The sequence below is a fragment of the Ochlerotatus camptorhynchus genome, unplaced genomic scaffold (assembly GCF_037179485.1).
Source record: "Ochlerotatus camptorhynchus isolate MF236.1 unplaced genomic scaffold, CSIRO-AGI_Acam_v1.1 ptg000314l, whole genome shotgun sequence".
NCBI lineage: Eukaryota > Metazoa > Arthropoda > Insecta > Diptera > Culicidae > Ochlerotatus > Ochlerotatus camptorhynchus.
The window spans coordinates 2,076,320-2,653,035 of NW_027040802.1; the positions used below are offsets into that span (position 1 = coordinate 2,076,320).

At 40.2% G+C, this 576,716-nt stretch overlaps 6 protein-coding genes, 3 non-coding genes and 4 pseudogenes across 9 annotated transcripts; 5 read left to right on the plus strand and 8 right to left on the minus strand.

The window, feature by feature from the left end:
* Window positions 1-289: 289 nt before the first annotated feature.
* Window positions 290-36,882, minus strand: LOC135707581 (homeobox protein vnd-like). The gene is made up of 3 exons (XM_065229455.1): window positions 36,451-36,882; window positions 14,108-14,574; window positions 290-1,469 (listed from the first exon to the last, which is right to left on the minus strand). Exons 1-3 carry the CDS (start codon window positions 36,582-36,584, stop codon window positions 754-756), a joined length of 1,317 nt encoding a protein of 438 aa, XP_065085527.1. The 5' UTR covers window positions 36,585-36,882; the 3' UTR covers window positions 290-753.
* On the plus strand, window positions 30,166-33,462 carry LOC135707593 (uncharacterized; annotated as a pseudogene).
* Window positions 36,883-38,986: 2,104 nt separating the features above from the next.
* On the minus strand, window positions 38,987-43,742 carry LOC135707595 (uncharacterized; annotated as a pseudogene).
* A 5,210-nt stretch (window positions 43,743-48,952) lies between these two features.
* Window positions 48,953-50,896, minus strand: LOC135707626 (uncharacterized). The gene is made up of 4 exons (XM_065229488.1): window positions 49,843-50,896; window positions 49,588-49,783; window positions 49,108-49,523; window positions 48,953-49,051 (listed from the first exon to the last, which is right to left on the minus strand). Exons 1-4 carry the CDS (start codon window positions 50,866-50,868, stop codon window positions 48,953-48,955), a joined length of 1,737 nt encoding a protein of 578 aa, XP_065085560.1. The 5' UTR covers window positions 50,869-50,896.
* A 3,305-nt stretch (window positions 50,897-54,201) lies between these two features.
* Window positions 54,202-67,717, plus strand: LOC135707596 (uncharacterized; annotated as a pseudogene).
* Window positions 67,718-86,690: 18,973 nt separating this feature from the next.
* Pus10 (Pseudouridine synthase 10) lies at window positions 86,691-88,599 on the plus strand. The gene is made up of 3 exons (XM_065229489.1): window positions 86,691-86,892; window positions 86,950-87,864; window positions 87,915-88,599. Exons 1-3 carry the CDS (start codon window positions 86,770-86,772, stop codon window positions 88,350-88,352), a joined length of 1,476 nt encoding a protein of 491 aa, XP_065085561.1. The 5' UTR covers window positions 86,691-86,769; the 3' UTR covers window positions 88,353-88,599.
* A 293-nt stretch (window positions 88,600-88,892) lies between these two features.
* Window positions 88,893-91,426, minus strand: Gle1 (nucleoporin GLE1). Its single transcript, XM_065229448.1, has 3 exons — window positions 91,311-91,426; window positions 89,858-91,246; window positions 88,893-89,797 (listed from the first exon to the last, which is right to left on the minus strand). The coding sequence occupies exons 1-3, from the start codon at window positions 91,323-91,325 to the stop codon at window positions 89,174-89,176; spliced, it is 2,028 nt and encodes a 675-aa protein (XP_065085520.1). The 5' UTR covers window positions 91,326-91,426; the 3' UTR covers window positions 88,893-89,173.
* Window positions 91,427-99,023: 7,597 nt separating this feature from the next.
* LOC135707557 (ATP-binding cassette sub-family F member 3) lies at window positions 99,024-101,766 on the minus strand. The gene is made up of 5 exons (XM_065229399.1): window positions 101,520-101,766; window positions 100,128-101,463; window positions 99,895-100,069; window positions 99,439-99,840; window positions 99,024-99,362 (listed from the first exon to the last, which is right to left on the minus strand). Exons 1-5 carry the CDS (start codon window positions 101,590-101,592, stop codon window positions 99,207-99,209), a joined length of 2,142 nt encoding a protein of 713 aa, XP_065085471.1. The 5' UTR covers window positions 101,593-101,766; the 3' UTR covers window positions 99,024-99,206.
* A 12,446-nt stretch (window positions 101,767-114,212) lies between these two features.
* On the plus strand, window positions 114,213-468,925 carry LOC135707571 (protein phosphatase 1 regulatory subunit 16A-like). Its single transcript, XM_065229442.1, has 13 exons — window positions 114,213-114,373; window positions 114,816-115,564; window positions 148,295-149,188; window positions 286,372-287,041; window positions 342,658-342,832; window positions 368,086-368,532; window positions 368,597-368,722; window positions 368,780-368,855; window positions 368,920-369,040; window positions 369,109-369,205; window positions 446,430-446,493; window positions 446,578-447,183; window positions 468,491-468,925. The coding sequence occupies exons 4-13, from the start codon at window positions 286,962-286,964 to the stop codon at window positions 468,904-468,906; spliced, it is 2,208 nt and encodes a 735-aa protein (XP_065085514.1). The 5' UTR covers window positions 114,213-114,373; window positions 114,816-115,564; window positions 148,295-149,188; window positions 286,372-286,961; the 3' UTR covers window positions 468,907-468,925.
* LOC135707597 (chromatin assembly factor 1 subunit B-like) lies at window positions 384,367-423,682 on the minus strand (annotated as a pseudogene).
* A 17,120-nt stretch (window positions 468,926-486,045) lies between the features above and the next one.
* LOC135707636 (U1 spliceosomal RNA) lies at window positions 486,046-486,211 on the minus strand. Its single transcript, XR_010518239.1, has one exon. It is a non-coding gene; the product is annotated as a U1 spliceosomal RNA (small nuclear RNA).
* A 2,921-nt stretch (window positions 486,212-489,132) lies between these two features.
* On the minus strand, window positions 489,133-489,298 carry LOC135707645 (U1 spliceosomal RNA). Its single transcript, XR_010518248.1, has one exon. It is a non-coding gene; the product is annotated as a U1 spliceosomal RNA (small nuclear RNA).
* A 4,806-nt stretch (window positions 489,299-494,104) lies between these two features.
* Window positions 494,105-494,270, plus strand: LOC135707642 (U1 spliceosomal RNA). The gene has a single exon (XR_010518245.1). It is a non-coding gene; the product is annotated as a U1 spliceosomal RNA (small nuclear RNA).
* The last annotated feature ends 82,446 nt before the right edge of the window (window positions 494,271-576,716 follow it).

Here is a 576,716-nt window from a genome sequence, read left to right on the forward strand (position 1 = left end):
TCGTCTCTTTTTATTTTTTTCCATTACGACCGAACCAAATCGATAATTGTTCGGAGGAAGGAAGAGTCCCAGCGGTCGCTTTTGGACACGGCTTTTTTATTGGATTGAAATGACATCCGGTTTTCGATCGACTTTTTGACTTTCGGCCCCGGATCGGAGCGGAAGTTTTAGGGAAGGAATCTTGTCCGATTGTTCGGCTGCGCGGCCTCTTCAGAGGATTAAAAATCTCGTATATTCGTTTTATTTTGTTGATCATCGGAATAAAGGAATGAAAGTCAAGTTTGCTGCATTTTTTTTTGTCCATTCAAATGGGAGAATTTATTTATGATTTTAATTCTTCCGGTACATTGTATCACATACTTATATGCTTGAGAGTATAGAATGATCCAGATTGATTTGCGATAATATTTATTTTTCCAAGGTTTTTAACTTAGCAACTCAGCTTACTACGATGGCGTGCCTTCAGTCAACAGATGTTCAATGGTTACTTGGATCATTACTGTTTATTGCAGTGCTGCCAAGTCTAACAATGCGATCCGCTGAACTCATTCTTATAAATTAACTAAATATAATTAAATAGACTCTTGCTTTCGACCTAGGGAAAACTGCCTCCTGTATAGCTTTTTTTTTTGTTAGACTAAAATCTGTGATTTTGATTTACATCTACAACATTGAAAGTGACCGACGATACGAATTGTACTACGACTTTAAAGATAAACTATTTACATCCGGAGAGCTGACAACACGAGCCGACTAGGGCCACCATCTGGCGGCATGGTGGAGTAAACTGGCATGTTGAAAGCCCGGCGGAAGCTGTAGGTGAGCCGTCTGGACGGCAGCCAACATATCGTGCGGTTTGCCTCCGCCGAGGCAGGGTTTCCCATCCCGAACCAGCACCGGAACCGCTACCCGACGGGGTGACGGAAGACCTCCGGCTTGATGTGCTCCTGGATCCATGGAACCCTTCTCGTGCGCCGCCCGTTTCGTTTTGTATCTATGATTTTGGAACCAGATCTTGACCTGGGTCGGAGTCAACCGGATCAACGATGCCAAATGTTCCCGTTCCGGAGCGGACAGGTACCGCTGTTGCCGGAACCGCCGTTCCAGCTCATAGGTCTGAGCCTTCGAAAACAGAACCCGCCGTTTCCTCTTCTTGTGTCCGATCCCGTTGGTCAATCGTTCGGTCGGGTTGTCTTCGGTATCTTCCAGCATATCGATCTCATCGTCGCAGCCTTCTTCGATGTCTACATCGTCCGAATGTTCAGTGTTGCCATCCGCATTCAACTGTTGCCTTTCGCTGTCCGTCGGGCTCGGTGTCCTCGGACATTGACCGTTGATGCCGGATCCGCTTCCACCGGAGCCTCCTCCCAAGCCGTGGTACGATTGCTCCGAGTGCACCGGCGATCCGGTACTATCCGGACTGACCTGCTGAGCCAATCGCTGCTGGTGCCCGTGCTGTGTGTGGGATGCTGCAAAGAGAGAAAAAAACTCATTAGTATTCTATGTACATACACCTTTGGGACAGGGAAAAAGGTACAGTGCAAAACCACAGGAATCCCACGCAGTGGGACGCCGGTCGTCGTCGTCGTAGTCAATGAGGCATTTGTTCGATAAACACCGGAAGAAGCGGAAATGGACGCTCTTAGGCGAGATAATTTATTGTCACGGACAATTGATTCTGCGGCTGCGTCAGTGCGAGCAACGTTGGACTATTATCTTTGTGCGCTGCCGGAGGCGGAAATTGATAAATGACATCCAGTTATTATTAATGGTAATTGTTTGGTTTGGTGTGCGAAATTCTTTCATTGCTGGAGAACAAAGCAGGCCGGATTTAATGGAGTGGAGAGTTTGATCAGGATCAGGAAGCGGAGGTATATCGCAGTATGCTGAGAGGCTGCTGTTTGGAAGAGAGTGCTTATGTGCGAGAGAGTGAAAAGTTGGACGCCGAGGCTCCGCCTCTTTCAGGTGCCAGTGCCAAAGTAGGTACCTAAGTAGGCATCGAAGAAGTGGATAAAGTGGAAAAGCGGATAATGATGGGAAGAGATTGCTGGTTGTTGAGTTGTGTGAGTGAGTGGTTCGTTGAGTGGCACTCATACTCGTTCTCGAAGCCGGAGCAGCAGCAGAAGGCCGGGAAGGAAACAGGGAGTGAGTGTCGTCGGGTTAAGGCAAAAAGGATTTTATGTGCGAGGCTTTTGTACCGAACGGGTGGTGGTATTATTGAGGTTAATGAAAATTGATTACGCTGAATATAACCGAGAGGTTGCTTAATGGAAAATGGACTTGGGTTATTGCGTGAGTAAGCAAGTTTTTGCTCAGATGCTTTTTAAGGCTGAAGGACTTGCCTTAAAGTGAAGTTCGTTGGATAGGAACAAAGGGAAGCGTTCCGTGCGCCAGGAATCAGTAGTGTAAACGAATATATTTAGCTTGAATAAATGTAAATGATCATAATATCAAGCTATTTATAACCCTTTCTATACAAGCGAGTATTGGCGATCCAAAAGTACTGTTGTAATTAGGCGAAAACGGATTATTTTCTTGTGTACATGATTAGCTGGTTCATTTGAACTTAACTTTTTCATGATTAATCCTGCAGCAGAGAGATGGCAAAAACATTTTCTTTTTAATAGTCGAGATAGCAAAATTGTATCTTTGGCAAAGTTTTAGATAATATTAAAACAAGCATTTTTGTAGAACACATCAACTCTCTATCTCTTTCAGTTTTTGATAAGTTATTGTATGGATTCTTCTAAAAATCAATGTTTTGTTAATAACTTTTCTGGTAGCCGTTTCCCGTCATCGACATGTTCTACAAACTAGTTTATATTATAAAGATACGCCATTTTGTCTTTGTAAGTAAGTTTCTATGTTTTATGTTTTATGAGTTATTTATGGTTTTGACCACAAAAATAGCACTTTTTCCAAGACCAACAACTTGAAGTTGGGCAAAATTGGGCACATCAAACTAATTGTATTTGAAAGAAGAACTAAAGCGTTACCCAATGCGTATAGATTTCCACACCGATATGCTTATTGTAAAACCACAGACATACAGAAATAACACATTGAATATTTCCCACTGTAAAACATCGCCGCTAAAACATTACCGCCATCTGTTGATTACACTGTGGTGTGCACTACGCTGAACAGATGGCGGTAGTGTGTAAACATCAAACGCAAGGGAATTGACTATGCACGCCGATATTATTTTGAACAATTTTACCTGGTGTCTCACTTTCCGGTAGGTGCTTCCAAAAATTTAATATTTTGTAATTGTAAAATTGAACATATTTGTAGTTCTTTGGTGAACGTTTCAGCTCAATTGATCATAAGATAACAAAGTTACATTATGTCAAAGTTAACAATTTTGAATGAAAATCGGCAGGCGCTGCTATTTTATCGAACACAACTGCACAGATAAAAATTCTGAATTTTAATTGTGATGTAAACATTCATTAACGTAGACTTGTATTTCATTTCACGCAAACGAGTAACTTGCAAACAATGTTGTTTACAAAGATGGGCTTTTGTATACAATATTTGCTACATTTCATGAAATGTGTCAGAACATTACATGATATATAATGTAAACGTATATTGTTTGTGACGCTCCATTTATGTACATCAAGTTGAACAGAAATTTACACTACTTTTTTGAACTGTGTGTATATGCAATTTGAGAGCAGTGCATTAGCAAAACAATTTGTGACATCGGAAAATTTTCAAGTTGTTTTCCTGCTGACTTGCAAAATAAAATCGGCTGTGTTCGCAATACCCAGTGTAACCCTCGGTGTAACCTGCGTGTTACAATTTATCCCATTTTGTGTAGTTTTGTCGCCGAGTATAATTTTGTCGTGTTTCCCACAGGTTTCCCCCCAAGGGGCAAGACAGCTCCTAATCATGAGCGATTTCAGAGTTGCTTTTGAGGCGCCTCGAATAACTCACATTTCTCAGTGAGCAAGATCACTGTCATTTGCTTTCTCACTTTTCGCATCACAGCAACATATGGAGATGCGACGCCAAAAAGCTGCTGTCAAGCAAAACAACAACAAAAAATCGGGGGCTTTTAGCCTGCATCTCCAGGCGAGTATGATTGTGATTGAGAACTTTCGGTACATAAATTTCCTTCGTTTTCCAGCTTCCGGAATTGCCCCTCGAATGGCCTCCGGATTTATTATCAAAACGAGCGTGGGCTGAGGACTAAAATCGACTAGATTTTCTTGGCTTAATATGGTTTGATCGTAGAGGCGGAAACGACTAGATCTATTCATCACAACTTTCGGATCACTTTTATCAGTCTTCAGAACAGACCGATCTCCCCCTGAACAGTTAAAAATCACGCGGTGGAGGCGTTCTGATTGCTATCTCAACGAGACTGACCAGCCACCTAAGTAACTCGCCCATCGGTCTACTGAAACAGCTCTAAATTGTCGTGGAATTTCCACAAACCATTCTCAGGATAGGCACTGTCTACCTGCCTCCCGATTGAAAAAAAAAAAAAACGATTGCATGATCATCCGTGACCATGTGGAATCGTTAGGTTCGATTTCATCTTAATTGAATCCCCGCTCTACACTACAACTAAATTGGTTTGCAGGGGCGCTATCGCATATGCCGGTGGCTTGCTGTGCTCTTTTGTACTGATTTAACTTACACCGAATCGGACGATTGCTAGATCTTATCCTGCCAAATTATTCCGCATTACCGGGCACTTCTATCTCTTAGCCGGTCTAGCAACTGATCGGTCTAGATGTTGACCATCCCGATCTCACGTCGGGCCATTCAGGTTACCTACTCCGATTTCAAATAGACCAATCTACCTTGAACGATTCTCTTCATCGACTCTCTCTTTCGTAAATAACTCGGCTATAAAAACTTTTCCTGTCATCTTTGTCGAATTAGAATTAGATGTAGATTAGACCTATTGAAAAGTAACGCGAGAATTCTATTTTGTTTACAAAAAATACTGATGCCTACCCAAAATAAATTACCATAAACGAACGATAACCCACATAATAGAACTATTCCATAAATGGTTTGGATGATACAACGTGTTCGGCGTTGTTAAGCAAAATAACCATAACAATTTTATTAGGGTAATAAGTGAAGACGGTAAGGGGCTGTTCATTAACTACGCCTATGATCCCTTCCAAGGGATTTGCACATCGAATTGCAATGTTTGACAAGCAGTGCAAATTCAACAGCAAATCACTTTACATGAACATGGTGTTTTGACGTAGGACTACGTCTTTGTTTTCTATATGGGGATACATTTTGCAAGTACGAAAAATAAGCATGTAACGAAAAGGGTAAGGTTTTGAACGCATATATCTCCAAAGCATTAGTGAGAAATATGTCATGCAATATGCCATTCGACGGAGGCTTACTCCAGCAATTTTGTTGCATATAATACAAATAGTGCAAATAGTTAAACAACTAAGAAATTTAACTAAAATTTCCCATACATTTGCTTACACCATAAGGTATATTTCCTAACAAAGACATCACATAGTTGGTCCCAAACGAATAAAGCCGGTGCCGCATTTCCTTTCGAACTTCAGACGTGTTCGAAAGGCTCCACAAGCAGCTTGCTGCCAAGGCTGCTTGCAAGAGCATTCTAGACCGAGGGGGATGACTCTATCTACGATGCAAAAAAGATTGTGTTTTGCTGTGGCTAGCTGTGCGCATACTGAGTAGATAGAAAGAATATTGATGACGATTCTGAAGATTTCCTGCAAAAAAGTGATGAGCGATGCAAGTAAATGCGGCAAATGAAAGAAGATGTTTCGAAGATAGATTCGCTAGTGTGAGATTTGTTGAGCATCTTGAGATTTAGATGTGTCGCCCCCCTCGCTCTAGACAGAGTAGCAGAGATGAAGCCCCACTGTAACTGTTTGGGTACAGTTGCTCATCGTGAGAAAGCATTGTGGGCCACCGTCATCAAGCACGTTATCGATATGTCGACGCTCACCCAAGCGCAAACTAGCTCACCGTATCCGTGGAGGTCTCAGAATTCTCCAACCACGACAAAGATCGAACAACCCGGTAATGTGCATCAAACCTGCCGCGTCCAGAAGAATACGAACCTGTGATAGTGGCGTCACGATATAGTGCGTGTTGTTCATCGGCAAACAGCCGGGTAATTTGCTTGCCACTCGACAGACGAAGCTGCGTATCAAACCAAAAGCGTCCTTTTCAGGGTGACACAAATAATTCCTCTTAAAGAGTTAATTTTCATAAATTTTCTAGAAGAAAAACCCGCCTGAACAAAATTCACACAAAACCGTCTTTTTCGGGGCGCCAATATTAATTTTATCACCAGAGTTTAAAGATAGAGAGGAGGATTAGTAATTTCCATTTAATTCCACTGCCTTATTTGCTTATCCTTGATAGATACGCGTATTTCGTCTACAATGTGCAGACTTCTTCAGTGTCTTGTACTAATACTCGACTAATACAAGACAAGTCTGCTCATTGTAGACGAAATACGCGTATCTACCAAGGATTAGCAAATAAGGTAATGGAATTAAATGGAAATTACTAATCCTTCTCTCTCTCTCTCTCTTTCTTTATACAGGTATTCCACTAAGACGCCCACATTCATCAGGATTCACAAAAGAGTTGATTTTGATAATTAACCATTTTGTCAAGCTTCTGCATTCATTTTCCATCATATGTCACTGCTGTTGTTTGAAACTACGCAATTGTTCACTCCGTTAATTGTTCACAGAGGAAAGTGCAGTGCAAAACTTGTCTGGTACCTCTTTATATGCATTTAGATTAACATTCGAAGTCCCTCCCTTTTTACATATTCTGCACAAAAAATACATCCAAAGTCCCTCCCTTTTTACATATTTCTCCACAGCATAATTTGTGCAGGATATGTAAAAAAGGAGGGACTTCGGATGTTGATCGAAATACGTATATAGAGGAACCAGAATTTTTTGCAGAGTCAGTTATTCTGTTTTGTAGTCTGTGAGATATTGATATCGTGAGAGTGATTTTCTCTCTAAAATTTGAATTTTTCGGCTCTCTTGGGACTGGTAGTAAACCGGGTAAAAAACGTATGGGAAACATCTACCTCTATGATTTCTATATGGGGGTACACTTTGTGAACACCGAAAGATTTTGATCGTTAATGACTCAGCTGCCCCTGGACTAATTTCAATAATTTTATCACCGATCGATCAGATATATTTCTACACAACTGTTAAATTTAAGACTTTATCATTTTTCAAAATGTCTCTATTGAAAATTTAACGGATGTGCAACTGTTGCTATACTTAAAATTATCACCGACTGCCAGCGAAAAACGATTTCCCTAACACAGATTTCAAAGTTGAATTCCAACTGGTCTCACCAAACGGTGTTCATTCAATCACCGCGTGGTGAGTGGTGGTGTTCTCAAGTACACAACGGAAGGCTACTTGCAAGCTGCGAGCTGCATCCCACATAACCATCCATAGAAGGAGAAAGAAGCCGCACAGCTATTGATCGGAATCAGTAGCTCTTCGTGAGTCGCTGTGGGCCATCTATGTCAAGTGCGTCATACTAAAGAGTATAAACAGAGAGAACCCCGCTCAATTTCCTATTCCTATACAAAACACAAGCTCCTGCTGCAGTTAACATATAAAATTTATTATATAAGACCACGTAGTCCTACGTCACCATTGCGTACAACCCCATAGGGCTGTCCCTTGTAGTTTTTTTACCGTGTGCGGCACACTGAGGCACGCTGAGAAAAATGTTGGCGCAAAATAAGTGTGTATTTAGAGTGACCACCCCTTGTGCCGAAACCAACTACCCAACCGGCAAGAGGAAAATGCATCACCGGCGAGTGGAAGATTCTATGCATTGTCATCCTGCTACTCGGGAAATGATACAATCTAAAAAACAGGAAGTATGGACTCGACCTAAAGTACCGGCGTTAGTAGAAGCAACAATAGACTGCAGTAGCTTTCCAGTGTCAGTAGTCGTTGTTGGGGACTGAATTCGTCTGAACTGGCTTCACCTTTTTTATGATGGATGTAAAACTACTTCGTCCATGGTCTAGAACTTTTGGACAGGAGACCCAGGAAACCGCTGAGATTAGTCAATTACGAAAAAAAAAATCTGTATAGCTCCTCTTCTTTATCATCATGGCCTTCAACTTTTTACTTTTTATACGTTTATCCACATCTCACATCGAATAATTTCCAATAGCATCCAAATGTCGGTCCAGGATCTTGATACTGGTTTCAGTCGTTTGATGACTACCACCTCCTTGTATCTGCTTGTTGTTCCTTCATATTATATATCCTTTCTGCTGGCGGTTACGATTGCGTTCAATAATACCGTGAATCAGATTGTCTCCGTTACCTCCAGTGTGGCTCTTATTATTGCTGTTTCCGTCAGTGATACGAGCACCCAATGAGCGTAGAAAGACTGCGAATCGGTAATACGGAATCTACTGACTTCGTTCGGCACCGGGCTGTTGTTGATATCGTACATTAGCCCTGCAATCGGAACTGAATTTTACAATTCTCCTTAGCCATACAATTGGCTCTCGGTCTGGATTCTATGGCCATCTGGGGGTAACACGTATTCAAGCCTATTTAACGTGGCGTGGTGACTCTGACTAATTCGTTTGAACTTCCCAAAAAACAAAAAATTCTTTCAAAACTATGAACATCTCTCAAAACCCGTTTGGACTTTCTGTAGAGGATCATTCCGCAAAAGGCATAAGGACATGGAGTGTCTCGTCTATTATACAATATCTTATTATTATTGAGGACCATTTCACTAGAAAATCGACAAAAAATAGCAATGGCACTGTCAACAAAATTTCCCTTTCCCCCTTACTTGGAAGTAAACAAAATAGTAAACCTTAGCAACAGTGTTGCCGTTTTATATTATATTAAGTGTCATCCTTGCCATCGTGTGCCATAACGTTTCGATCAGTGTGCCACGATGTGTTTCGGCACAGTGTGCAGAGTTGATTACCCCTTGACACGTTATCAATCAATCAATCAAAATAGGTCACTATTGAAAATTACACAAATGTCCAACTGTTGCAATGGTGATCAAAATTATCACCGATTGCCTTCAAAAGGCGCTTTTCCTAGCACAGTCGCTGAATATTGAAATAATAAAAAAAAAATGATTGAGATTTTGACAAAGGTTTTTTTGATGAGCAAGTTTATCAGTGACTACGTGATAAACAATTTAGTCAATAGCGAGCGAAAGTCTGTCAATGACAATGACAAATCTCACCACTGCTTACCAAACAATTTACTAATTCAAAAATGGTACAGGCATCGAGTAGTTAACGGTTTGCTGCCTCGATATTTGTGTGATCGAATTGAAAGAGGAAGTGATTTTCATAGATATTATACTAGAAACGCGGCTGAAATAAGAACACCACATTTCTTGACTTGTGCTTCACAAAATTCATTATATTATAAAGGAATAAATGTTTTCAATTCGATGCCTAGACATATCAAACGTTTAGCAACACTTACAGAATTTAAAAGACACTGCATTTCACACGTTAAAACTGTCTTTTGAACACTTATCCAGTGATTTTTTTTAATGAATTGACAAATTGTATATCTTGACAAAGTTATCTCTAACGGATTATTTTATATGGATAGCTGTCATAACGACATTTTTAATAATTATTGTAGCACTGCAAAAACTTTTTCTGTTCGCCTCGATGGTGATGATGGATTTTTAATATTTGATTTAATAGTAGATTAATTAAAAAAAAAAAAGTAGTCTACAAAGGTTTGAGCCTCGCGCGCTTATTACGGAGGACTGAATTTAACATTTGATAAAAAAAAAATACAATTTTGAAGCTTATTTGGAAGATACCTTGAGTTAGTAGTAAGTTTTCTGGCAAATATTGGGGGTTCGTGAGCATTCCTGACATTGCTGAAAATTATTATAGCATCAGATTGCGGGGTTACTAGTGTAATAGGATGCTTTGTTGATTGTTCATTAACTCTTGATTGCATGTAATACTTATGAATATTTTAGGTGGACAAAAAGGCGAGCTAAGAGGTGGACGCCTGAGCTTTTCCACATTTATATCGCTGTGAAGCAACTGTAAACTCTAAAGGGAATTTATATCTGTGACTGAAACCAGTTCGATTTTGTTTGTTAACCTGGTTAAAATGTCATATTTAATTATCTTAAAGACAAATCGTCCAGCTCAAACCATCATCAACATTTTTCTATCGAAAGCTCTTAACTCTCTTCGGTCCCAAGCTAATCGATTCACCCCTTGAAACATAGGAAAATCTATGAACCCCTCATTTTATCTGTCAAACTTTCATAGCGAATCAAAACAAACGTAGTGTAGTACTAGAATTTCGACTAGAATGGGTACGCTTATAGGTGTACTTGGGACCAATAGTCACCCACTTTCTTAATCTCTATCTAACCTGTACTCTGTTGTCCTTCACTTCTTCTTCGGGGCCCCCCTCAGTTCCAACACCACGTTTCCTCGACGACTGCTTCGCTTCATGTTCCACTTTCTTCACTTTTCTCCTTCTGCGGCGTTGGATACCTCCTTTGCGCGCGACTGAACTCATCTCGAAACTTCTGATGCTGGCTGGGCCACCGAGTATGTCAACGGACTCGGCTTGGGTGGTTCGTGTCGTACCTGGTATACTTCAGCGGTTTCATATTAAAAATTTCAGTGGGGTCAGGCTGTTCGTTCCTTCCACTCACTCTCCTTCACTTTTCTGTCACTATCCCTATCGATCTGCTTTCTTTTCTTTTGATGTGTTTTCCATCGATCTTGTTTTCCGTGCTGAGCAAAAATGCTACCACGCCAGAGAGGCAGCTCCCACATCTGGACCCTACCTATCGACCCATCAACGCATGAACCGGGGACCAACGGCTTTACTTCCCTTCCGAAAAAAGGCGTGATCAGAGATGTTATGCCTCAGAACATCCCGGCGGCGCCGACTGGGATTGAACCCAGACCTGCTGTGATGAGAGGTAATCACGCTTACCACTACACCACCGGCGCTGCTATATCGATCTGCTGTCTGCACAGTAATTCTTTCTAATTTCTAGGCTTTGTCTTGTATGATTATTTCACCAGAGACTTGAAACTATCGACCGTTTAAATCGAGGGTTGATTGATAATTGCTCCGAAGGTGTATGTAGTCTAGAAAGACATTCTTTGGGTCACTGTCCTTTGACTATTGGTCAGTGACCCAGGCCATTCGTTTTCCATCGCCAGTCATCGTGCCCATTATGCCGTTCACAATGGCCTTTTTGTCGTCACCTCTCATGGCCGCCTAACCTGCTGCTTTTACTCCATCTGGTGGTGGGTTTTGTAGACTACGGTGGGTGGATGGCTGCGTAATATGGTAGGCTACTCTACTCTGGTCTACCAGGGAGATTTGCTGACGGAGAAAACTGCACACATATGGTAGTTTTCGGATATGTGTGATTTTTCAACATATTAATATAAGTTAAAAATTACTCGACACTGAGGCGCAAACACTCAAAAAGAAGAAGAAGAAGATGTTGAAAATCTGACAATCAAACATAAGTTCGAGAATGAGCAAACGCATTTTAAACTGCGCATTAAATACTAAAGATGAATAACAATATTCGACAATGTATTAGTATAAGTATTAAAGACGAACAGGATGAGATTTAATTTTATATCGATTTGTAAAATCAATTCGCAGGTAGATTGATATCAACAGTATTAAATTAACGTTGTAAAATAACTGTAAAAATCAGAATTGTCTTTGTGTTGTTGATGAACAAATCAGTAAGCATCCTGCTTAATATACCCATAAATAATATTTTATTGAAATTTGCTGCATTCATTCTTAACTATTCATTTATTAGATAACAAGTTTACAACAAGTATATTGACTCTCTACTTCTTCATATTCGCATTTCAAGCTTATTGCATATCGCATATTAGCTTATTGCGTGCTCTCAACTTAGAGTTCTAGATGCACTTTCACAGTTACTAATTGAGATCCTTCGATGCCTGTACCATTTATGCATTACTAAAATTGTGTGGCAAGTGCAATCATACTCTATGCCCAGGGAAGTCGTGAAACTTTCCAACCCGAAAAATTCCTAGACCGGACCGGGAATCGAACCCAGCCACCTTCAGCATGGTCTTGCTTTGAAGCTGCGCCTTTACCGATTGCGCTGAGGGAGGCCCCAAGTTTATTTTGACTTAAAAGAAAATAAATGTTTGGTAAAGTAGCGTTCAGTGATAAATGTACGTGCTCTTTTCATCAAGTACCAATTATTTTTAAGACATATCAAACTAATATCAAACTATTAATTCAACCTAAATTAAAAAATAATAATATCAAAATATGTTATGAACATGATTTCTAAAACATAATTTGATACCATTTCGATAAAATTTTTGATATTAGACTTTGCTAGGGATGGTCAATTGATAAACAATATTTCCCAATTCCATGAAATTCCCGGGAATAGTCATCAGCCGTTTCCCGATTCCTGTTTGGTGACAAATGACAAGGCAATGTCAACACTAACTGAACTAAAATGCTACGAATAAATGAGCGCTGATTTTAACTAAATTGAGTGATTTTTTTTCCTCGTCACACCGTAGCATATAAATCATCAATTCAAATCAACAACACCTCAATTTTCCACGCTCTAAACGAACGAAAACTCTAATCCGTGAAATGTATTCGCAAGATGGCTTCCAAACCAATTTGTCATCGTCATATAAAACTTCAACCGGCGAACCGGTTCCATCCAAAGCCCTCTATCCGTATACTTTTTATATTCTAAACAAACAACGTCTCATTTCGCATATCAAGTACATACACTCGCGCTGAATGTACGCAATCACAACCGACAACCGTCACACCATCGATGATAGAGAGTGAGTGTGTCAAAAGCTACGATTGCGGATTAAACTATCGAAAAAGAAGTACCCTCTCAAAAAAAAAAAGTTTAAAAAATGCATGTTTGTACGGATCCATTTCCCCCTTTTCCCTTGCCTGCCATCGCATACGAAACCGATTAGAGGCAGATGCAGTTTTTACTTTCCATTCATCTCTTTCTCTCTCTGACAAAATCATCCATTTTCCAGCAATTTATTACCATCACACCTCTGCTGCGGCGGAATTGAGCGTAACAAAAATGGTTCCTCTACCTCACACAAAAGCAGTTAAAAGCGAATCGCTGCAGCTGCCTTTGCCTTTCTGATGTGTTGTACACGCCATTGTGCCTGCCCCGGAGGCTCAATTTCCAGGTTATGTAATTGATTGAATCGGAAACGTGAGGAAGTCATAAATCTTGTTCATCTTGCGCTCTTCCGTCGTTTTTGGTTAATTTTCGTGTAATTGCACACACAAACACATTTGGTCATTCGTCTCACCGCCTACTTCGGTGTTGTGAGTGACCACCTTTTCAGAACGGGAAATAATACAGTGGAAAACAAAGCAGGCGGCCAGCTGACAACAGTTACAAAACGTGCGCCTCAATAGCTGCAACGCTCTATGATTTGTAGATAATTTGAATACAATTTAGTTCCCTTCGGCTTCGCGTTCGGTATACAATTGTTTGTCACACTTCGTACTCTAATCCCCTTGTAGATGCGGGAAAATAAACACCGCCAAATTCGGAGACAGACCTCGACACTCCATTGAGAGGCGAACGAGCGTGATGGGATCGTCAATAGGTAGGCGATTGGCAGGATCCGATTTGCAACTGGATTTATGCTCTCGGTAATAGATCTTCCCCCTCCCCCTGCCTGTTTGGATGCAGACGAAATGATTTCCGTTTTCTGTGTGACATCCGCTGAACGAGGGGTGATAATCAGATTTTCCCAGATCGGTTTTTCCTATCACGGAGCTCGTATAAGGATTTTCACACACTCTCCTCAGCCTATTAAAATTAACCCTTATCTCCGTGGTCGAAGTAGGATAGGACGGATTGATAGATGGTTGTTCCGAACCAAATGAATACTAATTAGGTCGTCCACTTCGAATGATTGGCGGTACGTAACTCTTCGATCAGGGGTGCTTGGGTGTCCATTTCTGGTTCGCCGGGTCTATCTTGAGTGAGCAAACGGTTTTTTTTTTATATTGATAATGATACTCACCATTAAGGGTGTTGCACGTTTCGTACAGCCAGGGGCGGGCAGCGGCCGGGAAGAGCGGGTGATGGGGATGGTGGGGATGATAGGCAGGTAGCGTGGTGAATCGGGCATGCAAGTCTTCCGCGAGGGTTGACCGCAAGCTTGCTTTGCTCTCCAGTAGCTCCGGCGATGATAGCGGCTCGCTACCGTTGTTCGCAGATCGTATCTGTCGACGACCGGCTGTCAGTTGACTGTGACTGCTGCTGTCATCGTCGCTGTGGCCGGGCGTCACATTGCCATGGTTACTGTCGGTGTCGTTCGCCAGGTTGCTGTGATTGTGACGATGAATTTCATCGCTGGTACTATCCTCATGATCCGCAGCGGAGAGCTTTGGCTGTTTGTCCTTGTGGCCAAGAATGTCACTGATGTGGAAACCGGACCCGGTGTGGGTAGTTCGCTGGGACTGCGGCAGCTTCATGTTGTCCAAGAATCTGTTGAGACGAAAAAAAAATGCGTAGGTGAGATGAACGGATTGTAGTAAATTCCTACATAATCAAACTTTTTGGTCGCTGCATTTGACAGCGACGGGGATTGCACCTTTCCAATCTAGCATTGGTCCAGCATAGGGGGAAGCTGGATTAGATTAACGTCAATCAATTTAGGTTCGAGATTAAATAATGTGCGGTTCACGGGCCCGGAATGGGGGAGACAAAAGTTTTTCCTCTGCTCCCATTTTCATCGGATTACAACGTGATTTAGGTTGTACAGTTTTTACCTTGTTTCCCCCTGATATTTATTTGTTTCTCTGTTTCAAATCGAGGCTTAATTCTATCCTTGGAATATAGTTTCGTTTTCCTCGCTCTTCTGCCTTGGATGAAAAGTTTTATTATTTATTTCTCGTCGGTCGTCGTTCGTTACCACACCTCCCTGTAATCCGCTTCTTGCACGGAACCGTCAGTCGTCGTCGCTTTGTTCGGCTGTCATCGGGCGGCGATGGCGTGATTCGGAAGGTGGGTGGGATTAGGGATCCATTGAGGATAATGGTGTGAACTCATAAACAGAAGCTGATCGACAACAGAGAGAAAGAGAGAAAGGAGGGATAAAGAGGTAGAAGATTCCTTCAATAAAAGAGTTGACAGGATGCCTAAGCTTGTGACATAATGTTTTAATTACTTTTTGATCAAATTGTCGCTTTTTTTGGAAGTAGGGGAATTTACGTATTCTCGGCAACCTAAGCAGCGACGTTCTTTCTATAGCCTTTTTCTCTAAGGAACGCACACATATGCAGTATTGGTTTGTTTACAATCTTTTGCTGCCAGCTGCTCTAACAATTTCAGTCGAATGAATTGTCAAAAACTGTTTTGAAACGCTTTTACAAAGCTCCAATCTTCTCTAATGAGAGCGAGTATTGTCGGCAACCAGTTTTTCTTCGGCAACCGTTCCATTTGAACTGCATGTAAATCTGCTGTTCTATTATCGGCAACTCGAAATCTGCTACAATTTGTAGTGCGTGTGTTGCATTTCAAGAAAACCTTGCTAGATTGCATTTTCTCAGTGGTAAAAATATAGTCAAATTGAAGCTGGAAGCATAAAGAATCGTTTGCATGCATTCAGCGAAGTGTTTTCGTAAGAAAATTCAGTGAAATAGTGTTTCAATTTGGGTTGCCGAAAATACCCTAGTAGCACACTTGTCACAAATCAATTGTAGAAACTTATATACGACTTATTTCAGTCATAAACAAGTTGCTATAACTTATTGTGATGAAAACGTGCTACTCGGGTAGTCTGTCATGCCGAAGCCGTCATTTCCCCTAAATAAGTTTCAAAACTGTCTTTTTCGTTATAGAAGAAAAGATAAGATTCAACTCAAGGAAGGGCAGCCAACATTTACGAACGAAAATACCCCTTTTTTTCCTTGATTTGTTTTCCGTGCTGAGCACCAATGCTACCGACGCCAGGGAGGCAGCTCCTACACCTGGACCCTACCTATCGACCCATCAAACTCATGAACCGGGGACCAACGGCTTTACTTCCCTACCGAAAGAAGGCGTGAACATCCTGGCGGCGCCAACTGGAATTGAACCCAGGCGGCCACTACACCACCGGCGCCGCTGAAAATAGCCCTAACTGGAAATAAAACTTAAGTAAGTAACTTAAGCGGCCAAATTGAGTTATTAGAGTGGGGGGGGGGGGGGGCAATCAACTCTGCACATTATGCCGAAACATAGCATGACACACTGTTCGGCACTTTAAGGCACACTTTGATAAGTAGGACACAAACACTATAATATAAAACGGCATCACTGTTGAGTGTTGACGTTTTGCCAATCGTTGCTAAGGTTTACTACTCGGTTCAATACCTTTGTTTACTAACAAATGAATCTAGTGAGAGAGTGTCATACATAAAACCTAGGATCATAAAACTGGTGATACAAAGATTCAATCAATAATTAAAAAACAACAAACGTGTACCCACCGGTGCTGAGGATCTTTCGAAAAATTCTGTAATTGTGAACCTCTTCAAACCTAGCAAAAGGAAGTCCGTCTCTTCCGAATCACAGCACAAATCTCAGCGGATCGTGTTTTATCTAGAACAGCTTCTATTTAGTCGAGTTCATCTACACCATGGCCCTAGCCATGGCCGGTTCTTGTCAGTACCGCAGTCAAGACGGCTGAAATGGGTTACCTCTTGAGACGATTCGTTTTCGACGATGGAATAATTGTGAAAAATGCCTGACGGTTGTCTTTGGTGATAACTTTGGAAGGTTACACCAACACCTACGCTATGCTGTTATTCGTACGAAAATAAGAGTACCTTGATGAATGCTCACATTCAGTATTGGAAAAGTTCACCAAAACTTAATACGACGCGCGATTTCCTTGATGAGCTTCGTGAAATATCGCGAACATTTCTCGACCATATGCTTTACCCAAGGGGTTGGTCACTCCGCACAGTGTGCCAAAAACAAGCTTCTGCACACCTGGACACCTTCATTGGCACTGTTTGCCTGCATAGTGTGCATGTGTCAAAATTTGTTGTTGATGTTGATGATTACAATCCAATTTTTTTATACCGTGAATCTCCACAACTCGCCATGAATTCTCCTAAATCTAATTGTCAGTACACATCCTGATACCTGTCCGAAGAAGTATGTATATCATTTCGCGCCGGACTGCGTACAATCATTCCGACCACCCAGCATGAAAAAATCAGGGCAATCGCTTGCATAGCAACACTGCGCAATAAATCCCAGCATTACCGAAAAAAATGCCTATCCAATATAGTTCAACCATAGAGGTAACTCTAAGACTAGAAGGTCCCGAAGAAACGTGCTCAACTTTTTGGTTCAGCTCTGGTACTCTCTTCGGTCCCAAGCTAATCGATTTACCCCTCGAAACATAGGAAAAACCAATAACCCCTCATTTTATCTGTCAAACTTTCATAGCGAATCAAAACAAACATTGTGTAGTACTAGAATTTTTGACTAGAATGGGGTACGTTAATCGATGTGCTTGGGACCAATAGGCTAGTCAAGTAGTGAGCCAATTTAAAATCGTTAGTTTCGTATTGATTGTTGGTTTAACCCTTGACAAAGTTCTCATCACTTCCGGGTTCATGATATCCTCCAACTCTGTTATCAAAATCGTTACACAGACTCCCGTGCCGGCAGGCCCGTCCACACTTCATCCTTTTTGGACTCTATCCGGTCAGTAGATAAAAAGAATACAGAACAGCTGACAGCGGTGTTTGGGTTTTAGTCTGAAAGTCAATAACCAAATGAAAACTATGCCATCCGACCACACCTCTGACTGTAACTGCTCGAAGACATACCATCCACTACTACTACTGCTGCTACAACCATTTCATCGTCCAACATAGAATATTATTGTAGGATCGTCTTGGCAAAATCCACCTGCAAGCGAGCTTGCAAGGTCCGTATCTCATAACGGAAACAATAGCTTGTTACACTGTGAGTACTGAATGTCAACTTTGGATCAAATCATGCACACAAGTGTAAAAAAATCATAACTATCGGCAACACTGACAGCCTATAATGATTATCGCGAGGAAGTGAAGTTAGCCCGCACGAACGCAAGGAAGGTAAACGTCAAGCAACTCACTGGAATCTCGGCCACTCTCAATTCTCTCACCACCAATTCCACGAACTTCCGTTGTGGCAGAACAAAGAAAACCATTCTTCTGCTCGGACGCGTTGCCTAGTGGTCGCAGATAGTGGCGGTGTGTGGCAAAAAACCCCTCGCGGAAGGACCTCAATTTGCCTGCTGAATATCAGCAATCGAACGGATTACATCCATCCTCAGTTGGGAAAGTGTAAAGCTAACCGTCGCGCATCAATCTGGAACATTAGCTGAGACAGCCGTCCATGCAACCTGGCACAGCACACGTAACCGTCTCGAGATCAGTCTCTCGGCAGACCCACCATCCAACATCTTCCCAAGGCTGACACGCACACCGACTGTGGATACAGAGACAATCCAGCTACTAAAAGGTAATTCCCACCACAGACTTGCGGAATCTCTCCTACAATGGCATTTTGATCTTTCCTAGCATCGAAGCACCCATCAATCTGACCAGATCGCTCTGACCGAGGTGAAAGGTCGAGCTCAAAGAAGATCGAGGAGTAGATCTGACAGTCGGACCGCAGCAGAAACGAAAGGCTCTCGCAAGAGGTAAAGATTCATTCATCATAACAAATATTATTGGAATTCTAACAGTAAACGATTCCATAGGGCCTTCCATATTACCCCGGTCGAGCATCGGAGCCTGCCATCTTCTGGGCGGTAGCCACACGAACCGCATGAATCGCGCCTCCAATACATGCGCAGATGTGCTCAACGGCGAAGGTCAATTGATGACTGTTTTACGCTTGCGATAGGTAGTGGACCTAACAGCAGCAAGTGAAGTGTGCTCAGGGTCAGCGCTGGCCAGTACGGCGGAATCACAAGCATAACAGCAGACCCAGTACGGTCGCCAGTGAGCGAGTGCACGGCCAGAGTGGCCACGGAGGAGACAGCTAACCGGTAGCTTCAGCGAGGGAAAGTGTCCAGTGAAATCGCACAGTGCGCGTTGTTCAAGCCAGTACGACGAGTTTTGCATGTGCGTGGCAAGCAGCCCGTAACCAGCTGATGATGTGTGAGCTCGTCAGACCACAAGGATCAAGTTCTCGTATTTTGTGTGTGTGTGTGTGCATGAAATCCAATTGGAATAGCGCTTTCGAATAAATGCGCCCTCGAATCGTGGCGCGCCCAAATCTTGCGCAACGATCTTCTAGTCAACGCTTTTCTCCGGGGCCCCGTCGACATCTACAACACCTCAACTGCAGCAGATCGTGAATGGTAGGAGAAAAGTATCGAGGTAGGATAGATATAAGACCTTCTTTGTCCATGTTTGAAAATAGAAAATGGCAATTGTATTAAAATGTTTGTTTACTGTCAAATCATATGCTTATATAAGCTCTTGAAGCACGAATCTCCCACGTCTGTCATATGTATGGAGCTGAGGGGATTGGGTGGAGACTTCTCGAGTTCTATAAAGACCCACAGGCGCCAGAAAAAGCGTTTTCGCTGAAGGCTGCGGTCGCCGAGAATCCTATTTTCGAAGCATGACAGATCTTCTGAAGGAGATGCTAGATAGTTTTCATCGGTGGTACATTGCGGCAGGTACCACAACTGCATCAGATCGTAGAGTGGTAGGCTTGAACTTGAAGGCTTGGGTTATACCTTTGAGGACAAGCACTTGTGAGTCGATCAGACGATTTAAAACTGGTTCAACGATGTTGCTCATAGCGTGGTGGAATAGAACTATCGCCCGTTCGCCTATCGAAATAGGAATTTCATTCATCAACGATCGGGTTTCTCCTTTATTTCTGTACACCTGCAAGGAATCTTGTGGACGGGTTGAATTTAGTTGAACACTGTATTGGTTTGATGGTTTCCACTAGAGAGGGTCTAGAATAAGAGAGGAGCGGACTGACTGGTTTTGAGCCAAACGAACTGTCAATTTGTCAAAGCTAGAGTCAATCGAGCAGCGACTATCTTGATTGCATTGGCAGTGTTGCTAGAAAAAACCTAGGCATAGATTGCCAAGGCAGTTTGTTTTGAATCCGTTCTTCTCTTATACTAGACCCTCGCTAGTTTCCACGGTCACTATAAAAAAATGATCCGGCTCATAGCAATCTATGATAACCATTCAAAAAGTTTGCACTGCTCATGAACTTGATGTTCTCTCAAAGAACTTTAATGGCGCTCATTGTTGGGTAATGCAGATAACCATTTCGTCTTGGGTTTTTTAGTCAGCCCGGACGATCCGACTTTAATCGCGTGGCTTAAGCGCCACTCCACAAGGGAGACCACACGCCCAATGTAAATTTGCCCGGTTGAGACTCTCCTACGGACGAGTCCATTGAATTTCCTAGAAAGGATTTACGGATCAGGCAAGCCGGCTTTCAACTAACCGTCCAAACGGGAAAACCCTATTATCTCCGTTAAATCACAAACACGATAATCACTCAGAAAGTCGGTGAGAGCGCACCCATACCAACAAGACCTCTACGAAAGAGAATTTATCCTCATCGGCAGTCTCGTCACTTGCCACTAGACGTCGCCCCGATCTGGAAGTGGACTACTCTCCCCAACATTCAAACTCTCAACACAGAGAACAGACGTCCAACTTCGGTCAGAAACGAGGGGGGCGACACATCTAAATCTCATGTTTAGATGATGAACAAATCTCACACTAGCGAATCAATCTTCGAACAATCTTCTTTCATTTGTCGCATCTCCTTGCATCGCTCATCAATTTTTTGCAGGAAATCTTCAGAATCGTCATAAATCTTCTTTCTATCTACTTAGCGTGCGCGCAGCTAGCCACAGCAAAACACAATCTTTTTTGCATCGTAGATAGAGTCGTCCCCCTCGGTCAGAAACTTGTGTAAAGATAAGTGGGAACGTCATCATTACGTGGCGCTAGCATCTCCTAATTTCCACTTTCGACCAATTTGGCGCTAGTATCGATAAATTTTCTGTTGAAAATTGCCACTTGGCGCTACCAGGCACTCCCAAGCGAAATGACAGAAAAAGCGGAACCCGAACGTGGCGGAAAAGCCCGATCTGAGGAAGCCTACTTGTCGGGTTGAAAGCTAGTTAGAATCAAATCCACTTCGGTTAGGCATATTGACGTTATTTGTGACAACTGTCAAACTTGCCGTTTCCGTTCCACTTCCACCCACATTGCGTTTGGGCCCTTAGTGTCTAGTGTAAATTGTGCTACGCCAGCACCATCAGGTTGTCAACGAAGGTTTTTAAGTGGGGAAGTCGCCGTTAGTGGCGCTTCAGTCGAAAAGGAATCTTTACACTAGTTTTTAGAGAAATCTTGTGCGAGCCTCAACGTCTGTTCTCTGTGCTCTCAACAAGAGGACGGGACCCGAAAACTAAACTAAGACGGAGATTGCGAAGTGATGTCGAATGCATTCAATCAATTAAAGCTAGGGAGATGGTTCGTTTAAAGAAAACATTTATTTTTACGAACTATTCAGACGGTATTGACGGAATAACGGGTCTTTCAACATTACTTAACCTACACAGATAAAAATTCTGAATTTTAATTGTGATGTAAACATTCAATCACGTAGACTTGTATTTCATTGCACGCAACCGAGCAACTTGCAAACAATGTTGTTTACAAAGATGGGCTTTTGTATACAATATTTGCTACATTGCATGAAATGTGTCAGAACTTTACATGATATATAATGTAAACGTATATGATATGTAACGCTCCATTTATGTGCATCATATTGAACAGAAATTTACACTACTTTATTAAACAACATTGTTTGCAAGTTGCTCGGTTGCGTGAAATGAAATCCAAGTCTACGTGATTGAATGTTTACATCACAATTAAAATTCAGAATTTTTATCTGTGCACCAACATTTCGCACATCCGCGTCATCCTCAATCCGATTTACCTTTGCGATTTCAAATCAAAACATTCAAGGTGTCAGAAATACCGAGTAGCCGGGATGGGTATTTTACGAACAATCGCAGCTTGCTATGACCGGCACAATCGGCACACATGCCGCACACTGACAAAAAATATGACCCAAGATTGGTGGGCGGAGTGACCTACCACTTGCAGTTACGTTATATTGAGGTATACCTGTATTGTTAGATGAATAAAACATAAAACAATGTTTAAAGAAAGCCTATCTAATATGTCGAAGACTGCACCATAGGGTATCATAATATTTATTGAACGGAACAGAGTGAGCTACCGGTGACTATGAAGATCGCTCATCCGGCCACCATTCCTAGGGAATTGACCCATGTAAACCGTGATTACCGATATTGTCGCTACCGAAAACGACAAGCAACTGTTGCAATCACGTTGGTTGCAAAAGTGCATGACCCTGAGGGTGACCTAGTTATTGTTGTTGCTGGTTATGATCTCGGCGCTGCTATTTATCACCACACTTCAACAACTCTTGCAGGGAATTAGACGAAGTACCGGCTGCAGGAGAGACCCGAGCAAAGTCCTATAGGTTTGACTTCTAATCCGGAATCTGATCGTCTAGACTGATGAATTTTTAGATTCATCCTGACCGTCAACAAAGTGCGAAACCTTAGCAACTATTGGAAAATCGTCAGCAAAACAATGAAGCCGTTTTACATTATATTCTTTGTCATTCTTGTCAATTTGTACTCTAACGTGCCGATTAGTGTGCCGTGAGTGTTTCGGCACAGTGTGTAGAGTTGATTATACCTTGCACTTATTTTGAGTCGGTCTGAATGACCGTGTAGTAGTGAACATCAAACAGTCTGCCAGAAGCACGTGGTTTTACAATCGGAAAAAACTTACCTATCTCTACTAAGCGCGTATTTCCCCAAGGAGCTTACTAAGCCGAAGCTAACTTCGATATACCTGAACGAAAGCAGAACTGCACCAAATCCTGTCCATCGTTTTTGAGCAAAGTGCACTCCGCCGAGCGATGGAAGAAGTAAAATATGCAAATTTATTCTCTCTCCTATTCCAGACAAGAAGCTCAAATGATATTTGCAAATGTCATTAGCATAAAGTGTCCATATCTATAGAGATCTATATAGTTTTCGGGTGTTATAAATCTCATTCGTAGTTATAAGTGACGGGAGTTCTCACCTTGATCGGCCTACTATGTGCAGGTTCGGACAGGGAAAAAAGAGAGAGAGAGAGATGCAGAATCAAGCGAAGGTGAGAACGGGGCATGATCGGCACGAAACTCCCACTGATTGCAGCAGTGGATAAGAATAAAGAGAGAAACTGATCTTTTCAAGAAGCGAAACGGCGTCAAATTTGGTGAAAAAAGTGAGGGAGAAAACATACAAAAGGTAGCCTTAGTTTGGAAAGTTCGGAAACATGGGAATTTCCTGCCGTTGAGTAAATAAGGAGGATGTGGTCGAGGACTGATTGTACCTGATTGATTTTTGTTTTCAAGCTAAAATAGGGTTTGCTGTGTGTTGAAGCTCCTCTGTGCAAGGGTAACATTTGATTACAATCAGTAATGAACTCTGTTTAATTTTTACAACATAACGAGATTTCAACCATTTGAATCTCGTTGGTTCCATATTCATATGTATTTCCCGAAAAATTTAAATGAAGTGTGTGGTTATAGCTTCAACGCCAAGGGGCCATTCTTTAATTATGTCACGCCAAATTGAGAAACAATTTACCCTCCCTCCCTCCCTTTTGTCACAATTTCTCCAATACCCAAAGAGAATTGCCCATACAGAGTTCTATATGATTATTTCCTTTTGCAAATGTGTACTACCCAACAAACAATTTGACTTGATTAACAGCTGAATAAGCAATTTTTTAGCTGAAAAAGCTTATTGTTGCCTGAATAAGCTCTTATTCTACATTCAATGTTTGTTGGGTATTTTCATTAAAAAAAAAACCTTCAAAGGCAACTTTTGCAAAATTTTGCATTCCCAAGCTTCGATCACAGTAGGCAAGGAAAAGATGTGATTTCTTCATAAAATATTGAACTCTGTTCCTTCAGCGCTAGACTTCAATCCGTATGGCTTGTGTTTTGTGCTGCTGGAGCACAGAACTTACGCAAGCTCTAACGACACTTTCAATTGAAATGTTATTGACGATCGACGAAAAGAAGCTTATACTGAACCAATTTACGACATCCACTTCAATCATCGAATTCAGCGACACATCAAAGCAAACAAGCGTCGAATGTGTCGGTAGGCGGTATCCATGGATTACAACCTACTACTACCCTCACATCACCGCTTACTATGATGCACACCTGGTCCCACCGCCGAACGTGCCTCAGCTGTAAAACATCTCAATCTGCGAAGCTTTCAAACTTCAAAATCTACTTCAAACCATTTTACGATCGCCCGCTTTTCGAGTGGCTCTCGATTCCGGGGAATTTCCGCCATGGCAAAGCCTCCGGGTGTGAAAAATTATGCTAATTCTGATCGGCTGTCGGATTTTTACACCTACTCTTTCTACCGAACAACACGTCGTTGAAGTACCCCCGGTCGGTCGATCTTCTGGTACGTGATCGTACAATAGGGCAAGTCCGGAATTCCCGATAGTAAAAACCATCCAGGATCGAGGAATTTCCCCGTACTTGTCATGTTGTGCTAAATGCAATGCCGTGATGATTTTGTGTCTTAAATCTCCAAACCCCGAAACGGCATCATTTGCATTTATTTTATTGTTTTTGGTTGGAATAAATTATCCCTCCAGGTCCAAGCCTCGAAGAAATGTTGAGGCAGGTCCATCACCGTCCGCCGAGGCACACACAGGTGTGTGAGAGTGTACAGATGAAGTTGAATTTTTAATAGGTTTTACTACTTGCTTCCTCCTTCCTACACTGCTCCTACTCTTCTCCCATCCGATCCCGATTCCCCTATTGTTGTGGAGGTGTTAAAAAAGGAACTACGGGAAATTCCGGACTTTTGCGATCTGCTTTTGACATCCACTTTCTCGGGTATGTTCAAGGTAATTCAGGCAGGCCTGAGCCGTCTGCCTGGCTTTTCTAACGCTTCTGATGTTATGTTAACTGATTTTCTCCGTCAGAGGAGTCGGGTTAAAATGATGGAATTAGCCTCCGGAATCTGGATGGAAAAGCTATCAATATCCATCGATTAGCAGATAGAGATTATGCTAATTTAAAGAAAACATTGGAGACTCTCACACCTCGTCAAAAACGACCGGAGGATCAAGACACCAGTTAAGGGTTTTCCGAGCTTGGGAGATATCTTATCGGGTGCGATAATCTTGTCGCAAGTTTGCGGTTAAAGCTATCTATAGGTGAATATTTGTGCTACTCATTAGCATTATCCCGGATCAGTAGGCTGATTTTTTTTTGCTAGCAACCGATCAAAGCAGACTGTGGCTTTCTGAAGTCATTTTCAATCAGGAGTATAGGATGCTGAACCGCGTTCATCAGTTTGACATCCAATGGTGGTTTGTTTACGTTTGCCTGTTGGTCGATTCAAGTGGATTCGAGTTATTAAAAGATATGTTATTACGATCTATTAAAAATCTTTTTCTCTAAAAACATCAATTTTTGGTTGTGTTCCATTTGGTGAATTTTCATTTAATTTGACAGATGGGAAATTTTCAAACATAACTGCCATTGTACCAAACTTATTTCTAACATATCAGAAATCAACTTTGACAAACACCCGCTCAAAAATCGGACGAAAACAGCAGAGAGATTCTCGAACATCATAAAAAAAATTCGAAGTGTCGAATTTAAGTGAACATTCACTAAATGGAATACAGCCTAAGGTTGAATTTGGGGCCAATATAGACTTGGACGAACTTTTAATAAAACATGGACGTGAACCACATAGCTAATTGCTTTGCCGTAGATCTGCCTTCTCTTGAAACGCGAAGCTTCAAAAATTGTCGAAATCTAAGTAAACTTGCTTATGCATTCCCTAATAAAATTGTTATGGCTATTTTGCTTAACAACGTGTTCGGGGTATCATCCATTATGGTATTTGTTTATTAGGGCTGCCATTGCACAAAGTCAATTCGATGAAATTCAGTCCCAACATTTCAAAGCGGCGTAATTGCATTTGTAAACAATGGCCTTAGTCGTCCATATATCGCGAATAAAAGCTCACTCATGAAAATTAAAGACACCAACAGGTAGAAAATTGTTTCGTTTACCAATTAAGGCGCAATGTGGGTGGAAGCGGAACGGAAACGGAAAGTTTGACAGTTGTCACAAATGACATCAAGATGCCTAACCGAAGTCGATTTGGTTCTAATTAGTTTTCAATCCGACGAGTAAGCTTACTCAGATCGGGCTTTTCCGCTTCCGCTGTCATTGCGCTTGGGCCTTTAGCATTGTTAATTTGGAGGGGTGAGCTTTTATTTGCGAAAAATCGACGGCTAAGGCCATTGTTTACAAAAGCAATTACGCCCCTTTGAAATGTAGGCACTGAATTTATCTGTCATTTTCATGTTATCTTTTATTTGCGAGTAATTGCTGGTCGAAGTCATTATTTACAAAAGCAATTTCGCCCTAATGAAATGTTGACACTGATTTGAAATAATCTAGATGAACATTTCAATAGGTCCTATCTGCATTGATCGATTCTCTTCATCGACTTTCTCTTTCGTTAATAACTAAGCTGCAAAAACATTCCCTGTTGTGTTTGACGTTTTGGATGCTCAATAAGAACCTTCTTTACCAAACTAAGTGGCAATAATAGCACGAAATCAGTTTGCATAGCCGTGGTTATCAAAAGAGAAAGTCGACGAGGAGAATCGACCTTTTGAAATGTTTATCTACAATTTCATTTATAAATCAGAGCCTCCAAACATCACTGCAATAAAAACCGTTAAGAGCGTAATGTCAAACCGATGGGTGATTGATTGAAATAGTATCAAGCGTAAAAAGCTGGATTACAAGTTAATAAGTAATGATTTATTTTCGACTATACCGCATGGGACAAAATCGAAACACATGGAAAAATAAAACGTAAAAAATAACATATCACCTGCTACAGCCTATCATCTGCCGGATGGCAGTCCCATACAAAAACTTGTGTTGCTTTAAGGCTGTGTTCCATTTCGTGATTTTTCGCTTAAATTGACAGATTGAAGATTTTCAAATAAACCTGCTATCATAGAGGTAACTCTAAGACTAGTAGGTCCCGAAAAAACGTGCTCAACTTTTTGGCTATCTTCGGTCTTAATCTAATTGATGCACCCCCCGAAACATAGGAAAATCTACGAACCCCTCATTTTATCTGTCAAACTTTTATAGTTAATCAAAACAAACATAGTGTAGTACTAGACTTTCGACTAGAATTTAGGCTGTGTTCCATTTGGCGAATTTTCACTTAAACTTGACAGATGGAAAATTTCCAAATTAACCTGCTATTCCAGCAGACTTATATCTGACAGACAAGGAATCAATTTTGACACACACCTTCTCGAAAATTGGCCGATCAACAACAGAGGGATTTTCGAACATTATAATTTAGTTTCGAAGTGTCAAATTTAAGTGAAAATTCACCAAATGGACCACAGCCTTAGTACGTTAATCGGTTTGCTTGGGACCAATAGGCTAGTTAAGTAGTGAGCCAATTTAAAATCGTTACTTTCCACCGGTTGCTGCTATTGTACCAGACTTATTTCTGACAGACCAGAAATCAATTTTGACAAACACCTTCTCGAACATCGGACGATCAACAACAGACGGATTTTCGAACATTGTAATTCATTTTCGAAACATAAAAATTTAATTGAAAATTCACCAAATCTCGGTTACTTTTTCGAAAGGACGTATCAGCTTTTGTAAACAATGTATTTGATCGTCGATTTGGAGTAACTGGAAGCTCACTCACGCATGCTAACACAACCATCAGATTGGGGAAATTTTCCCCTACCTGCTAGTGGTGTTAATAAGCGTGTGCAAGCTACCAGTTACGCCAAATCGATGATCAAATGCATTGTTTACAAAAGCTGATCCGTATCCTCGAAAAAGTAATCGAGAAATGGAACACAGCCTAAAGACCCAAACGCAATGTGGGCGGAAGCCGAACGGAAACGGCAAGTTTGACAAGTCACAAATGACATCAAGATACCTAAACGAAATCGATTTGATTCTAACTAGTTTTCAATGCGACAAGTAGGCTTAAACGCTGTCCAGACTGGAGAGTTATAACATGTTATAACGGTTGTCAACTAATTGCCACACAGAAACCACCATCAAGATAGCGCTATAACATGTTATAACTCTGTAGTCTGAACGTACTATAACTGATATCGGGCTTCCGCTTCCGCTGTCATTGCGCTTGGACCTTAAGGCTGTGTTCCATTTGGAGAATTTTCACTCCGATTCTCTAAAAGGGTGTTTATCAAAATTGATTCCTTGTCTGTCAGAAATAAGTCTGGTAGAAGAGCAAAGTAATCATAAAAATTTCATCTGTCAGATTTAGGTGAAGATTCACCAACTGGAACACAGGCTTAGTATGCTATGATATTGGGGTGGTGGAGAATTATGACATTTCAGTGCGAGGAAATGTAGTTATGTTTCAATATACTGTAATTTCAGCTTGGAATTCAGAACCTGTGAGTGATTTTAGATTGGTTTAGCAATCAAAAGGAATGACCGGTCCAGCTGTTTGGTTGATCAATTGATTTGCCTATTGAAGTTGAGCTAATTTGAATTCTTTGTTTTTTTCAAGAGCAAGAATGATATGTCCTCTTTTACAAAATTTGTTTGTATTAAGAGGTAGGTCACTCCGCACACCAATCTTGGATCATCTTTTTCGTGAGCGTACTGCAGGTGTGCCGATTGTGCCGGTCATACAGCAAGCTGCGATTGTTTGTAAAATATCCAACCCAGCAACCCGGTATTTCTGACACCTTGAATGTTGTGGCTTGAAATCGCAAGGATAAATCGGATTGAGGATGACGCGAGAAGTGGCGAGTGTGCGAAATTTTGGTGTTTTGTGTTCATAGGATAGTAAAAGTCTTGAGTTTTAGGGTTTTTTATGCCTTCAAAAGGCAGACCAGAAACCTAGCCTTTAGTGATGTCAAAAGCTTACATTTCGGATTTAAATCCGTGTACAGTGAAGTATAGTGAACTGGTATATTCAATTAGAGGATGTCCTTGAATATACAGTCAAGCAGCACGTAATGTTGTGCAATATTGAAAATAATATTTTTGCGCGAAAAGAATTTTTTTTTTGCTTTTGAGGATTGTTTCCAACTTTGACAATTTTCGGTTGAAAACTAAAGCATTGATGTCAAAGGCGTATTCGTCGATGGAGAATAAATTAATTTATTTATTTCACTCGTACGTTACTGCGAATAATGTCAAAACGGTCCATTAGTTGCGTGTGATAATGATAAATGATGAAAACAGACACTGTGCCTAACTTTGCCTCTTGAAATTGGTTAATTAAATAATTAGTAACAAATCGGCAAATAAATTTCTGAAAATCTGTCCAGTTTTTTGCCCGTTTTTTTGAGTCGTTTTAACATTAGAATATAGCTTACAGATTTTTATAGCAGTGTGAAAACATTTCAAATTACAGATAATTTTCTTCGAATCAACAATTTTCAGGAATTAAATTTTAAAATGATTAATTCAACTCTAGTACTCTAAGACTCGAGTAAAAGTTAAAATTCAATTGACTTAGACCAAGGGGTGAGACAGGTTTACTCTGAGTTGCTCAATACCTCAATATTTAATCGACGTTCATCGATTTTTTTTCCTCTGCTTACTCCGTTTACTCCCTTTTAGAATATGCTTCTCATATTAGACATCAGTTTTGTTTGTAAACAAAGTAAGCCCAAGTGTATCCTGAGGCTTTCGAATAGCTTGAATATTATGGAAGAACCTGTGCCGGTCCCTACTTACTACCAGCAAGAACTGGAGTATTAGCTTGACCACGGTTCAGTACAGTCGCTGTTTTTAATTCGCTTGTGTTCAATAAACACGAACGGCCAAAGTGATTAGTCATCAAATCGCGAGTGTCAATAAGCCCGATGTGCAATTTGTTCACCTAACGCAGTGGTTCAAATTTACGAGATGAATAATTCTAGTTTCCCCCGGCTGGGGGAAACCTCTGGTGGAGGTGGTGGAAAGATTTTAGTTATGGAAAGGGGAGAGGAGGGTAAATCCTTCCACGGAGTCTCTCCGATTCTCGTCGATAAAACAATTAAAGCTTACTGCGGGGAAGTAGCAAGCGCAAAAAAAAAACGAAAGACGGGAAAATTCTCGTCCACGTTAAAAGTGAAAGCCAGGCCAGAAACCTGGCTAAAATCGAAAAGCTGGCTCAAGGAATTTCCACCAAAGTGTACGAGCACAAAACTCTTAACTCATGCAAAGTAGTGGTTTTTTGCCAGGACATAAAGTTTGACAGTGACCAAGACTTACTCGAAGACCTATCGAAAACAGGAATAAGTTCGGCAGATTATGAAAGGACGCGATGAGAACAAAACTCCCACTGGAATTTTGGTCCTCACTGTCAAGGGTACGGTTCCACCTAAAGAAGTAAAAATTGGGTACATTCTGTTGGAAACAAGACCGTGGTATCCGAACCCTTTGAGGTGCTTCGTGTGCTATAAGTTCGGGCATATCGGAAAAAAACTGTAACAGTGAAAAAAAAGTGTAACAAATGCGGTGAGGCACTCCATGAAATCTGTGAAAATGCAGAAATATGTGTTAACTGTGGTGATTCTCATCGAGCATTCTTCAAAGGGTGCCCAGCATTCAAGAAAGAAGTAGCTGTCACCAAAGTGAAAGTGGACAGAAATTTTAACTTTTGGGAAGCTAGAAAAATAGTGGAAAGCGAAAATAGAATCACGTATTCAGATTCCATTAAAAGTACATTAACCCAACAATTTGATGAGAAGATCAAACAATTAAATGAAGAAAAGAAATCCTACGCGGAAGCACTAAGGTTAGATCTGCAGAAACAGTTCGAATAAAAAATGAAGGAGATGGAAAATAAGCTCATGGAAATGCAAAACCAGTTTGAACAGGCAGTTAATGCCTACAGAGAAGAAAAACAAAAAAGAAAAACGGCAGAAAAGGAGCTCGAAATTCTCAAAGAGAATTATTCCAAACTGAAGAACACACTGAAACTCTACGGATACAAACCATCAGGAAAACACACCAGGAGCCAAGGCAATCCCATCGAATCTCCCCCAAGGAAAAAAAAGGTAACAATAAGATGAAAAAATGTGAAACGGTTGAGTACGTTAACTCAGAATCGGATGTCAGCTCTCAAGAGGGTGGCGATGATAAGATGCAACCCTAAACCCAATAATCGTCATCAAAACAACTAGAATGGGGGGGCGACCCCGGCGTAGTGGTTATCATCCATACCTCTCACGCCAAAGTCACGAGTTCAAATCTCACCCCCGGACAAGTCACGAATGAACCAAGAGCGTTAAAGTGACTATGATCAAAAAAAAAACTAGAATGGATCCAACAGCAAACCGAAAATCAACCGAAATTATTCAATGGAATTGTAATGGCGTCAGAAAACAAGACGCAGAATTACGGGTCTAAATGTAATATTTAGCGACTCAAAAAGCGTACTGGAAGCTGTCACTAACAACAACTGTAATCACCCATGGATTTTGAAAATCAAATCGATCCTACAAGAAACTCACAGAAACGTTGAACTTTGTTGGGTCTCAGCTCACGTCAACATCACGGGCAACGAGAAAGCAGACGACCTGGCAAAACATGGGGCTATGTTCAAATCCCCAATCGACATTTACACACCATTCGCAGATTTCAAACGAATGGTTGACGAACATATAAACCAAGCTTGGCAAAACAAATGGTTCATGAACAACAGCAAGCTCAGGTAAATCAAGAACACCATTTCGGAATGGAGCACCTTATACAATAAAGATCGATATGCAAGCCGAATCATAACAAGGCTAAGAATTGGACATACCAAATTAACTCATGGCCACCTTGCAAGAAACGAAGACCCGGAAATATGTCTATGTCTATCTACCTACCAATTACCGTTCAGCATATATTAATCGACGCACCTGGGTTCCTCTTTACATGAAATACTAGGAGACGATGCAAATTCCATAGAAAAAAAAATAAAGTTCTTGAAGCATAGTAAAATCCATACGCTAATATAAACAACCACAATCAACATCGAACCTATGCTGATTCAACACAAAAAGAACGCAACAAAATTCACCACCAAAGAGACCTGTCAGCAAAATGCAATACTTATAAAGCCGGCAAATGGCAATCAAGCAACAGTCATATTCAAATCATCCACGGTTCAACTATAGCACAACCATACATCCAGCACTCATACAATGGGAAACGCAGACAGCAAAGATACCACCCAAAACGGTGATCAGGACGTAACCATAATCGAGAATCAAGAAGTCCACACGGGATACCTAGAAGACCACAACTGGAAGCTCTCACTTATCCTCGTCATAGTGTCAATCCAGCTAATCATCGGTATCATCAACATACTAAGGAAACAATGGAAGAAAGCAGCACTCAAAGCTGCCAAATCTGTAGCAGTCCTCAACGTTCAATTAAGGAAGACCCGACCATGACCAGATCCAAAAAGGCAACCGGAAATAGGTTAAGAAGTGATAAATTCAAATACTAATTTTTAAGCTTTAAACTGTAATTTATCAAAAACAACCCGAATGACCAAATGGTTAAACAGTCGCTAATAAAGAACAACAACCAGCAAGAACTTAGTTCCAGCCAGCTTTCAGCAGTTGTTCTTCCTCCTCAGCAGCCAGCCCCAGTGGTCACTTCAAAAGGATCATCGCTGATCAAACAAGCTCTCCAAACAGCTATTCTTCTAAACATCTGGAATTTCACCTATGATGCAACGATCCCATCAGCATCGATTGATCCAGTAGTCGTAACAGTAGTCCCATTGAAAATGGTAATAGTTAACTCCGATCCCCTTCTCGTTAGCACCATGCAAGTTAGCTACAGCGTGAAGATTCGATCACAGCTCGTCAAACATAGCATGTTAAGCAATATTCCAACCGTGGCCCCTCCAATAAAATCCGCCACTACAGTTTCCGATTTAGAAAACATCTCTCCGGTGGGGCAACAACCGATTAACACCCAATTCTAGCTCCGACGGCAACGCTACCAACCATTACCCCCGTGGAATGTTCAGCCAGAGTAGCCGTCGCCCTTTCCGAAGCCGAAGAGGAGGAGTACGTTGAAGTAGCCGCTACCAATGTTTCCGGTGAGTGCGATCCTCGTCCGGACTTCAAACCCATCAACGATCAACCGGACGAAATCGAAGTGAAAACCGGTCAGGAAGACGGAGAACAAATCAAGCTGACAGATCCTCTTCGTTGACTTTCTCTTTGCATTCCCACGGTCATGTTAAGACCAAGTACAGGATCGTCATGAGGCGTGATCAAGATCACAAGATCGCTACCAATCACTCGATATCGTCCGCGCTGTTCATAAAACAGATGGAGACGAACAACAAATTCTATGGACTTAGCCAACGAGAAACCGAAGAACACACGTATGTAGTGGTGTTCTACTGTAAAGGAGACTGTCGTCGACGGCCGCAGCAAAATCACGGTGGTGTATCGCAGAAACGGGATCGTATCACGATCACCCGGAAGGCACAGCAGAAGCACCAAAAGAGGAAGGATGGATGTCCACCGTCAGTAGAACGGCACAGTGGTAATTCAGAGCTCGGTTCGCAGTTTCATCCAGCGGCAGTTTGCCAAGCCATGGGAACGGGATTGCTTCGACGAGTATTGTAGTACGTGCGGGGTACGTAATTTGCCGGATTTTGAGTATTTGGTCAGGCAGATCGAGTTTTTCCACCATATCAAGCCGGACAAGCATTCGCCCTTGGTGTAAGGCAGCTAGGCAGCAATAGGTTCCGTTCACGTTCACAGTTGGTAAGAATTGAACGAAGGTTATTAAGCTGAGATGGTGCAGGATAATCAAATCAATTAATTTAAGTGTCTCCGAGTTTTGCTGAACTATTGAGTTCTGTAAACATTTTTTTTTATTATTGTTTTGATTGACAACAGCTTTTCGGCTTTGAAAGAAGGTGCAGTTTCATATGTTGCTGTGATGCGAAAAGTGAGAAAGCAAATGACAGTGATCTTTCTCACTGAGCAATGTGAGTTACTCGAGGTGTATCAAAAGCAGCTCAGAAATTGCTCTTGATTAGGAGCTGTCTTACCCCTATACGTAGTCTACGTCTTACGGGAAGGTACAGGGGGTAAATCGAAAATTTAAAATTGCTACCGTCACGAAAAGGTGTTAGGTTTTGAACGCTTATAACTTTGCCATTTATATTATCTATTAACCCTCGGTTAGAGTTAATTCATTCAGAGTCAAATGAGCAGTAAGTACTAATTGTTATATTATAAATCTTGAACACATTTTTAAAACAAAGCCAAATTAGATTTCATTAAATGAGCGTTAATGTTGGAACATCATACAAAACCGAAGTTTTTCTTATTGCAATCATTAATCTTCATATGGAAAATATCCCAACGTTTCTATATATATATATATATATATGTCCTTAATATTGGGCTCATACATACATTGAGAAGGAAAGCATTGTTTGACAATGTTTCGCTAGCAATACAAAATATTGATTTGTATTGTCCAGATAACGCATTGTTCTCCAAATTGAAGAACAGGAGATTTGTATCGACTAGCCCAATCAGTTTTGGTGATGTTTAACCTCGGTTTTTATATATTTGATCATAATGTATCTAATGGAAAAGAGCTGAAACAACGGTTGCATAAAAAACCAACCATCACACCGGTCCAGAAGCCGCTAACAAAGAGTTCTAGCAAAGAGTCAAGAATGAGCTCCGAAAACAAACTCCCCCACTGAACCCCCGACGTTGTTTGGTTTGCGACGACGTCACGGAGAACCGACCCACAAGTGCTGATCCTGGAGACACCTTTAATCACAGATACAGACAGGAAATCCTCCCTGATGAAATGGAATCACCATGGATCAAGATGTATTCAAGGAGAGGCAACATGTTAATTAAGTTGAAAAGTATCATCAGTACGAGGTGGAGGAAGCGGTCAAGGACTTGGATATCATCCTGATTCAAGCAGGAAAGGTGAACCAGCAGCACCATGCAATTTCATCCGGTTGACATTGCTCATGGATTCATTTGGTGAGTTCGTTCCTATTTATTAATTCACTTGTGATGATGATCGTCAACAGCGTTGAACAGCCAAAAACAGCCAAGCAAAATTGAAATTACTGTAAATCATATATTTTAAAACATTATATTATGTATTAGGTTGGGGAGGGGCAACCTAAGGGAATCAAAGGATTTGTTGACTGGACGAGGGTTCGTGGATTTGCCAGTCTCTTGTCACGTGATTACAGATGGTTATCTGGTCGTTTTGTCTTCCAAAGGTCTTCAATGAAGCTGATTAACCCTGCTGTAACAAACCATCAGACAGAACTTTACAACCGGTATAGTATCTGCAGACATTGGTAATCCTTGCACAATCCTTGATCACATTTGATCATAATGTATCTGATTTTAGCACAGCATCAAGTTTCAGAAAAATTTTAATTAATAAATCTTTGCTCAGTCGAATGAATTTTAGGTTAATTTTTGTACTATTGGAATTAACTAATTTTAAGAAACTGTGATGATTATGTCTCGTTATAAGTCCCTGAAATGTGCACACTTACAATTCTCAATTTTAAAATAAAAAAATCTCCGAAAATCCATTTGCATTAGGAAAAATATAAACAGTGTTCCCAGGCCAAAAATGCACTAGGAAGGTTAAATCGATATGATCGAAAGATTCCCCTAATGGATAAAAATCATACAGAATGCGCCCACCAACTGCGCCAATAAAATCCACTCGCAATCGACACTTCCGGGATGTTCGGTAGCTTTCAGAGGGTTCACCGCTTTCATTTCACCGATCCTCATCTATTACCGGATTAGCATTTGTCCTCGTTCCTTTTTATTTTTATTTTCCCCACCATCCCAGGAGGGCTTCCACTCGTCATCGCGAGGACAAACAACAATCATAACTAAATTTTATTTTATCTTCCTCCACTGGAAGGAAGTAATAAAAAAGAAATGACGACCCATTTGATTCCGGTCCGGCACCCAATAGGGAAACTGTGTCGCGCGCGTTCAAGTCACTACAATGCCTTATTTCCCTCACTCCCGGAGAGTACCGGCCGCCGTCGTTTTAATCCAGTTATTTATGGTCTTTTGATCAACGACCGGTGCGGATCGAAAGGTGATCAGATTTTTCCGCAGTCCAATAGATTGTAATTATGATTAATTGTGGCCAAGCCGGAAGCTCACTTACCCGGGAAGCGATCGCAGGGCGGCTGGATAAAGTGCCGGAAGCAGCGCCGGATTCCAGGCCGAGGGAAACAGTATCGGTGCCCAGTTCAGGACGCCCGGAGGCGTGTTGGCCGTAGGGACAGCCGTCGGAGTCATAATATCTCCGAGACCACCACCGTTAGTAACGGGAGTCCTCGTCGTCCGAGGTGGAGGCGTGGGCGAGCAACGCCGGGCTGGTGGCGCTGGCGACGATACTGAAGTCCGCCGCGTATTAGACGGCGGAGTTTTCTGTGGGCTGCTGGCACGAGGACCACCAGCTTCCTTCTTTTCCGCGGCCACTTTGAACCGATTTTTCCGGGACGGGTAACACAGGAAAATATTCTTCAGGTTGACGGCGGAATTCACCTTCGGTCACTTCACACAATCACTTGTTTATTTTGCGGTAAATTTTTGAATCTCGTCGAACTTGCACGTTTCCGGTTGTTGCCTGACACAAACACCACACTCACTGATCACTTTCCGATACGGGAAGATATGGTCTTCCGCCTGCAATCGCCCTAATCAAACAATAATGTTATTATTATCCAAGTGCTAAGCGCGCATATTCACACTCTTCAGCCGTTGATAGCTAGTTCTTGACTGTAACTAAATTATGTTTTCACTTGAAGGTAAGTGGGCACTCCACGCCGGGCCTTGCGAGCCACTCGACTCTCGACGAGACGAGAGCTGAGTTCTTGTGTTTGTATCCTTTTTCGGGGTGCTGCCAGTCAAGCTTCCCCTCGCTGCATCTCGCTCTATCGCACGCGAAGCAAATCGCATCCGTCCGTCCCTTTCCATGCCACATTATTATGCGCACTCTTGTCAAGTCAAGCAACCACTACCCGTCCTCCACCTCCTGACTTCCGCTCAGCATAACCGACGAAACCTATTTATGAGAATGTATGACGAGTGAAGAGCACTCTCGACGAGACAATTTACAACGACGACAGCGCGCACGACGAAGTGCCAGACAAAAAGGAAAACACGAAAGGATCTCCTCAAGCGAAGAGCATATTCAGCCCATCAGCCAGCTGCTTGAAGTGGGCCAATCGGAAGCGCCTCATCGACAAGCGAACACCAGCAGTAGCAGCAGCAGCAGCAGCAGTAGGCGTGGCTTCGCAACTCTCATCCATTTTCTTTCTCACACTACCGTCGTAACCATGGTGGCACGACCGCACCACCGACACCATCGCCGTCCGTGAGTGCCGTTCGTCGTGCGGGACAGACGGAAAGTGTGCGCACCTTTTCGAGTGCCATCCGAAGAGGCAAAAGCCGGTGTCGGGCTGGGAGTGAGGGAGACTACGGACGTCGACAGGAGCCACTTTGCTATAGTCGCCGCATAGCTGATGATGTTTATGCTCGCGCTTATGTGTGCACGCACTCAAACTCGATGAGGATGGGCCCACTTCTCGGGTGGCACAGTGAGATCGGTGTGGGCTGTTTTGCTGTACGTACATATAGGATTTAGGCATACAGGTATCCTCCGGTTTTCTTCCGCATTATCGGTTGTTTTCAGCTGATTTTCTGTAGGTGACAAGTTTATGGTCTAATCACTAATCACATACAAACAATCAGCCCAGGTTCCCGATGGACAGCCTCCTTCACGGTGCACAGCTCAAGAAACTTTGCGTCTCTGCTGATTGTGCCTTCCGCCCTTCTTCATACCCAACAAATACCAGCATTTCGGCCTTCATGATAAGCTTACGCCGCTTTTCCTTCGGAACATGGACATACGCTTCTGAACCAAAAATCCTGAGATGCGCAACCGATGGTTTCTTCCCGCACCACAATTCATATGGGGTTCGATCGATCGAAGACGACGGTAAACGATTCTGCAAATAATTTTCTGTGCAAATAGCTTCACCCCAGAAGTGCTTATAAAGTTCCGCTTCCGATAGCATACATCGCATCATCTTTACAAGGTATCTGTTCTTGTGCTCTACCACAGCGTTATGTTGTGGCGAATACGGTGGGCCCATGCATTAATTATGTCACGCTAAATCGAGCAAAAAATTACCCCCTCCCCCCTATACCTAATGCATTGATTGTCACAAAATCTTAGACCCCCCCCCCTCCCTTCTTAGAGCGTGACATAATATATGCATCAACCCTAAAGCGCAATACTCACAGATTTTCTCATCAGCTTCGGACTTCCTCTGGAGCGGGTATACGACGGAGTAACGGCTGCAGTCTGTAACCCTCGTCAAGGGTGACAATTATTTACCACCCTTTTAACGTGTTTGGCATAAGCGTGTGTCTTGTCTGTCATGATTTGTTTTTTGAAAATCCGCCGATATAAGTTACGGGCAAATCACCCACGGCGCAGCTATTTATTGTTCAACTTACCCGTGCAGCAGCTGAATCCAAAAATGACCTTTCACCAACTGACAGGAAATGTGTAAGAAATGTCATGACCTACCTATTTATTATCCATCTCATATCTTCCCTCTCCTTTGGTATAAAAGTTATAAAAAGTATTTTTAAACAATAATTAATGATAATGCATTACTGAATCTTGATCCATCGCTTCCTGTTACCTCAATCCCAGGTCCCGCAGCATAGCCTTCACCCGGTGCTTGATGATCGGTATGCCATCCGCCGAGTGCAACTCGCGTCCTGTAATGATGAACAGTTCTTTGAACTGCTGCGTCCGGTGGGTCAGCTTTCTGGTGTGCTCTGTTAGGAAAATCTCTAAACACTGCAGCGCTTCCTCCGAGTGTAGATAGTGCAAATCCAACGCGTCCACATTGTTCAGCGTCAGCTTTTGCACCTCCATGATGGCATTCGAGGCCTTACTGCTGTACATAACGATTTTGGTTCGATGAAGCCAGGCAACCTGGACATAGTACTCGGCCACCCCGGCCATGCCTCGCTGAATGGCATTCCGTGCCTTCTCGTGGCATTCGTTTTTCAGTTCCTGGTGGTCCTGGGACATATTGCGGTATTCTTCGGCCGTTTTCAGGTGATGTCGTCTTCGCTGGATGACGGTACCTGCTCGACCGTTGGAGGCGGCGATGTTGAGGACGAAGGAAGTGGTTTCTATTTTTCGGCTTCTGCTCGCTTCATAAGGGCTTCCCGTTCGCGGGCGATTTGGTTTCTCAGCTCTTCCGGAATGGACTTGTTTAGGACGGTTATAGCAACAATCAATACGAAACTAACGATTTTAAATTGGCTCACTTCTTGACTAGCCTATTGGTCCCAAGCAAACGATTAACGTACCCCATTCTAGTTGAAATTCTAGTACTACGCAATGTTTGTTTTGATTCGCTATGAAAGTTTGACAGATAAAATGAGGGGTTATTGTTTTTTTTCTATGTTTCGAGGGGTGAATCGATAGCTTGGGACCGAACAGAGTACCAGAGCTGAGCCAAAAAGTTGAGCACGTTATTTCGGGACCTTCTAGTCTTAGAGTTACCTCTATGGTTATAGTGTCGCTGAATTTGTGGGCATGTCGGATTTCTACCAGAACTTTCTCGTCAATGATAGGATACATTTCGGCTAGCTTTTGACGAGTCATATGCGAGGACAGATCTTGCGGAGCTTGCTTAGCCCAGCCGTTGATTTCGCTTCGGTACGCCGGTAGGGCGTACTCCATTTCCATAATGTCGTTCAGGTTGGGGGAATCCTCGATGGTTTTTCTGAACAAAACGGGATACTTTTCCTTCGCTTCCATTTGCTGTGCCAATCGAGCATCTTTTTTCATAAAATCTTGTTTTCCCCCTGAAGCTATACATGGAATCCAAGAACGGAAAATACAACTGTTCTGCCATTTCGGTAGCCATGAAAACCTTTGTTCATTCATTGGTTAGTTCGTCTAAGGAGAATCCTTGAAAGTGGCGTGTAGCTGGCGTATGAGATTAATTCCTAACGTCACTTCCAGCACTTCGGGATCGTTTTGCAAATCTTCCGCTTTGTCTTTTCTTTTCGTTGTGTTCTGGGGTGATTTCGAGCTGACGGTAGACCGATCGATTTCGTAACCCCCTCCACCACCACCACTACCGGAGGGATCACCAAAAGGCACTTGCGATACCATTGTTTCATTGCAATCACATTCAAACCCGAGTAGGCCGCCAAGCGCACTGGCTTCCAAATTATCCGCTGTCTCGAATTCGTATGTATTTTGCTCTTCTAGCAAAAGATTTGCTGTCCAATCACCGTGCCCGTTGTAGTTCTCGAACAAATCCCACAGATACTGGACCGGAATCTGGGGATAGAGGATGCAAATTTCCGAGAATCTAGTGTTTTCATTTTTGCATCCTCGTCTGTGCCTGACCAGAGCAATCCGTTTCTTTTCCGATTTCTTCTTTTTGCTGGGCTTGACCGGCGTCACACCTGTGAAAATTCGTCCTCACTCGTTTTCTCAGAACGGCCGTCCCGGTCGCGTTATTATCTTGTGGTTTTGCCACGGCGAGGAGACGATTTTTGCAAATCCGTGCTCACTCGCATTCAGAACGGCCGTCCCGGTCGCGTTCTTATCCTGTTGCCTGTTTTTGCAAATCCGTCCTCACTCGTTTTCTCAGAACGGCCGTCCCGGTCGCGTTCCGATTTCCAATTTCCCTTGCAAGTGGGTGATTTGCCCTTTATTACCTATGGTCTCCAAGATTCCAGGTTCGTCTCCTGGCAGGATCGCCATAAATGTGAAAATCCGCCGATATTAGTTCACGGGCAAATCACCCACGCCGCAGCTAATCATTGTTCAACTAACCCGTGCAGCAGCTGAATCCAAAAATGACCTTTCACCAACTGACAGGAAATGTGTAAGAAAAGTCACCTACCTAGTTATTCCATCTCATATGTTTTTATTTTGGTCGCACGCTCATCACCAGTGTTGTTTTAACAAGTGTTTTAATGTATATTTTTAATCGTAGTTTTTGTCTTTAATTTTATTCAAATAATTATCTTAGGTGTTCTGGAATGTAGGGAAAAAATTATCGTTTAAATTGTTTCGCGTTTGTAATGAAGTTAGGTCCCGTTTCTCCTCCCGCTGCAAAATAAGGTGAAAGCATAAATTAGCATAACAGTCGAGCGCGGTTGCAGGAGAACGATGGTGATTTTGTTATTGTCGGTGATTGCGGTTTTCGTGGCGTGCGTCAGCTGGACGTATCATCCCCAGCATCGTTGGCTGTGTGATAGTGAAGTTCCCCCGAAAAGTGCCGACCCGTGGATTGTGAACTGGGCATAGTTAAGGGTGTTGGATTGCCGCCATTGGGAAGCTAAGGGTGAAGGAGTCTTTCGCTTTCCCGGCTAACCATAAGGGTTCGGTAAACACCCGCCGTCCTGAGTGCCAATACAGCCAGTCTCGCCATCGCAGGTAATCGTCAAGCAGGACGAAGGAAGCAGGCATTCCCAGAGGTGAGTCCGCCTGGGCAGAAACACTGCGGTGTCTGAAGGGATTGCCTACGGCGAGTAGGTAATCCGGTTATTCGTCACCAACGTCGCCGGGGGGTCCCGAAAAAGGAGCCTCGCTCATCCCCTCCGCTAAAAGTAAAGGACCGCTGCTGTCAGCCAAAAGTGAAGAAGAAGATACGCTCGGCACAGACCGTGTCTGGAGCCGATGTGAACAGAATCCACTGCCGCTACCATCAAAAGGCCCCACCGAGATACCGAGGATAGCGAGGAGGAAAAGGGAAGGTCAGGTTAGACAATAAAAGTACACTGATAAAATTGTGCATATTTCGTTTATGTGCCACACACATAGATTTTTGTAATGTGATTGCACAAATAAAATTTATGTGTGAGACATATAAATTGCTTTCAATCGACATTCATTGAATTTTATGTGTGGTCACACATAAACATTATGGCTAGTCAAAGATGGATTTAAATTGTCTATTCATACTTTTTACTGTCGATTATTTTGAAATATTTGGATTTTATTTTTGAACAGGAAATTTAAAACATTAACATTTATTTTCTCTTGATCGTTACAGCTAATCAATCAATACACCACAATGCTCACCGCAATGAAAACATTATCGCTCATGGAAAGTATCCGAGCTCCTTTACAGCGGATGCTTTTGTGTTCGGGCATTGCCGAGTTGGTTTTGCAGCATTTCCAAACTCTCCGGATGATACTAGCTTAGCGTTTTCAGTGATGTCCTATTTCAGCACCTGCACTTTTCAGATAGAAGTATACCGATCGCACGCCGCTGATGATGTGGGGACAAATAAAACATACGGCTTGTTGATTCCCATTCCATTTGTACTGTTCGCCATCGATCCGTTTCTGGTGCGTTTTGCTGCAGTGCTTCGGTTCCATGTTTTGACCGGGCAGCACCTACATTTCCCGCCGTCTAGATTTCAGCTGCTCCTTGAAATATTATAATTATACATACGTTTCAAGAATGTTTCCTCGTATTTACCTTCAAAAATATGCAATTGATCCTCTGGAAAATCCGAACATGCATCCTCAACATTTTAAAAACAGTGTTTTGTCTTCATTTTGAAATACACCATATTGGTTTTATGTGTGCACACACATTTTTTGTTATATGCCATTACACATGACGTTAATTTGGGATACACATAGTTGGCATATATAAAACACATGAAGTTCATGTGTTATTTTTAAAATTTATGTGTGGATCGTTTTATGAATGTTATGTGTGAAATCATATAAGTAAAATCTTTGCAGTTCTATCAGTGTAGGCGTCGAAAATTGCATTTTCTTATTGTTGTTTTGTTTCACCCAAATCTGAACGTCTTTGGAGGAAGTACCCTTGCTCGAGGCCGACCCGCCGGGGTAAATAGTACCAGCTATAGGCTGGCAGGTAAGCCGCAACTTACAAGTTATCCACCAATGCAATGTAGAAACGATTGCCTCTGGGTGTTGCTACTTACATCGGACCTCGCATCGGAGCTCCCAGGTTGACATGAATCTGGTCTCCAACAGCAGTCGATCTTGTAGTAGACGCCTTCGGAAAAGAACCCCTCCTCGACATCTTCCCCTCACAGCAGCAACCTCAAATCGATTGCACTTCACAAGAGTCTACCTTCAACCCGTGTCCCAGGGAAGATCAGCACCGCTTGTGCATCTCTGTGTCCGAACTTACGATGCCACAAGTGCTGGCACAGTTCACCGTGCTCTGGGTCTGCCAAGAACTCCCGTTCTGGCAATTGCTTCAGATGGTACAGACCTCCTTTCCGTTGACCCACCAAGACAGCTTCTTCTCCATTCAGCACTTTGCACTCCGACTTGTCAAACAACACTCGAAACCCCAAGTTGGTTATTATGCTCACCGGCACGTGGAACACATTCTCCAACATCACGTTCATTTGACCGCCTTTTCCATTCACAGAAACAAGCCGCCCAGAACCAACATCAAGCGACATGATGGATTAACCATCAGCCAGACTAATGGTCGTCGCTTTCGAATCATCCAGCTCTTCCAGAATTGTGGAGTTGTTCGTCATGTGGGAAGTTGCCCCTGAGTCAAGGTACTACACATCAGCTTCTCCAGGTACTCCAGCAGCAAGACACAACTCCGATTTAACAGCGATATTTGCTTGCTGAGAATTCTCCTTCTCCGCACGATCCTGTGCCATCTTTCAACAATCACGCCGGAAGTTCCCCTCCTTCTTTTTCAGTGCCAAACTGAACAACGCCTGCGTCTTACCATCTTTAATGACCCAGGCCGCATCAGCGTTTTCTGACTTCGGTTTTGTCACAGCATCCAACACACTTTCATGTCTTTCCAACACGATTTCACACGATTACCGCACGGAAAAATAAATCCACTTAATTCACTCTCGCGACGACAAAACTCATGCACTTTCCACGACAACTGGGCCCATAACCTCTTGGGATCAGGTTCCAGTGAAATAAATGGTCAAGTGTTTTATATAAAACAGGAAATTCGGGTTATTCTCGATAATGATGCGCACACATCGAGTTCACTTTGTTGATTGAATAAAATGGCACATCTTGCTCAGTGGCTGGTAGACAGCTGTAGACTGGTACGCATATTAAACTGGTAACAAAAATTACTGCCCAGGAGTTTGATCGAAAACTGCCAGGAGCGGATAGGCCGGGATTTTCGTTTCGAGCGTGCAGGATCGAATCACGACGTGCTTGCTACGGTGAAGCCATCGTGTAAACAAAGGAACTTATCCTGACAAGCAATGCTTACACGCTTATTCTGGTCAACTTAAAATTGAGTCGAATGTACTCATCTCAGCGGCAAGTAGGGCTACTCAAAATTGAGTTGTTGACTCACTTATGAGTAAATGACGTTCTCACCTAGACTGAGTCAAATCCACTCGGTGGTATTTTCAGTTGTGGAGAGGGTTTTTGTTTTGATTTTTATTCAAGGAAATGGAAATTACCTGCTCCGGATTCATTCTACTGGAGCAGAAAATGGAGCAGAAATGAAACGTTTCCCTAAGCAATTCGTACTTACCTGAAGGCATTTCAGCCGGTTTGGAGTAACATTTCGTATGAGGTTTTCTCCGACATGACTGGCATTTTTTCCAAGTCCAGGATGTTGCTGACTGAGTGGCTCAATTTTTGACAACTCGATACATCAGACGAAAGCGAGTACGATCGACTCACCTGGTGAGTAAGCAGAAGTTAGCGTGTACTGTGATTCTGCACACCCTTAGCTTGATTCAGTGAAATTATGAAAAATTTTAGTCAAAAAATGCCTTAATGGCAGCGTTTTTAATGTGTCCGGATTTTTCCGTGTTCAACCTTTACGTGTTCCATTTACGTGGATTGGATTCACAATGTCCTATTTTACAACGCTATTTAGGGTATTACTTTAAACAAAAATTACGTTATTTTGTTCAAAACAAGTTTCTTGAGAAATACAAGTTGATTTGACATCGATAGGTGATTTTGCAATAAAATGGTAACGGAAAAACCACAAGTGTTGTACAAGGTACAACAATGCGAGTGCTCAAAGGTTCAAATCGTGTCCTCAAACGAAAAAGTGGATCTGTTACCTCCCAGGCTGCTCCGAAGGGAATTCTCTTAGAAAGATATTCCCAGAGCACGAGGTCGCTTATTCTTGAACACTTTTATGCAACTTCAACCCAAGTCACTTACCTACCTTGGCAGGAGCCACACAATTGTCGGTGAACAGCTCCTGAACGAATAGCAACCAATCAATTTTTAGAAACTAGGTGGAGATGATCCAAAGTAGCGGTTCTACATGCGGACCAAAAAGAGCGAGGCTTGTACACCCCTTTTTGGGCACGAGAATCGAGAACAAAGAAAGAAGGAACGTGGGGAGTGCTTCCTGAAGTAATAGTAGCCGACAAATAGGTTTACATGCTTGATTTATTCGGCCCACAATGGGCTCTAGAGAGAGTTTTTAGAGAGAGACATTCAGGTGTACTTGCGCTTGTTTTTGATGACGATGAACTACGGGCCTACGGGCCTTCGCCGATCCGGGGTCGGTTCAATCAGTGAAGGTGAACGGCTGGTGCATACCGTGGGACTGGCGGCAACAGTTTGAACCCAGCTGGCAGGGGGCGTCTCGTCTGACCACCGGGGAACCTAGCCTGGTTCCACAACACCGTTTTCGTTGCTACCACTGGTTGAATCTGGGCACGTGGTACGATGGCTTGTTGAAAATGGCCGTGCGGTGCTCGACAATCGACCCTTTGTGGAGATCCAATGCTGCATGTAAATGCTGCAATGCTGGCCTTTCTGTGGAGAAAATCCTGCAGGATTCGATCCCGAAGGGGGGAAAAAGAAAAGGCGCGACTACGGACCTAATCCGGGACATTTTAATACCTTCTTAAAACGTCTTTCTCTCTCTCACACACAAACACCCTTTCACTCTCTCTCTCTCTCTTTTGTAATACTATCAATTTATCTAAATTACCTTTTCTTACAAGTTCGCACTTTTCGTACCGTGTATGGACGGCTTAAACCGAGGGGGGCGACATATCTAAATCTCAATTCTAGATGCTCAAAAAATCTCACACTAGCGAATCAATCCTCGAAAAATCATCTTTCAATTCTCGCATCTACTTGCATCGTGCTTCATCTTTTTGCAGGAAATCTTTAAAATCGACATAAATCTTCCTTCTATCTATTTACTCAGCGTGCGTGCGGCTAGCTACAGCAAAACACAATCTTTTCTGCATCGTAGATAGAGTCGTCCCCCTCGGCTTAAACGTTCGGAAGATAATCCTATTGTGAAACTAACACACAACTAGTTAGCTTTTAATTTAACATTCTGGAACGTACTTTCTAACCGTTTTTTAACGCTGTTCACCAAACACAGCCTACTTATAACGTGTTCGAGACTTACTACACACTCACAAGAAGCACTTCACTATCTTATCTTACAAAGCTTTAATTAATTAATTTTATACCCAACGCTCACTTCCACTCTCTTCAGTGGTCAGCGCAAAAAAAAAAAGAGCTACGGTTACTATGGATCATCTATTATATTTTTTTTTTTACTTCTATAATTGGAAGACCCGAAGTTTGTGGACCGGAATTCGTAACAGTTGGCAACCATTTCGACCAGGACGTCGATTAGTACTAAACCGGTTGGAGTCCGGGCTTAAACCGCTGTCAATAAACGACAAAGGTGAAATGCGTAACGGGTGCTTTTTGAATAGGCAGTTTGGCTCTGCGCATCACAATGACAGCTAGGAATTTCGGCCACCAGTAAGGCTGTCCAGTATTTTAATGGGATTTGGGAATCCTGTCTTACTCTGACAGGAGGGCCATTTGGGATGAGGAAACTTGTGGAGGAGCCTACAAGTAACTATTTGGAACCACTGGTTACAGATCATGTTGGTAATATAATGTTTGTGGTGTGAGGACGGGCCCGGTGTAGTGGTTAGCATCCATGCTTCTCACGCTTAAGGTCACGACGTCACCCGAAGGAGTCACGAATGACCTAAAATGTGTTTAAATGGGTATAATATGTACACAACAAATTTTTTTGACGTATTACAGAAACATACACGGATAGAAATCTCCTTATACCTTTTGGTAAATTTCTATATTGCTGATTATTCATTAAATGTATAAGTCAACTAATAAGCAGACACCTTGCAAAAAGTTAATGAACATCATGTGTCAAATGAAATGTATAAGCGGTCACACATACCTTTTATGCATTCTTGGTTTGTCTTATGGAATGTATAAGGCTGATGTTTTGGCAAAAATGAATAAGTTAAACCCATGAATAAAATAATTGATTTTCGTTCCGTGTATATCAGTCTAATTACAATTTAACAGTTTTATAAACAATTGAGCTTCAATAGTTTGACCATCAAATTCGATTTACTTTCCCACTGTTTCCAGCCAAAGGATCATCATGAGATGGGACGTGCGGCGCTTGGATCTCGTTGAGTGCTCTCTTCTTCTTCTCACACAACGCTCGGCACTCAAGTGTATACATATATGCATGTGTATATAGAGACAGAGAGCTGCTGCAACAGACTGGGGCTAGCACGATGAGAGGCACTTACAACCCACTCTTCTTTTGCCCCCGTCGTAATTTACGCGCATAGAGTACCTACTCTCTTCAGCTGCTCTCCGCTGGTATTGGTGCTTCGAATTGCGGGTATGAGAGCATGAAAGAGAATAGGAGGAAATGATTTTCCACCCGTCGTTGCGAGCTCTTTCCGCTTGATGAAGGGTGAATGTTTGTGTTTTTTTTTTCGTTCCTTCACAACAATGTTCTGAGCGATTTTCTCCTGGCAGCATAAGTAGAAGCTTGTTGTTACGGTTTTTTTTTCTGTACTCACATTTCGATTCCATTTATGATAATCACCTTTCCTCAACATGGACGTACAGAAAACCGGTTCGAAGGACTCCGAGGACCAACCGAACGATGTTATGGAACTCCATTAACGTTTTTATTACAAAGCGGCTAACATCCTGTGATCCTATAGCGGGGAAAGGAGCAAGAGCAAAAGGAAATTTAATAACATTTTCGATTACACTGCGTCACTCTCTGTGGTTGCATTAGTAGTAGACGACCCTGAGAAGCTATAAGAGCATTGAGCAATACCTAGGCCCTGCACCGCCAACTGAGATTGAATCATCGAGATAAGGAAGCTTTCTACATAAATACAGAAGGCCATGAGTTTCACTTCAATGCACACATGACATGCGATAAGGATGTTTCATTGTTTTTTTTTTGATCTTTGATTGTATCCCTCGGTTGGTCATAAAAGAGCTCGCAATCAAGGACTTCGCTCATTAGACCAAGGACGAGTACATTCAATTTGATTACACGAGTGGTGGACGGGAAATCGCGTTCCATCAAAGTGCTGTGGTTACTTTGTTCGTAATTGAGTGACTCTCTGATGACTACAATGGAATTTTTTGTGTTTACGGCCAACGGTGATAGCAATCAAACGGAGTCAAAGGATGTCATGCAAATGACTACCAGTAGGCTATGGAAATTCGTATAGATTTATTTCGTTTAAATACTAACACAACACGTGAAAAATAAATTGGCGCAGTGATTCCCTGTATTCCAGTTAAGAAAAAATCTTCATCTTCGTCCTCAATTGCTTTTGATAATATGTAGAACCTTGCACAAATTTTCCGACGGCTTAGCGGAACGGATACAACGTTCGAGCGATTCAAAGTCCACCTGTTCCAGCTAGCAAAAAAAAAAATACATTCAAAAACAAGTCATTCAAAATCACCTCTCCATACCTCATTGCAAGGATCCACCTCTCGATCCTGAGTTATGATATACCGCTCGGCAAACGCCACTATCCCACACCACGATCGGAAATCAATCGGAATCTCCTGATAGTACTCGTAGTTCAACTCCAGCAGATCCCGAATCTCGTAGATCTTATCCGACGTGCCATGGAAGCCCAAAGCCTCGTGCATCGCCTTGTCAAAGTTGGCCATCGGAATCAACCGCGTCACGTCGGCCAGAAGATTCCGGTAGCTTTCCACCTGTACGGGCACCTCCGTTTCCGGAATGGAGTCGGAATCGTTCGATTCCTGTACGGATCTCCCGTCGTCCTTCGGAAGATTGCGCACAAAGATCCGATGATAGAGCTTCTTCCGATCGTCACCGAGGACTACGTGGCGCTTTAGGTATTCGATGGGAGTCATTACTGGAAAAAAGGTAGGACATTTGAGTTTGAACCGTTACCATGGAAACTACCGCTGCCAGCCTACCTGATAGAGTTCTCGTATCCATTGGAAGTTCGAATCGAGCGGAAGATCTCGAATACTTCCGGGGAAGATCGATCCATTTTTCATGATCGATATCGTGAATGTCCAGGGTTTCCTCCAGCTGCCGAACGGCTCTGGTCTGGAAGTTCAGCTTATCCAGTGTGGCGGTGCGGAAGGCTTCTTGCATGGTGCGGGATCGCTGACGGAATTAGAGTTTGAGAAAATGTTGCCCATTCAAAATTGAATCACGGTACTTACGTATCGCTCGAAGACCGCTTCCACAATGTCGATGTTCAAGCCACGCCGCAGCAGACATAGTGCTTCCTCGTCCAGGAAGCTCTCCAGATACTCCACCGGTTCCTCAACGCTAACCCTCGGAGGCGTCTCGGTCGAACTCAGGAGGCTCCTCCCGTTTGGCACCAGCGAAGGTCGAGCCGAGTAATTCGGTGAATCCGGGTCGATCGTGGCAACCTGGGTCTCCGGATCTTGATTAGGCGTGAAGCTAATCGTCTGCGTCAACTGCTTGGACTTCTTCCTTCGCTTGCCGCGCCTCCGCGGGGGATCCTCCTCGCCATCCTCCATCGCATTGATACAGGTCATCGGAGTGGGTTTACCGCCCTCTTTGTCCGATTCCGCGCCTTCCCCAAGAACACGCTCCTCGTCAACCGTCTGAGGTATCTGGCTGTGATGCTGCATCCAGGAAGGATCCTGCAGCTGACTCGGGGACAATTCCGACGAAGCATTCCAGTACAGAGTCTCCTGGCTATGGCTACGCCGTAGATCCAGAATCAGTTGCTTCCGTTCCTGCTGGTTTTGGGTTTGTGGTTCCGGTGTGACACAGCGCCGTGTCAGGTGGGATCCGCCCACGCTCGCCCGGGTTCGTCCGCTAGCTACTGTCGGAGTCGGAGTCAACGGCCGGGAATCGGTATCGGTGTACCGGCGGAAAAATTCCTCCGGCACGTGCTCCGGTAGATCGGAATCCTTCGACAAGAGACGCTTGGCTTCGCCTTTACGGCCCAGCTTTTCGTTCGTACGGGCCTCGGTAATCCAAGCGTCCTTAGCTAGCCGCACTACATTCTTGACCTCCTGGGCGGCCGGGTGATTGCACAGAACGGAGCAACCTTTGGAATACGGATTGTACAGTCCACCGAAGGGGCGCAGCGCTAGGGGCACTTGACGGGTGATCGCACACGGTGCCAGGATGGCCGGGTCGAATTCTTTCTTCGGGCGGACGATGTGCTTCCGAGGGCTCGCGATTAGACCGGTTTTGGTGGCGATGTTCATGATGTTCCGCTGGTTCCTTCCGATTACGGCGGTGAAAATTTTCCGAATAATGTTTGGCTCGTCGTAACAAAGCTGGCGTAGGAAACCGTTACCATGGCGTGGCACACGGTCGCCATGATGATCGAGTGAGCTATTTATTGTTATCAAACAAAACTGTTTGCAACTGTTGAGTTTGCTTATTTCCTTCAAACATCTGTTGCATTGTTTATTTTGAAACTATTTTACCTGAATGCAGCCGTTCTAAATAATTCGATCAACAGGCATCAAAATGCAAACGTCACGGGTAGCATTTCAATAACTAACCATAATTAATCTTCATTAGAACAGATTTTGACAGTAATTTCACCCCTTTTTCATCAAACTCAAACCACCCGCGGAGACGGGTGGGGGGGAGGGAAAGGATTACACCACGGCCAACTAAATTCCCCTTTCTTAAGCATGAGCACGTGGCTCGGGTTGGAGATTTTCTGGTTTACCAATGGTGAAATATTCCGCCTACTTGAAAGCGCTCACACACACACAACGTGATGACACAGACTAAATCTCAATATCGGATTCGCCCGTCGAAATCCCCTCAATTGATTCAATCACAAAAATTTCGAGGTTAATTTTCAATTTCATTGGATTACGCGTAACAGCAAGCAGGCTCTGCTAAATGGGGGTGTTTGAGGAATCTGAAAGTAAATATTTGCACCGTTGCCATAGGGAAGCCGTTTGCTTGGTTGCTTTGCTCCTTCCAGAGCAAGCGGACGCAAAAAGAAACGAGGGTTGTTATCACAATATCAGTGTGATAAGTTACTTTTAAATGAGGTTTTTCACACCATGAGGGAGTTTGTAATGATGATCTAGCTCCTATACAGACAGGGAGATTCGGCAATAAAGGACGACGATGCGGAATGGTTGTTTATGATGTTTATGGGATTACGATTTTATGATATTTGAAACAAATAATGACACGGACAAGATTTCGCACAATCTTGATTGATGTAGTTCGGGACAAACATTAGGTATTAGATTTGTTAACAATATAGGGAAAAGTGAGGAAAAGGTCAACTTCCTGTTTCCAGATTTGCCATCTTTCTATCACGGAAAAAAAAGTGTCAGTTCCGAAACAGTTCAAAGTTTGAAGAGCCTGCACACCGCAGGGAGTCCCGAAGGCTACCGAAAAGGTGGGAACCGTGTAATTTGTACCTGCTGCATCAGGTGATGGCCAGATTCCTCATGTTTTAGCATTGTTGCGAAATTTTCTGTTGCATCTACTGTAATATTGCACCATTAGGTCCTTCGTCAAAGGTAGCCGCATGGGAAGTGTGAATCGTAATAGGTGAAACCCGTAAAACCTAGCTCTTTATTTCTGATGATATCATCTTCTTCTTCTTCTGACGCGAGTATTTTGCCTGCCTTTCCAACACGAAAGATTTTCTTCGCAACGGGTATCAAACCCGTCATTTCAAGTTTGGTGATATGTACTAGGTAATACCAACCGGTGGAAACTAACTATTTTAATTTGGCTTCCACTTGACTAGCCTATCAGTCCCAAGTATATCGATTAACGCACCCCATTCTAGTCAAAATTCTAGTACTACACTATGTTTGTTTTGATTCGCTATGAAAGTTTGACAGATAAAATGAGGGGTTAGTGGAATTTCCTATGTTTCGAGGGGTGAATCGATTAGCTTGGGACCGAAGATAGTACCAGAGCTGAGCCAAAAAGTTGAGCACGTTTCTTCGGGACCTACTAGTCTTAGAGTTACCTCTATGGTAACACTTCCTTCAACAAAAAGCAAATAGATCCACACGGCAAGAGAGCACGGTTTGAATGATGTGTTGATTGTTCGTTCTGTTCGTTCTGTTCTTATTGGCGATCTAACAATAGTGCTCGTGGCAAATAGGAGAAATAGAAAAATGATGATGGTACAAAATTTTGCACGGTGAGGTAAAGGAGAGAAATTTTTAAAATTGCCAATATTTGTTGATGGTTTTGCTTCTATACTTGGTTTGATAGATCTGGTGATTGTTTGAATTTATGCCGGTTCCAGGGCCGCTGTCCTTAGCTTCTGAGGTAGCAGTGGCTGACTCTCATCGAGATCAGTTGGATTGCAATGGCTCAACAGTGCATGTTTGCGTATGTTTTCGGCTAGCGAAGATGACTCCAATTGCTCAGCGGTGATACTATAGAGGCAACTCTAAGACTAGAAGGTCCCGAAAAAACGAGCTAAACTTTTTGGCTCAGCTCAGGTACTATCTTCGGTCCCAAGCTAATCGATGCACCCCTCGAAACATATGAAAATCCACGAACCCCTCATTTTATCTCTCAAACTTTCAAAGCGAATCAAAACAAACATAGTGTAGTACTAGAATTTCGTCTAGAATAGGGTACGTTTTTTTTTTTTTTTTTTTTTCTCTGTTCGGGACATAAAACTACTGCGACCAGTAATTTGATCTATTGTAGTATATCCCGTGTCCTTAGTTTAGTGCATGTCGTATTACTTCATCACTATTGAAAAATGATGAAGTATTCGGTTTTGATACAGTTGTCATTCTTGCCTTCATCGCAAGGAATCGATTCTAATTGAAAGGTCCCGCTATTTATACCCTTCGGAGTGTTGAAACACCCTCCAAAGGCGCGCCCCTTTGTCAGTCAAAATTGGATTCCTTAGCAACAAAATTAAAGAACGACACCGATAGTGACCATGCATCAGAACCCTAGTCTTAACCACTTCAAACTAGGGAACAACGAATAGAAGATTAGGAATCACATAGATGAAGACTAACTAACTCATTTTTTCCTTGTTTCAAGATCATCCTCGGTCCAGGCAACCCGAGGACTTATCACTATCAACAAGGCATAAAAAGTAACAAGGACTAAGATGTGTTCCTTTGATTACTGAAAAATCCTGTTCCCCTAGTTTGAAGTAGTCAAGACTAGGAATCGGTGGTAGATCTTACATCCCGTAACGTACCACGAAAAGGTGATCTACCCACGTTACGGGGCAATAGGGTACGTTAATCTAATTGCTTGGGACCAATAGGATAGTCAAGTAGTGAGGCAATTTCAAATCGATAGTTTCCACCGGTTGGAAAAAATCGCATCGCGTAACGTTCAATTTGAAATCATTTACAAACATGTTCTTGGAAATATTTCAATCTCAGTTACTCATCAGTTATTCATCTGAATCGTTCATAAGTTGGCTTTGTTTTTCTCGGCTTTGTTCACTGCTATTTGGATTAATTTTGCGATTTCAAGGTGCTATTTGATACCAGTGTGATGTCACAGGTAAGTACTATTTGGGATGAAACTGAGCTAAACTAATACTTTTTTGCATTTTTAGAATGAAACGACGATGCATACAGAAATACACCATGCTGCAGGTCATTCAGCAGGAGGATGGAAAGTTTTGCTGCAAGGCTGAGGAATCATGCGGATACAAGCAGGACACACTGATGCCCGGTAATTTCAAACGACACTTATTCAAACAACATGCTACAGTATATGCTGCGCTGAATTTGCCGATGCCGTCAGCCGAAAGTGGATCAGAGCCGGTCAAGAAAAAAAAGTAAGAGGTTGTATCCAAGACTCGACCGTAGATTTGACGTAGGATTACGTGCTCGGTATCAATATTTGGCGACTATGTTAGGGAAACCACTTTTTGCAGGCAATCGGTGATAATTTTGAAAACCATTTCCACAGTTGGACATTTGTGTAATTTTCAATAGTAACCTAAATGAAAATTGATGAAGTATTGAATTTAGCAGCTTTGAAGAAAAATTACCAATCAATTGGCTTGTTTAGATTTAAAATCCATCCGCTATTGACAGAGTTATAAGTGGTCAACACCTGACCACTTTTGGTAACACGGTCGATTTTGTTTTTTTATTTTTAATTGCATCCCCAATATGTTGCCAAGAGACGTAATCCTATGTCAAAATGTAAACTTTGCGGGAGAAGATGTCATAACACTCGAAAGCAATTTTGTGAAATATGAAGTGAAACAAATCCTCGTTCTGCATGATGATTTTGTTTGATTGTATTTATTTGTAAAGTCGCCGGGTAATACCAGCTGGCAAATTGTTTCTTTATGATAACTCCTTACTTGAAAACAGGCAAAAACTCACAAACAGGCTGCTTTTTCATGGTATATAGAGTGCTAATTCAATAATCAATTAATTACCTCAATATTATGCCTCTACATAAATTCAGCAATCAACTAAATTTTCAAAAGCAACCAAAAATATTCATTAGTACCGTCCCAATGACGCGTTCATCTGGATAAAAATGATAAATAGCAGATTTTTAGCGATCTTAGATCCATAGGCCAACATTAGAGCCAATTCCCCTACAAAAAATTCTATAATCCATATTAAATTTCCTATGTAAGCGCCGATCGAAACAAACATTTTGACGTCACTACAAGGTTGATTGAGTAAAAAACGAATCGTGCAAAGCGGAATGAAAGCTGAGGGAAAAACGGATTAATCATTTTGTCAAGCTTCTGCTTTCATGTTCCATCAGATGTCACTGCTGTTGTTGGCGGTGGCATCGATCGGAAACTACACATAATTTGTTTTCCAATAACTGTTTACAGAGGACAGTGCAGTGCAAAACATATCTGGTACCTCTATATATGCATTTAGATTAACAACTGAAGTCCCTCCTTCTTTACACATTCTGCACTCAAAATAGCTCACCCCTCTCAGGATTTCCTTCCGAATTGTATGAATGGGGCGGGGCAGAAAGTAGCGTTTGAGCAGAATATGTAAAAAAGGAGGGACTTAGAATGTTAATCTAAATGTGGTACCAGACATGTTTTGTACTGTCAGATAGGGTTCACTACCTTATTTCCGGCTTATTAAGCACAACCCGCACTTAGTCTTTCTTAATCTAGCGCAGTTTAGCACCAAACGGAATTTTATTATTACTGATGGCTTCCAAATTTATTTACGTTTATGTACGTACCGTAAAATTTGATATAGAGAAACAAATTGTTTAGATATTGTTATAAGTCTAACACTGCTTCTTGACGCCAAACTCGGCCTACAGATTCTAAACTCGGCCTTACGCATTGAAACGCCAATGAATTCACTTCGGCCTATCTGATAAAGAAAAAAAAATGATTCGGTCGGAGAACTTCTTTTGTTTGTGGGAATTATGGGTGCAAACCTTCATATCACGCGTTTGCATTGACTTTATTCGGTAGCTTATTAACTAAAACGCCTAATTGACTTGTTAACTCTGAAATCATGGATTTATTTGAAGTTTTCTGCTCGATAGGCCCAAAATCGGCTATTAGACCCAAGTAGTTCTCTACCCTACTCTATTTTGTAATCTATGAAAGGAAATCACAAATTGGGTTTCATAAAAATATGGCAATTGAGAGATTGAGCTCGTGAGAGCTAATTTACTCACAAATTTGATTATTTTTTGGCTTTCTGAGGATTGGTAGTAAAGCAGGTAAAACTGTATGAAGAAAAATCATTTATATTAAACAGTATTTTCCGGGAAAACAAATGATTGTCCCTGACTAATAAATTTAACTTGTCGTTCACTTTTTACCTGAATATGCACCTAAAGCGAATTATTTCCACTTCTTTCAAATTCTATATGTGGATTTTTATAACTTCCTACCAGCGGAACAGCTCCGTCTCTGGAAAATGGCCAGACGATATGATTAATCTCCCCAATACAATCAGGCCTACAATTCCACACCTTATATAGGCAGGTTGAGCCTTGATAGCTAGCTGGTTGCGGGAACTGATGACCTCGACAAATGTCCAAATAATACTCTTTAACAATTTTGTGCTGGTCCTGAAAAGGACCGTTTAGTCGTGATGGTTGAGTAATGCTGAGCTATTAAGGTGTTCAACACGGATGAGGCTGGCGATCTGTTAATTGTTTGGAGCAAGGTTGACGGCGCTAGGCATTGATGACCCACAGCTTCTCACGAGGAAACTGATTTCGATCGCGGTGCGGCTTCGTCTTCCTTCTATGGATGCTCGCTGCTTTCAGGATGCCTTTCGTGGTGTTCAACGCCACACGCCGAAAGCACTGCTGCTACTGATGCTGCTGCTGCGGAAACCGTCGACCGGACACCACCACACACGGTGATTAAATGAGCACCGTTTAGTGAGGCAGGATCGAATTCGATTTTTAAATCTGTGTAAGGGAATGCGCTGTTTGCAGGTAATCGGTGATAATTTTTTTCACCATTGCAACAGGTGGACATTGTGTATTTTTGAATAGTGACTTATTGAAAATTAATAAAGTGTTCATTGTAGCAATTTGCCAGCTAAATTTCCAATCGTTTGGCTTGTTGAATTAAAATCCATCTGCTATTGACAGAGTTATATGTATGTAATCAACACCTGACCTCTTTTCGTAATGCGGTCGAATTTGATTTTCTGAAATTGGACCCCCAATATGTTGCCGAAAGACGTAATCCTACGTAAAAAAATGCTCTTTACCAAATTTATGACGGTCCTGAAAAGGACCGTTTTCTCGTGATGGTTGAGTAATGCTGATCTATTAGGGTGTTCAACACGGATAAGGCTGGCGAACTGTATGTTATATGGAACTCACAAACAGGCTGCTTTTTCATGGTATACACAGTGTGATATTCAATAATCAATTAATTATCTCAACATTTAGTGGCAGACCATTCAAAAATTTTGGTAACATACACAAATTCTATAATTCATATTAATTTCCTATGCCGATCGAAACAAACATTATGACGCCACTACAAGGGTGACTGAGTAAACGAATCGTGCGAATCGAAATGACGAATTGCACCAATACATTCAGGCCTACAATTCCACACCTTCTATAGACCAGATTGAGTTTTGATAGTTAGCTGCTTGCGGGAACTGACATCCGATTGATAACCTTTACAATATCCAAAACATACTCTTTAACAAATTTGTGGTGGTCCTGAAAAGGACCGTTTAGTCGTGATGGTTGAGTAATGCTGAGCTATTGGGGTGTGGTTGGCGAGCTGTTAATTGTTTGGAGCAAGGTTGACACGCTTGGCATAAATGACCCACAGCTACTCACGAGGAAACTGATTTCGATCCTGATCCAGCGGCTTCTTCCTCCTTCTATGGGTGCTCATGTGGGCTCTGCAGCTCACTGCTTGCAGGCTGCCTTTCGTGGGGTACGCCACACACTAATCACTGCTGCTGCTGCTGACGTTGACGACCGGACACCACCACACACGGTGATTGAATGAGCACCGTTCAGTGAGACAGGATCGAATTCGATTTTTAAATCTGTGTTAGGGAATGCGCTGTTTGCAGGTAATCGGTTATAATTTTGATCACCATTGCAACAGTTGGACATTTGTGTATTTTTCAATAGTGACCTATTGAAAATTAATAAAGTGTTCAATTTAGCAGATTGGTAGATAAATTCCCAATTCTTTGGCTTATTTAGAATTAAAATTCATTTGCTATTGACAGTGGTATATGTGGTCAAAACCTGACCTATTTTCGTCCCGCGGTTGATTTTGGTTTTTTTGAAATTGCACCCCCAATATGTTGCCGAAAGACGTAATCCTACGTCAAAAAACAAAGAAGCTTCAAGTGGACTCCTCAAAGGATGTTCTTCTCGGCACATTACAACTTGCCACCGTAACCACCGTAAACCACCTGCCATACTCGTTCCCGGAAATGAGTGGTTTCAAAACGCTTCTGGATCCGTTGTATAAAGCTGCAGGTATAACGATGAATCGTAGAATTGTGGCAGGAATGGTGGATGATTCCGCTATTAAAGCTCGGCAGCTCATTGCAAAGGAATTGCAGCAACAACCACTACTAACGATTGAAGTCGATGGAGCTTCCAGAGGGAGTCGTCACTTTCTTGGCATCAATGCTCGAATCATTGTTGATGGTGAAGTTATCGTCCGCAATCTGGGTAAAGTATTAGCTCACATATCGGATGGGATATTACATAAATAATACATAAATCCTCGATGAACGCCGTAGTTCCATATAATCACCGCTATTTCTCGAATGATTTTCAACCGATTAAGCTGATTTTTTGCATGAGAGTAAGGTTAACCGTCAACTTGTAACCTCCAGAAAATCAGCTTAGTGAGAAAAAGTGGTGAGTTGATGGAACCTCCTGATTATCAGAAGGAACGGGGTGTAAGTCAAACAGAAATTTCAACTAGTGTAGTATAATATGAGCTGTGAATACTTATCAGCATACCCGTCCCCCTCTAGAAATGTCTGCGCAATATATGGGCAGTCCTTAACGTAAATGGAGTATGTATATAAAATTATAATCAAAGTATCGATAACTGCATTTTACTCATGTCATGTGGACTGATACTTACACCGCTTTCCTTCTAACCCCCTCATATAGCCTCAATTGTATGTAGGCAACTTGGTTAATGGCTCATAACTTGTTTACCATGTAACCATTGCACATTCCGACTTGATTAAGGGAGGTCCTGAAAAAATACAGTTTTTTTTTGCTCTTAATTTTAATTTTTATCATTTCTATGAACTTTTTAAGTTTAAAACGATCGTTATTTTTGCCGTTTTTAAATTAGGGAATTCTTAACATTATCAATGTAGAAAATCCAGCTATTTTGTTTTAGAAAATAAAGACGCATGCTCTCCGAAAAAGTTGTACCTCGGACTTGGAGACATACTCAAGTCCCCGCGTACATCGTACGAGTTAGGCAAAAATGTGCGTCTATCTTTCAAAACTGTCGCATTAATGGCCCTTCGCTCATTTTCAACTTCTATTCAATTTTCATACTGCCGTACTCTAACGGAACTATCCACCTACCCTCTTCTAAAGATCATTCTCTAGCTAATAAATCATCACACTAAAGCTTCATGTTAGCATTTCCAACCAACTCTACAAAAAAGGAGCTTTTCATGCTTAAAAAGTTCACAGAAGACACTAAACCTTTCAACATTAACATAAAGACACTAGGTCTTTTGTCTTGCTAAATTGCCATCCCAAACCGCTGTGCATTGGTGTTATTTTTGTTATATTTTTATAATTTTTTTTAGCATTCATATTTTATTTTGACAATATAGTATTTAATACTCGATTTTTTATTTTAGCAATTAAAGAAACACAAGAACGGCAAACAAAAGAACATCTCAAAAAGTTGATTGAGGACGTTCTGAGCGACCTCGGCGTTAAACTCCAACAAGTCTACTCGGTCACTCATGACAATGGAGCTAACATGGTAGCCTCAGTCGGGGAAATCAAAAAGATGTTGCTGATGATGTCTGCTCACATCAAAGTCTATAATACGTATCTCGATAACGCCTTGCAAATAGACGATGACACTTCTGACTCGAAGGACCAGCGCATGGATGAAAGCATAGATGAAGATGATAACTCCGACGATGAGAACGACGATTTCGTAAATGGGAAAGATGGTGACAACGTTATTTCTGAGGCAATTCCCGTGGCAGATGACTCTTTCGACGTTAATATGTCTGATATCTTAGGCAGCGTACGTTGCGCTGCTCATACTGCTCAACTAGCTGTTTGGGATGTGGTAAAACCATACGAAAAACGCATTTCGAAGATTCAAAAACTCGTTGTAAAGATGCGGCAACGAGAATATTATAAATTTACGAAACTTCACGATGCTCATTTACCACCGTTAAGCAACAAGACACGTTGGAACAGCACCTTTGTCATGTTGAATTCTCTGTTGACACAGAAGTCATTTTTCACCATGGTTAAGAAATCGTATCCAGAAGTTGGTAAGTACCTAGATACGCTACTTGTTTTAAATGAGTATATAGAGAAACCATGAAGAATTACTCAATTACAACCTACAACAGGCAGCCATTACCCTATACAGGGTGATTCGGAATAACTGTCCCTTTTTAAAATGGTCATAACGATTGAGCGCTTGCATGAATTTTTGTTATCATTATATTCCAGATATTCTACATATATAATCTTCAACTAAGCATAGTTTATTTCAAATCTCTCTCCCTTTACCTTAATTATCAGCCACATTTGTCATGAAAATTAACCACAGCTGGCACGCACGCTTTAGTTCCAGCACTTTTTGAGTCCTTCAGGTTTCAGATAACCTCGTCAGTAAAAGCACAATATTAGCAAGCCGGAGGCAGCGGGTTCGGTCGAAGGAATCTTTCGAGTTGTTGATTTGCATAGAAAGCTGTCAATTAATAACAGTATGTTGAGAGTTCGCAACTGCGCTCCCTACAAATGCGTAAAAAATCTAGAAGACGGAAACGAAGTGCATCTAGAAAACTTTGTTACGGACCGAAAAACAAAACTTGCTAAATAAGCGCAAACAGCTACAAGCCTAGAAGAATAGCATTTGCGACTTTACTTCTATTCCATTCTACACACAAATTCATGAATGCAATCTTGCATTCATATGGATTCAGAAATTTGATTCACGAATGATATTTTTAGAAAGCAATCCTATGACTCAAATGGTTCCTAATGAATGTGGATAAAGCGTATGTTGTTTTATTAGAGTCATTCAGGCGCTTCATTTGCTGATTCATGAATTCATCGGTATAAGCAATCTACAGAGTTCATTGGGAGAGTTTTTATGCTGGGATCAGTTCCAACACTGTGTTGACTCCACCGTCGATTACGGTGTCCTTCCGGAGACGCCCGAAAACGTTGACCGGTGTCTGTGTTCCATCGAGGAGGCGATATCCCGGGCCAGGGAACAACACATGCCAGTATCCAGACAGGTGAACAATACTTTGCTAACAGGTTCCGCTCTCTCCCAGATTGTGCAAAACCCTTTTGGAAACTAACCAAAATCCTTAAAAATAAGCCAAGACCCATACTACCACTGACCCCACTGGATAGTCCCGGCGACCTAGTGGTTCATCTGATAACTCCTGAAGAGAAGGCTGCCGCGATAGGTCAAAACTTCGTCAGCTCCCATAATCTCGGACAAAACATCGAAGCTGAGGTTGCTGAAAACGCAACCAACCTCCATTAGATAACGGCGTCGGTGGTGTAGTGGTAAGCGTGATTACTTCTCACCCCAGTAGGCCTGGATTCAATCCCAGTCGGCGCCGCCGGGATGTTCTGAGGCATAACATCACTGATCACGCCTTCCTTCGGATGGGAAGTAAAGCCGTTGGTCCCCGGTTCATGAGTTGATGGGTCGATAGGTAGGGTCCAGGTGTGGGAGCTGCCTTCCTGGCACGTCGGTAGCATTGGTGCTCAGCACGGAAAACAAGATCGACGGAAAAAACAAACCAAAGGAAAAAAAAAAAAACCTCCATTAGATTCCTAATATTTTTCCCGAGGAATCCGAGATTACGGCTGACGAACTGTTGACCTATATCAAATCATTTAAAAACATAAAGGCCCCAGGTTTCGACAACAACCTGAATCTGGAACTCAAACACTTGAGTTCCAGATTCTACAACCATCTGGCACTGATTTTTAATTTGTGCCTCAGACTTGGCTACTTCCCTTCGTGTTGGAAGCCCGCTAAAGTTATACCCGTCCGAAAACCTGGGAAGGATCCGTCCTCTCCTTCAAGTTATCGACCAATCAGCCTGCTCTCAGGGTTATCAAAACTGTTCGAAAGAGAAGTCTATCAACGGCTCCTAACATGTGCCGAAGAAAACAACTTGTTTCTCGAGGAACAGTTTGGTTTTCGGAAAGGTCGTTCTACCGTCCACCAGCTGACTCGAGTAACAAACATTCACAGACGGAACAAGTCTGTTTCGAAAACAACTTCCATGGCGTTGTTGGACGTTGAAAAAGCGTTCGACAATGTCTGGCATGATGGCCTGGTGTTCAAATTGCAGCAGTACGGTCTTCTAATCTTCCTAGTGAATATAATAACTAACTATGGTTACCGTTTGGGTACTTTGCCTTATGGAAAAAGCTTGAGCACAGCGATAGCATTACTATAAAGAGTGAGCACTCAAGCCTGAGAACCATGAAAGTTTTTAATAAGTAATGATTGAACTAATATTTGTTTAGAATTAATGATATTATTACTCATATTGTTGCCTATTGAATGGTGAATTAATAGTAAAGCACTAATGGCGCATTCATATACATAAAACAGATTGGAATTAGGGAACTGAATAACATACACTTCAGTATGAACGGTCGAATTAAATACAGAAACACACCAACTGTTATACACCTACACTTAGCATACAGAAAACAACACCCACCACCTGGATCATGGAGGAGAAGGGAAATTTGGGTAGCCACATTGTACTAACACCCAGAGAAACACACGTCGACACACTTCAAACACCCTTCCGCCCCATGATAAGCAATTTTTTTAATCAATTCTGGCACCACTGCAACTAATGTTTACATTCGATTGTTATTGTTGTTGTTGTTATTTTTGTTTACAGTTACAACGATTCGACCCCAGATTGGTACGATTGAGTACGAGGATTGTCGGCAAATCTCGATACCCTCGGAAGTGATATAGTAATCGATTGTCGGGTCACCACAGGATACGAATGGACTCATGGAATAACGCCGAGAAATATGGATACGGTAAGGTTGAATGATATTCTAACAATTAGGAAACGTGAACAAAGAGTATCGTTCACCTGATCGTTCACGTTCAGAAAGTTGAATGACGACCCTTGCCGTTGCCAGTTTAGTTCTCTGTGTGATACGTATAAACAAGAAGCGAATGATAGAGCTGATCGTTTCAAAGAGAACGCTGCCCAATTGGAGCTGGAGAATGAACATAAGGCTTACAACGAAATCGTAAAGCATTTTAGCGAAACGAGGCACTCACCGTGGCCACGAATTGCAGGGTTCTTGGAATCGCTTAGTCCCGGGTCCGTCCTGCTGGACATTGGATGCAGTAATGGTAAATACCTGCGGTTGAATCCTCAGATCATCGGCTTGGGTTGCGATCGGAGCGATGGATTATTGAAAGTTTGCACCGACCGTGGCTTCAATGTGGTACAATGCGACTGCCTAGCGTTTCCCGACATGTGTGGATGCTTGCATCTGCATAGTATAAATACTATAGATTCCATCTATAGGAGGAGGAATCTATAGTGTCTATACTGCATTGCCGTTATCCATCACCTGGCATCGCATCGCAGCGATTGGAGAAATGTGTCGAGTACTTCGCCCAAGCACAACAATAAACCACCGTGGGATGGAGACCCGGAGAAGGTGGTTCCAAATGAACATGGCGACGGGGAATCGGTGCTGCCGATTCACACCAACAGGACGCAGTTTCAGCATCAGGATTGGCTGGATTCCTTGGAAGTTGCGTGACGTATAACGGCAGCTGCAGGAAGCGAAGGTAACTTTTCTCAGGTATTACCATAGAGGTAACTCTAAGACCACTGGGTCCCGAAGAAAATCATTATTATTTTTGGCTCACTCAGTACCAGAACAACGGTCCCAAGCAGTCCCAAGCTATTTCACTCACCCCTGCATGTTCTGCATGAATCCACACACCCCTGATGTTATCTGTCAAACTTTCATAGCGAATCAAAACAAACATAGTGTAGTAGTAGAATTTCGACAAGAATGGGGTACGTTAATCGTTTGCTTGGGACCAATAGGCTAGTCAAGTAGTGAGCCAATTTAAAATCGTTAGTTTCGTATTGATTGTTGGTACTATCTTCGGTCCCAAGCTTGTCGAATCACCCCTCGAAAGATAGGAAAAACCAATAACCCCTCATGTTATCTGTCAAACTTTCATAGCTAATCAAAACAAACATTGTGTAGTAGTAGAATTTCGACAAGAATGGGGTACGTTAATCGTTTGCTTGGGACCAATAGGCTAGTCAAGTAGTGAGCCAATTTAAAATCGTTAATTTCGTATTGATTGTTGGTATTACCATGTGTTCGAGGAGAAGAAATTGTCCGAATTGTGTTTGGCAGTGGGAGGGATTAGCGTGGAGGATAGTTACACCAGGGGAATTGGTGTGTTATTTTTAGAAAAGAATGAATATTTAGACCATTAAGGGGATCGATCAACTTGACTTCATCCGAATTGTAGATTTATTTAAAATAGCAGTTCAGCAGGCAGTTCATTTACTCATCATCAACCGTTTTCACGACTCTGTAGAAATTGACCAACACGTCAAAGTTATAAATGTCATAGGTCTAGATGCCATCTCGTCTGGGGGGTTCTGAACGATCATATGCGATTCTCGAACTCCACCTTTTTCACTCCACCGAGAATCTTGTGTCCGACCGTTCCCTGGACGCAATAATATCTATACATATTAGGCGCCAGGTTAGTCGCCCATTTCGTCTTCCAGTGAGAGGGCCAATGCTTGTTTCAAGGATTAATCTGCACACAAACAACAGCAAAGGAGTCGCAGGAGGATCTGTCATCATCAGCGTTATGTTGTTATGGTTAAAGATATGGTTGCCAGTAATTTTTTTTTTTTTTTTTTTGGTTGAAGTTTTGACAGCTCGCTCAACACTACGAAACACCCAGAAACACCTTCCGACTAGAAATACTCAGAGGGAGAGATGGGCGGAGAAAACAAAATACAATTCGGCAGCAGGGATTTTAACCTAATCTTGCAACCCTTGCTAGAAGCTAGCATTTCACATGACTGTTACTTTTGATTCGACTTACGTGCAAATTAATAATTGATTACATCGCAATATTTTGCACATTTCTTTGTGCCATTAATTAACCAACTAAAATCAATTAAGCAATAGAGTTAGAATATTGTTTTTTATTCAAAAAACTAGTTGAATTTGAGAAACACACGAAACATAGAGGTGATTGAATTTCTGTTCGATTGTAATACTCTCAAATTTAATCTAGTAAGAATAAGAAAAATTCTAATGGGAATGTTCGATTGGCTCAGATTTTGACAGTTCATTTGGCTCAAAACATTCCTTCCGCTTATCTCTCCCTCTGAGTATTTCTACTTCCGACACCCAGAAACACACATGAAACCCAATAAGCCCAGACACAAGGTGGCAGAGTGACTTACCCCCTGTCCGGAGCCGACCTTGAGAGCTCCGTCGCCGCAAAAGAGGCTGGTGGATAGCCCACCCCGTTTGGTACCCGTGGCTTTAGACCAGGGACCTGGGGCATTGTAGTAATAGAGTGAGAGAGAGCACACAGAGAATAACTCTATGTATCGAACAGGATGTTCCGAGACTCTCTGAATGGCATCACATCGGATGCTTTCAACATCGGTGCCGGGGTTCCACAAGGCAGCATCCTTGGCCCCATTTTAATCAACCTGTGTTCACCTCCGATATGCCGGCTCTCCCTGATGGTAGATCGTTGTCTCTGTTCGCAGATGACACATCCATCGTCTACAAGGGTATGGTCATCGGTGCTCGGACCGCCAAACTTCAGAGAGGCCTGGACGTCCTGTCTGAATATTGCAACAGCTGGAAGATCCGTATCAACGCGGCAAAGATCCAGGTAATCATCTTTCCACACTCTAAATCTCCCAGAATTGTTCCGTCGGAGAATAATAAGATCTGCCTGAACGGCACAGTGGTCGAAAGAGGTAGTCTACCTTGGCTTAACAGCAAGCTGATTTTCAGGGAGCACGTTGATAAAACGAAAACCAAGTGTAACATCCTGATCCTGTATCCACTCATCAACAGGAGGTTACGAGGGGGACGACTCTATCTACGATGCAGGAAATATTGTATTTTGCTGTGGCTAGCTGCGCGTACGCTGAGTAGATAGAAAGAAGATTGATGACGATTCTGAAGATTTCCTGCAAAAAATTGATGCGCGATGCAAGTAGATGCGACAAATGAAAGAAGATTGATTCGCTAGTGTGAGATTTGTTGACCATCTAAACTTGAGATTTAGATGTGTCGCCCCCCTCGGGAGGTTACCCTGTCCCTAAAAAATAAGTTTGCTGTCTACAACCAAATCAGAAGGTCTTATGGGTTATATGCATGCTTAGCATACACAGTTTTGGTCACGAACTGCTCATTTGCTAATAACTATGCACACAGTTGACAAAACATAGTTCTTTTTGAATCAGTAGATAGAATAGAGTTTAAGCTTGCTATAGATAGTAATTAACTGTATTTGTAAGAATGCTCGCTGCACATCTCGGAATTTAAGTGTAAAAATTCATTGGTGTTGATTCAAATGTTAAGATTTTCCTACTGTTTGCTTATCTGTTGTAACCGTTCTGTTACAAAGGTTCAATACAATATTTTAAATATGCACCATGTGATCGAGCATTCAAATAAATTTGTGTAACACTTGCGGTGCAACCCCCGGGGCAGACGATACGGCCATGCTTAACGGCCGACTGCTGAATAAGGCGCGCATGGCCGCGGCAAAATGGTGACACGGAGTCACGGGTGATGAGCTGAAGGGTTCTGCGATGCTTAGAGAACGGCCATCGTGGACTTTATCTCAGGCGAGCGTGTAGACCAGAAGTGTCTGTGGAATAGTGAATCAAGGTGAAGTGGAAATCACCAATTCAGCTGATTCAGGACCTTTCTTTTCAACCAATCAAATGGTTTTCTGGTTGGCGAGTCAAAACCGCCATTGCACGCCACGGTCTAGGTGACATTTAGTTACCTTGACCTAACAGTAAAGGACATCGTCCTCGGGCTGAAGGCCCTAAACACCAAGGAGAATTTCCCTTCCCGGTTCGACAGAGGGCGGTCTTGCCGTCGTCGACCGGCTTCGTCAGAAGGAAGCGCCTGTGCATCGGAGCCATCTACACAAACCGCTATACCAGCCCCGGTAAAACCAACCCGCAATCGCACTACAACCGACGTTCGTCCGCCGTTGTCGGAATTGTACCAGAATTTCACCGAGCGGTGGTACTGCCATCTTGCCGACAAGATCGGCCTTTAAGGATCTTTCCGGAACCACAGCGAGCGCTCGCTGGTCTGCAGTCGTCGTAGTCGCCATCGTCATCAAGGGTATGTGCCAAGAAAATCGAACACAACACCACACAATCCACACTATCGGTAATTGGAGAAATACAGTGCTTAAATTGATCCGCGTTGTGTTTCAGTTTAATTGAAAGCTTGAGTGCCTTTTCATCCGCGTAGCCCCTCCAGTTTGCCCAGTAGTGCGCCGACTCTGAGACACAGTTCAAGGAGTCTCGTGCTGCTGAGTTGTTGTCGGGCAGAACATTAGTTTCACTGTAGTAAACTATGATCCTAATCTGTCAATTACTTTAAAGAAAAAGAAATTTCAACAACTGAGTGATAAGTTATTAACAAATGAGCAGTTGGTGTGTACAACTGTGCATGCCAAGCATGGTTATTTGTTTCCAGAAAAAGTTGACATTTCGTCTGCGTACATTGAAACATGCAAGAAATTTAAAATGTTACAAACAGACTAAATAGTAAATAGACCAAGATGGCAACCTGGTGCCACAACAGAAGTGACATTAACTATTGCTGACAAAGTTTCCCTCAAATCTCACTCTTTGCGTTCTACCGATATAGACTAGTTAGGAACAGGACGCAACTGCATCTCAAAACATTTTCCTCAGAACGCATTCATCATCCTTACAAAACAAAATCTCTGCCTGCTTGAAGCTCAATTCAAAATTTACTTAACTTTTCCGACAAAATACTTTCAAAACTGTAACTGTGTATATTTTATATTGAATTTAAGAAATAGTTTAAGGGTCAAAAACACTAGTCTAATCGTTTATCCCGTCTCATAGTTGATAATCCTCCCCTTCACTTAAGGGGGTATTCCCGATCTTTTTTTTCAAAAAATCAAATTTTTTTTTTCACGTTTTTTTGTACTTTAGACTATATACTTTCATCCCCCCAAGCCGTTTTCCGATCAGCGAATTCGGTGTCCAGGCATAGCTGACTAATGGTAAGAACCCCCAAATGGTTTTAACTAAAGTCAAAACTTTAAACGCGTTTTTCTCGAAACCACATTTTTTTTATCGGGCGAAGATTTTTCTCAGAAACTATAAGAGATATTGACTTGAATCTTTGCGCATTTTGTTCCTTATTAAATTCTTTGGAGCTTCTCCCACTTTCAGCCAAAAATATTAACATTTAACATTGTTTGAAGCACCTTAAAGCTGCAAAAAAGCGGGCTAAAAATCGCCTGTTTTTTCATATGGCCGCCATTTTGTTAATTTGCAAGATTTTTTGCTGCCAACGGGAGAAGCTCCAGAGAATCTTATGCAGATTATAATTTCATCACGAAATCTGTTTCAGATGAAGCCGTTCCAGAGAAAAGTCTTCGCCCGTCCAGGCGTTTGCGGCGAACAGGGGTCTGTTTGCCGCCATTTTGTGACGTCAATAATGTCTTTTTTTATGTCGAAAAAAATTTATTTGTAAACTTTAATGTTCAATAAACAAGAATCCCAAAGAGTTAGGCGCATTACTATTCATTTTCCTTGAAAAAAAAATTAATTGAAAAACAGGCCGAAAAAAGGCAAAAGATTGGGAATACCCCCTTAATTGAGTGAGTAACCTAATATTTTAAGTGAGGTATATAAACTTTTCACATTAAAGCCTCAAATCTATTTCTCTGAATTACTTCCTAAATTGATTACTGGCACATTTATTCACTACATCAGAACGACAAACACGAACCCAAAAAAAAACCCTAAAGAGTCGAATTGCTGGTCGCATCATCGTTTTTTTTTTTTTGTTCTCCTATCCCTCATCACACAGAATCGGAATCGGAAACATCACTAACTTCCCCCTATAGCCGCCAATGAAAGGGAGGAAAAACTTTGTCCGACAAGCGTATTTGAACAAACTCCGAAGCCTAAATCGGTGTCACTCACCATCGACGGGGAAACAACAGACAATCGCACCCCACAACCGAACAGAGGGCGCATCATCATCCATCGCTTGAATTTAGGAAGCGTTGCTATTTTTCCTATGTATCCGGTCACATCAATTACATCATTCAAAAACAGCCCATCGGAGGAAGTTTTCGTTCGGACCGCGTGCCTTTTTATTTTCGATCCGGACGTCTCGTCGCCTGGTGGAGTGGAAAAAGGGGAGGAACACTTCTGGGTTCTTCCGTTTCGCGCATTGTTGTAATAATTGCTGAGTAAAGTCAGCTGGGATGGAATACCTCTATAGGTGTCTATTTTTTAACTTTTATTTGAATGGTTTTGAAAGATGATTTCAAAGCTGTTCGCTATTTACTTTGTGCGAAGAAGACGGATCAAAAGGCGGGTGATAAAAGTCGTTCCGTACGGAACATAATATATTGTTCGACAGACTTTTTCGGGAGGGACGGAACAGATTTCTTTTTGTGTGAGATAATCATTTGTTGTTCGAAATTTTATTGGATGCTATTTTGTTGGCAATTGAATTGGAGTTTGCAGCTGAGTACACTTTAAAGTTGACCATTTGGTAAGAGATCCTGAGAAGAATAGATTTTTTTCAGTTGAAAACATATGAACAGTTACTGTAATAGAAAATCTAATGTAGAACTAATAATAATCCCAGTATTAAATACTAGAAACACTTTAATCTCCGATTATTAATTAGTTATTATTTTAATCAAATCCAAGCAAAAGCTAAATATGATATACGATATATTTTCACAAGCACCCAGCTACAATTTGAAATAACAAACATTTTCCGTTTTTATTACTGCCCCCTTTTTGCCTGAGAGAGCTACTCATCGGTTTATTACAACTTTGTTTACATCCTTTGCCAAAATCAAGCCATCCGTGAAAAGTGCTTCGTAGTTTTGCTCTCTATAGAGTCAAATGGTAGACACATAGCAAGCGTGGAGCGAGTGCTTCTTAAGCCGTTGGCATGATAATGGTAATAAAGAATGATAAATTATGACAGCCGTATTGAAAGTTCCGAAATATCCCTACTTCGAAAAGTAGGAACCTATGATTTTTATTACTCTCGAGTAAAGGGTTGAATATGGTTGGATGGCTTTTGTGTATAAGAGAAATAAAAGATTATGTTCTGATGATTGATTTCGAAAAAGAAATTCACTGCATTAACATGAAACTAATGTTCTACACACTACGAAAAAGTCATGTAAATTTCCGTGCCCTAAGACTGACACATCCAAGCGGCCCAAATGACATAAGAATCAGTTGAAAGAAACGAGAAAATCAATTCAATCAATTGAAGCGTACTTTTCGTCGAGTTGCGCATGCTTCGGCTTAGGAACACTTAATTTTTCAAGACATGTTGTTTACGTTCCATAATTTACGTCAAAGATGGATTACGTCTCGTGTAAAAATAATTATTTATTAGTTTGTACCAGCGTTGCCAGATATACCAATTTATCGGTATTTATACCGATTTTCAATCTCGATACCGGTATACAGATAAGGTTTCTCAGAACACCGATTTTTCAGTTTGAATACCGATTTATATCGATTTTTCATGAACAAACAAAATGATTACTGCCTGCCCGCACTGAATTGTCTGAGGAAACTATTGTGAGAGACATTGATCTTTTTGAAAATTAAAATTTTTGAGCCTGCTCTAAAAAAGTGTCATCTTCAAAAATGTTTTATAATTTCTGGAAATCGGGAAATATGTACTACTATTCAGTGGAAAAATAGGTTCCTGAAATTTCTTTAATCTTCCCTTTGAAGTACTTCCAACTTTCCCTAGCAATTTCCGTCCGCCTTACCCTGTAAGCACTAGCGTGCACAGGAATCTTATTAACGAGGGGCAATTTTTTTCTATGGTGCATTTAATCTGGGGATGGGTACGTGGTAGATGGTGCTGTCCTCCTCTCACTTTTTCCCTACTGTTCAATTTAGCTAATTTTATTTATTTTTTGCTCCGGTGGTGGTACATCTTCTTAACATTACATTGTTCAACGACGTAATCATGTCATTTTGAATACGGTTACTTGTATACTGGCAATTTTTCGCACCTTCCGCCAAGTGCTTTTCCAGCACAGGATCGTAGTTAGCCACCAACTGGGTGGCACACTTTCCGCTCCTTCGGAATGTCCACGAAGTGGTCGGCTACCTTTGCAAAGTATGCGCACAAAATCGATTAAATGTTCCATTATATAGCGATTTTGTAGCCGCTTTGCCTTACACGCTAACTTGAAAGTACTCATTAATGAGTAAAAAAGACCCATTTTGAAGAAAAGTGGCTTAACTCATTAATGATTAAACAATTTTACCCATTAATGAGTATCTGTTACCCATTAATGATTAACAATTACTCATTAATGGGTAACAGATACTCATTAATGGGTAAAAAATTTACTCATTTAATGAGTTAAGCCACTTTTCTTCAAAATGGGTCTTTTTCAACCATTAATGGGTACTTTCAAGTTAGCGTGTACTAGCAGCAATCATAGCTGTTTTTTGGTGCTGTTTTTCTTCCACGCTTTCATACTACCAACATGGGTCTCACTGCGATTGTGTTTGCCCAGGAACTTTACTCACTTTACTGTTACCGTTGCGAGTACGTTGAACTTGGTCATTTCTAGACAGAGCTGGAATTAGGGCGAAGCAGCTTTTGTAAACATTGACTTCTCTCGATGATTTCTCGAAAGTCATTGCTCGCCCTGGCAAATCGACATCCCCAGCGATTAGGGGAAGACTTCCCCTACTCGATGAATATGTTGCTTTATGTAGGCGTGCCTTGAATTCGTAGAAATCATCGAGAGAAGTCATTGTTTACAAAGGCTGTTGCGCCCTAATTCCAGCTCTATCTAGATTTTCAGCGAAAATTTTAGTTTTAATTTTTTTCAAATTTTGATCTAAATGCCAAGGCTAAGGTTTAAACAATACATAGCGATTGGACCAAAGGCGCACAAAACTATTTTGATAAACGAGTACAGGATTGTTAACGGAATGACGACTTGTGTGAAGGTTTGAGCATGTCAACCACGGTAACAAATTACTTGAAATTTTCAGAGAAGATTCTTAGACAAATTCTTAGTATGACAACAATCGGCCAAGGTTCAATGGCAAACTTATACCTAATTTTTAATTAGGGAATCCAAACTTTGTACAGTTGCTAAAAAGTCCATCCTCAGAATTCCTTAGATTCTTTAGAAATTTTTAGAACTCTATGAGCTCTTTTGAAATTCTTCTCAGAAGTCCTCTGGAATTATTTTGAGAATACTTCTTGACTTTTACTCAGAACACCTTGGAACTTAAATTCCCTTAAAGTTTCAGAAGAATTTCCTCAGTATTATCTAGAAATTATTCCCGGAATGAGCTAGAAATTATTGGTACTCCCTTGAAACTTTCCTCAAAATCCCTTTGGAATTTCACTCAAAATTTAATTTTCTCGGTATTCTTTTCGGAATTATCTTGGAACTATCTGCAGGATTCACTAGAAATCATTCGCAGACATTTCTTGGAATACTCCCCAGAAATATTTTGGAACAGTCCTCAGAATGCAATATCCTTGAGGATCTTCTCGGATTTTTTAGAATTCTCCGAAGAGCGTTTTTGAAATTCTGCTTAGAAGTCCACTGGAATTATATTTACAACTCTTCATGATTTTTTTCTCAGAACACCTTGGAACTGAAATTCTTTTAGAGTTTCAGAAATTATTCCCGGAATGAGCTAGAAATTATCCTCGGAAATCGCTTGAAATTTTGCTTAAAATCCCTTTGGAAGTTCACTCAAAATTTGATTTTCTCGGTATTATTTTCGAAATTATCTTGGAACTATCTGCAGGATTCACTAGAAATTATCCGCAGAATTTTATTTGAAATCTCTCCAGAAATATTTTGGAACTGTCCTAAGAATTCAATATCCTTGAGGTTCTTCTCGGAATATTCTAGAACTTTTTTTCTCACAACACCTTAGAAATGAAATTCCCCTAATGTTTCAGAAGAATTTCCTCTGTATTCTCCAGAAATTCTTCTTTAAATGAACTTGAAATTATCTCCGGAATTTCGTTGAAATTTTCCTCAATACCCCTTTGGAATTTCATTCAAAATTTGATTCTCTCGATAATATTTTCGAAATTATCTTGCAACTATCTGCAGGATTCACTAGAAATTATACGCAGAATTTTCATGGAATCATCTCCAGAAATCTTTTCTTTTGGAACTTCTCTTCAGAATTCAATACCCTTGAGGTTCTTCTCGGAAGTCAAGTTTAAGTTGTCCGTCCATTCACCAAAACATTATAGTTTTTCTACCAGAAATGTTCTATAAAGCTTGCCCCTCCATTCACCAGAACTGTGCAATTTTTACATCAGGAATTTTCAATTCAGCTAGCCCCTTCATGTAGCAGATTGAATCTTACACCAGAAATTTTCAATACAAACTTGCTCCCAGAAAATTGTACACCAGGAAATTTCAATTGACCAGAACGATGCAAATAATTCGCCGTTAATGTTCAATAAAAATTGCTTCTCCAATCTTCTGATAAGTGCAGATTTTCTTTTTCCATTTTCCACCAGAAATTTTCAATATAGCTTGCTTCTCCTATTATCAGAATGTTGCAGGTTTTTCACCAAATAAAACTTGCCTCTATTTTCAGATTTTTCAGCATAAATTTTCAGTAAAGCAGCTTCCCTCCAATCATAAAAATGGAGCAAATTTTACACCAGAAATTATAATTAAAGTTTGTTCCTCTATTGAGTAAAAGGATGCAAATTTGAGACCAAACATTTCCCGAAAAGCTTGCACATCCATTCTTGCAGATTTTCCTCCAGAAGTTTTCAATATAGCTTAATTTAAATAAAGCTTGTGCCTTCATTTACCAGACCAGTGCAAGTTTTCCACCAGAAATGTTCTGTTAATTTCATTTATCAAGCGATACAAATTTTTCACCAGAAATTTTCAATAAAGCATTCTCCTCCATTCACCAGAATGGTGTACCAACAATTGTCAGTGAAGTTTGTTTTACCATGCACTTTTGTGGTGCAACTCTCAGGCACCAGAATGGTGCAAATTTTCCACCATAAATTTTCAATGAAGCTTGCATTCATCAGAACGATGCAAATTATGCACCAGAAAAATAAATAAACCTTGCTTCTACATTCAGCACAGTATTGCGAACGTTTCACAAGAAATATTCAGTTAAATGTGCACCTTCAAATTTTTAGCGTGATTCAAATTTTCCACCAGGGTTATTCATTTTGATTAGTCCCTCCATGATTGATGATATGTTTACACCAGATATTCAATAAAAAGCTTTCTCTTCGATTTACCACCACGAAGGTGAATTTTTACAACCTTAAATTAATCCTCTTCTTTTATCCCTCCATGAACCACCTTGAAAAAAAATTACAACAGAATTTTTTTGTATGCACCACTGTGGTGCAATTTTTTGACCAAAAAATTTCATTGAAGTTTGTCTCTTCATGCACCTTTGTGGTGCAATTTTCAGACACCATCTCAAAGGAATTGACGCAATAAAAGGTGTACAGTATGAAATGAAGTTATTTTACCTTCAAATCAAGTTATCACGAAAACAAGTTATTTTATATCGTAATTTGGAAATGTGGTAATTAACATCTTATTTATAAAAGAAGGGTCAATTGCCCCCACCTTGCCCCACCCTGTGCACGCCAGTGCGCTGTAAGTTATTTTCCTATTCCTTCCGGAAAGCTATTTCGACTTCCCTTGGAAGCTTCTGCTAGCTTCGCTCGAAAGGTTCTTCCGTCTTCTCCCGTCAGTTTTTTTCAACTTCCACAGAACTTCAGGAATCAGGATTACTTTAGGAACTTTTCAAAAGTTCTGAAACTTCAGAATAGTTCGGAATTTTGGATAGGTTCCGATAAATTAAAGACAGTTTCATTAACTTCTGTTCAAATTCGAGAACCCGGAAATCTCAGGAAAGCCCAGAGAACTCCAATGAACTTAAGGAAACTGAAGTATTTTAGAAACTTCACAAATCCAAAGAACTTCAAAGAAATTTAATGGTTTTCAGGATAGTAGCAGTTTCGAGAACTTAAAAAAAAAAAAAATAAATCGAGGAGATCAGAGAACTTTAATGCTGCTGTTCATTAATTTAAAAAAATGAAAGCGTAAAGAAGATCCAGTTGCATTAAGAGAAGATAAGAGATTTTCCGGTAATTTCATAATAATCAGGAAAGTTTCGAGTACTTCGAGGATGACCAGAGAACTTAAAAAAAAAACCCCATTAACTTTAGGAAAGTTACAAGAACTTTCAAGGAGTTCCGAGGAATTATGGGATATTGCGAAGTGCAATTCAGGAATGTTCCGAAAACTTCAGGGACATTATCATCCCTTTCAGGGATGTTTTATGAATGTGAAAAATGCTGGATCAATAGAGCATGTGAGACACTTCAGGGAATATTGTGTTAACATCCCACAGAAATCTATTTCTTCCAGATATTTTCCATCTTCTCCTTGAAGTATCTTTCGACTGTTCCGTAAGCCCTCTCGACTTTTTCCAGAAGTTTCTTCCAATCTATCTTAGGAAGTTTCTCCCGTCTTCTCCAGGAAGTTCAATTAAAGTTTTACCGGATGTATCCATAGAGTTCTCCCTGAAGTTTCTTTCGTCTTCCTCTGGAAGTTTCTCCTGACTTCCCCTGGAAATGGCTACTCCGGGCAGGCTTGCAATTGCTCATTACAGCTAAAATGCTATTTTTCGTAATTATGAAACAATAAGATACTATAATGACAATTTTTATTTGTAAGATGCAAGAAGAGGTGGTAAAGTTTGTGTATGTCATATCAAATTTGTCAATTTTGCTTTCAGAAGCTCACAACTAGCGATTAGCTGTAACGATGAGCAACGCGATGAGCGAGCAATCAGCGATCATAAAATCGCTGTTGTGACCTTCTGAAAGCAAAATTGACAAATTTTATATGTCATACACAAACTTTAACACCACTTCTTGCATCTTACAAATAAAAATTATCATTATAGTATCTCATTGTTTCATAATTACGAAAAATAGCATTTTAGCTGTAATGAGCAATTGCAAGCCTGACTCCGGGATTGGTTTCTGATTTCCAAAATTTTCTGTCTTCTGGATTTTTCCGAAAATTTCTTTAAAAAACATCCAGAAGTTTCTCAATATTTGTTTTGGAAGATCCCCATCGGAGGTTTTTGCGACATTTCTTAGAACTTCCTTCAGACTTCCTCCTCAAGATCTTCTTTATTCTTCCTCTGGAAGTTTTGTTAGTACCATTAAGAGACAAATTCAAATATGTCCAGAGTTTTTTTTCGACTCTCTTGGAAAGTACATCATTCGATTTTAGTCCAATAGTTTGAAAAAATATAAAATTTATTAAAATAGTCAAGGGGTAAATCACTGAGCACATTGTGCCGGAATTATATTCTACACAGCTTGGGCACATCCATCGGCACATTTTCGGCATACCTCGTAGGCATTAGCTTGTTGTAAACACAATCTCGTAGGCATTAGCTTGTTGTAAATAAAATGGGAGCACTGCTGGACAACTGTCATTGAAGTTGTCCAGAACATGACGTGCTGTTTGACAGCATGTTCAGGAACATCTTCTAATTGAATATACCAGAGGAACTCAGACCAGCAGTTCACTTATAGATCTAAATACGAAATGTAGGTTCTAGAGTGGACTCCAGAGGAAGAGGCAGTTAATCAGACTTCATTAGTACTCTTAATTCAAATAATGCTGCAAATCACACAAAACAAACTAAAGAAGTCTATTCATCACCCTATATAGTCTGTCTCTAACAATGCTCCCCACCGGTTCCAACTCTTTCCGGCCGAAAGGCTACATTTCTGGTCTGTCTTTGAAGGCATTATTAAACACTAATACACAGGACTTTTATTGCCCTATGGATCACAAAACACCGAAAGTTCACACACCCGCCACTTCCCGCGTCATCCTCAATCCGATTTATCCTTGCGATTTCAAACCAAAACATTCAAGGGAACCGGTGAACACTCGTGTTTATTTCAGTTACCGTAGGGACGTAATTTGTGATTAGCCCCGGTATCTTTCAAATTGTATCATTATTTATGTACGGTCCTTATATTTGAAATGACGTTTCACGTGGTTTCACATTCATCTAGGGATGGCCGATTTTCATTCGAATAATTGATTAATCGATTAAAGAACCGAAAAGTAAAATATATGTAATCGGTTATATCATGTTATATCGTGCCGATATAAGCATTAACATCTCCATAGGATCATCACCACCGATCGTTTCAAACATGTGCACTCTCATTGGTTGAAAAATGGCAGCAGAGCGAACAAAAAATAATCGATTAGTTGTTAATCGAGTAATTAAAAAATGGGACATCTCTGATTTCGGTGTGTTTGTTTTAATAAAAATGAGCGCAAAATTTCATATCTACCAAGGGGGCAGCAAAACCACAAAATTACCTTGAATACGGGGGGTATTCATTGGATGAAAGGGACCGTGAAAGAGGACACTAAAATAGAAAGTTTTTCTTCCGACAGTTTCAACTTAGTATTCATCTTTGTTCAAGGTGTCAGAAATACCGGGTTGCCGGGATGGGCATTTTACAAACAATCGCAGCTTGCTCTATGACCGGCACAATCGACATACTTGTGGCACACTGACAAAAAAGATGACCCAAGATTGGTGTGCGGAGTAACCTACCCCTTGAAAATAGTGAATATCGATAAATGCCGATTTTTTAATCATTTAATACCGATTATTACCATGAAAACAATCTGGCAACGCTGGTGTGTACGACAACAACTGTGAGACATTGTGCTTTTTGACACTAACTGAAGGGCGTATGTTCCCGAATAGAAATTTACATTAGCCCAACGTTTGATTTTGATGTCTACATCAGCATCGAAATCAAATGTATGCCTGATGTCAAACATTAGAAAACATTATGATTTAGTTGTATTTAAGCAACGTAACATGGTGTATACATCAGAAATTTTGGAACAAAATTTTACCATTCTAATGTCGGTCTGACGTCAAAAATTTCAATCTATTGACATTAGAACCAAACGTTTTAAGGATGTTTTCAGATGTACAAAACGTTAGAACTAAACGTTGTTCGGATGTTTTTAAATGTAAACGTTTTTTGATGTTTTCTAATGTAGAGGTTTCCTGATGTTAGAAACAAACGTTTTTGGATGTTTTCAGATGTAAAAAACGTTAGAACTAAACGTTTTTCGGATGTTTTCAATTGTACTTCGTTTTTGATGTTCTCTGATGTTTTCAGATGTACAAAACGTTTAAAGTAAACGTTGTTTGAATGTTTTCAAATGTAGATGTTTACTAATGTTTTTAGATATACAAAACACTAGAATCTTACTTTTCAAATGCTTTCAATTATATTTACAACACATTAGAACTAGAAACATGATCGTGTAAACACTACACACGATTGTTGTTAGATTACATCATAAAAATGCGTGCATAACAGTCAATGCTGAAGCTCCCGTTTCCCACCAGTCAGTTAACTGACCTTAGCTAACCTAATATCATTGCGGCAACTCTCTATGCGGCAGGGGAACTATGCCATTAGCGCGCTAAGAGTTGTTAGACCACTGACATAGGCGCCAATTTGTAGGTGACGAGGCACATGGTGACATTACAGCGAGCTTGACGATTTTTGCAGCATTTTTTTTAGCAAACTACCAGTTAAGGTGTGTAGTGTTTACAAGATCTTGTTTCTAGCTCTAATGCTTTGTACAATTGAAAGTATTGAAAAAGTTAATTCTCATGTTTTGCACAACCGAAACCATCAGAAAACATAAAATTGTACAAAAAAAGTCATCCATTCTGGTAGACTATCTCTTAAATGCATAAAGAATAGCCATTGCTTAAGCTCCCGTTTCCCACCAGTCAGTTAACTGACCTTAGCTAACCTAATATCATTGTGGCAACTCTCTATGCGGCAGGGGAACTATGCCATTAGCGCGCTAAGAGTTGTTAGACCACTGACATAGGCGCCTATTCGTGGGTGACGAGGCACTTGTTGACATTACAGCGAGCTTGGCGATTGTTATAGCATTTTTGAGTGAACTACCAGACAATCATGACAATGTGATCGCTGCGCCTCCAGATCTCCCTTCAAATCGACCCACTGTGCCAATTTGTCAATAATGCATGACACTTTGGACGGGGTTGCTGGCTTGTTTGGTCCACTGTTCGGATATACAAGTGGCAAGCCTTCCCCTTCACGGATCGCTCCAAAAATTGCTGCAAACGAACTGCAAATATATAATAAACAAAATTATTGTGCATGAAAAATATGACAATGGACAATGCTCGAGGAGCACTGGGAGTTTTCGAACGACGCGTGCTTAGGACCATCTTTGGCAGAGGGTATATGAAAATGGTGAATGGAGTAGAAGAATCAAGATAGAGCTGGAATTAGGGCGTAACAGCCTTTGTAAACAATGACTTCTCTTGTTGATTTCTCGGAATTCAAGACACGCCTACACAAACCAACATATCCATCGGGTAGTAGAAGTCTTTCTCTAATCGATGGTGATGTTTGATTCTAATGTAACGTTAGGTTCTGTTGTCATTGGATGTATTCTGATGTTTTATGCGTGCAACAAATTACATCTTGATGATGTTTGATTCTAATGTAACGTTAGGTTCTGTTGTCATTGGATGTATTCTGATGTCAAATTTTACATCGTCAAGACGTTTGATTCTGATGTAACGTTTGAGGCTAATGTATTTTTATGTACTTGGACGTCACACTGAAGTCTGAATACATTAAGGTTACAGCACTACACGTTAAAATTTAATGTATTGAAGATGTCTGCTGATGTTTCCTACATTACAATTTCTATTCGGGTTGTTTCATTTCCTTCTGTTCCTGGGAGAGGAAAAGGGAGGGATCAAAATCCGAACCTTCAGATAGCACAGTGAAGGATAAATTTATTCATACAAACAGGCCGCCATTACCGAGCATGGAAAGCTGGATAGAATTCTAAGCAGCCTCATTTTTAAGTCTTTATAAGAATTTGAAAGTTCCGGTATCATCATTGAAGAGCAGCATCTGGTGGAACTTGAACTGCACTTTTAGAAACTAAGTAAACAAAAAGGTGTTTGTCCTCTACACCAAACCAATTTCATATTTAGTTCGCACTTTTATGCAAGTTAATTCTAAAGACATGAAAGTTATTTCTAAAAGCAGGTATGAAGTGTATTGGTTTATAAGTATTAGTATTAGTATTGGAGCTGTTTGCAGAATTAAACCCTGTCCTTCTGCGTGAGAGCCCCAACACGAACCGCTACGTCATCTGATATATATTAAAGTGAGCTTATGTCCCGCCTACTGTTGGACATTTCAGTGCCAGCTGACTAACTTGAATACGAAACACAACACCTTGATGAATTTTAAATTGGTGTTTGCCCGCATGGTATTCCAACTTGTGGCGCATGCCGAATACACGAGTTCGAATCCAGGAATTTGCTCATTACATTTTTTTATGTTTGGGTAGAATATTGATGCACTGCATAAATATAAGAATTGTGATTTATTTGAGCCTCTGATCATTTCTTATTTACGTACATTAAATTGTGTTACTAACAAAGACTTGTACGGATTGCTTCATGTGGACTATGACGTACCTATTTAGAAACTTTAAAGTTGCTAAGAAGTTTGGGAACATGTTCGGAACTTTGTTGTGGCCATGTTTTCGGCCTTGCCTGAAGTTCCTAAGAAGTGCTTAGGGATGCTTTTTGGAACTTTTTTTTTAACTTAAAGTTGCTAGGAGTACAAATCGAAACTTTTTGGAGCCTGAAGCTCCTCATGTGGTTTTTTTTGAAAAAAAGGGTGTAGGGGAAGTGCACCAGTATTGGACATAGTTTTCTATTTTGTCCACACCTCAGAAAACCGATTAAATTACAATATTCGTGCAATTTGTGGTCGAATGTTTATGTACACCGATGAATATGATTTTTATCAACAAACTGAACGCCACTGAACATCTCAAAATTGTAAACAACGTGAAATATTGTCAAAAGGTCGTCAAAATAGAAACATGGCCAATACTGGTGCGTTTCTTCTACGTAAACATTCATACTTTGTGCTCTTAAAGACTTTGTGCTGTAGTTCATGAACTAAAGCATCGTACCAAAGATATAATTAACTCCAGGAATAACTCGTTAATGCCGAAATCATAGATCTACAAAATACCTGATAAACTAGTAGTCTTCCCTTGATTTGTTTTCCGTCGATCTTGTTTTCTGTACTGAGTACCAATGCTAGCGATACCAGAAAGGCACCTAGACCCTCGCCTAGAACCAGGAACTAACGGCTATAACTTATGTTCAACCTGCTTTCTGAAAATATCTGAGATTTAAATTACTGGATACTTGAAAACCTCCAGAATAAAACCTGATCGACCTAAAGTCTTGACAAAATATATTAACAACATGATGCAGGTCTTTGATCATCTGATGGTCTCTGGAATAATTCCTGATCAACCTGCTATGATACGAGAATATCAAATGGACATGATTTACTGAACAAACCAAATTATCCAGAGAAATGTATGCAGGTCCTTGATCATATGAAGGTCTTTGGAATAATTCCAGTGTTACCTACTTTCTTGGAATAATATCTTAGAGACATGATTTGTTTTATTAAACAATTCGAGATCTTCAGAATAATTGGCAAAATGTTCAGAATATTTTCTGAGTCACCTGAAATCACGAGAGAATTATCCATAGTTGAAATGTTGGACAGTTGACGATCCTCAGAATAATACCCGATCATCATGAAAACTTCCAGCGGGCTTCATCAATGTCTTTGATCACAATGTATCATAACAGAAAATCTTAGAGACGTGAATTGCATTGTTGGACAGATGAAGATCTTCAGAATTATACCTGATTATCCTGAAGTCTTGAAAATATCCAGCGATCCTCATCAATATCGTCGATCACTTGAAAGTCTTTGAAATAATTTCTGAGTTAGCTGGTATCATATGAGAAAATATCCGACATGTGATTTGGATTGATGGATAGCAATATATGTCCAGAATACCTCTGTAATAGAATGGTATGATATGAGAATATCTGGAGTGTGATTTTAATTGATGAACTTCAAAATAATATCTGAATAGCAAGGGCTTTGGAATAATTTCTGAGCCGGCTGCTATGATATGAGGCAATATCTGAGGGAAGAGATTTGAATTGTTGGATAGTTGAATACCATGATCATGAAGTAATGAAATTGGGTTGTTAGCGGAATGCTTAAATAAAACAGCAAAAAAAGGCTATATTCCATTTAATTCCACCTAATTATTTAACCATGATCATGATCAGTTGAATACCATCCATACACATCATTGGGACTATTTCTACCCAAGTAACCAAAAGTTCTGATAAAAGGCCATTTGTGGCTTAAGCAGCTTAGTTGGTGATGGTTTTTAGAATTCTAAGCAGCCTCATTTTTAAGTCGTTATAAGAACTTGAAAGTTCCGGTATCATAATTGAAGATCATTCTAAGCAGCTTCTGGAGGAACTTGAACGGAACTTTTAGAAAATAAATTAAAAAAGGTTTTTGTCCTCTACACCAAATTCTATGTTTAGTTCGCACTTTTATGAAAGTTATTTCTAAAGGCAGGTATAATTAATGTGTGTTGATTTATCAGCATTAGTAGTAGAAATTGGAGCTGTTTGAAGAATTAAACCTAGTCCTTCTGCGTGAGAGCCCCAGCACGAACCGCTGCGTCATCTGAAATATATTAAAGTGAGCCGTTGTCTCGCCTACTGTTGGAGTTTTCAGTGCCAGCTGATTGACTTGCATACGAAATACAACACCTTGATGAATTTTAAATTGGTAGGTATTTGCCCGCATGGTATTCCAACACATTTGTGGGCAGTGGTTTGCGTTAGTAGATCGCATGCCGAATACATTTCTCTCAAAGCGCACTGTACAGTGTCTCGCCCGCTCGCTCGTCCGTATGATCTATATGATCATACGATAAGATTATGATCCATAATCTACTGGAAATAGTTTAAACAGTTCCTAGTGTTCCAAAATTTATGAAATTTTGGGTTTGGGTTCCATTTTTAATGCAGATTACAAATATGGATTTACCTCAATACCCCTAAAGAACCCAATTCCATTAACTACTGCCTTAATTACATTAATTACACATTGTAGAACATCAACTACTTTATAACTCCATTAATTACAGTTGAAATTTTGTAATTAATGTACATTAATTACATTTTCACCAACGTTCACCAACATTAATTAAGGATAGATAATTTTAATTACCGTCAGTACTACCATAGAGCTAACTCTAAGACAAGTAGGTCCCGAAAAAACGTGCTCAACTTTTTGGATCACCTCTGGTACTATCTTCGGTCCCAAGCTTGTCAAATCACCCCTCGAAACATAGGAAAAACCAATAACCCCTCATTTTATCTGTCAAACTTTCATAGCGAATCAAAACAAACATTGCGTAGTACTAGAATTTCGACTAGAATAGGGTACGTTAATCGTTTGCTTGGGACCAATAGGCTACTAAAGTGGTGAGCCAATTTAAAATCGTTAGTTTCGTATTGATTGTTGATTACCACCCGTATGTGACCGCAGTGCCATCTGTTGAGTGCACATTGAAACTGTTGGGAGTTCCCCGCCAACTTCACCACGTGGGCTCAATAACTGACAGGTGTCAGCATGATAGATGTCAATGCGGACGTTAATGATCAGCCGAGGAAAGAGGACGATATCTAGAGTAACATTTGAAATGGGCCTATGTCCAAAACGTAAACAAATCGGGTTTTGATACCATTCTTTAGCACCGCTTGATAGCTACTAATCGTGTAAGAAAGTTCCGCATAATCGAGAAAAATCATTAAAAATAACTCGATTTTCGAAACGGCCGATCAACGAAATTTTTCGATTCATTTATAGGCCCGCACGCTAAAACGGCCAACCATTCATTTATCTCATTTCATTGTTAAGCCTAGTGACGTAGAAGGGCCGATGATTGAAAATTTTCAAACCAAAGCTAGGCCCTACTGCTTGAGGCAGGGCCGATGATTTGTTTTGAATTTATTTGACGTTGCGAAAAGGCTTAGCAAAGGGCCTACCATTTCTGATGACAAGCACAACGGCTTAACAAAAAGGGCCAATCCGTTGAAAGATTCACAAAAAAGGCTTATTAATTTATGAAATTATATTGTTATCGATTTTCATATATTTTTGAAAGGTTTTCGCATATTTTGGATGTTGTATACTGAGATACAGTTACTATTGTTATTGTGAACAATATAAATGCCTAAAATACTTCAATTTTCTTAAATATGAATTGAATACAGGCGGCCAAAATTTAAAATTCATTTTCTGGTTTGTTTACGTTTTGGACATAGGCCCATTTCAAATGTTACTCTAGATATCATGCTCGAAGTCATCATTATATTGCGATAGCAAGATTCTTGTTTGTGATTGTTCCGATTTTCAATCATTACCACTTTATATGCAACAGAAACACTTGAGAAAACAATCACACATTCAAGCGCGCATCATGATGTGCTTGTAATATGTTTTGCTTTCGAGCGAAAGAGTTTCCAATAGGGAAGAGCGCTACTTCGTCGTAATCGCCCATTTCCGTTCTATCGAGCAGAAATCATCAATAATATCAATGATTTCACAATGCACAAAACAATAATATAATACGTTTGCTCCGATGCGTTAGTTCATTAGCTACAACATAAATCCTATTAGAGCGCATTGCATACATATTTACGCTCATTGTTCTCAAAACAAAAGAAGCGCTCCTAGCGCATCCCCTTTTTCTCCGTTTATCCGTAGGACGAAGAAAATCTAATGGCGTTTCAATGCGTTTGGACGGAATTGAAACGCGTAGGACGAATTTAGAAGCAAGAAGCAGTATTAGATTTTAAATAATATCTCAACATTGTTTGACTCTTTATCAAATCCAAAGGTACGTATGGAAAGGTGGATAAATTTAGAAGTTATCTTTGATGAAAATATTCCATGTTTTGTTCAAACCCTTTCCAAAAAGCGTGGTAAAGTGCGGAATGTCCTTAGTAGGACGGAAATTAGATCAAAAACCCTATACCACCGGTATCAGTAAGATGCAAATCACTAATAGTAATCCAGTGCCAACATTTCAATGGGGCGTAATTGCATTTGTAAACAAAGACTATCGTCGTCGATTTCTCGCGAATGAAAGCTCACTCATGGAAATGAATGACACCAGCAGGTAGAGGAATGTTTCCTGTCCCAACTAGCATTGGTAATTTGGAGGGGTGAGCTTTTAATTGCGAGAAATCGACGTCTAAAGTCATTGTTTACAAAAGCAATTACGCCCCTTTGAAATGTTGGCACTGAATTGATGATTTGCGGAGCTGGTGCTCAAAAGAATCTTAATAAGCATAGAAGTAAACAAGGGAAAACCATTCACTCTCTCTAAAGAATTATTACAACACCCCAGTCACTGGAAATGCAACGTATCGAAATCATTGCTAAACGTAAAAAATATGCCGTCTTCTTTGGCCAACGCAGCACGCATTCTATTCAAAAATTACATTGGAATAATCATTACTTTCCTATTTTATAACGTAGGAAGTATTTGTCAACGCTTTGAAAGCAAACGCAAACGGAAGTAGCCGAAGCTGAATGAAGACGATGAGTGATGACACCGCTTCGTGTTTTGATTTGCGCTGTACCGTCCGCTCAGTTGTGTGGGTTCGTACATGTATAGATGTTGGTGTGCGTGTTTTCTTCCAACGCTGCAGTTCAACGTTGTCTCGTCACAAACCGTTTGGCGCTATTATCTGTCTCTAAAAAATCCAAAGAGTGAAGGGGGTCTGCTTCAACGCACCGGTTCTTTGTATTGCGTGCCCCTCGATTTTTCCCATAGTTTTTTTTTCCGTGCATTCTTGCAAAAAAAAACGCACAGCTCTATCACTGGAACGATGGAAAGCGCACGTGCCACCCCTTGACAGTTAAATTTGTAAACAAACAAGCGTGACATGAGTCGTGGATATCAGATCTATCAGATGCAGAGTCGCGAGTTGTTGGACTCTGTACTCAGTTGTTTGTTAATTTTAGTTTCGAGTCTTTAATTATTATCAATCGATTGGAAAATGAGTAACGACTCCGAAATCTACAGCTATCTTCGATCAGTTAGCTGCTGCCGGATCTGCTGTCTTCGGTACTTGAACGGACGAGCCGACGATTTCCTGAACGTTGATGAAGGCCTCAAGAAGGTTCAATTCTCAAAATGGTAATTTTTCCCCGTAAACTAAATTTTCGTTTATTTCCAGAGGGACATCAGCTTGAACAGTACGGATCCGGAAAACCCACCAAAGCGGATTCGTGAAAATGTTTGCGTTGCCTGTCTGGGAGTGTTCGAATCTGCCTTGATTGATTCTCTGCTGGATCAGATTCGCTTGAGTAGCGATTTCAAGGAGTACGAGTGCCAAGGTTTCACCAGCTCTATCTTCCTACCGATTGTGTTCCATCTGCGACAGTTGTCGCTGTGGATTGGTCTTCTGGAAAAATTCCCCGAAAAGTTCAAGAAGGATTCTTCCGCACCGGACGTGACTGTGAAGGATGCCTTAAAGATGGTACTGAATCGAAAGCTGGAAGAGGCTCTGGGGAAGCAATTTTCTGTTAACGGAGTGGCGATCAACATTTACTTCAAGTACGAAAAGGAAACGCAGGAGCTTCAGCTGTTGGAAAAGGTTAAACCGGGTGTATTTGTCGACCGGAAGTCGCGCAAGCACTGCCGAAAGGAATTCATCACTAGAAACGCATTCGAGAAGCATTTTACGCCGGAAAGCTTGGACTTGGAGCAATATAAGAAGCACATTTCCGTTCCACCGACGATTCAGGACGATTCGATCGTTTTGGAAAAGATCAACTTCACCGGTCCAACGATGTTCCTTGCTGGGAGGTACAATAAGGTTTCGCGAGAGCTCAGCCAAACGCCGTGGGTGCTTGATGGTAAGCGGAAAATGGAGAATAGCGTGCAGGAGATAATGGCCTCCGTGGTGGGTCCGTATTTTCGAGTACCGGAGAACAGTTTAATCTTTTCCTCCAGTGGTCGGGAGGATGTTGACGTCCGATGCCTCGGCGAGGGTCGGCCATTCGTGTTGGAGATTCCAAATGCGTTCAAGGATTACCTGGAGGGATCCACTGCGGGCGAATTGGAAAAAGCGATCGATAAATCGAAACTGGTAAGTGATCCTTCGGTGTCAGTATTCAGAAAGCTTATGACATTCCACAGATTTCAGTGAAAGATTTGCAGCTGGTGGACAGAGAGGAACTAACCCACATCAAGCATGGCGAGGAAAACAAACGGAAGTTTTACCGAGCGCTATGTGTGCTAGAGAAACCGGTCACACTGGAAGTCTTGAAGGCTCTGAACATGGATGAACCATTTGTCATTGATCAGTGGACACCGCTGAGGGTGCTGCACCGACGGCCGTTGCTGTCCCGCCCAAGGACGGTTCACAGTGTGAAGGCATGCGCGTGCAAAACGAACGAGCGGACGATCGTCATTGATGTTGTGACCCAGGCGGGAACCTACATCAAGGAACTGGTTCACGGCGACTTTGGTCGGACGAAGCCCAGTTTCAAGAGTATCATCGGTCAGGCGATCGATATTCACGCGTTGGATGTGATGGCCATCGATTTGGATTGGCCCAAGAGGTTGAGAAGGTGAATAGTGTGGGGAAATGACTGCTTGGTTAGTTTCTTCAGTTATTATTGTCAGGGGGAGGGGGGGATGAAGTCCATTGCATTTCATGGTGATTTACCACCTGACGATAAAGGTACGCAAAGAAATTGATGAAATCGTAAAACGTCCTATTATAATACTACTCATAGACGCATAACAGTCCCATTCGAATAGGAAATCAAGAGCAAAGATGTGACTGTTATGCTTTCATTGGCTGTATATGACTTGATGAATAAAAGGCACAATAACCAATTGATGTCGTCCAGTGATTTTTCTCGTGAATAAACGATAGCCCATACGAACGTGATGGAAATAGGTAATGGTGGAGAAGCGTGGTTCGTTACCCTAAACTGTATGCAGTAAATATTAGAAACGATCTCCAATATATTTCAGAAGCGACATTCTTCTAACATGATCTGTTAGCTCAGAGACAGGCCGAAGGCGAAGAAGTTAGCGCAACTTCTCGGAATTTCTTGGAACTTCTCAGAATATTTTTGATTTTCTCGATACTTCTAGGAATTTATTGGAAAATCTCCAAAATTCATGTAAATTCCCTAAGCTTCTTGGAATATGTTGGAACTTTCTAGAAGATCTACGGATTTCTTATAACTTATCTGAGGTTAATGAAACTTCTCGCAAGAATTGTGAATACTATCCTCCGAAAAGGATTCCTGTCCTAATTTCATAATCTTGTATTGATCTCATCCAATAAGCTAGGAATACGGCTTGTAATAAGTAAAAAAACATAGTTGCAAATCCACGTAATCAGGCAATATTCAGCACAAATTAACAAACTACCAGTTCGACTACCAAAAATCCGGACTGAGCATCCCTTCCGGCCGGTCGATCTTCCCTTCGGCGGTGATTTTCGCGATCAATCCCTCCAGTCGTGCCTTTGGTCCACCTTCGTCTACCTTGTTGAGTGCTGGCAAATACTGTTCGTGAATCACTGTGAGCACCTTGACAAACTGCTTTCCGTAGCAAGCCCACAGCGAGGGACCCGCCGTCTGCAGGAATTCCGTTATCAACGTGGCGCAAATGTCCGGCAGAGGGCTCAGATTCAGTATGTTGCACAACCAGCGCCATCCACACTCCATACTGTGCGGATGTGGAGCGGTTTCGCCTCGCCTCGGGTTGGACACTACCACCGCGGCATACAACCGAGCCAGACCGGTCATCCGCTTCAGGTACTGATCTTGCTTTTCCAGAGCACCATCCGAGAACCGGTAGCCGATACTTTTGAGGTAGTCTTCCTGGGATTGTCCTTCCAGCTGAGGCAGGAAGTATGGGACCAGGTAGGGACATTCCTTGTGCAGGTACGCGAGAAAGAATTTACCAAACTCCGGGTACTTTTGCCAAAGACCGACGATGATGGCTGCAATCGGGAAGGCCGCCGAGGCGTTGCTGCTAATCATGGTGTCCGCTTGACCCTGAATAGAAAAGTCCTCAATCCAAGTCCAAATCCAAATTTAAGAGCACTAGCTACTTACCACAAACTTCTTCGCCAGCAGCATCGTACAGTAGATCTTCCCTAGTGGATGCCCGTTGATCGAAACGGCCGTATCTCCAGTCTTGACCGGTTGTCCAGATAGCAAAGCGTCAAGTTTGTTGAACTTATCCACGAAATGCTCCCGACTCACGGCGGAAATGGCATTCACCGGAGTGTTAATTGCTTTTTGGCAATTGAATCGGTAGGTTTTCATGGACGCGTCATCCACCAGGGCTTTCACTGCATGCTGGTGTTGCTCGTAGAAGGTTTTGATTTCCCGATGGAAAGCTCGACTTTCCTGGGATGCAAAAGCGGCTAACGGATCCGGCTGGTTCGGTGCGGGCTGACTGACCCTTACAGTGGTGGTGTCAGGCGTGTCCTGAGGAAGCGGTGCAGTGTCTTGAACTGGAGCAGCATCCGCTGCCTTCTGCTGCTCTTGCTTCTGTTCCTCTTCCTTCTTCACGCGATCGGCTATCTCCGTTTGGATTCGATTCATTATCTCCACTACTTCCGCATTAGCCTGGTCCATCGATTTGCATAGCTCGGCGGCTTTGTCTACCTCCTGCTGGGTAACCTCCCTAGTGGCATTAACATTATGCAGCAACTGCTCGAACGATTTGACCAAACCCTGAACCGTCTTTTTCTGCGCATTAAATCGAACCGAAAATTCCTTATCGATATTCATCAGCGTCTTTGTGAAGGCATCCGTCATTTTCCGGAAGCTATACTGACTGTTCCGGATAGCGTCAAACATGGCATGCTTCCTCTTAATCTCCTCCTCCTTCTTCTTCAACTGTTGCGAGACTTCCGCCAATCGTCGGTTCTCCTCGTCAATTTCCGCCTTGCGCTTTTCTTCAAAGTCTTTCGCAATCAGTTCCTGCTCTCGGATCGCTTCCAACAGTTTCTGCTCGCTGTCGTGAGCCTTTCTTGCCGCATCGCTTCCAGCCTGCTTGATTCGCTCCTCGAACTGCAAATCTCTCAACCGATCCGCTTCCCTCACCTTTGCCTGTCTTTGTTCCATCGCATGCTTCATATCTTTTATCCGCTTCCGCTCCAACTCCTGCTCATACATTTTGAACGAAACCGCCCGGCAATCGCTGATGTCAACCGTCCGTGCATTCGGCGAGATCCCACTCGGATCCGATCGGTTGACGAACGTTACCTTCAGATCCGGAAGAAATGTATGTTTGCCAATCAGCTCCGATAGGGAACCGATATTTTCTGCATTCTGATTGTTCTCACCAGGGAAGCTGTTCTCGTGGCGTTCTTGCTCGAAACCATCATCAGGACCGATGGTTCGCCCGTAGCCCTGCGAGGAGGCTCGGGCTGCATTGCTCAGGGCGGAAAGCTTGAGCGATTGAAAATCCGAGAGGATATCGTCCATATCCAGCTGAGGGAAGAGGAAAGCATGAGTGATCGTCAGGATTTTTTTTTATGATTTCAAAGTTACTCACAATCAGTCTTGACATTTTGTTTTTTTCAGTCCGCGCGCAACACTTCCGGGAATTAGAAAATTTTTCAACAAACAAAAATTGAAACGCAAATCCGGCGTTCCGTTCCGCGAACGAATTCGAATGTTGTTTATGTTTATCGTCACCATCCGTCGCTAATCGAGGTGAACATTTCAAAAGGTCCTATCAGTCCTATCGGCATTGATCGATTCTCTTCATCGACTTTCTGTTTCGTAGACACGCTATTTCAAAACTACCCAAATTTTCACACAGATCGAGTAAACCTGCACGGAACCGAAAAAATACCCAAAATTAAGTTATTTTCATTGGACGTAAGAATTGATTCACAAGAAATCAGTATGAATTTCACTGATTTGCCTTATGAAAAATATTGTTGACAAAAAAATTATAAAATGCAACAGACTAGAACCAACAATCAATTCGAAACTAACGATTTTAAATTGGCTCACTACTTGACTAGCCTATTGGTCCCAAGCAAATCGACTAACGTACTCCATTCTAGTATAAATTCCAGTACTACACTATGTTTGTTTTGATTCGCTATGAAAGTTTGACAGATAAAATGAGAGGTTCGTGGATTTTTCTATGTTTCGAGGGGTGCATCGATTAGCTTGGGACCGAAGATAGTACCAGAGCTGAGCCAAAAAGTTGAGCTCGTTTCTTCGGGACCCTCTGGTCTTAGAGTTACCTCTATGCTAGAACCACAAACGAAATGACAGACGACTAACTGGCGAAGAAATCCATTAAAATAATGTGGTTCACTGTAAAAGAATTTTCTTGGAAGCTTGTGCCATCATCCACCAGATGAGTTATTATTTTGTTTTGATTTGAACAAAGTTGATTTTGTATACAATGATTATTTGACAGTGTGCAAAGAGTGTATCATTTTGTCATTTTTTTTATGCATTTCAGTTTTGAGTAGAGTGAAAGAGATAGAACATAAAAAAAAAACATTCTAATACAATTGGTGAAAATGCTAGTACAATCTAGAGTCGGTGTATAATGAGTCACGCCAAGAGAAAAACAGTTGAACTCACATCACGGTTTTCGAAAGATTCCCTTTCTTTTAACTTGGCAACAGAGGACTTCTGCATCAACTTCAAATGACTTCTAGCGAGGAAAAAAATAACGGCTGTAGTATATCATTATATCAGTGATTTTGTGGAATTATCTTAAGGAAAAATAGTAGAAATTGTCATTACTGATCATTACAAAACGTATCGCATGACAAATGTAATGCTCACTGCGTGTATAAGATCATTTCTTCGGTTATATTTAATATTTAATTGCAATACCTTTCGTGGACCTTTCATAGCATCGTAATGCTTGTTTACTTTGCACGATAGGTAGCCGGTTTGACAGTTCAATAGGTAGACTTGGCTTCACTCTTGGCGTGACTCATTATACACCGACTCTAGTACAATCCAGTAGTAGTGGTGTTGTGGTACACTGAAAAATTGAAATAGCAGGTTAGTCACCAAAGTTTTCGAGCCGCTCCGTCTGTCACTTCGTTTGTGCTAGAACCGAACAATGGACGTTGAGATTACGAGGCCTGTGTGTTGACCACTCGACATTCTGTTTGTGCATCGTCGATTATATGTGCCACTACCCTACCCACTGAACGATTCTAGAAAACAATATACAATACAATAAAACAGTATCTCGTATGCCTCCGCCATGGCAGGACGGCGAAGCAATCGGTGCGTTTTAGTTCTATTCGTCTTCGTAATTATCACAAAACTCAACACAACGTACACTCAAAAAATATTGGAAGCTAAATAGTATAAAAGTTACGCTAAATCGCAGCTCTCCATGCCGACGCAAAGGTCGGTATAAAGGGAGAGAAAACAGACTTAGTATAAAAATGATTTATGCCTGCCATAGTATAAAATCGAAAAATGCTTGCAATGCATACATACGGTTTATTCGAGGGAATGTATTTTCTACTTATTTTTCGTTTAATGCTTAATATGATTGTTTTCAAATAAAAATTAAAGTTTTAATTAAAGCAAAAGCAGAACCTTAAAATTATCATTATCGAAACCCAGGTGTAAACTTGGGTCCACCCGGAATGGTCATATTCAACGCTTTGGCCGTTAAGCCGAACAGATGGAAGAAATTACTGTGCATCAGTAGTTTATTGGCTAATCAATACATGGTTACCATTGATGGTAGGCTCTGATTCCACTTCCGGCAGGCTTATATGCTTCTTTCGATCAATGAGCGGACGATGTTTGCAGAACCAATTGAGAACGTTACCACCTTCAACGTGAACTGAAAAACGACTACGAGTGCCATCGTGTTTGACATTGTCATTTTTTATCGTTTTAGTATACACTGATCGAATACCACTCCGATAATCGGACTTAGTATAGTTTTGAAGAAAATATTAATCGGACCAATGTATAAATTTTGATTAATAATAAAATGCATAAAATTTAATCAATATTGGTTTGTAATATTTTTGAGTGTAGGGATCCCGCCCGTTCGCGATCACATTCCTATAGTCCTCTCCAGGCGGGTTCGTATTGGTGCGATTTGCGTGTGTTAGTGAGATGAAATTTTTTGTTAGCTGTGAGAAATTTTTTGTTTGCTGTTAGAACTGTCATTCTAAAGTAAAAATAAACAACAAAACGAAAACAAACCCTACGCTTTCACGGTAACAGTCAAGTACCCTTTTGTGAGTAAAGGTTAACCCATTTTTGATAAAGGTGGCTTTACTCATTAATGAGTAAATTATTTTAACAACAATGAGTTTCTGCTAACAGTAGCTAAAGTACGTTCAGACTACAGAGTTATAACATGTTATAGCGCTATCTTGATGGTGGTTTCTGTGTTGCAATTAGTTGACAACCGATATAACATGTTATAACTCTCCAGTCTGAACAAGGCATAACAGTTACTACTTAATTGGCATAATGAATTACTCATTAATTAGTGGTGCCGCTTTTATTAACAATGGGTTCACTTTGACTCATAAATGGATGTTTGATTCTTACCGTGCACATGACAGTATACGCTAGTGTGTGTAAAATTATGTTATTAGTGTAGTGTTCGTGAGATCCTGCTTGGAGAACTCAATGGTTTTGACAGATGGGATCGCTGCACATTTGAATCGGCCGTTAGGATTCTCTATCAACAGTTAAGTTTAAGTTTCATGTCGGTTTGTCGGTGCTAATAAGTGATGCATTACCTCGTTTAAAAACTTGTTTCCAGCAAAAGAAAAAGCGCACTAAGCAAACAAAACAAATCCCTAAAAAAAGGCTTTAGCTTCTGAGAATGTTTCCTACACACAAAAAATAATCGTTAATAAAATTAAAAAAAACCATTAGAAGAATTAAAAGTTTGCATTGGTTCTTTTTGGTAGAAAGCGGCTAGCTTTCAAAACGAAAGTAATCAAACTGTTAATTCAAAAGTTGCCCACTCCCTACTTTTAAAAGTTGTAACTTTCAAATCGAGTTGTAGAACTGTCAAATTGAAAGCATGGCAGTATTTAAATTAACAGCATGTTTCAAACAAACTTTTGACATGAAAGTTTATTATAGTGTAAATAAAATGTGCCACTTTGAATAGGAAAAATAAATGTTGTCAATTTAAAAACAATCATTTTCAATATAATATTTTTTTTAATTATTTATATTATTTTTAATTTCTTGATAATATTTAATAGTATATACTATATTCTATAAATATGTTATTCGTGTTATGTCTACCCGGTTTCCGAAGACGTCGCTTCTGTGGGCTCGAAGTTCTCCGATGATTTTTCCACTGCAGCTGATGGAATGCTTCATCCTGCAACTGGTACCTGTTCCGGGTATTTAGACTGCAAATGAGAAAGATACAAATCAATATTGGAAACCTTTAGTTATCTCTTGGAAATACTTACATAAATCTATAAGCTGCATACAGGTATAGCTCCAATCACCCATAATTGCTAATTGTACCATTCTCAAGACGAACAGGGTAGATGGTTGTTCAAAACCGTCGTCGTATGACTAATGCAGTTGAAATTCAAGTACGGGTCTAGGTACGGGTTCAACATATATGTATATATATGTCAAGTACGGAACCCTTCCACTTCCATGTGGATGAATTGTGTGCAGGAGAAAGATGAAACATCCGCTGACCATTATTTCAGTGGTTTAGATATTTGGAATTGAAACAATGATTCTCCGTTCTACTTCCACCATGTCAGTTGATCCCGTAGGAATCGTCAGGTTATTCCCACGGAAGATGAGAAAATTCAAGATCAGAATGGAGCTCTTCACTAAGCGCCTTGAATACCGAGTTAAATACGTTGATCTGTGGAGATGAAATTATTGGTTACGTTTCATAAATAGATTCATCATCATCAATTATGGTTTCGTAGTTTATTAAACTTACCGTTGAATCAATTACCACACTCAAAAAACTCCTATGGAAGCCAGCCAAAACCATTCCTCCATCAATCGACGTCAACTCAAATTTAGCGCCAAATGGAGGTCAAGTGTTGCCAAAAACATCGCTATGAAAAGGTATTTTTGAAAGTTGATCAACTTTTATTTTAAAAGAATGCGCTTTTAAAATAACGAGTCGAGAGTAAAAGAAACACTTTCAAAACAAAACAATAACTTTTCATTTGAATATTTTCGTAGTTGAAACTACGAAATTTGCGAAACTTTTAATTTGAAAATGCATTATTTTTATTGCAACAATTTTTGTTCTTTGTGTGTACGGATCCGTATTTCTGCAGAATTCAATCAATTCTATAGATCTCTGCAAAATTTCATAGAACCGACATCACTGACTTCCATCTGTTTTGTTTTTATTCAACACAGCTGACGCGTTGACAGAACGAGGGAAAAGCAACTAGTGAAAAAATTGCATGCACGAGGGATGCTCCGGTTGCTTGGGAATGTGGATGATAGATGGTGCTAGCAACAATCAATACGAAACTAACGATTTTAAATTGGCTCACCACTTTAGTAGCCTATTGGTCCCAAGCAAACGATTAACGTACCCTATTCTAGTTGAAATTCTATTACTACACTATGTTTGTTTTGATTCGCTATGAAAGTTTGACAGATAACATCAGGGGTGTGTGGATTCATGCAGAACATGCAGGGGTGAGTGAAATAGCTTGGGACTGCTTGGGACCGTTGTTCTGGTACTGAGTGAGCCAAAAATAATAATGATTTTCTTCGGGACCCAGTGGTCTTAGAGTTACCTCGAGGGGGACGACTCTATCTACGATGCAGAAACGATTGTGTTTTGCTGCGCGCACGCTGAGTAGATAGAAAGAAGATTGATGACGATTCTGAAGATTTCCTGCAAAAAGATGATGAGCGATGCAAGTAGATGCGACAAATGAAAGAAGATTTTTCGAAGATTGATTCGCTAGTTTGAGATTTGTTAAGCATCTAAACTTGAGATTTAGATGTGTCGCCGTTTTCGGGTTTTTTGACAGATAATGCATGGGCTAACTGTCAAAAAACCCGAAAACGTATCTATTGTGCGCCGGCCTTAACTCTGTAGTCTGAACGTACTATATGTAACTATTTTACGTGACGTCTTGATGACAGTTCCTGGCGGGCCGCTCGAACGCGCTCGAGGCATTGTTATTGTTTACGTCTGATGTTTTTGTTTTGATTTTGGTCGTATTTTGATTTTGTATCGTGTGAAAGTGAAAATTAAAAATGCCTCCGAAAAAAATTCGTAAACATATTGCAGCAAAACCACCGACAAACCAACATGAAACTTTAACTTAACTCTTGATCGAGAATCCATAACGGCGGATTCAAATGTGCAGAGATCCCATCTGTCAAAACCATAGAAATTTGTTATCTAGATAAAATAATTTGCCCGGAATAGATTAGACATGAACCAACTCATACATTTTGTATGCGTGTTCGTGGCTAGGATACACATTTTTCGCGAATACGGCGGCAGATGTCGGTTTGTCGGTGGCAAAACTGTTGGTGGAAGCAAAGCAGCGTTTTGAATGCGGAATGGTAAAACTGGGAAGGAGTCAGATTTGGAGAAATGCATGTTGTCCGTGGAAAGGTAAAAGCATCGAGTTGCAGTTCTGCTTGTGCCCGTAAGAAAGGCGAACTTAAGCGATCTGGATCGGGACAACGAAAGAATTTATCCGTTCCATGCTTTCCCTTTACGCACCCGAGCATCCCGGTACACAACATCTAAATCGTGTTTTTCCCATTGTAAAACGCTACAGCTACTGCAACTGCAGTTACAAAAAACTGAGACCTCCGAAGAACTTTCACTGTACAAATTATAAACATGAACTGATGTCAACAAATCGGCCCGATGGTAAACGTCAAAATAGGTAAACAGAAAAAAAAGCTGACTCGAAACGTCTCGTAAAATGCCTTATACGATTATGCATTTCTTCAAAAAGCCCTATGAACATCTTCGAGTAGTCCTATGAATTTCCATGAGAAGTCTAATATACTTATGAACTTCCTCTAGATGTTCTATGGACTACCGCGATGGTGATACTCTAAGGAAGCCTTAGCGTGAAACTTCAAAGGCACAAATGTTAGCTTCCATAAAACATACAAATTTGAAATTGCTACTCCTTGTTTGCTGTTCTACTACAAACAGAGAGTAGCAATTTCAAATTTGTATGTTTTGTGGAAGCTAACATTTGTGCCTTTGAAGTTTCACGCTAAGGCTTCCTTAGAGATCACCTGAATTCTCGCTACGTCTACGTCTTTCCTCTGTTCGGGACATATAACACCACTGCGACCAGTAATTTGATCTATTGTAGTATATCCCGTGTCCTTAGTTTAGTACACTTCATCAGTATTGAGAAATGATGAAGTATTCGGTTTTGATACAGTTGTCATTCTAGCCTTCATCGCTAGGAATCGATTCTAATTGAAAGGTTCCGCTATTTATACCCTTCGCCCCTTTGTCAGTCAAAATTGGATTCCTTAATAGCAACAAAAATAAGCAATGGCACCGATATTGACCATGCATCAGAACCCTAGTCTTAACCACTTCAAACTATCGAACAATAAATGGAAGATTAGGAATCACATAGATAAAGACTAACTAACCCATTTTTTCCTTGTTTCAAGATTCCTCGGTGGACAAGGACTAAGATGTGTTCCTTGGAGTACTGAAAAATCCTGTTCCCCTAGTTTGAAGTAGTCAGTACTAGGAATCGGTGGTAGATCTTACATCCCGTAACGTACCACGAAAAGGTGATCTATCCATGGTACGGGACTTCCTATACACTTACTCATCTTGGATAAGTCCCTTAGGCATCCTCAAGAAGCCTGTTAAGTCCTATACATTTCTTCGATTAGCCATAAGTACATCCCCGAGAAGGGCATCAGGCGATCCTCAAGAAGTACTATAAACGTCCTCGATAATTTCTATGCAATTTCCCTAGAAATCCTTTTCACTTTCACTAGATATCCTATGATCTTATCCGAGAAGATCTATCCTCCACTATGCATTTCTCCAAAGTCCTGTAGAGCACATCGAGTAGTCCAAACGCTATTCTAAAGAACGTCCTCAAGAAGTACTATACTCTTCCCCAATATGCTTTATGAACTTCGCCGAGAATTCTTACCCACTTGTACCAGAAATGAGAGACGGGATGTGGTCCCCCAGGACCACACGCAACCCGTAGTTCGTAAACGGCGTTTCAGGAGGGGGGATGGTTCACATGAATAGTAGGTAACAACAGAATTTTGCTGAGTCGCTTTGCTGGGTATTCATTATTTCGTTTTCCAACTTTTGTTCTACGTTGTCTCGTGTATACAAGTTATAAAGCGTAAGAATAATATGTTCTTATGTTGTATTATTAGGTAATCATAATCATAATAGTAATAATAATGATAATTTTTGTTTGCCTTAGAAGCACTCCCCCTACGAAGCAGCGGCTTCCAGCTCGCGTTCAACAATTTTCCTATACTCGTCGAATCCACCCTCGACGCTCTTGACCGTTCCCTCGCCGCACACCCACAGCTCTTTGCAGATCATCCGAATCAGACGCTCGTCGTGGGAAACCAGAATAACGCCACCCTTTCAAAAAAAAAAAAATGAAATAATGGCAACATGCAGTTAATTCTTCTGGAAGGAAATCTCAACCGAATCTTACCGTGTACTTGTTGATCGCCTTGCCGAGGGCTTCTATCGTTTCAATGTCCAAGTGATTGGTCGGTTCGTCCAGCACGAGGAAGTTCGGTCGACCCATGCACATCTTGGCGAGCGCCACGCGGGACTTTTGCCCTCCAGAAAGGGAGGCCACCACCTGCGTGGCGAGATCTCCGGACACACCGAAACTGCCCAAAATTCGACGGTACTCTTCGATCGGTTTCCCGGGGTAGGCATTCTGGAGCAGTTCCACGCAGTTGACGTTCATGTCCAGCTGATCGACGTGATGCTGAGAGAAGTAACCGAGGCGAAGGCCACGGTGCGGATGGACAAGACCACCCGTGGGTTGCAGCATGCCCATGACAATCTTCAACAGAGTGGTCTTACCGGCACCGTTCTCGCCGACCTGGTAGGAAAGCGGAAAATTAGAACTATTTCGGTCTTAAAGGCAACAACTTACAATACAGATCCTCGAGTCGAGATTCGCGCTCAGGTTGACCAAATTGAATATCACCTTGTCGTCCGAGTACTTGAACTGGACTTCGTTCACCTGCAGCACTGGGGGATTCAGTGGTTCCACCTCCGGGAACTTGATCGTCACTTCGATTTCCTTCTCCACCGGCTTCAGCTCCGGTCTGAAAACAAGCGGAAAGCGGTGAATTTTGTTCTAAAATCAAAGCAATAACAACTTACAGCTTCTCCAACATCTTGATCTTGGACTGCACGCTGGCAGCACGGTTGGCGTTGTACCGGAACCGATCGATAAACTCCTGCACGTGATTGCGGTGAGCCAGTTGGGCCTCGTACTCCCGCCGCTGGGCTTTGTGTTTCTCCGTTCGGGTCTTGTCGAACTGTTCGTAGTTGCCCTTGTAGTTGTCGATCCGTTGCGAGTGCAGATACAGAATGTCCGTGGGAACCGTATCGAGGAAGTTCCGGTCGTGGGACACGACCAGCAACGTCGTGGGCCACGTTTGGAGGTAGTTCTCGAGCCAGATGATGGCCTTGATGTCCAACATGTTCGTCGGTTCATCAAGCAGTAGCAAATCCGGCTTGGAGAACAGAGCCCTGGCCAGGGCCAGACGCATCCGCCAACCACCGGAGAACGTCCGGGTGGCGCGAGCTTGCATTTCCTTGGTGAAACCGAGACCATTCAGGATGATTGAGGCACGTGCTGGGGCTTTATCCGCTTCTATGTGCTGAAGTTGCATGTAGACTTCCGACAACTCGTGGCTCAGTTCAGGGTCGGTGGATCCGGCATTAACCTGAGCGTTCAGTTCCTTTTCCTTACTCAACAATTCCGTCCGGACCGTGTCCACCTCAAGGACACTGTCAAGCGCCAAGGTGTCATCGCCAACAACTTCCTGCTCGACGTGCAGAATCGTAATGTGGCTTGGAATCTGAAGCTGCTTGCCGGAAATCATCTTCAACAGCGTTGTCTTTCCCAGCCCATTCCGGCCTACAAACCCATAACGACGGCCAACCGCCAACAGCAAATCGGCATTCTGCAGCAACACCTTGTCCCCAAACGACACGTCGAAGTTTTCAATCCGGATGTCCATCGAACGGTTCGTCCCCTTCGCTTCCATCTTGTTATCTTTCTTGCTAATAACCTGCGAAGCCGTGGCCATCTGCAGAACCGGAGGCGCAGCGCTGGTGGTTATCTTCGTGTGCTCCCGCTTCTCCAGCTTCTGCTGCCGCTTGGCTTCCGCTTTCTCCAACTTCTTCGAGTCTACCTTCAAACTGTCGTCCCTCGAAACGACCCAAATACTTTGAATGTCCTCCTGGACCGCATCCTGCGAGGCGGCTACCGCTTTCAAATGAATCGGAGCGCCCAAAATTTTGGCCCGCCCTCCACCACCTCCGCCACCGGAATCCGCAGTCCGCGGTTTCAGCAGATCCAGGAAGATTTCACAGATCTGCCGGATGTCGTCTGCGCTCTTATCCTGGGACACCTCGTGCAGAATCGCCCCGATCGCTTCGTACACTTCCTCGCCATCTTCGAACTCGTCCGCTCCGCTCTGGAGAACGTCTGCAAAGCAAAAAACCGTCAAAAGGTCCCCCAATCAATCTGCCAACCCGACTCACCTTTCACGTAGGTCAACAGTTCCCCGTCGATCGAAGGGAATTCCCGCTTCAGCACTTCCGTACAGGCAGCCATCGCAAAACTCCGATTTCACAACAACTAAAAACGATTCCGAACCAGCGCTCACTTCTGGATCACTTTTCGAACGGGAACCGACACGGATTGTACGGTGAATTTGACGGGGAAATGGTTACGACCTCCGCGGAATTATTGCGTGCGACGATTTCTGGCCGATGACAGGGCAGTGGAAAAGAATGAACGAAACCAGCAACGAAGGAAGAAGAGCGAGAGAGAACTGTCAGAAGCGCGTGATTTTTTTGAAGTGGAACGAGAGGGAGAGAGTGGTGTGCGTGTGATGTTTTTATCGAACCACGGTGAGCCTCAAGTGACGGGTCCCGCTATTTTCTTATTGGAAAACATACGGCGAGGGGTGATTCGGCCGCGCTGAATGGGGCAAGGATTAGAGGGACAGGTGATACCTTTTTTTTGGTGAGAAATGAACTAAACAAATAAGGCCGTTTGCAATCCTTTTTATATGGACTGTTTCAATATGAAACTAGAACAGAAACGCTGAGTTGCAGTTTTATTATTCGAGCACTATTTTGCACAAAATTTGCCATTGCTCGACTATTCTGTTTTATTTCTGAGCGTGGTTGAAACATGAATGGAACTCTGTTTCAAATTTCTATGGATGTATTTATAAATGTTCAGAAAACTTCATAGTAATTGAGAGGATTTAATAGAAATTTGGGAATTTTACAAAAGTTTTGGGAACTTCTAAGAAGTTTGGGGATATTGCATAGAAGCTCGGAGGACTTCATAAAAATACGAAGAGCTTCACACAAAATTCGGAGAACTTTATAGGAGTCAATTTCATATAATTTCACAGCAGTGAGAGGATGAAATACCTCTAAAGAGTTTTGGAAATTTCATAGTATATTATAGAACTTCATAGAAATGCATGGATCTTCACAGAATTTTATGAAAGCCCTAGCGTCTTTTACATAAAAACAGATATTCTCTCATATGATACCAGGTTGCTCAGAAATTATTCCAACGATTTTCCGGTGTTCTGATATCTCCATGAAATCCTCTTGATATTTGTTCAAGAGTCCAGGTTGATCAGGTATTATTCTAAAGATCTACAACTACCAACAAATTCTAATCATGTTTATTAGGTGTTCTCTCATGATACCAGGTTGCTCAGAAATTATTCCGAATATCATCATGTGATCAGAGATCCCCATGATAACCTCAAGTTACTTTTACAAGACTACAGGTTGATCAGGTATCATTCTAAAAATATCCAACTATTTACCAATCCAAATCACATCTGTCAGATATTCTCTCATATGATACCAGGCCAACCACAGGCCTTCAAAAAATACTTCAGAACTTTAGACTAGTTCTTAGAACTTCAGAAAATAATACAGAAGTTGAGAGAAGCTCACAGAACTTCCGAGAAGTTTACAATTTTTTTTTAGAGAAGTTCACAAAACATAGGAGAAATTCACAGAACTTCACTGCCACTAAACGCATATTTGATTCACGGTCTATCAAGATTGCAGTTCAAGAAAAACGAAGTACTCAGTAGAAGACAGTTCTTAGAAAAAACGCAAAAAATTATTACAGAGTTTCCGAAAAGTTCGCTGAAAATTATAAAACAAAACAGAACTTCAGAAGATTTCGCAGATCTTCAGAAGAGTTCACTGAACTTCAGAGGAGTTCGCAATGCTTAAGAGTAGTTCACATAAATTTAAAGAAGTATGCAGCACTTTAGAGAAGAACGTAGAACTTCAAAGAAAAGTTCACAGACCTTCAAAGTAGAGAAGTCGTGGAGCATCAGAGTAATTCGTAGAACTTCAGAGAAGGACAGGAGAACTTCTAAAAAGATCGCTGAATTTCTGAAAAGCTCACAGAACTTTAAAGTACTTTGTAGAATTTCAAAAACGTTTGCAAAACTTCCGTGAAGAACGTAGAACCACAGACAAACAGACGTAACTCTTCATTGTGTATCTTCGTTCACGCATTTAACGGTTGATTTGAATATTATCAGTTCCGCGAACTACTCGCCGCAGCGCTGGCATCGGATCACTTTGACGTTTCAATACATTCTATAGAACTTTTATGCAATATTGTTTGCGAGTTAGCGAGCAAGCTTGTTTTCCGCGAGAAGCCTGAAAGATGTCACTACTGAGGTCCTATGTTTTGAGATACTATGTTTTCAAGAAAAACTTTCTCAAAGAGTTACGTCTGTTTGTCTGTGGTAGAACTTCAAGTGAAAAAGGTAGAACTTCAGAAAAATATTCAGACCTGCAGAATTTCAGAGAAGTGCGCAGATCTTCTGAGTAATCCGCAGAACTCCTGAGAAGTACACAATACTTGAGGATAGAATACTGAATTTTAAGAAACTTCAGAGAAGTATGCATAGAACTTTAGATAAATTTTCAGACTTCATGTAAGTTGGCAGAACTTCAGAGGAGTTCGAAAAATTTCAAAGCAGTCCATAGAACCATAGAGGTAATTCTAAGACCAGAAGGTCTCGAAACATAGGCAAATCCATGAACCCCTTATTTTGTCTGTCAAACTTTCATAGCGAATCAAAACAAACATAGTGTACTACTAGAATTTCGACTAGAATGGGGTACGTTAATCGATGTACTTGGGACCAATACACTAGTCAAGTAGTAAGCCAATTTAACATCGTTAGTTTCCACCGGTTGATAGAACTATACAGAAGTTCATAAAACTTAAAGGAAAATCCTAGAGAAAACCGAGAGTAAAACGCAGAGCTTCAAAAAACTTAAGGAAAGATGGATCTTCCCTGAAGATCTCGGATTATTCCCCCGATTATTCCCTTAATGATCTTCAAGCATCCCTGAATATCCGAAATTTTCGAAAATTTCTAGGATGATTCCACAATAATCCTGATCTTCATGAAGCTGCTCTGATATTCGCACAATTTTCTGAAACTCTTGCAACTTTCTGAAGTTCTTGGAACTCCCTAAAGATTCTATAGCTTCTCTGTTCAGAATTTTCCAAAATCTGAGGTTCTCAAAACTTCCTTAAAGTTTCTACAGTTTTTTCAAAAATTTACGGTACTTCTCTGAAGTTCACAGAACTGCTCTGAAGTTCGTGGAACACTTTCGAAATCCATGGAGTTTGTCTCAAGAGCCTTAAACCAACCGGTGGCAACTAAATATTTTAATTTGGCTCACTACTTGACTAGCCTTTTGGTCCTAAGCAAATCGATTAACGTACCTCATTCCTCGTCTTATTCTAGTCAAAATTCTAGAACTACACTATGTTTGTTTTGATTCGCTTTGAAAGTTTGACAGATAAAATGAGGGGTTAGTGGATTTTCCTATGTTTCGAGAGGTGCATCGATTAGATTGGGACCGAAGAGAGTACCAGAGCTGAGCCAAAAGTTGAGCACGTGTCTTCGGGACCTTCTGGTCTTAGAGTTACCTCTATGCTTAAACTCTGGACTTTGCTGAAGTTTTCTTTGCTTTCCTGGAGCTTTCAGGATTTATTTAATTTATTTTATTTTTATTTTTAGGAAGTTAGTCGAATTGCCTTGATGATCACGGAAATTCCCTGAAATCCTCTGAACATTTCTACTCTTCTCATATGTTCTTGGAACTGCTTTGAAGGTTTTGGAATTTCCATGAAGTTTCTTGGAATTGACCTGAAGCAGTCAGAACCTCTGCGCCATTAATGAAACTGCCTTGACAGAGAACTTCAAGACTTTTCAGTAATGATATCGAACTTCCATGATGTTCTATAGTCTTTCCACCGACAATTTGACATGAATGATCATACAAATTATAAAGAAATTTCTGATCAAAGCACAAAACTGACATCTGCCGCCGTGTTCGCGGAAAATATTTAGCCTAGCCGCGAACACCCGTAAAAAATTTAAGAGTTGGTTCATGTCTAATCTATTTCGGACAAATTATTTTTATCTAGATAAAACATTTCTTGTTTTGACAGATGGGATCGCTGCACATTTGAATCGGCCGTTATGGATTCTTGATCAAGAGTTAAGTTTAGGTTTCATGTCGATTTGTCGGTGGTCTTTCAACGAGTTCACACAACTTTCCTGGAATTCTCAATGCTTCTCAGAAAAGCTCTGAACTTTCTGCAATATTTCTAAAATTCTCAGGGCTTCTCTGAAGTTTCCTGAATTCTACAACTTAGCTGAAGGATCTGAACTTCTGCGTACTTTTTCGATGTTCTCGAAAAAGACCTGAAGCTCAACCTGAAGACCTGTTTCAAAGTTCTCTAAACTACCCTGGAGTTATGTAGACTTCCCCAAAGTTTTCTAATCTTCGTTGAAGTTCTCTGGGACTTCACTTAAGTTTTCGGAACTTTCGTCATGTTTATTATATTTGCCTGAAGTTTATGGGGCCAAAGTTCTCTGGAGGCATGTCTGGAAGTCACTGATGCTCTCAAAACTTTTTAAAAATTTCAATGAACTTTTTTGAAGTTATTTGGATTTTAACTAACCTTCCCTGAAGTTTTCGGGCTGCCTTGAAGTATACACAACATGAACATTCCTGAAGTTAATACAATGTGTTCAAAGTTTCGGAACTGTTTTGCTACATTTTATAGAAGTTCTATGAACTTTCCCAACAAATCCTATGCCTTTCTTGAAATATTCCTATATGAACACCTTCGAGAAGCGCTATGAAGTTCCCCAAGCCGTGTTATGGGCTTACTCCATAAGTCCATAAGTGACAAGTACCAAAAATTCCAAAAAATCACACTGATACAACGAAGACTTCAAACGGTCCAGAAAGAGTTCCAGACAATTTAAAGGAATTTGCTGGCGTTGCCAACGGAGCAGGTTCGAAACGATTTCGGTGGAGATTTCCGATACTGCCTACGAAAGTTCGAGTGGATATCCACGGAATTTTCTAACGATGTCCATTCAACATCGGTGGAGATCAGGACCTCAATGTTAAAGTGACATCGAAACTCGTTGCGATCGCTGGAGGCTTTCGATAACGAAATAAGGTCCCTGGAGGCAAACGCTGTGCTGAAGATGACGTCATGTCCACGAGGTGTGAAACCTCTCAAATCCATATGGATACTCCGTGTGAAGGAAGTCGAAGATGGCCAGGCAGTTAGATATAAAGCCCGCTTACGGTGTTGTCTTCGAGGAGCCTATCTCTGGTTGGGAAGTTATGAACCATCCGGACTGTGCTAGCTATAGGCGTCCACAACAAGTTCCATTTCCACCAGGTGGACGTCAAAACTGTTTTTTACATGGAGACTTGAAGGAGGATATCTACATGAAGGCATCCGGGTTGCAGCGAATACGACGTGCACATACAATGCGATGAAGGAGACGACCTGTACGTTGTCTATGTGAACGATTTGTTAATCGCAGGGAGGAAATTGGAATCCATCGTACGTTTAAAGGAGTAACTTTCGACCGTGTTCTGTATGGCCGATTGTGGAGAAGCACGCCACTTTCTGGGAATGAAGATAGCGTACGATAACAGGAATTTTTCAACAACTGTCGCAAGAGACGCCGTGGCAAGAGTCGTGGAGCGTTTCAGCATTGAAGAGTTCGAACGAAACGAAAACAACCACAATACTTCGAATGATTATTTCATTGTTCGTGCCCTTTAACAATATGCTTTCGAATTTCGAATTGCCTTATGGTTGAATTCATCATCAGCTGATGAGCATCCATATGACTGACATCCAAATAAAGGATGATATTTATTTGGAAATTGTCTGTAAAACATACAACCATCAGAGGACAACAATTTAAGAATAGGATGACTTGCAAATGCTTTAAATTTGATTTATAATTCGATTGTTTACATTTCCATACCATGGCTATTCAAGCCAATGGATTCAAAAATCGTTTGTTGGTAGAGAAAACTTCCTCCACCTCGAACTAGACAATTTTCGGTTTCCACGATTTATCAATGTTCGTAGCACTGCTGATAGCGATGATTATGTTTCCACCTCGTTTGTCAGCTCAGATCAGCGAATGACGTACGAAAGAATTATTTACATCATCGTTTTGGATAATTTGCGTTGTGGAGCCGAACCAATACCACATGCATTTCAATTTGGGATGACAATCATTCTACAGAGAGCATTACGTATTTCAACTGAGGTCTGTTCGCTTTTCGTATCAATGTCCATCCTGGTGTTCGAAAGGAGAATCACCTGATAACAAAACAACCGTCATCCAGATGCAGCTATTATTCGTAAAAACAATTTCGATGTTTCGATTTGAATGGTCTGAGGTTTCATTCGAACAGAGGATGATGTTTTGGTACAGTGTAGTTGGATTTGCTGATGAAGCTGACTGAGGCTGTGAACCATTTGCCGAGTTAAATTTAACTCGTGGTTAAAAGTGACATTTCGAAAGTTATTTCTTATGTTCGAAAATCCCCGTGCTGTCGATCGACCGGTTTTCGAGCCACGGTCGTCAAAATTTAACTTCTTGTCTGTCAGAAGTAACCACGCTCGGATAGCAGGGTTAATCGATAACTTTTCATCTGTCAAATTTTAACCAAAAGTTAAAATAATCCACCAAATGGTTCAGAGCCTGAGCGGCCGACAGTGAAGATTGAAAATCAGTTACGCACGCTATTTCAAAACTACCCAAATTTGGGTAGGATCCACCCAGATCCGTCAAAACTGAAACTACCAAAAAATGAACAACGTCGATCGGATTGATGTCAATGTTGTTCATTTGTCAACTTGTCACTCCCAACACAGTTTACCCATTTTTGGGTAGGTTCAGTTTTGACTGATCTGGGTGGATTCTACCCAAATTTGGGTAGTTTTGAAATAGCGTGAGGTGTACGGGTATTGATCAGTTCACGAAGATTTGCCGCACTCTTCTCTCACCCGTAAGTTTTGACAGTTTTGGGTGGTTTGTTTTGGCTCCCATTCGTTGCTATCTCTTTTACTCAGAAGCAAAATGATAGGGAGCAAAAAGTGAGGTTAGGGACCGTGCACTGATCTATAGAGCTTTTTGACGTTTAATCTTCGCACACTACTGCACCATTTAAATCAAACAAGTGCGAGCAAGAGGGAAACAGATTAGTGGGAAAACAAACCGTCCATTGATCCATGTGCGCTAGATACACCGAAAATAGTTTTCATGTAGCTTCCATTGGAAACGCAAATGATTTTCATCCATAAACAAAATTAATGGAATTCATCTGAATTTCACATAACATTAATGCGATCACGTTAATTTTATATGATTTTTCATATGAATTTCATCGGCCTCATAATATTCATGTGATTTTGTGGTGGGATTTTTAGCTATGTGATCATATGAAAGCTATGTGAAATTCACATGGTATTCATCCATTAGATATGTGATAAATTTTTTGAGTGTAGAGAAAGACGATTAAACGTCAAAAAGGTCGCTATATTCATTTGGCGGATAGAATCTCGGGACACAATTGAGCTGTCAAATAGCGGAACCAATCGGGCAAATCATGACCAACAACAGAAAAGAGCTCATCAGCTATTGCGAACAAAACTCCTGAAACCCTTTTTCCGTGCCTCAAGGCTCGCCTACGCAAACTAACACCATCTTTGGGTTGAGGAAAGTTTCCCTATTCGATGATGCCGGTAATTTGTGTTCGATTAGCGAGGAAAGAATAATCAACGTTTTGTTTATAAACGTTGATAGTGCCATTTCAATTGTTGGTCTACAATATATTGAATTCTAGACCAACAATTGAAATAGGTGGAACAACCAAACGTAAACAATGGCTTTTAATGCAAATTCCTCGAGAATCAAAGCACATCCAAGCAATCTAACACCGTCATCTGATAGAGCAAACTTCCTTTATCGAATGGCATTGATAGGGGAAATGGCTCTAATGTTGGCCTATGGATCCAAGATTGGGCCCATTGCTAAAAATCTGCTGACCCAGTTCGATCAAAACTGAACCAACCCAAAAATGGGTAAACATGCATTTACCCAAATCTGGGTAAACGTACTTGCGACAGAAACTGGGTAACGGTTACTCCGATGTTGGCATTTGATAACTTGTTAAACTTTACCCATTTAATAAAAAATTGTTGAAATGACCGCTTCAGCAGCTTTATTAAACATAAACTCACCCGACAGCTCATCTCTCAGCTGTCGAACCTGTTAATGATTGTCGAAACAATGTACAACTATGGAACACGGCATTACAATTCCCCAATAAGGATATCATTTCAAAATTCTAATCATTTACTGAGATTTGATTTTAAATAAGTTTAATAAATTGGGAACAATAACATACATTTGTCATCGAGAAAAGCGGCACAGAATATCTGGATAACCTAGAATTATAAGAAAGTTTAAAGTTCAAAAACTAACAATATACTTACTAATTATATAGCTGCTGGTAGCATTCGAAATCCAAACAGCTCCGTAGCTGTAACATTTTTAGCGTCAGAATTGTATATTTTAAGTAGTAAACATTTCACTGGCAGCGCAACAATCTCCCTTTCAAACCTGCGCCATGTGTTTAAGTTTGGGAAAATTTCAATTAGAACCATTTAGAATCTGGGTAGATTCTACTCATCAGCATAAAACTAGTTTACCCAGATTTTGACAACTCCTTAGTGGCTACAAGACTGGGTACCATCAACATAGCGTGTGTTGCAGAAGAAACAATTGAATTTGTAAATAATGGCTTTAGCCGTCGATTTCTCGCGAATAAAAGCTCACTCATGAAAAATAATGACACCAACAGGTAGAGGAATTTTTCCTCTACCAGCTAGCATTGTTATTTTGGAGATTTTATTCGCGAGAAATTAACGGCTAAAGCCATTGTTTACAAACGCAATTACGCCCCTATGAAATGTTGGCACTGACATTACGGTTGCTATTTCGTCAAGTGAATCCGAGTATGTAGCTCTGAGCAGTGCTGCAAAATCTCGACAATACACGGCGATATTCAAAATTCTGCCTTGGTCACTCAATTGAGCCAACAGTCAACCATGTCAATTGTCAGTGGTAATTCAGTAACGAACATGTGCAGATTTGATTATTAGCGAAGAATCATATCAAGAAGACTGGCAACTGTGCCAGAATCTAAGCGAAAGATACAATAGCGCTGCGCTTGAGTAAAGGTGGAAGCAACGCTTAGAAAAATGAGCAAATACACACAAACAACGAAAATTGTATTAATAAAAATAATGCATTTTCAAATTAAAAGTTTCCCAAAATTAGTAGTTTTAACAGCAAAAATATTAAAAATAAAAGTAACCTTTTTAAATTGAAAGTTTTTCTTTTACTTTTGACTCGTGGTTTTAAAAGTACAAATTTTTAAAACAAAAGTTGTACAATTGTCAAAAATATCCCTTCAGCGATGTTTTACTGGCTGCACTGACGTCTCATATGCCGCCTTTTCTGCTAATCTGGCCGCTTTGAACATGACATCCAAATCAGAAGTTACAAAGAGAGTCATGATTATTTTGTGGGATACCAGAAACTGAACTTTTCTTCGTTGGATATTCCGAAATTGGCATTCCAAATCGAGTTCCAAATGGTAAGTACATTATTTACATTGTTATTTTATTGTATTTTTAGATTCTTTTTTATATCAACCAGGACGATGTCAACCATAATAACGAGAATCCGTCACCAGTTGGTACATTCTGATGTTGCGGCATAGGATTTTATACGTCTGTAGCGCTCAGTGCTGGATTTATCGGATTACGAAATGTAAAACAATACCAAGCTTGCCTTGCCAGATTATGTGTTCCTCGTATCGACCTTCACTTGCCGGAATATCAATCTGTGTCGCTCCGTGAATCTCGTTGCAAAACGCTTAATTAGTTTTAAAGAAAATACGTAATAAACAAATATATTTTTTGAAGTTTTTACTAATTTTCAAAACCTAAAATTAAATATTATTTAGAATTTAAAATGAATACAAGATGTTATTATGGTGAAAATGCGTACTTTTAATTTTTAAAATTTTGTTTTTCCTATCCAAAATGTTACTTATTGTTTAAACTATATCATATTTTCAAATGAAAACTTTGTTTTGAATTGAAAAAAACCCAATTTTAATGCCATCACTGCCGTGCTTTTAATTTGACAGTAATACAATTTATTTTGAAAGTTTTAGCTTTTAAATGTAGTGAGCGGCCAACTTTTGATTTAACAGTTGGCTGACTTTTGTTTTGAAAGCTATCCGCTTTCTACCAAAAAGAACCAATGCAAACTTTTAATTCTACCAACGGATTTTTTAATTCTAGCAACGATTTTTCTTTCTGTGTACAGAAACCTTTCTTCTGAGGATGTAATCTTTGCTATCAAATTCGTTCGAAGTATTTACCTTTGAGTGGCAGATGACGCAATTGTACCTGTCTCATAGCGTTCGTATGAGAAAATGGAAGAGTTGCCAGTTTTCTTGATTTGATGTCTTCGTTATTAGCTAAATTTGAAACGAAATGGGTTGAGCAAAACAGTTAACTGCTTGGATAACAATAATGTGACTCAGAATGCACGAAATTACACTTTTTGTTACCAGCTGAATCTTTGTCATTGACGAAAAATGAATGAGATTTTGACAAAGGTTTTTTTGAGGATCAAGTCTATCATTGACTATGTGAAAAACAATTTTGTCAATATCGCGCAAAAGTCGCTGACAATGACAAATCTCAGCACTGGCTCTGAGTGCGGCTACCACCAACAAACCGTCATGAATGATAATACAAATTACAAAGAAATTTCTGATCAAAGCATAAAACTGACATCGCGGAAAATATTTATCCTAGCCACGAACACACGTAAAAAATGTATGAGTTGATTCGTGTCTAATCTATTTCGGACAAATTATTTTTATCTAGATAAAACAAGCCGTAGATTTGACAGATGGGATCGCTGCACATTTGAATCGGCCGTTATGGATTCTCGATCAAGAGTTAAGTTTAAGTTTTATGTCGGTTTGTCGGTGCCGCTACTGCAGAATCCCTGTGGTTAGCTAGAGTGCCTGAAGACATGAAGGCCAACCAAGGATCCTGAAACACCTGTAAACATATTCGAGGACAACAGAGGCTGTATTGGAATGGCAAAAAACTTGGAGACGAAACGTAGCAAACACAATGATGTTAAATACCATTATTCATCGGGGATCACAATGCCGAAGGATGAATTCAAGTGGAAGCTGCCTGCCTGACAATGCAAGAACAATTAGCTGACATCTTCACCAAGCCGTTGGACTCGAGGTTGGACTCTGGTCGATTTCAAGAACTACGGAGAAGTCTAGGTGTTACAAAACATTTCCGTAGTTCGGTTTTCCGCAACTCTACTGTAATTATATTTAGCTTTAGTTTTACATTCTGGTATAACAATTATGAAATTAGACTTACAAATTAGTTTTCTAACAGTAACAATTCGGTTAGAGAGAATTTCAAGCCAATTATTTAGTTTTGAGGTTAGGTTATCTAATGATGAGATAGGTCAAATTATTTATGTAGTATTTTAAAAGCTGCAGTTGAATACTCACGTTCGCGTACGATTTTCACTAAGTTTAAACTAATTCTATTGGTGCTTCCAACAGAATATTTTATCTGTAATTAACCACTTTGTCAAGCAGTTTTGGCGTGACTTTCTACCAGCGATTTCACAAAACTGGACCAACAAATTTCTATTTTTTTATGAAACGCACAAATTTTGGCTACTTTTCTTGAGGTTCTAGAAGAAAAAATCTCAAAATAATGTTTTATTTCAAAGTTCGAGTGGTAGTAAACGTCATTTTAAGTGCTCGAATAAAGTGGTTAATTACACGCGTTCTTCTGTTTACATCGGTTCGCTATCGAAAATATTCGACGTTCGTTCGAGCTGAGTCGATGCTGAAGCAATCAAAAGGGCCTATCGTCCAAATTTCGCAACACTAGGGCTACACGATTGAAGGAACCTGGACGCCAGAAGCTCGACCAGAAGCAATCGTCAAATTTCATCTCAGTAGTCCTGCTTCTCGTCCTGCTTATTTGACTTTTCAGTTGCTCAAACTGCTCTTCAAATAAATCACACATTAATTAACCCCTTCATTCAAGCAGTTAAAATGCCGTTTACTACCACTCGAACTTTGAAATGAAACATTATTTTGAGATTTTTTCTTCTAGAGCCACGAGAAAAGTAGCCAACATTTGTGTGTTTCATAAAAAAATAGAAATTAGTTGGTAAAGTTTTGTGAAAAATCGCTGGTAGAAAGTCACGCCAAAACTGCTTGACAAAGTGGTCAATTAATACTTTTTAATGCTCTATTCTTCGCTGCACACAGCGTAAATATTTACAATTTTTCGATAAAACTCAGGTAATCATGACAGATCCTGACGCAGTTGGTCTCATTTTTTCATTCGAGCTGTTTTCAAAGATCAATATGTCACGATTACCTGGGATTTGTCAGTCATGTAAATATTTACACGTTGTGCATTGAATAATATTTACTCTTAACACACAGGCACACCTACTTGAGTCACATCGACTACCTTGGCTCCTAGAACTGCACTCACACAGCCACGCTAGAACACCTTTCCCGTCGCTCGATGACATTTTTTTTTATTTACCGTTGCAAAGTGGTGTTTGTTTCAGTCTTTCAGCACAGGTTCTTCTCCGTTCTCCCCCGTTGGAGGGAAGGCGACGGATGGATCGAAAACTCGAAAGTGCATAGTGTGTTCAGTCGCAGTCGTGATCTCAGCTCGAGTGTGTTGTTGTTTCGGTATTTCGTGCGATTGTATCGAAATTTTCTGTGTTCATTTGCAAAAAATAACTCACCTGAACTTTGTGTTATGTCGAAGATCATAGTGAGCTGTGAAAATTTAATGCGGTGATACGTTAACGAACAGAACAAGAGTAGGTACTCGCATCAATGCACTGATAAGTGGGTTTAAATCCGGTGGGTGATACATTATTCATTGTACAGAGGCTTCTCTTTCTGGGCTGCCTTTTTTTTTTTATTCGACATCGAACCACGCAAGCGTAAGCTAATCAGCCTCCCGTACCCGTATACCTTTTTGTTTCCCGTCACATACACAATTGCAATTATTTTTTACCTGGCGGCCTCTTCTGGTACTGTGCTTGGGATGGTGGATAAGTGAGCTGCAAAGACCGTCTGACTCTGCTGCTGGTGTGTACACAAAGTAGGCGCTGGGTGTACTTGTTGCTCGCGCAGATTTGGAGAAAAAAGGGTTGGTTACCCTGCAACGCAGAGCACAGCAAGCCGCGGTGGGCCTATATATCGTCATCATTACCATGGTTGCATAAACAGGTTTTAACCGTTCCCGTGCCTGCCTAGGTATTCTAGTTGTGCGCCAGTGTGAGTGCATGTGGGTCTTTCTTGAAAGTGACGGGAGAAGTTCAATTCAAAGCCTACTTTCTTGCCCGATCCCGACCGATGGACCGACCGACCTTACGGTTGCTAGTGTAGTTAGTATTTATCTAAATGGATCACTGAAGCCACGGCATGGCATACTTGACCGGAATGTGGTTTGAGGAATTTGCTCTAAGTCCCCGCATCCCTGGATGAGGTGCTTTTGTAGTTGAACGATAATCAAGCAGCGAGAAAAAAAAAGAAGGTGCGAGTGTGCTCCGGGAAGTGAAAGGTCAAGTCGTGTTGGAGAAATCCAGAAAACGGGTTAAGGAGATCAACTACCAAAAGTGTCCAAAAGAAGCAAACGGAGCAGAAAGACGAATTTGTTTATCTTGTTTATAGTGTGTGTTGTTCTGTGTTGGATTCCTGACCTGATGTGATTCGGAGAAGAGTGGAAGGTGCGGACGAATCGAAGTAAACGTAACAGGTGCGATATCTGACTGAACTACTACTGAGAGCAGTGCACGATTGAGAAGACAAGGAAGCGACGAAGAATAGCAAAAAAAAGAAGCATACCTACACTTTTAATCCGGAAAATGAATTCTAAAGTGCTGGATGATGGAGCACTATTCGTCGTAGTTGGTGAAGTAAAGTAGCGGTTAATTGTCGGAAAATAGTTCGCCGTGCGAGGAGATTAGCTTTGTACGTCGTTCAGCTGGAATGGAATGTTAATGGTAAGGGCCAATTTACTTTCTACGGTTAAGGTATTGACTGGGTGGTTCGGTTGCAGTAGTGGGGGATTTGTGGGGTCATTTCGGTCACGAGGGGAATGACTCGTTCAGATAGTCTTAAATTTGAACATTCAGTAAGTAATTTCACGTCTTAAAACTTACTTATATGTTGTTCATCAGAGATGCGCAAAATATATCAAAACGGCCAGCATTTAAGGGGCAAGATGATTCAGAAAAATTTAAACACGATGCTTCAAAATCCAATTAATCAAACACATTCCTTGATTCGTGTGCCATTCTGGATGCTAAATGAGAACCTCCTTTATCAAACTATGTGAGACAAATAGCGCAAAATCTGTTTATAAAGCTGTGGCTATCAACAGAGAAAGTCGATGAAGAGAATCGATCAAAATCACTTACACACCTTTTCTTCTAACTCCCTCATGTTAGCTTGCGCCTGAAACAACACACTCAATGGGAAATTCATTTGCAGTCGGGTTATTCGCTGTTCCATCCAAGTAATCCCGATGTTCCATTCAAGTAATCGCAGCAACCTACAGCTGCGACCGAGATGGAAAAATTAGTGATTCGTATGTATAGTTAGAAGCACTCAAACTTTCTTTATTCTTTGAGAAGAACACTTCAGTTGGCGACGAGGATTTTTCTGGAAGCTCACAAGTTCAAGAAATTCCAGAATCGAACCGAGGAAGGATGGCGGCGACAAACGAAGAATTCCAAGCAGCGATTTTGCAGCTTCTCCAGCGGTTGGCCGTTCCACAAGCAACGAACCCAGAGCAAGTTTTGGAATCCCTGTCGACGAACATCAGCGAGTTCCGCTTCGATCCGGAGAACGGCACCACATTCGAAAAATGGTTTGCCCGTTACTCGGATTTGTTTGAAAGCGACGCACAAAGTCTGGACGACGCAGCAAAAACGTCTGCAATGCTTCACGCTTCCGATGCATACCTGCAAGTGGAAGTAGATGAAGAATCGAAGAAGCTCCTCACCATAAACACGCATCGAGGCCTCTTCCAATTCAACCGGCTCGCTCCAGGGGTGAAGTCAGCGCCTGGAACATTCCAAAGACTGGTTGACAGCATGATAGCCGACATTCCTGGTGTTCGGTCGTTTCTCGACGACGCTATCATCTTCGGAAGAACCTGGGAGGAACACAAGGCGTCACTAGACAAGCTACTACAACGTCTAAGGGAAAATGGGTGTTCCATGTCAAGCTGGAAAAGTGCCATTTCTTCCAGACCGAAATCAGATATTTGGGGCATATCGTCGATCGAAACGGCATCCGTCCGGATCCAGAGAAGCTTCAAGCCATCGCCTCTATTCCGGCACCCACCAATGTTTCCGAAATGCGATCGTTCCTGGGAGCCGTTAATTTCTACGGTAGATTCGTGCGCAACATCCATGAACTTCGTCATCCTCTCGACCAATTACTCAAGAAGGATTCGAAGTGGCAGTGGAATTCCGATTGCCAACGATCTTTTGAGCAATTCAAGCAAGTCCTGCAGTCCGATATGTTGCTGACGTATTACGACCCGAAGTTACCAATCATCGTAGCAGCGGACGCCTCCAGCACGGGCATCGGTGCAGTCATCTTCCATGAATTTTCGAATGGACATCTGAAGGCAATCCAGCGCGAGATCCCTCACTCCAGCGGAGAAAGGTTACGGGCAGCCGGAAAAAGAAGCACTTGCACTAATATATGCGGTAACGAAGTTTCACAAGTACCTCCTTGGGCGCAGATTCACTCTGCTCACGGATCACAAACCGCTGTTATCAATCTTTGGATCGAAGAAGGGCATTCCTTTGCACACCACAAATCGACTTCCACGATGGGCATTGATGCTTCTCAACTACGACTTCGACATTCGGAACGTGTCTACCAACGACTTTGGATGCGCCGATATGCTGTCAAGACTCATCGACCGTTCTAAGCAGCAAGAAGAGGAGTACGTTGTAGCAGCGATATCCCTAGAAAAAGACATTGTGAGCATTATTCAAAACACTATCGAGCAGGTACCAGTTTCGTTCGCAGACATCAAAAGTGCAACACAGGCAGATGAACCACTACAAGCGGTGCTGCAGTTCATTCGTGAGGGTTGGCCAAACGATGCACGATCAGTCGAAGATCCAGAGATTCGAGTCTACTTCAACAGGCGGGAGTCGCTCACCAACGTCGATGGCTGTATACTGTTCCACGACAGGGTAGTCGTTCCGAGCAAGTTCAGAAGGCAAATCCTGAAGCAGTTTCATCGCGGACATCCCGGCATGGTACGAATGAAGTCTATTGCACGCAGTTTCGTTTACTGGCCCGGAGTCGACAACGACATCGAGAATTTCGTCCGGCAATGCACTCCCTGCTGCACTGCTGGAAAAGCACCAGTCAAAACAACGCTTGAATCGTGGCCCATCCCTGATAAGCCGTGGACGGCGTATTTTTCCTGGTAGTTGTCGACCCGTACACCAAATGGCCCGAAGTATACGCAACTAAAATCACAACGACAAGAACAACAATCAAGCTACTTACTCAAACGTTCGCCACATTTGGCGTGCCAGAAACCATCGTCTCAGATAATGGTACCCAGTTCACCAGCTACGAGTTCAAGAATTTCTGTGTGAATTAAAGCATTCACCACGTTCGCACAGTACCATTCCATCCTTAATCAAATGGGTTAGCAGAACGGTTCGTGGACACCTTGAAGCGCACTCTTCGGAAGATTCAATCGGGAGGAGACACACTGGAGGAAGCATTGCAGACGTTTTTGCAAGTTTACAGGTCAACACCAACAACGGCTGACCTAGGTGAAAAGTCTCCTGCAGAAATAATGTTCGGACGACCGGTCCGCACAGTTTCTTCAATGCTACTACCGCAACACAACGGTACATCAGCAGCACAACCGAAAGCAGATGAGCAAAACAAGCGTTTCAACAAGAAGCATGGAGCGATTTCGAGGCAGTTCGTTCCGAGTGATGCTGTATATGCTCAAGTCCATCAAGCAAATTCCTGGAAATGGCAGGCTGCCACAGTAATCGAGCGTGTCGGAAAAGTCAACTACAACGTTTTCCTGGAGGATAATCAGCGGCTCATCCGTTCTCATGCCAATCAACTGAAGCAACGTGCGGTCGAATCTGGTCCAGATCCTAGTCCAAGCCAAGGTCCTAGTCTGTTATCGGTATTCTTCGACGGTTTTGGCCTAGACGTACCATCTGTTCCAGCAACGATACCGGCTGCAGTGCCCGACGAACTTGGTCCAGTTGATGAAGAGCTTGGAAGTGATGAGGCGGAGTATTTTTCGGATGCTAGTGAGGTAGACAATCCACCACAGCAAGATCCAGTACCAGTTCCGCCAGCAACAAGGGAACATACCAGCTAGATTCGAGGAGTACTGGATGAATTAAGAGGGGAGATGTTCCATCCAAGTAATCACGATGTTCCATTCAAGTAATCGCAGCAACCTACAGCTGCGACCGAGATGGAAAAATTAGTGATTCGAAGTGTAGATGTCAACCTGAATAAACGTATAGTTATAAGCACTCAAACTTTCTTTATTCTTTGAGAAGAACACTTCATCCGTCAAAGAGAATTTCGATGAAGAGAATCGATCAACAATGATAGGCCCTTTTCTTGTGTTGCGCAAGAACTCTCGCGTCACTTTTAAAATAGACCAATCTACATTGATCGACTCGCTGAACACGTTTTTCGAGCCGAGTTATTAATGAAAGAGAGAATCGATGGAGAGAACCGATCAATGTAGATTGGTCTATATGAAAAGTAACGCGATCAATTAACAACTGTGGAAATGCTCAAAGAGCAATAAGTTGAAAGCCGGCGCAAAGTCCCAGTGGGGACGTAATAGCCTTAAAAAGAAGAAGAAGATCGTCTTCTTCTATAAGAAAAACTACAAGGGACAACCCTATGGGGTTGTACGCAATTGTGACGTAGGACTACGTGGTCTTATATAATAAATATTATTTGTTAACTGCAGCAGGAGCTTGGGTTTTGTGTAGGAATAGGAACTTGAGCAGGGTTCTCTCTGTTTATACTCTTTAGTATGACGCGTTTGACATAGATGGCCCACAGCGACTCACGAAAAGCTACTGATTCCGATCAATAGCGGAGCGGCTTCTTCTTTCTTCTATGGATGCTCATGTGGGCTGCAGCTCGCTGCTTGCAGGCGGCCTTTCGTTGTGATCTGGAGAACACCACCACTCATCACACGCGGTTATTGAATAAACACCGTTCGGTGAGACCGGATGGAATTAAACTTAGAAATCTGTGTTAGCGAAATCGCTTTTCGCAGGCAATCCGTGATAATTTTAATTATCATTTGCAACAGTTGCACATTCGTGCAAATTGATAAAGTCTTAAATTTACCAGATGCGTTGAAATATTTCTAATCGATTGTTGATAAAATGATTGAAATTGGTACAGGGGCAGCTGAGTTACTAACGTTCAAAATCTTTCATAATTTTGTTACATGTTCCATTTTCGGTTTTCACAAAGTGTACCCCCATATAGAAAATCACAGACGTAGTCCTACGTCAAAAAAACGTACCTCTTCTGTGATTCCACCGTCTACTAAACACACACAACTTCCACATGCTGCAACATCACAAGTTCTATTTCCACCCGGTTGATCTTGAAACACCTTGCCGTTGTTGTTGTTGTTGTTTGTTGTTGTCGTTCTGCTCAGCTGACCCATCTCCATATTTGTGCTGCGATGACTGCTACTATAGCGACAACAGCAAATGGAAGGAATGGAATCTAGAGACCAGCAAAAACTCACCCTCATCTCGTCGGTCGGTGGTGTGGAATTCCATCGAAATACAAGACCTACTTGCATTGACTTGAAACCGAACCACAACAACAACAACAACAACACACCTCGCTGTTGATCACGAGTAGGACGTCAGCACTGTCAGCGCACCTTCTTTGGCAAACGGAGAGCATATTTTTGCATGATTTTCTGCCACAAATGTGCCGTCTGAGATACTCCTGGTGAGACCCGTCATGAATGGTGTAAGTTGGTGCGGCGCAGTAGCCCTCCCCTATGATCATCTTCTTCGTTCACCGCAGTAAGCCGGTTGGCTGCACTCGGACGGACCGCCCGGTATTCAGGTAAGCGAATCGCTCGAGGGATCGATCAGTATTGTAATCGTTTTGATCTCTAGCTGCCGCCATGCCGCCAAGGTTAGGAGGAATCGCAGTGATGCTAACCATCCTCGCGGAATTGGACCGGGAAAACCAGTCTTCGACGACGGCATGTTTTTGCACTCTCTAAAATGCAAACCAGTTTCTTCCCCCTTCGTCAGACGGTGGCAACGACGACGACGACGACGACGTTCGAACACGTGAAGTGCAGTGTGGATGGAGACTTGGCGGACCACGTCGTGTGCTCCTGCTAATTGGAACTGGCAAGCGCTATTAGATATTCGATATTCGGGCGGAAAAATTGATTCATTGGGTGCGGAGTGAGCGGTGCAAAATTGGCAAAGTTCAAACGAATTAGTCATCGGTGCGGTGCGGAGGTGGGCAGTATTGCAATCGTGGGAAATGTTGAGTTTGTTGAAATTGATGCTGGCTGCTGAATGATTCAGAGGCAAGCTGTGGCAGGAAATGTAATCGGCGATTTATTCATAGGATCATTGACGATTAATTGATTCGTTGATTTCATCGTGGAAATTATAATAATGGAGGTATTCGAGCAGGACTACAAATCGATTAGACGTCGCATATCAGTCCCATATGGTTTTTCGTCAATTTTAAGATAACAACGTTATCCACTATCAATTCGACAGTGAGCATGCATAAGGGCGTAAACGTGATGATCGATTCTCTTCGTCGATTTTCTCTTTTGTTAATAACTCGCTAGATTTAACGTTTCTCGGTGCGTTTGCTGTTGCTTTCGAAAGCCAATACAACCTTTCACAACTCTGCATTGAATACATTCTAGAAAATTGTTTCGCTTAGCTGTAGCAATGCAAAGAGAAAATCGATCATCGCGTATACGCCCTTATGCATGCTCACTGTCCAATTGGCATCTACTTTTATATTACGTGTTAAAAGCACGGAAATTGATCATGGAAGTTGTTTAAACAACATCAAGTCTAGATAAACATTTCAAAAGGTCCTATCTGCATTGATCGATTCTCTTCATCGACTTTCTCTTTCGTCGATATTTCAGCTGCAAAACCTTTCCCTGTTGTATTTGACGTTTTAGAGGCTAGATAAGAACCTCCTTTATCAAACTATGTGGTAGAATTTGTTTGCATAGCAATGGTTATGGAAAGAGAAAGTCGATGAAGAGAATCGATCAAAGCAGATAGGACCATTTGAAATGTTCATCGAGAAGTCAGTTTGTCCCATTAAGCAAAGTAATCGCATTTCAGTCCCATCCTGAAATTCGATCGTCAAGTCAGAGGTCAAGTTTCAGTTCTTCTATTTGGATCGTCATATTTTTCACTGATATAACAAAACATGCAAGCTTCATTGTTAACTGATTTCAGCTTGAAAACATTATCAATTAATTTACTGTGATTTTTCGAATCTCGATTGCTTTTTTCGGAAGGAACGTATCAACTTTTGTGAACAATTCATTTGATCGTCAATTGTGCGTAACTGGTAACTCGCCTCCCTTAGCTTAGTCGGTAAAGGCGCAGCTGCAAAGCAAGACCATGCTGGAGGTGGCTGGGTTCAATTCCCGGTCCCGGAATTTTTCGGGTTGGATAATTTCTCGACTTCCCTGCGCATAGAAGTATGATTGGACTTGCCACACAATTATACCAATGCAAAAATGGTCCAGGCATCGAAAGCTCTCAATTAGCTGTGGAAGTGCATCTAGAATACTAAGTTTGAGAGCACTCAATAAGCTAATATTCGATAAGCAATAAGCTTGAAATGCGAAGAAGAATTGATTGATTGATTTATCTTTATTAGGGAGGCTTTCAGCCTGGGGCTGGTTCGCCTCCATTCGAAGAAGAAGAAGAAGAAGCTAACTCGCAACGCATACTAACACCACTATCAGGTAGGGGAAAATTTACCCTATATGATGGTAGTATCAGCTTGCGTGGGCGAGCTACCAGTTACGCCAAATCGACGATCAAATGCATTGTTTACAAATGCTAATACGTCCCTTCGAAAAAGTAATCGAGAAATGTTTATATGGAAATTGCACTTCGTAACTTCAACTGTCATTTTCTCAATGCCTACCTTTTCCATATGGGACTGATATGGGATTATAGACAGTATTGCTCCGCGCATACCAACAAGCGTATACATACTTTACCATACCTATCAGGCTAAGGCCTTGTTGTCCTCTGCTGTCCGAAGAAGTCGTCTCCACTCCACTCGATCCATGGCCACAGTTCGCCAGCCTCGTAGCCTGCGAAGGTCCGCAGGTCACCTTCTACTTGGTCGATGCGCCTTGCTCGCTGCGCGTCTCTTCTTCTTGTTCCTGTTTGGTCGCTTTCTATAACTCACTGGGTCGTCGCGTGGCATTCTTACGACGTGCCCAGCCCACCGTAGTCGCCCAATTTTTGCAATGTGGACGATGGATGGTTTTCCCAGCAGCTGGTGCAATTCGTGGTTCATTCGCCTCCTCCACGTTCCGTCATCCATCTGCACTCCACCGTAGATGGTACGCAACACCTTCCGTTCGAGAACACCGCGTTGGTCCTCCACGAGCATAGTCACGGTCTCGTGGCCGTAGAGGACCACCGGTCTAATTAGCGTCTTGTAGACAGTCAACTTCGTGCGGCGGCGAATTTTATTCGACCGAAGCGTCCTCCGGAGTCCAAAGTAGGCACGATTCCCTGCCATAATGCGTCTTTGAATTTCTCTGCTGGTATCATTTTCGGCGGTCACCAGTGAGCCCAAATACACGAACTCATCGACCAGCTCGATTTCGTCACCGTCAATCTGTCCGTCTAGTTTCAGCCTTCAGTGTGATGTACGTTTCCGCCATCGTCTCAAAGTTCCGTGCCATAATGTCAATGTCATCGGCGAAGCCAAGAAGCTGGATGGACTTCCTGAAGATCGTGCCACTCGTGTCTATCCCAGCTCTTCTGATCACACCTTCTAACGTGATGTTGAACAGCAGACACGAAAGTCCATCACCTTGCTGTAACCCTCTTCGAGATTCAAAGGGACTCGAGAGTGTCCCCGATACTTGAACAACGCACATCACTCGATCCATCGTCGCCTTGACCAATCGCGTCAGTTTATCCGAAAATCCGTACTCGTGCATAATCTGCCACAGCTGAGCTCGATCGATTGTGTCGTATGCGGATTTGAACTCGATGAACAAATGATGTGTGGGCACGTTGCATTCGCGGCATTTCTGCAGAACCTGCCGAATCGCGAAAATTTGGTCCGTGGTAGCGCGGTATTGCCCCACGAACTCTCTTGCAAATGGTGACAGACGGCGGCATAGAATTTGGGAGAGTACCTTGTAGGCGGCGCTCAGCAGTGTGATCGCACGGTAGTTGCAGCAATCCAACTTGTCGCCCTTTTTGTAGATTGGGCATCCACTCCTCCGGTACTATCTTCTCCTCCCAAATCTTGGCAAGTGTAGCGCTCTAGCCAGTGCTTCACCACCGTATTTTAATAGCTCACTTGGTAGTTGATCTACACCAGTTGCTTTGTTATTCTTCAGCCGACCGATCTCCTCCTCAACTTCTTGAAGATCAGGGGCCGGTAGCCTGTCTTCTTCTGCGCGTGCTCCAAGGTCTGTTGCCGTGCCACCTTCGTTTTCTGCTGCATCACCGTTGAGGTGCTCGTCATAGTACTGCTTCCCCCTCTCAATCACCTCACACTCGTTCGTGAGAAGGTTACCGTTCAAGTCCTTGTACATATCGACTAGCGGCACGTAGCCTTTGCGCGAACTATTTAGCTTCTCGTAGAACTTCCGTGCGTCGTTTACGCGGTACAGATTTTCCATCGCCTCGCGATCTCGGTCTTTCTGCTGACGCTTCTTCCTTCGGAAAACCGAGTTTTGTCTGTTCCGCGCTTGTCTGTATCGCTCCACATTCAATCTCGTGCGGTGTTGCATTCTGCTCCTCTACTAACAGTTTGCATTCGCCGTCAAACCAGTCATTTCTTCGGTCCGGGATTGCAGCACCAAGTGCCGCTGCAGCAGTACTACCTATGGCTGAATGGATGTCCCTCCAGCCATCTTCAAGAGTAGCTGCGCCAAGCTGCTCTTCCGCCGGTACTACAACTTCCATCTGCTGCGCGTAGTCCTGGGCAACTCCGGCGTCCCGTAGTTGCTCAATGTTGGGTCGCGGTGTTCGACTTCGACGGGTGTTATGCACCGTCGAGGGTTTTGATCGCATGCATACTGCAACTAGGTAGTGGTCCGAATCTATGTTCGCACTGCGGTGCGTGCGGACGTTGATAATGTCGGAGAAGAATTTCCCGTCGATTAGAACGTGATCGATTTGGTTTTCTGTGTGTTAGTCAGGTGATCTCCACGTGGCTTTGTGGATATCCTTGCGGGGGAAAAAGGTACTTCGAACTACCATACCCCGAGAGGCTGCAAAGTTCACGCATCGTTGGCCGTTGTCGTTCGCCGATTGCCGGTCTATACATTGCCTCCCGTCCTACCTCCTGAGCGTTCATGTCGCCGGTGACGATTTTGACGTCCCGTTGCGAACAGCCGTCGTACACCTGCTCCAGCTGTTCAGAGTCCCACGCTGGCACTAGGACGGTGATCAGCCGCTCCTAACATGGAGAACAGACGCCGTTTTGAGCCGCACCTCCATGGTGAACAGACGCTCGGGTTTGGTGAAGCATTTCCTCTATCACCGTACTTTGGTTAACGCGCCAGTGTTCGCGTCGCACCTCTTCACTTTGCTATTACCGGACTGGCAACATTGCCCAGGCTACGCCACCCAGCTGTGTCCATGTTTGGTGAAATTTGAGCAATATTTGGATTTTTTTGTTAAGCAAATGAATAGGATCGTTCCGTTTCCCATACATTTTGCCATACAAAAATTGAAATTCTAATTGTTGCTGCGTCCCACCAAAACTATGTGAGATCCTTGTATGGCCTGTCCTAAGACGAGAAACCACCTTCTGGTCCCGTAGTTTCGACATATCCGTCCATTTGCTCGTCGTTACTTTGATTCTTCGGATGAAGAGAGATTGGGATTGGCTCCACTCTGCTACCCAGGCTTCCCGCATTTGGCTGACTATCCATCCTGTAGTGGCACTTCGTCGGTGTAACGGGGGCCAGCTGGTCCAGATCGTGCCAGGCTGTCGGCTTCGCTGTTTCCTGGGATACCGCAGTGCCCAGGGATCCAGGAAAACACCGTGCTCGGAGGTGTGGCGAATCGGATAGGACCAGTATGGGCCGGTCCGAGGGTGTTGTAACGGCAACAAAGATGGCCGCAGCTTCGGCGGAGAAAACCGAGCATTGTGGCGCTAGGCTGCTACTCATCGGTGCTGAAATTCCGGCTACTCCAATTCCGACCCCGGCTTGCGAAAGCGATCCGTCCGTGTATATGTGGGCATAGGTTGGGTAGTCCGAGCCTAGCAGTTCGGCTACTGTTCTCTTCAGCGCTGCAGAGTTATGTCCAGCCTTGAACCTGCTCTTTATCCGACTCTCGATTTTTGGTGGAGGTTTGCGCCAACTTTTGTCTCCGTACCAGTGGAGCTTGGCCACTGGGGGAGCTCCGAATTGTCAGTCATGCGGAGGAGTCTGTTCCCCTCATCGAGGAGAAAGATACTGTCATTTCCGGAGGTCATTGCGGTAAAGGCAGCGGCTTTCGTTGCAATTGTTGCGGTTATACGATGGCGGAAGGGCAGAATACCCGCTTCGATGCATGCGGCCTCGGCGGGCGTTGACGGAAGAAGACCGGAGACAATCCGAACGTAGGTGTTAAAAGTTGGTGCTAGTATCTGCACGAGCTTTTCGGTGGCGATGCACGTCATCTCAAGACCGTACAGTAGGCGACTATCGATGACGGCTCTTGCAACCCGGAAACGAGTGTCGCGATTGTTAGACCGGTGTGGGCGAGAGATAGTGCGGATCAAGTTGATCCTACTGCGGCAGTTGTTCTTGATCGCCTTAAAGTGCTGCTCGAAGTTGAGGGATCAGTCAGCAAGTACCCCCAGAATACGGACCGTCTTCAGTGGTATGGGCTGGCTTTGAACTTTAATAGGTGGCCCGCTGACACGGTGCAGGGATGGACACACGTGGCACCTGACGCTTTTGGTGACCGAAAGCTGGAACCCTACCTGATCCTGTTACGTGCTGCTGTTGAGCCGGTAGTTACGATAAGTACACCGAAAACTCCGTTCATGGCCACAAGGAAGAGGGTAATGGCGATAACTGAACTTTGTGGGACGCCCTTCTCTTCTCTGAAAAGCTCGGACCTCGTGTTGCCAACTGCGACTCTGAAAGAGCGATCGGTCAGGAAATTTTTGATGAAGTGGACCATGGTTCCACACAGCCCCCAGTTGACAAGCTGCTCTAATACGAGGGGCGTCCACGTCCTGTTGAAGGCCTTCGATATATCCAGTTCAAGGAAATGCTTTAGCCTCCTGTTGACCATGCGCTCCAGGACCTTGGCCATACAGCATGTCAAAGCTATTGGCAGGAACTTGCTAACTTCACGGGTTGTTTCATTGGCTTTTGGACTGGGAATGACTAAGCTCTCTTTCCACGACGCTGGATACGAGTTGGTGAGCCAGAGCTTGTTGAAAAGCTCCAGCACCCGTAGCTGGCCTGGCTTTGGTTACCTCTTGAGTAGAGGGTACCCGATTTCGTCGGGACCCGCCGACTTTCCGTTGTTGCAGCGGAGGGCATGCTGCAATTCCTGCCAGGAGAATGCCTGGTTGATGTCCGAGTTTCCAGCGTCAGAAGAAACAGAGAAACTCGATGGCTGCGAGATCGGTGAAGTACGAGCCGTTAATCTGTACGTGGAGCGGTGTCATGCGCCGTTTCCCACTGGGGGCGTTGACTTGCCTCCATCGGCCGAAGACTGTGACGAATTCATTCCTTCCAGAAAGTCCATCCAGCTGGTTCGTTTGGCGACACGGATTTCTTGCCGGCATTGATTGTGCGGCTCATGGTAGTGACGGAGAGTGTCCTCGCGGTCGGGATGTCCGATAGGAAGGCGCGTTACACGGCGAAGTGCTTTATGCCGGGCTTTACCGGCTTTCCTCGTATCTTCATTCCACCAGCGTAGCGCTTTTCACCACGGAACGCTGCTGGTCTTTGGGATGGTTACTGTTGCTGCTTCATATACCACTTCTGAAAAGTCTTCAATGCTGTTCGGATTACGTTGTAGTAACAAGGACTGAAAGGCTTCACCATAGCTATCCCAGTCCGCTTGTTCATAGCGCCATCGGGGCCTCCGTGTGGCCATCGGGAAGATGGCGCTGCACTGGCAAAGCAGCGGGTGACAGCAGAGATGGCAGAAGTGTGCCACCCGTTAAAGTATGTAAGTTAAAGTATTTAGATGAACGCGTCATTGGGACGGTACTAATGGATGTTTTTGGTCGCTATTGAAAATTTAGTCGATTGTTGAATTTATGTATGGGCCCAAATTAGGGGCATTTAGGCCGACATTACATCCATTTCCCCTATAATGGTTAAACATTCCAAATAGTATTTAAAACATAAATAACCAAATGAAGCTCTTGTATTTATTTTAATGATTTTTCACTAAACAACTTTTGAATCAGAGTTGGTTGAAAATGCTTTCTAACATGAAGCTTTAGTGTGATAATTTATTAGCTAGAGAATGGTCTTAGTGAAGAGAGTAGGTAGATAGTTCCGTTAGAGTACGGCAGTATGAAAATTGAATAGAAGTCGCTAGACTTCTAATGAATGAGAGAATTGAATGGCCTTCGCTCATTTTAAACTTCTATTCAATTTTCATACTGCCGTACTCTAACGGAACTATCTACCTACCCTCTTCTAAGACCATTCTCTAGCCAGGCATGGAAAATCATTTGCATTCATTTTATACATTCATTTACATTCATTTGCCTCTAACTTTTTTCATCAACAGCATTCCGCAAGATTATGTATAGAGCTTTTGTAGGTTTTGTTATTAGCTACAAGTTTTGGTCATAACTCAAATCTGTATCTCTTATGCATCATGATCTAGAGCGGGCAGAACTTGTTACTGTTTTTCAGTGAATGTAAAATACATTCCCTGAAAACAGCAGTGGCTTCTGTTCGCTCTGGTTCGTCATGCATAAGAGATACGGTTTTGACTTGTTAACAAAAGTTGTAGCTAATAACAAAACCTACAAAAGCTATATACATCATTTTGTGGAATGCTGTTAGAAAAAAGTTAGAGGCAAATGAATGTAAATGAATGCAAATGATTTTCCATGCCTGTCTCTAGCTAAAGGGTGTCCACGATGAAATTGCCACACTATGAAATTGCTCTAACTTTTTAACCGTTGGGTAGAATTTAATGAAAATTTGGGTGGATTTAGTTCATAGTGCATTATTTACATCCTGCAAGTTTTAAAGTCCTGTGATCAAAACTCGCGGAAATGGAGTCGAAAGAACAGCTCGTGCGTGATAAAATCTTGCGCATTCATCACGATAACAAGGATCTCTCGCATCGTTCCATCGCTAAAACGTTGGTAATCGCGAATTCCACGGTGTCGCGAGTGATTAAGCGGTTCGAGGAACGGTTGACAACCGATCGGAAGCCCAGAAGTGAAGGAAAAAGTATTCCGTACAACACCAAAAATCACAACCGCGTAGTTGGGGCCTTCAACCGAAATCCGAACGCCTCCGTTAGGGATGTGGCTAAGAAGCTGCACCTAAGCCGAAGTTTTGTCCAGAAGGCCAAAACTAAGGCTGGGCTTCGAACGTTCAAGGTACAAAAGGCCCCTAATCGCGACGAGAAGCTGAACAAGTCCGCCAAAACCCGTGCCAGGAAGTTGTACCTCAACATGCTGACGAAAGTTGAATGCTGCATCATGGACGACGAAACATATGTGAAGGCCGACTTCAAACAGATCCCCGGCAACCTGTTTTTCACGGCCAAGGATAAGTTCAGCGTTCCGGAGCATGTCCGCACTCAGAAGATGTCCAAATTTGCGAAGAAATTCCTGGTTTGGCAAGCCATCTGCACGTGCGGGAAGCGGAGTGCACCTTTCGTGACCCAGGACACGATGAACGGACAGGTGTACATAAAAGAGTGCCTCCAGAAGCGGCTGCTTCCTCTCCTGAAGGCCCACAACGTCCCAACAATCTTGTGGCCGGATTTGGCCTCATGCCACTACTCCAAGGACGTGCTGAAGTGGTATGCGGACAATAAGGTCAATTTCGTGCCGAAAATGTTCAACCCTCCCAACACTCCGGAGCTCCGCCCCATCGAGAAGTACTAGGCGATTATGAAGCAGCACCTTCTTAAACGACCTAAGGTAGTGAAGACAGTCGAGGAACTGAAGAAAGTATGGGTTTACATGCAAAAAACGGTTGATTCACAGGTTGTGCAGAATTTTATGGCCGGGGTTAAGGCCAAGGTGCGGGCATTTGCGTATGGACTGTAAATAAAATACGAGTAAAATGGTAAAATGAAGTTTAATAGTTATTTCTCAATCCCTGAAAATTTGATGGCAATCGGATGAAAACTCGAATGTTGCGAATCAATTTTGTGTGTGGCAATTTCATCGTGGACACCCTTTAATAAATTATCACACTAAAGCTTCATGTTAGATAGAATTTCCAACCAGCTCTGAAAATCGCAAACTTCGTGTATGAAGTAACATAAAAACACTTTGAAAGGAACTTTTGAATCATGGAAGGAAGCTTCAAAGAATTGCTAGAAAATAGCTGTAAAATTTGAAACACTTATCAAAATATTACTTGCAATGGATAGATATCGAGTAAACTAGAAAATTAGGTGTATTTTTCAACCGATTCGAGTATGAATATGGCATTAAATCTGGTTTTGAAAGTTGGTGCACAGGTAAAAAGTGAGGTTACGGCACGCCACTGGTTAAAAATCTAACACTGCTTCTTGACCCCAAGCTCGGACTATGGATTCTAAATTTGGCCTAGCGCATTGAAACGCCATTGAATTCACTTCGGCCTATCGGATGAAGATCAAAATTGATTCGGTCGGAGCGCTTCTTTTGTTTTTGAGAAAAATCAGTGTAAACATTCATATCACGCGATCTCATTTACTTCGTCTGGTAGCTATTGAGCTAAAGTATCGTACCAAACGCATAATTTACTTATCAACTCTGAAACAATGGATTTAATTCGAGCAGAAACGATAGGCCCAAAATGGGCGGTTAGGCCGAAGTACTGCTCTGTCCAAAGGTTAATCAACTCTGCACACCGCAATATGTGCCGAATGTTTAGGCTGTGCCGAAGCCTGCCAATCAAGTATCCCATGAGTTTGGCAACACTGAATGACTTTTGTGATTGTTTTTTTGTGATTGTGCGAGAAAAAAAAAGCGTGCTGCAGTACGGAAATTCTATCCGAATAAGAAAACTGGGCAAAGTAAACCAACTCTGTTTCAAAATTCGGACCGTTTATCACCAGCAAAAGACTGATTGTAGCGGAAGCTGGTTCCGAAGCCTAACTCCGGCGGATCCTCATAAATCCGGAAACGCTCATCAACCACGAGTACATCATGACCATAGTTCGAGATTCTGGTTGATTGCGGCAAGCTGGACGTGGTTCTTCGTGCGTGGCGTTGATTATGAAGCAGTATGACAACGATGGCAACTGTGAAGCGGCGGTGGAACTGTTCAATCAGCTGCAAGCGGAGGGCGACTACTTGAAGATTAGCGGGGATTTTGCAATGTGGTTCTGTTGTATGCCAAGGGAAAAGTTTGAAAGGCTTAAGGATCGGGTTCAGGTTGTCAAAATTCACTTAATTTGTTTTACAGAAATTAATAAATTGTCTAAGAATGTACCATTGGGTATCATAATATTTATTGAAATAATCCTGATTATTTAAACAAGGTGAGTGACTAGCGGTGCCGTAGATCGCTCATCCGGAAGGAAGGTACCTGATTTGTATGACGCTATGTATCTGGCCAGCCTGTGGAATTGACCCATGTGAACCGTGATTACCGATATTGGAAGCTATTCCGGAAACGCCAAGAAAGTGTTCGTTGCTAAAGTGGATGACCCTGAGAGTGACCTAGTTATTACTGTTGCAGGCGCTGGTATTTATTTATCACTCAAACTCTTGCAGGAAATTGAACGAAGTACTGGCTGCAGGAGAGATCCGAGCAAAGTATATGTTTGCCTTCTAATCCGGAATCCGTCTAGTTCGATGGATGTGTCAATTTCATCCTGAAGTAAAGATCGACGAATGTCAGCAAAGTGCGAAACCTTAGCAACTATTGGAACAACGATATCAAACAACAGTGATGCCGTTGCATATTATGTTTTGTGTGCCCTAACCGTGTGCCGTGATTCGGCACAGTGTGTAGAGTTGATTACCCCTTGGCTCTGCCCTACGTTTTTTTATTCTCACAGAAAATGTGGGCTTCGTGGTCGTGCGGTGAGCGGCGTCACCCGTCGTTCAGGCGTATTTTGAGTTCCACTGAGTGAGGGTTCGAATCTCGGTCCAGCCGGTCGAACTTTTCACAACCCGAAAATTTTCCTAGTGGTCTACTGGATGTTGTGTGTTGTCCGTTGTCTAGTGTTAAGCGTTCAGTCTGTGCAACCTCTGGTTGAAGACGGTGTCAATTGTCTTATTAAAAAAAGATTTAAAATGTCTCAAACATTGTTTTCTGAGTAAAAATTTAATTTGAAAAATTGTTTTAACATAAAATTCTGAAATTTAATCAAAAGTTTTAGTTCTACGATTTTTGTCAATTTTCAAGAGTCCATAATTTTAAACATTTCAAAAGTTTGCATTTTTCATGAGCTTATTTTTTAAATAAAATTTAAAAAAAAATCGGTTAAGGACATTTTGAGATATTTGAGTTTAATTTTTTATTTCAATTTTTTATTTGGAATTAACCAAAACATTTTTTTTTTCAGATAACATTATTTTCCTCTAAATTTTGTCTCAAACGCCATTTCGATCAGAAGTGCCGTTTCCGTTCTACAAATTTTTGAAAAATATCAAAGACGTCATTTTGAAAATTATACAAGATCCAAATTGCTCATAACAAACAATTTGCAAAGTTTCATGCAATTCGGAGGTCGAGTTTTTCTGATTCGTCATTTGGCGTGGAGTTGCTCTATATCGCCATTTCGTCCATCTTTGTTTCCTCAAGATTTTTCTAAATACACCTGGCATCCCTAATAAAACCATAAATGCGAACTTTCTAAATCAACTCCTAGAAATGCAATCATGAAATTACTTTTTTCAAGAACCATTCAGAAAGCATCCCTTCGTTCAATGCAACTTTCTCCTCCCGGCTCTGTGATAGCACTTTAAATACCTTCTGCTTACTCTCACCGACGGACGACGACGACGACGACGACGCTGCGATGCTTCCAATGAAATCGTAGTTTTTCCTCAGAATCCACCTCATTCAACCAGCCGCACACTCAGCAGAGTAGGAATGCCTACTTCATCGCTAAACAAAACGACCAGAGCAGACATACCGGAATTCAACCTTTCTCTCCATATTTTCCACCTCTCGAGACTCAATCTCAGCATGCCAGAAGAAAATCGCTGCACCACAGCACTCGGCACAGAGCGAGAGAGAGAGAGAGAGAGAGAACCAAAACAAGCGCCGCCGAGTGAAACGCGACACCAACCGGGGTGGAAAAAAGGGTAATTCGAGATCCCTGAGCACCACCGAGAGACCGCGAGAGCCACTCGGATAGGATTCCATTCTTGGTAGAAACGTCGGCTTCATTCGCAATTCCAACTAGCGCCCTTTTCGAATGCCACTCGAGAGATTTCCCAAACAGCTGAACGAGCCGAAGAAAAGCGACTATCGAGTGGTGTAAGTGGTGAACCGAAGCCACTGCCGTTTCAGTTTCTCTATCCTGCAAAGCCAGTCGCAAAAGAGAACTCGTACCGTTCGGATGTGCTCAAAAGAAGATAAAGCAAACGGGCCAACCTCTGGTTAGAGACACTCATATCACGTTTCTTCCTAGCAACGGAAAGACAGCGACCCGCGTCAAGTATCTGCCGATCCGTATCCGGTCTTCGTCGTCGTCGTCGAATGAACCGGTTGGATCAGAAGTGGCCGTAGCGTGTATCCGGTGGGTCTCTCGAGATTTACCCTTGACACATTGAGGGGTTTTAAACGCGGTGACGCGCGTACAAACATTTCGGCGGTCCGCATTCATTCACTGTTTATTGCCGTGCGTGTGTGAATGTGCATCGCATGCTATGATTGATGGTTGTTTTGATTGTGATGGGGATTTTTTCAAATAGACTGCTAGGGTGCTCCGATTCGGATTGATGACGACAGTTTGGCAATAGTAAGGTGTGCTGTCATCATGAATGGAGAGCCTTTTGCGGTGTTCTTCAACAGGTCGTTCGGTTTGCGTGTTTTGGAAAATGGCCCTAAAATAAACTGAACTGATTACAGAGACGAACGAAGTGCTTAGATAATACCGTAATTTTTTGGCGTGATTTTGAATTGAAAGTGCAACAAGTGTGGTGAAGCGAAACGAAGCGGAGAATAAGGAAAAACAATTGCTTCGAAATTACTTAAGTATAGGCGATCGATCGTTGGAGGAATTTTCTGATTGCCGGTGGTTCGATGACTTAGTGAAAAAAAAGGTACGATGCGATTGGATTGCCATTATCCGTGAGTGAGTTGAATGCGGATGCTAGCCGGATTGGAGGGCGTTCAAATGGTTACCTTTAAGGATTATTAGCACATACACACAAGCACAGTTAGCTCAGAGTTGTTAATTGATCCGTATTGAAAGTTGCTTTGGAAGCAGAAATTCCAGCACTCGTTCGCCACAACGATGTTATTGAATTGCCTTGTATCGAATGGAACGGATCATGGCTGTTCGGTAAACAATTTGTGTTTGCAAAGTGTTCATTTTAGCACCATTAATAGTTTGATCGGTAACAAATGTTCATTTTCGTGTGATAAGGTCATTAGCGACTGTAGGATGTATTTTTGGGTGCTCTCGGATCAGCCAGAAATCTGAAAATGTTGTTGAAATTTCTAGTCCCAATGTTTTCTAATACCAGAATATTGGAAAATTTCTAATTTCGGCATTAACTTATCTAGGGTAAGTATGCCAGTTGTTGTCCCTAGTGGTCCTCTAATTGGCCTTATCTGTCCTAGTCCTAGAGCCAAAAACTGGAGCCAAGTGCCATAACCCTATGTATTCGGAATTTTTCTCTGAATGTCTTTGAAACTTTCTCTACGCTTTGCTCTCGTTAGGATCATTCCAAAATGTCTTCAGAGTAACTTTCAGGATTCCCTTCAAAAATCTTATGATTCACTCCGGTATTCTCTAGAAATTATCTCCAAAACAATCGAAATTCTGAGCAGAACTCTTTAGGAATTGCCTCCAGCAAACTCTTGAAATTCACTCAACAATTATCTTCGTCTTCATTTGCTTCAATTTCTCTCCGTAATTATCTCTGAAATTCATTTTGAATATTCTTTAGAATTCTCTTGGTTTGCCCATTTGAATTTTTAAAGTATTCTCCCAGAATTTCCTTGAAATTTACTTCAGAATTGCAAGGGAACTTTCCTGATAATTCGTTTGAAATCCTTCTCCAAATTCCCTTAAGGGGTGACACCTGTTGAGATCTCTAAAAAAAGGGTATATTTTGTTATTTTTTTAGAACATAAGAATACATTTAATCCCTACGCGTTTTCAGTATGTTATTCAGCAACATTTCAGATTTATGTTCGAAATTTTTTTGCCCAAAATATTAATGTTTCCGCTGTTGGCAGCCCTTTTCTCGAAAACACATTTTTTTTACCTTGAGGGACAGGGATCTCGTAGACTATTCGATCAATTTTGTGGATTCTTCCGCGATGTAAAAATTAATTATCTGAAATCTAACAAAGGATTTTTCGGATATTCCAACTTTTTCGATTTTTACGCCCATTTGAGTAGTGATTTTTGACGTAGGATTACGTCTTTCGGCAACATATTGGCAATTAAAAAAAACCAAAATCGACTGCGTGACGAAAAGTGGTTAGGTTTTGACCACTTATAACTCTGTCAATAGTGGATGGATTTTAATTCTAAACAAGCCAATCGATTGAAAATTTGTCTACTAATCTGCTTTAATGAACACTTCATCAATTTTCAATAGGTGACTATTGCATATTACACAAATGTCCAACTGTTGCAATGGTGATCAACATTATCACCAATTGCCTGCAAAAAGCGCTTTCCCTAACACGGATTTCAAAATCGAATTCCATCCGGTCTCACCGAACGGTGCTTATTCAATCACCGTGGCTGGTTGTGTCCGGTCGATCGTCATCATCAGCAACAACGGAAAATATTTTGGGCTGGAAATTTTCAAAAACTAAGCTGATTGCTCGATTGATTGTGCGGTAATTCATAATCATAGTAGGAAGACTGAGGGATGAAGAGTAGACTAGAGTAGAGCAGATATCGCCGTTTCAAACGCAATGAATGCAGCAGCAACCGCTGTTCATCCAAGGGGTATGTCACTCCGCACACCAATCTTGGGTCAACATTTTTCTCAGTGTGCCGCAAGTGTACTGCTGGTTTGCCGATTGTGTCGGGCATAGAGCAAGCTGCGATTTTTAAAAAAATACGAATATATTTGGCAACCCAGCATTTCTGACAGCTTGAATAATTAGGTTTGCAATCGCAACGGCCCCGAAAATGTCGAACATCCGATAATGATTCCTTCTACCGAAGAATAAAATGCCTCTACGCCAGCTGGAAGGAACCATAGTTTTCCCATGATGATTCACTGCAGAAGGTGGATTGCATTCTGACGGCGGTCGGCGTAGACGAGGAAACCATCTACAGCAAATTAACCTCGCTGAAGACCTGGCTGCTGGGATACGAGCTGATAGATACGATTAGGGTGCTGTGCGAAAAGTCAATCTTTTTCCTGACCGTCAGTGAAGCTGTTCGTTCGGGAAAAGAACGACAAAGACAAGGCCAATTTTGAAAAGCTGCTTTAGGCGATTAAGGGATTCAATTGGGCGATACCAACGAGGACAACTTACTGGGTGAATTCTTGAATCGTGGCGAGCTTTCATCAAGGACAAGAGCTTCGACACGGTGGACATCAGCGTCCCATCAGCATGTCCTCCAAGGAGGACTCCGAGGTTATCACTATCAGACGGTAGACGAATTCAACAATTACCTCAAGGATCACATCATGGAGATTATGGATGCTGATAAGAAGAGCAACACAATAGTTGGGTAAAGAAGAATTGCATTATAACACACCATCGACTGGAAATGCTCTCGCAACGTGGGGCTTTAGGTAGTGATGAAAACGTCGCTAGAACTATTCCACAGCCGCAGCCAGTTTATGAGCAAAAAGAGGGACGCACATTTTTGCCTGTAGACTTGGAGACATACTTCAAGTCTCCGCGTACATCGTACGGGTTAGGCAAAGATGTGCGTCTATCTTTAAAAAAAACTGTCGCATTAATGGCCCTTCGCTCATTTTCAACTTCTATTCAATTTTCATACTGCCGTACTCTAACGGAACTATCCACCTACCCTCTTCTAAAAAAGATCATTCTCTAGCTAATAAATTATCACACTAAAGCTTCATGTTAGCATTTTCCAACCAACTCTGAAGTAAAACTTGCCAAACTGTCGGAGGGTGTCGAGCAGTCACTGACGGACAAAAGGTACGTCTCCGGTGTGGATACCAACTAGTTGGACATGTGCTACCCGGCGACTATCCAGTCGGGTGGCAATAACAGCTTGAAGTTTAGTGCATTCAGCGACAAGAACTATCTGCACTTTGGATCTATCATCTGTGCTCTGGGTGCGCGTTACAAGTCCTACTACTCCAATGTCCTCCAAACGTTACTGGTCGATCCGACGGAAACGATTCAGAAGCACTGCACCTTACTGCTCAATCTGGAAGAGGAACTGCGATGATTCCGGGCAAGAAGCTCTTCGAGGTTTATGCCAAGAAGAAGGATCGCAAACTAAGACGTTTGGTTTTACCATCGGATTGGAGTTCCGGGAGAATTCGATCGTAGTACCTGAATAAGTGAAATTCCGTTTAAAAATTGTAAGTTAATTAGGTTGAGTTTTCGATATCCAACCGCCACCACTGCATGATCCAATCCATCCAAATTGTTCTTGCATTCCGGTTCGTAGTACACTCCATTTGTGTAGTAGCTGAAAGACTTTCGTCCGGCATCGATAGCAGTCGCAAACCTTGGAAGCCTACATTTCAAATTTAAATGTGAACCGAGAAGTGAATTGCTGGTCTGAGTTCCTCTAGTAAATTCAATGAAGGTATGTTTCTGAAATACACAGTCAAACAGCACGTAATGTTGTGAACACGTTCAATAACAGCTGTCCAGCAGTGCTCCCAATTTATTTAATGAACAAACCAATGCCTACGAGATTGTACCGAAGGTGTGCCGATGGAATTGTCCAAGCTGTGCCGAATCTACTTTCGGCACACTGTGCTGAGTGACTGACCCCTTGTGTTCATCCAGTTTCCCGACCGGTGTTGAATCGCATCGCTCATGGAGGTGCAGATCCAGTTCATGAGTTGGGACAAGGACATTCTGGAGCCGCACGATATTTTTAATCGTCGGATGCACCGAATCAAGACAGAATTTAAAAATCCTAGTTTATAATAAAAATAACACAGGCAAAAAGTGGTTGAAAGGAAAGGACTACAAGGAAGGTGATTTCGTAGTCTTGAAAACTGGTGAAACACACAAATTAGCACCTAAGTTCAAAGGACCTTATAAAATTGCAAAAGTTTTGCCAAACAATAGGTATGTTGTAACTGATAATGATGGATTTCAAATTTCAAATATTCCTTTCAACTCGGTTTGTTCTCCTCAAAATATGAGGAAATCGATACATGATTATACGAAGGTAGTGATATCTATGAGGACATAGATTTCTCCTCCGAATTTCCTTAGAATGCTAAAATTCCTTCTTATTTGCTCCAGAATTCCCTGAATTCATAATTACCTTGGAATTCCTGAATTTTCCTTAAGTTCTCACTCAAAATTTTCTTGAAATACTTCTCAAAATGACCTGGAAGTTCTATATAGTTGGAGTTGCTTAACGTCAATATCAGACTTAAAGTTGACATTTTATACGATAGATGAGGAGGTGACAATTTTGAGGAAGGTATAAATCGGGTCGAGCATCTCCTTTACCAAGCTCATCGAGGGATTGTGAGCGGTATTTCCCCTCGCCTCTACTGGCAAAATCATGTACCTCCGATATGCGGAAACAGTTAAATCGATTGTTTCACACTCAAGTCGCCATCTGACGTAAGCATCTAGCTGTATGTGCTCCAGTCATCGTCAATTTAACGATCTCAAGGAGAGACGGGTAGGGGGGGGGGGGGGGGGGGGGTGTGCCTCTATTATACCTTTCGACGAATGCTCTCTAGATAGGATCGTCTAGTCAAATGCCTTTGGAATTCTACTCAGAACCCTTTTAGAATTATTTCTCTACAATCATTCTACATTTGAAATTCTCATCAAAATTCTCTAGATAATTCTTCAAAGTGTTGTAAAATGTTGTCTAAATCCAAGAGTGAATAATTCTCGTTGAAACCAGGCCGCCATTGACACATGGTCTTTGAATATTTAAATACATCCAATTGATTGGTCGAAACTGATGAAAAAATGCGATTGCCACTTTCCTTAGCTAGGGGCCTCACAGTTTTCAAAAATGTTGAATTTATAGCAATTCTTGACATATTTATCATGTTGAATCTTTGAAATTTTATATCGAACCGTCCTGCAAACAACACGTTATTATGAAGAAGAATAGAGCTTTCATTCGGAATGGAATTTTTTTGGTGGCCAAAAAGAAAAACGTATTTTTCACTATGTTATGTTATTCTAAATATTCGCGACGAAAACATAAATATTTTTATAGATGCAGCCACCCAGCTTGATGAGTCACAACAGTTTTCTTCGGCACATATTCCCAACGTCGGATATTTTGAAAAAATGGTAGCCATTCGGCAAGAAGGATTGGCCCCAAGCCAAGATCTAAACGTGCATCGTAATCAATACTCTGCTTTTCCCTTAGGGACTGTTCATTAACTACGTGGACATTTTTTGGGATTCTTGCCCCTACGCAGGGGGAGGCAGACAATTGTCCATATCTAATTTTCAAAATTTGTATGGGCCGTGGATAATTGCCAATTGCTATCCAATTTTTCTAGTTTCGTATCAAATGTTGGATACGTTCTTTTGAAAATTTATGCTTGATTTGCGTTATAGTCGGAGCCGTTTATCACTTTGCATTTGATTACTTCAGGGTGGCTAGCGAACCGGGAATGCCGGGAAATATCCGGGTATTTGAAAAGTAACCGGGAAAAACCCGGGAGTTCGACGAGAGAACCGAGAAAAATAAATTAACCATACCAAAGGAACAAATTTTTACAACAGAATTTCAGAATAAACCATTAAAACAGAGTGATCCTTTACCAAATAAATTTCTTGCTGTATTTGATCACTCAGCAATAGTGCAAATTGATTTTTGTCGTTTCAATTTAAGATGTTAAGTGCATGGTCCTTAAACGAAAATATTGAAGATGCTGGACTTAGGGAACAAACATTTGTAAAAATCGAAACTGAATTATTCTTTTCCGGGGTTAAATTTTTCGTTGTTCAAAATTCTCACGATATGAATTCCAGAATTAACTTGGAATCCTGCTTTGAATTATCATGGAATTCTTCTGAAATCAACCAGAAAACACTCCGCGTAATAATTACCGTTGAATTCTTTTTGGAATTTCCTTGAAACCCCTTCTAAGAATTTAATTGAAATCCTTCTTAGAATTCCCTTGAATCTATTCGGAGACTTTGATTCCTTTGAAAATCTTTTCAAAACTTTCTTTTAACTCTTTTCAAAACAGCAGAAAGCTTTCGCAATTTTATTTAGAAACCCCTTGGAGTCCTACTCCAAGGGGCTTCTAAATAAAATTTTGAAAGATTTGTGCTATTGTGAATAGATTTAAAAAGATTTTCAAAGGAATCAATGTCTCCGAATAGGTTTAAGGGGATTCTAAGAAGGATGCAATACCTTACCGAAGCCGACATTTCCCCTATTTCAAAGGATTTCTTTCTAATTATCAGCAATTTATTTTTCAAGTTAATTTTGTTGGAGCTCTGTGATGAATCTTTCGCACTAGGGTTGAAATTATCGGCAGAACACTCTTAGGAGTCAGTTTCTTTTTGAATTATCATCATACTTCTCTTGGAATTCATCTTAAAATTCATCTGTCATTTTTCTCACGATCCCCATACAAATCTCCTCAGAATCACATAGGAATTTTCCAGGGGGTACGTCACTCTGCCACCTTGTGTCTGTGCTTATTGTGTTTCATGTGTGTTTTTGGGTGCCGGAAGGTGTTTCTGGGTGTTTCGTCGTGTTGAGCGAGCTGTCAAAACTTCAACAAAAAAAAAAATTACTGGCAACCATATCTTCAACCATAACAACATAACGCTGATAATGACAGATCCTGCTGCGACTCCTTTGCTGTTGTTTGTGTGCATATTAATCTTTGAAACGAGCATTGGCCCTCTCACTGGAGGAGGAAGCCGAAATGGGCGACCTGGCGCCTAATATATATAGATATTATTGCGTCCAGGGAACGGTCGGACACAAGATTCTCGGTGGAGTGAAAAAGGTGGAGTTCGAGAATCGCATATGATCGTTCAGAACCTCCCAGACGAGATGGCTTCTAGACCTATGAATGTGCTCACTCTCAAGGGGGCTTCAGTCAGGCTGAAATGCACAACTGGTTGATGAACAGTATCCCAGAAATACCAGAAAAGATTTATGGGAACGAAATGGAACGGTACTGATTTGAGAATACGGCGAACTTCAGAAGCGACAAAATTTCTACCATTTCGATTCTGAAGGACTTTATTACAAAGGAAGCCACCTAGAAACGCATCAACCTGGAGATTTCAACCAGTGAATAACAGCTTTCAACAAATTCAATTTGATTGATAACTGCGTAGCACCGTAGCACCCAGTAGTGAATATCGGTCACTACAGCAAGCTGACGAAGGACTACCAGATACTGCAGGCACTGATCGATTTGGACATTCAAAACGATGAAGAGTTCGAAACCCTGTTGGAAAAATATCGGAATCTGTTGAAAAGTCATCGACAGATCGAACCCAAATTTAAGAAGCAGCCCACGATACTGAACCGCATCTACGGGATTGTGACCGATCTGTGCATTGATATGTTCAAGTTCAAAGGGGTCATTGTGAAGGCGAAACTGCCGCCGTTGATAGACCTGCTGGAGAATTATAACTAGGACGAGTTGGTCAATTTCTACTGAGTCGTGAAAACGGTTGATGATGAGTAAATGAACTGCCTGCTGAACTGCTATTTTAAATAAATCTACATTTCGGGGACACATTTCGGATGACGTCAGGTCGATCGATCACCTAAATGGTCTAAATATTCATTCTTTTCTAAAAATAACACACCAATTCCGCTGGTGTTACTATCCTTCATGCTAATCCCTCCCACAGCCAAACACAATTCGGACAATTCCTTCTCCTCGAACACATGGTAATACCTGAGAAAAGTTACCTTCGCTTCCTGCTGCTGCCGTTAAACGTCACGCAACTTCCAAGGAATCCAGCCAATCCTGATGCTGGAACTGCGTCCTGTTGGTGTGAATCGGCAACACCGATTCCCCGTCGCCATGTTCATTGTTGTGCTTGGGCGAAGTACTCGACACATTTCTCCAATCGCTTGCCTACGACGTTCCAGCGATGCCAGGTGATGGATAACGGTTATGCAGTATAGATACTATAGATTCCTCCTCCTATATATGGAATCTATAGTATGTATTTATACTATGCAGATTAGACTGGTGCAAAATTTGACTTTTTCGCTCCATAGTGCTTAAATGGTTTCAAATAGGGTCCTTATTAGCCTCTCAAAGTTACAACTCCTTTGGTTAGAAACAGACTTCGCACAAGCCATTTGAAGTTTACATGTAAATTACTATGGGAAATCTCAACTTTTTGTTCATTGCCTTCGAGTCTTTTTCCATATTGAGCTGCGAAACAGTTCGATAGTCATTCTTATAGAAAATTTTCTCAGCTACAACTTTGCTAAAGATCGTTTCTATGTAAAACGAGACAGGAAAAAGTTATTAATTATTTAAGAGATTGGTAAACTTATGACAAGATCAAGCAGCTGCGCTGTAGGCAACACTGTATTTTGCAGTGTTACATAGTAGCCATGATTTTTGTGTCCTATTCAACGCCCCAGAAACACCAATGTTGCCTGCTGAGCAGTTGATTGAGCATGATCATAAGACATCAGTGCATTGAACCATTGATAACTTTCGATTCTTGCATTTAATCAAAAAGTGGTCTTCAGCAAAGTTGTAGCTGAAAAAATTTGAAAACTTTTAAAGCAGATCGATATGGTGAATCATTAGATAGACATGAACAAAAATCTTGGCTTTACCATAGTAACTCCCATACAAACTTCAAATGGTTTGTGCCATCTCAGTTTCTCACCAAATGGGTTCAAATTTTGAGAGGTTAGTCAGGATCCGATTTGGAATCGTTTAAGTATTGTGGAGTAAAAATTTCAAATTTTGCATCACTCTAATGCAGATGCAAGCATCCACACATGTCACTTTAAAAGGAAACGCTAGGCAGTCGCATTGTAGCACATTGAAGCCACGGTCGGTGCAAACTTTCAATAATCCATTGCAACCCAAGTCGATGATCTGAGGATTCAACCCCAGGTATTTACCATTACTGCATCCAATGTCCAGCAGGACGGACCCGGCACTAAGCGATTCCAAGAACCCTGCAATTCGTGGCCACGGTGAGTGCCTCGTTTCGCTAAAATGCTCTATCATTCGCTTCTTGTTTATACGTATGGCAAAGAACTAAACTGGCAACGGCAAGGGCCGTCATTCAACTTTCTGAACGTGAACGATACTCTTTGTTCACGTTTCCTAATTGTTAGACTATCATTCAACCTTACCGTATCCATGTTTCTCGGCGTTATTCCATGAGTCCATTCGTATCCTGTGTTGTCCCGAAAATCTATTACTATATCACTTCCGAGATTATCGAGGTATCGAGATTTGGCGATAATCCTCGTACTCAATCGTACCAATCTGGGATCGAATCGTTGTAACTGTAAACAAAAATAACAACAACAACAATAACAATTGAATGTAAACATTATTTGCAGTGGTGCCAGAATTGATAAAAAAAAATTGCTTATTTGAAATGTCAGAATAATTCTGGAATTTTGCTCAGAACTTCTCCTTCGAAAACTGTGTGGGAATCCTCCTCAATATTTGTTTGAATTCTTATAAATTTTACTAAAAATTCCAGGGTTGTCCGCAAGATTCTATAGATTGTTCTGTAATTTGTTATAATCATTTAAATGCTAACAAATCTCATAGCATGACAATTATGTCTCCACTTTTTTTTTCAAATCTGTGGTCTTGAAAATTTTGCAAAATCTCACATTTTAATTATTTTTTTCTCCAAATCTTGCATCACGAAGATTGTTATTATCTCTACATAAATTTCAAAGCCCCAGAATCTTGGGAATCTCCTTCAATTACATTTGTTTTTCCTTTCAGTAAATAACCTTTCAGTAATATTCTTCAAGTATTGGTCTATTGGACGTGGGTATTAAATTTCATGAACCATGTTTAGTTTCACGTTGAGCGAGTTCCAACGTCAGTACTGCCTATAATCGCATATCAGTCCCATATGGAAAAAAAGCAGGCATTGAAAAAAATGGCCGTCGAAGTTACGAAGTGCAATTCCTATGTAAATATTTGAAAAATCATACTAAATTTATTGATATTTTTTTCAAGTTGCAATGATGCTTGCATGTTTTGTTATATCAGCGAAAAATATGACAATTCGAAAAACAGATTTTTAACTTGAACTATGGGCGATTGAATTTCAGGATGGGACGGATATGCGATTATTTTGCTTGATGGGACAAACTGACTTGAAAGTGTTTTCACATTTTTCATGATCAAAGTTCGTGGTTTTATCACATCATATCTAGACTAACATTTGAAAGGGGCGGAAGAGCCAAAATGTAAACAAACTATATTTTGCCACATACAGAGAGAACATGAGCATGATTGACCGCCCACGGTTGCTACTCTGTTATTGCCATACCAGCTGTAATTACACAGAGAACCAATAGACGATGCTTGGGACTAGCAATCATCCTCAATGTGTAAAAACTGGTGATCTCAAACTAGGCAATACCAGCGCCGGCCGCGCCCGAACACAGGTCAAGAAAGGAAGGGGTAGGAATGTGTTGACGTGACACTCGCTTTAATGGAAGCCGATAACACCTCTGCACTTCCACGAGGAATCACTGGGATATTGGGTAATAGGGTTGGGTCTGCAGCAGGGTTCGTTTTGGTAAACGATAAGCTGAATTGATGTCTTAACAATCATATAACGCGAAGGAGATTGGGATTGAACCCACGGTCTTCTGTTCAGTAAGCAAAAACGTTTGCCACTAGGCAGAGGAGCTCCTTTTTAATCATCGAGTTGCTGTTATTACCATGTAGTCATGTTAACAAATAAAACGATTGACGAATCTTGAATGTGGATGGGCTTGAGATTAGACTCATGATGTTCTGCTCAGTAAGCAAAACCGGTTGTTCTAAGGCCACCGAGCCCCTCATATCACATTATAGCGTTACTCAACACGGCACCGACGACAACGAAAAGTTTTACAAACCGCGTTTTTCTGCTCAGTAAGCAAGCCACTGCAACCGACGATCTTTGAAATTCTTGAACTAAAAGCTACGAAAGAGGCCTTCATTAAGATCCATTTTCAAGCGACGTTAAATGTTTCGATTTTCTCTTTACGTATGGTTCAGGCAATCATAACAAGCTATGACCGACGTGACGATGGTTTAAGACCTGGTTAAACAAGCTATTCAAATGAAATTACGTTCTCGAATTTCACTTTTGCATGTTTTCAGCGGTTGGTGGTTAATTTTAAATATACTAACGGTGCTGCCTACGATTACGACGGCGATTACGACGGCGCCTACGACAACGACAACAGCGAATTTGTAACTTACCATTTGTCTATTTGTCCATTTGCCCGGCACCTCCACTGGTTCTTCATGTCCGCTATCTGTCACTGTTTGCAAAATATCTAATAGCAATTACCTTTGTTGTAATACTTCCTGTATTGCCATGGTCATCTGGGAGGAGGGTCGCATCTAGTGCTTTCCCCAGGAACCGTTCACGGCCACCAGCTACTGCCCATCCAGTCTTGGGCGTATCCAGCGAGGCATCCTTCAGATTACTTACAATCTCCGACACTCAATGCAAATCTTTTGCCACATACAGAGAGAACAGTTCACAAACTTCTCGATAAACACGAAAAAGTAGAAGAGAATATCATTTCAAATCATCAAAAACGTTTCCTTTTACATGGCGTATTTCCAATTTCCAACTCTATGATGCATCTGCTTGTTACGCCTTGCACCAGAACTACGAATTTTATTGTTTTAATATGCCAAACGTACTGTTTCTGTAGTATCTAGTCACGCCCGATTCATTCGAAATGCATCCGATTGATATTTCACGTGTAAACAACGAACAAAAAGAAGACACTCTCACGAAATTTGCGAACGAAGAACCAAGGCGGAACAACAAACAACAAATCCCGAGGGTGTATTTCCACGGCGTATCACCAGTGTTGGCAGTTCAAAGGATGGAAGATCCGGGGGGTAACAACATGTAAGACATTATCAGGGCGTATGATGTTTTCTTCTCAAGTTCACGAACAAAAAAACTTTTTTGAAGTTTTTAGTAATTCACGATCATAGATTACACTATTTACTATATGTCACGCTGATAAAATCATCCAGAAAATGGAAATTCGTGAAATAGGATTAAAATTTAGGTCATCAAAATTCGGAAGCGATCTTCTCGATATGGTGATTTTGGAACTCCGCCCTTTTCATATGTTAGTCTAGATATGAAAGTAGATGTCAATTGATAGTGGATAGCGTTGTTTCTCAAATTTGACGAAAATCCACTTGGGACTGATATGCGATTATAGGCAGAGTAGGTTTTACAAATCTTTTTCGTGTTTAACATTGTACATCAGCGTGAGTACTGAATGGTTAATATTTATGTTAGTATAGACAACGGAGTGAAGACACATTTTCTTTATCCGATATCCATAACAATTTCCTCTAATTCTCATTTGTTTCAAGTTAATTTTTCCTGAAACATTTTTTTTTTCAATTAAATCTCCTATGGTTTACAATCCTTTCTCATAACCTATTCATCCAGATAGCATTTGGTCTAGTGACCGTAATCTTTGTTACTCAATAAATTCTAGGGCGTTGTAATCATAAGATGTATCGAGCAGAAAAAGTGATAGAAATTGATTTTTCAAAGTATGTCGAAAGATCAATGATTTGTTTTGAATACATTAAGTAACTCATTGAGTTGAATTTATACTTTTAACTTTAAAAAATAGTTCTGTAATTTTGCTTTTATTTTTCCCACAAATAACCTCCGAAAATTTGCAGTTGGCCACGTTTTTAAAAACCGGGCAATTTTTAAGGTTTTAACCGGGAAAACCGGGAATTTAAAAATGAAAATTCACTGGCCACTAGACTGATGCAGAATTTGAAATTTTTGCTCCACAGTGCTCAAACGGTTCCAAATTGGGTCCTGATTAGCCTCCCAAAATTCGAACTCATTTAGTAAGAACCTGACTTGGCCCAAACCATTTGAAGTTTATATGGAAATTACTATGGGGAAACCATAATTCCGGTTCACATCAATCTCAAAATTCACCAGTTCAATCTACTTTAGAAAATGATAGCTGAGCTTGTTGTAAATTTTCTCAGCTACAACTTTGTTGTAGACCACTTTTCGATCAAATGTAAGGAACAAAAATTATTAATGATTCAAGTTACTGATGTCTTATGTTTATGCTCAATCAACTGTTCAGCAGGCAACATTGGTGATTATGGCGCGTAGAATAGAGGACAAAAATCATGGCTACTATGTCACACTGCAGAATACAGTGTTGCCCACAATACAGTTGCTTAATCTTGCCAATCTTATCAATCTCTTAAACAATTAATAACTATTTCATAAGACGTTTGGCTGAAAAACGATTTTCTGCAAAGTTGTAACCGATAAAAATTCCCATACGAGTAGCAATAGAACTTGTTAACAGTACAATATGGAAAAAGGCTAGAAGACAATGAACAAACAGTTTTGTTTTCCTTTATTAATTACCAGATAAACTTCAAATGGTTTCTGCCAAGTCAGTTTCTTATCAAATCAGTTTAAACTTTCGGAGGCTAATCAGGACCCGATTTGGAACCGTTTGAACACTGTGGAGCGAACATTTCAAATTTTGCATCAGTCTACTGGCCACCCTGTTACCTATTACAGATGTAGGCATTCAATTCTTCTGGCATCGCTCCGAAATCAAACTGCTCACTGCAGTCAATCAAAATTTTCGCCATTTCTTGCCGCACTTTTCGCCACAACAGAGTGCAAATTTAATTTATTAAGCAAAAATAATCTAATAATAATTATCTCTTTCGTGTTGTTTCTGTTTTTCACGCTGCAGACAATCGCTCCGACACACGGCCATCGTGGATGCCAACAGCGAAACAAAGTGTCAACACCGCCAACAACTCCAATTCCGTTTAAAAAAAATCGCCAATTGCAACAACAACAACAACAACAGCAAAAACAAAGTCATCAATAGCAACAGTGTGTTTATGTGAGTGTGAATGTACGTGCATCGTCATTGGCATCAAACCAACCGAAAAGCGTTACCAATTTCGTTATTTTTTCGCCACCATTCTCAACAATCCATCTACCATCAGCAGAAGTGTGACGGGTAGGGGGGGTCGAACAAAGGTGGAGCTTTGACCGACCGGAAAGAAGAATAATACTGCACCGTCGTTTCGTGATCGTGTTTTGGTTCGGAGCTAGGCTGCGAGTGTTGTTGTACGTTGTACAACCAGGTGCAGTGAAAAAGAGTGATTGTTTGCAAAAGCAAAATATGTACAACAGCAGCCAACCAGGTGTGAGGTAATATTAGAGCAGTGCAGCTGAAGAGTTTTCGAGCAATACAAGAAGAACTCGAAACAAGTGGTGTCAGAGAGCTGAAAGTAAAAAAAAAAAAAGAAGTTTGGTGTTTGCATGTGGCTTACAACGAGGTGTAATTTGTTCCTTTTAAAAAACGAAAGTCGCTTGCGAAGAAAAGTGCACTCATTTTCGAAAAGAAAAAAATAATCATCCAACCAGCCTGCGCGGAGACTGACCTCATCGTAGTAGTCGCTGAACGAGTTCGAACCGCGCGTAGTAACCGTCGGGGAGTGGTGTTTTGTAGATTGCAAACAAGTTTCCTTTGCCTACTACGAGCAGCAGCAACGACGGCATGTCAAAGAACTGGTTTGCTGTGCACCGCTTGCTGAGAGCTTGAATGACAACAACAACAACAACTAATTGAAAGGTAAGACGCGCATCCTTTTTTTTTTGCGAAACCATAATCTTAAGGTGAATGGGTTGTACATAGATTTATGTGCCCTGAAGGGAGTCGGTTAGAAACGTGATATTTAAATGAAACAACCGTGTCTCCGTCCCCGTTTGTGTTTGTGAATTTGTCTCATTTGAGAGGAAGTTGAGTCGTCTATTCAGGGTCGGTCGTTCTGCTTTGATGAACTCAATCGCCACCAACAAAACCGAGTGACGACAACTGCTGGTGGGACATTGATTGTAGTTTTAGGCGATTTGTGGCAGTTGAGTAGTTAGTTATCTTGCTGGCAAGGTCTCGACCAAACTGAAAACACAATCCGCCAGATGGTCTCCTCGGTATATTGGAGCGTGGCACTGAACGAGGTCAAAAACAGCCATTATCAGACGACTGGTCGGAAATCGATGCTGATGATGATGATGATGATTGCATTGTATGTAGGTATGTCTGACATGCCAGGCATCTATTTTTTGCGGTTCGTCTATCTTCTTTATACCCTATCATTATCTCTACCTGCTGCTGCTGTTGTGGAATGAACGAGTTGATAGCGCAGTTGTTAGGCCTGTTATCAGGAACGGTTTCTCCCGAGCCTACTATTCATATATCTATAGGTGCAACAGACAGTCATCCAGGTGAAAATAGTAGGCCTTTGTGCGATCTACTAATGGCAACTTTTTAAGCACAGTTTTGTCTTGCACTGTTTTGCTATGCTCTAGTATTTTTTTTAGCTTGGGCACACGCTAACTGCCATGCAGTGATCATAGCAGCGTAAAGCGGAGAAGAGGAAACGGAAAATAGTTGCACAAATGGTGGAAAATTTGGTTTTATTCTTCTTCCTCACGGCATGATTTTCACCGTCCAAAGTCAGAGATAATATTTCTTTTGGCAGTGTCTTAAAAGTCCTATGTCTCAAAAGAAATTTGGCTGAAATTCCATAAATATTTGAGATTGTTGGGAAGCTGGTTTTGACCATTTTTGGACTTACATTTTCCGGAACTCCATCATAAAGGGTGGAGCATCCCTTAGCTCAGTCGGTAAAGGCGCAGCTACAAAGCAAGGCTTCTTCCCTGAGCATAGAGTATGATTGTATTTGCCACACAATTATACTAATGCAAAAATGGTAAGTCATCGAATGCTCTCAATTAATAACTGAAGAAGTGCGTCTAGAACACCAAGTTGAGAGCACGCAATAAGCTAATATGCGATAAGCAATTAGCTTGAAATGAGAAGAAGAAGAAGAAGATCATAAATTCATCCACACTTAATGTCGTATTCCGGATCGGCAATATTTTGCCGAGATTGTCACAACCAAGCTTTCATAAACAAATCGCTCTGATATCTCAGCAACAAGGTATGTTTGTTTGTCGAGTCTAGGAAAATTTTCCACTGCAGTTTTTGCTGATATATTAGTTAAATATGTGGCCGAGGTTGTGCAACTTTCGGTAAAAACCGTGTGTAACACTTCAGCTCTACATTTCTCAAAAGCCATTTATTTATTTATTTATTTAAATTAAGCATAAACCCGAATGTGATTGAGCCGAAGAGATCACCAGGCTAAATGGGTCATTGCTAAGATAGTAGCATTTTTCCTGGACCTTGAATTTGGCTATGCGTTTGAAGTCTTCAAAATTTGTCTATGTTTTAACTACCTTGGAAATTCACTCCTTTGGATTGTTCTCAAGCATTTCCTCTAGAATCATTTACTTTCACATATTTCTTTTCAGAATTCTTCCAGCATAATTTTGAGATTCTCTCTAAGAATCTCTTAAAACTATAGTTCAAAAATTCCCTGTAGAACTCTCCAAAAAATTATTTAGATTTTCTTCGAATTTTGATTTTTTTTTAAGAATTCACTTAAGCGTCTTTTAAATTATTTTTAAATTCGCTAGATTTCTCCTTATAATTCCCATGCAGTTCACCTCAGAATTGTCTTGAATTTTGATCTGAATAATCTAGGAGTTCTCTTCTAAGGGGGGCTCCCTTAGCTCAGTCGGTAAAGGCGCAGCTACAAAGCAAGACCATGCTGGAGGTGGCTGGGTTCAATTCCCGGTCCGGTCTAGGAATTTTTCGGGTTGGAAAATTTTTCGACTTCCCTGGGCATAGAAGTATGATTGGACTTGCCACACAATTATACCAATGCAAAAATGGTACAGGCATCGAAAGCTCTCAATTAATAACTGTGGAAGTGCATCTAGAACACTAAGTTGAGAGCACGCAATAAGCTAATATGCGATATGCAATAAGCTTGAAATGCGAAGAAGAAGAAGAAGAAGGAGTTCTCTTCTTTTATACACTGGAAATTTTCCTTAAAATTCTCGCAAAACTCTTTTCGAGATGCCCTTTCAATTATCCTCGTAATACCCTTACAACTCAACTCTTCGCTGAATTCCTTTGACCAGCCTTCTCTGATTTTTATGAAACTTTGCGTAATTGTTTGTTATAGGCAATGATTCACATTTTGTTGTTAAAATTCGGCCATATTGGATTAGACATGTGCGCCGGTCCATCGGCGGCGGCGTGGAAACAACTCTTGCCTCGGCGGAGGCTGTGTTTCAGCGCGACACCTTTGACTTTGCACCAGCTCACTTCAACTGCATATGTGTGTCTCCGTGCACATTTAGCACTACAGTTGTATTCGTGCAACTTGGTCGTGATGAAATCTAGCCCTCACGTATGTGTTGGTAGAGGAAAAAATTAAACATTTATGAAGACGCTTAAAAAAACACGAAATTGGCACTCTTATGGATGTTCCTAGTCTCCCAGAAGACGGTCCTATAGCCATCAGGGTCCATGTTTATGTCGTGACCCCAAATTCATTCTTATATCACAGTTCCTAATACGGACGGACCTCTAGGATTTACCACTTTTAAGGATGTTCAGGATCTTCCAGAGGACGATCCCATAGCCATCCAGGTTTACGTTTACGTCACGACCTAATTTTTTTTATATGACAGTTAAAAGTGTTTAAAAAAACCGCTGAGCTCTAGGATCAGTTTCATGGATTGACCATTTTATGAATGTTCCCGATCTTCCGGATGACGGTCCCTTGGCCATGCCTTAAATTCTCTCTTATATCACAGTTCCAAGTGTTTTCGAAAAAAACGGCGGAGCTCTAAGATCATTTTCATGGATGAATCCCTTTCACGAATCCTCCGAATCTTTTGGAAGACGGTTCCATAACCATCCGGGTCCTTGTTTATGTCACGACCCCAACTTATTTCTTATATCTCGTTCCATGTGTTTTTGAAAAAATAACTGCGGAGCTCTAGTATCAGTTTCATGGATGCACCACTTTTACGGATTTTCCATATCTTCCGGAGGATGGTCCCATGGACATCCAGGTTCATGTTTATGTCATAACCTAAAATTATTTATTATATCACAGTTCCTAATGTTTACAAAAAACGCGGAGCTCTAGGATCAGTTTCGTGGATTGACCACTTTTACGGATGTTCCTGATCTTTTAGAAGACTATCCGTTGTCTCTAAGATCCATATATAGGAACCATGACTGTATTCTGGCTATGTCCATTAATCTAAATTATAGATCCTAAGCCACTTACATGAGCATGAGCATGATTGACCGCCCACGGTTGCACCTCTATTATTGCCAGATCAGCTGTAATTTCACAGAGAACCAATAGACGATGCTTGGGACTAGCAATCATCCTCAATGTGTAAAAACTGGTGATCTCAAACTGGGCAATACCAGCGCCGGCCGCGCCCGAACACAGGTCAAGAAAGGAAGGGGTAGGAATGTGTTGACGTGACACTCGCTTTGATGGAAGCCGAGAACACCTCTGCACTTCCACGAGGAATCACTGGGATATTGGGTAATAGGGTTGGCCTTGCAGCAGGGTTCGTTTTGGTAAACGATAAGCTGAATTGATGTCCTAACAATCATATAACGCGAAGGAGCTTGGGATTGAACCCACGGTCTTCTGCTCAGTAAGCAAAAACGTTTGCCACTAGGCAGACGAGCTCCTTTTTAATCATTGACGAATCTTGAATGTGGATGGGCTGGAGATTAGACTCATGATGTTTTGCTCAGTAAGCAAAAACGGTTGCTCTAAGGCCACCGAGCCTCTCATATCACATTATAGCGTTACTCAAGTTTTTATAACTATTCAAACCCGGCACCGACGACAACGAAAAGTTTTACAAAATACACGATAAACAAGCGTTCTTACCATGCATTTTTAATATGAAAGGATCAGTAAGCAAGCCACTGCAACCGACGATCTTTGAAATCCTAAATTGCAAAAGCCATAAACACACCTTCAAACAAAATGGGTAACGACACTTTTCGCTTAAAAAAAAGTAGGCGACCCTTTTTTCAATCTTTTTACAATCGAAATAATCTACAGACCCTAGGAATTCTAGAGGTACCACGATTTGTGAAATTCATCAAGAAATGGCTAAGCTATGCCATTGCAAACTTGCCGTTACACGTTTTTCGGAGGCATCGTATTCGGAACGTTAACAGTTCTTCGAAGGGACTTTATCCTGAAAATCTAGTCCAAGGTCTTATTTTTCGAAGAGAAGACGAAGTCGAGCAAAACTCGGACTTAGATTGAGAATACTATACCAAACAACTTTGTCGAAGCTACAACCGACCCTAATGTACATACTTGGAAAAATGGTCATGAAAACAGCAAAACGTAGCAAAACTTGAGGAGCTTTATTAGAAAATTGATTAAGCATCCCCTTGGATCCCCCTAGGAATTGTATATGTAACAGTTGGGTATTAGTGGATGGACGACGTTACGTTGAGTTTAGCTGCTAATACCTGCTAACCTGCAAGATGCACCCCCTTAAATATAGCGTAAAAAAAATATAAAAACGGACGTAAATCCTTAAAACGAAGAGATGGCGAATGCCTTCTTGAGCAAATATATGCATTTTTAGAGCATTTACAACTTTTAGAATATCGAAAAAAAAAATTGGAAAATTCAATCAAAAAAGTTATGGTAAAAACGGGTTTTAAGCGTTTGTACTCCATTTTCGCTCTGTAGCTTCGCCCACTTGAGAGATAGAAAATTGTCGTTTTCGACAAAGTTTCTTAAAATGACTTCATCTACATTGATTCCGTAGATGTCCATCGATTTTAACAATAATTAAAAAGTTATATTTTTTTATCTTAGTGTATACCCCCCTTGAGCGAAACATTTCAAAGTACTCAAAAATTGAAGAAACTTTCTAGAAGACATCAAAATGCTGCATTAAATAGTTTCGTCGCAACTGGCCATGTCCCATTTTTTTTTGATTTCGTCCCACTGTGTGTTGGGATGCACTTCACAGAAGATATGACTAGAACTCCAAAACAGTGTTGGGAAGAATTCCAATATGATTTCAGAGAAGAGCACCAGGTGCTTTTTAACGAATGTTCTGTGAAGAATTGTCGGTCCAATTCACTTTTGGGATTACTTTTAAGGGAACTCTTATAAGAATTTTTCATGGAAATACCGTCAACTCCGAAGGTAATGAACTATGGGGATTCTGGGGAGATTGCTGAGGATAAATCCAGTAGAATTCTGAAGAGTTCGATCTCAATTATTTTTTTGAGAATTCTGAGGAGGAGTCTCCATACACAACTATAGGAACCTAACGCTTCTAACGTACCGCAACTATAGGAACGTTTACCCTACTAAATTATTTTTGAATAGAATTCAGGGGAGAAGTCCAAGATTATTCAGCATATTTATCTGAGATTGATTGCATGATGATTCTAAAGAGAATTCAAGTGAACAAAAAATTAAAATATATGGATGGAACCTTCATCAAATTCTTGAAAGAATCATTAAAAAATGGAAGATAATCAAAAGCGTTTGTTCACAAAGCAAATTCACAATATTTTGCTCTTAAAAATAAATACGTCAATGTGATTTGTTGGTCGTATTTTATTCGATCGTGTATTCAATCAGTACAGTTCTCAATTACTCTTTCAAAGAGATGTCTCCAAAAAATTAATGGAACTGCTCTGAAGTTCTCTGATCAACCTTCGAGAAACCGAAGCATCCCTGAAAATTATGAAATTGCCTAAACATCTCAAAACTTCTCTGAAATTCTGTGGAGCTTCCTGAGGATCTCAGAACTACAGTTTTCCCTAAGTTGAACCAAACTGAGATTCATTGACCATTTCTGATGTTCTCGAAGCTACCTGGAAGTTTGCGCAATTCTCATGAATATTTCTGAACTTCAGTAAAGTTCCCAAAATATGTACGAAGTTTTCTAAATTTTTCACGAGTAGTCTGGACTTTCCTGAAATTCCCAGAACTCTCTCTCGCTCGAAATTTTCTTGGAATTCATGGAGCTGTCCAGAATTAATCGAAATTGGCTCTTACATATGTTTAAACTTCCCCTAAATACTGTCCTGCAATTATTGGGACTATCCCTTAGGATCTTTTAGTTTGCCTTAAGGTCTCTGGACCTAGGTTGTCTGAGGTTCTTGGAATTTCTATAAAGTATTCATTTGTATTTTTTTTCTCAAGTTCTGTTTGAATTTAACTGAAGTTTTCAGACTTCCCTGAATTTATTAGAACTTATCAAAAGTTCCAGCAGTTTCCTTGAAACTGATTGAATCACTTTTAAGTTATCGAAGCTTCCCTGAAGTGGCCGAAGTTACATAGAAGTTCTCGGATCTTACCTTACTATCTGTTCATCTGTTCGGATCTTACCTTACCATCTGTTCATGAATCTTATCCGAAATCCTCTCTTTTAAACATCCTAATATTTTTCGCCTTTAGAAACTCTTGAAATATAGCTGCAGTTCTCAGAAGTTTCCTGAAAATCCCGCAATTTTCCTGATAATCATGAAACTACTTTGAGGATATAAGAACTGCCTCAAACTTCACGTTACTTCCCTTACAATCTTTTAACTAATTTGAGGTTTTGGAAACCTCCTTAAAGTTCCTGAAATTTCCCTGAATTTATTGGATTGCTTCTTGAAATAAGATCTTAAAACTTCCCCGTAGTTCTGGACGTCCTTAAAGTTATGATGGCCTACTCTGAAGTTTTCGGAACTTTCTTGAAATTCTTGGAATTTACATCAAATTCACAGAACTTCTTGAAGGCCCCGCTATTAAAAAAAAAGAATCATGTTAATGGAACAAACATATAGCTTTCAAAATTTTATTGAAATTCATTAAAGATCCCGAAATTTTTCTGATTGCACTACCAGCTTCCTTAAAGTGTTCTGGACATTTTTTCTTAGAACGTCTGTAAAATTCGTGCCATTTTTGACGTAGGATTACGTCTTTCGGTAACATATTGGGGGTGTTATTAAAAAAATACCAAAATCATCCGCGTTACGAAAAGTGGTCAGGTTTTGACCACTTATAACTCTGTCCATAGCAGATGGATTTTAATTCTGAACAAGCCAATCGATTGAAAATGTTTCTACGAATCTGCTAAAATGCACAATTTATTAATTTTCCATAGGTCACCATTGAATATGTTACCGTTTGGGTACTTTGCCTTATGGAAAAAAGCTCGAGCAGAGCGATAGCAGTGCTATAAAGAGCGAACACTCAACCGAACGAGACAGCAATCCACTAGTATACTGCTGTTCCGTGCGCTCAAGCCTGAGAACCATGAAAATTTTTAATCAGTTATGATTGAACTAATGTTTGTTTAGAATTAATGATATACTCATATTGCTGCCTATAGAATGGTGAATTAATAGTAAAGTACTAATGGCGCATTCATATAACAGATAGGAATTAGGTAACTGAATATCATAAACTCCAGTATGAACGGTAGTATTAAATACAGAAACAACTGTTATACACCTACACTTAGCATACAGAAAACAACCTGGATCATGGAGGAGAAGGGAAATTTGGAATGGGACTAATGGATCAAGAAGGACATTTTGGGAAAAGGGAAATATATGGTCTGCTACCGGTCCGAATAATAGCACTAGTTCTTTTCCACGCCAACCTTTGAGCTAACAAGTTCACCAAGTTGAAGAACAAAGTTTATAAATTCACAGAGTTTGATAAATAGTGAACAGTCGAATACGGGTGGAAAAACAAAGCTGCCTAATCCTTTGAAACCGTGGAAACAGGTAGGAAAATATAAAACGGACTCCGGTAGCATAGACTTCAATAGACCCTTTTTCTATTTCCCACGTGCCCATAGAGTTTTACCTCAAATCCGCGTGTATATCAGCCTGAGATCGCACCGGGACTGGTAGTGCTCGATCGACCGGCTACACGTGCCAACGAGTCGAAGTTCAGCCTTGGTAGGGAACCAAGTACCGCGAGGAGCTCGCAGCGACAGGGCCCCGTGCCATCCTGCACTGATACCACTGTCAGTGGCAACCGTGCCATTCATCGCACTCATAGCCGCCCCGTCCGATTTCCCCAGCAGAGATCCCCGTGCCGGCCGGCCCTTATACACAAACTTAATTAGTGAAAGAGTAGGTGACCGCGTTTGAACTTGCTGATCAGTGTCCCATATTTGTCCGGAGCCGACCTTGAGAGCTCCGTCTATCAAGCTCGAGCTAGTCGCCGCAAAAGAGGCTGGTGGATAGCCCATCCCGTCTGGTCCCCGTGGCTTTAGACCAGGGAGCTGGGGCATTGTAGTAACAAAGTGAGAGAGAGAGCACTCAGAGAATAACAAATATTACACAAATGTCCAACTGTTGCAATGGAGATCAAAATTATCACCGATTGCCTGCAAAAAGCGCATTCCCTAACACAGATTTCAAAATCGAATTCCATCCGGGCTCGCCGAACGGTGCTTGTTCAATCACTCGTGTGTAGTGGTGTCCGGTCGATCGTCACCAGCATTGTTCTCCAGGCTGCCCGCAAACAGCGAGCTGCAGCCCACATGAGCGTCCATTCACCAAAGAAGGAGGAAGAAGCCGCACTGCTCATCCGTGTTGAACACCCTAATAGCTCAGTATTACTCAACCATCACGACAAAACGTTTCTTTTCAGGATGGGAAAAAGTAGTTAGTTTCCCTAACACAGTCGCCTAATATTGATACCGAGTACGTAATCCTACGTCAAATCTACAGTCGTGTCTTGGATACAATCTCTTACTTTTTTTTTCAAATCCTGATGTTTTAGGAATTTCCCTTTAGTTTACACAAGTTTTCGGATGTTCATTGAACTTCACTTAAGTTATCAGAACTTTATCGATGTCCTCTGACCTTTTTTGAAAAGCTTCAAACTTACCAGAATTTTTCCTGAAGTTCTGTTAACGTTCTTGAAGTGTTCTTAAGCCATTGGAACTGTCATAAAGTTCTGCAATCTTCACCCAGTTCACGAAATTTTCTTGGAGTTTATGGAACTGCCCTGACGAGCTCAGAATTTACCCTTAAAGATCGTCAAACTTCCCAAAAGTTCTAGACTTCCTGTAGTCTTAGGAGCGTCCATGAAGTTTTAGAATCTTCTCTATATATTCTCTAAAGCCCTTGGTACATCCTAGGTCGATATTTCTACAGCCAGCAAAAAAACAAAATCGGTTTTTGAAGCTGGTTACTCAAGCTACTATTATAAAATTGTTGACGCCGCACCAAACAATTCGTTCCCCTATCCGCACATCCCGCATCGCACGGTAAATGACAAAACAAAGAAAGAGCAAACAAAAACTTTCGGACAATTATAAGGAGAGACTCATTATCTCGGACAGTTAAAAAGTTCACTGCGACCTGGAGTGAATGAGCTTAGATGACAGTGATTTCTACTTCCACGAATCATCAAAAGTAGCCATTTTGTTGAGCTGCATTTTTGTCGAACTGATTCTTTACATTGGTATAGGACTTCTCAACCGGGACGCAGCGGGGGCCAGCGTTCATCAATGTCGTCCCGGCCCTGAGCTTAGTTGTGGATCGGGGGTCTTCCAGCTTGCTATGTCAGGCAAGTATAAACACGTTTTTGAACTTTCGCTACCTGATGTCGGTTCAAATTTCAGCACTCTGGATGTCGCAGATCGTGGAAACGTTTCGTTAACACCTGTTACTTGGAACCCGGAATGCGCCGTAGAAAGCATTGTGGACGCCCCCAATCCCTCCGATCCAGTTCTGCCGTCTGCCGTCGGCCGATCTACGATCTTCATATTCATTCCGGGCCTGTGGTTGGATGTGGAGAAGGGGTCTTCCAACCCACTCACTACGGCGAGTATCCGCATGGTAATGTTAATGTTCTTTCGCTGCCTGATGTCTCCGTGATTTCCAGGAATAACGTGCAACCTCGTGCTACCATACGTCATAAACAAGACGTCATCATTTATTACCAGAACATCGGTGGAATGAATGCTGGTATTAGCGACTACCGCTTAGCTGTATCGGACCGTTGCTATGATGTCAACGTTCTAACCGAGACTTGGCTCGATTCTCGAACGCTCTCCAGCCAGACGTTTGGACGCGAGTATGAAGTCTTATCTTTCGCTGCGACCGAAATCCTAAAAACAGTCGGAAATCTAATGGAGGTGGAGTTCTTGTGGCAGTCCGTTCCGGTTTGAAGACGAGTCGACGACGACGAGACATTGTCGATCCGTTTTCGCCGTAATGGAAACTGCAACTCCAGTTGATGAGATAATTGTTCTGGGTGACTTCAATCTAGCTGGTGTTTCGTGGAAACCATCTCACAGTGGCTTTCTCTATCCAGACCTTGTACGCTCTGTATTTCATACAGGATCAGTTAGCCTTCTCGATAGCTATAGTGCAGCAACGCTATCTCAAATCAATGACGTAGTTAACGAGAACAACCGAAGCGTAGACCTCTGTTTCGTTAGCGCTCAGGACACTGCTCCAGTTATCTCCATGGCATCTTCTCCACTAGTAAAGCAAGTTCCTCATCATCCTCCTTTGGTTGTCACTGTCCAAGATAGTCACGTTCGGGATTTTGAAGACATTTCCACAAACGTGTCATACGATTTTCGGAAAGCTGATCGTAGTAGTATCATCGACGTGCTGTCTAGCATAGACTGGGGAAACTGCTGCGCAAACTTTTTCACATGTCTTGGCGTATGTCATTGACAGACACGTTCCAAAGAGAGTTCACCGAAAAGGGTCACACTTTCCTTGGTAGACGAGCCAATTGCGAAAGTTGAAATCGACCAAGCGAGCGGCACTAAGAAAATTCACCAAGTATCGTACGCTGTCGCTGAAACATCACTACGTTAGGCTCAATCATGACTTCAAGCGAGTTAGCCATCGATGCTATTCGCGATATAAACGTGGGATTCAGAGCAAACTCAAGTCACACCCGAAGTCCTTCTGGAATTACGTTAACGAGCAGCGCAAAGAGTCTGGCCTACCATCGTCACCTCTCAGGAGATCTGTCGCTTGTTTTCAGACATAACCGATATTAACCGACGACCACGTTACCCTAGCAGCTAGTAATGTACCACTCTCCGGTCAAGCGTTGGGTGCAATTGACATCGACGTCGAGATGATTTCCACTGCCGCACAACAACTTAAGTCGTCCTTCAACCCAGGACCCGATGGTGTCCCATCAGTATTTCTGAAGAAGCATATCGCCAGCTTGCTGACACCGTTGCAGCATCTATTCCGCATGTCCACCACTCGGGGTAAATGACAACCTCCTGCGATGGTTTCGCTCTTATCTCAGTGATCGCCAGCTGATGGTAAGCGTTGGCGAATGTCAGTCTGCTACCTACCCAGCCACGTCAGGGATACCTCAAGGAAGTACCCTAGGCCCGTTGATTTTCCTGTTGTACTTTAACGACGTGAATTTCGTCCTCGAAGGCCCTCGTCTATCGTATGCAGATGATCTTAAAATCTATATCCGGATCCGTTCTATCGATGACTGTCACTTCCTCCAATGCCAGCTCGAAGCGTTTGCTAACTGGTGCAACTTGAACCGAATGGAGGTCAACCCCGCGAAGTGTTCAGTTATCACCTTCTCTCGCAAGAAGGAACCGATCATGTTCAATTATGCACTTCAGGAAACAACTATCAGCACGTAAAAGACCTGGGAGTTATTCTGGATTCCCAGTTAACGTATAAGCAACACATCTCGTTCATTGTCGACAAGGCGTCAAGATCTTTGGGATTCATTTTCAGGATTGCAAAGAGTTGTCTCAAATCGCTATACTGTTCCCTGGTGCGATCCACCCTGGAATATTGCTCTGCAGTATGGAACCCAAGCTATAACAATGGTGCTGAAAGAGTTGAGTCCGTTCAGCGTCGATTTCTTCGATTTGCTCTGAGGAAGCTGCCTTGGAGAAACCGTTTTCGTCTACCCAGTTATGGAAGTCGATGTCAACTGATTGATCTGGAGCTTCTACGTACTCATCGCGGATAGTTTACAGGGTAGAATTGATTGTTCTACAATCCTGGAGAACGTCAATGTGAACGTTCAACCTCGAGCGCTGCGAAATAACGCTATGTTAAGATTGCCTCAGCATCGCACTAACTATAGCATGAACGGTGCTATAGACGGCCTTCAACGTGTATTCAATCGAGTTTCTACAGTGTTCGATTTCAACCTGTCACGAGAGATGCTACGCCGGTGCTTTTCCCGTATTTTCTCTGACGCAGTAAACCGTTGAATGACCATGTATTTTATTGTATTGTGTATTTTAGTAAGCTGGACTATGTATTTTAATGTTATCACTTAAACAACATTGGGGCTACACTCAGCCTGTTGATGTAAACTAATAAATAAATAAATAAATGACTGCTGGTCCTCCTCATTATTCTTCATCAGCAGTTCTTTCGGTCGATGCGTCGTCGACGTTGGAAAACCACCGTGTACTGATGAGTGTGTGAGTGATGACCACGTTTTGCCCCCCGTTGACGACACTGCCATACAATGAAAACACTGAATGTGGATCCCGTTCTGATGGAGGAGGCTTATTGGATAGCGGAAGATAAAGCGTTTATTATGTTCTACCTTTTGACTATAGTTGTACGATGTTTTGTATAGTGGATAAGAATACTCGGCTCTGTATGGTTAATTCGATTGAGCCTTATCAAATAAATCAATGCCAGAAATGCTCCATGCATCTCACCCGCCACGCTTGTCAAGGATAAATAAAACCAACAGTCTAAATCCAAATTACATTCGACTGGTCGTTGCTCGTCCATTTTCCCCTCTTGACTCTGGTTGAAGCGTAAAACCCGAAGCTCTCTATCCCTGACGTCACAAGTCCAGGGAATGACAGTTTGTCCGGCGAAAAGATGCATCCACTCATCCAAGAAAATAAAACTTAATGGGATCACTAGGACGAAGCAGACGACGGTCGGAGAGTAAATCCGACTCTGTTGATGGCACGGAATGTATTTGTGTGTCACTTGTCACTTGTGTCGGATGGCAGAGTGTGGACCAAGAAAGACGCAGAACGACCGGGGGAGCAATAAATTGGCCGTAATTGAAAGTGTAAATAAATCGATCTTGGCAGCGACATCTGGTTTATAGCCCTCTGTCTCTGACTCACGGGATTGCAACGAAGACGAGACTACATGATGCACCTAAAAGGGACAAAAAGGGGGGGGGGGCGGTGGTTGAGTTATTTAATAGAACGCTTTGTTTGGCTATTTGTGAGAAGAACCGGATCAGGAAAAAGTAAATCTTCAAATGCAGTCCAGTTTCCGGAGGACGCATGGTTCGTAACTGATTTGAACCAGTATCAGGCGGCTCCATCGCAGTCAAATCTGGAAAATTTCTCGCTTGTAATCAAACTTTGGCGCCGACGGAAGCGATTTGCTGTTTATCGATACTCTCGGGCTATCGAATTTCACGACGTGTTTAATCGCGACCATCGACAGTCATGATTGTCGACAAAGGAGCCCGATGACGGCGACGCGACGATGATGATGTAAGGGTACCCGAGTAAAGTTTTATACCAAATTTATAGCAAGTTCTGATACAGTAAACATAACACAAAATTCTTGCTGGATTTCACAATCATAACAAATTTTGTTATAATTGAAAATATTTTCATAACAAGTCCTGTTATTCATGAAAATTTGTTCAACCAATTTCAAATTATGTTGCCGATTTGATACTAAAGCCTTACGCTAATCACTGAAATATGATAAGCGGAAATTCGTTTTACCATGCGGATAATATTTCGTAAATAAGCTCACGCACGAGATTTGAGTTTTTACTGGAAGAACAAGACTTGTTATCTAGATGATATCAGGTTGTTATTTTACTTTGCTCGGGCTGGGTACTGCTGCTGCTAAAGCTGCTTCTGGTCGGTTGGTTCTCGAATTTCTCGGATTGGATTGTTTGCTTGTATCTCTTCCCGAACGGCGGGCAGCAGCACCACGCTGCTGGTAAACAAACAGCTTGTTCTAGACTTGTGTGTTGGCGATTTCGAAAACTACGGCTATATCGAGTATCGGCAAAGGCGGCGAGACGTGCTTAGTAGTAGTGACTGCAAGGCAGCTATTACTCTAAGCTTTACTACCGACTACGAACCGGATGGTAGCCTGTTTAAGCTGCTTATTTCAGTCTTCTATTGATCCGATAGGATTAGGCAGAAGAGGGTGGCTGACGTGGATTTTGTTAAGTTGCAGCTCTGTACAGAAAGGTTCATGCTCAATTAAATCAAAATCGATGATTTTGATCTGCTGGAAACTGAAGCCAACGCACAGTCGTTCAGGAATGCAATCTAGCGGAACAAAATGAAAACTTCCAAAGCGAGTCATTTTAGTGATTTTGAGCAGTGCCAGGCCAAATAGCGAAACGAATTGAATTTTTGAATCGACCTTCTCCGATTTGTATGAAACTTTGCGTAATTGAGTCCGAAATTTTTTCCCAAAGAAAAATATGTCCTAACCCATTATTTTCAGGCTGGCGGGTGTGAAAATCTTTAAATCGATTTATCTCAGTAAATACGGCTCTAATCGAAATTTGGAGGGTATTTTGGTGTCAGAAATTTTTTCTCCAAAAAAAATGTTCCAACCCATTAATTTCAGGCTGGCGGGTATGAAAATCTTTAAATCGATTTATCTCCGTAAATACGGCTCTAATCAAGATTTGGAGGGTATTTTGGTGTCAGAAAATTTTTCTCCAAAAAAATGTTCCAACCCATTATTTTCAGGCTGGCGGGTATGAAAATCTTTAAATCGATTTATCTCCGTAAATACGACTCTAATCGAGATTTGGAGGGTATTTTGGTTTCAGAAAATTTTGTTTTTAAAAAAAATGTTCCAACACATTATTTTCAGTATGGCGGGTATGAAAATCTTTAAATTGATTTATCTCCGTAAATACGGCTATAATCGAAATTTGGAGGGTATTTTGGTGTCAGAAATTTTTTCCCCAAAAATAAAATGTCCCTATCCATTATTTTCAGTCTGGCGGGTATGAAAGTCTTTAAATTGATTTATCTCCGTAAATCTCCGCTCTAATCGAGATTTGGAGGGTATTTTGGTATCAGAATTTTTTTTCCAAAAAAAAAATGTCCCAATCCATTATTTTCAGGCTGGCGGGTATGAAAAACTTTAAATTGATTTATCTCCGTAAATACAGCTCTAATCGAGATTTGGAGGGTATTTTGGTGTCAGAAAATTTTTCTCCAAAAGAAATGTCCCAATCCATTATTTTCAGGCTGGCGGGTATGAAAATCTTTAAATTGATTTATCTCCGTAAATACGACTCTAATCGAGATTTGGAGGGTATTTTGGTGTCAGATTTTTTTTTCCAAAAAAAAATGTCCCAACCCTGGCTGGTATGAAAATCTTTAAATTGATTAATCTCCGTAAAAAAATGTTCCAACCCATTATTTTCAGGCTGGCGGGTATGAAAAACTTTAAATTGATTTATCTCCGTAAATACAGCTCTAATCGAGATTTGGAGGGTATTTTGGTGTCAGAAAATTTTTCTCCAAAAGAAATGTTCCAACCCATTATTTTCAGGCTGGCGGGTATGGAAAACTTTAAATCGATTTATCTCCGTAAATATGGCTCTAATCGAGATTTGGAGGGTATTTTGGTGTCAGAAATTTTTCCATAAAAAAAATGTCCCAACCCATTATTTTCAGGCTGGCGGGTATGAAAATCTTTAAATCGATTTATCTCCGTAAATACGGCTCTAATCAAGATTTGGAGGGTATTTTGGTGTCAGAAAATTTTTCTCCAAAATAATGTTCCAACCCATTATTTTCAGGCTGGCGGGTATGGAAAACTTTAAATCGATTTATCTCCATAAATACGGCTCTAATCGAGATTTGGAGGGTATTTTGGTGTCAGAAAATTTTTCCCCAAAAAAATGTCCCAACCCATTATTTTCAGGCTGGCGGGTATGAAAATCTTTAAATCGATTTATCTCCGTAAATACGACTCTAATCGAGATTTGGAGGGTATTTTGGTGTCAGAAAAATTTTCTCCAAAAAAAAATGTTCCAACGCATTATTTTCAGGCTGGCGGGTATGAAAATCTTTAAATCGATTTATCTCCTTAAATACGGCTCTAATCGAGATTTGGAGGGTATTTTGGTGTCAGAAAATTTTTCTCCAAAATAATGTTCTAACCTATTATTTTCAGGCTGGCGGGTATGGAAAACTTTAAATCGATTTATCTCCGTAAATATGGCTCTAATCGAGATTTGGAGGGTATTTTGGTGTCAGAAATTTTTCCATAAAAAAAATGTCCCAACCCATTATTTTCAGGCTGGCGGGTATGAAAATCTTTAAATCGATTTATCTCCGTAAATACGGCTCTAATCAAGATTTGGAGGGTATTTTGGTGTCAGAAAATTTTTCTCCAAAATAATGTTCCAACCCATTATTTTCAGGCTGGCGGGTATGGAAAACTTTAAATCGATTTATCTCCATAAATACGGCTCTAATCGAGATTTGGAGGGTATTTTGGTGTCAGAAAATTTTTCCCCAAAAAAATGTCCCAACCCATTATTTTCAGGCTGGCGGGTATGGAAAACTTTAAATCGATTTATCTCCGTAAATACGGCTCTAATCGAGATTTGGAGGGTATTTTGGTGTTTTTTTCCCCAAAAAAAAATGTCCCAACCCATTATTTTCAGTCTAGCGGGTATGAAAATCTTTAAATCGATTTATCTCCGTAAATACGGCTCTAATCGAGATTTGGAGGGTATTTTGGTGTCAGAAAATGTTTCCTCCAAAAAAAATGTCCCAACCCATTATTTTCAGTCTGGCAGGTATGAAAATCTTTAAATCGATTTATCTCCATAAATACGGTTCTAATCGAGATTTGGAGGGTATTTTGGTGTCAGAAAATTTTTCCCCAAAAAAAATTTCCCAACCCATTATTTTCAGGCTGGCGGGTTGGAAAACTTTAAATCGATTTATCTCCATAAATACGGCTCTAATCGAGATTTGGAGGGTATTTTGGTGTCAGAAAATTTTTCCCCAAAAAAATGTCCCAACCCATTATTTTCAGGCTGGCGGGTATGGAAAACTTTAAATCGATTTATCTCCGTAAATACGGCTCTAATCGAGATTTGGAGGGTATTTTGGTGTTTTTTTCCCCAAAAAAAAATGTCCCAACCCATTATTTTCAGCGGGTATGAAAATCTTTAAATCGATTTATCTCCGTAAATACGGCTCTAATCGAGATTTGGAGGGTATTTTGGTGTTAGAAAATGTTTCCTCCAAAAAAAATGTCCCAACCCATTATTTTCAGTCTGGCAGGTATGAAAATCTTTAAATCGATTTATCTCCGTAAATACGGCTCTAATCGAGATTTGGAGGGTATTTTGGTGTTTTTTTCCCCAAAAAAAATGTCCCAACCCATTATTTTCAGTCTGGCGGGTATGAAAATCTTTAAATCGATTTACCTCCGTAAATACGGCTCTAATCGAGATTTGGAGGGTATTTTGGTGTCTGAAATTTTTTCCCCAAGGATATTTTGGCGTCAGAATTTTTTTTTGAGGGCTCCCGGCGGTAAATGTAGAAAATGAAATTCGTTCTTCATAAGCTGCTGCATCGCTCTTGAAATTAGAGGCGCACTCAGATCGATACCTTTCATACCTTTCATCATCAACACCTTGACCCATTTGTAAACGTTGATCGCGCCCTAATTGCACGACCAACGCAAACCTCTCACGTCCGCCGTTAAGTACACACACTATCGAGTAATTATCAGTTCGGTCCTGGAAAGTAGGGGAGTAGGTGGGGGTGTTTTACTCCCATCGTCGTCATCATCTCTAGCCCTGTTTGGCCCTAATGGAAAAGTTGCAACATGACGGAAGAGGAGCCAAATGCACCGCTCGCACAAGCATAGATGGAAAATGGTTCAATGTCGTCGCGTTCGTCCCGTATCAGCTAATTTTCCGTTCGTGCTTCGTCACTTTGAAGAATGGCAGTGGATTCAAACAGCGGGCGTTGTTAATTTACACCAAGTACATTTTGTACCACGAGTGCATGATTCTCCCTTTGGTCCAACACCCTTCCTAAGGTAAACAATAGAACCGGTCGCTGGAAGTGGTACATTCAGTGATGAGAACCAAGATATACTCCATCATAATAATACGCTCCGTAACATTGTTGTATCACGTTTAATATACACCCCCCCCCCCCTTCGGTGCCCATGCTTCCCTTCCTAATGGTGGCAGTGAAGTGTCAGTGAAAGATAAGCACTCCCCCTTCGCTTTCGACATACACAGTGACGGTCAAATGTCTATTGACGGTTGATTAGATTTCCCGCCCCATTTTGATTGGTGACCCTCGCACATTTTGTGATGATCAATAATCATAGCGATTTTCGGACCATCACTTCAATTCAATGCGACGCCTCTGGTACACAGGTGTGCCTGGCGAGGTGTCCGGTGGGCGGTGACTCAAATTAAATATCGTCCGACCGACGAATGAAATGCTGGCGCCAACCATCAACTCAGCGGTGGTGTCAGTCATCGTCAAGCATCTCCGGCCGCCGCCACCGACGCAGAAAGGAAATTACGACAAATTCAATTACCTCGGCGATAATCACTGCGTCATTGTCACTTTTACTCCGACCGTCACGCGACGATGACTGAAAATGGGGAAAAAGGGAGGGAGTTATCCGCTTCTAACAAAAAACTAATTTGGAAGAAACGACCAATGAATGGAAAATGCGTTGTGTGTTATGCAATTGGCTCGGGTGCTGTTTACCTTAATTTCCTGCACGAAAATAATCGTGCACTCTTTACAGGTGCTATAAAGGAGAACCGAGGCATATTCTTCATGATAATTCACAACAACGTTGTTCGTGCATTGTTTAGTAGACTAAGAGGTGTTGATTTTAAGGAACAGTTAACTTTGGTCCATTTTAGGAAAATTCAAACTCAGTTTTTTCGACGCATCATTACAGATTACAAAAAAGTTTTCCGTTAAATTCTACTACTGCTGTATCACTTTCCATTTCACTAATTCACCATTCACTTTCATTATTTACTTCCACTATCGCTTTAAAAAGTAAGAGGTTGTATCCAAGACCCGACCGTAGATTTGACGTAGGATTACGTGCTCGGTATCAATATTCGGCGACTGTATTAGGGAAACCCCTTTTTCACATCACGGAAACGCCTCGTTTTCTGATGACAAAATTACGCATTTTCGTGCACAAAACGGACGGAATTTTTGGTTCAATTGTCAATTGATCAAGTCAGTTGAATTCAACTGACTTGAACGCGAATTGAACGTGTAAGCCATTCAATTGACTTGATCAACCACTTGAATTGAAAAAAAAGTTGAACCAGGCTCAACTTTTCAAGTCAAATGAATTCAACTGAGTTGATCATTTGACTTGCCTAGTCTAAACCCAGCTTTAGGGTGTTCAACACCGTTGAGGCTAACGAACTGGATGTTGTTTGGAACGATGCTAACATGCTTGGAATAGCTGACCCACAGCGGCTCACGACGAGCAACTGAATTCGATCAGTAGCGGTGCGGCTTCTTCCTCCTTTTTCGTTGAATGGACGCTGACGTGGGCTGCAGCTCGCTAATTCCGGGCAGCCTTTCGTTCTGTACTGGAGAACAATGTTCAACGCCACGCGTCGAAAGCACTGCTGTTGCTGCTGCTGCTGATGACGAATAACCGAACACCACCACACACGGTGATTGAATAAGCACCGTTCGGCGATACCGGATGGAATTCGATTTTGAAATCTGTGTTAGGGAAAGTGCTTTTAATTTTGATCACCATTGCAACAGTTGTACATTTGTGTAATTTTCAATAGTGACCTATTGAAAATTGATAAAGTGCTAGTTTTAGCAGATTCGCAGAAAAATTTCCAATGGATCGGATTGTTTGGAACTAAAATCAATCCGCTGTTGACAGAGTTATAAGTGGTCAAAACCTGACCACTTTTCGTAACGTGGTCGAGTTTGGTTTTTTTTTAAATTACACCCCCAATATGTTGCCGAAAGACGTAATCCTACGTCAAAATTTACACTAGTTTATAGCATATTTGAATTTTGTACGCTGATGGTCATTTCCCATGAAAGAACCATGCACTGAATCCAAAAATTATGTCAGAATAATCTCAGTATGATAGTTTTCAAGGTACAGCTAAAAATGAAATTTCAGCTAGAAAAAAAAGTTTTTGTTTACTAAATTTCAAATATAATGCCCTCGGCATTATCAAGGACCCTCATTGGTGAATTCATATCTTTCGATGGATAATTCGTCGAGTGTGGATCAAGATATGATCACTTTATTACAATGGAACTGTCGTAGTTTAATACCTAAATTAGACTCGTTCAAGGCCAAACAACCGTGGGTCCGCTCTAGCCGACCTTTTCAAAAACGAGGACCTTGTCATCCTCAACAATGGCTCACCCACTTTCTTCAATGGACGTCATGCCACAGCCATCGATGTTTCCGCTGTCAGCCGAGGCGTCGCCGGCAAAATGCTCTGGACCACCAATTCGGACTTCTACGGAAGCGACCACTACCTCATCCAGATCCAGCTGCATGCCGCAGCCGCTCCAGAAACCACCCGTAGACCACGCTGGAGGTACGAGAGTTTAACCGAAACGAAATCCTAACCGGTATTGAAAAGCTGGATCCCGGCAATATACCTGACCTCTCTAAGGTAATCCGTGAAGCAGCTGAAGCCCGACGGAAAGTCCTCCGCAAGTTAAGAAAAACGAGCCTAGATCACCCCAGCAGAGACAGCATCCTCACACGATACCGCGATCTACACCTTCTATGCCGGAAAACCATCCGGAACGCGAAGCAGGACAGCTGGGTGAGCTTCCTCGATGGCATCGACGCTTCTCAATCCTCGGCGGACCTGTGGAATCGGGTAAATTCCCTGAGCGGGAAAAGCCGTTCGCCCCCGCTACAGGTTCAATCCGGAAACAGCACCTTTTCCGAGCCAGTAGCTTTTTGCTATCTCCGGATACAATGAAAAATTCCGCCGCCACAATAACGCTACGTCAACATCTATCATCAATTTCTCCGCTCCGGCCGACAACAACAACCTAACGGTCAATAGGATTTTCTCGTGGGAAGAGCTGCAATATGCCCAAAGCAGGAGCAAGGGGAAATCGGCGGGACCTGACGAACTAGGGTAGCCTCTGCTAACCCACCTACCGATCGAAGGCCAAGTCCGTATGCTTGACCTTTTTTAACAAGCTATGGACCACGGACTCCTACCCAGCTTCTTGGAGGGAAAGCCTGGTCATCGCGATCCCGAAAGCTAGCGAAGCCACGAAGAATGTTTCTAAGTTCCGACCAATCGCCCTGACCTCCTGCATGAGCAAGGTTTTTGAGTGGATGGTCAACCGAAGGCTGAAATCCTTTTTGGAGGCCAACAGCCTGCTCGACCATCGGCAGCACGCGTTCCGACAGGGATGTGGTACTTCAACGTACTTCGCCACATTGGGAGACGTGTTGAAAAGCGCCTTCGATCAGGGGAACGACGCTGAGATTGTCTCGCTGGATATCTCCAAGGCCTTCAATAGGACCTGGGCTCCAGCTGTACTTGGCAAGTTCATCAGTTGGGGCCACTCTGGACACATCATCGACTTCGTTCGGAACTTTCTCACCGACCGCACCTTTCGAGTTGCAATCGGCAACAACCTATCCAGCCGCTTTCAGGTAGAAACGGGGTCCTCCAGGGATCAGTGATCGCTGTCACGCTCTTCCTGATTGCCATGAACGGAGTTTTCAGCCAGCTGCCCAAGAACATCCACATCTTCGTTTACGCTGACGATGTCCTCATCGTGGTAACAGGGCCCACCACAGTTCGGACCAAAAAACTAGCGCAAGCCGCAGTTACAGCTGTAAGATGCCATGTCTGTCCATCGCGGCACAGGGTCAGCGGAATCGCGATTAAAATCTCCGATCAAGCCATCCCTATTAAAAGTTCTGTCCGGGTCTTGGGTGTGCTCATTGACCGCACGACATCCTTCGTGCCTCACTTCTATGAGGTCAAATGGAACTGCCGAAGCCGAATCAACCTATTAAAACGATTTTCAAGCCCCACCGATCCAACAATCGGGCTGTCCGCTTCCGTGTTGCGCAAGCCATCGTTGACAGCCGGCTGCTTTATGGAACCGAGCTAACGTGCCTTGCTTCCGGAAAACAAGATGAAATTCTCGGCCCAACTTACAACAGCAGCATTCGGATCATCTCCGGCCTCCTGCCTTCCATCCCCGCCGATTCGGCCTGCGTAGAAGCAGAGATCCTTCCATTCCGGTACCGTCTTATGAACGCAACCATCTTTAAAGCCGCATCATTTGTCGCCAAAACAGCAGGAAATGGCAGGATCTTCCTCCTCGACGAGGGGAACAGATTCCTGCGTACGATCGCCAACGTCGACCTCCCCCCGGTGACTAGGACCCACTGGCACGGAGAGAAGAGTTGGCTCTCTTCCGATACCAACATAGACCGCAGAATCAAGAGCCGGTTCAAGGCAGGTTACAATTCCCTGGCCTTGTGTCGGTCAGTAGCCGAACTCGTCGGTTCTCGTTATGCCGAATACACACACCGGTACACTGATGGTTCCCGATCCAACTCAGGCGTTGGCATCGGAGCATCCCGAAGTGGTTTACTTGTCAGCAACAGTCTACCGCCGCAATGCTCTGTTTTCTCTGCCGAAGCCGCTGCAAGCCACAGCACCTGCCAGCGAACCAATTCTCATCCTGACGGATTCACACAGCTGCATACAGGAACTCCGTTCGGCAGCTCCGTCACACCCGTGGATCCAGGCTACCGTGAAGTTTGGCCCGAGCAGCACTGTATACACGTGGATACCTGGACACTGTGGAATACCAAGCAACGAGGCAGCGCAGCACCTTGCTGGATCTGGACCATCCGGTCCCAGGTTCACCGACAAAGTGCCGCTGCAGGACATCAGGCGATGGGTCAAATCCACCATTCGGAAGGCATGGAACGAACAGTGGTTCAGCACCAGGAGACCTTTTATCCAGAAGATAAAAGGAAGCACGAAGGTGAGGACGGACCTCCGGAATCAACCGGATCAAAGAGTGCTATCCAGGCTCGACTAAGCCATAATTTTGGCGGAGGACCTTTAAAAAAAAAACTGCGTGACTTGCGGAGTTCCAGCGACCGTCGAGCACGTCCTCTGCGTCTGCCCTGAGTTCCATAATGTCAGGGAGACCTACGGGATTACCTTGAGCATCTGGAGATAACCCGCGCGCTGCTGACGCCCTTTTGGTTTTCCTTATGTGGCCCTTTTTGCATCCTCTCGGCACGAAAAAGCCACCATTGAAAACTTCGAAGCAATGCTGGAATTGAGCACCCAGTCTACCGTATGCGTGATAATGTTTGCACCATCGTACAAATAAGGTTCCCGTTTCACCTGTGCATACAATGCCTTGGTTTTCTTTGCATGCACGTAACCTATAGCTCATACCGTAGTAGGCTGTGTATAAAAGAAAATAATTTACTTAGTTTGACAGTTGCACCATGACGAAGTGGTAGCGCATTCGTGATTTGTCCCACGCGTAAACGTCGCAAAAAGAGATTTCAATCGCCGTCGAAGTTGCCCGGTGGACCGTCAAAAGGGTTTTAGACCGAGAAAAGAAGACAACTATCCGCGTAGGTCAGCTCGGGTTCCGAGGGTTATCGCTGCTATCAAAAGGAAGATTCGGGTGAATCCAGTGCGTTCAATAAGGAAAATGGCAAAGGAACACGGGATCAGTGACTTTACGGCACGTAAGATCGCAAAGGAAGATTGCGGGGCGAAGTCGAGGGCACGGAAAAAAAACTCACATGATTACCAACCGAATCCGGGAGCTACGAGTCGAACGATGCAAGAAAATCTTGAACTTCCTTAAGCGAAAAAATTCGGTAATCCTGTTCACCGACGAGAGCATGTTTACCGTCGATCCCGTATCAAATTCCAGAACCGACCGGTATATTAGTTCTCGTCCGGTAAAAGACGTGGCTGACGAGCACAAGAACGTGTATCTGACCAAGCATCCTGCTAGCGTTATGATGTTTGGATTGGTGGCTTCCGATGGCAAAAAAATGGTCCCGGTGTTCATTCCAGAAGGCGACAAGGTCAACACGGAGGTCTACATCGGGATTTTAAGTAAGTATGTTCTTCCGTGGATCAAAGAACAGTACGGTCCGAAGCCAAATGTTGTATTTCAACAAGATGGGGCTCCGTGCCACACCTCGAACCGCACTCAGAAGTGGTTGCAGGAACATCTTCCGTTCTGGGCGAAGGATATGTGGCCGCCATCCAGCCCCGATCTTAATCCGCTGGATTACTCAATATGGCGCGTCATGAAGGCCAAGGCCTGTTCTAAACGTCCCCCGAGTACAGCAAGCCTCAGACAAACATTGACCCGTACCTGGAGAGAAATGGATAGAGACTACATTATTAGAACCTGCCGTGCATTCCGGAAGCGTGTGGAGGCCGTAATTGCAGCAAGTGGAAACTCGATCGATGATTAACATAGTTTAAAACTCTGAGAAACATCCCCCCTTTGAATAAATAAACTCGAGATTTTTTTTAAATTTTGACATTGCTCAATGGTGCAAACATTATCACGCATACGGTAGATTCGTGCGAACCTTAACTATATGTCATCGGATATTAGTATTCCGTGCTATAACTCCCCTCGTGTATGCTTAACTAACTACAGTTCCTCCATTGACTTTAATCTCTCCATGAAACAGGCTATTCAAGGAGTTCCAGATCAACTTCGACCTATCTCAATTCCACGTAATTTTACTGAAAAGTACCAACAAGTCAATTGGAATAGAATCGCCTTACGGAAACTTCAGGAACCTTGTTCCGTTTATGTTGCTGAGCTAGCAGCAATCAACTTCGCATTGGGGATGATTTCTGACGTGCCCACAGACCATTACTTCCTCTTCTCGGATAGGCTCAGTTCGATTGAGGCTATTCGGTCGATGAAACAAGGTAGGCACTCATCTTATTTCCTTTCAAATGTAAGGGAGCAGATGAATTTGCTGGTCGAAAGATCATATAGGATTACCTTTGTATGGGTCCCCTCACATTGCTCAATCCCAGACAATGAGAAGGCAGACTCTCTCGCAAAGGTGGGCGCACAACAAGGCGAGATTTATGATAGAAGAATTTCACATGATGAATTTTCCCATTACTACATCAGAGTTCTCTTTTAAGTTGGCAAAACGTTTGGACAAGTAATTCTCTTGGGCGGTGGTTACATTCCATTACTCCAAGTGTTTCTTCGATAGCGTAGTTCAAAGGTCTGGATGTAAGTCGGGGATTCATTCGCTTGATGTCAAGACTTATGTCCAACCACTACCCGCTAGACGCACATCTCTACAGAATACACCACGTTGACGTCGGATTCGGAGATAGATTTTCATGTCGTCTGCGAACGACAGTCGTGTACCGTCGAGGACGAAATTGACGTAGTTGAAATACACAAGAAATATCAACGGGCCGAGGTGGCTACCTTGCGGAATACCCGAAGTGGCAGGGAACGAAGGAGATCGGCAGTCGTCGATTGCAACTTCCGATGCGAACCATCGTAGGAGAAAGCCGTTTATACCGAGCCTAACCAGTTTTGCGATCGCTATAGGATGGTTCAACTTGTCGAAGGCGGCTGATAGGTCAGTGCAGATGACATCTGTTTGCATATGATCTGTCATACTCTCCGTAATGTACGAGGTGAGACACAAAAGGTTGGAAGTAGTCTACCGCCCTGCGTTGAAACCATTCTGGTCTTCACTCAAGTGCTGCTTGAAGTGAGAGACTAATTGTTCCATAACGACCAACTCGAACAGTTTAGATATGACACACAACGATGTAATGCCGCGATAGTTGTCGATGTTTCTTTTGCATCCCTTCTTATGCACTGGAAACATCTCAGCTGATTTCCAGCAGGAAGGAAACACCCCACTGGAGAGGGACATTTCGAACAGAAGGCAGAGAGGAGCCACCAGACTATCGATGTGTTGCTTGAGAAAGACGGAAGCAACTCCGTCAGGTCCAGGCTTAAATGAAGACTTCAGTTGCGAAGCTGCCCTAGTTATCATAGCGAAGTCGATGTTGATAGCTGCCAAAGATTGACCAGGCATTGGAACATAACTGGCTGCTAGAGAAACGTGCTCGTCAGGTAGGTTCTCATCCGAGAATACCCTCGCAAACTTGGTTGAGAACAGACGGCAAATGTCCTGAGGGGATGAAGCTTCTTCGCCGTTCAGTACCATAGTCGATGGAAGGCCAGACTCCTTTCGTTGCTCATTCACATGATTCCAAAAAGTTTTCGGGTGAGATCGAAGCTTCCGTTGAACATCTCGTTGATAACGCCGATAACATTGGCGACTTGTTCGTTGATACGCATGATTGATCCTCGCATAATGGTCGTTGAGTTGTAGGGTGTGGTACTTGGTGTATTTTCTTAGCGCGGCTATTTTGGAAGACTTTATTATTTAAAAGTCACTATTTGGTCACTATTTCCGTAATTTTAGTCACTAAAGTCACTGCATCAGCCAGCACTACCAACAGTCCTCCACGCATGAGCATGAGCCTGAGCATGATTGACCGCCCACGGTTGCTACTCTGTTATTGCCAGGCCAGCTGTAACTACACAGAGAACCAATAGATGATGTTTGGGACTAGCAATCATCCTCAATGTGTAAAAACTGGTGATCTCAAACTAGGCAATACCAGCACCGGCCGCGCCCGAACACAGGTCAAGAAAGGAATGGGAAGGATTGTGTTGACATGACACTCGTTTTGATGGAAGCCGAGAACACCTCTGCACTTCGACGAGGATTCACTGGGATATTGGGTAATAGGGTTGGGTTTGCAGCAGGGTTCGTTTTGGTAAACGATAAGCTGAATTGATGTCCTAACAATCATATAACGTGAAGGAGCTTGGGATTGAACCCACGGTCTTCTGCTCAGTAAGCAAAAACGTTTGCCACTAGGCAGACGAGCTCCTTTTTAATCATCGAGTTGCTGTTATTACCATGTAGTCATGTTGACAAATAAAACGATTGACGAATCTTGAATGTGGATGGGCTTGAGATTAGACTCATGATGTTCTGCTCAGTAAGCAAAACCGGTTGTTCTAAGGTCACCCAGCCCCTCATATCACATTATAGCGTTACTCAAGTTTTTTTATAACTATTCAAACCCGGCACCAACGACAACGAAAAGTTTTACAAAATACACGATAAACAAACGATCTTACCATACATTTTTAATATGAAAGGACCTAGGACCGCGTTTTTCTGCTCAGTCACTGCAACCGACGATCATTGAAATCCTTAAACTAAAAGCTACGAAAGAGGCATTCATTAAGATCCACTTTCACGCGACGTTAAATGTTTAGATTTTCTCTTTACGCATGGTTCAGGCAATCATAACAAGCTATGACCGACGTGACGATTGTTTAAGACCTGGTTAAACAAGCTATTCAAATGAAATTACGTTCTCGAATGTCACTTGGCATGTTTTCAGCGGTTGGTGGTTAATTTTAAATATACTAAAGGTACTGCCTACGACTACGACGGCGATTACGACAGTTCTTCATGTCCGCTATCTGTCACTGTTTGCAAAATATCTAATAGCAATTACCTTTGTTGTAATACTTCCTGTATTGCCATGGTCATCTGGGAGGAGGGTCGCATCTAGTGCTTTCCCCAGGATCCGTTCACGGCCACCAGCTACTGCCCATCCAGTCTTGGGCGTATCCAGCGAGGCATCCTTCAGATTACTTACAATCTCCGACACTCCCAGCACTACCAACAGTCCTCCACGAATGAGGAACTCCGAGATCCATCACCTGGCTGGTCTTTAGACGCTGGAGATACGGAGAACAGCTACCATCCAGAAGTTCAGAGATTGCTGTAGGCAATCTGATCAGCTAATCATTAGGAATCTGGCACGTTAGGCTTTATATTAAGTAGATTGGTTATCAAATTTTTAAATTCAAACAGAAACAAGCCCCAAGGTATCCTGTTAATTAGCGCTAAACGCAATCATCACATTAGAATAACCAATCAACTAGAACAAAGATGAAGAGCCTAAGTCTAACCCAATGGCGTTACGCACCAGTGTAGGGTGCCAGTTGAACGGCTCTTGAAAGGGAGAAACAAATTAATTTCTCCACTCATATTCCTTCAGCCTGACCGACTCGAAGGTTACAACCCTGAACCAAACCAGCATAGCTTTCAACAACAACATTCTGCTATAATTGCGTTTGTTGTAAGAGGATTTACGCTCTACTTCTTCGCAGGTGGGGTTCTAGCCTCTAGGATCCGCTCTAACATGTGTTAAGAAAACGAATCCAAATTGCTTCTGCTGCGATTCATCATCTCCTGGAATCGACTGTTCAACAGATCTGGCACTATTTCTAGAAGAAACTGACAATCGAATATAATAACTCTAGAACCTTGATAACAATTGGTACACGATTTTCAAAACCTTGACTCGCTTACGACGAAGTCAGACATTGCAGATCCATGCAAAATTAAAAATGTATTTCCGAAATCACTTTCTGGCTTAGCACATTCATTAATTGAATGTTCATAACGAGATTTAAGTTTAGCTATTACCGAGTATGAAAGTTCAACACTTGGAACACTTCCCAGGGCCAAATCCTGAAGTCAAAGTCATAAAGCTGTATCGGATCCTAGCACCAACATAAACAAACATTTCTTCCCACCGCCATTATCTCACACCTAACATCCACCACGAACGGTAATTCCGTAATAACCGGTCTTGTTGAAGATGATAAAGCCCCTGAAGACAGCAGTGCAATCCCACAATTACTGCACCACCCATTGTTAGGTTACAGTTCGCTTCGTGGCAGATGGCAGCACCGTCGTCAGTGTGGCAGAAAAACAACCAAACAAAAGCCCAAATTTGTCGCCCATTTTCCCACAGGAGCCAATTTATTACTGTATTAAAACGCCGGCGAGGAAAGACCCGGTCGAAGGGACAATTTTCCCAAGGGTTGTACTTTGCAGTGCCCGTCGGCTCCAGACCGGTCCGGCAAAAAATAAAAATAAAACAATGAGAGAGAGAGAAAAAAAAGTATCTCCCAAGTCGATTTCTGGTCCGCGGGCCATGGGAAAAAATAATAATAAATAAACGGAAAGACCGCTAGGCAGCCGAACACAACACCACAAGCGTTAGATTATCCTCGCGTGCAGATAACATCTGCTTCCCGACTTGCTGCTGAGTTCAGATAAAGATAAAAGACCCGCAAAGTCGAACTGGAGGCAAAGAGCGTTCAAAAATTAAAAGTAGTATAATTAAGCCGGTAGATAAATAAACAGACCAGAATAGGTATAAGGTAACAAGCAAAACAAAAAAATTGAAACGAAACAACATGAATCTATAGCTGCACTTGACTTGCGGTGTTTGAGTAGAGCGCGTCGTAATAACGGAGCTTTTTTTTTTCGCTCGTCCCAAGTTACTGTAAGTCCGAAAAACCACCGAAAATGGTAATTAGGGAAGCTTCAATCGCAGTGTGCGGTGCGCGCCCAAACACGGCTATAATTTCTAGGCCAACTGTCGCATTCACATCGGAGCAGAGTAGGCTGGAATGGGATGATTTTTGCTTAATTTAATGATTTTAATTATACACTTTGCAGCATCATCTTCATCCCATTCGGAAATTGGGTCGGGCGCTCACGGAATTGGAGCTAATTAACTCGCTGAAAGAAAACTTTGCTGGTGATGCAATCTCGTTGCGAAAATTGAACCACATACATGGAGAGTTAGTGCCATGTTACAGATCTGTAACAGTTAGTTCCCGGAGATGAAGAATCGCAACAGACGCAATTTGGGTTCGTTTTCTTAACACATGTTAGAGCGGATCCTAGAGGCTAGAACACCACCTACGAAGAAGTAGAGCGTAAATCCTCTTCCAACCAACGCAATTATAGCACAATGTTGTTGGTTGAAAGAGCTTTGTTGCCTTGGTTCAGGGTTGCAACCTTCGAGTCGGTCAGGGTGAATGAATTTGAGTGGGGAAATTAATTTACTTCTCCCTTTCAACAGCCGGAATCTGACGATAACAGGTTCAGCATTGTGCGAGTACACCTTCTAGCACTTCTAGCTTAGTCCCATCTGTAGTGGCAAATCAAAGATGCAAAGCAATTTACCACATGCTATCTTCGGGTGGATTCGCTTTGTCTCTACCAAAGGGGGTGCAAATCGAATATGGGTTTTCCTTTTGTCAACGCCGGAACGAAATTAGAACCACGTGTGGTCTCTGCCCTTGCTCGGTTGAGTGGTCACGAACGAACATAACCTTATGAAGTAGCGACCGAAAATATGCTTGTTCCACTAGAAAAGGCCCTTGACGTTGCCTTGTGTTCGCATTTAGAGCTATGATTTAGTGCTTATAGGCATTGTCAATCGTGCACAACGACAAAATTTTGCTGTATAAATCAACAAACTTTTGCTGGTTTTTACCGAGCGGAACAAACAGCAAAGATTTCAGCAGCAATTGATCAATTTAGATGGTCACTGAAGTTATTTATAATTTTCTTAAGTGATTCCAAAGTTTTCTTAAGGGATTCATTTCTATTCGAAGTGAATCAGTACTTGCGGAAGTGATTCCAAAAATTTATAAAGAAATTCCGAAATGATTGAAAGCATTTCTAAAGTGAACCAGAACTTTCCTGAAGTGATTCAGTACTTTCCAAAGTGGCGTTGAACTTTATTGTATTGGGTTATGCTAGTGTGTGTTGCAATACTTTTATAAGCGATTCCATACTTATGACTGGTAGTGTCTTCAAGTGAATCCTAACTTTTCAAGTCTGGTTCACTTCATATTCAAGTGATTCAAAACTTGTTAAGCTTCTCAGATCCGATAGATTTCAAATTTTTGCATACAAACTAACGCCACGTAGTGACATAATTACGAAACGAACTTTGCACTATCCGCTCAGCCATGGTCTTCTGAACAACTTTGTAAAGACTCGAACTTTCTAGGTGGTCTGGATCACGAGATGAAATAACTACAAAAAATCATCCGGATGCCCTTCGTCTTCTAAACAACTTAGATGAAGACCTGAACTTTCTATCACGTCGGAATCACGAGATAAGATAATTTAAAAAATGCTCGAGTGTTCATGCACACCAGCGCACAGTCAGTGGTTCCTCTTAGAACAAAAGTTGGCCAAAACCTCAAAATTGTTGCAAATAGGCATAACACAGTTGAAATGGATGTTTTTTAGCTGTACGAAGAAAACTTGACATACAAGACGTCACAAAAAGGAGTATAGTAGAGCCAGAACCAATGCACAATGGTCCCAAAGCCGTATTTAGGAAGACAAAAATGTTTGCGCCCAAACCGTCAGTTTTAGGTATATGGTTTCTTAGGTAAACTTGCTTCATATGTTTTGTTCAATCTTTTAATGTTCGTAAAACTAGGGTGGTCCATAAAATTGGTGAATTAAAAATACAAACTGTTTTATTATTTGAGATAGACCAAAGCAGTGTTCTAAACAGTTGTAGAACATTCAATTCAAAGCAACTTTGTTGAAAACACAACGTTTTTATCTTTTATGGTTCATGAGTTATGGTTTTTTTTTAAACAAGCAGGTTAGGGTGGCCACTAAAATCGGTTTTCTTTGAATATATTTTCATGCGTTAATTTCTCGTAAAAACATTGTTCTGATTACATTTAAAACTTTTGATAACGCATATTTTTTCTCAAGCAACTAGGTTACTATCTTTTTTGATTAGAAAGTTAAAGGCTATTTTCTTCGGAAAAATTGCTCTTTTCAATTGTCAATATTTCAAACATTTAATTTCATTGGAAAGTTTTTTCTTATTTTTTTGTAAAAAACTGCAATAGCTTTTACTGTTTAAAGCATTTAATCGAAGACAACAAATCAAGAAGACTGGCAACTCTTCCATTTTCTCATACGAACGCTATGAGACAGGTGCAATCGCGTCATCTGCCGCTCAAAGGTAAATGCTTCGAACGAATTTGATAGCAAAGATTACATCCTCAGAAGAAAGGTTTGTGAATTTGCTCATTTTTCTATGCGTTGCGAGAAGGTGCGTGAAGGTGGAACACTCAAGCGCAGCACTATTGTATCTGTCGCTTGGATTCTGGCAAAGTGGTCAGTCTTCTTGATATGATGTCTTTGATTTAATTTAATTTAAAAAAAGTAATATTTTTCAGCAAAAGCTAGCCATAACTTTTCAAATAAAAGAGATAACAACTTAGCAAAAATATGTGCCATAAAAAGTTCTTAAAGTGTCTAGTATAAAAATATCACGAGAAATGAACGTATAAAAAGATATTTAAAGAATGCCGATTTTCTAGGGGCCACCCTAACCTGCTTGTTTAAAAAAATCATAACGCATGAACCATAAGAGATTGATATATGGTACGTGTGTGTGTATGTGTGTGCGTGTTGGTGTGCTTTGAAAAGGCATTGTGAAGCTTGCTACAGTATACACCGCAGATTATTTAACTTAGAAACGGATATTTTCCAAAGAACACTTTACTTGTTATTCCTAATTTCAGCATCTTTCGCAAAAAATCGCAAAACACATTAAAGCCTATCTGAAAGCTAGCTTTTCTAGCTATCTTTTGGTTACTAAAGGATAGTGGGCGGATGTGTCCGTCATATGTTTTGCTTGGTCTAAATATGAAAAAAGTATATTTTTGCAAATTTTTTATTTGAAACTGTCACTTAAAATAGTGCATACACTCTTTTTTGCCATCCATTTGACGTGAAATAAGCCAAGAAACATTTCTTCTCAAGCAACCAAGTTTATAAACACATTATTTTTTGCTATATTTGAGCAAAACAGTAACAAGAAACATAACGATTTTTTTTCAAAAATTTGTGATATCGCTACACTATAAAAACCATAAACAAATATGTAATCAACAGAACTGCACAAATCATTCAATTTAAGATACTATTAACATCTAAAAATGATAAAAAAATATTGAAATAAAAAAATATCAACTTTAATTATTGAGGTTTTGACCTGCCAGGAACCACTGTGCAGCGCCACGTAGTGATAGAATTCTGAACCAAACTGTCCACTTTCTGAACGCCCTGGCATTTTGAATAACTTTACTGAAGATTTGAACTTTCTAAGTCGTCGCGATCACGAGATAAAATAAATCCAGAGATGCTCAATTTTACATGCCCGTGTCTAGCGTCACGTAGTGTCAGATTTGCGAACCAAACTATCCACCTTCCGAACGCCCGTGGTCTTCTGAACAACTTTGCTGAAGACAGCACCTTTGTAGATTATCAGGATTTCGAGATATAGCTGATGCTAAACTTTTTGGGAGGTGATGCAATATTAAAATGAGTGTTACAATACTTTTCTAAGTGATTCCATACTTATGACTGGTAGTGTACCTATTGCTATTTCATGTGGGCTAGAATTTTACAATTGCTATCGAATAACAGGGGGCCTCGCAATAAAAGGGTGGTTAAGACGGCCCTGCTGATGGCTGCCATCTGGGATTCCAAAATGGCGTCCTACATCGATTTTTGAACTCTACACGAAAACACTCACAGCAACATCCTATATGGGCAGGCTTTCCAGACGTAGCATATTCAGGAAGTTCGCATGCACACTAGTGCCGCGTAGTGAGAGAGCTCTGAACTAGTTTGACCAACGGCTGAAAGAAATTGGTCACCCGAACAACTTTGCTCAAGATGGCAACTTTCCATATGGCCATGATCACGAGATATATAGCACCCCTCATAAGTAATACAAAATTGAAGCGCCTCTAGCGGCGTAGTTTCCAATTAAACTTGCTACCTTAGCATGTTTTTATTTCATACTTGCTGCGTCATATATTGAACCAAGTATTAAATATTTCCTCGCCATTTTCAGAGCGTCTGTTAAGCTTTCGGCTATCAGTTTTTCAAGATGCCATAAAGCTGTTTTTGGAGTTTGTGAACGTGGTCATATTCGTTTGCATTCCCTAGTAAATTTAAGATTTTGTAGAGCTTGTCATTGCCTTGAAATCTGTTTGTTTTTTTAAGGTTCTAAAATTTGTGAATTTTACAAAAGCATTAAACTTTGGAGTTTAAGGGCTTTGAACTTTGTTTTTCTCACACAAGGAACATGTTTTTCTATCTTGATTAATGTGGCCATATCTATCTGTATCAGCCATTCGTTTGCAAAAATTGGTAGTTTTGTTCCTTATCTCAAAATATCAGACCGGTATTTTTTGTCATTAGGGTGACCATCTACATGTTAAGGTGGTGCAAAACATAATTTTTTCCGATTTTTTTTAAACCGACTTTTTTTTTTAATTCATAACTTTTGAACCACTGGGCCGATTTCAACGATTAACATTGTTTATTGTTTATTGTTTATTGTTGTTTTACATCAACAGGCTGGATGAAGCCCCAATGATTTAAATCTTATCAACTATGGTAAAAAAAAATACATTCAAGCATGGTCATAACATAAAAAAAACATTAAAAAACGTATATCTTATAGTCAATATCTTAACTCCTGCCGGCGAAAAACAGAAGAAAACTTTCGACGAAGCGCATCACGGAAGAGATGAAAGTCGAAAACAGATGCAACTCTGTTGAATGTTCTCTGCAGTCCGCAAATCGCACCGTACGCTCCGTAATTTGTGCGACGTAGAGGCAGTCTTAGCATAAGGTTATTACGAAGCGGTCGGGGTTGAACATTCAGGTCAATTTGCCTCAGGATAGCCTCACAATCCGTCCTTCCTTGCAGGATATCGGCCACGGTTAGGGCTCTGTTTGTGTCTCTTCTAGTCCGGAGAAGTTCTAGGTCGATAAGTTGACAACGGCTTTCGTAACTTGGTAATCGAAACGGATCGTTCCAAGGCAATCTACGCAACGCAAAACGAAGAAAGCGACGTTGAACAGATTCAATTCTCTCGGTACCGTTGTTGTAGTTTGGGTTCCAAACCGCTGAACAATACTCAAGCGTCGATCGAACAAGCGAACAATAGAGAGATTTTAGACTGTAGATATCAGTGAAGTTTTTAGCAATCCTAAAAATGAACCCTAAAGTTCTTGACGCCTTATCAACAACATATGCAATGTGTTGCTTGAATGAAAGCTGCGAATCCAAGATCACACCCAAGTCTTTCCCCTGATTCACGCGTTCGATTGTCGAGCCAAGCAGGTCATAGCTAAATATTATCGGTTGTTGTTTTCGTGAGAACGTAATAGCGGAGCATTTGGCTGGGTTCACTACCATTCTGTTTAACCTGCACCAACTAGCGAATACATTCAGTTGACGTTGAAGAAAGTGACAGTCAGCAATGGAGCAGATTCGTAGGAAGATTTTGAGGTCATCCGCATATGATAACCGAGGAGCTTCGATGACCAGATGCACGTCGTTGACGTACAGTATAAAAATTAACGGTCCCATGTGGCTTCCCTGAGGTATACCTGATGTGGCGAAGAAGCTAGCTGATCTGCAATCTCCTATGGCAACTTTTAGTTGCCGACCGGTAAGATATGATCGAAACCAACTCAGAAGATTACATCATACACCGAGCCTGCCGAGTTTCGCAATCGCAATAGCATGGTTCAACTTGTCGAATGCTGCGGATAGGTCTGAATAAATAACGTCCGTTTGAACCCGATCCGACATGCTTTCGGTTATATACGATGTGAGACACAGCAGATTGGTGGTTGTAGAGCGGCCGACAGTAAACCCATGTTGATCAGCACTCAAATACTGCTTGCAATGGGACAGCAACGGTTCCATAATCACTAGCTCGAATAGCTTCGAAACGGCACTTAACGATGTAATTCCTCGATAGTTATCCACAGCTCGTTTCCTTCCTTTTTTGTGGACGGGAAACATGTGCGCAAATTTCCAGCAAGATGGAAATATGCCACCTGAGAGAGACATTCGGAACAGGCGAAGAAGCGGAATTAACAAGCTAGCAATATGTCTCTTCAAAAATACAGATGGAACTCCATCAGGTCCAGGATTGAAGGATGACTTGAGCAGAGTCGCGGCCTTAGAAATCATTTCTGCATTAACATCAATTGCACCCAGCGTTTGATCGTTTACTGGAACGTTCCTGGCAGCCAGGTTAATATGGTCGTCAGTTAGTGTCTCATTAGTGAATACACTGGCAAACTTTTCGGAAAAAAGGTGGCATATATCCTGAACAGTGGCAGCAACTTCTCCGTTGAATTCCATAGACGATGGGAGGCCGGATTCCCTGCGTTGCTCGTTCACGTAGTTCCAAAAGGATTTTGGGTGTAACTTAAGTTTGCGCTGGATGCCTCGTTGGAAACTTGAAAAGCATTCACGACTGACTCGCTCGTACATGTGATTCAGGCTCACATAATGTAGTTTCAGAGGAAGCGTGCGATTTTTCGTAAATCTTCTCAATGCTGCTCTCTTGATTGACTTCAACCTACGTAGCTCTCTCGTCTGCCAGGGAGGGTGAGACACTTTGTGGTGAGTTCTTTTCGGGACGTGTCTGTCAATGACATATGCCAAGACATGTGAAAAGGTTTGCGCTGCAGCCTCAACGTCATCTGGATCAAGGATGTTCTCCCATACCATGCTAGACAATACATCTATGATGCTACGGTGGTCAGCTTCACGGAAGTCATAAGAAACCGTAGCAGTATAGTCGCCGAAATCACGTACGAGTTTGTCCTCAACAGTGACAATTAGAGGAGGGTGATGTGGAACTAGCTTAGTTAGTGCACAAGGAGCCGAGGAAATTGATGGAGCCCTGCCCTGTGTGCTCACGAAGCAGAGGTCCAAACTATGACCATTTTCGTTAACTACATGGTTAATTTGAGAAAGCGTCGCTGCGCTGTAGTTGTCGAGAAGGCTAATAGCTCCTGCGTGAAATGTAGAGCTATCAGGATCTGGATACAGCAATCCGCTATGAGATGGACTCCACGAAACGCCTGGCAGATTGAAGTCACCAAGAATGAATATCTCATCAACTGGAGTGGAACTTTCGACAACTGTGAAAACTGACCGACAGTGAGTATCGATGAGTTCTTCGTCGCGGACTCGATCAGGTGGAATGTACAGAGCGCATAGAAATAGTGTGCGATCACCCAGATTGATGGCTGTTCAAACCTGCTCCACATTGTTCCATGAATCGTTCTCGATGGCCTTTGCCTCCAACCCGCTACGGACAACTACAAGGACACCTCCACCAGTAGATTTACGGCTGTTGTTAGGATTCCGATCGCAACGAAAAACCTAGGTGTCAGGACCGAAGACTTGACTGGAAAGCGTTCGATAATCGAGCCACGTTTCGCACAGGACAATAATATCGTAGCAACGATCCGATACAGCTAAGCGGTACTCTTCAACATCAGAATTCATTCCACCGGCGTTTTGGTAGAAGATCACGACGTCCTGCTTGCGGCAAGGAATCGAACGACTGCTCTCCCTGGAAATCACAGATACATCAGGCAATAACTGACCATCATCAAGTCTCATTGGATACTCGCCATAGTGAGTGGGTTGGAAGACCCCCTCTCCGCATCCGACAGCAGGTCCGGAACGACTATGATGAACGAAGGCTGCTGATGACAGGACTGAGACGGGGGGATTGGGGGTTTCCATGGGGCTTTCCACGGCGCGTTCCGGGTTTCCAGGATTAGGAGTTACAGAGGCATCATCACAATGACTAACATAGTTAGAATTGCTGAAAATTTGATCGGCATCAGGCAGTGAATAGTTAATATATTGATTGTACTTGCTTGTAGAGGCAAAGTGGAAGACTCCTGATTCATATCCTACATATGGCTACAGGTCCAGGACGACTATGCTGAACGCTGGCGGGAATCGGCACGACTGGGCTGGAGTAACCAGGAGCTTCCAAAGAGCGGTCTATTGTGCGTCCCGGAGATGAATTAGGATTGTTCGAACAGTAAAGCGGATGTTGTGAATGAGCAGTATCAGAAGTGTTTCTCAACTGGAAACAGCCGGCAGGTGCTTGAAGCGTTGCACTGGAACACGGAAACTGATCAGGCAAATGACTGTAACTAATGTATGCATACTTGCCTGAAGACGATGCTTGGGTACCACCGAACTCGACCGCAGGGTCAGAACGACTCTGATGGCAGGAAATAGAACGACTTTGATGGCGGGAAACAGCTAGCGCGACTGGATCGAGTGGTTCGAGGTCTCCCATAATGCGACAGGCATTGCGTTTTGGTCTACAGCGCTCCGATTCACAACGCAAAATCCAGTTCTGAATAAGCAGACTGGGTCTAGTCCGGAAATGGGAGTTGAGAACTCGGAAGGTCCCGTGATGGTAGGCGTGTTCAAACGAGGCAACCACATGTTTTTTGAACCGTCTCCAAATTCACGGAACAAAATTCCTTTCGGCCATGTATCCGATCTAAGAGCAGCTTCGCGTAGTTTGGGATCCATTCCGACTTTGTACGAGATGAAGCTCATACGGCTGATGTCGGATCCTTTTTTGACTAGCGGCACAACCTTAATCGGATCTTCGCACTGTACACAACATTTCACCAGCTTCTCGATTGATTCCGATTTCACGCTAGGATGAATACGAGAAAGGTACTGCCAAAACAGCTCGGTGGGTTCAGGGACAGTAAGGACCTCGGTAAAGGCATTGTCGCCTGTTACTGCTTTAGAATCACCAACAAGTGGTTTGCGTGTGAGCGAGCCTTCATCGCGGCGCCGTTTTAATGGCGGTTGACGCATGAAATCAGAGTTTGTCGGAGTTGTCAATGCGATTCGTTTTGATAGCTGAGCGATCTGCTGTTCTTGCTTAGTCATTTCCTTCCTAAGCTCAGCGTGTGCGATTTCCTGTCTCTGGGTGATAGAATTAATCACACTGCCAAACGACGAGACGGCAGTTTTGAATCGAGCACATTTCATCAGCTTCGCGCACTCGTTACACATCCAAAACAGGCTCGGGCTAGTGTGGACAATGTTCAGAAAAGCCTTATTCAGCTTTGTGCCGCCACACTTTAGGTGAATCATCCTGTCGCAAAAAGCTATGCAGGAGACGGATTCTTCATCGCCTTTAACTGGCTTAGTGCATTGGTCACAGGCGGAAGTCATGCTGACTCAGTTTCCAAAAGTGATTTAGAAACAGCGGTGGAGATGCTCTAATACGCAAAGAGGAATTGGATTCTCGAGATCGCCCAATGCTAGTCGTGTACAATATGTCCGATTGGATAATTTTTTCACTGTTTTCACAACACAATATATGCTCTAATTAGCCGATTATCGTAACGAACTACACTTTCCACTAACAACCAGTACAATATTACAAGTATACCGAACGGAAAAAAAACGAATAATGATAGCCCGTGTGATAAAAAAATGACAAATTTAGCAGCGCAAAATCACGACGATGTGAATTACAACAATTCTATACACATTGTACATATATAATGAAAGGTAATTGTGACCATGTTACAGTCGCTATACATCAATGGAGATGCATGGTAGTCTAGTCGCATAGGAGTATTGAGTGAAAACCAAAAGTTATCAATTCAATCAAATAGGTATAACTCAAAAACGAAAAAAAAACACATCTCGAATTTGTTGATATGCTGTTGGGCGTTTTCAATGAAAGACGTCTGGGATAAAGTTGTAAGAAACTGGATTGACTTTGTTTGATCAAGTTTTGGGTTTTCGCTCAATACTCCTATGCGACTAGACTACCATGCATCTCCATTGATTTATAGCGACTGTAAAATGGTCGCGATGTATTTGAAAAAAAAAATCGATTTTTTGGACCACCCTAAAATGGAAATGGTCACCCTAATGACAAAATAAAAAATACGGGTCTAATATTTTGCGATAAGGAACAAAACTACAATTTTTTACAAAATTCTGAAGCCACCATATGGTGTTGCTATGGAATGGCTGACAACAAATATGTTCAATTTCACTATTACAAAATACCGAATTTTCAAGGCTGTCAATTTTGTATGAAAATCGGCATGCACTGCTATTACATCGAAAAGTACTGTTATTTTGGTATTGAACGAAAAAACTGCTTTTGAATTTTTGAAAGTTAATGACGTCCCCTTTCACCATAATGTTATCGCTAGAATTCCTTCTAAATGTTCTCAATTCTTCAGTGACACAATCCTAAAAATTCAGTCCAGTCCAAGGGCCTCTTGAAACATTTCAGGGACTAGAATTTTATTTTAGCTTTTCAGGAGAGAAGACGAAGTAGATTTTTTTGCTATTCGAACTTCACAGGCTTCCAACGTATTTCATTTTGAATTTTCGTTCTAATTACTAGGATCTAATGAGTGTCAGTTCGCTTTCAACTGCTCTGTTGTTGATTTTGTGAGTTGTGCATTTTATTTTTCTAATTACCTAACTTTTCATGTCTCTTCCTATTGTTTTGCAGTATTTTGAGCATAAGTTGTTTTCGATTCTTTTATTCGATTTTCAATCGGTTTTCTAGCTCGACTTATATTAAACGTCGGTAATCCCGATATTTATTATTTATAAAGCTCCAATCTTCCATCAAACAATCCATTCCCAATGGTTTGTTCTTGCTTATTCATAGCATTTTACCCCTCTGCAGAATGGACCTTGTCCTTGCTCTCGAAAAAAAAAATAATAGAAACTCGCATTCCTTCTACGACGGAAAAAGAAATCCGGATTCGTCTGCCCCTAACCAGCCGCACAAATAAAGCCGACATTAATTACACCTCTCACGTCCACAAACGTGATCGCAAATGTGACTCGAATGGTGATTATCCTCTTCTCATCGTCTGCCGGTAACTGACCTTCCATTACATATTCAAGTTCACCCATCAGCACTGACTGTCATCGCCACATTTGGGTGAAACCACGTTCCAGCTCGAATTATTCAAGGACTGACTAATTAGGAGCCACTAGCACAAAAATATCCAAGTATGATAGCAAGGTGTTTACTACCTACTGGCAGTTGGTTTGTTCTTTTTACACTTCGACGATGCAACGACTAATTTGCGTGTTTTGATCCCATATTCAACCGGTCGGTCACTGTCAAGGCGTCAGACGAATTTACTGACTGCCCTTTTTTTTTTTTTGAGAGTTCATGATTGGTCAGTAACACGAGCGATGGTTCAAGGAGATTAGGACGACGACGTTGTGCAACGACTGAAAGTAGGTTACATAACTCTCCCTGGATTCGTGGCAAGGGATCAGCTGTTTCTTCCTTTCTTGAATGGGTGATTACGTGGTGGAGATTTACGGGCCCGGGTTTCGGAATTTTGGCGATTCGTTGAAGAATGTACGCGCGCAGTAGGGGACACGCTCTTTTCCGGGCCATAAACACTTTTAATGGGCAGAATGGTTGTTGATGGCAGAACAATATGAAGAGACAACGACACGAACGAGAAGGCTTACACGCACTGCGTCGTCGTTAAATTGGATAAAAAGATAATGCCATTCTGTTTTGACGGTGGTTGACTGTGAAGTGGCTCAGTTTGAAATCTGATCCGGGGAAAATATGACGAGTGAAGACTAATTGGTAAGATAGCAAGATGGAACTAATTTGTAAAAAGTGTCATTCGGCACCGTAAAGCCTAAACAAATAACTGTTAAATTGATATTGAAAATCAACACAAAAGTAACATATAACAAGCAACTTGTAAAAAGAAAAAGAAAACACTAAAAACAGTAAACTAGACAAAAGATCCAAGAGAAAGTCGAAAACAAAAAAATACAAATCAGTAGGAATGAAGTAAAAATCAACTGTACAAATATCAAATTTCATTCGACCAATCATACAAATGTCGAGCCCAAAGCAAATCACAACTCCACTCGCCGATAGCTAGCCCACAAATCGGCTTCATTAGTTTCCCACCGTGAAATTTCCGCCCAAGTCACAACTTCTGATGCCGGAGTTGAATTGGCCGGTGACTGTGGCCTGTGGATGGCGCTCGTAAGCCCTCATCAAATCTCGATCCGGAACCGTGCCAAACCACAGTCGTCGTGGATGATGATCATTCACACGTAAGTCTCTCCGCAAGCATCCGTCCGTCCGTCCGTCTAGGAACTATGCCGTGCAGTCACCGTCATGACCACCGCCAGTTAGATTGTTATTACCATACATATGCATGCCGACAGACACACAGACGGACGGTATTCGAAACTCACTGAATCATGCAGAATTTTCCCTTTTTCGCTTGGTTTCGCTTTACCCTGCCTCGTCGGTGGTATCTTCATTCGCTCATTCATACGATGTGTGAGTGGAAGACAACCACCGGAGTCGGGCAGCCTTCTTTCGCATGACTAAACACCTTCATATCGAGGTTTTATGCTCTGATATCCACCGCCGACGATGTCGACGTGCGAATCGGTCTAGGGCCCAGAGCCCAAGAAGGTTGCTTCATGAGGTATGCATCGAATGATTGAAGCGAGTTTGCTTTTCCCTTCTGTCTGCATAGTTGCAATGAATGTGGGAGATGATGATTTATTATTGTGCAGCGATTCAAAGCACTGTATTTGGCAATTGGTGTTCGGAAAAAACAGCACAACGTTAGATATAACCACAGCAGAATAAAAACCAAATTTCAATCATATACCAACGAAAACGAGAAAATTGCGAATAAAGAATAATAAACAAGAAACAAGAACTAAGAAATAAGTAAGCAATAAGAAATAATTGCTTATAATAGAATTATAATAGATAATAAAGAAGATAAATAATAACATGGTAAACAAAATATACAAAAAGTAAACTATACCAGCCACCAATGCAACCCGGTGAAACAATACAAAATTGAAAAGGAATTATTACACAACATTTAAAATGCTCATACAAAACTAATACGAGTGCAGGACATAACTGTTTTTTTTAAAACAAAATTCCGAGATTTCGAATCAAATAGAAGATCTGAAAAAAATAAACCAAGAAAAGAAAAAAAAAGCAAATCTAGGAACATGACAATGAAGAAATTTGATAAAATTTAGAATATTAGAAAGACAAAAAAAACAAGAAGAGAAGGATTAGTATTGTCCATTCAGTTCCACTACCTAATTTGCTTATCCTTGACAGATACGCGTATTTTTCTACAATGTGCAGACTTTCTTCAGTGTCTTGTACTAATACTTGTCTATTAGAGTGATGCAAAATTTGAAATTTTCGCTCCACAATACTTAAACGATTCCAAATCGGATCCTGACTAACCTCTCAAAATTTGAACCCATTTGGTGAGAAACTGAGATGGCACAAACCAATTGAAGTTTGTATGGGAATTACTATGGTAAAACCAAGGTTTTTGTTCATGTCTATCTAATAACGCACCATATCGGTCTTCTTAAAAAACTTTCTACTGTACTTGTAGGAAATTTTCCCAGCTACAGCTTTGCTGAAGACCACTTTTTGATTAAATGCTCGAAATTGAAAGTTATCAATGGTTCAATGCGCTGATGTCTTATGATCATGCTCAATCAACTGCTCAGCAGGCAACATTGGTGTTTCTGGGACGTTGAATAGGACACAAAAATCATGGCTACTATGTCACACTGCAAAATACAGTGTTGCCTACAGAGCAGCTGCTTGATCATGTCATAAGTTTACCGATCTCTTAAATAATTAATAACTTTTCCTGTCTCGTTTTACATAGAAATGTTCTTCAGCAAAGTTGTAGCTGAGAAAATTTTCTATAAGAATGGTTATCGAACTGTTTTGCAGCTCAATATGGAAAAATACTAGAAGGCAATGAACAAAAAGTTGAGATTTCCCATAGTAATTTATATGTAAACTTCCAATGGCTTGTGCGAAGTCTGTTTCTAACCAAATGAGTTGTAACTTTGGGAGGCTAATCAGGACCGGATTTGAAACAATTTAAGCAATGTGGAGCGAAAAAGTCAAATTTTGCATCAGTCTATTGTCTATATATCGGGTCATTCTAGCTCAAGTGGGTACAGAATTTAAAAAAAAGTTGTGGTCGATGTCACAGTTTTGAGTCATATAACATAGTAATATTATTGTGGCCTCGGCGTGAAGGAATTTATGAAAAAAAAAAAATATTAAATAGCATTGATTTTCCACCAGAAAAGCTCAAAACTACCACTCACTCATTTAGTCATATCTCAAAAAAATATTTGTCCAAATCATTTGCCCTTGGAAACACATCTAGTAGAAGAGTTTTCCAAAGTGTGAAAATTTGAGCCCAAAATATTAAGACATAAAAATTCCCGCCCAGGGTGAAAATAGGCCATTTTTTGACAATTCCAATACCTACCGGTAATCAGCCTGTTAACTGTAGTTACTATAATAAAAACAAAATGTGGGTACACCTATAAGAATTTACATTAAAAAACCTTCAAATGGACGTTCTAAGATCACGAATAGCTTATTTGGTTGTAGAGTAATCTCTTCTGAAAGATATTTTTTTTAATCTCGAAAATCCAGGGTTGTAGCCGAGAGGGATCTAGGCACTTCAGATCAAAATAAAAAAGGCGTTTGTTCAGAATGGCAAAATGAGCGTTTTGGTCGAGTTTGACTCAAATAGGTGACATCGATCACAGGTGGTGTGCCCACTTGAGCTGGAATGACCCATACTCAAGTATCAGTACAAGACACTGAAGATTTAGCACATTGTAGACGAAAATATTTATGTCACGCAACATATTGTGTATATGGATTTTTTTTGGTCCTCCGACTTTTGGTGTAACATTTTGTTTGGTCCTCCGACTTTTGTCATACTTAACATTTTTCAAATTGTACAACATTGTTCATGTCGTGCAACAACGCAAACAAAAAACAACTTAAATTCATGTCACGCAACATTTTTTATATAGATTTTTTTTTCATATCGTACATAATTTTTCATGCCGTTTAACTGTCGTAATTTCTGATTGTGCCACATTTTTCATGACTAACAACATTTTTAATGTCGCATGTAAGTGACGAACCAGCCTTTTTCCCATTATTTATTTTTTATTTATTTATTTCTTTATTTATTTATATTTATGTAGTTATATTTATGTATTTATTTATTTATTTATTTGTTTATTAATTATTTAATTAATTAATTTATTTATTTATATTTTTATTTATTTATTTTTTTACATTTTTATTTATTGAATTATTTCATTATTCAATTACTCATTTATTTATTTATTTGTTAGTTTATTTATTTATTTATTTACTTATTTATATTTATATTTATTTACTTATGATTTATATTATTTTTTTTTTATTTTTTTTATTTATTTATTCATTTATTTATTGTTTTATTTATTTATAGAATTATTTATGTATTTATTTATTTATTATTTTATTTTTTTTTATTATTATTTTCACTTATGTATTTATTTATTTTTTATTTATTTATTTATTTGTTTATATATGTTTATTAATTTATGTATTATGTATTCAATTATTTATTTATTTATTTATTTATATGTATTTATTTATCATTTTATTTATATATTTATTTATTTTTTTATTTAGTTACTAACTTGCTTACTTAATTATTTATTTACTTACTTACATACTTACTTTCTTTCTTACATACTAACTTACTTACTTACTTACTTACTTACTTACTTACTTACTTACTTACTTATGTTATTCCTTACTTACTTACTTACTTACTTACTTACTTACTTACTTACTTACTTAATTACTTGCTTACTTACTTACTTACTTACTTATTTATTTATTTACTTACTTACTTTCTTACTTTTATTTTTTTATATCTTTATTAAGGAGACTTTCTTTATTTATTTATTTTGATTAATTTATTCATTTATTAATGTATTTATTTATTTATTTATTTATATTTACTTACTAACTAACTTACTTACACACTTATTTACTTACTTACTGACTTAATTACTGACTCTCTTACTTACTTACTTACTTACTTATTTACTTACTTACTTTCTTACTTACTTAGTTTTTTCTAGCGAGCTCGGCTGTGCAAATATCGGCAAAAAAAGGTTTACTGAGATCTCAGCAAAAGTGACATTTGATTGCTGAGTCTCGGATAATGCTTAGCTGAATCTCAGCAAACAAATGAAATTAAAAAATTAAATGTGTACTTCCGTACTGAGTTACTTACTTACTTACTTACTTACTTACTTACTTACTTACTGACTCTCTTACTAACTTACTTACTTACTTACTTACTTATTTACTTACTTACTGTCTTACTCACTCACTTACTTACTTACTTACTTACTTACTAACTTACTAACATTTCATTTGTTTGCTGAGATTCAGCTAAGCATTATCCGAGACTCAGCAATCAAATGTCACTTTTGCTGAGATCTCAGTAAACCTTTTTTTGCCGAGATTTGCACAGCCGAGCTCGGTAGAAAAAATTAAGTGTGTACTTCCGTACTTAGTTACTTACTTACTTACTTACTTACTTACTTACTTACTTACTTACTTACTTACTTACTTACTTACTTACTTACTTACTTACTTACTTACTTACTGACTCTCTTATTAACTTACTTACTTACTTACTTATATACTTACTTACTGTCTTACTCGCTCACTTACTTACTTACTTACTTACTTACTAACTTACCTATTTACTTACTTACTTTCTTACTTTTATTTTTTTTATATCTTTACTAAGGAGACTTTCTTTATTTATTTATTTTGATTAATTTATTCATTTATTTATGTATTTATTTATTTATTTATTTATTTATTTATTTATTTATTTATTTATTTATATTTACTTACTAACTAACTTACTTACACACTTATTTACTTACTTACTGACTTACTTACTGACTCACTTACTAACTTACTTACTTACTTATTTACTTACTTACTTTCTTACTTACTTACTTATTTACTTACTTACTTACTTACTTACTTACTTACTTTCTTACTTATTTACTTACTTACTTTCTTACTTTTATTTTTTTATATCTTTATTAAGGAGACTTTCAGCCCTGGGCTACTTTCTTACTTACTTACTTACTGACTTACTTACACACTTAGATTATTTTACCGAAATCTGTGAAATTTTAACAATATCTCAACAGCTGAACGTTCGGTAAATAGTTCGGTGATTTTTCACAGATTTCCTGTAATTTTTCACAGATATTCGGTGAAAAGTTAAAGGAAATCTGTGAAAACTCACCGAACTGTTTACCGAACGTTCAGCTGTTGAGATTTCGGTGAAATTTCACAGATTTCGGTGAAATAATCTTAGTGTGTACTAACTTACTTACTTACTTACTGACTGATTGACTGACTGACTTAATTACTTACTTACTTACTTACTTACTTACTTACTTACTTACTTACTTACTTACTTACTTACTTACTTACTTACTTACTTACTTACTTACTTACTTACTTACTTACTTACTTACTTACTTACTTACTTACTTACTTACTTACTTACTTACTTACTTACTTACTTACTTACTTACTTACTTACTTACTTACTTACTTACTTACTTCCTTAAAGGGTGTCCACGATGAAATTGCCACACTATGAAATTGCTCTAACTTTTTAACCGTTGGGTAGAATTTAATGAAAATTTGGGTGGATTTAGTTCATAGTGCATTATTTACATCCTGCAAGTTTTAAAGTCCTGTGATCAAAACTCGCGGAAATGGAGTCGAAAGAACAGCTCGTGCGTGATAAAATCTTGCGCATTCATCACGAGAACAAGGATCTCTCGCATCGTTCCATCGCTAAAACGTTGGGAATCGCGAATTCCACGGTGTCGCGAGTGATTAAGCGGTTCGAGGAACGGTTGACCACCGATCGGAAGCCCAGAAGTGAAGGAAAAAGTATTCCGTACAACACCAAAAATCACAACCGCGTAGTTGGGGCCTTCAACCGAAATCCGAACGCCTCCGTTAGGGATGTGGCTAAGAAGCTGCACCTAAGCCGAAGTTTTGTCCAGAAGGCCAAAACTAAGGCTGGGCTTCGAACGTTCAGGGTACAAAAGGCCCCTAATCGCGATGAGAAGCAGAACAAGTCCGCCAAAACCCGTGCCAGGAAGTTGTACCTCAACATGCTGACGAAAGTTGAATGCTGCATCATGGACGACGAAACATATGTGAAGACCGACTTCAAACAGATCCCCGGCAACCTGTTTTTCACGGCCAAGGATAAGTTCAGCGTTCCGGAGCATGTCCGCACTCAGAAGATGTCAAAATTTGCGAAGAAATTCCTGGTTTGGCAAGCCATCTGCACGTGCGGGAAGCGGAGTGCACCTTTCGTGACCCAGGACACGATGAACGGACAGGTGTACATAAAAGAGTGCCTCCAGAAGCGGCTGCTTCCTCTCCTGAAGGCCCACAACGTCCCAACAATCTTCTGGCCGGATTTGGCCTCATGCCACTACTCCAAGGACGTGCTGAAGTGGTATGCGGACAATAAGGTCAATTTCGTGCCGAAAATGTTCAACCCTCCCAACACTCCGGAGCTCCGCCCCATCGAGAAGTACTGGGCGATTATGAAGCAGCACCTTCTTAAACGACCTAATGTAGTGAAGACAGTCGAGGAACTGAAGAAAGTATGGGTTTACATGCAAAAAACGGTTGATTCACAGGTTGTGCAGAATCTTATGACCGGGGTTAAGGCCAAGGTGCGGGCATTTGCGTATGGACTGTAAATAAAATACGAGTAAAATGGTAAAATGAAGTTTAATAGTTATTTCTCAATCCCTGAAAATTTGATGGCAATCGGATGAAAACTCGAATTTTGCGAATCAATTGTGTGTGTGGCAATTTCATCGTGGACACCCTTTACTTACTTTCTTACTTTTTTTTATATCTTTATTAAGGAGACTTTCAGTCCTGGGCTACTTTCTTACTTACTTATTTACTTACTTACTTACTTACTTACTTACTTACTTACTTACTTACTTACTTTCTTATTTACTTACTTACTTACTTGCTTACACACTAAGATTATTTTACCGAAATCTCAACAGCTGATCGTTCGGTAAACAGTTCGGTGATTTTTCACAGATTTTCTGTAATTTTTCAACGAATATCTGTGAAAAATCACAGAAAATCAGTGAAAAATCACCGAACTGTTTACCGATCTTACTTGCTTACTTACTTACTTACTTACTTACTTACTTACTTACTTACTTACTTACTTACTAACTTACTTACTCACTTACTTACTTGCCTACATACTTACTTACTTACTTACTTATTTACTTACTTACTTACTTACTTATTTATTAATGTTTTTATTGATTTTTTCATTTTTTTTATTTTTTATTTGTTTTTATTTATTTATTTATTTATAAATATTTGTTTATTGATTTATTTATTTTTATTTTTTATTTATGTTTTCATGATTTATTTTATTAAATAAGGTGACCAAACTATGGTGCAATATTGTGTACGGATCAGGAAAATTTTATCTCAATCGTTTAACAAAGCCAAACATGTTGTATGCTCTAATGATGATTGTATTATAATGATCACTGAATGTTAGTTTGGAATATATGATAACTCCTAAGTCCCTAACTCTTTCACACTTTTCTACCGGCTAATTTCCTAAACAGGTTGTAATTTCTGGTGTGCTTCGTTGTCTACTAATAGCTATTGAATTATTATTTTTTACGGTCTGTTATAAAAGGCTTTTGTTGCACCAAATATAGAACTTGTGTACGAAATTTCTGGAATGTCATGATGTCTTCCTTGTTCATTATTTATGGAGAATCCTGGAATTTTCATCATTACTCAGGGAATTTTCAATTTCAATCTGGAGGATTTTTTTAAAAGATTATAATATATTTATTTAAGTAAACATTTAATTTCCTCTATTTTAATAATTCTATATAAAACCTGAATACCAAGGTAGTTTTGAGTTGAATTCCAAGAAAACCCTGAATGAAATTCGAAAGACATTTTAATTAAAATTCGTGCGAATTGCTGGGGCCTCCCTTAGTTCAATCGGTAAAGGCGCAGCTACAGAGCAAGACCATGATGGAGGTGGCCAGGTTCGATTCCCGGTTCGTTCTAGGAATTTTTCATGTTGGAACATTTCTCGACTTGACTGGGCCAAGAGTACGATTGTACTTGCCACACAATTATACTAATGCGAAAATGTCACATTAATTAATAACTGTGGAAGTGAATCTAGAACACTAAGTTAAGAGCACGCAATAAGCTAATATGCGATAAGCAACAAGCTTAAAATGCGAAGAAGAAGAAATTGAAGACAAATTTCTTAAGTTAATTCCTAAGGACTAACTCAAAGAAGAATTCCAAAGGAATTCAGAGGATGACTTCAAGTAGTTTCAGGAAGAAAAAACCTAGGAACTCGGGTCAAGCTTCAGTTGGCTGCGGTGGCTATTCTTTTTGAAAAGATAATGCGAATAAGGGCGTCTATGTGATGTTTTGCTGTACCTGTTGTGGACATTAGTACATCCTTTTCCATAAACTTGTTGAGGACAGCTTTTTTTTTTTTTTTTTCCTTTGATTTGTTTTCCGTCGATCTTGTTTTCCGTGCTGAGCACCAATGCTACCGACGCCAAGGAGACAGCTCCCACACCTGGACCCTACCTATCGACTCATCAACTCATCAACGGGGACCAACGGCTTTACTTCCCTTCCGAAGGAAGGCGTGATCAGAGATGTTTTGTCTCAGAACATCCCGGCGGCGCCGACTGGGATTGAACCCAGGCCTGCTGGGGTGAGAGGTAATCACGCTTACCACTACACCACCGGCGCCGCTGAGGACAGCTTGTCTTACCTCAAAAGTTATTCTTTTTAAAGTAATGATCTCACAACATAAAGGACACCATTTCGGAGCATTAGATTAGATCAAATGTTTCGCAGTCCTATTTGTCCAACGCTCCCAGCTGGGTGAGGGGTAGATTATGTCACACAATTAAAAAAGGCGTTTTATTGGAATATCGAATTGAGCATTTTGGCAACGTTTATATGAATTCAATCTTACCCGATATGCATTGAGAAAGTTATAAAGTGCATAATTGTTAGACAAACTCTTTTTCATCAAAGCTGTTTCTGGCATCCATTTTCTAAAAAAGTCGATTCGAAAGGAAAAGTTTGTAAGGAAACTCTCATTATAATCAAACAAACTTCAAGCCAAGTCAAGTTTATTCAAACCCGTAACTCGTCGCATAACATTTGCCGCAACTCACCATAAATGCAAATTCATTTTTGGACATCACCTGACCTGAAACATTTTCCAACCATTTCGTCCAAATTGCGACCGACTAATGTGCCCACGCGCCACCAGAGCCTGAGAACTTTCTCCTACGCTCCTCTCTATTACCCACTAGCATTATCTGTTGTTTTGTTTTTGTTACCATCCACTGGCCCCGCAAAGCCTTCTGCTGTGAAACTACGAGAGTATGGCATAGCTGCTATTTACAAGCATCATCATTACTGTTATTATTGCGAAGACGACGACGACGACGACGACGACGGTACAGTTGATTGGATCTTCTCTCCTTTGCATGTTGGCGCGTTTTCGGGGGCCGGAGCGGGGCGGTACCGGCCGTAATAGAGCGTGTGAGTTTTCTTCCACACAGTCGAGTTAAAGTGAGTCAGTCGCCGAGGAAAGTGGAAGTGGACGTTACATAACCCTGCCGGAGCAGCCAACCACCGAAAACACCGAGCCGTATGCTTTCACCCAATTTTCCACCTGCTCTGCTCGACTGGTCTATACGGAGATCAGCGCAGCTGCTGTAACAGTTGGCTGGTGTTTGTTTTTGTAAAGAAAAAAAAACAGTGCATTACCCTCGTGTACTTGTTTTACATGTAAAGACCTTACACATCTTGCATTCAAGCCAATTAAAAGGCGTACGTGCCATTTAAGCCTTTTCGAGAAGTGTCCAATTTCAGGTCGATTAACGCATCCGATCCGCTGCGTAACCCTTTTAATGGAATCGGTTTCATGTTGCACATATCATTTTATTACCTGCCGGGTTTTTATTTTCGGAAGCAGTGCTGCCAGCACTATTAGGGCTGCTGTTCGAAAAGTCCATAAATTATTGAAATTTAATTACATTCCACCGGAGGAGGCCTCCCGATCACGATAGCGATGACATTTTCAATCAATTTTGGATCAAGATAATTTCATTTGCGAACACATACACGTCCGGATCCATTTTGCATTAATGAAACTAATATCCTTGCTGCTTGCTTTCGGTAAAACGATAAATCTACCCCCCTCCCCCCCCCCCCACCAGTTCGTTTTTCCATTCAAGCGGAAAAGCTACCCGTTTGTGTTGGTTTGTGGATGGGGGGGTTTGAGGATTGGTGGTTGCTCATTAACATTGAACGAATGCCACATAACATATGCAAGCTCTCAAGCCCACGCAGGGCCATAAGTATCGTTCATTTGATGGTAATACAGAGCCAATAAGGAGTGGATTCCTTTCCGGCCGAGATCGGTTGCTTTCGGAATATGTGTTTGTGCATGTGAGGAAGGAGAAATGATAGAGCTGGCTTCCGTTCAGTGTTTCATACTCGGGCTAGAAACCGTTGAATAATTCAAAATAAAAAAGTGGTGCCAAAATAGCATGAAAACGTAAAACAATGTTGAAAACTACCAGAATGGCCTGAAATGGTCAAACAGTCCAACAATGCCAGAAACAATTTCTTCCTTGTTTTTTCAGTGTTCGTATTGTATTTGTAGTTTCTTGTTTCTACATAGCGGTTTTTTTGTTTACTGTTTTTTGTTTTTATTTATTAACTTAGGCCTTATTAACTTTTCTTTTGTTATGATTGTTCTTTGGATAAAACACATTTGCTAAAAGATCCACAACAGTATTATAATATATTTTTCTATCTTCTATCATTCCAGGTACTGATCTTACTTACTGTACACAATTGGTAAGCTTAATTCCCTTCCATGGGAAACCACGATGCCGGTTATCTTTGCTTTTGTGCCATCGCATAGTGTGGCAATTATTACATAATTCCCTTCATCATCAACTTCATATGTTCGCTCCCGGAACCCGCACCGCTCACGCCATTCCGGGTGGCTTTCGCTCATTCTTTTTTATCAGATTAAGGAAGCTCGCCGGGAGCTTTAAAATCGTTAGCATCATATCTCGCAACATTCGGTCGGTATCTTCTATCACCCACCGTATGCCCTACGTAACGTAAGAAGTTTGTTTCCCGTAGACGGAAACGAGAGGCGAACAGTAGTGTGCCTTCACTGCGCACTTGCTGTGTTAGTTATACTCTGTAGATACTCGTTCACTGTATTTGGTGATTCTCTCAAGCAGTTGCGTTCGTATGCTCTGCATGGAAGATTTTGGATAATAGAAAATGTTTCAAGTTGTGAAGCGTTGGAGCAGCTCCACGCCCAACGACGAATCGATCAGACACGGCGTCCTCCGATGTGTATTTCACTTTGCATAATTGATTGTCAATCATTCAAATATGAGCTAAAATTCGGCCATTTTGAATCTTGCAAAAAAAATCAAAATGGCGTATTCTACATTTTTCGACAAATTATAACTTCAACACGTCAATTCCAATCGAAATGAAGTCTGAGACAAAGTTGTAGGAAAAAATAATTCCTTTCCAGGAATAATATCGGTGTTAAAATTTTCTTGAATTTTGTTAAAAAAAAACCAAAAAAAAAAAATTATAAATCTTAAGTAACAAAAAATGGCCCTCTTAAATAAAAAAAACAAAATCTTAAAATATTAAACTATTTTTCATTGAAAAGCTCATGTTAAATGATACCTTCAAGTGAAATTTATGAATCATAAATCATATTCCAAATCTCCCTCTCCCGATTCATACAATTGTCATCCACTAACCTCGAGAAGACCGCGAGTAATCGGTCAAATCCTTCAATTTTAGATTTAAGACATTTATAATGTATAACGAAAATGATTTTTTTTATTATAGTCACTTTAACACTCTTGGGTTATTCGTGACTTGTCCGGGGGTGAGATTTAAACTCGTGACTTTAGCGTGAGAGTTATGGATGTTAACCACTACGCCGGGGTCGCTCCCAACGAAAATGATAACTTGGCTCTGTAAAGTTTATTCGATTGAGCCTGTAGAAATAAAGTAATTAACAAAACAAAAAGATACCTTCTGTGAAATTTTCAAGCTGGACACAGATATCTTATAGCAATAACTTTAGGTCAAATTTGTATGTTCATACATATTTTTAAAAAATCTCAAAGAAAACGGTTTTTTAAAGTCTAAATAATAATTTACTATGCAAAGGTTTACACAAACTTTATTTTAAAGAAGGCCATTTTTTGCTTCCTAAATTGTAAATACTTTTTAGGATTTTTTAACCGTGCATATTTTTCCTGGAAAGGAATATTTTTTTTCCTACAACTTTGTTGCAGACGTCATTTCGATTGGAATTGATGTTTTAGAAATATAGTTTGTTGAAAAATATCGGATACGCCATTATGAATTCTGTTTTTGTTTTTTGTAAGATCCAAAATTAACAAAAAAGTCAGAAATTCATTTACTTTGATATTAGACCTGGAAATGCTTGTCGGTAGAACTGCTGGCTGTTTGGAGGGGGAATGGAAATATGATTAAAATTTCCTTTAATAATGTTTAGATAGCTGAAGAAAATGTACTTCTTGCCTGGAATACTTCGCTAGAATACCAGGACTGAACAGAAGCTTGAAAAAAGTCCCAGGTTCTTAAAGTTAAAGATATTTTCAAGTCTCCAAGAACCAGAATTAACTATCATAATACCGATTTACAGCATCTACACTAGAGTGTTGCAAAATAGGTCAATCCTGAAATTTCAAACGCTACCCCCTGAAATGGGCAGTTTGAAGGGTCAGAAACAACTTTTTTTAAATTTGAAGTCATTTGGTTTACGGGAACCCCTCGCTCAAAGGGCTTGAAGTTTGTATGGGGAAAATCGACAAAATGTATGGGGGAGCGAGATACTTTCACATTCGTGGCTCTAGGTGGCGCTGTAGTTGGTTGATTTTCTTCGTTTACAAAATGTAGAACCATTGGAGTATTGGGAATTTCTTGGTTGAAGACCGGATGTGTATCCGAGTTAACCCCGAAAAGTTATTGACGTTTCAAATAAATACCACCTGCCTTACTTCATCTTTTTGACGTAGGCCTACGTCTATGATTTCTATATGGGGGTACACTTTGTGAAAACCGAAAATGCAACATGTAACAAAATTATGAAAGATTTTGAACGTTAATAACTCAGCTGTCCCTGGACCAATTTTAATAATGTTAACACCAATCGATCTGAAATATTTCTACGCATGCGTTAAAAATAAAACTTTATCATTGAAAATTGCACGAATGTGCAACTGTTGCTATGATAATTAAAATTATCACCGATTGCCTACGAAAAGCGATTTCCCTAACACAGATTTCAAAGTTGAATTCCATCCGGTCTCACCAAACGGTGTTTATTCAATCACCGCGTGGTGAATGGTGGTGTTCTTCAGTACACGCCAACCCCGCTCAAATTCCTATTCCTACACAAAACACAAGCTCCTGCTGTAGTTAACAAATAAGGTTTATTACATAAGACCACGCGAGGTCCTACGTCATAATTGCGTACAACCCCATGGGCTGTCCCTTGTAGTTTTTTTGTAAACTTAAGCTACAATATGCATCTCATCTCAGCGCAAAACCGCGTGGTAACTATAGTGTTTAAAATTTAAAAGCCGTTACGCCCTAATTCCAGCTCTATCTAGAAATGACGGCACAATGAGGCAGATCATACAAATTTACGGACACATTCTCATAACTACTAAAATTCATGGCATAGAGGTTTGGTGTCAGTTGTTCAGGTCAATAAGATCTATCTTTTGACATCATTCGTTTTGATCTAGATCACTATATTTTGATCTAGATCAGCTTTAGCTTTTGGAGGAACATGCTATTAAAACAAAATCTTCATCGAAGATTTCCAGATAGATAAAGGCTGACCTGGATTACTAAATTTTGATCTAGATCATTTATTTCTTTTAGTAGAAGCATCTTATCGGACAAAACCTCGTAACTCCTTAAATTCTAGCCATAAAGATTTGGTCGGTTCGGCAAAGTTGTTCAGGTGAATAAGATATATCTTTTGACATTATTCGTTTTGATCTAGATCACTATGTTTCGGGGAATCACGCCATTTTAACAAAATATTTATCAAAATTTTCCAGATCGATACCATTAGAACTGACCTAGATTACTGAATTGTAATCTAGATCAGTTCTATATTTCCCTAGAAGCATCTTATCGGACAAATCATCATATATCCTAAAGTTCAAGCCTCGAAGTCTTGCGGAAAGTTATTCAGGTAAATAAGAACTAACTTTCGACGTCATTCGTATTGATGTAGATCACTATATTTTGATCTAGAACAGCTCTATATTTTTAGGAAGCACGCTATTTAATTAAAATCTTTCTATATTGGAGGCGAACCAGCCCAAGGCTGAAAGCCTCCTTAATAAAGCTAAATAATAATAATAATCTTTCTATACCATTAGAACTGAACTTGATTACGTCATTTTGATCTAGAGCAGTTCTATCTTTCTGTAGAAACGTTTTATCGGACAAGTCCTCATGACTCCTCAAATTCAAGCCATGGAGGTTTATGGTCTTTGGCAAAGTTGTTCAAGTAAATCTATAATAAGATCTATCTTTTGGCATCATCCGTTTTACTCTAGATCTCTATATGTTAATCTAGATCAGCACTATCGTTTGAGGAAGCACGCTTTTAAAACTAAATCTAGAATTAAGTTTTCCAGATTGGAATTTACTGACCTTAATTACTACATCTATATTTTGCCTAAAGCATCCACATGTATCGTAAAATTCAAGTCATAGAGGTTTGGTGTCTTGGGAAAAGTTGTTCAGGTGAATAAGGGCTATCTTTTGACATCATCCGTTTTGATCTAGATTACTATATTTTGATCTAGATCAGCTCTATCTTCTGAGGAATCATGCTGTTAAAACTAAATCTCAATCAAATCAAAGTTTTCTAGATCGATAAAAACTGATGTTATTTCCAACACTTTGATCTAGATCAGTTTTGTCTTTTGGTGGAAGCATCTTATCGGACAGAACTTCATACCTTCTAAAATTCAAGTCGTAGAGATTTGGTGTCATGGGTAAAGTTGTTCAGCTGAATAAGATCCATCTTTCGACTTCATTAGTATTGATCTAGATCACTATGTTTTGATCTAGATCAATTATATCTTTTGAGAAAGCACGCTACGATACCATCAGAACTGACCTTGTTTACTTAATGTTTATCTAGATCTGTTTATCTAGATGTATACAGTCAAGCTTTTTTTTACACAGGAGATACGTACCGTAAAAAAAAACTACCTAGATTTTGATTTTTCACAAACTAAAATATTTTGAAAAATTGAATTTTGATACCTTTCGTAATTATAGCATGCCATGATCCATATCCATACAGACGTATTTTAAATTATTCTGTATTTACACCAAAAATTGTGATTTTTTAAAAATTATGCCATCCGACTACCTATGGCTTGAAACGAATAATGTGACTCGAATCAAGTCGATAGGTTGTATCGTTATCGTGGAAGCGTTAAAAACGTACCGTTTTAAATTGCGACTCAGCGACGCCAACCGTGTAAAAAAACCGCGTAAAAAATCGTGCTAAAAAAACTTGACTGTATTTTGATAAAAGCATCTTACCAAAACCTCATAGCTTCTAAGATTCAAGTCGTAGAGATTTGGTGTCATGGGCAAAATTGTCCATGTCAATACGATCTATCTTTTGATATACGTTCGTTTTGATCTAGATCAGTGTATTTTGAACTAGATCAACCCTATCGTTTGAGGAAGCACGCTATTAAAATAAAATATTCAACAAAGTTTTCTAGATACATAAGAGATATCTTTTTACACCATCAGAACCTACCTTGATTACTGAATGTTTATCTAGATCAACTCTATCTTTTGGTAGAAGCATCTTATTAGAAAAAAAAACTTCATAAGTCTTTCAATTTAAGTCACACAGGTTTGGTGTCGTGGGCTTAGTTATTAAGGTGAATAAGATCTATCTTTTGACATCATATGTTTTGATCTAGATCACTATATTTTGAATTAGATCCACTCTATCTTTTGAGGAAGCACGCTATTAAAACAAAATATCTTCAACAAAGTTTTCTAGATAGATAAGAGCTATCTTTTGATACCATTAGAAATGACCTTGATTATTTAATTTTTATCTAGATCAGTTCTGTATTTTGTTAGATGCATCTTATCAGCCAAAACCTCATAACTTCTCAAATTCAAGGCACAAAGATTTGCGTCATAGGCAAAGTTGTTCAGGTGGATAAGATCTATATTTTGATATCATTCGTTTTGATCTAAATCACTATCTTTTGATCTAGATAAGATCTATCTTTTTTTAGGAAGCACACAATTAAAACAACTTCTTCAATAATGTTTTCTAGACAGATAAGAGCTATATGGTGATACCATTTGAACTGACCTTGATTATTTAATTTTTATCTAGATCAGTGCTGTATTTTTTTAGATGCATCTTATCAGCCAAAACCTCATAACTCCTCAAATTCAAAGCACAGAGATTTGCGTCACAGGCAAAGTTGTTCAGGTGACTAAGATATATTTTTTGACATCATTCGTTTTGATCTAGATCACTATATTTTGATCTAGATCAGATCTATCTTTTGAGGAAGCACGCTAGTAAAACAAACTCTTCACCAAAGCTTTCCAGATAGATAAGAGCTATCTGTTGATAACATTAGAACTAACCTTGATTACTATATGTTGATTTAGATCAGTTCTATATTTTGGTAGACTCATCTTATCGGACGAAATCTCATAGCTCCTTAAATTAAAGTCATAGACGTTTGGTGTCTTGGGCAAAATTGTTCAGGTGAATAAGTTCCATCTTGTGATGACATCATTCGTTTTGATCTAGATCACAATATTTTGAACTAGATCCGCTCTATCTTTTGAGGAAGCATGCTATTAAAACAAAATCTTCATCAAAGTTTTCTAGATCGATTAGACCTATCTTGTTATACCATCAGAACTGACCTTGATTACTTAATTTTGATCTAGTTCAGTTCTATCTTTTGGTAGAAGCATCTTATCGGACAAAACCACATAGCTCCTCAAGTTCTAGCCTTAGAGGTCAGGTGCCTTTGGCAAAGTTGTTCAGGTGGATAAGATCTATCTTTTGATGTCCTTTGTTTTGATCTAGATAACTATATTTTGAACTAAATCAGCTCTATCTTTTGAAGAAGTGCGCGTTTAAAACAAATTCTTTAATAAAGTTTTCTAGATAGATAAGAGCTATCTTCTGATACCTTTATAACTGACCTTGATTGCTTAATTTTATCTAGATCTGTTCTATATTTGGTTAGAAGTATCTTATAACTCATCAAATTCAAGACATAGAGATTTGGTGTCATGGGCAAAATTGTTCAGGTGAATAAGATCTATTTTTTGCATCATTCGTTTGGATCTAGATCACATTATTTTAATCTAGAGCAGCTCTATCTTTTGAAGAAGCACGTTTTCAGAACAAACTCTTCTCCAAAGTTCCAGATAGATAAGAGCTATCTCTTGATACCATTAGAACTTTGTTTAGATCTACTATATTTTGAACTAGATCAGCTCTATCTTTTGAGGAAGCATGCTACTACAACATAATCTTATCAATGTTTTCTATAAAGATAAGAGCTATCTCTTTATACCATCCGAACTTACCTTGATTACTAAATTTTTATCTAGTTCAGTTCTATCGCACGAAACTTCATAGCTCCTCAAATTCTAGCCTTAGAGGTCAGGTGTCTTTGGCAAAGTTATGCATGTGAATAAGATATATCTTTTGATTTCCTTTGTTTTTATCTAGATAAGTGTATTTTGAACTAGATCAGCTATATCTTTTGAGGAAGCACGCTAGTAAAACAAACTCTTCATCAAAATTTTCCAGATAGATAGGAGCTATCTTTTGATACCATTATAACTGACCTTGATTACTATATTTTTATCTAGATCAGTTCCAACTTTTGGTAGAAACATCTTATTACACAAGAACTCAACTCTTTGAATTACAGTCATGGGGGTTTGGTGTCATCGGCAAAGTTGTTCAAGTGAATAAGATCTATTTTTAGCATCATTCGTTTCGATCTAGATGACTTGATTTTAATCTAGAGCAGCTCTATCTTTTGAGTAAGCACGTTATCAAAACAAACTCTTCACCAATGATTTCCAGATAGATAAGAGCTATGTTTGGATACCATTAGAACTGACCTTGATTACTATATTTTTTTATCTAGATCAGTTTTATCTTTTGATAGAAGCATGTTATCGAACAAAAACTCATAACTCTTTGAATTTAAGTCCTGGGAGTTTGGTGTCATGTGCAAAGCTATTCAGGTTGATAAGATTTTTTTTGACATCATTCGTTTCGATCTTGATCTCTATATTTTGAACTAGATCAGCTCTATCTTTCGAGGAAGTATGCTACTACAACATAATCTTATCAATGTTTTCTATATAGACAAGAGCTATCTCTTCATACCATCCGAACTTTGATTACTAAATTTTGATCTAGTTCAGTTTTATCTTTTGGTAGAAGCATCTTATCGGACAAAACCCCATAGCTCCTCCAATTCTAGCCTTAGAGGTCAGATGTCTTTGGCAAAGTTGTTCAGGTGAATAAGATCTATCATGTCCTTCGTTTTGATCTAGATAAGTATATTTTGAACTAGATCAGCTCTATCTTTTGAAGAAGTACGCTATTAAAATAAATTCTTTAATAAAGTTTGCTATATAGATAAAAGTTATCTTTTGATACTTTAAGAACTGTCCTTTATTACTTTATTTTTATCTAGATCTGTTCTATATTTTGTTGGCTGTATATCAGACAAAACCTTATAACTCTTTAAATTAAAGTCATAGAGGTTTGGAGTCTTGGTCAAAATTGTTCTGATGAATAAGATCCATCTATTGACATCATTCGTTAAGATCTAGATCACTATATTTTTTTAACTAGATCCGATTTTTCTTTTGAGAAAGCATGCTATTAAAACAAAATATTCATCAAAGTTTTCTAGATAGATAAGAGCTATCTTGTACCATCAGAACTTACCTTGATTACTTAATTTTATCTAGATCAGTTCAATCTTTTGGTAGTATCATCTTACCGGACAAAAACTCACAACTTCTAAAAATCAAACCATAGAGGTTTGGTGTCTTCGACAAAGTTGTTTAGGTGAATAAGATCTATCATATGACCTAATTCGTGTTGATCTAGATCACTATATTTTTTATCTAGATCAGCTCTATATTTTGAGGAAGCATGCTATTAAATCCAAATCTTCACCAAAGTTTTCCAGCTTGATAAAAACTGATATTGATCACTAGTTTTTGATCTAGATCAGTTCTAAATTCTGGTAGAAGCATCCTATCGATTAAAAATTTGGAGCAAAATTGTTCATGTGGATAAAAGCTACCGTTTGCCATCACTAATTTTTATCTAGATCAGATCTATTGAAACAAACTCTTAGACAACGTTATTTAAATAGATATATATTTTGACAGAATAAACACTGATGTAGATCACAAAATTTTGATCTAGATCAGTTATATTTTTTGGTAGAAGCATGCCATGATGTTATGAAAAGGCACATTTGATAAATTATCTAAGTTCAATTTATGTTTGAATGAGTAGCACTTAATCGAACTTTGATCATAATAGTAGCTGTTAATTAGTTTGAAGGAACGGTTTCAAGCCCATTCTGATAAGGATATGTTATTCACAACCAGGGGTTGAAACAGTTGACGTTTTTTACTACACTCGCTTCGTTGTCAAGCGCGACAGTCTGTTTGTATTCGAACACTCATGCTCTACCGTCGTCTCTCTCACACAACACGAGCGGTAGAATAACATTCGAGCTAAAAGAAAATTATCAAAATAGCTATCATATGACATGTGCGATTTCGTTGTAATTCCTCAATTTGGTGTAAATCAAACCATTTCTGATCAGAAATAGTATGACTAGGACATCATGGCTTGCTATTTTCAGAATTCACACAAGCACACCATCAGCAGCTCTTATTATTAGAAAAACTAAAATACATACATTTGTGACGGTCTTCGGCGACAGTGTCGTATGACAGAGCCTGTCATACGACATTTTAGTTTGGTAGTGTACTATGATAGCTTGTTTTGCAAGTGTCGGAGGCAAGGGCAGTCAATTATCACAGAAAATGTGTCGACTACCGTGACCGCTTACAAGACTGTTCACAACACAACATACACATTGAGTCGCCTTCCAATCGTCGATGATTGGCACTAGCTTGCGGAACAGAGACCACAAAGGCTTCGTAAATATCAAATTCTGAAATCCTTTATGTTCAATGAAAATCACAATTTTCCTCCAATTATACGTGGCCACCACTGCACCTACCTCACACTCTGCTTTTACGCACGGTTGCTCCATTTCTCTTCCACCAGGAAAGGACGCAAACAGGCAACGGCATTGTCGCAATTACCGACTTTCGCAAACACACAACAACAAAAAAAAAATCTCTATAGAACGACACATAACAGAACAAGGGCATGAAGAACTCGGCAGGAGCATGGTTCATTACGCCGTCGAAAGAAACGGAGACAGCACGAGCACTAAATTAATTACCATTTTAACTTTGTTATGCATTGAAGGAAAAGTCGCGGAAATTTCAAGGACCTGTGCCCGTGCTCAGTTCCACTTGCTCGCTTTCTGGCGTTTTCATCATTTGAAACAATGACGCCCGTCATTGTCTTTTCGGTTGGATGTTGTTTGCCCCGTGGGTGGGGGTAGGGAGGAATGAGGAGGAGGAGAAATTGTTCATAATATTTATGACACAACTTTCAACGATGCGATCTGGGCCTTGGTTGTTGAAATATGGCATTTTGTGAGGTTGGATGGAATTTCGTTCACTTCGGTGACAGTTAAAGACCGGGTTTGAAAAATTTACTCAGTCGCGAATTGAACCCTGGACAGGGTGGGTGCCGAGCTGTTTGACCGACGCCGCCGACCACGCGACCAGTGCGCAGTGGTCCAGGAATAAAAATAAGGAGGAGATAAATATTTTGACCCTCAAATTGCTACTTTAGGGTGGTCCTTAAAGTTACAACAACATAAATTAAGGACCACCCTATTTGCCTTTAATAACTTTTTCTATTTAATTGTACATTTTTTTTAAAGGAAGTGCATCGTATGAACCTTTAATAAAAAAGTGACGGCCAATTTTCTCCATAAATAAAGTAACTTTCAATTGTTGAATCTTCATATGGGGAAAAACGGAGATATTTTTCTTGCAGCAATTGAAATGTGATGTTTGCTGGTGTTGTTCTGAAGAAAGGGTAGAAGGCAACATTCGAGTACAATTTGAAATAAATGTGTTATTCTATAAAAACATTTTTTTTAGGGTCACCTTATCTTAAATAAATCATAAAATAATCATGAGTTTTACGACTGTAGAGTCTTGAGCAAAGTTTCTTTAAATTATGTAATCTACAGCTTTGTATAAAGTTCCATCATGAAGAAGTTTAAAAATATATTTTTGTCATTTTAAGGACCACCCTATTTGCCACTTTCATCAAAATAATAACAACTTCAAAGAAGACACTCAATTACTTTTCGGTGTTTGAGTAATAATGTGAATTTCCATCTATATTAAAAAGGCTGTTTTGGCACTCATTACATCCATTAACAGTCGACGCGACGGCGACGTGATGGTCGAGCACCCTTCTGAAAATTACTTCATTACTAGAGTCGCTCTCCAATGGCCTCGTTTCACCGACGAGCCTCGGCCTCAACACAGTGGTTTCTTGCAGTGAGGCCAACCGTGTGGAACAGCCACTGATATGCTAATGGGCGATTCGACGGAAATCGGTACGTGAATTTAATCCATCTTCGTAGTAACCCGCTCGAGCGCACTGTTTACAACCGCAATTAACACGAACTCCCATCTTGTCTCACGTGTTTCGCGCGCCCATTTGGCTCCAAGGCAGGGGAAATGATTGATCGTGCTTTCGGGGGAGGCCGATTATCTGGCTCGCCGGCGATTGTTATCAGTGAATGTACGGCGAAAGCTCGCTCTCATCCTCCGGCCAGATCCAAACATGGTAGTGGTAAGCAAAGGATTAACGGAAGCGGAAGGAAGTCGCAATTTAGGGGCTCCCACGGCTGACGGTGATGGAAGCATAACTTGAGGCGTTGCAAGACGAGCAAAAAAGCATCGGAAAATCGCGGGCATTTATATGTAGCAAATAGCGAAGAGCATGAAAACTATACCAACAAGCAAACAGCGGCAGCAACAGAAGAAGGCACATCATCAATCATGCAACTGATGATGATTATCGAAAATTTGCCATGCTTTCACGCGCCGTTTAGCTGGCTGCGAGAAAAAATGAGTACGATGAGCCGTACTCGTTCGTTCGTGTGTGTATGTATGTCTAAGGCCGGTATGCAGTAGAGTGCGTGCTCGAACGCTCTCTTGTTTTGACCATTTGATTATTCAATTTCCATTGCGGTCTGCTGCACTCCGATTTCGGTTTTACATTATTCGCAATTGTGTTTGGTTGTGGGGTGGCGTCGATGATGTGTGGAAATCTTGAAATTAAAAAAATTAAAAATGTCATGACATTTTCAAGTAAAATGAGTCAATTTGTGCTTTGACATTTTCCTCAAAAGTACGCTTGGGATTATCGGGTGGTAATGTGAGTCGGAGGGAGTTCAATACGGATCTGGAGGTGAGAAATGATACGCCATCGATCACCGAATCGGTTTGGTTGATTCGATTTGCGTGGATGCTGAATGCATATGTGCAGTCATGCAACAGCTTTCAATGCTTAGCGTCGCTCTTTGGGGAATCCCATCCCTCCCCCCCGGGGCGCTGCCATTCGATGCTCGGTCATATTTCTATCGGATCGATGATTCTGACAGTTGTTACCGTTCGATTCCTTTCGCTTCCGTGCCGGTGTTGTCGGATTGTGGTGGTATGCCGAGCCGGAGAGGTCCTAGGGTGTAGAGGTGTTGCGTTGTGTGGGAAAATTGATTAAATTTATGTGTGATTTGCATATACCGATATGGCGCTGCTTGGTGGAACGTTTGTCGAAAGAGGTTATGTCCGAGAGGTGGCTGTGTGACACCGGAATAATTTGCGTTGTGTTTTGAATTTTAATTTGTTGTGATTACAATCGTATCAGTGCGGTATGATGTCGAATTGGTTTGCTTTTTTGAATATTTACTTGTTGATTTATGTCGCAACTGACAATGTGAGATAATTGAACTGATCAGAAGCGCCAACTTCATGAAATTATTGGAAATAGTTCATTTGACAAAATTATAGGAGCTATTTAACCTGCGTTTCTCACGATGGTTAGGTTACTAGCCAAGTCACAATTTTGGTTTTATAATATTCTTGTAGACCATGATTCAAAATCTTGACCTTCCAATGTTACTTGGGTTCCTTCTGTCATTCTTGCAACTGAAAAAATCAGTTGGTGAAGCGTCTTGTAAAATGGTTTGAAGAAGATTGACGTAGAGTACGTAGAGTTGCAGTACTCATGATGACCAGCAAATTCCGTTCAACAATTTCCTTGTTTTAATCGGAATTTTGAAAAAAATTGGGCTGTGCGATTTACACTTAAATTAAGCATAAAATCAAATGCGATTCAACGATGATCTCTTTCATAAGGTTAAATGAGTCATTACAAGGACAGTAGATTTTTTGCTGGATCTTGAAATTGTTTCTGCGTTCGGTCTTCAAAATTTGTCTTTGTTTAAACCACAGACAAACAGACATAACTCTTGCATGTTGTTCATCGAATTAAAAAATTTCTTAGTTGCTAGTATCGCCTCATATAGTCAATTTCCTTGCACGAACGACTCTAAATTGAGTTAGCCGACTCAATTTCGTCAAAAGTGGATTTAATCAAAAGGGAGTTGAATTTTCCGGGATTTTCCAGGGAAAACTTCTTGAATATGAGGAGTATCCATGATAATTTATCTCTGAGACTGAGTGAAAATTCTATCAATTTTCGTCATATTCGAGAAGTTTACCTGGAAGAAGTCGAAAAATTCATCTCAAATTTGAGTAAATCCACTATTGAAGAAATTGAGTCGGTCTGATCGTCCGTGTGCGTTTTACTTTTACACACTACCGCCATCTGTTGAGCGACAGATGGCGGCAGTGTTTTAGCGACGATGACTCTGAAAATAATATCTGTCCCGCGTTATGTCTGTTTGTCTGTGTTTTAACTTGAAAACACAGTCAGAAGTCTTAGCAGGATTTTAGTGGAATGTTTTTTTTTTCTTAATTTTATTCAGAATACATTGAAAATTAATTTTAGATTATCTATGGGAGTCCCTTAATTTCTTTGGACAGCCATTCCACAGCAAATCGATATAGTGGTTCTCAGAATTTCGTAAAAATTGGTGGTTTTGTTTCTTAACGCAGAATATTAGACCTGTATTATTTTAGTTTGTCATTAGGGTGATCATTTCGATGTTAAGACGGTCCAAAAAATCTATTTTTTTTAAATTACATATATTTTTATTTTATTTTTTACTTATGATCTACTGAGCCGATTTCAATAATCAAAATATCAAATTAAAGTTAATTAAATACTTTAAGAAAAAAAAAAACGAAAACCTTCCTAACATAAAAATAGTCACCCTAATGACAAAATAAAAAGTGGGGTCTAATGTTTTGCGATGAGGAACAAAACGACAATTTTTTACGAAATTCTGAGATCCATTATATCGTTGTGCAATGGAATGGCTGTATAACAAAAATTTCGGTAATTCAACGTACGATTTTATTCGAATATTTAATGATTATTCCAAGAGTTCACTGAAGCTTACACACTTAAATTTTTAGACCGAACAGCCGAGTAGTTCTGCAATTTATTTTGCTGAAATTCAGTAAAACAATTGCCGAGACTCAGGTAACAAATATCATTTTGCTGAGATGTCAGCAAACAAGCAGATATTTGGCAGATATCAGCAAAAGTAAATGCCTTTGGAGATTTTACTGAGCTAGATTAAGTGTGTAGTTCAAAAATTCTATTTAAAATTCATTTAAAAGAATCCTACTGCATTAATGCATTTGAATTCCCGGTTTCCCGGGTGTTCGTGGTAGTTTTTCCGGATCGATAAAAATATCTAGAATCGATATTTTTTTTTAATTTAATTTAAAATTGAACTGAATTTTTGAAATCTTGCTCCTACACAAATATTCATAAACATCTCTGAAGGTTCTGGGTTCTGATCAGACATCAATATTATCTCTATCTATCAATGGATACTATCTCAATCCCTATCCGAATAATTTTAAATTGATAATATCCGAGTTAAAATTAACCGGATAGAATCCGTTTTAATATTATCCGGATTGAAAAAAAAAAACAAGTGGATAGAGATAATATCCAGTATTTTTATATTTCTGTTAGTATCCGCACAATATCAGTTGCCGATAGGCGTGTCATCCGGATTATATTCAATAATAAATTGTTATTTTATATTAAACGAAACTTAAATCACCGCGGCTATTTTGGAATCCAAGATGGCTACTATTGGGTCTCAGAAAAAGTGTCAAATACCATACAATGTGGGTATTTTTGAATCGCAAACGACGCGTCGATGCCGAACATCGAGATTCGATGCCTTTTGTAGGGTATTTGACGCTTCTTCTGAAACTGGAAGCCCCCATCTTGGATTTCAAGATGGCGTCAGGCATCGATTTCCAGCCTCTGGATGTCACCCCAATTCCAAAAATTCCCACATTGATGGGTATTTGAAAGTATTTCACACTTTTTATGAACCAACGTCGCCATTTTAGATTTTAAAATGGCGCCAGACATCGATTTCCAGCCTCTGGATGTCACCCCGATTCCTAAAATTCCCACATTGATGGGTATTGGAAGATATTTCACATTTTTTATGAACCAACGCCGCCATCTTAAATCTTAAAATGGCGTCGGACATCGGTTTCTGGCCTCTAGACGTCACTGGAATCTCGAAAATACCCATATTTATAGGTATTTGACAGTATTTTCCACTTTTTCTGAAACCGGAACTCGCCAGCTTGGAATTCAAGATAACGTTGGACATCGCTTTTCGGCCTCTACGTGTAGTCCTCGTTCCGAAAATACCCATATTGTAGGGTATTTGACACTTCTTCTAAAAACGGAAGCCGCCGTATGGATTTCAAAATGGCGTCGGATATCGATTTCTGGCTTCTAAAAATGATCCCGATTCCAGAAATACCCTACTGATGGGTATTTGATAGTATTTATCACTTTTTCTTAAATAGAAAGCCGCCATCTTGGATTTCAAAATGGCGTCGAATATCGATTTCTGGACTCTAGACGTCCTCCCGATTCCAAAAATACCCATGTTGATGGGTATTTGACACTTCTTTTTTAACTGGAAGCCGCCATCTTGGATTTCAAAATGGCGTCGAATATCTATTACTGGTCTCTAGACGCCATTCAGATTCCAAAAATACCCATATTGATGGGTATTTGATAGTATTTCTCAGTTTTTTTTAACCAGAAGCCGCCATCTTGGATTTAAAAATGACGTCGAATATCGATTACTGGCCTCTAGACGCCATTCAGATTTCAAAAATACCCATATTGATGGGTATTTGATAGTATTTCTCAGTTTTTTTTAACCATAAGCCGCCCGATTCCAAAAATACCCATGTTGATGAGTATTTGACACTTCTTTTTTAACTGGAAGCCGCCATCTTGAATTTCAAAATGGCGTCGAATATCGATTACTGGCCTCTAGACGCCATTCCGATTCCAAAAATAACCATATTGATGGGTATTTGACAGCATTTCTCATTTTTTTTAAAACAGAAACCACCATCTTGGATTTCCAAATGTCGTCGAATATCGATTACTGGCTTCTAGACACCATTCCGATTTCAAAAATACTCATATTGATGGGTATTTGGCAGTATTTCTTACTTTTTCTGAAATCGGAAGCCGCCATCTTGGAATTTAAAATGAATCCAACGTCGATTTCCGGCCTCTAGAGTCTAGACGCCATTTCGATTCCAAAAATACCCATATTGATGGATATTTATCATTACTTCCCACTTTTTTTTAACTGGAAGCCGCCATCTTGGATTTCAAAATGGCGTCGAATATCGATGACTGGCCTGTAGACGCCATTCCGATTCCAAAAATACCCATGCTGATGGGTGTTTGACAGTATTTCTCAGTTTTTTTTAAACCAGAAGCCGCCATCTTGGCTATCAAAATGGCGTCGAATATCGATTACTGACCTCTAGACGCCATTCGGATTCCAAAAATACCCATATTGATGGGTATTTGACAGTATTTTTCACTTTTATTTTCAACCAGAAGCCGCCATCTTGGAATTTATAATGAATCCAACGTCGATTTCCGGTCTCTAGACGTCATTCCGATTCCAAAAATACCCATATTGATGAGTATTTGCAGTATTTCTCACTTTTTTAAAAATAGAAGCCGCCATCTTGGATTTCAAAATGGCGTCGGGTATCGATTTCTGGCTTCAAAAGGTTATCCCGTTTCCAGAAATACCCATATTGATGGGTATTTGATAGTATTTATCACTTTTTCTTAAATAGCAAGTCGCCATCTTGGATTTCAAAATGGCGTCGAATATCGATTGCTGGCCTCTAATCGCCATCCCGATTCCAAAAATGTCCATGTTAATGGATATTTGACAGTGTTTCCCACTTCTTCTTTTTGAAACTGGAAGCCGCCATCTTGGATTTCAAAATGGCATCAAATATCGATTACAGGCTTCTAGACACCCCGATTCTAAAAATACTCATATTTGACAGTATTTCACACTTTTTATGAAATAAGAAGCCGTTATCTTGGATTTCAAAATGGCGTCGGATATCGATTTCTGGCTTCTAGTGGTCATTCCGATTCCAGAAATACCCATATTTATAGGTATTCCACACTTTTTCTGAAATCGGAAGTCGTCATCTTGGAATTTAAAATGAATCCAACGTCGATTTCCTCCGGCCTCTAGACGCAATTCCGATTTCAAAAATACCCATATTTATGGGTATTTTTCAGTATTTCTTACTTTTTTTTTAACCAGAAGCCGCCATCTTGGATTGCAACATGGCATCGGATATCGATTTTCGACCTCTAGACGACACCCCGATTCCAAAAATACCCATATTGATGGGTATTTGCTAGTATTTCTCACTTTTTTTAAACCAGAAGCCGCCATCTTGGATTTCAAAATAGCGTCGGATATGGATTTCTGGCTTCAAAAGGTCATTCCGTTTCCAGAAATACCCATATTGATGGGTATTTGATAGTATTTATCACTTTTTTTGAAACCAGAAGCCGCCATCTTGGATTTCAAAATGGCGTCGGATATCGATTTCTGGCTTTTAGACGTCATTCCGATTCCAAAAATACCCATATTGATGAGTATTTGATAGTATTTCTCACTTTTTTAAAAACAGAAGCCGCAATCTTGGATTTAAAAATGGCGTCGGATATGGATTTCTGGCTTCAAAAGGTCATCCCGTTTCCAGAAATACCCATATTGATGGGTATTTGATAGTATATCACTTTTTCTTAAATAGCAAGTCGCCATCTTGGATTTAAAAATGGCGTCGAATATCGATTGCTGGTCTCTAGACGTCATTCCGATTCCAAATATTCCCATATTGATGGGTATTTCTAAGTATTCCCCACTTTTTTCTGAAATCAGAAGCCGCCATCTTGGATTCCACAATGGCGTCGGACATAGATTTCCGGCTTCTAGACGTCAAACCGAATCCAAAAATTCCCAAAATATTGGGTACATATATAATATCAAACATTCCTATTCTAAACATAAACCATTCGGAGTCCATCCGGATGCTATCCGGATAGAACAACAATCGATAATATCCAAGTTAAAATTATCCGGATAATTGTAAGTTGGATATTATCCGGATAGAATAAAAAATATGGATGACGATAGAGTCCGTTTATTTCCATACACTGGGCTTCGAAATATCTTCAAGATTCGATTACTTGGAAAAACAAATGTTCATCATTATGTACTTGAACCATTCTCAAAATTTTAAGACTAAGGATTTCTTTTGGAAGGTCTTGGATTTTATGGATTAATACAAATTTTAATGTTTTCCCAATTTAGACTTGAATTGCAGATTTCAGGATTAAGAAACAATTAAAGGATCCCAGAAAAAATTAAAGTCAAGATTTCAATTAATTATTGAAGACCCCAGAATTAAAAATAAAATCATAGAAATGTTTGAATAATCCCAAACTTTAAAAACCCGAATTTATCCACCTATGGTGTGATCAGACCCTTATTACTTATTCAAGTTTATTTATTTTATTGTCATTATCAGTGACCAAGCCCCCCACCCCCGTGTCATCCAGTAACGCTACGCCACTGCCTGGGGGTACCCGGAATATATCCGGGTGTAGTCTATTTGGTGAGGCTACCAATCATCTTATCATCGTATTTTAATGTGATTTAATGGGGAACCCCAAATTCAATTCATATTCATGCAACTTCCCCGGGGTACCCGGAACATGTCCAAGTGTGTCCAATGTGGTCTGGAACACTTAACACGACTTCCATTGATCTTATTTTTGAATTCTGTAGTAATTTGATGTGTCGCATGATGGTTTTGATACGTTTTCCGTTAAATCCAGCGTGAAGGCCCATATTCCGGATCTTATTCCGGCCATATCTCCGGAACCGGTTCACCGATTCCAAAACCGTTCAATAGCGTTTAATGGGACCCCAAGACCTATCATTTGGCGCCGAATTTGTCCAAATCGGTTGAGCGGTTGCTGAGAAACGTGAGCGCATTCATTTCGTTACATACACACACACATACACACATACACACGTACACACGCACAGACATGTTCCGATCTCGTTGAGCTGAGTCGAATGGTATATGACACTCGGCCTTCCGGGCCTCGGATCGATAGTCGGTTTTTCAAGTGATATCTATACCCTTCTTTGTAAGAAGGGTAAAAAGCTGCCGATTTGATGGGTGGGAAATACCTCAAATCCCCTCATCCATCAATGTATGAGTTAGGTAAAGGAGAGTTTATTCGCCTCCCTTAGCTTAGTCGGTAAAGACGTAGCTACAGGGCAAGACCATGCTGCAGCTGGCTGGGTTCGATTCCCGGTCCGGTCTAGCAATTTTTCGGGTTGGAAAATTTCTCGACTTCCCTGGGCATAGAGTTCTGATTGTACTTGCCACACAATTAAACCAATGCAAAAATGGTACAGGCGCTCTCAATTATCAACTGTGGAAGTGCTCAAAGAACACTACGTTGAGAGCCGGCGTAAAGTCCCAGTAGGAACGCGTAACAAAGTCAATCAAGAAGATTGTTTGTTCGCAAGCAAAACAGTTCCCAAGTTTTACCGAGCCATCAAGAAACCAAAATTCGTCAAGTCCAATCATCTCACTGGAGCTCAAGTGCTACGAAACTTTCCTTCTCGGAAAAAAAAATCACACAGCAGGATCAAAATCCTGCCGTCGAAATTGAACCCGACGGATTCATTTCGTGGAAAGTACCATATTTCACACTTCCACCATATCCGTTATTCTCAATAGAATAAATCCTTCTTGCCAGCCCGGCACGATGAAAAAGGTCCATGAATGAATAATTTACTCCGATGGTTAAACTTTCTGGCTGCTCTCTTGGCCCCACCGACTTGGCAGTCCTTTTTCCCGGATGATGCCGCACAAATTAAATTTCCCATACTCACACAAACCCACTCGGCGGAATGCTGAAAGGTTCCTGATTTACCGAAAGTTTTAGCGTGCCATTTCAAACTATAATTTCCACAATCCATTTGAGCAGTTCCAGTCAAACTAGCTAATCTAATGAACATCACCCTCTTATTGATGGAACAGTCTTGTATTGTCCAGTGACACCTCTCCTGCGTACTCTTCAACGAGACCCAGCGATATGCCGACCAGTCCAAAATACTCGCCCTCAAGTCCACGAAAAACACTAACGAGTCCGATATCACGATATTGGCGATTCGTCGGATTATGCGGACGATGAAAAGCGTGATCCTTGATAATCGATCCGCAGTACAGCATCTCTGAAATAATCTTCTTACACGAGATCGGAAAGAGCAAATTTCCATTACCAAATGGCATTGTTAGTTTGCGTTCCGCCAATTTCAATTATTGGTCTAGTACTCTTCTTCCGTCTGTATGACACTCACACATTGACATTTTCTGCTATGCGAGAGATAATAGCTGCGTGCTTTCTAAGTTGTATCCTCTCTTGGTGCTTACCGAATGGTGTATTCAAAGTTAATCTAGATTTAAGAAAATCTGGATTAAATCGGGTATGATCCTCGATGGAGCTTACCGCCCTAAGTATTCAAAGTCTTAAAAACCTTAATGACCTGGAGAAGGCCGAGTTTATCCGATTCATCATTTGACGTGGATCTGCTCATTTCCGTCAGTGTGTACCCGATCAATCAGCTAGAGGCGATAAGCCATTATCTGCACTCTGGTCGGAGTCTTACAGATAGCATGGTGCGAATAAACATTCCATTCGTTTCCCGATTGTCGCGCAAAAATATAGATAATATCTAACCAAACACTGCACAAGGGCTGGCCTGGTGGTTCGGCTGCTGGTGGTGGTGACTGGTTGTTGGCTTTTGACTTCCACCGACCGCAGCGACCGTGCCAGGTAGCATCCGATAAACATTTGCCTGGTCAGTAATTTGATAATGGAAATACATTCGTCACTTTCCATCCCCCTCCAACCAATGCTTTCCTGCCGCAGGTCAAGTGTTTGGATATGTTTTGAATATTAATTGATGAGCCGCGGTTCGATAAACGTTCTGCCTGGCGGCACAGAAGAGGGATGCGCTCTACTGAATTTGTGTCTATGAGGTTGATTTGTTTATCTATCGTGGAGCTCTTTGCTATTGTTGTTGATGGCTTCGGGAAATTCGTTGTAATGCAAACACATCGGGGCCTCCCTTAGCTCAGTCGGTAAAGGCGCAGCTACAAAGGAAGACCATGATGGAGGTGGCTGGGTTCGATTCCCGGTTCGAAAATGATTGTACTTGTCACACAATTATACTAATGCAAAAATGGCACAGGAATCGAAAGCTTTCACACTAAGTTGAGAGCACGCAATAAGCTAATATGCGATAAGTGATACGCTTGAATTGCGAGAAGAAGAAGAATAAGCAAACAGATTGATTGGATATTGGTATTCGGTTCTCGTTGTCGCTGTTGTAAGGAAGGGATCACCGACAACGATGGCGGAGTGAGGGAATGTGCGCATCTTGATTGTTAATTGGTTCGGCTTGCAGTAGCTGGTGCACAGTTATAATAATTACAGACACCAAGTCAAGGAAATTTTCCGTTTCGGAGCTATTAATTCTGTCCCGCTAGATTGCATTCCTGGACAGTAGTGCAGTGGTTGGAAGCACCATCTCATATTCCAATGAAATTTGGTGGATGTAAAGATTTCGTTTAGTTGAGCAACTTTCAAGGGCCACCCACACTAGATCGGGATCTGACGCACTGTGGCACAACCCAAGCGCCGAGCGGGAGATGTGTAACGATTTATGGTAGGTTATTCCACCCTCGTTGACTCTCTTCCTACATTTGCTTGCCAACACAAACGGGCATAATTTAATGGTTTCCCAAGCTTCACAATACTGGCCTGGAGAGGGGGATGGAGGGGGGAAGGAGACAAACTTAATCAAGGAGCCATCAGATGTCACTGCTGTTGTTTGCGGTGACATCAATCGGAAATTACGCATAATCTGTTTTCCGTTAGTTATTCACAGAGCTTCCCTTTCACAGACTTCAAAATAGAACACCTGACCCTGCAAAATATGTCTGGTGGTACCCAGGGTTGCCCCAAAAGTTTATCAAAAATTCGAAATGCAGACTTTTAAAACTCTTTAAGACAAAAGTTTTATAGCTGACTTTGTTGCCTGTATCTCTTCTAATAAAAAAGATATACCCAAATATAGTAAAAATGATGAATAAATTCAAATTGATTTTATACGAGTTTAAAAAATAACATACCTCCAGTTTTTTCATATTATTGAGAATAACATACGCCCTTTTAAATGCCGTTAAAAAAACTTTTTTTTGTTTGCCCCAACCAGAGATATTAATATTTGAAAAGTGCATATTTTTAGTATAAAAACGTCAATAACTCTTGATCGGCGAAAGATATTGACAAGCTTTGTGCAGCAAAAATTTGCGCCTTCTTAAGATCTAAAAGTTATCTTAAGACACCTTTGCTGAGAAATTCGAAATAAGAAAACTAGAGCGAAAAAGTTTTTTTAAGAGCCACCCTAACTCAATTCAAGAAAATAGCTCTAAATCGGCCAATTTAAGAGATACAAAAAAGTTATTTTCAACAAAGTTGCTTGAAATTAGCTCAACTATAACTTTGCCGAAGAATGTATACCTTAATTTATTCAAACAAAAAAGTTAGATTTTTAATTTTAATGATAATATGAACCACCCTAGAATTAATTCTTGATAAAAATGAGGGCCTAACTGTAAGGAACAACTTTGTAGAAGAGACTTTTAGTCTAAAGTTCTAATTTCAGGCTCAAAACGTATCATTCCACCTAAATCTGCATTCTGGACCACTGTGCATTGTTATATGATTCTTGGCCCTCCGGGATACCCTTGAACACGCGTCCAAAATACTGACAGACAGCCACCAATATTGCATAGAAACTAATCAAAATGTAAAAATCACAGCATTCATCAATGTGGTCATCTATCACTCTATTCAAATAAATCCTTGGTTAATCTACTAAAAGCACATCGATCAACCCCGCCCTCTACAGTCCGCCTTCCCCACATCCAAAAGATTTGACATAATCTAAAATCCTCCAGCAGCATAAAATCGAAATTAATCTGGGAAATGACATCATCTCCGGACTCTTTAATTGCTCTTCTGCATTTAAAGCAGCGAACGCCGAGCGAGGAGAAAACTCCATTTTCCCCCCAACACAGGGCAGGGCGAGAGGCTCTGAACTCTGAGCTGGAGCAAGACAGCAAAAATACACACAAAAACTAATCCAACCCGAAGCATAAAAGAAAAAAAGATCCAAGCAAATCAACGAAAATGAATTTCTCCAATTTCCCACCCCCACCCCCCACCCTCCGCGTGTCGCACTTAGCATAGTAGTTATTTCTGCTGCTCACAGTTTTATCGACAGGGATCCTCTTTATCTTGCGAATGGAAAAATCCAGCCAATTTTCAACTTCATCATGCAAAAGTAGGCGGCGGGGATGGCGACATGGCATCATGAGTAGCCCGAGGTCAGTTGCTTTGTCGCCTTTTTTCGCCGTATCCTTCTGGGATGAATTTTGTTTTCATTTGATCCAATACGAGATCCAATTAAAATTTGCACCGATACGCGATGGGAGATCTCGGCAGTTAGATTCGCCAGGTGCCAGTCAGAGGGAGTCCGTTTTTTGAAAAGCGATCGATCGGCTGCAAACCCCCCCCCCCCCAAGTGCGAACAAGAGTAGCTGCGAAAGTAGTAGGCAGTGCTGCGCACATTAGTAGGTTGCGGATGTGCAATTTGTGCGTGCGAACTAAGAAAGCGGGCATGGTTTGCGTTGATTGATTTGTAATTTTTAAGTGTAGGCGGGTGCATTGATCGAACGGGGCAGTTCCACTGCCCACCGCGAGGGAGGGGGGGGGGGTGCATTGCTTTGAAAGTCGGTTGATAGGTATCAAAGCAAAGCGCCCAGGCAGATCGTAGATTTTCCAGCAGCAGCACCAGCACGAAGTAAATAAACAATGTAGAGTATAACCCACTTCCAGCAGAAATTTATGGTAACTGCAGAGTGTGTTGTAGGACGTTAGCAGGAAAATGCGTTTTTGTGTGATGTTCTTTCGTAGGCTGGCAAAAGTTACACAGCATCGAAGAAAATCGAGCGCGCGGTGAAAGGAGAATGGATTTACTCGCCTCGTCGTCGTCGTCGTCGTCGTCGATGCGCTTCCTCCATGAAACGGCTGAGTAGGTTTTGGCTAAAGGCACGATAAGATCAATATTTATTGCATCCCACAGAGCCTACTACTACTGCCAAAGCGGTGGGTGCACGAGTGGGCCAGACCCAGAGTTTGGATTTTCTTGGTCTGCTTGGTTGTTGGTGGTGTTTTTGTTTGCTGGCACAATGTTGACTTTTCTACATTCTGGGGCCATTATTTCACCTGCAGGGATCAATTGACACGTGTCACGCCGGCAGGATGCGGTGAAGAAACTCAAGGAGAATGGGGAAATTGAGTAACGCCCAAAGTAACAATAATTGAAGGCAGTTTATACAATGTGGATAGCCTAGTCAGTAAAGGCACGGTATTACCAAGCCAGCGAAAACACTCGCTACAGAAGCGTAAACATCATAAAAGAAGAATAAAAAGAGGAAGCTATAGAGTGTATTGAAGTAATGAATTTGGTTTGTTAGTAGAATGCTTAAATAAAACACCTAAAAAGGCTATCTTCCATTTAATTCCATCATGGACGCATCAGGAAATTTTCCAGAACATTATACCAAAAAAAAAACTTCTCGAAACTACCGGAAATTTCTCGTTAAATTCTACTGAAGTTATCTCCAGAGTTCCTTTAGAATTATCCCTACATTTCCTCTACAACTATCCTCAAAGCTCATTTGGTATTCACGTCATATTTATTTAGCCAATATCAGGCTGACGGTCGGACTTAAGGTCATTAGAACGAATTTCGAAAAATTGTTTCTTAACACTTGCGAAGAACTTTTGCTTGTCTGAAAAAAGATAATCAGTAAATAATAGAAGGATACATCAGTCTATTCCACATATCGTCCAAATCGGAAGCCAAAAATTATTTATTTTTTTGTTATTTGGTCTGGAACTGCTCCCTTCTTATACTCAATATGATTGTCAATGATCTTATGTTTGAGTCCTTATTTGGTGTGATAGCTTTTAGTTCAAATCAGATTCTGGCCACTTCTCCAGAGGAATCCGGAACAGTACGGCTGCCAATGATCTTATTTGCGAATGCTCGTGTGATTTGATGTGTCGCATGACGGGTTTTAGTTCGAATCAGAATATGGCCACATCCCCGGGGGAACCCGGAACATGTCCGAGTGTGACCAGTGTTGTCCTGGACATTCAATATTTCCTCCAATGATCTTATTTTCGAGTGCTCATGTGATTTGGTGTGCCTCATGATGGGTTTTAATTCAAGTCAGATATTGACCACATCCCCGAGGGAACCCGAAACATGTCTTAGTGTGACCAGTGTTGTCCTGGACATTCAATATTTCCTTCAGTGATCTTATTTTTGAATTCTCATGTGATTTGATGTGTCGCATGACGGGTTTTAGTTCAAGTCAGATTCTAGCCACTTCTCCAGGGGAATTCGGAACGTGCCCTGTTGTGGCCAATGTGGTCCTGGACACTCAGTATGGCTGCCATTGATCTTATTTTCGAACGCTCATGTGATTTGATGTGTCGCATGGTGGGTTTTAGTTTGAGTCAGAATCTGGCCACAACCCCGGGGGAAGTGAGACCAGTAGTGTCCTGGACATTCAATATTGCCTCCAATGATCTTATTTTCGAATGCTCATGTGATTTGATGTGTCGCATGATGGGTTTTAATTCAAGTCAGATTCTGGCCACATCCCCGGGGGAACCCGAAACATGTTCAGTTGTGGCCAACGTGGCTCAGGACACTCAGGATGGCTTTCAACGATTTTTTTTTTAAATTATATGATTTGATTTGTCCCATGATGGGTTTTAGTTTTATTTAGATTCTGGCCACACCCCCGGAGGCACCCGGAACATGTCCGAGTGTGATCAATGTTGTCCTGGACATTAAATATTTCCTCCAGTGATCTTATTTTTGAATGCTCATGTGATTTGATGTGTCGCATGACGGGTTTTAGTTCAAGTCAGATTCTAGCCACTTCTCCAGGGGAATCCGGAACATGCCCGGTTGTCGCCAATGTGGTCCTGGGCACTCAGTATGGCTGCCATTGATCTTATTTTCGAACGCTCATGTGATTTGATGTGTCGCATGACGGGTTTTAGTTTGAGTCAGAATCTGGCCACAACCCCGGGGAAGTGAGACCAGTAGTGTCCTGGACATTCAATATTTCCTCCAATGATTTTATTTTTGAATACTCATGTGATTTGATGTGTCGCATGATGGGTTTTAGTTCAAGTCAGATTCTGGCCACTTAACTTGAGGAACCCGGAACATGTTCAGTTGTGGTCAATGTGGTTCACGACACTCAGGATGGCTTCCAATGATTTTACTTTTAATTATCATATGATTTGATGTGTCGCATGATGGGTTTTAGTTTTATTTAGATTCTGACCACTTCTCCGGGGGAACCCGGAACATGCCCGGTTGTGGCCAATGTGGTCCTGGACACACAGTACGGCTGCCAATCGTCTTATTTTCGAATGCTCGTGTGATTTGATGTGTCGCATGATGGGTTTTAGTGTGAGTCAGAATCTGACCACATCCCCGGGGGGAACCCGGAACATGTCCGAGTGTAACCAGTATTGCCCTGGACATTCAATATTTCCTCCAATGATCTTATTTTCGAATGCTCATGTGATTTGCTGCGTCGCATGATGGGTTTTAGTTGAAGTCAGATTTTGGCCACTTATCCGGAGGAACCCGGAACAAGCCCGGTTGTGGCCAATGTGGTCCTGGACCCTCTATATGTCCTTCAGTGATCTTATTGTTGAATTCTCATGTGATTTTATGTGTCGCATGCTGGGTTTTACTCGGTTAAGGTCGGTTTTAGTCTCATGGCCCATACACGGCGGAACATGTTTCGGTCATATCTCCGGAACCAGTTGATAAATTCAAACAAAAAAAAACAATAGCGTTCGATGTCTACCTTGTCGAGTGTTGTCTGTTTGTCTGCACAAAAAGCTATTACGAAGTCGTGATTTCTCGAATAGATTTTTAATAATGTATTTCTGTTTTCCTCTTTCCAGGTACGAAAAACGACTTGATAGTACTTAGATTACTACCGTAAGTAAACTGAAATAGCATTTAGTGGACTGACAGGGTGAGCAGTGAACCGGAAAACCCATGAAAATTCGGGAAAAGCCCGTGCATTTCGATGACAAATCTGAAAAAAAATATTTAATTTCGAGATCAACGGGTTGACAAGATTTTCAGGATACAGTCACTTTGATGAACTAAATATCAAGAGAATTTTGAAGAGATTTTAGATTGAATTCTGGAATTCTGAATGTCTTCTTCTTCCTCGCATTTCAAGCATATTGCTTATCGCATAATAGCTTATTGCGTTCTTCCAACTTAGTGTTCTAGATGCACTTCCTCAGTTACTAATTGAGAGCTTTCGATGCCTGTACCATTTTTGCATTAGTATAATTGTGTGACAAGTACAATCATTTTCTTATGGCCAGGGAAATCGAGAAATTTTCTAAACCGAAAAATTCCTAGACCGGAATCGAACCCAGCCATCTATTAACATTGATATTGATTCCCTTTTTGGCTACTTGGTGGGATAACCTTGATCGCGCGTGATCTATTGTTCGGTTAGTGCGGTTGGATGATGAGTTGAAGTTTTACTTCTGAATGTATTTCGAAGAAAAATACCAAGAGATTGTTTTGAAGAACTTTGACTAGAACTTCGAGGCATTTGGGTGATCCATGACAATTCAAGCTGAACATTGCATTAGGTCCTAAGTAACATTGATCGATTCTCTTCGTCGACTTTCTCTTTCGTTAATAACTCGAGCCCGTTAACCGTTACTTGTTATGTTTGTCGTATTAGATGCTAGATAGCAAATTCTTTTATCGATTTGTGTGCTGAAAATACATAGGAATATCTTTACATGGCCGTGGGGATACAAAGAGAAAGTCGACGAAGAGAATCTGTCAATGTTACTTAGGACCTAATGTAATGTTCAGCTTGAATTGTGAAGAGGATTCCTTTTCTAACGATTATTCAAAATAAGTTCTGAGAAAAATTTTGAAAGAGTTGCAATCACAATTCCAAGGAATTTCTGAGGGTATGGACTTCTTAGAAAAGGGGACCAAGGGGATTGAATTTTGCGGGAACAATTCCAAAAGAGTTCTGAGAAGAGTTTTATGAGAATTCCGACTGTAATTCCAAGGGCATCTCTAGATAATTCTACGGAGAAATCCTAGTGAATATTCAGAAGAATGTAGAGGAGAGCACCAAGATAATTATGGGCAGAATTGTAAGATAATTTTGTGTACATTGCATGGATGTTCTAAGGTTAATTCAGGCTAGATTTAAATAGAATTATGGAAGGAAGCTTCAGTGCATTCTTTCAAAGCGAATCCTAGGCTAAATTCTTTAATTTTTTGGAATGCTCTGAAATGTTGTAAAGAAATATTATTCAAATTAATTTTAACTCTGAAAAGAACTCTTGATAAATCTTGATGACTTCAAACGCAGAAACAAAGGATTTTTCCCAAAATTTTGTAAATATTTCGGTTGTGCGATACATATTTAATTAATTTGACATGACCGAATTACATTGAGCCGAAATGGGCTACAATTAAGACAGCACAATTTTTCGGGAAAAATTGGGAAATTGCGAATCGGTATTTCTAGTCACCATGTGAACTGAAAAATAACTGATATTACTCTTTGCATAAATTTGTCCCGGAAGAATTCTCGCAAATTCTTCAAACAAAGCGAAAATTCTTCCTGCCCATCCCCACATGCCGAACGCGCGCAGTAACTGTCCAGACGAGACAATACAAATTAATATGACAGGAGTTCTTTTCTCGGCCATGTCATGTCATTTTTCTGCTTCAGGGAAAAAAAAACCATCAACAACATCACAGCAACCACGTCTCGACCACTCATTCATCCGGTTGCCACGACGATGACAGCTGAGCACGTCAACAGCGGCGAATTCCGAACCGTTTCATGAATTGTTAAATTCGTACGCAACTGAGCTCCTACAAGACGCGAAAATGAATAGCCTCTTTAAAGAACACGTGAAAGAGAATATTGAGCAATGGAGGAAGCAAGCATGTTGGTAACACATTAATGTTTAATGTTCTTGGGAATGGTGCCATTCCGTGCCGGGGGAAAAAACAAAGAAATGGATGGCCTTTTATGGCCATAACGCCCTTTTTTTTTCGCGAGAATCGCCATGGCGATTATCTATAGGCACTTTCGCTTTCCGTTTCGATTTCGACGGGCAATCAAAGCCTTTTGTAGTGCGTAAAATCGTTAAACGGCACACTTTTAAATCGCTCTGCTCGCTGCTCACACCGCAGGCACACTCACACACACACACACACACACGTGCTGGCAATGAAAAGGAAAATTTTCCGAGAATTTCCGATCATTTGGCGAAGGTGGAAAGTTGCAGCTAATAGTTCATCCCAATTGGAGATGGAACCGCTTCCAGTTGGGCCGACCAATCAACTCGTTGCCCAGTTAAACGGTAAGCTCCGGATCGACCAATCAACGAACCACAGCTGCCATCAAGTGAGACTAGATGAAGTGAGAGTGTGAAAGATGGAAATATTCAATCATCACTCCGCTTCGCTCCGGTCGATGGTCAAGTCCAAGTAGGCTTGGGTTAAACTCAAGAGCACCACTCGTCGTATTGCAAATCGCAGTTGGCCAGATTCGATTCGAATGGGCAGACTCGGACTCATCCCAGTAATCAGGGAGTGAAGGTAATAAAGAAAAGGTGTGAAAAGAAAAGCCGTTTGCCCTTTTTTTGCTTGCGGCGCGAGGGAAATCTTGGAACCATTTATGACCGTCGAGACCAAATATTCCAAGCTAATGAGTGACGCTTCTGTCGGTAAGTGGCAGGCGAGCGCGAGGTGGATTTTTTTTTCTGCAGTCGAGTGAGAAAAATGGGCCCAAGGTGACGGTAAATCTCGAACGTGTGTCATAATTAGAGCGATTTACAGTGAAAATATTGGATCGGTCGGTCGGTGAAAGAGTAGCGCACATCGTTCTCTTTGTTGACTTTTCTCCATTACGCTCTAATTGGTACCGATAACATCTAGTTCTTTACTTGGCAACTTGGCATTTTTTTTTTCATGAGACGTGACAAGCGCCTTTCTATTTATAGCGGAGCGAGGAATTCGATTCATTAGAGGTTCATTAATTATGGCAAGCTATTTACGGGGACCAGAGCTACGGAAAGTTCTAATAAATCATAATTCAGATGGGGAAAAGTTATCATATGGGGTACAAGCCCCAAACCTGGGTCTAATAAGCATCCATCAAATATAATTTTAATTATATCTCGAAAAATAATTGACCTACAACGACATTCCACTGTCAACATCAATTGACGCAGTGTTGGGAAAATATCCAAAAAATTCAATCTCACCAAAGACCAACAACAACGTAAACAAAAATCAACAAGTAAACAACTGTGGTTGAAATTGCAAGCTGTGATATCGCAGCTAACAAAACTCATCAGCTGCAAATCTCTCCACACTGTGGTCAGATTGAGTATCATGATTTTGCTTTACACCCGACCGCAACCGAAACGTCAGTAACGGCTGGCAGCAGTTGCTTTGTGTATGCCATCGGTGAAGAGAAAAACGAGATAGCATCATTATACCTTCTCTTTCTAAGAAAACGAGGTGAAGCGGAATCATTGTTACGTCGATTCAACCCTCAGCTTTAACTTTACACGTTTTGAATAGTCTCGCAATATCAAAGGAGCTTGTAAAATCAATATCTAGTGATATTGAGAGTGTATAAGAGCGGAAAAACATAAATTTGCCAACGATTGTTCCATCACTGAATTGACGCAATGCAAATGAAAAAACAATTACAATCACTGAAAAGGGTGTGTTTTTTAACTATTCGTTTATATGGAAGGCTCAATCGCATCAAATAGCTTTACGGAGACGATCTATCATTGTTTAATGTTTAACAAGAATAACTTTTAAGCATTTTACCATCTAACAATGAGCACCAGATTTGAGGGCATAACTTCAGCTATCTTCACATTTTTGGGGTGATACACGATTTTACACCACACTATTACCTACAACTTCTTCTCAAACATACTGTTGATCCAATATATCGTTTTCATGTTATGATTTTTTAAATAAATGAAACTCATTTTTTTCATAATCCCTTAGGAAAAATTAGTCCGGAAAATTCAAAAAAATAATAATGGAAAATGTCATCTTATGTAGCAGCCAACAACCGGTCGATAAGTTAAAGACGCAACGCAAAAATGCTTTATAAAGTTTGAGCACCGATAGATAGACCTTGGAAATGTTCTACAAAGTTGTGAGCCGACTTTATGAAACTCCTCAAATTCGCTGGAGGTTTTAAAATATTCTCACCCTGCGAGTTTAGGCAGTCCTCACCTCTAGTGAATGGCAACAGGAATATAAAAGAAGTAATCAAAAACTTCCCGAGAGAGAGAGAGGGAGACCGAAATCAAGTGAGAGGATGATTTGACGTGAGGTGCGGTTTTCGAGACTCCGGAAGACTATTTGTTCGAGGCAGAGTCCCAGGGTGAGAGAAAGAGCGTGTGAAAGAAAACATGACAATGAATGGCAGCTAACCTCACTCTCGTTTTATCCCCCTTCGCTCACAAGCCGTGAGGCTCGGTGAGTAGTACTTTTACTCCTCAGAAAAATGCTACGCTCGGCTCATTTTAGACTCGTGGCTGAGGCTCCAACAACCCTGGTTGTGAGGTCATCAATTGTCTATCTTATGGTCACACTCCGCTGGCTGTCGCTTCCGGTTTTTTAACTTCCAAGATGGCGATCGGTTTGTGGAAAACTGTCAAACACCCAAAAATATAGGTATTTTCGGAACGGCGACGATGTGTACAGGCCGAAAATCGATGTTTGATACTATTTTGGAATCCAAGATGGTAGAGATGAACTAGCTTATGGCTAAAATTCTCTTAAATAAAGATTAAAAAAAAAATCGAAGATGGTGACTGCCGGTTTTCTAAAATCGAAGATAATAACTTCTGGTTTGTGGCGACTGTCAAATACACAACAATACAGCCATTCCGTGGCAAAACGATATAGTGGTTCTCAGAATTTCGTAAAAATTGATAGTTTTGTTCCTAAACGCAAAATATTAGGCTCTTATTATTTTATTTTTTTCATTAGGGTGACCATGTCCAAAACATCGATTTTTTTCAAAAATGACTTATTGCAAAAACTCATAACTTTTGAACCACTTGACCGATTTGAAAAATCCAAATATCAAATGAAAGGTAAGACATACGATTATTGAGGCAAAACTAAAAACTTATTAACTTCCAAAAAATATAACCAACAAACGAAAAAACGCATCGCTGATTTTTTGATATATTGTTTAAAAAAGCCTAAATCTTATAAAAAAAATATATAAAAAAATATTGCGCCCTCTGTCTACAAACCATGAAAACCATAAAAAAACAAACAATCATTGTTTTTCAATACAAAATTCCAATTTTCTACTCTACATATATTTTTCCTAAAAATTGTTTTTAATTACCTTTCATTTGATATGTTGATCTTTGAAATCGGTCCAGTAGTTCAAAAGTTATAACTTTTGATAAAAATTGATTTTTTGGTCCACCCTAACATGGAAATGGTCACCCTAATGACACAAAAAAACAATACGGTTCTAATATGTTGCATTAAGGAACAGTACTACCAATTTTTATGAAGTTCTTAGAACCACTATATCGTTTTGCTATGGAATGGCTGAATATGGATATTTTCAGAAAGGGGACGACAGCTAAAAGGCCGGAAATCGATAATTGATGCCATTCTGCAATCCAAGACGGCGACTTCCGGTTTAGGTAAATCTGTCAATTATTCTCCAATATGGGTGGTTTTGGAACCGGGACGACGAGTAGAGGGCGGAAATCGATGTTTGACGTCATTCTGGAATCCAAGATGGCGACTTCCGGTTATAAAAAAAACTGTTAAACACCCATTAACATGTATTTTTATAACAGGGACGACGTGCAGAGGCCGATAATCTATGTTAGATGCTTTTTTATTAATTCAAAATGGCGACTTCTGGGTTTCTGAAGTTCAAGATGGCGTCTTCGAGTTTTTTTTTTAAGCTGACAATATGGATATTTTTTAAACCCAACAATACGAGGACGGCGTGTAGCAGTCGGAAAATGATGTTTGACTCCATTTCGGAATCCAAAATGGTAACTTCCGGCTCTAGAAGACTGTTAAGTGTCCTACAATATGGGTATTTTTGCAACTGGAATGACGAAAATTGATGTTGAAATCCAATATGGCGACTTCTGACTTCGAAATGTCCAGAAAATTTGATGGAAATTCAGAGAAGCTCGGATAATCTCACACAGCAAAAAAATAATTTTGATATCACGTCAAAGTGGATGCACTACAATCATGTCGAAAATATGGTGTAATATTACTTGCTAAAAAGGACAAAATTATGATTAATACAATGCATGAACTGACATTACGCTGCTTTTACTGCATTTGTTTATTTATGTGGTCATAAAAATTACATGAAATTTTCGACATGATTGTAGTGCATCCACTTTGATGTGATATCAAAATTATTTTTTTGCTGTGCAGGAAAGCGAGAAGTTCTGCGAACTTTAGGGAAGTTGCAAGACATTTAAGAACTGCAGAAAACTTCATATGAATGTATGTTCCTACAAGGTCTCAGCATTTCAGGGAGCTTAAGACAAGGCTTTTGGGACTTTCGATAACTTCAGTTGAATTTCGTAACTGCAATTTCCTTCTAAGAAATGACTTAAAGTTCTCGGAACTTCCCTAAGGTCCCGTAACTTTGCAGAAGAATTCGAAGCTTTCTAGGAAACTCCTTTTGAGTTCTTTGAAAATCTTGGTCGTAATTTAACGTTCAAGAAACTCTTAAGGTCCCAGGAAATTGTGGGAAATTTCCACGGAAGTCTCCGTAAGTTACATCAAGTTTCCATAACATTCCTCAAATATACGGAACATCCCTGAAACTCACGGAACTTTTCTATATTTTTTTTCGACACTTCTCTAAAGTTCTAGACATGAAAAGGAATTCTTGAAACTTTGCTGAAAATCTAAGAATAACCAAGGAGTGAACTACCCTGATAATCTAGGAATAACTGAAGAATTCTTGGATCACCTTAAATGTATTCGAATTTTGCAGAACATTCTAAAAAATACTAAACTTCCCGGAAATTCTGAGATCTTTAAAAAAAATACTAGAACTTTCCACAAATTCCGCGAACTTCCGATAAACTCCAAAAAAATTCCCGAAAATTCCTAGAATTTCCCAGAATTTCCGAAAGCTTCCCAGAATTACCGACAGCTCCCACAATTTCAGAGATTCTCTGCAAAAATCCTAGGACTTCCCAGAAAATCTGAAAACTTCTCAAACATTCCAAAACTATTAGAGAACTTTCCAGAAGTTCCGGTAACTACTCAAAAGCTCTGGAAACTGCACAGATGTTCCGGGGTTTCCCACAACTTCCCAGAAGTTCTGTTTTCTTTAGACAAATTCTGTGTACTACTAGATCGAGATCTTGGTAATAAAACCCCCCAAAAACTCCGAGAATTTCCAAGAAGACCTCAGTAATTCTCTCCCTAGAAGATCCGAGTACTTCCCAGAAATTCTGAGACCTTTCCTGAAGATTAATAAACTTTCCGGAAGATTAAAGAACTTTGTACAAATTCCTAGACCTTCCCAGAATTTCCGTGAACTTCCCAGAATTTTCGTGAACTTCCCCAGAAGATGCGAGAACTTCCCAAATATGTCCGAGAATATGCGAGAACTTCCCATTAGTTCCCAGAGCTTTCCAGAATTTTTGAAAGTTTTCCAGAAATTCCGGGAACATCACAGAAGATCCAACAACTTCCCAAAAGTTCTGTTTAGTTTTCACAACTTTCGAGTACTACTAGATCGAGATCTCGGAACGTTCCAGAAATTCCGAGAGTTTCCCAGAAGACTCTCGAACTTCCTAGCAGATTCGAGAACATTCCAGAAATTCCTAGAACTACCCAAAAAATCCGACAATTTCCAAAAAGACCTCAGAGCTTCTCTTCCTAGAAGATCAGAGTACTTCCCAGAAATTCTGAGAGCTTTTCTGAAGATTAATAAACTTTCCAGAAGATTAAAGAACTTTGTAGAAATTTCAAGAACTTCCCAGAATTTCCGTGAACTTCCCCTGAAGATGCGAGAACTTCCCAAAAATGTCGAAAACTTCCCATTAGTTCCGAGAGCTTTCCAGAATTTTCGAAAGCTTCCCATAAGTTACGAACATTTCTTAGAAGATATGAGATCTTCCCTAAAAAATCCGTGCTTTTACAACAAATTCCGAAAACTACCCGAAAATTCCGAGAGCTTTCCAGAAGATTCAAGAACTTTGCAAACATTCCTAGAACTTCCCAGAATCTCCGTGAACTTCCCCAGAAGATGCGAGAACGTCCCAAAAAATTCGAAAACTTCCCATTAGTTCCCAGAGCTTTCCAGAATTTTTGAAAGTTTGCCAGAAATTCCGGGAACATCACAGAAGATCGAACAACTTCCCAAAAGTTCTGATTACTTTTCACGAATTCTGAGTACTACTAGATCGAGCTCTCGGAACGTTCCAGATATTCCGAGAGTTTCCCAGAAGACTCTCGAACTTCCTAGAAGATCCGGGAACATCCCTGAAATTGTTAGAGCTTCCCAAAAAATCCGAGAATTTCCAAAAAGACCTCAGAGCTTCTCTTCCTAGAAGATCAGAGTACTTCCCAGAAATTCTGAGAGCTTTCCTGAAGATTAATAAACTTTTCAGAAAATAAAAGAACTTTGTAGAAATTCCTAGAACTTCCCATAATATCTGTGAACTCCCCCAGAAGATGCGAGAACTTCTCCAGAAGATGCGAGAACTTCCCAAAAATGTCGAAAACTTCCCATTAGTTCCCAGAGCTTTCCAGAATATTTGTAAGTTTGCCAGAAATTCCGGGAACATAACAGAAGATCCAATAACTTCCCAGAAGTTCTATTTACTTTTTCACAAATTCTGAGTACTACTAGATCGAGATCTTGGAACGTCCCAGAAATCCAGAGAGTCTCTCTCCCAAACAGATCCGTGCATTTACAACAAATTCCGAAAACTTCCCGAAAATTCCGCGAGCTCTCCAGCAGATCCATAAACTTTGCAGTAATTCCTAGAATTTCCCAGAATCTCCGTGAACTTCCCCAGAAGATGCGAGAACTTCCCAAAAATTTCGAAAACTTCCCATTAGTTTCGAGAGCTTTTCAGAATTTTCGAAAGCTTGCCATACCTTTCGAGAACATCACAGAAGATCCAACATCTTCCTATCCCAAGTAACAATCTAAATGCTTGGAAGATTTATTCTTATTTTATCATTGTTTTATCATAGCATCCCTTCCAGCCTGTGGTTGTATTACGGTTTTGTGTGCTTGTCATAAAATCAGGCCGTCAAGTCGTCTATAAAACTGTTTTATGACTACTAAATTAAAACTCAGACTTCATAGTTTTAACGGTAGCTGTAAGGTGGTTCTGCATCACTACTTATAACTGAAGAATAAAACCAAAACAAAACATACAATTATGTTTTATGGTACACTTTTTATGACCGATATAAAACTTGAAGCAGTCTTAGACCTTCATTAAAGCTTCATTACAACTATCATCTTTATCAGAGGCCTAAGATTCACAGATAAGAAATATACTGCTACAACAAAAAATACTCTGAAATTTTTTGTCTTTATAAAAAAACAAATCTATTCAGATATATGAAATGAAAACCCCTTCAGTGCTTCTGAACACGATGAAGATGAGACGATCGACAATATGAAACTCCTGGAGGAACTACAGTTATACGATTCCTACATAAGGCACAGTGCGGTGAAGGAGCTCTTAAAAATATTGAACAAGCGGCTCTCCGATACACTTCCGAAAGATCCACGAACCCTTCTTAAAGCAACGCCGACAGTTTCACTAAATCCGTTTGGAGATGCCCAGTATTGACATCACGGCTCTAAACCTTGTATTGCAAAAGCTTTTAGTGGATCCAATAAGCATTTCTAACATCTTGATTACAAGCGAAAATAGGAGGATCGCTTGGAATGTTGACTTTTTGACAGGTGGTCATGGTTTTTGTTTTGTTTTGATTCGCTGTACCGAATAAAACCAACAAGCTAGTTATATAGCTTAAATATAACTTAACGCTCTCAATTTGGACTACGAAATGCTAAGATACAACCATTAGGTTTATGTTATGCTATAGAATTCCAATCTAGGAGAATATGTTATATTGAGGTATTTTTAAGGAGTAGCAAGTTATATTGAAAAAAAATGTCGCCGTATGAACACATTTCACACAGTATGAATAATTACGCTTTAATTGATAGGCAATAAAACACTTTCATACATCTATGTATAATTAAATAATATGTGACTGGTTATTGCTCAACAGTAGTAACAGTTTTGTACTAAATAGATAATCTTTGAATGACTCTTTAATGCATGGTGCTAATGCAGACAAATTAAAAATATCCCTATATTTTAGTATTCATATGGCGCACTAAATTTATGCTCCTATTTGGTATAATAATCACCATAAATATTGCACGACATGCGGTGAAGCATATACAGATTGGTTTAAAATTATAATAAAGTCGCCTTATTTTCAATGTACAATAATATCAGCCATTATTACCAACTGACAAGGATCATGATTTCACATCAAACATCGAAAGAATAAAACCACAATAAAATATTTCTCAATATTAACTATCAACCAAAAACCCCAACTTAAAACCTTCAAAGTTGTCAAAATGTTTTGCGTATCATGTTTTATCAACTTCTTCAGGAGCGATTTATGCGGTTGTAATATAGTTTTATGGTAGTCATTAGAAGGCTGTTAAAACTTTCTGACCTGGAGGAGGTTTTATGTTTTCATTTTTAACAATCACGTCTAGAGTGTGATAAAACTGACATAAATCCTATGCTCCTAAAGTAGTTCGCATATCAAGTTTTAATGACTGCATTAAAACTGGGCCAATTGGCCATGACATAGCTGTATTGCGGTTCTCAGGAGATTGTTAAAGCAATGTGGTCGTCAGTGAAGGTTTTATAATTTGGTTATATCAACTGCTATAAAACTTAAATAAAACAAAAATTGTTGCTTGGGATAAGTTCTGTTCACTTTCACAAAAACTCCGAGTACTGCTAGATCAAGCTCTCGGAACGTTCCAGAAATTCCTAGAACTTTTCAAAAAATCCGAGAATTTCCAAGAAGACCTCAAAATTTCTCAGAAATTTTGAAAACCCCAGAAATTCTGACAGCTTTCCATAAGTTAAGAGTATTTCTCAGAAGATCTGAGAACTTCCCAAACAAATCCGTGCATTTACACCAAATTCCGAAAAATTCCGAAAGTTTTTCAGAAGATTCATAAACATTGCAGAAGATTCCGCGAGAACTTCCCAATAAATTCGAAAACTTCCCAATAGTTCCGAGAGCTTTCCAGAATTTTTGAAAGCGAAGATTTGCGAATTCCCCAGAAGATCCGAGAACTTACAAGAAATTCTGAGAACTTCCCAAAAGCTTAAAAAACTACCCAGAATTTGCGGCAATTTCCCAGACAGATTCTTACAAGATACGTGCACTTCCGAGAACTACGCACAATTTCTGTGAGCTTCCTAGAAGTTCCTTCCAAGAACTGTTTAGAAGATCCTTGAATTTCTCAGAAATTCCGAGAACGTTCCAAAAATTCCGAGAACGTCCCAGAATATCGGCGAACTTTTTTTTCTTTCTCTAGTTCATTAATTTGGAAGGCTCAATCGTCTTAGCTTTACGGAGCCGATAATTCATTGTGCTTTGTTTGTAACAAAATTCACTTAATTCTGTGTCTAGTAGGAGTTGGGCCGAATGCTCGCGGCTTACCCGAGGTTAGAGGGGTACATTGTCGAAGGATGGGATAAAAGGAGTAGCTTGGGAGGAGGGTTTCGTTGTCTCATCAGAGCGATGTCGCCAGTATGAACGGTAGTGTAGTTCTAGTTTCGTCTGGAGTCTGGAGTATCGGCTATGGTTACTAGTGGACGATGAGACTCATCGAGACGGGTGATCGGCGAACTTCACAGACATTCCAAAAGCTTCTCTGAAAATCAGAAATCTTTCCAGAAATTCTTAGAACATCGCAGAAGATCTGCAATTTTTATAGAAATCCCAAAAACGTCCCAGAAGTTATGAAATCTCCCCAGAAGATGCTAGAGCTTTCCAGAAGTTTCGGGAATTACCCAGAATGGAAAACTAGGAAATTTCTAGAAGTTCCCAAATATTCCGAGAACTTTCCACATTTTCCTAGATCTTCCCAGAGTTTCCAAGAACTTCCCACAAGATACGAGAACTTCTCCGAAGCTAGAAGGTTTTCGCAGAATTTTCATTACCTTTCTAAAAATCCTGAAAACATCCTAGAAGATCCAAGAACTTCCCAGATGGAATGCAAAAGAAATAGAATGGAAGCATCCCAGAAATTCCTAGAACTTCCCAAAAAATCCGAGAATTTCCAAGAAGACCTCAGAATTTCTCATAAATTCTGAAAACTTCCTAGAAGATCCGAGTACTTCCCAGAAATTCTTAGAGCTTTCCAGAATTTTAGAGAGCCTCCCTTATAACTTATATGAGAATTTATCAGAATATCGAGAGCTTTGCAAAAAAATCTGTGAATTTTCAAATTCCGAGAGCTTTGCTGAAGCTCCATAAACTTTACAGAAGATTCAAGAACCGTGCAGAAATTCCTAGAACTTCTCAGAATTTCCGTGAACTTCCCCAAAAAGATACGAGAACTTTCAAAAAAAAAAAAATTACTCTTCCCATTAGTTCCAAGAGCTTTACAGAATTTTTGAAGGCTTGCCAGAAATTCCGGGAACCTCTTAGAAGATTTGCGAATTCCCCAGAAGATCGGAGAACTTAAAAGAAATTCTGAGAACTTCCCAAAAGTTCCAAGAACTGCCCAGAATTTGCGACAACTTCCCAGACAATTCCTAAACAGATTCTTGAAAGCTGCGTGCACTTCGAAGAACATCCGAGAACTACTCACAATTTCCACTGAACATCATAGCCGGTCGAACTCCAGACGAATCAGGAATCGTACTACCGTTCATACTGGCGACAACGCTTTGATGAGACAACGAAACCCCACCCCTTTGACAATGTCCCTCTCTAATCTGGGGCAAGTAGCGAGTATCAGGAACAACTCCTACTAGACTGAATTATCGGCTCCGTAAAGCTAACGCGATTGAGCCTTCCAAATAAACGAACTGAATAAAAAAACTACTTACAATTTCTGTGAGCTTCCTAGAACTTCCCTCCTAGAACTGTTCAGAAGTTCCTTGAATTTCCCAGAAATTCCGAGAACTTTCCAAACATTCCGAGAACTTCCCAGAAGATCGGAGAACTTTACAGCTTTCCAAAAGTTTCGGGAATTACCCAGAATAGAAAACTAGAAGTTTCCAAATATTCCGAGAACTTTCCAGGATTTTTGAATGGAAATGGAATGGAAATGAAATGGAAATGGAATGGAAATGGAATGGAAATGGAATGGAAATGGAATGGAAATGGAATGGAAATGGAATGGAAATGGAATGGAAATGGAATGGAAATGGAATGGAAATGGAATGGAAATGGAATGGAAATGGAATGGAAATGGAATGGAAATGGAATGGAAATGGAATGGAAATGGAATGGAAATGGAATGGAAATGGAATGGAAATGGAATGGAAATGGAATGGAAATGGAATGGAAATGGAATGGAAATGGAATGGAAATGGAATGGAAATGGAATGGAAATGGAATGGAAATGGAATGGAAATGGAATGGAAATGGAATGGAAATGGAATGGAAATGGAATGGAAATGGAATGGAAATGGAATGGAAATGGAATGGAAATGGAAATGGAATGGAAATGGAATGGAAATGGAATGGAAATGGAATGGAAATGGAATGGAAATGGAATGGAAATGGAATGGAAATGGAATGGAAATGGAATGGAAATGGAATGGGAATGGAAATGGAATGGAAATGGAATGGAAATGGAATGGAAATGGAATGGAAATGGAATGGAAATGGAATGGAAATGGAATGGAAATGGAAATGGAATGGAAATGGAATGGAAATGGAATGGAAATGGAATGGAAATGGAATGGAAATGGAATGGAAATGGAATGGAAATGGAATGGAAATGGAATGGAAATGGAATGGAAATGGAATGGAAATGGAATGGAAATGGAATGGAAATGGAATGGAAATGGAATGGAAATGGAATGGAAATGGAATGGAAATGGAATGGAAATGGAATGGAAATGGAATGGAAATGGAATGGAAATGGAATGGAAATGGAATGGAAATGGAATGGAAATGGAATGGAAATGGAATGGAAATGGAATGGAAATGGAATGGAAATGGAATGGAAATGGAATGGAAATGGAATTGAAATGGAATTGAAATGGAATTGAAATGGAATTGAAATGGAATTGAAATGGAATTAAAATGGAATTAAAATGGAATTGAAATCGAATTGAAATGCAATAGAAATGGAATGCGAATGGAATGCGATTGGAATGCGATTGGAATGCGAATGAAATGCGAATGGAATGCGAATGGAATGCGAATGGAATGCGAATGGAATGCGAATGGAATGCAAATGGAATGCGAATGGAATGCAAATGGAATGCGAATGGAATGCGAATGGAATTGGAATGGAATGCGAATGGAATGCGAATAAAATGCGAATAAAATGCGAATGGAATGCGAATGAAATGCGAATGGAATGCGAATGGAACGAAAAACGAATGTGTGTATGTGGTTCGAAAATTTGTTTTTCAAGTGATAGCAACGCTTTTCGGTACACTGTATACCTAAGTGAGTGTACGAGCAAAGCAAAAATCACCAAACTTTGAAGAACAGCGAATCCTTTTCACGTTTCTAGATTGATTTACAGATTCCTTTCTAGAAAGGAAACAACTTTCTTTCTAAATAATCTACCCACGTTCTTCGATTCTAAGTTGTTTGAATTCCGTCCACTCCGACTGCTGATTGCAGACATTCGGACAAGCAGACGACTGCCGCCATGACACTGTCTGCCCTCCCCCCGCCCCCTCTAAACCGATTCGACTGAATGGAACGCCACAGTCAACCTGTCCATTGGCTCTATAAAGTGCCATCCGGCGCCGAGCGCTATGGTTGGAATGATTAATATTCCACTCGTGTAGTGGCTTCGGCTATTAACGTAAACATGTGTACCTGACTGGGGTAAATATCTTTGTTGAGGCACCCACCGTAATCGTGGCGATCACCACCGTCAAAAGGCGGAAGAAAAGTAAAAGTTTAACCCTGTGCGGGTTGAAGCGAAGATATCGATAGATACAGCTACAAGAGAGCTACAATCGTGATGAATGACAACGATTTTCAACGCTCGTCTCCTCTTGCTCCGGTCGTTTTGTTGACGATGAGGCACGCGGAGTAACGTTCTGGAATACCCAATGTCATGCCGCTATATTGGCAGCCAGAGCGGTCCATTTTGGAGGTTAGGTAATGGATGATCGGTTACCGCGTAATCTCTTCTCGTCACTCGCAGCTTAATCTCCGACGACTACGACGGTGTCATGGTAGCATACCTGATTGATTGGTATGCTTTGTTTCTCAGTGGGTGGAATGCTCTTTTCGAGGAGGTGTGTGGACTGGAATTTGGCCTGCTTAGAGTAGAAGGTGATGCAATCACTGAAAGACCGGAGCGGAATTCAAATTGGACAAGTACTTAAACATTCCCAACTATGGCACATTTACTTAACGTAATTATTTGCACCAACGGAACTGCAGTGTGATCGAACTTTTAATTCAATTGCCCATTCCGTGACACTTCTGCCGGTCGAGTGGAAATCCTTCATCCATCCGTGAGAGTGGACATAAAACCGATTTTCCATTCCGGGGTTCTGCTCCTGGGGCACGTCTGTTAATATTTTTTTTATTTCGGCGCTATTTTCCCCGATTGGTGGCCAAAAAAAGAAAAGTAAACAGACATAAATTTTCCGAAAATGAGCGATTCTCCTCACGCACGGCCCGAGGCCAGACACCCAAACGAGCGGTGCGGTTTTTTTCTCTTTCCATTATTTGATTGAAACTCAACAGTTCGTTTGGGTGCACTGAGCAGATTTGGTCCGATCCGTGAGATTAAGTGGTGGTGCGGGGGAGTTGGATATGCGGGTGGGATTTTAAGGTCATTCGACCACGCGCACGGCCGCCGATCGAGGGTTAGAATTGTAATAATATTTTTTTGTTTATTTTACTCTTCATCCGCACGAAGCGACTCATCATTCGTCGTCGGTTGGCGATGAAGGTTGGTCAGAATTTTTATTAGAGCATCCACACTCTCATTCGGGGGGGGGGAGTGTGTTTGTTTTAAATTTATAAGAAAGCGTCGGGTGAAGGGGGTGGAGGTGAAACGGTAATTAACACAGTTTACATAGCATCAATCGAAGAAGATAAGTGAGCGCTTCGAATGCACGAGATGTGCTATCGTCACACATGCGACAGTGGTTTGGACACATGACCAAAAGATAAAAAAATCGTTGACAAGTGTCCGAAACAGCTAATGAGAAAAATACGTCAAGTCATCCCTGCGTCCCTGCGGCTGCTGGCGTGATTAATTTTAAATTAATCTAACCCCGAACCCGAACGTTTAAATTGACACCTTCAAACTCATCCAATTAATTATAGTGCCGTCGCAATTAGTGATTTTTCGTGAGATTCTCGGCTTGGGTGGGAGCGTGATTGATTTGATTTAATTTATTTCGGAGATGATTTTCACCTTGGACGACCGAAACCGAAATTTGCCCAACTCATTATGAGGTCCGTACCACCACCACCACCAGGATCATCTTTTAATGAGTGCAATTCTGTCATCACTTGTCGGTGAGTTGAGTTGTGGGTTTGTTTTTGCTGTTAGAAAATGAATGGGACGTGGGATTGGAAATCCATTCTTAGCGCCGGTAACGTCCTTGTGGTCAACGGTAGAAGGATGTTCGATTGTAAGTTTGACATTTGTTGCTACTGGAAACCGAGTATTCTTCTGCATCTCCACTGCAGATTTGAATTCATTTTGGGACGCGATGCGATCTAAGAAGCAAATAATTTACAGGAGCCTGGTATGAAATCACTGAGTTCTAATCAATATACAAAAACGATCGCTACTAGGCCACTGAACCCCGTACTTCACAGCAAACTACTGTGACCGACGATATTTCAAGTCCGGCGACAATAGCTATTCAAATGAAATGACGTTCCCGGAAGGAGTCACTATGATTTCGAACCCAAATCTTCGGAAAAGTTGCTCAGTTTACAAATGGCCAGTTTTTGATTGGTTCATTGTTTCACCGCATAGCTCTAATGACCTATTGATTTAAATCACTGTATCTTTGAACATTCTCAGTGAAATCCTAGCATCTGCATATCACTGAAAAGCAGAAAGTTAGGGCTTTTATTTGGCATAACCAAAATGTTTAGCAGCCATATTGGATTTACAATCGGACGAGAGCATCGGCTTTGCGGATCATCGATTACGAAAGGTTTTCGTCATGGGATCGACTACACCGCACTATAGCCTGCGTTTTACGCTTTCTGTGCAACTTGGCCAAGAAACAGCCGATTAGAAAAGGATAACTGGAGCAGGACGAACTCATTTCAGTGGAAGTGACCACTGAAGCATGTTCAATGGGAATCGTATTCTAATGAAAAGAACATACTCCAGTGGAATGAAGGCCTGCCGGTCAACGAAAAGAAGCCGATTAGATAAGAGCAGTAGAATCCAAGAATTTGTTCCAATGATCGACGAGAACGGATTGTTACGACAGTACGGTAGGATTGGAGCAGCTAAAGGCGTCAGTTATGATATGCTCTATCCACTGATTCTGTCCAGAGGTACCATCGGAAATACCGCCATGCCATCCTCCGCACACGGTCCATCAGAGCCGCGTCTTTACAGCGATTGGTTGACGATTTTTCAGGCCGAGACTGAGAATCAACATTGAAGATGCTGTTTGGTTAGCCCGAAGCAGTCATACAATCGCTGATTCGTAAGGTGTGGGCTCTTTATCGCCAATCCGGGAAGACAAGCTGGAAACGCTAGTGGACTTTGCGGTGAACGTTCAAAACTTCTGTGCCACTGTAGACGCGTGTGGACTGCAGGATTACATGTTTAATGTCACTATACTACACCAGGAACGTATCCGGAATGCATCATAAGCTCTTTCTTTCAGGCTTTTCTGCAGTCGAACTATGTTTTCGTCCTCCGTAAATCCGCACATCGTAGTCGTTCGATTGTACATGTATGTGAAAACTGGCCACTCCTCGGGATCGCCCGAAAACGTAGGTTAATCTTTGGAGACTGCTTGTCGTGCGGCAGCTTGAGAGCGGGAAAGCTGGAACTGGTCATCATCATCCACAATAGCAGGGCTGGTAGCGAGTGACTTTTTAGTGACTTGGTCACTTTTTTCAAGTCAGTCAAAAAGTCTCTTTTTCTTGTAATCAGTCACCATTTTAATCTTTTTATTTAACATGAATTTATTTGAAGAGTGATAATTCTTCTTGCAGTGTGTAGGACATTTTGTTATAATTTTTGAACATTTTGAAGTTTACGATCTTGTATAGAATTTTTTGACGTTTAATCGTTTTTCTCTATGTACAGAGTGTCCACTCATTTGGCTAAATAAAATTCCCTGAGTTTTCCAGGTTTTTCCATAACTTTGGCGGATAATTTCTAGGTTTATAATAAGAAGCTAATTTCATAGTAGCAAAATTGAGGAAACTTTTAAGAAGTTCTATTTATCTCAGAAAAGTTAGATCTAGGGATCTTTCGAGAATCTTAAGGGGAAGTCCCCGAAACTTTAGCTCAGACTATTGGATTGGTTTTAAAATCTATAAGCGTTAGTTTAGACACATTCAGGATAGTTCCATGATGTGCTGAAATTAAATCGAGAACCCTTAAGATGTTCCGAGAGATTCAGTACAGAGACCTTCAAAAATATTTCAGGAACTTCACAGAAATCCAGAGAATTCCAGGGAAGTTTAAAGGTGGTCACGAGAATTCCATTTATTTTAAAGCAGAACCGAGATCTTCATTAGAATTGAGAGCTTTAGGGAAGCTCCGAGAACAAAAAAAAATTCAACGAAATTGCAGAAACCTTAAAGATGTTTCGAGAAACTCGTGGAATTTTCGGAAACATCAGCAAAGCTCCGAGAGAATTTCTGGAACGTAATCAGAATAATATGAACATCCGGAAAATGTGAGAGTATTTCAAATATGTTATATCATGGAAATTTCAAGATGTAAAAAATTTCGAAAATTGAGCTAAGTTGATTAGAGAACATCAACAAAGTTAATTACCATTAATTAAAAAAATGCAAGAACCGATATTTTCAAAAAATTCCAGAGAACTTTCAAAAAATTTACATATTTTTTAGATTGTTTCATTATATTCAGTGAAGTTCCGAGTATTTCGAGGACGATGAGATAACATCAGAAAAAAAACATTAACTTAAGGAAATTTACAATGAGTTTCTTGGAATTATGAGATGTTCCGTGAATTCTATGATTGATCTAAAAACTTAAGAAGATTCAGGAAATTATAAATATATATCAGGAAATTTACCAGAACATTTGATCAATTTAGAGAAATTAAGGTAAGCATAGAAAACTTCAGGGCTGAACTTGGGGGTTAATTAGTGATTTAAGGCAAAGTTCCGTGAGCGTTTGTAAAGTTTAAGTTAACTTGAAAGCAATTCAATCAATTCCAGTAAAATGATGGATTCTTTAAAAAAAATACTAAGATATTCAGGGCAGTATAGATAACTTTGAGGAAATTGAGAAACATTTTGGGCAGTTTTAAAAGCATCAGGAAACTCTAAACTGTAGAAGAAGTTATGAATTAGTTTTGATAATTTGAGCTTAAGATAAATCTTTAGAACTTCAGTGAAAATCGTAGAACTATATTAATTATTTTGTTACGGGAGCTTAAATAAGTACCTGAAATTTAAGAATAGCTTCGAAAACTTCACATAAGTACAGAGATCGTCATACATATTTCGAGAACTTCATAAAAGTCTATGGAAATTAAGGGAAGATCCGAGAACTTCAGGAATTTATATGGACATTTCGGGAGAATTTCAAATAGTAAAACTCCATAAACATAGCGAATTTCAGAGGAGTTCAGTTCCATTAGTTTTACTAAATTAGTGGGAAATTTCTAGAAGTTCCCAGATTTTCAGAACTTTAGAGACGTTAAGAAAATTATTGAGGGTTTCACATAAGTCCAGAGTTTACGGAAACTTGAATATTTTTAGAACAGTTCAATTAAATTCAGGGTAGTACAACAAGCTTCATGAGAACTGCAAACTCTACAAAAAAAAAAAAACTTCAAGAAAGAACAGATATCTTCAGAGCAGAGATATTCCAGAGCAGAAATTTTAAGAAAAGTTTCGAGAAATTCAGTGAATTGTTAAAACTTTAGAGAAAATTCATTATCGTTAGGAATATTGTGGAAACTTTAGGAAGTCCGAAAAAGTTTAGAGAAGTTAAAACAATGATGAGAAGTATTGCGAGCATCAGGCTAGTTTCTCAGACTACAAAAGAAATTCAAGGCAGTTTTATTAACTTAAGGAATATTTTGGGAACTTTCAAGCTGTTCTGAAGACCTCAGAATAGTCCTTTAATAGTCTCCTAATCTAACGCTCGTATTCTTTCGAAACTCTCATGGAATTATTTCAGAAATGCACTTGGAACTTGGAACAGTTGTCTGAATTCTCTAAAAAATATATCACAAGAATATAGTTAAAATACTTCTTGCAATTCCATTGAAACATTCCTCAAAATGTCGTTGAAACTATCCTCCGAATTCAATTTTCGTTTAATTTTCCTAGGAATTGCCTTGAAATTCTCCTCAGTAAGAAATCCTATGGAAAGATTATCAGATTTTTCATTGAATTCATTTCAGATTTCCATTTTAATCTCATTCCTTCCCTTGGAATTCCACTCACATTGCAAGTCTCCTAAGAATTAATTTTCATGTATCCTCACAAATTCCTTAGCTTTCTCCCCTGAATTGGTTTGTCAATCTCTCATGGAATTACTTTCCGAATTTTTTGAAGATCGATCTCTGGAGTTATTCTCAGATTAAATTGTTATCCTCCGTTTAGCATCCTCTTTACCACCTAAGTATTCACCAAAAAATTACGAGTACTTATGGTCCGATTTCGTTGTCTTTCACAAACTTCATGTAACTATCCTCAGAATGCCCTTGGAATTTCCCTCTGAAGTTCAGAGGAGGAGAAATTCCTATGAATTTTCATTAAAATTTACATTGAATTCAATTCCGGGTTTTCTTGAAATTCTATTGAAAACTATCTCAGGCTTTACATGAAATATAAAATTCTTCAAAACTAGCAGATTGCACTTTTTCTCATAGATTTTCCCCCCCCCCGAAGATCCCCTGAGACTTCCAGGTATTTTCAGTAGAAATAAAATTCCCTGAGAATTTCCGGTTTTTCAGGTTTAGTCATAAACTTTCTATTGAATCTTTCGCTTTAAAGGTGCCTATCGTTTATATTGAAGTGTTTATGAGAATCCAATTAATAAGTCTAAAACATCAAAGATTTATTTTGTATGCCATCAGAACGAAAAAAAATTCTGCCCTTAGGTCACTTTTTACAACTATTTGGTCACTTATTTCTTCAACATGGTCACTAAAATCACTATTTTTGACAGTATTGATCGCTACCAGCCCTGCAATAGAAGAGTTGATTGAATGCCTCCTACTCTGTCTATCGTTAGGATTTACAGCTGACCTATGCGGGTAATCCAATTCTATCGGATAAAACTGCGTCGACTGTGGTAGGCCATCTGGTAGGAATTGACCAGGATGCCCACGTATTGACTCTCTGCAAGGCACTTCTTCCAGATTATCCGGTGGGGAGTTGAGTTGTGGATCCGGCATCTGGTTGGACAGAATTAGATTCGGCAAGTGTTTGCTGTTTCGAAGTTCCGTGCATACTACGCAAGCACGACTAGCTGTTCCAACGCTCGGCCGTTCAGTCACGTGGGATTGGACTACTTCGGGTCACTGCTAGTGAAAGTCGGGAGATCCAACGTCAAGAGACGGATTGCGCTATTGACGTGCCTCACAGTGCGTGCGGTACACCTGGAGTTAGCATTCAGCTTGTCGACGTCTTCGTGTGCATCCTGTCTGCGGCGCTTTGTTGGACGGCGTGGTTAACCGGTAGAATTAATCAGCTATCAGTCTGTTAAGAGAGCCATCATGGATGCGTATACGGAGGGGAAGTTGGATGATGATGGATTACAAACACTGGTCGTGGAAGCGGAAAGTATCGTAAATTCAAGGCCTCTGGACTCTGCGGAGTCATAAGCATTGACCCCGAACCATTTTTAATGGGTAGCTCAAGCGGCGCCAATCAACGGAATGTAGCACCAGGCCAGCCTCAGCATCGATTGAAGGCCATGTGGGATCAAATCCAGCTAAAGCTGGGCCGTTTCTGGTATCGCTGGACTGTGGAGTTCCTACCAGTGATGTGGAGACAACCGAAGTGGTTCACAGAGGTTCTACCACGACAAGAAGGTGACTTGGTGCTGATAGTCAGCGATAGCGAGCGCAACAACGGATTGCGTAGACGGGTAGTTCAGACGATCGTAGGCAACGACGGCAGAGTTCGACAAGCTGAGGAGCAAACATTCTACGTCGACCTGTGGCAAAGCTCGCGTTGCTGGATGTAGGCTCTAGAAGTGCAGTCTTGGTGGATCCCATGATGCACCCGGGGGAGGATGGCGCCGCAGCAGCTGTGGAGATGGCTGAACTGCCCAACGACCGTAACGGGAATGCCCATTGCTACGGGCGCATTGTTTGGGGGGTTTACTGCAATCAAAGTTCAGCTTGTTTAGTTCAATACAAGTTTTTAGAGGAATACACGTTGGTTTCAGATCGATTGGTTATGGAAATGGCTATGGAAAACTCATATCTGTTGTACAAAGTACAACAGCTCGAGTAACGGAGGGTTAATGAAATTGCTTATTCTTTAGTGAAATAATAATTTAGTTGGAATCCACGCATATTTTTTGATAAATTTGTACAACTAATCTTTTGACCTAGGACTGTGTCTGTGATTTCTATATGAGGGTACACTTTGTGAAAACCGAAAATGGAACATGTAACGAAATTATGAAAGATTTTAAATGTTAATAACTCCGCTGCCCCTGGACCAATTTCAATAATTTTATCACCAATCGATCAGAAATATTGCTACGCATCGATATCAATGCCTCTAACTGTTGATTTTCATCAAGAAAATAATGAAAAGTGGTGTGTCCAAAAGCGTCGAAATGACTAACAAATCCACCAATTACGTACATGCATATACTGCTTCCCTAAAACAGTCATCAAAGAATCGATTCTAGATGAAACAAGTCGAAGTGGCATTCGCCTTCGATCTTCGGGTGTGTGCGAAAAGGGAGGATGCAATTGCGTAACATTTTGCACACTCATCGCCATATTCAGAGCCACACGCCCCCAACGACCACGAAAAATGCTCTCGAGAGTTGTAATCTTGTAACCAAACTTGGAAGCAGGGATGCGAGTGATTTTGATCGATTCTCTTCATCGACTTTCTGTTTCGTTAGTAACTCGACGGTAAACACTTTCATTCCCAAGTAACAATTTTGGTTTTATGAGAGTTCTGGAGACCATGATTTAGACTTGTAGAATGCTATAAAACCGCGATAAAACCTGCAATGTTACTTGGGTTGATACCTTTGTTGTTCTGGATGATAGAAGAGCATAGAAGAAATAGCGCGGAATAGGTTAGTGAAGCCATGGTCATCAAAAGAGGTAATCGATGAAGAGAATTGAATTTCACCCCTCTGCTTGTAAGCCCCTTAAATCAGTCGTCGTGATAGCAATGAAAACTAGCATCGCACTGCTTTTGGTTCTTAGGTTACACTTGCTGGTTGCAATTCTGCTGATCGATGATTTATCGAATTTTCCATTATTTGAGCGCGTAACCGACATCCCTTCTTATTTCTACTCATACAAATTAACCTGAACAGACATAGAGATGAAGCATGACGTGAAACAGGATCATAAATTCGCCAAAGAAAAGGTGTTAAGCGTCTTTCTGCTAAAGGCTAAGATTTACCAACTTGTTGAGAGAAGGAGTTTAACGAGAAAAACTAAAAAGGGGAGGAGCTTTAGCTGAATGGACACTGCGGCTTTCCAACCTCTCGCAGACACCAGTTCAACCCTTGCCCAGAAGCAGACGGGCCGAGACTCTTGCGAGTGCCCAATTATTGAACCGAAGAATATGGGATTTGCTGAACCAGCTGCCTACACGTCGTCATCATCTTTCAAAGACTTTAAGCGTGTACTACCATCGGCCCTTTCAGGGCCACCAAGATTTTCCAAAAGAGTTAAATTCCTGAACATGTCCCAACTAAAATTCATATCAAAAGGTTCTTCTCAGGGCAATCATAATCATACTGAAGAGTGTAAACAGAGCGAACCCCGCTCAAATTCCCCGCAAAACACAAGCTCCGGCTGCAATTTACAAATAACGTTTATTATATAAGACCACGTAGTCCTACGTCACCATTGCGTACAACCCCATAGGGCTGTCCCTTGTAATTTTTTTTCCGAAGTTCAGTCGTTCTCAAGCTAATGCGAATTTACAAATAATAATTATGACTTTTAAACATTTTATGCCCTTTTCAAATGTTAGTCGTGATGTCCAACAATGAAATGGGTGTTCCGTGGTTGTATATTTAATAACAAACAATTTATTCACAGATGGTGGCTGTCAGGCTTACCCGTCTCTATCTAGGGCATTACTTCAGGGAGGGGGGGGGGGGGGTTCATTGGTTGTTTTAACGAAATCAAGGTTTTATGTTTTTTACTGTGAATTTACTGAGATTTTTTCTTTCAGTGTGTTATTTTTCTCCAAGAATATTTAATTACCTACAACTTCTTCTCAGATGTAATTTTGATCAGATCAATCAGTTTTGTTTTTTTTTTTTTGAAAAATATAATCCATTTTTTGATTACTCCATTTTCAAAAGTAACTCTTGAGAAAAAATATTTCGATGACAAATGCAACCATTGGTAGCAGCGGTTTGCGTTTTGGGCTGGAAATGCTCTATACTAATACAGCCATTCCATAGCAAAACGATATTGTTGTTCTCAGAATTTCGTGGTTGGGTTCCTTATTGCAAAATATAAGACCTGTATTTTTTATGTTGTCATTAGGGTGACCATTCCATGTTAGGGTGGTCCAAGATTATTTTTTTTTTCAAAAATGACATTTTTCAAAAAATCATAACTTTTGAACCACTGCACACTGGGGACAAAATCGAAACAATGTGTTAAAATTCAATAACTTCGGTGCTCGCTGGAACAAGAGACTAAAAAATAGTCATTCTTGTAGAAAAAAGTCTCAGGAATCGATTGGAGTGAGTTTCATCTTGGGCACGATAGGGTAAGTTGGGGTTTTTCACAGTTTAGCCCTAAAATCTCCTATTTTGCATGATTTGAATGCTGCATCTCAAGATACCGATTATATAGACGGATGATTGATCAGGGGGTCAAGGACTGTTAGATGATGGACAGAACAATTCAGAATTCCTCCGCTAGGTGGCGCTAGTGAGCATTCGAAGTGAATATGTTTGCGCTGCTGTATCTCAAGACCCTGACTATTTAGACGGATGATTGTTTCGGCAAAGTTGATCAGGAGGTCAAGGATTGTTGGATGATGGACAGAACAATTCGGAATTCCTCCACTAGGTGGCGCTAGTGAGTATTGAAAGTGAATATATTTGTGCTGCTGTATCTCAAGACCCTGACTATTTAGACGGATGATTTCTTCGGCAAAGTTGATCAGGAGGTCAAGCACCGAAGTTATTGAATTTTAACACATTGTTTCGATTTTGTCTCCAGTGTGCACTGGTTCGATTTCAAAGATCAAAATACAAAATCAATCTTGCAATTAAACTTCTTAATTTAAAAAAAAAGCTAGAAAACGAAAATGCACATCGCTGATTTTTTAATATATTGTGTAAAAAAGTCTAAATTCCCAAGGAAAAATATAAACACATATTGCGCCCTCTGTCTACAAACCATGAAAACCATAAAAAACAGATATTATCAATGTTTATACAAAATACAAAATTGCAATTTTAGAATAAAATTATATTTTTCATATAAAGTATTTTTAAGTACCTTTCATTTGATACCTATTTTGATCTCTGAAATCAAAAGTTATAAATTTTTGAAAAAAAGTAATTTTTGAAGAAAAAACATTTTTTTATAGAAATGGTAACCCTAATAAGAAAAAAAAAAAAATATGGGTCTAATATTTTGCGATATGGAACACAACTACCAATTTTCCGAAATTCTTAGAACGACTAAATCGTTTTGCTATGGAATGGCTGAATATAAACATGAAGATAGGGCTCAATAGGGCTCGTATGAAATTTATCAAACCAGGGGAAATGGCTCTAATGTTGGCCTATGGATCTTAGATTGGGCCCATCGCTAAAAATCAGCTATTTATCAATTTTATCTAGATGAGCGCGTCATTGGGACGGTACTAATGGATACTTTTGGTCGCTATTGAAAATTTAGTCGATTGCTGAATTTATTTATGGGCCCAAATTAGGGCATTTAGGCCGACATTACATTCATTTCCCCTAATTTTTACTTTCTTCCTTATTTATGCAAAAATCGAATTGCTCTATCGAAATTTGAACTGTATCTTATAGGAAAAAGTTTCAGCTTTACAATGGTGTCGAAAATCGGTGTGTGGCAAGCTAATAAAATATATGTTTAAGAAAAATCCAATATGGCGGCTAAATTCAATATGGTAGCTAACATTTTTGAACATACCCAATGATAGCCCTAACTTTCTTCTTATCAACGGTATGTAAACATTAGGAATTTTCTTGAGAATATTTAAAGATATAATGATTTGAATGAATCAAGATTTCGCAAAACTGGAGCATTATTGAAAAAATGCTTCAACTCCTAGCTACCGAGGGGTCCATCAATTAGACCTTAACCGACCGGTTTTTCTAGTTTTTTTTTAACTAGAACAACTGAGCTTACTTACTCCAGGGGTGCAAACCCAAGTAACAATTTTGGTTTTATGAGGGTTCTGTAGATCATGAATGCTATAAAACCTCTATAAAGTTTGCAATGTTACTTGGGAAGGGCCTTTGTGAAAGATTTCCATCCTGACTGATCTGATTCGCTCTCCATACATTTCGCAAACTGGTAAAAGCAGCCCTCGCCTTCTTAATCCGTGCACCTATATCGCTCTTGGTGCCGCCGTCCAGCGCTATCTGGCCTTCCAGATATTGGAAGCTTTCGACCTTCTCCACTGCCTGCCTAGCTACCGTGAAATTGGAACGGTTTTCCGTGTTGACATCCAACGATTTGGTCTTGTTGACGTTGAAGGTTAGACCTGCTTCAGAGGAGCGTTCCACAAGGTCGTCGAGCTTACTCTGCATGTCAGAGCAACCCACGGTTCGGTACACGGTCAACGGCTCCAACCATGATCTCGTCGATTACGATGAGGAACAGTAGCGGTGATAATATACATCCTTGCCTCACACCCGCGATTACCCGAACTGGGTCAGACAAAGCTCCGTTGTGCAACACTCTGCATGAGAATGCCTCGTACTGCGCTTCGATGAGGTTGACGATCTTATCCGGGACTCTCTTGCGTCTCAGAGCGCCCCACAAGTTTTCGTGGTTTAGTCGATCGAAAGCTTTTTCGTAGTCAATGAATACCAAGTACAGGGACTCTTGGAACTCATTGACCTGTTCCGAGATGATGCGGAGCGTGACAATATGGTCCACACAGGATCCTCCAGCACGGAGTCCTGCCTGCTGTCGTCGGAGAGTCGCGATCTCCCTTCTTTGGGACTTTTACCAAGACGCCCTGTATCCAGTCGGCCGGAAAAGTCGCGGTGTCCCAGATATTGACGAATAGTTGATGCAACATTTGTGAGGATAGCATGGGGTCAGCTTTGGGCATCTCTGCTGATATGCGATCGACCCCCGGGGCTTTGTTGGACTTCATACTTCGGATGGCTGCTTCTATCATCTGCAATGATGGAGCTTCAGTGTTGACCCTTGGCAGATCATGCCGAGATGTTGATGGTTGGTTGACCGTTGAAATTTCCAGAAGTTGTTCAAAGTGCTCAAACCAACGTTTCAACTGGTCAGTGGGGTCGGTGAGCAACTGTCCAGTCGCGTCTTTCACAGGCATGTTTAGGTTCATCCTTGCCCCGCTCAGGCGTCGTGAAACATCATAGAGGAGGTGGAGTAGCCAGGAAGTCCACCCACGCTCGCTCGTCCCGCATACAGGAGCGCTTAACTTCCCTTTCTAGAGCCGAATACTGCTGACGGGTCTCGTTCTTGGCTCCTCGGGTCCTTGCTCGCTCCATCGCGGCTTTTGCTTCTCTCCGCTCCTCGATCTTCCTCCAGATTTCAGCGGTGATCCACTCCTTCCTCTGAGTGCGCAGCTCACCCAGGTTGTTCTCGCTTGTTTCAATAAAGGCATCCTTGATGTTCGTTCACACGACTGGGTCTTCCAGTCAGCGTGTGTTGAATCGCCGCCCGAGTCTCTCCTCCCGCCGTTGAACCCGCGCAATGCGTACGCGGATTCCACCGACCAGGAGATGATGGTCAGACGCGATGCCAGCGCTGCGTTTATTCCGAACATCAAGAAGCCTCCGTCTCCTTTTTCGGCTGATGCATATGTGGTCGATTTGGTTCTCTATATATCCATCACGGGAGACCCATGTGACTTTTTGCACTGGGCGAAAGGGGAAGAGCGAACCCCCGATCTCCATGTCGTTGTTGCCACAAAACTCTGCAAGCAGCTCGCCGTTCTCGCTCATATCTTCGAGACCATGGCGTTCCATAATGCGCTCATAGTCCGAGTTGTCGGAGCCGATCTTCGCATTGAAGTCGCCTGTGTAGATCTTGATATCACCTCTTGGAGTCTTATCCACGACAGCATTCAGTTGACTGTAAAAGTTCTCTTTGTCCTGCAATTCGGCAGCATCGGGTGGCGCATAACAATGGGTAAGGTTTCGAACCCATGTTCTGAATCTGGCAACGATTATTCTCTCATTGATAGGTTTCCACTTGATGGGCGCTAAGCAGAAAGCCAACTCGACGATGTCGCGGAGCGTTTTCACCTCGCATACCAGAATATAAAAGTACCTGTCCCGAAGGCAGCTTGTGTTCTCCAAAGTCCGGCCAGCGGACTTCACTAAGTCCCAGGATTTCTAGCTTCAAACGGCGGGCCTCGCTACTAAATGAGTACAAGAAAATTAATGTTTGATAACCTCGTCCAAAAAGTGAACTGATTTCAGCGAGAATTGGTCATCTTCATCTTACTTGTTCTTCGCATTTCAAGCTAATAGCTTATTGCATGCTCTTAACTTAGTGTTCTGGATGCACTTTCACACTTATTAATTAAGAGCTTTCGATGCCTGTACTATTTTTGCATTCGTATTTGTGAGGCAAGAACAACCATACTCTATGTATTGCCCAGGGAAGTCGGGAAATTTTCCAACCCGAAAAATTCCTAGACCGAACCTCTAGCATGATCTTGCTTTGTAGCTGCGCCTTTACCGACTGAGCTAAGGGAGGCCCCGAATTGGTCATCTATTAACATTGGTATTGATTCCCTTCTGCTACTTGGTGGGATAACCTCGATCGCGCGTGATCTATTGTTCGGTTAGTGCGGTTAGGTGATGAGTTGAACTTTTACTTATGTTGAAACGGAATTCATTGTTAGGGCGAAAAATTAGGTGCTGCAATCGGGATGTGTTTGACCAAATTTAGTGGTAATCGACTTCAAACGTGGGACGCATTCAACGGAAGCTTGAGAACCTCTGCTATAACCAATAAAGTATTTTCGCTTTAGTTTCTTAATCGCATTTGTCACCATTCCAGAGGAGAAACGAAAAGAAAACCAAAAACTTTCCGGGCCATCCCAGCTGCAGACGTAAATTAAATTTTTCATCTGCCGTTAATCCTTTTTGAGGGGGGGACGCCTCATGGGGCCCTTCATTTTCGACTCTCTGCGCGCTGGATGAACGAGAAAAAAAAACTTTTCATCTCGAAGACAAAGCCCATTTATACAGCAGAAACGAAACAAGAGCAGCAGAGTTCTGTTTTCTGTTCTCTCCGAAACAGTTTTCAACAACTTTTTGAACATGGACGAAAGAAAAAAACGAATGTCGGAATGTTGTTGCACTGCGGAGCCTGTGGTGATATAACTGCTGGTGTGACATTTTTGCTCTTCCCGTTTCGGTAGAAAACTTGGCCACGAGCACGCTAACAAGATACATATTTTCCGAATTTTGTCCCATTTCCAATTCGGAAAACATCTTCAGATGTATTTTTTTTTTTCTTTCGACCATTTCTCGCGTGACATTTGAAAAGGGACATCAACTTCTGTTAGCAAGCAAGAGCATTATCGGGAAGGGTTGAGGGTGCTTTTGCGTGGCGTGGATGTACTTCGGTTCGCGTGAAAATGCCCTAACAAGTTTTAGTTGATAGGCCCTTTTCAAATGTAACGCGAGATTTACTTCTTTGGCAGTCAGTGGGTACAGCGAATCGCTCCAATCATGGTATTGTTCTGTGTAATGGAGTTTCCGGAACTGTGCAAACAACAATTTTTTGCTACGATGTCAAACTAATCAAACCGAAACTGAACATTAACGCTGCAATTGGAATGGTGGATATCGCAATGGAATGTCTAATAGTTTCCCGGAAAAATCAATCGAACAGAACATGCCGGCAGTTAATAAGACTTCAAACGTACTTCCCAGAATCCATCTAGGCGGGCAAATCAAAGCAATCCGAAAATTCAAAACAAATCCCCCGATCATGGCGTGCTAGGTTGATACCGAGCCAACAACAGCCAGTAGCAACGAAGGCGACATCCATGACATCCACCCACCACCCCCCGAAAAAAGACGACATGGAACTGAACATCGCTCGTTTTGCTTTCCTTTCGCTTCATTGGGTTGTTTTGATTTTTCGATCATTGTTATCACCACCATCATCATCACCATCATCGAAAAGACGTTGATTTATACTTTGTAAGTCTGTTTCCGTTCGGGTGGATCATGGGAGGGTGGTGGTCGGATATTTTAATTTTCTTCACTTAGACTTGAAAACAAAACAAAATCCGTAGAACAAACGTTGTTCAGCATGAAAAGCTTTATGTTTTCCATGCGTATTAATTTTTGATGATATTTAGAATCATTTGATGACGTTTTAAAAATATATCTACGTTGTCCTGCCCCTTGCTTCGGATGCGATAGAACGATGATCGAGTCGCTTATTTGAAGAGTCGAATGTTCCGCTCGGAATAGCAAACAACTTCGAGCTGTTTTGATATCAATCGGGAAGAAAAGTCGCAACGAATCCGACACGCTGATTGGGGCTTTTATAATTGCGGTAATTTGCCAGAGTTTAACTTGCAAAGAACCACAACTTCGGTGACTTTTTTAAACGAGATTAATCCGATGGAAATCGCACTCGAGCGGGTAACTTCCCAGAAGAACAGCTGCAGCGGGTTCGGGGGTTGAATGAAATTCCATCGAAAATAATGGATAGCAATAGCAATTGGGGGAATGCTGCTTGGTGACCTTTCCGATTAACACAATTCAATCTGTCAAATGTTGAGTGCCCCGGTCTTTCCGAGTAGGATTTTTCCTTCTTGGAAATGCGACAAAAACGGAACGGGCAGGATGATGCGATGATATGGAACGTCCTTAAGTTAAACGCATAAGCACTGGCCCGGAACGAGTGGTGGTGTGCAATGTCTTGAATTTCTTTCTTAGAACACTGCTTGAAATCAGAAATTCTCAATTTGCTCTAATTTCGAGATAACGAAATTTTCGCTAAGCCAGAGAACTCGCAAAAAGTATATTTTGCTCAAATGCATGAAATTGTCTAAGGAAAATCTTGAATATTTTCCGAAACACAGAATCTTTATGAAATTCTCAAGGGCCAGACACTCATCCATCGGTGGGTCGCCTCTGGATTTTGATTGTAAGTGCATAACATTTTTTCACGGCCATTTTATTGTTTCGACGACATGAATAAATATGCAACTATCTGTCAATGTAAACAATACACTATGAATAAGAGTTACTAAAATTTTGAGGTTTTTTACTCATACGGTTTAAAGGTTGCAGAAGATTTTCGGTGTGCCACTTTTATCGAATACACCCTTTACTTCCGGGGGGGGGGGGGGGGGGGTGCTGTGCTACATCCTCTCTCGATTTACGCGGCAGCTCCAACATAATCTGCGTGACTGCTTTGTTGACGGCATTCCAAGTGCCCTCCTCTCGACACATCACATCGATGACATTCTCCACGTTAAGGACGGGCATCTGGAACTGCGTCAGGTGGAGGTTGACTTCTCCGTGTTTTCTGTTCACCTAGGCGAACGTATCGGTATTAACCGATGTGTCCATCTACCGTTCTCCACCGTATTCCACTACTGTTGGCCAAGTGGCCAATGACTTCGCTTTCATCACTTTCCGTACTCTTCCGGCTTCTCTCCGCCTTTAGCACTCGCTGTCCTTGGCCAGGGTGAGGCTGATAGAGATCATTCCGTTTCCAGCGCTGCAACCCAGGCTGGACCTCCATACCTCAGTATCGAGGACGACGCACTGGCCAGAAGACGTCTCTTGCTACTGCTGGGACCAGCGTTGTTCGGCATGAGTCTAGCTATCTTGTTGATCTCACAGGCATATTAGACGTGGCTGTTGTAGTTTACCCGGTCATCGATCATCACTCCCAGGTATTTCAACACGCTCTTCGAGGCTATGGCGTGCTCCTCGACGGGGTTTCTGCACGCTACACCGCTTTACAGTTACTGATCAATACCACTTCCGCTGTTGTTGTGGGCTATCTGCAGCTTCGCTCCTAGCAGTTACTAATCATGTCGATCGCCTCGGTTGCCAACACTTCCACCTCTTCCAGCGTCTCGCCTTTTACCGTCTAGACGATGTCGTTCGCAAAACCAACGATCTCAACTCCTTTGGGCATTGTAAGCGTTAGCACGCCGTTGTTGTACATCCCGTTCCAGAGCGTTGGGCCAAGGATGGAGCCTTGTGGAACTCCCGCTGTGATCCTAATCGAACTCCGTCCCATGTCTGTTCTGTAGACCAGAATCCGTTTCTGAAAGTAACTCCTCAGGATCCTGCACAGGTATTCAAGAACCCTCATTCTACGCAACACTTTGGGGATGGCCTCCCAGCTGGCGCTGTTGAATGCATTCTTAACGTCGATCGTTATCACGATGCAATATCGATCTCTTCACTGTTTCTGTTTGGACGCCTTTTCGGCTCTCTCGACCACTGTCCGAATTGCATCCCCCGTTGATCTCCCTTTCCGGAATCCAAACTGCCTCTCCGACAATCCAAAACAAAAGCTGATAGGACTGACTAGGCTGAAGCATTGTCCCTTTCAATTGACGATGTTACACTGGAGTCGCTTTTTACGCGGGTGATACGTCCCGCGTAAAAAAAAACCGCGTAAAAAAAACCGCGTAAATTCCGGAATCCGCGTAAAAAAAAACCGCGTAAATTCCGAAATCCGCGTAAAAAAAAACCGAGTAAAAAAAGACCGTGTAAGAAAAAACCGCGTAAAAAGCGATATACCGCGTAAATTTTGAAATCCGCGTAAAAAAAAACCAAAATCCGCGTAAAAAAAAACCGCGTAAATTCCGGAATCCGCGTAAAAAAAAACCGCGTAAATTCCGAAATCCGCGTAAAAAAAAACCGCGTAAAAAAAAACCGTGTAAAAAAAAACCGCGTAAAAAGCGACTCCAGTGTATTTATCTCCGTGGAATGCGATAATTTGCGATGACAATATCTCTAGAAAATTGAAAGTCCATCAAAACTTTTATGCAACAATGCATATATGTAATGTAACATATGTAATGTGAGAGTAAATGTTGCGTACAATGAAGTAATGTTTTTATTACAATTGCAAAAATAAATGGTAAAAATGATTTTTCCAGCAAACATCAATTCAAAACTAATTCTTAGTAGAAGAACAAAGTTTAAAATTAATAATTGACCTTTTAAAAGAGGAATCATTCCTAAAATTTGATAAATCTTTGTTCAAGTCCTCGAAAACAAATTTGGACGATTGAGAAATTTTGATGATCACATTTTCGATTTTTTGTGAATAATTGGTGCCGTTGAGATTAAAAATACTATCAAGTTCAGCTTCGCCGCTGGAAGTGTAAAACCCACCGTAGAGTTTTTTGACGTTGAATCGACGAGCGAGAGTTAAACAGATTAGAGAGGAAAACAATTGCCAATTTCGTGGAAGCACAGGATGCAGATCCCGTTCAAATGGAAGCAACTTACCGGACTGTTGAAAGGACAACACTTGTCAAACAATCGATGCTGCATGCTAAACGTCAACTCGGAAGATTGAATTTTCCATTATTCGAACGTAAAGACAGTGGAGGTACGCGTGCGTTCAATATATACGTGTAGGGCGCGATTTACCGTTGGTGCAGTGGAAACTATGGGAAAGTTAAGCGTGTCATTCAGAAGAGCAGAGCTGTGGTTCAACATGTACACAGGTGTTCGTGCTGGATGCATTTCCTCAATCGGAAGTGGAATACATTCTTTGGGTGGTCACTTATCCAGGAAAGTCGGGAGAACCGAAAACAACCGGAAAAGACTTGGAAATATAAGTGAATTTGATCGGATCCTTAAAATATACTTCTTTATATTGTGTGTGGCAGGATAATTTCTCAAAACGGGATTATAGCATCTGTTTTCTGTTAATGGCCGTACGACTGCGCCCATTGATTTAACACACTGCGACTCTTTATCCATGATTCGCTCCTCCTTTACTACAAATCACTATCGCACAAATTATGCCAAATTTGGTCCACTAAATCAAATTATGACTGCTTACAATAAACATAGTGAAGCTATTGATTTTATAATGACAAAAACCAGATTAAAGCAGTACTTTAATTCTATTCGTAATTTTAACACATGACTTGTAATTTGTTAAAAATGGTCTACATCTGATTGACGGCAAAATAAACAAACCGCTGCCATAAAATACTATCAAAGTTACACACCTGTGTCTAATCCTTATGTGCGGGGTTGCAGCGCGCTTATGAGCCTCGACCGACACAAAACTGAGAATTTAACATAAGCGCGACAATACCTATGTTAGTTAAATTTCTTAATCTCGATTATTTCACTTAGAATATTGAAATCTTCAAGCTCAGAGTTCTGAACATTTCCTCAGCACGGGGTATCAAAAATCAAGTCTGAGAGTTATCTAAAATAGATAACCATGTCTCAGTGTTACAAACATTTGTCAAATCCAAGAGGAGAATTCCAACTAATTTGTAAGCCTTAGACACTTGATTTTCTATTGTTTGTTGGGCATGAAAGTTACTTTCAAGATTCCCATCAATAATGTTATGCTTCTCTCTGGTATTCTCTCCAGAATACTCTAGAAATTAACTCTACACCCAACCGGTGGATGTAAGATTCGCTTACAATTATGTGGGATTCATCATCAGAGGATGTAAGTGGAGACCGCATGAACCGAGGATGCGATATACCTAGCTGCGGTCCAATGCAAGAAAATTGGAGACCGAAAAATGTAGAATGTATTAGTGAGGTAAATTTATTGTGTCGAAAAAAATAGGAAATTGGTGGCCGACTGGACTCGAACCACGAACGTTGCGATTATCAGACCTGTGCTTTCTCCACTGCTCTCTCCATGCTCCTGAATATGGATAGCCTAAAAGCAAAGATGAAGCGCTCATTTTCTCGCATACTCGGCTTCGTATGCTTTTTCTGCTGGAGAGATTCGAGGCGAGTGTGTGCGTCGTTCTACAATGTTCTACAATGTGCGTCGTTCTACAAGCTTACTGGTATAGTCAAAAGCGTAGATAGAACACGAAATGAAAAAGACAAAAAACCATTACGGAACTAACATTCATTGTAATAGAGGCATTCGAGGCAAGTGTGTGCGTCGTTCTACAATGTTCTACAACGTGCGTCGTTCTACAATCTTACTGGTATAGTCGAAATATCCACGCTAACACGAAATAAAAAAAGACAAAAAACCATTACATCGCTTTCATGGTCAATTCCTAACATTCGTTGCGATGTTCATGAACAGAGGATGATAGGAAACGGAACTAACATTTATTGTAATAGATTTTTGGTTTGCGTGTACATTTATCTTCGTATTCGTAATTATTCTCGCTAAAAATAATGCAATTTTTCTGCAAAAAATCCTTTTCAATGCTCCTTAGAAATCTCTGGGTAAACCATATTGAATTTAGATAGGTTTTTCCTCAGAATTCGTATGAAATTCTTCTCAAAATGCCGTTGAAAGAATTGTCCTGGAATTTTTTGGAGTTCTCTTTTAAATTCCCATTAAGCTCACCTTAAAATTGGGAAATTATGTAGAATTTTCAGGAACGCTACTCCTATTTTTGTGGAAATAATGCTCAAAATTCCATGTGAAATTTTCTGAAATTCCCTTAAAATTGTTTTGAATTCTCTTAGAAATTACGTTAGAACTATCTTCAAACTGGTTTGTAATTCTACGAATAATTGTTTTACTTTATTCAGAGATAGATTCTCTTATAGTTGTTTTCGATATTCAATGCATGCTCTCCTCAGAATTCTCTGCTTTTAAGAAGTTTTCAGTCGTTGGTGATATCCGTATCATCATTAAGTTTGTCGTAGGGTTATTTCATTTTAAATCATCCTTCGAATTCTTTGAGAATCCTCCCTGAAATTCCTTCAGGGTTGCTTTAGAATTCCCTGGAATTCTACTCATAATTCCGACAATAATCTATTCAGATGTACCCTGAAATTCACCCTTTACACTTTCTTGAAATGCTTCCCAAAATCACCTGGAAATTCCTTTAGATTTGTCCCTAAAATTCTTCAGAATTGTCCTCAAAGAGAATGAATTGTAAAAGGCTTCAACTATCCTCAAATCTCATTATACATCCTCGTCAAAACTCTCCAGACAATCATAAAATTTTATTCAAGTCCAAATGTTTTTTTTTAAATCATCTATTGTTGAAATCAACCATGCTGGAATTCCTTTATATTTAACGCATTCTGCTATTTATATGAAACCGGGAAGAGAGAAATAGAGAATTGTGTGAGAGACATAATAGCTTACTCTTTTGGTAGGAATGTAGCAAGTAAAGTGTATCGTAATAAACTGTTTTTATCGATTTGACAAACAAATTAACAACTAGGCATATTTTAAATAAAAAGTTCTAACGAAAGTAGAAAGTTACTATGTCTATGAACAAGAGCACGTTATTTTTTGATAACTTACTGAATCTTACTGAAATAATTGATTTTCTTTCTTCTCCCATACTGAATTTCAACGATGATTATCAAGGAAACAGTGCCATCCCTGGGACAATCCTATATCGGAAATGCTGTGGAATATTCACCTTCATGCTAAAAATCTGCACTCAAGGACTTCATTTACACTCTCACGATAATCGGTGAAGAAGTGCCGTCATTTAGTGTAGCACATTTGTCGAAAATAGGTTTTAGAAAAGTGTATGACTTATTTTAGTCAAGTAACATGCCAATGACATAACTGAAAAGATCTACTCATGTATACAAGAATTATTTATCTATCAAAAATGTTCAGTTTTAGATCAATAACAATCAAGTTAAACTTTTTCCAATCGTCAAAATTCTGTACAATTCAAGAATTGAGGATAGTCAAGGATCATGAAAATGCCATCGTAAAATTCCACTAAGCTTGGGATCTAGAACCACAAAATGGGTCGATTCCTCTGTGTCGTAATTCAAATCAGAATTCTAGTATTGTTCGAAAATCGATTATTTCTTCTCAAGCATTCGGTCAAATGGTGTTCGTTATCAGTTTCTATCAGTTTCTATAGTTCAGTTTCCAAAATATCAAAATTGCAGAACAAATTGAAATTATAAAAAAATCTTTCTCAAAGATTTTGGTTTTATGGCTTTCGACTTAATGGTCCGTTCGACCAGCATTTTTTTATTGTTATGGTTTGCTATGATGACGAATCCAATAATTATCATGTCTTACAATCACTAGATTCGTCCTCGACATCATATTTTTCCAATGAAACAAACATTCCCATTCTTGCTGCTGATGTCTTCATCAATTCATCGTGAAGAAAAGCCATTCCTCCACGCTTCTACTCAACATGAGCGGATTTTGTTTTCCGAGCACTTATTCCTACCGGAAGGGGCGGGTGCACTGAGACCAGTGTTTACCTGTGAGTGTGTTGCTGAACTGCATTTCCAACAACGGCAGCGGTTGGCGGAGATGGAAACGAATGAGAATAATTTTCCACGCGAAGAGATTACCTGAAAGCATGCACGGCCAATGAGAGTGGCTCCGTAGCTGCGTCGAATTCAACTCAAAATTGCAAAAAGTGGGGTTACTCTGTGAGTGAGTGAAATTTTCCTCACATTTCAAATTCAAATTTTACTCAGTCTAGGAGTGTATACGCTAAGACTCAAAAGAAGTGGAGTAAAACATCTCTCGATTTTCCTCATAATCAGGAAGTTTTTCCTGGAAAATCGAGGAACATTTTACTTATTCATTAAGAAACCCTACTTTTCGAAATTTTGAGTCAAATTCGACTCAATTTTGAGCTACTCTCTTTGGCCGTGTGAATCAAAAGCTTTCTGCGACCTGGTGCAGAGTAGTTTTATCACCGACAAACCGACATGAAACTTAAACCTAACTCTTGATCGAGAGTCCATAACGGCCGATTTAAATGTGCAGCGATCCCATCTGTCAAAACCATAGAAATTTTTTATCTAGATAAAAATAATTTGTCCGAAATAGATTGGATACGAACCAACTCATAAATATTGCACACGTTTCTTTGTAATTTGTATGATCATTCATGTCGCTTTGTCGGTGGTTTTATCCTGGAACCTATCATAATGGTCACGAGGTATATGTAAGTTAGGGTGCCAATGGAAAATGTTTGAAACCGATAATATGTTCATTACCTCGAAAAAAGAGGTTCAAAATTACCCAAAATTCAATATCTCAAAAGGACGCTAAATTACTATATGTTACACTGTAACAAAAGATCTCCCATATATCGAATGATCCGCCAAAAAGTCGACAGCAACGTATCTGACAGACATGTTGAAAAGCACGTAACTTTAATTTTTCAAATTGAATTTTGAGTTTCTGTAGGCTGTTATCTTCAACGATGGGTAAGTTTTAGATTAGTTTATACTTCGGTTTATGTTAAGTTAAGGGGTTACGCCTACCTGCAAACTTTCAAAAAATCGATTTTTTTTATTGTCCTAATCGAAAGTATATAAAGTCAATAATATTTCCTCAAAAGATCAAGTTGATCCGATGAAAATTGTGAAAGTTATGCAATGTACAAAAATATTCACTTATAGTGGACTAAACCCAACTTGAAACTTTAAACGCGATTATCTCGGAATCATATTTTCAAAACCGGTGCCAAAAATTTCACGAAATGTATACATTCGATTCGTCCGATTCGTTTTGATTTCTGTTCAGTACTATTTTGTGCAGTCCACGATCGTTCGGATTTCGTCTATCATTTAATTTTGATTTTTTACAGCCGATCAAAGACAAATTTTAAAGATCAAAAATCGGCACTTCAACTTTGCAAGGCCGCCATTTTGTCAAAAAAAAAAAAAAAAAACCAAACGATCAAGGTCTAGTTTAACACATGCTTAACGATTTGGCATGTTTTTTTTTTATTTTAGATGATTACATCACAAACCGCAGTTGGCACCGCAAAAAGCGTTTTTTAGAACATCGTCCACGGGGAGCAGCCGTGCGGGGCACCAAGACCTCCTTTTTACAGCATCGACTGATAAATGTACTATTTAATGTGTGTTCAATAAACGACAGAAAACCGATTTTCAATATGTTGCGTCGTTTTCGAGAAAAAAAAATCCAAACTTTCGCTTTTTTCGGTCTTGCAGGTAGGCGTAACCCCTTAATTAATATGGTTTCAATCAAACACTTCGTCGAAGTCCGTTCCATACTTCTGGAAAAAAAATCTTGCGCAACCAGATTCGCCTTGTACCGCACAATGTTGCCGTCCTCATCGAGTTTGCGCTTGAATATCCATTTACTGCCGACTACTTTGCGGTCTGAGGGCAGTTTCGCTAGCCTCCAGGTACCATGTTCCTTCAACGATTTGATCTCTTCATCCATCGCCGTACGCCACTGTTCCGCCTCTGGCCCGTTCATTGCCTCAGCGAATATCCTTGGCTTCGCCACAAGCCTGCGTGCCATTCCAGTGGTTTCTGGATAACGAACCGGCATCTGTCCCCTGGTCGAACGCTGGAGTGGTGTTTCCACAGCTGCAGTATCGCTTTCGTATTCGTTGCCCTCATCGATGCCGTCGCATGTTGAGTCAAAGGACGAGGTATCTGACTTACACTCCTCCTTAACCGACTCGTCATCATCGGATTCTTCTTCCTCTTCTGGAGTTTCCTGCGATACTTCAGACTCGTATTCCACAATACTCGGTGACGTTGAACCCTCGTTTTCGATATCATCCTCCATTTCAACGAATCAAACATCACGGCTGATTACGACCTTCTTCGTTGCTTTATCGATGAACCGGAACGCCTTGTGACTACTAACTTTTCCGCCTTCGGTGCCAGTATGCTTCGCTTCTCAGCAGGAACGTGAACGAACGCAGTGCAACCAAAAATATGCAATCGTCCGTAATCCGGTCCCAAAACCAATGCTCGAAAGATGTTTTCTCGATGGACCGTGCTGGAAGTATATTCTGCAGGTGCACGGCCGTGTTGACCGCTTCCGCCCAGAACTGGTAGGCCATCTTTGCGTCGATCAGCATGCACCTAGCCACTCCGTTTTGCTCCGGTGCATATCCCGCCGTATACTGGGGCGCTATTCCGTTCTCCCTGTAGAATCGTCTCAAATGCTTCGATTTATATTCGCCTCCCTGGTCCGAGCGAATAACCGTTGGATTTCTTCCGAATCGATTGTGCACCGTACTCACTTAATCCTCTATTATTTCCGCAGCTTCCGATTTTCTCTTGAGAAAATACACCATGGTAGGGGAATTTACGTATTCTCGGCAACCTAAGCAGCGACCTTCTTTCTATAGCCTTTTTCTCTGAGGAACGCACACATATGCAGTATTGGTTTGTTTACAATCTTTTGCTGCCAGCTGCTCTAACAATTTCAGTCGAAAGAATTATCAAAAACTGTTTTGAAACGCTTTTACAAAGCTCCAATCTTCTCTAGTGAGAGCGAGTATTGTCGGCAACCAGTTTTTCTTCGGCAACCGTTCCATTTGAACTGCATGTAAATCTGCTGTTCTATTATCGGCAACTCGAAATCAGCTACAATTTGTAGTGCGTGTGTTTCATTTCAAGAAAACCTTGCTAGATTGCTTTTTCTCAGTGGTAAAAATATAGTCAAATTGAAGCTGAAAGCAAAAAGAATCGTTTGCATGCATTCAGCGAAGTGTTTTCGTAAGAAAATCCAGTGTAAATAGTGTTTCAATTTGGGTTGCCGAAAATAGTCTGGCATGCCGAAGCCGTCATTTCCCCTATATCGACTGAAATCGTCGATCATCGTAAGGAAATATCGTGCACCGCCAGGCAATAGCGTATTCATTGGACCGCAGATACGTGTGCACTATATCCAGGATCCAGGCATGAGGCAACCAGAGAAAACAACCTCTACTCCCTTGGCAAGCAGTTTTCCAACAGAAATCAGGTTCGATTCCAAATTTGGAACGTAGTACACGTCGGACAGGATAACTTCTTGCTGTTCTCCTTCCTCGTTTTGGCAAAACAAGCGGCCATATCCGATGCCTTTCACCAACGTCATCGAAAAACGAACGGTTGCAGCACATGTGGGACGTTGCTCCAGAATCGACGATCCACACCTTCGATTTATTTTCGGTCGTAGTAGCCATAAACGCAAACGGGTTCGCCTTGCCAATCTTCGCTTTTGAACCTTGACTTTTCTTCGGCTTCGAATTGCTGCTTGCTCTTCCGTCACCAGCTTCTGCCGCTGAGCATTCTCGCTTCATGTGTCCGGGTTTATGACAGTTGTGGCACACAACCTTTTTGTCGCCACCAGCACGCAGAATGGACTTCCCACGATGACATTTTTCAGCACGCTTCTGTGCTTCATCCAGCAATTTACGCTTCACCAGTTCCATGGTGAGGGTATCGAAAGTGTCAGGCATACTCTTCAATATCATTGCCACTTTCAGGCTGGATTCGAGATCCTGGCCCGCGTTCGGCGAGGCTTGCGAACAGTTGTTCCATCCGGAAAAGATGGCCTTCCATGTCCCCGTGGTCGTTGTACTCAGCTTTGCACAGCTTTTTCAGGTACGAGACACGAGTGGACATCGTCGTCTTCTGGTGATGCTTCTTCAACTCGTTCCAGTTCTCCATGGCGGTCTTGCAGTTCCGGATCAGCGGGTGCTGACTGTCGTCTACGAGCAAAACGATGGTGGCCCGTGCTTTGGCATCTCCTTCTTTCCACGCGTTCGTTAGAGGTTCAGGGGCGGCCTCCGTAACGTGCTGCCAGAGACTGTCTCTTACCAACAGTTGTCATTACCAACAGTCATTACCTTGAATTGCCAACATTCGTATCCGCCACTCTGCAGCTTTTCCAGACCGAACTTGCTTCCGTCCATACCGGGAACGTGGGCCCAAAGGCCCATAACCTGTGGGAATATACCGTAGGTCGGACCGAAGAATGAAATGAACTTGTTTCATCGACGGTCAAGAACAGAATGAAAATTTTATTTACGCTCTTAGCAACTAATTCATGGCTTGCTGGAGTCTTCAGTCGCTTCATCTTCAACAAATTACACCACAGTGCAGTGCAGACAGCGAATACAAACACATAAAGCAACCAACGATACAGACAAAACGGTTGCTACGACTACCATGACAAACTCGCGCTGTAACAAAGCTCGATCCGATTGGTAGAAGGATAATGATATATTGCTTGCCTGCTTTGTTGCAATATACACGGATGAGGACATAGCTTGATCTGAATCGAGAAAAGACAAAACAAAAACATTCCCATTAACACACGTGTATCATCTTCGGCTTTACTTCGTGAAGCAGCTTGCCAACAATTTGCTCGTTTCCTTCTACCGCCCCGAGTGAGTTGTGTCGCACGGGCTGCTTGTCATGAAAAAGAACGAAGAAGATTATATCATTATTGCTTTCCACTTCTGACATGGCGTTATTATTCGGTTCGTTGATCGCTTGTTATTTTGTCATTTGGAGATATTTTTGACATTGTTCGCTACATAATTGTGACGCCGAACACTGGAGGCCGAGTAAGGTTCCCAGCAGGAGATGCAGGAACGGTAGCAACGAAAGTTACTCTACAACGATGCCGTTCGGACGCGGGAAGGTGTCATGGACAGTTTCCTAGAGGCACTGCAGACGGGATCGGTGTTCGAAAATCAGGATCAACGATAACGACGGGGACCATGACTTGCGGGAGCGGAGCGGAGGGCGCAACTGGATCGAAGCCGATTGCGAACAGGAATCACATCCAATGCTTACTCCAGTTGGGGGATGCTCTCAAAGCGACCTTTGTAGGAACTACTTAGCTCGAGGTACATAGGTGTACGGACTATAAGATCGACTCTATTTATAATTATATAAAATAAAGAATTGTAATACTAAAAATTTGACCTCTTTTCTACAGACAATCTTTCTACAACTATCACTCAATATAAATAAGAATAGTATTTAATTAACTTATTATTTTCGTTTGATTTACGTGTACCTATGCTCTCAAAAATTGAACTAAAATCATCCTACATTAGCATGTTAAGCATCCAAATTGTTGTGGTTTTAACAGATGATGAACTGTATGACAATCATCTCAAAATCATCTGATAATAGTTATAGGGCTTGGGTGAAGCAATAATCATTCGATCAAAGGATGATGTTTTGGTTCAGTGTATGTTTTGGAGAGATTATTTTATCACTGCTTTATTTTTCGTAAAACATTAGTGTAGACATATTGTTCGTATAATATGCCTTTATACAACAGTTCATAAAGTATATAGGGAATTGCAGGGTACAAAAAAATACGGTATTAGGGGTTAAAGTGGACCCATGATTTTTTTTTAAATTACTAAACATGACGAACGGTGAGATTTTTTGGGCGAACTAATAAATTGCTCGCAGAAATGACAAATCAATTTTAGGAATTCTGAGGTGTTTTGGGCTAAAATCAGCTACAATTTGAATTTTATTGAATCTTATTTTAACGAGTAGTTCCAAGGGGTATTCAACTCTGCACACCTTAATTCATACCGAGTGATTTAGTTGTGCCGAAAGCTGTGCCAAGCGTTGTGACGGACGTGCCTATCAAGGACAATCAAAGTATGCCTATCGAGGTGTCAATATTCCATGAGTTTGGCAACCCCGAAAGTTTTGACTTTTATGATTGTGTTTACAATCTCAATTTCTCTGATGGATCATGGCAAGCATTCACCTTCATTCTCATTTAGAACGTTAGCGGATCGGGAGGTGGAAGAGGAACTGGAAATCATCAAACCAATACGGTGATCATGCAAATTCAACCCGTCCACAATATTCTGATATTGACGCCTTGCAGGTGTACAGAAACAAAGGATAAATCCGATCGATGATGAATGAAATCCCTCCCCGACTTAAGTAAACACATAACTCGAACGGCGCTAGGAGCAACACCATCGAACCAGCTTTAAATCATCTGATCGACTCAGAAGTGCGTGTCCTCAAAGATTTAATCCAAGCCTATCGTATCACCTACCAAACTACGATCTGATTAAGTTGTGGTACCTTCCCACCACCGATGAAAACTATCAAACATCTCCTTCTGAAGTTGTCCACCGCAGACTTCAGCCGAAGCGCTTTATCCGGCGCCTGTAGATCTGTATAGAACTAGAGAAGTTTCCGCCCAATCCACTCAGCTCCTCACAGATGACAAACGTGGGCGATTCACAATTCAAGCGCTTATAGCATTCTATGGTCATCCCTGCGGTTATCCCATCGAAGTCCATACCAAATTACTGGGAAGAACTACCGAGGAAACAGGCAGTAGAAAATGTGCAAATTTCCGTCCCGAAGATACTCGGCAAGACCGGGATTCAAATCTGATAAGCTTGTTTTCTTCTTTATTGATCATTCTGCATAACAAAATTGTTAAAGTACCTCAACTCTCGCAGAAGGTCCTGCCGTGATTCTTCGTTGTACGCTTCGAGATAGAATACCCACGAAGCGTGTATTCTGAAATAAGGCATCCAGTGCAGCGTTGAAAAAGTTCGCGATATTGCACGGAGTTCATCATTGTTAAAAATCGTGATTCGTAGTGACTTTTGGTGAACTTTCTAATACTTTTTTTGTTTATTAATTTATTTGATAAGGCTCAATCGAATTAACTTTACAGAGCCGAGGATTCTTGTTCACTATACAATACATCTTAAAAACTATAGTCAAAAGGTATTCTTCCGCTATCCAAAAAGCCTCCTCCATCAGAACTGGAGCCGCCTCCAGTGGTTTCATTGTATGGCAGTTTCGCCAACGGGGGTCAGAGCGCTTCCATTGCAGCAATGGACGCAAAACGTGGTCAGCACTCACACATTCATCACGAAACGGTTGCTTTCCAAAGTCGACGACACATCGACTGAAAGAACTGCTGTCGAAGAACAATGAGGAGGACCACACAATGGTTGCTGCCGAGTAAACAGACGATCGCGGGACACACATTGAGAGTGGTCTGCTTCTGTCGACAGTCGAGTGAACACTGTCTTTCTTTCTAATACTGAATGTGAGTATTCATCAAGCCATAGGGTACGGCCAGGGTAGACGCAAAGTCTTCCCCTACTCGATGGTGATGTCAATTTGCCAGGGCGAGCCATGACTTTCGAGAAATCATCGAGAGAATTAATTAATTTATCTTTATTAGGGAGGCTTTCAGCCTGGGGCTGGTTCGCCTCCAAGGATCATCGAGAGAAGTCAATGTTTACAAAAGTTGTTATGCCCTAATTCCAGTTCTATCTAGATTATTATTCCTTGCGTGAGTCGCATCGCGTCGCGTCGCGTGTCGCGTCTACCCTGGCCGCGGCCATAGATGCTCGATGCTCATCATTCCAAAATGAAATCCGATCTTCGTAGGATGCATGGTACTCTTCTTTTCGTACGAATAACATAACGAATCATATTGTAGGTGTTCCGCCATCTCTGTCGTATAGTTGGGATCCATTTGCTTGATGTTGATGAAAGTGGTGGTGTGGCCTTCCGAATTTATCATCAAAGGCAACCGTCAGAAATGTTTCACAATGATTTCATCATCAATCGAAAACGAATCGTCTCTAGAGGAAACCCGTTTCAGTCGTCTTGACTGCCGTATCGACACGACGCTCTGGACTAGAGATGGGCGATCCGCTCCCGAGCTGTTCTATAGACCCGATTCTCTAAAGTGAGCTGATGACCCGCGGTTCATTTTTTTAGGAACCGCAGCTCATCAGCTCACTGATATCACAGGTCTAAACAATTCAATCCATCACTCATGGTGGAATTTTTCAAAAAAAAGGCACGCGTAAACCAAGACGCGTGCGCAATACAACATGTGCCTACTGATAGACAGCACCAACGGTAAAAGAAAACTTCCAAGCGACTGTTTGGAAGAGAGAGACATATGTACATGTGCTACACGATGTTAATTTTCTACTGGTATTATCCAATTTAGTTATGTACCCGGCTCTTGCTGATGTTATTCCTTCAGCATATATGCTCTCATCTTTCCTCCCATCATTCTCTGGGGGAGCGGAAGATCCGCACAAAAGCAAATAACCGAAAATCGAAATGCAGCTCTCCAGCTTAACAGCTCAGCTCCGGATCCGAATCATCGACTCCAATGATTCACTGGGAGTTGTTTAGGATGACGGCTCCGGATCCGGTTCTGAGCTGATGATCTGGAGCTGAAGCCGATAATAATGAGAGACATTTTGCTTGAGAATCAATATCAGAAATAAAATCTGTATGTATGTTTACGCAATGCTTGATCATTTGTTGCGTTAGTGACGTTTTTCATTGAAATGTAGAGTAGACTGCCAGCGAAAATGGTAATTTTTAATTTCGCTAAAAAATGTTTATTGCCTCGAAAAATGACCCTATGCAAAATTTGGGCTCAATCGATTATTGATATTTTTACAATTGATTTTAGGTATTTCTGATGAAAAGTTGTGGTTTTTCATATATTTTTGAATTTTTGGACCACCCTAATGAAGAATAATTGGTCACCCAAGTGAATTATTTCGTATTAGAATGGTGGTTTAATTCGATATATAAGCAGGTTGGAGACAATTGTGAACAGTTTTAGAAGCCGACTCATCAATCTTCTATATTCCATATAGAACTCATGAAAAAAAAAAGTCCCAGAAAGTCGATTTTTGAAAAAAAAAAATCGAGATAACACCAAATCTCGATGTTTCATGCATTTTTAAGACATTTGGCATCAAAAGAAAAATTTCGATTTCCGAAATTTCATGGGGGCTTGGGAGATTTTCAAGAGTGAAAAAAGTCAAACTTTGACGCGTTTGCGCCACCCCTAAATCATGTCCGATTGAGCTCAAATTTTGCATAGGGTCATTTTTCGAGGCAATAAACATTTTGTATATGGTTTGTTTGCGAAATTTGATGGTCAAATTTTTCCCATACATTCATTGGCAGTCTATGTAGAGCCATGTTGTAAAGTACGTATTTATTGGTTTAGACTACTTTTACGATTTTATGCAGTGCTTAAACTTAAACAGTGCTTAAGTAATTTTCCGGTTTTGAATTTGTGTCATAATTTCTAAAATTTCAATGTGAGCTGAAGAGCTGTTCAAAAGAATCGACTCCCTTTAGTGAGTCGGATAGGTTTGATCCACTCAGCCAGATGAGCTGTTTTGCCCACCTCTACTCAGGACCGGTCATGATGTAGATGAACTCGACTGAAGTGAGGCCCGAATAGAAGCTGTTCTAGATGAAAACACGATCCGATGGGATTTTTGCTGTGATTCGGAAGAGACGGACTTAGTTTTGCTTGGTTTGAAGAGATTCATGATTCAGACAATACTTACAGAATTTTTTGAAAGATCCTCAACACCGGTGGGTACCCGTTTGTTGTTTTTAAATTCTTGATTGAATCCTTGTATCACTCCAGTTTTATGTATGACACTCTCTCACTAGCTTCATTTGGGAGTAAACAAAGGATTGAACCTTAGCAACGATCGGCAAAACATCAACACTCAACAGTGATGCCGTTTTATATTATATTGCCTGTGTCCTATTTGTCAAAGCGTGCCTTAATGTGCCGAACAGTTTATCATGTTGTGTTTCGGCACAGTGTGCAGAGTTGATTGCCCCTTGAGTAGTTCACATATTCCCTGAATTTTGTGTCTTTAATTTAGTGACCTTCAATTCCCAATACTCCCAATACATTACTTTCTATATTAGAGAACTTGGAGGTAGAACACATAGGGCAACTCACGTTTTACGAAAAATAAAGCTGAGAAAAAAACATGTCCTTCCAAAAATTGGTGAAAATTTAATGAAATGAACCAAAACACATATTGCTAAGGCTCTGCGAGTTTGGCACCACACGCAATCGATTCCTTGGACTTCTTCCCATCGGAAAAGTCAATGCTCATGGCCGAAATTTCTGCGTCCTTTTGATATATGATTTTTTTGATAATTTTGACCCATTTTTGCCCATTGTGCAAAGCATCGAAAACAGACCCGATGGAGATTGAGCCCACATTTTACATAGGGTCTTTTTCGAGGCAATAAACATTTTGTGTATGCTGGGTTTGAAAAATTCGATGGGGTCCCTGTTTTCCCCACACATTTCATTGGCACCCTAATGCAGGTAGTTAATTTTCAAGCATCCTTTCTGCATAGCAATGCCGGGCCATCAAAGAGAGGGCGGATGGAAAAGCAATTTTATAACAAAAATTGCATCCGTTGCGAATCACTGGGATTATTACTTTTGCTCTTGTCGGACCCTCGTTTGCAATGCGAAAATAAAATCCAATATTTTTTCTTCATCTGCGCAAGGCTTGCATCACGCCGAGCGAGGAAGAGTGAAGTAGGTACCTACACGTTGGAGTGTCGTAATTATCTCTTTCATGGAATTTCCTCTGCAGTTCAGTGTCGGTCAGTGATACTGATAACAGACATGCAATGAAAGGTACCACGTGTGTAGAGAGTAGCTCTCGCGTCATAGAAAACCATCAAAGCAGGCGATGCAAGCGATGATAGGAACTCGGTGCGATGTGTCAAGTGCCACTGCATCGTCCGCCGCCCGGTTGCTGCGATTGCACGGTGGGTTTTTTTTTGTTATTTTGCATGCAACTTGATTTACATGAAAGTCAACGTCTGCCCAAATGGAAACACTTGATTTCCTCGCAAGGATCGCACATGGATCGTGTGGAACAGTTCCCATATTTCATTCAAGGACCTGGATGAAAGGAAATCCTTTAATTTCGTCCCACTTTCGTCTACCGGGCCTCGGGATGCCATACGGCGGATACTCACGGAGTTTATTTAGGTTGAAAGGTGAAGAAACTCGGCAAGAACCACCGCGTTTATAAATAGCCAACTTGGAGCACAAAGTAGGTTAATGCGGTTGCATGTGAATAGTCTCTCGACGGACTGGAAAGGGAAAGCTAATCCAAGCCGCCGTCGTCGTCGTCGAGAGGTGGGCGGGCGGCATTCCATTCAGTTCGATGGACTTGTTCTTACGCTCGAAAGCTTCGAAACACAGGAATGGGGGGCCGGGCGATTAGTGGAGTCCCGGAAGTTGGAGTTTCCGATTTCTTGCAAAGTCCTATTCTAAGAATAGAAACTGCCGTAAAGCACGCAACTTTCCTGCTTCTATCTATGGAACTCGTTCGGGGCATCAGTAACGAACGGGTTTGGTAAGTTTTCAATTTAGAATCCGGGGCAGCAGCAGAACTTTTCACCACCTACCTACCAGGAACCTAAGTTCTGCGGAAGTAGATCGATGAATATTTCATCGCCTGGATTCTCCCGCGTCGCGTCTCAAAGCGGGATGGGTGTCTGCTTTTTTGGATGATGGGAAAATGTCAACCGAGCGTAGCCCGGTTATGTAACTACTTGTGTAAATTCCAATCCCTCTGTCATTCGGAAAAAAGTTAGTCTTTTTCCGCCACTGCCTCCGGCTCCGGGCAAGTTGATGAATTCCATGAGCTCGTATGGAAATTCGCTGGAAAAAGTAACTTATGGAAATTTACGACAGTCGGCCTTGTTGTAGATTGAATTTGTTCAGAACGTGTCGTGGGAAACATTCAGCTGTAATAGAGCGCAGCTGTGTTCTTCGAGGTAGTAAATTGGTGGAAAAATATACTGGATTCGAGATTGATGAGCTAAGAGTTTGAGCACGTGTGGTTTTTACTTTGATACGGTAGAGTGCACGTTTGCCACTGCCACTCACTTTGCTTTGTCCGAAGATTTCAGGTTAAATGTCACGGATACTTAGTGATCACACTTCAAATGTTTGTACAATTTGGCTTTTTGTTTGCATTTCACATTGGGTTGTAACAGCTAGCGTGGATTTTGCGGAAAACTTAAAACAAATTTGATTGCATTTTCCAACTATCAGTTGGAACTTATTATTAAATTGCTTAAACCAACTGTTGGAAATTTGATGCTAAGCATGTTTCTGATCGACATTGCGGAATAGGAATATTCCCTGCGCTAAAAAATTAAAATTATTAAAATTCACTCCGCATAGTGCGGATCTATTTGCTTTTTGCTGAAGTAAGTGTTACTGCTAGCTAAAGCTACAACAATTTTCAACAGCACTTTTCAGTGCTCGATATAACCTGCAAATGTTCTACCTTGTTCGACTCTTATTCCTCTTCGATCCTTGTTTGGACCCTACACGAGGTAATCCTGCTTGAACATCGACTCAGAAAATGCCTCTTCGATCCTTCGGATTCTTATAGTAATTTGCTTGTAAGTCTATTTGGAGAAATTTTGTTCTGGCGCGCCGCCATGGCACCTAAACGCAAAAGAAAAGGGCAATCTCTTGATCCCCCTTCTGATGAAATTTATCCGAGCAATCAATTTGATATGCTCACGGATGATGGGAATGATCCATCGTCCAGGAAAAAATCTATTAAACATTCCCGGCTTAATGCCAAGAAGGAAAAGGTCCCCCCTATTGTGATAACCACTTCCGAGCTTTTGAGCTTCGATAAATTCAAATGTTCACTTCAAATTGGCCGTCGGGGTGAATGCCGTGTATTGGCTGAAAACTTAGACGGATTCAAACGTCTTCTCAAGTATTTTACTGAGAAGCAACACAACATTTTCACTTACAGGTTGTCTTGAAAGGTCTGACCAATGGGTAATCCCTGGATTAGATCAAAGATGTATTGACAAAGTTACTTGCAATTGAATAAGTTCAAGTAATCAAACTGAAAATGAAATCCCGCCCTGCCGATTCGCGCAACGGGATTTCCAGTGATTTTGGTATAAAGGGTGTCCCACATCAAATTGCATCACGAAAAAAAAACCGCTGTAGAAAATTACCCTATGGATATTTTCTCTTGAAAATTTGGGTAGAATTAGCTTAGAGTGTATTGTTTACACTGTATTTTTATCGCTGTCAGTTTTTCGAAAGTTGGCAAACATGGCGTCACCCGAAAAGCAACGTCGCGAATTGATTTTGCGCAAGCACCTGGAAAATCCTGAACAGTTCACACTGAATGATGAGACTTACGTCAAGGCGGACTTCCGGCAGCTTCCGGGGCTACTGTTCTTCATCGTCCAGCACAAGTTTGATGTTCCGGAGGAAGTAAGGAAGCAGAAACTTTCAAAGTTTGCCAAGAAATACATGATTTGGTAAACGGAGTGCGCCATTCGTGACTACCGGGACTGTAAATGAAGAGATCTATCTCAAGGGGTGTCTACAGAAGCGTCTGCTTCCTCTGTTGAAGCAACACGAAGGCCCTACGATCTTCTGGCCGGATATAGCTTCGTGCCACTATTCAAATGTTGTCCTGGAGTGGTACGAAGCCAACGGGGTCACTTTCGTACCCAAGGACATGAAACCCCCAACGCACCGGAACTAAGGCCAAATCTGGTCAAATTTGAGGAAGACATGAAGAAAAAGTGGGTTTCCGTACATAATAAGCGGCAGCCAGATGTTGTACCGAACCTAATGAGTGGAGTTAAGCGTAAGGTGCGAGCGTACGATTATGGTATTGAAGTTGAATGAAATAACTATGCCAAAAGCTTACTAATAACGTATATATATTGTCTGAAAGTTTAAAAAGGATCGGTCAACTAGGTAATTTTCTACAGCGTTTTTTTCCGTGATGCAATTTGATGTGAGACAACCTTTAGTTCACTTGAAATCTAGTGAACTAAACAACCTTAAGGTCTTAGAAAAAGCTACCCTTAAATATGTTCCATGTCCGACTCAAGTGGAACCACTTCAGGAAGACAGGAGGAAATTTCCAAAACCTCCTCACCCAGTGCCGTAAGTGGGGGATGGGGTCACGCAGCCAAACATTGCTACATGCCAGCTAAATGCATGAATTGTGGTGATTCCTCTCACGCAAAGGACGTCTGTCCTGTGAAGAAAGATCCTAAGAAAATTTAAAAGGACAGGTACTGGACTCCCGGTTAATTTGGGGTATGGAATTTATCTAGTTCATACAATTTCTTATCTCCCTTGATGTTATAATCTCCAACGGAGCTGCATGGGTTCGTATCATACTTCTGGACATCATACAACCTTTAGTTGAGCCTATAGATCATCAAGACCCAATCCTCAGGATAACTTGGAGTCCCAAAAATATTTTGCCATTACAGCTACATATTCCGCAGGATGTAATGGGGCTCCAGAAAGCTTTTTGGATTCACAAATTAAGTCGAGTCATCGTACAATACCTCGTTGAATCAAAAGAACATCGAGATTTGAACTCCCGGTTAATTTGGGGTCTGAAACATATTTAGATAATGCAATTTCTTATCTCCCTTTATGTGATAAACTCCCACGGAGCTGCATGGGTTCGTATCATACATCCGAACATCATACAACCTTTTGTTGAGCCTATAGCTCATCAAGACCCAATCCTCAGGATAACTTGGAGACCCCAAAATATTGTGTCATTACAGCTACATATTCCACAAGATGTAATGGGGCTCCATAAAGCTTTTTGATTCACAAATTTAGTCGAGCCATGGTCCAATACCTCGTTGAATCAGAGGAACATCAAGATCTGAACTTCAGGGCAGTTTGGATAATGAAACATATTTTGATAATACAAATTCTTACTTCCCTTGATGTGATGAAGTTCCACGGAGCTGCATGGGTTCGTATCATTTCTCTGGACATCATACAACCTTTTGTTGAGCCTATAGATCATCAAGACCCAATCCTCAGGATAACTTCGAGACCCCCAAATATTTTGCCATTACAACTACATATTCCGCAGGATGTAATGGGGCTCCAGAATGCTTTTTGGATTCACAAATTTAGTCGAGCCATCGTACAATACCTCGTTGAATCAGAGGAACTTCGAGATTTGAACTCCCGGTAAATTTGGGGTATGGAACATTTTTAGTTAATACAATTTCTTATCTCCCTTTATGCGATAAACTCCCGTGGAGCTTCATTGGTTCGTATCATACATCTGGACATCATACAACATTTTGTTGAGCCTATAGATCATCAAGATCCAATCCTCAGGATATCTTGGAGACCCCAAAATATGTTGTCATTACAACTTCATATTCCGCAGGATGTTATGGGGCTCTAGAATGCTTTTTGGATTCACAAATTTAGTCGAGACATCGTTAAATACCTCGTTGAATCAGAGGAACATCAAGATCTGAACTTCAGGGCAGTTTGGATAATGGAACATATTTAGTTAAAACAACTGCTTATCTCCCTTAATGTGATGAAGATCCACGGAGCTTCATGGATTTGTATCATACATCTGGACATCGTACAACCTTTAGTTGAGCCTTTAGATCATCAAGACCCAATCCTCAGGATAACTTGGAGACCGCAAAATATTATGTCATTACAATTACATATTCCGCATGATGTAATGGGGCGCCAGAATGCTTTTTGGATTCACAAATTTAGTCGAGCCATCGTACAATACATCGTTGAATCAGAGGAACATCAAGATCTGAACTTCACGACAGTTTGGATAATGAAACATATTTAGTTAAAACAACTGCTTATCGCCCTTAATATGATGAAGTCCCATGGAGCTGCATGGATTCGCATAATGCATCTGGACATTATACAACATTTCGTTGAGCCTATAGATCATCAAGATCCAATCCTCATGATATTTTGGAGACCCCAAAATATGTTGTCATTATAGCTACATATTCCGCAAGATGTAATGGGGCTCCAGAATGCTTTTTGATTCACAAATTTAGTCGAGCCATCGTACAATACCTCGTTGAATCCGTAAAACGTTAAGATATGAACTCCAGGACAACTTGGAGAATCGAACATATTTTGGTAACACCGTTATATGACCCACATGATGTAATGGAGCTCTATGATGTGGGTTGGGTTCAAAAAAATCGATTGATACATCGTAAAAGTCACGTTTGAGCCTGTAGAACTTGATGATCTAAACTTCAGGATGATTTGTAGAACCAGAGATATTCTGACAACATAGCTATGTATTCTACAGAATGCTTTTGAGTTCAATGAAACTCTAGGGGATCAAAATTCCGATCGGGATATTGTGTTCTACTTAGGGCCATCGTATAATAGTTTGTTGAACCTGTAGAACTTTAAGACCGAATTTTCAAGATGTCCTGGATAACTTTCATTACCACGATTGTCTTGTTTATGTTTCCAGTATGGAGATATGTCTTTCTGATCATACTGACGCAACATATAGGCTCGTTATTAGAAGAAAACTTTGTACCTTTTTTGCAGGTTTATGATTGCCTAAGGTTTTGGAGATCCAGACCGTCAAAGTGTGCGTTTGTTTGAACAATATTCCTGATGAAACTATATGATTATCTTTAAACAGTGCTTTTTGACAGTCGTTTTTATGTAGGGGTCATTTCGGATCGAATCTGATTTAAAGAGCTCTCGATGTTTCGTGGCTTTTGCCAGTTTTTGGAGTTTTCCCAGCTTCGAGAATTCAAAAGTTTTCGGTCTATCGGATTTTCCCAGCATTCTCAAAAGAATTTGTTGTAATTTCGATTTTGTATTAAGCACTTGGTGTTCCAAAATATTATCAATTTCATGTGCATTTCGATTCCTGATCCTACAATTCCACTAACTTTAGATTTAAGACATGAATTATGTAAAACGCAAATGATAACTTGGCTCTGTAAAGTTTATTCGATTGAGCCTGTACAAATAAATTAATACAAAACACAATAAAGAGTTGTGTCCTAGACACGACCGCAGTATGACGTAGAACCACGCAAAATTGATGTTTGTCATGCATTTTTGACTATTATACTTATTATTATGAATGGGCGGGGCAGAACGTATCTTTTGTGCAGAATATGGAAAAAAGGATGGACTTTGGATGTTAATCTAATTGCATATATATAGAGGTACCAGATATGTTTTACAGTCAGTTGTTGGTAATTCATAAATGTCTCCTCTTAAGCAATTTGTTTTGAAAATTTTGGCTCTACGTACAAAAAAATGTTTTTCCTTATAAGGGGCTGTTCATAAACTACGTAGACAGACTTTAATGGGAGGGATGGCAATTATTTACAGCCCATACAAATTAAAAAAAATGTACGGACAATTGTCTATGCAGGGGGGGGGGGTCCCAAAAAATTGTCTAAGTAGTTAATGAACAACCCCTAATTGTGGTTTGCTTAAAATTTATTTCCCGGAAAAAAGTGATCGTCAAAGTCCATGTCTTTTTCAGGTTGTTGTTAAGGGGAAGGGGGTTTTGCTTGCTGCAGGACCTAGTGCCACGCCGTCCGAAGCGGAAATGAGCAGAGGCAGAAAAGCAGGGCTGTTTTATATCTTTTCAGGTTCAAGCAGAATGATGTGCAACCAAGGTTTATGATGACTGGGTTTGGGGAAAACGTTTAGTTCATGAAAACAGTGATAAAATTATCATTCGCGTATTTTTCAAAAGTTTTTTGATTAAAGATAGCAAAAGTATTTATTTCAGCAGATTGGTTAAGTAATATCCTATCGATTGGCGTATTTGGATTTTAATTTCATCTATAAATGACAAAGTTACAAGCGTTCAAAACCTAACACTATTTTACCATACATATTTTTTGATTTGTACCCCAGTATAGTCGACAAAGACGTAGTTCTACGTCAAAAAATCCTGATCCAACCCACTTAGTTACGCTTCTGATGGGCGCCAACCAGAAAATAGCACATCAATGCTAATTTCCCGATCGCCACTGCGCGTTTGTCCCAAATTGTCTGGAACTGAAATCGTTATCAATGTAGAAACAATGCCATCCATCTCCTTCAAACCCCATCAACGCAGATTTCATCAACCCCATTGATCGATTTCACGCCGATTAATAGCACAGTTTGTTTTGCTCGATTCTCAATTTGTTGCCTTGTTGTTTATATCCCCCCCCCCCCTGAAATGTCCAATGACGGAAACGACGACGAAGACGACGACGACGACACGATTGAATCAACCTCAATGATAATTTATTTCCCATTTCTTTCCTCTCTCTCAACAGATCCCCAAATTGGTTTGAACCACCGCCGCGCCGTGCACCACGCAGCTCAGCTATCAGCGATTCACAGTTTGGCGAGAAACTGAAAAACACTCACTCAGGAGATTGAGAGAACAAAGTGCGAGAGAGAGAGTGAGCCTACTACGATGCGTTCCACATTGGTGGCGAGGCATCGGCTAGGTCCTCCACCGTCATCATCATCATCATCGTCATCGCATCACCATTGCAAAAGTACCAAGTGCTAATGCAATTAGTAAATCTCCAAGTCAACTTGGACCAAACGAGCGTGACTTCCGAATAACCTGCGCTCGACTGCGGGCCTAAGTGGTTTCGGATATTGAACGACCTGCTCCTCTTCTGCAAACTAGAGCGAACCCACCGTCGTCATCATCATCAATCATCGGGCGTCCAAAGAGCGATCAAAGAGTGCGGCGAAAACGACGGAGGAGCAGTCTCGGCAAATCGCAGCAATCCCCAACACGTCAATTAACGCTGCTGAAGACGAAGATCATCATCATCATCATCATCAGCATCGGAAGAAACAACAACAGCGGAGGAGCATCGGCCGAAAGTTGAGCTTCGATATCGGCAAAATGGAGCACTCCGATTTAGTTAGCGAGATGGCTCAGGTCGAGCATCTTTCCACGCAGGACCGGCTGCATCTCGCGCGGATGTAAGTGAAAACTGTGGGTCTGGGCTCTGGGGGTGGGAAGGGGGTGTTGCTGCTGGTTTCTGATTTAGCAACTGAACTGGCATTCATTCCGTGGCATGACCGTTGCCCGGGCACGCTCGTCGTTGGTAATCGAACGGAACGGAACACCGTAATATCGGATGAGCTCGCCTCCAGTGTGCGGTGGTCGTCGGAGTCAGTTGGAAAGCGTTTCCAACGTCCGGAGAATGTGTGATAAATAGTGTCTTTATTTTTATTTTTATTTTTTTTTAGTGGAAAATTGACCGCTGGCGAATTGTGGTGTGCTCTTTTGCTCTTGCTGCCGTGCTCCCTTGACACGGTCAAGAGCGTTGCGTTGTAATTTTTGGTTCAGTGCAGTGGAGGAATCAAACAAAAAAAAAAAACCCAGAGTGGAAAGTTCGTGCAGTGCAGTAACCGAGATCGGCACGAGTCGAGGTGGCTCGCGATGAAAATTTCGTTTTATGTCAAGTGTTGCTCTGGTGGAAAATGCTAAAAGTGTCCTCCGGGTAAATTGGCTACGTGTTGGGTCTCCGGTGAAGAGGACCAGATAACGTTGGAATATGCAAAGTTTGTAGTTTTTTTTTTATCACGACGGTGGTGATCAGAAGAGGATGGAAGTAGCACCGGTTTGGTGTGTGAAGCAACGGCGAAGTGAACCGAAAATATAACCTTGTGATAAGTGGCTGCGGAGAGCTTTGGATTCACGTTGAAATCAATTGGAAAATAGTACAGTGTGGTCACGCATTTTAGCATGTTGGTGTGGAAGCTAATAATAGGTTTGAGTGCTGGAAACTTTCCGCTTTACCTGGAGGATACAACTGTTATCCATTACGAATGCATGTTTAACTACATTTCAACATAAGATGATAACTGAAACTGGCAAATATTGTATTCTTAACTGCGTGGAAATGTTTCCACATGCCACATGTTGTCCCGAGTCAACACTCCCTAACCTGATTTCAAAGCATCGCAAATTTATCGAAGTAACCTGGAATCATGGAATTTGTAGTGTTTAGCTCGATCGGTGGTTCCATGACTTTGCCACTTTTATGGATGTTTCGGATTTACCAGAGGACCGTTTTAAAAACTACAAGGGACAGCCCTATGGGGTTGTACACAATGGTGACGTAGGACTACGTGGTCTTATATGATAAATGTTACTTGTTAACTGCAGCAGAAGCTTGTGTTTTTTGTAGGAATAGGAATTTGAGCGGGGCTCTCTCTCTGTTTATTCTCTTTAGTATGACTATGACTGCCCTGAAAAGAATCTTTTGATATGAATTTAGGTTGGGACATGTTCAGAAATTTAACTCTTTTGGACAATCTTGGTGGCCCTGAAAAGGGTATCCCATATTCTTCGGTTCAATGATTGGGCACTCGCAGTAGTCTCGGCCCGGGTGCTGCTGAACAGGGGTTGAACTGGTGTCTGCGACAGGATGAAAGGCCGTAGAATATCAGTGTTCACCCAGCGAAAGCTCCTCCCCTTTTTAGTTTTTCTCGTTAAACTCCTTCTCTCAACAAGTTGGTCGATCTTAGCCTTCAGCAGAAAGACGCTTAACCCTTTTTTCGACGAATTTATGATTCTGTTCCACATCATGGCTCTTCTCTATGCCTGTTCAGATAAATTAGTTCTTTTATTTATTTTCTCTACTGCGCTAAATCAAACGAGTAGAAATGATAAGGGATGACGGTTACGCGCTCGAATAATTGAAAATTCATTAAATCTCGATGAACATTTCAAATGGTCCTATCTGCTTTGATCGATTCTCTTCATCGATTTTCTCTTTTCATAACCACTGCTATGCAAACAGATTTCGCGCTAATTCTACCACATAGTTTGATAAAGGAGGTTCTTATCTAGCGTCCAAAACGTCAAATACAACAGGGAAAGGTTTTGCAGCTGAGTTATTAACGAAAGAGAAAGTCGATGAAGAGAATCGATCAAAGCAGATAGGACCATTTGAAATGTTCATCGAGAAATATTTAATCGAGTAGCTGGAAAAATCTTTACGATTCATCGTTAATCGAATAATTTGATTTTAAGACATCCCTAGAAAAAAGTGTAGTTCATGTTTTTTGGTGTTAGAAGCAGATGGGTGAAAGTCAATTCCCTTCATCGATTTCCTCTTTTGATGACCATGGCTTCACTAACCTATTTCGCACTATTTTTGCTATGCTCTTTTATCATCCAGAGCAACAAACGTATCAATAAATGTGTTTGCCGTCGAGTTATTAACGAAACAGAAAGTCGATGAAGAGAATCGATCAAAATCACTTGCACCCTTGCTTTCAAGTTTAGTTACAAGATTACAACTCTGGAGAGCATTTTGTGTGGTCATTGGTTCTGAATAAGGCGATGAGGAAAATGTTAAACAATTGCATCCTCCTTATTCACACACGCCCGAAGATCAGATGCGAATACCACTTCGACTTGTTTCGTCTACTAACGACTCTCTGATGACAGTGTTGGGGAAGCAGCTTTACCACTTTTTCAATAGTTTATTGTTAAAACTCAACGATCAAAAGCATTGTTATCGATGCGTAGGACAATGTCTGATCGATTGGTGATAAAATTATTGAAATTGGTCCAGGGACAGCTGAGTTATTAACGTTCAAAATCTTTCATAATTTCGTTACATGTTCCATTTTTGGTTTTCACAAAGTGTACCCCCATCCCATATAGAAATCACAGACGTCCTACGTCAAAAAAATCACAGGGCGATAGGATCAGTTTCACGTTTTCCGATGTCCAGATCTTCAGGAGAACCTTTCCTGGGTCCATGCTTCGGTCGCAACTCTGAATTCATTATCAACAAAAAAAAAATCTGTGGAGCTTTACAATCACTTTCATAAATTGTTCCTTTTTTTACGGATGTTCCGTACATTAGGAATCTTGCCTTTTGTATATAGTGGCCGAATATACAAGTGTCCGCCAAACTAGTGTTAGAAACGGTGGAAAACGTAGTTGACCTATTTTTAACCAAACAACAGAAGGAAATCCGGCCTGATGGCCAGAAACAACTTCTGTTTACTGAATTCCGCAGAATCCCCAAAAGGAATTCCGGGGAATCCCCAAGAGAAATTCCGGAGAATTTCCTAGAGGGATTTTGGAGCATTCAAAAGAGGGATATCGGAGGATTCCCTAGAGGGATTCCGGAGAATTATCAAGAGCGATTTCTAAGAATTCTCAAGAGGAATTCCGGAGAATTCCCAAGAAGGATTCCAGAGAATTCCCAATACGGATTCTGAAGAATTCCAAAGAAGGTTCTGAAGAATTCCAAAGAGAAATTCTGGAGAGTTCCAAAGAGGATTTCCGGAGAAATCCAAATAGGAATTCCGTAGAATTCCAAAGAGGAATTCCGGAGAATTACAATTCCAGAGACTGCAGATTTCCGAAGAGTGATTCCGTAGAATTCCAAAGAGGAATTTCGGAGAATTCCAAACAGGATTTCCGGAGAAATCTAAATAGGCATTCTGTAGAATTACAAAGAGGAATTCCGGAGAATTACCCTACAAGAGAGATTCCCAAGAGTCCAAGGCGCAAAAAATCCCGGCAGGAATTGCGACGAGTCCCAAGAGAATCCCTGGAGAATCCCAACAGGGATTCTGGAGAATCCTGACAGGGATTCTGGAGAATCCTGACAGGGATTCTGGAGAATCCTGACAGGGATTCTGGACAATCCCAACAGGGATTGTGGAGAATCCCAACAGGGATTCTGGAGAATTCCCAATAGGGATTCTGAAGAATTCCAAGGAGGGATTCTGAAGAATTCCAAAGAGGGATTCTGGAGGTTTCCAAAAAGTGATTCTGGAGAATTACAAAGAGGAATTCCAGAGAAATCCAAAGAGGAATTCCGGTGAATATTACACGAAGGATTCTAGAGTATTCCAAAAAGTATGCCGGAGATGCCCAAAGAGTCGTCCATAAACACCATAGGATGTACAATAGAGATTCCGAAGAATCTTTGATAATCTCTTGACAAATTTTGGAGAATCTAAAAAAACCTGAAATTTTGGTCCCTTTTTAAATCACACTGCTACCGTGATTTATGCAAAGTCCCTAACCAGGCTTTCAACCAAAAACTGGTTTGTCTAGAAATGGTATTGAATCTTCGATCGGAGAATCCAGGGATCCAGAGTATCCTACAAGAGAGATTCCCAAGAGTCCAAGACACAAAAAATCCCGAGAGGAATTGCAACGAGTCCCAAAAGAGATTCTGGAGAATCCCAACAAGGATTCTGGAGAATCCCAACAGGGATTCTGGAGAATCCTAACAGGGATTTTGGAGAATCCCAACAGGGATTCTGGAGAATCCCAACAGGGATTCTGGAGAATCCCAACAGGGATTCTGGAGAATCCCAACAGGGATTCTGGAGAATCCCAACAGGGATTCTGGAGAATCCCAACAGGGATTCTGGAGAATCCCAACAGGGATTCTGGAGAATCCCAACAGGGATTCTGGAGAATCCCAACAGGGATTCTGGAGAATCCCAACAGGGATTCTGGAGAATCCCAACAGGGATTCTGGAGAATCCCAACAGGGATTCTGGAGAATCCCAACAGGGATTCTGGAGAAGCCCAACAGGGATTCTGGAGAATCCCAACAGGGATTCTGGAGAATCCCAACAGGGATTCTGGAGAATCCCAACAGGGATTCTGGAGAATCCCAACAGGGATTCTGGAGAATCCCAACAGGGATTCTGGAGAATCCCAACAGGGATTCTGGAGAATCCCAACAAGGATTCTGGAGAATCCCAACAGGGATTCTGGAGAATCCCAACAGGGATTCTGGAGAATCCCAACAGGGATTCTGGAGAATCCCAACAGGGATGATTCTGGAGAATCCCAACAGGGATGATTCTGGAGAATCCCAACAGGGATGATTCTGGAGAATCCCAACAGGGATGATTCTGGAGAATCCCAACAGGGATGATTCTGGAGAATCCCAACAGGGATGATTCTGGAGAATCCCAACAGGGATGATTCTGGAGAATCCCAACAGGGATGATTCTGGAGAATCCCAACAGGGATGATTCTGGAGAATCCCAACAGGGATGATTCTGGAGAATCCCAACAGGGATGATTCTGGAGAATCCCAACAGGGATGATTCTGGAGAATCCCAACAGGGATGATTCTGGAGAATCCCAACAGGGATGATTCTGGAGAATCCCAACAGGGATGATTCTGGAGAATCCCAACAGGGATGATTCTGGAGAATCCCAACAGGGATGATTCTGGAGAATCCCAACAGGGATGATTCTGGAGAATCCCAACAGGGATGATTCTGGAGAATCCCAACAGGGATGATTCTGGAGAATCCCAACAGGGATGATTCTGGAGAATCCCAACAGGGATGATTCTGGAGAATCCCAACAGGGATGATTCTGGAGAATCCCAACAGGGATGATTCTGGAGAATCCCAACAGGGATGATTCTGGAGAATCCCAACAGGGATTCTGGAGAATCCCAACAGGGATTCTGGAGAATCCCAACAGGGATGATTCTGGAGAATCCCAACAGGAATGATTCTGGAGAATCCCAACAGGGATGATTCTGGAGAATCCCAACAGGGATGATTCTGGAGAATCCCAACAGGGATGATTCTGGAGAATCCCAACAGGGATGATTCTGGAGAATCCCAACAGGGATGATTCTGGAGAATCCCAACAGGGATGATTCTGGAGAATCCCAACAGGGATGATTCTGGAGAATCCCAACAGGGATGATTCTGGAGAATCCCAACAGGGATGATTCTGGAGAATCCCAACAGGGATGATTCTGGAGAATCCCAACAGGGATGATTCTGGAGAATCCCAACAGGGATGATTCTGGAGAATCCCAACAGGGATGATTCTGGAGAATCCCAACAGGGATGATTCTGGAGAATCCCAACAGGGATGATTCTGGAGAATCCCAACAGGGATGATTCTGGAGAATCCCAACAGGGATGATTCTGGAGAATCCCAACAGGGATGATTCTGGAGAATCCCAACAGGGATGATTATGGAGAATCCCAACAGGGATGATTCTGGAGAATCCCAACAGGGATGATTCTGGAGAATCCCAACAGGGATGATTCTGGAGAATCCCAACAGGGATGATTCTGCAGAATCCCAACAGGGATGATTCTGGAGAATCCCAACAGGGATGATTCTGGAGAATCCCAACAGGGATGATTCTGGAGAATCCCAACAGGGATGATTCTGGAGAATCCCAACAGGGATGAGTCTGGAGAATCCCAACAGGGATGATTCTAGGTAATCCTAACAGGGATGATTCTAGATAATCCTTACAGGGATTCTGGAGAATCCAAACAGGGATGTTTCTGGAGAATCCTAACAGGGATGATTCTGGAGAATCCTAACAGGGATGATTCTGGAGAATCCCAACAGGGAATGATTCTGGAGAATCCCAACAGGGATGATTCTGGAGAATCCTAACAGGGATGATTCTGGAGAATCCTGACAGGGATAGCACAAAATTCCAAGACGGATACCAGAGAATAATCAAGACGGATACCAGAGAATAATCAAGACGTATTTCGAGGAATACGAAGATGGATTCCGATGAGTTCTAAGTTCATTAGAAAATACCGAAAGGTATTCCAGATAATTACAAGAAAGCCTAAAATTACTAGAAAACTCTTTTAACGTGCTCTAACTCTGTAGTCTGAACAAGGCATAATCCCTTTAATAAAACGAAACATATGAAAGGGAGCAAGCAGTTCCAGGCTAAATAGCGAAAAAATTAAAAACAATTAGGTTGGTCGCATAATTGACCACTTTGTCAAGCAGTTTTGGTGTGACTACCAGCGATTTCACAAAACTGGACCAACTAATTTCTATTTTTTAATGAAACGCACAAATGTTGGCTACTTTTCTAGAGGTTCTAGATGAAAAAATCTCAAAATAATGTTTCATTTCAAAGTTCAAGTGGTAGTAAACGTCATTTTATCTGCTCAAATGAAGTGGTTAATTACTGAACAAAGTGTGTACTGGAATTCCGCCATTTTGGCTCATAAACATGTTTTTCAAAATATTATATTCGATATTTTTTAATAAATCATAGCACGAAAACAGCTCATCTAATCGAAATGACGTCTGAGATAGATTTTTTCAGAAAAAATACACACTGAAAAAATTTTCAATTTTTACCAAGTATAGCACAGCCGAGTGCTCGGCAATCTGTTTTACTGAGGTCTCAGCAAAATTGACGTTCTGTTGCTGAGTTTCGAAAAATGTAATAGCAGAAATTTATGCGTTTCTTTTTGTTTATTCATACCTATAGGCTTCCTTTAGGCGAATTATAACATCGGAAATTTAAGCAACGACAACTAAGCGTTTCACCCTGTTAGTTCATTCCCGAAGGCGAACACGCTGTGTCAGTTTTCTGAGGTTGACGTTTTCTTATCTCTCGCAAAATGTAACGGTTTAGTGAAACAATAAAAAATGTACAAACACATGATTAGATTTTTCATGAACAGGGTGAACATGCAATCGAGACGCCTCTGAAAACGCGTTTCCTTCTGAGACCATCGAAACGACAACTTTAATAATAATCTTGAAGTGTTAAAATTGTTCTAAAAATGCCAAAATATAAGTTTAATCCCATGAATGGCTTTGAAGTTCCTAAAGGATTTTGAAACGCCAGAATATTTCAGAAAGCATGATTCCGTTAAGAGATTAAATTAGTAAATGAAAATTTCAATTCATACATCCATTTGGTTGAAAATTTCTTTTAATTTTCTTTTCCCATAAATTGAGAAACGGTGCTTTAGGGGATGGATGTTTTCTTATCAATCAAAATTATCAAGCTCAATTGAACAGCGGCAAAGATGTCTCTCAAGTTTCGTGAAATTCCTTCAGCAAAAACTCCCTCAAGGGACATCATCATCATCATCATTTTTTCCACCCTTATTTGATTAGGATGACATTGTCCTCATTGAACCAACCAAACGGTGCGTTCTTGTACGGTTCGACGGTCGAAGAAAAAAAGCGAATCACAACAAAATCATAACCTCAATCAAAAGGAAAGCTTTTCAAGCGAACTCCCCTTTGGCTGCGCCCGTTTTCTTCTACCCCTTTTTTGTTAATCAATTTTGTTCGGTCAAAAAAAACCGGCGATAATAAAGTTATAAAACTTTTATCACACAAAGCGGACAATCGGATAAAAAATGATCTGATTTTGAAAACTAAATAGTACGTACCGGGCTCCAACCCAAAGCCAATCATTATTTTCTTTGGGCGCTTTGCCGGAAAGAAGGCAGAAGAGAGAAATAGAGAATATAGAAATTATTTAGGTCGAAATCATAGCAATCCGCGTGCCGCCCCGCGATCCATAAATCAACATCACCAACCACACAAAGGCAGGCAGTCACAGACACGAGCGAAGCACAGACACGATTTTCGTTGTTATTATCATTTTTAATCGTCATCATCCAAGTGTGCCATTTTTTTTTGACGTCGCCGTCCCCCCCCCCCCGCTGTTGTGCGATTTTTAGCGTCGATGTTTATGGAGATTAGTTCAAGCGAAAATTCAATCATTTCAGCGTTTAGCGATGCTCAGTTTAATGGAAGACTTGCATTAATTAATTAGGAAATGCAGATGCCGCGTTGTTGGCTGCATTGGAGAAGATGCATGAAAATAGATTCCTATAAAATTTAATTTTAGTACGATCATATATTTCGTGTTTGCTCGGTTTGATGCATTCCCAAAAACCGACTCTCTCTCTCTCGCTTCGCCTATAACCTCTGTAGTAAAAATGGAATTTAGTTGCTTTTAGTGACAGGTTAAAAATAACCTCGAAATGCCGATGCAAAGAAATTATTTCGCCGCACAGAGCCCAACCGAGATTGGAGCTTCCTTATCATATCTCAAATATTTGCTACTCGGCGAGGATGTGGCTCAGCAGAAAGGGTAATCAAGAAATTAATCACGTTAGATATGGCATCCCGAGTAACGAAAAGTAGCGAAACATCTTAACAGAATGCTTTCCACTTCTATTTTTATTCGGGTTGCCGGTAAACCAAAGGCGGACAAATATTTGGACACTCTCTAGCAAAGCAACAACATCGCTACATGAAATAACAACAATAACAACAACAGTTAGTAGTTCTCTTCTTTCGTCCAAGTATGTAGTCCAAGTAGGCGAGACATCCGCTCACATCTTTGTTGACTGTATTTGCTGTTGTTGATGTTTTGGTTTGTTTACAAAGCTGTAACGTGATATATTGCTCCTCTTTAATCTGTTCTCTAGAGAATGGACCAGGCAGATGCTCTTTGAGAGATGGCAACTAATGCTAACGGCTCTCGGTTAATTGGTTGGACATAGTAATTACAGGTGAGGGGTGACTTTTGAATAGGTTTTTTTCCGTTGTGTTAAAAAATACAGCTAATACATACATTCTCGAATTTTCCGAATACAATAAAAATACTTGAAGAGAAAAAAATGTATCTGTTTCTACCAAGGAGTAGGTCACTCCGCACACCAATCTTGGGTCAACATTTTTCTCAGTGTGCCGATTGTGCCGGCAGTGCCGGTCATAGGGCAGGCTGTGATTTTTTTGTAAAATTCGAATATTATAATATACCGGTATTTCTTACAGCTTGAATGTTTTGGTTTGGTGAAAATGACGAATATCGTGCTGGATAAGGATTCCTTCCACCGACGAATAAAACACCTCTACGCCAACTGGAAGGAACCACCGTAGTACACTCCATTTGCGTAGTAGCTGAAAGACTTGCGTCCGGCATCGATAGCAATCGGCAGCCCTCGGAAGCCTACATTTCAAATTTAAATGTGAACCGAGAAGTGAATTGCTGGTCTGAGTTCCTATAGTATATTCAATTAGAGTATGTTTCTGAAATACACAGTGAAGGTTGTGGTTGTGAACAAGTTCAGTGACAGCTGTTTAGCAGTGCTCCCATTTTATTTAATGATCAATCCAATGCCTACGAGATTGTGCCGATGGATGTGCCCAAGCTGTACCGGATCTACTTTTTTCACACTGTACTGAGTGACTTACCCCTTGGTTTCTACCTGATAATCCAATGAGAAATAAAAATAAGATTTCACCAAATGCACTTTGAATTCTTCAAGAAGTGTACCTTAAATTATCAATGCAATTCTGGTTGAGTTTCTCAGGGTTTTTCAAAAACCTTTCCAGAATAATTCCTCATACTTATTTTTATTACAAAATCGTGAGATGTAACGACTTTTAAATCATACCATGCGTTCTTATAGAGTTAGTATTGTAACTTTTGAACTAAGTGTCGTAAAAATAAAACCGTTTTGTTGATTTCTTAAGAGTGAAATAATGGTAGTTAACTGATTGATAGGACAAAAATAGGCACCTAGACCGAAGTGGTTATTTACCCTTTATTATAATCATTTGAAACCAACTGTACAAGACAGAAATAAATAACCACAATTAGGTTCTTTAATTTTGATAAATTTGTGATTTTTTTTTAAATAAATTTCCTACAACTGTATCTTAGACGTCATTTCGATTTTAATGAACCATTTTCGTGCTATGATTTATTGAAAAATATCAATAATGTCATTTTGAAAAATTAGGCCGAATTCCATCACAAACTTGGTTTATTGCCCTTAGCGAACAATTATGCGAAGTTCGGCCGCGCTTTTGTCCTGGAACTGCTCAGTAATAAGTAATAAGCTGGGTAGATTTCAGGAAAAAACACTTTAGAACAAATGAGAACTTCAAGGTGGTACACAATAGTGTAGGAACAATACTAAAATGTTCCGAGGAATGGAAGGAAATACTGAGGATTTCGTAGAAGCTTCGGGAACAGACTGCGACTGTCAAATTTCGGGCCACGAATCTCAAATGGCTCCACCAGCTTTAGGGAAACTGCAGAAACTTTTAAGATATATCCGATGAACTTCAGCAAGCTCAAGAAAACTTCAGAGAATTCCAGAGGGATGGACTTGTTTAAAGATGTTTCAAAAACTTCAGGGAAGCTAGATCGAGAAATCTTCCGAGATGCTCAGAGATCTTAATGGAAGTCACAGTAACTTAAGAAATTTTTAGACTTTGGGTCAAGTTTTGCGATCTCTGAATGTTAGTTTCGGTAAATTGTATGGTCGTCAGCAAATAAAAAAAAAAAACAACTGAAAAGTTTCAAGAATTTCTGGAAAGTCTGAAGAATTTCTGGAAAATTTCGATCACTATAGACATATTTTTGGAATTTTACAGAAGTCCAGAGAATTTCAGGGAAGTTTAAAGATTTTAGAATAATTGCGTTCTTTAAGGGTATTGAGGTAAATGCATACTCGTAATGAACTATTTCAAATAAGTGCGATTAGTAAAAATTACCATCTTAGCGCCCCTCGATGGGACTTAGTATGGGAACGAGCTGCCAATTTGTTAGTTTAGTTTCGAACAGTGAAGTTGTTACATTGCTTTAAATCTTGAATCTTAAAAATCGAAATGAAAGTCTATGGGATCGAAAAACAAAATATCATTGTGCTCAGAAAACGAAACTCTTTCAGATCATGTATCATAAACGATATATTTTTCGAAATTAAAGAACACAATTCCATGAATTTCAGGGCTGTACCAAGAGCCCAAAGAGAACTTCATGGTAGTTTTGAGAAATTTAAGAACCAGCGCAGTTCAACTAAAAGCGCAGCTCAATTAACTAATTTTAACCCTTTGCCTGTGCCTTAGGGTCAATTTGACCCCAGGCGATTTTGAAAGGTTGTAACTTTTGACGTAGGATTACGTCTTTCAGCAACATATTGGAGGTGCAATTTCGAAAAACCAAAATCGACCGCATTACGAAAAGTGGTCAGGTTTTGACCACTTATAACTCTGTCAATAGCGGATGGATTTCAATTCTAAACAAGCCAATCGATTGGAAATTTTTCCACGAATCTGCAAAAAGTGCTTTCCCTAACACAGATTTCAAAATTGAATTCCATCCGGTCTCACTAAACGGTGCTTATTAAATCACCGTGTGTGGTGTTGTCCGGTCGGTCGTCATCATCAGCAGCAGCAGCAGTGCTATCGACATTGTTCTCCAGTACACGAAAGGCTGCCCGAAAGCAGCGAGCTGCAGCCCACATGAAGGAAGAAGCCGCACCGCTACTGATCGGATTCAGTAGCTCTTCGTTAGTCGCTGTGAGCCATCTATGCCAAACGCAACACCCTCGTTCCAAACAACATACAGCTGGCCAGCCTCATCTGTGTTGAACACCCTAATAGCTCAGCTTTACTCAACCATCACGGCGTAATCAATCAAATGTCAGTTCCCATAAGTTCAAATCTAACATACCATGTATTTTTTAGGCAACATTGGGGGTGCAATTTCAAAAACCAAAGTCGGTCGCGACATGAAAGTGGTCTGATTCGGATCCAGAGATGATGGATTTTAATTCTTATCACGCCAACCGATAGGTATTTTTTATGAATCTGTTAAAATTAAGACTTTGTCAACTTTCAAAAAGTCACTATTGAAAATTGTGCATATGCGAATATCTCACGATTGTAAAATTTTAACAAGAAATTCCTCCAATAAATTTTCGCTTTTTTATTATCTATTGAATTACCCAAAAATTCCGTGCGTTTTGTGTACGAAAATTCGTAATTTTGGCATAAAAAATGAGGCGTTTCCGTGATGGGAATAAGTGGTTTCCCTAACACAGTCGCCGAATGTTGGGCGGCTAAAGTTCTGCGAAGAAGTTCCATGAAGTTCTAAGAAAACTATTCTGGAGTTCTAGGAAGAACATGCCTATAGGTCAGGGTGGAATTTTCCTAAAGTTCTGAGAAGAACTTCCCTGAAGATATGGGAAGAATTTTTCTAGCAAAGAAACTTCCCTGAAGCTTGAAAGAACTTTTCTATAGTTTTAGACAGAACATCCCTAAAGTTCATGGAAAATCTTCCCTAAAGTTTTTGGATGAGCTTTACTAAAGTTCTGGGAAGAGCTTCCCTGAAGTTTTGATAACTTCCCCCAATGTTGGGAAGAACACCTTTGAAATTCTGGATAAAACTTCCAGAAGGACTTTTCTGAAGTTTTGGAAAAAACCTGCTTGATATTCTCGGAAGAACATCCCTAAAGTTCTGAGAAAAATTTCCCTGGATTTCTGGGAAAAACTTTTCCAAAATTCTAGGAAGAACAGAAGAAGATGAGTTCTGGGAAAAACTTGCCTCAAGGAAAGAACTTTTCTAGAGTTCTGGAGTTTAGAGAATAATTTTCCCGAAGTTTATTTCAGATCTTTTTTTTAAAGTCTTCAGGTTGATAAGGTTTTATTCTGAAGATCTTCAACTGTCCAGGAGTTCAAATAGCGCCTGTCAGATATTCACCCATGATACCAGTATGATCAGAAATTATTTCAAAAACCTACAGGTGATCAGGGAGACCTCAGGTTGAGCTGGTTTTATTATAAAGATCTTTTTGAGTTCGCAAGCTTCCCTCAGTTCTCAGAAATTTCATTAAGTTCGCCACCTTTACAGAAGATGGCAGAATATTTTTGAAATTAGCAGAATTTACCTGAAACTCGCAGATTTTCGTCAATTAAGTTAAATTTTCCTGAAGTTCGTAGACTTACTTGAAGTTCACAGTCTCCCTGAAGTTCCCAGAATTTTCCTGAAATTTGCAGAAATTTTGTGACATTTGCTGAACTTTCCTAAAATTTGCTGAATTTTTCCTGAATTTTCCTGAAGTTCTTGAAATTTTTCTGAACTTGTCAAAACTTTCCAAAAAATCGTTGAAATTTTCTGAAGCTCGCAAAATTTTCTGAAGCTCATCGACTTCACTTAAGTAGGCAGAATACTTTTGAAGCTCACAGATTTTCCCAGAAATTCGCGGACTTCGCAAAAGGTTCGCAAATTTCCATGAAGTCCGCAGAATTTATTTAATTTAGAACAATTTTCTTAAGAAATGTTTAAGAACTTCAGCAAATTAAATTCGCAGAATTAATCCGATATTCGAGAACTTTTTTAAATTAAGTTAAATTTTCCTTGAGTTCGTCCACTTACATGAAGTTCACAGACTCCTTGAAGTTCCCAGAATTTTCCTGAAATATGCAAAATTTTCGTGAAGTTCCGAACTTTCCTAAAACCTGCTGAACTTTCCTAAAATTCGCAGAATTTTCCCGGAGATCTTGAAATTTTTCTGAACTTTTTAGAACTTTCCAGAAGTTTGTTGAATTTTCTGATAAGCTCGCCGACTTCACTTACATTAGCAGAATACTTTTGAAGTTCGCAGAATTTCCCAGAAATTTACGGACTTCCAAAAATTTACGGAAAGTTCGCAGACTTTCTTAAATTTAGTATAATTTTCTGCAGACATTTCTAAAATTTTTTTGGAACTTCAGAGATATCCAGAGAACTTCAGCAAATGAAATTCTCATGATTTTCCGAAATTCGCAGATCTTCATGAATTAAATTAAATTTTCTTGAAGTTCGTAGATCTAGTTGAAGTTCACAGACTCCCTGAAGTTCTCAGAATTTTCCTGAAATTTGTAGAATTTTCGTGAAGTTTGTCGAATTACACTAAAATGTGTTGAAATTTCCTGAAATTCACAGAATTTTACTGGAGTTCTTAAAAATTTTCTGAACATTTCAAAACTTTCTAGAAGTTTGTTGAAATTTTTCTGTAGTTCGCAGAATTTTTCTGAAGCTCGCAGAGTTTTCTCGATTTTTGCAGATTTTCTTGAATTTAGATTAATTTTCCTGAAGTTCGAAGAATGTTTCTAAAATTTGCAGCATTTTCGTGAAGTTTGTCGAACTTTCCTAATTTTTCTGAACTTTTCAAAACTTTCCTCGTTGACATTTTCTGAATTTCGCACAATTTTTCTGAAGCTTACCGACTTCACTTTAATTGGCAGAATACTTTTGAAGTTCGCAGAATTTCCCAGAAATTCTTGGAACTTCAAAGGTATCCAGAGGACTTCAGCAAATGAAATCCGCATACTTTCTTGAATTTGGTTAAATTTTTCTAAAGTTCGTAGACTTACTTTAAGTTCACAGACTCCCTGAAGTTCCCAGTATTGTTCTGAAACTTGCAGAATTTCTTAAAGCTTGCCGATCTTTCCTGAAACACGCAGAATTTTCCTTTTGTTCTTGAAATTTTCTGAAGTTCGCAGAATTTTTCTGAAGCTCATCGACTTCACTTAAATTGGCAGAATGCTATTGAAGTTCACAGATTTTCCCAGAAATTTGCGGACTTCCCAAAAGGTTCGCAAATTTCCATGAAGTTCGCAGACTTTCTTTAATTTAGTACAATTTTCTGTAGAAATTTTAAAGCATTTCTTCGAACTTCAGAGATATCCAGAGAACTTCAGCAAATGAAAATCGCAGATTTTCTTCAATTAAGTTAAATTTTCCAGAAGTTCGTAGACTTGAAGTTCACAGATTCCCTGCAGTTCCCAGAATTTTCCTGAAATTTGCCGAATTTTAGTGAAGTTTTACGAGCTTTCCTGAAATTTGCTGAACTTTCCTGAAATTCGCAGAATTTTCCTGGAGCTCTTGAAATTTGTCTGAACTTTTCAAAACTTTTCAGAAGCTCGTTTAAATTTTCTGAATTTCGCAGATTTTTTCTGAAGTTCACCGACTTCACTTAAGTTCGCAGACCTTCTTTAATTTAATACAATTTTCTGCAGAAATTTTTAAGAATTTCTTGGAACTTCAAAGATATCCAGAAAACTTCAGTAAATGAAGTTCGCAGATTTTCTTGAATTAACTTAAATTTTCCTGAAGTTCGTAGACGTACTTGAAGTTCACAGACTCCCTGAAGTTCCCAGAATTTTCCTGAAATTTTTGCCGAACTTTCTTAAAATTTGCTGAACTTTCCTGAAATTCGCAGAATTTTCCTGGAGTTCTTGAAATTTTCTGAAGTTCTGATTTTTTTTTGAAGCTCATCGACTTCACTTAAATTGGCAGATTGCTTTTGAAGTTCGTAGAATTTCCCAGAAATTTGCGGACTTCGCAATAGTTTTGCAAATATCCATGAAATTCGCAGGCTTTCCTTAATTTAGTACAATTTTTATACATAATTTCTTGGAACTTCAGAAATATGCAGAGAACTTCAGCAAATGAAATTCGCAGATTTTATTCAATTAAGTAAAAATTTCCTGAAGTTCGTAGACTTACTTGAAGTTTGCAGACTCCCTGAAATTCTCAGAATTTCCTTAAAATTTGCAGCATTTTCGTGAAGTTTGTCAAACTTTTCTAACAATTGCTGGACTTTCCTGAAATTCGCAGAATTTTCCTGGAGCTCTTGAAATTTTTCTCAACTTTTCAAAACTTTCCAGAAACTCGTTTAAATTTACAGAATTTCGCATAATTTTTCTGAAGCTCACCGACTTCACTTAAGTTCGCAGACTTTCTTTAATTTAGGACAATTTTCTGCAGAAATTTTTAAGAATTTCTTTAACTTCAGAGATATCCAGAGAACTTCAGCAAATGAAATTCGCAGATTTTCTTGAATTAACTAAAATTTTCCTGAAGTTCGTAGACTTACTTGAAAATCACAGACTCCCTGAAGTTCCCAGAATTTTCCTGAAATTTTCAGAACTTCGTGAAGTTTGCTGAACTTTCCTGTAATTCGCAGAATTTTCGTGGAGTTCTTGAAATTTGTTTGACCTTTTCGGAACTTTCCTGAAGTTCGTTGAAATTTTCTGAAGTTCCCAGAATTTTTCTGAACCTCACCGGCTTCACTTAAGCTGGCAGAATGCTTTTGAAGATCGCAGAATTTCTTGGAAATTTGCGTACTTCCCATAGGTTCGCAAATTTCCATGAAGTTCGCAAACTTTCTTAGTACAATTTTCTGACGTTTCACAAAGATTACAAATATCCGGGAACATCACAGACTTCTCTGAAGTTCGCAGCCTTCCCTGATGTTGCCAGTATTTTTCGGAAGCTCGCAGAATTTTCTTCAATTAAGTAAAATTTTCCTGAAGTTCGTAGACTTACTTGAAGTTCACAGACTCCCTGCAGCTCCCAGAATTTTCCTGAAATTTGCAGAATTTTTCTGAAATTTGCAGAATTTTCCTGAAATTTGCTGTACTTTGCTGAAATTCCTGGAGTTCTTGAAATTTTTCTGAACTTTTCAAACTTTCCACAAGTCCGTTGAATTTTTCTGAAACTCACCGACTTCACTTAAATTGGCAGAATACGTTTGAAGTTCGCAGAATTTCGGAGAAATTTGCGGACTTCCCAATAGGTTCAAAAATATCCATGAAGTTCGCAGACTTTCTTTAATTTAGAACCTTTTTTAGTACATAATTTCTTGGAACTTATGAGATATCCAAAGAACTTCACAGATTTTCTCCAATTAAGTTAAATTTTCCTGAAGTTCGTAGACTAACTTGAAGTTCACAGACTCCCTGCAGTTCCCAGAATTTTTCTGAAATTTTCAGAATTTTCGTGAAGTTTGACAAGTTTTCCTGAAATTTGCTGAACACTCCTGAAATTCGCAGAATTTTCCTGCAGTTCTTGAAATTTGTCTGAACTTTTCAAAATTTTCCGGAAGTTCGTTAAAATTTTCTGTAGTTCGCAGAATTTTTCTGAAGCTCGCAGAATTTTCTCGAAATTCGCAGATTTTCTTGAATTAAGTAATTATGTTCGTTGACTCCCTGTAGTTCCCTGAATTTTCCTAAAATTTGCAGCAATTTCGTGAAGTTTGTCAAACTTTCTTAAAATTTGCTGGACTTTCCTGTAATTCGCAGAAATTTTTCTGAACTTTTCAAAACATTCCAGAAACTCGTTTAAATTTTCTGAATTTTGACTTCACTTAAATTGGCAGAATACGTTTGAAGTTTGCAGAATTTCCCAGAAATTTGCGGACTTCCCAATAGGTTTGCAAATATCCATGAAGTTCGCAGACTTTCTTTAATTATGTACAATTTTCTGTAGAAATTTTTAAGAATTTCTTCGAACTTCAGCAAATCAAACTCGCAGACTTTCTTGAATTAAGTAAAAAAAATCCTGAAGTTCGTAGGCTTACTTGAAGTTCACAGACTCCCTGAATTTCCCAGAATTTTCCTGAAATTTGTAGAATTTCGTGAAGTTTGCCGAACTTTTCTAAAATGTGCTGAACTTTCGTGAAATTCTCAGAATTTTCCTGGACTTCTTGAAATTTTTCTGTATGTTTCTAAATTTTCCAGAAGTTCGTTAAAATTTTCTGAAGCTCGCAGAATTTATCTGAAGCTTCACTGACTTCACTTAAGTTGGCAGAATACTTTTGAAGTTCGTAGAATTTCTTAGAAATTTGCGGACTTCCTTATACGTTTGCAAATATCCATGAAGTTCGCAGACTTTCTTTAATTTAGAACTTTTTCTAGTTTATAATTTCTTGGAACTTCAGAGATATCAAGAGAACTTCAGCAAATGAAATTTGCAGAATTTTCCTGAAATTCGCAGATTTTCTTCAATTAAGTTAAATTTTCCTGAAGTTCGTGGACTTACTTTAAGTTCACAATCTCGCTGAAGTTCCCAGCATTTTCCTAAAATTTGCAGAATTTTCGTGAAGTTTCACGAGCTTTCCTGAAATTCGCAGAATTTTCTTGGAGTTCTTGAAATTTGTTTAAACTTTTAACTTTCCAGAAATTCGTTGCAATTTTCTGAAGTTCACAGAATTTTTCTGGAGCTCGCAGAATTTTCTCGAAATTCGTAGATTTTCTTGAATTAAGTAAAATTTTCCTGAAGTTCGTAGATTTACTTGAAATTCTCAGAATTTTCCTAAAATTTTGAGCATTTTCGTGAAATTTATCGAACTTTCTTAAAATTTGGTGGACTTTCCTCAAATTCGCAGAAAGTTTTCTGAACTTTTCAAAACTTTCCAGAAGGCCGTTGAAATGTTCTGAATTTCGCACAATTTTTCTGATTTACTTAAATTGGCAGAATACGTTTGAAGTTCGCAGAATTTACAAGAAATTTGCGGACTTATCAATAGGTTCGCAAATATACATGAAGTTTGCAGACTTTCTTTAATTTAGAGCAATTTTTTAGTACATAATTTCTTGGAACTTCAGAGCTATCCAGAGAACCTCACCAAATGAAATTCGCAGACTTTCTGGAATTAGGTAAAACTTTCTTAAAGTTCATAGATTTACTTAAAGTTCACAGACTCCCTGAAGTTCCCAGAATGTTCCTGAAATTTGCCGAACTTTCCTTAAATTCATAGAATTTCCTGGAGTTCTTGAAATTTTTCTGAACTTTTCAAGACTTTTCAGAAGGTCGTTCAAATTTTCTGAAGTTCGCAGAATTTAAGTTCTTGGAACTTCAGATATGTTCAGAGAACTTCAGCGAATGAAATTCGCAGAATTTTCCCAAAATTCACAGACTTTCTTGAATTAAGTAAAAAATGTCTGAAGTTCGTAGACCTACTCGAAGTTCCTAGAATTTTCCTGAAATTTGCAGAATTTCGTGAAGTTTTCCGATTTTTTCTAAAATTTGATGAACTTTCCTGAAATTCGTAGAATTTTCCTAGACTTCTTGAAATTTTTCTGTACTTTTCTATGTTTCCCAGGAATTCGTTGAAATTTTCTGAAACTCGCAGAATTTTTCTGAAACTCGCTGAATTTTTCTGAAGCTCGCAGAATTTTCTCGAAATTCGCAGATTTTCTTGAATTAAATTTTTCCTGAAGTTCCTAAACTTACTTGAAGTTTGCAAAAACCCTGTAGTTCCCAGAATTTTCCTAAAATTTGCAGCAATTTCGTAAAGTTTGTCAAACTTCCTTAAAATATGCTGGACTTTTCTGCAATCCGCAGAAATTTTTTTGAACTTTTCAAAACTTTCCAGAAGCTCGTTTAAATTTTCTGAATTTCGCAGAATTTTTCTGAAGCTCACCGACTTCACTAAATTGGCAGAATACTTTTGAAGTTCGCAGATTTTCCCAGAAATTCGCAGACTTCGCATAGCTCGCAAATTTTCCTGAATCTCGCAGACTTTCTTTACTTTACAATTTTCTGCAGTAATTTTTAAGAATTTCTTGGAACTTCAGAGACATCCAAAAAGCTTCAGCAAATGAAATTCGCATATTTTCTTAAATTAAGTAAAATTTTCCTGAAGTTCGTAGACTTATTTGAAGTTCACAGATTCTCTGTAGTTCCCAGAATTTTCCTGAAATTTTCAGAACTTTCTTAAAATTTTCCGAACTTTCCTGAAATTTGCAGAATTTTCCTGGAGTTCGTTGAAATTTGTTTGATCTTTTCGAAACTTTCCGGAAGTTTGTTGAAATTTTCTGAAGCTCGCAGAATTTTTCTGAAATTCACCGACTTCAATTAAATTGGCAGAATACGTTTGAAGTTCGTAGAATTTCCCAGAAATTCGCGGACTTCTCATAGGTTTGCAAATTTATATGAAGTTCGCAAACTTTCTTTAATTTAGTACAATTTTCTGACGCTTCATAAAGATTACACATATCCTGAAACCTCACAGACTTCTCTGAAGTTCGCAGTCTTCCCTTAAGTTTCCAGATTTTTTTTTCTGAAAAGTGCAGAACTTTCCAAAAATATTCTTAATTTTCCTGAAGCTCGCTGAATTTTATTTGACTTAATAAAAGTTTTTTTTTTTAATTTCAAAAAATATTTTAAAATTTTCAGAAATTTCCTGAAGTTTCTAAAATTCTGAATTTTTATGTAGATCTTTGAATTTTATATTTTTAATAATATCTCAAAATTTTGCTGGAGGGCTTAGAATTTTCTTAAAAATCGCTGTTCGCAGAATATTCGTGAAGTTTGGAAAATGTTATTACATCTTTAAAAAAAATCTTGCAGTTGTCACACTGTTAGACACTGTAGGAAATTAACAGATTTTTTTAAAGGAATTGTTGGACGAATAATTTTGAAGTTTAGAGTCTTCCTTGAGTTTTGAAGAATTTTTCAGAAATCTACAGCCGTCCCTGAATCTTGTAGAACTTTTCTGAAGTTCATAGACTTCCCTAAAGATAAAATTTTCTTAAATTCATTAAAATTTTCACAAAGATTCCCTGAAGTTTACTAAACCTTCATGTTGTTCACAGAACATTCCTGAAGTTCGTAAATTTTTTTTTGAAGTTCGCAGAATTTTCCGCATGTTTGTAAAATGTGGAAGTTCACGGTTTTCTATGAAAATTTCAGTTTTGTAGGTTCTCTGATATTTTCAAAGATTTCGTGAAAGTCGTATAATTTTCCTGGAATAATCATAATTTACTGAATTTACCAGTATTTTTCCTGAAATACACTGCAGTTGACAGAATATTTTTGATAATCCCAGACTTCTCTGAAATCAAAATCTTGCTAAACTTTCCTCCGGTTTGTTTACAAATATTCTTTAGGCCCTTTTCTATTGTTGCTCCAGGACTTTGGAAAAACAATTGCTGCTGATGATGAACGGGGCTGCAACTTTGACGGTTGAATGTGTATGTATTGGTGAAACTGCTTTCACTCATACACACGCGAAGTTTAGAATGTGTGCGTGTAAGATTAACCTCGCCGCATACGTACACTAGCCCTTTTTATATGGCATGTTGTTCCCGAGGTTGTTGTTTTCGCTTCGCAAAAAAATTTGTCATGGCAGCAACAATCAATTATGTGTGTTTTTCAAAAGTAAGAGGTTGTATCGAAGACACGACAGTAGATTAGGCATAGATGGCCCACAGCGACTCACAAAGAGCTACTGAATCCGATCAGTAGCGGTGTGGTTTCTTCCTCCTTCTTCGGTGAATCGAGGGCAGCCTTGATAGTCAGCTGCTTGCGGGGAGCCTTTCGTTGTGTACTGGAGAAAAATATACAATGCCACGCGCTGAAAGCATTGCTGCTGCTGCTGCTGATGATAAGGACCGGACACCAGCACTCACCGTTTGGGGGATAGAATTCGATTTTGAAATCTGTGTTAGGGAAGTGCTTTGTGCTGGCAATCGGTGATAATTTTGATCACCATTGCAACATTTGGACATTTGTGTTATTTTCAATAGTGGCCTATTGAGAATTTATCAAGTGTTCTTTTCAGCAGATTCGTAGAAAATTTCCAATCGATTGGCTTGTTTAGAATTTAAGTCCATCCGCTATTGACAGAGTTAAAAGTGGTCAAAACCACTTTTCGTAGCGCGGTCGATTTTGGTTTTTTTTTTGAAATTGTAACCCCAATATGTTGCCGAAAGACGTAATCCTAGGTCAAAATTGTCAACCAGTATTTTGGGTGTAGATTTCAAAGTCATTGGTCACAGTCACTTGCACTTTTCCAGTTCAACTCGTCTTTGAACGTTAATTTAACCACCGCTATTTATCGGTACATCCATGGGGCTATTTTCGAGCCAATTTTTCACCAATTCTAGTCACTTTTTCAAGCAATTTGGGCATTAAAGTCACTATTTTGCTAGACATTTATCTACTGAAATAAATAGACTTGTTCAGCGGAAATGTTCTGTCAGTTTGTTTTGATATTAAATCACAAATAGAGCCTTAAAAAGCATTCGACCCATCCAGACCAAAGTCACGAAGCCTTCCTCTGCGAAGCAATTATTTTCGGTAAAGCTACTTTGTTCTCATTTCTTCAAACAAAATATCACAGTGCTTTGTAAGACTTGATTCTGAACAAAAAAAAAAGGAAGATGGTAGGGATCCAATATACGACTTCCTTCGCTGCAAAAGCAAATTTCTCGGCACAGCTATCCTGATTTCGTGCAAGCACGAAAAAAACCGCACTTTGTTGCTCCCAAGTAGATACCACCTTTGCCCGAGAAACCATCTAGAACCAGACTTAGTAGAACAACAAAGTTTCAGCTACCCATTTCAGTTTAAGCACCCAGGAGAGAACTCGAGAATGGCTCAGACGTTAGTGCACTCCAAACATAACAGTAATTAAATGTAAACAACTTCACTCAAGCCAAGAACGGTGGCACACAAACTAACCTACTTATATGGTGGTGTGACGATGATGCTGCCGGACGATGGACGAAAGGAAAACGTCATCATCGTAAAAGTTTTTCCTCTGAAAAGATGAACCGCATCACCGAAATTCCCAGAAGGCCAGGTCAGGGAAGGGAGGAGGTGACATTTGATTGAAAAAAAAAGATGCTCCAATGTAGGGCAATCCTAGGAGGCCATCATCATCGTAATCATCGTCGTACGGCGGCACGCTGGTTGGTCTCCATAGTTTCGCGTGACTAGCCAAAAGTGATTTATATTTTATTTATAAATACCACTTCGCGATGTTCGCTTACTTTGATGGCTTTATATTTATATATTAATATTCATCAGTCTAGATGGGAGGAGAAGATGAGCACAGGAGAGGGGGTGTCGTGAAGGAAACTGCTTTTAACAGCTAAGAGCAAGATTATGCATTCCGTTCGGTATGAACTTCGTGTTCTTCGGTGTCGATCGACATCGTCGCAAGTTGTAAGAAGTAAGGTTGCACAAAGGAAAGGGGGAGTACGAGTAATCCCTTTTGTTTCGGATTTGTTGCGGGTGGTCCGGTCAGGATTTTCATCCGTTTTGGACTTCTTTTTTTCCGTTCAAAGGAATCGCTTTGAGTGTCCTAAAGCAACAGCTGTCCTGAGATGCTTTTAAGAGGGGACTCCACTTTCTTGGATAAATTGCGATAGGTTAGGATTGCGTACGCAAAAGTTTGCAATTCACTTCAATATTCAAAACATTACCTGATTACAATGAAAAAAATGCCAGCACAAAATAAAGGCTCGTCTTACTCCGCTCAAATATCCATTTACTTCCCACGCTTTTCTCATCAACAAGAATGAAAAGAAGCCTCATCCAGCTGAATGGCAGAACTCAGTGTTCTTACAATCGCAACAAGGCATGCAAAAGTGAGTAGATTGGCCGGAGGCTTCGTGCGGATACGGTGGATGATGGTGCAACGATGTGTCGGTAGTAGTTGTTATCACAGGAGGGGAGCGAACAAAACTGACAGACGACAGCCCCGAACCGCAAACAACTTCACTTCACTGGAAAGTGTGAAATGGAATTCCCTTAACCGATATGGTTGGTGAGTCTTTATACATACATAACCTCAACAGCGTCGTATGTAAAGCAAGCAGCAGTGCAGTGCAAATTTCCATCAAATCAAAATGCAACGAAGAAGGAGCGAGACGGGAAATGGGTGAGGGATTCTTGGGAGAGTGGAGGAGGTCTGCGGGTAAATTAAAAATTCATATCGTAAGTCGGCATCGGGGCTGCTTTCGGTTGGGATAGGTTAGGTTCTAGGTTTCGAACCGGGAGAGAAAGAGCAAGTGATTTGTGAACACGCTTGGCTCTTCCTATATTGTGGAATGATTTCGTGTGGGAAATTTTGCATATGGCCGGTATTGTTCTTTTTCCGGCGCGGGTGGAAACACACTCATATGAAAATCTATAAACTGCAATCCCCAGAGCTCCGTTATTGGTTTCTGGTATAAATGTGAGGGGTGGATTGAAATTAAAAAAAAAATTGATCTGTGCCAGGCCCTCCTTAGTGGAATGATAAATGGTCGTGAAGTGAATTAAAGTGGATGTATTTCCTCTATTGACCATTTCCAGGACAAATAGCAAAAATTTTGGACTCTACTTTCTCCGATTTGTATGAAACTTTGCATAATTGTTTGTTATGGTCAATCATTCACGTTTTAGCTAAAATTCAACCATTTCGAATATCAAAAAATAAAACTTAAAAATGGTGAATTCGAGGTTTTCAACAAATCATAGCTCGAAAACGTCACTTCCAATCGAAATCACATCTGAGACAATGTCTTAGGAAGAAAATTAAATTTAATAATTAATAATTAATCGGACAATACCCGTGTGGCACTGTAGGGTGGGGCTTATTTTTTAAAATGTTTTCCCATGTCAAAAATGATTATTGCGAGTATTCAAGTAACAAATCAAAAAGTGAGCTTTTTTCGTTGACATTTAGAGGTGGCGCAAGGGATCTAAGTCCAAACTGTCGAACGATGAGCTTTTTCAAATAAAACACATGCTTCTATAAGTAATCACGTGATTTTGTGGCCCTTAAGGGCAAAATTTTTGTCCACTTTACGATATCTGCTCTCGTTCATAAGATTATGGCAAAGCGATGTTCCCGCATATGGACTTACGCTTACATATTTATGTATCGAAATCAGTATCCTTGTGGTGATAGATGCAGCGTATACAATACAATATGGTAAATATATATAATCGTAAACAAGCAGTTCGTGAGCAGCTAGTCAGATCACATTTCAAATACAGTTAAATCTCATTCTCTCGCACTACCGTTCATACTGGCGACAACGACAACGAAACCCCACCCTCAAGCTCCTTCCATGATCCTATCCTTCGAAAATGTACCCCTCCAACCTCGGGTAGGCCGCGAGTATTCGGCCCCTACTAGACATAGAAATAAGTGATAAACAAAGAATTGCCGGCTCCGTGATGCTAACGTGATTGAGCCTTCCAAACAGATTAACTAGATAAAAGAAAAATCTCATTCTCTTTAATGCGATATTCTCCCCTCGGTGAAAAACCAGGCCACTTCAACCACATTTCGCATGCAAAATTCCAAAATTTACCACCGTAACTTGAAATTCTTTCCCAACTCGTTGATCGCAAATATGTATTTAGGTTGTGTTGCATTTGGTAAATATTCACTTAAATTTGACACTTCGAAAATAGATTAAGATATTCGAAAATCCCTCTGTTGTTGATCGGTCGATTTTCGAGAAGCTGTATGTCATAATTGTCTGTCATAATTGTCCGTCATTTGTCTGTCAGAAATAAGTCCACTGGAATAGCAGGTTTGAAATTTTTTCATCTGTCAAATTTAAGTGAAAATTCACCAAATGGAACACAGTCTTAGAACGAGTTTACCTTTTCAACTTCCTTTTCTTGTTTTCTCTCTCCCTTTCTCTACCATTCTCTTTTTTCTCTCATTGTCATATTTACTCTAGCTGCATATAGCACTGCAAGGCTACTGATTGCGAAGCATCAATATGCAAGCGTAAGTCCATGTCCGGGATTGTTGCTTTGCCATATCTCGGGAACGAATGAAGGTATCGTAAAATGGACAATCACGTGTTTACTTTCGGTAGCACATTTTTGATTTGAAAAACCTCATCGACATTTTGGACATGGATTTTTCGCATGATTTTTCAAAATTCGCAGATCTTCATGAATTAAGTTAAATTTTCTTGACATTCGTAGATCTACTTGAAGTTCACAGACTCCCTAAAGTTCCCAGAATTTTCCTGAAATTTGCAGAACTTTCGTGAAGTTTGTCGAATTTCATTAAAATGTGCTCAATTTTCCTGAAATTCGCAGAATTTTCCTGGAGTTCTTAAAATTTTTCTAAACATTTCAAAACTTTCTAGAAGTTTGTTGAAATGTTTCTGTAGTTTGCAGAATTTTTCTGAAGCTCGCAGAATTTTCTAGATTTTTGCAGATTTTCTTGAATTTAGATAAATTTTCCTGAAGTTCGAAGACTTACTTGAAGTTCTTAGAATGTTTCTAAAATCTGCAGCATTTTCGTGAAGCTTGTCGAACTTTCCTAATTTTTCTGAACTTTTCAAATCTTTCCTCGTTGAAATTTTCTGAATTTCGCACAATTTTTCTGAAGCTCACCACCTCCCCCTTTAATTGGCAGAATACTTTTGAAGTTCGCAGAATTTCCCTTAAGTTTGCGGATTTACCAATAGGTTTGCAAATATCCATGAAGTTCATATGCTTTCCTTAATTTAGTACAATTTGTTTATACATAATTTCTTGGAACCTCAGAGATATCCAGAGAACTTCAGCAAATTAAATTCGCAGAATTTTCCCGTAATTTAAGTAAAATTTTCCTAAAGTTCGTAGACTTACTTGAAGTTCACAGACTCCTTGCAATTCCCAGAATTTTCCATAAATTTGCAGAATTTTCGTGATGTTTCACGAACTTTCCTGAAATTTGCTGAACTTTTCAAAACTATTCAGAAGTTTGTTGAATTTTCTGAAATTCGCAGAATTTATCTGAAGCTCGTAGAATTTTCTCGAAATTCGCAGATTTTCTTGAATTAAGTAAAATTGTCCTGTAGTTCGTAGACTTATTTGAAGTTCGCAGACTCCCTGAAGTTCTCAGAATTTCCTTAAAATTCCTAAATCCTTTCCTAACAATTGCTGGACTTTCCTGAAATTCGTAGAAATTTTTCTGAACTTTTCAAAACTTTCCAGAAGCTCGTTGAAATTTTCTGAATTTCGCACAATTTTTCTGAAGTTCACCGACTTCACTTAAGTTTGCAGACTTTTGTTAATTTATTACGATTTTCTGCAGACTTTTTTAAGAATTTCTTGGATCTTCAGAGATAACCAGAGAACTTCAGTAAATGAAATTCGCAGAATTTTCCCGAAATTCGCTGAATTCGTTAAATTTTTCTGAAGTTCGAAGACTTACTTGAAGTTCACAGACTCCCTGAAGTTCCATTAACTATCCTGAAATTTTGAAAACTTCGAGAAATGTGCCGAACTTTCTTAAAATTTGTTAAACTATCCTTAAATTCGCAGAATTTTTCTGGTGTTCTTGAAATTTTTCTGAACTTTTCAAAACGTTCCAGAAGTTCGTTGAAATTTTCTGAAGTTCGAAGAATTTTTCTGAAGCTCACCGACTTCACTTAGGATGGCAGAATATTTTTGAAGTTCGCAGATTTTCCCAGAAATTCACGGACTTCGCATTCGCAGACTTTCTTTACTTTAGTACAATTTTCTGCAGAAATTTTTAAGAAGTTCTTGGAACTTCAGAGACATCCCGAGAACTTCAGCAAATGAAATTCGCATATTTTCTTTAATTAAGTAAAATTTTCCTGAAGTTCGTAGACTTACTTAAAGTTCACAGACTCCCTGTAGTTCCCAGAATTTTCCTGAAATTTTCAGAACTTTCTGAAATTTCTGGACTTCCCTGAAATTCGCAGAAATTTTCTGAACTTTTCAAAACTTTCCAGAAGCTTGTTTAAATTTTCTGAATTTCGCAGAATTTTCTGAAGATCAACGACTTCACTTAAGTTCGCAGACTTTCTTTAATGTAGTACAATTTTCTGCAGAAATTTTTAAGAAATTCTTGGAGCTTCAGAGATATCCAGAGAACTTCAGCAAATAAAATTCACAGAATTTTCTCGAAATTCGCAGATTTTCTTGAATTAACTAAAATTTTCCTGAAGTTCGTAGACTTACTTGAAGTTCACAGACTCCCTGCAGTTCCCAGAATTTTCCATAAATTTGCAAAATTTTCGTGATGTTTGACGAACTTTCCTGAAATTTGCTGAACTATTCAAAACTTTTAAGAAGTTCATTGAAATTTTCTGAAATTCGCACAATTTTTCTGAAACTCGCAGAATTTTCCCGAAATTCGCAGATTTTCTTAAATTAAGTAAAATTTTCCTGTAGTTCGTAGACTTACTTGAAGTTTGCAGACTCCCTGAAATTCTCAGAATTTCCTTAAAATTTGCAGAATTTTCGTGAAGTTTGTCAAACTTTTCTAACAATTGCTGGCCTTTCCTGAAATTCGCAGAAATTTTCCTCACCGATTTCACTTAAATTCGCAGACTTTCTTTAATTTATAACAATTTTCTGCAGAAATTTTTAAGAATTTCTTTGAACTTCAGAGATATCCAGAGAACTTCAACAAATGAAATTCGCAGAATTTTCTCAAAATTCGCAGATTTTCTTGAATTAACTAAAATTTTCGTGAAGTTCGTAGACTTACTTGAAGCTCACAGACTCCCTGCAGTTCCCAGAATTTTCCTGAAATTTTCAGAACTTCGTGAAGTTTGCCGAACTTTCTTTAAATTTGCTGAACTTTCCTGAAATTCGCAGAATTTTCCTGGAGTTCGTTGAAATTTGTTTGACCTTTTCGAAACTTTCCAGAAGTTCGTTAAAATTTTCTGAAGTTCGCAGAATTTTTCTGAACCTTACCGGCTCACTTAAGCTGGCAGAATACTTTTTTTTTTTTTTTTTTGTTAATTACTTTATTTGTACAGGCTCAATCGAATAAACTTTACAGAGCCAAGTTATCATTTTCTTTATACATTATAAATGTCTTAAATCTAAAATTAAAGGATTGGAACCGATTACTCGCGGTCTTCTCGAGGTTAGTGGATGACAATTGTTTGGATCGGGAGAGGGAAAAGGAAATTAGGAATAAGATTTATGATTCAAAAATGTTACTATTTCTAAAACATATACTTAATCCTATCGACGTTATATCAACTCTGTAATTATACAATTATTACAGAAACAAATCTACAAAAAAAAATACACACACACATACAAAACACAAACTAAACACAAGGTTAATCAAACTTACAATCTATGGTTAATATTCTTCAAGAAAACATATATGAGTTGCATAAACTCCAGATCGCGTCTAGCCAAAATATCCCGAACTGGAACATTAGGTTGTCTACCTCGATCCCGAAGGGAATCGTACAACTCGGATCTGACTCCACGGTGCTCAGCACATGACCAAATAATGTGATCTGCGTCCTGGTAACCTTGTCCACATTCACAGAGATTACTGTCCCCCAGCTCAACACGGAACAAGTGAGCGTTTAACGAGTAGTGATTGGACATGAGGCGAGACATCATACGAATGAAGTCTCGACCCACATCCAACCCCTTGAACCAAGGAAACTTCGACACCTTAGGGATGATTGAATATAACCATCGTCCCAAACTCCCTTCACTCCATTTATTTTGCCAGCTGGCGAGTGGCAGAATACTTTTGAAGATAGTAGAATTTCCCAGAAAGTTGTGGGCTTCTCATAGGTTCGCAAATTTCCATGAAGTTCGCAAACTTTCTTTAATTCAGTACAATTTTCTGACGTTTCATAAAGATTACAGGTATCCTAGAACCTTACAGACTTCTCTGAAGTTCGCAGCATTCCCGGAAATTTTCAGATTTTTCCTGGAAGGTTTGCAGAACTTTCCAAAAATATGCAGAGTTTTCCTGAAGCTCGCTGAATTTTATTCGAGTTAGTAAAAGTTTTTTGAAAATTAAACAAAATATTTTAAAATTTTCAGAAGTTTTTAAAATTTTCCTGAAGATAGATCACTGAAGTTCTCAGATTTTTTCTAAAATTTGCAGCATTTTCGTGAAGTTTGTTGAACTTTCCTAAAATTTGCTTGACTTTCCTGAATTTCGCAGAAATTTGTCTGAACTTTTTAAAACCTTCCCGAAATTCGTTGAAATTTTCTGAAGCTCGCAGAATTTTCTCGAAATTCGCAGATTTTTTTGAATTAGGTTTGCAGAAGTTTCCAAAAATATGCAGAGTTTTCCTGATGCTCGCTGAATTTTATTCGAGTTAATAAAAGTTTTTTGAATATTAAACAAAATATTTTAAAATTTTCAGATGTTTTTAAAATTTTCCTGAAGATAGATCACTGAAGTTCTCACAATTTTCCTAAAATTTGCAGCATTTTCGTGAAGTTTGTCGAACTTTCCTAAAATTTGCTGGACTTTCCTGCAATTCGCAGAATTTTCCTGAAGTTCTTGAAATTTTTTTGAACTTTTCAAAACTCTCCAGAAGCTCGTTGAAATTTTCTGAATTTCGCAGAATTTTTCTGAAGCTCTCCGACTTCACTTAAATTGGCAGAATACGTTTGAAGTTCGCAGAATTTCCCAGAAATTTGCGGATTTCACATAGGTACGGGATTTTCTGACGTTTCATAAAGATTACACATATCATGGACCCTTACATACTTCACATACTGAAGTTCCCAGATGGAAGGTGCAGTATTTACCTGATGTTTGCAGAACTTTCCAAAAATATGCTGAATTTTCCTGAAACTCGCTGAATTTTATTCGAGATAATAAAAGTTTTTTGAATATTTCAAAAAAATTTTTTTAAATTTTCGGAATTTTCCTGAAGATAGATCCTTGAAGTTTGCTGAACTTTCCAGAAGTTACCAGATTTTTTCTAAAATTCGTAGATTTTTCTTGAAGCACATTGAACTTTCATGTAGATCTTTGATTTTTTATTAATTTCGCAAAAATTTCCTGAAGGGCTTATAATTTCTTAGAATTCGCAGTCTTTTAAAACTTTCTTTTAATTATTGCACTATACTGTAGGAAACTAACAGATTTTTTTAAAGGAATTGTTGGCCAAATAATTTTGAAGTTTGTAGTCTTCCTTGAGTTTTGAAAAAAAAAATCAGAAATCGACAGACTTCCCTGAATCTCGTAGATTTTTTTCTGAAGTTCATAAACTGCCCTAGCCGGCGCCGGTGGTTTAGTGGTAAGCGTGACTGCTTTCTAACACCCCGATGGGTCTGGGTTCAATCCCAGACTAATCCCAGACAATCAATATGCAAGCGTAAGTCCATGTCCGGGATTGTTGCTTTGCCATATCTCGGGAACGAATGAAGGTATCGTAAAATGGACAATCACGTGTTTATTTTCGGTAGCATATTTTTGATTCGAAAAACCTCATCGACATTTTGGACATGGACCACTTGCGCCACCTCTAAATGTCAACGAAAAAAGCTCAAGTATGTTAGATAATTAGTCCCAATAATCATTTTCCACATGGGAAAACATGTCCCCGAGCGATTTTTAAAAATAAGCCCCACGCAATGGCAGTGGCTAGTTTGGTTCAGAATTAATTCACTAGGTGGCGCTAGAGTGCAAATAAACTTCTTCAAATTATATCTCAGGTTTGAGACCAGACAGAACTTTCCTGTTTTCAGCAAAGTTGTTCAATTGGACGAGACCAGTTTAGCAGTGCCTAGTATAGTTGGGAACTGCCCCACTAGGCGGCGCCAAAGTACAAATAAACTTCTTCTATAGATATCCCAGGATGGAGACCAGATAGAAGCTTCGTGTCTTGAGCAAAGTTGTTCAATTGGACGTAGCTCATTCAGTAGTGATTGGTTTAGTTGGGAATTCATTCACAAGGCGGCGTCAGAGTGCAAATAAGCTTCTTCTATTGATATCTCAAGATCAAGACCAAAAAGAAGTTGTTCAATTGGACAAGATGCGTTCAGTGGTGTTAAGTTTAGTTGCAAATTAACTCACTAGATGGCGCCAGAGTGCAAATAAACTTCTTTCAGTTATAACTCAAGATCGAGACCAGATAGAACATTCATATTTTCATCAAAGTTTTTCAATTCTACGAGACCCGTATAGTAGTAAATAAGGCCTGTACTCGAAAAAAAAATGCACCAGACAAAAGTGTTCGCCAAAAATTTATTTTAAGTCGGATTTTCTTAAAATTTTCAGGGAATGAACTAATACATATGGATTATGTTTTTTTTTTTTTTTTTCCTCGATTTTGTTTTTCCGTCGATCTTGTTTTCCGTGCTGAGCACCAATGCTACCGACGCCAGGGAGGCAGCTCCCACACCTGGACCCTACCTATCGACCCATCAACTCATGAACCGGGGACCAACGGCTTTACTTCCCATCCGAAGGAAGGCGTGATCAGAGATGTTATGCCTCAGAACATCCCGGCGGCGCCGACTGGGATTGAACCCAGGCCTGCTGGGGTGAGAGGTAATCACGCTTATCACTACACCACCGGCACCGCTATATGGATTATGTTTCGGCATAATTACTTTATTCAATTTCCTTTCCATCGCTGAAAGCCCGCACCTTTCCCTTAAGACCCCTCATTACATTTTGTGCAATGGTGGAGCCGACCTTTTTGGTTACTTTCATCCATTCTTTCTTCAACTCCAGCTTGTTCTTAAACACCTTGGACGATTTTCGAACTTTGGCCTTCATTATGGCCCAAAATTTTTCCACCTGACGAATCTCTGGTGAATTTGGGAGGTTGGCGGTTTTTGGTACAAAAACAACGTTATTGTCTCTGTTCCAATCCAATGTCGATCGCGCGTAATGGCATGATGCCAGGTCCGGCCAAAATAATGTCTCGCCTCCGTGGGACCGCAGTTTATGGCTGTTTATGGTACCCATTGTGATGTACGGTTTACTCAGTTTACCGCATTGGCATATGGCCTGCCAGAGCAAGTATTTTTGGTGAATTTGTCCACTTTCTTCTTCCTTATGTCTTCCGGAACATCAAACCGTGATTTGGAAACGTAGAACTTCAGTCCCGGTATCTGCTTTGCGTCTGCCTTGATGTAGGTTTCGTCATCCATCGGTTTCGTTAACCACTATCGATACAGCTTCCTTGCGCGGGATTTGGCCGCCGTGTTTTGTTGATCACGCCGGTTCGGTGCCTTCCGGACCTTGAATACACGAAACCCAGCTCGTTTCATGGTTTGCTGAACGAACCAGGCGGAACACTTTGCCTTCAGAGCCGCGTCGCGAATCGAACGGTTCGGATTACGCTTGAAATAATCCAACACCTTCCGGGCCTTCACAGGGTTAGCTGTCTTCGATTTTCTTCCACTTCCAGCCCGCCACTCGGTCGTCTGGGACTCCTTAAACGATTTTACCACCCGATACACTGTTGTATGGGTGATTCCCAGTTGTCTTCCGATCCATCTCATGGTCGCAGTCGGATTTTCCATGACGGCGCACAAAATTCTCCGGCGATTTTCTTCTTGTTTCGATGACATCGCAATAACCACTGAACCGATTGTTATGAAATTTTGCACATGTAAACAATTCACTTCAAACTAGTTATACCCAGATTTTCATCAATTTTTACCCACGGCTAAAAAAGTTACACACGGATAAAAAAGGCGCATTTTTTTCCAAGTACAAGCCTTAGTATAAAGGGTGTCTCACACCAAATTCGGACCCGTAACTTTCCCACCGTATTTTTCCGTTCGTCACGGTTTGGAGCCTTTTGCACTTTGTACGTATGCAGTCCCTCCCGGTCCTTGATTCTCTGAACGAAAGACTTGGACAGATTCAACTTTTTGGCCACATCCCTGGGATTCCGCTTAAACGCTTTCACGACACGCTTGTGATCCTGATCACTAACAGAACATCCATTCTGACCGCATTTTTCCTACCGTTCGATGATCAGAGTTTCGTAGTAACGTTTAATCACACGACTCACCGTTGACTGCACGATTCCGAGTCGTTTCCCGATGGTCCGATGAGAGAGTTGAGGATTTTCCAGGTGCTTGCTTTTCGGGTGACGCAATTTTTTCCAAATTTCGAAAAACTGACAGCGATAAAAATACAGTGTAAACAATGCACTCTAAACTACTTCTACCCAAATTTTCAAGAGAAAATACCCAAATGGGTAATTTTCAACAGCGTTTTTTTTTTTCGTGATGCAATTTGATGTGGGACACCCTTTATGCCGAAAAAACGGCAAAATATGGCCTTAAAGTGCGATGCCAAATCTTACTACACCTACAACATTGACCCTGATGGTCCATACGAGGTTTCTGATTCTCCCAATGAAATCTTCCAATGTATGCCATGCAGGATTTTCTTATAACATCTTGCTTTGGAATGAACGAAGGAACACCTCCGATCCTGCATTATCACTAGAACTTTATTTGTACTCTGGCGCCACGTAGTGAGTTAATTCTCCACTAAACTTCACTAATAAACAGGTCTCATCCGTTTGAACAACTTTGCTGAAGATAGGAACTTAATATATGGTATTGATCCTGAGTTATCACTAGATGAACTTTATTTATACTCTTGCGTCACCTAGTGAGTCAATTTTCAACTAAACTTCTGACTACTAAACGCGTCTCATCATTTTGAACACCTGTGCTGAAGGAATAAAATTTTCATCTGGTCTCAGTCCTGAGTTATCCCTAGATGAACTTCATTTGTCCTCTGGCGCTGCTAGTGAGTCAATTTCCAACTAAACTGTTCACTGCAGAACGGGTTGCGTCTGATTCAACAACATTGCTGAAGGTAGAATCTTTCTATCTTATCTCGATCCTGAGTTATCAATAGAAACACTGTTTTATCCTCTAGCGAAACCTAGTGAATCAATTATGAACTAAACTACTCCCTACCAGTCAGATAATGTTCGACTGCACAACTTTGTTGAAGACAGAATTTTCCTATCTGGTATATTTCAAGAACTATAATTGGAATTGTTCGCCGTGACGGGACTGCTTACGTTAATGTTTTTGACGCGACTGCTAAAAGAACTGATCGAGTCTTGGTCGTTTGAAGAAGTTTATTTGCACCCTGGCGCCACTTAGTATCTTAAACTAGCCGCTACTGAATGGGTCTCGTCCAATCGAACAACTGTGCTGAAGAAATGATACTTCTCTCTGGTCTCGATCATATCGAAAGGAGAACTTTATCTGTACTCTGGAGTCGCCTAATAAACTCACTTATTTACACTCGGACGCCACCTAGTGAGTCAATTTCCCACTACAATAGATACTACTAAACGAGTCTCGTCCAATTGATCAAGTTAGCTGAAAACAAGGAACTTCTATCTGGTCTCAATCCTGAGATATCAACAGAAAAATTTTATTTGTACTCCAGCACCCCATCAGATCGCATCAGATCGATTCGTCATTTGGCGTGGAGCCGCTCTATTTGGGTACAATCGAAGATAACAAATCAAAAAGACTGGCAACTCTTCCATTTTCTCATACAAACGCTATGAGACAGGTACAATCGCGTCATCTGCCGCTCAAAGGTAAATGCTTCGAACGAATTTGATAGCAAAGATTACATCCTCAGAAGAAGGGTTTGTGTATTTGCTCATTTTACTATGCGTTGCTTCCACCTTCACTCAAGTGCAGCGCTACTGTATTTGTCGCTTGGATTCTGGCAAAGTTGCCAGTCTTCTTGATTTGTTGTCTTCGGTACAATGCAATGGGTGTAAAATTGACATTTGTAACGTCCGTTATTATGTCGCAAATTCATTGGAAACACTGTAAAATCATGCAGGCATCCAGAATGAGTGAAAGATTTATTCCACTTCACGCGCTACAAAATGTTAAAATCGATCCGACGATAATCGGTAAACGTACGATGGATGGTGAAGTGCCGGGGGGGCTGCTGCTGCTAATGGATGCCATTTGTCACCGCTTGCTATGTTTGCTGATGATGGTGCTTGGAATCAGCTTTTTTTTAATCCTGTTTTAATCGATTTTGACGTTCGATTACAATGTTTACAACAGTCATCAGTCCTCTAACAATCTAGCCAATTGTAGAATGCTTTAAAGGGTGGATATAAAAATTAATATCCTGTGACATAGAAGAATTTTCAGGATTGCTAACGTAACCAAAATCCAGCTTTTTACAGTTGCCATAATCAATCACCCTCCGGTTTGACATTTGACTATTACCAGTTTTATAACACTGTGTGTAGGAGTCTTTGCTTGATATTTGAAGAATCAGATAACTATTTTAGATTGAAAATATTATATTTTCATCAATTATTTTAGATAATTTGTATCCATGTTATACTGGTACGCCTCAGTCGGTGAATTTCCTTTTTGCAAACAACCGCGTGAAACCGTCCAGTGACAGAAGTTTTACAAATTCCACAGTGCACAGTGGGCCAGTAATGAAATCTAGCAGGGAAAAATAATATCCCTCTGCGATTGCATCCAATTGAGTTGACGACTTCGGCGAAGTTTCTTGGTTTAGTTAGGACTACAATTTGGTGGATAAAAATAGTTCTAATTTTGACCGCATAGATGGCGCAGCGATACAAACTGTTTCATTTCGCTAGCTAAAAGTTTCCTGACTTCGGCAAAGTTTTAGAAAGTAAAATTTTGTGAAAATCTTTCCAAAGCGATACTATTATTTTTAGAGCACTGGAAAACAAATACCACATGACATTTAAAAAAAAATAACATGATTTTCTGAATGAATTTTCTCAAAAATTCACAATTGAGTGCAAAATGTCACCAATGATTCAAATCGTACATCAAATACATCATTTGATATTTTGATCTTTGAAATTGTGTGATTCAAAAGCCAGTTTTGAAAAAAAAACAACGATTTTTTGGTATAGAGTATAGAGTTGATAGTTCCGTTAGAGTACGGCAGTATGAAAATTGTATATAGAGAGTAGAAAGCGAGCAAGGACAACTTTTAGGAAGGTACAAATCGGGTTGATCATCTCTCTTTACCAAACTCCCCCGTTGTATGTACAATTTTCACACTGCCGTACTCTAACGGAACGATCAACTCTATACTTTCATCTCCTTATCCATCGTATAAAATTACCACCTTAGCCTGTTATTTAAAGAAACTGCTTTGAAGATCTCTGATCAACCTTCAAATACTCTGAACATTCCTACAAATAATGAAAGTGCCTAAAAATCTAAAAAACTTCTCTGAAGTTCTCAGGACTTCTCTGAAGTTTTTGGAAATTCCCTGAGTTACTAGTTATGATAATTGAACTGCTCTGAGATTCTCTGATCTTCTGTCCTGTTCTTGCTACCCGGAAGGGTGTTTGCAAAAATAGTGATAAATTTCTTATAGGTCACCTTCCGGTTCGATTCATAACCCAAAAATATGAGCCCAATCTAAAAATGGTAACGATTTACGAAGGTTTAGAGGTTGCGCCAATGGATTGAAGTTTGTATGGAGATTTCGGTGAATTACTATGGGAGGATTATAAATAAAAATTAAGAAATATCTTCTGCCTTCTGCTTCGCATTTCAAGCTTATTGCAAATCGCATACTAGCTTATTGCGTCCTTTCAGCATAGTGTTCTAGATGCACTTCCACAGTTATTAATTGAGAGCTTTCGATGCCTGTACTATTTTTGCATTGGTATAATTGTGTGGCAAGTCCAATCATACTTCTTTGCCCAGGGAAGTCGAGAAATTTTCCAACCCGAAAAATTCCTAGACCGGACCGGGAATTGAACCCAGCCACCTCCAGCATGGTCTTGCTTTGTAGCTGTGCCTTAACCGACTGAGCTAAGGGAGGCCCCATACTGGGGGTGTAATTAAAAAAAAAAACCACAATCGACCGCGTTACGAAAAGTGGTCAGATTTTGACCAATTATAACTCTGTCAATAGCGAATGGATTTTAATTCTAAACAAGCCAATCGATTGGAAATTTTTCTACGAATCTTCCAAAATGAACACTGTCAATTTTCAATAAGTCACTATTGAAAAATACACAAATGTCCAACTGTTGCAATTGTGAGCAAAAATTATCACCGATTGCCTGCAAAAAGCGCTTTCCCTAACACAGATTTCAAAATCGAATTCCATCCGGTCTCGCCGACCGGTGCTTATTCAATCACCGTGTGTGGTCAGTCGTCATCAGCAGCAGCAGCAACAGCAGTGCTTCCGGCGCGTGGCGTTGAACATTGTTCTCCAGTACACAATGAAAGGCTGCCCGTAAACAGCGAGCTGCAGCCCACATGAGCGTCCATTCACAGATGATCGGATTCAGTTGATCGACGTGAGTCGCTGTGGGCCATCTATGCTCTTTGATAATGTACCCAGCAACCAAACGTTGGTGGTCAAATGCGTAACAGTATTGAAGTGGTATCAGCAAAAAAGTAGAAAATCTCGAATTTATATGATTGATCGCGAATATCTCGCGATTGGAAAATCTTCGTCAAGAATTTCTCCAATCGATTTTCGATTTTTTTATTCTCTATTGAATAAACCAAAAATTCCCTGCGTTTTGTGCACGAAAATGCGCAAACTTGTCATCACAAAACGAGGCGTTTCCGTGATGGGAAAAATAGGTTTCCCTAACACAGTCGCCGAATATTGATACCGATCACGTAATCCTACGTCAAATCTACGGTCGTGTCTTGGATACAACCTCTCTCTTTTTTTTCAAATTTCTACCTTTTTTGCTATGCTAAAGAACTGATCGTAACAAAAGCAGGCTTTTTGGTCATTGCCATGGCAACTATATATTAAATTTGTTCAACATTTGAACCAGTAGAACCAGAGTTAGGGCGCTATAAGTGATTTTTACAATTCTTCCATAGTAATTCCCATACAATCATATCCGCGACCTCTAAACCTTCATAAATCTTTGCCATTTTTTGCAAGGGCTCATATTTTGGAGCTACGAATCGAACTGGAAATTGGCCTATGAGAAATTTAACACTTTGTTTTCAAGATGAAGAACCCTCTTCAGCAGCTGAAGATTTTCCCTGAAAATGTCTGGACTTGTGTTATGTTTCCAAAATGTATATGGAGTTTTCTACATTTCTAACAAGTTGTCTGGACTTAAGTTTCTCTAAATTTTTCCTAGAATTAGAAATTATCCTTTACAGATCTTCAAACTTCCCCAAAACTCTGGACGACCCTGAAGCTATTGGGACTGCCCTTAAGATTTCTGAGCTTGTCTGAAAATCTCAAGGACTAGCTTGTTTGATTTTTTTGAACTTTCGAAAAATTGATTCAAATTGGAATACTCACGAGTTCTTTAGTTTGAAGTTCTCAGAACAGACACAAAGTTCACCTAACTTCCCTTAAAATCTTTAAACTTAATTGAAGTCATTTAAAATCTTTAAACTTCTGATAAGTTCCTGCAATTTTCCTGAAATTTTTGGAACTGCCCCGAAACCTGAAAACTTTCTCGTAGTTCTGGACGTTTTTGAAGTTCTCAGAGCTGTCTTGAAGTTTTCCTTGAAATTCTCGTATTTATCATGAAATTCTCTAAACTATGATTCCCGCAACTTTTTGAATGTTAAGCAAAAGGTAAGACCCGAAATAAAAACTGGATTTTGATTTTTCTAAAAATATTTGAAAAATATTTAGAAAACTTAACAACTATCTTTTGCACTTAGTTTGGTTGACGTAGGATTACGTCTTTCGGCAACATATTGGGGGGTGCAATTTAAAAAAAAAACTAAAATCGACCGCGTTACGAAAAGTGGTCAGGTTTTGACCACTTATCACTCTGTCAATAGCGAATGGATTTTAATTCTAAACAAGCCAACCGATTGGATTTTTTTCTACAAATCTTCTAAAATGAACACTTTATCAATTTTCAACAAGTCACTATTGAAAATTACACAAATGTCCAACTGTTGCAATGGTGAGCAAAATTATCACCGATTGCCTGCAAAAAGCGCTTTCCCTAACACAGATTTCAAAATCGAATTCCATCCGGTCTCGCCGAACGGTGCCTATTCAATCACCATGTATGGTGGCGTCCGGTGGTGGTATCCGGTCGGTCGGTCGAATAACTCGCAAATGGAAAATTTTAGCAAGACATTCCTCTGCAATCAATTTCCGCTTTCTTTATTATCTATTGAATGAACCAAAAATTCCGTGCGTTTTGGGCACGAAAATGCGTAATTTTGTCATCAGAAAATAAGGCGTTTCTGTGATGGGAAAACTGGTTTCCCTAACACAGTCGCCGAATGTTGATACCGAGCACGTAATCCTACGTTAAATCTACGGTCATGTCTTGGATACAACCTCCTACTTTTTTTTTTTAGAAAATTAGAATGATGCAATTTTTTTAGATTTTTGAAATGCTTTTCACATATCTTTAAATAAACCAAAACGTATTTTTCGAGCGGCAAACTTCTCCCTTAACGGCATAGAGTTTTCAGAATTTTCCTGAAATTTTCTGAACTCCATTGAAGATCTCGTAATTTTCCTGATGTTCATGATACTTCCAAATTCTCTGAAAATTTCTGAACATTGGTCTTGGAGCATCTGCCAAGTTCATGCCATTTTTTTTATTAATTAAACGGTGAGTTTTTAAAATTTCATGAATGTTTTCAACATTTTTCGGATATTCATTGAACTGCCTTGTATTTCTTAAAACCTGCCCGAAGTTCTAACGTTTTTTTTTATAGATCTTTAAACTTATCAGAATATTTCTCGAAGCTCTTGTACTGTTCTTTGAACTTGATGCAACTGTCATTTGGTTCTCTGATCAAGCTCCCGATTTTTTTTTTAATTAAGCTCATGGAATTGTTCTTCTTTAATCTTCCCAAAGAACAGGCCTTTCATTTCGCTATTGACAGAGTTATAAGTGCTCAAAACCTGACCACTTTTCGTAGCGCGGTCGATTTTGGTTTTTTTGAATTTGCACCCCCAATATGTTGCCGAAAGACGTAATCCTACGTCAAAAAATTAAATCGATTTACGGAGCTGGTTACTCATGAAAAGTAACCACCAGCACAGACCTGTTCTCAACGTTCTCCCATCGTACGGTCGGGCTCGCTCAACATCGCTTTTTTTCATGTGTTTTCGCATACACAGAAAATTTTTTTGAATTTTAACTATAAGCGTAAAATCTCCCTTTGTTTAATTTTGAGCTATACTTGGCATAAACAGCGAAATCATTTACAAGCTTGCATACAATATTGCTCATTTATGGGCTATTGCGCTTAAATTTACACGAAATATCGCGTAATTTGATGCCAAATCTAGCGTTAATTTTATGTGCGCTATATCTCGCAGAAATTTACATGAATTTTTCGAACGGTGTAGTGGGGGTAGGTCTTAAAGGGTTCAATTAACCTCAGGTACAATGCCTTAAGTTCCTGTCTGTGAGGCAAGTCTTGCGTTTGAATTTAGCAAACCTAGAGATCACTTGAAGCAAGTTCAGACATCTGGCAAGAAGCAAAAAGCACTAAGGATCAGCACTAACCGAACTTAATTTTTTGACGTAGGACTACGTCTGTGATTTCTTTATAAGGGTACACTTTGTGAAAACCAAAAATGGAACATGTAACAAAATTATGAAAGATTTTGATCGTTAATAACTCAGCTGCCTCTGGACCAATTTCAATAATTGTATCACCAATCGATTAGAAATATTCCTACGCATCTGCCAAATTTAAGACTTTATCATTTTTTAAAATGCCACTATTGAAAATTGTGCGAATGTGCAACTGCTGCTATCTTAATTAAAATTATCACCGATTGCCTGTGAAAAGCGCTTTCCCTAACACAGATTTCAAAGTTGAATTTCATCCGGTCTCACCAAACGGTGTTTTTTTAGTCAGCTGCAGCCCACATGAGCATCCATAGAAGGAGGAAGAAGCCGCACCGCTATTGATCGGAATCAGTAGCTCTTCGTGAGTCGCTGTGGGTCATCTATGTCAAGCACGTCATACTAAAGAGTATAAACAAAGAGAACCTCGCTCAAATTCCTATTCCTACACAAAACACAACCTCCTGCTACAGTTAACAAATAGGATTTATTATATAAGACCACGTAGTCCTACGTAACCATTGCGTACAACCCCATAGGGCTGTCCCTTGTAGTTTTTTTTCGGACGCTTGAATCCGATATTTTCAACGATTGTTTTTCGCCATTCCGAAGGATTTAAAAAAATTTAGGTTCGGCATCGCAGAAAAAAAAATTTCTTATCTGACAAGCAAAATCTCCGAACCTATTTTTGACCGTTTTTGTGTAAAAATCACGACCTAATTACCAACATTTCACTTTGCGTGTTGTTGTTTTTGCGCCGCACGCGGGTGCAATGCTGCGTACTTTCGAAAATCAATCCGATTGTTTATGGTACTTGGATAGATCGGGCTCATGGCATCCGCCAGTGGCTGTGGAAAGACCTACACACACGCGAAACGTACACTGGTTTAACCGAGGTAATTTAAGCGACTAGGGTACAATTTAGCTGTTACGCTAAATTGCACCCATGCAGGAAGACACTGAGGGAAAAAATCGAAGGAATTTTACAAATCAAACCTATCGAAATGACCACGTCATTTCTCTCAGTGCACCCACCTGCAGATGGGAAATCGAAATCGAAAGTCAATAAATAAACCAAGCTACCGGTACATTAAACATGGAATTGAATCGAAATCCGCCTTTACTCATCGCCACCTCTGACTGTGTAAACAAGAAAGTGAGCAGCGATCCATTCGATTAGAATCTCCACCCTAGGTAATTCAATTCAGTGTATTTTAGTACAACAACCAGAGCATCACGGAATGCTCCAATTATGTCCGTCAGCTGGATAGAATTGTCACCCGTCCAACTAACTAGATCAAACTAGGCACACGTGACGGTCTGTCACAAACAAATGTACGGGACGTGTCGAATTCTTCCGGTAGAAGCAACTCCTTGTTTATTGTCCTTGCCAATTCGCTCGCACACGTTTCGTCTATTCGTTCCAACTCCTACCCCAAACCGGCCGAACTTCAGAATGAAACATGGAAACGTCCTTATTGCGTGAGCGTGATTCCATTCACCTCGTCGTCGTCGTCGTCGTCGTCGAGAGACAGCAATTCAATTTCTCTTCATCCATTCATTCATGCATTCGCTTCTTTGCCGTTGTTGTTGTTTGGGTTTGGGTTTGAAGAGGAACAACAACCATCACAGTAGGCAGGCACGGAACGAGAGGGTTGAATTTTCAAACGAGTGGATGGAGGCAGGGTGGCGCCTACTATTTCATAATGTTGTTGGCGATGAATTGTCATCCGGTGTTATTTTGTAGACGGAATCGATTCTGGTGGGATAGCGACAACACACACTCATGGATTGCTATGTCGTCTAAAGTGAGCAGTTCCACGCAAGCGAAAAAAAAATAAACGAATTGAAACAAATGAAACTTTGCATAGTTATTCGCTAGGGGAAATTAACTAAGTTTGTGCTGGAATCCGGCGTGAGTTAAAAAAGCCTAAATTTCAAAAATGGCGTGTTCGTTATTTTTCAATAAATCATAGCACGAAAACGGCTCATTTAATCGAAATGACGTCTGAGACAAAGTTTTAGGAAACTGGATTGTCTTTTGTATGTATGTATGCAAATGATACCACTCATTGTTGCAGGGAACAGCCATTAGACAGTGGACTTGATCTAGTATGATACCTGATTGTATGTGGGGAGAAGAGCCCACCTTCAATTCACGAAATGTTAACAACAGGGAGTTGGAAATTCCACTCTCGTCATCCGCTACAATCACTCGATGGTCCCATCCATACACAACGAATTTATTTGTTTATATGAAAATATGTAGAATATAAGAATATAATACTATGATTTTGGTTACCATTTCCTGACCTACTTACCTCTGGTCGGGCAAGATAGAGTCGGTGTATAATGAGTCACGCCAAGAGAAAAACAGTTGAACTCGCATCACGGTTTTCGAAAGATTCCAATTCTTTTCACTTGGCAACAGAGGACTTCTACAACAACTTCAAATGACTTCTAGCGAGAGAAAAAATACTGCGGCTGTAGTAAATTATTATATCAGTGATTTTGTCAAATTATCTTAACAAAAAATAGTAGAAATTCTCATTACTAATCATTACCGAGCGTATCCCATGACAATTTAACGCTCACTGCGTGTTTATGCTCATTTCTTCGATTATATTTTATATTTTATTGCAATACCTTTCGTGAACCTTTCATAGCATCGTAATGTTTATTTACTTTGCACGATAGGTAGCCGTTTTGACAGTTCAATAGGTAGACTTGGCTTCACTCTTGGCGTGACTCATTATACACCGACTCTAGGGCAAGACAGCAATGGTTTTTTTTTTAATAAAATAATTATTCAACTCGACACGGTATCAACGGTAAGCGACATTGACATTATTCACATGTGTATGCATGTTATTTTTCTACTTCTTTTTATTCTCAAAAATAATTTTAAAAAATATACACTGAAAAAATACACTCAGAAAAAAAATCACCGATTTTCAAAGAAAAAAAACTGTTAAAACATAATTAATAAATTAATTTTTATGGTTTTTAAACTTACGTTCGAAAATGGCTAACTATTCTGAAACGGTCGCCATAGTCACTTCAAAATTGACCAATCGTGGAAGATGAATATTTTGTAAAATTTTGAACTTTTTTTTGCACGGAATTTTCTACGTGATTTGTGCACAGGAAACAATTTTCTGTACTAAAAAAAAATGCATGTGTCCATAAATTTTTTCAATGGACCACCAATGTAGAGTGCGCCAAGCGAGTTTGAGAGGAAACGTCAACCAAACCGTTTGTTTACATCAGATTAAGATTTTTTACAACGCAAATTAAAGCATTTTTCATTGAAAATCTTGCCAATTTCCTTCGGTATTTGCCTTATTGTACGATTTTCCACAGATCTGAACTGATTTGCACTTCAACTATGCACACACGAGAAATCCGGAAGATCAAACCACTAATAATCCTATTTTCTCAACAAAAATTCTCTTGAACACCAGCAGGATCCTTGCAAAAACTATTGAAGATTCAAAGTGACTATCGACTCACAGATGGCGAGTGGTTGAAAATGGTTACATTTTTTTTAGTACATCATTATTTTTGTAATTGCGGATCTAAAAACTAGTTGTCGCATGACCAGTTTTGGCTTTGCTTTGATTTGCCAACTGACGAATCAGAGCAAAGCCAAAACTGGTCATGCGACACCTAGTTTCAAGATCCACAATTACAAAAATGATGATGTACTAAAAAAATGTCATGCAATTAATTTGACAGATATCGAAACGTCATTACCATTTTCACCCACTCGCCATCTGTGAGTCAATCGTCACTTTGATTCTTCAATATAGAATTCAGCATCTCAGATGAATCAATTTGTCAGGATAAGGCAAAAATTGTTCTCACGGCAAATATGTCTGCTCGCGTGTCCGATTGGGTTCTTTAAGGGTGTTGGAGTAAATGTATATTCGTAATCTACATTTAAAATTGATACGAAATCGAAAATTTAATCAATTTTTGTACATTGAAACTGTTTTAAATAAATGCGACTACATTAGCAAAAATCACCATCTTAGCGCCCCTCGATGGGACTTTGTGTGGGAGCGATCTATAGGTTCAAAAAAAAATATCATTGAGCTCAGAAAATGAAGCTCTTTCAGATGATGTATAAAAACCTATTCATTTTTCAAAATTAAAGAATTCAGAAAAGCTAGCATTTTTGATGAGCTTTCTAATAAACATAAGTTTATAAATGTTAAAAAAAAAAGTACTTACTTTGTTATTGAATGTTTAAACAGCTTTTCAGGAAACTAGGTTGCCTTTTAAGAAAAAAATATACACTGAAAAAAAATCACAAATTTTCTTAAATCTTTTAAATAAAGAATTAAAAAAAAAACTTTTCAAATTTTTGACGAAAATTTGTGATTTCATTTTTCAGTGTATATTTTTTCTTAAAAGGCAACCTAGTTTCCTACAACTTTCTCTCAGACGTCATTTCGATTAGATGAGCCGTTTTCGTGCGATGATTTATTGAAAAAATATCAAATACGCCTTTGTAAAAAAATAGGCGTGAGTCAAAATGGTTGAAGCTTGGTTCATTGCCCCTGGTGAACAATTGTGCGAAGATTCGTGGAATTCGGAGAGGGAAAAATTAAATCGATTCGTCAGTTGTCATAGAACTGCTCAAGTGCGTTCCATTTGACAGAATTGAGACTACTTTAAACATTTGATTATGGTGTTTGTTGTGATCGGAAAACCTGGAAATATCAGGGAATTCTCAAGCTATTAGTTCTATATAAAGTCCTAAAATAAACAAAAAATAATAATTACTGGGATCTCACGGTTTGAGTTCCAGAATCAGGGATGCCAGGTATATTTTTTAAAAATCCATCCAGATGGACGAAATATCTTCACATGTCTTCACCGATACCGGTGAGGGATCTATGTTCAGAATTGTAAAATTGAGCCTTTACAGAAGTTTGGAGAAGTTCAGGGACCGTTTTAACTTAAGAGAACGTTGTAAAACTTCAAGAAACTTCGTAGATCTTCAGGGAACTACGTAGAAGCTTAAGACGCTTCCTACAAGTGTAGCATATTTTGAAGATGTTCAGCTAACTTTGTAGAGGCTCAGCGAACTTCGAAGAACTTCAGTGCACCTTCGTAGAAGTGCAGAGAGTTCTATAGAAGTTCTGCGAAAACTTCATTGAACTTTGCTTAAATATAGCGATTTTTAGAGAAATTTGGTGAAATACCTAGATGTTCAGGAATTGTTCGTTAACCTTAGAGAACCTCTGAAGACTTGACGTCTGATTTCAGTGAACATCGTAGCAATTCAGGAAACTTCGTAAAAATTCTGGGAACCTCGTACACGTGGGAACTTCCTACAAGTTTGGGAAACTTCATGGAAGTTATGGAAACATTATTTTATTTTATGGATCCTCATAAATATTCGGGAAGCTTCTTTTAACTTCAAGGTATTTCGTTGATGTTTAATGGTCTTTGAATAGTTCAGGGAAATACAAACAAATTCAGGACACTTGTAGGAGCTTAACGAATTTCGTGACAATTGGAACCAATTTAGAGGAGCAGCATAAAACTTCATATAGAAGTGCTGGGAAAATGTTCAGGAAATTTCTCCCTAATTCTAATTTCTTAGGTCTTAGGGCTTAGGGATCTTCGTAGCAGTTTGTCAGATATGTTACTTCAAAAAAGCCCAATGAACTTCCTAGCAATTTTCTCTAGGGAACGTCCCAGATGTTCAGAAATATTCGTAGTAAAGGAAATGTGGAAGTTCGGTGAAGTTCATAGAAGTTCTGAGATCTTAAAAAAACTAGGTGAGCTTGGAACAAAAATACGAAACTTCGATGAAGTTCAGGAACTTCGTAGAAGTTGAGGAAATTTTCTGGAACTTGATGAAATTTTGTATATGTTCAGGAAATGTTGTAGAAGTTCTCCCTAGACGGCAGGTTGTTTAGGAAGTACTCGAAATATCTCCAGATAGACAACTATTTCAGTCAAGTCCTCTGGACATCGATTAAGACACGGAAGAGCTTAAAATTTGATGTCAAAATCGTCACTTGTGGGCTTGAAAAAAATACCTTTAAAATGAAGACATATGTTCAAATCTGGCATCCCTGCCTAGAATTATGAACCATATTTTCGACCTAACCCAAACACACAACTTTGTCCCAGGCGTCATTTCGAACCGAAGTGCCGTTTCCGTGCTAAAATTTTTAGAAAAAATTCAAAGACGCCATTTTGTAAATTTTACAAGATCCAAAATGGACGAATTTAATCAAAAATGTGAATTATTGCCCATCACAAATAAATATGCAATTTTTCATTTTGCCGTTTCATCATTTTGCGTGGAACTGCTCAATTCTGAATGTGTTCAAATTGGAAAATTCATTACACCAATAAAAGTTAGTAAACAATTAGGTTATACAATTCATCTTTACACAGGGGAGTTTCAAAGCTATTCGGTGAAGTTGAAATATGGTTCAAGGGCTCTCCAGTGAGATCCTGAATGCTGCCATTAGATGGCAACACTGCTCGAGTTTAATCGAAATGCGCTGATTATCTCGGTAGTATTTCACGGTAATGACTTCGAGTTGGAGTATGAGTCAACGGCCCAACCCTTGTCGTGAATGATTCCGGATTCTGCCGGTAGATGGCAACACTGCTCGAGTAGACTCAAATAATGCTCAGTATATCAGTTTCGTTTCAAGAAAGCGATTTCGAATGTTGAGTAAAGTTTGAGAATGAATCAATAGTCAGCCAGGGTTCCCTCGAATGACTCTGAGTTCTACCGAAAGCTGGCAACACTGCTCGAGTAGGATTAAATAGAGATCAATATCTCTGTTTCGGTTCAAGATAGCGACATCGAATGTTCAGCAAAGTTGAAGTAGGCCACGAGAGCCAGCCATAGTTGCCTTGAATGACTCACATTTCTGCGTTAGATGGCAACACTGCTTGGGTAGAATCGAATAAATCTCAATGTATCGGTTCCGTTCCAAGGTAATGATTTCAAGTAATCAGCAAAGTTGGCGTGTGAATCAAAAGCCAGCCAAAGTTACCATGAATGACAAACAGTTCTGCAGGTAGATGGCAACACTGCTCGATAGAGCTCCATATGTCGATGTCGTTTCATTATAGCGACATCGAATGATCAGCAAAATTGGTATATTATTCAAGAATCCAGGATTGTCATAACTGATTCAAAATTCTACCGTGAGATGCCAACACTGCTCGATTAGAATCAAATAAAGCTCAATATATATATAAGTTTCGTTTCAAGAAAGCGAATTCGTTCGGATGTTCAGTGAAGTTGGAGAATGAGTCAAGAGTTAGCCAGGGTTGCCATGAATGACTCTAAATTCTACCGGAAGATGGCAACACTGCTCGAGTAGAATAAAATAGAGCTCAATATGTCGGTTTCCGTTCAAGATAGCGACATCGAATGTTCAGCAAAGGTGGAATAGGCAACGGGAGCCAGCCAGCCTTGAATGATTCATATTTATACATTAGATGGCGACACTGCTCGATAGAGCTCCATATGTCGATGTCGTTTCATTATAGCGACATCGAATGATCAGCAAAATTGGTATATTATTCAAGAATCCAGGATTGTCATAACTGATTCAAAATTCTACCGTGAGATGGCAACACTGCTCGATTAGAATCAAATAAAGCTCAATATCTCGGTTTCCGTTTGAGATAGCGACATCGAATGTTAAGCAAAGTTGGAATGGGCAACGAAAGCCAGCCAGGGTTGCCTCGAATGTCTCATATTTATGCATTAGATGGCAGCCCTGCTCGATAGAGCTCTATATGTCGGTATCGTTTCATTATAGCGACTTATAATGATCAGCCAAATTTAAATATGATTCAAGAATCCAGTATTGTCATAACTGACTCAAAATTCTACCGTGAGATGGCAACACTACTTTAATAGAATTAAATAGAGCTTAATATATCGGTATCACGTCAAGATAGCGACTTCAAATTTTCAGCAAGATTGAAATATGATTAGAGGTTCATTCAGGATTCCCGTCTTTAATTCTAAATTCTCCCGTGCGGTAGCAACGGCTGTGAAGTATGAGTCCGGAGTTGGCTTGCATGATTCTTAATTGTACCACAGGCAGCACTGCTCTCGTAAAATCAAACATAGCGCAATATGTCGGAATTGTTTCATGGCTATATGCGAATTTTCAGCAAAATTGAAGTCAAGGGTCATCCAGGTTTTACATATATGACTTGGGATTCTGCTGTGATATGGCAACACTGCTCAAGTAGAATTAAATAATGCTCAATATTTCGGTATCGTTTCAAGATAGCGACGTCAAATGTTCAAACAAAATTGAAGTATAAGTCTGGAGTCGCTAGTGTTTCCATTTTCTGGTCATTTTTGGTTTCCCGGGAAACGGGAAACAGCTGATGGCTTTTCCAGGGAATTCCAGCGAATCTGCAGTAGAATTCGTGACAGTTATTCATCAGAATTTATATTTTTTAACTTCCGTTGAACGATTTCAAAGCATGGAATAGTTTAGTCACTTAATTCTAATATTTTCGCTTTCATTGGAAAACAAAAATCCGAGCAGCCTGCGATTTTTCCTCTGAATTCTTCCGTAAATTTAGGCTACGACTATCCTCGGGAGTTTCTTTCGACCCAGAAGATGTATTCGAATTTTACGAGAAGTCTTTTCCAACTTTCCTCTGATTTCATTGGTAGCTTCCTCCAGAAATACTTCTGACTTAGTTATGAGAAGTTATCGCTGGCCGGTTCATCTAACTTCTTCAACAAGCTTAATAAAACTTTCATTGGAAGTTGCTATTAAATCGTTTTAAACGTCCTCAGAATTTAACAACCCCGGAAGTTTCTTCTGAAATCGTTGATTAGTCTTTTTGGCTTTGCATAAACATGTTTTCTGATTTACCGCAAGCCTTCCTGGTTATCCTCGAAAAATTCTGTTGTGGAACATTCTTCCGATTTACTTCAGAAGATCTTCAGATTCCTCTGGAAGCTAATCCAAATATTCTCCTTAGAAGTTTCCTTTGGTTTCTCTGGGAAGTTCTTTCAAAAATCCTGCTGAATTTTTTTCTTGGAATATAAGAAAAAATCCCAGGAATCAGGAGCCGCCCTGTGAGAACTTTAAGAACACTGAACTCTACAGGCAGATGGCAACACTGCTTGGGTAGAATCAAGTGTAGCTTCAATTCTGAGGGTTGTTTCAAGATTGGCATGGTTAATTTTGTTTTTTGGAATTATGCCAGAGATAACAGTCCAGGTTTGGAACTAAACTAAAATGCACAATATCTCAGCATCGCCTCATGATAGGACATCTAATGTTCAGCAAAGTGCAAGTACGACTGTGGATTCATTTAGATTCAGCTCTGTAAATACAGTTATATAGTTTTATTGAAAAAATAAAGATAACAAGGCTGAGATTAAATCAAACCAATCTGATAACGCAAGTTGAAAAGAAATTAATAATGTTCGAAAAGATATTAATTATCATTAATAATCATGGATTTATGTTGATAATGAATTATTCTGATCCTAGTAGCACGCTTGTCGCAAATCGTTTGGATGGCCTTCGATTGATACTCCAACATTGCCAGACTTTCAATGCCCTATCTGCCCCCAATGATATCAAGATTTTGAGCTCTATTTGATTTTAGTTGAGCAGTGCTGCCATCTTACTTACATAGTTACTCACTGCCACCGGGTGAATTTTGAGTGATTCGCGGGAACCCTAGATGGATCTTGACGTCATACGCCAACTAACATTTGAAGTTTCTATCTTGAAACGAAACCGAGATATTGAGCTCTAGTTGCTTCTAGTGGAGTAGTGTTGCAACTCTGGATGACAAGCACTCATATTTTTTTCCTTTCAAAGGTAAAGGAGCAGATGAGGATGCTGGTCGAAAGATCACATATGATTACCTTTGCATGGGTCCCCTCACATTGCTCAATCCTAGGCAATGACAGGCAAATTTGACACGATGAATTATACCATTTAGTGCGTCAGAGTACCCTTTCGAGTTGGCAAATCGATTGGGACACGGGAAATGTTGGACGGTGACGTTATTTAAAGGCTTGGGCTTAAGTCGTGACTTCATTCGCGTGATGAGTAGGCTTATGTCCAACCACTTCTCGCTAGATTCGCATCTCAATAGAACACACCTCGTGGACAGAAACATCTGTCGGTGTGGAAACGGTTACGATGACATCGATCACGCAGTTTGGCAATGTACGGATAATGATACCGCCAGAGAGCGACTTTTGAATACCCTCAGAGACGTGTTGGGAACTAGCGATATCTGCTATTTGCAGTCGGTTTATGTGTTTCTTCAAATGTCTAGTATCAGAATTTAATTCATTTGTCTTTTGTCTCTCTTAATTAGTTTTTGTTTGTCTTGTCCCCCCGTCTCGATGAGTCTCATCGTCACCCACTGGTCACCATATCCGGTCGAACTCCAGACGAATCTAGAACCGCACTACCATTCATACTGGCGACAACGCTCTGATGAGACAACGAAAACCCACCCCTAAGCTCCAACCTGATCCTATCGTTCGACAATGTACCCTTCCAACCTCGAGTAAGCAGCGAGTATTCGGCCCAACTTCTACTAGACATAGAACTAAGTGAATTTTGTTACAAACATTGAGCAATGAATTATCGGCTCCGTAAAGCTAACGCGATTGAGCCTTCAAAATGAACGAAATCGATAAAAAAAACTCAAATCTTGCTGAACACGAAACCGAAACGAAACCGAGATTTGATCGCTATTTGATTCTACTTGGACAGTGTTGCCAAATCATAGCAAAATTTCGAGCCATTAGTGGAAAGCCTGCATGGCTCTTGACTCATATCCTAACTTTGGTAAACATTTGAAGTCGCTACCTTGAAATGTTTATATTGAGTTTTATTTGATTCTGATCGAGCAGTGTTGCCATCTACTAACTGAATTTCAATTCATTCACGACAACCCTGGATGGCCCTTGACTCATACGCCAACTTTGCTGAACATTCGAAGACGCTATCTTGAAACGAAACCGATATAGTGCATGCTTTATTTGGATTTACTTGATCAGTGTTGCCATATCAAAATTTAGAACCATCGCTGGCAACCCTGGATGGCCCTTGACACATACGCCAACTTTGCTGAATTTGCGAAGTCAATAGCTTGTCAATCATTTTGTCAAGCTTCTGCATTCATGTTTCTTCAGATGTCACTACTGTTGTTTGCGGTGACATCTATCGGAAAATACACACAATCTGGTTTCCGTTGATTGTTCCCAGAGGACAGTGCAGTGCAAAACATGTCCATACCTCTATGTATGCATTTTTTTCGAATTCGAAGTCCCTCAATTTTTACACAAAATAGCTCACCCCTCGTAGGACTTCCCGCCGATTTCTATGAATGGGGCGGGGCATAAAGTATCTTTTGTGCAGAATATATAAAAAAGGAGAGACTTCGAATGTTAATCTAAATGCATATATAGAGGTACCAGACATGTTTTGTAGTGACAGGTACTCTATTTTGTAATCAGTGAAGGGGAAATCACAAATCGAGTATCATCAAAATACATGGCATGTTGAGAGATTGGGCTCGTGAGAGAGACTTTTCTCTCTCAAATTTGAATTTTGTTGGCTCTCTGGGGACTGGTAGTAAAGCAGGTAAAATTGTATGGGGAAAAATCATTTTTATTTAGTTGTAGCTTGTTTAAAATTAATTTCCGGTAAAAAACTGAACGACAGAGTCCCTGACTAATTTATTTAGATTGCCGTTTAATTGTTTTTGATCTGAATATGTACCGAATACGAATTATTCCCACTTCTCTCAATTTATATATGGGATTTTTATTATTTTTATCACTTCCTACCAGCGGAACAGCGCCATCTCTGTGGAAATTGGTCGGACGATATGATTAATTGTTATTTTTGATTCACGGGGCTTTTTTATATTGTATTCGTCTTCGTCCCATCTCCAAGCACACGACAACTCAACCCTTTCAAACCAAACAAAAACAGTTATTTCTCTCACTCTTAAAGTTTTATAATCTTTTAATAAGTTGAACAAAGAATATACCAAATTTGTTAAAAATTAGCTAAATGTACTTTTTTGCAACTGGACAAAATCTTAAAGGCAGCGTTCGGTTTTCCTGATTGCAAAACGGGTATAGGTTTTTCGTCAAATCATAAAACGAAATCGTCATTTCAATTTACTCAATTATCCAAAACAAATTTACCGTGCATATTTTTCCAGAAAAGAAATATTTTTTCCTACAACTTTATCGCAGACGTCACTTTGATTGGAAGTGACGTTTTCGAGTTATGATTTGTTGAAAAATAGTTGCTTTACGGAATTCAAAATGGTCGAATTTAAGCTCATATTTGAATGATTGACCATAACAATCAATTTTTGCAAACCGGAGAAGGTCGCGTCAGATCGATTCCTCATTTGGCGTGGAACTGCTCATCCGTCAAATGACAGGTGAGCCAATTCACGCCAACTGACGAGTTGATTGTGTTTTACCCTCTACGAATTCCATGAAACTTTGCATAATTGTCTTCTAGGGGTAGCAAACCAAGTTTACGCTGGAATTTGACCATTTTGAGACTCGCCTTATTTTTCAAAATGGCGTGTTCGATATTGTTGAATAAATCATAGCTCAAAAATGGCTCGTCTAATCGAAATGATGTCTGAGACAAAGTTGTAGGGAACTGTATTGCTTTTACAGAAAAAAATAAACACTGAAAAAATCATAAAATTTTTGTCCAAAAATTAAAAAAAAAAACTTGGAAAACTTCAACCTTAAAAAAATATAACATTTTTAAACTTATATTTATTTAAAAGCTTGCTAAGAATGCTAACTTTTCTGATATTTGACACAATAGATACTTTAAAATTGACCTAAATCGTAGAAAATCAACTTTTTAGTATTTTTTATTTATATCTTTTTTTAAAAATGGAATTCTGAACTAAGTTTTGAAATTCCTTTATTTTTCCACTATTTGGCGTGGATTTGCGCAGGCAAAACGCATTTCAAGTTGCATTTCCACCAACATCTCTCGTTGGTGACTTCAATTCTGACGTTCATGGCGAAACCTAATCACTGTTATCAAAATAGCAACTTAAATACCAACGCACCAGTGCAGTTGCTCTTATATTGCCGAAACAACCGTAATTAGATAAACATTTTCGTGAATTTTTTTATGCCTGGGATGCTTGGCTGTTTTGTTACAAATTGTATTGAATCGAGCTGAGAATAACACCGCGGAATGAGGAGTTACCGTAAATGAAGTAGAATCAGCAGAAAGATGATTTCGTTTGTAAAGTTCTTTTTTATGCCAATCATACACTGCGCGGCTGGACGTACAAAAAATCTAGAGCATCGCATAACCTCAAATTTAGATCTCTCCGTTAAAGCACCTCATTTAGCATTTATGTTTCCTTTGGTAGCCTCTGTAATTTTGTTACAGTGTAATAGATGTTTATTACAACTCAGTGGGCACTGTTGCAGTTTGCCCATATAACTCAGTTTGGCATCCATTAATTACGTATGTGCCGTCATCACTGCTATCACATCGAACAATCGAACGCATCGGCCAAATTGCATAATGGATGGCGCACGGTTCGGGTTTTGTTTTGCTCGGTTCCTTTGTTCCAACCTCCGACGTTTCGCAAGTTTTTTGTAATTGCTAAAATTGTTGCATCGAAATGGGAAGGGGGGTGGGGTCTTGTCAGGAAACTTTTCCGAATGCCCTCCTGCTTTGCATAATTTCGCCCTCTGCAGGATATCACGCCTAGCTGTGTGTCCTTTTTGGCTTCCTTCCAAATGGTGTTTACGCTCTAAAGTGTCCTGCTCTCTCGAGGGGTCAGAAGAGACAACCGCACGACAACGACCACCACCATCACCACCACCACCACCGGCATCGCAATGGAAATTACGCGCCGCCAACTGTGCAAGAAGAAGATGCAGTGTAGTGCAAAATGAGAGCAGCAAGAGCAAAAGAGCAACCGCCCAGCACCGCTGTGACACTGAAATGAAATGACACCACCGCACTACGCGGTCGCCTCGTCGTGACACGAATGCGATACCTGTCACGCTTTCCCCGCGCCCGAAACTATGCAATGTCTGATTATTTTCGTTTTTCTTTTTAATTCCTAGGCGCCGCGCGCAGCAACTAAAGTTGGCCAAACAGCGGGACAAGGAATGGCTCAAAGCCCAACGGAGCAAAGAACGGATGGCGAACCAGCAGCACATGTCCACCTACAAGCGGCACATCACCTTCGAGGACAGCGTGGTCCTGTTGGAGGCCGCCGCCCGCAACGATATCACAGAGGTGAGTCCACGGGCCGAAGGGCAATTATTTGGGTTAAGTAACATGTTCCTAGTTGCGGTTGACACTCCCCGTAGTAGGCCAAGTCCAAGGGTGGTATAGGTAGCGGACCGAGTCGAAAAGTCAATCTATAGGCCTTCTGCGATCTGTGGTTTGTTCCACGTCAAGCCCTCCGGGTGCGATGGTGTAAAAGGCAAATGTTTACCCTAACCTTCCACCCGCGCGCCGTCCGCAAACCCGTTGTGTTTGTTTAGAGTGAATTCAATGGATGTAAACATCGTGCTGAGCTGGCTAAGAGTGGATGCGTAGGTATGTAAACACTATTTGGCAGGCAGGAGGTCCTTTCTTTCTGCCTGCTGCTGCTGCTGCTGCTGCACTGCACTTGACCATCGTCGTACGGAATGGTTCTCGGTGGGAGCAGATGATGAAGAAATGGAAAACATTCTCAGAAATTTCTCCAATTACGAAGTGGAAACAACTACAATAATGTGTAATTCATTCACAATCCTATCATCATTCTTCCATCTGGCTCCACTGACTGATGACTGGGTTGTATATAGGATAATACTGGCCCCATTGTCACTCTAGCTCAGTCGTCCGATAGTGTGCCGATGGTCGTTGTTGTTTGCTTGATAAATTAGATTTGTTCACTTCCGTGTAGAAGGGAAGGAAAGCAAATAAGGTGCGAAAGCTTCGTCGGAGAGCCTCGTTAAGGAGGAGAAGACCGAACGGAAGAGCATAATCCAAGCAGTAGGCGAATATTCCAAGATCCACCTACTAGGGACCGGCAATGATTGACTACTATGATGGGAAGAATGGCAAGTTCTGACAAAGGACTGTCGTGCATGAATATTTCTTTCTCGGAAAGATTGAGCGCTGTCTGAGCTTGTGTATTTACATGTGAGCGATTTTTCTTTATTTCTTTAGTACGTAGACGCCCCCGCATACGGTGGGATTGTTATTATGCACAGACAGTTCCGGTGCTTTGGGGAATATCGATTTCGGCATTAACTCGTACTTGTTGCCCTTTTCGCGCTTCACAGGGTCTATTAAAGTCTGTTCTATTTAGAATGTGGTCGCACACAATGGGCCATTTATCCAAGAGGTATCTATCATTTACCCTAGTTCCTGGATTTTCAGAGGAGTTCTAAGAGCTTCATATGATTCCTAGATCTTCTCCGGAGTTCCCATCTCAGAACTTCTCTTGAGTTTCCAGAACATTCCGGTAACTAATTTGAAAACTTCTTCGGAGTTTCGATTATATTTGCAGAACTTCTGTAGAAAAGATGAGGTTCTGAGAGCCTCGGAGATATTCTTGGAACTTAGGATTTTTGTGATCTGGAGCTCTAGAGAAGTAGTGGGGATTCCGTTCATGTTCCGTGAGTTCTGGTATCTCCGTTGAAGTTCTGGTAACTCTGTTGAACTACTGATAACTCCGTTGAAATTCTGGTAACTGCGCTGAAGTTCTGGAAACTCCGTTTAAGTTCTGGTAACTCCGTTGAAATTCTGGGAACACATTTAAAGTGCTGGGAGCTCCAGAGCAGAGCTGGAATTTCCGTGGAGTTTTTACGTGAATTTCGTTTTATCCAGTTCGTTTATTTGGAAGGCTCAATCGCGTTAGCTTTACGGAGCCGATAATTCATTGTTCTTTGTTTGCAACAAAATTCACTTAGTTCTATGTCTAGTAGCAAATTGGGCCGGCTTACTCGAGGTTAGAAGGGTACATCAGGAGAAAGGATAGAATCAGGAGAGGAGCTTAGGGGTGGGTTTTTGTTGTCTCATCAGAGCGTTGTCGCCAGTATGAATGGTAGTTCGGTTCTAGATTCGTCTGGAGTTCGACCGGTTATGGTGGATGATAATAAGACTCATCGAGATTTCCGACACTTCTAACACGATTTCTGTGGAATGTCCTCAAGAATTTACTTACGAGCATTACCTTTTTCATAAGATTGAAATTCACTTGAAAATTTCTAGGTATGTACCTAACAGTCCAGAAATTATCTGCATAACCTTCTATAAAAATGTCCAACAAAGATGCAGTGTTGCCTCGAAAGTAATGGATTAATCATATTAGAATCTTATCAGCATCGAAATCAATTAATAACTAACTACCAATCAAAAAGTGATCTTCAGCAAAAATGTAAGTACATTAGTAAGTACAATGTTATGGAAAAAGTTGTATGGTAATTCCCATATAATCTTCAAAGGGCCAGTCTATGGACCGGACAGCTCCTAATCATGAGCAATTTCTGAGCTGCTTTTGATGCACCTCAAGTAACTCACATTGCTCAGTGAGTAAGATCCAAGGGATAAGTTACTTAGCACAATGTGCCGAAAATAGATTCGGAACAGTTAGGGCACATTTATCGGCACATTACCGGCACATTTTCGCATGTATCAGAACATAATTAAAATAAACTGGAAGCACTGCCTGGATTACCATTGAAAACGGTTATTGAAGTTGCGTGTATGTAAACAAACGTGGATCGAATTCCGATCGTTAAAAATTTTTGTTTGCAAGGATTTAAAAAGAATCATTCTGATAAAGATGTGGTAAGTAACTGACAAAAAAATAGTTTCCTTCAAATAATATCACATGTTTCTGTGTCTCCATCGGTTTAAGATTTTTTTATCTGGAGAAAGCTGGAGGAAGAGTACGGTGCGATAAACTTCCTTTTCTTTGTCTACTATTATGCATACTTCTTCAATCTCCGTCAGAGAAAAAAACTCCATTACCGATTGGCTCGGAAGCACTTCCCAAATTCCGTCACATAAACTCAAAATCCTCGCTAACCACTCGTTCTTCCACATTCGTATATACCAAGAATACCCATTTGCTCTAGTGGCTGTCCACATTCCACGTGGATAATTATTGAGATGTTTAAGACACTGACTCCCGGCACGTTTTATCCCCTCCAACTCACTGGTATTTTTCGGATTGTGATCGATCGAAGGTACATCAAGCTTCCCGTTCATGCACGCGATCGGCCGCGAATCCCTAGCATTCACACAATACAACTTATCGCTCATTACCATAAGGGCAACCGCCCCCGTTCTCTGGCTATCCCATAATTCAGCATAGCCTCGTCAATGTCCAATGCAATTGCTTTCCAGGCAAACTGGACATCACCGTGACCATGCCCAGATCATCCTGTAGCGAGAAATCCACGAGATCCTACCTTGTAGTAGTCGTGCTGGCAGAATATATGGAAAGGTAATTCTCTAGCAGCGACTTTCAACCACATCGAAGCCCAATTGCTGTTGTTGTCTGGGATCTTGTCAATAAATCTTTGAGAAGGAAAAAGACCTTCGTCGAAAGCGGGAATTGGAACTGGCGAACCTGCTGAAGCGGCTGGAAATTCAGAAGCAAGAAGAACTGGAAATCCACCATGCGAGGGAAGCCAACTTGAAATTACATTTGCAACAACAGGAGCGCGATCAAGCACTCCTCGAGGAACGGAGGCAGCAAGAAGTAGCGGACGGGCAGAATGAATTGCAGCGGCTACGGGAATTCAAACAGCAATTTCTGAAGCAGGAATCGTTCCGTCACCAGGAGAAAAACACTAGTGGGCAGATTGGGTATCGTCATCAACCAACACCTGGATTTGCGGCAGCAGCAGCAGTTACCAACGACCAGTCATTGTTAACCAACAAGCGGTCAGTAGTAGGACCAGGTAACGTTCCCCTTCGTACCATCGTGCCACCGGTAAGTGTTCAAAACCCGCAGTCAGCACCATGTAACGGAAAGTCTGCTTTCGTTGTCTCTCCATGTTGCGTCTAATCTACGAGGTTGTCGGTCCGTTAAAAATCCGATAGTGGTGAACATCTCTATACCAAGCAACAGCTTCCAGCAAGTGGAATCTTGTCCTACGCCCCAGCAGCTGGTTGCCAGACAAGAAGTGTCCGCTCTTCTACAGCAGGTATGAACATTCAACTCAGGTGTGTGGATATTCAGATTCGGAGAATTTGCTACGTTTGCACGTAGTCTCAAGGGTGGTGCGAAAGAATCAGTAAGCAGCTTTCTACTTCATCCAGCAACGGTACCACATGTGATGTCTACGCTTCAAACGTTGTTTGGGAGGGCCGAACATATTGTACATCAAATGGTTGCCAAGGTCCGGCCAATTCCGGCTGGAAACTCTTGTGGGATTTGGTCTTGCTGTGCAAAACTTGTGTGGACACGATCGGGTTGGATCAACATTTATCAAACCCGATGCTTTTGCAGGAATTGGTTGCCCCAAGCTCCCAGCTAACGTTAAACTTGACTGGGCGTTACACCAACAACAAGCTACTGCTGTCGATCTAGAAGAATTCAGAATGCCTACATCAATGCACATACCATGTCAAATGAAGTAGAATAAGAAGATCAAGAAGAGTTCTGCGATGGTGCGTCCAATGAACGAAAGGTGTCAAGCAAACACGGTAAACCGGTGGATCAGCAGATTATGAAGAGTAAGTCGTGTCCAGCATGTGGATCTACAGATCATCAAGCAATAGGTTGTTCGACTTTCCGGAGATTTTCCCTCGATGATCGGTGGAAGGTGGCGAAGGAAAGCAAACTTTGCCGTCGCTGCCTTACGCCGCATGCACGATGGCCATGCAAAGGAGAAGTTTGTGGGATCAACGGTTGTCAAAAGAAACATCATCGACTGCTGCATTCCAACAACTCACCAGTACAAACAACACAACGGAAACACCAGTAAATGCGACCGTCACCGTCCATCGGCAGTTTAGTTCGTCTACGTTGTTCCGGATGGTTCTTCAGTGGTCATGGCCCAGTAGATTCTATGTGTATTCAGTGGACAGGTGGCGTTAAAAAACAAATAACAGACACGTGTAGAGTGCAGCTTGACGTATCGGTAGTGGGAAACAGCAAACGATACCAGCTCGGCGAAGCGTACACCGTGGAGAATCTTGGCCTACCCGAACAGTCATTAAATTTCGACGAGCTGTCTGCGCGCTTCAAACATTTGGAGGGTTTACCTGTGCAAAGTTTCGACGCCGCAGTTCCAGGTGTTTTAATTGGGCTGAACAACAAGCACTTTCTGGCAACGCTCAAGCTTCGTGAGGAAAACCCGTACTGGATGGGCTATCTATGGCCGTTCTGCAGCATCGCGAAATGCACATCTGTGCAAAACCTGCTGATCAGAATTTACACGACTATGTACAAAGTGTCTTCTCCCTTGAAAGCCTTGGAGTTGCCTTGGTACCGCACAACCAGCGGACGATTCATGGCAGGACTTTTGTGGTAGCATGACGAAGTGGCGTTTCCCGACAGCCGGCCTCTAGCAGTTAGGGTAATCTGAGACGATGCAGCGAAGGTAGAGGGCATTTCGCTGAAGGCAATGCTGTTAAAGGGCCCAAATCTTCTGACATCCTTACTTGGTGTGCTGTTCCGATACCGCGAACGTGAGGCGGCCATTTCAGGAGGCATGAAAGAAATGTTTTACCAGCTCCTAATCCGGGAGGAAGATCGTTGTGCTTTGATGTTCCTGTGGAGAAACTTCCCAGATATGCCGATCGAAGTCATGGTAATGAATGTTGCGATCTTTGGTGCGTCGTGTTCCCCAGCTCAATCTCTGTTCGTAATGAACTTAAACGCTACGGACAACGAAGTCGAACATCCATCGGCGGCAGCCGCGATTAAACACCGTCACTACGTGGACGACTACCTTGACTGTCTGGATACGGAAGAGGAAGCAATCGAATTGGCGTTGGAGGTAGCGGAAGTCCACTCAAAGGTTGGTAATCCAATAGGCTGTGCTCGACAAAATCGGCGAAGTGAATCCCAGTTCCGTGAAGAGTTTCGCAGCAGACAAAGAGACAGGGAAGAAAAGGGTCCTGGGAATGGTTTGGTTTCCAGATGAGGATGTATTTTCGTTTTCTCTGTGCTTCCGGGACGAACTACAGAAACTAGTAGCAGGAGAAGTCGTTCCCACTAAACGGGACATGCTTAGAAATACGATGAGCGTCTATGACCCTCTAGACATCGTGGCAGCCTTTGTTATTCATGATGTGTGCTGCTGCTGTATGAAGAAATTTGTATAAAAATACACGGATAAACTTTTCAGAGTCAATAATCAGAATTAAAAAACTTGGTGGACACGCATGTTGGTACGTACTATTATAGAAAAAAAAACGTTTCACTTCCTTGACGAGATTCAAGGCCGACGTTTTCCACCACAGGAGCCAATCTCGAAGCGAATTTGTACTTGTACTACAAACCAGGGCACAAATATAATCGTTCGGCACAGTACCGGCACTATGCGGCACACTACGGCACACTGTAAACAGCCTTAATGCAAAAGAAGCTGTGCCGAGTGACTGACCCCTTGGAAAGATCACTGTCATTTGCTTTCTCACTTTTCGCATCACAGCAACATATGAAGGTGCACCTTCATGCAAAGCCGAAAAGCTTCTGTCAATCAAAACAACAATAAAAAAAAATGGGTGGGTTTGTGTACAATGGTTGACGTAGACTACGTTGAGATGTCTAGTAAACTTGATATTCAGTTAAAATACAGTAGAAGTAACATGTCATGTTCCCTTATTAGTTATTTTTCTGACTGTGTCTGGACTTTCCGTTAGGGATATTTCCGCATATGAAACACTTGTTTTTAATCCTCCGTTATAAAATATAGTCCCCGTTCACACTTCAATGTCCATTCTATCTCCGTTGAACATTTGTTATGGATAACACGTTTAACCAAACGCTTGATCGCAGTGGGATACTTCCGGTGGGAAATCGTTCACAAGCACGTATTGCACATCCCAGCCCAAGTCACATTGTTCAACAAGTTTTATTGAGGGTTTAAAGCACTCTACAAGTCTAAATCATGGTCTATAGTACCCTCATAAAAGCCATATGGCCACCACCGGGTAGTGGTCCCAGCGATGATCGCATGGACCCCAAACCGACTCAACCGGGTGGGAGTGTTTGGGGCCAAGATGGTATAGTGGCCCTCTTGTAGGTCTTCATTCAGGATGGTGCCGTTTCGATTGCTCCGACCGTTGCCCCGAGCTTGGTGTTTTGCATTCAGGTCGCCAGCGATGATGAAGTTCCCGCACCTCCAGGTGAGTTTTAGGATGTCTTTCCGGAGGGCCACTGACGACCCGTCCCTGATGTTGGTTTGGGCCAAGTTATGTGCTCACCTGCACTCCGATGGCTTCGATTGTTTTCAGCTGGTTGCTTGGTAGCACCCGACAACTGATGTTCCGTCTTGCAGCGATGGCCACTCCCCCACCCCCGGAGCAGGTGCGGTCACGTCTGACGAGCCGGAAGTCGGGAAGGAATACGTTCAGCTCGGGCTTCAAGTGCGTCTCGGTGATGATAGCAATTGGTGTTGAGGTAATCGAGTAGCTCTCTATGCTTGTTCGTCAGCAAGCAAGCGTTCCAAATTGCTATTTTATAGCTTCACGGTCCATACTTGGTGGCGAGAGATAAGGCAGCATGAAGCTGTTCAAATCGAGTCTTGCAGGTGCGCAGGATGATGAACACCTCTGCGACCAGCGTTACTAGTTCCTCCGATGTAAACGGAGATTCGTAAACTGAATCGCCTGAGACAACACGGGCATAGCATGTACTCCGTTCGCTTGTGGTAGTCCCGAGTAGTGGCACGGTGAGTTCCGCCGCAATTCACGCACTTCGGCTCGGGGTCATCAGCTTGAGCAAAGGGAGCCGTCGAGTGGGCCATCCCAAGTAACAATTTTGGTTTTATGAGGGTTCTGTAGGCCATGATTTAGACTTGTAGAATGCTATAAAACCGCGAAAAAACCAGCAATGTTACTTGGGATAGCACACATGTCGCAGAGTGGTTTCATATGACAGTTCTTCGTGCCATGGCCGAAGGAGAGGCAACTTGTGCATTGGGTCCCATCACGGTGTTGTGGTTTGTAGGATTCCCAGTAGATAATGACCTGAAACAGGTCACGTATGTTGCTCTTCAGCGCAGCAAGGGTGGTCACGATAGTTAGTATTGGGCATAGGCCGTCGATTCATTGGGTGGACTGCCTCTGGTTTCAATCCAAGCCTCACCAGTTCATCTTTTACGGCAGCTGCTTCGTACGACGGCAGTCCCCGTAAAACAACCTTCAATGCTTTCACCGAAGGCAAATCGTGGGTGTAAAACTGCTTCAGTAGGTCACCGACCGACTTGTACTGCTGTAGGCTGGAGCACAGATCTTGAATCGCGGAAACAATTTGAGTTTTGCCAGCTCATCCCTAAGCTTGGTGACGTCCTTCAACGGGGTTTGGTTGCTCTGTAGCAGCCGATTCGCTGCGTCATCCGAAGCAGCGCTGGCGTCCATTTGGGCCTTTTTACTAGGGCCCTCCAATGCAGGAGTAGTAGAACGCTTACGCACCATGCTTTGTTTAGTGGCAAGTGCAATTAGACTTGCCAATGTGCCTGTCGATGACGGCACTTCCACGACGTGAACGTAACAATAAAATGAATTAGAAGAAACTCGATAGCGGACGAACGAGCGAACGAACTATACTGCTAGACGGTCTAGCAACCAATGACCATGAGCGGAGGAACGACAGTAGAGCTCTTATATAGTTTTACAGGTTCAAGCAAAACGATGCACAACCAAATGGCACTCGATTATGACGACTTGGTTTGGGGAGAACGTTTATTTCATGAAAACAGTGATAAAATTATCACTTTTTGTTTGTACATTTTTCAACGATTTTTTTTTGTTGGGGAAATTGGAAAGCATTTATTGTAGTAAATTGTGAGAGTTATTTGCTAAGGATTGGTGTATTTGGATTTTATTTTCATCTATAAATGACAAAGTTATAAGCGTTCAAAATCTTACACCTTTTCGTGACGGTCGGAAATTTTAGATTTTCGATTTACCCCCAGTACCCAACTGTGAACGTGAACGAAACCTATTGCTGCCTAGCTGCCTTACACTTACCAAGGGCGAATGCTTGTCCGGCTTGATATGGTGGAAAAATTCGATCTACCTGACAAAATACTCAAAATCCGGCAAATTACGTAACACTCAATACTTGTCGAAGCAATCCCGTTCCCATGGCTTGGCAAACTGCCGCTGGATGAAACTGCGAACCGAGCTTTGAATTACCACTGTGCCGTTCTACTGACGGTGGACACCCATCCTTCCTCTTTTGGTGCTTCTGCTGTGCCTTCCGGATGATCGTGATACGGTCCCGTTTCTGCGATACAGTCTCCTTTAAGCTGTGTTTAGACTAGGCAAGTCAAATGATCAACTCAGTTGAAATCAATTGGCTTGAAAAGTTGAGCCTGGTTCAACTTTTTTTCAATTCAAGTGAGTTGATCAAGTCAGTTGAATGGTATGGTTTACACATTCAATTCGCGTTCAAGTCAGTTGAATTCAACTGACTTGATCAATTGACTTGCCCTATCTAAACCCAGCTTTACAGTAGAACACCACTACATACGTGTGTTCTTCGGTTTCTCGTTGGATAAGTCCATAGCGGCCCAGGTGTAGAATCTGTTGTTCGTCTCCATCTATTTTATGAACAGCGCTGACGATATCGAGTGATTGGTAGCGATCTTGTGAACTTGATCACGTCTCATGACGATCCTGTACTTGGTTTTAACATGGCCGTGGGAATGCAAAGAGAAAGTCGACGAAGATGATCTGTCAGCTTGATTTGTTCTTCGCCTTCATGACCGGTTTTCACTTCGATTTCGTCCGGTTGATCGTTGATGGGTTTGAAGTCCGGACGAGGATCGCACTCACCGGAAACATTGGTATCGGTTACTTCAACGTCCTCCTCCTCTTCGGCTTCGGAAATGCTGGCGGTTGGTTGGTAGCGTTGCTGTCGGAGCTGTTGCCCCACCGGGTAGACGTTTTCTAAATCGGAAACTGTAGTGGTGGATTTTATTTTATTATAGGTGAAATTGCAGTTGCTGATCCAGAAGAATAGCTGTTTGAAGAGCTTGTTTGACCAGCGATGATCCTTTTGAAGTGACCACTGGGACTGGCCACCGAGGAGCAAGAACAACTGCTGAAAGCTGGCTGGAACTGCAAGTTCTTGCTGGTAGTAAGCAGGCACTGGCACTGGTTCTTCCATAATATTCAAGCTTTTCGAAAGTCTTAGGATACACTTGGGCTTACTTTGTGTACAAACAAAACTGACGTCTAATATGAGAAGCATATTCTTAAAGGGAGTAAGCAGAGAAAAAAGAATCGATGAACGTCGATTGAATATTGAGGTACATTGAGTTACTCGCGAGTTACTCGCTGCAAAAAAGCAACTCTAGCATAACATTTGAAAAGGGTCTATCCTCGTTGATCGATTCTCTTAATCGACTTTCTCTTTGGTTTACCACGGCAACATAAACGAATTTCTCGCTAAGCTCGCAGCACAGTTCGACAGAAGATGATGTTAGCTTGCGCCTGAAACAACACACTGAATGGGAAATTCATTTGTAGTCGGGTTATTCGCGAAAGAGAAAATCGATGAAGAGAATCGATCAACAATGATAGGCCCTTTTCTCGTGTTGCGCGAGGCCTCAGAGTAAACCTGTCTCACCCCTTGGAGCCAGTTCAGTATGGTTTCGCATCCAAATAAACTCATATTTTGGGAGAATGATCACGACTTGATTTAGAATCATTTGAGCCTGGTGTAGCAAATTCGATATTTTGAACCACCCTTATAGGCCTAGTACGATTAGGAGTCCGTTTTTCCCCACACAGTGCATGAATTTTCGCTACAACTTCATCTAAATGAATGTCGATTTCATAGTCAAAATCAGATTTGTTTTACAAGTGCAAATCAATACACATCATCTTCACCTCGTTCAACACCGTCTCACAAGTTGCAAATGTTATTGATTTTTCACTCAAATAGCCACTTGATCTCCTACGTGCCTGCCATCCAGTAGCTCGATTTCACGATGATGCTCTCTAACTCGAACTACATTCAATTGCGACGACGACGACGACGACGACGACGAGATGAACGTCAGTTCTGAATATCCATTGAATTGGGTTGTTGTTATGTATACCACTTTTCTCAATCTAGAGCGTATTATTGAACGGAATTGATGATGCCCTTGACTCTGAATTATGCTTCCACTCACACTCGTCGTCGTCGTCATCAAAAGTTTTATGATTGAACATCTGAAGTTTCAATAAACGTGTCACAGCGTTTAGAACCGACCCATAAAGCACACGGAAAGCAGTAACATAACCTAACATTCTGCTCAGAAAGCGGTGTTCCATGGTCAAGTGACCCATTTTCCCCGGGTGTAGGATGTCCGGACTCCGAAACAAAACATCGACTCGGTGCTCTGTTTTACGATACCGCAAGGGTCGTAAAACAGCCGGTGGCAAAATACGCCGTCTGTGGGTTTGAACAGACGTCCTCCGGCGGCGAGAAACAGCGAGAGAGAGAGACGGTTGCGGTCCGGCCACCCATTGTTTTGGTGGTTGCTAGCTGGGTACCTTCCAACGTCAATAAAATCCGTGCACCACCGTTTCAAATTCCGTCCGCTTCTTGCTTCGCGGTGATGGTTGTTTTAGTTTTTCACCGCGCACTTGAGAAGCTCAATTTTAAACAACTCAATTTTCGGTTTGCTGCGGCGTGATCGCAGTAGGCGCGAGTCGTAAACTTCATTTACAATCCAAACCACAAAAACAAGCAACCCGGACGGAATGAGAATTGGCCAAAAGACTGACATCAATACCTTTCTTTCGTTACAAGATTAACGAAAAAAAAAACGGTATAATCATCCGCTTCCATTATCGGACTTTCAACGAAATCGGTAGAAAAATGCTCTCCAACCCGTTTCAGACCGACATCGGAGTCCATCCGTTGCACTGGGCAAAAACGGCATGAATAAATTGAAGGAAATTACGACCAGACACCATCAGTTTTCGGGTTGCTTAGTTTTTCCCTTTCGCTGCTAGATAGAAGAGAAAATAAAATAGCAAAACGAACGACAACGACTATCAGCTTCCTACGGCAGCTTACGACCGTACTCAACTGGGCGGACTTGACCTTGCTGCATGGTCCAAATAATCCGTTTGTGCTGTGGGAGATGGCGTATCGATCTTTTCCTATTCCGGCTCTTGCTTTCGCATCCGGGGTCAGTTGTCCGGCGATAAAAGTAAAGGATTCTTTATGTTCGATCCTTAACGAAGGGCAAAGGATGGGCCCATTTTCCGTGACGCTGTTACCGATTCCATCGAAGCTACAGTTATGCGGATTTTTTTTTTCTGAAAAGAATGATGTAACGGGAAAGGAAAACGTTTGATAACGTGATTAATTTTTAGTGATTTGTATGGATTACAGATCACCCAGACAATCAAGATTAATTTAAATTCTCTAACTTTTGTGAATTGTCTCCCACTTTCCAGGGTAGACAAGTCCAGAGGACTCCTGAACAGATCTAGAGATTGTCCTGGAAATGTCAGCAATTCTAGAGTAACTTTGGAGGATCACTTAGATCAAGTCCAGAAGACTCCAGGATCAAATCTTAAGAACCTGCAGGCATAACTTCTAGTGTACATTGAGGGAAATTTTGGAGGTATGATGTGTCAAATGGAGAGAACTTCCGTGGCAGCTTAAGGAACTCTGAAGCTGATTTAGAGGCTTTTCAGCGCAATTTCCTAGGGCTAGTCCTGACGATTTTCGAACACGTCCAGAGAATTTCCGGTGAAAGTTACAAAGTAGAACAAATTCAGAGGTCTACTCAGGGCAAGTCAAGAGTACCTCTTAGATCAGTCTATACAGGCTTCAGAGTGAATCAGAACACCTGCCAGGGTATGTCCAGAGAACGTCAGGGAATGTGTAAAATACTCTGAAAAAAAAAGTCTACAGGACTTCCCAGTTTAGCCTAGATAGCGTTATTAACAAATGCCACGTTCAAATTTTGAAGAACCCAGGACCGTCACCTTCGATGTCATTTCCGAAATACTCTAAAATTATGTTCATCCAGTTCAAAATTCAAGTTCAGCGATCTCATAGCCTAGTTCATAATCAATTCAAAGTTGTATGATTTTCAATATTGAATTTTTAATTGTTCAATACAATTGCCCAATTTCAAGTTGTTCAAGTTGTTCAGCTTCGTTTCAAAATTTTGAACTGATTGATTGTTAATCGTTAATAGTTCATTGTCGATTGTGGGTTGTCGATTGTTGATTGTTGATAGATTGATAATTGATGATTTTGTTGTTGTTGTTTATTAATTTATTTGATAAGGCTCAAACGAATTAACTTTACAGAGCCGAGGATTCTTGGTCACTTTACAATACATCTTAAAACTATAGTCAAAAGGTACAACACAATAAACACATTATCTTCTGCTATCCAAAAAGCCTCCTCCATCAGAACTCTGGAGCCGCCTCCAGTGGTTTCATTGTATGGCAGTTACGCCAACAGGGGTCAGAGCGCTTCCATTGCAACAATGGACGCAAAACGTGGTCAGGACTCACACACTCATCACTAAACGGTTGCTTTCCAAAGTCGACGACGCATCGACCGAAAGAACTGCTGATGAAGAACAATGAGGAGGACCCAAGGGGTAAGTCACTCAGCACATTGTGCTGAAATTAGATTCGGCACAACTTAGGCAGATCCATCGGCACACCTTCGGCACAATGTTTTATGCATTGGATTGTAGTAAAGAAAATGGGAGCACTGTTGGACAACTGTCATTGAAGTTTTTCACACCATTACGTGCAGTTTGACTGTATATTCGGGAACATCCTCTAATTGAATATACCAGTGAACTCAGACCAGCAGTTCACTTATAGATCTAAATACGAAATGTAGGTTCTAGAGTGGGCTCAAGAGAAAGAGGCAGTTAATCAGATCCCATTAATACCCTTAATTTAAATAATGCTGCAATTCACACAAAACAAACTAAAGAAGTCTATTCTTCATCCTCTATAGTCGGACTCCATTTTTTTCCGGCTGCTGATAGACTGTTGCTTTTCACATCACGAAAGGCTAGCTTTCTGGTCTGCCTTTGAGGGCAATATAAAACCCTAAAACACAGGACTTCTATTACCCTATGAACACAAAACACCAAAATTTCAAACACCCGCCACTTCCCGCGTCATCTTCAATCCGATTTATCCTTGCGATTTCAAACCAAAACATTCAAGGTGTCAGAAATACCGGGTTGCCGGGATGGATATTTTACAAACAATCGCAGCTTGCTCTATGATCGGCACAATCGGCATACTTGCGGCACACTGACAAAAAAGATGACTCAAGATTGGTGTGCGAAGTGACCTACCCCTTGGGAGGACCACACAATGGTTGCTGCCGTGAAAACAGACGATCGCGTGGCACACATCGATAGTGACCTGCTTTTGTCGACAGCCGAGTGAACACTGATAATTGATGATGGTCGATGGTAAATTGTCAATTGTTGATTGTCGGTTATCGGTTGTCGATTATCGATTATTGGTTGTTGATTTTGATTTTAAGTTGTTCATTTTCAATTGTCGATTGTTGATTGCCAAATGTCGAATGTTGATTTCCGATTTTCAATTGTTCTCGATTGTCGATTGTTTATTTTGATTGTCGATTGTTGATTATTGGTTGTTGAATTCCAATTTTTGATTGCCGATTACCGATGATTATCAATTATGGATTGTTGATTACCAAATGTCGAGTATCAATTGTCAAATGTCAATTGTCAAATCCGGAGAACTTCGAGATTAGGGCGTTATTGCTTTTGTAAACAAACACTTCAATTGACGATTTCTCGTGAATTGAAGCTCAATCTAAAAAACTAACAACACAAACAGGTAGATGAATGGTTCCTCTATCATTTGGTATAGTTTGTTCACGAGATTTTTCTTTTATTCACGAGAAATCAGCGATTGACATGTTTGTTTACAAAAGCAATTACGCCCAAATCTCAAAGTTCTCCGGAAATTTCAATTGTCAAATGTCAAATGTCAATTTCAAATGTCAATTGTCAAATGTCAATTGTCAATTGTCAAATGTCAATTGTCAAATGTCAATTGTTTGTCAAATGTTAATTGTCGAATGTTAATTGTCAAATGTCAATTGTCAAATGTCAATTGTCAAATTGTCAAATGTCAATTGTCAAATGTGAATTGTCAAATTGTCAAATGTCAATTGTCAAATGTCAATTGAGAAGGTTAGAAGGAAAGGGGTGTGAGTGACTTTGATCGATTCTCTTCATCGACTTTCTCGTTTGATAGCCACAGCTTTATACACAGATTTTGCGCTATTTCTGCCACATAGTGTGATAATGGCACATGAATCAAGGAATGTGTTTGCAGCTGAATTATTATCGAAAGAGAAAATCGATAAAAGTCACTTACACCCCTTTCCTTGTAACCCGCTCAATTGACATTTGACAATTGAAATTTGACAATTGATATTTTTGAATTGACATTTGACAATTCAAGACCAACAATTGAAAATGCCTAAACTCCATTTTGTAAACAAACCTTGTAATGCCATTTTGCAGCGAACCGAAGTCGATCAACGCAAACCAACAAAATAAACAGGTAGGGGGAATTCTCCTCTACCTGATTGTGTTTTAGGTTTACGAATGTAGGTTTCGGTTCGCGAGAAAATGGCCTTACAAAGTTTGTTTACAAAAAAGAGTTGAGGCCTGATTAATTGATACTCGACATTTGGTAATCAACAATCGATAATTGATAATCATCGGCAATCGACTATCAAAAATTGAAATTCAATAACCAATATCAACAATCGACAATCAAAATAAACAATACTCAATAATCAACAATCGACAACAATTGAAACCAGAAAAATCAACAGTAATGGATCGACACTGAAAACTCATCAATCAACAATCAACAATCGACAATTAACAATCGACTAAAGACAATCTACAATTTTCAATTTACAATCTATCGATAATCAAAAATTGACCACGTTTATCAACAAGCAACGATCTACAATCGACAACCGACCGTCGACAGTTGCTAATTTAAAATTTAAAATTGATAATCGACAATCTGCAATCGATAACAATTGAAGATCGGAAATCAACATTCGACATTTGGCAATCAACAATCGACAATTGAAAATGGACAACTCAAAATCAACAATCAATAATCGATAATTGACAACCGATAACCTACAATCGATAATTGACAATCTACAATCGACCATCATCAATCATCAATCAACAATAGACAACCCACAATCAACAATGAACTATTAACAATAAATCGTCAATCGACAACCGAAAATTGGCAATCCACATACGATAATCTTCCAATGATAATCTACAATCGACAATCAAAACGATCAATTAATAATCAACATTCAAAAATTGACAATCGACAATTGATAATCGATAATCGGCAATCGATGAAAGGCAATCGATAATCGGCAATCGACAATACACAATTGACAATTAACAATGGACAATGAAAAATCGACAATCAACAACCAAAAAACAACAACCATCAAGAATCTACAATCGACAATTAACAATAAATGTACAATAAAAACCAAACCATTAATAATCTACAATAGTCAATCGACAATCAATCACGAACAGTCGACAAGAAAAATCAACCATCAATAATCAACAATCACCAATCGATAATCAACAATCAACCATCAACAATCGACAATAGACAACCGTTTGTAAATTACAATCGACAATCAATCAGCAACGAAAAATCAACAATCAATAATCGAAAATCGACAATTGGCAACCGGTCGGAAATCGTCAAAATCGAAAACCAATCATCAATCATCAATTAACAATCAGCAATCGACAACCGACAATCAACAACCACCAATGGACAATCAAAATCAACAATTCACAACTTATAATCTACAATCAACAATCGACCAGAAACATCAACAATCAACAGTCAACGATTGGAAATCAATCGATAATCAATATAAACAATCAATAATCGACAATCAATCGACAATAAAAAATCAACAATTATTAATCGATAATCGACAACCGACTATCGACCATTGATAATTTAAAATTTAAAATTGAAAATAAACAATCGGCAATTAAGAGTCAACAATCGACAATCAACAACAATCGAAAACCGACAATCGACAACCGATCATCGACAATCGCAAATCGATAGTTGATCATTTGAAATTTGAAATGTATAATCGACAATTGACAATCAAGAGTCAACAATCGATAATCAACACCCAACAATGGGCAATTAAAATCAACAATTAATAATCGACAATCGACAATCAACAATCATCAATTGACCAGAAAAATAAACAGTAATTGATCGACAATGAAAAATCATCAATCAACAATCAACAATCGACAAAAAACAATCTACAATCAATCGACAATCAAAAATCGACCACGTTAATCAACAATCAACGATCAACAACCGACAAGCGATCGTCGACAATTGATAATTAAAAATTAAAAATTGATAATTAACAATCGAAAATCAAGAGTCAACAATCGATAATCAAAAATCCACAATCAATAATCGACAGTCAACGATCGGAAATCAATCGATAATCAAAATCAACAATTGATAATCCACAATCGAAAATAAGTCGACAATGAAAAATTAACAATCAACAATTTATAATCGACAATCGACAACCGACTATCGACAATCCGAAATCGACAATTGATAATTTAAAATTTTAAATTGAAAATAAACAACCGACAATTAAGAGTTAACAATCGACAATCAACTACAATCGACAACCGACAATCAACAACTATCAATGGACAATCAAAATCAACAATGCACAACTAATAATCTACAATCGTCAATCGACAGTCAACAATTAACAATTGACTAGAAAAATCGGCAATCATTAATAAACAGTCAACGATCGACAATCAAAAATCAACAATCAATAATCGACATTCGACAACCGACCATCGACAATCGGAAATTCAAAATTTATAATCGATAATTGACAATTAAGAGTCAACAATCGACAACCGACCGTCGACAATTGATAATTTAGTATTTAAAATTGATAATCGACAATCGAAAATCAAGAGTCAACAATCGATAATCAAAAATCAACCATCAGTAATCGACAGTCAACGATCTGAAATCAATCGATAATCAAAATCAACAATAAATAATCGACAACCGACCATCGACAATCGGAAATCGACAATTCATAATTTAAAATTTCAAATGAAAATAAACTATCGGCAATTAAGAGTCAACAATCGACAATCAACAACTATCAATGGACAATCAAAATCAACAATGCACAACTGATAATCTACAATCGTCAATCGATAATCAACAATTATGAAATGACTAGAAACATCCACAATCATTAACAAATAGTCAAAGATCGACAAACAAAAATCATTAATCAACAATTGACAACCGACAATCAACAACCGAATATAGGCAATTTACAATTGACGATCGAAAATCAAAAATCAACAATCATCAATTAACAATCAACAATCAACAATCAGCAATGGGCAATTAAAATCAACAATTAATAATCTACAATCGCCGGTTGTCTGAAGTCTTAAAAAAGTATTCAGAAGACTTCATTGAGACCTTTAATATCCCGAAGGTCTGGAGAATAATATCTGAGCAAACTGGTATCATGCAAACAATATATGAGAGACGTGATATCAATTTTTGGACAGTTCAAGATCTTCATAATAATTCCTGGTAATCCTGAAGTCTTGAGAAAATATTCAGAGCACTTCTTCGAGATATTTGATATGCTGATTGCTTTGGAATGATTGCTGAGCAGCCTGGTATCATTAAAAAAATATCTGAGAGACGTGACTTGAATTGTTGGACAGTTCAAATTCTTCAGAATAACACCTGGTCATCCTGAAGTTTTTGGAAAGTATTCAGAAGACTTCTTTGATGTCCTGAAGTTCTGTAGACTAATTTCTTAGCAACCAGGTATCATGAAAAAAATATCTGAGCGATGTAACATGTTGGACAGTTCAAGATCTTTAGATTAATTTCTGGTGATCCTGAAGTCTTGACAGACTACTCAGAAGTCTTTATTGAGATATTTGATATTCTGAAGGTCTTAGGAATAGTGTCTAAGCTACCTGTTAACATGAAGAAAAAATATCTGCTAAAAGTAACTTGAAATGTTGCACAGTTCAAGACCTTCAGAATAATTGCTGGTCATCCTGAAGTCTTGAGTAAATATTCAGTATACTTCCTTGAGATATTTGATATCCTGAACTTCTATAGAATAATTTCTGAGCAGCCTAGTATCATGCAAGAATATCTGAGCAACGTTATTTGAATTGATGAATAGCATAAATCTTCAGAATAATACCTGTTTATTCTGTAGTCTTGAGAAAATATTCAGAGAACTTCCTCGAGATCTTTGAAGTTCTGTAGACTAATTTCTTAGCAACCAGGTATCATGAAAAAAATAACTGAGAGACGTGACTTCAATAGTTGGACAGTTCAAGATCTTCAGAATAACATCTTGTCATCCTGAAGTGTTTAGAAAGTATTCAGAAGACTTCCTTGAGATATTTGATATCGGTGCATGGTCGTTGCACTTCAGCGTCCGTCTATCACCCAATGCTCAATGTTGCGCTTCCATGTTTCCTTGTTCATGGCGAAGAAGCATGCTTTGGCCCATAGTGCTATCGTTCAAATCGTATCAACAAGGTCGGGGAGTGGTTGTGGGGGCGGTACTCTCTTCACAGGGGCTTGAGAATGCATTAGAAAAATTCCTTCGGGAAGATCAAGGGGATTGGAAACAGTTATACGGCCACCTCTTCGTGGGATGCCAAGTTCCTCCTGTTCGTTTTCCAGGAGCTGCAAACAAAACGGAATGCAAAGGGTTTGCCGTTGTACCTGAACTACTGGAATCTCCGTCGGGAATGTCTGGAGCATTCAAGGCAGTATCTAAACATTTAATCTCCATTCGTAACGTTTCAAATCCTGAGCAGTTCAAAGCCTCCCAATTAACATGACGATCGTAAAACAAACTTAAAAATCAGTGCCAACATTTCATAAGGGCGAAAGTGCTTTTGTAAACAATGAATCAAATTGCCGATTTCTCGCAAATCAAAACTCGCTCTTGCAAATTAGCTAGATTTTGTTTTGGCTGCGTACTTTTTGAAGCTCTCTGATGATATAGAGATCTCCAAGCGCAATCTCACGAACACTGAAATCCAACATCCATATATAAAAATGAAGAAGAAGAAGAACCAAAAAGGAATCACGATATCACAACTACTTAAAAAGGTAGCGCGCGGTCTCACGCACACTTTTGTGCATCTGGAGAACTCTATAGCAAATTCGTTTATTATTCAGTTCCAACCTAGATCGGGTATCAAGATTGGGTCTGCTTGTTTTTAAAACCGTTTGTTTTTAAAACCTAGCTCAGGTTGAGGTTCACACTAACAAAAAGTTCGGTTTCGCACACTTCGATAATAAACGAATTCGCTATTAGTTTAATACGCTGAATGATAATCCGAGATTAAAATTGAGGATAATAAGGCATGGTGCTTATCAAAATCGAGGATCATTCGGGATCAGCGTATTATTCTCAATAGCGCTTACCGTTATTAGGGTCTGCCGCAGTCCTTTAATGTCAGTATAATGAATATTTGGAGTATACAGATCTAATTACTGCAATTAATCAATATCAATCAATACCACCGATTTTACCGAAATGAAACAATCAATTCCAGATTTTTCAAGCATATTACAGATAAGACCCTATTTTCTCGAGGTTGTAGAAGAAAAAATATTAAAATATTGTTGCACGTTAAAGTTCGAGTGGTAGGAAACGTCATTTTAAACTGCTCGAATGATGTGATCTATTTCAGACAAATTTCTACACAAGACCGGTATTCAGCGTCAGTTTAAGCTGCTCGAATTAAAATGATCAATTAATCTTATCAATCGAGCAGTTCAAAATGACGTATCCTACGATTCTAACTTTATCACTGAGAAATATTATGAGAACATTTCTAGATGAACATTTCTAGATGAACATTTCAAAAGGTCCTATCTGCATTGATCGATTCCCTTAATCGACTTTCACTTTCGTTAATAACTCAGCTGCTAAACCTTTCCCGGATGTATTTGACGTTTTGGACGCTAGATATGAACCTCCTGTGCATAGCAGTGGTTATCAAAAGAAAAAGTCGATAAAGAAAATCGATCAAAGCAGATAGAACCTTTTGAAATGTCCATCGAGATTTTTTCTAGAACTACGAGAAAAGAGGGTTGAAATTTAGTGCCGCTTTTTCTTAAAATCTCCAGTATTTTCGATTTCCAAGAAAAAGTTTCTTAGAATCACTGATAGAAAACTGCCTTAAAACTGGCAGGCTCGACTTATGAACGTCACATATGAATTTTATAGGCGTGACTTATGAATGTTTATCATCAAACATGAGGTAGCTCTTATTTGCCTTTAACCATTTGATTTTTCCAAGCGTTGAAAGACGTGTATTTAACACACGGTCCCTTAATCTCAACATCCATGATTCGATTCCAGTCTGCTACGCTTAATTTATTTGTTTGTCAACATTATTTTTCATAAGGCATAGCAATGAAATTCATACTGATTTCTTGTGGCTAAAATTCATAAATGGGCGTCAGCGTCAGCGTCCAATTAGAATCTGATCAAAATTGACGGACTGACGCAGCGTCGATGTGAAGTCGCCAAGTAGAGCTGTTGATGGAAAACAGCGTTGCCGGTACCAACAGTTTAAAAAATCGATATTTATCGGTATTTACTATCTTAATAAAATTTATTTTCTTGCCGTTTTTGATGCCAACAGATCAAACTTTTGGACTTAGAACGGAAAATTTGCTTTCCAGGAGAAGCCGGAAGAAATTCCCGGGCAATGTTTGAACTAGCTTCTGAAGGAAGCCGATCAAATTTCCAGAGAAAGAATAAAGTAGCTCTACTGGAGGAAGTTTGAAGAAAGTTCTAAGAAAAATCAATAAACTTCCGGGAAACTTCCAAGACAACTATCGAGAAACTTCTGATGACAAGTTAAAGCAGCTTTTGGAAAAAAAAATCGGATGACACATCCAGAGGAAGACAGAAGAAGCTCAGAAAAACCTTCCAATTGAAGCCCAAAATGAAATCTACGGAGAATGACTTAAGAAGAAATTTCCAGAGGAAGACGAATGGGATTTCTGGGAGATATATTTGGTGGAAGTTTAATTAAACTTCCTGTAGAAGAAGGAATACACTTTATGGAGACGGAAGTAGATGGAATAAACTTCCTAAGGTAGAGTGGAAGAAACTTCTGGAGAAAGTCGGAAGTCAGAGGGCTTACGGATCAGTCGCAAGAAACTTCAAGGAGAAGTTGGGGAAAAATTCCGGAAGAAAGAGATTTCTTGGAGATTATAGCACAACATTACCTGGCGTTCCTTACATGCTCTAATGATCCTGAGTAATTTTCCTAATTTTTATAAAACATCCCTGAAGACCCAACAATGCCCCTAAAGTTTCCTGAAATGCACTTCGAAATATCACATAATTCCTCGGAGCTCCTTGAAAGTTCTTGAACTTTTCCTAAAGTTTATGGGACTGTTTTGAAGTTCTCTGATCATCCTCGAAGTACTGGGAACTTCCTTGATTATGAAACTACCAGAAAATCTCTTATCTTCTTTGAAGGTGTCCGAACTTTCATGAAGGTTTCAGAGCTTCTTAAGTGCTCTCACAATATTTGAAGCTCTCTGATCTTATCGATTTTTTTTTAATTTTTAAAAGTTCTCAAAACTTCTCTCTCACAATTTTATAATATTCATGTTACTTCTCTTAAGTTCCCAAAATTTCCATGAACCTCTCGGTACTTTGCTCAAGTTATCGGAAATTCCCCGAGTTTCTCGGAACTCTTTTAAAGTTTCAGCAATTTCATTTAAATTAATTGATTTTTTTCTGATGTTCTCAGAGCTTCCCTAAGTTCCCTGAATTGCCCCTGAAAATGGAATAGTCCTGAAAACCATTAGATTTCCTTGAAATGCTTTGCATTTGTGAAGTGTCCAAAATATTTTTGATGTTTCCTTAGATTTATTGGAGTTCTCTGGACTTTCCTGAAATTCCCGGGTTCTCTAATTTTAACAGAATTGAAAGAAACTTTATTTAATTCATCGGAACTTACCCTGACAGATCTTTAAACTTACCCAAAAGTTTGAACTATTCTCGAATATTCAGTCCTTCTTAAAAGTTCCTGCAGTTTTCCTGAAGCAAAAATGGAACCGCAATAAAACACTTTAAGCACAGACAAACAGACATAACACTCACAAGTTGTTCATCGAACAAGCATTTAACGGTCAATTTGAAAGTATCTCAGTTGGTAGCACCGCCACGTGTGGCGCGCATAGTCAATTCCCTTGCGTTTGACGTTTACACACTACCGCCATCTATTCAGCGTACTACCCACCACAGTGTACTCAACAGATGGCGGTAATGTTTTAACGACGATGTTTTACAATGAGAAATATTCAATGTGTTATGTCTGTTTGTCTGTGCTTTAAGCATCCCTGGTGTTCCGGGGAAGTTGAAAAAGCAAACTGGCGGGAGAAGACGGAAGCCAGAAGAAACATCCAAGAGAAGTCGAAATTACATTCCCATAGGAATCTATTTAATTAAATAACTAACGGGGTAAGGTGGAACAAAATTCCAAGGGAAGATTGAATAAACTTTAGGAAGTTAAAAATTCCTATTTATTCATTGAATAAAAGTATTTCCCAATTGGGTTGTTGAATTTTGAAAAACATGCCGGTTTTTATATATCATCTGAAAGAGCGTCGTTTTCTGAGCACTAATATATTTTTATCAATCCCGTAGACATTAATCTTGATTTGTAAACCAAGTTTTAAATTGTCAATAAATTGCATTCGATGGCATTAATATCCATTAATTGACAGTTCGCTCAATGGCGAGGGGCGCTAAGATGGTTATTTTTGCTAATGTAATCGTACTTATTTAAAATAGTTCCATTGTACCAAAATTGATGAAATTTTGGATTTCGGTTCCATTTTTAATACAGATATCGAATATGTATTTACCTCAATTCAACAACCCAATTTCCTGGAATCACCGGGATGATTCATCAGTTGTTTCTCAATTCCTGGGTAGCCAAAATCGGCGAGGAAATGGAAAAATTAATCGAAACAGTATCAAGCATAAGACGGAACTAAAAATAAGAGATATTCAAAAAATAAAAGTCTCTCACAATGGCTTCCTCCAACAGTTTAGCGTGAACAGGCAATCATTTTGATTATTATAAAAAATCGGTATAAAATCTAAAAAATCGGTATTCTGATAAGCCACAGCTGTGCATCGGTATTAATACCGATGAATCGGTATATCTGGCAACGCTGGTGGAAAAGCAGCTTAACATGCGTTACACCTGTCATTTGACGGACGAACCCCTTCTTCAACGCTGACGGTGACGCCAGAGGTGTATAAACCAGTTTTGTAAGGAGATTTTCGAAAAATCGATGATTTATCTTCAAACCTTGCTTCTAGCGCTGAGAAAACATTTGCTACATTTGATTCTTTTTAGTCATAATATATCGGACAAAATGCACCATTATTGATATTTTTTTAATTAAAAGTGGATTTCGCCATACATTCTCGAAGTCGATTTTCCACCGGAGCCGATACGATTGAGGCTGCTCGCCCTCTGGCGGTGAGTGCTGTCAGAAGCAGCATGAAACACCTAATTACGTCATATCAAATGCCATGCTTTAGTCCATTAATTACCACCATTTCAATAGTAGCTAAGCTCCCCTTCCCCAGTGGGCTTTAAATTGAGCTTTATATAATTTCCGCCCCCTAGGCAATGATGCCGCACTGTTTGAGTTCGAGCAAACTTCCGTCTCCAGAGCCAATGTTGAACGTTTCAATTTCCTTCCACGATGCTCTTGCTCTCCTGTTGGGAACTGCCACTGCACTTCGGTATTTCCCTTTCTTATTTCCTTTTTCCCACTTCGCATTCCAGTAGTAGGTGGGTAGTTTACGCGGGAGTAAAATGTATCAGCACGTGCTTTTACGGGACTTTGATTGAGTTAAATGGTGAAAATCTCCCTGGATTCGAAGAGAGAAAAAATTCGAAAACCCAGACGAACTGAAATCAATTTATCTTTTTCAAAGCTTGCTTTATTGAAAAAGTTTTCGCTGAGTGCTGCAATTTTTCTCCGCCTCAGTTGACCATGAAGCGTTGGAATTGGAAAACCGCAGAACGTGACCCGGCTACCAACGGCCTGCTGTGATTTTTCTATTTGTTTGCAATGAGTGTAATAATTTCTTGTGATTTGTTTTTTCTCTTTTCCTTAACCGCCAGGTGGCTAAGTTACTGCAGAAGGGCGTCACGCCGGACGCGACCAACATGGACGGTCTGACGGCGCTGCACCAATGCTGTATCGACGACAATGCGGAGATGTTGAACCTGCTGCTCGACTACGGGGCGAACGTGAATGCCCAGGACAGCGAGCGATGGACCCCGCTGCATGCGGCCGCCACCTGTGGCCATCTGAATCTGGTCAAGATTCTGATCGGGCGCGGTGCGAACCTGCTCTCGGTGAATGCCGACGGGAACATGCCGTACGACATCTGCGACGACGAGGAAGCGCTGGACTACATCGAGGCGGAAATGTCCAAGCGGGGCGTGACGCAGGAGCTGATCGACGAGACGCGAGCGGCGACCGAGACGCAGATGCTCAAGGATCTGCAGGACATTGCCGTCCAGGGAGGGGATCTGGAAGTACCTGACAGCCAAGGGGCGACGCCGGTAAAGTTACAAAACTACCTTGAAATTGAGCTCAATTTTTACTAATTGATTCACATACTTTCAGCTTCACATAGCGTCCGCCAATGGCTACACGAGAGTGGTTGAGTTCCTATTAGAGCAGCATGTATCGACAGACGCCGTAGACCACGATCTATGGACACCGGTACATGCTGCCGCCTGTTGGGGTCACGTAAGCTCTAAACCTAACCTCAAACGATTTCGCAATTCAAACTAATCCTGTTTTTAGCTCGAAGTCCTGGAGATGCTAGCGCAAAGTGGCGCCGATTTGAATGCCAAAAACAAAAACGACGAAACACCTTCCGGTAATTGCCATCTGTCAAGATTGACCTACCCCGCCCTCTTAACGCCCTTTTCCCCCATCCCCAGACATTTGCGAAGATCCGGAAATTCGCGAACGGATAGAACAGCTCAAATCGGAACAGGAGAGCAAACGACTGGCCGAAGCCCAGCGGAAGCGGGTGCGGCGATCCCAAAGCAATAACACCAGGTACAAACGTCCGAAGACGGAAAATACATAACCTCTCTTATTCAACATTTGTTTTCCCGCGAATCCAGGGCCCAATCGGTGCGGCGAACCTCGCTGCGAGACAAAGGTCTCACCACCAAGAAGGACGCCGTCGAGGAAGCCCGGTTCCGATTGCAAGCGCAAGAGGTAAGTGTCTCCCATTTCCAGTGAAATTAAATTTTCATATGCCATGCCCGTGGTGGGAGTTGCGGCGCGGCGTAGAGCTTGTTCTCAATTGCTATCAGCAGCATTCCCGGGCAAGGATTACCCTCTTGAATTATTTAAACGTAGGTATATAATGGGCGAAAGTTTATCGTCTCCGCCCGCTCCGAATGAACCCGGGCTCAGGACGAGAAAGTTTTGACTAGGCGGCAATGATGATAAGCTTGTCTGTTCCGTGAAATGGCTGCGACGATGGAGCTGGGTTTTTCCAATAATACTTACAATTGGAGGAAAAGTTTAGGTACGGGTGAACTAGCTGGTGTTGATTCGAGGGGTTGGTTAGTTAATTGAGTTCAGTGTCGCTGTTGAAGGCGCACAAGTTGACTCGTGAATGATAACGTGGGATGATTTCTGGTATTGACACGGGATGCAAAAGTTACCCGAGGTGATGATACGAGTATCGTTTCAATTACACCTCGTTGGGAAAGGACGGGGAGCTTCTGAGCGTGAGAAAATGCTTCACTGTTGACTTCCGTTGTGTGAGTGTGCAACTTATTACTGTGGATCAGCATTCCATCCGGGCGGGGCCTCTACAACTGACACAAGAAGCAGTTTTGAGGCCCTCCTAAAGTCATCTACCATGTTAAAACCCAATCGATAAAATAAGAAACTTCGATATTATCTAAGTTTGTAATCTGACTGTCATTAGTACACCGGCAGTGTTGGCAGGAAAAGTGATTTTTGACATTTAATTCGAAACATCGATCTTTGAACAGCTATAACTTTGTTTAGAGACATTCCAACACTGTACATCCTTCGGCAAAGTTGTTGGACTATACTTTAACATGATTACTTGCATGGTTTAAGGAAAATTCAAAAATCAAAAAAGTAGGGTTTTCCATACAAATCCCTGCTGATTTTTTATTCATCAGCTGGTAATAGACTCTGAGTGGTCACTGGATGGTCCTCTGAAAAATCCGTAAATTTAAGCACTTGATTGCCTTGATTTGTCTCTATAACTAAAAGGTAGACAAATTCTGTACATTTTATGTTATATCAGCTGAACATATACACTGAGTGGTCATCGGATGGTCCTCTGGAAGATCCGGAGTATGCGTAAAATTAAATAGTTTTTATTTATAGGTAAATTTGATTTGGTTTGATAGGTAAAAATGCTGATTTTTGAACTGGTTATGGAGTGGGCACGGGATGGTTTCCTGAAAGATCCGGAACATCCGTAGAATTAAATACTTGATGCATTTAAAACAGCAAAATAGCAAAAAAATCTTCCATTTAATTCCACCTAATTATATTGGTATCCATGACAGATACGTATTTCGACTACAATGTGCAGTCTTCATCAATGTCATTCCCACTAAAGAACTTATCAAAATTTAACCCCCTTAAGTACTCATCCCCTAGGTAAAAAAGTCAAGATCATAGGTATAAAAATGAAACTACAATGTGTTGAATCGGAACCTACCTAACTAATAAAAACCAAAGATTTAAGTAAGCTAAAGGAGAAAAATCTATAATAAGGAAAATCCCCAAAGGCTTGGTAGCCATCATAATGAAGTAATTAAATTGGGTTGTTAGCGGAATGCTAAATAAAACAGCAAAAAAGGTTATCTTCCATTTAATTCCTCTTAATTAATTTTGGTATCCATGACAGATACGTATTTCGACTACAATGTGCAGTCTTCGTCAGTGTCATTCCCACTAAAGAACGTATCAAAATGTAGTTTCATTTTTATACCTATGATTTTGACTTTTTTACCTAGGGGATGAGTACTTAAGGGGGTTAGATTTTTAATAAAGATAAATTCCAAAAATATTCAGAGAACATTATGCTGATCTTCTGAGTGTCTTTGGAATAATTTGTGATCAACCAACACTTGAGAGAATTTCTAAGAGTCATGATTTGTATAATCAAATAATTAGAGATCTTCAAAATAATTATCTATCAATCAACCAGAAGAATTTCTAAAATATCAAAAGACCATAGTGCAAGTATATGATCTTCGGAAGATTTTTGTAAAAATTCCTGACCAACCTACACTTGCGAGAATTTCTAAGAGACATGATTTTATTTATTGAACTATTAAATAGAGGTCTTAAGAATTTACGGTTTAGTGACTTTGTCTTAAGAATAATAATCAACTAACGAGAAATATTCAGATACCATAGTGCAGATCTATGATCTTCTGAAGTTTTTAGAAAATTTTTGATCAAACCTCTTTCTTGCGCGAATATTTAAGAGTTATGATTTTATTTACTGAGCAATAAGAGATCTTTGGAATATTAACCAATCAATCAGAAGAATTGCCAAAATATTCAGAGACCATAGTGCTGGTCTATGATCTTCTGAAGGTCTTTGGATCAATTTATGATCAACTTCTCTAGGGGATAATTTCTAAGAGACATGATTTGGTTTATTAAAGTATTAGAGGTCTTCAGCTTGAGCTTGAGCTTGATTGACCGCCCACGGTTGCTACTCTGTTACTGCCAGATCAGCTGTAATTACACAGAGAACCAATAGACGATGCTTGGGACTAGCAATCATCCTCAAAGTGTAAAAACTGGTGATCTTAAGTTAGGCAATACCAGCGCCGGCCGCGCCCGAACACAGGTCAAGAAAGAAATGGGAAGGATTGTGTTGACATGACACTCGCTTTGATGGAAGCCAAGAACACCTCTGCACTTCCACGAGGAATCACTGGGATGTTGGATAAGAGGGTTGGGTTTGCAGCAGGGTTCGTTTTGGTAAACGATAAGCTGAATTGATGTCCTAACGATCATATAACGCGAAGGAGCTTGGGACTAAACCCACGGTCTTCTGCTCAGTAAGCAAAAACGTTTGCCACTAGGCAGACGAGCACCTTTTTAATCACCGAGTTGCTGTTATTACCATGACAAATAAAACGATGGACGAATCTTGAATGTGGATGGGCCTGAGATTAGACTCATGATGTTCTGCTCAGTAAGCAAAAACGGTTGCTCTAAGGCCACCGAGCCCCTCATATCACATAATACCGTTGCTCAAATTTTTGTATCTATTCAAACCCGGAACCAACGACAACAACGAGTTTCGCAAAATACACGATAAACAAGCGATTTTATCATAAATCTCTTTGATATGTAAGGACCTGGGACCGCGTTTTTCTGCTCAGTAAGCAGGCCACTGTAACCGACGATCTTTCAAATCCGAAAACTAAAAACTACGGAAAAGTACTTAGGCCTTCATTAAGTTCCACTTTCACGCGACGTTCAATGACAGGGTCCTATCCAGGATTACATCACAAATCCAAATCTGGCCAACTCCCACCTAAACCTGTTCTAATCCACCTGAAATGACTAACGAATGGAAGACTTTGACTACCCAGCCATGCAATAGTCTCATTGCGTGCCTTATGGCAACTTGATGATTCTATTGCGCTCATCTTCTGGCACCACCCAGGGGAGACTTGGTCCTGTACCCAATGCTTAACTTATCTCCATTCCACTCAGCTACTCGCAATTTCTTGTGATATAGTGGGTGGAATATTATTATATGAGACAAGTCAATGCAGACGTCTTTCCAAATTTGGCAGATCGACAGGTAATCGGTGAGTTACCACGATAGTTGCTATTCCACAACTCGACAACGTCCCATCGTCAACGCCTGCTATGAGAATTTCCCATTGCAGACGCCAACGAAATGACGTCATCGAGCTATCGGTCAACTACCCTGGTTATCGCCTGGTACCTTATAGCACGATGCTAGGAGGCGAACCGGAAGAATCGATGAGCTACCCCTCCCCCTATTAAAGTATTAGAGGTCTTCAGAATAATAAGTAACTAACCAGAGACCGTAGTGTAGGTCTATGATCTTCTGAAGTTCTTTATAAAATTGTCGATCAACCTCTTGCGAGAATATCTAGAAGTCATTATTTCATTTGGGCTTGCAGCCATTCGTTTGCTATAAAAAAACTACAAGGGACAGCCCTATGGGGTTGTACGGAATGGTGACGTAGGACTACGTGGTCGTAATATATAATTAATCTTATTTGTTTTAAAATAGCAAAAAAAGGGTTATCTTGCATTTAATTCCACTTAATTAATTTTGGTATCCATGACAGATACGTATTTAGACTACAATATGCAGTCAGTGTCATTCCCACTAAAGACTTATCAAAAAACCTAACCCCCTTAAGTACTCATCCTCTAGGTAGAAATGTCAATATAACAGGTTTAAAAATGAAACTACAACGTGTAGAATCGGAACCTACCTAACTAATAAAAACCCAAGATTTAAGTAAAGAAGAAAAATCTATTCAAATCTCTAATAAGGAATGTTAACTGCAGCAGGAGCTTGTGTTTTGTGTAGGAATAGGAATTTGAGCGGGGTTCTCTCACCGACAAACGGACATGAATGATCTTACAAATTACCATCACATTTCTGATCAAAGCACAAAACTGACATCTGCCGCCGTGGTCGCGAAAAATGTGTATCCTAGCCACGAGCACGCGTAAAAATGTATAACTCATCGTGATTCGTGTCTAATCTATTTTTCGGATTTATGAAGCTATGAAATATTTTAATCATATTCTTATTTACAAGATGCCAGAAGAGAAGGTAAAGTGTTTGTATGATACATAAAACCTGTCAATTTAGCTTTCAGAGGGTCACAATAGCGTTTAGCTGTAACGATGAGCAACGCGATGAGCGAGCAATCAGCGATCGTAAAATCGATAGTTGTGACCTTCTGAAAGCAAAATTGACAAATTGTCTATGCCATACACAAACTTTACCACCCATTCTTGCTTCTTACAAATAAAAATTATCATAATAGTATCTCATAGTTTTGTAATTCCGAAAAATAGCATTTTAGCTGTAATGAGCAATTGCAAGCCTGGTTTTGACAGATGGGATCGCTGCATATTTGAATCGGCCGTTACGGATTCTCAATCAAGAATTAAGTTTATGTTTCATGACGGTGGTTCTCTCTGTTTATACTTTATAGTATGACATAGAAGGCCCACAGCGACTCACGAAGAGCTACTGATTCCGATCAACAGCGGTGCGGCTTCTTCCTCCTTGTATGGATGCTCATTAGACTGATGCAAAATTTGACTTTTTCGCTCCACAGTGCTTAAATGGTTTCAAATTGGGTCCTGATTAGCCTCCCAAAGTTACAACTCATTTGGTTAGAAACAGACTTCGCACAAACCATTTAAAGTTTGCATGTAAATTACTATGGGAAATCTCAACTTTTTGTTCAGTGCCTTCTAGTCTTTTTCCATATTGAGCTGCGAAACAGTTCGATAGCCATTCTTATAGAAAATTGTCTCAGCTACAACTTTGCTGAAGATTGTTTCTATGTAAAACAAGACAGGAAAAAGTTATTAATTATTTAAGGGATTGGTAAACTTATGACATGATCAAGCAGCTGCTCTGTAGGCAACACTGTATTTTGCAGTGTGACATAGTAGCCATGATTTTTGTGTCCTATTCAACGCCCCAGAAACACCAATGTTGCCTGCTGAGCAGTTGATTGAGCATGATCATAAGACATCAGCGCATTGAACCATTGATTACTTTCGATCCTTGCATTTTATCAAAAAGTGATCTTGAGCAAACTTGTAGCTGGGAAAATTTCCTACAAGAATATATGAAAGCTTTTGAAGCAGACCAATATGGTGAATTATTAGATAGACATGAACAAAAATCTTGGTTTAACCATAGTAATTCCCATACAAACTTCAAATGGTTTGTGCGATCTCAGTTTCTCACCAAATGGGTTCAAATTTTGAGAGGTTAGTCAGGATCCGATTTGGAATCGTTTAAGTATTGTGGAGCGAAAATTTCAAAATTTGCATCACTCTAATGCTCATGTGCCTGCTTGCAGGCAGCCTTTCGCTGTGCACTGGAGAACACCACCACCCACCGCGCGGTGATTGAATAAACACCGTTTGGTGAGACCGGATGGAATTCAACTTTGAAATCTGTGTTAGGGAAATCGCTTTTCGCAAGCAATCGGTCATAGTTTTAATTATCATAGCAACAGTTACACATTCGTGCAATTTTCAGTAGTGACATTTTGAAAAATTATAAAGTCCTAAAATTAACAGATGCGTAGAAATATTTCTGATCGGTTGGTGATAAAATTATTGATATTGGTTCAGGGGCAGCAGAGTTATTAACGTGCAAAATCTTTCGTAATGTTGTTACATGTTCCATTTTCGGCTTTCACAAAGTGTATCCCCATATAGAAATCACAGACATGTTTTTGTTATTTATGAAATCATAGGATGATATTTTGCACATGCAAGATACAGAAAGCGTTAGTAAAGTAAGTGTTTTGGCCTTGAAACCTGTCAATTTTGATTTTAGAGAGTCGTAATTTGATGATCAATTAATATTATTTCTTCATGAAGAGTGATTATTCACCTATTATAAAATGGCTGATTGTGACTCTCTAAATGCAAAATTTACTTATGTTCCAAAGACATAAAATACAACCTCTTCCTTATTACAAGCCCAAAACATCATCATAACATCAATTGATTTCATAATTCTTAAAAACAAGTATTTATAGAAAATTAATAGCCGCAACACTGATGTTTCCCTCTTCATGAAGAATGAATGTTCATCGATCATAAAATTGTGACTCTTCGAAAGCAAAATAGACAGGTTTCATGTGTCAACCACATACTTTTCAATCTCTTCTTTTAACTTACAAGCGCAAAACATCTTCTGAACATTTAATGATTTCATAAATCCGATTTTTTTTTATTGAAAATCAATGGCAACAACCTTGGCCAATATGGCACTGTACAGTTGCCTAGTTATTGTTTACATAGTTTTTTTTTTTAAATATGCAGATCGCTCACTTCCTCCATGTGGTTTACCACCCATCTTCAATTTATCATGCCTTTCGCGTCGGTAACAGGAAATGTGATATTAATCAATATGATGTTATAACATCCAGTTTCGTTTAAAAAAGATAGTTCATAAGAATAAGCGCAGAACGCTGATTCACTACGTTCCGGTAGACATGAATAATGAAATGAACACATTTTTATGAACGTAATTTTGATTTGGAACGAAAAATCTGCTTTTAAATTTTTGAAAATTAACGACGTGCCCTTTCACCTTAAACATGTAAAAATTACCCTAAAAACGTTATAAAAAACCCCCAACCTTTTCTTGATGTTTTATTCATTAACGAGTGAACCTTATCAGTCTGTATCATTGATATCCCATTGAATTGTTGGAATTACACAAAAAGCCTTTGTTCTTGAGGACATCATATAAAAAAAAAACTTTATTTTTTTCTCGTTGAAGAATATGGAGCAGCGGTTCTGCAATATACTTGAGTGCCCCACTCTCTGAGTTAGTCTCGTTGTCCGTGTACACGTAAATACAGGGTTTTTTTTTTGTTCTAGACCCCATCGATAAGACATTTTGAAATTAGCCTAAAATCGAAGACAACAAATCAAGAAGACTGACAACTCTTCCATTTTCTCATACGAACGCTATGAGACAGGTACAATCGCGTCATCTGCTGCTCAAAGGTAAATGCTTCGAACGAATTTGATAGCAAAGATTACATCCTTAGAAGAAAGGTTTGTGTATTTGCTCATTTTTCTATGCGTTGCTTCCACCTTCACTCAAGCGCAGCGCTACTGTATCTGTCGCTTGGATTCTGGCAAAGTTGCCAGTCTTCTTGATTTGATGTCTTCGCTTAAGGGGAAGGGGACGTCATTAATTTTAGGAAATTCAGAAGCAGCTTTTTCGTTTAAAACCGAAATTCTGTCAATTAAAATGTGTTCACTGTGTTCCGGTAGGCAAGTAGAACGGAACACAGTTCCATGAAAAATTTTGAATCGACCTTTTCCGATTTGTATGAATCTTCGCGTAATTGTTTATTATGGGCAATGATTTACATTAATTTCTTCGAAGACTATCATCTTCAAAAAAAGAAGTACGATCTGAGGCTAATCTACGGAAGTGATCAATTTCTGCTGTATTTGCTTTTATATATTTAGATGCAAAACCCGCCACACCCCTAGTAGTGGCGCTACCATCACTCAAGGGTTTCAAAACTCGAAACAACGTGAAGCAACAGTGTGAACTGATGAGTAAATTCGGAGCTAAACTGTTTACTATAGAATAGGTCTACACACTACGAAAATTCATGTGAATTTTGGTGCCCAGAGACCGCGACATTCAAGCGACACTTTTGACATAACAATTACTTGAAAGAAACGAGAATTTCAATTCTATCAACTTTTCGTTGATTTGTTGACGTTAAGGTTTCGGATCACTTAAGTTTACATGATCTGTGTACATTGTTTACGTTCCATGATGTACGTCAAAGATGTGTAGTCTGGGTGATGCGAAGACGGACCCCAAAATCGAACCAATCTCGAGCTGTCAAATCGATCCAATTTTTCAGTGCGACGATGCAAATATAAGTATTGCAGTACATCAATATTAAAAATGTTCAAGCTTCTCTTATGGATCTAAGATAGGGCCCATCGCTAAATATCTATTTATCAATCTAGATGAACGCGTCATTGGGACGGTACTAATGGATATTTTTGGTAATATTTTTTTTTTAATTTAGTCGATTGCTGAATTTATGTATGGGTCCAAATTAGGGGCATTTAGGCCGACATTATATCCATTTCCTCTATAACTTTTAAACTTTGTTTTGTCAAAAACTTGTTCATTTTACTTGTCTCTTGTTTGCGAATTTACGAACGTAAACAAACAAGCGAAGAGTTACGATTGAACTTAACAAACTTATGACTGTTTGGCCGCACTTGCTGCCAGCTGATGCCGAAGAATAACACTGCCAACATTGAAAAGAAGCCACACCGCATCACCCAGGGTCTAGTTTATCTGAACAACTTTACCCAAGACTGGAACCACAGAACAGAAGGGGAAGTGCAAACAAATCGGTGAATCAAAAAGTGTTTCGTTTTTCTGCTCAACAACCGATGTGTTGTGGTAGCGTTCCACACGGGCTTTCTATGTGCACTCACACTATCATAGCATGCTGCCTATCTTAACTGCAGGCAGAAGATGCCTTCTACCGCTAGGTGCGCTAGTGTTCGCAAATGGCAAGTGGAGCCACTTTCTGATCCGAAGTTCCACTCCTGTGCTGGAACCTTCTATCTAGTCAAGATGTCGAGTTAGGGCAAACACACAAAATAGGTCTTGTCCATCTGAACAACTGATGATGATAGATGATAGTGGTTTACCACCCATTGTAGCACGGAAACTAAGTCCAACAGCAGTGGGCTCTCTTCTCTGTTTGTCTTGATCAAGCTTAATAACCACTGATTGTCCTCAACATGTCGCTGTATGAAGGGCCAAAAACGGTTTGGGTAGATCGATAGCAAAGATATCTAATTAACAAGGTGTCAGCATGACAGATGTCAACGCGGACGTTGATGATCAGTCGAGGGAAGAGGACGATATCATCCTCGAAGGCATCATTATTATATTGCGATAGCAAGATTCTTACTTGTTTGTGATTGCTACGATGTTCAATAATTACCACTTTATACGCAACAGAAACACTAGAGAAGACAATCACACATCCAAACGCGCATCATGATGTGCTTGTAATATGTTTTGCTTTCGAGCGAAAGAGTTTCCAATAGACCACCGGTATCAGTAAAGGGTGATACGGTCAAAATTTGGTCAAGGGAAAACGCGTGTAAATCGGTGAAATCGTTTATTTAAAAAATCAAATTAAAGTTCAATTAGTATAAAATTCAGGAAAAATATTCAGTTAGGCTTCCGCTTTTCCAAATCCGAATTGCCGGGCCTTACGCTTGACCCCTGCCATCAGATTTTTTACAGCCACCTTGTCCACCTTCTTCGCCACAGAAAGCCAGTTTGCCTTGAACTGCTGCTCGCCCTTAGCAGTTTTTTTGGTCTTCTTTAGGTTCCGCTTGACAATAGCCCAGTGTTTCTCAATTGGACGGAGCTCTGGCGTGTTGGGAGGGTTCTTGTCCTTGGGAACCACCTGCACGTTGGTGGCGGCGTACCACTCCATGGCCTTTTTACCGTAATGGCAAGATGCCAAATCCGGCCAAAACAGTACGGAACAACCGTGTTTCTTCAGGAAAGGCAGCAGACGTTTATTCAAACACTCTTTCACGTAAATTTCTTGGTTGACAGTCCCGGAAGCTATGAAAATGCTGCTTTTCAAGCCACAGGTACAGATGGCTTGCCAAACCAGATATTTCTTTGCGAACTTTGACAGTTTCATGTGCTTGAAAACATCTGCTACCTTTCCCCTTCCTTTTGTTGTATAAAACTCCTGTCCCGGAAGCTGCTTGTAGTCGGCTTTGACGTAGGTTTCGTCGTCCATTACCACGCAGTCAAACTTCGTCAGCATCGTCGTGTACAGCCTCCGGGATCGCGCTTTGGCCGTCGTATTTTGTTTATCATCGCGATTTGGAGTCACTACCTTCTTGTAAGTCGATAGTCCGGCTCGTTTTTTGGCTCGATGCACGGTTGTAGACGATACACCCAGCTTATTTGCGGCATCTCGGAGAGAGAGGTTAGGGTTTCGCTTGAAACTACCGGCAACTCTCTTTCTCGTCTCAGCGGCTTCCGTTTTTCGATTTCCCCCCGATCCAGACTTCCTGGCTGTCGACAAACGTTCCCCAAACACTTTAATTACATTTGTAACGGTTGATTTGGCAACTTTTAGCGATTTTGCCAACTTTGCGTGCGAGTAGCTCGGATTTTCGCGATGCGCGAGCAAAATTTTGATACGCTGCTCTTCTTGCTTGGACGGCATTTTCACAACTGAAGAGTGAATTCCAAAATCAAAATAGGAGCAACATTCTACACACACACACCTTCAAAATGAGAGGTGTTCAGGTTTTTTAAATGCAAAATTGAAAGAAATACGTCAAGTTGATATTGACCAAATTTTGACCGTATCACCCTTTACGTCCAGATTACAATTGCCGCCACTTCCAGGATTCCTGGCGATCAACAGATGCTCCCCGAACACTTTTAAAACGTTTGTCACGGTCGATTTGGTCACATCCAGCAATTTTGCCAACTTGGCGTGTGAGAACGTTGGATTCTCTGGAGTTTTGACACGTTGCACCTCTTGCTTGGACGTCATTTTGAAAACTGGAGAGCAAACGGTGAAAGCGTTGAGAGCCTCCAACAAATTGCTGTTCAAGTCAATTTACAACATCAATCGATCTTCCTGTGCGGCATCTATATTCGACCAAACAGTCAGCCCGACATTTACACCAAACACGCTGATTCCGTACAACAGCTCCTTGGTGTGGCGAACCCTCACGATACAACCATAGTTGTGGGCGATTACAATCTGCCAAATCTAGCTTGGGACTTCGATGTCCTCAGAGGATTTCTGCCTCTCAATGCTTCATCAGAACAGGAACTCGCTGTAGTGGAGTCCATACTGTCTGCTGGATTGAAGCAAATCAAGTCAAGTCAGTGACTCCGATTGCATCGAGCTGTTTGAACCACCCTCTGCAATTATGAAAGTTGATTGTCACCCCAAGCCGTTGGTTCTAAAAGTTGACTCCCGTTCGAGAGATCATCCGCTCCCGTACCCAGCAGCCCGCAGTGAGTATAATTTTGCACAATGTGATTTCGATGTTGTTAACACGAGGATTGCCGCCTTGGATTGGGTACAAATACTTGACCAACCCACCATTGATGCCGCCGTCTCCGTATTCTACGACAACATCTATAAAGTAATCCAAGATACTGTTCCGGTGAAGACACGAAAATCTTGTTTGCAATTCCGCAATTGCGTAATCTGCGTAACCGTCTGTGTAAAGCTCGAAAACGTTACTTTCGTTCCCGGACCGCAGCAAACAAGTATACGCACCGTGCTAGTAGAAGCAGAGTATAATAGTTTGCAGGAAGCTCGCTTTCGTGAGAACGTCGACAACCTCCAGAGGGGTTTCAAGGAAAATCCATCGTCGTTCTGGTCCTTTATCAACTCTCGGAAAAGATCAGCTGGTATTCCCGTGGACGTCACCTACGGTAGTAGAAGCTCCACCACCGACACCGCTTCTGCTGACCTTTTCGCTGACTTTTTCCGAAGTGTTTTTGAACCCGATCAAACTCCTCCACCGCAGCAATACATTGATCAGCTACCAAGATACGACATTCGCCTGCAGCAGCTCATTTTCAGTCAAGACGCTATTCTCAAAGCCCTTTGCTCAGTCGATCCATCGAAAGGTCCAGGCCCGGACCGTATTCCACCGTCTTTCGTCAAGAACTGTGCAGCATCGTTAGCCACTCCCGTTATGTCTATTTTCAATCGATCGCGTGTGGTTGGCGTTTTTTCGGATGCCTGGAAGCTCGCCTCAATTACACACGAAAATTACCAACCTATCTCGATCCTGGACTGCTTGGCCAAAGTTATCGAAAGTCTTCTGCATGAGAAGTTGTATCCAGCTGTTCAACCCATAATCTCAGAGTTTCAGCATGGATTCATGAAAAAGCGCTCGACAGTCTCTAACTTGATGACTTACACGAACACTCTTATAGGTAGCATCGAGAAGCGTCAGCAAGTAGACTCCGTTTACATCGACTTCTCTAAGGCTTTTGACAAAGTCCCTCACGACCTAGCCATTATGAAGCTAAACCGCCTTGGTCTTCCACCGTGGATCGTTTGTTGGTTGAAATCATACTTATCATCCAGGAAGGCTTTCGTAAAGGTACGTGATTCCAGATCCGAGGTATTCCATATACCATCGGGGGCTCTACAAGGGAGTCACCTCTCATTTTCGTTTTGTTTATTAACGACGTGTGTGATATGCTAAGTTCCTTTAAGTTGCTATATGCGGATGATCTTAAGCTGTACCGTGTGATCAAATCGATCGTGGATTGTTGCGCACTACAAGCGATTGTCATCCTGGTGTCAGATGAATGGAATGCAAGCCAATGCTACCAAAAGCAAAGTGATTACCCTTACCCGCTCTCACTCTCCGATCATTTTTGATTACTCTATGAATCAACCGCCGCTGGAAAGGGTTAATGCCATTAAGGATCTTGGGCTCTTCTTGGACAGCAAACTACGGTTTAACTTTAAACAGTCTGTATGGCTAAAATGTCAAAGATGGGGGTTAAAGGGCGAACACGAAATTATTGCGACACATTCAACAGGGCATAACTTTTTTACCATTGGGTAAAAATCAACCAAATTTTGCACACTTTCTCATTGATGTGTATTGTGTACATGCTGTCAAACTCGAAGTCGTGTTTTTCGATTCAACGAAAATGGAGGTGAACCAACGCGAGTTGAGAGAACAAATTCTTTCCAAACACCTGGAATTTCCTGACCTGTCGCACCGGCAGTTGGGAAAAATGTTGAACATTCACCATTCAACCGTCTCCAGAGTGTTGAAGCGGTTGGGAGCTGGAAGAAAACCGGGACCGGAGAACAAAAAGACGGAGGGAAAGGTGAAGCGGATGATTAAAGCAAATCCCAACGTCTCAAGCCGTGATTTGGCTAAAAAGATCGGCATGTCGCAGAGCTACGTCCAGAATGCAAAGAAGAGAGCTGGACTACATACATACAAGGTACAGAACTTCCCATACCGCGATGAGCGGCAACAATCGACGGCTAAAACTCGGGCACGGAAGCTCTACGAGAAGATGCTGACAAAATATGGCTGCTGTGTGATGGACGACGAAACGTATATAAAAGCCGATTCTAAGCAAATTCCGGGGTTGGAGTTTTTCACCGGCAAGAGCAAGTTCGATGTGGACGACAAATTTAAGAAGAAGAAAATGTCGAAGTTCGCCTCCAAATATCTCATTTGGCAGGCCATCTGCTCTTGTGGACTGAGGAGTGAGCCTTTCGCGACAAAGGGCACAGTAAATGGCGAGATCTACAAACCTGAGTGCCTTGAGAAGCGCCTTTTGCCGTTCTTGCAGCAGCACGACGAAGCTCCGCTATTTTGGCCAGATTTGGCATCATGCCACTATTCTAAAAGTGTCCTGGAGTGGTATGAGGCCAATTCTGTCCATTTTGTTCCAAAGGACATGAATCCGCCAAACTGTCCGGAGCTGCACCCGGTGGAGCAGTACTGGGCAATAATGAAGCGGGAACTTCGGAAGAGCAAGAAGACAGTCAAAGACGAGAAGAACATGTTAAGAAAATGGAAAAAAAAAACTGAGAAACTGGTACCGGATGACACTGTAAAGACTTTGATGGAGGGCATCAAGCGAAAATGCGTTCAATTTTACACTCAAGGCTCCATAGATTAACTTTTCTTTTGATTTTTGAAGTAAATATATGTATAAAACCACCCAAAAATTTTGGTTTGATTCTAAACATTATAAGAAAATTGGCATGACATTTTCGGTGTCGCAATAATTTCGTGTTCGCCCTTTAAATAAATAAATAAAAATAAATAAAGCTCATCATAGCAACCATTGTATATACACGCAACTTCCAAATGCAGCATTTCAGGTTTTTATGCATTTTTAACAGAAATACACCAAGAAGTTGACCAATTTTTGCGCATTCCAGACTTTATCCTAACGTAAACTTAATATTATCACCCATATGCCCGTCCACGCCCGAAACCCATCCACCACACAAAATCAAATAAAAATGTTTCTGCAATGCAAAACATGTCCAGACATAAACGAAAATATGGGTGTATATCTTCACTGTAACAACTACGGGTAATCATCGAAAGTACTTGCATTTTACTCAGGCAATTTTGAGCAAACTGCAATCACTCTCTCATACTCGAAATGTGCCACGACCAAATTGGCACAACGACGCCCTATACGCTATCTGACCAAAGCGCAGGGTCCAGTTGGGAAAGAGCATAAAATTACGCTGAATCACATATCAACACAACCACCAGGACCTTCGTTCGGATGTACTAGCCGTCCACATTTTCTCCACCAAACGAATATATTTTCAACCCTACGCAACTAACCTTAAACAATAGCACAGAAAAAAACGAAGCAGCCAGATCGCTTCACAGCAGCTTCTTCTTCGACTTGGGTGTCGACAACGTCCGGAACTCCACCGGCCACCGGCGTCGACTGACCTTTATCCTTACCATTATGTTTAACTAATTCACTATCAGCACCACCGTCGTTGTCACTATCCTTGACTTCAGTCGTCATCGTCCGAAATGACCAGTTTAAAATCCTCGGTTTGGCTGCACTCTCCCAGGGAAGAATTGTTGACGACCGGTTTCGGTTGATCAGTTGACCACGTATCGACGGCATCCCCCTCTATCGCGTTGGCTTCCACCGACTATTGGAAGATTCGGTCGATTTGCTATCGCTGGTCAAACTGCGAGGCTGTCGACAAACCGCAATCGGTGGCTGCATTCTTGGAGCCTGTTATCGGAGTAGAATCCCTGGTTGATGTCGGAGTCACGTCCGGGGTGCGTGGATGGCCCCGAAGGACTGTCGAATTTTTCATCGCTGCAGATGATCTTTTCCGTCTCGATGATGATTTCCTTCACTGGCTGGACGATCTTCTCGTCCGAGCATGCGTTTTTGGGGATTTCTTTGATGATAACTCCTGATTTGGGATCGCTGCCTTTCAGGGCAATACGGTGGACTGCTATTGGTTTGGCTTCTTTCGAGGGAACGTCTTGTTTGAAGCTGTCTGAGCGAGGACGTTTGCGTGATTGGTCTCTTCAATTTTTGTGTCTTCTGGTCAGAGATGCTAGATCTACGGAAATCTCCGTAGATCTACGGATTTTACAATTTTTTGCGGAAATACTGATCTGTAGGCAAAATCTAAGGAATTCGGTACAGTTTTTACGGATTTTTTCTTCAGTGTACGTCTCCTTTCAGAATCGAATTTTACAATCTAGAGTATAATCTAATTCTGAAGGGAAAGAAGCATAAAGTAAAATACACCCCCGCAACTTGTTAACCGTTTTCTTGCTCACTTATCCACTTTTTGATAGAATTGGCGTTGACGTTGGCGTAAGCAAACGTCAGACTGTGCGTGAAACATGGCGGCCTTCGTACTATCTCTTCACTCCGCCGAAAGTTCCCATAATATACTGTCAATCTTTGCTTGAAGATAAAATTTTTCGACGGTGCCGTTTGAAGGCGAATAAAAGTCGCGTCGAGACCAGTATTGTAAGCGGTCACCGTAGTCGACACATTTTCTATGATAATCAACTGCTTTTGCTTCCGACACTTGCAAAACAAGCTTCCAAATTACAGTACCAAACTAAAATGTCAAACGACACTGTTGCTGAAGGCCGTCACGAATGTATGTATTTTAGTTTTTCTCATAATGAGAGCTGCTGATTTTGTGCTTGTGTGAATTCTGAAAATAGCAAGCAACGATGTCTTAGTAATAACATTTCTGATCAGAAATGGTTTAATTTACTCCAAATTGAGGAATTAGAACGAAATCACATATATGTCATATGATAGTTATTTGATAATTTTCTTTTTGCTCGAATGTTGTTCTACCGTTTGCGTTGTGTAAGAGAGACGACGCTCTCTTCCCCGTCAGCTCGTTGATGATCAGGCTTTCAACGTGTTCACCAAAAAGCACGTAATCCATAAGTCGTCGTACTCAGGCATGGAAAATCAGTTACAATCGTTTCATGCATTCATTTACATTCATTTGCCTCTAACTTTTTTCATCAACACCATTCCGCAAAATGATGTATAGAGCTTTAGTAGGTTTTGTTAGAGCGGGCAGAACTTGTTACTGTTTTTCAGTGAATGTAAAATACATTCACTGAAAAACAGTAGTGGCTTCTGTTCGCTCTGGTTCGTCATGCATAAGAGATACGGATTTAAAATGTTAACAAAACTAATAACAAAACCTACAAAAGCTGCATACATCATTTTGCGGAATTCTATTAATGAAAAAAGTTTAGGGGCAAATGAATGTACATGAATGCAAATGATTTTCCATGCCTGGTCGTACTTGTCCGGCTTTATAAAGGAAACAAAGGTTGAAGAGTGGCTTTCTTATTAGATTACGACACCACGGGATTAGAATTGATCAGATCGCCATAGATGGTCTTGAAACCCCTGCAGTGGATCCTCAAATTGAGCTGGAGACCATTGTCTTGAATAATGAGACAGAATTGCTGCTTGGGCAACAGGAAACGCTCCTTTGGAATGATGACAAATGCCTGGAGATCGCTCCCGCGCAAAACAGGGTTTCTCTGTCATTAATATATAACGAGCACGGCGAAGAGATAGCTTTTCCTGCCATATGTTTCGGCCATCTACGGAAATTCAAGCCAGGGGTGGCATATTTTAAAGAGCCTGAATTATAAAGAGACATGTCAAAATTGGAACAATCGATTATCTGTCAAAGTCATAGGAAAAGTCATTACAATCGAGCAGCAAGACCTGTCAAATGGATAAGATGTCGTCTCTTTATAAATTCAGCCTCTTTAACATATTTCATGATGGCATCCAGGGAAACTCGTCGTCAAGACAGGCGTGTGGCCAAACCACAACATTTGTTGTATATGACAATGAAAATTCTTCGCCTTAGAGTTTCCGAAGGCTTGTAATGCACTTTTAAGTGCACCGGGACCGCAAACATTACACGTGTCAACCTTAAGGACCGCCTTATTCATAGAGCAGTGCATTGAGCGAAATCTATCCTTCCTCAAATCAATACCGAATTCAGTACAGTATTGGCAACAAAAGAAGAGAAATTTGTTCACCATGATGCGTCAATTGGGAAAGCCGACGATGTTCCTCACACTCAGTTCAAATGAGATGAAGTGGCCCCATTTGTTGAATCTCCTACATCGATTGTCAGAAGGACACAATGGAAATGACTTAACAGATCCAATTAGCGTCTTGCAGTGAAACTTTTCCAAGCTTTCGCCACCTACATTTCGAAGTGAGAACTACTAGAAGGAGGATAGTTTCCAAATTTTCCAAGTAAAACAGACGATTTTTGGGGCAAATCGGTCTATAAAGAAAAACTAATAATTTCCCGTGGAAAATTTTGCTTGAACCGTGTAAGAAAACGTGTTTGAAAACTAACTGTTATTATTTCGGTATTGATCGGAGATGTTTTCATGGAAAATTATGCAAAACAAGTTTGCACCCACATGGAGAAGTTACCTCCTGCGCAGCTGCATTTTTCGGAGAATGGTGAATATGTGCGATTTCCACTAAGATGAAAGTGAAAATTAAGTGAATTTACTCAGGAAAGGTTGTATCATGCTGGTGATAATGAAGAATTGGTTGTATAGGACGCCAATATTCAATAAATGTTAATTTTGGCCTTTTTAAGGCAAACATATTGATACTCACAATTTTCGACGGAAAACGTAACGGAACTTGATGTACTCAACACGCACCATACTATTAAATGGTGCTAGATGCTTTTCAAAGTAATAACAAGATGACATCTTTGAGCAAATTTACTTCTGTTTACATCATATTTACGATGCAGCATTGATGGAGCCGTGAAATGAAACGAATATATCATATGAAAGTTCATCTGGAAAAGTCAAAGATGCACATCAGTCTGTTCGTAAAAACGTTTTCTTCTGCAAATCGAATGTTATATTGGAAGGATTTTACGCAGGCTTGATGACAATTATGATTTAATGCTAATTTTCACGAAATTTCTATGCAGTCTGTCAACATTATCGTCATCATGCAGTGGCGACATCTGCGTTGAGCTTTTACGGCAATCTCCTACACTACAAAGAGCAACTATGGTCAATCATGATCCAGTCACGTGCTGTGTGTACTTCAACAAGCTGATTGACACGATTGAATTTCAGCACCGTGGAAGCCCTCACGCGCACATCTTGCTATGGCTGAACAAGGATCCCCGGGAATCAATCAGTGAAAGTATGCCAAAAACTACAGGTGCAACAGTATCATGGTATTCATGCCTTTTCAGGGCCACCAAGATTTTTGAAAAAAGAGTTAAATTTCTGAACATGTCCCAACTAAAATTCATATCAAAAGCTTCTTTTCATGGCAATAGTGGTCATGCTAAAGAGTATAAACAGAGAGAACCCCGCTCAAATTCCTATTCCTACACAAAACACAAGTCCTGCTACAGTTAACAAATAACATTTATTATATAAGAGCACGTAGTTTGACGTCACCAGAAGGCTATCCCTAGTAGTTTTTCAAAAGTTCTTTTATTGATTTATCATTTTACGTAAAATATCACCTTAGAACTAAAAAAAAAATATCACCTTCAACTAAAAAAAATCCGTAGAAATCCGTAGATTTGAATAAGTCTACGGAATTGCATAGAAAAAAATCTGGCATCTCTGCTTCTGGTGCTTTCGATTTTCGTTTGATCGCAATTGGCTGAGCGGGTTTCTCTGCTTCCCGGGGTTTGTGTCGAATTTCTATCGGAGTTGGTTTGCTCTCTTCCTTCTGAACAGACTATGCTTCCTTTTTCGGTTTCCTCCTATAGGCGATTGGTTGTGCAGGTTATTCCTCTTTCTTCGGTTCTTCCATCACAGTTTCCAACTTCTTCGCGTCCTTCTCCTTGTCTTTTTCCTCATATTCGTAGGGGTCTTCTCCTTCTCGGCTCCAACCGTGTCCTCAGCTTCCACATCGTGAATCTCACCTAATTCACCATCGTTAAAGGATAGCATCGAACAAAATCCATCCGTAGAGGAGACAATCAGAATCTTCCCGTCGCTGGAGCAGAAAAGGTATGTCAATCGGGTGTAGTGAATGTTGGAAATCAACGCAAACGGAGACTTCTGTTGGGTGTCGTACAGATAGACGGAACTTTTTGTAGCCATCGCGAAAGTCATCCAATAAGGCAGTGGGATAACCGGTGGCTTGTTTTCCGGATGAGGGCGCAACTTGAAGTACTGTGGACAGAACCGAACCGCCACGGTATACTGATCCGGTGATGGCAAAGTTATTGCCGGGTGCTTCAAAGAATTCGGTTCGCGACAAAATGGCCTTACAAGGTTTGTTTACAAGGGGCCTCATAGCCTAGTCAGAAAAGCCACGGTATTACCAAGCCGGAGGCGGCGGGTTCGACTCCCGGTCCGGTCGAGGGAATCTTTCGGGTTGGAAATTTTCTCGACTTCCCTGGGCATAGAATATCATTGTGCTTGCCTTGCCACACAATATTTAAATTCATGCATTGGTATTGGCATCGAAAGCTCTCAATTAATAACTGTGGAAGTGCATTTAGAACACTAAGTTGAGAGCACGCAATAAGCTAATATGCGCTAAGCAATAAGCTTAAAAATGCGAATAAGAAGAAGAAGAAGGTTTGTTTACAAAATGGAGTTGAGGCCTTTTCAATTGTTGGTCTTGAAATGTCAATGATTAACCATAAGCAAACAATTATGAAAATCGGAGAAGGTCGCATTAGATCAATTCGGTGTGGAACGGCTCAAAAGTTCTAAAAGTGTTTTGAAAAAGCAATTGCGAGAAATCAATGTATAAAAGGTTGATCTAAAAAATTGATTCATAGGGTCAACATAAGCTACCTTTTTGCAAACAGTACAAAACAAGAAATATGAAAGATAGAAAATTTGTATCTTCAGCCAAGTTGCTCTACAGCGTTTTACAACATTTCGTTGGTCTTGATGTTGATATTTTGAATTCAGTCCACATAGGGACCACCCTTATTTGACTTGCATGAAAAAAAAAACTTTCCCATAGAAACCATTAACCTGAAATTAATGATTTAAGCGCAAACATTTTTGTCTTCCTAAATACGGCTTTTTGGGACCATTGGCGATGCTCTAAAGCTCATTAAAGCTAAAACAATCTGCGCTAAACTTTTCACGATAGCGGGAGCATCAAATAGAAAATGAACAGTAATGGAGCCACATTTTTTGACGTAGGACTACGTCTGTGATTTCTATATGGGGTTTGTGAAAACCAAAAATGGAACATGTAACAAAATTATGAAAGATTTTGAACGTTAATAACTCAGCTGCCCTTGGACCAATTTCAATAATTTTATCACCAATCGATCGGAAATATTTCTACGTTAAATTTAAGACTTTATCATTTTTCAAAATGTTACTATTGAAAATTGAACGAATGTGCAACTGTTGCTATGATAATTAAAACTATCATCGATTGCCTGCGAAAAGCGATTTCCCTAACACAGATTTCAAAGTTGAATTCTATCCGGTCTCACCAAACGTTGTTTATTCAATCATCGCGTGGTGAGTGGTGGTGTTCTCCAGTACACAACGAAAGGCTGATCGGATTCAGTTCTAATCACCGTGTGTGGTGGTGTCCGGTCGTCGGCATCAGCAGCAGTGCTTTCGGCGCGTGGAGTTGAACTTTGTTCTCCAGTAAACACCGAAAGCTGCAGCCCACATGAGCATTAGACTGATGCAAAATTTGAATTTTTAGCTCCAAGGTGTTCAAACGGTTTCAAATCGGGTCCTGATTAGCCTCCGAAAGTTTAAACTCATTTGATAAGAAACTGACTTGGCACAAACCATTTGAAGTTTATATGGAAATTACTATGGGAAAACAAAACCTTTTGTTCATTGCCTTTTAGTCGTTTTTACATATCGTACTGTTAACAAATGCTATTGTTATTCTTATGGGAATTTTTTTATCAGCTACTGCTTTGCAGAAAATCGTTTTTCAGTCAAACGTCAAATTAAATAGTTATAATTGTTTAAGAGATTGATAATCTTATGGCAAGATTAAGCAACTGTATTATGGGCAACACTGTATTCTTCAATGTGACATAGTAGCCATGATTTTTGTCCTCTATTCTACGCGCCATAAACACCAATGTTGCCTGCTGAACAGTTGATTGAGCATAATCATAAGACATCAGTGACTTGAATCACTAATAACTTTTGTTCCTTACATTTGATCGAAAAATGGTCTTCAACAAATTTGTAGCTGAGAAAATTTTCAACATGCTCAGCTATCATTTTCTAAAGTAGAGTGAACTGGTGAATTTCGAGATCGATACGAACCGAAATTATGGTTTCCTCATAGTAATTCCCATATAAACTTCAAATGGTTTGTGTCAAGTCAGTTTCTCACTAAATGAGTTAAAATTTTGGGAGGCTAATCAGGGCCCAATTTGGAACCGTTTGAGCAGTGTGGAGCGAAAATATCAAATTTTGCATCAGTCTTATGAGCATCCATAGAAGGAGGAAGAAGCCGCACCGCTATTTATCGGAATCAGTAGCTCTTCGTGAGTCGCTGTGGGCCATCTATGCCAAGTGCGTCATACTAAAGAGTATAAACAGAGAGAACTGCGCTCAAATTCCTATTCCTACACAAAACACAAGCTCCTGCTGCAGTTAACAAATAACATTTATTATATAAGACCACGTAGTCCTACGTCACAATTGCGTACAACCCCATAGGGCTGTCCCTTGAAGTTTTTTGCATCGGGAAAAGATCCAATGGGAAACGCAGGTACGCTACCAAAAATTCAATTTTAACCCTGTCAATCAAACGACACAGGAAGGGCCCGGTTTCTTGATAGGGATCTGGGGAAAAAACTGGAACGGTGGCATTGTTTTTGTTGGTAGTAGTAGAGTGAATTGGATGATGCTATGCCGGGTAAAAATGAGTTAAAGGTTGTGTCCAAGAGTTGGATATTAAATAATCACATTAAAAAAAAAATCGATACAGTACGAATTTTAGATTTCTAAAAAATATACATAGATTTATGCAGATTTTGGGAAAAATCTACAGATTTATACAATTTTTTTAAACTGAGAAATTACAGGGCTGGTAGCGAGTCACTTTTTAGTGACTTGGTCACTTTTTTCAAGTCAGTCTCTAAAAAGTCTCTTTTTTTAATGCCAGGTCACTAAAGTCACTATTTTGGCTAGATAATGTTCCCTGAATTTTTCCAGGTTTTTCCATAACTTTGGCGGATAATTTCCAGGTTTATAATAAGAATGCTATTTATGAAATGTGTTAAAAATATGTTTTTAACGCAAACGTTCTTAAGACATGACAATCAGTTTTAAATAAACAGCTTTACTATTAAATCCTTGCCTTGACATTTCGTACTAACAAAAATGTGTAAACTTTAATGAAGTTCTATTGATATCAGAAAAGCTAGATCTAGAGATCTTTGGGGAATTCCAGAGAACTTAAGGGGAAGTCCCCGAAACTTCAAAAATCTTTAAGGGTGAGTTTAGACAAATTCACGATAGTTCCATGATGTGCTGAAATAAAATCGAGAACCCTCAAGATGTTCCGAAAGATTCATTACAGCGACCTTCAGAAAATGTATGAAAACTTCAAAAATATTTCAGGAGCTTCACAGAAATCCAGAGAATTCCAGGGATGTTTAAAGGTGTTTACGAGAATTCCATTTATTTTAAAGCAGAACCGAAATCTTCATTAGAGTTGAGAGTTTTATGGAAGCTCCGAGAACATCAAGACTGATCACAGAACTAAAGGTCAGTTCTAAAAATTTCAAGGAAATTGCACAAACCGTAATTTCCGGAAACTTCGGATTGCTCAGAGAAAATTTTTGGAACGTAATAAAAATTGTAGGAACATCCGGAAAATGTGAGAGTATTTCAAGGGTGTTATTTAATCGAAATTTCAAGAACTACAAAAATTCGAAAATTTAGCTAAGTTGATTACAGGACATCAACGAGGTTCCATTAATAAAAAAAAGTCGAAAACTTTTAGCAAGCACCGATATTCTCAAGAAATTCCAGAGAATTTCTAAGAAATTTATTTATTTTTAGATTGATTAATTATATTCAGTGAAGTTCCGAGTACTTCGAGGACGATCAGATAACATCAGAAAAATCACATTAATTTAAGGAAGTTTGCAGCGACTAACAAGGTGTTCCTTTGAATTATGGGATATTCCGATAATTCTATGGTTGATCCGAAAACTTTAGAAGCTTCAGGGAATTATAAATATATATCCGAAAATTTACCGGAACATTTGATCATTTCAGAGAAGTTAAGGTAAGCATAGAAAACTTCTGGAATGTCCAGGCTTTCCAGGGAAAATAAGGGAGTTAAGGTAAAGTTCCGTGAGCGTTTATAAACTTTATAAAATTTGAGGAAAATTGTTGGTTATTAAATCAATTTCAGTAAAATGGTGGGTTCATTAAAAAAATACTAAGATATTCAGGGCAGTCTACAGAATTTTAAGGAAATTGAGAAATAGTAGTTTTAGAAACATCAGGAAACTCTATACTATTGAAGAAGTTATGAATTAGTTTCAATAATTTGAACTTCAGACAAATCTTGAGAACTTCAGTGAAAATCATAGAACTATTTTGATTATTTCGCTGCGGAAGCTTAGAGAAGTTCCTGAAATTTCAGAATATCTTCGAAAACTTCATAGAAGTACAAAAATCTACAGAAACTTTTCGAGAACTTCATAAAAGTCTATGGAACGTAAAGGAAGATCCGAGAACTTCAGGAACTTTTATGGACATTTCGGGAGCATCTCAAAAAAGTTTAGGAAAGCTCAAAAACAAAGGGAACTTTGTTTTACTAAATTAGCGGGAAATTTCAAGAAGTTCCCAGATTGTCAGAGAACTTTAGAGATGTTAAGAAAATTATTGAGGTTTCCACATAAGTCTAGAAGTTCACGCAGGCTTAAACATTTTTAGAACAGTTCAATTAAATTCATGGTTGTACAACAAGCTTCATAAAAACTCCAAACACTTAAGATAAGAGAAATACATACATACAAAAAAAAAACGTCAAGAAAGAACATATATCCTCAGAGCATAGATATTTAAGAGCAGGGAAATTACATAAATCTTAAAAAAGGTTTGAGAAATTCAGTGAATTTTTACAAATTAGAGTTGACTCATGATCGTTAGGAAAATTGTGGAAACTTTAGGAAGTTTGAAAAAGTTTAGAGAAGTTAAAAAAAATGATGAGTATTGCGAGCATCAGGCTAGTTTTTTAAACTACAAACGAACTTCAAAGTAATTTAATTAACATCAGGAATATTTTGGGAACTTTTCAGTAGTTCTGAAGACCTCAGAATAGTCCATTCCATATTCAATGGAGATTTTTCATGAAAATTCGCTTGGAGTTTACTATCTTAGGCCGAAGACAACAAATCAAGAAGACTGGCAACTCTTCCATTTTCTCATACAAACGCTATGAGGCAGGTACAATCGCGTCATCTGCCGCTCAAAGGTAAATGCTTCGAACGAATTTGATAGCAAGGATTACAACCTCAGAAGAAGGGTTTGTGTATTTGCTCATTTTTCTATGCGTTGCTTCCACCTTCACTCAAATGCAGCGCTACTGTATCTGTCGGTTGGATTCTGGCAAAGTTGCCAGTCTTCTTGATTTGTTGTCTTCGCTTAGGTTTAGGCTTCACATGCCTCTGAATTTTAAAATTGTATTTGTTACTGAAGATTAATCCATTCTGGATCGATAAAGTTCAATGTGTGAATGAAAATAACTAGGAATATTAAATGTATTCTTAGTAAGACAATTATTTAAAAAAAAATCCCTGAGAATTCCCGGTTTTTGACAAATTTTCTCCCTTAGGTCACTTTAAAGTTTTTTTTTTTTACAAACTATAAGTCACTATTAGGTCACTTATTTCTTCAACATGGTCACTAAAATCACTATTTTTGACAGCATTAATCGCTACCAGCCTTGAAATTAAAAAAAGTTGGGCGGAGCTCAAAATTCAGATGGAAAGTATGTGATTCAATATTAGCTTGAGTGTATGCGCTGATTAAAAAAATACTATATTGTACGTTGCCCCCCTCTCTAAGGGGCTACCCCCTATTACCATCTCCTTATACCTCCACATGCCAAATTTGGTTCCATTTGCTTGATTAGTTCTCGAGTTATGCAGAAATTTCTGTTTCATTTGTATGGGAGCCCCCCCCCCCCTTACAGAAGGGGGAGGGGTCTCAAACCATCATAAGAAACTTTCCCGGCCCCAAAAACCCTTGGATACAAATCTTCACGCACATCGGTTCAGTAGTTTCCGAGTCTATAATGGTCAGACAGACAGACAGATAGACACAAATTAATCTGTATATCAATTAATCAGTGATGCCACATTTTCATCTGTTTTTTAAGATCCGCTAAAATATTTTCGATTTTTACCTTATTAAATCTATATAAATCTGAAGATATCTTCGCAAAATCTGTATTAATCTGTACATTTTTTACAAGAATCTGTTCAATATCGAAAATTGCCTAAAAATCGGCCCTTCTGATCATCTTTGTCAAAAACAGTGTCCTTCCATCTAGTAAATCTATCATGTTTACTTAATCAACTATTCACCGCATCGACTCGCCGCTCAATTTATACGCAGAGAATAATGCATGAGAGCTGTTCCAGGAAAAAATAAGCGAAACAAAGTAAATTTTTGGAATCGACCTTCTCCAATTTGTATGAAACTTTAAGAAATTGAGCAATGATTCATTTTTTTCTCTCTCTAAGATTCGGTCATTTTGGATTCTGTAAAATTTTCAAAATGGCATTTTTAATTTTTTTCAAAAGATTGTAGTTCAGAAATGACATTTCTGATCGAAATATCGTCTGAAAATAATTCCATTCTGTGGAAAAAAAATAAAAAATGTTGAAAGCCAAACAAAATCTTGACCCTTTAGCAAACAATTATGCAAAGTTTCATGCAAATCGGAGAAGGTTGAGTTTTCCGATTCGTCATTTGGCGTTGAACTGCACATTTTATATACGTTCAATGGTTGAAATTACGTATGTGTTCGTGTTTTGGTGTCATGAACTGAAGTCTGTGTTAGGGATTCGCTATCGGCTAAGTATGTCAATTTCATAGTAATAGCAAGTAATGTCACATTTATCGCGTCACTTTTCAAATAGGCCAATCTAGCATATCCGCCATTTTGAGAAAGAGAAATTGAAGTTCGACTGATTATTATTTTAACTGTTTAGTAAATTTTGCAACACCATTTTTACCGTAGTCAGTGAGTAATACAAATGAAAAATCAGTAGAAACGGTAACATCACAATTTACCTTTGAATTTCATGCTAATATATAGAAAAAAGTAGAAGGATCTGTGCCTAGGGGCACGAACGGAAGCTTGACGTAGGACCGCTAGTGGACGGAACAAATGTGAACATTTAGTTCTTTTAATTGATCAATCATCAATTATCTTATCTCTTTCCTGATGAGTGTGGGCATCTTAGTGGAATACCTGTATAATGAGAGAGAGAAGGATTAGTATTTTCCATTTAATTCCACTACTTTATTTGCTTATCCTTGACAGATTATTAGTACAAGACACTGAAGAAGTCTGCACATTTTAGACAAAATACGCGTATCTGTCAAGGATAAGCAAATAAACTAGTGGAATTAAATGGAAAATACTAATCCTTCTCTCTCTCATTATCTCTTTCCGTTTTTTTATTTGTAAGCGTATCAAATTTGTAGCATTTCAAAAAGAAAGTTGATGAAGAGAAGCCAAGGGACTGTCAACTTGAGTATTTTCGATTCATCTACCCGTCTTTAAAAGGAGTAATTTGAATTTTTTGTTATTTATGAATTTTTAAGTTTTGTGCATTTTGGTATTAAAGTGTATTCAATTCACCCCTCACAGGATTTCCTTCCGAATTATATGAATGGGCGGGGCGGAAAGTATCGTTTGTGCAGAATATGTAAAAAAGGAGGGACTTCGAGAGATTGAACTCGTGAGAGCTCATTTTCTCACAAATTTGATTTTATTGACTTTCTGGCGACTGAATACCCAAGTAGCATTTCTTGTTTTATTGCACTCTATTAGTGGTTATTGAGATCAATTTCATAAAACCGCCAATAAAATAAATAGCACCAGCACAACCTTTTGATAACCGCTATAAGATCGTCATACAGCTTAGTGGACCACTCTTGATAAGGTTTATAAAGCATGTTTGAGAATCACAATAAAGCTGTCTTAAAACCTTTTGTCAGGAAGCCTCATACTCTACAAAAGGTTCTCATAGCCTCTATAAGAGTAATATTGTATCCAAGCAGTTTTATTACGCTTTGGTGAAAATCAGTTATAAAGCCAATTTAATTTTTATTGGCTTCAAAGCAACCGCCATAAATTAGCTTGTTGTTGTTCTGTTCTGCTGAAACTTTTTTTTTTCCAAATGGAAATCTTTAGCGGTAAAAATAGGTTTGAGTGTTGGTGTCAAAATCAGCATGCAATCAATTTTGTTTCATGGCGACATTAGTGAAAATCTTAAAGAAAACATATTACTTTTTAGAAGTTCCAAAACATATGCGCTTGAAATGTTATCGTGTATATTGAGATAATATTAATATATAATATTAAATAAATGCGCCTCCAAAATAATTCAAGTTAACAAAAAATATTGTTTCAGAAATCAAATGAATTTGATGGAATCACCTTAATTTTACAGAAAAAAGATCTCAATACATAAATTCATACCAATGCACACTGGACATCATTTCGGATCTCTAATTTAGCCATTATTTTATTGAAATTTCTTGGATTTTATTCCAAGGCTAATGGCATTTTCATAATGACAATATGGCGACAGAGGACAGCAGGCAAGAAAAACACCATGCACAATTTCTTAAAATGTCTAATGCTTACATTGCACACTGGGTCAGGAATGCAACCTAGCGGAGCAAAATTGATAACTCCGAAACGAAGCATTTCCGCGACTTGGTGTCTTGGGCAAAATTTCTCATCATAATAAGGACCATCTATCTGTCAATATTACTTAGGACCTAATGCAATGTTCAGCTTGAATTCATTTTTTTTTATTTGAGGGCAAATGTATATTCCTATTCTACGGGTGCAACCGATGAATTTTACAAACATTTAGAAAAGTTTTGAATGATACATTAACCTTTATGAAAAGTTATGCGTGATTTCAACCTTTTTGCTCTAGGACTGTCACCATTCCATGTATTTCGACCAAGATTCGACCGAACGGAAGAATCATGGAGATTGCTGACGTTTTTCTTACGCACACTACGTCGCGTATACGTATACACATGTTTTCATGCTCATGCTAACAATTTTGTTGATTTTCTTTGCGCTCCGCTTGGAAGAACCGGAAAGTTTTGATTCTTTTCTATGTTGTAAAAATAAACCACCTATTTACATTTCTGACAAGTTGCAACTGAATGCTTATAATTGTTTTTAAAATAACTGTTTCATGGCCAACTAGTTTTATTGCGCTTACTTATAAAGCAACGAAAGGATTTATTTTTTGGTTTTATAAGGGCAATTCATATTACTTTTTTGTACACTTCAAAGCAATCATAAAACCTTTCATAAGTGAAAATAGCATAAGCATCAGTTGGTTTTTTAATTAGCTTTATAGGGGTTTTGTAGATAGCTATAAGAATGTTTCATGTATATGACCGTGATAAACCTGTAGGTAATGGTTGCAGCTGCAATAAAACCTTTATAAATTTTGAATACAGCCAAGCAGCTCTAGATTTGTTACTTGGGTATACACCCAAAACGAATTATTCCCACTTCTCTCAAATTCTATATGGATTTTTAACACTTCCTACCAGCGTGTTCTGGAAAATGGTCGGACGATGATTAATCTCACCAATACATTCGGGCTTACAATCCCACACCTTCTATAGAGACCAGGTTGAGCCTTGATAGCTAACTGCTTGCGGGAACTGATGACCTTGACCAATGTCCAAATAATACTCTTTAACAAATTTTTGGTGGCCCTGAAAAGGACCGTTTTGGACAATGCTGGACATTTACCAGTTTTTCAATAGTTTCTTGTTGAAAATCAACATTCGAAAGCATTGTTATCGATGCGTAGCCATATTTCTGATCGATTGGTGGTAAAATTATTGAAATTGGACCAGGGGCAGCTGAGTTATTTACGTTCAAAATCTTTCATAATTTGTTACATGTTCCATTTTCGGTTTTCACAAAGTGTACCCCATATAGAAATCAAAGACGTAGTCCTACGTAAAAAAAAAAACACATAGAACAGTTTTAACTAGTCAAGTTGGACGATTTTGTTCTACATGATGCTAGATTCCCTTTCACTGCTTTCAGAATACCTAACCTAAGCCTTTAGAAAATGAGCACCAATCATGTTAGGCAGTCCAAATGTCCGAAGTAACATTAATTTTTGACCAATGATTATTTTAAATAAATGAGTGTAAATTTGGAAGGGTGTTTTTGAATCACATACAATGATAGAAGAGCTATAGTTTGTATCAATTACCTAGATTTGTTTACAGTTGATACTGGATCTTACGTTCTGGATCCGGAGGGAATGTGAATTTTATTATCCACCTGTCGGCTTAATCGGCTTCTGTTCTGACTGTCACTTTGGCTTTGGATTGATATTGCTGCCTAGTTGGATTTGAGTGTCGCTTCATAAAATGTGGCGCAGCAGGAAGTGCTAAATTCGCTTTTAATGAATCGGTATTAAATTCAATTGCTTTCGACGGCGTTGCTAATGGGATTTTCGCTAACAATCCAAATCACCCGCAGAGCTGCGGAAGGTCGTCAAGGTAGAGAGATATGGCGAATTATGGCCTCGCTCTCACACATTCTTCGGACTAGTTGTTTACCCAAATGTACCCAGGACAAAGCATGCCATGAATTATGATCCCTTTTGGGGGACGATTTGTCTGCCCAGTGACGAACCATTTCCGCTCGAATTCCCTGACTGCTATGCAAATATATGTATGTACCGCGAGAGCGTGAGCCTCCGACCATCATCAGGCGGCCGTGGAAAAAGTACACAACAAATATAAACTGGTATCCGAAAATCCAGCTGAGTTCCGCTTTCGGCACGTTTGCGTTTTCTCCAGTGCTATCAGAACAAGTAGATACACATGTTACGATTTTTTTGGTTGTTTCGTGTGTTATTAAAAATTTAAAAAGTTGTTTGACATGATAACATGATCGACGTCGGCTGTTTTTTTTTTCGTGTGAGGAATGACGGCAGCCGAAACACGATTCCGAAGTCTACTTAATTGTGACCGTTTAAATTGGACCAATTTCTGTGTATTAGTAAAAATCAAATTGAATCGGATGACAATTGATTGTCCGCCGTTCGATTTGACGCAAAAGTGGGTGGTTGAGGTTATGGTTCAGGTATCGGTGGCCTGCTTGAAGGTCACTACCAATCCAATCTAACACCGCACCGCCCGGCCGAAGATACCGAAGCATGCCAAACCAAGCGGAGCCGTTAGGAGGGAGGGGGGTCTGATGAAAACTGAATTTGCCGGTTCTAGGTGCTCGTAGTTTCATTACATTTTTTTCCATACGCGCCCGCTCAACCGTTAATTGAACTGGCGGCGAGAGTTCGATCACAGAGAACAGACGTTGAGAGTGTGAATATTCTTATTGCACTCAAGCGCCGCCAATGCCGAGTGCCCCATATAGAAACCCTTTTTGACAACATGATGGCGATGGCGTTGCTCAAATTACGCACCCAGTGGCTTGATCAGACACTAGTGGCAAATTTATAGAGAAAATCAGGAGATGCCAGCGCCACGCAACGGCCACTTTATAAAAGTTTGCACAACGTTCTGCCTGAAGTTGGACGTCTGGTTCTCTGTGGTTCGATCTGGATTCTAGCGCGAGCGAGTGATTTTCCAACATATGTCCGCACACAGAACTTCAGTAGCGCGTTTAATTGCGTTTCGATATCGTTCTCACCAATCAACAACTGGTCGTACCCCGGTCGTGTGCGGGCGAAACTTGGTTCTGATTTATTCAATCAATAATAGTAGTGTAGTTTGTAAAGTGATATTGACTCTGGTAGTGAGAGGGTTATCCTGTCCCCCTTCGGATGGAAAGTAGCAGTCCGTGACGGTGACTTCGGATTCCCTGGTTAGACGCGGAGGGCTTAGCAGATATAGATAACATCGATAATATCGATATTATCGGGTCATATTTATCGATATCAGACACTTTGTAACTCGATATCGATAAATTATCAACGTTATAACGGTATTTTGAGAAAATGTTGATAACGACTTTTAACTTGAAAACACAGGGTGTTTACCACCTTTAAAAAACCTGGAAAAACCTGGAAAACCTCGAGTCTTCAGGGAATTTAATTTTACCTGGAAAAACCTGGAATTCTCAGGGAAGCTGCGTACCAGTCTTTACTGGATAGGTACTCAGATTTTTTGTCCTGCCCGTGCTTTTTTTTACGTAGGATTACGTCTTTTGGCAACATATTGGGGGTGCAATTTCAAAAAACCAAAATCGACCGCGTTACGAAAAATGGTCAGGTTTTGACCACTTATAACTCTGTCAATAGCGGTGGATATTAATTCTAAACAAGGAAATCGGTTGCAATGTCATCTACGAATCTGCTAAAATGAACACTTTGTCAATTTTCACTATTGAAAAATTGCATGAATGTGCAACTGTTGCTATAATAATGGAAATTATCATCGATTGAATGCGAAAAGCGCTTTCCCTAACACAGATTTCATAATCGAATTCACTCCGGTCTTACCGAACGGTGTTTATTCAATCACATCATCAGCACCAGCGGCACGTGGCGTTTCTCCACTACACGACGAAAGGCTGCCCTTAAGCGCGAGCTACAGCCCACTGAGGTGTCCATTCGCCGAAGAAGGACCTTTGTGGTCAAATGCGTCAAGTATTGAAGTGGTTTATACGAATTCTCGCTATGACCGTGTCAATTAGCCAGAAACACTTAAAATTAAGGTAAAGCTTTCTCTAGGACGCTAGAAAAGTAAAAAAACTCGAATTTATATGGTTGATCGCGAATATCTAGCGATTGGAAAAAAATAGTAATTCCTATTGTCTATTCAATAAGACAAAAAAATCCGTGTCTTTTGTGCACGAAAATGCGTTATTTTGTCATCAGAAAACGAGGCGTTTCCGTGATGGGAAAAGTGGTTTCCCTAACACAGTCGCCGAATATTGATTCCGAGCACGGAGCATGCCAGACGGTACCTATCTTAATTCCTCTTGATGCAAATTTTAAGCCCCTCCTACTAAGAGAATTATGCCAAAAAAAAATCTTGCCGAATTCTCTTAAAAAAAAGGGTCTTAAAATCTGCATCAAAAAGCATAAATGTAGGCTCCGTCCGGTATGCTCAGTTTCTGTCGCACCGGTCTGATCTTCAAGAACATCTAGGAAAAGCATTGTTCTAAACTGGCTTCCAAGCTTCCGACCCATCGATCCTTTCAGGACCACAAATGACTGATAAAAGAGTCGAACTTATCGACGAGAGATCAAAACTAACTTTCGTAATCCTACGTCAAATCTACGGTCGTGTCTTGGATACAACATCTTACTTTTTCTTTTGCTTCTTTGAGAAGCTTCTTCTGGAAGCTTCTTCTTGAAGCTTATTTTGGAAGCTTCTTCTTGAAGCTTCTTCTGGACGCTTCTTCTGGAAGCTTCTACTGGAAGCTTCTTCTGAAAGCTTCCTCTAGAATTCTTCTGGAAGCTTTTTCTGGAAGCTTCTTCTGGAAGCTTCTTCTGGAAGCTTCTTCTAGAATCTTCTTCTGGACGCTTCTTCTGGAAGCCTCTTCTAGAATCTTCTTCTGAACGCTTCTTGTGGAAGCTTCTTCTGGAAGCTTCTTTTCGAAGCTTCTTCTGGAAGCTACTTCTAGAAGCTTCTTCTGGAAGCATCTTCTGGAAGCTTCTTGTGGAAGTTTCCTCTGGAAATTTCCTCTGGAAGCTTCTTGTGGATGCTTCTTCTGGAAGCTTGTTATGGAAGTTTCTTGTGGAAGCCAGTTTTAAAAGTTTCTTTTAGTTTATTCTAGACAGTTGCCCGTCGCTCCGCTCCTCTGACTAAAAAACACGGGTGGGACAGTAAAATTCTTGTGGAAGCTTCTTCTGGAAGCTTCTACTGGAATCTTCTTCTGAAAGCTACTTTTAAAAGTTTCTTTTAGAAGCTTCTTCTAAACACTTGCCCGTCGCTCCGCTCCTCTGACTAAAAAACACGGGCGGGACAGTAAAATTCTTGTGGAAGCTTCTTCTAGAATTCTTTTGGATGCTTCTTCTGGAAGCTTCTTCTGGACGCTTCTTCTGGAAGCTGCTTCTGGAAGCTTCTTCCGAAAGCTTCATCTAGAATTCTTCTGGAAGTTTTTTTCGGGGAGCTTTTTCTGGAAGCTTCTTCTAGAATCTTCTTCTTGACGCTTCTTCTGGAAGCCTCTTCTAGAATTTTCTTCTGGACTCTTCTTGTGAAAGCTTCTTCTGGAATCTTCTTCTGGAAGCTTCTTCTGGAAGCTTCTTCTGGAATCTTCTTCTGGAAGCTTCTTCTGGAAGCTTCTTTTGAACGCTTCTTCTAGAAGCTTCTTCTGGACGCTTCTTCTGGAAGCTTCATCTGGAAGCTTCATCTGGAAGCTTCATCTGGGAGCTTCTTCTGGAAGCTTTTTCTGGAAGCTTCTTCCGGAAGCTTCTTCTGGAAGCTTCTTCTAGAATTCTTCTGGAAGCTTTTTCTGGAAGCTTCTAATGGAAGCTTCTTCTGGAAGCTTCTTCTGAAAGCTTCTTCTGGAAGCTTCTTCTGGACGCTTCTTCTGGATGCTTCTTCTGGAAGCTTCTTCTGGAAGCTTCTTCTGGAAGCTTCTTTTGGAAGCTTCTTCTGGAAGCTTCTTCTGGAAGCTTCTTCTGAAAGCTTCTTCTGAAAGCTTCTTCTAGAATCTTCTTCTGGATGCTTCTTCTGGACGCTTCTTCTGGACGCTTCTTCTGGAAGCCTCTTCTAGAATCTTCTTCTGGACGCTTCTTGTGGAAGCTTCTCCTGGAATCTTCTTCTGGAAGCTTCTTCTGGAAGCTTCTTTTGAACGCTTCTTCTGAACGCTTCTTCTGGAAGCTTCTTCTGGACGCTTCTTCTGGAAGCTTCATCTGGAAGCTTCATCTGGAAGCTTCATCTGGAAGCTTCATCTGGGAGCTTCTTCTGGAAGCTTTTTCTGGAAGCTTCTTCCGGAAGCTTCATCCGGAAGCTTCTTCTGGAAGCTTCTTCTAGAATTCTTCTGGAAGCTTTTTCTGGAAGCTTCTAATGGAAGCTTCTTCTGGAAGCTTCTTCTGAAAGCTTCTTCTGGAAGCTTCTTCTGGACGCTTCTTCTGGACGCTTCTTGGGGAAGCTTCTTTTGGAAGCTTTTTCTGGAAGTTACTTCTAGAAGCTTCTTCTGGAAGCTTCTTCTGGAAGCTTCTTGTGAATGCATCTTCTGGAAGCTTCTTATGGAAGTTTCTGCTGGAAGCTAGTTTTAAAAGTTTCTTTTAGGTTATTCTAGACAGTTGCCCGTCGCTCCGCTCCTCTGACTAAAAAACACGGGCGGGACAGTAAAATTCTTGTGGAAGCTTCTTCTGGAAGCTACTTCTAGAAGTTTCTTCTGGAAGCTTCTTGTGGAAGCTTCTTCTGGAAGCTTCTTCTAGAATTCTTCTGGAAGCTTCTTCTGGAAGCTTCTTCTGGTATCTTCTTCTGGACGCTTCTTCTGAAAGCTACTTTTAAAAGTTTCTTTTAGAAGCTTCTTCTAGACACTTGCCCGTCGCTCCGCTCCTCTAACTAAAAAAACACGGGTGGTATAGTAAATCCGAGTAACAATGCAGTAAAGGAGCATTGTCCCATTTCATCGTTTTAGTATTAGAAAAGCTATTGTTTCGTTCTGGAGCATGGATAATTTCTACTGATTTTAAACTTACATGGTCGTTCAGACCGACTCAAAATTGAGTCGAGTTGACTCTATTTCGGCAAAAGTGGATTTACTCAGTGTAGGACTAATTGGACAGTCGATTTTCCTCATATTCGAGAAGTTTTTTCCAGGAATACCCCGGAAAATTTAACTCAATTTTGAGTAAATCTTCTTCTACGCAAACCAACATTACCGTCGGGTAGGGGAAGTCTTACCCTACCTGATGGTGATGTTGATTTGCGTGGGTGAGCCTTGACTTTCAATACATCATCGAAAGAAGTCATTGTTTACAAAAACTGTTATGCCCTAATTCCAGCTCCATCTTGATATGGGAACTGACATCCGATTGATGACCTTGACCAATTTCCAATAATACTCTTTTGCAAATTTATGGTGGTCCTGAAAAGGACCGTTTTGTCGTGATGGTTGAGTAATGCTGAGCTATTAGGTTGTTAAACACAAATTAGGCTGGAGAGCTGTATGTTGTTTGAAATGAGGGTGACGAGCATGGATAGCCCACAGCGACTCACGAAGAGCTACTGGAACTGAATCCAATCAGCGGTTGAGCCCAGTCTGCTGGGAGCCTTTCGTTGTGTACTGGAGAGCACCACCACTCACCACGCGGTGATTGAATAAACAACGTTTTGTGAGACCGGATGGAATTCAATTTTGAAATCTGTGCTAGGGAAATCGCTTTTCGCAGGCAATCGGTGATAATTTTAATTTTCATAACAACAGTTGCACATTTTGAAAAAAAAAAATGATAAAGTTTTAAACTAAACAGATGCGTAGAAATATTTCTGATCGATTGGGGATAAAATTATTGAAATTGGTCCAGGGGCAGCTGAGTTATTAACGTTCAAAATCTTTCATAATTTTGTTACATGTTCCATTTTCGGTTTTCACAAAGTGTACCTCCATATAGAAATTGCAGACGTAGTCTTACGTCAAAAAAATCGTTTAAGTGAAGATTATGCAATTACTGCTGTTAGGATAATTTCAAAGAAGTTTTGAGGAAAGTTTCAAGAAAATTTAGAAAACTCAAAAGAATAGTTTCTAGGGAATTGGGAGGACCTTTTCTTGGAAACCACTGAGCGGAATTCCGAAGATTATTCCTTGGGAATTTCAGAAGAATACTTCGAGAATACTGAGGAGAGATATTTTTAGGAGAATTGCAAAGGAAATTTCTAGGTAATATAGCGATAATTGTAAATAATTTAATGAGAATTGCAGGAGGAACCAAAGAACGTTTAATAACGCATTTCTAAAGTATTATGGTTCACATTGTATGGGAATATATCAGTTGAACTCTGAGGAAATTTTTAGTTGTTTCTAAGGAAATTCTTGAGACAATTTATTGTGGTCACTTTAACGTTCTTGGATTATTCGTGACTTATCCGTGGGTGAGATTTGAACTCGTGACTTTGGCGTGAAAGGTATGAATGCCAACCATTACGCCGAGGTCGCCCCCTTGAGACAATTATGAAAAAAAAAATCATGTGTTATGTTCCGAGTTGATTCAAACATATACCTGAAAAGGATTTTATAAATTTATTTCTCATGCTTAGAAAAGCTCTCTCAGCTGCCTGTTTTTCTCAATTCTACGTTCATCGAAGAAAATGGAAGCAATGAGAATACGAACGAAATCAAGCTACTACTCGTTTCAGATGTTGTATGCGTGTGAGTGGATAGTAAATGCAAAATGCAACGATTTTTCCCTAGTTTGGTAAGGACCATCTATTGACATTAACAGATAGTTTGATGCTCAACCGCATAGATGGCGGCATAATATAACTTTTTACTCTGACATTCTGGAGACTTGACGTCTTGGACAAAGTTGTTCATCTTAGCAAACAAAACAACTCTTCTATAGACTATTGCTAAGCATTCCTGTTTTTCAAATAACTCAAAAACAGTAGGCTGTTGAATTTTGACGTTTGCAGAAGAGTTGTTTATTTTCATAAGATGAACGTCTTTTCCCAAGACGTCAAGTCTCCAGAATTTCGGGGTAAAAAGTTGTATTATGGCGTCATCTATGCGGTTGAGCATCAAACTATTTGTTAATTTCAGTAGATGGTCCTTACCAAGCATGGGTAATATCGTTGCATTTTGCATTTACAACTCACTCACACGCATACAACCGAGCAGTAGCATTTTCTTCGATGAACGCAGAATTAAGAAAACAGACAGCTGAGCGTACCATGAATGATTTTGAGCGTAGTAGTGTGGATGAGTACGGATTTCCGGATAAACTGACGCGGTTGGTCAAGGCGACGATGGATCGAGTGATGTGCGTTGTTCGAGTATCGGGGACACTCTCGAGTCCCTTTGAATCTCGAAGGGGGTTACGGCAAGGTGATGGACTTTCGTGTCTGCTGTTCAACATCCCGTTAGAAGGTGAAGCTAGGCGGATTGGACTTGCCATCAACGCATCAAAGACAAAATACATGAAAGGAAGAGGTTCTAGGGAAGACAATGTTAGCCTTCCATCCCGAGTTCAGATTGACGGTGACGAAATCGAGGTGGTCGATGAGTTCGTGTATTTGGGCTCACTGGTGACCGCCGAAAATGATACCAGCAGAGAAATTCAAAGACGCATTATGGCAGGGAATCGTGCCTACTTTGGACTCCGGAGGACCCTCCGGTCGAATAAAATTCGCCGCCGCATGAAGTTGACTGTCTACATGACGCTGATTAGACCGGTGGTCCTCTACGGCCACGAGACCTGGACTATGCTCGTGGAGGACCGTGGTGTTTTCGAACGGAAGGTGTTGCGTACCATCTACGGTGGATTGCAGATGGATGATGGAACGTGGAGGAGGCGAATGAACCACGAATTGCACCAGCTGCTGGAAGAACCATCCATCGTCCACATTGCGAAAATTGGGCGACTACGGTGGCCTGCGCAAGTCGTAAGAATGCCGCACGACGACCCAGTGAAAATGGTTCTAGAAAGCAACTCAACAGGAACAAGAAGAAGAGGCGCGCAGCGGGAAAGGTGGATCGACCAAGTAGAAGCCGACCTGCGGACCCTTCGCAGACTACGAGGCTGGCGAGACGACTTCTTCGGACAGCAGAGGACAACAAGGCCTTAGTCTGATTGGATGGATGCATGCTGATTGCATTCTAAAATGTATTATATTGTAACACATAAACATAAGCTTCACGCAAATATTGTAACATTGTTGTGGCCAATTCAACTGTTTTAAATCACTGAGTCAAAATCGTTAGCGTTCGGTGTTTACGCATTCAAACCTCGCAAAATGGTTCCAAAAATAAGCAACGATGGTTTGTTGATGTTTGGAACCAAATTCACATATGGAAAATCAATGAGCGTAAACAGGTGAGGCCCAGTGAACTTGTCGTCTCTTTTGTTCTCCCGCTGATTAAATGGATGACGGAGTTTGACGTCACCCTCCTTCAACCGGTTAAACGGCGGGATAACGAAAGAGACGACAAATTCACTGAGCCTTAAGGGCCACCCACATTAGATCCGTTTGCGTTGCGTTGACGTAAATTTGACAGTTAGACAATAGATTTAGCTGTCACTTTGCCGCAACGCGTCCGATTCGGATCTAATGTGCATGGGCCTTTACCGCCCCTGATTTGCGCCCCTCGTTGGTAGTTGGATGATTATAGCTGACATTTTTCAACGCTAGATGGTTCGAGAAGCAATATTTTTCGGGTTGCCATTGTACGGGAAAGGCATGAATTAATCACTTTGTTAATATGATATATTAGGAAAAATGCCATAAAGTCTTTTATACTTTTACTTTTGCGTGTATTCACACACACACAAAAAGTTAATATATCCGACCATTGATGTGGAATAGTAATCGACCATGGTCTCTGGTTTTCGTTTACGTTCTAAAAACCACCGAATCGGTTGTAATATGGATCTAAGTCGTTCACCCGTTGCCATAGTGACAGTTTTATTTGTATTTACTTGATACAAAAAGCCGTGCGTACAATAAACCAAAACATCACTTCACTTCCCAGTTTCCTCGTCCAAATCCAAAAACGAATGGTATTGAAATTGAACTAGGAATGGCACGCAATTGATCGTAAATTCTATTACCCCCATCGAAGGGTAAATACGTTCAATTTACGTTCTTTCATTCGGGTCTAATTGATGATGTGAAGCAGAGTTCTGAGCCGGAAGTGGTCTAATTGGCGCATTCGAACTTGCGTTCATAGTCGGTGGCATCGTGGGGGCAGTTCAGCAACCGTGCGTTCGCCATTTCGAAACGTAACCATTTGATTGCCAAATGCCGAACGATAAATTGCGTCTTTTCACGCAAAACCATACCTTTTGCTTTGTCACAGCACACTGCCAACGGCAAGTCGAAACAACCGGCGGCGATGTTTATCGGCGTGGTTAAAATAAGCTCATTTGGTTTGGTGGGTGGTAACCACAAGACTCGCGTAACATCCTCGCATTTACGAGAAAATCTGCTTCCGCCTTTGGCGTTTGTTGTTGCCCATTGCATGCGAACGGTTTCGGACTCTAACTCTAGCTCGGGGAAAATCAGAAGGCCATATTGTACAGCCAACTGGGATTCCGTTTCCCGATTGATTGAATTTCAGCGCCGCTTTTGAAGCTGCGCGACATCCCGAAATTAATGGAAACGAAGTTAAAATTTGTCCATTCATGGGGACGGCATCTATGCTCGATTTTTTTGTATTTCATAGCACAAAGGGCAGAGCCCTTATTGAAAATTGAAAATCGAGAAAACGCGTTCGCGTGTATGTATGTACTATCAAAAGCTGAGGCAGCACGAGTTATTATGTGAAAATGCCAACTAAAAGTCCAAACTAACTGGGTAAACTGTCTAACTTAGTTAGACCGCCGCGGAGGAGTTTAGCCATGCGCATCTGCTTCGGCCAGCTGTACACGCTAAACGAACGTCAAATACATAAAATACCTTTAAAAATCAATTTAGTTTAAAGTATCAGAAAACATTAGCTTAATATACCTAATTCCCTGAAAAGCACTCCGACGGCTGCATTACAGAATCTGTATACGCGGTGATTTTTTTAGGATTCTTGACTCATACGAAACCGTTGGAGAATCTTGCATTCTCCGGTTGAGTGCAAAAAGGTACGCATGGGCTTTTCAATCGAGTCAGGTGTTATGATCACGAAGAATAGTAGGCAAGGGACAGACAGACAGAGTGAGAAACAGAGCAGGGGCGAGCGTTAGCTGGATTGCTTTGATGATGATGTATTGTTATATGTCCAGTGCGATGACTGAGCTGAACTTGGTTGGCCATGTAATGCAATTAAAATGACCGGTAAAAATAAGGGTCTAAAATTTAGACACCCAGGGATGGATTCAAGCTCAAGGGAAGGTCTAAGGTATTGCAGAAAAATAATTCCAGATTTCTGGAGAACGTACATAACTCACATGCTTTTAGTGATTTACAAAAACTACATGTTTTGTTTAGTGTTCGATTGGCTGTATAAAATCACCGTCTTCAGCGAAGCTGTTATTTTGGATGGTGACTCTACAGGAAGAATATGAAACAAGACTTAGATCTTCAAAATCCAATATCCGATGAAGATTGTCTGATAAATCTAGAATTTTGTTTATATTATAGTCAATTTAACACATTTAAGATTATTCGTGACTTGTTCGGGGATGAGATTTGAACCCGTGACCATTAGCGTGAGTGATATGGATGCTAACCACTTCGCTGGGTCCGTTCCCACTTTGAATTGTTTCTCTAATAAACGTGCAAATTAATCAAACATTAACTATTTTGGTTATAATTGAACAGATCTGTATAACTGATAGTTTTCTGGAGTTCATATCTGAAGATCTACATGATTAGCGATGCTCTCATTAGGAGGAAATACATATTTTGACTCAGAAACTTCAACTTTACCAGCATACTTAAGTAGCCAAAAGTTCTAATAAAAATGCTATTTGTGGCTTAAGCAGCTTGGTTGAAGGTGGTCTATAGAATTCTAAGCAGCCTCATTTTTAAGTCGTTATAAGAACTGGAAAGTTCCGGGACCATAATTGAAGGGCATTCTAAGCAGTTTCTGGCGGAACTTGAACGGAACTTTTAGAAAATAAGTTAAATATAAGGTTTTTGTCCTCTACACCAATTTTATATTTAGTTCGTCAGGTCTCTTTGAAATTTATGTCTGAAGGAAGGTATGAACGTGTATTGATTTATCAGCATTTGCAGTCGCATTGGAGCTGTTTGAAGAACTAATCCCAGTCTTTCTGCATAAGAGCCCCTGCACGAACCGCTACGTCATCTGAAATATATTAAAAAGTAAGCTGTTATCCCGCCTACTGTTGGAGTTTTCAGTGCCAGCTGACTGACTTGAATACGAAACACAACACCTTGATGAATTTAAATTGGTGTTTGTCCGCATGGTATTCCATCACACTTGTGGCGCAGTGGTTAGCGTTCGTTGATCGCATGTCGAATACACGGCTTCGAATCCAGGAAATTGCTCTTTGATTTTTTTATGTTTAAATAGAATATTGATGCACGGCATTAATATAAGAATTTTGATTTATTTGAGCCACTGATCATTTCATATTTACGTACATTAAATTTTGTTACTAATAAAGACTTTGCTGCATGTGCGCTATCACGGACCTTTTTAGCAACTTTCAAGTTGCTAAGAAGTTCCGCAGGGAACTTTTAAGATGCTTTGAAGTTGCTAAGAAGTTGCGCTGGGAACATTTTAGGAACTTTGTTGTGGCCATGTTTTCAGCCTTGCCTGAAGTTCCCAGAAGTGCTTAGAGACGGTTTTTTGAACATCAAGTTGCTAGGAGTACGCATCGGAACTTTTTGGAGCCTGCAGTTCCTCGTGTGCTTTCTACAGCTTCTAAAGCAGCCAGAATGTTGTGTCGGAACTTGAAAGTGGGTTTTATCGTTGAATGCGGAACTTTTGGTTGCTTGGGAAGAAAGTTCTGTCGGAACTTTATTTCAACTTTATTGGAACTTGAAAGTTCTGTCAGAACTTTAATTGAAATGTATGGAACTTGAAAGTTCTGTCGGAACTTTATTTGAACTTTATCCCAACAAACAATTTGAGTTGAAAAGGCCAGTTTTTAGCAGAAGAAGCTTATTTTTGCCTGAATAAGCTCTTATTCAACATTAAATGTTTGTTGGGTATGGAACTTGGAAGTGAGTTTTATCTTTGAATGCGGAACTTTCGGTTGCTTGGGTAGTGTCGTCTGTGAAGCTGTTGCTTATAATAAGGCCTTTATTTTGAAGAAAATTGCAAATAGGCTGGTCCAATGACAAAACATAAAATTTAACTTTTTCATTTCTGATTATAATTAAAAAAAAAACTTTGCTTTAAAAACCTTTGGTGGTAGCTTATCATGATTTTACTATAGCAGTTTTTGTGATTTAAAACAAGGGTGTCCCTTAAAAATAGTTTTAATAGGCCAAAGATCCATTTACTTTCAATGGATCAAACAATAAGAAGAACAAAAGGTCGGACATACAAGATGCTTAGTAAATTAGGCTTAGGATTTGAGTAACCTAACTAAAATACAAGAAACTTTTTTCTCTCTGACTCTCTTGGAGTTGATTCTTTTTTTAAATCATGAGCAATTAGTAGAAACAAATTGCAACAATGTCCATGTTTATAAGAATCCTGTTTTCTAATTGCATTATAAAATATGTTATTTTTGATAAAACAACTTTATTTTTAATCAGTTTTAAGAGAACAATCAACACCATTAAAAAGTAGAAGTTTAACATTCACTAAAGTTTACTAAATCTAAGGTGCCATAAAAATCAAAGTCTTAAAGTTTCGAACTTCAAGATTTCGAAAATTTTCAATATGCCATAATCCCAGAATTAAAAGAATTAAATCTCAGACATTTAATTAATTTCAAGTTCGAAATCTTAAACACATTTCAAAGTTCGGCATTTCAAATATGTTTACTAGTTTTGGAACTTGAACACTTCTTATGTTCCATAATCTTGGAAATTTCTCCATGTTCGGAATATTTAATTTTAAATCAAACTTCCTGAATCTTGAAGATTTTTCTTAATTCAGAATCATAGTTTTCTAAGCATGAAATCTAAAAAAAATTAAACCACAGAATTTTAATTTTTTGCCTAAACTTTGAATCAAAAATATCTGAATATTCTGGTGATGTTAGGATCCATGCGTGTAAACTAAAAATTATTTTCACGCGAACTAAAAACTTGCTATAAATATTGCGTACAAAAATAGCAATTTTCATACAATGTTTGATAAATACCATGAAATTACTCATAACGTTAAACGATCTTGAACGATATGATTTATGACGGTCCATTTATATGCAACGTATTGAACAGAAATTTACACTACTTTTTCGAACTGTGCAGGACATAGAATTTTTTTATCGAAAAATTGAATTCTCGTATAATTTGCCCCAAACTACTCTTGAAAGTCTTCTAGAGAACACTCACTGAATTTATTTTGCAATGCTTTTCATATTTTTAATAATTCTTGCCGTGTGTTACCTAGCCATTCCCCGAAAAATCATTTGGAGTTCTCCTCAGCATTCACTTAAATTCATGGAATTACCATAGGAATTCGTTTTTACTTTTTCTAAAGATTCCCATTAATTCTTTAAAATGCTCCTCATAATTTCCACGGAACTATCTTTTGTTTTTTTTAATATCACTGGAATATCCTTGGAATACTCCTCGGAATTCCTTTGAAACTTCCCTCAATATTTTACTGGAACTATCCTTGGAATTCGGAACTCAATTCCCTTGGAAATACCTTAAAATTTTCTTTAGGATTCCATTGGAATTATTTTCAGAATCTTCGTTGAACTCACTTCCCTTTGACTTTCTCCTAAGAATTCACTTACGTAGTTATCCTCGCACATTTTCAGATTTCTCCTCAAAATTTGTTTGACATTCAAGTTGAATCTCTCTTGAAATTCTCTTGAAGTTATCCAGGAATTATTCTCAGAGCCCCTATAATTTCAGGCAAGTCCAAAGAACTCCAAAGAAGTTAAGAAAACTTCAGAAATGATAAGAAAACTTTACAGAATTGCCATTAAACGGCGGTGAAGATAAATATTTCAATCGATCGCATCCTTGTGTACCTTTTCCTTAACCCCTTTCCTACCTGTTAATAGATTGTAGCCCGTAGCCTCGTGTAAGCTGCGAGTATTCGGATCAAGCTTTGGACCCCCTAGTACTAACTCTTGTGTTAAGAAGCATTGTAAAAAGTAAAATTAATTTCGGCTCCGTAAAGCTTCCGCATTTGAGCCTTGATAAATAAATGAATTTATGTAAAAATAGCTTAACAGAAGTCCAGAGAACTTCAAAGATGTTCCGAGAATTCCAGTCAAATTACTGGAACGAACGTCAGGAATATTTGGAAAATTGCAACATCTTCAAAGAAGTCCCGAGAAAATACCTAGGAAATTTTGGAAACTTCAGGCAAATCCAAAGAAGTTCAAAACAAAATTGGGGAATTTTAGAGTAATTCCGTTAGCATACTATCTAGGGAATATCAGAGAACTTATAGACGGTTCAATTAACCTCAGGAACTTTTAAGAAGCTCTGTTGAACTCATAGAATTTCTGAAAGTACAGAGATTTTCGGAGAAGTTGAAAGAATTTCCGGGAAATCCAGCGAACATCGAAAAGTGCATAGAGATTCAAAAAAGCTTAAAAATCATTACAATAAGTAACGTGAAGTTGGGGAAAGTTACGAGAATTTCTGGAAAAATTAAGGGTTCTTTAAGTCTGATCAATCATCAACAGCTGGAAGATGTTAGGAACTCTAGAGAAATTCCGATAATTTTAGGAAAATTCTCATAAATTGGCTTGTGATCATTGAATGTGTCGCATAAGGGTTTGGGTTTATTTAAGAATTTTACCACGTAAAACTACCATGTCGGGATAGAACAGTGGTTAGGAGTTTGGCATATTAAGGTATGGATCTGGATTCGCATCGAGTTTACGAAAGTTTTTATGTATCAAAACTCTAGCTAATAGCTAGAGTCACAAATCCAGACACAAAAAATCATAGTTGAAGACTTAACAAATGGCAAAACCTCAGAATATTTACTATAAAAAATTAAAGCTAATTTTTTTAACCTGTAAAAGCCCGGGACAAACTTTTTATTTTTTTAAATTTGTTTCCCAGGGATTCAATGAGCGATTAAATTGATTTTTTTTTACATTCCGAGTGGTTCTTATATCTGTAGGGTGGTACTCGCCCCAAGCCCCCTCCCTCTTTGTTATATATTCAAAAATGTGTGGGCACGAGGGTGTTTTTTTTTTCAATATTTATCATATATCCTACCCATCATTGCGACAACGTATTGATTTTTTTCTTAGAACTCCCGCAAATGATACAGAACAATCATAAGACCGCCTTGAAATCGGTTCCGAATGTTCCGGATTATGGTTCCATATGGTCAAATTTATTATCTCTCATAACCATATCAAGCGACATATCAAATCACATCTACTTGACGAAATATGGCCAATGACACTCAACATAACAACCATGGAACCATATGGTCACCGTGGAACCGGTTCCGGAAATTCCGGATCATGCTTCCACATGGTCAAATTTGATATATTCCGGATTATGGTTCCATATGGTCATATTTTATATCTCTCATAACCATATCAAGCGACATATCAAATCACATCTACTCGACGAAACATGACCAATGGAACTCAAACAACAACCATAGAGCCATATGGCCACAGTAGAACAGGTTCCAGATATTCAGGATCATGGTTCTAAATGATTAAATTGTTATTTATCTTAATCCATACCAAGCGACATGTCAAATCACATCTACTCGATAAAATATGACCAATAACTCTAACAATTAAGAACAGAGCCTTATGGCCACCGTAGAACCGGTTCCTGATATCCCGAATTATGGCTCCACATGGACAAATTCGTAACCTATCATAGCCATATCAAATCACATCTACTCACCGAAATATGGCCAATGGCACTCAAAACAACAATCATAGAACCATTTGGCCACCTAAAAGCCGATTTAAGGTGTTCCGAATATGTATGGCATAATATAGCTAAACTGACTCCGACAGAACCGAAGTCGATATCAACAGAATTTCAGAAACATAAGTGAAGGTGAATTGAAGATAGAGAATATGATAAGCGAAGAAAGCAAATACTGGATTAGAACTAGGAAAGATATTGCAGCAGAGGCAGCAGTTATTTTAGTGGAATTGGGAGAAGAAACTTAATACGAACATCAAGCTAGTCGATAGGAATTGGACCAAGGTCCAGGTCAAAGTAAAAGAAAGAAGCCACCCATCATGAAAATCATTCATGTTTCTAGGGGGAAGGGAGGTTGGGCATATAACTCTATGGTTGTCGTTTTGAGTGACATTGGTCATATTTCGTCGAGTAGATGTGATTTGATATGTCGCTTGATATGGTTATGATAGATAATAAATTTGACCATATGGAACCATAATCCGGAACATCCGGAACCGAGTTCAATGGCATTGACTTCAAATCTCATCCCCGGATAAGTCACAAAAGACCCAAGAGGAACGAGCCTAACTTTTTCGAAGATTGCAAATCGATTTGAGCTTTGTACAAAACGGTCACTATTCTTTCACTTTTAGACCAAGTGCTCCACACGTACCTACAAAGCTCATATATACGCTTGTAGGTATGCGCGGAGCAATAGGTCCGTATCAATATAATAATAATTTTTTATCAGACGTCTAATCGATTTGCAGTCTTCGACAAAGTAGTTCTGCATAGTATTCCCAATCGATTTCTGTGATTTGGTGAAATTTTACCAATATTTGATTTTTTGGCAAGCAAATGAATAGGTTCGTTTCATTTCCCATACATTTATCCATACAAAATTTAAAATTCTCTTGCAAATCCAGATCATAAGCAAATTCGTTCCAATTTGACACCGGGGACCTCAATACACATCGGAAGAGCAGTGGGGAACAGGGGTTTGTGATCCACCTGTTCATCCTTGAGGTTCTGACTGTTAAACGTGTTATCCACCTATTGTATAATGAATTTACAAAGACATGTAGCTTATAGTTCCCATTTAAAATGCAATGAATTAAAAGTTACAAGTCCTTGTACATTTCATTATGATAGACCCAAAATTAATTTTCTACGGAGTTGAGCAATAACGTGTACACAGGGAATACATTTAGTAATGGGACTAAAGACAATAAAAAAGGAACAGCATCGGAAAGTGCGGAATTAGTCAGAAAATCACCTACAAAGGGTGAGGAAATTGCCATGCGAAGGAGAAACGTCATAGTGACACAGACAAACAGACGTAAATCTTTCTCCTCAATCGTCGTACACGCATTGAACGTTCAATTTGAATATTATTAGTTTCGCGAATCCCCCACCATCCGCGCTGGCATCGGATCACTTTGACGTTTCCATACATTCTATCGCAACATTGTTTGAGACTTGGAAAGCAAGCTTTTTTTTCAGAGATGTCGTTAGTGAGTTCCGTAACGATATATTTAAGGAAAATGTATTAAAAGCGCTGTGGATGTTTGTCTGTGGTTCTATGATCTTTATTACTTTATCGCATTTAATTTGCAAGTCTGCAAAAATATTTTATATTATGAAAATAAATTCTTGTTGATAAAAAGATAGCCGACATCGTTATCAATCATATGTTACTATATGGTTAATGCTTAAACTGATTGCTCGGCCCTGACCATGTTTTAAACCTTTGAAAAAAAACGTAGATGATTGTCTACTTCTGGACTTCTCTGGAAAATCAAGGTACATCAGGGAATTTGGTTTTCTTCATTGAGTGACCATCTGTTTGAATAACTCTGGTTTACTGGCTACTCTGGTTTACTGTCCTGTTGGTGTATTTTTAGTCAAAGAAGCGCAGCGACGGGCAAGCGTCTAGAAGCTTTCCGTCAAAAGAAAAGAAAAAACAATAGATTTGACGTAGGATTACGTGTGCGGTACCAATATTCGGCGACTGTGTTAGGGAAACCACTTTTTCACGGAAAGCCTTGTTTTCTGATGACAACATTACACATTTTTTGTTTATTCAATAGATAGTAAAAAAGCGAAAAATGATTCGAGGAATTTCTTGCGAAAATTTCCCAAGCATGAGATATACGTAATCAATCATATATTCGAGATTTTTTGCTGTTTTTCTAGCGTCCTTGAGAAAACCTTACCTTAATTTGAAGTGTTTCTGGTTAATTGACAAAGTCATGGTATTCGGTCATTGCGAGAATGTTTATGTACCACTTCAATACAATTCATTTGACCACAAGCTTGATGGGCACATTATCAACAAGCTTTGGGGGTGATGTGGCTTCAACTCGGATGAGGCTGGTGAGCTGTATGTTGTTTAGAACGAGGGTGTCGCGCTTGGCATAGATGGCGCACAGCGGCTCACGACGTGCAACTGAATCCGATCAGTAGCGGTGTGGCTTCTTCCTCCTTCTTCGGTGAATGAACGCTCACGTGGGCTGCAGCTCGCTGTTTGCTGGCAGCCTCTCGTTGTGTACTGGACGAGTGACCGGACACCACCACACACGGTGATTGAATAAGCACCGTTCGGCGAGACCGGATGGAGTTCGATTTTGAAATCTGTGTTAGGGGAAGCGCTTTTTGCAGGCAATCGGTGATAATTTTGATCACCATTGCAACAGTTGGATATTTGTGTAATTTTTTTAATTGATAAGGTGTTCATTTTAGCAGATTCGTAGAAAAATTTCCCATCGATTTGTTTGTTTAGAATTAAAATCCATCCGCTATTGACAGAGTTGTAAATGGTCAAAACCTGACCACTTTTCGTAACGCGTTTTTTTAATTGCACCCCCAATATGCTGCCGAAAGGCATAATCTTACGCCATGTTTCTGTAATGATAATAATTCATGATTCTGCGAACAATTGAACAGTACCGTGCCTTGAGAGCATATATATATCGGTGAAGCCACTTGTATTGCGACGAATAAATGCAAGGGCCGCAAAGGTCACGTATTGCTTGAACACGTTCTATAGCCTCTGAGCTGATGTAGTATTCAAACTCTGTTCGGGATTGTCGGCGAGAAAACGAAATGAATGTTTGATATTAAGTTCCATTACATTCTCACAGCACCATAGCAGAAGCTCGTCAACATCGGCCTGAAGAGCACAGCAGTCGAGATGCGATGATATCACACTGTATATTTTTAGATCGTCAGCGTAAAGCAGTAGGCTCGATTTCAGCCGAAAGCACAAATCATTCATGAACAATATAAAAATCAGTGGTCCCAGAATGTTTCCTGACGTGATGGAAAAAATGGAATTTGACGAATGCCCTCCGACCGGATAGGTAAGAGCGCAGCCATTCGGTGATCCAATTAGGAAAGCCCAGATGCTTGAATTTGTCAATTGCGGGGTCATGAGGAACCTTGTCAAACGCCTTCGAGAAATCGAAGTAAATGGCATCGAACGATTTCTGAAGACAGGAAGCTTACGTAGGACTTCAAATTCCTCGTTGCAGATCGCTTCTTAACAAATCCATGTTGAAAGTCCGATATCAGCGGTCGGAAGGCGACATACAGAGCTTTGTGAACCCTTTGTTCGAACACTTTAGCTAGACAGCATAATATCAAACACCTCTGTAATTTTCAACAGCATGATTGTTACCAGCTTTGAAGATCGAGGCTAACTTCCACGCTTCGGGAAATGTACTTTCACTGAGTGACCTGTTAAAAATAATCGTCAGTGGCGTCAGCAGTGAACCAGCACATTCTCTTAAAAACAACGGCGGTATATTGTCAGTGGCAGGCCCTTTCGAAACGTCTAACTTTTGCAAGGCTAAACATATTTCGTTCTGGCTCACAACTAGAGGTGAACAGTTCAGATTGTATGCAAGGCAGGTCCTTACACTGTCAGAAGAGAATATCGGCGATGTTGTACTGTGCACATTCTCGAAGAATGTCGGCAAAAAGATTAGCTAGCTTATGCGGTGAATCAGCAGAGGAATTCTTGAAAGTCATCTCGGCAGGAATACGATTGGATTGCTTACGGCTACGTATAAACGACCAAAAGGATGACGGGTCTTGCTTCGCGGTCAGCTCCATTCGTCCGATGTAGCTACGGAATGCAGCAGTCCGGCAATCGCTGTAAACTGTTTCGAGCGAATGTAGATTTATCCGGTTCTCAGCAGTCCGAGCTCTAAAATAGCGTTTTCTAGCTTTTCGCACGACGTTACGTAGATGCTGTCACTCAGATGTGCACCACGGATGCTTGAACGAATAAGGTCTACTTCGTCTACGTGAAATGTGTACGATCATTCGAATTAAGCAGGCTGTTGAGCTGATGCAGACCGGAGGCAACCATAGATTCAACCAAAGCGATTTCCTGTTCAGTAGAAGCGTTGGACGGAAGCATGCTATTGACACGACCATACGACCAGCTGCGGTAGATAGTAATCTCCAACGATAACAATCCTATCATAATTCGTGGCACGTTCACAGATCTGATGGACTGCTGCAGAGTGCGTTGAGCACAATTCCGGTGGCGAGATCGAACGGAGATAGATTCCACACACATAGATCGTCGCCTTATGGAGTTTAACACAAACAGCGACTTGCTCGATATTACCACAATTTATGAGCTCTGCTGAACTGCAGTTGAGGTTGACTTTAACCGCAATTAAAACTCCACCACCACGCTAAAGGTTGCTAGAAGCTGCACTGCGATCACAGCGAAATACCGAGTAGTTGGCAGCGAACTCAGAGCTAGCGACATCAGGACGAAGCCAATTCTCTGTGAGTACTATTACCAACCGGTGGAAACTAACGATTTTAAATTGGCTCACTACTTGACTAGCCTATTGGTCCAAAGCAAATAGATTAACGTACCCCATTCTAGTACTACATAATGTTTGTTTTGATTCGCTATGAAAGTTTGACAGATACAATGAGGGGTTCGTGAATTTTCCTATGTTTCGAGGGGTTCATCGATTAGCTTGGGACCGAAGATAGTACCAGAGCTGAGCCAAAAAATTGAGCAAGTTTCTTCGGGTCCTTCTAGTCTTAGAGTTACCTCTATGCTATTACGTCGTATTCACAGGCAGCAAGTTCCAGAAAGAGCTCGTTAGATCTAGTGCGAATACCTCTTACATTTTGGTAATACACCGTTAAGTATTGCAGATCGGTTCCATTCGAGCATACGGGACGGTTCGAGATATTCGCGTGCTTGATCAAGTTATGGTCCACGCACATTGCATCCGGCAAAGTGACAGAAAAATCTATTGTCTAACTGTCAGATTTGCCACAACGCACAGTGGGACATGGTTATTTGCGACGAAACTATTGAGTGTAGCATTTTGATTTCTTCTACAACGTTTCTTCATTTTTGAGTACCTCTCAAACACATTTTTGCTTAAGGGGGATATACACTCAGATAAAAAAGATAACTTTTTAAGGTTTTGTTAAAATTGATAAACGTCTATGGAGACATTGTAGATGAAGTTATTTTAAGAAACATTTCCAAAAACGACAATTTTCTATCCCTCATCTGGACGAAGTTATAGGGTGAAAATGGAGTACAAACGGTAGTACTCCCTTAAAACCCCTTTTTTACCATAACTTTTTTGTTTGAATTTAACATTTTTTTCAATGTTCTACAAAGTTGTAAGTGCTCTAAAATTGCACATTTTTGCCAAAGAAAGCAAATCGCTATCTCTTCGTTTAAAGGATTCACATCCGCATTTCTAATTTTTAAAAACTAAATTTTTTAAGGGGTGTATTTTGCTGGTTAGCAAGTATTAGCAGCTAAACTCCACGAAATTTCGATAAGCAACTTACATCATACTGTTACATATACAATTCGTAGGGGGATCCTAGGAGTATAATACCTTAATGGTTGGTACGTTTTGCTGTTTTCATGACAATTTTTCCAAGTATGTACATTAGGATGGGTTGAAGCTTCGACAAATTTGTTGGGTATAGTATTCTCATTCTAAGTCCGAGTTTTGGTGCCATTTGAGCAATATTTGGATTTTTGGTAAGCAAATGAATAGGATCGTTCCGTTTGCCATACATTTCCCATACCAAATTTAAAATTCTCCCGCAAATTGAGATTGTAACCTAATTCGTTCAAATTTTGCTCAGTAGTTGGGGATCTGAATAAGCATTGGAAAAGCAATGGGGAACCCACCCTAATGTAAATACTTGGAAAAATGGTCATGTAATAAGCAAAACGTAACAAAACATTGAGGTACTACATTAGAAAATTCATGAGACATCCTCTTGGATCCCCCTACGAATTGTAGATGTAACAGTAGGGTATAAGATCCTGAACAAAATAACGGTGAGATTAGCTGCTAATACCTGCTAGCCTGCAAGATACACCCCCTTAAAGATAGCGTTAAAAAATTACAAAAACGGACGTAAATCCTTAAAGCGAAAAGATAGCGATTTATTTTTTTTAACAATAATGTGCTTTTTTAGAGCACTTACACAGTACTTACAGTTGAGAGATAGAAAATTGTCTTCTTTGGCAAAGTTTCTTAAAATGATGTCATCTACAATGTCTCCATAGGTGTTCATCAATTTTAACAAGACATAAAAAAGTTATTTTTTTTATCTTGGTGTATACCCTCCTTAAGCAAAAATGTTTACCACTCAATCAAAGTACTTACAAATTTAAGACGTCAAAATGCTACACTCAATAGTTTTGACGCAAATGGCCATGTCCCATTTGTGTTTTGTGTAGGAATAGGAATTTGAGCGGGGTTCTCTCTGTTTATACTCTTTAGTATGAAGCGCTTGGCATAGATGGCCAACAGCGACTCACGAAGGACTACTGATTCCGATCAATAGTGGTGCGGTTTCTTCCTCTTTCTATGGATGCCCATGCAGCTCGTTGCTTGCAGGCAGCCTTTCGTTGTGTACTGGAGAACATCAGCACTCACCACGCGGTGATAGAACACCGTTTGGTGAGACCGGATGGAATTCAACTTTGAAATCTGTGTTAGGGAAATCGCTTTTCGCAGGCAATCGGTGATTATTTTAATTATCATAGCAAAAGTTGCACATTCGTGCAATTTTCAATAGTGAAATTTCGAAAAATGATGCGTAGAAATATTTCTGATCGAATGGTGATAAAATTATTGAAATGGGTTAAGGGGCAGCTGAGTTATTAACGTTCAAAATCTTTCATATTTTTTTTACATGTTCCATTTTGGGTTTTCACAAAGTGTACCCCCGACGACACTATATACGTACAACTAATGATTTAGGTACAAACAATTTATTCCACCTAAATACGGTTTCTGGACCTCTGTGAAATTTCCAAATAAAAAAAATTATATGTCCTGAAATACCTTCCCAGCTTCAACCCTGTCTAATCGAAGTTCGTTTTCAAATTTCCACCTGTCTTTTTTTCCCGTAACTCTGCGTTGTTTACGTTTTCGATCGGCTCCACGCTCGACTCGACCATATATTATTGACGATGAGAGAGTGAAACCCTTCCGCCCAGTGTCCACTGCCCGTCCATGCAACACACACACAAAGGTGTAACCATTGGAAGTCGAACGGAAATTCGCGCATATTTTGGACCTTCAGCCATGCGTTCGTTCGTTCGTCGGTTGGTTTTCCTTTCGACGTCGTTATGCTCCGGCCGCGCTCGTGTTGGGTGTTTGCAGGCAGCTGCTGCGTCGCACATATGTGGATGATACCTTACAATTAATAACGACAGTACCAGCAACAACAACAACCAATACCTAACCCTAACGCCGCGGACCCATTTGAGCGAGGAAAAAAAAATACGCTCACTCGCGTCGCTCAATAATGCACAATGGCTTAACAACCGATTCTACTGGGGCTGGTTTAGTCGATTATTGGCACTGCTGGTGGCAGTTGACGGACGCTTAGCGTGTGTGACGTGACTTACCCCATCTCGGAGAATCCTTGCGTGAATGCGATCGAAATTCGCGTGTCGGAAGAATCGGAAAACGAGGATTTGGGAGCGCGCTGCTCGTGAGTGTGAAGTGCCTAATCAGCCCGATTAAGTGGATCATTCGAACGCGGAGGCGGTGCTATTTTTCTGCGGTGGGAGTGAGTGATGAAAAGGAAAATTCGGATCGGAAGCCATGAAAGTGGAAGTGATTAATTCAAAGCTGTGGAAAGTGACACTCTCGAGGAAGGGGGGAGGGGGGGGGGGGGTTAAATGGTGCCCCGGATTCAGCGTCGTTGTTGTCCTCGCAGCAGGAGGTCGCCAGCCAAGCTCTTAATCAACGCCGAGAAAGTCAAATTTACTGCCTTTCTCTGCCGGGATGAGCGGAAGGAGGCGGTCCTAAGAGATTTTTCTTTTCCCAGACCGGCATGAATGGAAATGGAACGCATTAGAGTTGGAGAGGGATTTTGCAGCAGGGAGAACTGGAATGATTTAAGCCCAATTGTGAATGGGGGGAGTTGGAGGGATGAGTTGAGTTATGGCCCGGTCGTAATTCAACATGGCGACATGGTTCATTTATTTCAGGGTGGAAAATTACACACTGATTCAAGTGGTTTGAATTTTATTAAGCAGTTTTTTTTTATGAACTGCGATTTGTGATAATGGGTGACAGCGTGACTAACTGAGGATGGGTGGTAAATTGATTAAATTGTAAATTATTCAAACGGGCAATTTGAGTATAACGCAAAGCCCAGGCGGCGTCGGTTGATGATCAAAGTGGGAAGTATGGCGCGTTAAGGATGATTCTATTTACCATTCTGGCGATAACAGCGGAAATTGGTTAACCTATTTACTGAACCAATTATTTAGATGTTAAATAATGTTTACAGCCTTGAAGTTGAAAATACGTACAAGCAAACTAAATATTGCTCATTTGTATATACATCTGGTTCATTTGCTTTGCACCTTCTAAGCAGAACATTTTGGGTAATAAGAATCAAGAAGTGGATTCACTCTTTGAGAAAGTTTAGGCAAATTTTGTAGTGAAGGACATTGTTGACGTCATGGTTGATCTCGTAGATGTACAGAGGGCGTAGCTAGGTTACGAAATTGGGCGTGGGGAGGGTGGCAATTTTTGTTTATGATGATTAGGCCAGAGTGTCATTGTAATATCGCATCGATATACATGCATTTCACCCATGGCCAGAATGCACGTAATTGTACATCTACTCAAGCGTAACCATTCAAATCGACATATCTGCTTTTGTAAACAATCACTTCAATCGAAGATTTGTCTTAACTGCTAACTCACCCAGGCAAACAAACACCATCATCAGGTAGGGGAATATTTCCCCTACTAGCTGATGTTGTTAGTTTCCATGTGTGATTTTTGATTTGAATAGTTACACTTGTGCTGTAAAATTGCAGCGGGTGACGCTACTATTTTCGATGGGTAATTTTTAAAAGAAAATTGAAAATCATGATCCAAAAATCTTGATTTATTACTTGAGCTCCGATTAGGGAAGTTTTTTTTTCACGACCGACACGCTTGAAATCTTCGATTTGGATATCTGAAATCGGCGACCGTGTTAGGGAAGTGCAAACATATGGCTCATATTCTCCCAGTCTAGATTGCTACAACCCAGCTCGTGTACGCTTTACTAACTAGAGTTCCCCCATCTCCCCATGAAACAGGCTATTCAAGGAGTTCCAGATCAACTTCAACCTATCTCAATTGCCCGTATTTTTGCTGAAAAGTACCAACAAGTCAATTGCAATAGAAGATTTTTCACTGATGGGTCACGCATTGATGGATCCACTGGCTTCGGTGTCTTCAATGAATACTCAACCGCCTTCCGGAAACTTCAGGAACCTTGTTCCGCTTATGTTGCTGAACTAGCAGCTAGCAATCAACTTGGCTTTGAGGATGATTTCCGACATGCCCACAGACCCATTACCTTATCTTCTCGGATAGTCTCAGTTCGATTGAGGCTATTCGGTCGATGAAGCAAGGTAGGCACTCATCTTATTTCTTTTCAAAGGTAAGGGAGCAGATGAGTTTGCTGGTCGAAAGATCATATATGATTACCTTTGTATGGGTCTCCTCACATTGCTCAATCCCAGGCAATGAGAAGGCAGACTCTCTCGCAAAGGTGGGCGCACAACAAGGCGAGATTTATGATAGAAGAAATTCACATCATTAGTACGTCAGAGTTCTCTTCTAAGTTGACAAAACGATTGGACAAGAAATTCTCTTGGGCGGTGGTTAAATTCCATTACTCCAAATGTTTCTTCGAGAGCGTCGTCCAAAGGTCTGGATGTAATTCGGGGATTCATTCGTGTGATTTCAAGACTTATGTCCAACAACTACTGACATCGACATGACATCGATCACGCAGTTTGGTATTGCCCGGGTAATGACGCCTCTAAAGCACTTCTAGTGGATACCCTAGTGGCCCGAGGTAGACAACACTTCCGTGAAGTAAGAGATGTATTGAGAACCTGTAATCTTCCCTACATGCAGGCGATCTACGATTTCCTTTGTTTGTCTGATGTTAGAGTTTGATGTGACCATCCCTTCCTTTTCACACATTTTCCAGCCATTGTGTCCCAGTCTTATTATCCACCTGTTTCTGTGCTACTTGACCCTGCCCACCCAGCATTTGGTCAACCGTTCGAGAGTATGGAGGCTTCAGAAACCTATTTCCTACCTAACTCCTTCCAAACGAAATTGTTACTCATTAACCTCGAGCCCGCCACGCGTAAAAATGCGGATTTTTGTTCCGCAAAGTGTCTTACACGACTGAGCCTAGTAAATAAACGAACAATTTGGATCTCACTTCGATCATTTTTGAAGCAGAACATTCGTTTCCGCATTTCGCACACTGTTCGGAGCAGGGCTCTTCATTTTCGAAGCTCTAACATGAACTCGGAGTTGTGTCCCTTTCTTCAACGCATCATTTCTATAACACCTAGCTAGACTATCAGCACGAAACGAAAATGAAAAAGAAGCACGATTAGAACGAAAGGCTGGCTGACGATTTTCTCGTCGTTGCTTTGCTCATCGCTTTCAATGAGAGTAACGTCGATTATCGAGATGAAACGAAACCTCCTTTCAATACCTTTCGTTATGCGTTATGCGTGATGTCCCATTATGCATTGGGACGATACTAATGGATATTTTTGGTCGCCATTGAAAATTTAGTCGATTGCTGAATTTATGCATGGGTCCAAATTAGGGGCATTTAGGCCGACATTACATCCATTTCCCCTACGTCATGAAACCTCTGTTGACGTGTTTCATGAAAGACGAAACTAGCAAAGTCAAGCGCTCCGTCACTGGTCCGCATCATCGAAGCTTGAAAGCAAGACCAATGAAGCGACGGGAGAAAGAGAAACAAGCGATTGAAAATTTGTTTGTAGACGCCGAGTGAGGTTCTAGAATGCTGTGAAGCTGTTCGAGTTCAACAGAAAAAGAACGCTAGCAGTCTCTTCGTCGCATCGATTTTGTCGATTGAAGCTGGTATTGTGACGCCCTGGTTCGCAGTCAGTCAGACCTTATTTTCCAGATGGTGGAGTTGTTTACCAGTAATATTAACTCTTTACAAATGCAATTTCCCTTTGTGTCTTTGACATGACCATACATGAGGTTGTATCCAAGACTCGACCGCAGATTTGACGTAGGATTACGTGGTCGGTATCAATATTCGGCGACTGTGTTAAGGAAACCACTTTTTCCTATCACGGAAACGCATCGTTTTTGATCACCATGGCAACAGTTGGACATGTGTGTAATTTTCAATAGTGACGTATTGAAAATTGATAAAGTGTTCATTTTAGCAGATTCGTAGAAAAATTTCCAATCGATTGGCTTGTTTGGAATTAAAATCCATCCGCTATTGACAGAGTTGTAAGTGGTCAAAACCTAACCACTTTTCGTAACGCGGTCGATTTTAGTTTTTTTTTTAATTGCACCCCCCCAATATGTTGTCGAAAGACGTAATCCTACGTCAATAGTGAACGACGGCCTGAAGGAATCATTCATGGAGTTTGTCGTTCACTTATTTCGTGGAAATTATAGTTAAACAAGCTACAATTAAATAAAAATGATTTTTTCCATACAGTTTTACCTGCTCTACTACCAGTCCCCGGAGTGCCAAAAAATTCAAAATTTGAGCTCAATGTCTCAACATGCCATGCATTTTGATGATACTCTATGTGTGATTTCCCTCTCACAGACTATAAAATAGAGTACCTGACACTGCAAAACGGGAGCGGGACATTTCGCCGAATGGGTCATTTCGCCAAAGAGTAAGCCATTTCCTACGGTTTTGCACTTTTCTCGCAGCTCAGTAAATTTTTAAATCAGTCTCGAAAAAAGATTAAGAACTTTCAATTTTTTCAACCTGCTATTCAAATGCAATGCTTTCTTCTTTTGAACATGAGCAGTTCTTTCGAGTTGTACTGATTTCATAATGTTTCAAATATATGTTTTTGATTTATAGGAATGCTTGCTTCTTTTGAACATGAGTAGTTCTTTCAAGTTGTACTGATTTCGTTATTTTCTAAATAACCCATTCGGCGAAACGGCCTTCGGCGAAATGACACAGCCCCCTGCAAAAAAAAAAATGCCTGGTGCCTCTATATATGCATTTATGTAGATTAACACCAAAAGTCCCTCCTTTTTTACATATTCGGCACAATATATTTAAAAAAAAAATGGGGTAGATCCTGTTAGGGGCGGGGCTTAGAAAGTATTTTGTGTGCAGAATATGTAAAAAAGGAGGGACTTTTGGATGCTCATTTGAATGCATATATTGAGGTACCATACATGTTTTGACCGCACTGCCCTCTGTTAACAATTAGCGGAACTAAGCGTATGCGTATTTTCTGATAGATGTCACCATTGAGAACAGCAGTGACATCTGAAGGAAAATTAACGCAGGAACTCATTCGTTCTAATCAATACACTCTAAGAATTTTTTTTTTCCATGATTCCCTTAGAAATTTTTCTCAGAAATACTTTGGTGATAATTTTATAATTTTTCAAAATCACTTCAAAATTTGTGTGGGGTTTTTTTGGATTTTTAAAAAATCCTTCAAAGTAAGCGGATTCTGAAAATTGAGACAAGTCTAAGGGTCTTGTATTTTTTTTCTAGGTCCAGATTTTTTTTTCCGTAGAGAGCTTGAATCAGTCATCGAAATTCATGGGCTTTTTCCAGAACCCTGATTGAGTCTTTATCAGGGTTCTGGGAACAGTGTCAAACACCCTACAATACGGGTATTTTCGGAACGGAGACGGAACGTAGATTCTGAAAATCGATATCTTACCACGCCATTTTAGAATCTAATATGGCGGCCATCGGGATTGAGCTTGAGCTTGCTTGAGCTTGATTGACCGCCCACGGTTGCTACTCTGTTACTGCCAGACCAGCTGTAATTACACAGAGAACCAATAGATGATGCTTGGGACTAGCAATCATCCTCAATGTGTAAAAACTGGTGATCTTAAATTAGGCAATACCAGCGCCGGCCGCGCCCGAACACAGGTCAAGAAAGGAATGGGAAGGATTGTGTTGACATGACACTCGCTTTGATGGAAGCCGATAAAACGATTGACGAATCTTGAATGTGGATAGGCCTGAGATTAGACTCATGATGTTCTGCTCAGTAAGCAAAAACGGTTGCTCTAAGGCCACCGAGCTCCTCATATCACATAATACCGTTGCTCAAATTTGTGTATCCATTCAAACCCGGAACCAACGACAACAACGAGTTTACACGATACACAAGCGATTTTACCATAAATATCTTTGATATGTAAGGACATGGGACCGCGATTTTCTGCTCAGTAAGGAGGCCACTGTAACCGACGATCTTTCAAATCCGAAAACTAAAAACTTCGAAAAAGTACTTAGGCCTTCATTAAGTTCCACTTTCACGCGACGTTTAATGACAGGGTCCTATCCAGGATTACATCTGAAAAATCCAAATCTGGCCAACGCCCACCCTAAACCTAAACCTGTTCTAATCCACCTGAAATGACTAACGAATGGAAGACTTTGAGTACCCAGCTACTCGCAATTTATTGTGATATAGTGGGCGGAATATTATCATATGAGACAATTCAATCTAAATATGGCGGTCATCGGGATTCAGGAAAAAGTTTTAAATGCCCTAAGATATGGCCTCCCTTAACTCAGTCGGTAAAGGGCGCAACTACAAAGCAAGACCATGCAGGAGGTGGCTGGGTTCGATTCCCGGTTCGGTCTAGGAATTTCCGGGTTGGAAAATTTCTCGACTTCCCTGGGCATAAGAGTATGACTGCACTTGACACACAATTATACTAATGCAAAAATGGTAGCAGGCATCGAAAGCTCTCAATTAATAACTGTGGAAGTACATCTAGAACACTAAGTTGAGAGCACGCAATAAGCTAATATGCGATAAGCAATAAGCTTGAAAAGCGAAGAAGAAGAAATATGGGCATTTTCCGAACGGTTAGATGCCGAAAATCGATATCCGACGCTATTTTGGAATCCAAAATGGCGGCCATCGGGTTTTAGAAATAGTGTCAAATACCCTGCAATGTGAATATTTTCGGAACGGAGACGACGCATAGATGCTGAAAATCTATGTTCACTGCCATTTGTAGGATATTTGACACTTCTTCTGAAATCGGAAGCCACCATCTTGAATTTCAAGATTTAGTCGGTCATCGATTCTTTTTCCGATTCCAAAAATACCCACATTGATTGGTATTTGATAATTTCTAACACTTTTTCTGAACCAAAGCCGAGATCTTAGATTTTAATATGGCGTCGGCCAGAAGTCCCCATCTTGGATTTCAATATGGCGTCTGACATCGATTTTCGGCGGTTGCGAAAATACCCATATTTTAGGGTATTTGACACTTTTTTTTCTGAAATCGGATGCCACCGTCTTGGATTTTAAAGTGGCGTCGGATATCGATTTCCAGCTTCTAGACGCCATCCCGATTCCAAAAATACCCATATTGATGGGTAACAGACAGATATCGATTTCCGATCTCTCGATGTCACCCCTATTCCCAAAATACCTAAATTGTGGGTATTTGACAGTATTTCCCACTTTTTATGAAATCGCAGGCCACAATTTTGGATTTCAAAATGGCTTCGGAAATCAATTTTCAGCCTCTAGACAGCATCCCGATTCCAAAAATACCTATATTGATGGGTATTTGACAGTTTTTCCACTTTTTCTTAAAACTGGAAGCCGCCATCTTAGATTTGAAAATGGCGTCGCAGATCAATTGTCGATCTCTAGACGTCACCGCGATTTTAAAAATACCTGAAATCGGAATCTACCATCTTGGATTTCAAAATGGCGCCGGATATCGATTTCCGGCCCCTAGACGTCACCCGGATTAAAAAATACCCATATTGATGAATCAGCGTCAGTATTTTCCACTTTTTCTGAAATCGGAGGCCACAATCTTGGAATTCAAAATGGCGTCGGATATGAATTTTCAGCTTCTAGACATCATCCCGATGTCAAAAATCCCTATATTGATGGATATTTAACAGTATTTCGCACTTTTTCTTAAAACCGGAAGCCGCAATCTGGGATTTTAAATGGTGTTACCCCGATTCCAAAATACCCATATTCATTGATCGGCGCAAGTGTTTTCCACTGTTTCTTAGATCGGAAGCTGCCATATTGGATTTAAAAATGGCGTCGGACATCGATTTCTGGCCTCTAATTTCAAAAATACTCATATTTTTCCACTTTTTCTTAAAACTGGAAGCCGCCAACTTGAATTTTAAAATGGCGTCGCAGATCAATTTTCGATCTCTAGACGTCACCGCGATTTTAAAAATACCTGAAATCGGAATCCACCATCTTGGATTTCAAAATGGCGCCGGATGCCAAAAATACCCATATTGATGAGTTAGCGTCAGTATTTCCCACTTTTTATGAAATCGGAGGCCACAATCTTGGAATTCTAAATGGCGTCGGATATCAATTTTCAGCCTCTAGACATCATCCCGATGCTATGCCAAAATTCCCTATATTGATTTATATTATACAGTATATCGCACTTTTTCTTTAAACCGGAAGCCGCCATCTTGGATTTCAAATGGTGTTGCATATCGTTACCTCGTTTCAAAATACCCATATTCATTGATCGGCGGAAGTGTTTTCCACTGTTTCTTAAATCGGAAGATGCCATCTTGGATTTAAAAATGGCCTCGGACATCGATTTCTGGCCTCTAGACGTCATCCCGATTCCAAAAATACCCACATTTTTCAACTTTTTCTTAAACTGAAAGCCGCCATCTTGAATTTAAAAATGGCGTCGCAGATCAATTTTCGATCTCTAGACGTTACCGCGATTTAAAAAATACCCATATTGATGGATCGGCATCAATATTTCCAACTTTTTTCTGAAATCGGAAGCTGCCATCTTGGATTGCAAAATGGTGCCGGATATCGATTTGGCGTCACCGCGATTTCAAAAACTCCCATATTGATGAGTCAGCGTCAGTATTTCCCACTTTTTTCTGAAATCGAAATGTAACACGCGTGATGTTGTTTTCATGGTCCCGAACCTCGCATTTTGTTCTCCTTCTGTTTCTTTCATTTCACACCGGAGTAATGCTGGGTTTAGACTAGACAAGTCAAATGATCAACTCAGTTGAATTCAACTGACTTGAACGCGAATTGAACGGACTTGATCAACTCACTTGAATTGAAAAAAGTTGAACCAGGCTCAACTTTTCAAGTCAATTGAATTCAACTGACTTGATCAATTGACCTGCCCTGTCTAAACCCAGCTTAAAAGTGGCGGTAATAGATGGAAACGAATGGAAGCTAAAACAAACCACCTGACAGTGATAAATTTGACATCCACGTACACAGATCTATGCCCATGCCCTTGCCTAAATGAACCGAATGAACAATCAACAAAAGTCAGAACAGCTTCGCTTCATTGCGGAAGTAAGTTCATTTGACAATGAAAGACGAACACGAGTCAAGCCAAAGCAAACAGCATGAAAACTGATCGCAAGTGGTTCTGTTGATGTTGAAAGGGATCTGCTCGAAGCGAAGACAGAATGACTCTCAATTGAAAGCGATGATTGGCAGCTTCGTTGACGCTAGACAATTTCAACTTTATGATACAAAAAAAATGTGTAGAATATGTCGGTGACGGGAAATCACTACCAGATTGACAAAACATTGATTTAAAGGATGCCATTATGAAAATTTTATAAGGGCCAAAATGGCCGAATTTTAGCAATAATGTGAATCATTTCCCATAACAAACAATTATGCAAAGTTTCATGCAAATCGATCATTGTGGATCTTTTTGATTTTAACGTAGTACTACGTCTGTGATTTCTATATAGGGGTACACTTTGTGAAAACAGAAAATGGAACATGTAACAAAACTATGAAAGATTTTGAACGTTAATAACTCAGCGGCCCCTGGACCAATTTCAATAATTTTATCACCAATCGATCAGAAATATTTCTACGCATCATATCACTATTGAAAATTGCACAAAATTGCAACTGCTGCTGTGATAATTAAAATTATTACCAATTGCCTGCGAAAAGCGATTTCCCTAACACAGATTTCAAAGTTGAATTCCATCCGGTCTCACCAAACGGTGTTTATTCAATCACCGCGTGATGAGTGCTGGTGTTCTCCAGTACCCAAAGAAAGGCTCCCCGCCAAGCAGCTAGCTATCAAGGCTGCCCTCAACCGCTGATCGGATTCAGTTCCAATCACCGTGTGTGGTGGTGTCCGGTCATCGGCATCATCATCAGCAGCAGCAGCAGCAATGCTTTCGGCGCGTGGTGTTGAACAGTTGTTCTCCAGTACACAACGAAAAGCTGCCTTCACATGAGCATCCATAGAAGGAGGAAGAAGCCGCACCGCTATTGATCGGAATCAGTAGCTCTTCGTGAGTCGCTGTGGGCCATCTATTTATGTCAAGCGCGTCATACTAAACAGTATAAACAGAGAAAACTCCGCTCAAATTCCTATTCCTACGCAAAACACAAGCTCCTGCTGCAGTTAACAAATAAGATTTATTATTTAAGACCACGTAGTCCTGCGTCACAATTGCGTACAACCCCTTAGGGCTGTCTCTTGTAGTTGTTTTTTTTTCTAAATGGCGTCTTTGACATTTTTCTATAAATTGTATCACGAAAACGTCAATTCTGATCAAAATGACGTCTGAGACAAAGTCGTAAATAAATTTTAAGTCTTTCTAGGAAAACTTTAAACGATTAAAACTAAAATATCTTAAAATGTCGGCACTACCTCGTCATACTTCACTTTGCTTCGTCACACCTCCCTTAAATCCATAAATTGACAATCTCGTAGAATTTATTTTACATCAGCCTTAATTTCCCAAGCAACAATTTTGGTTTTATGAGGGTTCTGTAGACCACGATTTACACTTGTAGCATGCTTTAAAGCCTCGATAAAACTGGGTTAACTCGTGACCAAAGCATTTGATACACAAATGTCGAATATAGCTAATTGGTTTCATTGTTTTTGAGGCATATGACGGAAATGTGTCCCGTATAACGAAGTAGTGGAGCATTTCTTTCACCAAATTCTAGCAATGTTCCAGCCGAATGACAGATTTCGGGCTAATGATCCATCCAAGCTTTTAAAAATAACTTCAAAGTTTGTCCCTTTCTTAATGCAAGTAACATTGTGCCTACAGACGAAGAGAACTCTATCAGAATCGACAAAGGGACAAATGGAGTTGAGCAAAGGTAGACCCACTGCATTAGAAAAAAAACATGGGCAAATTCGCTTCGCTATCGAAATTCGTTCGGAGCTTTTCCCTTTGGGCGGTAGATGGCGAGCTGGTGTTTCTCTCTTGGAGTTTATTTTTAAAAGCATGAAAACGGCCAGTCTTCTTGATGTGCTGTCTTCGCTACAAAGCAACCTTTCAAATTCGATTTTCTCGGTCTGTCGCTTTGGAGCATCTCAGACTTCCGATGAGGAGCGACAGTTGCAATGAGATGTAAACAGGTGAGGCCATTTGAGTTCGTCGTCGCTTTTGTTCCCCCGCTCTTTAAATGGATGACGGAGTTTAAACAGCGGAGGAACAAAACAGAGGCATCCCATTGCGTTTCCTCCAAATTACATAGCCTCGCGATGCACCTCGTTTTCCCCATTGCATATGGTCGACTATATTCCGTCCAAGTTTCCATCGCGCCTGCCTTCCTTCGCTAATAGCCAACGTTTGGTTTTCCCGTCGTCAGTCAGCCATGTGCCCTGATGTGCCTTCGAATGGAATGGAATGGAAACCCTTGGTGCCTTGCAATTTCCAATCAACCTACTATTAATTAATCTAAATTTTCGATTACATAATTCATACCTTACTGTGCCCGTAAAATTTACCACAGCGATTTACCGTTTACGAACGTGCACTTTTCGAACCTCGGGTTTTGCGGCGTTCCTTACTTCCACCTTTGAACAAACAAAAAAAAACTGGCAATTTACGTGTGCAATGCGTGCACTGCACAGCTCACATAATGATAACCATCCTGTACCCCATAAATCCGCGGGTAGAAGTTCGGAATTTCCGTTCGCTTTTTATTGCACACGTGACGTGACGTTTTGGGCTCATTCATAACCACCCAATAGGATGTTCTTCGATTGCATCTAGATCCTAGAGCAGTCGTCATTCTGGTACTGCACGACTGACCTTAGGGAGGCCAAATTTAATGGCTTTTTAGTTATCATCGCCGTCGTAATAAGCAAAAGAAAAACATAAAAACAATAACAAGGTGGAGGTGGATGGATGTGCAGCGGGGTGTGACCGACGATGAACAAGGAAGACGCGCGGTCACCGTCACACACGGCAGCCAGCGGCGGCAGTGGCGGTGCCGGTGATGGTAATGAAGTTCACACATGCGATATCCGTTTCGTTCCGTTCTGTTCTGTTCTGCTCTTGGGGGAAGGGATTTCAGTGATTCTTTGGTGGTGACCCCTGCTGGAGGAGCATTATCTGTCTGTGGTTCGTTGGAACTTCCTAATCAACAACCATCCGAGGCGCGCTATTTCCCATTGGATGAGCTAGGGCAAAGGCTAATGTGATGAATTTAGGCAAATCGGTGAAAACAACAAAACAAAAAAAACCTAATCGTGCAGACGATAAGTAGGCCGGGAGCGGTTTTCAGTGACAGTGATAAATAGTGAAGTTAGTGAGTGTCGCAACGGACGGCCCGAAAATTCAGCCGAAGAAAATGAAGCGAGTGTTCTACCTGGAAAAGGTGCGGGACAAGAAGTGGGACAAGCTGGACAAGGATACCATCGTTGGACTGCGCTATCGGGTGGGTGTGCCAGAGCAGAAACTGCTGAGTCGTAAATGAGGGTCAAAACAAATTGAAAGGTTGTTTCTGATGGTATGCCGTTTGTGACGGGGAATTATTCTTTTTGCGTCGTTTCTGGAATGTTTTACTGCCATTGTGACTGTTTTAGAAAGGTTTTTTTTGTTGTTGGTTTAAACGTGTTTTTTTAGAAGGTGTGAATTTGAAATTGTTCATTCTAGATAGAGCTGGACTGAGGAAGTAACAGCTTTTGTAAGCAATGACTTCTCTATATGATTTCTAGAGAGTCAAAGCTTGCCCACACGAACCAACATCACCATCGCGTAGAGGAAGACTTCCCTTCATCTACCCAATGATTATGTTGGTTTGCGTGGGCGTGCCTTGAACTCTTAGAAATCAACGATCGATAGAAGTAATCGTTTACAAAAGCTGTTACGCCCTAATTTCAGCTCTATCTAGCATTATTTGCCGATGAAGCATAGACAATATTAATTATATGGAAATCATTTCCACTTCGTACGGTACTTGATGTTGGTTGTTTGTTTGTTGTTAAATGATCTTTATTTCTTGCATTTAGTTTGTTCATACTCTACATGTTTGAGTTCAAGTGACGTAGAATTTTCTTTTCAACTTTAGTCTAAAGCAAATTTAAAATTAGTTCCAATAGTGCTTTGTCATAATAGACATATTTGGAGAATGACCACCTTGGTGGTGGGATTGGTTTGTTTTTAAATTAAATTAAAGAAGGAAAAACTACTTATAACTACTATGTATAACCTACAACTAAACTTATCTACTATGTACATATACAAATTGCTTATCAAAGCATGGTCAGATTGGGTACATTTTTGTATAAATTTGTTCCTAATTTCGTCAATTTTTGAATATATTCTGGGAATGTCCGCCTCTTGGTGGAGGTCCGTTATTCTAGTGTCGAAAGGACGATCGAGGATCATCCTTAATACTCTATTCTGAGCTACCTGTATCTTGTTCCTGCGAGTCTGAGCACATGATTCCCACACCGGAGCTGCGTAGAAGATCGCAGGTGCTATAATTTGTGTGTAGACAGCCAGTTTGTTCACCCTTTAAGCTGGGTTTAGACAGTGCAAGTCAATTGATCAAGTCAGTTGAATTCAACTGACTTGAACGCGAATGGAACGTGTAAACCATGCCATTCAACTGACTCGATCAACTCACTTGAATTGAAAAAAGTTGAACCAGGCTCAACTTTTCAAGTCAAGTGAATTCAACAGAGTTGATCATTTGACTTGCCTAGTCTAAACCCAGCTTTAGAGGCGGGATCTGCGGCAAATCAGCGGATACAGACACCTAACCAAGGCAAAACACTTGACTACAGTCTTCTCTACATGCGAACGGAAGAGGAGCTTTTTATCGAACAACATCCCGAGCAGAGTTGCGACCTATCACAATCACGATCGATAGGTGTCGAAGTTTGCATGGTTCAAAGGGTTGGACTTGAGTCGAGACTTCATACGCGTGATGTCTCGTCTCATGTCCAATCACTATTTTCTAAACGCTCACTTGTTCCGTGTGGGGTTGGGAGACAGCAATCTCTGTGAATGTGGACAAGGTTACCAGGACGCTGATCACATCCTTTGGTCTTGTGCGGAGTATCGTGGAGTCAGATCACATTTTTATGATTCCCTTCGGGCTCGAGGTAGACAACCTAATGTTCCAGTTCGGGATATTTTGGCTAGACGCGATCTGGAGTTTATGAAACTCATATATGTTTACTTTAAGGATATTAACCTTAGATTGTAAGTTTGATTAACCTTGTGTTTACTTTTGTATTCTGTACGTGTGGGTTTTTTTTTTCAATGTTTGTTTTCAAGATGAATAGAAATAATTTCATGCTTTAGGATTAATTAAATAGTTGTATCGTAAACCACATTTCAAACCTCCTTCTTCCCTTTTCCCATCCAAAAAATTGAAAATCTCCACTAACCTCGAGACAACCGCGAGTACTCGGTCCAGTTCCTTTAACTTTAAATTTAAGACAGTAATAATGTATAACGCAAAGGATAACTCGGCTCTGTAAAGTTTATTCGATTGAGCCTGTACAAATAAAGTAATTATAAAAAAAAAAAAACAATCACGATCGTCAAACAGCTGATGGTAGTAACGCTTTGTACATTCCTATCAATGTACTGATCGAAGCTCTCTCCATGACCATCCATCAAGTTGACGAAAGAAGTAAAAAGCAACTGGTGAATGTCGTCTTCGGTTGTGATCCATCACCGATCTGGTCATTCCTGACAATCAAGACACTCATCTGTGCTCGTTTTGAAGCAGTTGCTGCTTTGCTTGCTTATGTGAGTGTGTTGATGAGTGAGCCCAACAGCTTCCGTTTAATGTTGCCTGCCTTGTTTGTAACTCACACACTCGCGCCTGCCGAGACGAACTTGGAATGCGAAGGCATTGTTTTCATTTTCTTCTGTCGTTTCGCTTTTTCTCATGATCGTACTGCAGAAGACTTCACTGTTTTCGTTGTGCTTTTCATCATCAGCAGCGAGTGTAGCGATTTGCTTGTGAACAGCGACCATTACTGGTGATTGTTGTTTGCCATGGCTCTACCTCTCACTGCGTGACAAAACGTTCTGTCAGCGATAGTCGGTTGATGCGAAGACGAGTGTCACGTGAGTTTCATGATATTTTGCATCACTGATCCCGAGATAGGTTACTTCGGCAGACCACTCAACCTTTGTGCCATCCATGATTACAGTTCAAGATGGGGGATTACCTGGTGAGGAACAAGATTGGTTGAGTTTTTGAGGCATTGATTTTGATTTTCCACGTGGTGGCATAATCAGCAAAGGCGTCAGGGCATCGTTGGAGCTTGTTTGTTATTTCGCGAGACATCCTTCCTTTGACGGGTTTGGGTTTGGGGTGCGTCTTTAGGACTTTGGCAACCTTCCAGAATGTTCCAGATTCTGGACGAGACGCCCGAAACATTCGTTCAAGAGACCATTCAGGAAGCAATCTTCTTGTTCAGATCGGCCATTTCATGTTTCCTAGCTAGATCTCCGGTTCTTTCAACCAGGTAATCCTGGCTTGATCCGGAAGACGGCGATGGGGGCCAGCTTGTACCGGTCTTTAATTTCAGCTTCGATCACATTCGTTTCGAAATTCGGTAGGCCTCGGATGATTACCTTAAACGGCTTGTCGCTCGGTATGCCGTGTGTGAAAAATTCCACTTTGGAATTCTTCAGACAAGCCACCGCTTTTGGGTGGAGGATGCTATTATTTGAATTTGTCCTTTATCAGTGTCCAAACAAAAATCTATCAAATAGCGAACGCTGTAATTCAATAAATTTAACGTCAAATAAATTGTTTCATATTAATAACCAGTAACGCTGGTAGATCACCTTTTCGTGGGCCGTTACTGGTATAAGATCTACCTCCGAACTCTAGTGATGAAATCTTCAAGCTATGGGAAATGGATTTTTCAGTAATCAAAGGAATACATTTCAGTCCTTGTTATTGTTTATGCCTTGTTAATAGTAAGAAGACTCGGAGAAGTTGTCAATGTCTGTTGAATTATGAAGCTAATATTAATCAAATGGTCCGTGTACAGCGTCTAATTATGTGACAACCGTCACATCCCCAGATGATCTGAAGCAAAACAAACAGGTAATCTATTTTATAACCTTGCAACAGGTCGTCTCTCTCTGTTCTCTCGATAGTCATAGCAAGCAAGCTCGTGATTGGTTGATTGCGGCCTAAAATTTTGATCAACTTTCAATAGTTTACTAATGATAAATTACTATAATCTTTATATCAAACCAATCTTACGTCTATTCTGAATCAAATGGTGTGAACAGAATTTAAATCCACCAATAAATGGCCAAGTTATAAGCGTTTAAAATCTAACACTATGTCGTTACACAATCAAAATAAATTCGTCATAGGGAATACGCCTTCTCTAACGTAAAGTCTTTCAGAAAAGTGTAGCCATATCAAGCTGAACAATGCATTAGGTCCTAAGTAGCATTGACATATTCTCTCCATCGAATTTCTCTTTCCATTCTCCTCCACATTCCCAGCTAGCACACAGATCGATGAAACAAGCTATTATCTAGCATTGTATACGCCATACGCCAAGAAACGGTTCTGTTTCCAAGTTATTAACGAAAGAGATAGTCGATGAAGAGAATCGATCAATGTTACTTAGGACCTAATGCTTCAGCTTGATATGTAAACATTCGTTCCAATCGTACTGTCAAAATGGAGTGTTTATAAAGCATGGAAAACCTGGAATTTTATTTAACCTGGAAAAATCTGAATTTCTCAGCGAATTTTCAAATTTCTATATCAAGCAAATTTTTGAGAATATTATATTTTATTATACAATACAAACAACTTTATCTTCCTCGTTAGATATTTTTTACTCTTTGAATGTAACAATTCCGGAGTGGATTTTTCTCCAGTGACAACATAAATTCTTAAGCTTGCTTTGTGTTTTTTTAACGTTCTGGAATACGGATACTTTCTACAAACTTTGAAACAACTATTTTTGGAAATTTTGGACTCAATTTAATCAAACTTGGAAACTTTTTTTCAAAAATCTAGAACGAAAATAAATAGTCAAGACTACGGTCATAGAATGAATTCAGAGAAGAACCGTGATTTCAAATAAATTAAAGGCCTTGGAAAATAATTGTAAAAGCTAAACTCCATAAGCTAATGAATAAATTTGATTTGAATTTCAACGTCTCTAGGAATAATTTCAATGGAATTCAGAGAAAAATATCCGAGGAAGAATTCCTTACAAATTTGTTCTAAGGAACTCCACACTCCAGGTGAAACGTAAGGAGAATTCCAAGGTAATTCTAAGTAGAATTTAAAGGGAATACTGAGTAGGAATCAAAGTAAATTTAAAAGAGAATTCTGTGGAGCATTCCAAGGTAATTCCAAACAGAATTCAAAAAGAGTTCTGAGTAAAATTGTGAGGAGACTTTTCTAAGGGATATGTAAGGAGAACTCAAAGGTACTTTTAAGGAAAATTCCAAGAGAAAACGAGAATCCAAAGGGAATTCTGAAAATAATTCAATGAAAAAGTACTCGTTGTATTTCACAGAAGTTTCAAGGAAATTTCCAACGAAGTTTTAAGGTAAATTTTAAAATAAATATTAAGGAGAGTTTCAAACATTGTTCTTGCAATCATCATTATTTATCTGCCTAAGAATTGTTGGGTGAATCAAAGAGCGTGCTATAGATAATTCATAGCGTATTGTAAGGGAATACCAAGGGGTGGTCACTAGGGTGTTTCATTTTGAAAAAAGTGATGAATTTTTGATAGGCCACCCTCCAGTTCGATTCATAGCCCCAAAATATGAACCTGTGCAAAAAATGGTAAAGATTGATGAAGGTTTAGAGGTCGCGCCAATGATTTGGATTTTGTATGGAGATTTTGGTGAATTAGTATGGGAAATTATTGATTTTCGTTTACATTGCTCTAACTTTGGTTGTAGTTGTCCAAACGTTGAAAAAAAAAATATGTGGTTGTCATGACAATGATCAACAAGCCTGTTGTTGTTGCGATGAAATTGGCGTTGTTGCCTTGTACATATTCATCTGTCAATTTACCCTATTTTGCCATTTTTTCACATTTTTATAATTCTTGATACGCTGCAAAACTGAGCGTAGCAACTGTAGGCTTTTTGTTTATTGCCATAGCAATAACATACTAAATTTTTTCGACATTTGGACAAGTAGAAGCAAAGTTATAGCGATATAAGCGATTTTTTAAATTCTTCCATAGTAATTCCCATACAAATTTCAAATCATTGGCGCGACCTCTAAACCTTCATCAATCTTTACCAATTTTTGCACAGGTTCATATTTTGGGGCTATGAATCGAACTGGAGGGTGGCCCATCAGAAATTCATCACTTTTTTCAGAATGAAGCACCCTAGTGGTCACTCTACACACGTATTTTGCGCCAACATTTTTCTCATGGTGTGCCTCATGTGTGCCGCAGCTGTGACGACAGTGCCGAGAGTGTCAGTCATCAGACTGAATTTGTTTGTTCGTATAATGGTATGTTTGGCAACCCGCTTAATTTGACAGTTCAAAAATGTTTTGTTTTGTAGAAACAAAACGAGCAGTGGAATCGAGAGTGGAATCCTATCCCAGATCCTAACCATCCTTAACAAGACGTTGTTTCAGAGGCACTCCAGCTGGACAAGCTGATACTGGAGAAACTGGCCCGACAGGAGTATCTCCTCAAGAACGTGCCCGCTTACTGAAGAAACCCTTGCAAAAGTTATTCCATGTCCTTGTGATGGAAGAACACCGCTCACTTGCCAAAGTCTCTACGCTCGCTCATACACGTGATTCAATAGAATCGATATTTTCAGACAAAGTCTCTAACGCGAGCATACACGCATCCGATACTGGAAATTAGGCTGTTCAATGAAGGCATCACCAGCATTTTTCGCAGAGATGGCCGGGAATCCATTATCGACGTCACTTGATGCAGTCCATCGCTGTTGACACACATGAATTGGAGAGTGTACGAAGGATATACCCATAGTGACCATCAGGCTTGCACCAGCCAACGGAATCCTGCAGCAGTACGGAGGACGAGAACTTGCGACCTGAAGTGGAAGACGAGTTGACAGAATGGTTAGTGAGAGCATGTGACACGACCAAGCCAAATAACTGACGGCGTCCAGCTTACCGGTGGAACGAAGCAATTACGAAGACGTGATCAGATAGCAAGAACAGAAGCATACAGAGAGGAATGTTAAAGCAGAGCAAGTCAAACTGTTTCCAGGAGCTGTGTCGAGACGCTGCTGCCAACCTCTGGGACGACGCACACCGTGTCGTGACGGTGAAGATCAGAGGTCAAACGATACCCGCTGAAATTGTGCCCAGAGAAGCTGAAAGTCATCGTGGAAGGACTGTTTCCGAAGTACGGTCAATGAACTGGCCACCTACACCGTACGGAGACGGAGACGGAGATAACCGCGAAGTCACCAACGGAGGAACTCGTAGCAGTGCCTGCTGGATACACTCGGAAAACTCTTGGAGAGGATCATCCTAAAAAGGCTAACGAAATTCACGGTGAGTGAGCACGGATTTTCGGAGAGTCAGTTCGGATTCCGACAAGGAAGATCAACGGTGGACGCAATTCAGACTGTGGTCGAGAGAGCCGAGAAGGCGTCGAAACAGAAGCGGAGAGGAGATAGATATTACGCCATGATAACGATCGACGTCTAGAATGCGTTCAAAAGCGCCAGCTGAGGGGCCATTGTCGAAGCGCTGCATAAAATGAGGGTCCCGGACTACCTGTACAGGATTCTAAGGAGCTACTTCCAGAACCGAGTTCTGGTCTACGAGGCAGAGATCGATTAGGATTACGGTGGGAATTCCACCAAGCTCCATCCTTGGTCCAACGCTTTGGAACGGGATGTACAACGGCGTGCTAATGCTGAAGCTACCCAAAAGAGTTGAGACGTTGGCTTTGCGAACGAAATCGTCTTAAAGTTACATGCAAGACGCTGGAATAGATGGAAATGTGAGGCGATCGACATGATTGTAAACTGGATGCATGGAGCGACATGTCATTGGTCAGCCATAGCCTCGAAGCGCGTGTTGAAATACCTGGGAGTGATGATCTGTCTTCAATAGCCACGTCGAATACGCCTGCGAGAAGGCGGCGAAGGCCATCAAAGCGGTAACCAGAATCATGCCGAACATCTCGGGACCAAGCAGTAGCAAGAGACGGCTCCTGGCTAGTGTAGTTACGTTGATACTGAGATATGCAGGTCCAGCCTGGGTTGCAGCGCTAAACCAACTAAACCAACAAACCGTACGTAAACAGTTTCGCATTTTTGAGACGTTTGGTGTACCCTTTGCCGTGAGAATAGTTAACTTTTATCATAGTGGTTAATGTTGGTTTTGAAATAATTTTGAGGGTTGAATTTTGAAAAACAAAATCTTCTTGGGCGTGCTCTCTAAGCTGTCGAAACGAGCAGACATTCCTCTTGATTTGTATCACGCGATCGTGTGGTGCTCATTGTTCTTCATGTGCAGTTCTTTCGGCCGATGGATCGTCGACCTTGAAAAGCAACCGTTTCGTGATGAGTGTGTGAGTGCAATGGAAGCGCTTTGCTCCCCGTTGGTGATACTGCCATACAATGAAACCACTGTACACTGGGCCAGGAATGCAATCTAGCGGAGCAAAATTAATAACTCCGAAACGAAGCATTTCCGCGACTTGGTGTCTTGTGAAAAGTGTCTCATCATAATAAGGACCAGCTATTGACATACACAAATAGTTCAAAACTCTTCCGCAAAGATGGCGCCACAATCTAACTTCTTTCTCTGACGTTTTGGGGACTTGATGTCTTGGGCAAAGTTGTTTATCTTGACAAAATAAACAACTCTTTTTTAAGACGTAAAATTTCCACAGCTTACTGGTTTCGAGTTATATAGAGTTAAAGAAAACATGTTGAAAATATGTTTTTGTTTTGATTTTCTGTTTCGGTTTTTTTTTTTGCTCACAACCATATAATGTTATATTTTTCTCTTATGCAAATACATGGAAAATGTTAGAAATTTTATTTCTTCAAAAGAGTTATTTATTTTGTCAAGATAAACAACTCTGCCGAAGACATCACGTCTCCAAATTTCAGAGAAAGAAGCTAGATTGTAGCGCCATCTTTGCAGAAGTGTTTTGAACTATTTATGTCAATAGATGGTCCTTATTATGATGAGAAGCTTTGCCCAAGACACTAAGTCGCGAAAATGCTTTGTTTCGGAGTTATTAATTTTGCTCCGCTAGATTGCATTACTGGCCCAGTGTGGACTGGAAGCGGATCCCGTTCTGATGGAGAAGGCTTGTTATAGCTTATTATTTTTTTCCTTGATTTGTTTTCCGTCGATCTTGTTTTCCGTGCTGAGCACCAATGCTACCGACGCCAGCTCCCACACCTGGACCCTACCTATCGACCCATCAACTCATGAACCGGGGACCAACGGCTTTACTTCCCGTGATCAGAGATGTTATGCCTCAGAACATCCCGGCGGCGCCGACTGGGATTGAACACAGGCCTGCTGGGGTGAGAGGTAATCACGCTTACCACTACACCACCGGCACCGCTATAAAGCGTTTGTTGTGCTGTACCTTTTGACTATTGTTTTACGATGTTTTGTATAATAAACAAGAATCGTCGGCTCTGTAAAGTTTATTCGATTGTGCCTAAGAAAATAAAGGACTCGGTAAAAAAAAAATGTGTTTATGGTTTTCAATATTCAACAAGTTTTAATTTCTCATTAGTTTTTTTTTTATAAACAACTTTAAAAATTGAACTCGGAGATTTTGAGATGTTTGAGTATTTAACACTACATTTTAAATTTTGCTCAAAATTACTAAAAAAAAAAATACCGCGTACACACATTATCGACGATTTTGGTAATTTTTACCGAAATATGAACAGCTGAACCGTTCGGTAAAATTTATGCAATTCAATTCATTTGCTTTTCACCTATTTGAAACTAAATCTCCACTAAAATGACAAAATTTTATCATTTAAACAAGGTTCAAACCATTTTCAAATTCAATAGCCTTTAAAATGAAGGTCAAAGTTTTACCGAACGTTCAGCTGTTCTGATTTCGGTAAAATTTACCGAACACGGAAGCAAAATCTTAGTGTGCAGTGTGTGTTTTCCCATAAACACTTTGTTGTTCTCTATACGGCGGATGAGAACGACACAAATTTGAGTTTAGTTCACTCATAATCGCCAAAAGTGCAGGAACTCAACGGTGAGTAAATACTCTAATGATTTCCTGTGGAAAACTTTAAAAGTCTTCCAGAAAAATGGGAAAACGCACGAATTTTTTTCTCAGTGTAGAAGTAGTACCAAAAAGACTGTGTGAAACCAATTTTTACTTTTCTCATATTCGGGATTTTTTCCTGGAAAAACCTGGAAAAACCTGGAAAAACATTAGACAAATTTTCTCATCGCTAAGTTCCTGCGCTCTATGTGATTTATGAGTTAACTAAACTCAAATTCGGGTCGTTTTCATTCACCGTGTACAGCTTTGTCTAAGATGTCATTTTGAATAAAAAAATACAAGATCCAAAAGCAGAGATGAAAGTATATACAAACCAAAACCACAAGAAGTAAAATGGCCGAATTTTAGAAAAAGAAATGTTAATGATTGTCCATAAAAAAAAAAGTATGTAAAGTTTCATGTAAATAGGAGAAGGTCAAGTTTTATCGATTCATCATTTAGCGTGGAACTACTCAATAGTTCTAATCTTACGAAAACTTTTTCAAATTTCTGCCAATCTATATATGTATTTACTTCCTATGTATATCTGAGTCAAATCAAGTCCCTAACCCTTTCCATTTCATCTTTATCGTCTCTTCCAGGGCTACACGACACCGGATGGACCGACGTCGAACACCAGCACCAACAACAGCTCAACGACAAACGGTGATATCAATAACCAAATCATCCGATGTTCACGTTTTTCTAATCAATCCAATCCCCTCAATTCCTCTTCCCTCCATTTCACAGCCGTCGTCAATAACAACAACAACACCAACACCAAGAACACCAACAATGGTCATCTAAACTCTGTAAATAACAATAGCATCAACAGTGGTGACTGCACGACGAATGTGGCGTTGAATAACGGACTGAATAACAATACTCGTTACAACAATAACCTGAACAACAACAATAACAACAACAACAACATTAGCAGTAAAGACCACAACTACGGTCCCGCTACGAACCCATCATCCACCACCTCGTCGGCGTATTCTTCGCAACCGCCGTCGCTCAACCAGTACGACCGCCGATCGCCCGAGGGCAAGGACAATGATTCCTACGTGAGCGAAACCAGTGGCGGAAAGATGCTGAACAACAACAACAACAGCCTCAACATCAACAACAACAACAACAACAAGATACTAGCCTTATCATCCTCCTCTCCATCCTCAGTCAATGGTAATCTAGTCAGTAGTAGTAATAGTAGTAACAATCAACAATCGAACATTCCAAATGCCGCGGCGACGACGACGGCAGCGGCACCGGCGGCGACGGCCACGGCGACGGAAGTGTACTCCACCTCCAACAACGAGAACGGCAAGATCAACGTCCAGGTGACAGTCCTAGTGGGTGAGTACCGGAAGACCTTACCCGGCGAGAAGTCCGATGCGAGTTAGTAGAATGTTATGCTTTATCGCTTCTATCGCCATCATTCGATCCTGTAGTCTATCTATGCTATCTAGCCTATCGGTCTGTCGTTGTGTGGGCGAAATTTTCTGCTGGAATCTCGTCCCGCCGCAGAATCATCATCCTTTCCCTATCCTGCGCAATTTTTCCTATATGGGTACTAGGGACATACTAGGTATATTATTATTAGAGTTTGTTCTGTTGCTTTTTGCATGACATGTGCCCTTCCCTCTATCCAACCCTCTCTGTGATGTAGACGTTTCTTTGTTCTTGCCCGCTTTCATTTGATACCTTCTTTTTCGCTATAAATTTATGAACATTTTATCTATATTCCTTTCTGGTTTGTTTTCATTGCTGTCAGCTATTTCCCTGCTGCTGCTGCTGCTGCTGCTCGTAAATTTCAATCAAAATAACTTGTGTGTTAACGTTATTATATGTATTAGATACGTTCAATCCCATGGGAAAGAATGGGTTGCAAAATCAGTCTGTCCTATTGTGTGTTGCTCTATTGAATATTATAAAATTCCAACCGAACTCCGCCCGGAAGCCTGAGGACCGTTGGAACAGACTGTCTTCTAGGTTATGTTGTAGTTGGTGCCCACGTGGGAAGCGTCCAGTCAGTCGGTCGGTGTCCATTAAAATATTTTCAACATGGATTTTCGACGTCCCGACCGTCACCATCAGGAGGGGGGCTCTTGTGCATATGTAAAGGAGCTTGGTCTTGTCCTCTGTTGTTCTTCTCTGATAGGTACCCGAGCAAAGTCGGGTAACAAAATGAAATCTCATTTTGTCTTGCTGAAAATGTAATGTATGTTCATCTATCGTTGAACTAACCACCCTTATTCTGCGCCGCGAGTGAGGAGACTTTCTATTTGGTTAGCACGGAGAGTCACCTCACCAGTGACAGCGAGTTACTTCACCTCACTCGCGGCGCAGAATAAGGGGGAACGATTACTGTTTAACGCCAGACCCGTATTCAGTTTAATAATACAAAATCAGTAATCAATTTGATTTCATTTGAAAGCAGGATTAGTCTTGATTCAACAGTGTAAAATTTTGCTCTCATTTTTGCTGTGTTAACCAACATGAGATCAACTTGGGTATTCAAAATAAGTTACATCATAACAGCATATTTTGATTTCAATTTGATATCCACCTTTGCTCGGGTACTGGCGGTGGTCAACGTGTGGAAAATTTACATAGCTTTTCAGCTCCGCTCAACATTGCTACATGCACCCATTGGACATCATTTGTTTGGACACGTCCCGGGTGGCTTGTTTATGTTTAATGAGGGTATGGTGGGGTTACCTCTTTCTTCCCCATGTGTCCCCCATGTCCGCCACACCCGGGATGTGTCACTTGACTATCAATTAGGGGAGGGATGGGCTCTCACTTGCTGTGTCCGTTGCCAGCTGGTGGTTGCGATAATTATGTAACCACATGAGTGAGTTTTTGGACTTATAAGAGGATAATTCTTGACTTTGTGATTGTTAATTTAGATGGTGTTTCCATTGCGTTTTAGTCCAGCATTAATTTGAGGTTTTTAGATCTGTATCTCTATCCAAATCAGGCTATTGCTTTGGATGCTTTGAGGAATTATGCTTGAAGTCTCGATCGCTGCGGGCATTGGCGTAGGAAGCGTGGGTTTGCCCCCTCTGGACATATGCCTTTCTTTTTTTTTTAGCTGATCATTTGCATTCATAAGCGTAACCAGCGACGGGCAGACGAAGGTGAATAGAGCAGTTCCAGGTAAAATGGCGAATGAAAATTTAATTTGGGATCGACCTTCTCCGATTTGTATGAAACTGCGTTGTGTGCTATGGACAATGATTCATTTTTTTTTTTGCTAAAATTCGACCACTTCGGATCATGTAAAATTTTCAGAATGGAGCCCTAGAAATTTTTTACAAAAATGTTGTAAACAATTATTACTTTCTGGGAAAAATAAACAATTTTGTTTTTATTTGTTTTAAGTAACAATTTAAAAAAATGTTATAGGGTAAACGCTCCTATAGTTGCGGTACTAGACTGATGCAAAATTTGAATTTTTCGCTCCACAGTGCTTAAATGGTTTCAAATTGGGTCCTGATTAGCCTCCCAAAGTTACAACTCATTTGGTTAGAAACAGACTTCGCACAAGTCATTTGAAGTTTGCATGTAAATTACTATGGGAAATCTCAATTTTTTGTTCATTGCCTTCCAGTCTTTTTCCATATTGAGCTGTTGAGAAACAGTTCGATAGCTATTCTTATAGAAAATTTTCTCAGCTCCAACTTTGCTGAAGATCGTTTCTATGTAAAACGAGATAGGAAAAAGTTATTAATTATTTAAGAGATTGGTAAACTTATGACATGATCAAGCAGCTGCGCTGTAGGCAACACTGTATTTTGCAGTGTGACATAGTAGACATGATTTTTGTGTCCTATTCAACGCCCCAGAAACACCAATGTTGCCTGCTAGGCAGTTGGTTGAGCATGATCATAATCATTGATAACTTTCGAATCATGATCATTGATAACTTTCGATCCTTGCATTTAATCAAAAAGAGGACTTCAGCAAAGTTGTAGCTGTTTCCTACAAGTACAGTTGAAAGCTTTTGAAGCAGACCGATATGGTGAATTATTAGATAGACATGAACAAAAATCTTGGTTTTACCATAGTAATTCCCATACAAACTTCAAATGGTTTGAGCCATCTCAGTTTCTCACTAAATGGGTTCAAATTTTGAGAGGTTAGTCAGGATCCGATTTGGAATCGCTTAAGTATTGTGGAGCGAAAATTTCAAATTTTGCATCACTCTATTGCGGTACATTAGAAGCGTTAGGTTCCGTTTGTTGTGTATGGAGTCTCCATACACAATTATAGGAACCTAACCCTTCTACACAGCAAAAAAAAAATGTAATATCGATCAATGTAATTCAAGCTGATGTATGAAATAATGATGTAATAGCCAAAATCAGATACAATATTACATCAATGGATGTAATTTTGTTCGCAAAATCGATGTACATCGTACAACGTTATATTACACAACCGATGGATTGACCTGGTTGCAGCAGTTTGGATGTAATATTCAACAACTTTTTTTTTCTGTGTAACGTATCGCAACTATAGGAGCGCTTACCCTAAACCCAAATTAAAATGTTCTTGCCCGATTTATTAATTTATTTTTTTCTAAAATAAGATTATGAAAAATGCAAACTTTTGGATTGTACCCATCCCAAGTAACATCTTAAGTTTTATGAAATACTATAAAGCAACTATAAAACAACATTCATAAACCCTGGTCACGGCTATTTTGTCATTACAGCATCCACCAAAACCTCATTAAGACTAGAATATGTCTAATTGGCCCACCCTGGAGAAGCTTCTGAAGGGTGTATTCTCGAAGCTCTTCAAGATTGATTTACTGCAAAAGGTTATATGACGAACGCATTAAGAACCATTTGAAAGCTACAACAAAAGCTATTTAGCAACAATAAAAACCCTTTCCGAGCCATTTCCCCTAGCCGCTTGATTAATCCACTATCAATTTAGCCGCTTGCTAAAGCATCAATCAAGATAGAAAAGGATTTATGAATCCGATCTTATCAAAATATTTAAAATAGAAACTGATGGTATAAAAATCTTGTTGAATATCCAAATTTATTTCAATACTTCTCATTAAGAGGCCTGGTTTTAAGTGCCTTATTAAATGTTACGTGAAATGTACGTGAAAACATAAAAAAAAATAAGTCCGCCGTCGTAAAACGTCGATTTGTCTGATTATTTTACATTGAATCTTCGGATCGAGCTTGGTCGAGATTTTTTTCAATGATGTTCGCATTTAAAAGTTTGCTCCAGTGGCGTAGCGTACCCTGGTGACACCCGGGGCGGATTTTGTGGGTGTCACCCCATGTTTTATATGCACATGAGTACTTACCATAAATTACTGTTTCCTTAATAAAACATAAATAAAACATCTAGTTTACCAAGCCAAAAACATCGTTTATTTGAATACAAAACAAGAAATCAGCAAATCTTGACACGTCTTGACTTAACTGCAGCAAATTGTCTTATGACTTCGTCAAAGTCAGTGGAGTTAGCGTATTCGCATTCAATAGACAACAAAGCCAACCCAGTTAAGCGCGATTGTGCCATAGTTGTTCGTAAATAACTTTTTATCAACTTTAACTTGGAAAAGCTTCGCTCACAGGACGCCACGGAAATACACACGGTTAGAAACAACTTCAAACCAACCGTGAGATTTGGAAGTGTTTCCTGGAAGTCCCATTTGACGATGAACTGTAGCACATCCAGTGCACTCCATCGTTTGGCATCATCCATAATTATTTCTGCTGCTTTCAGATGTCTCCGAAACCTTGGGATCTCCAACAACAGTTCGCTTTCGGACACTTCGTCGTAGAAAGTCGTTAGTTTATTAGCAGACGTTTTCTGTTCTAAATCAGACGCTGATAGCAAGTTTTCAGTTTGAATTGCTTCAAAAATGTCCGCCACCTCCTTCACCGGTTTTGATCGCTTCAGCAGTTCATCATAAAAACGATCGATGCAGTCCAACATACCAGTTCTGTTTTCCTCTTCCAACGTAGGCCCGGGTTTCGACGGTTGGCCACCTGGCTTTCTTGTCTTGAAACGAACTCTCCTCTCCACAGCAATACCATACTCTTTTGACTTGGAAAGAGCCTTCTCAATGGCGTTTTCAACAAGATTGTTGCGTTCAGCCGTCAAAAAGATTTCGAGTGCTTTTAGCTTAGTCAAAACCTTGTCAAGTGACAATCCCTTCGTTTGCAAGTACTTTTGTGCAATATCAACTTCTTGCAAGACGTCACACCAAAAGTATAAATAACAGAGAAAAGTAAAGTCACAAACCGCAGGCAGAAGGGTTCGTGCACTTGCTCTGGTATTCAAATTTTCAGCTGGATCAGACAATGCTTCGATTGCAGCGATCAGCCCATCGTAGTTTGCGTAAATTGGTTTTACCGCTTCATAATGCGCACTCCAGCGGGTTTGCGATAATCTTTTTACCGCCACACCTGTGTGATGCAGCAGCACGTCCCATCGATGAGTTGAAACAGCAAAAAACGAGTAAACGGCTTCGACAGTTCCAAAAAATGTAACACACTGTGGGTTCACAGCAAAAGCGTGTTGGCCGCATAAGTTTAACGAGTGATCTACACATCCGTTGAACACCGCTTTTTTGTTTTGTTTCTTCAGCAATGGCTGAACTCCTCCATGTGTACCTGACATCGTTATAGCGTTGTCATAACTTTGTGAACGACACTTCATAAAGTCCAATCCATTACCTTCAAGTTGATGAAGGATATCGTTGCTCAAATCAACGGCTTTTTTCCCTTTCAGAATAAAAAAACCGAGAAATGATTCTTTTACTTCGACTTTCCCATCTTCAATCTTGACATATCTGATAATTTCAGACATTTGGTCATCGTGCGATGCATCTGGGGTGCTATCGAACATAATCCCATAATATTTCGATGATCTTATATCTGAGAGAATTCTCCCTTTAACATGCCAACATCTCGATGAACTCGTTTTGTGTTTGCGGCGAGAGATAAGAAACATGGGGCTGGACTTCCAAATCGACACAATGCTTCAACCGCAACAAATGCTCCTTCAGAACCGGGTCATATCTAGAAATCAGTTCTACTAGCTCTAGAAAATTTCCCCTATTTGAGGAAAGCTCATCTTCCCTGTGGCCCCGAAAAGCAATGTTTTGCTTAGCCAGGAACAAAGTAATGTCAAGTAAGCGATGTAGCACATCATACCATTTTTTAGATTCCTTCTCTCTCTGATCGATAAGATGTTGATCGATATTTGAACCAGACTTGAGATTTGTAGCCATCGTTTTCCACTTCTCCAGACATCGAATGTGCTCTTCGGATCTTTCATGGAATTGAACTTTTGGGTTAAGCTTCCACCAGCTATCGAAACCTGTGACAAATTTTGAGGTTGTTTCCGTTGCTTGAACAGTAAACAGCCTACAGCAAAAACAAAACAGTTTGTGGCTTATACGTGAATACACCATCCAAGTGCGTAGGACTCTGTCACCATCAGGCGTCACAAGATAGAACCATTCTTTCGTTAATTGGCGCTGCTTACCTTTCACGCCTTCCCCAGATCTGGATGAAACAGTAAATGGCCCATCCTTATTCTGGAAGGTTGCACTCCCCATCTTGATGATGTTCACTCTTAGGTAAGCTGGCATAGGTAATTTCCAATAGGAAACATCAGAAAAGCAATTGGAATCATCAGCCACAGAGTGTTCTGCTTGATTCTCATTGCCATCATTTTCTACATCACTTTCAGAATCAGAACCGTCTGGTTTCTCATTTTTTTTCTCTGTCCCTTCACAAACCTCGTTTTCTGCTGCTAATGTCCCTGAAACCGACGCTGGTGATGCTCCTGCTGCTGCTGCAGAATCAGCTTCCTGAGCACCATCGCTCGAATGGGTAGCTGAAGGTGCTGATTCCGGTTTGCTCATGAATCTCAATATCGATTCAGATAATGCTTTCTCTGTTTCGAGTTTAGCACGTTTTGCTTTGCGTTGTTGAAAACCACTCGATCGCTTGTTTTTATGCTCTCCACGCGGCATTGTGTCCTTGAGGAAAAAAGATCAGGCACATGAAAAACCAAATAAATTTACATCCCACTTTATTCTGTTCAGCTTACCGGATTATTGCTGTTATTACTTGTTCACGTTTGATCTTTTATGAAAATGGCTCCCACTTTTTCTCTGCTTCATCGGAACTGTCGTCAATATTTCCGCACGGAATCAAACTTGCTTATCCTCTGCCTGCGCAAAGATTTTTTCTCCCACTCTCACAACGAACTCAAAGGCAAAACACGATCTCATAAGAGAAGTCGGCCGTCGTCGGTGTTTGCATAGAGCTTTCAGACCTTCAATCGGCGCAAACTACTGCACCATCTGAATCGAAGAAGTGCGAGCAAGAAGGAAACGGACTAGTGGGGGAAGGGAAAATAAACCATGCGTGGGTCCATGTGTGCTAGATAGAGAGAGACTATTAAACGTCAAAAAGGTCTGTTCGACTTCGGTTCCTGCACGGGTGATGCGAGTGATGCGTATAGACGGTCATAGTTATACAATAGGGGTATTCACAAAGCGGCTCGTAAACGTATACACCCTCGTAAATGCGTAAACTTCCATTACACTCCAATGGACACTGGTATTTTTACGCTAGTGTATATGTTTACGATGCGCCTAGTGAATACCCCTAATCCAGAACAACATGTGAAAAGGGCATACAAGCTTTTTGTAAACAAACCTTCTTATGCCCTTTTATCGCCACCCATATGACACCAACGCAAACCTTTAATATCACCGGGTAGGGGATACTTTCCCCTTCCCGATGATATTGCTGGTTTGCGTGGGCGACCCTCGGTTGGTGAGAAAAGGGCCTACAAATGTTTGTTTACAAAAAGCTTGTATGCCCTTTTCACATGTTGTTCTGGTAATGTCCTTTATACAAGGTCTGGGCCAAAGGGCTTATTGATGTTAGTGAAATGTGCAAATGTTTAGTGGTGTTCGTATTTCATTGCAATGTTTATCTTTTTACACGAAACAGCTGTTGGCAGTGACAAAATACTATCTGTTCGCAGTATGGAATGTTGAATAGAGTGACGTCGTCACTTGAGTGCTCAGCAATGTTTACAATATTTTTGCTTCTAACACCACCAAGCTACCTGTTGGCCCAGACCTTATATAAATGTCATTGATATTTATAGACCTGTCAATATGCTGCCATGTTGTATCCAAAACGAATATTTTCCATACGATTTGACGGTTTGTTTGGATACGTCAACTCACGTTGGCCGGTCTATAACTTGACTGTCTATAGTGATGCGGTGTCGGTTGTACATAACATGGGTGGGGTTATGTTTCGTTCGGGTACTGCCAGGGGGCTGGCAACCCTATATCAATCCTATACGTTTGACAGTAGGCAACATCACGGGCAAAATACGGCCCGTCTGACGTATACATGGTGAAAAGGGACGGAAAATCGTGTTGTAAGCAGTAAGACACGAGCAAATGATAGCATCAAAACCATGGATGCCAGCCAGGCCCCTGGGTTGCTTGTGTCTTTGCTTCGTCCACCGTTTAGTAGGGGTGTAGCAAACTGTAGTTGATTACACTCTTCACCAAATGTACTCAAAATTGTTATATGAGTTGACCCGCAACCTTTTGAAACTGCTGTTTTACGGATATGTATATGATCAGGTATATGGTATTAATTATTCTCTTGGGTGTCACCCCTCTAAGGGTGGCACCCGGGGCGGACCGCCCCCCCCCCCCCCCCCGCCCCTGGCAAGCAACGCCACTGGTTTGCTCATTGCTAAATTTACTAAAATATAGTTTCATTGAAGGACTATAGATTGAAAATCGAAGATTGTAAAAAAACAAGCAGTTTAATTGTAACGGTGGCAAAAAAGTCGATTTTCATGGGTCGTTTGTGAAAAAGTTGTTTTGCTTTCAAGAAATCCTTAACAAATGCATATGGTTTTAAAATGGCTTTTATGCAGACAACTTGCAGACTGAATTGTATTTATCTAAAGCCATTTTGCTTGATCCTAACCCGTTCAGTTTTATGGCAGCATTTATTGTGTTGCGTTGCGTTTGTAACGGAGTAATTCATAGATTGCATACTGCAGTTTTATGGCAGCATTTATGGAGCTAAAGTTGCCTGGAAAAAGTTAAACGTCAAAGTTTGTTTATCTTTCGATAGTTGCGCTGTGGGATCCAGGGTTCTTCCAGGTGGTTTTCTCCCGATGGATTGGGAGATTGGTTACTCAGACAGTTTGCGATACTGTTTTACAGCATTTCGCATTTCGAACAACTGGAAGTGCAATCGTTCCCGAAAAAGATCCCCTTATTCCGGAGGGTTACAGAAGTGCACCACTTTCACCGAATAAAATTGCTGCTATTGATCGGAATCCAGCTAATCTCGGCTAACTAACAGTTTCAGTGGTTTGCTGTCGGTTGTTATTTCGATTGTCATCTATTCGCAAGATCTAAAGAAGGCTGGTGTGTTTTTGAACTTTCGACAATGTTTTATGAATTCGAGGGCTCCGCTCACTTTACTCTTCTCCGCCAAATGGTCAGTCGTTGATGGTGTTCTTCTAAAGAAGTAAATTTTGCTGAAATCGACTTGAATTTTTCATCCTACTTCGTCTATCCTTCGAGATTTCCTTGTCATAAATTTGGCTTTTATTAACTATGAGGAACCATCTTTTAAGTTCAATTTGTAAACAGAGTAATTGGGGAGTTTATGATGCACTTTAAAAAGCCTAAAAAGCAAAAATAAATGCTTTTTGCTCTAATGAAAAACCTAATGGTTTTATGGTTGCTTTTATAATAATAGAGCACGTTTATAAAGTATTTTATCAAGACACTAATGAAAAATTGCTAATGACGTTTATGCTTGAATTACAAAACAGTTTTAAGGAGTAATTAAGAACTGCTTTAAATTTATTTCTAAAACCAATCCCGATGAATGTGGGCGTCTTAGTGGAATACCTGTATAATGAGAGAGAGAAGGATTAGTATTTTCCATTTAATTCCACTACTTTATTGGCTTATCCTTGACAGCAAATAAAGTAGTGGAATTAAATGGAAAATACTAATCCTTCTCTCTCTCTCTCTCTCTCTCTCTCACTCTCTCTCTCTCTCTCTCTCTCTCTCTCTCTCTCTCTCTCTCTCTCTCTCTCTCTCTCTCTCTCTCTCTCTCTCCCTCTACCTCTTCCGCCCTCCCTCAAGCAAATCGATTAACGTACCCCATTATAGCCGAAATTCTAACACTACACTACGTTTGTTTTGAATCGTCATGAAAGTTTGACAGATAAAATTAGGGGCTCGTGGATTTTCCAATGTTTCGAGGGGTTCATCGATTAGCTTGTGACCGAAGATAGTACCAGAGCTGAGCCAAAAAGTTGAGCACCTTTTATTCGGGACCAACTAGTCTTATAGCGAATTCGTTTATTATCGGGGTTGGAACCACTTCCAACCCAATGCGAAACCGAACTTTTTATCAGTGCAAACCTCAACCTGAGCTAGGTTTTAAAAACAAACGAGCAAACTGACGTTTGTCAAAAAACAAGCAGACCCAATCTTGATACCCGATCCAGGTTGGAACTGAATAATAAACGAATTCGCTATTAGAGATACCTCTATGTTAGTACCAAACAATGTTGAGCAAAGCTGCAGGTTTTGACAAGAACTGAAATAAAAGCCCGCACCGGAGCGAAAACGCCACCGTTTTCGTATGATTCTCAAAGCGAATTCAGTACGGCAGTGTGAAAATTGTGTATAGAAAGTAGAAAGCAAACGAAAATTTTGAGGAAGGTACGCATCGGGTTGATCATACCGTGACTGTTCGTTATGGGTATGATGGTTATGATTCACATTTTTGCTAAAATTCAGCCATTTTGGATATTGTATAATTTTCGAAATGACGTCTTTGAATTTTTTCCAAAAAATTGTAGCATTCTGATTGAAATGAAGTTTTAGACAAAATTGGAGCCAAAACATTTTTGTTTCATGGACAAATAAATTTTTTTTTAAGTGTAAATTCAAAAAGAATTGATTCAAATGTGTCAAACTGTCCTAGTCCGATTTTTGAATCAGAATAATGGACTTGGTTTATTTCGAAAAATGGTTTTCCGGAATATTGCTGTTGGCAACACTGACTTATTTTTGAGTTTCCAATGATCAGCTAGTGTCAAAGTCAAATAAAGTGTTGTCAAGTTTTCAGTTTTATTAGTAAAAAGTCGTACACGCTATTCTGACTGGGTGGATGGCACCTATTCTTGTATCCAGTATAGAGTTGTCAAAATCTGAGTAAAATAGTTGTGTTTTGATGAGTAGAATCTACCCAGATTCTGGGTAAATAGCTCTAATCAAATTTTTTCCAAAGTAAAAAATGGTGCAGGTATAAAAAGGAGATTGTTACGCTGCCAGTGAAAGTTTTAATGCTCATAATATATAATTCTGATGCTAAAAAATTACAGATAATAGAACTGTTTTCATGGCAAAAGCTACCAGCAGCTTTATTGTTTATTTGGCGCTATATCAGCAGACTGGGTTTAGTCCTAATGATGAATGAAGCAATACTAAAGGGCGAACACGAAATTATTGCGACACCGAAAATGTCATGCCAATTTTCTTATAATGTTTAGAATCAAACCAAAATTTTAGGGTAGTTTTATACATATATTTACTTCAAAAATCAAAAGAAAAGTTAATCGATGGAGCTTTGAGTGTAAAATTGAACGCATTTTCGCTTGATGCCCTCCATCAAAGTCTTTACAGTGTCATCCGGTACCAGTTTCTCAGTTTTTTTTTCCATTTTCTTAACATGTCCTTCTCGTCTTTGACTGTCTTCTTGCTCTTCCGAAGTTTCCGCTTCATTATTGCCCAGTACTGCTCCACCGGGCGCAGCTCCGGACAGTTTGGCGGATTCATGTCCTTTGGAACAAAATGGACAGAATTGGCCTCATACCACTCCAGGACACTTTTCGAATAGTGGCATGATGCCAAATCTGGCCAAAATAGCGGAGCTTCGTCGTGCTGCTGCAAGAACGGCAAAAGGCGCTTCTCGAGGCACTCAGATTTGTAGATCTCGCCATTTACTGTGCCCTTTGTCACGAAAGCCTCACTCCTCAGTCCGCAAGAGCAGATGGCCTGCCAAATGAGATATTTGGAGGCGAACTTCGACATTTTCTTCTTCTTAAATTTGTCGTCCACATCGAACTTGCTCTTGCCGGTGAAAAACTCCAACCCCGGAATTTGCTTAAAATCGGCTTTTATATAGGTTTCGTCGTCCATCACACAGCAGCCATATTTTGTCAGCATCGTAGAGCTTCCGTGCCCGAGTTTTAGCCGTCGATTGTTGCCGCTCATCGCGGTTTGGGAAGTTCTGTACCTTGTATGTATGTAGTCCAGCTCTCTTCTTTGCATTCTGGACGTAGCTCTGCGACATGCCGATCTTTTTAGCCAAATCACGGCTTGAGACGTTGGGATTTGCTTTAATCATCCGCTTCACCTTTCCCTCCGTCTTTTTGTTCTCCGGTCCCGGTTTTCTTCCAGCTCCTTTACCGTGGTCCAACGTCAACCGCTCCTGGAACCGCTTCAACACTCTGGAGACGGTTGAATGGTGAATGTTCAACATTTTTCCCAACTGCCGGTGCGACAGGTCAGGAAATTCCAGGTGTTTGGAAAGAATTTGTTCTCTCAACTCGCGTTGGTTCACCTCCATTTTCGTTGAATCGAAAAACACGACTTCGAGTTTGACAGCATGTACACAATACACATCAATGAGTAAGTGTGCAAAATTTGGTTGATTTTTACCCAATGGTAAAAAAGTTATGCCCTGTTGAATGTGCGCAATAATTTCGTGTTCGCCCTTTAGGAAATACAATATAGTCAAGAAGTAACAAGCTGCAAAGGCCGTGTAGTCCAACTTAATTCATAATTCTTAAAAATATATCACGGAATCTCTCACGCAGCGTCTCGCGTGCCAAGTGAAAATCAAATAAGGAAAGCAACACGATTGAAAACCCTTTGTAGCCCATTGATAGCACCATACGAACTATAGTTTGTACGACGAAAAGGTATCCTCAGCATTGCGTTATTACGGAGTGCTCGTGGTTGAACGTTAACGTCGATTTGTTGTAGAATAGAAGGACAATCGATTCTGCCCTGTAGAATGTCTGGCACAAACAGGGCCCTTGTCGTGTCTCTTCGACTCCACAAAGGATCCAGGTGAATTAACTGGCACCGACTTTCGTAGCTTGGAAGGCGATGAGGATCCCTCCAAGGCAATCGTCGAAGGGCAAACCAGATGAATCGTCGTTGAATAGACTCTACTCTTTGTACACTGTAATTGGTAATTGGGATTCCATACAGTGTAGCAGTATTCTAACACCGACCGGACGAGGGAGCAGTAAAGCGACTTCAAACAGTAGATGTCCGTGAAACTTTTAGCTATCCTGAAAATGAAGCCGAGCGTTCTGGATGCCTTGCGTACGAGATATGCTGGCTGTATGTGAGTTGACAATCTAAGCTGACTCCAAGATCCTTAATGTGATTCACACGATGTACGTCAACGCCTTCTAGGATATAACTGAATGTAATTGGATGTTTCTTCCATGAGAACGTGATTACTGAACATTTTGTTGGATTTACAACCATGCGGTTCAGTTGGCACCAATTAGCAAAAGCGTTGGGTTGGAGTTGGAGAAGGTGGCAGTCAGCGATGGCTCGGATTCGGAGATAGATTTTCATGTCGTCTGCGAACGACAGTCGTGGACCGTCGGGGACAAGAAATATCAACGGGCCGAGGTGGCTACCTTGTGGAATACCCGAAGTGGCAGGGAACGAAGGAGATCGGCAGTCGTCGATTGCAACTTCCAACTGACGATCAGGATGCGAACCATCGTAGTTTGGTGATCGCTATAGGATGGTTCAACTTGTCGCAGGCGGCTGATAGGTCAGTGTAGATGACATCTGTTTGCATATGGTCTGTCATATTCTCCGTAATGTACGAGGTGAGACACAGAAGGTTGGAAGTTGTCGACCGCCATGCGATGAAACCATGCTGGTCTTCGCTCAAGTGCTGCTTGAAGTGAGAGACTAATGGTTCCATAACGACCAACTCGAACAGTTTAGATATGGCACACAACGATGTGATGCCGCGAATAGTTGTCGATGTTTCTTTTGCATCTCAGCTGATTTCCAGCATGAAGGGAACAACCCACAGAAGGCAGAGAGGAGCCACCAGACTATCGATGTGTTGCTTGAGAAAGACGGAAGTAACTCCGTCAGGTCCAGGCTTAAATGAAGACTTCAGTTGCGAAGCCGCCCTAGTTATCATAGCGAGGTCGATGTTGATAGCTGCCAAAGATTGACCAGACATTGGAACATAACTGGCTGCTAGAGAAACGTGCTCATCAGGTAGGTTCTCATTCGAGTTGGTTGAGAACAGACGGCAAATGTCCTGAGGGGATGAAGCTTCTTCGCCGTTCAGTACCATAGTCGATGGAAGGCCAGACTTCTTTCGTTGCTCATTCACATAATTCCAAAAAGTTTTCGGGTGAGATCGAAGCTTCCGTTGAACATCTCGTTGATAACGCCGATAACATTGGCGACTGGTTCGTTGATACGCATGATTGATCCTCGCATAATGGTCCTTGAGTTGTAGGGTGTGGTATTTGGTGTATTTTCTAAGCGCGGCTCTTTTGGAAGACTTTACATACGGAGTTCACTTGTTTGCCAAGGATGATGATTTCCTTGTTTAGCAACTTTTTTCGGAACGTGTCGCTTAATGACGTAAGCCAAAATATGCGAGAGCGTTTGGGCAGCTGCATTGACATCGGCAGGGACGAGTATCCTGTGCCAGTCCAAATTCGAAAGAAGTTCCCCGATACTGTCGTGGTCAGCATTGGGGGGGGGGGGGGGGGTGGAATGACCTCAGAAATTTGGTTGCCTTTAAGTGCAATAACTAAAGGAGGATGGTGTGGAACAGTCTTTATCAACGGAGAAACAGCCATAGACAAATGCGGAGCAGTATCCTGAGCGGTGACGAAGCAAAGGTCTATGAAGCTACGATTGTTCTCATTAACCACGTGGTTGATTTGCTTCAGAGTGGCGATACTGTAATAATCCAAAAGGCTTACAGCTCCAGAGTGAAATGTAGAACGATCGTGGTCCGGATACAGGAATCCACCGTAAAATGATCGCCAAGAAATTGCCGCTAGTTGGAAGTCGCCAATGATTATCATCTCGTCAGCAGCTGTAGCGATCTCCATTATAGCTCGAATCGACTGACTGTGGGATTCAATTAGCGTAGAGTCGCGAGTTCGATCCGGAGGAAAGTAAACTACACACAAAAACAAAGTGCGGTCAGTGAGCTTAATGGCAATCCAAACTTGTTCCACACACTTCCATGAATCGTTTTCGATGACTTTTGCCTTCAATCCAGAGCCGAACGCCTCCACCAGTGGATAACTAAAGGAGCATGCAGCTATTGTGCGGATTCCGATCGCATCGAAAAACCTCGCTTTAGTTGAATTGTTAGTTTATGGACTTTGAACATTCTTCTAATTAGAGGTTTTCGAGATTTTCTGCGACGCTTTTCTCGATGCCAAATGTGTTGTTCCTAATTTATAGAACTCATTTAAAATCAAATCTCAATAAATGGTTAACATTTGAAACGGTATCGTGTTTTGGGCATTTCAATTATATATAGTTATATATTTTTCCGACTATACGACCTCAACAATCAATAACAGGCTAGAGGAGCTAGTCGGGTGAGGTTATATTTGATACAGCTACTGTAGTGGTCATATCAACTAATTTCTATTAAAGTGGGTAAAATTTACCTTGTTATCAAATGTCAACACCTGAGTAACCGTTACCCAGTTTCTGTCGCAGGTACGTTTACCCAGATTTGGGTAAATGCATGTTTACCCATCAGTTTTGACCGATCTGGGTGGATGCCAAATTGCGTTATGTTAAACGGAAAATGCTGAGGGAAATATCAAGGAATTTCTGCAATAATTACTATGGAATGCGCTGTTTCCCAGAAAATTTTGCTAAAGGCTGACTAAAAGTAAATTTGTACGCACAAAAAGACCTATAATTCGTGTTTCATTAAGTTTAATAAGTCCAATAATGGTTGCTTTACAGTACTTTTATTAAAACTTCACAGTTACCGCATTAGATGGTTACATTTCTCCAGTTCGAACGAAATCTCGAACCTTCCTCTTGATGGAGCCCATCAGCACCCGCACAGTGGAAACGGCCACGGAATCAGTGCATTTTCTCCATTTTGAACGCATTTGCTGGATGTTTTTGACTGCCCCGCCGCTTCGTCGAAGTCGCTGCTTTGAAATTGCCCAGTATTGTTCGATTGGTCGAAATTCCGGGAAATTCCGTGGATTCATTAGCTTGGGGACAAAATCGATCTTGTTGGCAGCATACCACTTCAGAACCACCTTGGAGTAGTGGCAGCTGGCCCAATAGGGTCAAAAGATGACGTTTCCCCTATGCTTGCGGATGAACGGCAATACACGCTTTTTCAGGCATTCTTCGATGTAAACTTGGGATGTCACAACTGCAAATCGCTTGCCAAATCATGGCCTTGCTCGCGAACTTGTCGGCAAACACGAACTTGAATTTTCCCGGCACATCCCCACCTCCAGTCGCGATGTAAAACTTTTGACCGGAAAGCTGCTTAAAATCGAGTTTGACGTATGTTTCGTCATCGATCAAAGTTCAGCCCTTGTGCCCTTTTTGGCCACGTACAACAGCCTTGCGCCCTTTTTGGCCACGGAATTCTACTTCATGTGCCGGTTCGGATGTTTACAGGCTTTGTACGACTTGTATCCTTCCCTGGCGATGATGTTCCGCATCGTTTGAAAGTTGGCGTTATACCTTCTGGTCAGATCTCGGATCGAAAGACCGGGGTTGACTTTAACGCACCTCAACACCTTGCTGCGCAGCTGACGATCCCTGGGTCCTGTTTTTCCGTAGGTCCGCTGATTCCTTTCCACACTCAGGATTTCCTTGTAGGTTTTGAGCACTCGACAAACTGTTGTTTTCGGCATCTTCAGCACTTTAACCACCATGGAACCGGACCACTCCGGATTTTCCAGGTATTTGTGCACAATATTTTTTCTTCTTTCGAGTTTCATTTGACGTTATTTCCGAACGCGATCGACTACTTTGATCAAACTTGCACCAGTTGTTCTCTATAGAAGTGTAAACAAACCACTGTCACAGATTTTCGATTGCCCGCCCAACACTAGAGGCGTGCTAGCGGCGCACGAGGGGCGTACCAATTTACTTTTAGTCAGCTTCCGTAGAATTTTGAAACATGATTTTTGGAAAAATCAGCGGAAATTGTTTCCAAGGATGGCATTTTCACAAACCGCTCCGAAGACAGAAATCCTGTGGCACCCTATTTTTTTTTCGTCTTTAAAATTATGTTTTAAAATGTTCATAGTTTTACAAAATGTCAAGCTTTAATAGTTTGTGTTGTTCTGGCCATCTTTTTGCTGCTGACATATTGTGACTCGTAAAGTCCGTAAGTGCCCGTTCTGAGTTTTGGAAATTTTAAAAGTAAAGGGTGGAACGGTTAAAAATTGGTCGACTCAAATTTGGCGATTTTTTTTAATCGTGCATTTAAAAAAAAACTTGAACACCCCTCATTTTGTAGGTCTGTGCGTACGGAATGTTGCCTCCAGCGTTGCCAGATATACCGATTTATCGGTATTTATACCGATTTCCAAACTAGATACCGATATACAGATAAGGTTCCTCAGAGTACCGATTTTTGCGATTTTATATCGATTTATACCGATTTTTTTAATAATTAAAATTAGTATTGCCTGCCCGCACACGAATTTTGGAGAATTTTTATTTTTAGAGACTTGTATCTTTTTGAATACCTCATATTTTTGAGCCTTCAAAATTCTAAACAATCATCTCTACAGATGCTTTATGTTTGATACTCTTTCGACTAATGTTTGCATTTCCTCACCGTTTTTGGCTACCCATCGAGAAATAGTCGATGGCTCTTTCCTGTCATTCCTAGGGAATCGAGAAATATTTTTCAAACATTATTTAACTTCCGGAAGCTTTTATTCGTGTTTAAACTTCCTTAAGTTTCATCCAACATTCCTTCGAATTTTCTACCACCTTACCTTGGAAGCTTCTTCAGCCTTCACTCGAATGATTCTTTCATCTCCCACCAGTTTTTTAAACTTTCACGGAACTTCAATGATGCTATCAGATTTTTATTGCGGATCCACACTAGCTGCAGGCACATTTAAAAAGTTCTGAAACTTCAGAAAAGTCCCGAATTTTGTGTAAGTTTCGATAAATTATAGACAGTTTCATTAACTTCTGTTAAACTTCGAAAACCCGGAAATTTCAGAAAAGTCCAGCGAACTCCAGTGAACTTAATGAAACATCATAAATATTTTAGAAACTTCACAAGTCCAAAGAACTTCAGGGAAATTTAATGGTTTTCAGGAACTTTAGTGAAGCTCAGAGAACACCAGGACATATAAATTAATTTCAATTAAATTGCCGAAATTATGAAGGAGTTCCGAGAAACTCAGGCAATTTCCTGAGGAGCTCATGCAAATTTAGGAAACGTAAGGAAAATTACGTGAACATCAGAACATTATGAGCACATTTTATGCTTTTTAATGGCAGTGTCGATAACTTTTAAATAAACAACATCGGGAAGATCAGAGAACTTCAATGCTGATGTTACAATAAATTCAAGAAAATTGTAAGAGCACTTAAGAGATTTCGTAATGTTCAAGAAAGTCCAGAGACCTTCAAAGAGGATTAGAGATATTCCGGTAGTCTCATTATAATCAGGGGAATTCCGTGCGCTTCGAAGATGACCAGAGAACTCCAAAACAGTCCCTTACTTTTTAGGAATTTCGAGGAATTATGCAATATTCCTAAGTGCATTTCAGGAATGTTCCGAAAACTTCGGGGAAATTGCGGAGTCTTCGTTCTGGCTTCCGACTTTCTTCAGATGTTTCTTCCAATCTACCTTAGGATGTTTCTGCCAGCGTCTCCAGGAAGTTGCATTCGTCTTCTCTAGGAAGTTAAATTAAGTCTCCCAGAATTTTCTTTCGTCTTCTTTTGTAATTTTGACCATAAGCTTTTCTAGAACTTCATCCAGGAGAGTTTCTTTCATCATAGTTCAAAATCTTCCCGACATTCCGGCCATCGGTTGTGGCCTTTTTCAAGGGAAAATATTTTTTGTCGTTATTGTCAAAAGTTTAGTCGTTGTTGTGGCTGATTTTTCCATATTTTGGTTTCATTTAATGATATTTAATTGGAAAAACTACTTTCTCACAATTTTGATCACCACTTGAGGACAACGATAGCTTTAAAAATTAAATTATAAAAAATAAAGAGTGTTTTAAAAATTAGAAAGGCGTTAAACAAAGCTATTCCCCTCAAGTCCCAGTCATCACCATTGTTAAAGTTTTCGCTTCCAAAAACGGCAAAAATATAAAATTAATAAAATAGTTAATACAGATAAGTACCGATTTTTTAATACCTTTGATACCGATAAGCTAATCTGGCAACGCTGGTTGCCTCTATTCTGTTTTTGCCATTTTCCTTTCAGTTGGCAAAATGGCGTCGAAACAAGGGGTACAGCGTATCAAAGTTTTGCTCGCGGTTAAGCGAAATCCAAATTATTCCCACGCAGATTGATTGTTGAAAAATATTGGGCAATCGTTAAAACTCAGAAAACTCAGAAAACAGTTGAAAATGAGAAACATTTCAAAGCAAATTGACGTTCAGCATCAAAAAAGGTACAAAATCTGATGGAAGGTGTGAAACATAAACAGTTAGCATTTGGAAAATCGGAAGCCTAATCAAATGATGTTCCTGTATTTGGTAGTAATTAAACGTCATTGCCACGGAGAATACTCCGTTTATTTCATTAATTTCTATTAAGCGAACAAAATGGAGACGCATCCACGTTGAGCCTTCACCAGTCTCGAACTATAATCAAAATTGTTGAAATCTTTTCCAAATTTCTCTGTATTGCTACCGATGATTAAATTTCTCATGAAATCTTCCATGCAATGTAAAATGACGGGAATACCGCAGGCAATTATTTGGTCTGCGTTCTTCTACATGATATTAGGTAGGTAGGGTTAATGTCGCTATTGTCGGCCTAAAATTGGGCCCATAAATAAATTTCGAAAGAAAGCATTTATCTAAGCAAATATCTATTTGGATTGTCCAGATGACGCATCATTCTCAATTTGAGCAGGAGATTTGTATCGCTGAGTCCAATATTTAGATCCATAAGTCAACATTAGAGCCACGTCTCCAGATGAGTTCAGAATATATTGTGCTTCATTCCCACCAAAACCGTGCAATATAAAGCGTCAAGCAGTCAGTGTTAACCTGGTTGGAGAACGATGGGGACGTAAATTTGATAAAATATGAATTTCACTCCCCTCTTTTCGGTAGGCATGATTTCCTATGTGAAAGCTATTAACCCAACCAACGGGGAAAAGAAAGAAACTCATACTCCCGTTCAACGCCTGGTACGGTACCCATAGCTACCGGCACCGGTGGGTGATCCATCTCCGGTAGAGGATTCGCGTTTACGTACGGAGCGAAAATTGATGGTGGGTGGAGGAGCGATTCACATTGTTTCCGTGCAAACTGTAATATGTTACCGGGGATCACAGCGTTTAACCCTCCATTTAACAATCAATTGGCGTTTGCTTCACAGCCTCGTAAAAATCACACTCAGATTCGGTTGCTATCGTTTGCGGTATTTTAATCAAAACCCGAGTTGACTGTCATTGAAGCTGGAGAAATCAATTTCGTGGTATTTTTGCTCGGGTCATCATTTGATCTCTTCTTCTACAACTAAGTACTAAACTACCCGGAAGCAGCAGCACACGCAAGCATACTGGGCAGAAATCCTTCCGTAGATTTGGGATTATCTGCAATGAGCCGGATGTAATTCGATTCATGTTTCCCTTTATGGTTTTTCCGCATTTTGCGCTGCGAGCAAGATTGAAGGAAGGAAATTGAGTTTAGGAAACGTTTTTCTTCTATATGTTTGTACATTATCTACCGCACAATGGATGAAAGAGTTTCAATTTGCGGGAGCAAATGTGGCTTGCTGGGATTTTATTCTGCACCGCGAGTGAGATGAGGTGACTCGCTGTCACTAGTGAGGTGACAAAAGTCACCGCAAGTGAGGGGACTCCCCTTGCAATTCAAATGGAGAATCACCTCACCTCACTCGTGGCCAGAATAGACTTCATTATTGTAAGAATATCTCTTTTTTCTTAGTGCAGCCCCCAAACTTCATAATCTAATAGGGAAGTAATGTCATTTAAAAACAAATTTCACAACGAAAACAAACGGAAAGGGGTGATTTATAGCATGCATGTTTAGTACCCGCTTCTAGTTTAGTGATAACCATTGTATATTCGTTTGTCAGTGAAACAGTAGTTGATGTTTATTTGTAATCTTCAATCTTAATACAAATCTGTAAAAAGCAACAAGCAAAAACAACATTTTTTTCTCTTTCTTCTTCTCTTCTACCCACCCCCCACCCTGCATCCACACCGGACACACACACACCCCTCCAACCCAAAATCACGAAAATCCAAATAAACAAAAATCAAAATTCATCTCACCAATCACAAGATCCATCTGTCGCAGGAACGTTAGCCGACCTGAAGAAGCACCGTTCGCAGAACCGGTCCAGCGTCAGTCCGGACAACGGGTCCCTGCTGAGCGCCCAGAGTTTGGGCAGCCTGACGACCGGCGCCAACGGGCAACCCCTGGAGCTGTCACTGGTCTCTGGAACAGCGGCGACGGCGGCGGCGGATCATCTCCATTCGTATCCGCATGGCAACGGAAACGGAAGTCTCGTGGGAGGAGGTGGCGGCGGTGATAAATCGGGAATTTCCACGCTGAGCAGTGCAACTGGCAACGGGTCCCTGGTGATGGCTGCCGGAGGCGACGGAACGCCCAGTGGGACGCTGAACAAGTTCAGTGGCAATACCAGTGACGTCGTCAGTGATAGCACCCGCTCCCGGCGGTGCTGTGTGGTAATGTAAACAAACAATAGAGGCCGACATGCGAAATGAAAGGTAAGCCATTCTGCCAATTCATATCAAAATCAATGCGCAGGCCTATACATTGTGGATGCGGTCAAACGAGAGCAATACAGGAGGGAGTGGAAAGCGGAAGAGTGTTTAGAGGGAAGAGTTTAGATATAGTTTCGTGCCCCCCTCTTAGAGGGAGGGAGGGACACCAGCAGCTGAAAAGCAACTGAAAGTTGTGATATATACGATTTGTGTTTACACATATTCAATTTTTTTTTTTCGTAGGTTAGGTTCGAATCTTTTCGCGTTTCCTTGCTTCCTCCCTGTGGTCCCGTAGTTGCAAATTGTGGATGTATATATATTTGTATATTTGTTATTGTGTATTCTATTGTACATGAATTGATTTGCCTTCCTCTTTCGCCGTCTTCCCGGAAGGCCGATGGAAACGCGTGAATGATTTTCTGTTAGGAGAGTATTTTAATTTTGTTTCGAGAAACAAAACAACCCATCAAGAAAGTCCGTAGAAACAGAACGCAGTATTCAGAATAGTACTTAACACAGATCCGATATACTCTCGGTATTAGTCTTTATTTCATGGCCTTACTTACTTACTTACCTACTTATACATGTGCAGCTTGTCAAAACTGAAACAAAAATAGCATGCGAATAGCAATAACAACAAACTAAGATGTCAATCGTGGTCAAAGTTTAGCTCCAATTTTGTCGTAATAGATTATGATCCCTTTTGGGAAATCCTTGCCTGCTTCAAGAGGTTATGTTTCCGAATGTTAAAGGCTGATAAAAGTGGTCGTCTTCACTTCTGTAGCGTTCGATGATCAGCTTGTCCAATTATCCCACCTTCCATCACAACTTCCTGACGGTCAGCTCCAACGCTGCATATTTCCGAACAACTTGTATGATCCAAAGATTTAACTTCTCTGCTGCAGGCCTATAGCCAAGCTTCCTGAATTCAAGAATAGCTATTTAATTCCACTGCCGGAACTTCCATGCCCCGGACAAAAGAGCTTTACTCGAAACGCGCAAAAACACTGAAAAAAAGAAACGTCAAGCATAATCAGGCAGCAAGCATCATAGAACAGTAGGCTAGGCGATTGTGTAAATATTATGTTTTGATGTAAAATTCACATTAAATACAACCTACTCAATTACCGCACTTACACTTGAAAACAAAACAAATGCAATGAAAAGTAAAACATCACACGTGGTTCAATTAATCAAACCTTGCAGAAGAAGAAGAAAAAACTATATTTACATAACTGCTCCATCAACAGGCGATGAAAACGATTAGCAAAGCTATATAGAAAACGGTAGAGATTCCGAGCTAACAGTTTCCAAAACGGCACACGTACCGTGATTATCACAAGTAATTAAAGTTTTTTTTTACTGTGCACTCTTCTCTAGGTTAGTAAGAGAAGTCATGAAAAGAATAGAGAAAAAAAAACACAACAAATCGTTTTCCTACAATGAACCAATGATTTAGTCCATCTACACAACAGTTGTTATGCTTATTGGAAAAATTGAGCTGTTTTTGATTTGAACCCACAGCAACAGCAAAAGATTATTATTATGGTTATTATTATAGTTATTGTATTACCCACGAGTCGACGAGTCCTTTTCTTTTTATTTTTTTAAATTTTCGTTGCAATTTCTCACGACAATTTTTAGTCAAACACAAAATAGAACACACAAACACACCCACAGATACCCAACAGTAAAACAAGCGATCAGATCAAAGCAGAATCGTTATCAGAGGAAATGTCCGAAAGATGAGAGAATATATTTCATTCGATTTATTGAAAAATTTAGAATTTCAGCCTGCAATTTAGTTGTGCTAAGACAGTCCGAACCTCCCGGGAACCTTTCGAATGTCCGCTATATGAGCGCTCATACTAGGCCAAAAAACGTTGTCCCTGGGCAAAGTTCAACGATGACTCGATATCATTATGACTAACATGCACTTTCAAGGTGTCGATTCAATGAAGTTAACCAAATTCCCTGATATTCCCGGATTTTCCAGTAGATTAGTATAGTTTTTGGCAACACTCGTCAGCTAATGCTTTATTTAGATATGCACATGAACCTCTAACAAAAGACAAAAATTACGTGCTGCCAAAAACGAAAAGGCAGCGCATTGTTTTCTAAATTCACAAATGATAAACGTATTAAGCACCAGGTAATAATTTCAAGCAGTAACCGGGATGTTACTATGATTGACAGCGATGTGTGAAGAAAACTGCAACCATCTCAATCTACAACAAAGGCTTGCTTATGTCGTTTTCGTTTTTTGCGGTTCTGTACTGCCGTATACCGAAATAATTTAGGGTGTAGATATAGGATGCACCTTTGTTTACAAACAAATGATGTTGAGTGGTCAAAGACTCGCGCTTATTCCTGCTTACACTACACTGGTGCTACACCGCAAAAACTAAAATGACATTAAGCGCATTACGTTTTCAGCAAGTTCCATCCTTGGCATAGAAATTATTTCACCTTTTCTAACTGTTTCCGCATCCCACGCTAAGGACCAGAGATGCCAGATTTACAGGTATTTTTTTTTTTGTTACAGACATTTACACACTTTTTAGTTTTTTTTTTTCACAGATGTTTACAGACTTTTGTAATCAAGGGCACATTTTAAAATTGATTTGGTTACACTATTTACATCTTTAATCAAATTACACGGGTGATGCATTTTGCAACAAGCATTAGTAATTCGCTCGTTTTCGATCGAGACGATGTTATATAAGAGACGCGCGGAGATAATAAAACTAAATCTGGTTGCACGGCCAACTAATTTATTTGTCTGCAAGGTTTGTCAACCCGCAATTTTGTGTTTACTTCAAGTGAGTTTAAATTTGAGCGACTGTCGTCTGCTTCAGCATCACGGTCAAATGAATACTTTTTTAACCGTATCGGTAGTATCGCTATTTGAAGACTCAATTTTTGACAACTCTGAGTGAAACCAAATATACCACATTGGAGAGTTTATTCTACAGAGCATTGCACAAATTGTAGATTCCTATCATGTATGAGTGAAATCTCTCTTTTGAAGTCTTACACAAATTTTACTATCTTGAAAAATTACACCGATCTTTGTAACAGAGCCTATGTAGATGTATTTCGTTGTGCTCGAGCAAATATTTCGTGAGAACATAACGATAATATAGCTGGTGAATAACAATAATATTCCCTGTCCAATTTCACTTTTCGTACGCAAACTTAATTATAATTATTTAAATATCAACAGTTAATCAGCGTCTGGCTGAAAATCTCCTTAATAAAGACAGCCAACCTCAACAATTAAATTCAAACCCAATGTCAATACTTTCCACGCTTTTCTTCGTGAAGCGCTCGTGTTTATTTACATTTATTTATTTATTTGAAAGGAAAAGCCCACACTAATGGGCGCATAACCTCATCATTTCTGTATCAACAGATAACATAGAATCCTACAGATACATTAGCATGAACAAAACCCTAAATGTATAAAAAGACTTATTAATGATAACACAATTAACTTAATTTAAGTACAGAAAACAGAAACCGTCAGGAAGTTAAAAGTACATTATAAAAAAGATTCTTAAGCCTAACACGGGAGATATTAAAATCAAAGCAATTATAACATTTGCACATGCTAGTTAACGGCTCATTAGCGCCGTAGTTTGTGCGAGAAGCCGGGATGTTGAAAAAATAATAAGAACGTAAATTTACGCGTCGGATATAGACATTCCACTGCTGCAGAAGTGAACCGCAATTAATGTCCGACCGTAGGAGATCAGCCATAAAGGTAGTATTAGAGACGCCTCGGCGAACACTAAGTTATTGTATGGACATCAAATTACAGCGGCGAAATTGGCGCAAATAAAAATGCAACCAAGTTGAGAAGACGCCTTAGCGGAAACATAAGCGACATGGTCCTTGAAGGTGAGTTGTGAATCAAGTAGAACGCCTAAGTTTTTAGTGGTAGATTCACGGCTTAATATTTGCTTCTGCAGGGTGTAAGCATAACAGATAGATGATTTTTCCTGGAAAACGTTATAATGGCACATTTAAAAGCATTTAATACCATCCTGTTCTTGTCACACCAAACAGTAAAAACGTCCAGCTGCTGCTGAAGAAACAATGCATCACTTCTATCTTTGATGACAAAGTATAGTTTGAAATCGTCAGCATAAGACAGCTTCAGGCAACGGATCGAAAACTGAACGTCATTCAGCTTCAATAAAAATATGAACGGTCCCAGATGACTGCCTTGAGGTACACCAGAAGAAACAGCGAACGGTTGAGAAAAACGATCTCCAATCTTCACTGACATATGTCGACCGGTGAGGTATGAAGCCAATCAAGAAGGGAACCATGAAAACCAAGTCGCTCTAGTTTGGCCACTGCAATCTCGTGATTGATTTTATCAAAAGCAGCAGAAAGATTGGTGTAGGTAGCATCCACTTAATGACCTCTTTCCATCTCGCGTATGATTGTATTGAACGCAAGGGGTAGGTCACTCCGCACACCAATCTTGAGTAATATTTTTTGTCAGTGTGCTGCTATTTTGCTGCAGGTGTACCAATTGTCCCGGTCATAGAGCAAGCTGCGATTGTTTCTAAAATACCCATGCCGGCAACCCGGTATTTCTGACACCTTGAATGTTTTGGTTTGAAATCGCGAGGATAAATCGGATTGAGAATGACGCGGGAAGTGGCGGGTATGCGGAATGTTGGTGTTTTGTGTTTTAGGGTTTTATAATGCTCTCAAAGGCAAACCAGAAACCTAGCATTTCGTGATGGGAAAAAGCAACGGTCTATGAGCGGCCGAAAAGAGTTGGAACCGGTGCGGAACATTGTTGGAGACTGACTATAGAGGATGATGAATATGACTTTAGTTTGTTTTGAGTTGCAGCATTATTTGAATTAAGGGTGCTAATGGGGTCTGATTAACTGCCTCTTTCTATTGCGGCCACTCTAGAACCACCATTCCGTATTTAGATCTATGAGTGAACCGAGAAATGAACTGTTGTTTTGAGTTCCTCTGATATATTTTTTATTAGAGGATGTACCTGAATATACAGTCAAACAGCACGTAATGTTGTGAACAACTTCAATGAAAGTTGTCCAGCAGTGCTCCCATTTAATTTACCACAATCCAATACCTACGAGATTGTACCGATGGATGTGCCCAAGCTGTGCCGAATCTAATTTCGGCACAATGTGCTGAGTGACTTACCCCTTGATTGAACGAGATTTGTAGCGGTCGACCTCTTCGGCATAAATCCGTGTTGTTCAGTCGCGATGTAACTAGAGCATGTGTGTTTTAAATAATCTAGCACCAATAGTTCAAAAAGTGTTGAGACTGCACATAAAGCAGCGATACCACGGTAGTTGGACACCGACTGCTTATTGCCTTTTTTGAAGACAGGGAAAACAAAGAACACTTCCAGTAGTCGAGAAAGATCCCAGAATCCAAAGAGAGGTTGAAGATGGATGCTAAAGGTGCGGCCAGCACTCCAATACAGTTCTTAATAACCGCGGAAGGGATTCCGTCAGGGCCAGTGCTGAAAGAATTTTTCAAACAAAGGCCTGCTCAACAAACATCATTAGTCGAGAAAGGCGGATGCGACCCAGCAGCAGAAAGTACGGAAAACATCACTTACGGCGGCTACGATGTGCTAGTTAGGTAAATTTTCTTTGACGAAAACACTGCTGAATTGTGACATGAACAGGTCAGCGATTCCCTCCGTATCTGAATCTTCTCGATCCGTATTCTACATGGTAGAAGCAACAATCAATTCGAAACTAACGATTTTAAATTGGCTCACTACTTGACTAGCCTATTGGTCCCAAGCAAACCATTAAGTCGAAATTCTAGTACTACACTATGTTTGTTTTGATTCGCTATGCATGTTTGCCGGATAAAATGAGGGGTTCGTGGATTTTCCTATGTTTCGAGGGGTGCATCGATTAGCTTGGGACCGAAGATAGTACCAGAGCTGAGCCAAAAAGTTGAGCTCGTTTCTTCGGGACCTTCTGGTCTTAGAGTTACCTCTATGGTAGAAGGTAAGCCCGATTCCTTCCGTTGATCGTTCACATGATTCCAGAAGCTTTTGGGATTTGCTTTGAGTTTAGTTTGTAGATGGCGCTGATGGGCTTGATAAAGCTGTTTGTTGAGCCGCTTATACTGTTTGTTAACGAGGTTGTACTTCCGCTTTGATGCATCCGTTCGAAGTTTACAAAATTTCTTCAAGGCAGCTCGTTTGGATGACTTCATTCGCTTGAGTCGGTGGTAGGTCCAAGGAGGGTTACTAGATATGGGTGGAGTTGTCAAGGGTACAAACTGTTCGATCGCAATATTCGAGAAAATAGAAGAGGCAGCATTCGCGTCACGATCTCGGAGTTCATCGTGCCAGTTGATGTTTTCGAAAAAGATTGCCATTCCCTCGAAGTCAGATCTACGGTAGTCATTCGATACGCTGTCCACGGTAACCCGAAAAGTGCAAGCCTGATATAAGTGTAATGATAACTGCAGAGGTGAATGGTGTCTACAACGTTTAACTAGTGGTTCGGGTGCCTCTTGAACCGATCAATTAGAGGCGAGTTCACGGCTAAGGAAACATAGATCAAGCAGTCTATGATTTTCATTGGAAATCCCGGAATGCAGAAGCTACATTGCTCGATTGGAACCGCGTTTGACGGTTCGATTGGAACTTTTGGCTTCAGTCTTCGCGTGTCTCTTATTTAACATCGTCTCTGAAATCCACTACACGAACGAGCTGTCACTGTAATACACGCTTTTCTGGACCTACTCATTTTTTAGCTCTATCTTGCTCAAACGTAGTCTGCTCTGCTTACGCTCGCTTGGTCTGTAGTACTCCTAGTCCAAACTGTTTAACAAAATTTCGGGTGCTTAGCTATGTCACAGACAAACAGACATAACACTCACAATCACATTCTTCGCAAACAAGGTTTCAGTTCAGAATGTGCTCGCATTTGTCATGGTGGCGCCACCGAAGCGTTAAGCAAATCAGGACATTTCGAAGTTATCAGTGGTGCCAGTTCTTTTTCAGGTCAATTTAGTAGATGTCAGCTCTTGAAATAAGGAGGCAACCCTACAAATTACCTTTCATTGTTTCTTGGGAAAGCATCCCACATACTAATCTGAATACAGAAAAAAAGTTATTGAAAGTCATGATGATGGTCCCACCGTTTACCCCTACTAAGATTTGAGCTGGAAGATTTATCTATAAGATAATTAAGTATAACATTTAACCAAATTAGCAAACAAAAACGAACTGGTTACAGTTACACACTTAATCTAGCTTGGTAAAATACAGATATAAATTCCCTCAACACTTTTCAGTTGCCTCACAGCGATATAAATGTGAAAAAGCTTCAGCGCACACTGCTTTGTTTACTCTTTTGTCCACCTCAAATATTCACAAGCATTCCCAGCGATCAAGAGCTCGTGAATAATCAACAAAGCATTATAATGCTAGTTAGCAACCCCGAAATCTGATGCTATCGTAATTTTCAGCAACGTCAGGAATGCATTGAATATTAGATTCGAATAGCTGCACATTGGTTGTTCCGCTTATAGTGTAATATTACGCTGTACGATGTACACAGAATTTGACAACAAATCATTTTAATGATTTGAATTTTACAATCAATGAGTTCAATACATCAGCATGAACAACATTGATTGATACATGTTATATTTGTTTGCTGTGTACATATTAAAGTGATGGGTGGTGGTAGAAAGGCAATGCATTATCACGATTAAAAGCTTGTTTTCAGCAAAATAAAAATCACGCAAAACAAACAAAACAAATCTCTCAAAATAGACTGAGCTTCTGTCCTACGGATCATTTCTGCTAAATTCAACCAATACTGAACGCTTCGTAGAACCGGCATCACTGACTCGCATTTCCGGAGAACTTCGAGATTAGAGCGTAATTGCTTTTGTAAAGAAACACGTCATTTGTCGATTTCTCGCGAATTAAAGTTCAATCTCAAAAACTAATAGGACAACCAGGTAGAGAAATGGTTCCTCTATCATTTGGTATAGCTTGTTTGCAAGATTGTTCTTTTATTCGCGAGAAATCTGCGATTGACGTGTTTGCTTACGCCCAAATCTCAAAGTTCTCCGGATTTGTTTTGTTTTTATTCAACACAGCCGTTGACAGAACGAGGGAAAAGAAACTAGTGAAAAAATTGCATGGAAGAGGGATGCTTCGGTTGCAAATCAATAGAGATTGCTAAAGTATGATTGTGTCAGTGATTTGTTTTCATCGGGAAAATTTTCCACCATGATGTTTTTTTTTCCCCGATTAAAACATTTTGCGTATACGTATACGTGACGTAGTGTGCGTACGATAAACGTCAGCAATCTCTATGCTTCGGAATGTGCAAGATAGAGGGTGCTAGTGTGCTTGACGATATTTTTGGAAGAATTTTCTTCTAAGAGTTATGTCTGTTTGTCTGTGGTTATGTTATTCCATATGGAGTTTTATACAATTTGGGCGTCCAAAACTTCTTCTTACCTTTTTATTGGAATTTAACCTGATTATTTAGTGCATAAACTTCAATGTAATTTTAAAAGATAGATAAAACAACATTTCTCAGTTAATCTCTGGAATTTTCATATTCATTTCAGTAATATTAAGATCAGTATAATTCCAGAAATAGGCTGTGGATACGGTTTGTCTATTTCCAGTGTGCCCTCAGTGGTGTTGTTAGTTTGCGAGATATCCACGGAGGAATTAAAAATGTTTACCCGTACTGTGAAAAACGTTCAAACTGCGGCCAATAAAATAGCACGATTTTCATACAAACTAGTCAACTTTGACATGTTGAAACTTTGTTCTGTTATAACCAATTGAGCTGACATTTTGGCACAGAACTATAAATATATTATTTATTCAAACGAGATGATTATGAAATACATAAAGTTTAAAATGTGTAGTGGAGGTGAAACTAATTGTAAATTTCACCAAAATATTATAGAATTGAGCTAAAAAAATGCCTCTCGCGTACTCGGAGGCAGGATTCCAGTCAATCGAAAAGGGGATGTATGACAGTCTCAGGAGGGACTCCGAACTAGCCTAGGGGTGTTTCCAGACAATTCTCAGGAAAGATTCGATACACTCCCAGTACGGCTTCCGGACAATATCAGAGGGCACTTCGGGCAATTCCAAGAGGGATTGTCACAAGGACGATTTCAAGTAAAATTGAGGGGCATTCATGACAGTCCAGAGAGGATCCAACACATTCGCAGAAAGGATTCCTTACAATCTCAGGGAGAACTACAGTCGTTCCAAATGGAGGATTCTGGACAGTCCTAACTAGCATGAAAAACGACGATCGCTCATTGACTCGATCATGTAAGTGTCGGAATATAATCAACTATGAAGTTGGCCAAAACTAATCTATTGTGACCTAGTATGAACAGCTACATAAAATACCGCATTCGTCAACGTTCCATTTGAGCTAAATCACAACAGCACCAGACGACAAAAATTCAACCCGTCTCTGATCACAATTTTCAACTGTCAAGAGTACCTTCTAACCCCCTCAATTATAAATAATTATTATTAATGTCAAGTTTTCTCATGCTTGAGACTAATTCAACAGAACGAGAAGCCTCTTTTTCCGATTTTGAGAGGTTGAGTATTAATTTTCACCAGCTAAAAGAATCTTCTCATAATATTAGGTCAAATTCCTAATTCTTAGGTCTTGAAATAAGCAATGGGCGATCTTGGATCGAAACACAAAAGATCGATTGTTTTGGTTCGGTTAATCGATTTTTTGAATCGATCTCAAACACGACAAAAATCGACTGGATCGATCTTTTTCATTCGATTTTGTTTCGATCCAACAAAAAAAAAATTACAGTGCATTTGCATTTGCAATTTAATATTGACCTGTACCTGGAGTCTTCAGATCACGCTTGGGCAGTTAAAATTGTGTCTGAGAAGATATATAGTACACGAATAGAAATCTCCTTATACCTTTTGGCAAATTTCCATTGCTGATTATTCATAAAATGTATAAGTCAACTAATAAGCAGACGCCTTGCAAAAAGTTAACAAAGATCATGTGTCAAATGAAATGTATAAGCGGTCACACATACCTTTTATGCATTCTAATAGGACCTATGTGGTTTGTCTTATGGAATGTATAAGCACAAACGAAGTGACAGACGGAGCGGCTCGAAAACTTTGGTGACTAACCTGCTATTTCAAATTTTCAGTGTACCACATGGCAACACCACTACTACTGGATTGTACCACATGGCAACACTACTACTGGATTGTACTAGCAATTTCACCAAATGTATTAGAATGTTTTGGTTCTATCTCTTTCACTCTACTCAAAACTGAAATGCATAAAAAAAAATGACAAAATGATAGACTCTTTGCACACTGTCAAAGAATCATTATACACAAAATCAACTTTGTTCAAATCAAAACAAAAAAACTAACCCATCTGGTGGATGATGGCACAAGCTTCCAAGAAAATTCTATTACAGTGAACCACATTATTTTAATGGATTTCTTCGCCAGTTAGTCGTCTGTCACTTCGTTTGTGGTATAAGGCTGATGCTTTGGCAAAAATGTATAAGTGAAACACATGAATTAAATAATTGATTTTCGTTTCGTGTACCGAAAGAGTTTACGATGATTGCACACATCTGTCCCCCCACCAAAACCAACCGGAGGCCTGTGGGTTATTCATGATGAAATGGTAGAGAAAGTTATTAATCTAGATATGTACAAACATTCCCTTCTTATTACATATTTCAGATTCATCAGTCCTCTGCTATGTCAGAACTGGATCGCCATGGGGGCAATATCGGCAGAGTTACAAAATTTCTTGCATAAGCCTCTTTTCCCACGTTCTGTCGATCCTTTTCGAGCATGGGAGAAAATCCGTAATGTATATCCTCATTGCTCGAGATTATTTATCAAGAATGGCGACAAGTGTTCCGTCAGAGAGGTTATTCTTCAAAACTAGTGAAACCACTTAGAATCGATATCGGCTCAATGCAAAACGCATGGCTCAATTAGCTTTCTTGGGATCCCTCTCGGATGAGTTTTGGGATATCTGAATCAAGTACTTTCCATATTTACCTGCTTTTACACTCCGGTCATCGAATCGTTTTGATTTATATGTTAATTTTTCGTTTTTTAAATCGTTCATTTCAGTGCTAACATTTGAAAACGGCACAAAAGCCATTTGTAAACAAATGGTTTGTGGGCCCTTTACTCACTACTTGAAGTACACCCACGCGACACAACAGCAACATCGGGTAGGGGAAATTTTCCCCTTCCTGACGATGCTGTTGGTTTGCGTGGGCGTTCTTCGGGTAGCGAGTAAAGGGCCCACAAACCATTTGTTTACAAATGGCTTTTGCGCCGTTTTCAAATGTTAGCACTGATTTAATACCAATAAAACGAATATTATAACTTGTTAAATCTAAATCACTTACCTAATCAAGAATCCTGAGCAAAAATTACACATGTCAAATGAAATCAAAATAGCCACTTACTATATTCTCACGTAGACCATCTGGTAAAGAGTTCGATCAGCGGTACACGGAGGTGGTAGCATCATGGTTTGGGGCTGTTTTTCTTGGTATGAAGTAGGTCCCATTTTCCGTATTAATTCCATCATGACCAGATTTGAATACAAAGAATTCATGGAGGAGGTTATGCTTCCTTCAGCAAGACAACGATCCGAAACACATTTCTAAGTATGTAAAGGAATGGTTTCGGGCAAGGAAAGTGTCGGTTATTTCATGGCATAGCCAATCTCCTAATATCAACTCCATCGAACATTTCTAGATAGAGTAAACAATGACTTCTCTCGATGTTCTCACTCAAATCAACGTCACCATCTGGTAGAAGAAGACATCCCTTTCCCGTTGGTTATGTTGGTTTGCGTGGGCGTGCCTTGAGTTTCGAGAAATCATCGAGAGAAGTCATTGTTTACAAAAGCTGTTACGCCCTAATTCCAGCTCTTTCAAGATTTATGGAACGAGCTTAAAATAAAGTTATCTGGTCAAGCATTTTCAAATAAGGATCAACTATGGACCACAGTTCAAAAAGAGTGGTATGCTATACCAGAGGAAACTTTTCAGTGCATGGTTCAGTCAATGCCAAGAAGATTAAACAAGGTTCTACTTAACAATGGAGGGCACAGCGGTTACTAAGCGTCATTAGTCTAATAAAACTTATACGATTATTTTCAAACTTTCTATACTATAGTTTTATGCAACACACCTTTTTCACTGACCAAGCATATTTCATATATGATTCTAAAGCTCGATTCAAAGTATATCTGGACGCACGGTTTAATACACCACCGCGCCCCTGGTGGTTGGAACAAAAAACGTTTGACAGGCATTTGTTGATGTTTCATTGATGAAGAAATTGATGAAAAGTTTTTCTCGATTGATCGACGTATCCCAAAATTACGGATCATGGAACTTGAGAAAAGAAAATTAGTTGTGCACAAACATCTAGAGAACCCTTCGTGGTCTGCCTCAAAAATAGCAAAAGTGTTAAAATTCCCAAATTCAACGGTGAGTTTTGTAATCAAACGTTACAAGGATACTCTGAGTGTGGATAGAGCACAGCGCATCTATCATAAAAGTGGTTCTAGGGACAAAGAGCTGAGGAGAAAGGTGTTGAGGTACGTGAAAAGAAACCCAGGTGTCTCCATACGTCCCAACAAACAATTCAAGTTGATCAACAGCTGAATAAGCTATTTTTTAGCTGAAGAAGCATGTTCTTGCCTGAATAAGCTCTTATTCAACGCCCAATGTTTGTTGGGGTGTTTTGGCAAAGAAATACGATTCCAACTTTTCCACCGTGCTTAACATCCTTTCAAGCGAAGGATATAAGTCTTTTTGTGAGAGTAAACAACAAAATTTAGTGGCCAACCAGCACGATTACTATACGAACGAGCTTTGACGAAAATTGATGGTTGTTTTTTTAATTGATGACGAAACATATGTCAAAATGGATTATAAACAAATCCCCGGACGAAAATTTTACCTGGCAACTGGTCGTGGGGATGTCCCTTCCAGGTATAAATTTGTTTTTGCTGATTAGTTTGCTCGGAAACTAATGATTAAAGAGTGTCTGAAAAAGCGGATTTTACCCTTCATTCGGCAACACAAGACCAACGTTGTTTTGGCCGGATCTAGCCAGTGTCACCAGCGACTGTGCAGATCATGATGGCATCGATCACAAGTAAAGTGCGACAGTTCATCGAAACGGTGAATTGTAATAACTTGTTATGTATCATTTTAAAGCTGAATAAATACCCTTTTGTTTGACGTTTTGATCAACCGTGTATGTTGTTTAATTTGAATTTTTGCTCCGTTTTTTCTCGACTTTTGTGAAGTTGTAATTAGATTTCGCTTATGCTCCCGCTCCAGAAATTTGTGGCATCGCGAGTGATAGTTTTTAAGTTCAGTTTATTTATGCGTTGTATGATTTTATGAGCGGTCGCTTCGTGTTTGCGTCAAGGAGCAATTGACTATATTAAACCTGAGGATTGATCTCCGTAAGGCGGGTCTATGATCGGAACTACTACACCAAACGTGACAGAGCTGCTTGCAAAGGATTCACTTGGACTGATTTGGTGAGATTGTTCCTTTTTTTACTTTTATCTATTTAAACTTAATTTCTATGAATCCGTAGCATTTGGAATCATTTGATTCGGATGAGACTTAACTTTCATCCTATGGATTTTAGACATCCTATTTTTTAGGAGACATCCTACTAAATACGTGCCATCTACAAAGCAGGAATTGCTTTGATGATGGAAGTGTACACGCAGTACCAATATATATATTTTATATCGGTACTACGTGTATGCGGGGCGTGTTGTAAGTTCATGCATTGTTTCTTCTCATTGTAGACAGCGAATAACGAATAGCGAGCAAGGGCGCTATAACCTAGGCGAATACAGCATTCCTCCGTATAGGTTACGTCCGCACACCGCTCTCTGTTGTCCTTCGACTGAGGTCGGCTGGATTGATTGAGGAATGGCAGTGGGTGGGCGGTGCCGTCCACGCTTGTACGGAGGGAGGACTGTACGCTCGAACACAAGGGGTAAATACCTGTGTTCCATCCCAGGAGATCGGACAACCAAGGAGTGTACATTAACTTTCTTAGCTCTGTCACTCCCAACGATTTATATAGCCTATTTTCAAATCCTGCATACGGAGCGGTTGGTACGGTATGTCCCCGCTCTTTGATTACCTGTGGATTAAATGTTAACCACTGTCTATACTTATTAAGTAGACATGGTAAACATTCACTTCCACAAAAATTAACTAAACGCTACACAGTAGGCCTGGCCGCTTTATTGTTTGTTTCACATCCTTGATGTGCAGCAGGCATTAATAATGACAAGATAGATGTATCATTTTCCAGGATTCTTTCAAGTACTGGCTGTGTATGTGTAGACTAGACTAGACTAGACCGTGTATGTTGTTTAATTCTTGAGTTATGATCACTTGAATGCGTCCAAATTTACTTTGAATTGGGCTTTAATTAGTGAATCATTTAACGTTTTAACTTTGAGTTTTCTCGTGCAATTACTTAATTTTTATTACGCTATCAATGCTTTACTTTAAAGTCGGATAAACTGAAGTTGAGTGAACATAAACTTAAATTTCTCATTTATTTTGCCAACACCAATTTTAATGACCAGCAGTGATGTATGTTGCACTCACAACATTCACTGCGTACGTACTACACAATTTAGTTCTAAATTATATCAATCATCACACTAAATGACTATTATAGATGAAATATCATAACAAGATAGCTTATGTAACGTAATATCAACTCTAGACTGAACTTGGCTTAATTTGCACCAACTTTCCTATGATCCGTTATATTTGAAACATTTTTGTGCCATTTTGAAAAATGAATCGATTCAAAATGGTTGATTAAATCGGTGAATTAATTATTTTAAAAAAAATGAATCGATTCTTGCCTCAAGATTGCCCAATGCTACTTGAAATCACACCACCACATTAGAGTCGGTGTATAATGAGTCACGCCAAGAGAAAAACAGTTGAACTCGCATCACGGTTTTCGAAAGATTCCCTTTCTTTTAACTTGGCAACAGAGGACTTCTGCATCAACTTCAAATGACTTCTAGCGAGGAAAAAAAATTAACGGCTGTAGTAAATCATTATATCAGTAATTTTGTCGAATTATCTTAAAGAAAAATAGTAGAAATTGTCATTACTGATCATTTCAAAACGTATCGCATGACAAATGTAATGCTCACTGCGTGTATATGATCATTTCTTCGATTATATTTTATATTTAATTGCAATACCTTTCGTGGACCTTTCATAGCATCGTAATGCTTATTTACTTTGCACGATAGGTAGCCGGTTTGACAGTTCAATAGGTAGACTTGGCTTCACTCTTGGCGTGACTCATTATACACCGACTCTACACCACATCACCAAAACTTCGAAGATCAGGGTGACCAGTGAATTTTCATTTTGAAATTCCCGGGTTTTTCCCGGTTGTTCCCGGTTCAAATCTTAAAAAATTCCCGGTTGTTAATATTAAAAAAAAATGAAATTGAACGCATTTTTAAGAACGTGCTGAAAGGAATTTACTGAAAAGATAAAAAAAAAGTGATTTAAGAAGATTTCCAAGATTCTGGAGCTTTAAAATTTGTGTAGAGTCTGAAACTAGAACTTTTATTTTAAATTTGTGATTAATAACAATCTTCGTCATGCAAGATTTGGAGTAAAAATAATTAAAATGAGAGATTTTTAACAAATTTCAAGATCACAGATTTGAAAAAAAAACCTACTTATGAGTCGTGGAGTCATAATTGTCACGCTCTGAGACTTGGAAGCATTATAAGGGTTGTAAAACATTACATAACAATCTATAGAATCTAGCGGGAAAACCCTGGAATTTATAGTAAAATTTAAAAGAATTCAAAGTGTTGATTTCAATCAAATATTGAGAAGGATTCCCACACAGTTTTAGAAGGGAAGTTCTGCGCAGATTTCCAGAATTATTCTGACATGAAATCCTTAGAAATTGTTAGATGAATTTGGACGGATTTCTGTGGAGAAGAATGCAAGTTCTAAATTAAATTGTTAGGTAATTTAAGAAAATTTCAAAAGAAGGGGAAAACAAAACTTTGCGGAAAATTCCTACGTGTTTCTGAGGAGATTTGTATGACAGATGAATTTTAAGAAGAATTCCAAGAGAATTATGATCATAATTCAACAAGAAGCAGAGTTCTAAGAGTGCCCTGGAGAAAAGTTTCAACCCTAGTGCGAAAGATTCATCACAGAACTCCAAAAAAATTGATTGCAAAAGATTTGCTGGTAATTAGAGAGAAATTCTTTAAAATACTCCAAGCGGTTTCTAAATAAATTTTCGAAAGATTACTGCTGTTTTAAATATAGTTAAAAAAAATTGGAAAGATTTATAAAGAAATAATAGTCTAATAGGCTCAAGGGAATTCTAAGAAGGATTCCAAATAAATTCTTATAAGGGGTTGCGAGGAAATTCCAAAAAGAATTCAACGGTAATTATGACCCGGAGTGTTTTTTGGTTTATTCAGAACAATTTCAAGATAATTCATAACAGAATTCCAAGTTAATTCTGATATGAGAATTTTGATCAACGAAAAATTAAAACCCCGAAAAAGAATAATTCAGTTTCGGTTTTTACAAATATTTGCTTCCAAAGTCCAGCATCTTCAATATTTTCTTTTAAGGACCATGCACTTTACATCTGAAATTGAGACAACAAAAATCAATTTGCAATATTGCTGAGTGATTAAATTCTAAAAACAATAAGACGGGAAACTGAGGAAAATTTTGCAGCAAATAGAGCAAGCCATTCATTTGGTAAAGGATCACTCTATTTTAATGGTTTATTCTAAAATTATTGTGTAAAAATTTGCTCCTATGGTATGGTTAATTTATTTTTCCCGGTTCTCTCGCTGAATTCCCGGGTTTTTCACGGTTTTCCCGAATACTTTTCCAATTCCCGGATATTTCCCGGTATTCCCGGTTTTCCCGGTTTGCTGGCCACCATGTAACCATCTTTCTTCTTATTTATGATTAAGATCGGGATGTGCGCGAACGCACTTCCCGGCTACCAAAAATTACACACACGAGATATCCACTTGAGGGATATTCGCAGGGGTCAACCCAGCACGGATGTGCAATGGCTGGGTCTCAACCTGGGGGAACCGCCTTGTTGATCACGGTAACCCCTGTGCCAGGTAAGTATGCTTTCTGGTAGTGCGATGGAAGGACCTCTTTCTCGAGGAGAATGTTCTTCTAACGATTCATTTCCCCCTTCGTAGTGTGTGCTCGATAATGATCAGGTAAGTCTCCCTGTATAGTTGACAACCAGTTTCATATAAGGTGCTACTGCTACCTCTTCCCATTTTTCTACAAATGTTATTCCCAACTGAACATTTTAACCATACAAATTCTCAGACAACAGGTACAAATCAAAATCAAGTGGGATTTGTATAAGAAAACATTCATATTGTTAATGGATAGTAAACTGTGGTCCAGTTATAATGTGGACACATTCTTTGTTTTACTGCAGTGTCCCTAGCAATAAAGTGCATAATTGTATTGATTTAAATGTGTCTAGGATTGTTTTTTTAGAATCAAAGACAGGATGATAAAAATATAAATGTTTACAAAGCATATTGTTTTGTAAGTACTATTCTTTCAGTGCAAAAAGTTTCATCACGATTCGTGCAGACAAACTGCTGTCAGAACACTGCAGAACCGTCCACTAGAGGCACTCAAGTCAAACAAACAAAGCGTTCCGATTCAATCTGGGAAGGTATGAAGAAAATCCCATTTGATTTTGATTTGTACCTGTTGTCTGAGAATTTGTATGTAAACAATACCAACATTACTCGAAAAGTCAGGAAGTATGAAAAATATTCATATCACGATCATTGACCAAGAAATTGGAGTATGTCTGTTGAAAAAATGTGGCTAAAAGATTACAAATATCTTCTGTCATTTTCGATGGAAAGTTGCACGAATTAATTTTAGTTTTAACGTAATTGAAGAACTTTCTTGGACATGATTCTATTTCATTATCAGTTGTATTTCTAATATTAAGAACATTAAAACCTAAAACAATGCTTCGAAAACGTTGCTCTAGTTTGCTGCACCAACAATTTCTCAATCTACACTGGCTAGCAGTGAGGACGGACCTGACGTAGTGTTTAGCATCCATTCCACTCACGCTAAAAGTCGTAAGTTCGAATTTTATCCCCGAATAAGTCAACCAAAATGTGACTATAATACAAAACAAACTGACTAGAAATACGCGTATCTTTGGTAGTTTGGAGATTGTATGTAATCGTCAGATTAATGACAAAAGCATCGCAAGGAAGGAGAAGGCAGATGAGATAGCAAAACTTTGTTTATTTAAGGGACAATACTATAAATTTTGTCCCTCTGTCTAAATCCAATTCTAGACGTCCTGTTAGTAGAAAGAGATAGTCCAAAATGAATGGATTGAATTATTCATTATAACCTGCGGACATTTTTTTTATGATAAATTTTGTCGAGTTGGAAATATCACTATGACTAGCTACGAAAGCTTATATAAAACTGCATACAATAATTCAGTTTTTTTTTTCATAAATTTCAGCTTATCTTACGAATGAAGCTGCTATCGTTCTAGAGTCATAAATAACCTCAATCCAAATATGTGCTACATCATCCACAACTACAACAGCCATTAAAAATTTACGATTTCCAGCAGTATATCCCAATACACAACCAGTGACAGTTTATGGCATTGCTTTGTCAATTTTGTGACTTTACACCCACTGCCAAATTGCAGTTGGATTATATCGCAGCACCCCTTAATTCCACTTTATTGCACTATGTATATACATTGGCTAGCGCACAAGTCGATCTTAATCCGCATAATTGCCGCACTCCTTGTCGTTGTACGTGGCGCAACCGACAGTAACGGATTTCGTGGTATGTTTTTCGGTCTTTGTTGTGCCGAGAAAAAAAACGAGCAACAATACTCATAATCTGTGCCGTTTTAAAACACTTAAAAACATTCCTGTAGCATGCTGGCAGCACGAAAAATCCGTTAATAATACTGCTTACTAATGACACTTTAATGCCACACCACCGTTCCTTTGAGGACCGCATCCAAACAAAGGATACTTCCCAACACCAAACTGATGACAACGGCGTGCCATCAACTTGTGTTGTCCTGTCGAAATCCTCTTATGAGTGCGCGCTGATGTGTGCAGGTCCCCAAGCGACACGAGTATACTAGTAGCTCAATTCCACCCTGCAATAAAAACTAATTATTCCTGTAGTGGTTCTTCTGTAGGTCTGCACTCTGCTGCTGTTGGCGGGTTCGCTGGCTGGCTGTGTCTGTCGGCAATCTGTCTTCGTCTGGGACTGGGATGGGTCTTCGGTAGATTGCACCAGTTTCCAAAGAACAAAACTGAAAACGTCGAACTTTTCACCCACAGCAACCATTCTGCACAACCATCCAGGGACTGGTGGGTTTGAGTTGCATGGCACATTGGCTCTGGCTGTTGGCATCATGGTTTCGTTGCGCCTTGAAATATGGTCAAACTTATGAGCTACTTTTATTAAAAAGTGATTGTAACCATGACATAATGTCTTCAGTTTTCATTTAATCAGTGCCATTTCGATGAACGATTTTTTCCCTAAACATGAATTTGAGATAAGATCACAGAGCTATGATTTGTAACAGCATGTTTTTTTTTAAATATTATTAAAAATCACCTATTGAGAGCTTTATAGCATAGCACGGGCAAAAATATTGTCAATCCTCAAAAGTATTGATAATCATATTGATGAAAATATGGACGACATTTCCCCTATTTTATTGCAGGCAATCTGATTTGAAAATAGTTCTCGAAAGCGACCCAACTGGTACAAGAAGAAGAGACGCGTAGCGGGCAAGGGTGATCGACCAAGACGACCTGCAGACCCTTCGCAGACTACGAGACGTTTGACCATGCATCGAGTAGAGTTGAAACGACTTCATTGGACAGCCGAGGACATGGTATGGTATGATCTGTACTCCAGACGATACCTCCATTAAGTGCAGATATTTCACGACGAAAGTTCATGGTGGCAGAGGATTGACATCTTTCTTCTTATTTATGATTAAGATCGGGATGTGCGCGAACGCACTTCCCGGCTACCAAAAATTACACACACGAGATATCCACTTGAGGGATATTCGCAGGGGTCAACCCAGCACGGATGTGCAATGGCTGGGTCTCAACCTGGGGGAACCGCCTTGTTGATCACGGTAACCCCTGTGCCAGGTAAGTATGCTTTCCGGTGGTGCGGTGGAAGGACTTCATTTGGACTGGGATCGTTAGTGTGGCGATGTTTGAATAATTCAAATATGGCAAGCAGGGACAACAAAACATGCATGCTAATAAGAAAACAGGACCAGATGAATGATCATATGATCATATAAGAAAATATGCATACTGTTAATGGATAGTAAAGTGTGGTCCAGTTATAATGTTGACATCTTCTTTGTTTTACTGCAGTGACCCTAGCAATGAAGTGCATGATTGTATTGATTTGAATGTGTCTAAAGTAAGTACCACACGGGCAAAAATATTACCAATACACAAAAGTTTTGACAATAACATTGATGCAAATATTGACGACGAATATATTGATAAGCATATTGACAAAAATAAAAAAAAAACATTGATGTTATGTTTCAATATTTCCCTTCATTTTGACTACAGCAGCAGATGGGGCCTGATCTTTGGCATCTTTTGTCAAGGTGGTTGTGATTTGACTCAGAATGTGCCAGCGGCTACAACACAGTTAGTGAGTAGCGGCTCCGTATTGTTGAAAATATTGACATGAACATATTGATGGAAATATTGACGAATTTTCTGTCGTGTGAGGCGCATTTAAGTGTTTAAGCGTAGAATTCGGAACTTAGTATAAGTTATCAGTTTGTAGGATTGTTTTTTTTTTTAGAATCAAAGACAGGGAGATAAATAAATAAATGTCTAAACAGCATTTTGTTTTGAGAGTACCATAAAACGGGGTATCTTTGATAATGGGGGTAACTTTGATAACAGTATAATATAAAGATTAAATTTACTCGCTGCGCTTTTCCCAAATTATAAAAAATGGTTCCATATTGTAGCTTAGAATATTTCCGTTGATATAGTATATAATTTTTATGTAGTATGTGTAACATATATATATATTACAAACATATTAAAAAACTAGTTTCGTGTTTTTTGCCTGTTTGAAAAAGCACTCAAACCATCACTTATGAAATGTATTTCTGATAGAGCCATATCAAATTCAATGTTGTATTCTTATTGCTTAAATATGAGGTTTTCTGATTATATACTCATTCATAGTTACATATTTTAAGACCTAAATTGTTTGAGTTTCACCCATTTTTTTTTTCTACAGTCATTGAGCATTATCAAAGTAGCCACAAATCAAAATACTGATGTTCGGTCACAAAACTAAAAAAAAAATAGCGTAAATGCTTTAATTTCCGTTGAACATATTACTAACGAGCTTACTCTTGGATCCTCAGTACTTGTTTTAAAAATATAAAATTTAAAAAAACAGTCATTGCTGTAGAAAATATTTAGAATATACTTTAAAAAACTATCAATGTTACCCCGTTTTACGGTACTCTTCTTTCAGAGCAGAAAGTTTCATGGCGATTCAGCCTTTAAAAAGATTTGACGAATGGAAGACGAGGGAAGAACATTGATCTTGCACAAAAGCCTGGATGACCTCAGCGGCCAGTTTATCCAGTTTATTCAAGCATTTGGCCATGTCAACAGCATCCCGCGTCACTGTGTCGGACCTTTTGGGCTTCCGCTTGAAAAACGCCAAGTACTGTTCGCTCGGCCGATGTAACGGTATTCTGATTAGATATTAAATTAATGTAGCATGAAGTTCAAATGTTACAAATGTTCACTGTTACTATTCGAAGCGACACGCATTATCGCAATTCACTTGTATGCAACTGGTGAATTCATATCAAGAGTAAATTATCCCTGCATGAAATTTCACTCATTAATTTGTCCATCCGCTTACTAGGCGCGAAAGTTTTCTCATTTTAGGTGGCATGAAATTTGATCCGTGCGATTGAGTATAATCTCCCAGTAGGATTACTTGTCGTCGGAAATTTAATAATAAGAAAAGCTAAAGTTAAACATCGGAATGAGCTAGACAGATGTGGGATACTTAGGATGAAAATAGATAGTACACTGAAGTCTTTTTTTACACGGTTTTTTTTTTACGCGGTTTTTTTTTACACGGTTTTTTTACACGGTTTTCCACGATTTACACGGTACGTTTTTAACGATTTCTCGACAACGATACAACCTATCGACTTGATTCCAATCACATTATCCGTTTCAAGCTATTTGTAATCGAATGGCATACTTAAAAAAAAAATCACAATTTTTGGTGTAAATACAGATTTTTTTTAAATATGTCTATATGGACCATATCATGCTTTAATTACAAATGGCATCAAAATCCGATTTTTTAAAAACATTTAAGCATGCGAAAAATCAAAATCTCGTAGGTTTTTTTTTTACACGGTTTTTTTTTACACGGACCGTATTCCCCGTGTAAAAAAAGACCTGAGTGTATCTCTTATCGAATCGGAAGGTAATCGGAGATCGCCTTTTGATAAGATCGTTTTTTCGATTTCCGGAACTAAGGCCAAGAATTGTTTTAGCGGCCTATCTGAGGAATCCCAAGTTCTTTCTCGTCCACTTTAAACCAACCCGTGGAAGAAGCAGGACTGTGACGTTTTTGTAAATAGTCTTGCGGTGTGTTTTTTTAGGTATTTAAAATGTGAGAAGTGTCTTTAAGATCAGTGTAATTAATTGTTCGTTAATTTCTTTTGATTAGGTGTAGTTACTATTAAACAGCCGTTTGACGGCTTTTTGTCAATAGTTTCGTCCCACCTCCCACTCGGCATACCGCACCCCCTCGTTATTACCACTACCCTGACCCCACGCGTCGGCATTAAAGGACCTAACTTCGGCCGGAGTTGGAAGGGAGCTGCGCCGTCTAAATCGCGCTCCAAGTGAGCAATTTTTCCGCCCACCGGTATATCACCACGCAACGCAGTTGGTGAATTAACCAATAGAGACTCGCACCTACTTTGGTGAGTCGGTGAGTCCATTGTATTCCGTGCTGCGAGCGTCGCAGGGGCGAAAGACGATGGTGAGGAGCAGTCGGTAAAGCATAAGCGTGAGTAGAACCGTACAATGTCCGCATGCATGCATTAAATTTAGATGAAGCGTCAGTTATAAATAGCTAGTTAGAAAATCCGCACAATAAGGTAGGAAATAAGAGAGAGAATAAAGAGAAGAATGAGGGTTCCCAAATAAAAATGTTAAGGTTAATAAATTTCTCGTTCCATTAGTTTTTTTTTGCTAAATAAATGTTTTTTTCTCTGCTAAATAATTGTGTTGATTGTTATGTTAGAATTTCCCGTTCACTGAGTGCACTGGTCTGAAAAAGTTTCTCACGTTTCGTTCGTTGTTGCGCAAAACAGTCAGGTTCATTGAGTCATTTTGATATGAATATCAACTGCCATCTGCCTCATCATTCACTGCCTCGTGAGAGTCTGAATGATTCAAAGGTAAACGAGTCACTGACAGCCGAGCACTCAGTCAGTAGCTCAGTCAACACGTTTATTCTGCCGTGATGGTACCCAATATTTGTTTTGAATGACTGAGCGTGCATTTTCTATAGACAAATGACTCAATTACATACTGTGTGAGCGAAGGCAAGCGGTGTGCGTCGCCTGCTCGTGAGTGACTGAATGTTTTTGTTGGCTCTTTCATTGCCTCGTCCTTTACCGTTTGGTACAAACGGTCTGCTCAGAGCAATGGATTGAATAGAGCAGTGCTTTCACACTCAGCCTAGGCAGTCAATAAATTTAAGCTCTGGTTGTAGTTTTTCGTTGTTTAGTTTTACTCCAAGTCGGACTGCTTGGGAATCTCATCTCAGTTCACCATTTCTGTCCTGAAGCGTTTAGATTTTGTGTTTGGGGAAGTGCTTGACCTGTGATGAGAACAGGTCGCCTCAGTGCATTCGCTCCGGTAGGAAGACGGTTTTTGATTAGTTTTCATTCGGTTGAATTTAGTGTTTTCTTTTGAATTCCAAGCACTTCATGTCTACTAGCGCGTTCCAATCCTTTGTGTTAGACTGAACTCGCCCTGGGGTTTTGAGTTTGCCAGGCATCCGAAACGACAAGTGGTTCTCTATGGAGGTGGCGCTTAAGCCATTTGTTTAAAAACCAATCTACGAAACACCCTAGTAGACCGATTTCGGCTAGCCGACTTTATGCCGGCTACACCGAAATTGAGCGCATGTCTTTCTCAATGAAATCCAACCCGCTGTCACGGTACCACAGCAGCATCTCCCAGCTATAGTGGCAGCTATCCAGTTTCAGCCAAAACATACATAACTGGGCCCCTATGGGTCTTCAGGACAAAAACCGCTTTCGTAGGCCTTCTTCTTTGTATATATGCGTCATAAAAACAGGGGTTATGCCACCAGAGCTGGAGAGCCTTGGAGAAAATTTACCAGTGAAAAAAACCTAAACTTTTCCGGGAAATTTCAAAGTTTTCACAATTTATGTAGCTGACCCGGATGTCCTGACAATTTGTGCATGATAAATTTTATTCACTCTTCCATCAGGTACAACCTTTTAAAAGGTGTTTGAATCGTAAAGACTCTTTCAGCATTGAAAGGGTAGCACTTTCAAGACAAACTGCTGTCATAACATTGCAGAACCGTCCACTAAAGGCACTCCAGTCAAACAAACAAAGCGTTCCGATTCAATTTGGGAAGGTATCAAGAAAATCCCATTTGATTTTGATTTGTACCTGGAATGTGATAATTTGTAGGGTTAAAATGTTCAGTTGGGAATAACATTTGTAGAAAAATGGGAAGAGGTAGCATCTGATATAAAACTGGATGTCAACTATACAGGGATATACAGGGATTTACCTGATCATTATCGACCACACACTGCGAAGGGGGAAATGAATCGTTAGAAGAACATTCACCTCGATAAAGAGGTCCTTCCATCGCACTACCAGAAAGCATACTTACCTGGCACAGGGGTTACCGTGATCAACAAGGCGGTTCCCACAGGTTGAGACCCGGCCATTGCACATCCGTGCTGGGTTGACCCCTGCGAATATCCCTCAAGTGGATATCTCGTGTGTGTAATTTTTGGTAGCCGGGAAGTGCGTTCGCGCACATTCCGATCTTAATCATACATAATTGAATATTGAGTGTATAGCAGTTTGTGACAGAAACGGGAAATGGTTATGTATGTTATTGAACGTCCTCTTTCTGTTGTTATGTTCTACAGCAGGTATTTTTTGTTTGCTTTATTTAAAAGGGTTTGAACAGGGGGGGTGCTGGTTTACCTGGTAATAAATGTATGTCTGAAGCACATATTGCGTGTATAAAAACACCTTTGTGAACAATGAACTTGCTATTGACGAGATAAATGGCTTTTGCCAATGCGCTTGAGCATAGACTTGGTGAGATTCTTCACACCTTCAGAAACCCATTAAAATGATGCCCTTTCCTTGATGATTAAATGCCACTGCGGTGCTAAGCTTGGGTAACATTGCCTTCAGATCGATTTAGAGCGATAGAGATTTGTGAAATCAAATTCTTATTTTTTAATATTAATTTTTAGTTTTATCAGTTAGTTAGCCTGTTGTTATATGATAATAATAATTAATTAATAAGATAAGCTTACCTAAAACTGTACATTTTTAGAACTAAGGAGTAATAGATTTTTTTATTTCGTCAATTGTGCCACAGACAAATACTTATTCTTTCATTACCAAAATGATGTGCCGAAAAGGAACTTTATCCTCAACAACAAACAATATATGTAAACGGCTTAATAAATAGCTTCTCATCAGAGCAGATAAGAGTGTTTAGACCCAACTTTCATTATTAGAAGCTCTTGTGTAAAAACATAGCCGTATTTAAAAGTACATCGTGTCATTAATGCAATGGAAACAGATAACAATAATCCAAAGACACAGGTTATTACTTTCTGCATAGTTATTCCAAATGGTAGGTAGATTGATTTTCAACAGCATCCAAGTGTAAATGAGCAAATCTCACTGAAACCAGTCAATGGGAAGCGAAAAAAAACTACACACTTGAACAAATATAACTAATTTTACACGTGACGGAATCCATCTTTGACATAAAGGATTAGACGTAAACAAACAAGTCATGTAAAATTAAGTGCTTCAAGACTGAACAGATCGTTTCTCGACAAAGAATACGTATGATTGAGGCAATTTTCACTTCTACTATGACTCAATTTTATGTTAAAATTGACGCTCGTATATGTCAGTCTCAGAGCACCTAAATTAACATGATTCTTTCTAAGTGTGTATGCATTTGCATGCCGAAAATTCGATAAAGTTCAATCTTGATCACTAATAATAATTAGTAATATTTCGCTACTAATAAAAAAAAAAAAAGTGAAATGACTTCTGAAAAAAATCTCAATTTAGAAATCATGGTACCTCCTGGATAGATAATAATATACCAAGTGAACCATAATAAAGTGAATTATATTATAAACTCTTTTGATAAAAATGAGGTTTGCTATATATTATGGTACACTAAGCTTATTAGAGACAGCAATCTAGATATCCAGAGAACCGTTTTCCCTGAAACCTGGTAGCACAATCAATAAAGTTTTGGCATACTTCCAATATGCTCATGATTGCATGCAATTAAGCAGATAACTATAGTGTTCTCCATGTCTCCATTAGAAATTTGTCATTTTCCCGGTTATTCCGGGTATACAGAGGACCGTTTTCTGGCCACATGGTAGCAGAATCGATATAGTGATGGCATAAAGGGTGTCCCACATCAAATTGCATCACGGAAAAAAACGCTGTAGAAAATTACCTAGTGGACCGATCCTTTTCATACTTTCAGACAATAAAATATAACCCATTAGTAAGCTTTTGGCATATTTATTTCATTTAACTTCAATACCATAACCGTACGCTCGCACCTTACGCTTAACTCCACTCATTAGGTTCTGTACAACATCTGGCTGCAGATTCTTCTGTTTGGAAACCAACTTTTCTTCATGTCTTCCTCAGATTTGACCACCTTGGGATGCTACCATAGTGCCTGCTTCATAATAGCCCAGTATTTTTCGATGGGCCTTAGTTCCGGTGTGTTGGATGGGGGGGGGGTTCATGTCCTTGGGTACGAAAGTGACCCCATTGGCTTCGTACCACTCCAGGACAACATTTGCATAGTGGCCCGAAGCTAGATCCGGCCAGAAGATCGTGGGGCCCTCGTGTTGCTTAAATAGAGGAATCAGACGCTTCTGTAGATACTTCTTGAGATAGATCTCCCCGTTTACAGTCCCAGTAGTCACGAACGGCGCACTCCGTTTGCCACATGAGCAGATTGCTTGCCAAATCATGTATTTTTTTTTGGCAAACTTTGAAAGTTTCTGCTTCCTTACTTCCTCCGGAACATCAAACTTGTGCTGGGCGGTGAATAACAGTAGCCCCGGAAGCAGCAGGAAGTCTACCTTGACGTAAGTCTTATCATCCATGATGAGACAATGAGGCTTCGTCAACATCTGAGTGTACAGTTTCCGAGCCCGGGACTTTCCCACCGTATTTTGCCATTCGTCACGATTTCGAGCCTTCTGTACTTTGTACGTATGCAGTACCTCGCGGTCCTTGGCTCTCTGAACGAAAGACTAGGACAGAATCATCGTTTTGGCCACATCCCTGACGTCTAGCCAAAATATCCCGGACTGGATCATTAAGTTGTCTATCCGAGCCCGAAGGGAATCGTACAGTTCAGACCTTACTCCACGATGCTCAGCACAAGATCAAATAATGTGATCGGCGTCTTGGTAACCTTCACAGAGACTGCTATCGCCAAGCCCAATACGGAACAAGTGAGCGTTTAACGAATAGTGATTGAACATGAGGCGAGACATCAGACGTATGAAGTCTCGACTCACCTCTAACCCCTTGAACCAAGGACTCTTCGACACCTTAGGGATGATCGAGTATAGCCATCGTCCCAAACTCCCTTCACTCCATTTAATTTGCCAGCTGGCGAGCGACGATAAATGAAGAAAAATTCATTGTAGACTATATGACGCTCGTAAATATCGCCTTCCATAGCGCCCACCTTAACAAGTGAGTCCGCCTTCTCATTTCCCGGAATCGAGCAATAAGATGGGACCCATACGAAGTTGATGACAAAATTTCTTAAAGATAAAGCACTTAGAAGCTTTCGTATTTTCATGAGAAAATACTAGGAGTGCTTTACCGGCCACATGGAGCGAATAGTCTCAACAGAACTGAGACTATCCGTAAAAATAAATTAATGATCTGGTGCAAGTGAGGCGATAGTTTCTAGCGTATAATGTATTGCCGCCACCTCAGCAACATATACGGAACAAGGAGCTTGAAACATTCGAGAGGTGCTATGAAATTCGTTATATGTACCAAAACCTGTGGACGTCTCTATTAGTGATCCATCTGTGAAGAACGATATTGCGGAATCAACTTGGCCAAACGTTGCAGTGTATAATGACGAAGCAATCATGGAACGATGATGTTCCGCGAATCTCTTGCGTCATAGATAAATCAAAACTAACTGAATTGCCGAAGTCGGAGAAGCATACACGATGAAGATTATGCTGTTAAGGGCTGAAATCCTGTGTTATGTACCCGTCGTATAATGAAATAAAACGGGTTTGCGGGTTTAGCTCAAGAAGTTTCTCAAAGTTTTCGATTACCAGTGGGTTCATAACTTCACAACGGGTGAGGAACCTGAGGAACAATTCCGAAAACCGATCAGAGAGTGGTAACATGCCCGCCAACACTTCAAGACTCATTGTATGACTCGAGTGCATGCATCCTAGCGCGATACGAAGACAACGATACTGGATACGTTCCAGTTTGATGATGTGCGTTTTAGCCGCCGACTGGAAACAAAAACTACCGTACTCTAAAACCGATAAAATCGTTGTCCGGTACAACGTTAGAACATCTTGCGGATGAGCCCCCCACCACGTTCCGGTAATTGTTCGGAGAAAATTGATCCTTTGTTGGCATTTTCGTGCATTTGGAATCGAACCAGACCCCAAGATATTTGAAAGACATAGAATGAGTGATCGACTTACCCAAAAGTTGAAGCTTCGGTTGTGCAGGGCTATGCTTCCTAGAAAAAAAAACGATCAACTCAGTGGAGAATTCGATACCTAGCTGGATAGCCCAAGTAGACAAATTGTCTAAGGTATCCTGTAAGGGTCCTTGCAGGTCGACCCCTTTGGGCCCTGTCATAGACACTACGCCGTCATGTGAGTTGTTGTCTCAACGTGCAGTTGTCACTTAGACAATTGTCAATTTCTCTGACGCAGAAATTATACAAAGAGGGGCTTAAACATGAGCCCCGGGGGAGACCCATGTAACTAAATCGAGAAGCTGTAGAGTTTCCATGGGAAAAGCTCATATGTTTCTCTGACAGCAAATTGTGCAAACAATTATTAATTAATGGTGAAAGGCCACAAACGTGGAGTTTGTTTGAAAGGACTTCAACTGATACGAAATCAAAAGCCCCTTTGATATACAGGAATACAGAAGCCATTTGCTCATTTTTAGCAAAAGCCAACTGAATTTCTAAGAAAAGCAACGCGAGACAGTCGTTCGTTCCCTTGCCTCTACGAAAACCAAATTGAGAATCTGAGAGTAGGTGGTTCATCTCAACCCATTTGTCCAGGCGAAAAAGGATCATTTTCTCCAACAATTTTCGAATGCACGATAACATCACGATGGGACGATACGAGTTATTATCTGACGAGGGTTTTCCAGGTTTTTTAATGGCTATAACTCTAACTTGCCTCCAATCATCCGGAACAATATTAATCTCCAGGAACTGACAAAACAAGTTCAACATGCGCCTCTTAGCGACGTCTGGAAGGTTCTTCAACTCATTCTTCAATGAGTTAGAGCAAAGTGTGAGGTCTAATCTGCTACCATTTGAGGATGGGCCAGCCAAACGTGTTACTTCTCCATTGTCATATTGAAGCTGTCGCAGAGGTCAGATATCAAAGTAGAACGGTTGTCATCATACAGTTCCCCCCAGCCTGTACCGTGGGAATAAAAATCTCCATAATTAACCGTGAAGCAGGAAGTACCGAACAGATATCTGAAAGTTGTTTTCGATTAACAACGGCTCTAAGAGGAATATAAACAGAAGAATAAAAAAGCGAATTACTAGGTCTACTTTCAGGAATTGAACATTTAATTGAACAGTTGTCCAAAGGACCGGTTGTTGACCACCTGGTAGCAGAATCAATATGGTGATGGCATATTTTCTCTACTTTCAGGAATTGACCATTTTCCCGGTGAATTTGTGAGTTTAATAGGTTCCCTGTCTGTATCATTCGAAAGTTGATAGTCATAGCTTGTATGGGCTAAATAGACCGCATGAGCTAACACCCTGTGAAGAGCTTTATGAGATTATATGAGTAAACTCTGCAACTGAACCATGAGATCCGCATTCCATCTTCAGTGTTCGTAAAGGTAAGACGTGTTTCCACGCATCAGGTAGCAACAGTACTGGGAGATTCCTAGGTAGCCATCGGAACTCCACAGTATGGGTTATTCAAAAGCTAATGGGAGTGCCTGCATACCTGCGCCCCTCCAGAATGATCGAGGGTCCCTCCGATTTGTTTTGGAGATTCTAATACCGACAATTTAAAATACATGAATCTTCAAAAAAATGGAGGGGGCCAGGCACCCTAGGTATCTCCATTAGCTACGCCAATACATAAGCGTAGTTAGAGAAGTGAGGGCCTACTAAACCACCACTTCTTCTTCTTCTTCGCATTTCAAGCTTATTGCATATCGCATATTAGCTTATTGCGTGCTCTCAACTTAGTGTTCTAGATGCACTTCTACAATTATTAATTGAGAGCTTTCGATGCCTCTACCATTTTTGCATTGGTATAATTGTGTGGCAAGTTCAATCATACTTCTATGCCCAGGGAAGTCGAGAAATTTTCCAACCCGAAAAATTCGTAGACCGGACCGGGTATCGAACCCAGCCACCTCCAGCATGGTCTTGCTTTGTAGCTGCGCCTTTACCGGCTGAGCTAAGGGAGGCCCCATCTGCTAATTTCAAACTGAAATAACTTCAGTGTTTCTCATCTTGCCGAGTTGGTATGTTATGATTTATGAAGAGCTTTGAGCTCTTCATAAAGGGATTCCGTTAAGAGGTTCGACAAATTTAAAGGAATGTTATGATTTGTTATTCATTGTTCACTCGGCTGTCGACAGAAGCAGACCACTCTCAATGTGTGTCACGCGATCATTTGTTTACTCGGCAGCAAACATTGTGTGGTCCTCCTCATTGTTCTTCATCAGCAGTTATTCCAGTCGATGCGTCGTCAACTTTGGAAAGCAACCGTTTTGTGATTAATGTGTGTGTGTGTGAGTACTGACCACGTTTTGCGTCCATTTCTGCAATGGAAGCGCACTGCTCCCCGTTGGCATTACCAATCTAATAGGCGCAGTTTGAAAGTGAGTACTTCGTTCCCCATTGGGGCCTGCCATAGTTCAGGGGGAGAGGTGGCTCATCGATTCTTCCGGTTCACCTCCTAGCATCGTGCTATAGGTACCAGGCGATAACCAGGGTAGTTGATCGATAGCTCGATGACGTCATTTCGTTGGCGTCTGCAATGGGAAATTCTCATAGCAGGCGTTGACGATGGGACGTTGTCGAGTTGTTGAATAGCAACTATCGTGGTACACACTTAGAAAAAATCATGTAAATTTAGGTGCTCTGAGAGTGACATATACGAGCGTCAATTTTGACATAAATTTGAGTCATAACAGACGCGAAGTATAGCTCAATCAAACGAACATTTCGTCGAGCAACGAACATGTCAGTCTCGGAGCACTTAATCTTACATGACATGTTTGTTTACGTCTCATCTTTTATGTCAACGACGGATTCCGTCACGTGTAAAATTAGTTATTTCTAAGTGTGTAACTCACTGATTACCTGTCGATCTGCCAAATTTGGAAAGACGTCTGCATTGAATTGTCTCATATAATACTATTCCGCCCACTATATCACAAGAAATTGCGAGTAGCTGAGTGGAATGGAGATAAGTTAAGCATTGGGTACAGGACCAAGTCTCCCCTGGGTGGTGCAAGAAGATGAGCGCAATAGAAACATCAAGTTGCCATAAGGCACGGAATGAGACTATTGCATTGCTGGGTAGTCAAAGTCTTCCATTCGTTAGTCATTTCAGGTGGATTAGAACAGGTTTAGGTTTAGGGTGGGCGTTGGCCAGATTTGGATTTTTCAGATGTAATCCTGGATAGGACCCTGTCATTGAACGTCGCGTGAAAGTGGAACTTAATGAAGGCCTAAGTACTTTTTCGTAGTTTTTAGTTTTCGGATTTGAAAGATCGTCGGTTACAGTGGCCTGCTTACTGAGCAGAAAAACGCGGTCGCAGGTCCTTGCATATCAAAGATATTTATGGTAAAATCGCTTGTGTATCGTGTATTTTGCGAAACTCGTTGTTGTCGTTGGTTCCGGGTTTGAATGGATACAAAAATTTGAGCAACGGTATTATGTGATATGAGGGGTTGGTGGCCTTAGAGCAACCGTTTTTGCTTACTGAGCAGAACATCATGAGTCTAATCTCAGGCCCATCCACATTCAAGATTCGTCAATCATTTTATTTGTTAATATGACTACATGGTAATAACAGCAACTCGGTGATTAAAAAGGTGCTCGTCTGCCTAGTGACAAACGTTTTTGCTTACTGAGCAGAAGACCGTGAGTTTAGTCCCAAGCTCATTCGCGTTATATGATCGTTAGGACCTCAATTCAGCTTATCGTTTACCAAAACGAACCCTGCTGCAAACCCAACCCTCTTATCCAACATCCCAGTGATTCCTCGTGGAAGTGCAGAGGTGTTCTCGGCTTCCATCAAAGCGAGTGTCATGTCAACACAATCCTTCCCATTCCTTTCTTGACCTGTGTTCAGGCGCGGCCGGCGCTGGTATTGTCTAATTTAAGATCAACAGTTTTTATACATTGAGGATGATTGCTAGTCCCAAGCATCGTCTATTGGTTCTCTGTGCAATTACAGCTGATCTGGCAATAACAGAGTAGCAACCGTGGGTGGTCAATCAAGCTCAAGCTCAAGCTCATTGGGGCCTGCCATAGTTCAGACGGTAAAGACACAGCCACAAAACAAGGCTGAAGGTGGCTGGGTTCGATTCCCGGTCCGGTCTAGGAATTTTTCGGGTTGGAAATTTTTTCGAGGTTTCCAATAATAACTGTGGGAGTGCATCTAGATCACTGGCTGAGAATACGCAATAAGCTAATATGCAATAACCACTGAGCTTGAAATGCCATGCACACTTAGAAATAATTACTTTTACACGAGACGTAATCTATATTGGACGTAAATAATGGAACGTAAACAAAAATTTCATGTAAAATTAAGTGTTCTTAAGGTTCTACAAAGGGTATTTAATTTTGTGTTCTTCTTCTTTTTTTAAATATCATTAAATCATCATCATTAGTTTACACATACATTCATACATTATGAATACGACAATTTAAAACATGTATTTCGTGATCTTAGATTGAAAATTTCCTGGGAAAAATACATTCACTGTATTTACTTACTTGTGTTTTTTGAAGTATAGCACAATTCAACGCAATCGAATACACGAAACTCAAAACGACTGCTTCACAAAACTCTTGGTGAACAAAATTTATCACAAAGAAACCCATTTCTACTTTATTTCTTTGCTAGCAATCGTGAAAGTATCATTGAAACAGCGGTGCCAGATGCAATGAATTTAAGTTTATTAAAACAATTAATTGCGAAGTCTGCCTCAATAACAAAGATTAGTGGATGTATTTAATGGCGGATAAATATCAAAAACTGATTAAATAAAACATAAATTACCATTTTAGACTTTTTACCGGTCCAATTAAAAAAGTCACAGAAGATTGAATTCAACACTAACAGGGTTGATGGCAGCAGTGCACGTAGCCTGGTATACACTTTCCCGCTCAGGGGTATAAACAAACTTGCATACAGCGCAGTCTAGCAGTGCGAATGTTTTGTCTGCTACATTCTTATCCACTAGATAGTGTGACATCACATTTGCTGTTGTATTAAAATGAAGGAAGAAAAGAGATGGTTAAGTTTTCCTTCAAATTAACCAATACATTTAGAAAATGATGATCAAAAAATATTTTAAAAAGAAGAAGTAAACAAAATAATTACCCTTTGTAGACCTTAAACCAAAACATAAGCAAGTCGACGAAGAGAACGTTTGAGTACCCCTCACTCCAGCAGGCCTGGGTTCAATCCCAGTTGACGCCGCCGGGATGTTCTGAGGCATAACATCTCTGATCACGCCTTCCTTCGGAATGGAAGTAAAGCCTTTCGTCCCCAGTTCATGCGTTGATGGGTCGATAGGTAGGGTCCAGGTGTCGCTGCCCCTAATCTTATAGTCGACGTAACCACCAACAGCATCACTGGGTGGGAAAACGCGTTTTTGTTGTATGCAGCCGAAAAGCAATATTTTGTAACAATTTCATTCAAATAATCTGTCCATTTGGTAAAGATTAACGGTCAGAAGTGGGCCGCTGGGCTTTTATGATTTATTGCGTAATTATTTCATCTCAAAAACGCATACGCCAGGTTATGCGAACAAACATACGTTCTGCTGAAGGTTTATTCGCATAGCTTGGCGTAAAAACCAGGTTACTGTGTTTGAAGTAGTATCAACATTCACGGTCACGTTGACAGATTTTCTCCAAAGCTCGTTAGATTCAGTGATAGTGAAAAGGAATTCAATTTGGAAGAATTAAAATGTCCGGAAGAGGTGCCCTGGATTTACTGCTGACCTATGGTAGTTCCGACTCGGAAGATGAGATTGATCCGGATCTGTCGACTGCGATTACAGACGATATACAACCACAGCCAGCCGTAGCAGCCGCACCGAGGCCAAGGCCACCAACAAAGCGAACCTCGGAAAAAACAGAGCGCCGGGAAAAAAGGTTATCAGACCGGAGGCCCATTTTGAAAGATTGTGGATGCAGAGCAGTGTGTTGCGGCAAAATTGGACGTGGCAGAAGATCTGACATCAATTCATGGTTCTGGGGATTGTCGGGAACGGAACAAAAGTCGTTCGTTTTGCAGTTCAGCAAGCGTAGCCCTGTAAAACGACGGCGTGGCCATGTGAATCCTACTACCCAGAACTTTCGGAGACAATTTTCCTACGATTACCAACTTGAAGACGAAAGAGGAGTACCACATGATGTATGCTGCGCATTCTTCCTGAATACGTTGGGCTACGATATCAAAAGCAGGTTCGTATTTTCTTAGTAACAATAAATATCTAATTAAGGTAATCTTTAATCATGCTAACTTTAGCAACATGATCTATCGATACCACGACCAAGCGCATAAGGATGGAGCACCAGCAGAGAAACGTGGAAGATACACCCGGCCTAGAACTCTTAAAGATACCGTCAAACAAGACATTTTCCGTTACTCACCGACAAACTCGCATTATCGCCGAGAGCACGCACCGCACGCGCTTTATCTGCCGTCTGACCTTTCGGCCCAGAAAATGTACGGTCTATTTAACGAGCGCCAGTTGGATGAAAAGGAAGAAAGTTGCAGTTATGGGTTTTATTGCAAAATGTTGAAGGCATTGAACATAAAATTCACACAGCTTGGACACGAAGAATGTGAACGGTGCCATGCCCATCACATCCACGAAAATCAAACTGGACACTCTACTAAAACAGACAACAACGAGCTAGAAGAAGGATCTTCTACAAACCGGACCGCATGCGAGATGTGTTTGAATTGGAAGGATCATATCGCACGGGCAATTTCGGGGCGGGAGGAGTACGACAGCGACCGGTCGAACGTGACGATGAACGGATCGGTTTTCTCGGTCGATCTTCAAAAGGTAACTTATAAATATGAATTTACGAGTCCAATTTCTTACTCATCATATTAATGCAGGTGGTTCAGCTTCCAATAATGGAATCCTTTAAGGAGGTCATTTTTTGCAAAAGGATCGTTGCTTACAATGAAACGTTTGCTCCACTGGGTGGCTCTCGGAACGGTCCCGTTTATGCTTTTTTGTGGAACGATGTGATTGCAGGACGAAAAGCTTATCACATTGCCAGTGTTTTTTTACAAATTTTTCTCTTCTCTTGGGTCCAAGTTCGTTATCACTTTGTGGCTTGATAACTGCTCGGCGCAAAATAAGAACTGGAATTTGATGGTCTTGCTGGCCTTGCTTATCAACTCTCCGGCCATTGAAACCCATCAAATTAATTTGAAGTATCTGGAGCCCGGGCATACTTATATGTCAGCGGATTCATTTCATGCATCGATTGAGCGCACGATAAAGCGTGTCCCTCGAGGAGAAGTTTACAGTTTCCCTGATTTCGTTGACTGCGTGGAAAAATCTGGAAGTGACATTAAGCCACAAGTTTTTGTGATGGAACCGGAGGATTTCTTTGAATGTTTATTCCAGTTTAAACAGTCTGTACTAACTAAGCTCAAAGACCGACCAAAGATGGCAAACATCAAACATGTCATCTTTACCAGAGGTTCTTTTGACATACAATATTCCTATAACTACAACGACGAAATGAAAACACTACAGATACTGACGCAAAAACAGCTGAAGGAGGTTTCCAAACCGTCATTCAATTTGGTTGATCAGCTTCAACGCCAAACAGAAGCAAGTGGAATCCAAAAATCTCAGAAGGATATTATTATTAAAAAGCTTTTGCCCTTGATGCCGGAGGAGAAACGTGACTATTGGATAAATTTGCCAGAGACTGAATCAGGTGAAGATGTTTAGAATGGCGGTGTTGATTTAATCGATGTAAGCTTGGACTTAAATATATCATATGTTGAACTGAATATAACGTTGTTGTGATTTCATAAAAATGAAGAAAAATTTTCAAAGAAAATAATTTGCAAATCGTTCAATACTTCAGAACAGGTCAATACAAAAATTATCATATTTGAAGAGTGAAAGCGCCTCGAACGCTATAAGAAAAGGTTCAGTACGTTAAACGGCTTGATGGCGTGTTTGACGAACCACGTACAAAGCTAGTGTGTATGCTGAATATTGAGAATGCAAAAGCGTGTAAAAGCAGCTTGAATGATATGGGTTCAAGTGTACATGTTACAAATAGCAGGATTTTTATATTTGAAATATTGCAACCTGTATGGAGGGACGTCATTTTTGCATTGAAACGGCACTTACGTCAAATCGTTTTCTCAATATTACTCACATGTTTCTGAACAAAAAAAATGAGTTTGCATGTGGAGTTTGTGTATTATATGGTTAAGAATGCGTAGAAGCAAAAAAGTGGATTTTGGTCATTGTGGCTCTTACGTCAACTATGCAAACATGGGCAGACTGTGGGAGCTGCCTCCCTGGCGTACAAATATATTTTACCAACTAATGATAAAATTCAGAATAAAGATTGGGGAGAATTCCAAATAATTTTTAGCAAACTTCTAGGGCAATTCTGAAGAGAATTCATGAAATACTAGGTATGAAAAGCTCCTTTTATTTATCTGTAGGGATTCTCAAAGAACACTGAGACGCGTGCAGGCATAAATTTCACTTAAACGCCATAAGTCAACATGAAGAACTTGATCTCTGAACCCTGTACTTGTTGCGTATGCTATTTAACACCGTTTCGACCCTTTTCTAGACCAGTGTGCTAGTCTGCTTCTTTCTTCGGTTTATCCGTTCCGTCCTGTTAGCTGCCTAACCGACTGACTCACTGACAGACCGATGTTGTATACTACCACCATCCACAGCAAAGCAGCTAATCTATCTCGTGCCCATATTTTATCATTATCTCGCGCCACGCCGAAACAATGTTCGAGCAAGCAAGGCACCGCCAGCCAGAGCCACTAGTCTACCCGCAGTACGTTGCTCAATTTTTGAGTGATGATATGTCCCCCTGGGGGCCATGATACTGGGGCGTGCATTGACATCTAGCGTTGAGACTGTTGCCAAATAGCATCATGACATCAAATATTCATGGGAAGTCGGACGACGACGATTTGGGATCAGGGTTGAAAAATTTGCCCCCGTTTAGAATTTCAATTTTTATATCCTGAATTAGGGGATTAGAAGAGGTGGTCAGGTTTATTGCAGTGCAGGATCCATTCAAATTATGATGCTACCATTACATCGAAGCTTACAATAAGATTGAAGTAATTTAAAACAAAGGTAGTACATTCTCCCGCCACTGCTTTATCTTAGGATGGATCCCATTATTTATGAGCTGTCCAAACTCTCAACCCATTTCATCATAAATAAAAATAATGTCTTAAACACTAGCGTGAATACCAATTCAACAAATTAAAAAAAAAAATGAGGTCTCATGATAGTCTAATCTGAAGAGGGCTTAGAATTTTCTCAACTTTCCTAGACATGGACGATTCGCATGGTTGTCAAATGCTCTCGTGATGAAGGACTTCAACCATGCTATTCATGGTACTCAAAAACATGACTTCTCCATCCAGTGGGTTTCCACGGGCAATCAAAAGTGTAAAACTTTTGCCGAGCCGCCCAGCCTAGTCACCAAAATTCCGGAAAACCGACGACCCCAAAAAGTGACGACGGATATGGGGATGCGAATGACGCGTCGGCCACAGAATTTATATCCAGATTAGAAGTAATCTTTTGGATGTCCATTTGCCATTTGAGATAACGCGTTCCGCCCGTTCTGCTTTCTCGGTGTTGTAGCATTTGTTCGCTTGTATGCAGTAGGGTGCTTCTTTTTGAAAAAAAGTGAAGTTTGATTCATAATTCCAAAATATTAGTTCATGCTAAAAAATGGCAAAGATTGACGAAGGCTTAGAAGTCACGCAAATGGTTCGAGGTTTATATATACGTTATTGAATTTCACTTACTTTTTTTTTAGTTATCCAAGCGTTAAAAAATATATGTGGTTTCCATGATAACGATTCACAAGCCTGTTGTTGTTGTGATGAAAGTAGTGCTGTTGCCTGGCACATAATCAATTATTAATTTACCCTATTTTGTCATTTTTTTTAAATTTCTATCTTTCTTGAATTACCGAAATACCGAAGTGAAATTTTAAACGCTTGCGTGACCTCTAAACCTTCACCAATCTATATCATTGTTTGCACAGATTCATATGTTAGGGTTATGAATCAAACTGCAGGGTAACCTATAAAGAATCTAAAACATTTTTCAAAAATGGAACACCCTAGTATGCAGTCGTGTAGGTACTATTATGTTATGGTGGTAAATTTAACTTTAATGTTGTATTGTACCACTTTTGGTCGAATAAAGGATGCTTTGGACAGCGTGGGGCATGCAAGAGCTTATTGTATGGCACATAAAATTAAAACCAGGCATATGCAGCGATTAGGTTGAATAGGATTCACAAATTTGATTCCGGTGAAATACGATATTGAATTGACCACGCTAGAGTTATGCTGGCTCATATCTACATTAACAAATAAATTCTAAGCACCGCACTGCTTTAAAGTATGATTCACGATACTTCACGTTGATCTGATAGCTCTGCAGTACATGCGTTTGTTTTAGCACTGACATTCACCTATCTCAAATTGAAAAACCACAGCCTGTCACAAAGTTTGTCGTTATCCATCAGAATGATTGACGTCGTTTGCGAACAAACTTCAAAGTCCATCAAATTTTTCGAAAGAATAATTTATATTCTGTCATTATCTGCCATCAGCTTGACTCGTTTCATTGGCTCTTCTTCCGTCATACTTTATTCAGTGCCACTTTTTATCTGCAGCGGATTGCTAATTTAATGGCCATAAAAGTAACAACCCGGTACTTTCAACAGTCACATCCTAAATCACCGAATTCTTCCAGTTAACAGGCATCGGATGGTGTGGACCATGGGAAAGCCATTTTAAGACGTACCCGCCATCGTCTCTGTCGAAACAACAATTGCGGAATGTAAGAGCATAAAATCATAAATCATAAAGTAGACACACACTCAGACGGTGATGGTGTTCTGTGAAAACTGATTGAAGCTGAGTCCGCTTTTTTTAGCAGGGTTCCTGGAGCTTCCGTTCACATACACCGACACGAATGAGGAAAATGTTTAACCGATATTTCACTGTTTATGTTCGACGTATGTCTTTGACAAAGTAAACTTTGACTTGTCTTGGTAGCAAAAACAAGTATAAGTAACGAACCACATTTTAGGAACCATAAATTCACATCAGTAGCAAACTGCTTGCCAATTGATTACTTATGCGTAACGTATGGGGTGCGCGGGAGTTATATTAACGTACCTACCATGTGTTTTAAATTTTACGACAGGCAGACATGACAGTCGAATGCAATTGCACTTGAGGGCAAATAATAAATACAGTTGGTAGAAGTTAAGAAAACATCAATTAAGTTCCGTAATATTCCGTCAAAGAGCATTTCCACGTCATATGATGAATAGAAATAACTCGACCTTCTCCGATTTGCATGAAACTTTGCATAATTGTTTGTTATGGGTAATTATTAATGTAGCTTAAATTCAGCCATTTTGAATGTTTTTTTTTCAAAATGGCGTATTTCACGTTGTTCAATATATTGTTCCACCGTACATGTCACTTCTGATCGAAATGACATCTGAGTTAAAGTTGTAGAGACAAATAATGCATGTGTGGAAAACATAAACAAAGTAATTTTTAGTGAACATTAAAAAACGTCTCAACCAACTCAAATATCTCAAATTTACTTGTTTTATTGTTGATTGTTTTAAAAGAAAGCTCATGAAAAATGCAAACTTTTGGAACGATCAAAACCATGGACACTTGAAAACTGACAAAAATTGTAAAACAAGAAATTTTGTTTAAATGTTTTAACTTTTTGTTTGTACCTACGTTTGGTTTTAACCCAGGAAACAATATTTGAGACGCTTCTATCTTGAAAAAACAACACGAACCAGTTCAAAAATTTGACCAAAAGTTATTTTTCTACGGTTTTCGTGAATATTAAAGCGTCTATTGATATGAAAAAATTGCATTTTTCTTGAACTTAAAAAAATCATAAATTAAACAAGGATATTTAGAGATAGTTGAGTTTTACTATTTTGGAATTTTGACTTGAAATTACATAAAAATAACTACCGTGTTCACTCAAGTCTTTGTTTACACTGAAAAAAAAACGTTTTAATAAAACGCGGTATTTAAAAAACCATGTAAAAAACCGCGTTATTTCAATATTTGTGCAACTGAGCAGTGTGCTTGAGAATTTTATCTGTACTTCTGAGCCCTGATCATTTGGAAAATTTTCGTTCATCATAAAGTTCTTCTGGAGGTAAACACCTTCCGCATTCATACCCTTTCGGAATTTTCTCACAATGCTCAATAAGTTAAATAGTTTTACTGATGTTTCACGACAAATCGGCTTGGTATTCAACGTTTCGACCAACGTGGATGGAGATAGGCGCTGATTGGTATTAGGGTACGTCACGGTACATATAAACTTCCTGATTATGGTGTTCCTCGAAATCCCGATCATCGTGAATGCTGTATGCCAATTATGTAAGATTACCTGGACCTTTGCTGGAGTAACTTCGGAGGAAGTGAACGCCTTATCTGTTCGATTATTGGTGTCCTACTCAATCGGTGGATGCTTGGTCCACAGAGAACGGATCAGCGATGGCAACGTCAATTGTTGGTGCAGATTACGGACAACGGGTGAAGGGTACGAGTTTTTCCTTCATGGCACAATTAACACCACACAAGTTTTAGGGGAAACACAAACTCTAACTGTATCAATCGCTCTCATCGTCTACATCATCTCCCGTATGTTAATGAAAGCGAAAGTGATCTCGATCTAACGGGTGGCAACTAAAATTTTGGAATTTCTTTCTCAAGCTGTCAAAAAAAGACAAACATACTTGAAGAAGATCTGATTTATTGAAATTAAAGATACATTGTCCATTGTTGAAAAAAAATAGTGAACATTGGAAAACGGTCCGTAATCGGATGTTCGGCGAAGCTTCCGTTTGATGTCGGAACAGGAGCGTTATACGGCCTTCATGTCAACTTTGCGAATGCATCTCTTGATTCTACCAATCAACTGTTTGCAATTCGTGGCTCTCCCGTTATTTTTGTACACCAAGGAGCTCAAAACCCCGAAGAAATCTTCGATTAAGCGACACTGAGGCAGATTTGTCGGGTTGTGGTTTTTGGGTACAAATGGGATCGAATGGGTATTCAGGAACGATTGTGTTTTTTTGGCGTAATGCGATGACGCTTTATCCGGCCAAAACACGTATTGTCCATCAGCATGGTGTTTTTGTAGAAACGGGATCAAAATTTTCTTCAAACATTCATTCTGGTGATTGATTGCCAAACCAGAGGGCTTGAACCATGGCTCGAGAAAGAGAACGAAGTCCTTTTGCGTCCATAATTTTGGCTGGTCTTCCACTACCTTACTTGCGAGCAGTTGTTGGGGATCTTAGGATATGGTAAACAGTCGAAGCCACAACATTTTCGCTTTTAAAATGTTGTACCGTATACTTTTTGCCGAGATTTCTGTGCAGTTCGTAGAACTGTACAACGCGCTCGCGAAATACTTCTTGTTTTGACGGCATTTTGAGCAAAACTGAGCAAGCATAAACAAAACAGAAAATACTAGCAGAAAGAGGAGAGAGAGAGAGCTAACACATACACACTCTTATTTCTCTCTGAGCTCGTTTGTTGTTGAGCATAGAGGCCTCGAAAAAATTCCAAAATTTTAGTTACCACCCGTTACCATCAACTGCCGGTCGATCGATGGCTCGTACAATAGCCACAATTTAAGCCATTATTTTTTTGCTACCTTTATTTGATATCATCTGGTCGGCTGGTACGGTGTTAGGATGGTGCTAGGGTGGTCCTCACAGACATGCTCACCCATCCAGAAATATCTTTTTCTGAAAATAAAGAATCCTCTTCGATTGGATGGGATAGGGAAAGGGTAAACAAAATAAACTTCACTATCGTGGGTCGACTCTCCAACAGGTAATAGACATTTTTTCGACTGGTTTCTTAAATTCTACGGATGCTGTTTTGAGCGTGACTACCCTCACAACGCCGTCGTTACCGGGATGTACTTGGACGATTCGACCCATACGGTGGTTGATTATTATCCTGCACGATGACAAGCCTTCCTACTTCGATTGCAGCAGATGGATTCCATCGTTTTGATCTACCTTGCAGTAGACTGGCCCACAAAAATAAAAGTTCTAATTTTCCACGGGCCAACCCCTAGATTTGTGCCTTAAGGTGAGAAAACCATTCTCTGAAAGTTTCAGGTCATTTGGTTCTGAGATGAGCTGGCGCTTTTAGTGTGAATTTTGTCTAGGGAATTTGGATAAAATACATGAAAAAATGACACATCATTTCCCAACTAGTAGTTCAATTAATGAGTAACAACTTTGCCCAAGGTTGCATCATGAATCCAGTTAGTTTTATTGAGATGTTCGCTTTTGAATGTATATGAGCATTTTGTATATGAAGATTTAAAAAAAAACTGCTGTATGAACATTAAACATAAAACTCCAGCCCGTGTAATTTAAAAATGATCTAAAACATTCAGATAGTGGTTATCGCACCAAAAGACACGAGCCTGGATGTTGGCATGTGGAAAATATGAACTTTTATTTTTAGGGGTAATCTAGTTGATACGTTGCATAAGCTGCCTGTATTTTGTTGCAATATACGAGCAGAATGCACTTAATTAATCAATATCTCCATAATACTAACACGAATCGTGATGCTGTCCTCAGCAAAGTTGTTCCTTATAGTTTAAGCTACGTGTGCTGAAGGTTAATCGAGTATGCTCGGAACATCGGAATCAGAGGCCTGGAATTCAAGCAACCCTCTACTTGAACCAGCAGCGTATCCATATCTTCCAGTGTGACTGGGTTATAACCGATGACCCGTAGGAGATGGTGTTTAGCCGATCGTACCGCTGCTTCCCACAGTACTCCAAAGTGGGGTGCGCTGGGCGGGTTGAAGTGCCATTCAATACCTTCATCAGCGCAGAACTTAGACGCCTGATCTTGATGTTGTCTCTCCTTCCATAATACAAACAGTTCCTGCAGCTCCAACTAAATTCGTGCCGTTGTCCGAATACAAATCGGTACACTTTCCTCCACGTGCGATGAAACGTCGGAGTGCTTGCTATCAGTGGACAAGTCAGACACCAATTCGATGTGCACGGCCTTCGTACACAAACATACAAAAATGGATACGTATGCCTTGACAGCAACTTGACGTGGTCCTGGCCGAATATACACCGGCCCAAAGAAATCAACACAAGTTTTCGAGAAAGGACGAGAAACTGTGAATCTCGATGCAGGTAACACTCCCATGAATTGCTGCACCAGCTTTGGTTTTATCCTGCACATTGATGAACTACCTGTCTGGCAACATTTCATCCTCCTAATGGCCAGAAGCGTTGACGGATTGATCCCAACAAAAGTTGTTGACCAGCGTGAAGCAAACAAACGTGATATTGCTCAAAGAGCATCTTGGTAAGCTATGTCGTGCTGGCGGTATCATAGGGTGCTTGGTGGCGTCTGACTCTCTTGAATTCTTCAAACGCCCACCAATCCTCAAAACGCCTTCTTCGCATATAAACGGACTATACCAACGCAATGGTTACCACCTGGAAACAGGTTCATTCCTCCTGACAGCTTTCAGCTCTTCTGGAAACGCTCCTGGACCTTCCGAATGAGAAGGAACTCCGCCTTGCGTAGCTCTTCTGAAGATAGGAATCCAGTCGGTCAATTTGCCCTTGAGTTTCGAAGTGACCGCATCAACCGCAACCATATGCCGATGCGCCGAATCAGTACCATGTAGGAAGCTAACTTGGAAATGAACCATTCGTTGAACTCTTCAACCGCTGACGCTGCGGTGACAACTGCCATCCGTCTTTTTTCCTCTTCGCATTCCTCCTCATACAGATGGTCCACTGAGATTGGCCAAGTGTTCCGTTCCTGAGTTTGCCAGCTTGGCCCGTGCCACCAAAAGTTGTTGTTGAGGATCTCTTTCGGCGCGATTTCCCTCGAAACTAAATCTGCCGGATTGTCAGAACCCACAATGTGCCTCCATTCGCAAACTTCCGTTTGCGACGAATACGGACCAAGTAGATGGAGAAGCCAGTTTCCAGCGACGAGCACACGTCGAATCTATTAAAAAAAGTCGTGCGGACAGTAAGTTTGGTAGCCTGTAGAACCTTCTCGAGAAGTGGTCGGGGGGTCATGTCTCGCCTCCATTCCGGGCACACACGTGTAACACACAACATGGGCTGCTCCTCCAATTTCCGGAAAACTTGAGACACTTGTAAGCTTACCATGACAGTGGAACACATATTGGTGGATTGCCAGTGTTCAGCAATTAAGAAGTATAAACGGTATACCAAAAAGCATAAGAAATCGAATGACCCATCAACCGAAACAGCGGTCATATGCTTAATTAAAGATACCAAACTTTACAAAAGTATTTAACCCCAAGGACTGACACGATTATCAACGATCATCGACACCCTCGAAAAAACGTAGAAGGGTCTGTGGCTAGGGGCACGAACGAAAGCTTGACGTAGGACCGCTAGTGGACGGAACAAATGTGAAAAGCATTTAGTTCTTTTAATTGATCGATTTTTATTATCTTAACTTTTTCCGTTTTTGAATTGTAGGCATAAGCGTAACCAGAGGGGGGTAGGGGGGGGCGGACAACTGCCCTCCCCTAAACTCAGCAACACAAAGGCTTTCGGTGAAACGGTGTTCGGTGAAATGGCATTCGGCCAAATTTTCCAATGTAATTTTTTTCGTCCCTCACTATCTCGAAACCTGGCTACGCGCTTGATTGTAGGCATACCAAATTTGTAGTAATTTTTTTTTTCAAAGAGAATGTTGATGAAGGGAATGGATCAAAATCACTTGCAGCCCTGCTTCCAAATTTGGTTACAAGATTACAACTCTGGAGAGCATTTTGTGTGGGTGCGTGTGGTTTTGAATATTGACAAACAGGCACAGATAAATTCTATTCTAACTCTTTGCTGTAATAAGCTTGTTGGCCCTGAAAACGGCCGTTTTGTTGCCAAAGAAGGTGATGCTTAAACCTCCGAAATCACTATTTTAAATAAGTACGATTACATTAGCAAAAATCACCATCTCAGCGCCCCTTGGTGGGACTTTGTATGGGAGTGAGATGTCAACCAATAGATTTAGTGTCAACGATCAAACATTTAAATCTTGATTTTAAATTCGAGATAAATGTCTACGCGATCGATAAAAATATCGTTGTGGTTGGAAAACGAAGCTCTATCAAATGATGTATACAAATCGGTATATTTTTCGAAGTTAAACAACCCAATTGCATATATGTACGTTGTTTTTTGAATTACTAATAGAATGATCTTATCACAGACAGCTTCTTCTTTCTTCTTCTTCTTCTTCTTCTTCTTCTTCTTTTCTTCTTCTTCGCATTTCAAGCTTATTGCTTATGGCATATTAGCTTATTGCGTGCTCTCAACTTAGTGCACTTCCACAGTTATTAATTGAGAGCTTTCGATGCCTGCTACCATTTTTGCATTAGTATAATTGTGTGGCAAGGCAAGTACAATCATACTCTATGCCCAGGGAGTTGAGAAATTTTCCAACCCGAAACATTCCTAGACCGGACCGGGAATCGAAACCAGTCACCTCCAGCATGGTCTTGCTTTGTAGCTGCACCTTTACCGACTGAGCTAAGGGAGGCCCAATGGCAGTAAGCACCAACTGATATTATCCTCGGTTTAAATCCCGATAACGAATGTTGGGTTGATTTGGTATCGACGGTGATATTAACCAATTCAATCTTAAGCAAACATTTGGCAGATTTTCCAAACGGGAACGATATTGAAAGTAAATCTAAGTTGAAGCTTAGCGCTATTAATGTATTCGGCGCAAAATGTACTATCACGATTTTATGAAAAAGCGCACTTTTGTGACCGATGCCGCATTTCCAACACTTCTTTGTTCATTTTGGAGAAATACGCAATATTAAAACTATACATAAATTGATACAGATTTTTCGAAGAAGAAATACAGATGAATAGATTTTTATAAGCAAAAATGCAGATTTGCTTTTGGCAATCCTGGAGTAGACTACTTAAGCTGCCACCACCTTCCTACTGCTGCTATTGATGGTTCTGCTGCCTGCTCACCGCGCTGTCCGAATCGAAAATGAGTTGAGGCTAGACAGCAGCGCTCTTTTATATCTTTGCAGGTTAAAGCAGAATGATGTGCAACCAAGTGGTACTCGATTATGACAACTGGGTTTGGGAAGCACGTTTATTTCATGAAAACAGTGATAAAATTTATAACTTTGTACATTGGACAATGCTTGACATTACCACCTTTTCAATAGTTTCTTGTTGAAAATCATCCGTCGAAAGTATTTCTATTGATGCGTGAAAATATTTCTGATCGACTGGTGATAAAACTATTGCAATTGGTCCAGGGGCAGCTGAGTTATTAATGTTCAAAATATTTCATAATTTTGTTACATGTTCCATTTTCGGTTTTCACAAAGTGTACCCTCATATAGAAATCACAAAATTACTACCATCTTAACTAAGAAAGAAACTGCAGCACTTCTCAGTTATTATAAAGACTGGAACGCGCAAAAATTGGTCGACCAAAAAATCTTTTCTTTTAGTCAAAATTCGTACCACAAAAATCTTCTTATTTTTCTTTTGGTAGTTCAATTCATATATTCAAAGGAAAAACTGTTCATTTATTCTTTTGGTTTGCCAAATCTGAACTGCCTTCCACTTAACCCCTTCCATTAAATTTTGCACAGTGGTCTCATCGACCTTATTCGCCGCCGAACGCCAGTTAGTTTTAAGCTGAGTGGTGCGAAGACGGACCTCAAAATCGAACCACTTTCGAGCTGTCAAATCGAACCACTTTTTTATCATTGTGGTTCGTTGAAATAGATAGAAGTATTGTTATCGTCCAAAATAAAAAATAAATATTTTTCAGTAATGTTTTTGATCTTTTTAAAAACGTGATTCGAAACGACTCAAACAATTAAAAATAACAGTATTATTGCGTATTTTGGACCAAAGTGACTCCTGCGCTGAAAAAAACCCCTCCGATTTTTTTTCGCTCAGGAACGACTGTGACTTCGGAGAATGTTCTAAGGAGATTTGTGATGATAGTACAAAAGTTCCAGGAAATTTCAACAGATTTTTCCCGCGACAGAAGAGGTTTCAGTGGATATTTTAGTTGCTGCCAGCGAGGTTCTACGGGGGTTCTATAGAGTTTTCATGTTCGAGTTTCACACGATTTGGAGGGAAGTCAAATCGTTGCCATTGGAGGTCCCAGGGAATTTCGACAGCACTTCCATAGATATCGTCGGCCACATTAAATTTGCATCTGATTTGCAACAATTTATACAAATAAAAATTACTATGTTTGATTGCAAGTCAGGTAGAGGATGTGTCAGGGTTTTATTCTTTCTTGACTTCCCTGAAATGAAAAGTATATTTTGCAGACAGAAGACAGAAGAGATCCACCTCACAGAAACTGAGCCACTCTTTTCGTACTGCTGAATCCTTGGGAAACCTGAATAGGCTTCGCTTTTCGTCGTGTTCATCTTTATAATTGCAAAAGTGAGCAAAACACTTCATTCTGAATTTTATTCCACTCCGTAAAAACTCCAGCTATGAACAATGTCAACAAACAATCACAAAGTCACGAATCGGCTCTGCACAAAAAGCCGTTTGACACTTCTCTCTACCAACCGACGGCGATGAAACGTTTATTTCAACACTACCAATATGAAGAAAATTTCACTTCGCACCACTCAGGTTTTAAGCTGCTGCTCGTTTTCCATGGATTTATTATTTTTTTTTTTTTGAGATTCCGTTTGACCAAGGCCCAATACCGTTCAATAGGGCGGAGTTCTGGGCTGTTGGGAGGGTTGTGATCTTTGGGTACCACAACCACGTTTTTCGCATCGTACCACTCGATTTCCCTTTTTTCCATAGTGGCAGCTTGCCAAGCCCGGCCAGAACAGCACAGATCTATTATGATGCTTTAGGAATTGTAGCAGACGCTTTCAGGCGTAGATCTCTAGATTGATGGTTTCCGTAGTATTGAAAATGCCGCTTTTTAGACCACACGTGCATATGGTCTGCCAGACGAGATATTTTTTCGGGAACTTCGATAGTTTGATGGTTTTGAAACTTTCAGCCACCTACCTTTTTCCTGATGCCGTATAAAACTCCTGTCCCGAAAGCTGCTTGAAATGCGCCTTCACATAAGTTTCGTCGTCCATGACGACACAGTCGAACTTTGTGAGCAGATTCGTATAAAGGTTTCGGGACCGCTGCTTTGCCGACGCGTTTTATTTGTAATCTCGGTTCGCCACCGTCACCTTCTTAAACGTCGACAACCCGGCTCGTTTCTTGGCCCACTGCACGGTAGTATGGGAGACATTGAGCTTGTCAGCGACGTCCCGGATTGAGAGGTTAGGATTCCGCTTATATTTCACCGCCACCTTCTTCGTCGTCGCTGCCACGTCCGAATTACGATTTCCACCGCTTCCAGGCTTCCTAGCGGTCGACAGACGCTCCCCGAACACTTTTAAAACATTTGTCACGGTCGATTTGGCCACATCCAGCAATTTTGCCAACTTGGCGTGTGAGAACGTCGGATTCTCTTGCTACGAGAGCAAAATTTTGACACGCTGCTCCTCTTGCTTGGACGTCATTTTGAAAACTGGAGAGCAAACGGTGAAAACTCATCATAGCAACCACCCAGGTAGAACAATTCTGGTTGCAGCAACTTGTTTATAACTGAAATAAGTCGTATATAAGTTTTGAAAACTAAGCTTAGACCTATTTATAAAAAGGGTGCTACTAGGGCATTGTATATACAGTCAACTTCCAAATGCAGCATTTCAGGTTTTTTTGTGCATTTTTAACAGAAATAAACCAATTTGAAGTTGACCAATTTTTGCGCGTTCCAGACTTTATTTGTACTATTGTTTGAACTACTCTGAGATGAAGATGAAGGAGGAAAAAAAGTAGAGAGTTTTTATTGTTGGTTATTTTACAGTTTTTCAAAAACCGAAAGACGCCATCTTGGATTCCAAAATAGCGTGAATCATCGATTACCGGCCTCTACACGTCGTTCCTATTCCAAAAAGTTTGTTTTTTTGGCTAAGTCTATTCCTAAAAAAAAAATACTTACAATTTTTCGGCTCTTTCACCGCGTCATTTAAAAAAAAACCGTGTTAAGAAAAATCGTTTGAGAAAACCGTGTTAAAAAAGAGTGTATATTTTTTACATAACGACTTTATTTTGCTCTGCAATTTTGACACAGACGTGATTTCGATCAGAAGTGATGATTACGTACATGGTAATCATGTCAAGTGTCTTGCACTTGAGTCAGCCTGTCATGCGACACTACGAATCGAAGTGATTTATCATTGATTTTCAAGTGATTTACGTTTTGAAACAAAGTTATTTGTCGTTGAAAAATATGTCCTATATAACACTTTTAAATCAAAATGATTATCATTTGAATTAGTCCCCACTGTTTTCATCCATTGAATTTGATTAGTTTTGCTTTTAGAAGCAAATGTCACAAACGCACATGCCAAACATGACTCGCGATGAGGCCAAGTCAACAACAAAGAGCGCGAGTATTACGAAATTGTTGCTGTATTCAATAATGGTGTATTATTCAGATAAGTTCTATTACAAAACATTGTCAAACTTATCAAATTGATTGCAAGCCTTGTAATGTTGTTCAATATCACTTGGAAACATGTGATCTAGGTAGTAATATGGTCATATTCTGAATAACATATATCAAGGCTTGCAGTATAAACGAGGCTAAATATAATTTGAATCCATATTCAGCAAACATGAAATCCAAGGATAAATTAGTTAAATTTAAAGTGATAGATTTTTAATATCAGTATGCTTGACATTTCGAGTTCAAAGCACAAATGAAGTGATTTGCTGTTGATTTCACCGTGCTTCGATATGATCTCTTCCAAGGGATTTGCACATCGATTTGCAATGTTTGGCAAGTAGTGCACTTTACATAAACATGATGTTTTTTACCGTGAACTACTAATTTTTGAAAAATGTCAAAGATGCCATTTTGAAAAAAAAAAAACCAGCTCCAAAAATGCCGAATGTGAGCAAATATGTGAATGATTGCGTGTAACAAAAGATCATGCAAAGTTTCATGCAAATCGGAGATGGTCGAGAGAAAAATTTGTTTGTTTTCGCTATTTGGCCTGGAACTGCTCCATAGCAACAGTGCTCTATATTTTAAAATACCTAGGGTAAACGCTCCTATAGTTGCGGTACGTTAGAAGCGTTAGTTACCTATAGATGTGCATTGAGTCACCATACACAAGTATAGGAACTTTAGGAAGAATATAAAATAGAAAATAAATCAATGTGAAATACGACTTTATCAAGCGTAGCCATTTCTAGATCTAATTACCATATGTAAATCTTTCTCATAGAGCTAATTGCAGGATCGTTCGACATGCTTGCCAAACCAATCTTCAACCAAGTGTACACTGATTATGTGTACACTGCTGATACTAACACCCTGCCACCCATTAAGTACATCCACTTAACGGGCTACAAAAGGAAACAGAACCGGAAAAAAAATCATCCTTGTTTGTTATGCTAATGATAGGCATATCATCATCTCTGCCATGTGCTACATAATCTATCAAAGCGAAGAGAGCATCAGGAACAAAAAGGATAGCATCACGTCCATTGATTGGTGATCGATGCAGTACAGTCAGCTGCTCACAGCCATACTTTATTACATTGGTAAACATTGATTTACGTCGTTCCAGTGACATAGAATCAACATGAAGTGATTAGCTTTTTCATGCTCTCTTAAGCGAAAATCAACATTAATTTGCTTGAAGTATGATTCGCTGATTACTTCGTCGATAAAGGGGCAGCTTTAAATGTTAGATTCCCGGTCCGGAGTAGAAATTTTTCTGGTTGAAAAATTTCTCGATTTTCCTGGGCATAGAGTATGATTGTTAGACTGATGCAAAATTTGAAATTTTCGCTCCACAGTGTTCAAACGGTTGCAAATCGGGTCCTGATTAGCCTCCGAAAGCTTAAACTAATTTGATAAAAAACTGACTTTGCACAAACCATTTGAAATTTCTATGGGAAATCAAAACTTTTTGTTCATCGTATGTTAGCCTTTTTACAAATTGCACTGTTAACAAATTCTATTGCTATTCTTATGGGAATTTTTATCAGATATAACTTTGCAGAAAATCGTTTTTCAGCCAAACGTCAAATTAAATAGTTATTAATTGTTTAAGAGATTGATAATCTTATGGCAAGATTTAAGCAACTGTATTGTGGGGAACATTGTATTCTGCAGTGTGACATAGTAGCCATGATTTTTTCCCCTATTCTACGCGCAATAAACACCAATGTTGCCTGCTGAACAGTTGATTGAGCATAATCATAAGAAATCAGTGACTTGAATCATTAATAATTTTTGTTCCATCGAAAAGTGGTATTTAGCAAAGTTTTAGCTGAGGAAATTTTCAACCAGCTCAGCTATTATTTTCTTAAGTAGAGTGAACTGGTGAATTTTGACATAGATATTAACCGAAATTATGGTTTCTCCATAGTAATTCCCATATAAACTTCAAATGGTTTGTGCCAAGTCAGTTTCTCACTAAATGAGTTCAAATTTTGGGAGGCTAATCAGGGCCCAATTTGGAACCGTTTGAGCACAGTGGAGAGAAAATTTCAAATTTTGCATCAGTCTAATGATTGTACATGCCACACAATTATACTGATGCATAAATGGAACAGGCTTAGAAAGCCCTGTGTAAATGCTCAAATAACACTAAGTTGAGGGCCGGCGTGAAGTCCCAGTAGGGATATAATAAAGCCAAAGAATAAGTTAGGTGGGCCTACACATCAAGTTCAAAATGCCTGGAAAAATTGCTATGCCAGTAAAGGCAATTTTCCGGCATTTCACACACAGAGCAGCACCAGCTAATCCTTTGTCACACGGAATTATTGTCTTGTTTCTCTCTGTTGCTCGCTGGAGCATGGTTGGGCCGCAACATCAAAGCCTAACAAGTTTGCCAACTTTACGGTCCTTGACCTCTGTCGTGTGCGCTTGACACATTTTTCCTCGCTTGATAATACCAATAAAGTAGGAGTCCAACAGCTGACTCTATTTGATCCACAGTGCTAGGGAAAGGGTTTTTTCCTAGAGGGAGACAACTGGGGTATAGATTTGGATCCAGTTTTGGAACGAGTCACGCCAATTGGTTTATGAATGTTTATTTGATTTCAATGTGAACAAAATTACTGTTAGAACTGTTGTATTGATTTGGCACGGATAATGTTCAACAGGAACTGCAGAAGTGAATGAAGAACCTGCAAAGAAGAATTAAAAGAAGCCAGATGTCCTGTCTTGTCTTAGGTATTTGCGTACGTTTTCATACTTCGTTGTGATACAGTATCCTTGAACTCTTTTGCGGTCGACGCCACCGAGACAGGAAATTTCGAAATCGTCAAGATAGCTTTGAGAAAGTCGAACGTGGCTGTGCTTATCCCGGATTAACCCAATATACAAATTGATATATATAGTAATGTTATGTGCATAACGAATACCCAAAAAGTGTGATGGGTTTAGAAATGTACACAGGAAAAAAAAGGTGCAAGAATTTGTATGTCCCACTTCAATACTGTTACGCATTTGACCACGAACGTTTGGTTGCTGGGTACATCCAAAGAGCTTTGAGGGTGATCTAGCTGGCAGCAAGGCGAACTCTTAAACAACAATAATTTTGGTGGTCCTGAAAATAACCGTTTCGTCGTGATGGTTGAGTAAAGCTGAGCTATTAGGGTGTTCAACACGGATGAGGCTGGCGAGCTGTATGTTGTTTGGAACGAGTGGCTCACGACGAGCAACTGAATCCGATCAGTAGCGGTGCGGCTTCTTCCTCCTTCTTCGGTGAATGGACGCTCATGTGGGCTGCTCCTCGCTGCTTGCGGGCAGCTTTTCGTTGTGTACTGGAGAACAATGTTTCTACGCCACGTGCTGAAAGCACTGCTGCTGCTGCTGCTGCTGCTGCTGCTGCTGCTACTGCTGATTAGTGCTGGGACTTTAATCCGGATATATCCGTTATCCGGATATCTGGAGTCCGGATCACGGATATGTTAACGGATTTTATTTGGATATTCGACAGATCACAAATATCCGGATAATATACATCCGAATATCCGGATTTGCATACAGCATTTCGTTGGAGAGTATGTTAACCAGTTCTATCCACCGCTTTTTCTCGGTGGGGCTTAAATCAACATCTCTTATTTTCTGCAAATGACTAGTTCATCGACGCTGCTCACATGCAACAAATCAGACCGACTGGATTAAGACCTGTCAAGAAAAAGCAGTGGGTAGAACTCACTGGGTAACATGCTTTTCGGGGAAATGCTGTATGCCAGGATATGAGGATGTATATTGTCATAGTTAAACACTTATAAATAACTAATTTTACAAGTGACGGAATCCATCTTTGGCAGAAAAGATGAGACATAAACAAACATGTCATGTAATATTGAGTGCTTCGAGATTGAATAGTTCGTTGCTCGACGAAAATTACATTTGATTAAGCTATATTTCGCGTCTGTTATGACTCAAATTTATGTCAAAATTGACGCTCGTATATGTTACTCTCAGAGCACCTAAATTTACATGAGTTGCCGCTGAATACTGGCCGCTGGGTTACTTTTATAAGGGTTTCGCAATTGAAGAATGCGATTCACTGGTCAAAAGGCCAGTGAAGTAGTCAGTGTCTTCCGACATTCTTATATAAGAACCTGTGCGCTTGAATCGAACTTGAAAGCTCTCGGATTGCCTGAACATCGCCTGCAACAAAAGTGCTTAAAAAGATGGGATTCGACGTTCTATATGCTTGAGCATTTCTCTGAGCTCTGTGCTGGGATAACAACCACTTTGGCTGATCGCTCAGTGTTTAAGTCAAATGTAGCGGCCACAAAGCTGCGTGAACATCACTTGTAGGAGTACTGAAGCCACTTCAGCAAGCTACCACAATATTATGAGCGGACAATTCAGTAACAGTGCCTTATAATGAAGAGTCTACTTTCTCGACACCTGCTCGCAACTGAACATGACGATGCTATTATTACGACAGTTAAATCACGGATCAACCAAGGAATTATAGACAGGTTAAATACTCAAAATTAAGTTACTGTAATAGTAGTTTATGTTTATTTGATTTTCACAGGTTCAATTTGGAAGCTAATGCCGATTCTGATTCCAGCAGCTGACTTGTTTTCACGCCATACGTTGTTACTTTCTGAAGAATCAACAGTGCGAACAAAAATTCGAGAGGAATCGAAGAAACGAGCTGAAATGAAGCAGTTTCAAGATAATCCGGATTGTTCTATAAAAGTGAAAAAAAAACTGTGTTAGACACAGGGTTGCCAGATATACCCATTTATTGGTATTTATACCGATTTATGAACTTGATACCTGTATACAGATAAGGATTCTCACCGATTTATGAGATTTTATACCTTTTTTTTTTTTTTTTCTTTATTAAAGAGATTTTTAGCCATAGGCTAGTTCATCTCTTAAGATTTTATACCGATTTATACCGATTTTTTGAAAATTCTGCCCACGAGGAAACAAAAGTGAGAGACTTTAATCTTTTTGAATTTGTCAAATTATTTGAGCCTGCTAAAAAAATATTCATCCATAAAAATGTCTTATGTCTGATACTCTTTCAACTAAAGTTTCCATTTCCTCGCCGTTTTTGACTCACCAGGAATCGAGAAACAGCTGATGGCTCATCTCGGTAATTCCTGGGAATCGGCAAGAACTTTTATTCAGTGAACAAATAGGTCCATCAAAATGTACATTTTTCACTTCCTGAAGTTGGAAGTTCCTTTCAGCTTGCCCTGTAAGTTATTTTCCGATTCCTACCGGAAAGTTATTTTGACTCCCTTTGGAAGCTTCTTCTGGCTTCGCTCAAAAGGTGCTTCCGTTTTCTTCCGCTAGTTTAGTTTTCCAACTTCAAGATGCTTCCACAGTTTTATTGCGGTTCAGGAAAACTTCAGTAACTTTTCAGAACTTATGGGTAAGCTTAAAGATTTGTAAGGGTAAGTTCTGGTAAAATTCGAGAACCCGGGAAACTTAAGGGAAATTTAATGGTTTTCATGACAGTTCCATTTATTTCAGGGGCATTGAGTGAACTTTAGGGATGCTCTGAGAACATCAGAACAGATGAATTAAAATCAAAGGAGTTTATGAAGCGTATAAATTTCCAAAAACATCTGCAAAGTTCATGAGAGAGGTTCATACAAAATTTAAAAACGTTAAAGAAGTACAGTAACATGGACATTAGAAAATAATGAGAACATTTTAAAGGATGGCCCGTGCTTTATAATGGCAGTTTCGAGAACATAAAAAATTCTGATGTTCCATGAATTTTAAGAAAATTCTGAGAGCACTTAAGAAGTCCTGAAATCTTCAAGAAAGTCTTGAGACTTTCAAAGAAGATAAGAGATTTTCCGGTGGTTTTCCAGTACTTCCAAGATGAACAGAGAACTTCAAAACAGCACCATTAATTTCAGGAAAATCTCACATCCTTTGGTCTTGTGCTAAGCATCGTGGAGTCAGATCTGAGCTGTGCGATTCCCGTCGGGCTCGAGGTAGACAACGTAATGTTCCAGTTCGGGATATTTTGGCTAGACGTGATCTGGAGTTTATGAAACTCATATATGTTTACTTTAAGAATACTAACCTTAGATTGTAAGTTTGATTAACCTTGTGTTTAGTTTGTGTATTGTGCGTGTAGTTTTTTTAATGTTTGTTTTCAAGATGAATAGAAAGAAGTTCATGTTTTAGGATTAATTAAATATTTGTATAATAAATCATAAATCAAACCTCCTTCTCCCTTTCCCCATCCAAAAAATTGTAAATCTCCACTAACCTCGAGACGACCGCGAGTAATCGGTTCAATTCCTTTAACTCTAGATTTAAGACATTAATCATGTATAATGCAAATGATAACTCGGCTCTGTAAAGTTTATTCGATTGAGCCTGTACAAATAAATTAATATAAAAAAAAAATTCAGGAAAATGGCAGGAACTTTCAAGGAGTTCCGAGGAATTATGGGTTGTTCCAAAGTGTATTTTCGGAATGTTCAGAAAACTTCAGGGATATTGCGGGGTCTTCAGGGATGTTTTATGAATATTAGGAAAATTGCTGGACAAAGAACTAAAGAGATCTTTTTCTTCCGGATTTTTTTCCCCAAATACTCCTTAAAGTTTCTTCCGACTCTTCCGTATACCTTGAAAATTTCTCCAGAAATTTCTTCTAATCTACCTTAGGAAGTGCCTCCAGGAAGTTTCCTCCATATTCTCCAGGAACTTCAATTAAACTTCTGCCGAATATGGCTAGAGAATTCTCCCAAAAGTTTTTTGTTTTGTCTTCTTCTGGATATTTCTCCAGACGACATTCTCCGTAGGTTTTTTCCGACTTCTATTGGAAGGTTTTTTTGAGCTTCTTATGGCTTCCTCTGGAATTGGCTACTACAGGAATTCTTTATTGTTTCTGACGTAGCAATCTTTGTTAGAGCTTTTTTTATTGTTTTCGATTCTTTTCTGGATTCCTCTGGATGTGTCAACCGATTTTTTCCAAAAGTTTGTTCAAATTTTTTCCTGAAGTTTTTCATATCTGTTTTGTACTAGGGTAATTGATTCTGGTTGGACCTATCCAAAAACTGATGATGGTTGGACCTATTTTTTCAATCGCTAGTTTAGTCAATCTTCGCTAAATTTTTTTTTTTTTCAAAGATCACTTTACTATCATAAAAAACTCTTTTTCTTCGATTTGCATGTATGTTTTATAGAAAAAACTTCAAAACAATTGAGTTTCAATGTGTTTTCAAGACAGTTCACTTTCCACGCATTTGCTCGTCATCATGCCTTACTTTCAAACATACAAAAAAGGAATATTTTTTACATTTATTTTTATTTTCATGCAGTAAAATACTGCTTTAAGGTGTAAACAACACGTCAGTACGCCATTGGTTTCACTAAAATGTTTGAATAATTGACGAAATTCGAATAGATAAATATGATCATGGTTGGACCTACGCATGATGATGGTTGGACCTATGTGTTTTCTAAGACGGCCGGTAGGTGCGCTTCGGTTTGTCTACATCCTTCATGCGCAGCTGATTTGAAATTCGATTTCGTTTTGGCCGTGTGATCAGTTTCTTCGATTGAAAAAATGATAAAGAAAAGAGTTATAGGGTCGAAAATCTTCAAGAGGCGGTTCTTTTAGTAAGAAATAAATCACTTACCGCGTATCAGGCACAGAAAAGGTACCGAAAACGACACTTTATGCAAAAATTAAGAGAAGCCACAAGGCAAGAAATATGGAAGGGAAATAGTGTTGACTGTTGACTTGAAGAACCAGCTATCGGATTGGGTTTGTATGTGCACTGCTTCTGGCTGTGCCAAGACGGCCAAAAAGATCTGAAAGCTGCTAAAGACCTTGCGTCACTAGCTGGGCGTTAATTTAAAGGAGGAATTCCATCGTCAGGATGGCTGATAGGGTAACCACCAATTTCTGAACTACCACGAAAGCGCTTGTTAATATGAATTTACATTAAGCACTTCTCGTACACCTTCTATGGGTGAATTAATTTGAAATAAAATGTTAACAAACTAAAAATTGCTAACTGAAACTTATTTCCGAAAAAAAAAACTCCTAGGAGAAAAAAGAACAATAAAACCGGAATCAAGTTCTGATATTCTGTCATTTTAAGCCCATAAATTCCCCGGGGGCATCCAAAATATGCCCGGAAGTGGCCAATGTGGTCCAAGGCACTCAATTTTGTTATTGATCTTGTTATCGAATGATAGGTTTTATTCCTTCCATGTCAAAATTAGGTCCATGTTCCATATACCCTGGAACTTGTTCCGGCCATGTCTCCGGAACCAGTTGACCGATTCCAAAAATATTCGATAGCTTTCAATAGGACCACAATACCTATAGTTTGACGTTAAAAATTTTCCAAATCGGGTCAATGATTTTCGAGAAAATTAGCCATGATGAATAGCTAATGCGTGGAAAGTGAACTTTTTTTAAAAACGAAGTTAAACTCAAATTTCTTGATTTTTTAAATAGCAAATTCATAAAAACTGTATAAAAATGGTTTTTTTATGATACCAATAAGCTCTAAACAAAGTTTTTGAACAAATATGGGCTAAACTAAAATTTGCAAAAATAGGTCCAATCGTCATCATGTTTTAGGTCCAACCAACATCATAATTCTTTGCTGAATAAAAACGTTTTATAAAATCATTTGTTCATAATATTTAACTTTTTATGTTATTATTAGAAACAAGAAAGGTAGATCTTTCCCCTAATCACGCATTTTTTATAATTATATGTTGAATTCATAAAAAAAATACGACATGAATGTTGACGTCGTGTGAAACTGGCCTAAATAGGTCTCAGTTACCCTATATCCAGGATGTTTTTTCTACTTCTCTTAGAACTTTGTCCAAACTTCCTCCAGAAGAGCTTTTTAATTATTTCTCTGGAAGTTTTTTCGACTTCCTGCACCAGCTAATTTAAACATTCCCCGGAAATTTTTTCCAACTTCTCTTGTAAATCATTTTTTTCATACTTAGTCCACAATTAAAACGCCTTCAAAACAACAAAAATATAAAATTAATTAATATAGAAAATACCGATAAACACTGATTTTTTTTAAACATTTGATACCGATAAGTTAGAAAACAATCTGGCAACGCTGGTTTGACATGTTGTTGCGTGATGTAGAAGATAATGGAGAACAAGAATTTGAAAGGCATCTCGCTGAACCGCAAATTGATCGTAGCCTAGACCCAGCCTTGTGGTGGAAGCAGTCTTGTAAGCGGTCACCGTAGTCGACACATTTTCTGTGATATTCGACTGCCTTTGCTTGCGACAGTTGCAAAACAAGCCATCAAATTACAGTACCAAACTAAAATGTCATATGATAGGCTCTGTCATACGACACTGTTGTCAAAGACTGTCACGAATATATGTATTTTAGTTTTTCTCATAACAAGAGCTGCTGATGTTGTGCTTGAGTGAATTCTGAAAATAGCAAGCAACAATGTCCTAGTAATAATATTTCTGATCAGAAATGGTTTAATTTACATCAAATTGAGGAATAGAACGAATTCCCTCGTTTCATATGATAGTTATTTGAAAATTTTCTTTTTGCTCGAATGTTGTTCTATCGTTTGTGTTGTGTAAGAGAGACGACGGTAGAGCATGAGAGTGCGAATACAAACAGACTGTCGCGCACGACAACGAAGCGAGTGTAGTAAAAAACGTCAACGATTTACATCTCTGGGTGGAAGAAACATATGAAATGTTACGCGACGTAGGCTGAGATAGCCAGAGAAGCCTTGAGGGTTCCAGCCACCTCAGCTAGCGCTGAACGAGATTTTTCTTGTGCAGGATATATTGTTTCAGCCAGACGTTGTTTGCTTCCAGAATCCGTAAATAATTTAGTTTTTATTACATCAAAATTGGAAACTTTTGTTACTAAATTTAGGGATCTAATATGATATTGTTTGCATTTATCCATGATTTGTTGGGTTTTTGCATTGTTAGTGTTAATGTTAATGATATCCGGTTGATCCGGATTTTGGATACTATCCGGATATCCGTTTCCGAATATCCGGAATTTTTTATCCGGATAGTCCCAGTACTACTGCTGATGATAATGACAGCCTACCGGCCTACCATCACACATGGTGATTGAATAAGCAGCGTTCGGTGAGACCGGATGGAATTCAATTTTGAAATCTGTGCTTTTTGCAGGCAATCGGTGACAATTTTGATCACCATTGCAACAGTTGGACATTTTTATAATTTTCAATAGTGACCCATTGAAAATTGAAAGTGTTTATTTTAGCAGATTCGTAGGAAAATTCGTTTGTTTAGAATTAAAATCCAGCCGCTATTGACAGAGTTATAAGTGGTCAAAACCTGACCACTTTTCGTTACGCGGTTGATTCTACTTTTTGGAATTGCACCACCCATATATTGCCAAAAGACATAATCCTACGCGAAAAGTACATTTTAGTGCATAACTTTTATTTAATTTTACTGGCGTTCAATAGTTTAAAATATCATCATTCAAACGAACGATTAACGGGCTGGTTTTTTGACTAAACTTAGTGTCACTAATTTTGAATGATTTAAAATATTACAAAAACAATCTTTCCAATATAAATAAACTATAGAATTTCCGTCCATTTTCTAACGATTTTTAAAGAAATCATCTACATATGTGCAACTGTGTAGCTTTGTACCAGGATTTTTACGTCTGATTCGGATGCAAGAAACCCAAGAAGCTTTTTGAAGGGTAGATCAATTGCACACCAAATCGACATTTTCAAAGTTGAGGATTCAAATTATTCCTAAAAATAAACAAAACGTCCAATATGATAAGTTTTAATGTAGAAAGATAGAATTTTTATAATTACTGGTCCATTTTTGTAGAAATATAGTTTCATCAATTATTCGATTTTTGCAAAATCATATCATACTCATCGCCCCCTGGAAACAATAATGAACCAAATAAAACTAAGGCATGAACATTAGTTGAGTGCTAACGGCAAGTGCTTTTTTGGACAGACATTCAAACACATTGGCTGAGCAGCCTCAACGAACCGTGCAAGAGAAGAGAATTAATAAAATGAAGAAAAATGTGCCCATCATTTGTCCTTGGCTATGACATGGCGATTTTCCCAGCACTTTTTTTTTTCATGTGTATCGTGAAGGTAATGCTTGCAGGTTGCAGGACGTAGGACCAAGCATGAAATGAAAAAGGAAACAACAACAAAACAACGATAACAACATTGACTAATCCGAAGGACCAGACGGACCATACTGTTGCTTGATACTCTCATCCTCTCTTTCATTGTGCTGCTACACAATGAGATGTAGATAAGACGAGGATTTGAAGATTTCATGGACCCGAAAGTAATTAACCCCCAACGGGGAGGCCTCACGTTACGTCGGATTGAAAGTATCTTATAATGTAGGGCGAATACAGGATTAGGTAGGCACAATGGATGAATACACGTACATTGCCAGTGAAAATACAGGTGAACGCAATTAATGTGCTGGAATTTAAGCATTCGATTATGATAATGCTCGGAGATGAACCAGCGTCTGGCTGAAAAACCAACTATGATAATGCAAATATTCTGTGCAAATGTGATGATTAACTATCAGCTCAGAGTGGTGACAAGCAAAATGATCTGATCTCGGACGTCAAGAAGAGGAAGAGATGATAATTTTACTCTCGGACTCGGTCACTGGCATGCGAGATCAGATAGCTCCGTTGATATTAAAAATGGAAAAATTTCGACAAAATGTAAATTATTCTCTTGACAAATTAATTAGTGAGAATTCAAACAATATACATCATTTAAAAAAAAATTCTGAAAAGAAATTAACTGCAACAAATGGTTTGCGCAGTAAATATAGGACACTTCATTCTGAATCAGACTAAAAAAAAACATCAATTTCAAAATAGTAAATATGACATAAATGATGTTGTTTTAAAAGAAAATGCATGTTTTGCGGATGATGTAAAGAAACCAATCGGTAGAGTCGTATTTTGTGTTAGTCCCTGGCCTGGCGCGTGATAATTCGAATAAATTAGTTTTTCACAAGCGTTTTGTTCTCGAGTGATTGGCATTTTTCTGTTACGTTATTTTAGAACGGAGATAGCATTTTATTAGTTTTACAGTAAAACCCATTGTTCGTGCATGCGACTACTACTGCCTCTACCCTTAACATAAAATAGCTTATGTACCTACCCATAGATGTCACCACTTGTCCCCTTATCATTACCATTGCTTGTTATGTTGTTTCCTTGTTATGCTACAATAAATAAACGTCTATAGTTCTCATTCCTCCGCCATGGCAGGACGGTCAAATAAAAGTTCTCGTTTTAATTAATTATCGTACGTATAAATTAATTATCATAACGTTCACATCGGGTCCTATCCGCACGCAATCATACATAAAAAATGCGCAAATAATATTACCTCGTTTATTACATTATAATAAGAGATCGAAGCATTAGTAATTTCCATTTAACTCCACTACCTTATTTTCTTATCCTTGGCAGATACGCGTAGTTCATCTACAATGTGCAGACTTCTTCGGTGACTTGTACTAATACTCGACTGAAGAAACCATCGCAACTTACCGGTCTACAAAATGGTGAGTTGACAACCTGCACTGAACGAATTTGACATATTCCTGTTATGTGGAAGTCTAATAAATTTGCGCTATAAGATAATCCATTGAAAATGATATGATTGAAAATGTGTCAGGTAAATTCTATATGAATATCTGATACATTTACAATGCTGATAATTTGGTATTTTTTATATGATCGTCATATGATAAATGAAAATCGATTAAATTATAATAATTAACTGAAATGGATTTGAAACCCATAAGCATAAGCTATACTTTTCACCACAATATAATATATGTGTAATAAATCAATCGAAGTAAAGTTTATGTGAAAATAACATGAAATTTACTTCTTCTTTTGACACATATATTTAATCGATTTCTAAAAATAAATTCGAAAAATAAACATCAGGCAGTGGGAGCTTTCACAGTTGTGCCTTTTGACGTAGGACTACGTCTTTGATTTCTATATGGGGGTACACTTTGTGAAAACCGAAAATGGAACATGTAACAAATTAAGAAAGATTTTGAACGTTAATAACTCAGCTGCCCCTGGTCCAATTTCAATAATTTTATCACCAATCGATCAGAAATATGGCTACGCATTGATAAAAATGCTTCCAAAAGTTGATTTTCAACATGAAACTATTGAAAAACTGGTAAATGTTCAGCATTGTCCAAAAACGTCGAATTAACTAACAAATCCACCAATTACCTACATGAATATGCTGCTTCCCCAGCACAGTCGTCAGAGAGTAGTAAGTAGACGAAACAAGTCGAAGTGGCATTCACCTCCGATCCTCGGGCGCGTGCGAATAGGGAGGATGGAATTGCGTAATACTTTACACACTCATCGCCTTGTTCAGAACCAAACGCAAATTCTTCGAGATAACCACCATCCGTCGTCTGGCTCGCCGTGGCGGTGTCTGACGTATCTCCGGTTTGATTTACGAGGTGTGCTGAAGGTGTTCCTGAAAAATGAGATCCGTGATGCTGTCACCTACACTAAACACGCCAAGCGTAAGCGGCCATGGATGTCATCTACGTTTTTGAAGTGACAGAGACGCACTCTGTTTGGTTTCGGAGGTTAAATCATCACCAACATAGGAAACAAAACGGCTCTTTTCAGGGCCACCAAGCTTATTACAGAAAAGAGTAGGAATAGAATTCATCTGCCTGTTTGTCCATATTCAGAACCACCGACCACACAAAATGCTCATGTAATCAAACTGGAAGCAGGGATACAAATTATTTTGACAACCTTGATCAACTTTGAATCGCCACGGCCGGATATTTTCGATGGAAGAAGCAACAATCTAGCATCTAATTCGGCGAAGACGTCAGGAAACCTTTCTGGATCAACAATAGAATAGGGCCCATCAGCATTTGTAAACAAACCGTTCCAAAGCCTCACAAATCGAAGGCCGCTCACACAAACCAACACCAACATCTTGTAGGTAGAAGTTTCCCCTATCCGATGATGGTGTTGGTTTGTGTGGGTGGCCTTCGCTTTGTGAGTAAAGGGCTTTGGAACGGTTTGTTTTCAAATGCTGATGGGCTCTTTTCTATTGTTGATCCAGATTTGTGAAGCCGAGTTATTTACGAAAGAGAGTGTCGATGAAGAGAATCGATCAATGTAGATAGGACCTATTGAAAAGTGACGCGAGATTTGTTTTCCGTTCTGAGCTCCAATGCTACCGACGCCAGGGAGGCAGCTCCCAGAGATGTTATGCCTTAGAACATGCCGATGGCGCCGACTGAGATTGGACCCAGGCCTGCTGGGGTGAGAGGTAATCACGCTAACCACAGACGCCGATATCTATCACGGCGAATGAGAACGACCCAAAATTGAGTTTAGTTATCTCAGGAATAAGAAATAAAGTGCAGGAACTCAGCGAAGAGTAAATTTGCCTCATGTTTTCCCAGGATTTTCCAGGGAAAAATTCCCGAATTTGAGAAAAGTAAAGATTGGATTCACTCAGTCTATTGGCACTTCTCCGAGACTGAATAAAATTTTCGTCAATCTCCTCATTTTCTGGCAAATTTTTTAGGTTTTCCACACGAAATCATGAGACAAATTTACTCATCGCTGAGTTCCTACACTTTTGGCGATTATGAGTGAACTAAACTCAAATTTGGGTAGTTCTCATTCGCCGTGTACGCAAAAAGAAAATAGCCAGTGTCGCTACTTGATAGCAAACTACTCATAATGGGAGGAGTCTTTGTAGCTTTTATACCACTTGGTTGCACATCATTCTGCTTTAACCTAAAAAATATAAAGCAGCGCTGCTGTCTGGTATCAGCTCATTTTCGCTTCGGACGGCGTGGTCAGCAATAGCAGCAGTAGGTCGTGGCTGGTCGTGGCAAAGGAGGTGCCAATCGTCATCGCAAATTCTTCGAGGTAACCACCATCCGTCGTCTGGCTCGCCGTGGCAGTTTCTGACGTATCTCCGGTCTGATCTACGAGGTGTGCTGAAGGTGTTCGTGGAAAATTAGGTCCATGATGCTGTCACCTACTCTAAACACGCCAAACGTAAGTGGCCATGGATGTCCTCTTCAATAAAACGGCCCTTTTCAGGGCCATCAAGCTTACATCTGTAAAGAGTTGGAATAGAATTTATCTGTGCTTGTTTGTCCATATTCAGAACCACAAGCCCCCAACGATCACACAAACTTGGAAGCAGGGGTGCAAGTGATTTTGATTGATTCTCGTAATCAACTTTCTTTTTGAAAAAGATTACTACAAATTTGGATCGCCTACAATTCAAAAACGGAAAGAGTTGAGATAATAGATATTTCAGGCATAACATTTGATAACGGCACAAAAGCATTTGTAAACAAACCTTCTAAGGCTCTTTAAACGCGAACCAAAGTACGCCCACGCAAACCAACAACATCATCGCATAGGGGCAACTATCACCTTTCCGAAAGTGGTATTGGTTTGCGTGGGCTACTTTAGTTCGCGTGTAAAGGGCCTTAGAATGTTTGTTTACAAATGCTTTTGTGCCGTTATTAAATGTTATGCCTGATTTGATCAATTAAAAGAACTTAATGCTCTTCACATTTATTCCGTCCACTAGCGGTCCTACGTCAAGCTTCCGTTCGTGCCCCTAGGCACAGACCCTTCTACTTTTTTTTATTGTAGCTGATTTGGGATTCGATCAAGATCTGTTGAGGTGTGATGCTTTCGGTGTCCGTGCTCGATTCCACTGGGCCACGGCTGACTTCAAGATTGAGCTCGTTCAAATAGCATGAAGTAAGAACAGCTTTCCCGACATGGAATGTAGTGCAACTTTATGCTCGTTTTGCTAGAGTGAAGACAAATAGCACTGACAAATTTATGTTCCGTTTCGGTGGTGTGGTTTGTTCAAATCTTTCTTAATGCACCTGTGTGCAATAAATCAACTACTAAATTATATGATTTGATAGAACTGGCTCATGAAGTTCGAGTACTACTTAGGGCTGGAATCTGAATTAGCCATGTAGAAGGCTTACAATTAGAATCATAGCAAAGTAAATATTACAGTAGAATAATTTTTTTTTTTCAATCTCAATAAATTCTTTTCTGGAACCAATTATCATATGAATGAGTGTACGTTAACATCGTTGAAAATTGTTTCAATAATTTATAAAGAACAATCATGTAAGATGTATTTTATTGGGAGCGATATTCATCCCAGAAAAACATGCAAAAACAAATGCTTGCTGTTGGATTTCTTAAAAGGCATTTCTATATGACTATTTAATGATTGGGATAGATCTGTTTACAATCTTTAAACGTCAAAAATCAAAGCAAGCTATTACAATGAGATATACATGTTTTCCTATACTGCAAAGTTAAATGACAGTCCAATAGTTTCTACATGTCTATTTACACGCGACATATCAACAAACGTCAAAAATCAGTAAAAGCAACTCCAATAAAATATACATGATTATCTTATAAGATATATATTTTAGTGAGCAATATTCATCATGAAAACAGGTATATTTTACTGAATTTTCTCATAGTGCAAACTTATATGATTTTCCATTAGTTTCTAGATGTCTGTTCCCACCCATGACATATCAACAGTTTTTCACCATGAAATATATCAGACAATATTCATATACTTCTTACCTTCGCTAACCACGTTCGAAGCAAAGTATTATCAAGTACTAAGTATGTGAAATTACGATAGAAATCATTCCATATCGCAGTCATAGTTTTTAAGTGATAATCCAATGGAATCTATCAATCATCACATAGAATGAATAAATCTGCTGACATTGCTATGTTATAAGATGGATCCAATAAACGGTACATGTCGATTTGTTTCAGTGTGGAAGGAGCGGGATACCTAGCTCTGGTCCTCACAAGTTCCTACCTTACGCCTCCCTGAGTCATATGATAATAAAAGACTACCAGCTGAAACATGGACAATGTTGCCAGTCCAGCAATAGCAAAGTGAAGAATTGCGACGCGAACACTGGCGCGGGAACCACACGGATAGAAATCTCCTTATACCTTTTGGCAAATTTTTATTGCTGATTATTCATAAAATGTATGAGTCAACTAATAAGCAGACGCCTTGCAAAAATATTATGAAGATTATGTGTCAAATTAAATGTATAAGCGGTCACACATACCTTTAATGCATTCTTATAGGACCTATGTGGTATGTCTTATGGAATGCATAAGCTTTATGTTTTGGCAAAAATGTATTAGTGAAACACATGAATAAAATAATTGATTTTCGTTTCGTGCATAGTACGGTAATAGAGCAAATTTCGCGTCACTTTTCAAAAGGTCCCAAGTAACAAATATAAATAAATCGAGTTAAGCGGTACAAACTATTGCTCTTCTACCATTGTATGTGATACAAAAACACCCATCCAAATTAACTTTCATTTATTTAAGACTAGCTGAGTGGGCCCGGGCTTGCTCGGGATTCAACATTAGCTTGAGTTTATGCGCCAATTAAAAAAAATCATGTACGTGCCCCCTCCCCCTCTTATATAAGGGGCTACCCCCTCTGACCTCCACATGACAAATTTGGTTCCATTTGCTTGATTAGTTCTCGAGTTATGCAGAAATTTCTGTTTCATTTTTATGGGAGCCCCCCTTTACAGAAGGGGAAGGGGTCTCGAACCATCATAAGAACCTTTTCCTGCCCCAAAAACCCCTGCATACAAATTTCCATGCCGATCGCTTCAGTAGTTTCCGAGTCTATAAGGGTCAGACAGACAGAAATTCATTTTTATATACATAGATAGATAGATAATCATAGGTCAAAAATTGTCCAATTTACAGTTTGAAATGATGGGTACATGATTGTTACTTCGGTCATTTGAACTGCCTTACATGATTTGTGCTCATTTTCTAAAAGTGGGGCCAATCTAAAGTTAGGTACTCTACTCTGAAATCTGTGAAAGGGAATTTAGTATCATGTAGAACAAAACGTCCAATGTAACACTCATTAAAATTATGTCATTGGGACAAATCGTCCAATGTAACATGTCCGATGTACAACTTAACTAGTCAAAACGTCCTATGTGTTTTTGTGGCATGAAAATTCAAAGTAAAATTGTGATTTTACCGATTGTCCAATTTACAGTTTGAAATGATGGGTACATGATTGTTATTTTGGTCATTTGAACTGCCTTACATGATTTGTGCTCATTTTTTAAAAGTGGGGCCAATATAAAGTTAGGTACTCTACTCTGAAATCTGTGAAAGGGAATTTAGTATCATGTAGAACAAAACGTCCAATGTAACACTCATTAATTATGTCATTGAGACAAATCGTCCAATGTAACATGTCCGATGTACAACTTAACTAGTCAAAACGTCCTATGTGTTTTTGTGGCATGAAAATTCAAAGTAAAATTGGGATTTTACCGTTTCTACTGAATTTTCAACGTTATTATTCACTAACTTCATTAAAAATAGTATTGCAAAATGTATTGTTCAAAACAGTTAAAATAATAATCTGTCGAACTTCAACATAGATTTTCTCAAAATGGTGGATATGTTACGTTGGTCTATTTGAAAAGTGACGCGAGAAATGCTTCACCAAACCAGAGCGTGTGTTCACCTTGGAGGTGCTTCTCAAAACGGCGTCTGTTATCCATGTTAGGAGCGGCTGATCACCGTCCTAGTGCCAGCGTGGGACTCTAAACAGAGCTGTACACGATGGTCCTCCGGCGAGACAGGGGGTTGCGGCAGGCCCACAAGCCACCCTGAAAAAAAAAACATAAAGTTGCAAATACTGAAGAAAGAAATACGGATCGGAACAATCGACACAGACCTACGCCACGAAATAAGGGCTACGATTGGAAACTCGGAACATTGAACTGCAAATCGCTCGGCTTCACGGGCTGCGATAGGTTAATCTATAATGAACTTCAACCACGCAACTTCGAAGTCGTGCCACTGCAGGCACTCAGCTGGACGGGACAAAAGGTATGGAAAAGTTGACATCGAGCGACTGCTTTCTACCAGAGCTGTGGCACCACCAACGTGCTGGGAACCGGGTAAGATGCGCCAACGCGTGATTGGTTGGCAACCGATCAACGTGAGGATGTGCAACCTGAGCATTACGGGCCGTTTTTTCAACTACAGCATCATCAACGTGCACTGCCCACACGAAGGGAGACCCGACAACGAGAAAGAAGTGTTCTATGAGCAGCAGGTAGGACGGGAGGCAATGTATAGACTGGCAATCGGGCCAAACAGCCTGCATGCACAGACCCGATTCGGAACCGTTTGAGCACTGTGGAGCGAAAATTTAAAATTTTGCATCAGTCTAGTGCCCACACATCGATTTCAAATCCACATACGACACAATCGATCGAGATCAGCTATGGCAGATTTTGCACGAGTACGGATTTCCGTATAAACTGACGCGATTGGTCTGATATGCGTTGTTCGAGTATCGAGGACACTCTCGAGTCCCTTTGAATCTCGAAGGGTGTTACGCCAAGGTGATGGACTTCGTATCTGCTATTCAACATCGCGTTAGAAGGTGTGATAAGAAGAGCTGGGATAGACATGAGTGGCACAGGAAGTCCATCCAGCTTCTTGGCTTCACCGATGACATCGACATCATGGCACGGAACTTTGAGACGATGGCGGAAACGTACATCAGACTGAAGGCTGAAGCTAGGACTTGCCATCAACGCATCTAAGACGAAATACATGAGAGGAAGAGGTGTTCGACGAGTTCGTGCATTTGGGCTCAGTGGTGACCGCCGAAAATGATACCAGCAGAGAAATTCAAAGACGAATTATGGCAGGGAATCGGGCCTACTTTGGACTCCGGAGGACGCTCCGGTCGAATAAAATTCGTCACCGCACGAAGTTGACTATCTACAAGACGATGATTAGACCGGTGGTCCTCTACGACCACGAGACCTAGACTTAACTCGTGGGGGGCCTACGCCTTCTGGTGTTTTCGAACGCAAAGTGTTACGTAATATGCGAACGCGCCTCCGTTACCAACGGGCTCTCATTGAGACCCACCATCACTGGCACTATACGATGCCGTCGCTCCAGCACATAACTGTCAATATCAACGGAAAATGAGCCTGTACAAATAAATTAATACACAAAAATATCAACGGCACAGCACGGGATAGTACGTATAGAATGGGGACTCCCCATTGGGGAGCGGTCAGAACACAAAATTTTTCCAGAAGGAATCCGAGATTACGGCTGACGAACTGTTGGCCTTTATCAAATCATCTAAAAACATGAAGGCCCCAGGTTTCGACAACATCCTGAATCTGGAACTCAAACACTTGAGTTCCAGATTCTACAACCATCTGGCACTGATTTTTAATCAGTGTCTCAGACTTGGGAACTTCCTCTCGTGTTGGAAGTCAGCTAAAGTCATACCCATCCGGAAACCTGGGAAGGATCCGTCCTCTCCTTCAAGTTATCGACCAATCAGCCTTCTCTTAGGGTTATCAAAACTGTTCGAAAGAGCAGTCTACCACCGGCTCCTAAGATCTGCCGAACAAAACAACATCTTACTCGAGGAACAGTTTGGTTTTCGGAAAGGTCGTTCGACCGTCCACCAGCTGACTCGAGTGACATGGCGTTGTTGGACGTTGAAAAAGTGTTCGACAATGTCTGGCATGATGGCCTGGTGTTCAAATTGCAGCAGTACGGTCTTCCAATCTTCCTAGTGAAGATAATAAACAACTACCTATCGGACAGGACGTTCCGAGTCTCTCTGAATAGCATCACATCGGATGCTTTCGACATCGGTGCTGGGGTTCCTCAAGGAAGCATCCTTGGCCCTATTCAATTCAACCTGTTCACCTCCGATATGCCGGCTCTCCCTGATGGTGGATCGTTGTCTCTGTTCCATTGTCCATCCATCGTCCATCCATCGTCTACAAGGGTAGGGTCATCGGAGAGGTCTCGACGTCCTGTCTGAATATTTCAACAGCTGGAAGATCCGTATCAAGCGGCAAAGACCCAGGTCATCATCTTTCCACACTCAAAATCTCCCAGACTTGTTCCGTCTGAGAATAATAAGATCTGCTTAAACGGCTCAGTGGTGGAATGGTCCAAAGTGGTCGTGTACCTTGGGCTAACACTAGACAGCAAGCTTCTTTTCAGGGAGCACTTTGGCAAAACCAAAACCAAGTGCAAAGATAGTTGTATCCACTCATCAACAGGAGGTCTACCCTGTCCCTGAAAAATAAGCTTGCTGTCTACAAACAAATCATCCTTCTCGTAATAGAATACGGAATGCCAATCTGGAAGAGTTGCGCCAAATGCCATCACCTCAAGCTCCAAAGGATCCAGAACAAGATTCTTAGGATGATCCTTAACAGTTCCCCGCGGACTAGAAATTCTGAGGTCCACCGCCTGGCTGGTCTTCAGACACTGGAGTTACGGAGAGCTGGCTCCATCGCAAGGTTCAGAGATTGCTGTAGGCGATCTGATCAACAGATTGTCATGGATCTGGCACGTTAGGTTAAGTTAGGTTAAGTAGGTAGAATAACAAATTAAAACATTCAAACAACATACTTCACAAGAAGAAAATTGAAAAACATTAAACAGTAAAACACAACATGTACAACACAAAATCAAAAAGTTCACCAAAGATGAAGAGCCCTTCTGGCTAACCTCTTGCCCTGTATTAGCCTTTTTTTTTTCCTTTGGTTTGTTTTTTTCCGTCGATCTTGTTTTCCGTGCTGAGCACCAATGCTACCGACGTGCCAGGAAGGCAGCTCCCACACCTGGACCCTATCTATCGACCCATCACAACTCATGAACCGGGGACCAACGGCTTTACTTCCCATCCGAAGGAAGGCGTGATCAGAGATGTTATGCCTCAGAACATCCCGGCGGCGCCGACTGGGATTGAACCCAGGCCTGCTGGGGTGAGAGGTTATCACGCTTACCACTACACCACCGGCGCCGAATTATCAAATTAAATTGAATTTAAACCCATAATTCACTGTCGTTAGTGTACATGTAAATCTAACCTGAAACTTAATACTACTATCACTGATTAGAAAATTTACGATCACAGTTGTTAGTTGGAGCTTTTAAGAAACTAATCGAGAGATCAAGAGTCCCATAAACCTACTACCGTGCGAAACCGCTTTCCGGATGTAGCGGAACAAATGGAAAACACTAAACGTAAGTCACATTAATAGTTTAACGGCTAATCTGAAGAAATTGTTTGGATCTATAGGGAAAATTTAACAACTGAAATATAGTTTGTTTAAGTTTACGGAAATCTGTGCTTCCATCTTGTTGTCGTCTTCGGAAAAAAATTAAATTTTCCGTTTAGTTTCCGGAATGTCGAACGGTAGCGTAGCGAGTGCTGGTAAGTCTCCCAAGAGAAAAAGTGATTCTCCTGGTGGTGAGGGGGCGAGCTGTGGTAAGTGTCATAAAGTCGATACCAGTCGGATGGTGCAATGTGATGAGTGCGACGTCTGGTATCATTATGATTACGTGAACGTGGACGACAGTATCCAGGATGTTAATTGAAGCTGTAACGCGTGCGTACGGTGATCATTGGATAAGCAGAGGCATGCTTTGAGTGAGCAGTTGGAGCGCTTTGAACAGCAACAGAAGCAGAGGCAACAAGAGCAACAGAAACGCCTACAGCAGACTGACAGACAACAAAAGCATATTGAGCAGCGGCAGAAACCAGAAAGGTGGTAGCTGCGAATGCAGGAGCAGTTTGATCAGTTGCAGAAGGGGATGTTGCAGTTGCAGCAGCAGAGTTCGCTGTCGGGAGATGCTGCAACGAGACTTGAAGTAGCTTCGAGATTGCTTGGTGCAATTCCGAAGCAGTTACAGCATCAGGTCAAATTTATGGAGAAGGTTGTTCCAAAAGGGTTCATAGCGGATGAACAGTGCAACACAGAACCGTTGGCAAGTTCGACCATCAATAATGAGAGAACATCCAACAGTAGTGCAACAGCAAAATTACGGGAACTGCAAATGAAGGCCCTGGAAGCAAGACAAACGTTGGAAATAAGGCAGCTAGACGAGCGACTGGCGTTTGAGTATGAGATGTTGGAGGTCCCTGATTCCGAGGTGGTCGATTAGGAGCTTTGACAAGATCAACGAGTGGCTGGAGAAAACGGACAACGTAGGGAAGGGTTGCGTACCATCTACGGCGGAGTGCAGATGGATGAAAGAACGTGGAGGAGGCGAATGAACCACGAATTGCACCAGCTGCTGGGAGAACCATCCATTTATTGCTAAAATTGGGCTACTACGGTGGGCTGGGCACGTCGCAAGAATGCTGGACGACCACCTTCTGAATTCCGTCGATTGTTGATCTCGAGGCTCTCTGCAACATCCAATTATGGTGTAGATACGGTTGGTAAAATTCTGATGTCCTCCGTCGATAGTTGGTGATCCTCTGTGAAAATGCGTTATTAACCTTCGCAATATGTTCTTTAAATCAAGTTGCTAAGAAATTAACTTGGACGTTAGTGAATCCTAACAATGATTTTTACTGGTTATGTCTACTACACACTTATACCCCGTTCACATTACAGCCTATATCACGTAATACAGGCTGTCTTGCAATGAGCACTCATACATAGGATTTCCAGTGAAAACTAGATGTATGAGTGCTCATTGCAAGACAGCGTATATTACGTGATATACGTTGTAATGTGAACGGGGTTTTATAAAAAATCATGTAACTTTAGGTGCTCTGAGACTGACATATAGGAGCGTCGATTTTGACATTAAAATGAGTCAAAATAGACGCAAAATTCAGCTTAATCAAGCGTACTTTCGAACTTTTCAGTCTCGGAGCACTTAATTAAACATGACATGTTTATTTACGTCTCATCCTTTATGTCGAAGATGGATTCCATCACGTGTAAAATTAGGAATTCCCAAGTGTGTAGTGAAAACTAATCAAATCCGAAGCTTACAAGTAATGTCGTGATCAAATTGAACGGATAGGGGATAACTCTTTTGTTGCTTTAAGTTTCCTGTTAACTTCGTAGGCAAAAGAATAAGATGAGGAAAATTCCCTGATGACAAGAAGATCGAGAAATGCGAGTTTTCCATCTTTTTCTACCTCATAAATAAGTGAATTTTATAACCTTGTGGAAATTTGTGGAAAGGCTTCCCGTTTAACTACGCTGAAGACATAGTCGACAAACCTCCACCTCTAGTTGCGTTAATAGCCAGTCCTCCAAATGGTTGATAGTTTCCTTGACTTGTACGCTGGGAAAAAGAGCTGTGACGTCGAAATATACCATAATCTCGTCCTCGTTGATGTCTCCTGAAGATTAAAGTTGCTGGGCGAACTCCTGGGTGTTACTAACTGGTTTACTCTAAAACTGATTCGGCATACTCTGGAACTCTATGACTAGCCACTTCGCTAGTTTGGAGGAACAAACTGCAGGCACAATCTCTCGCATTTCATTCCATTCCAAAGATAATACTATAATAAATATAAAACTTCGTTCAACTCGGTTGTTTGAAAATGTTAAGCTTTTATTACAGACGAACAGACATAACTCATTGAATATTTCTCACTGTAAAACATCGTCGCTAAAACATTACCGCCATCTGTTGAGTACACTGTGGTTGGTAGTACGCTGATTAGATGGCGGTAGTGTGTAAACGTCAAACGCAAAGGAATTGACTTGGCGTTACTACCAACTAAGATACTTTTAAATTGACCGTTATATACGTGTTCGATGAACAACTTGCGAGTGTTATATCTGCTTGTCTGTGCTTTTATGTTTTGGGCAACTCTTCATAAAATTCTACGTTCTACGCCTTTGCCCAGGACAGCAAACCTTTATCTTGTGAGATAAAAAAAAAGTTTGTATCGCTGCTCAAACTTTGCGGCCAAATTTGAACTGTTTTATCCACCAAATTATAGTCCTAATTAATTCAAGAACCTTCACTCAAAGCGTCAACTCAATTGGGTGTAATACCAGAGCGTTATTATTTTGTTCCTGGCCCACTGTGCATTACAGTTATGAATTTAGATGATGCCGTTTTACTCTTGAATGAAGATTTGCGTTTTGCGTAGATGGTTGATTTATAAGCAAGTAAAATGGAATATAAGTAAAACTAAATTCATGCTTATTTCGGGATCGAATAGACGAGAACACCTCTGTTGTAATTGACTAAGAGACTATTGATCACGTTTGGGAAACTAAATATCTTGGCATATTTATGGATGATATAAAGGGCTGAAGTTAAAACGAATATTGAACTGTGAAGCTTATTTCGAAGAAGCCTTGAATTAGTAATAAATCTTTAGGCTTTGTGTCGGGGGATTCTCGAAAATCCTGATATCCTAAAGAACATTTATATTGCTGTAAAGCATCTGTAAACTGTGCTGGTACTTTATATCTGTTACTGTAACCAGGTCGTTTTTGTTTGCTAATCTGGTTAAGATGTTATACTTAATTATCTTAAAGATAAATCATCCAGCTCATACCTTTGTATCATCATCATCATCATCATCATAATGGTATGGGTTGTGAATTGATAAATTTCCGCTCATTTGCATAGAATCTAAATATTGAAGTTAACCTACCTAATCATTAGATATGCACAAAGCTCATTTAATCCTAACTACGACTAAAATGATTTTGGATCAATTTCAGATCCGAAGCTGAAAATTTACCTGCAAGTAATTTGATTAGCTAGCAACCAATCCACGGATATGAGCGCTAGTTTAATTTGATTCAAACAGAGCTCATCGGGGAAGAGCAATGTATTGATATAAGTATGTATCATTTCAGATCCAAAATAATAACGCAATTCACATGAAAGTTGGACGATCAACCTACCGCCAAGCAGCTTGGATACGTGTAGCTGAAATCCATCCCATCCAACTAATTATCATCATCCGGATGATCTATTTTGCTATTGCCCATCAGCGTGGAAGATTAGAATCCGGTTGCTGGTGTGCTAATCAGTGGGAAGTCACATCGAATGGAACATCATTTTCGAATTTGCCTTTCATGAGAATTGAATCCAATTTTGAAATGATTCACGTTTCAGTTAAATTACTAATGATCTATGGATTGGAATACTAGCTTAGGAATTAGTTATGTTATTTGAGCATAAACGATGCTTTCTGCCTGGTTGCCTGAATAAGATTGTTAGCGTTCTAATTAAATGAATGCCCTTGAATCAATTTCTACGTTCATTTGAGAGAAAGAGGTCAAAAATGACCACGAGAAATTAACCAAGACGGATTAAATTCAGAACTGTCACCCTAGCTGCGTACTGTGTTGTAAATAATTGAATGTTGCATCATTATTTACCAAAAAACATTGGATCTGTTTACATTCGCCAATTAATCACATACCCAAGTATCTGCTAGAATTTATCTGCTGTAATTGGTTTAACAGTCAATTGATTATTCATCCAACCAGTGAATGGATCAGATTCCTCCGTATTCTACGTTACATGCTGGAGCCATTAACTTTGGATCAATTTTCCTAGATCTATTTGATGTTTTTCTCATTTTTCTTGGCGTGTACAGGCGATAAAAGTATAACAGTCCCATATGGAAATGATTTATCCTTTAGAATCGATTTAAACTACCGAAATTTTACACTCTGCACTAAAAGTTACACGTTGTGTTCCGAAGATACCATGAAAAATATCAGAACTAGGTTGTCCCATCTATAAGAGCCTACGGATAAATACATTTTCATCAGCGTTTTTCTCGGTTTGCTGTTTTTCCAGATGGGACTGATATGCTTTTATATGCAGTGTAGGTAGCAACCAAACAAAAAGAAAACCATGATGACACAACGAGTACCTCTTCTTGTTACCTGTTTGATGTACATAAAGGGTGATACGGTCAAAATTTGGTCAATATCAACTTGACGTATTTCTTTCAATTTTGCATTTAAAAAACCTGAACACCCCTCATTTTGAAGGTGTGTGTGTGTAGAATGTTGCTCCTATTTTGATTTTGGAATTCACTCTTCAGTTGTCAAAATGCCGTCCAAGCAAGAAGAGCAGCGTATCAAAATTTTGCTCGCGCATCGCGAAAATCCGAGCTACTCGCACGCAAAGTTGGCAAAATCGCTAAAAGTTGCCAAATCAACCGTTACAAATGTAATTAAAGTGTTTGGGGAACGTTTGTCGACAGCCAGGAAGTCTGGATCGGGGGGAAATCGAAAACCGGAAGCCGCTGAGACGCCAAAGAGAGTTGCCGGTAGTTTCAAGCGAAACCCTAACCTCTCTCTCCGAGATGCCGCAAATAAGCTGGGTGTATCGTCTACAACCGTGCATCGAGCCAAAAAACGAGCCGGACTATCGACTTGCAAGAAGGTAGTGACTCCAAATCGCGATGATAAACAAAATACGACGGCCAAAGCGCGATCCCGGAGGCTGTACACGACGATGCTGACGAAGTTTGACTGCGTGGTAATGGACGACGAAACCTACGTCAAAGCCGACTACAAGCAGCTTCCGGGACAGGAGTTTTATACGGCAAAAGGAAGGGGAAAGGTAGCAGATGTTTTCAAGCACATGAAACTGTCAAAGTTCGCAAAGAAATATCTGGTTTGGCAAGCCATCTGTACCTGTGGCTTGAAAAGCAGCATTTTCATAGCTTCCGGGACTGTCAACCAAGAAATTTACGTGAAATTAGTGTTTGAATAAACGTCTGCTGCCTTTCCTGAAGAAACACGGTTGTTCCGTACTGTTTTGGCCGGATTTGGCATCTTGCCATTACGGTAAAAAGGCCATGGAGTGGTACGCCGCCAACAACGTGCAGGTGGTTCCCAAGGACAAGAACCCTCCCAACACGCCAGAGCTCCGCCCAATTGAGAAATACTGGGCTATTGTCAAGCGGAACCTAAAGAAGACCAAAAAACTGCTAAGGGCGAGCAGCAGTTCAAGGCAAACTGGCTTTCTGCGGCGAAGAAGGTGGACAAGGTGGCTGTACAAAATCTGATGGCAGGGGTCAAGCGTAAGGCCCGGCAATTCGGATTTGGAAAAGCGGAAGCCTAACTGAATATTTTTCCTGAATTTTATACTAATTGAACTTGAAAAATAAATTTAATTTAATTTTTTAAATAAACGATTTCACCGATTTACACGCGTTTTCCCTTGACCAAATTTTGACCGTATCACCCTTTAACTACACATTCGTCTTAACATGGAACTCGAAAGTAGCGAGTAGAAAAAGCAATTCGATTTATGGTAGGTACCGTTTTTCGCTTAAAGAAATCCCATATTTCGCACTCCCATGTATCGGTTCAACATTTTTAAATAGCAAAGTCTTTTTCTAGCTATGAGCACACGATTGGATTCCGAAAAAAATAATCCATCAACGAGCAAAGGCATTTTCGAGTGTCACATGACGGAGATTCTTCAAGTTTAAGAATGAAGTAATTAGGTCCGATTGGAATTGTTGTAATATTAAATAATCCGTTCTAGTTCTTCCAAGTATTGAATCCGTTTAAAAAAATCCTTGATTTATTTTCCGTAGACCTTGTTTACCGTACTGAGTACCAATGCTACCCTGATAAAAATAACCATACAATTACCATAAAATAAAATACAATTACAACGAAATCTATTGTCACTTATTAATCTTATTGTACAAGAAATTTTCACATATTGGTATTACAATAGATGTACAATACGTTCCATATCGTAAGAATTTTTAGCAATAGAACAACAATACAATTAATGTTAAATGAGTCAAGTTTGTTCGGAATAAAGTGATTTTTCGTACGGTTAAGATACATAACAACTCCTTTGTTCTATTGTAGATTTACCCATTTACCATAGATTCTATTTTGGATACAATTATTTTTATGGTTATTTTATCGTTGTTGACTATACGATTTAATTAAAATAGAATACATTATATTGTGTGGTTACCATACATTTCCTTGTACCTCTATGGCTCTTTTTTTACGAGTACTGACGCCACCCGGAAAAAAATAACCATACAATTACCATAAAATAAAATACAGTTACAAGTAAATCTATTGCCAACAATCAATCTTATTGTGTGTATATAGTACACGAAGTTTTAACATATTGTTATTACAAAAGATGTACAATACGCCCGTAAAAAAAAGAACCGTAGAGGTACAATGAAATGTATTGTAACCATACAATAGAGTTTATGGTATTTACAATAAATCGTATTCTCCACAACGATAAAATTACAATAGAATGTATTGTTTCTACAATATAATCAATGGTAAATGGGGGAATATACAATAGATTAAGGGGGTCGTTATGTATCTTAACCATACGAAAAATCACTTTTTCCCGAACAAACTTGAACCATTTACCATTAATTGTATTGTTGTTCTACTGTTGAAAACTCTTACTATATGGGACGTATTGTACATCTTTTGTAATAACAATATGTTAAAACTTCGTGTACTATATACACACAATAAGATTGATTGTTGGCAATAGATTTACTTGTAACTGTATTTTATTTTATGGTAATTGTATGGTTATTTTTTTCCGGGCGTCCCATATAGTAAGAGTTTTCAACAGTAGAACAACAATACAATTAATGGTAAATGGTTCAAGTTTGTTCGGGAAAAAGTGATTTTTCGTATGGTTAAGATACATAACGACCCCCTTAATCTATTGTATATTCCCCCATTTACCATTGATTATATTGTAGAAACAATACATTCTATTGTAATTTTATCGTTGTGGAGAATACGATTTATTGTAAATACCATAAACTCTATTGTATGGTTACAATACATTTCATTGTACCTCTACGGTTCTTTTTTTTACGGGTGGTACAACATATAATGGAGAGCCACACGCTCACTTCGAGGAGTTACTGAATATCGAATCTGATTCCGACAGCTCTCATAATATTCTTCCGATTAATGGCCTTTGCGAACTACAAACTATTATTTTTGTTTACGACACCCTACATAACGTTAATTTTCATCATTCTATTCAATTACCTCTTGCTGCTCATAGCTACCCAACTAGAAATGCTAACAGTTTACAACTGTCAAGAGCTCACACAATGTTTGGTCAGAAAAGGATTTCGATTATAGGTCCAAAGAGATGCAACCGTTTGCCTCTAGAGTTAAAACAAATTAACAACCGCGGTGTTTTTAGAATCAAATTTATAAAAAAATATTTAAAAGATAATCTACACGACATTCTTGGATGAATTTTGAATTAATATTTTGTATACAAGTGGGTCCCTTTAAAGGAAATTCGTTTCCACTGAGACATCACACCCATACTATACGATAAATATCAACCGCCTTTTTATTATTATTATATTTTCTATTTGTGTTTTTTTTTTCTTTTCTCAGCTCATTATTAGCTTTATTAGTTCCTTATTTTAGTGCACAGATTGAGCTAAGATAGTTATGTCCACTACCAAGGGGCTCACTTGAGCTCTTTGGTGTGGGGGATAGTGGTGGGTCTTCAATAAAAAATAAAAAAATAAAAAAAAAATAAATAAAATCAAAAGCGCCAGCTTGTGTTACATCCGAATGAGCTGAAATTTTCAAAGAGTGGTTTCGGTAACGGCACAAATCTAGGAGATGGCCCGTTAAAAAAAAAACGGTCCGAAATTTCCTCCATATAAATGTGGGCCAGTCTACTGTCCATCGCCGCGACGGTGAGCCTTAACAAACGAAAAACCTTCGCAGGATGAAAACCATCAAAAAAGGGTTGCGTTAAGAAGATACACGAGGTTTCGCCCTACATCTCGCTAGATTATTACGTGAGACTGAACCTAGAGTCCGAGAAGGCTTCACAGGAAAGTTTTTCGTATTACCAACGAAATGTCCAACGCAAATTGAAATTCAATCCTAAGTGATTTTGGAAATTTGTAAAAGAAAAACCACATTCAACCAAGTACTGAACGAAATTTAGGTCAACGAAAGGATCACCCCTTCGGCAGCAGCCAGATTGAAATCGACAACAACCTGAGTAATCATTATCAGCGAAATCACAACATCAAATTTAGATTTCGATTTGATCTCAGACTTTGCTCGGGGAGCCTGCTGTGCTTCACATCATGCATTACGAATAGTCGTAACGCTACCAGACCGACGCTATCTACTCAGACTTATCAGCAGCATTTGACAAAATCAACCACGCCATATAGCTAAACTTGAACACCTGGAGATCAACAGATCCTTACTATCCTTTTTCCAGTCACATCTCACCGACCGTTAACATTTTTGTTTCAATGTTATTCGTGTACCTTCCCAGGAAAGTCACCTTGGGTCATTAATTTTCCTCATTTACTTAAATGATGTAAACCTTGTGCCTTGTGTATATCGTTCACTGACTATCTGAAGATTTTTTTAAAGATTCAAACACACGCCGATGCTTTGTTTCTACAAAAAGCAGATTTACAGAATAAGTGTCTGGTCATACCGGGTGTGACTAAAACCGGATGACTCAGTAATCACTTTTGCATGGAATAAAGAGCCCTTTATGTTCGTTTATACACTGCTAGGCGTTGTTATTGAACGAGTAAGTTACGTAAAAGACCTAGGTGTCATTTTGGACTCGCAACTAACATTTAAAAAGCACATTTCATTTATCGTTGACAAAGCTTCCCGATATTTGGGTTTCATCTTAGGATGGCTAAAGATTTTACCTATGTGGAGTACGGTGCTGTTGTTTGGAATCCTTTTTATCAAAACGGAGCAGAGTGGATCGAATCTGTTCAACAAAAATTCATCCACTACGCACTTCGATGACTATCTTGGAGAGGTCCTTATAGATTGCCCCCTTACGAGGTACGCTGTGTGCTGATTCACCTGGAACCTTTAAAGACCCAAATGAACCTCAACATGCAGCCGCGGTCTTTGCGTAACAATATGATGCTCCGATTACTACTGGTCTGGACCAACTACGCCACGAATAGTGCTTTCAGCGAATTACAGAGACTTTTCAACAGAGTTGCAGCGGTATTCAACTTTCACCTGTCTCGTGAGTCACTGCAATGAAGATTTTCTGTTTTTTTTTTTTTTTCTGGAGATCTAATGACTAGGATAGAGTTTTTTTATTGTGATACTTTTTGATTCATACCACCATCATTAGAGCCTGTTGATGTGAACATAAATAAATAAAACATCACCTATGATTTTTCCGTGATAAGTAATAGTACTCCGTTTTAACTCCAGTAAAACATTACACATCTTTATAGCATGCGTATCATCGAATAAGTAACCCACTTATGTATGCATATAAGACATTAATCAAGTGAACCTATTCTATGAAACATAATGATACTTTCTATCAATGAACAAAGATTTATTATCATCCTGCTCGTACCCATCATCAAAGCAATGAATGTAATGCACATCTCTTGTTCAATCCTCACTAATACCATAGATGCCATGTCCAACAACATACACCATTGTTGTACGATATTTCAAAACCCTAACAAGAGACTGAAGAAAAAAACACCACGCACGCATAAATCACTGAGTTCTGCTTCCTCTTAACTGAATCATGTATATCACAATCGCGATTCAAGCAGGAGGGATTTCAAGAATAATTCATCACTCTTGCAACCAGTTCACTCACGCACGTCTTTGAATTTATTATACTTCCCCGTGGCTGCTGCTCATTTCTCATAAAATATAATTTCCACCTCATCAACGCGATGCTGTGCCTGCTGCAACAATCTTCCAATTCAAGTGAAGAGCGGCGCGGTTGTTGATCTAAGCAGCCATTTCGCACCATATTTCATTTCAACCCTAGCAATATTTCCGTTTTTTTTTTCTTGTTTTTCACTCAATTCCCAACATCTGTCAATGTAACACGAGTCTTGTTTCCACTTTGAAGGGAAACAACCCCGTTCCTTGGAACCACTTAACTGCAGGGACGGACGTGGGGACCTCATTTGCGCTGTTGAGTACCGAAATACATCACTTTAGCACACACTCGCACTGCACCCATTGACTGACTGTGTGACCCGGTTGGCATTTGGACGCCGTTGTTGGCTACTGCCAGCGATGCCAACAACATATAGACGATACTTGAAATCTTTATGGGGCTTTCTGTGCTCTCCCGGGAAACCGATCCACGCCATGCAAGCTTGAATATTCTTCCCAAAAGATAAAAGCAGCTCATCGGAGTGCATGGCAACGGTAGGTACATGTACAGAGCATAGCCAAATTCGGTCATCATCCCGCAAATCCCGAAAACACATCAGTGCCAAATTTTGGATTCCCCTAGCAACGAGAGAAAAGTTGAAAAACTCTAGCTAGAGCCCTCGAAGGGGTATTCACTTTTCGTCAATATTGGCACTCTCCTTTTGGCTTCTGATGGAACAGCGGGAGTCCTTTCCACTGATCACTTTGACAACGACGACGATGATTGTTGGAAATAGAGCAACAGACGCCTTCCAAAAAACCATATAGTTGATGCGGGCAATCGAGTTCACGCAGTGCTTTCAGGAAAGGCAATCCCTAAAAGGACACGAAATACAAAATGAAATCAATATCCTTGCAATGAGCGTGTGTGTCGTGTTTGGAATTTTTTTTTCGGTTTTCCATTAGACTCAATCCCGGGAATCATCGAACAATCTTGATTGATGGGATGATTAGTAAAGACCACAAGTGCAGATATCCTGGAAATGAGAATACAAAATAAAATTCAATCGAATCGCGTGTTTTAGTACAGCAGTTCAAGGTCGGATTTTTTAAATTTATTTTTTCAATTCGTTGGAAGGTGAAGGTGAATCATATTTCAGAGCATCGATTTGCAAAAAATTAACACACTAAGACTTCATTAGGGAGGCCTCATAGCCTAGACAGTAAAGGCACGGTATTAACAAGCCGGAGGCGGCAGGTTCGATTCCCGGTCCGGTCGAGGGAATCTTTCGGGTTGGAAATTTTCTCGACTTCCCTGGGCATAGAATATCATTGTGCTTGTTGCCACACTATATATAAATTCATGCAATGGTATTGGCATCGAAAGCTCTCAATTAATAACTGTGGAAGTGCATTTAGAACACTAAGTTGAGAGCACGCAATTAGCTAATATGCGCTAAGCAATAAGCTTTAAAATGCGAAGAAGAAGAAGAAGAAGACTTCATTTACCCCTGAAGATAATAGGTAAATAAGTGGCGAAGCCATCATTTCCCCTATTTGTATAGACTCAAATGATTGTAATACTCTACAGAGCCATTTAAAACGGGCGTACGACTTAAGGCATATGGACGTTAGGCATACGTACGTTAGGCATAAATACGATAGGCATATTGGATGGTTGGCATAACGTTAGGCATAATGGACGGTAGGCATAATTCATATTTAAATGAAAAATCCCTAAATTTTCCATTCTCCCTCTCATGACTGTCGTCCTTGTTTGATCCTTGTTTAATCTTCTTTGTACATTCATGATTTCTGTTATTTTCAAATGAGAGCCAAATGCTTACCTGGGTTTTGATATGGGCGTTTTTTATGATGGGGCATTTGACCGAATGACTAAATTTTCCATTAATTTTATCATGAGCTGTTCTTTGAGATCCATTTGTTATTTTCAAATGAGAGCCAAAACTTTAGCTAGGTCTATCTTGAAAATATTCCATACACACAAAGCAATTTTTGCAGCAGCAATCTGGGAACAAATCGTTTGAAAAGAGCAACATGAAAAAATTAAAATATTCCACAAATAAGTTGAAAAATTTGACCACAAGTTGTTGCTCTACGATTTTTGTCAATTTTCAAGAGCACAAAATTTTAAATTTTTCAATAGTTTGCTATTATATAAGCTGTTAGTAAGCGTGTGCGAGCTATCAGCTACGCCAAATCGGCGGTCAAATGCATTGTTTACAAAAGCTGATACGTCCTTTTGAAAAAGTATTTGAGAAATATTACCTTCAAATTGTCATTTTTCATTTGTTGTGCCACTACCTTATAAAGGGTTAACAATCGTAAAACCAACTGCTGCAAACAAGACATTTAAATTGCATAGAAGTATAAAGAAGAATTAGATATTCTTGATCAAACCCACTTCTGACAGTTCTGCGGCTGGTAAATAGGTAGCAAAAGTTTTAAACTAATTATATCAACAATTAACTAAACAAAGCATCACCTGATCGCTGGATTGTGATACGAATACTAAATTCACCCTTGAAATCTTTGTATCCTTTGAAGCCCTTCTAAGCCCTTTTGGTAACTTGAACAAACTGACTGAAACAAAGAAGGATATGGACAAATCGTTCGTGAGCTTTTTTCAAGCGCTGTTGCTATTCTAGCTATAAACTTCAGCATTGGCATCAAGCCGCGGCGACGACCCCCGCAATAAAGAAAAGTGAGTGGGCAAATTATCTTGCCCGGAGCTATATTGCCGTTACACGGTTCTCCAGTTTAACACCCCCATCACTGACATTGTAGAACAAAGTGGAAAATCAAAAACAAAAGTAGAAAAACTTTCAACGACATCAAAGACGGCGGAGAAGTTTTGTAAATTTCGTTTTATCGAAAAGAACGTCTCTCACTTCCACCGCGTATGCGGTTGTCTTAGCATTCTGTCTTTTGGTGACGCAATCGGTTTTTGTTTTGGATTTAAGGAAAAGCTTGTTCTTTGAATCAAATTTGTCAATCTGTAGATATTCCAGGAAGACAAAAAACTTTTTCTAAAACATAAAAAAAAAGTTGAAAGATGCTTGACGCATGGTTGGTGGAATAGGCTAAGCAAACTTCAAATTTCATGTCCCTGCAGCACCAAGCAGCCATTCTCGAGAGATCTCTCAAGAGCATTAAAGAAGACTCTAAATGGTGCGCGTGTGTGGCCTATGCCTATTCTCGTTTCCTTTTTTTATAGCCATTGTAATAATGACCACGATAATGGGCGAGAAAATGTGGTGCTTGAAAAGTTGTTAAAAGAAGTTCTAAATGGGCCATATATTTTATTCAATTCTGTTGTTTTTCGCGATTTCCACCCTAGTGCTCTGCTGACGACGTTTACCTACAAAATCACGTAACGGCCACGGCATAAAATCAGTCCAAAGTGACCCTAACCTGGCAAGCAGCGAGGGACGAGTCAGACATCAACAGTATATAATAGCGAGTCGTCGTTTGGCAAAATGATAAATCACTTTCCTTCGCCATGGCATGCGGAGGCAGAGGGTACTTGAAGTGAATGTTCGCCACGAAGGCGATCAAGAATGTGAGATGGCTTCTTCTGAGTGATATTAGATGTATGTTCTGAGGATAAGTACACATGGTCAGCGGGCACGCTAACACCGGATATGTTTTCCTCGGTTGGACATAATTAATGGACAGCGGACATGAACATGAGACCACTGATGGAAGATTGTTGGATTGTTACTTTGACGTTAATAAAATATTTCATGGGTTTTATACTTGCATTGTTGCGCTTGTTGAGCGTATTCGGGATCTGTGGAAAGCGTGTCTTGCTGTGAAGCACTTTTCTGCTTACAGAAATCTCATCATGTTACAGCGTCAAGAAACAACTGTGCGAAATTAAGTTAAGTAAATATCAGGAAGACCTTAGGATATTCTTGTTCTTTCCAAGTGGATCTTTCCACATGCCATCGGTGGTTAATTGAGAGCTTTTATGGTCTTCCACTTGCTTTAATGCCACTCCTGACTAGGCTAAAAGAGGTTTCTAAAACATAACATATTAAGGCTGATAAGAAGATTAACCAGTGATTGGTAAAAAATTAGAGGTGTTTTCGAATTCCAACCGCTTTTGTTTAGCCCTCAGAGGCACGTGCTACACCACCCACTGTTTCCAATTTGATATCGTCCTCTTTTTACGATGGCGATTTTAACAACTGGCTGACTTTTCTCGACATTCTTGTGTCGATGATCCATTCGCAGAAGTGCAGAAGTTTCATTACCTACGGGCTACCCCCTCAAGGGAGCTGCTGCCATCTTGATGTTGACAATCCCGATAATAGCCAATAATTATATTGTCGTCTGGGAGGCGTTGGTCAATCAGTAGTGATGTTTGATTTTTTTTTAATTAATTCATAATGCGTAATTGATTTTTTTCCATCCCAATTGTCGATCCGATTATTCGACATAAATTAATCCTCTACTGCCCAAGCCCGCCTTTTGGCAGGGGTGAACTTAAAGAGCTACAAAATGGTGAGTTGACAACCTGGAAGGAGCGGAATACCTAGCCCTGGTCCTCACAAGTTCCTACTGCACGCCTCCTCGAGTCATATGATAACAAAAGACTACCAGCTGAAACATGGACACAGCTGGGTGGCGTAGCCTGGGCAATGTTGCCAGTCCGGCAATAGCAAAGTGAAGAGGTGCGACGCGAACACTGGCGCGGTAATCATAGTACGGTGATAGAGGAAATGCTTCACCAAACCTGAGCGTCTGCTCACCATGGAGGTGCGGCTCAAAACGGCGTCTGTTCTCCATGTTAGGAGCGGCTGATCACCGTCCTAGTGCCAGCGTGGGACTCTAAACAGAGCTGTGCACGATGGTCCCCCGGCGAGACAGGGGGTTGGGGCAGGCCCAACAAGCCGCCCTGGAAAAAAAAAACAAAGTTGCAAATACCGAAGAAAGAAATACGGATCGGAACAATCGGCACAGACCTACGCGACGAAATAAGGACTACGATTGGAAACTCGGAACATGGAACTGCAAATCGCTCGGCTTCCCGGGTTGCGATAGGTTAATCTATGACGAACTTCAACCACGCAACTTCGAAGTCGTAGCACTGCAGGAACTTTGCTGGACGGGACAAAAGGTATGGAAAAGCGGGCATCGAGCGGCTACTTTCTACCAGAGCTGAGGCACCACCAACGAGCTGGGAACCGGCTTTGTAGTGCTGGGTAAGATGCGCCAACGCGTGATTGGTTGGCAGCCGATCAACGCGAGGATGTGCAAGTTGAGGATTAAGGGCCGTTTCTTCAACTACAGCATCATCAACGTGCACTGCCCACACGAAGGGAGACCCGACGACGAGAAAGAAGCGTTCTATGCGCAGCTGGAGCAGGTGTACGACGGCTGTTCGCAACGGGACGTCAAAATCGTCATCGGCGACATGAACGCTCAGGTAGGACGGGAGGCAATGTATAGACCGGCAATCGGGCCAAACAGCCTGCATGCCGTATCGAACGACAACGGCCAACGATGCGTGAACTTTGCAGCCTCCCGGGGTATGGTAGTTCGAAGTACCTTTTTCCCCCGCAAGGATATCCACAAAGGCACCTGGAGATCACCTGACCAACACACAGAAAACCAAATCGATCACGTTCTAATCGACGGGAAATTCTTCTCCGACATTATCAACGTCCGCACGTACCGCAGTGCGAACATAGATTCGGACCACTACCTAGTTGCAGTATGCATGCGCTCAAAACTCTCGACGGTGCATAACACACGTCGAAGTCGAACGCCACGACCCAACATTGAGCAACTACGGGACACCGGAGTTGCCCAGGACTACGCGCAGCAGCTGGAAGTTGCACTACCCACGGAAGAGCAGCTTGGCGCAGCTTCTCTTGAAGATGGCTGGAGGGACATCCGTTCAGCCATAGGTAGTACTGCTGCAGCGGCACTAGGTACTGCAATCCCGGACCGAAGAAATGACTGGTTTGACGGCGAATGCAAACTGTTAGTAGAGGAGAAGAATGCAGCACGGGCGAGAATGCTGCAACACCGCACGAGATTGAATGTGGAGCGATACAGACAAGCGCGGAACAGACAAAACTCGGTTTTCCGAAGGAAGAAGCGTCAGCAAGAAGACCGAGATCGCGAGGCGATGGAAAATCTGTACCGCGTAAACGACACACGGAAGTTCTACGAGAAGCTAAATAGTTCGCGCAAAGGCTACGTGCCGCAAGCCGATATGTGCAAAGACTTGGACGGTAACCTTCTCACGAACGAGTGTGAGGTGATTGAGAGGTGGAAGCAGTACTATGACGAGCACCTCAACGGCGAAGCAGCATAAAACGAAGGTGGCACGGAAACAGACCTTGGAGCACGCGCAGAAGACGACAGGCTACCGGCCTCTGATCTTCAAGAAGTTGAGGGGGAGATCGGTCGGCTGAACAACAACAAAGCAACTGGTGTAGATCAATTACCAAGTGAGCTATTAAAATACGGTGGTGAAGCTAGAGCGCTGCACTGGGTAATTACCAAGATTTGGGAGGAGTAGATATTACCGGAGGAGTGGATGGAAGGTGTCGTATGCCCAATCTACAAAAAGGGCGACAAGTTGGATTGCTGCAACTACCGCGCGATCACACTGCTGAGCGCCGCCTACAAGGTACTCTCCCAAATTCTATGCCGCCGCCTATCACCATTTGCAAGAGAGTTCGTGGGGCAATACCAGGCGGGATTCATGGGTGCCCGCGCTACCACGGACCAAATTTGCGCGATTCGGCAGGTTCTGCAGAAATGCCGCGAATACAACGTACCCACACATCATTTGTTCATTGATTTCAAATCCGCATACGACACAATCGATCGAGATCAGCTACGGCAGATTATGCACGAGTACGGATTTCCGGACAAACTGACACGATTGGTCAAGGCGACGATGGATCGAGTGATGTGCGTTGTTCGAGTATCGGGGACACTCTCAAGTCCCTTTCAATCTCGAAGGGGGTTACGGCAAGGTGATGGACTTTCGTGCCAACATCGCGAGAAGGTGTGATCAAAAGAGCTGGGATAGACACAAGTGGCACGATATTCAGGAAGTCCATCCAGCTCCTTGGCTTCCCCGATGACATTGACATTATGGCACGGAACTTTGAGATGATGGCGGAAACGTACTACAGACTGGAGACTGAAGCTAGACGGATTGGACTTGCCATCAACGCATCAAAGACAAAATACATGAAAGGAAAAGGTTCTAGGGAAGACAATGTTAGCCTCCCATCCCGAGTTCAGATTGACGGTGACGAAATCGAGGTAGTCGAGAAGTTCGTGTATGTGGGCTCACTGGTGACCGCCGAAAATGATACCAGCAGAGAAATTCACATTATGGCAGGGAATCGTGCCTACTTTGGACTACTTCACCACCGCACGAAGTTGACTGTCTACAAGACGCTGATTAGACCGGTGGTCCTCTACGGCCACTAGAAAGCGACCCAACAGGAACAAGAAGAAGAGGCGCGCAGCGGGAAAGGAGGATCGACCAAGTAGAAGGTGACCTGCGGACCTTTCGCAGACTACGAGGCTGGCGAACTGTGGCCATGGATCGAGTAGAGTGGAGACGACTTCTTCGGACAGCAGAGGACAACAAGCTTAGTCTGTAAGTGGTAAGTAAACTTAAAGAGCTGGGACAAACAAAATCGAATTGTTTAATTTATACTGTGCCAATGGTTGAAAAGATACACTATGTGTCTACCATTCACAATTTCTTTTGGAATAAATTGGCAGAAACAAATATTATTTCATTGAAAAAATGCTCAAAACTTAAAAAAAAAATCCATTGTATAACAATTAGACTAAACAGACGTCTCTAAAAATTTGACCAGAATTTTCTCTTAACTTCTAGTTTCAGCTGGGCAAGTTTGGGTAAAATTGGTGCTATTATATTGTTTTATTTGATTTATTTGATTAGGTTCAATCGGATTAACATTACAGAGCTGAGAATTCTTGTTCACTATACAAAGCTTTGTGAAACTATAGTCAAAAGGTACAACACAATAAACATTTTATCTTCCGCTATCCAGCGGATCCGCTTGAAGTGATTTCATTGTATGGTAGTATCGCCAACGGAGGGCAGAACGCTCCCATTGCAGCAATGGACGCAAAACGTGGTCATCACTCACACACTCATCACGAAACGGTTGCTTTCCAAAGTCGACGATGTATCAACCCAAAGAATTGCTGATGAAGATCAATGAGGAGGACCACACAAGTGTCCTGATTCTGTTGACAGCCGAGTGAACACTGAAAGTTGGTGCTAGAGAGAGTGGAGTTAAGAATCGCTACAAGGGATTTCAAAGCAGCCTGTGTAATGTGGAACTCGGTAGACCAACTTCGGATGTTAGCAATAATTTCCATGCTGCCTGCTAAAAATATTATGATTGTAAATTGAAACAAATATTGAAAATATTCTTTCTTACAGCATTGGGACACTGCCTGTTCCTCATTGGAAATGTTCGGTACATTTTCAATATCGTTGATAGGTACTGTGTCGGATATCGTATCTGTTTGCATACTAGGCAGGAAGTCTTCACGATTCTCTATGCCCCGTTTACTATGGATAGGATTATTGAGTATAGCATGTTTCCATTTATTTTTGTATCGTTGAACTAATTGGTTGTAAGTCCCACTCTTTCGGAATATAATTAATTTCTCTTTTGCTATCAAATCTCGCATTGCACTGATCTTAATAAAACCACTCCTATTTTACACAATCTTATGTTTTACGTTTATCTTTGACATCAATTTACGAGTTTATTTCATATAACATACGATTGTTATCATAATTTCAATCGTAAATCATGTGAGCAGCAAACATTATATACTCTCGTTCACCGCCGGACCTAACGGCATTCCGTCATCAGTTCTAAAACGTTGTGTAGCCAATCTCTGCTGCGAATATGGATCTAAAGTCGATGCTGCGTGTATGGATCTAAAAGCTGCATTCGACACGGTGGACCATAATATCTTGCTTGCCAAGCTGGAGATAATTGGCGTCTCGTCAACGGCTGTGGTTGGTTCACATCTTACTTGGTGAATCGCTATGTACGGGTTAAGATTGGTGCGTCGGAATCGGATGAATTCTCAAACAACTCGGGAGTTCCGCAAGGCAGTAACCTAGAACCGCTACTGTTTTCGATCTTTTTAAACGACGTCGCCTTTCTGATACCATCAGGATGCCGCGTATTTGCAGACGATACAAAAATCTACAAAATTATTAAAAGTCTCTCGGACTGTCGGGATCTCTAGAAAATATGTGTGGTGTTTTTGCTGACTGGTGCTCAAGAAATTTGATGAGTCTAAGCTTCGAAAAATGTAACATTATTTCCTATCACCGAAAAATCGAACCAAGCATGTTTGACTATGTTCTCTACAGACGCTGTCTTGCTAGTGTAGAGCACATAAAGGATCTCGGCATTACCTTGGACTGCAGACTCACTTTTAGAATCCACTATAATGACATCATCTCCAGAGCTAATCGACAATTGGGCTTTATTTCCAAAATTGCCGACGAGTTCCGTGACCCGCTATGCCTCAGGTCATTCTACTGCTCGCTTGTGCGATCCTTATTGGAGTTGTTGGGTGCCCTTTCCATGCTAGCTGGATCACTAGAATTGAATCCGTTCAACGCAAGTTTGTGAGATATGCTCTTCGTTTCCTCAACTGGCGTGACCAACTAACTTGCCACCGTACGAGGAGCGTTGCCGTCTCCTGGGAATCGAACCATTAGAGGTGAGGCGGACGGTCACTCAAGCGATGTTTGCTGGAAAGCTGCTTACGGTGACATTGGCTGTCCAACACTGCTGTCTCAGCTAAATATGTATGCCCTGACAGGCCTTTTCGTCAACGCGACTTTCAGTTTTTGGAACCAAGGCGCCGAAATCATACACAACACGAGCCAATTCGAGCAATCAGCCGGCAATTCAACAACTTCTTTTTTATGTTCGACTTCAATGTATCAGCTGACGTGTTTTGTCATCGGCTACTTGGCCTTTTCCGTACCGCTGACCGTAACTATTTAGTTTAAGTTTTATTCATTTAGACAATAATTGTAGCACCCGATTGAAGCAATTTGGACGGGGAGAGTGGGATTGCCAACTCCCTGTTGATAACATTTCGTGGATAAAGGGCGGCTCTTCTCCCCACTCATTAGGGCATCTTCCTGTTCGAGGGCTTGTCTTTTTGACCAATTGGATGATCAAGTTGCTGGAAGGAGATTCTTCATTGTCCTGTAGATACGTATAGGTGACTTTGCCTATCGATCTACCCAATCCGTTTTTGGCCCTTCATACAGCGACATGTTGAGGCCAATCAGAGGTTATTAAGCTTGATCAAGACAAACAGAGAAGAGAGACCACTGCTGTCGCACTTAGTTTCCGTGCTAAAATGGGTGCTAAACCACTATCATTTATCATCTATTCATTTTGACAATAATTGTCAGTTGAATTTTTAAGTATACAAATAAACAAATAAAGAAAATTCTTTAGTTAAATTTTAAAGAAATTTTCAATTTAATTTTGAGGAGAAGCTAAAGGACAAGAATTTTGAAGTTATTTCTATGAAAATGTAGAAGAGATTTCCGAGTGAATTAATCTCGTGCAGACCTTCTACTTTTACGAAAATGACGCGATAAATTCCAGATTTATCAAGCTTAGCACGCATAAGACCCTACTTTCTCGAGAATCTTAGAAGAAAAAGAAATATCAAAATATTGTCCACGGCAAAGTTCCAGTATTACGAAACGTCATTCTAAACTGCTCAAATGATGTGATCGATTCCGAAAAGTGTTCCAAGGAATCGAACTTTGCGTACAGTTCTAAAGGAATTCTTTAGAAAATTGCATGGGAATTCTAAGAAAAATCGACTACCTAGAGCTTCTACAGCAAGTTTTACTCAACGCACCTCATCGCCAATTACGATGCTCTGTCCTTATCGTTATTTCCAGTTACATAACGAGTTATGGGTCTAATAATCCGGTAAATTTCTGTTGTTTTAAGAATAGGTTAAGTGTAAATAGGATTGGTTACGGTAAGTCTGTGCAAAACCGTCCAAGACGGAATAAATAAATAAATATTATGCTAGCGAATCCTTAACACAGCAATCAGTTTTACACCAAACCGGGAATTGATTCATTTCCAAAGTTGCATGAAAATTATGCAGAATTTGCAATGTTTTGCGCCATGACCAGATTCTGTAAAATGGTCGCCGGAAGGATTTTAATATAGTTTTTAATTTTATAACAAAGTTTGTTTCCGCAAATGCATTGCGTCTATAAAGTCATCTCGTGAAGGTTGTATTCAAAAATATTTATTATGGAAAAACTTGCATGTAAGCTGCAGTCCATTGTAAGAACGGCCATTATATTTGTTGTTTGGAAGATATGCAGAAGATACACGGAAAATAAAATTTCGTTTATACAACGAAATTGTTCGTTTGTTTTACGAAGTTATTCGTTTCGTACCATTTATGAAAGATGTGTTTTGTATACGATATTCAGTTTTACGAAACGGTTTTCAGATAAATAACTAAAATATGCAGCAAATGGTTCTTCCAAATCCTTATTATAATCTTAATTCAGTAAACAAAAATCAAATACTCCATAACGATCGTCGTAATTATTGCTTTCAACAGTTTCACGAATCAACAGCATCCCAGAAGGGTGAAGCAAGCTGTCATGCATCAAGTGCAGCCTCCTTGTGTCAACGGCACCTCAACATCAAACCATTGAAACCAATAGGGAATTATGGAGGTTAAAAAGGCATGTGCTTCTTTCTCAAGTGACATGTCTTACAGTACTCTCCAAGCGGAACAGTTGCTCCATTCACGCTTTTTCAAGACTTGCCATTTTTTTTCTTTTTATACCCCACGGGAATCGAACGTTGACAAGACGATGAGATGTTTCGGATGGATTACCCCTACCCTCAATCTGCCCCATCTGCCTACACTCTTACCGTCGCTGCTGTTGAACGTCTGTCGGGTTGAGAAAGGGGGGGCTATGTGTACTGATGCTGATGGGTTTCTATTTTGCTTACAATTTCCATCGAATGGAAATTGACAAAGTACTCTGACGCACATACACCAACACACACATACATATACATAAAAGCTGGCGCGATTACGACCGTCGTGGTCGGGATCCCCAGTGGTGCGTACGGAGTTGCTTTTTGGGGAATTGTAATGGAAAAGAAGATGGATTTCTTTGAAAAAATTCTATCGAGTACCCCCATTGGACCGGAAAAAAGGGTTTGTTTAATTTGGTTATGATGCGAAATGTAAACTTTGAACTACGACTTGAGGTCCGTAACCGGCTTCTGTAAGTACCGACGGTACCGGTTGGGGTTGCTCGGTGTGTGCCTGCGTTTGAGCAAATATATTGATTTTTCTAGTAACTCGTAAAAGTTAGTCACGGTCTGCGAACTCTTTGCTGCATTACTGTCTGCTACGTGTTGAAGCGTTTATTCTGACGATTGTCTCTGTGCTCTAGTTTGACCGAAGCGAAAGGATCAAGCCAGAGATTATTGAGGTTTTATGCTTATTTAGTCGATAAACTTGGAATCTCCCGGGAGGCGGAAGGAGGAGCAGGGTCGAACGGAAGCAGAAGGGTGTTCCATAGATTGGCGAATGAGAAAAAGCAGAGAGAAGCAATAAAGTTCAATTGATTTAATTCGCTTCACTTGGTGGAGTGGCATTGAGTTGTTTCAAATTTTATGAGTCTCTGACTCAGACGACGCGTGGTTTTGGCTGGTATTAATTCACTTTTACTTTTTACTGCTTTATGATCCCGGGGACAGTTGCTCTTTTTTTTCGTTTGGTATATTCTCATTAAATCTTACTGATGACAGTGATAAGTGTTATTGGGATCGTTACTTTTTATCACTGAGCTTCATTAAGTATAATTATGACGAAAAATGATCAGCTTAGAGAAAGCTCTGGTAACGATTTATTTGCAGTATTATTGGTTCAATAACAATAATGGAACGTTCCTTAATCAATGTCATAAATTAGACGTTTTCATCGGCAACACCCTACGTGAGGGCCAATGACCATGATACCATGAGTAGGAAATTGAGATAGAAGTAAAATACAAGGAGCATTTGTGATCCTTTACGACCTACCATTTCTTGTTCTGTGCATCATCGTTCCATCGTTAGCTCAAACCTATTACGCATTGTTATTTAATTGATGGAACACCTCATGAGCGTGTTCAACCAAGTACACTTGGACAGCTAGGATCGAAGATGTTCATGGAAAATTTGTAGGATATGCTTCCCGTCACGTGATTCATCGAACCTACCACAGTACAAAGATTGGTTATTAGGACTACAGAGGCTGGGATAGACTTAAACGGCTTTTCCCCATAATTTTAATATTTTAATGGCATGAGCATGACTGATCGCCACCGGATGCTACTATGTAGTTGTCAGATCAGCTGTAATTACACAAGGAACTAATGCTTGGGACTAGCATCAATCCTCAATGTGTAAAAATTGGTGATCTCAAACTAGGCAATACCAGCGCCGGCCGCATCCAAATGTAGGTCAAGGAAAGGAATGGATTTGTAGGAATGAGTTGAAGTGACACTCGCTTTGATGTAAACCGAAAAATCCTCTGCATTAACGCGAGGACTCTCTGGGATGTTGGATAAAAGGGTTGAGTTTGCAGAAGAATTCGATTTGGTAAACGATAAACTGAATTGATGTCCTAACGATCATATAACGCAATGGAGCTTGGGACTGAACCCATGGTTTTCTGCTCAGTAAGCAAAACCGTCTGCCACTAGGCAAATGAGCTCTTTATATTACATTACATCACATTGCTTGTGATCGAGTTGTTGTTATTAGCTTATATTCATATTAACTAATAAAGCGACTAACGAATCGTGAATGTGGAGGGGCTTGAGATTAAACCTATGCTGATCTGTTCAGTAAGCAAAAACGGTCACAATAAGGCCACTGAGCCCCTCATATCACATCATTCCATCTATGATGGAGTTGTAAAATCCGGTACCGAAGGCAACGACGACGACGACGACGACGATAACAAGTTCCACAAAACTTACGATAAGTAAGCGATGCGACTATAAATCTCCTTAATTTGAAAGGAACCAGGATTATCCCATGTTGTTCTGCTATGTAAGCAAAAACGGTTATCTTAGACAACCATGTCCCTCATATTACAACACACCATTTGTGAACAAGCTGATGCTATAACCATTCAAACCTGACGGTGGTGCTCCTTACACCAAAATAAGCAACTACAACCGACGATCTTTCAAACACGGAGCAGAAGCACTTAGGTCTGCATTAAATTCTACTTTTACGCAACGTTCATTGTTTCGATTGGTCCTTACGTAAGACGGGAACAGAACCTATATAACAAACCCATTTTTAAGGCTACCATGCCACTTACATCACAATAAACTACGACTGACGTGACGATTATTCAAGTCCTGGTAATAGAAGCCAAATGAAATTCCGTCAATGAGTGCAATCAACAATACTTGCCAAACTGGATCAAGTGTTTGTCATATTTTTCTAAACATATTAATTTTCCCGAATCGTTCCCGAGTTCCGTCAGTTATGATTTTCTACAATAGTGGCAAAAACATAGTTGAATCTTGCTGGGATAATACAATAGGATCTACCTCAAGATCCTATTATATTATCCCAGCAAGGTTCAACTATGTTTTTGCACCCGAGTCGAGCATCGATCACAAGTTACAAGAAATCTTTGATGAAGCCTAGTAATTGTAAATCGCGGACCATAACTTTTGATGGCATATTAGAACAGTCAGAACAAGTAATTGCTTCTAAGTTTAATGACTATTTCGTCGAGAGCGTTTCACTGATCAATCAATCTATTGAACTGATCAATGAACCGGACGAAATAAAACAGCCGATTAATAGTAATTGTAGATTTAATGGTTTTCACCCAATTACATTAGATGAACTTAAAAATATTTGCTTTTCATTAGGAAAAACGGCTGGAGTAGATAATGTTAATGCTAGAGTTATTCAAGATTGCTTTCATGTCATTCGACACACTCTGCGGGACCTTATTAATCAATCATTGCAATCTGGGCACGTGCCGCATATTTGGAAAGAATCTTTAGTTGTTCCTATACAAAAAGTTGCTGGGACGATTAAAGCCGAAGAGTTTCGTCCCATCAACATGTTGCACACATTAGAGAAAATTTTGGAACTTGTTGTAAAAGGCCAGCTGTTAGAATATTTAAATAGTAACTGTTTGTTGATACCGGAACAATCGGGATACCGGGAAGGCCATTCTTGTGAAACCGCGTTAAACTTAGTGTTAGCTAAATGGAAAGAAAATTTGGAGCATAAAGATACGATTGTTGCTGTGTTTTTGGATCTAAAACGCGCTTTTGAGACAATTTCTAGGCCCTTATTGTTGAGAACAATCAAGCGCTTTGGAATTTCGGGTTCTGCATACAAATGGTTTGAAAGCTATTTATCTGACAGAACACAAAGGACTGTTTTTAATGATTTTGTATCTTGTCCCGTTGACAATGACCTTGGAGTGCCTCAGGGAAGTGTATTAGGGCCCCTTTTATTTATTATGTATATTAATGACATGCGACGAGTTTTACGGTTTTGTGATATTAATCTTTTTGCTGACGATACTGTGTTATTCATTGCAGCTAAAGATTTAGAAGAAGCCGTTTCACGCTTGAATGAAGATTTGCGTTCTCTAAGTAGATGGTTGAAGTATAAACAATTGAAATTGAATATAAGTAAAACTAAATTCATGGTAATTTCGCGGAATCGTGTAGATGATGATGTCTCTGTTGTTATTGATGATGAGACACTTGATCGCGTTCAGGAAATTAAATATCTTGGCGTGATTATTGATGACAAACTCAAGTTCAATTCTCATATTGACAATGTCATCAAGAAAATTGCCAAGAAGTATGGAATCCTATGTCGCTTGAAAAACGATTTAACTATTGGTAGTAAAATACAGTTATACAAATCAATCATCTCCCCTCATCTAGACTTTTGCCCTTCCATTTTATTTTTGGCCAATGAAACACAAATATCGAGATTACAGCGTTTGCAGAATAAAGTAATGCGTTTGATTTTAAGATGTAATAGATTCACTTCCTCAACTTTTATGCTGGACGCTTTGCAATGGCTGTCAGTGAAGCAAAGAATTGTGTTTTTGACTATGGTGTTCATTTTTAAAGTAGTTAACGGTTTGCTGCCTCGATATTTGTGTGATCGGATTGAAAGAGGAAGTGATTTTCATAGATATAACACTAGAAACGCGGATGAAGTAAGAACACCACATCTTTTGAATAATGCTTCACAAAATTCATTCTTTTTCAAAGGTATAAATGTTTTCAATTCGATGCCTAGACACATCAAGCGTGCAACTACACTTACAGAATTCAAGAGACGCTGCATTTCACATGTAAAAGCTGTTTATTGAGCAGTTAAATTTTTATGAATGGATAAATCATGTATCTTGACAAAGTTATCTCTAACGGATTATTTTGTATGGAGACTGTCATATAGACATTTTAGTAATTGGTGTAGCATATACAAAAAAACTACATTGTTTGCCTCGATGGTGATGATGGATTTTTAGTTTTTTGATTTTGTAGTAGTAATAGTAAAAATAGCTTTGAGTAGTCTACGATGGTTTGAGCCTCGCGCGCGGAATACAGGTATAAATGACTAATACGTGGAAATTGTGGCAAAAGCCTTGAATTAGTAAAGGGTTGGCTGGAAGTCGTTTCCTTGGATATAGTCCTGGCACTGCGGAAGCTTAAACGTGTAAATCCCAGGTCACGTGTAAATGGAAGTATTGTCGAGGACTATACTTGGACTTTTGATAACTAGTTACACCTTTGAATGTTTTTGGTTGATGCCTATAGCATATTTAACAGGACATTTATATCTGTAATTGTAACCAGCTCGATTTTGTTTGCAAACCTGGTTAAAATGTTTATATTTAATTATCTTAAAGATAACTCGTCCAGCTCAAACCTTTGTAGGGGTAAGAGGTGGGACCATCATCATCATCAAAGTATCGCTTTTTTTAATTCCCACATGTTCAAAAACAACTTTGTTCATAATGCAATAAAACATCAAAATAAACCTAAACTCAACACAACAAAATTAGCTTCATTTGAAGTTGAAATCACAAAAACAAAACAATTATACTAACTAACCGAACTAAACTGAGCCATAGATTTTGCGTTACCGAGGCATTCGCCTGGGAAACGGATTGATTTTTAGCTGGAACAAACTCACCAAATCAAATCGTGATCGATATCTAATGGTGCATTCACTCAAAAATGTCAGAAAAGGCCTGAAACCTATCCAACTCATATTAAATGCATACACTCTGAAACATCCTACTGATCCACAGTAAGGCAGCCGAAAAACAAAATGTATGCGAATGAGACCACTCCCACAAATTGATGAATCCATCTTATCTCTATTTATCACTAAATTTTACATCAAAACTAAGCAGACAGCAAACTAGAACAGGAACAAAATAGCTACTTAAAACATCGGTTTTCTTCCAATTCCGAATGATATAAATAATTGTTCGCTTTTGTCGTTGCCGTTGGAAGTAAACAACTGGAGATGTCCCTTGAAATAAATCTGACGATCAAATTAAGTTTCGCAAATGAAAGTGTGAAACCCATTATGTCTGAAATTTAATATTTTGTGAAATCGCTGGATGCGGATCCCGTTCCTCGAGGAGAAATCGCTGTTCATAAAGTTCAAGTCAGAGGAATCGATGCTTCATGCTTTGTAGCATAACCGTTTCCATTATAAGCAGTTACAGGCTAATTAGCGAAAACAATTAAATTTTTCACGTAGGACTACGTCAGTGATTTCTATATAGGAGTACACTTTGAGAAAACCGAAAATGGAACATGTAACTAAATTATGAAAGATTTTGGACGTTCATAACTCAGCTGCCCCTAGACCAATTTCAATCATTTTATCACCAATCGATCAGAAATATTTCTACGCATCTGTTAAATTCAAGACTTTATCATTTTTCAAAATGTCCCTATTGAAAATTGCACGAATGTGCAATTGTTGTCTGCGAAAAGCGATTTTCCTAACACAGATTTCAAAGTTGAATTCCATCCGGTCTCACCAAACGGTGTTTATTCAATCACAGCGTGGGGAGTGGTGGTGTTCTCCAGTACACAACGAAAGGCTCCCCGGAAGCAGCTAGCTGAAGCCCACATGAGCATCCATAGAAAGAGGAAGAAGCCGCACCGCTATTGATCGGAATTAGTAGCTCTTCGTGAGTCGCTATGGGCCATCTATGCCAAGCGCGTCATACTAAAGAGTATAAACAGAGAGAACCCCGCTCAAATTTCTATTCCTACCCAAAACACAAGCTCCTGCTGCAGTTAACAAATACGATTTATTATATAAGACCACGTAGTCCTACGTCACCATTGCGTACAACCCCATAGAGCTGTCCCTTGTAGTTTTTAATCGATCTGTATGAAACTTTGCGTAATTGTTTGTTATAGGCAATGCTTTAAACTTATGCTATTCAGACATAGCGGACCATGTCAAATTTTCAAAATGCCGTCCTCGAAATTTTTCACAAAGTTTTAGCGCAGAATCGCCATTTCTGATAGATATTAATGTAGAGAACAATAATTTCTATTCGGGAAAGTTAAACATTTTTATTTACTTTATGAAAAATAAAAAATGAAGTAGGCCTAGATGCCCCTAATTTGGGCCCATACATAAATTCAGCGATCGATTAAATGTTCAATAGCGACGAAAAATATCCATAAGTACCGTCCCAATGACGCGTTCATCTAGATAAAATTGATAAATAGAAGATTTTTAGCGATGGGCCCAATCTTAGATCCATAGGCCAACATTAGAGCCATTTCCACTATAAAACATACATGTCTCAAAATGTCCTATTCAAAATAAAGCATTATAAAAATACAAACTTTTGAAATGATCAAAACCATGGACTTTCACATCAAAAATCGTAGAACAAGATCCTTTGGTACTATTTTTGGAGTTTTGGTTACCACGCTTTTTTGTGTATTTTTCACAGAGATGATTGACTTAAACATTGTTTTCTGAGAATAAATTACATGAAAAAAAGTTTCATCAAAATGTTCAAAAATACGACCATTAGTTCTTGTTTTACGATGTTTGCTAATTTTTAAGTGTCCATAATTTTAAATGGCCAAAGTTTTATAAAAGGTTGAGTCAACATTCAATACGTGCAAGTTTAGGCCTCGGATTGCGATCTAGCGTTGGAGCTGGGGAAATACAGTGATGTGAAGCGTGTCACTCGGGGGAAATTACTTGCGGATTTGGGCCTTGACATGAACACAGGTGAACGAAGTGTACATATTAGAGTGGGTTACCGTTTTATGAAAAAAAGCAAACTTTACCTCACCAAGCGAGAACAACAAGCGTGTTCGCAATAGCCTTTAACTCCAGCGCAGGCAACGACGGTAATTAAATTAACTCCATTCACTACTGCTTTATTTAAATTAATTACACAATGTAGAACATTAACTACTTTTTAACTCCATTAAAACCATTTAATTACATTAATTACGGATAGATAATTTTAATAACCGTCAGTACTACTTCAAAACGCATTAATTACTTTAAGTACTTTTGATTGCATCTCAAATTCAACGCACCGGTTCTTTGAATTGCCTGCCCCTCGGATTACTTATCACCCCAGCAGGCCTGGGTGTAATCCCAGTCGGCGTCGCCGGGATGTTCTGAGGCATAACATCTATGATCAGGAAGGGAAGTAAAGCCGTTCATGAGTTAATAGGTTGATAGGTCCAGGTGTGGGATCTACCTCCCTGGCGTCGGTAGCATGGGTGCTCAGCACGAAAAACAAGATCGACAAAAACAAAATCAAGGAAAAAAACAAGCGAGACCCTCTTTTGGTTCCATTTCGGGTCCCAAACAATTGTGCAAAATTTGGGGACGATTGGTTGTAACCCGGCATTCCACATTGCGTTTGAAATTTGTATGGAGATTAGTATGGAAAAACTAATGTTTTGCATTTTTAAACATAAAGACCACAATTTGAACCATGCAACTAATCATTCGAGGGGGAAGGTGTATTTAGCTGCAGTGCAATAATTTATTAGCGAGATAGCTTGATAGTTCCGCTAGAGTACGGCAGTGTGAAAATTGAACCGAAGTTGTAATTGAGCGAAGGGCCATAAACGTGACAACACTACTCAAATACGCACTCCTTTACTTAACTCCTACTTTGATGAATGAAGGGAGGTATGTCCTCAAATCCACAAGCAAAAGAGCGCGCGTTTGACTTGCTCATAACCTGTCTGCGGATGTAGAATAGTTCTTGTGACGTTTATCACTACCTAAACTATTACTCAGAAGTTAAATTTATTTGCAGTCTTCGACAAAGTTGTTATGCGAATCCCTTTTGTTACGCCCGCTCAGCCCACAAGTGACTCTAACCACACTCTGGGCCGGCTTCTTTTCGCTGAGGTTTGCGAAATTAGAGCAAAAATCAAGACACATTATTTGCTTATGGACGGCGATTTATTGCAATTTTGACCCTAACGGCCCCTAAGAGCCCTATCTTTTCTTATAAAGAATACTTCTCACGGTTTTAGTTTGTGTGCAGTATCAGTGTTGGGCCCGTCGATGAACGTAAGCTGGCTGGTTCCATCGCAGCTGGCTCGAGGACTCCGTGCCTGGTTGGATGCTACGGACTTTTGTCGATTGCGTCGTTCACGTCGATTACGTGGATCTGGCTTCTCCGAATCTGGTGGGCTCCCGTCAAACACGCTTATTGTGCAGATTGCACTCGTCTGGTTCCCCGGGGCGTAGATGGTTCCACACCGACACGTGTTACTACGGGACTACCATCGGTGGACTTGATGACGGTGTCGCTTACCGTTTTATTCAAGTTTGGCAGTCGATCATTGATCACAGAATTTTTCCACCACTTCACTTGGTTTTCTTCGAGAGCTAAGGTCTGGATGTTTTTCTGGTGCTCAAGCAAGTGACCGAGCCTACAGACTGGCAATCCTCGGGAACTGGCGAATAGGCCTTTTTCTGTGGTTGTTGTAGGTAGCATCCACCCATCAGGTAGTACTTCTACCATAATTACCAGTATTTAGGGGTGTACTGTGGGTGTGTCGTGTTGTTGAGGCTGTGCAAAATACCTTCACTGTCTGTTGTGTGTTTTTTTTTTTTAATTTAGTCGTTAGTCGTTTAGTCTTCTGCCTTCTAGATCAATTTTGCATGATACCTAGTTTAAGCGTTTATTTATTTGCATGAATATTATTATTTATATAGCTTTAGTATTTATTATTTTAGTTTTATTTAAGTCCCTATCTAGCTAGCTAAGGTTTTATTTATGATTTTTCCTCTATAAACGTACATAAATCCCCATTTTTGGAAAGAATACTCTGGACTGAGTGAACGAACGGAGTGACTTGTCACATTTTTTTTAATTTTTGGCAAGCAAATTAATAGTTTCGTTTCATTTTCCATATCTTTTCACATACAAACTTCAAAATTCTCTTGCAAATCCAGATCATAACCAAATTTGCTCAAATATTGCTCAGTGAGATACGTCAATACGTATGGTAATAGCAGTGGGGAGCATAATGCTGTGATTCACCATATGAACTTGACTCACCCTAATGACCATAAAATAGGTTTAAAAGTTGGTGCACAGATACAAAGTGAGGTTACGCGAAGCCACTGTTCTTAAGTGATAGTTCAGGCCTGTGACTACACACTTAGATTTTTTTTGCCGAGATGGGCACCACCGAGCAGCTCGGCATTTTATTTTTCTGGATCTCTGTGAAAAACTTGCCAATATTAAGCAAAAATTTTGTTTGTTAGCTGAGATCTCGGAAAAATTCCCATTTTTTAGCTGAATCTCGGCAAGTTTTACACTGAGATTCAGCAAAATAAAATGCAGTGCCCATCTCGGCAAAAAAAATTTAAGTGTGTAGAAATAATGTGTCTATGTTTGATAACTTTTTCAGCTGGACAAGGCCCGTCTGGACAGAATAATCCAAAAATAACCCTCTTGTTGGCGCCAAAGGCGTATCATCTGTTAGTGGTACTCAGGCCTTTGTCCAGAAAATAAGCTCCTGCCTTCGACAAAGTTGTTCAGTTAGGTGAAGTCTCTGTAATGGTGAACACTGAAGTTACGAATTAGCTCACTAGATAACGCTACTGTACATTATATATTATCTGCATTCCAAATTGAAGATATATGTTCACAAATGACTTACCTAGTGGTGCCATAATATAAATAAAATTGATGCAGTTTTACCTTTCTTTTGTTTATCAGTTAATTAAACCTCTTCCGAATTTGAAAATTATACTACAATTGGAATCGCTATCCACCATAACATCAGTTCATTATACATCAACTAATCCTTCGAGATGAACGCTTCCATCAAACTTAAGTTTGAACTCAATTGTCACTTGAATGTACCATATGCCATGGACGTGAAAATGAAGGATGTTATAAATCTGTACAAATTCGGTTTTTTTCGCATCATTATAGAGTTACAAAGGAACCATGCTTGGAAAATCTATTTAATATCAGAGCTTAAGTGCATCGCCAGAAAGTGCTGGACTAAAACTTGCATGATTCATTTTCGTGACAAATATGTGTGGTAATTAAACTAAAGGAGAGAGATCTGAATTTCTGCTAGTTGAAGGTTATATATTCAGTATATCTGGAATATACGGATATACTTCATGCGTTCAATGGTAATGACATTTTTGAAAGGAGACAGTTACTTCGGCTCACCCAGCAATCTGTGATTACAAAAACATTTTCATCATAATTGAATGAAATTTAGTAGCAAGCAGATTTATAATTGATCGTATCCACCCCAATAACGTTATCATTTGAAATTACTAATATGATAAAAAAAAAAAAAACATTCAAATCTGATCTCTTTTCTATGAGCCTACGTACAAGTAATTTTCAGAATACATTTCATTTCCATTTGCCCAATGCAAACTTTCAATACCGTCCACCAAAAAACACGTTCAAAGCCAAATGAAATACCTTCGTCAGCTTTTTAACCTGTCCGGAGAAAACAAAAATACTTTCCTTTCACAGTGATAATCCATAAATTCCAACAAATATCAAAACTATGTACACATGTACAGATGCAGTAGTATGCAAATCATGAATCCGTAAAATTGCATAAAAGCACCAGGTCAGCAAAGAAAGGCAGAATGCGGAAATATACATCACTTTGCCTATTGCACAACCTATTCAACATCTTTTTTACCATTATCACTAGGCAGAGAGCCATATAAATCCAGTTTTTATTTTATGTTCAATATCAATGCTTTGGCCGGTTCGGTTTAGCTCCTACTACACCCAGGATAGCTCAGGTAGACAGGTGGTGTAATAGTTTTTGCAAGCTTTACAACTTGTGCCGTCGTTGCAATGAAACTGCGCTCTCCAGAAAAAGTTATGCATTGCAAAATCACCAATCCACAAGAATTTTGCAAAGTGATTGAACGAGTGGCACTCCTCGACATTTCAGGTGGCTCCCGGTAAGTACTTGCAGCGATGATAGAAAGACGAGAGAAGACCAGTCGGGATCGAGCGTTTTCTTGCTGATGGTTTCCGATTGTAGAATGGATTATTACCAACAAGAGTTTACCGACAAACCGTTTGTGTTGATTCAACAGCTGGCTTCTCGAGTCAGCAGTATGATAAATGGTTGATTGAGACAGCGGGATCGCTGTTGTCGGTTGAGGCATGAATGCAGCAGTGCCGATGATTGATTTTCGAGCGTTTCTAATGAAATGAGATCCACTTCAAATGGTTGGAAGTGTGCAGTTTTCAAATTCAAGTTTCTCAAAATATTAGTTTACCGACCGGTTTTTTTTTTTTGTTATGATATTTAAAAAAAGTGATTGAAATTTTGTTGATACCAAGGTAAGTAGCGAGGCCTCCCTTAGCTCAGTCGGTAAAGGCGCAGTTACAAAGCAAGACCATGCTGGAGGTGGCTGGGTTCGATTCCCGGTCCGGTCTAGGAATTTTTCGGGTTGGAAAATTTCTCGACTTCCCTGGGCATAGAAGTATGATTGGACTTGCCACACAATT

Coding starts and splice junctions, on each gene's coding strand:
- Pus10 (XM_065229489.1), top strand. CDS start 86,770: ATGAGTAACGACTCCGAAATCTACAGCTATCTTCGATCAGTTAGCTGC. Junction 86,893..86,949: donor TTGATGAAGGCCTCAAGAAG/GTTCAATTCTCA, acceptor GTTTATTTCCAG/AGGGACATCAGCTTGAACAG. Junction 87,865..87,914: donor CGATCGATAAATCGAAACTG/GTAAGTGATCCT, acceptor GACATTCCACAG/ATTTCAGTGAAAGATTTGCA.
- LOC135707557 (XM_065229399.1), bottom strand. CDS start 101,592: ATGGCTGCCTGTACGGAAGTGCTGAAGCGGGAATTCCCTTCGATCGAC. Junction 99,841..99,894: donor TCGACTCGAGGATCTGTATT/GTAAGTTGTTGC, acceptor CTTTCCTACCAG/GTCGGCGAGAACGGTGCCGG. Junction 99,363..99,438: donor AGGCGATCAACAAGTACACG/GTAAGATTCGGT, acceptor TTTTTTTGAAAG/GGTGGCGTTATTCTGGTTTC.
- Gle1 (XM_065229448.1), bottom strand. Junction 89,798..89,857: donor TGCTGGCGAAGAAGTTTGTG/GTAAGTAGCTAG, acceptor TTTTCTATTCAG/GGTCAAGCGGACACCATGAT.
- LOC135707571 (XM_065229442.1), top strand. CDS start 286,962: ATGGAGCACTCCGATTTAGTTAGCGAGATGGCTCAGGTCGAGCATCTT. Junction 342,833..368,085: donor CCCGCAACGATATCACAGAG/GTGAGTCCACGG, acceptor CTTAACCGCCAG/GTGGCTAAGTTACTGCAGAA. Junction 447,184..468,490: donor CCAGGTGACAGTCCTAGTGG/GTGAGTACCGGA, acceptor ACCAATCACAAG/ATCCATCTGTCGCAGGAACG.
- LOC135707626 (XM_065229488.1), bottom strand. CDS start 50,868: ATGAACATCGCCACCAAAACCGGTCTAATCGCGAGCCCTCGGAAGCAC. Junction 49,524..49,587: donor GGATACGAGAACTCTATCAG/GTAGGCTGGCAG, acceptor CCTTTTTTCCAG/TAATGACTCCCATCGAATAC. Junction 49,052..49,107: donor AGGTGGATCCTTGCAATGAG/GTATGGAGAGGT, acceptor TTTTTTTGCTAG/CTGGAACAGGTGGACTTTGA.
- LOC135707581 (XM_065229455.1), bottom strand. CDS start 36,584: ATGACTCCGACGGCTGTCCCTACGGCCAACACGCCTCCGGGCGTCCTG. Junction 14,575..36,450: donor GCCCTGCGATCGCTTCCCGG/GTAAGTGAGCTT, acceptor TCGTCTCAACAG/ATTCTTGGACAACATGAAGC. Junction 1,470..14,107: donor AACGTGCAACACCCTTAATG/GTGAGTATCATT, acceptor CTCTCTTTGCAG/CATCCCACACACAGCACGGG.